The sequence below is a fragment of the Taudactylus pleione genome, unplaced genomic scaffold (genome assembly GCF_031769625.1).
Source record: "Taudactylus pleione unplaced genomic scaffold, aTauple2 ptg003137l, whole genome shotgun sequence".
Taxonomy (NCBI): domain Eukaryota; kingdom Metazoa; phylum Chordata; class Amphibia; order Anura; family Myobatrachidae; genus Taudactylus; species Taudactylus pleione.
Window position 1 is genome coordinate 6,367,893 of NW_028287496.1, and position 576,716 is coordinate 6,944,608.

The 576,716-nt window shown below is 46.2% G+C and overlaps 1 protein-coding gene across 1 annotated transcript; it reads right to left on the reverse strand.

The window, feature by feature from the left end:
- Positions 1-567,790: 567,790 nt before the first annotated feature.
- AP2S1 (adaptor related protein complex 2 subunit sigma 1) lies at positions 567,791-570,319 on the reverse strand (the record flags this gene model as incomplete). The annotated part of the gene is made up of 3 exons (XM_088466435.1): positions 567,791-568,127; positions 568,204-568,263; positions 570,174-570,319. Coding segments are annotated over 3 exons (308 nt in total), but the record flags the coding sequence as incomplete, so codon positions are not given.
- Between the last annotated feature and the right edge of the window lie 6,397 nt (positions 570,320-576,716).

Sequence of the window (576,716 nt, forward strand, 5' to 3'; positions counted from 1 at the left end):
TTACACAGGCTCTGACCTTACTCAGGAATTACTAACCTCATCACACGCAGTGATTACACAAGACTGAGAAACCATCAGTAACATGGAGTACCCTCACATCCTCACACACACTTACACAGGCTCTTTCCTTACTCAGGAATTACTAACCTCATCACACACAGTGATTACACAAGACTGAGACACCATCAGTAACATGGAGTACCATCACATCCTCACACACACTTACACAGGCTCTGACCTTACTCAGGAATTACTAACCTCATCACACGCAGTGACTACACAAGACTGAGACACCATCAGTAACATGGAGTACCATCACAGCCTCACACACACTTGCACAGACTCTGACCTTACTCAGGAATTACTAACCTCATCACACACAGTGATTACACAAGACTGAGAGACCATCAGTAACATGGAGTACCATCACAGCATCACACACACTTACACAGGCTCTGACCTTACTCAGGATTTACTAACCTCATCACACACAGTGATTACACAAGACTGAGAGACCATCAGTAACATGGAGTACCATCACAGCCTCACACACACTTACACAGGCTCTGACCATACTCAGGAATTACTAACGTCATCGCACGCAGTGAATACACAAGACTGAGAAACCATCAGTAACATGGAGTACCATCACAACCTCACACACACTTACACAGGCTCTGAGCTTACTCAGGAATTACTAACCTCATCAAACGCAGTGATTACACAAGACTGACAGACCATCAGTAACATGGAGCACCATCACATCCTCACACACACTTACACAGGTTCTGACCTTACTCAGGAATTACTAACATCATCACACGCAGTGATTACACAAGACTGAGAGACCATCAGTAACATGGAGTACCATCACAGCCTCACACACACTTACACATGCTCTGAGCTTACTCAGGAATTACTAACCTCATCACACGCAGTGATTACACATGACTGAGAGACCATCAGAAACATGGAGTACCATCACAGCCTCACACACACTTACACAGTCTCTGACCTTACTCAGGAATTACTAACCTCATCACACACAGTGATTACACAAGACTGAGAGACCATCAGTAACATGGAGTACCGTCACATCCTCACACACACTTACACAGGCTCTGACCTTATTCAGGAATTACTAACCTCATCACACGAAGTGATTACACGAGACTGAGAGACCATCAGTAACATGGAGTACCATCACAGCCTCACACACACTTACACAGGAATTACTAACCTCATCACACACAGTGATTACACAAGTCTGAGAGACCATCAGTAACATGGAGTACCGTCACAGCCTCACACACACTTACACAGGCTCTGACCTTACTCAGGAGTTACTAACCTCATCACACACAGTGATTACACGAGACTGAGAGACCATCAGTAACATGGAGTACCATCACAGCCTCACGCACACTTACACAGGCTCTTACCTTACTCAGGAATTACTAACCTCATCACACAATGATTACACAAGACTGAGAAACCATCAGTAACATGGAGTACCGGCACATCCTCACACACACTTACAAAGGCTCTGACCTTACTCAGGAATTACTAACCTCATCACACACAGTGATTACACAAGACTGAGATACCATCAGTAACATGGAGTACCATCACAACCACACACACACTTACACAGCATTCACCTTACTCAGGAATTACTAACCTCATCACACACAGTGATTACACAAGACTGAGAAACCATCAGTAACCTGGAGTACCATCACAGCCTCACACACAATTACACAGGAATTACTAACCTCATCACAAACAGTGATTACACAAGACTGAGAAACCATCAGTAACATGGAGTACCATCACAACCTCACACACACTTACACAGGCTCTGAGCTTACTCAGGAATTACTAACCTCATCAAACGCAGTGATTACACAAGACTGACAGACCATCAGTAACATGGAGCACCATCACATCCTCACACACACTTACACAGGTTCTGACCTTACTCAGGAATTACTAACATCATCACACGCAGTGATTACACAAGACTGAGAGACCATCAGTAACATGGAGTACCATCACAGCCTCACACACACTTACACATGCTCTGAGCTTACTCAGGAATTACTAACCTCATCACACGCAGTGATTACACATGACTGAGAGACCATCAGAAACATGGAGTACCATCACAGCCTCACACACACTTACACAGTCTCTGACCTTACTCAGGAATTACTAACCTCATCACACACAGTGATTACACAAGACTGAGAGACCATCAGTAACATGGAGTACCGTCACATCCTCACACACACTTACACAGGCTCTGACCTTATTCAGGAATTACTAACCTCATCACACGAAGTGATTACACGAGACTGAGAGACCATCAGTAACATGGAGTACCATCACAGCCTCACACACACTTACACAGGAATTACTAACCTCATCACACACAGTGATTACACAAGTCTGAGAGACCATCAGTAACATGGAGTACCGTCACAGCCTCACACACACTTACACAGGCTCTGACCTTACTCAGGAGTTACTAACCTCATCACACACAGTGATTACACGAGACTGAGAGACCATCAGTAACATGGAGTACCATCACAGCCTCACGCACACTTACACAGGCTCTTACCTTACTCAGGAATTACTAACCTCATCACACAATGATTACACAAGACTGAGAAACCATCAGTAACATGGAGTACCGGCACATCCTCACACACACTTACAAAGGCTCTGACCTTACTCAGGAATTACTAACCTCATCACACACAGTGATTACACAAGACTGAGATACCATCAGTAACATGGAGTACCATCACAACCACACACACACTTACACAGCATTCACCTTACTCAGGAATTACTAACCTCATCACACACAGTGATTACACAAGACTGAGAAACCATCAGTAACCTGGAGTACCATCACAGCCTCACACACACTTACACAGGAATTACTAACCTCATCACAAACAGTGATTACACAAGACTGAGATACCATCAGTAACATGGAGTACCCTCACATCCTCACAAACACTTACACAGGCTCTTTCCTTACTCAGGAATAACTAACCTCATCACACACAGTGATTACACAAGACTGAGAGACCATCAGTAACAAGGAGTACCATCACAGCCTCACACACACTTACACAGGAATTACTAACCTCATCACACACAGTGATTACACAAGACTGAGATACCATCAGTAACATGGAGTACCATCACAACCACACACACACTTACACAGCATTCACCTTACTCAGGAATTACTAACCTCATCACACACAGTGATTACACAAGACTGAGAAACCATCAGTAACCTGGAGTACCATCACAGCCTCACACACACTTACACAGGAATTACTAACCTCATCACACACAGTGATTACACAAGACTGAGATACCATCAGTAACATGGAGTACCCTCACATCCTCACACACACTTACACAGGCTCTTTCCTTACTCAGGAATAACTAACCTCATCACACACAGTGATTACACAAGACTGAGAGACCATCAGTAACATGGAGTACCCTCACATCCTCACACACACTTACACAGGCTCTGACCTTACTCAGGAATTACTAATCTCATCACACACAGTGATTACACAAGACTGAGAAACCATCAGTAACATGGAGTACCATCTCAGCCTCACACACACTTACACAGGCTCTGACCTTACTCAGGAATTACTAACCTCATCACACACAGTGATTACACAAGACTGAGAGATCATCAGTAAAATGGGGTACCATCACAGCCTCACACACACTTAAACAGGATCTGACCTTACTCAGGAATTACTAACCTCATCACACACAGTGATTACACAAGACTGAGAGACCATCAGTAACATGGAGTACCATCACATCCTCACACACACACTTACACAGGTTCTGACCTTACTCAGGAATTACTAACCTCATCACACGCAGTGATTACACAAGACTGATAGACCATCAGTAACATGGAGTACCATCACAGCCTCACACACACTTACACATGCTCTGAGATTACTCAGGAATTACTAACCTCATCACACGCAGTGATTACACATGACTCAGAGACCATCAGAAACATGGAGTACCATCACAGCCTCACAAACTCTTACACAGTCTCTGACCTTACTCAGGAATTACTAACCTCATCACACACAGTGATTACACAAGACTGAGAAACCATCAGTAACATGGAGTACCATCACAACCACACACACACTTACACAGCATTCACCTTACTCAGGAATTACTAACCTCATCATACACAGTGATTACACAAGTCTGAGAGACCATCAGTAACATGGAGTACCGTCACAGCCTCACACACACTTACACAGGCTCTGACCTTACTCAGGAGTTACTAACCTCATCACACACAGTGATTACACGAGACTGAGAGACCATCAGTAACATGGAGTACCATCACAGCCTCACGCACACTTACACAGGCTCTTACCTTACTCAGGAATTACTAACCTCATCACACAATGATTACACAAGACTGAGAAACCATCAGTAACATGGAGTACCGGCACATCCTCACACACACTTACACAGGCTCTGACCTTACTCAGGAATTACTAACCTCATCACACACAGTGATTACACAAGACTGAGATACCATCAGTAACATGGAGTACCATCACAACCACACACACACTTACACAGCATTCACCTTACTCAGGAATTACTAACCTCATCACACACAGTGATTACACAAGACTGAGAAACCATCAGTAACCTGGAGTACCATCACAGCCTCACACACACTTACACAGGAATTACTAACCTCAGCACACACAGTGATTACACAAGACTGAGATACCATCAGTAACATGGAGTACCCTCACATCCTCACACACACTTACACAGGCTCTTTCCTTACTCAGGAATAACTAACCTCATCACACACAGTGATTACACAAGACTGAGAGACCATCAGTAACATGGAGTACCATCACAGCCTCACACACACTAACACAGGCTCTGACCGTACTCAGAAATGACTAACCTCATTACACGCAGTGATTACACAAGACTGAGAAACCATCAGTAACACGGAGTACCATCACAGCCTCACACACACTTACAGAGGCTCTGACCTTACTCAGGAATTACTAACCTCATCACACACAGTGATTACACAAGACTGAGAGATCATCAGTAACATGGAGTACCATCACAGCCTCGCACACACTTACACATGCTCTGAGCTTACTCAGGAATTACTAACCTCATCACACGCAGTGATTACACAAGACTGAGAGACCATCAGTAACATGGAGCACCATCACATCCTCACACACACTTACACAGGCTCTGACCTTACTCAGGAATTACTAACCTCATCACACACAGTGATTACACAAGACTGAGAAACCATCAGTAACATGGAGTACCATCTCAGCCTCACACACACTTAAACAGGCTCTGACCTTACTCAGGAATTACTAACCTCATCACACACAGTGATTACACAAGACTGAGAGACCATCAGTAACATGGAGTACCATCACATCCTCACACACACACTTACAGAGGTTCTGACCTTACTCAGGAATTACTAACCTCATCACTCGCAGTGATTACACAAGACTGAGAGACCATCAGTAACATGGAGTACCATCACAGCCTCACACACACTTACACAAGCTCTGACCTTACTCAGGAATAACTAACCTCATCACACACAGTGATTACACAAGACTGAGAGACCTTCAGTAACATGGAGTACCATCACAGCCTCACACACACTTACACAGGCTCTGACCTTACTCAGGAATTACTAACCTCATTACACGCAGTGATTACACAAGACTGAGAAACCATCAGTAACATGGAGTACCATCACAGCCTCACACACACTTACAGAGGCTCTGACCTTACTCAGGAATTACTAACATCATCACACACAGTGATTACACAAGACTGAGAGATCATCAGTAACATGGAGTACCATCACAGCCTCACACACACTTACACATGCTCTGAGCTTACTCAGGAATTACTAACCTCATCACACGCAGTGATTACACAAGATTGAGAGACCATCAGTAACATGGAGTACCATCACAGCCTCACACACACTTACACAGGAATTACTAACCTCATCACACACAGTGATTACACAAGACTGAGAAACCATCAGTAACATGGAGTACCATCACAGCCTCACACACACTTACACAGGCTCTGACCTTACTCAGGAATTACTAACCTCATCACACACAGTGATTACACGAGACTGAGAGACCATCAGTAACATGGAGTACCATCACAGCCTCACACACACTTACACAGGCTCTTACCTTACTCAGGAATTACTAACCTCATCACACAGTGATTACACAAGACTGAGAAACCATCAGTAACATGGAGTACTATCACATCCTCACACACACTTACACAGGCTCTGACCTTACTCAGGAATTACTAACCTCATCACACACAGTGATTACACAAGAATGAGATACCATCAGTAACATGGAGTACCATCACAACCACACACACACTTACACAGCATTAACCTTACTCAGGAATTACTAACCTCATCACACACAGTGATTACACAAGACTGAGAAACCATCAGTAACATGGAGTACCATCACAGCCTCACACACACTTACACAGGAATTACTAACCTCATCTCACACAGTGATTACTCAAGACTGAGATACCATCAGTAACATGGAGTACCATCACAGCCTCACACACACTTACACAGGCTCTGACCTTACTCCGAAAATACTAACCTCATCACACGCAGTGATTACACAAGACTGAGAGACCATCAGTAACCTGGAGTATCATCACAGCCTCACATACACTTACACAGGCTCTGACCTTACTCAGGAATTACTAACCTCATCACACACAGTGATTACACAAGACTGACAGACCATCAGTAACATGGAGTACCATCACATCCTCACACACACTTACACAGGCTCTGACCTTACTCAGGAATCACTAACCTCATCACACACAGTGATTACACAAGACTGAGACACCATCAGTAACATGGAGTACCATCACATCCTCACACACACTTACACAGGCTCTGACCTTACTCAGGAATTACTAACCTCATCACACACAGTGATTACACAAGACTGAGAAACCATCAGTAACATGGAGTACCATCACATCCTCACACACACTTACACAGGCTCTGACCTTACTCAGGAATTACTAACCACATCACACACAGTGATTACACAAGACTGAGAAACCATCAGTAACATGGAGTACCATCTCAGCCTCACACACACTTACACAGGCTCTGACCTTACTCAGGAATTACTAACCTCATCACATGCAGTGATTACACAAGACTGACAGACCATCAGTAACATGGAGTACCATCACATCCTCACACACACTTACACAGGCTCTGACCTTGCTCAGGAATCACTAACCTCATCACACACAGTGATTACACAAGACTGAGACACCATCAGTAACATGGAGTACCATCACATCCTCACACACACTTACACAGGCTCTGACCTTACTCAGGAATTACTAACCTCATCACACGCAGTGATTACACAAGACTGACAGACCATCAGTAACATGGAGTACCATCACATCCTCACACACACTTACACAGGCTCTGACCTTGCTCAGGAATCACTAACCTCATCACACACAGTGATTACACAAGACTGAGACACCATCAGTAACATGGAGTACCATCACATCCTCACACACACTTACACAGGCTCTGACCTTACTCCGAAAATACTAACCTCATCACACGCAGTGATTACACAAGACTGAGAGACCATCAGTAACCTGGAGTACCATCACATCCTCACACACACTTACACAGGCTCTGACCTTGCTCAGGAATCACTAACCTCATCACACACAGTGATTACACAAGACTGAGGCACCATCAGTAACATGGAGTACCATCACAGCCTCACACACACTTACACAGGCTCTGACCTTACTCCAAAAATACAAACCTCATCACACGCAGTGATTACACAAGACTGAGAGACCATCAGTAACCTGGAGTACCATCACAGCCTCACACACACTTACACAGGCTCTGACCTTACTCAGGAATTACTAACCTCATCACACACAGTGATTACACAAGACTGACAGACCATCAGTAACATGGAGTACCATCACATCCTCACACACACTTACACAGGCTCTGACCTTACTCAGGAATCACTAACCTCATCACACACAGTGATTACACAAGACTGAGACACCATCAGTAACATGGAGTACCATCACATCCTCACACACACTTACACATGCTCTGACCTTACTCAGGAATTACTAACCTCATCACACACAGTGATTACACAAGACTGAGAAACCATCAGTAACATGGAGTACCATCACATCCTCGCACACACTTACACAGGCTCTGACCTTACTCAGGAATTACTAACCACATCACACACAGTGATTACACAAGACTGAGAAACCATCAGTAACATGGAGTACCATCTCAGCCTCACACACACTTACACAGGCTCTGACCTTACTCAGGAATTACTAACCTCATCACACGCAGTGATTACACAAGACTGACAGACCATCAGTAACATGGAGTACCATCACATCCTCACACACACTTACACAGGCTCTGACCTTGCTCAGGAATCACTAACCTCATCACACACAGTGATTACACAAGACTGAGACACCATCAGTAACATGGAGTACCATCACATCCTCACACACACTTACACAGGCTCTGACCTTACTCAGGAATTACTAACCTCATCACACACAGTGATTACACAAGACTGAGAAATCATCAGTAACATGGAGTACCATCTCAGCCTCACACACACTTACACAGGCTCTGACCTTACTCAGGAATTACTAACCTCATCACACGCAGTGATTACACAAGACTGACAGACCATCAGTAACATGGAGTACCATCACATCCTCACACACACTTGCACAGGCTCTGACCTTACTCAGGAATTACTAACCTCATCACACACAGTGATTACACAAGACTGAGAAACCATCAGTAACATGGAGAACCATCTCAGCCTCACACACACTTACACAGGCTCTGACCTTACTCAGGAATTACTAACCTCATCACACACAGTGATTACACAAGACTGAGAGACCATCAGTAACATGGGGTACCATCACAGCCTCACACACACTTAAACAGGCTCTGACCTTACTCATGAATTACTAACCTCATCACACACAGTGATTACACAAGACTGAGAGACCATCAGTAACATGGAGCACCATCACATCCTCACACACACTTACACAGGCTCTGACCTTACTCAGGAATTACTAAGCTCATCACACACAGTGATTACACAAGACTGAGAAACCATCAGTAACATGGAGTACCATCTCAGCCTCACACACACTTACACAGGCTCTGACCTTACTCAGGAATTACTAACCTCATCACACGCAGTGATTACACAAGACTGACAGACCATCAGAAACATGGAGCACCATCACATCCTCACACACACTTACACAGGCTCTGACCTTACTCAGGAATACTAACCTCATCACACACAGTGATTACACAAGACTGAGAGACCATCAGTAACATGGAGTACCATCACATCCTCACACACACACTTACACAGGTTCTGACCTTACTCAGGAATTACTAACATCATCACACGCAGTGATTACACAAGACTGAGAGACCATCAGTAACATGGAGTACCATCACAGCCTCACACACACTTACACATGCTCTGAGCTTACTCAGGAATTACTAACCTCATCACACGCAGTGATTACACATGACTGAGAGACCATCAGAAACATGGAGTACCATCACAGCCTCACACACACTTACACAGTCTCTGACCTTACTCAGGAATTACTAACCTCATCACACACAGTGATTACACAAGACTGAGAGACCATCAGTAACATGGAGTACCGTCACATCCTCACACACACTTACACAGGCTCTGACCTTATTCAGGAATTACTAACCTCATCACATGAAGTGATTACACGAGACTGAGAGACCATCAGTAACATGGAGTACCATCACAGCCTCACACACACTTACACAGGAATTACTAACCTCATCACACACAGTGATTACACAAGTCTGAGAGACCATCAGTAACATGGAGTACCGTCACAGCCTCACACACACTTACACAGGCTCTGACCTTACTCAGGAGTTACTAACCTCATCACACACAGTGATTACACGAGACTGAGAGACCATCAGTAACATGGAGTACCATCACAGCCTCACGCACACTTACACAGGCTCTTACCTTACTCAGGAATTACTAACCTCATCACACAATGATTACACAAGACTGAGAAACCATCAGTTACATGGAGTACCGGCACATCCTCACACACACTTACAAAGGCTCTGACCTTACTCAGGAATTACTAACCTCATCACACACAGTGATTACACAAGACTGAGATACCATCAGTAACATGGAGTACCATCACAACCACACACACACTTACACAGCATTCACCTTACTCAGGAATTACTAACCTCATCACACACAGTGATTACACAAGACTGAGAAACCATCAGTAACCTGGAGTACCATCACAGCCTCACACACACTTACACAGGAATTACTAACCTCATCACAAACAGTGATTACACAAGACTGAGATACCATCAGTAACATGGAGTACCCACACATCCTCACACACACTTACACAGGCTCTTTCCTTACTCAGGAATAACTAACCTCATCACACACAGTGATTACACAAGACTGAGAGACCATCAGTAACAAGGAGTACCATCACAGCCTCACACACACTTACACAGGAATTACTAACCTCATCACACACAGTGATTACACAAGACTGAGATACCATCAGTAACATGGAGTACCATCACAACCACACACACACTTACACAGCATTCACCTTACTCAGGAATTACTAACCTCATCACACACAGTGATTACACAAGACTGAGAAACCATCAGTAACCTGGAGTACCATCACAGCCTCACACACACTTACACAGGAATTACTAACCTCATCACACACAGTGATTACACAAGACTGAGATACCATCAGTAACATGGAGTACCCTCACATCCTCACACACACTTACACAGGCTCTTTCCTTACTCAGGAATAACTAACCTCATCACACACAGTGATTACACAAGACTGAGAGACCATCAGTAACATGGAGTACCCTCACATCCTCACACACACTTACACAGGCTCTGACCTTACTCAGGAATTACTAACCTCATCACACACAGTGATTACACAAGACTGAGAAACCATCAGTAACATGGAGTACCATCTCAGCCTCACACACACTTACACAGGCTCTGACCTTACTCAGGAATTACTAACCTCATCACACACAGTGATTACACAAGACTGAGAGATCATCAGTAACATGGGGTACCATCACAGCCTCACACACACTTAAACAGGATCTGACCTTACTCAGGAATTACTAACCTCATCACACACAGTGATTACACAAGACTGAGAGACCATCAGTAACATGGAGTACCATCACATCCTCACACACACACTTACACAGGTTCTGACCTTACTCAGGAATTACTAACCTCATCACACGCAGTGATTACACAAGACTGATAGACCATCAGTAACATGGAGTACCATCACAGCCTCACACACACTTACACATGCTCTGAGATTACTCAGGAATTACTAACCTCATCACACGCAGTGATTACACATGACTCAGAGACCATCAGAAACATGGAGTACCTTCACAGCCTCACACACTCTTACACAGTCTCTGACCTTACTCAGGAATTACTAACCTCATCACACACAGTGATTACACAAGACTGAGAAACCATCAGTAACATGGAGTACCATCACAACCACACACACACTTACACAGCATTCACCTTACTCAGGAATTACTAACCTCATCATACACAGTGATTACACAAGTCTGAGAGACCATCAGTAACATGGAGTACCGTCACAGCCTCACACACACTTACACAGGCTCTGACCTTACTCAGGAGTTACTAACCTCATCACACACAGTGATTACACGAGACTGAGAGACCATCAGTAACATGGAGTACCATCACAGCCTCACGCACACTTACACAGGCTCTTACCTTACTCAGGAATTACTAACCTCATCACACAATGATTACACAAGACTGAGAAACCATCAGTAACATGGAGTACCGGCACATCCTCACACACACTTACACAGGCTCTGACCTTACTCAGGAATTACTAACCTCATCACACACAGTGATTACACAAGACTGAGATACCATCAGTAACATGGAGTACCATCACAACCACACACACACTTACACAGCATTCACCTTACTCAGGAATTACTAACCTCATCACACACAGTGATTACACAAGACTGAGAAACCATCAGTAACCTGGAGTACCATCACAGCCTCACACACACTTACACAGGAATTACTAACCTCATCACACACAGTGATTACACAAGACTGAGATACCATCAGTAACATGGAGTACCCTCACATCCTCACACACACTTACACAGGCTCTTTCCTTACTCAGGAATAACTAACCTCATCACACACAGTGATTACACAAGACTGAGAGACCATCAGTAACATGGAGTACCATCACAGCCTCACACACACTAACACAGGCTCTGACCGTACTCAGAAATGACTAACCTCATTACACGCAGTGATTACACAAGACTGAGAAACCATCAGTAACACGGAGTACCATCACAGCCTCACACACACTTACAGAGGCTCTGACCTTACTCAGGAATTACTAACCTCATCACACACAGTGATTACACAAGACTGAGAGATCATCAGTAACATGGAGTACCATCACAGCCTCGCACACACTTACACATGCTCTGAGCTTACTCAGGAATTACTAACCTCATCACACGCAGTGATTACACAAGACTGAGAGACCATCAGTAACATGGAGCACCATCACATCCTCACACACACTTACACAGGCTCTGACCTTACTCAGGAATTACTAACCTCATCAAACACAGTGATTACACAAGACTGAGAAACCATCAGTAACATGGAGTACCATCTCAGCCTCACACACACTTAAACAGGCTCTGACCTTACTCAGGAATTACTAACCTCATCACACACAGTGATTACACAAGACTGAGAGACCATCAGTAACATGGAGTACCATCACATCCTCACACACACACTTACAGAGGTTCTGACCTTACTCAGGAATTACTAACCTCATCACTCGCAGTGATTACACAAGACTGAGAGACCATCAGTAACATGGAGTACCATCACAGCCTCACACACACTTACACAAGCTCTGACCTTACTCAGGAATAACTAACCTCATCACACACAGTGATTACACAAGACTGAGAGACCTTCAGTAACATGGAGTACCATCACAGCCTCACACACACTTACACAGGCTCTGACCTTACTCAGGAATTACTAACCTCATTACACGCAGTGATTACACAAGACTGAGAAACCATCAGTAACATGGAGTACCATCACAGCCTCACACACACTTACAGAGGCTCTGACCTTACTCAGGAATTACTAACATCATCACACACAGTGATTACACAAGACTGAGAGATCATCAGTAACATGGAGTACCATCACAGCCTCACACACACTTACACATGCTCTGAGCTTACTCAGGAATTACTAACCTCATCACACGCAGTGATTACACAAGATTGAGAGACCATCAGTAACATGGAGTACCATCACAGCCTCACACACACTTACACAGGAATTACTAACCTCATCACACACAGTGATTACACAAGACTGAGAAACCATCAGTAACATGGAGTACCATCACAGCCTCACACACACTTACACAGGCTCTGACCTTACTCAGGAATTACTAACCTCATCACACACAGTGATTACACGAGACTGAGAGACCATCAGTAACATGGAGTACCATCACAGCCTCACACACACTTACACAGGCTCTTACCTTACTCAGGAATTACTAACCTCATCACACAGTGATTACACAAGACTGAGAAACCATCAGTAACATGGAGTACTATCACATCCTCACACACACTTACACAGGCTCTGACCTTACTCAGGAATTACTAACCTCATCACACACAGTGATTACACAAGAATGAGATACCATCAGTAACATGGAGTACCATCACAACCACACACACACTTACACAGCATTAACCTTACTCAGGAATTACTAACCTCATCACACACAGTGATTACACAAGACTGAGAAACCATCAGTAACATGGAGTACCATCACAGCCTCACACACACTTACACAGGAATTACTAACCTCATCTCACACAGTGATTACTCAAGACTGAGATACCATCAGTAACATGGAGTACCGTCACAGCCTCACACACACTTACACAGGCTCTGACCTTACTCCGAAAATACTAACCTCATCACACACAGTGATTACACAAGACTGAGAGACCATCAGTAACCTGGAGTATCATCACAGCCTCACATACACTTACACAGGCTCTGACCTTACTCAGGAATTACTAACCTCATCACACACAGTGATTACACAAGACTGACAGACCATCAGTAACATGGAGTACCATCACATCCTCACACACACTTACACAGGCTCTGACCTTACTCAGGAATCACTAACCTCATCACACACAGTGATTACACAAGACTGAGACACCATCAGTAACATGGAGTACCATCACATCCTCACACACACTTACACAGGCTCTGACCTTACTCAGGAATTACTAACCTCATCACACACAGTGATTACACAAGACTGAGAAACCATCAGTAACATGGAGTACCATCACATCCTCACACACACTTACACAGGCTCTGACCTTACTCAGGAATTACTAACCACATCACACACAGTGATTACACAAGACTGAGAAACCATCAGTAACATGGAGTACCATCTCAGCCTCACACACACTTACACAGGCTCTGACCTTACTCAGGAATTACTAACCTCATCACACGCAGTGATTACACAAGACTGAGACACCATCAGTAACATGGAGTACCATCACATCCTCACACACACTTACACAGGCTCTGACCTTGCTCAGGAATCACTAACCTCATCACACACAGTGATTACACAAGACTGAGACACCATCAGTAACATGGAGTACCATCACATCCTCACACACACTTACACAGGCTCTGACCTTACTCAGGAATTACTAACCTCATCACACGCAGTGATTACACAAGACTGACAGACCATCAGTAACATGGAGTACCATCACATCCTCACACACACTTACACAGGCTCTGACCTTGCTCAGGAATCACTAACCTCATCACACACAGTGATTACACAAGACTGAGACACCATCAGTAACATGGAGTACCATCACATCCTCACACACACTTACACAGGCTCTGACCTTACTCCGAAAATACTAACCTCATCACACGCAGTGATTACACAAGACTGAGAGACCATCAGTAACCTGGAGTACCATCACATCCTCACACACACTTACACAGGCTCTGACCTTGCTCAGGAATCACTAACCTCATCACACACAGTGATTACACAAGACTGAGGCACCATCAGTAACATGGAGTACCATCACAGCCTCACACACACTTACACAGGCTCTGACCTTACTCCAAAAATACAAACCTCATCACACGCAGTGATTACACAAGACTGAGAGACCATCAGTAACCTGGAGTACCATCACAGCCTCACACACACTTACACAGGCTCTGACCTTACTCAGGAATTACTAACCTCATCACACACAGTGATTACACAAGACTGACAGACCATCAGTAACATGGAGTACCATCACATCCTCACACACACTTACACAGGCTCTGACCTTACTCAGGAATCACTAACCTCATCACACACAGTGATTACACAAGACTGAGACACCATCAGTAACATGGAGTACCATCACATCCTCACACACACTTACACATGCTCTGACCTTACTCAGGAATTACTAACCTCATCACACACAGTGATTACACAAGACTGAGAAACCATCAGTAACATGGAGTACCATCACATCCTCGCACACACTTACACAGGCTCTGACCTTACTCAGGAATTACTAACCACATCACACACAGTGATTACACAAGACTGAGAAACCATCAGTAACATGGAGTACCATCTCAGCCTCACACACACTTACACAGGCTCTGACCTTACTCAGGAATTACTAACCTCATCACACGCAGTGATTACACAAGACTGACAGACCATCAGTAACATGGAGTACCATCACATCCTCACACACACTTACACAGGCTCTGACCTTGCTCAGGAATCACTAACCTCATCACACACAGTGATTACACAAGACTGAGACACCATCAGTAACATGGAGTACCATCACATTCTCACACACACTTACACAGGCTCTGACCTTACTCAGGAATTACTAACCTCATCACACACAGTGATTACACAAGACTGAGAAACCATCAGTAACATGGAGTACCATCTCAGCCTCACACACACTTACACAGGCTCTGACCTTACTCAGGAATTACTAACCTCATCACACGCAGTGATTACACAAGACTGACAGACCATCAGTAACATGGAGTACCATCACATCCTCACACACACTTGCACAGGCTCTGACCTTACTCAGGAATTACTAACCTCATCACACACAGTGATTACACAAGACTGAGAAACCATCAGTAACATGGAGAACCATCTCAGCCTCACACACACTTACACAGGCTCTGACCTTACTCAGGAATTACTAACCTCATCACACACAGTGATTACACAAGACTGAGAGACCATCAGTAACATGGGGTACCATCACAGCCTCACACACACTTAAACAGGCTCTGAAATTACTCATGAATTACTAACCTCATCACACACAGTGATTACACAAGACTGAGAGACCATCAGTAACATGGAGCACCATCACATCCTCACACACACTTACACAGGCTCTGACCTTACTCAGGAATTACTAACCTCATCACACACAGTGATTACACAAGACTGAGAAACCATCAGTAACATGGAGTACCATCTCAGCCTCACACACAAATACACAGGCTCTGACCTTACTCAGGAATTACTAACCTCATCACACGCAGTGATTACACAAGACTGACAGACCATCAGAAACATGGAGCACCATCACATCCTCACACACACTTACACAGGCTCTGACCTTACTCAGGAATACTAACCTCATCACACACAGTGATCACACAAGACTGAGAGATCAAAAGTAACATGGAGTACCATCACAGCCTCACACACACTTAAACAGGCTCTGACCTTACTCAGGAATTACTAACCTCATCACACACAGTGATTACACAAGACTGAGAGACCATCAGTAACATGGAGCACCATCACATCCTCACACACACTTACACAGGCTCTGACCTTACTCAGGAATTACTAACCTCATCACACACAGTGATTACACAAGACTGAGAAACCATCAGTAACATGGAGTACCATCTCAGCCTCACACACACTTACACAGGCTCTGACCTTACTCAGGAATTACTAACCTCATCACACGCAGTGATTACACAAGATTGACAGACCATCAGAAACATGGAGCACCATCACATCCTCACACACACTTACACAGGCTCTGACCTTACTCAGGAATTACTAACCTCATCACACACAGTGATTACACAAGACTGAGAGATCAAAAGTAACATGGAGTACCATCACAGCCTCACACACACTTACACAGGCTCTGACCTTACTCAGGAATTACTAACCTCATCACACACAGTGATTTTACAAGACTGAGAGATCATCAGTAACATGGGGTACCATCACAGCCTCACACACACTTAAACAGGATCTGACCTTACTCAGGAATTACTAACCTCATCACACACAGTGATTACACAAGACTGAGAGACCATCAGTAACATGGAGTACCATCACATCCTCACACACACACTTACACAGGTTCTGACCTTACTCAGGAATTACTAACCTCATTACACGCAGTGATTACACAAGACTGAGAGACCATCAGTAACATGGAGTACCATCACAGCCTCACACACACTTACACAAGCTCTGACCTTCCTCAGGAATAACTAACCTCATCACACACAGTGATTACACAAGACTGAGAGACCATCAGTAACATGGAGTACCATCACAGCCTCACACACACTAACACAGGCTCTGACCGTACTCAGAAATTACTAACCTCATTACACGCAGTGATTACACAAGACTGAGAAACCATCAGTAACACGGAGTACCATCACAGCCTCACACACACTTACAGAGGCTCTGACCTTACTCAGGAATTACTAACCTCATCACACACAGTGATTACACAAGACTGAGAGATCATCAGTAACATGGAGTACCATCACAGCCTCGCACACACTTACACATGCTCTGAGCTTACTCAGGAATTACTAACCTCATCACACGCAGTGATTACACAAGACTGAGAGACCATTGGTAACATGGAGCACCATCACATCCTCACACACACTTACACAGGCTCTGACCTAACTCAGAAATTACTAACCTCATCACACACAGTGATTACACAAGACTGAGAAACCATCAGTAACATGGAGTACCATCTCAGCCTCACACACTCTTAAACAGGCTCTGACCTTACTCAGGAATTACTAACCTCATCACACACAGTGATTACACAAGACTGAGAGACCATCAGTAACATGGAGTACCATCACATCCTCACACACACACTTACAGAGGTTCTGACCTTACTCAGGAATTACTAACCTCATCACTCGCAGTGATTACACAAGACTGAGAGACCATCAGTAACATGGAGTACCATCACAGCCTCACACACACTTACACAAGCTCTGACCTTACTCAGGAATAACTAACCTCATCACACACAGTGATTACACAAGACTGAGAGACCATCAGTAAGATGGAGTACCATCACAGCCTCACACACACTTACACAGGCTCTGACCTTACTCAGGAATTACTAACCTCATTACACGCAGTGATTACACAAGACTGAGAAACCATCAGTAACATGGAGTACCATCACAGTCTCACACACACTTACAGAGGCTCTGACCTTACTCAGGAATTACTAACCTCATCACACACAGTGATTACACAAGACTGAGAAACCATCAGTAACATGGAGTACCATCACAGCCTCACACACACTTACACATGCTCTGAGCTTACTCAGGAATTACTAACCTCATCACACGCAGTGATTACACAAGATTGAGAGACCATCAGTAACATGGGGTACCATCACAGCCTCACACACACTTACACAGGAATTACTAACCTCATCACACACAGTGATTACACAAGTCTGAGAGACCATCAGTAACATGGAGTACCGTCACAGCCTCACACACACTTACACAGGCTCTGACCTTACTCAGGAGTTTCTAACCTCATCACACACAGTGATTACACGAGACTGAGAGACCATCAGTAACATGGAGTACCATCACAGCCTCACGCACACTTACACAGGCTCTTACCTTACTCAGGAATTACTAACCTCATCACACAATGATTACACAAGACTGAGAAACCATCAGTAACATGGAGTACCGTCACATCCTCACACACACTTACACAGGCTCTGACCTTACTCAGGAATTACTAACCTCATCACACACAGTGATTACACAAGACTGAGATACCATCAGTAACATGGAGTACCATCACAACCACACACACACTTACACAGCATTCACCTTACTCAGGAATTACTAACCTCATCACACACAGTGATTACACAAGACTGAGAAACCATCAGTAACCTGGAGTACCATCACAGCCTCACACACACTTACACAGGAATTACTAACCTCATCACACACAGTGATTACACAAGACTGAGATACCATCAGTAACATGGAGTACCCTCACATCCTCACACACACTTACACAGGCTCTTTCCTTACTCAGGAATTACTAACCTCATCACACACAGTGATTACACAAGACTGAGAAACCATCAGTAACCTGGAGTACCATCACAGCCTCACACACACTTACACAGGAATTACTAACCTCATCACACACAGTGATTACACAAGACTGAGATACCATCAGTAACATGGAGTACCGTCACAGCCTCACACACACTTACACAGGCTCTGACCTTACTCAGGAATTACTAACCTCATCACACGCAGTGATTACACAAGACTGAGAAACCATCAGTAACATGGAGTATTATCACACCCTCACACACACTTACACAGGCTCTGACCTTACTCAGGAATTACTAACCTCATCACACGCAGTGATTACACAAGACTGAGAGACCATCAGTAACATGGACTACCCTCACATCCTCACACACACTTACACAGGCTCTTTCCTTACTCAGGAATTACTAACCTCATCACACACAGTGATTACACAAGACTGAGACACCATCAGTAACATGGAGTACCATCACATCCTCACACACACTTACACAGGCTCTGACCTTACTCAGGAATTACTAACCTCATCACACGCAGTGACTACACAAGACTGAGACACCATCAGTAACATGGAGTACCATCACAGCCTACCACACACTTGCACAGACTCTGACCTTACTCAGGAATTACTAACCTCATCACACACAGTGATTACACAAGACTGAGAGACCATCAGTAACATGGAGTACCATCACAGCATCACACACACTTACACAGGCTCTGACCTTACTCAGGATTTACTAACCTCATCACTCACAGTGATTACACAAGACTGAGAGACCATCAGTAACATGGAGTACCATCACAGCCTCACACACACTTACACAGGCTCTGACCCTACTCAGGAATTACTAACGTCATCGCACGCAGTGAATACACAAGACTGAGAAACCATCAGTAACATGGAGTACCATCACAACCTCACACACACTTACACAGGCTCTGAGCTTACTCAGGAATTACTAACCTCATCACACGCAGTGATTACACAAGACTGACAGACCATCAGTAACATGGAGCACCATCACATCCTCACACACACTTACACAGGCTCTGACCTTACTCAGGAATTACTAACCTCATCACACACAGTGATTACACAAGACTGAGAAACCATCAGTAACATGGAGTACCATCTCAGCCTCACACACACTTACACAGGCTCTAACCTTACTCAGGAATTACTAACCTCATCACACACAGTGATTACACAAGACTGAGAGATCATCAGTAACATGGGGTACCATCACAGCCTCACACACACTTAAACAGGATCTGACCTTACTCAGGAATTACTAACCTCATCACACACAGTGATTACACAAGACTGAGAGACCATCAGTAACATGGAGTACCATCACAGCCTCACACACACTTACACATGCTCTGAGCTTACTCAGGAATTACTAACCTCATCACACGCAGTGATTACACATGACTGAGAGACCATCAGAAACATGGAGTACCATCACAGCCTCACACACACTTACACAGTCTCTGACCTTACTCAGGAATTACTAACCTCATCACACACAGTGATTACACAAGACTGAGAGACCATCAGTAAAATGGAGTACCGTCACATCCTCACACACACTTACACAGGCTCTGACCTTATTCAGGAATTACTAACCTCATCACACGAAGTGATTACACGAGACTGAGAGACCATCAGTAACATGGAGTACCATCACAGCCTCACACACACTTACACAGGAATTACTAACCTCATCACACACAGTGATTACACAAGTCTGAGAGACCATCAGTAACATGGAGTACCGTCACAGCCTCACACACACTTACACAGGCTCTGACCTTACTCAGGAGTTACTAACCTCATCACACACAGTGATTACACGAGACTGAGAGACCATCAGTAACATGGAGTACCATCACAGCCTCACGCACACTTACACAGGCTCTTACCTTACTCAAGAATTACTAACCTCATCACACAATGATTACACAAGACTGAGAAACCATCAGTAACATGGAGTACCGGCACATCCTCACACACACTTACACAGGCTCTGACCTTACTCAGGAATTACTAACCTCATCACACACAGTGATTACACAAGACTGAGATACCATCAGTAACATGGAGTACCATCACAACCACACACACACTTACACAGCATTCACCTTACTCAGGAATTACTAACCTCATCACACACAGTGATTACACAAGACTGAGAAACCATCAGTAACCTGGAGTACCATCACAGCCTCACACACACTTACACAGGAATTACTAACCTCATCACACACAGTGATTACACAAGACTGAGAGACCATCAGTAACATGGAGTACCATCACAGCCTCACACACACTTACACAGGCTCTGACCTTACTCAGGAATTACTAACCTCATCACACACAGTGATTACACGAGACTGAGAGACCATCAGTAACATGGAGTACCATCACAGCCTCACACACACTTACACAGGCTCTGACCTTACTCAGGAATTACTAACCTCATCACACAGTGATTACACAAGACTGAGAAACCATCAGTAACATGGAGTACTATCACATCCTCACACACACTTACACAGGCTCTGACCTTACTCAGGAATTACTAACCTCATCACACACAGTGATTACACAAGAATGAGATACCATCAGTAACATGGAGTACCATCACAACCACACACACACTTACACAGCATTAACCTTACTCAGGAATTACTAACCTCATCACACACAGTGATTACACAAGACTGAGAAACCATCAGTAACATGGAGTACCATCACAGCCTCACACACACTTACACAGGAATTACTAACCTCATCTCACACAGTGATTACTCAAGACTGAGATACCATCAGTAACATGGAGTACCATCACAGCCTCACACACACTTACACAGGCTCTGACCTTACTCAGGAATTACTAACCTCATCACACACAGTGATTACACAAGACTAAGAAACCATCAGTAACATGGAGTACCATCACATCCTCACACACACTTACACAGGCTCTGACCTTACTCAGGAATTTCTAACCACATCACACACAGTGATTACACAAGACTGAGAAACCATCAGTAACATGGAGTACCATCTCAGCCTCACACACACTTACACAGGCTCTGACCTTACTCAGGAATTACTAACCTCATCACACGCAGTGATTACACAAGACTGACAGACCATCAGTAACATGGAGTACCATCACATCCTCACACACACTTACACAGGCTCTGACCTTGCTCAGGAATCACTAACCTCATCACACACAGTGATTACACAAGACTGAGACACCATCAGTAACATGGAGTACCATCACATCCTCACACACACTTACACAGGCTCTGACCTTACTCAGGAATTACTAACCTCATCACACGCAGTGATTACACAAGACTGACAGACCATCAGTAACATGGAGTACCATCACATCCTCACACACACTTACACAGGCTCTGACCTTGCTCAGGAATCACTAACCTCATCACACACAGTGATTACACAAGACTGAGACACCATCAGTAACATGGAGTACAATCACATCCTCACACACACTTACACAGGCTCTGACCTTACTCCGAAAATACTAACCTCATCACACACAGTGATTACACAAGACTGAGAGACCATCAGTAACCTGGAGTACCATCACATCCTCACACACACTTACACAGGCTCTGACCTTGCTCAGGAATCACTAACCTCATCACACACAGTGATTACACAAGACTGAGACACCATCAGTAACATGGAGTACCATCACAGCCTCACACACACTTACACAGGCTCTGACCTTACTCCGAAAATACTAACCTCATCACACGCAGTGATTACACAAGACTGAGAGACCATCAGTAACCTGGAGTACCATCACAGCCTCACACACACTTACACAGGCTCTGACCTTACTCAGGAATTACTAACCTCATCACGCACAGTGATTACACAAGACTGACAGACCATCAGTAACATGGAGTACCATCACATCCTCACACACACTTACACAGGCTCTGACCTTACTCAGGAATCACTAACCTCATCACACACAGTGATTACACAAGACTGAGACACCATCAGTAACATGGAGTACCATCACATCCTCACACACACTTACACAGGCTCTGACCTTACTCAGGAATCACTAACCTCATCACACACAGTGATTACACAAGACTGAGATACCATCAGTAACATGGAGTACCATCACAACCACACACACACTTACACAGCATTCACCTTACTCAGGAATTACTAACCTCATCACACACAGTGATTACACAAGACTGAGAAACCATCAGTAACCTGGAGTACCATCACAGCCTCACACACACTTACACAGGAATTACTAACCTCGTCACACACAGTGATTACACAAGACTGAGATACCATCAGTAACATGGAGTACCCTCACATCCTCACACACACTTACACAGGCTCTTTCCTTACTCAGGAATTACTAACCTCATCACACACAGTGATTACACAAGACTGAGAAACCATCAGTAACCTGGAGTACCATCACAGCCTCACACACACTTACACAGGAATTACTAACCTCATCACACACAGTGATTACACAAGACTGAGATACCATCAGTAACATGGAGTACCGTCACAGCCTCACACACACTTACACAGGCTCTGACCTTACTCAGGAATTACTAACCTCATCACACGCAGTAATTACACAAGACTGAGAGACCATCAGTAACATGGAGTACCATCACAGCCTCACACACACATACACAGGCTCTGACCTTACTCAGGAATTACTAACCTCATCACACGCAGTGATTACACAAGACTGAGAAACCATCAGTAACATGGAGTATTATCACACCCTCACACACACTTACACAGGCTCTGACCTTACTCAGGAATTACTAACCTCATCACACACAGTGATTACACAAGACTGAGAGACCATCAGTAACATGGACTACCCTCACATCCTCACACACACTTACACAGGCTCTTTCCTTACTCAGGAATTACTAACCTCATCACACACAGTGATTACACAAGACTGAGACACCATCAGTAACATGGAGTACCATCACATCCTCACACACACTTACACAGGCTCTGACCTTACTCAGGAATTACTAACCTCATCACACGCAGTGACTACACAAGACTGAGACACCATCAGTAACATGGAGTACCATCACAGCCTACCACACACTTGCACAGACTCTGACCTTACTCAGGAATTACTAACCTCATCACACACAGTGATTACACAAGACTGAGAGACCATCAGTAACATGGAGTACCATCACAGCATCACACACACTTACACAGGCTCTGACCTTACTCAGGATTTACTAACCTCATCACTCACAGTGATTACACAAGACTGAGAGACCATCAGTAACATGGAGTACCATCACAGCCTCACACACACTTACACAGGCTCTGACCCTACTCAGGAATTACTAACGTCATCGCACGCAGTGAATACACAAGACTGAGAAACCATCAGTAACATGGAGTACCATCACAACCTCACACACACTTACACAGGCTCTAAGCTTACTCAGGAATTACTAACCTCATCACACGCAGTGATTACACAAGACTGACAGACCATCAGTAACATGGAGCACCATCACATCCTCACACACACTTACACAGGCTCTGACCTTACTCAGGAATTACTAACCTCATCACACACAGTGATTACACAAGACTGAGAAACCATCAGTAACATGGAGTACCATCTCAGCCTCACACACACTTACACAGGCTCTAACCTTACTCAGGAATTACTAACCTCATCACACACAGTGATTACACAAGACTGAGAGATCATCAGTAACATGGGGTACCATCACAGCCTCACACACACTTAAACAGGATCTGACCTTACTCAGGAATTACTAACCTCATCACACACAGTGATTACACAAGACTGAGAGACCATCAGTAACATGGAGTACCATCACAGCCTCACACACACTTACACATGCTCTGAGCTTACTCAGGAATTACTAACCTCATCACACGCAGTGATTACACATGACTGAGAGACCATCAGAAACATGGAGTACCATCACAGCCTCACACACACTTACACAGTCTCTGACCTTACTCAGGAATTACTAACCTCATCACACACAGTGATTACACAAGACTGAGAGACCATCAGTAAAATGGAGTACCGTCACATCCTCACACACACTTACACAGGCTCTGACCTTATTCAGGAATTACTAACCTCATCACACGAAGTGATTACACGAGACTGAGAGACCATCAGTAACATGGAGTACCATCACAGCCTCACACACACTTACACAGGAATTACTAACCTCATCACACACAGTGATTACACAAGTCTGAGAGACCATCAGTAACATGGAGTACCGTCACAGCCTCACACACACTTACACAGGCTCTGACCTTACTCAGGAGTTACTAACCTCATCACACACAGTGATTACACGAGACTGAGAGACCATCAGTAACATGGAGTACCATCACAGCCTCACGCACACTTACACAGGCTCTGACCTTACTCAGGAATTACTAACCTCATCACACAATGATTACACAAGACTGAGAAACCATCAGTAACATGGAGTACCGGCACATCCTCACACACACTTACACAGGCTCTGACCTTACTCAGGAATTACTAACCTCATCACACACAGTGATTACACAAGACTGAGATACCATCAGTAACATGGAGTACCATCACAACCACACACACACTTACACAGCATTCACCTTACTCAGGAATTACTAACCTCATCACACACAGTGATTACACAAGACTGAGAAACCATCAGTAACCTGGAGTACCATCACAGCCTCACACACACTTACACAGGAATTACTAACCTCATCACACACAGTGATTACACAAGACTGAGAGACCATCAGTAACATGGAGTACCATCACAGCCTCACACACACTTACACAGGCTCTGACCTTACTCAGGAATTACTAACCTCATCACACACAGTGATTACACGAGACTGAGAGACCATCAGTAACATGGAGTACCATCACAGCCTCACACACACTTACACAGGCTCTGACTTTACTCAGGAATTACTAACCTCATCACACAGTGATTACACAAGACTGAGAAACCATCAGTAACATGGAGTACTATCACATCCTCACACACACTTACACAGGCTCTGACCTTACTCAGGAATTACTAACCTCATCACACACAGTGATTACACAAGAATGAGATACCATCAGTAACATGGAGTACCATCACAACCACACACACACTTACACAGCATTAACCTTACTCAGGAATTACTAACCTCATCACACACAGTGATTACACAAGACTGAGAAACCATCAGTAACATGGAGTACCATCACAGCCTAACACACACTTACACAGGAATTACTAACCTCATCTCACACAGTGATTACTCAAGACTAAGATACCATCAGTAACATGGAGTACCATCACAGCCTCACACACACTTACACAGGCTCTGACCTTACTCAGGAATTACTAACCTCATCACACACAGTGATTACACAAGACTAAGAAACCATCAGTAACATGGAGTACCATCACATCCTCACACACACTTACACAGGCTCTGACCTTACTCAGGAATTTCTAACCACATCACACACAGTGATTACACAAGACTGAGAAACCATCAGTAACATGGAGTACCATCTCAGCCTCACACACACTTACACAGGCTCTGACCTTACTCAGGAATTACTAACCTCATCACACGCAGTGATTACACAAGACTGACAGACCATCAGTAACATGGAGTACCATCACATCCTCACACACACTTACACAGGCTCTGACCTTGCTCAGGAATCACTAACCTCATCACACACAGTGATTACACAAGACTGAGACACCATCAGTAACATGGAGTACCATCACATCCTCACACACACTTACACAGGCTCTGACCTTACTCAGGAATTACTAACCTCATCACACGCAGTGATTACACAAGACTGACAGACCATCAGTAACATGGAGTACCATCACATCCTCACACACACTTACACAGGCTCTGACCTTGCTCAGGAATCACTAACCTCATCACACACAGTGATTACACAAGACTGAGACACCATCAGTAACATGGAGTACCATCACATCCTCACACACACTTACACAGGCTCTGACCTTACTCCGAAAATACTAACCTCATCACACACAGTGATTACACAAGACTGAGAGACCATCAGTAACCTGGAGTACCATCACATCCTCACACACACTTACACAGGCTCTGACCTTGCTCAGGAATCACTAACCTCATCACACACAGTGATTACACAAGACTGAGACACCATCAGTAACATGGAGTACCATCACAGCCTCACACACACTTACACAGGCTCTGACCTTACTCCGAAAATACTAACCTCATCACACGCAGTGATTACACAAGACTGAGAGACCATCAGTAACCTGGAGTACCATCACAGCCTCACACACACTTACACAGGCTCTGACCTTACTCAGGAATTACTAACCTCATCACACACAGTGATTACACAAGACTGACAGACCATCAGTAACATGGAGTACCATCACATCCTCACACACACTTACACAGGCTCTGACCTTACTCAGGAATCACTAACCTCATCACACACAGTGATTACACAAGACTGAGACACCATCAGTAACATGGAGTACCATCACATCCTCACACACACTTACACAGGCTCTGACCTTACTCAGGAATTACTAACCTCATCACACACAGTGATTACACAAGACTGAGAAACCATCAGTAACATGGAGTACCATCACATCCTCACACACACTTACACAGGCTCTTACCTTACTCAGGAATTACTAACCACATCACACACAGTGATTACACAAGACTGAGAAACCATCAGTAACATGGAGTACCATCTCAGCCTCACACACACTTACACAGGCTCTGACCTTACTCAGGAATTACTAACCTCATCACACGCAGTGATTACACAAGACTGACAGACCATCAGTAACATGGAGTACCATCACATCCTCACACACACTTACACAGGCTCTGACCTTGCTCAGGAATCACTAACCTCATCACACACAGTGATTACACAAGACTGAGACACCATCAGTAACATGGAGTACCATCACATCCTCACACACACTTACACAGGCTCTGACCTTACTCAGGAATTACTAACCTCATCACACACAGTGATTACACAAGACTGAGAAACCATCAGTAACATGGAGTACCATCTCAGCCTCACACACACTTACACAGGCTCTGACCTTACTCAGGAATTACTAACCTCATCACACGCAGTGATTACACAAGACTGACAGACCATCAGTAACATGGAGTACCATCACATCCTCACACACACTTGCACAGGCTCTGACCTTACTCAGGAATTACTAACCTCATCACACACAGTGATTACACAAGACTGAGAAACCATCAGTAACATGGAGTACCATCTCAGCCTCACACACACTTACACAGGCTCTGACCTTACTCAGGAATTACTAACCTCATCACACACAGTGATTACACAAGACTGAGAGACCATCAGTAACATGGAGTACCATCTCAGCCTCACACACACTTACACAGGCTCTGACCTTACTCAGGAATTACTAACCTCATCACACGCAGTGATTACACAAGACTGACAGACCATCAGTAACATGGAGTACCATCACATCCTCACACACACTTACACAGGCTCTGACCTTGCTCAGGAATCACTAACCTCATCACACACAGTGATTACACAAGACTGAGACACCATCAGTAACATGGAGTACCATCACATCCTCACACACACTTACACAGGCTCTGACCTTACTCAGGAATTACTAACCTCATCACACGCAGTGATTACACAAGACTGACAGACCATCAGTAACATGGAGTACCATCACATCCTCACACACACTTACACAGTCTCTGACCTTGCTCAGGAATCACTAACCTCATCACACACAGTGATTACACAAGACTGAGACACCATCAGTAACATGGAGTACCATCACATCCTCACACACACTTACACAGGCTCTGACCTTACTCCGAAAATACTAACCTCATCACACACAGTGATTACACAAGACTGAGAGACCATCAGTAACCTGGAGTACCATCACATCCTCACACACACTTACACAGGCTCTGACCTTGCTCAGGAATCACTAACCTCATCACACACAGTGATTACACAAGACTGAGACACCATCAGTAACATGGAGTACCATCACAGCCTCACACACACTTACACAGGCTCTGACCTTACTCCGAAAATACTAACCTCATCACACGCAGTGATTACACAAGACTGAGAGACCATCAGTAACCTGGAGTACCATCACAGCCTCACACACACTTACACAGGCTCTGACCTTACTCAGGAATTACTAACCTCATCACACACAGTGATTACACAAGACTGACAGACCATCAGTAACATGGAGTACCATCACATCCTCACACACACTTACACAGGCTCTGACCTTACTCAGGAATCACTAACCTCATCACACACAGTGATTACACAAGACTGAGACACCATCAGTAACATGGAGTACCATCACATCCTCACACACACTTACACAGGCTCTGACCTTACTCAGGAATTACTAACCTCATCACACACAGTGATTACACAAGACTGAGAAACCATCAGTAACATGGAGTACCATCACATCCTCACACACACTTACACAGGCTCTTACCTTACTCAGGAATTACTAACCACATCACACACAGTGATTACACAAGACTGAGAAACCATCAGTAACATGGAGTACCATCTCAGCCTCACACACACTTACACAGGCTCTGACCTTACTCAGGAATTACTAACCTCATCACACGCAGTGATTACACAAGACTGACAGACCATCAGTAACATGGAGTACCATCACATCCTCACACACACTTACACAGGCTCTGACCTTGCTCAGGAATCACTAACCTCATCACACACAGTGATTACACAAGACTGAGACACCATCAGTAACATGGAGTACCATCACATCCTCACACACACTTACACAGGCTCTGACCTTACTCAGGAATTACTAACCTCATCACACACAGTGATTACACAAGACTGAGAAACCATCAGTAACATGGAGTACCATCTCAGCCTCACACACACTTACACAGGCTCTGACCTTACTCAGGAATTACTAACCTCATCACACGCAGTGATTACACAAGACTGACAGACCATCAGTAACATGGAGTACCATCACATCCTCACACACACTTGCACAGGCTCTGACCTTACTCAGGAATTACTAACCTCATCACACACAGTGATTACACAAGACTGAGAAACCATCAGTAACATGGAGTACCATCTCAGCCTCACACACACTTACACAGGCTCTGACCTTACTCAGGAATTACTAACCTCATCACACACAGTGATTACACAAGACTGAGAGACCATCAGTAACATGGAGTACCATCTCAGCCTCACACACACTTACACAGGCTCTGACCTTACTCAGGAATTACTAACCTCATCACACGCAGTGATTACACAAGACTGACAGACCATCAGTAACATGGAGTACCATCACATCCTCACACACACTTACACAGGCTCTGACCTTGCTCAGGAATCACTAACCTCATCACACACAGTGATTACACAAGACTGAGACACCATCAGTAACATGGAGTACCATCACATCCTCACACACACTTACACAGGCTCTGACCTTACTCAGGAATTACTAACCTCATCACACGCAGTGATTACACAAGACTGACAGACCATCAGTAACATGGAGTACCATCACATCCTCACACACACTTACACAGGCTCTGACCTTGCTCAGGAATCACTAACCTCATCACACACAGTGATTACACAAGACTGAGACACCATCAGTAACATGGAGTACCATCACATCCTCACACACACTTACACAGGCTCTGACCTTACTCCGAAAATACTAACCTCATCACACACAGTGATTACACAAGACTGAGAGACCATCAGTAACCTGGAGTACCATCACATCCTCACACACACTTATACAGGCTCTGACCTTGCTCAGGAATCACTAACCTCATCACACACAGTGATTACACAAGACTGAGACACCATCAGTAACATGGAGTACCATCACAGCCTCACACACACTTACACAGGCTCTGACCTTACTCCGAAAATACTAACCTCATCACACGCAGTGATTACACAAGACTGAGAGACCATCAGTAACCTGGAGTACCATCACAGCCTCACACACACTTACACAGGCTCTGACCTTACTCAGGAATTACTAACCTCATCACACACAGTGATTACACAAGACTGACAGACCATCAGTAACATGGAGTACCATCACATCCTCACACACACTTACACAGGCTCTGACCTTACTCAGGAATCACTAACCTCATCACGCACAGTGATTACACAAGACTGAGACACCATCAGTAACATGGAGTACCATCACATCCTCACACACACTTACACAGGCTCTGACCTTACTCAGGAATTACTAACCTCATCACACACAGTGATTACACAAGACTGAGAAACCATCAGTAACATGGAGTACCATCACATCCTCACACACACTTACACAGGCTCTTACCTTACTCAGGAATTACTAACCACATCACACACATTGATTACACAAGACTGAGAAACCATCAGTAACATGGAGTACCATCTCAGCCTCACACACACTTACACAGGCTCTGACCTTACTCAGGAATTACTAACCTCATCACACGCAGTGATTACACAAGACTGACAGACCATCAGTAACATGGAGTACCATCACATCCTCACACACACTTACACAGGCTCTGACCTTGCTCAGGAATCACTAACCTCATCACACACAGTGATTACACAAGACTGAGACACCATCAGTAACATGGAGTACCATCACATCCTCACACACACTTACACAGGCTCTGACCTTACTCAGGAATTACTAACCTCATCACACGCAGTGATTACACAAGACTGAGAAACCATCAGTAACATGGAGTACCATCTCAGCCTCACACACACTTACACAGGCTCTGACCTTACTCAGGAATTACTAACCTCATCACACGCAGTGATTACACAAGACTGACAGACCATCAGTAACATGGAGTACCATCACATCCTCACACACACTTGCACAGGCTCTGACCTTACTCAGGAATTTCTAACCTCATCACACACAGTGATTACACAAGACTGAGAAACCATCAGTAACATGGAGTACCATCTCAGCCTCACACACACTTACACAGGCTCTGACCTTACTCAGGAATTACTAACCTCATCACACACAGTGATTACACAAGACTGAGAGACCATCAGTAACATGGGGTACCATCACAGCCTCACACACACTTAAACAGGCTCTGACCTTACTCAGGAATTACTAACCTCATCACACACAGTGATTACACAAGACTGAGAGACCATCAGTAACATGGAGCACCATTACATCCTCACACACACTTACACAGGCTCTGACCTTACTCAGGAATTACTAACCTCATCACACACAGTGATTACACAAGACTGAGAAACCATCAGTAAAATGGAGTACCATCTCAGCCTCACACACACTTACACAGGCTCTGACCTTACTCAGGAATTACTAACCTCATCACACGTAGTGATTACACAAGACTGACAGACCATCAGAAACATGGAGCACCATCACATCCTCACACACACTTACACAGGCTCTGACCTTACTCAGGAATTACTAACCTCATCACACACAGTGATTACACAAGACTGAGAGATCATCAGTAACATGGAGTACCATCACAGCCTCACACACACTTACACAGGCTCTGACCTTACTCAGGAATTACTAACCTCATCACACACAGTGATTACACAAGACTGAGAGATCATCAGTAACATGGGGTACCATCACAGCCTCACACACACTTAAACAGGATCTGACCTTACTCAGGAATTACTAACCTCATCACACACAGTGATTACACAAGACTGAGAGACCATCAGTAACATGGAGTACCATCACATCCTCACACACACACTTACACAGGTTCTGACCTTACTCAGGAATTACTAACCTCATCACACGCACTGATTACACAAGACTGAGAGACCATCAGTAACATGGAGTACCATCACAGCCTCACACACACTTACACAAGCTCTGACCTTCCTCAGGAATAACTAACCTCATCACACACAGTGATTACACAAGACTGAGAGACCATCAGTAACATGAAGTACCATCACAGCCTCACACACACTAACACAGGCTCTGACCGTCCTCAGAAATTACTAACCTCATTACACGCAGTGATTACACAAGACTGAGAAACCATCAGTAACACGGAGTACCATCACAGCCTCACACACACTTACAGAGGCTCTGACCTTACTCAGGAATTACTAACCTCATCACACACAGTGATTACACAAGACTGAGAGATCATCAGTAACATGGAGTACCATCACAGCCTTGCACACACTTACACATGCTCTGAGCTTACTCAGGAATTACTAACCTCATCAAACGCAGTGATTACACAAGACTGAGAGACCATCAGTAACATGGAGCACCATCACATCCTCACACACACTTACACAGGCTCTGACCTAACTCAGAAATTACTAACCTCATCACACACAGTGATTACACAAGACTGAGAAACCATCAGTAACATGGAGTACCATCTCAGCCTCACACACACTTAAACAGGCTCTGACCTTACTCAGGAATTACTAACCTCATCACACACAGTGATTACACAAGACTGAGAGACCATCAGTAAGATGGAGTACCATCACAGCCTCACACACACTTACAGAGGCTCTGACCTTACTCAGGAATTACTAACCTCATTACACGCAGTGATTACACAAGACTGAGAAACCATCAGTAACATGGAGTACCATCACAGCCTCACACACACTTACAGAGGCTCTGACCTTACTCAGGAATTACTAACCTCATCACACACAGTGATTACACAAGACTGAGAGATCATCAGTAACATAGAGTACCATCACAGCCTCACACACACTTACACATGCTCTGAGCTTACTCAGGAATTACTAACCTCATCACACGCAGTGATTACACAAGATTGAGAGACCATCAGTAACATGGGGTACCATCACAGCCTCACACACACTTACACAGGAATTACTAACCTCATCACACACAGTGATTACACAAGACTGAGAGACCATCAGTAACATGGAGTACCATCACAGCCTCACACCCACTTATACAGGCTCTGACCTTACTCAGGAATTACTAACCTCATCACGCACAGTGATTACACGAGACTGAGAGACCATCAGTAACATGGAGTACCATCACAGCCTCACACACACTTACACAGGCTCTTACCTTACTCAGGAATTACTAACCTCATCACACAGTAATTACACAAGACTGAGAAACCATCAGTAACATGGAGTACTATCACATCCTCACACACACTTACACAGGCTCTGACCTTACTCATGAATTACTAACCTCATCACACACAGTGATTACACAAGAATGAGATACCATCAGTAGATGGAGTACCATCACAACCACACACACACTTACACAGCATTAACCTTACTCAGGAATTACTAACCTCATCACACACAGTGATTACACAAGACTGAGAAACCATCAGTAACATGGAGTACCATCACAGCCTCACACACACTTACACAGGAATTACTAACCTCATCACACACAGTGATTACACAAGACTGAGAGATCATCAGTAACATGGAGTACCATCACAGCCTCACACACACTTACACATGCTCTGAGCTTACTCAGGAATTACTAACCTCATCACACGCAGTGATTACACAAGACTGAGAGACCATCAGTAACATGGAGTACCATCACAGCCTCACACACACTTACACAAGCTCTGACCTTCCTCAGGAATAACTAACCTCATCACACACAGTGATTACACAAGACTGAGAGACCATCAGTAACATGGAGTACCATCACAGCCTCACACACACTAACACAGGCTCTGAACGTACTCAGAAATTAATAACCTCATTACACGCAGTGATTACACAAGACTGAGAAACCATCAGTAACACGGAGTGCCATCACAGCCTCATACACACTTACAGAGGCTCTGACCTTACTCAGGAATTACTAACCTCATCACACACAGTGATTACACAAGACTGAGAGATCATCAGTAACATGGAGTACCATCACAGCCTCGCACACACTTACACATGCTCTGAGCTTACTCAGGAATTACTAACCTCATCACACGCAGTGATTACACAAGACTGAGAGACCATCAGTAACATGGAGCACCATCACATCCTCACACACTCTTACACAGGCTCTGACCTTACTCAGGAATTACTAACATCATCACACACAGTGATTACACAAGACTGAGAAACCATCAGTAACATGGAGTACCATCTCAGCCTCACACACACTTACACAGGCTCTGACCTTACTCAGGAATTACTAACCTCATCACACACAGTGATTACACAAGACTGAGAGACCATCAGTAACTTGGGGTACCATCACAGCCTTACACACACTTAAACAGGCTCTGACCTTACTCAGGAATTACTAACCTCATCACACACAGTGATTACACAAGACTGAGAGACCATCAGTAACATGGAGTACCATCACATCCTCACACACACACTTACACAGGTTCTGACCTTACTCAGGAATTACTAACCTCATCACTCGCAGTGATTGCACAAGACTGAGAGACCATCAGTAACATGGAGTACCATCACAGCCTCACACACACTTACACAAGCTCTGACCTTACTCAGGAATAACTAACCTCATCACACACAGTGATTACACAAGACTGAGAGACCATCAGTAACATGTAGTACCATCACAGCCTCACACACACTTACACAGGCTCTGACCTTACTCAGGAATTACTAACCTCATTACACACAGTGATTACACAAGACTGAGAAACCATCAGTAACATGGAGTACCATCACAGCCTCACACACACTTACAGAGGCTCTGACCTTACTCAGGAATTACTAACCTCATCACACACACAGTGATTACACAAGACTGAGAGATCATCTGTAACATGGAGTACCATCACAGCCTCACACACACTTACACAGGCTCTGACCTTACTCAGGAATTACTAACCTCATCACACACAGTGATTACACGAGACTGAGAGACCATCAGTAACATGGAGTACCATCACAGCCTCACACACACTTACACAGGCACTTACCTTACTCAGGAATTACTAACCTCATCACACAGTGATTACACAAGACTGAGAAACCATCAGTAACATGGAGTACTATCACATCCTCACACACACTTACACAGGCTCTGACCTTACTCAGGAATTACTAATCTCATCACACACAGTGATTACACAAGAATGAGATACCATCAGTAACATGGAGTACCATCACAACCACACACACACTTACACAGCATTAACCTTACTCAGGAATTACTAACCTCATTACACACAGTGATTACACAAGACTGAGAAACCATCAGTAACATGGAGTACCATCACAGCCTCACACACACTTACACAGGAATTACTAACCTCATCACACACAGTGATTACTCAAGTCTGAGATACCATCAGTAACATGGAGTACCGTCACAGCCTCACACACACTTACACAGGCTCTGACCTTACTCCGAAATTACTAACCTCATCACACGCAGTGATTACACAAGACTGAGAGACCATCAGTAACATGGAGTAGCATCACAGCCTCACACACACTTACACAGGCTCTGACCTTACTCAGGAATTACTAACCTCATCACACACAGTGATTACACAAGACTGAGAGACCATCAGTAACATGGAGTACCATCACAGCCTCACACACACTTACACAGGCTCTGACATTACTCAGGAATTACTAACCTCATCACACACAGTGATTACACAAGACTGAGAGATCATCAGTAACATGGAGTACTATCACAGCCTCACACACACTTACACATGCTCTGAGCTTACTCAGGAATTACTAACCTCATCACACGCAGTGATTACACATGACTGAGAGACCATCAGAAACATGGAGTACCATCACAGCCTCACACACACTTACACAGGCTCTGACCTTACTCAGGAATTACTAACCTCATCACACACAGTGATTACACAAGACTGAGAGACCATCAGTAACATGGAGTACCGTCACATCCTCACACACACTTACACAGGCTCTGACCTTATTCAGGAATTACTAACCTCATCACACGAAGTGATTACACGAGACTGAGAGACCATCAGTAACATGGAGTACCATCACAGCCTCACACACACTTACACAGGAATTACTAAAATCATCACACACAGTGATTACACAAGTCTGAGAGACCATCAGTAACATGGAGTACCGTCACAGCCTCACACACACTTACACAGGCTCTGACCTTACTCAGGAGTTACTAACCTCATCACACACAGTGATTACACGAGACTGAGAGACCATCAGTAACATGGAGTACCATCACAGCCTCACGCACACTTACACAGGCTCTTACCTTACTCAGGAATTATTAACCTCATCACACAGTGATTACACAAGACGGAGAAACCATCAGTAACATGGAGTACCGTCACATCCTCACACACACTTACACAGGCTCTGACCTTTATCAGGAATTACTAAACTCATCACACACAGTGATTACACAAGACTGAGATACCATTAGTAACATGGAGTACCATCACAACCACACACACACTTACACAGCATTCACCTTACTCAGGAATTACTAACCTCATCACACACAGTGATTACACAAGACTGAGAGATCATCAGTAACATGGAGTACCATCACAGCCTCGCACACACTTACACATGCTCTGAGCTTACTCAGGAATTACTAACCTCATCACACGCAGTGATTACACAAGACTGAGAGACCATCAGTAACATGGAGCACCATCACATCCTCACACACACTTACACAGGCTCTGACCTAACTCAGAAATTACTAACCTCATCACACACAGTGATTACACAAGACTGAGAAACCATCAGTAACATGGAGTACCATCTCAGCCTCACACACACTTAAACAGGCTCTGACCTTACTCAGGAATAACCTCATCACACACAGTGATTACACAAGACTGAGAGACCATCAGTAACATGGAGTACCATCACATCCTCACACACACACTTACAGAGGTTCTGACCTTACTCAGGAATTACTAACCTCATCACTCGCAGTGATTACACAAGACTGAGAGACCATCAGTAACATGGAGTACCATCACAGCCTCACACACACTTACACAAGCTCTGACCTTACTCAGGAATAACTAACCTCATCACACACAGTGATTACACAAGACTGAGAAACCATCAGTAACATGGAGTACCATCACAGCCTCACACACACTTACAGAGGCTCTGACCTTACTCAGGAATTACTAACCTCATCACACACAGTGATTACACAAGACTGAGAGATCATCAGTAACATGGAGTACCATCATAGCCTCACACACACTTACACATGCTCTGAGCTTACTCAGGAATTACTAACCTCATCACACGCAGTGATTACACAAGATTGAGAGACCATCAGTAACATGGGGTACCATCACAGCCTCACACACACTTACACAGGAATTACTAACCTCATCACACACAGTGATTACACAAGACTGAGAGACCATCAGTAAGATGGAGTACCATCACAGCCTCACACACACTTACACAGGCTCTGACCTTACTCAGGAATTACTAACCTCATTACACGCAGTGATTACACAAGACTGAGAAACCATCAGTAACATGGAGTACCATCACAGCCTCACACACACTTACAGAGGCTCTGACCTTACTCAGGAATTACTAACCTCATCACACACAGTGATTACACAAGACTGAGAGATCATCAGTAACATGGAGTACCATCATAGCCTCACACACACTTACACATGCTCTGAGCTTACTCAGGAATTACTAACCTCATCACACGCAGTGATTACACAAGATTGAGAGACCATCAGTAACATGGGGTACCATCACAGCCTCACACACACTTACACAGGAATTACTAACCTCATCACACACAGTGATTACACAAGACTGAGAGACCATCAGTAACATGGAGTACCATCACAGCCTCACACACACTTATACAGGCTCTGACCTTACTCAGGAATTACTAACCTCATCACGCACAGTGATTACACGAGACTGAGAGACCATCAGTAACATGGAGTACCATCACATCCTCACACACACTTACACAGGCTCTTACCTTACTCAGGAATTACTAACCTCATCACACAGTAATTACACAAGACTGAGAAACCATCAGTAACATGGTGTACTATCACATCCTCACACACACTTACACAGGCTCTGACCTTACTCAGGAATTACTAACCTCATCACACACAGTGATTACACAAGAATGAGATACCATCAGTAACATGGAGTACCATCACAACCACACACACACTTACACAGCATTAACCTTACTCAGGAATTACTAACCTCATCACACACAGTGATTACACAAGACTGAGAAACCATCAGTAACATGGAGTACCATCACAGCCTCACACACACTTACACAGGAATTACTAACCTCATCACACACAGTGATTACACAAGACTGAGAGATCATCAGTAACATGGAGTACCATCACAGCCTCACACACACTTACACATGCTCTGAGCTTACTCAGGAATTACTAACCTCATCACACGCAGTGATTACACAAGACTGAGAGACCATCAGTAACATGGAGTACCATCACAGCCTCACACACACTTACACAAGCTCTGACCTTCCTCAGGAATAACTAACCTCATCACACACAGTGATTACACAAGACTGAGAGACCATCAGTAACATGGAGTACCATCACAGCCTCACACACACTAACACAGGCTCTGACCGTACTCAGAAATTAATAACCTCATTACACGCAGTGATTACACAAGACTGAGAAACCATCAGTAACACGGAGTACCATCACAGCCTCACACACACTTACAGAGGCTCTGACCTTACTCAGGAATTACTAACCTCATCACACACAGTGATTACACAAGACTGAGAGATCATCAGTAACATGGAGTACCATCACAGCCTCGCACACACTTACACATGCTCTGAGCTTACTCAGGAATTACTAACCTCATCACACGCAGTGATTACACAAGACTGAGAGACCATCAGTAACATGGAGCACCATCACATCCTCACACACACTTACACAGGCTCTGACCTAACTCAGAAATTACTAACCTCATCACACACAGTGATTACACAAGACTGAGAAACCATCAGTAACATGGAGTACCATCTCAGCCTCACACACACTTAAACAGGCTCTGACCTTACTCAGGAATAACCTCATCACACACAGTGATTACACAAGACTGAGAGACCATCAGTAACATGGAGTACCATCACATCCTCACACACACACTTACAGAGGTTCTGACCTTACTCAGGAATTACTAACCTCATCACTCGCAGTGATTACACAAGACTGAGAGACCATCAGTAACATGGAGTACCATCACAGCCTCACACACACTTACACAAGCTCTGACCTTACTCAGGAATAACTAACCTCATCACACACAGTGATTACACAAGACTGAGAAACCATCAGTAACATGGAGTACCATCACAGCCTCACACACACTTACAGAGGCTCTGACCTTACTCAGGAATTACTAACCTCATCACACACAGTGATTACACAAGACTGAGAGATCATCAGTAACATGGAGTACCATCATAGCCTCACACACACTTACACATGCTCTGAGCTTACTCAGGAATTACTAACCTCATCACACGCAGTGATTACACAAGATTGAGAGACCATCAGTAACATGGGGTACCATCACAGCCTCACACACACTTACACAGGAATTACTAACCTCATCACACACAGTGATTACACAAGACTGAGAGACCATCAGTAAGATGGAGTACCATCACAGCCTCACACACACTTACACAGGCTCTGACCTTACTCAGGAATTACTAACCTCATTACACGCAGTGATTACACAAGACTGAGAAACCATCAGTAACATGGAGTACCATCACAGCCTCACACACACTTACAGAGGCTCTGACCTTACTCAGGAATTACTAACCTCATCACACACAGTGATTACACAAGACTGAGAGATCATCAGTAACATGGAGTACCATCATAGCCTCACACACACTTACACATGCTCTGAGCTTACTCAGGAATTACTAACCTCATCACACGCAGTGATTACACAAGATTGAGAGACCATCAGTAACATGGGGTACCATCACAGCCTCACACACACTTACACAGGAATTACTAACCTCATCACACACAGTGATTACACAAGACTGAGAGACCATCAGTAACATGGAGTACCATCACAGCCTCACACACACTTATACAGGCTCTGACCTTACTCAGGAATTACTAACCTCATCACGCACAGTGATTACACGAGACTGAGAGACCATCAGTAACATGGAGTACCATCACATCCTCACACACACTTACACAGGCTCTTACCTTACTCAGGAATTACTAACCTCATCACACAGTAATTACACAAGACTGAGAAACCATCAGTAACATGGAGTACTATCACATCCTCACACACACTTACACAGGCTCTGACCTTTCTCAGGAATTACTAACCTCATCACACACAGTGATTACACAAGAATGAGATACCATCAGTAACATGGAGTACCATCACAACCACACACACACTTACACAGCATTAACCTTACTCAGGAATTACTAACCTCATCACACACAGTGATTACACAAGACTGAGAAACCATCAGTAACATGGAGTACCATCACAGCCTCACACACACTTACACAGGAATTACTAACCTCATCACACACAGTGATTACACAAGACTGAGAGATCATCAGTAACATGGAGTACCATCACAGCCTCACACACACTTACACATGCTCTGAGCTTACTCAGGAATTACTAACCTCATCACACGCAGTGATTACCCAAGACTGAGAGACCATCAGTAACATGGAGTACCATCACAGCCTCACACACACTTACACAAGCTCTGACCTTCCTCAGGAATAACTAACCTCATCACACACAGTGATTACACAAGACTGAGAGACCATCAGTAACATGGAGTACCATCACAGCCTCACACACACTAACACAGGCTCTTACCGTACTCAGAAATTAATAACCTCATTACACGCAGTGATTACACAAGACTGAGAAACCATCAGTAACACGGAGTACCATCACAGCCTCACACACACTTACAGAGGCTCTGACCTTACTCAGGAATTACTAACCTCATCACACACAGTGATTACACAAGACTGAGAGATCATCAGTAACATGGAGTACCATCACAGCCTCGCACACACTTACACATGCTCTGAGCTTACTCAGGAATTACTAACCTCATCACACGCAGTGATTACACAAGACTGAGAGACCATCAGTAACATGGAGCACCATCACATCCTCACACACACTTACACAGGCTCTGACCTTACTCAGGAATTACTAACCTCATCACACACAGTGATTACACAAGACTGAGAAACCATCAGTAACATGGAGTACCATCTCAGCCTCACACACACTTACACAGGCTCTGACCTTACTCAGGAATTACTAACCTCATCACACACAGTGATTACACAAGACTGAGAGACCATCAGTAACATGGAGTACCATCACATCCTCACACACACACTTACACAGGTTCTGACCTTACTCAGGAATTACTAACCTCATCACTCGCAGTGATTGCACAAGACTGAGAGACCATCAGTAACATGGAGTACCATCACAGCCTCACACACACTTACACAAGCTCTGACCTTACTCAGGAATAACTAACCTCATCACACACAGTGATTACACAAGACTGAGAGACCATCAGTAAGATGGAGTACCATCACAGCCTCACACACACTTACACAGGCTCTGACCTTACTCAGGAATTACTAACCTCATTACACGCAGTGATTACACAAGACTGAGAAACCATCAGTAACATGGAGTACCATCACAGCCTCACACACACTTACAGAGGCTCTGACCTTACTCAGGAATTACTAACCTCATCACACACAGTGATTACACAAGACTGAGAGATCATCAGTAACATGGAGTACCATCACAGCCTCACACACACTTACACATGCTCTGAGCTTACTCAGGAATTACTAACCTCATCACACGCAGTGATTACACAAGATTGAGAGACCATCAGTAACATGGAGTAGCATCACAGCCTCACACACACTTACACAGCATTAACCTTACTCAGGAATTACTAACCTCATCACACACAGTGATTACACAAGACTGAGAAACCATCAGTAACATGGAGTACCATCACAGCCTCACACACACTTACACAGGAATTACTAACCTCATCACACACAGTGATTACTCAAGTCTGAGATACCATCAGTAACATGGAGTACCGTCACAGCCTCACACACACTTACACAGGCTCTGACCTTACTCCGAAATTACTAACCTCATCACACGCAGTGATTACACAAGACTGAGAGACCATCAGTAACATGGAGTAGCATCACAGCCTCACACACACTTACACAGGCCCTGACTTTACTCAGGAATTACTAACCTCATCACACACAGTGATTACACAAGACTGAGAGACCATCAGTAACATGGAGTACCATCACAGCCTCACACACACTTACACAGGCTCTGACATTACTCAGGAATTACTAACCTCATCACACACAGTGATTACACAAGACTGAGAGATCACCAGTAACATGGAGTACTATCACAGCCTCACACACACTTACACATGCTCTGAGCTTACTCAGGAATTACTAACCTCATCACACGCAGTGATTACACATGACTGAGAGACCATCAGAAACATGGAGTACCATCACAGCCTCACACACACTTACACAGGCTCTGACCTTACTCAGGAATTACTAACCTCATCACACACAGTGATTACACAAGACTGAGAGACCATCAGTAACATGGAGTACCGTCACATCCTCACACACACTTACACAGGCTCTGACCTTATTCAGGAATTACTAACCTCATCACACGAAGTGATTACACGAGACTGAGAGACCATCAGTAACATGGAGTACCATCACAGCCTCACACACACTTACACAGGAATTACTAACCTCATCACACACAGTGATTACACAAGTCTGAGAGACCATCAGTAACATGGAGTACCGTCACAGCCTCACACACACTTACACAGGCTCTGACCTTACTCAGGAGTTACTAACCTCATCACACACAGTGATTACACGAGACTGAGAGACCATCAGTAACATGGAGTACCATCACAGCCTCACGCACACTTACACAGGCTCTTACCTTACTCAGGAATTATTAACCTCATCACACAGTGATTACACAAGACTGAGAAACCATCAGTAACATGGAGTACCGTCACATCCTCACACACACTTACACAGGCTCTGACCTTTATCAGGAATTACTAACCTCATCACACACAGTGATTACACAAGACTGAGATACCATTAGTAACATGGAGTACCATCACAACCACACACACACTTACACAGCATTCACCTTACTCAGGAATTACTAACCTCATCACACACAGTGATTACACAAGACTGAGAAACCATCAGTAACCTGGAGTACCATCACAGCCTCACACACACTTACACAGGAATTACTAACCTCATCACACACAGTGATTACACAAGACTGAGATACCATCAGTAACATGGAGTACCCTCACATCCTCACACACACTTACACAGGCTCTTTCCTTACTCAGGAATTACTAACCTCATCACACACAGTGATTACACAAGACTGAGAAACCATCAGTAACCTGGAGTACCATCACAGCCTCACACACACTTACACAGGAATTACTAACCTCATCACACACAGTGATTACACAAGACTGAGATACCATCAGTAACATGGAGTACCGTCATAGCCTCACACACACTTACACAGGCTCTGACCTTACTCAGGAATTACTAACCTCATCACACGCAGTAATTACACAAGACTGAGAGACCATCAGTAACATGGAGGTCCATCACAGCCTCACACACACTTACACAGGCTCTGACCTTACTCAGGAATTACTAACCTCATCACACACAGTGATTACACAAGACTGAGACACCATCAGTAACATGGAGTACCATCACATCCTCACACACACTTACACAGGCTCTGACCTTACTCAGGAATTACTAACCTCATCACACGCAGTGACTACACAAGACTGAGAAACCATCAGTAACATGCAGTACAATCACAGCCTCACACACACTTACACAGGCTCTGACCTTACTCAGGAATTACTAACCTCATCACACACTGTGATTACACAAGACTGAGAGACCATCAGTAACATGGAGTACCATCACAGCATCACACACACTTACACAGGCTCTGACCTTACTCAGGAATTACTAACCTCATCACACACAGTGATTACACAAGACTGAGAGACCATCAGTAACATGGAGTACCATCACAGCCTCACACACACTTACACAGGCTCTGACCATACTCAGGAATTACTAACGTCATCGCACGCAGTGAATACACAAGACTGAGAAACCATCAGTAACATGGAGTACCATCACAACCTCACACACACTTACACAGGCTCTGACCTTACTCAGGAATTACTAAACTCATAACACGACGTGATTACACAAGACTGAGAAACCATCAGTAACATGGAGTACCATCACAGCCTCACACACACTTACACAGACTCAGGCCTTACTCAGGAATTACTAACCTCATCACACGACGTGATTACACAAGACTGAGATACCATCAGTAACATGGAGTACCATCACATCCTCTCACACACTTACACAGACTCTGACCTTACTCAGGAATTACTAACCTCATCCCACACAGTGACTACACAAGGAGTACCATCACATCCTCAGACACACTTACACAGTCTCTGACCTTACTCAGGAATTAATAACCTGATCACATGCAGTGACTAAACAAGACTGAGAAACCAATTGTAACATGGAGTACCATCACATCCTCACACACACTTACACAGGCTCTGACCTTACTCAGGAATTACTAACCTCATCCCACGCAGTGACTACACAAGACTGAGAGACCATCAGTAACATGGAGTACCATCACATCCTCACACACACTTACACAGGCTCTGACCTTACTCAGGAATTACCTTCCTCATCACACACAGTGATTACACAAGACTGAGATACCATCAGTAACATGGAGTACCATCACATCCTCACACACACTTACACAGGCTCTGACCTTACTCAGGAATTACTAACCTCATCACACGCAGTGATTACACAAGACTGAGAAACCATCAGTAACATGGAGTATTATCACAGCCTCACACACACTTACACAGGCTCTGACATTACTCAGGAATTACTAACCTCATCACATGCGGTGATTACACAAGACTGAGATACCATCAGTAACATGGAGTACCCTCACATCCTCACACACACTTACACAGGCTCTTTCCTTACTCAGGAATTACTAACCTCATCACACACAGTGATTACACAAGACTGAGAGACCATCAGTAACATGGAGTACCGTCACAGCCTCACACACACTTACACAGGCTCTGACCTTACTTAGGAGTTACTAACCTCATCACACACAGTGATTACACGAGACTGAGAGACCATCAGTAACATGGAGTACCATCACAGCCTCACGCACACTTACACAGGCTCTTACCTTACTCAGGAATTACTAACCTCATCACACAGTGATTACACAAGACTGAGAAACCATCAGTAACATGGAGTACCATCACATCCTCACACACACTTACACAGGCTCTGACCTTACTCAGGAATTACTAACCTCATCACACACAGTTATTACACAAGACTGAGATACCATCAGTAACATGGAGTACCATCACAACCACACACACACTTACACAGCATTCACCTTACTCAGGAATTACTAACCTCATCACACACAGTGATTACACAAGACTGAGAAACCATCAGTAACCTGGAGTACCATCACAGCCTCACACACACTTCCACAGGAATTACTAAACTCATCACACACAGTGATTACACAAGACTGAGATACCATCAGTAACATGGAGTACCGCCACAGCCTCACACACACTTACACAGGCTCTGACCTTGCTCAGGAATTACTAACCTCATCACACACAGTGATTACACAAGACTGAGACACCATCAGTAACATGGAGTACCATCACATCCTCACACACACTTACACAGGCTCTGACCTTACTCAGGAATTACTAACCTCATCACACGCAGTGACTACACAAGACTGAGACACCATCAGTAACATGGAGTACCATCACAGCCTCACACACACTTACACAGGCTCTGACCTTACTCAGGAATTACTAACCTCATCACACACAGTGATTACACAAGACTGAGAGACCATCAGAAACATGGAGTACCATCACAGCCTCACACACACTTACACAGGCTCTGACCATACTCTGGAATTACTAACGTCATCGCACGCAGTGACTACACAAGACTGAGAAACCATCAGAAACATGGAGTACCATCACAACCTCACACACACTTACACAGGCTCTGACCTTACTCAGGAATTACTAAACTCAACACACGACGTGATTACACAAGACTGAGAAACCATCAGTAACATGGAGTACCATCACAGCCTCACACACACTTACACAGACTCAGGCCTTACTCAGGAATTACTAACCTCATCACACGACGTGATTACACAAGACTGAGATACCATCAGTAACATGGAGTACCATCACATCCTCACACACACTTACACAGCCTCTGACCTTACTCAGGAATTACTAACCTCATCACACGCAGTGACTACACAAGACTGAGAAACCATCAGTAACATGGAGTACCATCACAGCCTCATACACACTTACACAGGCTCTGACCTTACTCAGGAATTACTAACCTCTTCCCACGCAGTGACTACACAAGGAGTACCATCACATCCTCAGACACACTTACACAGGCTCTGACCTTACTCAGGAATTACTAACCTGATCACATGCAGTGACTACACAAGACTGAGAAACCAATTGTAACATGGAGTACCATCACATCCTCACACACACTTACACAGGCTCTGACCTTACTCAGGAATTACTAACCTCATCCCACGCAGTGACTACACAAGACTGAGAGACCATCAGTAACATGGAGTACCATCACAGCCTCACACACACTTACACAGGCTCTGACCTTACTCAGGAATTACTAACCTCATCACACGCAGTGATTACACAAGACTGAGAAACCATCAGTAACATGGAGTACCGTCACATCCTCACACACACTTACACAGGCTCTGACCTTACTCAGGAATTACTAACCTCATCACACAGTGATTACACAAGACTGAGAAACCATCAGTAACATGGAGTACCGTCACATCCTCACACACACTTACACAGGCTCTGAACTTACTCAGGAATTACTAACCTCATCACACACAGAGATTACACAAGACTGAGAGACCATCAGTAACATGGAGTACCATCACAGCCTCACACACACTTACACAGGCTCTGACCTTACTCAGGAGTTACTAACCTCATCACGCACAGTGATTACACGAGACTGAGAGACCATCAGTAACATGGAGTACCATCACAGCCTCACGCACACTTACACAGGCTCTTACCTTACTCAGGAATTATTAACCTCATCACACAGTGATTACACAAGACTGAGAAACCATCAGTAACATGGAGTACCGTCACATCCTCACACACACTTACACAGGCTCTGACCTTTATCAGGAATTACTAACCTCATCACACACAGTGATTACACAAGACTGAGATACCATTAGTAACATGGAGTACCATCACAACCACACACACACTAACACAGCATTCACCTTACTCAGGAATTACTAACCTCATCACACACAGTGATTACATAAGACTGAGAAACCATCAGTAACCTGGAGTACCATCACAGCCTCACACACACTTACACAGGAATTACTAACCTCATCACACACAGTGATTACACAAGACTGAGATACCATCAGTAACATGGAGTACCCTCACATCCTCACACACACTTACACAGGCTCTTTCCTTACTCAGGAATTACTAACCTCATCACACACAGTGATTACACAAGACTGAGAAACCATCAGTAACCTGGAGTACCATCACAGCCTCACACACACTTACACAGGAATTACTAACCTCATCACACACAGTGATTACACAAGACTGAGATACCATCAGTAACATGGAGTACCGTCATAGCCTCACACACACTTACACAGGCTCTGACCTTACTCAGGAATTACTAACCTCATCACACGCAGTAATTACACAAGACTGAGAGACCATCAGTAACATGGAGTACCATCACAGCCTCACACACACTTACACAGGCTCTGACCTTACTCAGGAATTACTAACCTCATCACACACAGTGATTACACGAGACTGAGAGACCATCAGTAACATGGAGTACCTTCACAGCCTCACACACACTTACACAGGCTCTGACCTTACTCAGGAATTACTAACCTCATCACACGCAGTGATTACACAAGATTGAGAAACCATCAGTAACATGGAGTATTATCACACCCTCACACACACTTACACAGGCTCTGACCTTACTCAGGAATTACTAACCTCATCACACGCAGTGATTACACAAAACTGAGATACCATCAGTAACATGGAGTACCCTCACATCCTCACACACACTTACACAGGCTCTTTCCTTACTCAGGAATTACTAACCTCATCACTCACAGTGATTACACAAGACTGAGACACCATCAGTAACATGGAGTACCATCACATCCTCACACACACTTACACAGGCTCTGACCTTACTCAGGAATTACTAACCTCATCACACGCAGTGACTACACAAGACTGAGAAACCATCAGTAACATGGAGTACCATCACAGCCTCACACACACTTACACAGGCTCTGACCTTACTCAGGAATTACTAACCTCATCACACACAGTGATTACACAAGACTGAGAGACCATCAGTAACATGGAGTACCATCACAGCATCACACACACTTACACAGGCTCTGACCTTACTCAGGAATTACTAACCTCATCACACACAGTGATTACACAAGACTGAGAGACCATCAGTAACATGGAGTACCATCACAGCCTCACACACACTTACACAGGCTCTGACCATACTCAGGAATTACTAACGTCATCGCACGCAGTGAATACACAAGACTGAGAAACCATCAGTAACATGGAGTACCATCACAACCTCACACACACTTACACAGGCTCTGACCTTACTCAGGAATTACTAAACTCATAACACGACGTGATTACACAAGACTGAGAAACCATCAGTAACATGGAGTACCATCACAGCCTCACACACACTTACACAGACTCAGGCCTTACTCAGGAATTACTAACCTCATCACACGACGTGATTACACAAGACTGAGATACCATCAGTAACATGGAGTACCATCACATCCTCTCACACACTTACACAGGCTCTGACCTTACTCAGGAATTACTAACCTCATCCCACACAGTGACTACACAAGGAGTACCATCACATCCTCAGACACACTTACACAGTCTCTGACCTTACTCAGGAATTACTAACCTGATCACATGCAGTGACTACACAAGACTGAGAAACCAATTGTAACATGGAGTACCATCACATCCTCACACACACTTACACAGGCTCTGACCTTACTCAGGAATTACTATCCTCATCCCACGCAGTGACTACACAAGACTGAGAGACCATCAGTAACATGGAGTACCATCACATCCTCACACACACTTACACAGGCTCTGACCTTACTCAGGAATTACCTTCCTCATCACACACAGTGATTACACAAGACTGAGATACCATCAGTAACATGGAGTACCATCACATCCTCACACACACTTACACAGGCTCTGACCTTACTCAGGAATTACTAACCTCATCCCACGCAGTGACTACACAAGGAGTACCATCACATCCTCAGACACACTTACACAGGCTCTGACCTTACTCAGGAATTACTAACCTGATCACATGCAGTGACTACACAAGACTGAGAAACCAATTGTAACATGGAGTACCATCACATCCTCACACACACTTACACAGGCTCTGACCTTACTCAGGAATTACTAACCTCATCCCACGCAGTGACTACACAAGACTGAGAGACCATCAGTAACATGGAGTACCATCACAGCCTCACACACACTTACACAGGCTCTGACCTTACTCAGGAATTACTAACCTCATCACACGCAGTGATTACACAAGACTGAGAAACCATCAGTAACATGGAGTACCGTCACATCCTCACACACACTTACACAGGCTCTGACCTTACTCAGGAATTACTAACCTCATCACACAGTGATTACACAAGACTGAGAAACCATCAGTAACATGGAGTACCGTCACATCCTCACACACACTTACACAGGCTCTGACCTTACTCAGGAATTACTAACCTCATCACACACAGAGATTACACAAGACTGAGAGACCATCAGTAACATGGAGTACCATCACAGCCTCACACACACTTACACAGGCTCTGACCTTACTCAGGAGTTACTAACCTCATCACGCACAGTGATTACACGAGACTGAGAGACCATCAGTAACATGGAGTACCATCACAGCCTCACGCACACTTACACAGGCTCTTACCTTACTCAGGAATTATTAACCTCATCACACAGTGATTACACAAGACTGAGAAACCATCAGTAACATGGAGTACCGTCACATCCTCACACACACTTACACAGGCTCTGACCTTTATCAGGAATTACTAACCTCATCACACACAGTGATTACACAAGACTGAGATACCATTAGTAACATGGAGTACCATCACAACCACACACACACTAACACAGCATTCACCTTACTCAGGAATTACTAACCTCATCACACACAGTGATTACATAAGACTGAGAAACCATCAGTAACCTGGAGTACCATCACAGCCTCACACACACTTACACAGGAATTACTAACCTCATCACACACAGTGATTACACAAGACTGAGATACCATCAGTAACATGGAGTACCCTCACATCCTCACACACACTTACACAGGCTCTTTCCTTACTCAGGAATTACTAACCTCATCACACACAGTGATTACACAAGACTGAGAAACCATCAGTAACCTGGAGTACCATCACAGCCTCACACACACTTACACAGGAATTACTAACCTCATCACACACAGTGATTACACAAGACTGAGATACCATCAGTAACATGGAGTACCGTCATAGCCTCACACACACTTACACAGGCTCTGACCTTACTCAGGAATTACTAACCTCATCACACGCAGTAATTACACAAGACTGAGAGACCATCAGTAACATGGAGTACCATCACAGCCTCACACACACTTACACAGGCTCTGACCTTACTCAGGAATTACTAACCTCATCACACACAGTGATTACACGAGACTGAGAGACCATCAGTAACATGGAGTACCTTCACAGCCTCACACACACTTACACAGGCTCTGACCTTACTCAGGAATTACTAACCTCATCACACGCAGTGATTACACAAGATTGAGAAACCATCAGTAACATGGAGTATTATCACACCCTCACACACACTTACACAGGCTCTGACCTTACTCAGGAATTACTAACCTCATCACACGCAGTGATTACACAAAACTGAGATACCATCAGTAACATGGAGTACCCTCACATCCTCACACACACTTACACAGGCTCTTTCCTTACTCAGGAATTACTAACCTCATCACTCACAGTGATTACACAAGACTGAGACACCATCAGTAACATGGAGTACCATCACATCCTCACACACACTTACACAGGCTCTGACCTTACTCAGGAATTACTAACCTCATCACACGCAGTGACTACACAAGACTGAGAAACCATCAGTAACATGGAGTACCATCACAGCCTCACACACACTTACACTGGCTCTGACCTTACTCAGGAATTACTAACCTCATCACACACAGTGATTACACAAGACTGAGAGACCATCAGTAACATGGAGTACCATCACAGCATCACACACACTTACACAGGCTCTGACCTTACTCAGGAATTACTAACCTCATCACACACAGTGATTACACAAGACTGAGAGACCATCAGTAACATGGAGTACCATCACAGCCTCACACACACTTACACAGGCTCTGACCATACTCAGGAATTACTAACGTCATCGCACGCAGTGAATACACAAGACTGAGAAACCATCAGTAACATGGAGTACCATCACAACCTCACACACACTTACACAGGCTCTGACCTTACTCAGGAATTACTAAACTCATAACACGACGTGATTACACAAGACTGAGAAACCATCAGTAACATGGAGTACCATCACAGCCTCACACACACTTACACAGACTCAGGCCTTACTCAGGAATTACTAACCTCATCACACGACGTGATTACACAAGACTGAGATACCATCAGTAACATGGAGTACCATCACATCCTCTCACACACTTACACAGGCTCTGACCTTACTCAGGAATTACTAACCTCATCCCACACAGTGACTACACAAGGAGTACCATCACATCCTCAGACACACTTACACAGTCTCTGACCTTACTCAGGAATTACTAACCTGATCACATGCAGTGACTACACAAGACTGAGAAACCAATTGTAACATGGAGTACCATCACATCCTCACACACACTTACACAGGCTCTGACCTTACTCAGGAATTACTATCCTCATCCCACGCAGTGACTACACAAGACTGAGAGACCATCAGTAACATGGAGTACCATCACATCCTCACACACACTTACACAGGCTCTGACCTTACTCAGGAATTACCTTCCTCATCACACACAGTGATTACACAAGACTGAGATACCATCAGTAACATGGAGTACCATCACATCCTCACACACACTTACACAGGCTCTGACCTTACTCAGGAATTACTAACCTCATCACACGCAGTGATTACACAAGACTGAGAAACCATCAGTAACATGGAGTATTATCACAGCCTCACACACACTTACACAGGCTCTGACCTTACTCAGGAATTACTAACCTCATCACACGCGGTGATTACACAAGACTGAGATACCATCAGTAACATGGAGTACCCTCACATCCTCACACACACTTACACAGGCTCTTTCCTTACTCTGGAATTACTAACCTCATCACACACAGTGATTACACAAGACTGAGAGACCATCAGTAACATGGAGTACCGTCACAGCCTCACACACACTTACACAGGCTCTGACCTTACTCAGGAGTTACTAACCTCATCACACACAGTGATTACACGAGACTGAGAGACCATCAGTAACATGGAGTACCATCACAGCCTCACGCACACTTACACAGGCTCTTACCTTACTCAGGAATTACTAACCTCATCACACAGTGATTACACAAGACTGAGAAACCATCAGTAACATGGAGTACCATCACATCCTCACACACACTTACACAGGCTCTGACCTTACTCAGGAATTACTAACCTCATCACACACAGTTATTACACAAGACTGAGATACCATCAGTAACATGGAGTACCATCACATCCTCTCACACACTTACACAGGCTCTGACCTTACTCAGGAATTACTAACCTCATCCCACACAGTGACTACACAAGGAGTACCATCACATCCTCAGACACACTTACACAGTCTCTGACCTTACTCAGGAATTACTAACCTGATCACATGCAGTGACTACACAAGACTGAGAAACCAATTGTAACATGGAGTACCATCACATCCTCACACACACTTACACAGGCTCTGACCTTACTCAGGAATTACTAACCTCATCCCACGCAGTGACTACACAAGACTGAGAGACCATCAGTAACATGGAGTACCATCACATCCTCACACACACTTACACAGGCTCTGACCTTACTCAGGAATTACCTTCCTCATCACACACAGTGATTACACAAGACTGAGATACCATCAGTAACATGGAGTACCATCACAGCCTCACACACACTTACACAGACTCAGGCCTTACTCAGGAATTACTAACCTCATCACACGCAGTGATTACACAAGACTGAGAAACCATCAGTAACATGGAGTATTATCACAGCCTCACACACACTTACACAGGCTCTGACCTTACTCAGGAATTACTAACCTCATCACATGCGGTGATTACACAAGACTGAGATACCATCAGTAACATGGAGTACCCTCACATCCTCACACACACTTACACAGGCTCTTTCCTTACTCTGGAATTACTAACCTCATCACACACAGTGATTACACAAGACTGAGAGACCATCAGTAACATGGAGTACCGTCACAGCCTCACACACACTTACACAGGCTCTGACCTTACTTAGGAGTTACTAACCTCATCACACACAGTGATTACATGAGACTGAGAGACCATCAGTAACATGGAGTACCATCACAGCCTCACGCACACTTACACAGGCTCTTACCTTACTCAGGAATTACTAACCTCATCACACAGTGATTACACAAGACTGAGAAACCATCAGTAACATGGAGTACCATCACATCCTCACACACACTTACACAGGCTCTGACCTTACTCAGGAATTACTAACCTCATCACACACAGTTATTACACAAGACTGAGATACCATCAGTAACATGGAGTACCATCACAACCACACACACACTTACACAGCATTCACCTTACTCAGGAATTACTAACCTCATCACACACAGTGATTACACAAGACTGAGAAACCATCAGTAACCTGGAGTACCATCACAGCCTCACACACACTTCCACAGGAATTACTAACCTCATCACACACAGTGATTACACAAGACTGAGATACCATCAGTAACATGGAGTACCGCCACAGCCTCACACACACTTACACAGGCTCTGACCTTGCTCAGGAATTACTAACCTCATCACACACAGTGATTACACAAGACTGAGACACCATCAGTAACATGGAGTACCATCACATCCTCACACACATTTACACAGGCTCTGACCTTACTCAGGAATTACTAACCTCATCACACGCAGTGACTACACAAGACTGAGACACCATCAGTAACATGGAGTACCATCACAGCCTCACACACACTTACACAGGCTCTGACCTTACTCAGGAATTACTAACCTCATCACACACAGTGATTACACAAGACTGAGAGACCATCAGAAACATGGAGTACCATCACAGCCTCACACACACTTACACAGGCTCTGACCATACTCTGGAATTACTAACGTCATCGCACGCAGTGACTACACAAGACTGAGAAACCATCAGAAACATGGAGTACCATCACAACCTCACACACACTTACACAGGCTCTGACCTTACTCAGGAATTACTAAACTCATCACACGACGTGATTACACAAGACTGAGAAACCATCAGTAACATGGAGTACCATCACAGCCTCACACACACTTACACAGACTCAGGCCTTACTCAGGAATTACTAACCTCATCACACGACGTGATTACACAAGACTGAGATACCATCAGTAACATGGAGTACCATCACATCCTCACACACACTTACACAGCCTCTGACCTTACTCAGGAATTACTAACCTCATCACACGCAGTGACTACACAAGACTGAGAAACCATCAGTAACATGGAGTACCATCACAGCCTCATACACACTTACACAGGCTCTGACCTTACTCAGGAATTACTAACCTCATCCCACGCAGTGACTACACAAGGAGTACCATCACATCCTCAGACACACTTACACAGGCTCTGACCTTACTCAGGAATTACTAACCTGATCACATGCAGTGACTACACAAGACTGAGAAACCAATTGTAACATGGAGTACCATCACATCCTCACACACACTTACACAGGCTCTGACCTTACTCAGGAATTACTAACCTCATCCCACGCAGTGACTACACAAGACTGAGAGACCATCAGTAACATGGAGTACCATCACAGCCTCACACACACTTACACAGGCTCTGACCTTACTCAGGAATTACTAACCTCATCACACGCAGTGATTACACAAGACTGAGAAACCATCAGTAACATGGAGTACCGTCACATCCTCACACACACTTACACAGGCTCTGACCTTACTCAGGAATTACTAACCTCATCACACAGTGATTACACAAGACTGAGAAACCATCAGTAACATGGAGTACCGTCACATCCTCACACACACTTACACAGGCTCTGACCTTACTCAGGAATTACTAACCTCATCACACACAGAGATTACACAAGACTGAGAGACCATCAGTAACATGGAGTACCATCACAGCCTCACACACACTTACACAGGCTCTGACCTTACTCAGGAGTTACTAACCTCATCACACACAGTGATTACATGAGACTGAGAGACCATCAGTAACATGGAGTACCATCACAGCCTCACGCACACTTACACAGGCTCTTACCTTACTCAGGAATTATTAACCTCATCACACAGTGATTACACAAGACTGAGAAACCATCAGTAACATGGAGTACCGTCACATCCTCACACACACTTACACAGGCTCTGACCTTTATCAGGAATTACTAACCTCATCACACACAGTGATTACACAAGACTGAGATACCATTAGTAACATGGAGTACCATCACAACCACACACACACTAACACAGCATTCACCTTACTCAGGAATTACTAACCTCATCACACACAGTGATTACATAAGACTGAGAAACCATCAGTAACATGGAGTACCATCACAGCCTCACACACACTTACACAGGAATTACTAACCTCATCACACACAGTGATTACTCAAGTCTGAGATACCATCAGTAACATGGAGTACCGTCACAGCCTCACACACACTTACACAGGCTCTGACCTTACTCCGAAATTACTAACCTCATCACACGCAGTGATTACACAAGACTGAGAGACCATCAGTAACATGGAGTAGCATCACAGACTCACACAAACTTACACAGGCCCTGACCTTACTCAGGAATTACTAACCTCATCACACACAGTGATTACACAAGACTGAGAGACCATCAGTAACATGGAGTACCATCACAGCCTCACACACACTTACACAGGCTCTGACATTACTCAGGAATTACTAACCTCATCACACACAGTGATTACACAAGACTGAGAGATCACCAGTAACATGGAGTACTATCACAGCCTCACACACACTTACACATGCTCTGAGCTTACTCAGGAATTACTAACCTCATCACACGCAGTGATTACACATGACTGAGAGACCATCAGAAACATGGAGTACCATCACAGCCTCACACACACTTACACAGGCTCTGACCTTACTCAGGAATTACTAACCTCATCACACACAGTGATTACACAAGACTGAGAGACCATCAGTAACATGGAGTACCGTCACATCCTCACACACACTTACACAGGCTCTGACCTTATTCAGGAATTACTAACCTCATCACACGAAGTGATTACACGAGACTGAGAGACCATCAGTAACATGGAGTACCATCACAGCCTCACACACACTTACACAGGAATTACTAACCTCATCACACACAGTGATTACACAAGTCTGAGAGACCATCAGTAACATGGAGTACCGTCACAGCCTCACACACACTTACACAGGCTCTGACCTTACTCAGGAGTTACTAACCTCATCACACACAGTGATTACACGAGACTGAGAGACCATCAGTAACATGGAGTACCATCACAGCCTCACGCACACTTACACAGGCTCTTACCTTACTCAGGAATTATTAACCTCATCACACAGTGATTACACAAGACTGAGAAACCATCAGTAACATGGAGTACCGTCACATCCTCACACACACTTACACAGGCTCTGACCTTTATCAGGAATTACTAACCTCATCACACACAGTGATTACACAAGACTGAGATACCATTAGTAACATGGAGTACCATCACAACCACACACACACTTACACAGCATTCACCTTACTCAGGAATTACTAACCTCATCACACACAGTGATTACACAAGACTGAGAAACCATCAGTAACCTGGAGTACCATCACAGCCTCACACACACTTACACAGGAATTACTAACCTCATCACACACAGTGATTACACAAGACTGAGATACCATCAGTAACATGGAGTACCCTCACATCCTCACACACACTTACACAGGCTCTTTCCTTACTCAGGAATTACTAACCTCATCACACACAGTGATTACACAAGACTGAGAAACCATCAGTAACCTGGAGTACCATCACAGCCTCACACACACTTACACAGGAATTACTAACCTCATCACACACAGTGATTACACAAGACTGAGATACCATCAGTAACATGGAGTACCGTCATAGCCTCACACACACTTACACAGGCTCTGACCTTACTCAGGAATTACTAACCTCATCACACGCAGTAATTACACAAGACTGAGAGACCATCAGTAACATGGAGGTCCATCACAGCCTCACACACACTTACACAGGCTCTGACCTTACTCAGGAATTACTAACCTCATCACACACAGTGATTACACAAGACTGAGACACCATCAGTAACATGGAGTACCATCACATCCTCACACACACTTACACAGGCTCTGACCTTACTCAGGAATTACTAACCTCATCACACGCAGTGACTACACAAGACTGAGAAACCATCAGTAACATGCAGTACCATCACAGCCTCACACACACTTACACAGGCTCTGACCTTACTCAGGAATTACTAACCTCATCACACACAGTGATTACACAAGACTGAGAGACCATCAGTAACATGGAGTACCATCACAGCATCACACACACTTACACAGGCTCTGACCTTACTCAGGAATTACTAACCTCATCACACACAGTGATTACACAAGACTGAGAGACCATCAGTAACATGGAGTACCATCACAGCCTCACACACACTTACACAGGCTCTGACCATACTCAGGAATTACTAACGTCATCGCACGCAGTGAATACACAAGACTGAGAAACCATCAGTAACATGGAGTACCATCACAACCTCACACACACTTACACAGGCTCTGACCTTACTCAGGAATTACTAAACTCATAACACGACGTGATTACACAAGACTGAGAAACCATCAGTAACATGGAGTACCATCACAGCCTCACACACACTTACACAGACTCAGGCCTTACTCAGGAATTACTAACCTCATCACACGACGTGATTACACAAGACTGAGATACCATCAGTAACATGGAGTACCATCACATCCTCTCACACACTTACACAGACTCTGACCTTACTCAGGAATTACTAACCTCATCCCACACAGTGACTACACAAGGAGTACCATCACATCCTCAGACACACTTACACAGTCTCTGACCTTACTCAGGAATTAATAACCTGATCACATGCAGTGACTAAACAAGACTGAGAAACCAATTGTAACATGGAGTACCATCACATCCTCACACACACTTACACAGGCTCTGACCTTACTCAGGAATTACTAACCTCATCCCACGCAGTGACTACACAAGACTGAGAGACCATCAGTAACATGGAGTACCATCACATCCTCACACACACTTACACAGGCTCTGACCTTACTCAGGAATTACCTTCCTCATCACACACAGTGATTACACAAGACTGAGATACCATCAGTAACATGGAGTACCATCACATCCTCACACACACTTACACAGGCTCTGACCTTACTCAGGAATTACTAACCTCATCACACGCAGTGATTACACAAGACTGAGAAACCATCAGTAACATGGAGTATTATCACAGCCTCACACACACTTACACAGGCTCTGACATTACTCAGGAATTACTAACCTCATCACATGCGGTGATTACACAAGACTGAGATACCATCAGTAACATGGAGTACCCTCACATCCTCACACACACTTACACAGGCTCTTTCCTTACTCAGGAATTACTAACCTCATCACACACAGTGATTACACAAGACTGAGAGACCATCAGTAACATGGAGTACCGTCACAGCCTCACACACACTTACACAGGCTCTGACCTTACTTAGGAGTTACTAACCTCATCACACACAGTGATTACACGAGACTGAGAGACCATCAGTAACATGGAGTACCATCACAGCCTCACGCACACTTACACAGGCTCTTACCTTACTCAGGAATTACTAACCTCATCACACAGTGATTACACAAGACTGAGAAACCATCAGTAACATGGAGTACCATCACATCCTCACACACACTTACACAGGCTCTGACCTTACTCAGGAATTACTAACCTCATCACACACAGTTATTACACAAGACTGAGATACCATCAGTAACATGGAGTACCATCACAACCACACACACACTTACACAGCATTCACCTTACTCAGGAATTACTAACCTCATCACACACAGTGATTACACAAGACTGAGAAACCATCAGTAACCTGGAGTACCATCACAGCCTCACACACACTTCCACAGGAATTACTAAACTCATCACACACAGTGATTACACAAGACTGAGATACCATCAGTAACATGGAGTACCGCCACAGCCTCACACACACTTACACAGGCTCTGACCTTGCTCAGGAATTACTAACCTCATCACACACAGTGATTACACAAGACTGAGACACCATCAGTAACATGGAGTACCATCACATCCTCACACACACTTACACAGGCTCTGACCTTACTCAGGAATTACTAACCTCATCACACGCAGTGACTACACAAGACTGAGACACCATCAGTAACATGGAGTACCATCACAGCCTCACACACACTTACACAGGCTCTGACCTTACTCAGGAATTACTAACCTCATCACACACAGTGATTACACAAGACTGAGAGACCATCAGAAACATGGAGTACCATCACAGCCTCACACACACTTACACAGGCTCTGACCATACTCTGGAATTACTAACGTCATCGCACGCAGTGACTACACAAGACTGAGAAACCATCAGAAACATGGAGTACCATCACAACCTCACACACACTTACACAGGCTCTGACCTTACTCAGGAATTACTAAACTCAACACACGACGTGATTACACAAGACTGAGAAACCATCAGTAACATGGAGTACCATCACAGCCTCACACACACTTACACAGACTCAGGCCTTACTCAGGAATTACTAACCTCATCACACGACGTGATTACACAAGACTGAGATACCATCAGTAACATGGAGTACCATCACATCCTCACACACACTTACACAGCCTCTGACCTTACTCAGGAATTACTAACCTCATCACACGCAGTGACTACACAAGACTGAGAAACCATCAGTAACATGGAGTACCATCACAGCCTCATACACACTTACACAGGCTCTGACCTTACTCAGGAATTACTAACCTCATCCCACGCAGTGACTACACAAGGAGTACCATCACATCCTCAGACACACTTACACAGGCTCTGACCTTACTCAGGAATTACTAACCTGATCACATGCAGTGACTACACAAGACTGAGAAACCAATTGTAACATGGAGTACCATCACATCCTCACACACACTTACACAGGCTCTGACCTTACTCAGGAATTACTAACCTCATCCCACGCAGTGACTACACAAGACTGAGAGACCATCAGTAACATGGAGTACCATCACAGCCTCACACACACTTACACAGGCTCTGACCTTACTCAGGAATTACTAACCTCATCACACGCAGTGATTACACAAGACTGAGAAACCATCAGTAACATGGAGTACCGTCACATCCTCACACACACTTACACAGGCTCTGACCTTACTCAGGAATTACTAACCTCATCACACAGTGATTACACAAGACTGAGAAACCATCAGTAACATGGAGTACCGTCACATCCTCACACACACTTACACAGGCTCTGAACTTACTCAGGAATTACTAACCTCATCACACACAGAGATTACACAAGACTGAGAGACCAACAGTAACATGGAGTACCATCACAGCCTCACACACACTTACACAGGCTCTGACCTTACTCAGGAGTTACTAACCTCATCACGCACAGTGATTACACGAGACTGAGAGACCATCAGTAACATGGAGTACCATCACAGCCTCACGCACACTTACACAGGCTCTTACCTTACTCAGGAATTATTAACCTCATCACACAGTGATTACACAAGACTGAGAAACCATCAGTAACATGGAGTACCGTCACATCCTCACACACACTTACACAGGCTCTGACCTTTATCAGGAATTACTAACCTCATCACACACAGTGATTACACAAGACTGAGATACCATTAGTAACATGGAGTACCATCACAACCACACACACACTAACACAGCATTCACCTTACTCAGGAATTACTAACCTCATCACACACAGTGATTACATAAGACTGAGAAACCATCAGTAACCTGGAGTACCATCACAGCCTCACACACACTTACACAGGAATTACTAACCTCATCACACACAGTGATTACACAAGACTGAGATACCATCAGTAGCATGGAGTACCCTCACATCCTCACACACACTTACACAGGCTCTTTCCTTACTCAGGAATTACTAACCTCATCACACACAGTGATTACACAAGACTGAGAAACCATCAGTAACCTGGAGTACCATCACAGCCTCACACACACTTACACAGGAATTACTAACCTCATCACACACAGTGATTACACAAGACTGAGATACCATCAGTAACATGGAGTACCGTCATAGCCTCACACACACTTACACAGGCTCTGACCTTACTCAGGAATTACTAACCTCATCACACGCAGTAATTACACAAGACTGAGAGACCATCAGTAACATGGAGTACCATCACAGCCTCACACACACTTACACAGGCTCTGACCTTACTCAGGAATTACTAACCTCATCACACACAGTGATTACACGAGACTGAGAGACCATCAGTAACATGGAGTACCTTCACAGCCTCACACACACTTACACAGGCTCTGACCTTACTCAGGAATTACTAACCTCATCACACGCAGTGATTACACAAGATTGAGAAACCATCAGTAACATGGAGTATTATCACACCCTCACACACACTTACACAGGCTCTGACCTTACTCAGGAATTACTAACCTCATCACACGCAGTGATTACACAAAACTGAGATACCATCAGTAACATGGAGTACCCTCACATCCTCACACACACTTACACAGGCTCTTTCCTTACTCAGGAATTACTAACCTCATCACTCACAGTGATTACACAAGACTGAGACACCATCAGTAACATGGAGTACCATCACATCCTCACACACACTTACACAGGCTCTGACCTTACTCAGGAATTACTAACCTCATCACACGCAGTGACTACACAAGACTGAGAAACCATCAGTAACATGGAGTACCATCACAGCCTCACACACACTTACACAGGCTCTGACCTTACTCAGGAATTACTAACCTCATCACACACAGTGATTACACAAGACTGAGAGACCATCAGTAACATGGAGTACCATCACAGCATCACACACACTTACACAGGCTCTGACCTTACTCAGGAATTACTAACCTCATCACACACAGTGATTACACAAGACTGAGAGACCATCAGTAACATGGAGTACCATCACAGCCTCACACACACTTACACAGGCTCTGACCATACTCAGGAATTACTAACGTCATCGCACGCAGTGAATACACAAGACTGAGAAACCATCAGTAACATGGAGTACCATCACAACCTCACACACACTTACACAGGCTCTGACCTTACTCAGGAATTACTAAACTCATAACACGACGTGATTACACAAGACTGAGAAACCATCAGTAACATGGAGTACCATCACAGCCTCACACACACTTACACAGACTCAGGCCTTACTCAGGAATTACTAACCTCATCACACGACGTGATTACACAAGACTGAGATACCATCAGTAACATGGAGTACCATCACATCCTCTCACACACTTACACAGGCTCTGACCTTACTCAGGAATTACTAACCTCATCCCACACAGTGACTACACAAGGAGTACCATCACATCCTCAGACACACTTACACAGTCTCTGACCTTACTCAGGAATTACTAACCTGATCACATGCAGTGACTACACAAGACTGAGAAACCAATTGTAACATGGAGTACCATCACATCCTCACACACACTTACACAGGCTCTGACCTTACTCAGGAATTACTATCCTCATCCCACGCAGTGACTACACAAGACTGAGAGACCATCAGTAACATGGAGTACCATCACATCCTCACACACACTTACACAGGCTCTGACCTTACTCAGGAATTACCTTCCTCATCACACACAGTGATTACACAAGACTGAGATACCATCAGTAACATGGAGTACCATCACATCCTCACACACACTTACACAGGCTCTGACCTTACTCAGGAATTACTAACCTCATCCCACGCAGTGACTACACAAGGAGTACCATCACATCCTCAGACACACTTACACAGGCTCTGACCTTACTCAGGAATTACTAACCTGATCACATGCAGTGACTACACAAGACTGAGAAACCAATTGTAACATGGAGTACCATCACATCCTCACACACACTTACACAGGCTCTGACCTTACTCAGGAATTACTAACCTCATCCCACGCAGTGACTACACAAGACTGAGAGACCATCAGTAACATGGAGTACCATCACAGCCTCACACACACTTACACAGGCTCTGACCTTACTCAGGAATTACTAACCTCATCACACGCAGTGATTACACAAGACTGAGAAACCATCAGTAACATGGAGTACCGTCACATCCTCACACACACTTACACAGGCTCTGACCTTACTCAGGAATTACTAACCTCATCACACAGTGATTACACAAGACTGAGAAACCATCAGTAACATGGAGTACCGTCACATCCTCACACACACTTACACAGGCTCTGACCTTACTCAGGAATTACTAACCTCATCACACACAGAGATTACACAAGACTGAGAGACCATCAGTAACATGGAGTACCATCACAGCCTCACACACACTTACACAGGCTCTGACCTTACTCAGGAGTTACTAACCTCATCACGCACAGTGATTACACGAGACTGAGAGACCATCAGTAACATGGAGTACCATCACAGCCTCACGCACACTTACACAGGCTCTTACCTTACTCAGGAATTATTAACCTCATCACACAGTGATTACACAAGACTGAGAAACCATCAGTAACATGGAGTACCGTCACATCCTCACACACACTTACACAGGCTCTGACCTTTATCAGGAATTACTAACCTCATCACACACAGTGATTACACAAGACTGAGATACCATTAGTAACATGGAGTACCATCACAACCACACACACACTAACACAGCATTCACCTTACTCAGGAATTACTAACCTCATCACACACAGTGATTACATAAGACTGAGAAACCATCAGTAACCTGGAGTACCATCACAGCCTCACACACACTTACACAGGAATTACTAACCTCATCACACACAGTGATTACACAAGACTGAGATACCATCAGTAACATGGAGTACCCTCACATCCTCACACACACTTACACAGGCTCTTTCCTTACTCAGGAATTACTAACCTCATCACACACAGTGATTACACAAGACTGAGAAACCATCAGTAACCTGGAGTACCATCACAGCCTCACACACACTTACACAGGAATTACTAACCTCATCACACACAGTGATTACACAAGACTGAGATACCATCAGTAACATGGAGTACCGTCATAGCCTCACACACACTTACACAGGCTCTGACCTTACTCAGGAATTACTAACCTCATCACACGCAGTAATTACACAAGACTGAGAGACCATCAGTAACATGGAGTACCATCACAGCCTCACACACACTTACACAGGCTCTGACCTTACTCAGGAATTACTAACCTCATCACACACAGTGATTACACGAGACTGAGAGACCATCAGTAACATGGAGTACCTTCACAGCCTCACACACACTTACACAGGCTCTGACCTTACTCAGGAATTACTAACCTCATCACACGCAGTGATTACACAAGATTGAGAAACCATCAGTAACATGGAGTATTATCACACCCTCACACACACTTACACAGGCTCTGACCTTACTCAGGAATTACTAACCTCATCACACGCAGTGATTACACAAAACTGAGATACCATCAGTAACATGGAGTACCCTCACATCCTCACACACACTTACACAGGCTCTTTCCTTACTCAGGAATTACTAACCTCATCACTCACAGTGATTACACAAGACTGAGACACCATCAGTAACATGGAGTACCATCACATCCTCACACACACTTACACAGGCTCTGACCTTACTCAGGAATTACTAACCTCATCACACGCAGTGACTACACAAGACTGAGAAACCATCAGTAACATGGAGTACCATCACAGCCTCACACACACTTACACAGGCTCTGACCTTACTCAGGAATTACTAACCTCATCACACACAGTGATTACACAAGACTGAGAGACCATCAGTAACATGGAGTACCATCACAGCATCACACACACTTACACAGGCTCTGACCTTACTCAGGAATTACTAACCTCATCACACACAGTGATTACACAAGACTGAGAGACCATCAGTAACATGGAGTACCATCACAGCCTCACACACACTTACACAGGCTCTGACCATACTCAGGAATTACTAACGTCATCGCACGCAGTGAATACACAAGACTGAGAAACCATCAGTAACATGGAGTACCATCACAACCTCACACACACTTACACAGACTCAGGCCTTACTCAGGAATTACTAACCTCATCACACGACGTGATTACACAAGACTGAGATACCATCAGTAACATGGAGTACCATCACATCCTCTCACACACTTACACAGGCTCTGACCTTACTCAGGAATTACTAACCTCATCCCACACAGTGACTACACAAGGAGTACCATCACATCCTCAGACACACTTACACAGTCTCTGACCTTACTCAGGAATTACTAACCTGATCACATGCAGTGACTACACAAGACTGAGAAACCAATTGTAACATGGAGTACCATCACATCCTCACACACACTTACACAGGCTCTGACCTTACTCAGGAATTACTATCCTCATCCCACGCAGTGACTACACAAGACTGAGAGACCATCAGTAACATGGAGTACCATCACATCCTCACACACACTTACACAGGCTCTGACCTTACTCAGGAATTACCTTCCTCATCACACACAGTGATTACACAAGACTGAGATACCATCAGTAACATGGAGTACCATCACATCCTCACACACACTTACACAGGCTCTGACCTTACTCAGGAATTACTAACCTCATCACACGCAGTGATTACACAAGACTGAGAAACCATCAGTAACATGGAGTATTATCACAGCCTCACACACACTTACACAGGCTCTGACCTTACTCAGGAATTACTAACCTCATCACACGCGGTGATTACACAAGACTGAGATACCATCAGTAACATGGAGTACCCTCACATCCTCACACACACTTACACAGGCTCTTTCCTTACTCTGGAATTACTAACCTCATCACACACAGTGATTACACAAGACTGAGAGACCATCAGTAACATGGAGTACCGTCACAGCCTCACACACACTTACACAGGCTCTGACCTTACTCAGGAGTTACTAACCTCATCACACACAGTGATTACACGAGACTGAGAGACCATCAGTAACATGGAGTACCATCACAGCCTCACGCACACTTACACAGGCTCTTACCTTACTCAGGAATTACTAACCTCATCACACAGTGATTACACAAGACTGAGAAACCATCAGTAACATGGAGTACCATCACATCCTCACACACACTTACACAGGCTCTGACCTTACTCAGGAATTACTAACCTCATCACACACAGTTATTACACAAGACTGAGATACCATCAGTAACATGGAGTACCATCACATCCTCTCACACACTTACACAGGCTCTGACCTTACTCAGGAATTACTAACCTCATCCCACACAGTGACTACACAAGGAGTACCATCACATCCTCAGACACACTTACACAGTCTCTGACCTTACTCAGGAATTACTAACCTGATCACATGCAGTGACTACACAAGACTGAGAAACCAATTGTAACATGGAGTACCATCACATCCTCACACACACTTACACAGGCTCTGACCTTACTCAGGAATTACTAACCTCATCCCACGCAGTGACTACACAAGACTGAGAGACCATCAGTAACATGGAGTACCATCACATCCTCACACACACTTACACAGGCTCTGACCTTACTCAGGAATTACCTTCCTCATCACACACAGTGATTACACAAGACTGAGATACCATCAGTAACATGGAGTACCATCACAGCCTCACACACACTTACACAGACTCAGGCCTTACTCAGGAATTACTAACCTCATCACACGCAGTGATTACACAAGACTGAGAAACCATCAGTAACATGGAGTATTATCACAGCCTCACACACACTTACACAGGCTCTGACCTTACTCAGGAATTACTAACCTCATCACATGCGGTGATTACACAAGACTGAGATACCATCAGTAACATGGAGTACCCTCACATCCTCACACACACTTACACAGGCTCTTTCCTTACTCTGGAATTACTAACCTCATCACACACAGTGATTACACAAGACTGAGAGACCATCAGTAACATGGAGTACCGTCACAGCCTCACACACACTTACACAGGCTCTGACCTTACTTAGGAGTTACTAACCTCATCACACACAGTGATTACATGAGACTGAGAGACCATCAGTAACATGGAGTACCATCACAGCCTCACGCACACTTACACAGGCTCTTACCTTACTCAGGAATTACTAACCTCATCACACAGTGATTACACAAGACTGAGAAACCATCAGTAACATGGAGTACCATCACATCCTCACACACACTTACACAGGCTCTGACCTTACTCAGGAATTACTAACCTCATCACACACAGTTATTACACAAGACTGAGATACCATCAGTAACATGGAGTACCATCACAACCACACACACACTTACACAGCATTCACCTTACTCAGGAATTACTAACCTCATCACACACAGTGATTACACAAGACTGAGAAACCATCAGTAACCTGGAGTACCATCACAGCCTCACACACACTTCCACAGGAATTACTAACCTCATCACACACAGTGATTACACAAGACTGAGATACCATCAGTAACATGGAGTACCGCCACAGCCTCACACACACTTACACAGGCTCTGACCTTGCTCAGGAATTACTAACCTCATCACACACAGTGATTACACAAGACTGAGACACCATCAGTAACATGGAGTACCATCACATCCTCACACACATTTACACAGGCTCTGACCTTACTCAGGAATTACTAACCTCATCACACGCAGTGACTACACAAGACTGAGACACCATCAGTAACATGGAGTACCATCACAGCCTCACACACACTTACACAGGCTCTGACCTTACTCAGGAATTACTAACCTCATCACACACAGTGATTACACAAGACTGAGAGACCATCAGAAACATGGAGTACCATCACAGCCTCACACACACTTACACAGGCTCTGACCATACTCTGGAATTACTAACGTCATCGCACGCAGTGACTACACAAGACTGAGAAACCATCAGAAACATGGAGTACCATCACAACCTCACACACACTTACACAGGCTCTGACCTTACTCAGGAATTACTAAACTCATCACACGACGTGATTACACAAGACTGAGAAACCATCAGTAACATGGAGTACCATCACAGCCTCACACACACTTACACAGACTCAGGCCTTACTCAGGAATTACTAACCTCATCACACGACGTGATTACACAAGACTGAGATACCATCAGTAACATGGAGTACCATCACATCCTCACACACACTTACACAGCCTCTGACCTTACTCAGGAATTACTAACCTCATCACACGCAGTGACTACACAAGACTGAGAAACCATCAGTAACATGGAGTACCATCACAGCCTCATACACACTTACACAGGCTCTGACCTTACTCAGGAATTACTAACCTCATCCCACGCAGTGACTACACAAGGAGTACCATCACATCCTCAGACACACTTACACAGGCTCTGACCTTACTCAGGAATTACTAACCTGATCACATGCAGTGACTACACAAGACTGAGAAACCAATTGTAACATGGAGTACCATCACATCCTCACACACACTTACACAGGCTCTGACCTTACTCAGGAATTACTAACCTCATCCCACGCAGTGACTACACAAGACTGAGAGACCATCAGTAACATGGAGTACCATCACAGCCTCACACACACTTACACAGGCTCTGACCTTACTCAGGAATTACTAACCTCATCACACGCAGTGATTACACAAGACTGAGAAACCATCAGTAACATGGAGTACCGTCACATCCTCACACACACTTACACAGGCTCTGACCTTACTCAGGAATTACTAACCTCATCACACAGTGATTACACAAGACTGAGAAACCATCAGTAACATGGAGTACCGTCACATCCTCACACACACTTACACAGGCTCTGACCTTACTCAGGAATTACTAACCTCATCACACACAGAGATTACACAAGACTGAGAGACCATCAGTAACATGGAGTACCATCACAGCCTCACACACACTTACACAGGCTCTGACCTTACTCAGGAGTTACTAACCTCATCACACACAGTGATTACATGAGACTGAGAGACCATCAGTAACATGGAGTACCATCACAGCCTCACGCACACTTACACAGGCTCTTACCTTACTCAGGAATTATTAACCTCATCACACAGTGATTACACAAGACTGAGAAACCATCAGTAACATGGAGTACCGTCACATCCTCACACACACTTACACAGGCTCTGACCTTTATCAGGAATTACTAACCTCATCACACACAGTGATTACACAAGACTGAGATACCATTAGTAACATGGAGTACCATCACAACCACACACACACTAACACAGCATTCACCTTACTCAGGAATTACTAACCTCATCACACACAGTGATTACATAAGACTGAGAAACCATCAGTAACCTGGAGTACCATCACAGCCTCACACACACTTACACAGGAATTACTAACCTCATCACACACAGTGATTACACAAGACTGATATACCATCAGTAACATGGAGTACCCTCACATCCTCACACACACTTACACAGGCTCTTTCCTTACTCAGGAATTACTAACCTCATCACACACAGTGATTACACAAGACTGAGAAACCATCAGTAACCTGGAGTACCATCACAGCCTCACACACACTTACACAGGAATTACTAACCTCATCACACACAGTGATTACACAAGACTGAGATACCATCAGTAACATGGAGTACCGTCATAGCCTCACACACACTTACACAGGCTCTGACCTTACTCAGGAATTACTAACCTCATCACACGCAGTAATTACACAAGACTGAGAGACCATCAGTAACATGGAGTACCATCACAGCCTCACACACACTTACACAGGCTCTGACCTTACTCAGGAATTACTAACCTCATCACACACAGTGATTACACGAGACTGAGAGACCATCAGTAACATGGAGTACCTTCACAGCCTCACACACACTTACACAGGCTCTGACCTTACTCAGGAATTACTAACCTCATCACACGCAGTGATTACACAAGACTGAGAAACCATCAGTAACATGGAGTATTATCACACCCTCACACACACTTACACAGGCTCTGACCTTACTCAGGAATTACTAACCTCATCACACGCAGTGATTACACAAAACTGAGATACCATCAGTAACATGGAGTACCCTCACATCCTCACACACACTTACACAGGCTCTTTCCTTACTCAGGAATTACTAACCTCATCACTCACAGTGATTACACAAGACTGAGACACCATCAGTAACATGGAGTACCATCACATCCTCACACACACTTACACAGGCTCTGACCTTACTCAGGAATTACTAACCTCATCACACGCAGTGACTACACAAGACTGAGAAACCATCAGTAACATGGAGTACCATCACAGCCTCACACACACTTACACAGGCTCTGACCTTACTCAGGAATTACTAACCTCATCACACACAGTGATTACACAAGACTGAGAGACCATCAGTAACATGGAGTACCATCACAGCATCACACACATTTACACAGGCTCTGACCTTACTCAGGAATTACTAACCTCATCACACACAGTGATTACACAAGACTGAGAGACCATCAGTAACATGGAGTACCATCACAGCCTCACACACACTTACACAGGCTCTGACCATACTCAGGAATTACTAACGTCATCGCACGCAGTGAATACACAAGACTGAGAAACCATCAGTAACATGGAGTACCATCACAACCTCACACACACTTACACAGGCTCTGACCTTACTCAGGAATTACTAAACTCATAACACGACGTGATTACACAAGACTGAGAAACCATCAGTAACATGGAGTACCATCACAGCCTCACACACACTTACACAGACTCAGGCCTTACTCAGGAATTACTAACCTCATCACACGACGTGATTACACAAGACTGAGATACCATCAGTAACATGGAGTACCATCACATCCTCTCACACACTTACACAGGCTCTGACCTTACTCAGGAATTACTAACCTCATCCCACACATTGACTACACAAGGAGTACCATCACATCCTCAGACACACTTACACTGTCTCTGACCTTACTCAGGAATTACTAACCTGATCACATGCAGTGACTACACAAGACTGAGAAACCAATTGTAACATGGAGTACCATCACATCCTCACACACACTTACACAGGCTCTGACCTTACTCAGGAATTACTAACCTCATCCCACGCAGTGACTACACAAGACTGAGAGACCATCAGTAACATGGAGTACCATCACATCCTCACACACACTTACACAGGCTCTGACCTTACTCAGGAATTACCTTCCTCATCACACACAGTGATTACACAAGACTGAGATACCATCAGTAACATGGAGTACCATCACATCCTCACACACACTTACACAGGCTCTGACCTTACTCAGGAATTACTAACCTCATCACACGCAGTGATTACACAAGACTGAGAAACCATCAGTAACATGGAGTATTATCACAGCCTCACACACACTTACACAGGCTCTGACCTTACTCAGGAATTACTAACCTCATCACACGCGGTGATTACACAAGACTGAGATACCATCAGTAACATGGAGTACCCTCACATCCTCACACACACTTACACAGGCTCTTTCCTTACTCTGGAATTACTAACCTCATCACACACAGTGATTACACAAGACTGAGAGACCATCAGTAACATGGAGTACCGTCACAGCCTCACACACACTTACACAGGCTCTGACCTTACTCAGGAGTTACTAACCTCATCACACACAGTGATTACACGAGACTGAGAGACCATCAGTAACATGGAGTACCATCACAGCCTCACGCACACTTACACAGGCTCTTACCTTACTCAGGAATTACTAACCTCATCACACAGTGATTACACAAGACTGAGAAACCATCAGTAACATGGAGTACCATCACATCCTCACACACACTTACACAGGCTCTGACCTTACTCAGGAATTACTAACCTCATCACACACAGTTATTACACAAGACTGAGATACCATCAGTAACATGGAGTACCATCACAACCACACACACACTTACACAGCATTCACCTTACTCAGGAATTACTAACCTCATCACACACAGTGATTACACAAGACTGAGAAACCATCAGTAACCTGGAGTACCATCACAGCCTCACACACACTTCCACAGGAATTACTAACCTCATCACACACAGTGATTACACAAGACTGAGATACCATCAGTAACATGGAGTACCGCCACAGCCTCACACACACTTACACAGGCTCTGACCTTGCTCAGGAATTACTAACCTCATCACACACAGTGATTACACAAGACTGAGACACCATCAGTAACATGGAGTACCATCACATCCTCACACACACTTACACAGGCTCTGACCTTACTCAGGAATTACTAACCTCATCACACGCAGTGACTACACAAGACTGAGACACCACCAGTAACATGGAGTACCATCACAGCCTCACACACACATACACAGGCTCTGACCTTACTCAGGAATTACTAACCTCATCACACACAGTGATTACACAAGACTGAGAGACCATCAGAAACATGGAGTACCATCACAGCCTCACACACACTTACACAGGCTCTGACCATACTCTGGAATTACTAACGTCATCGCACGCAGTGACTACACAAGACTGAGAAACCATCAGAAACATGGAGTACCATCACAACCTCACACACACTTACACAGGCTCTGACCTTACTCAGGAATTACTAAACTCATCACACGACGTGATTACACAAGACTGAGAAACCATCAGTAACATGGAGTACCATCACAGCCTCACACACACTTACACAGACTCAGGCCTTACTCAGGAATTACTAACCTCATCACACGATGTGATTACACAAGACTGAGATACCATCAGTAACATGGAGTACCATCACATCCTCACACACACTTACACAGCCTCTGACCTTACTCAGGAATTACTAACCTCATCACACGCAGTGACTACACAAGACTGAGAAACCATCAGTAACATGGAGTACCATCACAGCCTCATACACACTTACACAGCCTCTGACCTTACTCAGGAATTACTAACCTCATCCCACGCAGTGACTACACAAGGAGTACCATCACATCCTCAGACACACTTACACAGGCTCTGACCTTACTCAGGAATTACTAACCTGATCACATGCAGTGACTACACAAGACTGAGAAACCAATTGTAACATGGAGTACCATCACATCCTCACACACACTTACACAGGCTCTGACCTTACTCAGGAATTACTAACCTCATCCCACGCAGTGACTACACAAGACTGAGAGACCATCAGTAACATGGAGTACCATCACAGCCTCACACACACTTACACAGGCTCTGACCTTACTCAGGAATTACTAACCTCATCACACGCAGTGATTACACAAGACTGAGAAACCATCAGTAACATGGAGTACCGTCACATCCTCACACACACTTACACAGGCTCTGACCTTACTCAGGAATTACTAACCTCATCACACAGTGATTACACAAGACTGAGAAACCATCAGTAACATGGAGTACCGTCACATCCTCACACACACTTACACAGGCTCTGACCTTACTCAGGAATTACTAACCTCATCACACACAGAGATTACACAAGACTGAGAGACCATCAGTACCATGGAGTACCATCACAGCCTCACACACACTTACACAGGCTCTGACCTTACTCAGGAGTTACTAACCTCATCACACACAGTGATTACACGAGACTGAGAGACCATCAGTAACATGGAGTACCATCACAGCCTCACGCACACTTACACAGGCTCTTACCTTACTCAGGAATTATTAACCTCATCACACAGTGATTACACAAGACTGAGAAACCATCAGTAACATGGAGTACCGTCACATCCTCACACACACTTACACAGGCTCTGACCTTTATCAGGAATTACTAACCTCATCACACACAGTGATTATACAAGACTGAGATACCATTAGTAACATGGAGTACCATCACAACCACACACACACTTACACAGCATTCACCTTACTCAGGAATTACTAACCTCATCACACACAGTGATTACACAAGACTGAGAAACCATCAGTAACCTGGAGTACCATCACAGCCTCACACACACTTACACAGGAATTACTAACCTCATCACATACAGTGATTACACAAGACTGAGATACCATCAGTAACATGGAGTACCCTCACATCCTCACACACACTTACACAGGCTCTTTCCTTACTCAGGAATTACTAACCTCATCACACACAGTGATTACACCAGACTGAGAAACCATCAGTAACCTGGAGTACCATCACAGCCTCACACACACTTACACAGGAATTACTAACCTCATCACACACAGTGATTACACAAGTCTGAGATACCATCAGTAACATGGAGTACCGTCATAGCCTCACACACACTTACACAGGCTCTGACCTTACTCAGGAATTACTAACCTCATCACACGCAGTAATTACACAAGACTGAGAGACCATCAGTAACATGGAGTACCATCACAACCTCACACACACTTACACAGGCTCTGACCTTACTCAGGAATTACTAACCTCATCACACACAGTGATTACACAAGACTGAGAGACCATCAGTAACATGGAGTACCTTCACAGCCTCACACACACTTACACAGGCTCTGACCTTACTCAGGAATTACTAACCTCATCACACGCAGTGATTACACAAGACTGAGAAACCATCAGTAACATGGAGTATTATCACACCCTCACACACACTTACACAGGCTCTGACCTTACTCAGGAATTACTAACCTCATCACACGCAGTGATTACACAAAACTGAGATACCATCAGTAACATGGAGTACCCTTTCATCCTCACACACACTTACACAGGCTCTTTCCTTACTCAGGAATTACTAACCTCATCACTCACAGTGATTACACAAGACTGAGACACCATCAGTAACATGGAGTACCATCACATCCTCACACACACTTACACAGGCTCTGACCTTACTCAGGAATTACTAACCTCATCACACGCAGTGACTACACAAGACTGAGAAACCATCAGTAACATGGAGTACCATCACAGCATCACACACACTTACACAGGCTCTGACCTTACTCAGGAATTACTAACCTCATCACACACAGTGATTACACAAGACTGAGAGACCATCAGTAACATGGAGTACCATCACAGCCTCACACACACTTACACAGGCTCTGACCATACTCAGGAATTACTAACGTCATCGCACGCAGTGAATACACAAGACTGAGAAACCATCAGTAACATGGAGTACCATCACAACCTCACACACACTTACACAGGCTCTGACCTTACTCAGGAATTACTAAACTCATAACACGACGTGATTACACAAGACTGAGAAACCATCAGTAACATGGAGTACCATCACAGCCTCACACACACTTACACAGACTCAGGCCTTACTCAGGAATTACTAACCTCATCACACGACGTGATTACACAAGACTGAGATACCATCAGTAACATGGAGTACCATCACATCCTCTCACACACTTACACAGGCTCTGACCTTACTCAGGAATTACTAACCTCATCCCACACAGTGACTACACAAGGAGTACCATCACATCCTCAGACACACTTACACAGGCTCTGACCTTACTCAGGAATTACTAACCTGATCACATGCAGTGACTACACAAGACTGAGAAACCAATTGTAACATGGAGTACCATCACATCCTCACACACACTTACACAGGCTCTGACCTTACTCAGGAATTACTAACCTCATCCCACGCAGTGACTACACAAGTCTGAGAGACCATCAGTAACATGGAGTACCATCACATCCTCACACACACTTACACAGGCTCTGACCTTACTCAGGAATTACCTTCCTCATCACACACAGTGATTACACAAGACTGAGATACCATCAGTAACATGGAGTACCATCACATCCTCACACACACTTACACAGGCTCTGACCTTACTCAGGAATTACTAACCTCATCACACGCAGTGATTACACAAGACTGAGAATCCATCAGTAACATGGAGTATTATCACAGCCTCACACACACTTACACAGGCTCTGACCTTACTCAGGAATTACTAACCTCATCACACGCGGTGATTACACAAGACTGAGATACCATCAGTAACATGGAGTACCCTCACATCCTCACACACACTTACACAGGCTCTTTCCTTACTCTGGAATTACTAACCTCATCACACACAGTGATTACACAAGACTGAGAGACCATCAGTAACATGGAGTACCGTCACAGCCTCACACACACTTACACAGGCTCTTACCTTACTCAGGAGTTACTAACCTCATCACACACAGTGATTACACGAGACTGAGAGACCATCAGTAACATGGAGTACCATCACAGCCTCAAGCACACTTACACAGGCTCTTACCTTACTCAGGAATTACAACCTCATCACACAGTGATTACACAAGACTGAGAAACCATCAGTAACATGGAGTACCATCACATCCTCACACACACTTACACAGGCTCTGACCTTACTCAGGAAATACTAACCTCATCACACACAGTGATTACACAAGACTGAGATACCATCAGTAACATGGAGTACCATCACAACCACACACACACTTACACAGCATTCACCTTACTCAGGAATTACTAACCTCATCACACACAGTGATTACACAAGACTGAGAAACCATCAGTAACCTGGAGTACCATCACAGCCTCACACACACTTCCACAGGAATTACTAACCTCATCACACACAGTGATTACACAAGACTGAGATACCATCAGAAACATGGAGTACCGCCACAGCCTCACACACACTTACACAGGCTCTGACCTTGCTCAGGAATTACTAACCTCATCACACACAGTGATTACACAAGACTGAGACACCATCAGTAACATGGAGTACCATCACATCCTCACACACACTTACACAGGCTCTGACCTTACTCAGGAATTACTAACCTCATCACACGCAGTGACTACACAAGACTGAGACACCATCAGTAACATGGAGTACCATCACAGCCTCACACACACTTACACAGGCTCTGACCTTACTCCGGAATTACTAACCTCATCACACACAGTGATTACACAAGACTGAGAGACCATCAGTAACATGGAGTACTATCACAGCATCACACACACTTACACAGGCTCTGACCTTACTCAGGAATTACTAACCTCATCACACACAGTGATTACACAAGACTGAGAGACCATCAGTAACATGGAGTACCATCACAGCCTCACACACACTTACACAGGCTCTGACCATACTCTGGAATTACTAACGTCATCGCACGCAGTGACTACACAAGACTGAGAAACCATCAGAAACATGGAGTACCATCACAACCTCACACACACTTACACAGGCTCTGACCTTACTCAGGAATTACTAAACTCATCACACGACGTGATTACACAAGACTGAGATACCATCAGTAACATGGAGTTCCATCACATCCTCACACACACTTACACAGCCTCTGACCTTACTCAGGAATTACTAACCTCATCACACGCAGTGACTACACAAGACTGAGAAACCATCAGTAACATGGAGTACCATCACAGCCTCATACACACTTACACAGGCTCTGACCTTACTCAGGAATTACTAACCTCATCCCACGCAGTGACTACACAAGGAGTACCATCACATCCTCAGACACACTTACACAGGCTCTGACCTTACTCAGGAATTACTAACCTGATCACATGCAGTGACTACACAAGACTGAGAAACCAATTGTAACATGGCGTACCATCACATCCTCACACACACTTACACAGGCTCTGACCTTACTCAGGAATTACTAACCTCATCCCACGCAGTGACTACACAAGACTGAGAGACCATCAGTAACATGGAGTACCATCACAGCCTCACACACACTTACACACGCTCTGACCTTACTCAGGAATTACTAACCTCATCACACGCAGTGATTACACAAGACTGAGAAACCATCAGTAACATGGAGTACCGTCACATCCTCACACACACTTACACAGGCTCTGACCTTACTCAGGAATTACTAACCTCATCACACAGTGATTACACAAGACTGAGAAACCATCAGTAACATGGAGTACCGTCACATCCTCACACACACTTACACAGGCTCTGACCTTACTCAGGAATTACTAACCTCATCACACACAGAGATTACACAAGACTGAGAGACCATCAGTAACATGGAGTACCATCACAGCCTCACACACACTTACACAGGCTCTGACATTACTCAGGAATTACTAACCTCATCACACACAGTGATTACACAAGACTGAGAGATCATCAGTAACATGGAGTACTATCACAGCCTCACACACACTTACACATGCTCTGAGCTTACTCAGGAATTACTAACCTCATCACACGCAGTGATTACACATGACTGAGAGACCATCAGAAACATGGAGTACCATCACAGCCTCACACACACTTACACACGCTCTGACCTTACTCAGGAATTACTAACCTCATCACACGCAGTGATTACACAAGACTGAGAAACCATCAGTAACATGGAGTACCATCACATCCTCACACACACTTACACAGGCTCTGACCTTAATCAGGAATAACTAACCTCATCACACAGTGATTACACAAGACTGAGAAACCATCAGTAACATGGAGTACCGTCACATCCTCACACACACTTACACAGGCTCTGACCTTACTCAGGAATTACTAACCTCATCACACACAGTGATTACACAAGACTGAGATACCATCAGTAACATGGAGTACCGTCACATCCTAACACACACTTACACAGGCTCTGACCTTACTCAGGAATTACTAACCTCATCACACAGTGATTACACAAGACTGAGAAACCATCAGTAACATGGAGTACCGTCACATCCTCACACACACTTACACAGGCTCTGACCTTACTCAGGAATTACTAACCTCATCACACAGTGATTACACAAGACTGAGAAACCATCAGTAACATGGAGTACCGTCACATCCTCACACACACTTACACAGGCTCTGACCTTACTCAGGAATTACTAACCTCATCACACACAGTGATTACACAAGACTGAGAGACCATCAGTAACATGGAGTACCATCACAGCCTCACACACACTTACACAGGCTCTGACATTACTCAGGAATTACTAACCTCATCACACACAGTGATTACACAAGACTGAGAGATCATCAGTAACATGGAGTACTATCACAGCCTCACACACACTTACACATGCTCTGAGCTTACTAAGGAATTACTAACCTCATCACACGCAGTGATTACACATGACTGAGAGACCATCAGTAACATGGACTACCATCACAGCCTCACACACACTTACACAGGCTCTGACCATACTCAGGAATTACTAACGTCATCGCATGCAGTGAATACACAAGACTGAGAAACCATCAGTAACATTGAGTACCATCACAACCTCACACACACTTACACAGGCTCTGACCTTACTCAGGAATTACTAAACTCATAACACGACGTGATTACACAAGACTGAGAAACCATCAGTAACATGGAGTACCATCACAGCCTCACACACACTTACACAGACTCAGGCCTTACTCAGGAATTACTAACCTCATCACACGACGTGATTACACAAGACTGAGATACCATCAGTAACATGGAGTACCATCACATCCTCTCACACACTTACACAGGCTCTGACCTTACTCAGGAATTACTAACCTCATCCCACACAGTGACTACACAAGGAGTACCATCACATCCTCTCACACACTTACACAGGCTCTTACCTTACTCAGGAATTACTAACCTCATCACACAGTGATTACACAAGACTGAGAAACCATCAGTAACATGGAGTACCATCACATCCTCACACACACTTACACAGGCTCTGACCTTACTCAGGAATTCCTAACCTCATCACACACAGTTATTACACAAGACTGAGATACCATCAGTAACATGGAGTACCATCACAACCACACACACACTTACACAGCATTCACCTTACTCAGGAATTACTAACCTCATCACACACAGTGATTACACAAGACTGAGAAACCATCAGTAACCTGGAGTACCATCACAGCCTCACACACACTTCCACAGGAATTACTAACCTCATCACACACAGTGATTACACAAGACTGAGATACCATCAGTAACATGGAGTACCGCCACAGCCTCACACACACTTACACAGGCTCTGACCTTGCTCAGGAATTACTAACCTCATCACACACAGTGATTACACAAGACTGAGACACCATCAGTAACATGGAGTACCATCACATCCTCACACACACTTACACAGGCTCTGACCTTACTCAGGAATTACTAACCTCATCACACGCAGTGACTACACAAGACTGAGACACCATCAGTAACATGGAGTACCATCACAGCCTCACACACACTTACACAGGCTCTGACCTTACTCAGGAATTACTAACCTCATCACACAGTGATTACACAAGACTGAGAAACCATCAGTAACATGGAGTACCGTCACATCCTCACACACACTTACACAGGCTCTGACCTTACTCAGGAATTACTAACCTCATCACACACAGAGATTACACAAGACTGAGAGACCATCAGTACCATGGAGTACCATCACAGCCTCACACACACTTACACAGGCTCTGACCTTACTCAGGAGTTACTAACCTCATCACACACAGTGATTACACGAGACTGAGAGACCATCAGTAACATGGAGTACCATCACAGCCTCACGCACACTTACACAGGCTCTTACCTTACTCAGGAATTATTAACCTCATCACACAGTGATTACACAAGACTGAGAAACCATCAGTAACATGGAGTACCGTCACATCCTCACACACACTTACACAGGCTCTGACCTTTATCAGGAATTACTAACCTCATCACACACAGTGATTACACAAGACTGAGATACCATTAGTAACATGGAGTACCATCACAACCACACACACACTTACACAGCATTCACCTTACTCAGGAATTACTAACCTCATCACACACAGTGATTACACAAGACTGAGAAACCATCAGTAACCTGGAGTACCATCACAGCCTCACACACACTTACACAGGAATTACTAACCTCATCACATACAGTGATTACACAAGACTGAGATACCATCAGTAACATGGAGTACCCTCACATCCTCACACACACTTACACAGGCTCTTTCCTTACTCAGGAATTACTAACCTCATCACACACAGTGATTACACCAGACTGAGAAACCATCAGTAACCTGGAGTACCATCACAGCCTCACACACACTTACACAGGAATTACTAACCTCATCACACACAGTGATTACACAAGTCTGAGATACCATCAGTAACATGGAGTACCGTCATAGCCTCACACACACTTACACAGGCTCTGACCTTACTCAGGAATTACTAACCTCATCACACGCAGTAATTACACAAGACTGAGAGACCATCAGTAACATGGAGTACCATCACAACCTCACACACACTTACACAGGCTCTGACCTTACTCAGGAATTACTAACCTCATCACACACAGTGATTACACAAGACTGAGAGACCATCAGTAACATGGAGTACCTTCACAGCCTCACACACACTTACACAGGCTCTGACCTTACTCAGGAATTACTAACCTCATCACACGCAGTGATTACACAAGACTGAGAAACCATCAGTAACATGGAGTATTATCACACCCTCACACACACTTACACAGGCTCTGACCTTACTCAGGAATTACTAACCTCATCACACGCAGTGATTACACAAAACTGAGATACCATCAGTAACATGGAGTACCCTTTCATCCTCACACACACTTACACAGGCTCTTTCCTTACTCAGGAATTACTAACCTCATCACTCACAGTGATTACACAAGACTGAGACACCATCAGTAACATGGAGTACCATCACATCCTCACACACACTTACACAGGCTCTGACCTTACTCAGGAATTACTAACCTCATCACACGCAGTGACTACACAAGACTGAGAAACCATCAGTAACATGGAGTACCATCACAGCATCACACACACTTACACAGGCTCTGACCTTACTCAGGAATTACTAACCTCATCACACACAGTGATTACACAAGACTGAGAGACCATCAGTAACATGGAGTACCATCACAGCCTCACACACACTTACACAGGCTCTGACCATACTCAGGAATTACTAACGTCATCGCACGCAGTGAATACACAAGACTGAGAAACCATCAGTAACATGGAGTACCATCACAACCTCACACACACTTACACAGGCTCTGACCTTACTCAGGAATTACTAAACTCATAACACGACGTGATTACACAAGACTGAGAAACCATCAGTAACATGGAGTACCATCACAGCCTCACACACACTTACACAGACTCAGGCCTTACTCAGGAATTACTAACCTCATCACACGACGTGATTACACAAGACTGAGATACCATCAGTAACATGGAGTACCATCACATCCTCTCACACACTTACACAGGCTCTGACCTTACTCAGGAATTACTAACCTCATCCCACACAGTGACTACACAAGGAGTACCATCACATCCTCAGACACACTTACACAGGCTCTGACCTTACTCAGGAATTACTAACCTGATCACATGCAGTGACTACACAAGACTGAGAAACCAATTGTAACATGGAGTACCATCACATCCTCACACACACTTACACAGGCTCTGACCTTACTCAGGAATTACTAACCTCATCCCACGCAGTGACTACACAAGTCTGAGAGACCATCAGTAACATGGAGTACCATCACATCCTCACACACACTTACACAGGCTCTGACCTTACTCAGGAATTACCTTCCTCATCACACACAGTGATTACACAAGACTGAGATACCATCAGTAACATGGAGTACCATCACATCCTCACACACACTTACACAGGCTCTGACCTTACTCAGGAATTACTAACCTCATCACACGCAGTGATTACACAAGACTGAGAATCCATCAGTAACATGGAGTATTATCACAGCCTCACACACACTTACACAGGCTCTGACCTTACTCAGGAATTACTAACCTCATCACACGCGGTGATTACACAAGACTGAGATACCATCAGTAACATGGAGTACCCTCACATCCTCACACACACTTACACAGGCTCTTTCCTTACTCTGGAATTACTAACCTCATCACACACAGTGATTACACAAGACTGAGAGACCATCAGTAACATGGAGTACCGTCACAGCCTCACACACACTTACACAGGCTCTTACCTTACTCAGGAGTTACTAACCTCATCACACACAGTGATTACACGAGACTGAGAGACCATCAGTAACATGGAGTACCATCACAGCCTCAAGCACACTTACACAGGCTCTTACCTTACTCAGGAATTACAACCTCATCACACAGTGATTACACAAGACTGAGAAACCATCAGTAACATGGAGTACCATCACATCCTCACACACACTTACACAGGCTCTGACCTTACTCAGGAAATACTAACCTCATCACACACAGTGATTACACAAGACTGAGATACCATCAGTAACATGGAGTACCATCACAACCACACACACACTTACACAGCATTCACCTTACTCAGGAATTACTAACCTCATCACACACAGTGATTACACAAGACTGAGAAACCATCAGTAACCTGGAGTACCATCACAGCCTCACACACACTTCCACAGGAATTACTAACCTCATCACACACAGTGATTACACAAGACTGAGATACCATCAGAAACATGGAGTACCGCCACAGCCTCACACACACTTACACAGGCTCTGACCTTGCTCAGGAATTACTAACCTCATCACACACAGTGATTACACAAGACTGAGACACCATCAGTAACATGGAGTACCATCACATCCTCACACACACTTACACAGGCTCTGACCTTACTCAGGAATTACTAACCTCATCACACGCAGTGACTACACAAGACTGAGACACCATCAGTAACATGGAGTACCATCACAGCCTCACACACACTTACACAGGCTCTGACCTTACTCCGGAATTACTAACCTCATCACACACAGTGATTACACAAGACTGAGAGACCATCAGTAACATGGAGTACTATCACAGCATCACACACACTTACACAGGCTCTGACCTTACTCAGGAATTACTAACCTCATCACACACAGTGATTACACAAGACTGAGAGACCATCAGTAACATGGAGTACCATCACAGCCTCACACACACTTACACAGGCTCTGACCATACTCTGGAATTACTAACGTCATCGCACGCAGTGACTACACAAGACTGAGAAACCATCAGAAACATGGAGTACCATCACAACCTCACACACACTTACACAGGCTCTGACCTTACTCAGGAATTACTAAACTCATCACACGACGTGATTACACAAGACTGAGATACCATCAGTAACATGGAGTTCCATCACATCCTCACACACACTTACACAGCCTCTGACCTTACTCAGGAATTACTAACCTCATCACACGCAGTGACTACACAAGACTGAGAAACCATCAGTAACATGGAGTACCATCACAGCCTCATACACACTTACACAGGCTCTGACCTTACTCAGGAATTACTAACCTCATCCCACGCAGTGACTACACAAGGAGTACCATCACATCCTCAGACACACTTACACAGGCTCTGACCTTACTCAGGAATTACTAACCTGATCACATGCAGTGACTACACAAGACTGAGAAACCAATTGTAACATGGCGTACCATCACATCCTCACACACACTTACACAGGCTCTGACCTTACTCAGGAATTACTAACCTCATCCCACGCAGTGACTACACAAGACTGAGAGACCATCAGTAACATGGAGTACCATCACAGCCTCACACACACTTACACACGCTCTGACCTTACTCAGGAATTACTAACCTCATCACACGCAGTGATTACACAAGACTGAGAAACCATCAGTAACATGGAGTACCGTCACATCCTCACACACACTTACACAGGCTCTGACCTTACTCAGGAATTACTAACCTCATCACACAGTGATTACACAAGACTGAGAAACCATCAGTAACATGGAGTACCGTCACATCCTCACACACACTTACACAGGCTCTGACCTTACTCAGGAATTACTAACCTCATCACACACAGAGATTACACAAGACTGAGAGACCATCAGTAACATGGAGTACCATCACAGCCTCACACACACTTACACAGGCTCTGACATTACTCAGGAATTACTAACCTCATCACACACAGTGATTACACAAGACTGAGAGATCATCAGTAACATGGAGTACTATCACAGCCTCACACACACTTACACATGCTCTGAGCTTACTCAGGAATTACTAACCTCATCACACGCAGTGATTACACATGACTGAGAGACCATCAGAAACATGGAGTACCATCACAGCCTCACACACACTTACACACGCTCTGACCTTACTCAGGAATTACTAACCTCATCACACGCAGTGATTACACAAGACTGAGAAACCATCAGTAACATGGAGTACCATCACATCCTCACACACACTTACACAGGCTCTGACCTTAATCAGGAATAACTAACCTCATCACACAGTGATTACACAAGACTGAGAAACCATCAGTAACATGGAGTACCGTCACATCCTCACACACACTTACACAGGCTCTGACCTTACTCAGGAATTACTAACCTCATCACACACAGTGATTACACAAGACTGAGATACCATCAGTAACATGGAGTACCGTCACATCCTAACACACACTTACACAGGCTCTGACCTTACTCAGGAATTACTAACCTCATCACACAGTGATTACACAAGACTGAGAAACCATCAGTAACATGGAGTACCGTCACATCCTCACACACACTTACACAGGCTCTGACCTTACTCAGGAATTACTAACCTCATCACACAGTGATTACACAAGACTGAGAAACCATCAGTAACATGGAGTACCGTCACATCCTCACACACACTTACACAGGCTCTGACCTTACTCAGGAATTACTAACCTCATCACACACAGTGATTACACAAGACTGAGAGACCATCAGTAACATGGAGTACCATCACAGCCTCACACACACTTACACAGGCTCTGACATTACTCAGGAATTACTAACCTCATCACACACAGTGATTACACAAGACTGAGAGATCATCAGTAACATGGAGTACTATCACAGCCTCACACACACTTACACATGCTCTGAGCTTACTAAGGAATTACTAACCTCATCACACGCAGTGATTACACATGACTGAGAGACCATCAGTAACATGGACTACCATCACAGCCTCACACACACTTACACAGGCTCTGACCATACTCAGGAATTACTAACGTCATCGCATGCAGTGAATACACAAGACTGAGAAACCATCAGTAACATTGAGTACCATCACAACCTCACACACACTTACACAGGCTCTGACCTTACTCAGGAATTACTAAACTCATAACACGACGTGATTACACAAGACTGAGAAACCATCAGTAACATGGAGTACCATCACAGCCTCACACACACTTACACAGACTCAGGCCTTACTCAGGAATTACTAACCTCATCACACGACGTGATTACACAAGACTGAGATACCATCAGTAACATGGAGTACCATCACATCCTCTCACACACTTACACAGGCTCTGACCTTACTCAGGAATTACTAACCTCATCCCACACAGTGACTACACAAGGAGTACCATCACATCCTCTCACACACTTACACAGGCTCTTACCTTACTCAGGAATTACTAACCTCATCACACAGTGATTACACAAGACTGAGAAACCATCAGTAACATGGAGTACCATCACATCCTCACACACACTTACACAGGCTCTGACCTTACTCAGGAATTCCTAACCTCATCACACACAGTTATTACACAAGACTGAGATACCATCAGTAACATGGAGTACCATCACAACCACACACACACTTACACAGCATTCACCTTACTCAGGAATTACTAACCTCATCACACACAGTGATTACACAAGACTGAGAAACCATCAGTAACCTGGAGTACCATCACAGCCTCACACACACTTCCACAGGAATTACTAACCTCATCACACACAGTGATTACACAAGACTGAGATACCATCAGTAACATGGAGTACCGCCACAGCCTCACACACACTTACACAGGCTCTGACCTTGCTCAGGAATTACTAACCTCATCACACACAGTGATTACACAAGACTGAGACACCATCAGTAACATGGAGTACCATCACATCCTCACACACACTTACACAGGCTCTGACCTTACTCAGGAATTACTAACCTCATCACACGCAGTGACTACACAAGACTGAGACACCATCAGTAACATGGAGTACCATCACAGCCTCACACACACTTACACAGGCTCTGACCTTACTCAGGAATTACTAACCTCATCACACACAGTGATTACACAAGACTGAGAGACCATCAGAAACATGGAGTACCATCACAGCCTCACACACACTTACACAGGCTCTGACCATACTCTGGAATTACTAACGTCATCGCACGCAGTGACTACACAAGACTGAGAAACCATCAGAAACATGGAGTACCATCACAACCTCACACACACTTACACAGGCTCTGACCTTACTCAGGAATTACTAAACTTATCACACGACGTGATTACACAAGACTGAGAAACCATCAGTAACATGGAGTACCATCACAGCCTCACACACACTTACACAGACTCAGGCCTTACTCAGGAATTACTAACCTCATCACACGACGTGATTACACAAGACTGAGATACCATCAGTAACATGGAGTACCATCACATCCTCACACACACTTACACAGCCTCTGACCTTACTCAGGAATTACTAACCTCATCACATGCAGTGACTACACAAGACTGAGAAACCATCATTAACATGGAGTACCATCACAGCCTCATACACACTTACACAGGCTCTGACCTTACTCAGGAATTACTAACCTCATCCCACGCAGTGACTACACAAGGAGTACCATCACATCCTCAGACACACTTACACAGGCTCTGACCTTACTCAGGAATTACTAACCTGATCACATGCAGTGACTACACAAGACTGAGAAACCAATTGTAACATGGAGTACCATCACATCCTCACACACACTTACACAGGCTCTGACCTTACTCAGGAATTAATAACCTCATCCCACGCAGTGACTACACAAGACTGAGAGACCATCAGTAACATGGAGTACCATCACAGCCTCACACACACTTACACAGGCTCTGACCTTACTCAGGAATTACTAACCTCATCACACGCAGTGATTACACAAGACTGAGAAACCATCAGTAACATGGAGTACCGTCACATCCTCACACACACTTACACAGGCTCTGACCTTACTCAGGAATTACTAACCTCATCACACAGTGATTAGACAAGACTGAGAAACCATCAGTAACATGGAGTACCGTCACATCCTCACACACACTTACACAGGCTCTGACCTTACTCAGGAATTACTAACCTCATCACACACAGAGATTACACAAGACTGAGAGACCATCAGTAACATGGAGTACCATCACAGCCTCACACACACTTACACAGGCTCTGACCTTACTCAGGAGTTACTAACCTCATCACACATAGTGATTACACGAGACTGAGAGACCATCAGTAACATGGAGTACCATCACAGCCTCACGCACACTTACACAGGCTCTTACCTTACTCAGGAATTATTAACCTCATCACACAGTGATTACACAAGTCTGAGAAACCATCAGTAACATGGAGTACCGTCACATCCTCACACACACTTACACAGGCTCTGACCTTTATCAGGAATTACTAACCTCATCACACACAGTGATTACACAAGACTGAGATACCATTAGTAACATGGAGTACCATCACAACCACACACACACTTACACAGCATTCACCTTACTCAGGAATTACTAACCTCATCACACACAGTGATTACACAAGACTGAGAAACCATCAGTAACCTGGAGTACCATCACAGCCTCACACACACTTACACAGGAATTACTAACCTCATCACACACAGTGATTACACAAGACTGAGATACCATCAGTAACATGGAGTACCGTCATAGCCTCACACACACTTACACAGGCTCTGACCTTACTCAGGAATTACTAACCTCATCACACGCAGTAATTACACAAGACTGAGAGACCATCAGTAACATGGAGTACCATCACATCCTCACACACACTTACACAGGCTCTGACCTTACTCAGGAATTACTAACCTCATCACACACAGTGATTACACAAGACTGAGCGACCATCAGTAACATGGAGTACCTTCACAGCCTCACACACACTTACACAGGCTCTGACCTTACTCAGGAATTACTAACCTCATCACACGCAGTGATTACACAAGACTGAGAAACCATCAGTAACATGGAGTATTATCACACCCTCACACACACTTACACAGGCTCTGACCTTTCTCAGGAATTACTAACCTCATCACACGCAGTGATTACACAAAACTGAGATACCATCAGTAACATGGAGTACCCTTACATCCTCACACACACTTACACAGGCTCTTTCCTTACTCAGGAATTACTAACCTCATCACTCACAGTGATTACACAAGACTGAGACACCATCAGTAACATGGAGTACCATCACATCCTCACACACACTTACACAGGCTCTGACCTTACTCAGGAATTACTAACCTCATCACACGCAGTGACTACACAAGACTGAGAAACCATCAGTAACATGGAGTACCATCACAGCCTCACACACACTTACACAGGCTCTGACCTTACTCAGGAATTACTAACCTCATCACACACAGTGATTACACAAGACTGAGAGACCATCAGTAACATGGAGTACCATCACAGCATCACACACACTTACACAGGCTCTGACCTTACTCAGGAATTACTAACCTCATCACACACAGTGATTACACAAGACTGAGAGACCATCAAAAACATGGAGTACCATCACAGCCTCACACACTCTTACACAGGCTCTGACCATACTCAGGAATTACTAACGTCATCGCACGCAGTGAATACACAAGACTGAGAAACCATCAGTAACATGGAGTACCATCACAACCTCACACACACTTACACAGGCTCTGACCTTACTCAGGAATTACTAAACTCATAACACGACGTGATTACACAAGACTGAGAAACCATCAGTAACATGGAGTACCATCACAGCCTCACACACACTTACACAGACTCAGGCCTTACTCAGGAATTACTAACCTCATCACACGACGTGATTACACAAGACTGAGAGACCATCAGTAACATGGAGTACCATCACATCCTCTCACACACTTACACAGGCTCTGACCTTACTCAGGAATTACTAACCTCATCCCACACAGTGACTACACAAGGAGTACCATCACATCCTCAGACACACTTACACAGTCTCTGACCTTACTCAGGAATTACTAACCTGATCACATGCAGTGACTACACAAGACTGAGAAACCAATTGTAACATGGAGTACCATCACATCCTCACACACACTTACACAGGCTCTGACCTTACTCAGGAATTACTAACCTCATCCCATGCAGTGACTACACAAGTCTGAGAGACCATCAGTAACATGGAGTACCATCACATCCTCACACACACTTACACAGGCTCTGACCTTACTCAGGAATTAACTTCCTCATCACACACAGTGATTACACAAGACTGAGATACCATCAGTAACATGGAGTACCATCACATCCTCACACACACTTACACAGGCTCTGACCTTACTCAGGAATTACTAACCTCATCACACGCAGTGATTACACAAGACTGAGAATCCATCAGTAACATGGAGTATTATCACAGCCTCACACACACTTACACAGGCTCTGACCTTACTCAGGAATTACTAACCTCATCACACGCGGTGATTACACAAGACTGAGATACCATCAGTAACATGGAGTACCCTCACATCCTCACACACTTACACAGGCTCTTTCCTTACTCTGGAATTACTAACCTCATCACACACAGTGATTACACAAGACTGAGAGACCATCAGTAACATGGAGTACCGTCACAGCCTCACACACACTTACACAGGCTCTTACCTTACTCAGGAGTTACTAACCTCATCACACACAGTGATTACACGAGACTGAGAGACCATCAGTAACATGGAGTACCATCACAGCCTCACGCACACTTACACAGGCTCTTACCTTACTCAGGAATTACTAACCTCATCACACAGTGATTACACAAGACTGAGAAACCATCAGTAACATGGAGTACCATCACATCCTCACACACACTTACACAGGCTCTGACCTTACTCAGGAATTACTAACCTCATCACACACAGTGATTACACAAGACTGAGATACCATCAGTAACATGGAGTACCATCACAACCACACACACACTTACACAGCATTCACCTTACTCAGGAATTACTAACCTCATCACACACAGTGATTACACAAGACTGAGAAACCATCAGTAACCTGGAGTACCATCACAGCCTCACACACACTTCCACAGGAATTACTAACCTCATCACACACAGTGATTACACAAGACTGAGATACCATCAGTAACATGGAGTACCGCCACAGCCTCACACACACTTACACAGGCTCTGACCTTGCTCAGGAATTACTAACCTCATCACACACAGTGATTACACAAGACTGAGACACCATCAGTAACATGGAGTACCATCACATCCTCACACACACTTACACAGGCTCTGACCTTACTCAGGAATTACTAACCTCATCACACGCAGTGACTACACAAGACTGAGACACCATCAGTAACATGGAGTACCATCACAGCCTCACACACACTTACACAGGCTCTGACCTTACTCAGGAATTACTAACCTCATCACACACAGTGATTACACAAGACTGAGAGACCATCAGTAACATGGAGTACTATCACAGCATCACACACACTTACACAGGCTCTGACCTTACTCAGGAATTACTAACCTCATCACACACAGTGATTACACAAGACTGAGAGACCATCAGTAACATGGAGTACCATCACAGCCTCACACACACTTACACAGGCTCTGACCATACTCTGGAATTACTAACGTCATCGCACGCAGTGACTACACAAGACTGAGAAACCATCAGAAACATGGAGTACCATCACAACCTCACACACACTTACACAGGCTCTGACCTTACTCAGGAATTACTAAACTCATCACACGATGTGATTACACAAGACTGAGATACCATCAGTAACATGGAGTACCATCACATCCTCACACACACTTACACAGCCTCTGACCTTACTCAGGAATTACTAACCTCATCACACGCAGTGACTACACAAGACTGAGAAACCATCAGTAACATGGAGTACCATCACAGCCTCATACACACTTACACAGGCTCTGACCTTACTCAGGAATTACTAACCTCATCCCACGCAGTGACTACACAAGGAGTACAATCACATCCTCAGACACACTTACACAGGCTCTGACCTTACTCAGGAATTACTAACCTGATCACTTGCAGTGACTACACAAGACTGAGAAACCAATTGTAACATGGCGTACCATCACATCCTCACACACACTTACACAGGCTCTGACCTTACTCAGGAATTACTAACCTCATCCCACGCAGTGACTACACAAGACTGAGAGACCATCAGTAACATGGAGTACCATCACAGCCTCACACACACTTACACACGCTCTGACCTTACTCAGGAATTACTAACCTCATCACACACAGTGATTACACAAGACTGAGAAACCATCAGTAACATGGAGTACCGTCACATCCTCACACACACTTACACAGGCTCTGACCTTACTCAGGAATTACTAACCTCATCACACAGTGATTACACAAGACTGAGAAACCATCAGTAACATGGAGTACCGTCACATCCTCACACACACTTACACAGGCTCTGACCTTACTCAGGAATTACTAACCTCATCACACACAGAGATTACACAAGACTGAGAGACCATCAGTAACATGGAGTACCATCACAGCCTCACACACACTTACACAGGCTCTGACATTACTCAGGAATTACTAACCTCATCACACACAGTGATTACACAAGACTGAGAGATCATCAGTAACATGGAGTACTATCACAGCCTCACACACACTTACACATGCTCTGAGCTTACTCAGGAATTACTAACCTCATCACACGCAGTGATTACACATGACTGAGAGACCATCAGAAACATGGAGTACCATCACAGCCTCACACACACTTACACACGCTCTGACCTTACTCAGGAATTACTAACCTCATCACACGCAGTGATTACACAAGACTGAGAAACCATCAGTAACATGGAGTACCATCACATCCTCACACACACTTACACAGGCTCTGACCTTAATCAGGAATAACTAACCTCATCACACAGTGATTACACAAGACTGAGAAACCATCAGTAACATGGAGTACCGTCACATCCTCACACACACTTACACAGGCTCTGACCTTACTCAGGAATTACTAACCTCATCACACACAGTGATTACACAAGACTGAGATACCATCAGTAACATGGAGTACCGTCACATCCTAACACACACTTACACAGGCTCTGACCTTACTCAGGAATTCCTAACCTCATCACACAGTGATTACACAAGACTGAGAAACCATCAGTAACATGGAGTACCGTCACATCCTCACACACACTTACACAGGCTCTGACCTTACTCAGGAATTACTAACCTCATCACACAGTGATTACACAAGACTGAGAAACCATCAGTAACATGGAGTACCGTCACATCCTCACACACACTTACACAGGCTCTGACCTTACTCAGGAATTACTAACCTCATCACACACAGTGATTACACAAGACTGAGAGACCATCAGTAACATGGAGTACCATCACAGCCTCACACACACTTACACAGGCTCTGACATTACTCAGGAATTACTAACCTCATCACACACAGTGATTACACAAGACTGAGAGATCATCAGTAACATGGAGTACTATCACAGCCTCACACACACTTACACATGCTCTGAGCTTACTCAGGAATTACTAACCTCATCACACGCAGTGATTACACATGACTGAGAGACCATCAGAAACATGGAGTACCATCACAGCCTCACACACACTTACACAGGCTCTGACCTTACTCAGGAATTACTAACCTCATCACACACAGTGATTACACAAGACTGAGAGACCATCAGTAACATGGAGTACCGTCACATCCTCACACACACTTACACAGGCGCTGACCTTATTCAGGAATTACTAACCTCATCACACGAAGTGATTACACGAGACTGAGAGACCATCAGTAACATGGAGTACCATCACAGCCTCACACACACTTACACAGGAATTACTAACCTCATCACACACAGTGATTACACAAGACTGAGAGACCATCAGTAACATGGAGTACCGTCACAGCCTCACACACACTTACACAGGCTCTGACCTTACTCAGGAGTTACTAACCTCATCACACACAGTGATTACACGAGACTGAGAGGCCATCAGTAACACGGAGTACCATCACAGCCTCACGCACACTTACACAGGCTCTTACCTTACTCAGGAAGTACTAACCTCATCACACAGTGATTACACAAGACTGAGAAACCATCAGTAAAATGGAGTACCGTCACATCCTCACACACACTTACACAGGCTCTGACCTTACTCAGGAATTACTAACCTCATCACACACAGAGATTACACAACACTGAGATACCATCAGTAATATGGAGTACCATCACAACCACACACACACTTACAGAGCATTCACCTTACTCAGGAATTACTAACCTCATCACACACAGTGATTACACAATACTGAGAAACCATCAGTAACCTGGAGTACCATCACAGCCTCACACACACTTACACAGGCTCTTTCCTTACTCAGGAATTACTAACCTCATCACACACAGTGATTACACAAGACTGAGAAACCATCAGTAACCTGGAGTACCATCACAGCCTCACACACACTTACACAGGAATTACTAACCTCATCACACACAGTGATTACACAAGACTGAGATACCATCAGTAACATGGAGTACCGTCACAGCCTCACACACACTTACACAGGCTCTGACCTTACTCAGGAATTACTAACCTCATCACACGCAGTAATTACACAAGACTGAGAGACCATCAGTAACATGGAGTACCATCACAGCCTCACACACACTTACACAGGCTCTGACCTTACTCAGGAATTACTAACCTCATCATACACAGTGATTACACAAGACTGAGAGACCATCAGTAACATGGAGAACCATCACAGCCTCACACACACTTACACAGGCTCTGACCTTACTCAGGAATTACTAACCTCATCACACGCAGTGATTACACAAGACTGAGAAACCATCAGTAACATGGAGTATTATCACACCCTCACACACACTTACACAGGCTCTGACCTTACTCAGGAATTACTAACCTCATCACATGCAGTGATTGCACAAGACTGAGATACCATCAGTAACATGGAGTACCCTCACATCCTCACACACACTTACACAGGCTCTTTCCTTACTCAGGAATTACTAACCTCATCACACACAGTGATTACACAAGACTGAGACACCATCTTTAACATGGAGTACCATCACATCCTCACACACACTTACACAGGCTCTGACCTTACTCAGGAATTACTAACCTCATCACACGCAGTGACTACACAAGACTGAGACACCATCAGTAACATGGAGTACCATCACAGCCTCACACACACTTACACAGGCTCTGACCTTACTCAGGAATTACTAACCTCATCACACACAGTGATTACACAAGACTGAGAGACCATCAGTAACATGGAGTACCATCACAGCCTCACACACACTTACACAGGCTCTGACCATACTCAGGAATTACTAACGTCATCGCACGCAGTGAATACACAAGACTGAGAAACCATCAGTAACATGGAGTACCATCACAACCTCACACACACTTACACAGGCTCTGACCTTACTCAGGAATTACTAAACTCATCACACGACGTGATTACACAAGACTGAGAAACCATCAGTAACATGGAGTACCATCACAGCCTCACACACACTTACACAGACTCAGGCCTTACTCAGGAATTACTAACCTCATCACCTGACGTGATTACACAAAACTGAGATACCATCAGTAACATGGAGTACCATCACATCCTCACACACACTTACACAGGCTCTGACCTTACTCAGGAATTACTAACCTCATCCCACACAGTGACTACACAAGGAGTACCATCACATCCTCAGACACACTTACACAGGCTCTGACCTTACTCAGGAATTACTAACCTGATCACACGCAGTGACTACACAAGACTGAGACACCATCAGTAACATGGAGTACCATCACAGCCTCACACACACTTACACAGGCTCTGACCTTACTCAGGAATTACTAACCTCATCACACACAGTGATTACACAAGACTGAGAGACCATCAGTAACATGGAGTACCATCACAGCATCACACACACTTACACAGGCTCTGACCTTACTCAGGAATTACTAACCTCATCACACACAGTGATTACACAAGACTGAGAGACCATCAGTAACATGGAGTACCATCACAGCCTCACACACACTTACACAGGCTCTGACCTTACTCAGGAGTTACTAACCTCATCACACACAGTGATTACACGAGACTGAGAGGCCATCAGTAACACGGAGTACCATCACAGCCTCACGCACACTTACACAGGCTCTTACCTTACTCAGGAAGTACTAACCTCATCACACAGTGATTACCAAAGACTGAGAAAGCATCAGTAAAATGGAGTACTGTCACATCCTCACACACACTTACACAGGCTCTGACCTTACTCAGGAATTACTAACCTCATCACACACAGAGATTACACAACACTGAGATACCATCAGTAATATGGAGTACCATCACAACCACACACACACTTACAGAGCATTCACCTTACTCAGGAATTACTAACCTCATCACACACAGTGATTACACAAGACTGAGAAACCATCAGTAACCTGGAGTACCATCACAGCCTCACACACACTTACACAGGCTCTTTCCTTTCTCAGGAATTACTAACCTCATCACACACAGTGATTACACAAGACTGAGAAACCATCAGTAACCTGGAGTACCATCACAGCCTCACACACACTTACACAGGAATTACTAACCTCATCACACACAGTGATTACACAAGACTGAGATACCATCAGTAACATGGAGTACCGTCACAGCCTCACACACACTTACACAGGCTCTGACCTTACTCAGGAATTACTAACCTCATCACACGCAGTAATTACACAAGACTGAGAGACCATCAGTAACATGGAGTACCATCACAGCCTCACACACACTTACACAGGCTCTGACCTTACTCAGGAATTACTAACCTCATCACACACAGTGATTACACAAGACTGAGAGACCATCAGTAACATGGAGTACCATCACATCCTCACACACACTTACACAGGCTCTGACCTTACTCAGGAATTACTAACCTCATCACACGCAGTGATTACACAAGACTGAGAAACCATCAGTAACATGGAGTATTATCACACCCTCACACACACTTACACAGGCTCTGACCTTACTCAGGAATTACTAACCTCATCACATGCAGTGATTGCACAAGACTGAGATACCATCAGTAACATGGAGTACCCTCACATCCTCACACACACTTACACAGGCTCTTTCCTTACTCAGGAATTACTAACCTCATCACACACAGTGATTACACAAGACTGAGACACCATCTTTAACATGGAGTACCATCACATCCTCACACACACTTACACAGGCTCTGACCTTACTCAGGAATTACTAACCTCATCACACGCCATGACTACACAAGACTGAGACACCATCAGTAACATGGAGTACCATCACAGCCTCACACACACTTACACAGGCTCTGACCATACTCAGGAATTACTAACGTCATCGCACGCAGTGAATACACAAGACTGAGAAACCATCAGTAACATGGAGTACCATCACAACCTCACACACACTTACACAGGCTCTGACCTTACTCAGGAATTACTAAACTCATCACACGACGTGATTACACAAGACTGAGAAACCATCAGTAACATGGAGTACCATCACAGCCTCACACACACTTACACAGACTCAGGCCTTACTCAGGAATTACTAACCTCATCACACGACGTGATTACACAAAACTGAGATACCATCAGTAACATGGAGTACCATCACATCCTCACACACACTTACACAGGCTCTGACCTTACTCAGGAATTACTAACCTCATCCCACACAGTGACTACACAAGGAGTACCATCACATCCTCAGACACACTTACACAGGCTCTGACCTTACTCAGGAATTACTAACCTGATCACATGCAGTGACTACACAAGACTGAGAAACCAATTGTAACATGGAGTACCATCACATCCTCACACACACTTACACAGGCTCTGACCTTACACAGGAATTACTAACCTCATCCCACGCAGTGACTACACAAGACTGAGAGACCACCAGTAACATGGAGTACCATCACAGCCTCTCACACACTTACACACGCTCTGACCTTACTCCGGAATTACTAACCTCATCACACGCGGTGATTACACAAGACAGAGATACCATCAGTAACATGGAGTACCCTCACATCCTCACACAAACTTACACAGGCTCTTTCCTTACTCTGGAATTACTAACCTCATCACACACAGTGATTACACAAGACTGAGAGACCATCAGTAACATGGAGTACCGTCACAGCCTCACACACACTTACACAGGCTCTGACCTTACTCAGGAGTTACTAACCTCATCACACACAGTGATTACACGAGACTGAGAGACCATCAGTAACATGGAGTACCATCACAGCCTCACGCACACTTACACAGGCTCTTACCTTACTCAGGAATTACTAACCTCATCACACAGTGATTACACAAGACTGAGAAACCATCAGTAACATGGAGTACCATCACATCCTCACACACACTTACACAGGCTCTGCCCTTACTCAGGAATTACTAACCTCATCACACACAGTGATTACACAAGACTGATATACCATCAGTAACATGGAGTACCATCACAACCACACACACACTTACACAGCATTCACCTTACTCAGGAATTACTAACCTCATCACGCACAGTGATTACACAAGACTGAGAAACCATCAGTAACCTGGAGTACCATCACAGCCTCACACACACTTCCACAGGAATTACTAACCTCATCACACACAGTGATTACACAAGACTGAGATACCATCAGTAACATGGAGTACCACCACAGCCTTACACACACTTACACAGGCTCTGACCTTGCTCAGGAATTACTAACCTCATCACACACAGTGATTACACAAGACTGAGACACCATCAGTAACATGGAGTACCATCACATTCTCACACACACTTACACAGGCTCTGACCTTACTCAGGAATTACTAACCTCATCACACGCAGTGACTTCACAAGACTGAGACACCATCAGTAACATGGAGTACCATCACAGCCTCACACACACTTACACAGGCTCTGACCTTACTCAGGAATTACTAACCTCATCACACACAGTGATTACACAAGACTGAGAGACCATCAGTAACATGGAGTACCATCACAGCATCACACACACTTACACAGGCTCTGACCTTACTCAGGAATTACTAACCTCATCACACACAGTGATTACACAAGACTGAGAGACCATCAGTAACATGGAGTACCACCACAGCCTCACACACACTTACACAGGCTCTGACCATACTCAGGAATTACTAACATCATCGCTCGCAGTGACTACACAAGACTGAGAAACCATCAGTAACATGGAGTACCATCACAACCTCACACACACTTACACAGGCTCTGACCTTACTCAGGAATTACTAAACTCATCACACGACGTGATTACACAAGACTGAGAAACCATCAGTAACATGGAGTACCATCACAGCCTCACACACACTTACACAGACTCAGGCCTTACTCAGGAATTACTAACCTCATCACACGACGTGATTACACAAGACTGAGATACCATCAGTAACATGGAGTACCATCACATCCTCACACACACTTACACAGCCTCTGACCTTACTCAGGAATTACTAACCTCCTCACACGCAGTGACTACACAAGACTGAGAAACCATCAGTAACATAGAGTACCATCACAGCCTCATACACACTTACACAGGCTCTGACCTTACTCAGATATTACTAAACTCATCCCACGCAGTGACTACACAAGGAGTACCATCACATCCTCAGACACACTTACACAGGCTCTGACCTTACTCAGGAATTACTAACCTGATCACATGCAGTGACTACACAAGACTGAGAAACCAATTGTAACATGGAGTACCATCACATCCTCACACACACTTACACAGGCTCTGACCTTACTCAGGAATTACTAACCTCATCCCACGCAGTGACTACACAAGACTGAGAGACCATCAGTAACATGGAGTACCATCACAGCCTCACACACACTTACACACGCTCTGACCTTACTCAGGAATCACTAACTTCATCACACGCAGTGATTACACAAGACTGAGAAACCATCAGTAACATGGAGTACCATCACATCCTCACACACACTTACACAGGCTCTGACCTTACACAGGAATTACTAACCTCATCACACAGTGATTACACAAGACTGAGAAACCATCAGTAACATGGAGTACCGTCACATCCTCACACACACTTACACAGGCTCTGACCTTACTCAGGAATTACTAACCTCATCACACACAGTGATTACACAAGACTGAGATACCATCAGTAACATGGAGTACCATCACAACCACACACACACTTACACAGCATTCACCTTACTCAGGAATTACTAACCTCATCACACACAGTGATTACACAAGACTGAGAAACCAAGAGTAACCTGGAGTACCATCACAGCCTCACACACACTTACACAGGAATTACTAACCTCATCACACACAGTGATTACACAAGACTGAGATACCATCAGTAACATGGAGTACCCTCACATCCTCACACACACTTACACAGGCTCTGACCTTACTCAGGAATTACTAACCTCATCACACGCAGTGATTACACAAGACTGAGATACCATCAGTAACATGGAGTACCCTCACATCCTCACACACACTTACACAGGCTCTTTCCTTACTCAGGAATTACTAACCTCATCACACACAGTGATTACACAAGACTGAGAAACCATCAGTAACCTGGAGTACCATCACAGCCTCACACACACTTACACAGGAATTACTAACCTCATCACACACAGTGATTACACAAGACTGAGATACCATCAGTAACATGGAGTACCGTCACAGCCTCACACACACTTACACAGGCTCTGACCTTACTCAGGAATTACTAACCTCATCACACGCAGTAATTACACAAGACTGAGAGACCATCAGTAAGATGGAGTACCATCACAGCCTCACACACACTTACACAGGCTCTGACCTTACTCAGGAATTACTAACCTCATCACACACAGTGATTACACAAGACTGAGAGACCATCAGTAACATGGAGTACCATCACAGCCTCACACACACTTACACAGGCTCTGACCTTACTCAGGAATTACTAACCTCATCACACGCAGTGATTACACAAGACTGAGAAACCATCAGTAACATGGAGTATTATCACACCCTCACACACACTTACACAGGCTCTGACCTTACTCAGGAATTACTAACCTCATCACACGCAGTGATTACACAAGACTGAGATACCATCAGTAACATGGAGTACCCTCACATCCTCACACACACTTACACAGGCTCTTTCCTTACTCAGGAATTACTAACCTCATCACACACAGTGATTACACAAGACTGAGACACCATCAGTAACATGGAGTACCATCACATCCTCACACACACTTACACAGGCTCTGACCTTACTCAGGAATGACTAACCTCATCACACGCAGTGACTACACAAGACTGAGACACCATCAGTAACATGGAGTACCATCACAGCCTCACACACAGTTACACAGGCTCTGACCTTACTCAGGAATTACTAACCTCATCACACACAGTGATTACACAAGACTGAGAGACCATCAGTAACATGGAGTACCATCACAGCATCACACACACTTACACAGGCTCTGACCTTACTCAGGAATTACTAACCTCATCACACACAGTGATTACACAAGACTGAGAGACCATCAGTAACATGGAGTACCATCACAGCCTCACACACACTTACACAGGCTCTGACCATACTCAGGAATTACTAATGTCATCGCACGCAGTGAATACACAAGACTGAGAAACCATCAGTAACATGGAGTACCATCTCAACCTCACACACACTTACACAGGCTCTGACCTTACTCAGGAATTACTAAACTCATCACAAGACGTGAATACACAAGACTGAGAAACCATCAGTAACATGGAGTACCATTACAGCCTCACACACACTTACACAGGCTCTGACCTTACTCAGGAATTACTAACCTCATCCCACACAGTGACTACACAAGGAGTACCATCACATCCTCAGACACACATACACAGGCTCTGACCTTACTCAGGAATTACTAACCTGATCACATGCAGTGACTACACAAGACTGAGAAACCAATTGTAACATGGAGTACCATCACATCCTCACACACACTTACACAGGCTCTGACCTTACTCAGGAATTACTAACCTCATCCCACGCAGTGACTACACAAGACTGAGAGACCATCAGTAACATGGAGTACCATCACAGCCTCACACACACTTACACACGCTCTGACCTTACTCAGGAATTACTAACTTCATCACACGCAGTGATTACACAAGACTGAGAGACCATCAGTAACATGGAGTACCATCACATCCTCACACACACTTACACAGGCTCTGACCTTACTCAGGAATTACTTTCCTCATCACACACAGTGATTACACAAGACTGAGATACCATCAGTAACATGGAGTACCATCACATCCTCACACACACTTACACAGGCTCTGACCTTACTCAGGAATTACTAACCTCATCATACGCAGTGATTACACAAGACTGAGAAACCATCAGTAACATGGAGTATTATCACAGCCTCACACACACTTACACAGGCTCTGACCTTACTCAGGAATTACAAACCTCATCACACGCGGTGATTACACAAGACTGAGATACCATCAGTAACATGGAGTTCCCTCACATCCTCACACACACTTACACAGGCTCTTTCCTTACTCTGGAATTACTAACCTCATCACACACAGTGATTACACAAGACTGAGAGACCATCAGTAACATGGAGTACCGTCACAGCCTCACACACACTTACACACGCTCTGACCTTACTCAGGAATTACTAACTTCATCACACGCAGTGATTACACAAGACTGAGAGACCATCAGTAACATGGAGTACCATCACATCCTCACACACACTTACACAGCCTCTGACCTTACTCAGGAATTACTAACCTCATCACACAGTGATTACACAAGACTGAGACACCATCTTTAACATGGAGTACCATCACATCCTCACACACACTTACACAGGCTCTGACCTTACTCAGGAATTACTAACCTCATCACACGCAGTGACTACACAAGACTGAGACACCATCAGAACAATGGAGTACCATCACAGCCTCACACACACTTACACAGGCTCTGACCTTACTCAGGAATTACTAACCTCATCACACACAGTGATTACACAAGACTGAGAGACCATCAGTAACATGGAGTACCATCACAGCATCACACACACTTACACAGGCTCTGACCTTACTCAGGAATTACTAACCTCATCACACACAGTGATTACACAAGACTGAGAGACCATCAGTAACATGGAGTACCATCACAGCCTCACACACACTTACACAGGCTCTGACCATACTCAGGAATTACTAACGTCATCGCACGCAGTGAATACACAAGACTGAGAAACCATCAGTAACATGGAGTACCATCACAACCTCACACACACTTACACAGGCTCTGACCTTACTCAGGAATTACTAAACTCATCACACGACGTGATTACACAAGACTGAGAAACCATCAGTAACATGGAGTACCATCACAGCCTCACACACACTTACACAGACTCAGGCCTTACTCAGGAATTACTAACCTCATCACACGACGTGATTACACAAATCTGAGATACCATCAGTAACATGGAGTACCATCACATCCTCACACACACTTACACAGGCTCTGACCTTACTCAGGAATTACTAACCTCATCCCACACAGTGACTACACAAGGAGTACCATCACATCCTCAGACACACTTACACAGGCTCTGACCTTACTCAGGAATTACTAACCTGATCACATGCAGTGACTACACAAGACTGAGAAACCAATTGTAACATGGAGTACCATCACATCCTCACACACACTTACACAGGCTCTGACCTTACTCAGGAATTACTAACCTCATCCCACGCAGTGACTACACAAGACTGAGGAACCACCAGTAACATGGAGTACCATCACAGCCTCACACACACTTACACACGCTCTGACCTTACTCCGGAATTACTAACCTCATCACACGCGGTGATTACACAAGACTGAGATACCATCAGTAACATGGAGTACCCTCACATCCTCACACACACTTACACAGGCTCTTTCCTTACTCTGGAATTACTAACCTCATCACACACAGTGATTACACAAGACTGAGAGACCATCAGTAACATGGAGTACCGTCACAGCCTCACACACACTTACACAGGCTCTGACCTTACTCAGGAGTTACTAACCTCATCACACACAGTGATTACACGAGACTGAGAGACCATCAGTAACATGGAGTACCATCACAGCCTCACGCACACTTACACAGGCTCTTACCTTACTCAGGAATTACTAACCTCATCACACAGTGATTACACAAGACTGAGAAACCATCAGTAACATGGAGTACCATCACATCCTCACACACACTTACACAGGCTCTGACCTTACTCAGGAATTACTAACCTCATCACACACAGTGATTACACAAGACTGATATACCATCAGTAACATGGAGTACCATCACAACCACACACACACTTACACAGCATTCACCTTACTCAGGAATTACTAACCTCATCACACACAGTGATTACACAAGACTGAGAAACCATCAGTAACCTGGAGTACCATCACAGCCTCACACACACTTCCACAGGAATTACTAACCTCATCACACACAGTGATTACACAAGACTGAGATACCATCAGTAACATGGAGTACCGCCACAGCCTCACACACACTTACACAGGCTTTGACCTTGCTCAGGAATTACTAACCTCATCACACACAGTGATTACACAAGACTGAGACACCATCAGTAACATGGAGTACCATCACATTCTCACACACACTTACACAGGCTCTGACCTTACTCAGGAATTACTAACCTCATCACACGCAGTGACTACACAAGACTGAGACACCATCAGTAACATGGAGTACCATCACAGCCTCACACACACTTACACAGGCTCTGACCTTACTCAGGAATTACTAACCTCATCACACACAGTGATTACACAAGACTGAGAGACCATCAGTAACATGGAGTACCATCACAGCATCACACACACTTACACAGGCTCTGACCTTACTCAGGAATTACTAACCTCATCACACACAGTGATTACACAAGACTGAGAGACCATCAGTAACATGGAGTACCACCACAGCCTCACACACACTTACACAGGCTCTGACCATACTCAGGAATTACTAACATCATCGCACGCAGTGACTACACAAGACTGAGAAACCATCAGTAACATGGAGTACCATCACAACCTCACACACACTTACACAGGCTCTGACCTTACTCAGGAATTACTAAACTCATCACACGACGTGATTACACAAGACTGAGAAACCATCAGTAACATGGAGTACCATCACAGCCTCACACACACTTACACAGACTCAGGCCTTACTCAGGAATTACTAACCTCATCACACGACGTGATTACACAAGACTGAGATACCATCAGTAACATGGAGTACCATCACATCCTCACACACACTTACACAGCCTCTGACCTTACTCAGGAATTACTAACCTCATCACACGCAGTGACTACACAAGACTGAGAAACCATCAGTAACATAGAGTACCATCACAGCCTCATACACACTTACACAGGCTCTGACCTTACTCAGATATTACTAAACTCATCCCACGCAGTGACTACACAAGGAGTACCATCACATCCTCAGACACACTTACACAGGCTCTGACCTTACTCAGGAATTACTAACCTGATCACATGCAGTGACTACACAAGACTGAGAAACCAATTGTAACATGGAGTACCATCACATCCTCACACACACTTACACAGGCTCTGACCTTACTCAGGAATTACTAACCTCATCCCACGCAGTGACTACACAAGACTGAGAGACCATCAGTAACATGGAGTACCATCACAGCCTCACACACACTTACACACGCTCTGACCTTACTCAGGAATCACTAACTTCATCACACGCAGTGATTACACAAGACTGAGAAACCATCAGTAACATGGAGTACCATCACATCCTCACACACACTTACACAGGCTCTGACCTTACACAGGAATTACTAACCTCATCACACAGTGATTACACAAGACTGAGAAACCATCAGTAACATGGAGTACCGTCACATCCTCACACACACTTACACAGGCTCTGACCTTACTCAGGAATTACTAACCTCATCACACACAGTGATTACACAAGACTGAGATACCATCAGTAACATGGAGTACCATCACAACCACACACACACTTACACAGCATTCACCTTACTCAGGAATTACTAACCTCATCACACACAGTGATTACACAAGACTGAGAAACCATCAGTAACCTGGAGTACCATCACAGCCTCACACAAACTTACACAGGAATTACTAACCTCATCACACACAGTGATTACACAAGACTGAGATACCATCAGTAACATGGAGTACCATCACAGCCTCACACACACTTACACAGGAATTACTAACCTCATCAAACACAGTGATTACACAAGACTGAGATACCATCAGTAACATGGACTACCGTCATAGCCTCACACACACTTACACAGGCTCTTTCCTTACTCAGGAATTATTAACCTCATCACACACAGTGATTACACAAGACTGAGAAACCATCAGTAACCTGGAGTACCATCACAGCCTCACACACACTTACACAGGAATTACTAACCTCATCACACACAGTGATTACACAAGACTGAGATACCATCAGTAACATGGAGTACCGTCACAGCCTCACACACACTTACACAGGCTCTGACCTTACTCAGGAATTACTAACCTCATCACACGCAGTAATTACACAAGACTGAGAGACCATCAGTAAGATGGAGTACCATCACAGCCTCACACACACTTACACAGGCTCTGACCTTACTCAGGAATTACTAACCTCATCACACACAGTGATTACACAAGACTGAGAGACCATCAGTAACATGTAGTACCATCACAGCCTCACACACACTTACACAGGCTCTGACCTTACTCAGGAATTACTAACCTCATCACACGCAGTGATTACACAAGACTGAGAAACCATCAGTAACATGGAGTATTATCACACCCTCACACACACTTACACAGGCTCTGACCTTACTCAGGAATTACCAACCTCATCACACGCAGTGATTACACAAGACTGAGATACCATCAGTAACATGGAGTACCCTCACATCCTCACACACACTTACACAGGCTCTTTCCTTACTCAGGAATTACTAACCTCATCACACACAGTGATTACACAAGACTGAGACACCATCAGTAACATGGAGTACCATCACATCCTCACACACACTTACACAGGCTCTGACCTTACTCAGGAATTACTAACCTCATCACACGCAGTGACTACACAAGACTGAGACACCATCAGTAACATGGAGTACCATCACAGCCTCACACACAGTTACACAGGCTCTGACCTTACTCAGGAATTACTAACCTCATCACACACAGTGATTACACAAGACTGAGAGACCATCAGTAACATGGAGTACCATCACAGCATCACACACACTTACACAGGCTCTGACCTTACTCAGGAATTACTAACCTCATCACACACAGTGATTACACAAGACTGAGAGACCATCAGTAACATGGAGTACCATCACAGCCTCACACACACTTACACAGGCTCTGACCATACTCAGGAATTACTAATGTCATCGCACGCAGTGAATACACAAGACTGAGAAACCATCAGTAACATGGAGTACCATCACAACCTCACACACACTTACACAGGCTCTGACCTTACTCAGGAATTACTAAACTCATCACACGACGTGAATACACAAGACTGAGAAACCATCAGTAACATGGAGTACCATCACAGCCTCACACACACTTACACAGGCTCTGACCTTACTCAGGAATTACTAACCTCATCCCACACAGTGACTACACAAGGAGTACCATCACATCCTCAGACACACATACACAGGCTCTGACCTTACTCAGGAATTACTAACCTGATCACATGCAGTGACTACACAAGACTGAGAAACCAATTGTAACATGGAGTACCATCACATCCTCACACACACTTACACAGGCTCTGACCTTACTCAGGAATTACTAACCTCATCCCACGCAGTGACTACACAAGACTGAGAGACCATCAGTAACATGGAGTACCATCACAGCCTCACACACACTTACACACGCTCTGACCTTACTCAGGAATTACTAACTTCATCACACGCAGTGATTACACAAGACTGAGAGACCATCAGTAACATGGAGTACCATCACATCCTCACACACACTTACACAGGCTCTGACCTTACTCAGGAATTACCTTCCTCATCACACACAGTAATTACACAAGACTGAGATACCATCAGTAACATGGAGTACCATCACATCCTCACACACACTTACACAGGCTCTGACCTTACTCAGGAATTACTAACCTCATCACACGCAGTGATTACACAAGACTGAGAAACCATCAGTAACATGGAGTATTATCACAGCCTCACACACACTTACACAGGCTCTGACCTTACTCAGGAATTACAAACCTCATCACACGCGGTGATTACACAAGACTGAGATACCATCAGTAACAAGGAGTTCCCTCACATCCTCACACACACTTACACAGGCTCTTTCCTTACTCTGGAATTACTAACCTCATCACACACAGTGATTATACAAGACTGAGAGACCATCAGTAACAAGGAGTACCGTCACAGCCTCACACACACTTACACAGGCTCTGACCTTACTCAGGAGTTACTAACCTCATCACACACAGTGATTACACGAGACTGAGAGACCATCAGTAACATGGAGTACCATCACAGCCTCACGCACACTTACACAGGCTCTTACCTTACTCAGGAATTACTAACCTCATCACACAGTGATTACACAAGACTGAGAATCCATCAGTAACATGGAGTACCATCACATCCTCACACACACTTACACAGGCTCTGACCTTACTCAGGAATTACTAACCTCATCACACACAGTGATTACACAAGACTGAGATACCATCAGTAACATAGAGTACCATCACAACCACACACACACTTACACAGCATTCACCTTACTCAGGAATTACTAACCTCATCACACACAGTGATTACACAAGACTGAGAAACCATCAGTATCCTGGAGTACCATCACAGCCTCACACACACTTCCACAGGAATTACTAACCTCATCACACACAGTGATTACACAAGACTGAGAGACCATCAGTAACATGGAGCACCGTCACAGCCTCACACACACTTACACAGGCTCTGACCTTGCTCAGGAATTACTAACCTCATCACACACAGTGATTACACAAGACTGAGACACCATCAGTAACATGGAGTACCATCACATCCTCACACACACTTACACAGGCTCTGACCTTACTCAGGAATTACTAACCTCATCACACGCAGTGACTACACAAGACTGAGACACCATCAGTAACATGGAGTACCATCACAGCCTCACACACACTTACACAGGCTCTGACCTTACTCAGGAATTACTAACCTCATCACACACAGTGATTACACAAGACTGAGATACCATCAGTAACATGGAGTACCCTCACATCCTCTCACACACTTACACAGGCTCTTTCCTTACTCTGGAATTACTAACCTCATCACACACAGTGATTACACAAGACTGAGAGACCATCAGTAACATGGAGTACCGTCACAGCCTCACACACACTTACACAGGCTCTGACCTTACTCAGGAGTTACTAACCTCATCACACACAGTGATTACACGAGACTGAGAGACCATCAGTAACATGGAGTACCATCACAGCCTCACGCACACTTACACAGGCTCTTACCTTACTCAGGAATTACTAACCTCATCACACAGTGATTACACAAGACTGAGAAACCATCAGTAACATGGAGTACCATCACATCCTCACACACACTTACACAGGCTCTGACCTTACTCAGGAATTACTAACCTCATCACACACAGTGATTACACAAGACTGATATACCATCAGTAACATGGAGTACCATCACAACCACACACACACTTACACAGCATTCACCTTACTCAGGAATTACTAACCTCATCACACACAGTGATTACACAAGACTGAGAAACCATCAGTAACCTGGAGTACCATCACAGCCTCACACACACTTCCACAGGAATTACTAACCTCATCACACACAGTGATTACACAAGACTGAGATACCATCAGTAACATGGAGTACCGCCACAGCCTCACACACACTTACACAGGCTCTGACCTTGCTCAGGAATTACTAACCTCATCACACACAGTGATTACACAAGACTGAGACACCATCAGTAACATGGAGTACCATCACATTCTCACACACACTTACACAGGCTCTGACCTTACTCAGGAATTACTAACCTCATCACACGCAGTGACTACACGAGACTGAGACACCATCAGTAACATGGAGTACCATCACAGCCTCACACACACTTACACAGGCTCTGACCTTACTCAGGAATTACCTTCCTCATCACACACAGTGATTACACAAGACTGAGAGACCATCAGTAACATGGAGTACCATCACAGCATCACACACACTTACACAGGCTCTGACCTTACTCAGGAATTACTAACCTCATCACACACAGTGATTACACAAGACTGAGAGACCATCAGTAACATGGAGTACCACCACAGCCTCACACACACTTACACAGGCTCTGACCATACTCAGGAATTACTAACATCATCGCACGCAGTGACTACACAAGACTGAGAAACCATCAGTAACATGGAGTACCATCACAACCTCACACACACTTACACAGGCTCTGACCTTACTCAGGAATTACTAAACTCATCACACGACGTGATTACACAAGACTGAGAAACCATCAGTAACATGGAGTACCATCACAGCCTCACACACACTTACACAGACTCAGGCCTTACTCAGGAATTACTAACCTCATCACACGCAGTGACTACACAAGACTGAGAAACCATCAGTAACATAGAGTACCATCACAGCCTCATACACACTTACACAGGCTCTGACCTTACTCAGATATTACTAAACTCATCCCACGCAGTGACTACACAAGGAGTACCATCACATCCTCAGACAAACTTACACAGGCTCTGACCTTACTCAGGAATTACTAACCTGATCACATGCAGTGACTACACAAGACAGAGAAACCAATTGTAACATGGAGTACCATCACATCCTCACACACACTTACACAGGCTCTGACCTTACTCAGGAATTACTAACCTCATCCCACGCAGTGACTACACAAGACTGAGAGACCATCAGTAACATGGAGTACCATCACAGCCTCACACACACTTACACACGCTCTGACCTTACTCAGGAATCACTAACTTCATCACACGCAGTGATTACACAAGACTGAGAAACCATCAGTAACATGGAGTACCATCACATCCTCACACACACTTACACAGGCTCTGACCTTACACAGGAATTACTAACCTCATCACACAGTGATTACACAAGACTGAGAAACCATCAGTAACATGGAGTACCGTCACATCCTCACACACACTTACACAGGCTCTGACCTTACTCAGGAATTACTAACCTCATCACACACAGTGATTACACAAGACTGAGATACCATCAGTAACATGGAGTACCATCACAACCACACACACACTTACACAGCATTCACCTTACTCAGGAATTACTAACCTCATCACACACAGTGATTACACAAGACTGAGAAACCATCAGTAACCTGGAGTACCATCACAGCCTCACACACACTTACACAGGAATTACTAACCTCATCACACACAGTGATTACACAAGACTGAGATACCATCAGTAACATGGAGTACCATCACAGCCTCACACACACTTACACAGGAATTACTAACCTCATCAAACACAGTGATTACACAAGACTGAGATACCATCAGTAACATGGACTACCGTCACAGCCTCACACACACTTACACAGGCTCTTTCCTTACTCAGGAATTACTAACCTCATCACACACAGTGATTACACAAGACTGAGAAACCATCAGTAACCTGGAGTACCATCACAGCCTCACACACACTTACACAGGAATTACTAACCTCATCACACACAGTGATTACACAAGACTGAGATACCATCAGTAACATGGAGTACCGTCACAGCCTCACACACACTTACACAGGCTCTGACCTTACTCAGGAATTACTAACCTCATTACACGCAGTAATTACACAAGACTGAGAGACCATCAGTAAGATGGAGTACCATCACAGCCTCACACACACTTACACAGGCTCTGACCTTACTCAGGAAATACTAACCTCATCACACACAGTGATTACACAAGACTGAGAGACCATCAGTAACATGGAGTACCATCACAACCACACACACACTTACACAGGCTCTTACCTTACTCAGGAATTACTAACCTCATCACACAGTGATTACACAAGACTGAGAATCCATCAGTAACATGGAGTACCATCACATCCTCACACACACTTACACAGGCTCTGACCTTACTCAGGAATTACTAACCTCATCACACACAGTGATTACACAAGACTGAGATACCATCAGTAACATAGAGTACCATCACAACCACACACACACTTACACAGCATTCACCTTACTCAGGAATTACTAACCTCATCACACACAGTGATTACACAAGACTGAGAAACCATCAGTATCCTGGAGTACCATCACAGCCTCACACACACTTCCACAGGAATTACTAACCTCATCACACACAGTGATTACACAAGACTGAGAGACCATCAGTAACATGGAGCACCGTCACAGCCTCACACACTCTTACACAGGCTCTGACCTTGCTCAGGAATTACTAACCTCATCACACACAGTGATTACTCAAGACTGAGACACCATCAGTAACATGGAGTACCATCACATCCTCACACACACTTACACAGGCTCTGACCTTACTCAGGAATTACTAACCTCATCACACGCAGTGACTACACAAGACTGAGACACCATTAGTAACATGGAGTACCATCACAGCCTCACACACACTTACACAGGCTCTGACCTTACTCAGGAATTACTAACCTCATCACACACAGTGATTACACAATACTGAGAGACCATCAGTAACATGGAGTACGATCACAGCATCACACACACTTACTCAGGCTCTGACCTTACTCAGGAATTACTAACCTCATCACACACAGTGATTACACAAGACTGAGAGACCATCAGTAACATGGAGTACCACCACAGCCTCACACACACTTACACAGGCTCTGACCATACTCAGGAATTACTAACATCATCGCACGCAGTGACTACACAAGACTGAGAAACCATCAGTAACATGGAGTACCATCACAACCTCACACACACTTACACAGGCTCTGACCTTACTCAGGAATTACTAAACTCATCACACGACGTGATTACACAAGACTGAGAAACCATCAGTAACATGGAGTACCATCACAGCCTCACACACACTTACACAGACTCAGGCCTTACTCAGGAATTACTAACCTCATCACACGACGTGATTACACAAGACTGAGATACCATCAGTAACATGGAGTACCATCACATCCTCACACACACTTACACAGCCTCTGACCTTACTCAGGAATTACTAACCTCATCACACGCAGTGACTACACAAGACTGAGAAACCATCAGTAACATAGAGTACCATCACAGCCTCATACACACTTACACAGGCTCTGACCTTACTCAGATATTACTAAACTCATCCCACGCAGTGACTACACAAGGAGTACCATCACATCCTCAGACAAACTTACACAGGCTCTGACCTTACTCAGGAATTACTAACCTGATCACATGCAGTGACTACACAAGACAGAGAAACCAATTGTAACATGGAGTACCATCACATCCTCACACACACTTACACAGGCTCTGACCTTACTCAGGAATTACTAACCTCATCCCACGCAGTGACTACACAAGACTGAGAGACCATCAGTAACATGGAGTACCATCACAGCCTCACACACACTTACACACGCTCTGACCTTACTCAGGAATCACTAACTTCATCACACGCAGTGATTACACAAGACTGAGAAACCATCAGTAACATGGAGTACCATCACATCCTCACACACACTTACACAGGCTCTGACCTTACACAGGAATTACTAACCTCATCACACAGTGATTACACAAGACTGAGAAACCATCAGTAACATGGAGTACCGTCACATCCTCACACACACTTACACAGGCTCTGACCTTACTCAGGAATTACTAACCTCATCACACACAGTGATTACACAAGACTGAGATACCATCAGTAACATGGAGTACCATCACAACCACACACACACTTACACAGCATTCACCTTACTCAGGAATTACTAACCTCATCACACACAGTGATTACACAAGACTGAGAAACCATCAGTAACCTGGAGTACCATCACAGCCTCACACACACTTACACAGGAATTACTAACCTCATCACACACAGTGATTACACAAGACTGAGATACCATCAGTAACATGGAGTACCATCACAGCCTCACACACACTTACACAGGAATTACTAACCTCATCAAACACAGTGATTACACAAGACTGAGATACCATCAGTAACATGGACTACCGTCACAGCCTCACACACACTTACACAGGCTCTTTCCTTACTCAGGAATTACTAACCTCATCACACACAGTGATTACACAAGACTGAGAAACCATCAGTAACCTGGAGTACCATCACAGCCTCACACACACTTACACAGGAATTACTAACCTCATCACACACAGTGATTACACAAGACTGAGATACCATCAGTAACATGGAGTACCGTCACAGCCTCACACACACTTACACAGGCTCTGACCTTACTCAGGAATTACTAACCTCATCACACGCAGTAATTACACAAGACTGAGAGACCATCAGTAAGATGGAGTACCATCACAGCCTCACACACACTTACACAGGCTCTGACCTTACTCAGGAAATACTAACCTCATCACACACAGTGATTACACAAGACTGAGAGACCATCAGTAACATGGAGTACCATCACAGCCTCACACACACTTACACAGGCTCTGACCTTACTCAGGAATTACTAACCTCATCACACGCAGTGATTACACAAGACTGAGAAACCATCAGTAACATGGAGTATTATCACACCCTCACACACACTTACACAGGCTCTGACCTTACTCAGGAATTACCAACCTCATCACACGCAGTGATAACACAAGACTGAGATACCATCAGTAACATGGAGTACCCTCACATCCTCACACACACTTACACAGGCTCTTTCCTTACTCAGGAATTACTAACCTCATCACACACAGTGATTACACAAGACTGAGACACCATCAGTAACATGGAGTACCATCACATCCTCACACACACTTACACAGGCTCTGACCTTACTCAGGAATTACTAACCTCATCACACGCAGTGACTACACAAGACTGAGACACCATCAGTAACATGGAGTACCATCACAGCCTCACACACAGTTACACAGGCTCTGACCTTACTCAGGAATTACTAACCTCATCACACACAGTGATTACACAAGACTGAGAGACCATCAGTAACATGGAGTACCATCACAGCATCACACACACTTACACAGGCTCTGACCTTACTCAGGAATTACTAACCTCATCACACACAGTGATTACACAAGACTGAGAGACCATCAGTAACATGGAGTACCATCACAGCCTCACACACACTTACACAGGCTCTGACCATACTCAGGAATTACTAATGTCATCGCACGCAGTGAATACACAAGACTGAGAAACCATCAGTAACATGGAGTACCATCACAGCCTCACACACACTTACACAGGCTCTGACCTTACTCAGGAATCACTAACTTCATCACACGCAGTGATTACACAAGACTGAGAAACCATCAGTAACATGGAGTACCATCACATCCTCACACACACTTACACAGGCTCTGACCTTACACAGGAATTACTAACCTCATCACACAGTGATTACACAAGACTGAGAAACCATCAGTAACATGGAGTACCGTCACATCCTCACACACACTTACACAGGCTCTGACCTTACTCAGGAATTACTAACCTCATCACACACAGTGATTACACAAGACTGAGATACCATCAGTAACATGGAGTACCATCACAACCACACACACACTTACACAGCATTCACCTTACTCAGGAATTACTAACCTCATCACACACAGTGATTACACAAGACTGAGAAACCATCAGTAACCTGGAGTACCATCACAGCCTCACACACACTTACACAGGAATTACTAACCTCATCACACACAGTGATTACACAAGACTGAGATACCATCAGTAACATGGAGTACCATCACAGCCTCACACACACTTACACAGGAATTACTAACCTCATCAAACACAGTGATTACACAAGACTGAGATACCATCAGTAACATGGACTACCGTCACAGCCTCACACACACTTACACAGGCTCTTTCCTTACTCAGGAATTACTAACCTCATCACACACAGTGATTACACAAGACTGAGAAACCATCAGTAACCTGGAGTACCATCACAGCCTCACACACACTTACACAGGAATTACTAACCTCATCACACACAGTGATTACACAAGACTGAGATACCATCAGTAACATGGAGTACCGTCACAGCCTCACACACACTTACACAGGCTCTGACCTTACTCAGGAATTACTAACCTCATCACACGCAGTAATTACACAAGACTGAGAGACCATCAGTAAGATGAAGTACCATCACAGCCTCACACACACTTACACAGGCTCTGACCTTACTCAGGAATTACTAACCTCATCACACACAGTGATTACACAAGACTGAGAGACCATCAGTAACATGGAGTACCATCACAGCCTCACACACACTTACACAGGCTCTGACCTTACTCAGGAATTACTAACCTCATCACACACAGTGATTACACAAGACTGAGAAACCATCAGTAACATGGAGTATTATCACACCCTCACACACACTTACACAGGCTCTGACCTTACTCAGGAATTACCAACCTCATCACAGGCAGTGATTACACAAGACTGAGATACCATCAGTAACATGGAGTACCCTCACATCCTCACACACACTTACACAGGCTCTTTCCTTACTCATGAGTTACTAACCTCATCACACACAGTGATTACACAAGACTGAGACACCATCAGTAACATGGAGTACCATCACAGCCTCACACACACTTACACAGGCTCTGACCTTACTCAGGAATTACTAACCTCATCCCACACAGTGACTACACAAGGAGTACCATCACATCCTCAGACACACATACACAGGCTCTGACCTTACTCAGGAATTACTAACCTGATCACATGCAGTGACTACACAAGACTGAGAAACCAATTGTAACATGGAGTACCATCACATCCTCACACACACTTACACAGGCTCTGACCTTACTCAGGAATTACTAACCTCATCCCACGCAGTGACTACACAAGACTGAGAGACCATCAGTAACATGGAGTACCATCACAGCCTCACACACACTTACACACGCTCTGACCTTACTCAGGAATTACTAACTTCATCACACGCAGTGATTACACAAGACTGAGAGACCATCAGTAACATGGAGTACCATCACATCCTCACACACACTTACACAGGCTCTGACTTTACTCAGGAATTACCTTCCTCATCACACACAGTGATTACACAAGACTGAGATACCATCAGTAACATGGAGTACCATCACATCCTCACACACACTTACACAGGCTCTGACCTTACTCAGGAATTACTAACCTCATCACACGCAGTGATTACACAAGACTGAGAAACCATCAGTAACATGGAATATTATCACAGCCTCACACACACTTACACAGGCTCTGACCTTACTCAGGAATTACAAACCTCATCACACGCGGTGATTACACAAGACTGAGATACCATCAGTAACAAGGAGTTCCCTCACATCCTCACACACACTTACACAGGCTCTTTCCTTACTTTGGAATTACTAACCTCATCACACACAGTGATTATACAAGACTGAGAGACCATCAGTAACAAGGAGTACCGTCACAGCCTCACATACACTTACACAGGCTCTGACCTTACTCAGGAGTTACTAACCTCATCACACACAGTGATTACACGAGACTGAGAGACCATCAGTAACATGGAGTACCATCACAGCCTCACGCACACTTACACAGGCTCTTACCTTACTCAGGAATTACTAACCTCATCACACAGTGATTACACAAGACTGAGAATCCATCAGTAACATGGAGTACCATCACATCCTCACACACACTTACACAGGCTCTGACCTTACTCAGGAATTACTAACCTCATCACACACAGTGATTACACAAGACTGAGATACCATCAGTAACATAGAGTACCATCACAACCACACACACACTTACACAGCATTCACCTTACTCAGGAATTACTAACCTCATCACACACAGTGATTACACAAGACTGAGAAACCATCAGTATCCTGGAGTACCATCACAGCCTCACACACACTTCCACAGGAATTACTAACCTCATCACACACAGTGATTACACAAGACTGAGAGACCATCAGTAACATGGAGCACCGTCACAGCCTCACACACACTTACACAGGCTCTGACCTTGCTCAGGAATTACTAACCTCATCACACACAATGATTACACAAGACTGAGACACCATCAGTAACATGGAGTACCATCACATCCTCACACACACTTACACAGGCTCTGACCTTACTCAGGAATTACTAACCTCATCACACGCAGTGACTACACAAGACTGAGACACCATCAGTAACATGGAGTACCATCACAGCCTCACACACACTTACACAGGCTCTGACCTTACTCAGGAATTACTAACCTCATCACACACAGTGATTACACAATACTGAGAGACCATCAGTAACATGGAGTACGATCACAGCATCACACACACTTACTCAGGCTCTGACCTTACTCAGGAATTACTAACCTCATCACACACAGTGATTACACAAGACTGAGAGACCATCAGTAACATGGAGTACCACCACAGCCTCACACACACTTACACAGGCTCTGACCATACTCAGGAATTACTAACATCATCGCACGCAGTGATTACACAAGACTGAGAAACCATCAGTAACATGGTGTACCATCACAACCTCACACACACTTACACAGGCTCTGACCTTACTCAGGAATTACTAAACTCATCACACGACGTGATTACACAAGACTGAGAAACCATCAGTAACATGGAGTACCATCACAGCCTCACACACACTTACACAGACTCAGGCCTTACTCAGGAATTACTAACCTCATCACACGACGTGATTACACAAGACTGAGATACCATCAGTAACATGGAGTACCATCACATCCTCACACACACTTACACAGCCTCTGACCTTACTCAGGAATTACTAACCTCATCACACGCAGTGACTACACAAGACTGAGAAACCATCAGTAACATAGAGTACCATCACAGCCTCATACACACTTACACAGGCTCTGACCTTACTCAGATATTACTAAACTCATCCCACGCAGTGACTACACAAGGAGTACCATCACATCCTCAGACACACTTACACAGACTCTGACCTTACTCAGGAATTACTAACCTGATCACATGCAGTGACTACACAAGACTGAGAAACCAATTGTAACATGGAGTACCATCACATCCTCACACACACTTACACAGGCTCTGACCTTACTCAGGAATTACTAACCTCATCCCACGCAGTGACTACACAAGACTGAGAGACCATCAGTAACATGGAGTACCATCACAGCCTCACACACACTTACACACGCTCTGACCTTACTCAGGAATCACTAACTTCATCACACGCAGTGATTACACAAGACTGAGAAACCATCAGTAACATGGAGTACCATCACATCCTCACACACACTTACACAGGCTCTGACCTTACACAGGAATTACTAACCTCATCACACAGTGATTACACAAGACTGAGAAACCATCAGTAACATGGAGTACCGTCACATCCTCACACACACTTACACAGGCTCTGACCTTACTCAGGAATTACTAACCTCATCACACACAGTGATTACACAAGACTGAGATACCATCAGTAACATGGAGTACCATCACAACCACACACACACTTACACAGCATTCACCTTACTCAGGAATTACTAACCTCATCACACACAGTGATTACACAAGACTGAGAAACCATCAGTAACCTGGAGTACCATCACAGCCTCACACACACTTACACAGGACTTACTAACCTCATCACACACAGTGATTACACAAGACTGAGATACCATCAGTAACATGGAGTACCATCACAGCCTCACACACACTTACACAGGAATTACTAACCTCATCAAACACAGTGATTACACAAGACTGAGATACCATCAGTAACATGGACTACCGTCACAGCCTCACACACACTTACACAGGCTCTTTCCTTACTCAGGAATTACTAACCTCATCACACACAGTGATTACACAAGACTGAGAAACCATCAGTAACCTGGAGTACCATCACAGCCTCACACACACTTACACAGGAATTACTAACCTCATCACACACAGTGATTACACAAGACTGAGATACCATCAGTAACATGGAGTACCGTCACAGCCTCACACACACTTACACAGGCTCTGACCTTACTCAGGAATTACTAACCTCATCACACGCAGTAATTACACAAGACTGAGAGACCATCAGTAAGATGGAGTACCATCACAGCCTCACACACACTTACACAGGCTCTGACCTTACTCAGGAATTACTAACCTCATCACACACAGTGATTACACAAGACTGAGAGACCATCAGTAACATGGAGTACCATCACAGCCTCACACACACTTACACAGGCTCTGACCTTACTCAGGAATTACTAACCTCATCACACGCAGTGATTACACAAGAATGAGAAACCATCAGTAACATGGAGTATTATCACACCCTCACACACACTTACACAGGCTCTGACCTTACTCAGGAATTACAAACCTCATCACACGCAGTGATTACACAAGACTGAGATACCATCAGTAACATGGAGTACCCTCACATCCTCACACACACTTACACAGGCTCTTTCCTTACTCAGGAATTACTAACCTCATCACACACAGTGATTACACAAGACTGAGACACCATCAGTAACATGGAGTACCATCACATCCTCACACACACTTACACAGGCTCTGACCTTACTCAGGAATTACTAACCTCATCACACGCAGTGACTACACAAGACTGAGACACCATCAGTAACATGGAGTACCATCACAGCCTCACACACAGTTACACAGGCTCTGACCTTACTCAGGAATTACTAACCTCATCACACACAGTGATTACACAAGACTGAGAGACCATCAGTAACATGGAGTACCATCACAGCATCACACACACTTACACAGGCTCTGACCTTACTCAGGAATTACTAACCTCATCACACACAGTGATTACACAAGACTGAGAGACCATCAGTAACATGGAGTACCATCACAGCCTCACACACACTTACACAGGCTCTGACCATACTCAGGAATTACTAATGTCATCGCACGCAGTGAATACACAAGACTGAGAAACCATCAGTAACATGGAGTACCATCACAACCTCACACACACTTACACAGGCTCTGACCTTACTCAGGAATTACTAAACACATCACACGACGTGAATACACAAGACTGAGAAACCATCAGTAACATGGAGTACCATCACAGCCTCACACACACTTACACAGGCTCTGACCTTACTCAGGAATTACTAACCTCATCCCACACAGTGACTACACAAGGAGTACCATCACATCCTCAGACACACATACACAGGCTCTGACCTTACTCAGGAATTACTAACCTGATCACATGCAGTGACTACACAAGACTGAGAAACCAATTGTAACATGGAGTACCATCACATCCTCACACACACTTACACAGGCTCTGACCTTACTCAGGAATTACTAACCTCATCCCACGCAGTGACTACACAAGACTGAGAGACCATCAGTAACATGGAGTACCATCACAGCCTCACACACACTTACACACGCTCTGACCTTACTCAGGAATTACTAACTTCATCACACGCAGTGATTACACAAGACTGAGAGACCATCAGTAACATGGAGTACCATCACATCCTCACACACACTTACACAGGCTCTGACCTTACTCAGGAATTACCTTCCTCATCACACACAGTGATTACACAAGACTGAGAAACCATCAGTAACATGGAGTATTATCACAGCCTCACACACACTTACACAGGCTCTGACCTTACTCAGGAATTACAAACCTCATCACACGCGGTGATTACACAAGACTGAGATACCATCAGTAACAAGGAGTTCCCTCACATCCTCACACACACTTACACAGGCTCTTTCCTTACTCTGGAATTACTAACCTCATCACACACAGTGATTATACAAGACTGAGAGACCATCAGTAACAAGGAGTACCGTCACAGCCTCACACACACTTACACAGGCTCTGACCTTACTCAGGAGTTACTAACCTCATCACACACAGTGATTACACGAGACTGAGAGACCATCAGTAACATGGAGTACCATCACAGCCTCACGCACACTTACACAGGCTCTTACCTTACTCAGGAATTACTAACCTCATCACACAGTGATTACACAAGACTGAGAATCCATCAGTAACATGGAGTACCATCACATCCTCACACACACTTACACAGGCTCTGACCTTACTCAGGAATTACTAACCTCATCACACACAGTGATTACACAAGACTGAGATACCATCAGTAACATAGAGTACCATCACAACCACACACACACTTACACAGCATTCACCTTACTCAGGAATTACTAACCTCATCACACACAGTGATTACACAAGACTGAGAAACCATCAGTATCCTGGAGTACCATCACAGCCTCACACACACTTCCACAGGAATTACTAACCTCATCACACACAGTGATTACACAAGACTGAGAGACCATCAGTAACATGGAGCACCGTCACAGCCTCACACACACTTACACAGGCTCTGACCTTGCTCAGGAATTACTAACCTCATCACACACAGTGATTACACAAGACTGAGACATCATCAGTAACATGGATTACCATCACATCCTCACACACACTTACACAGGCTCTGACCTTACTCAGGAATTACTAACCTCATCACACGCAGTGACTACACAAGACTGAGACACCATCAGTAACATGGAGTACCATCACAGCCTCACACACACTTACACAGGCTCTGACCTTACTCAGGAATTACTAACCTCATCACACACAGTGATTACACAATACTGAGAGACCATCAGTAACATGGAGTACGATCACAGCATCACACACACTTACTCAGGCTCTGACCTTACTCAGGAATTACTAACCTCATCACACACAGTGATTACACAAGACTGAGAGACCATCAGTAACATGGAGTACCATCACAGCCTCACACACACTTACACAGGATCTGACCAAACTCAGGAATTACTAATGTCATCGCACGCAGTGACTACACAAGACTGAGAAACCATCAGTAACATGGAGTACGATCACAACCTCACACACACTTACACAGGCTCTGACCTTACTCAGGAATTACTAAACTCATCACACGACGTGATTACACAAGACTGAGAAACCATCAGTAACATGGAGTACCATCACAGCCTCACACACACTTACACAGACTCAGGCCTTACTCAGGAATTACTAACCTCATCACACGACGTGATTACACAAGACTGAGATACCATCAGTAACATGGAGTACCATCACATCCTCACACACACTTACACAGCCTCTGACCTTACTCAGGAATTACTAACCTCATCACACGCAGTGACTACACAAGACTGAGAAACCATCAGTAACATAGAGTACCATCACAGCCTCATACACACTTACACAGGCTCTGACCTTACTCAGGAATTACTAACCTCATCCCACGCAGTGACTACACAAGGAGTACCATCACATCCTCAGACACACTTACACAGGCTCTGACCTTACTCAGGAATTACTAACCTGATCACATGCAGTGACTACACAAGACTGAGAAACCAATTGTAACATGGAGTACCATCACATCCTCACACACACTTACACAGGCTCTGACCTTACTCAGGAATTACTAACCTCATCCCACGCAGTGACTACACAAGACTGAGAGACCATCAGTAACATGGAGTACCATCACAGCCTCACACACACTTACACACGCTCTGACCTTACTCAGGAATTACTAACCTCATCACACGCAGTGATTACACAAGACTGAGAAACCATCAGTAACATGGAGTACCGTCACATCCTCACACACACTTACACAGGCTCTGACCTTACTCAGGAATTACTAACCTCATCACACAGTGATTACACAAGACTGAGAAACCATCAGTAACATGGAGTACCGTCACGTCCTCACACACACTTACACAGGCTCTGACCTTACTCAGGAAGTACTAACCTCATCACACACAGAGATTACACAAGACTGAGAGACCATCAGTAACATGGAGTACCATCACAGCCTCACACACACTTACACAGGCTCTTTCCTTACTCAGGAATTACTAACCTCATCACACACAGTGATTACACAAGACTGAGACACCATCAGTAACATGGAGTACCATCACATCCTCACACACACTTACACAGGCTCTGACCTTACTCAGGAATTACTAACCTCATCACACGCAGTGACTACACAAGACTGAGACACCATCAGTAACATGGAGTACCATCACAGCCTCACACACAGTTACACAGGCTCTGACCTTACTCAGGAATTACTAACCTCATCACACACAGTGATTACACAAGACTGAGAGACCATCAGTAACATGGAGTACCATCACAGCATCACACACACTTACACAGGCTCTGACCTTACTCAGGAATTACTAACCTCATCACACACAGTGATTACACAAGACTGAGAGACCATCAGTAACATGGAGTACCATCACAGCCTCACACATACTTACACAGGCTCTGACCATACTCAGGAATTACTAATGTCATCGCACGCAGTGAATACACAAGACTGAGAAACCATCAGTAACATGGAGTACCATCACAACCTCACACACACTTACACAGGCTCTGACCTTACTCAGGAATTACTAAACTCATCACACGACGTGAATACACAAGACTGAGAAACCATCAGTAAAATGGAGTACCATCACAGCCTCACACACACTTACACAGGCTCTGACCTTACTCAGGAATTACTAACCTCATCCCACACAGTGACTACACAAGGAGTACCATCACATCCTCAGACACACATACACAGGCTCTGACCTTACTCAGGAATTACTAACCTGATCACATGCAGTGACTACACAAGACTGAGAAACCAATTGTAACATGGAGTACCATCACATCCTCACACACACTTACACAGGCTCTGACCTTACTCAGGAATTACTAACCTCATCCCACGCAGTGACTACACAAGACTGAGAGACCATCAGTAACATGGAGTACCATCACAGCCTCACACACACTTACACACGCTCTGACCTTACTCAGGAATTATTAACTTCATCACACACAGAGATTACACAAGACTGAGAGACCATCAGTAACATGGAGTACCATCACATCCTCACACACACTTACACAGGCTCTGACCTTACTCAGGAATTACCTTCCTCATCACACACAGTGATTACACAAGACTGAGATACCATCAGTAACATGGAGTACCATCACATCCTCACACACACTTACACAGGCTCTGACCTTACTCAGGAATTACTAACCTCATCACACGCAGTGATTACACAAGACTGAGAAACCATCAGTAACATGGAGTATTATCACAGCCTCACACACACTTACACAGGCTCTGACCTTACTCAGGAATTACAAACCTCATCACACGCGGTGATTACACAAGACTGAGATACCATCAGTAACAAGGAGTTCCCTCACATCCTCACACACACTTACACAGGCTCTTTCCTTACTCTGGAATTACTAACCTCATCACACACAGTGATTATACAAGACTGAGAGACCATCAGTAACAAGGAGTACCGTCACAGCCTCACATACACTTACACAGGCTCTGACCTTACTCAGGAGTTACTAACCTCATCACACACAGTGATTACACGAGACTGAGAGACCATCAGTAACATGGAGTACCATCACAGCCTCACGCACACTTACACAGGCTCTTACCTTACTCAGGAATTACTAACCTCATCACACAGTGATTACACAAGACTGAGAATCCATCAGTAACATGGAGTACCATCACATCCTCACACACACTTACACAGGCTCTGACCTTACTCAGGAATTACTAACCTCATCACACACAGTGATTACACAAGACTGAGATACCATCAGTAACATAGAGTACCATCACAACCACACACACACTTACACAGCATTCACCTTACTCAGGAATTACTAACCTCATCACACACAGTGATTACACAAGACTGAGAAACCATCAGTATCCTGGAGTACCATCACAGCCTCACACACACTTCCACAGGAATTACTAACCTCATCACACACAGTGATTACACAAGACTGAGAGACCATCAGTAACATGGAGCACCGTCACAGCCTCACACACTCTTACACAGGCTCTGACCTTGCTCAGGAATTACTAACCTCATCACACACAGTGATTACTCAAGACTGAGACACCATCAGTAACATGGAGTACCATCACATCCTCACACACACTTACACAGGCTCTGACCTTACTCAGGAATTACTAACCTCATCACACGCAGTGACTACACAAGACTGAGACACCATTAGTAACATGGAGTACCATCACAGCCTCACACACACTTACACAGGCTCTGACCTTACTCAGGAATTACTAACCTCATCACACACAGTGATTACACAATACTGAGAGACCATCAGTAACATGGAGTACAATCACAGCATCACACACACTTACTCAGGCTCTGACCTTACTCAGGAATTACTAACCTCATCACACACAGTGATTACACAAGACTGAGAGACCATCAGTAACATGGAGTACCACCACAGCCTCACACACACTTACACAGGCTCTGACCATACTCAGGAATTACTAACATCATCGCACGCAGTGACTACACAAGACTGAGAAACCATCAGTAACATGGAGTACCATCACAACCTCACACACACTTACACAGGCTCTGACCTTACTCAGGAATTACTAAACTCATCACACGACGTGATTACACAAGACTGAGAAACCATCAGTAACATGGAGTACCATCACAGCCTCACACACACTTACACAGACTCAGGCCTTACTCAGGAATTACTAACCTCATCACACGACGTGATTACACAAGACTGAGATACCATCAGTAACATGGAGTACCTTCACATCCTCACACACACTTACACAGCCTCTGACCTTACTCAGGAATTACTAACCTCATCACACGCAGTGACTACACAAGACTGAGAAACCATCAGTAACATAGAGTACCATCACAGCCTCATACACACTTACACAGGCTCTGACCTTACTCAGATATTACTAAACTCATCCCACGCAGTGACTACACAAGGAGTACCATCACATCCTCAGACAAACTTACACAGGCTCTGACCTTACTCAGGAATTACTAACCTGATCACATGCAGTGACTACACAAGACAGAGAAACCAATTGTAACATGGAGTACCATCACATCCTCACACACACGTACACAGGCTCTGACCTTACTCAGGAATTACTAACCTCATCCCACGCAGTGACTACACAAGACTGAGAGACCATCAGTAACATGGAGTACCATCACAGCCTCACACACACTTACACACGCTCTGACCTTACTCAGGAATCACTAACTTCATCACACGCAGTGATTACACAAGACTGAGAAACCATCAGTAACATGGAGTACCATCACATCCTCACACACACTTACACAGGCTCTGACCTTACACAGGAATTACTAACCTCATCACACAGTGATTACACAAGACTGAGAAAACATCAGTAACATGGAGTACCGTCACATCCTCACACACACTTACACAGGCTCTGACCTTACTCAGGAATTACTAACCTCATCACACACAGTGATTACACAAGACTGAGATACCATCAGTAACATGGAGTACCATCACAACCACACACACACTTACACAGCATTCACCTTACTCAGGAATTACTAACCTCATCACACACAGTGATTACACAAGACTGAGAAACCATCAGTAACCTGGAGTACCATCACAGCCTCACACACACTTACACAGGAATTACTAACCTCATCACACACAGTGATTACACAAGACTGAGATACCATCAGTAACATGGAGTACCATCACAGCCTCACACACACTTACACAGGAATTACTAACCTCATCAAACACAGTGATTACACAAGACTGAGATACCATCAGTAACATGGACTACCGTCACAGCCTCACACACACTTACACAGGCTCTTTCCTTACTCAGGAATTACTAACCTCATCACACACAGTGATTACACAAGACTGAGAAACCATCAGTAACCTGGAGTACCATCACAGCCTCACACACACTTACACAGGAATTACTAACCTCATCACACACAGTGATTACACAAGACTGAGATACCATCAGTAACATGGAGTACCGTCACAGCCTCACACACACTTACACAGGCTCTGACCTTACTCAGGAATTACTAACCTCATCACACGCAGTAATTACACAAGACTGAGAGACCATCAGTAAGATGGAGTACCATCACAGCCTCACACACACTTACACAGGCTCTGACCTTACTCAGGAAATACTAACCTCATCACACACAGTGATTACACAAGACTGAGAGACCATCAGTAACATGGAGTACCATCACAGCCTCACACACACTTACACAGGCTCTGACCTTACTCAGGAATTACTAACCTCATCACACGCAGTGATTACACAAGACTGAGAAACCATCAGTAACATGGAGTATTATCACACCCTCACACACACTTACACAGGCTCTGACCTTACTCAGGAATTACCAACCTCATCACACGCAGTGATAACACAAGACTGAGATACCATCAGTAACATGGAGTACCCTCACATCCTCACACACACTTACACAGGCTCTTTCCTTACTCAGGAATTACTAACCTCATCACACACAGTGATTACACAAGACTGAGACACCATCAGTAACATGGAGTACCATCACATCCTCACACACACTTACACAGGCTCTGACCTTACTCAGGAATTACTAACCTCATCACACGCAGTGACTACACAAGACTGAGACACCATCAGTAACATGGAGTACCATCACAGCCTCACACACAGTTACACAGGCTCTGACCTTACTCAGGAATTACTAACCTCATCACACACAGTGATTACACAAGACTGAGAGACCATCAGTAACATGGAGTACCATCACAGCATCACACACACTTACACAGGCTCTGACCTTACTCAGGAATTACTAACCTCATCACACACAGTGATTACACAAGACTGAGAGACCATCAGTAACATGGAGTACCATCACAGCCTCACACACACTTACACAGGCTCTGACCATACTCAGGAATTACTAATGTCATCGCACGCAGTGAATACACAAGACTGAGAAACCATCAGTAACATGGAGTACCATCACAGCCTCACACACACTTACACAGGCTCTGACCTTACTCAGGAATCACTAACTTCATCACACGCAGTGATTACACAAGACTGAGAAACCATCAGTAACATGGAGTACCATCACATCCTCACACACACTTACACAGGCTCTGACCTTACACAGGAATTACTAACCTCATCACACAGTGATTACACAAGACTGAGAAACCATCAGTAACATGGAGTACCGTCACATCCTCACACACACTTACACAGGCTCTGACCTTACTCAGGAATTACTAACCTCATCACACACAGTGATTACACAAGACTGAGATACCATCAGTAACATGGAGTACCATCACAACCACACACACACTTACACAGCATTCACCTTACTCAGGAATTACTAACCTCATCACACACAGTGATTACACAAGACTGAGAAACCATCAGTAACCTGGAGTACCATCACAGCCTCACACACACTTACACAGGAATTACTAACCTCATCACACACAGTGATTACACAAGACTGAGATACCATCAGTAACATGGAGTACCATCACAGCCTCACACACACTTACACAGGAATTACTAACCTCATCAAACACAGTGATTACACAAGACTGAGATACCATCAGTAACATGGACTACCGTCACAGCCTCACACACACTTACACAGGCTCTTTCCTTACTCAGGAATTACTAACCTCATCACACACAGTGATTACACAAGACTGAGAAACCATCAGTAACCTGGAGTACCATCACAGCCTCACACACACTTACACAGGAATTACTAACCTCATCACACACAGTGATTACACAAGACTGAGATACCATCAGTAACATGGAGTACCGTCACAGCCTCACACACACTTACACAGGCTCTGACCTTACTCAGGAATTACTAACCTCATCACACGCAGTAATTACACAAGACTGAGAGACCATCAGTAAGATGAAGTACCATCACAGCCTCACACACACTTACACAGGCTCTGACCTTACTCAGGAATTACTAACCTCATCACACACAGTGATTACACAAGACTGAGAGACCATCAGTAACATGGAGTACCATCACAGCCTCACACACACTTACACAGGCTCTGACCTTACTCAGGAATTACTAACCTCATCACACACAGTGATTACACAAGACTGAGAAACCATCAGTAACATGGAGTATTATCACACCCTCACACACACTTACACAGGCTCTGACCTTACTCAGGAATTACCAACCTCATCACAGGCAGTGATTACACAAGACTGAGATACCATCAGTAACATGGAGTACCCTCACATCCTCACACACACTTACACAGGCTCTTTCCTTACTCATGAGTTACTAACCTCATCACACACAGTGATTACACAAGACTGAGACACCATCAGTAACATGGAGTACCATCACAGCCTCACACACACTTACACAGGCTCTGACCTTACTCAGGAATTACTAACCTCATCCCACACAGTGACTACACAAGGAGTACCATCACATCCTCAGACACACATACACAGGCTCTGACCTTACTCAGGAATTACTAACCTGATCACATGCAGTGACTACACAAGACTGAGAAACCAATTGTAACATGGAGTACCATCACATCCTCACACACACTTACACAGGCTCTGACCTTACTCAGGAATTACTAACCTCATCCCACGCAGTGACTACACAAGACTGAGAGACCATCAGTAACATGGAGTACCATCACAGCCTCACACACACTTACACACGCTCTGACCTTACTCAGGAATTACTAACTTCATCACACGCAGTGATTACACAAGACTGAGAGACCATCAGTAACATGGAGTACCATCACATCCTCACACACACTTACACAGGCTCTGACTTTACTCAGGAATTACCTTCCTCATCACACACAGTGATTACACAAGACTGAGATACCATCAGTAACATGGAGTACCATCACATCCTCACACACACTTACACAGGCTCTGACCTTACTCAGGAATTACTAACCTCATCACACGCAGTGATTACACAAGACTGAGAAACCATCAGTAACATGGAATATTATCACAGCCTCACACACACTTACACAGGCTCTGACCTTACTCAGGAATTACAAACCTCATCACACGCGGTGATTACACAAGACTGAGATACCATCAGTAACAAGGAGTTCCCTCACATCCTCACACACACTTACACAGGCTCTTTCCTTACTTTGGAATTACTAACCTCATCACACACAGTGATTATACAAGACTGAGAGACCATCAGTAACAAGGAGTACCGTCACAGCCTCACATACACTTACACAGGCTCTGACCTTACTCAGGAGTTACTAACCTCATCACACACAGTGATTACACGAGACTGAGAGACCATCAGTAACATGGAGTACCATCACAGCCTCACGCACACTTACACAGGCTCTTACCTTACTCAGGAATTACTAACCTCATCACTCAGTGATTACACAAGACTGAGAATCCATCAGTAACATGGAGTACCATCACATCCTCACACACACTTACACAGGCTCTGACCTTACTCAGGAATTACTAACCTCATCACACACAGTGATTACACAAGACTGAGATACCATCAGTAACATAGAGTACCATCACAACCACACACACACTTACACAGCATTCACCTTACTCAGGAATTACTAACCTCATCACACACAGTGATTACACAAGACTGAGAAACCATCAGTATCCTGGAGTACCATCACAGCCTCACACACACTTCCACAGGAATTACTAACCTCATCACACACAGTGATTACACAAGACTGAGAGACCATCAGTAACATGGAGCACCGTCACAGCCTCACACACACTTACACAGGCTCTGACCTTGCTCAGGAATTACTAACCTCATCACACACAATGATTACACAAGACTGAGACACCATCAGTAACATGGAGTACCATCACATCCTCACACACACTTACACAGGCTCTGACCTTACTCAGGAATTACTAACCTCATCACACGCAGTGACTACACAAGACTGAGACACCATCAGTAACATGGAGTACCATCACAGCCTCACACACACTTACACAGGCTCTGACCTTACTCAGGAATTACTAACCTCATCACACACAGTGATTACACAATACTGAGAGACCATCAGTAACATGGAGTACGATCACAGCATCACACACACTTACTCAGGCTCTGACCTTACTCAGGAATTACTAACCTCATCACACACAGTGATTACACAAGACTGAGAGACCATCAGTAACATGGAGTACCATCACATCCTCACACACACTTACACAGGCTCTGACCTTACTCAGGAATTACTAACCTCATCACACGCAGTGACTACACAAGACTGAGACACCATTAGTAACATGGAGTACCATCACAGCCTCACACACACTTACACAGGCTCTGACCTTACTCAGGAATTACTAACCTCATCACACACAGTGATTACACAATACTGAGAGACCATCAGTAACATGGAGTACGATCACAGCATCACACACACTTACTCAGGCTCTGACCTTACTCAGGAATTACTAACCTCATCACACACAGTGATTACACAAGACTGAGAGACCATCAGTAACATGGAGTACCACCACAGCCTCACACACACTTACACAGGCTCTGACCATACTCAGGAATTACTAACATCATCGCACGCAGTGACTACACAAGACTGAGAAACCATCAGTAACATGGAGTACCATCACAACCTCACACACACTTACACAGGCTCTGACCTTACTCAGGAATTACTAAACTCATCACACGACGTGATTACACAAGACTGAGAAACCATCAGTAACATGGAGTACCATCACAGCCTCACACACACTTACACAGACTCAGGCCTTACTCAGGAATTACTAACCTCATCACACGACGTGATTACACAAGACTGAGATACCATCAGTAACATGGAGTACCATCACATCCTCACACACACTTACACAGCCTCTGACCTTACTCAGGAATTACTAACCTCATCACACGCAGTGACTACACAAGACTGAGAAACCATCAGTAACATAGAGTACCATCACAGCCTCATACACACTTACACAGGCTCTGACCTTACTCAGATATTACTAAACTCATCCCACGCAGTGACTACACAAGGAGTACCATCACATCCTCAGACAAACTTACACAGGCTCTGACCTTACTCAGGAATTACTAACCTGATCACATGCAGTGACTACACAAGACAGAGAAACCAATTGTAACATGGAGTACCATCACATCCTCACACACACGTACACAGGCTCTGACCTTACTCAGGAATTACTAACCTCATCCCACGCAGTGACTACACAAGACTGAGAGACCATCAGTAACATGGAGTACCATCACAGCCTCACACACACTTACACACGCTCTGACCTTACTCAGGAATCACTAACTTCATCACACGCAGTGATTACACAAGACTGAGAAACCATCAGTAACATGGAGTACCATCACATCCTCACACACACTTACACAGGCTCTGACCTTACACAGGAATTACTAACCTCATCACACAGTGATTACACAAGACTGAGAAACCATCAGTAACATGGAGTACCGTCACATCCTCACACACACTTACACAGGCTCTGACCTTACTCAGGAATTACTAACCTCATCACACACAGTGATTACACAAGACTGAGATACCATCAGTAACATGGAGTACCATCACAACCACACACACACTTACACAGCATTCACCTTACTCAGGAATTACTAACCTCATCACACACAGTGATTACACAAGACTGAGAAACCATCAGTAACCTGGAGTACCATCACAGCCTCACACACACTTACACAGGAATTACTAACCTCATCACACACAGTGATTACACAAGACTGAGATACCATCAGTAACATGGAGTACCATCACAGCCTCACACACACTTACACAGGAATTACTAACCTCATCAAACACAGTGATTACACAAGACTGAGATACCATCAGTAACATGGACTACCGTCACAGCCTCACACACACTTACACAGGCTCTTTCCTTACTCAGGAATTACTAACCTCATCACACACAGTGATTACACAAGACTGAGAAACCATCAGTAACCTGGAGTACCATCACAGCCTCACACACACTTACACAGGAATTACTAACCTCATCACACACAGTGATTACACAAGACTGAGATACCATCAGTAACATGGAGTACCGTCACAGCCTCACACACACTTACACAGGCTCTGACCTTACTCAGGAATTACTAACCTCATCACACGCAGTAATTACACAAGACTGAGAGACCATCAGTAAGATGGAGTACCATCACAGCCTCACACACACTTACACAGGCTCTGACCTTACTCAGGAAATACTAACCTCATCACACACAGTGATTACAATAGACTGAGAGACCATCAGTAACATGGAGTACCATCACAGCCTCACACACACTTACACAGGCTCTGACCTTACTCAGGAATTACTAACCTCATCACACGCAGTGATTACACAAGACTGAGAAACCATCAGTAACATGGAGTATTATCACACCCTCACACACACTTACACAGGCTCTGACCTTACTCAGGAATTACCAACCTCATCACACGCAGTGATAACACAAGACTGAGATACCATCAGTAACATGGAGTACCCTCACATCCTCACACACACTTACACAGGCTCTTTCCTTACTCAGGAATTACTAACCTCATCACACACAGTGATTACACAAGACTGAGACACCATCAGTAACATGGAGTACCATCACATCCTCACACACACTTACACAGGCTCTGACCTTACTCAGGAATTACTAACCTCATCACACGCAGTGACTACACAAGACTGAGACACCATCAGTAACATGGAGTACCATCACAGCCTCACACACAGTTACACAGGCTCTGACCTTACTCAGGAATTACTAACCTCATCACACACAGTGATTACACAAGACTGAGAGACCATCAGTAACATGGAGTACCATCACAGCATCACACACACTTACACAGGCTCTGACCTTACTCAGGAATTACTAACCTCATCACACACAGTGATTACACAAGACTGAGAGACCATCAGTAACATGGAGTACCATCACAGCCTCACACACACTTACACAGGCTCTGACCATACTCAGGAATTACTAATGTCATCGAACGCAGTGAATACACAAGACTGAGAAACCATCAGTAACATGGAGTACCATCACAGCCTCACACACACTTACACAGGCTCTGACCTTACTCAGGAATCACTAACTTCATCACACGCAGTGATTACACAAGACTGAGAAACCATCAGTAACATGGAGTACCATCACATCCTCACACACACTTACACAGGCTCTGACCTTACACAGGAATTACTAACCTCATCACACAGTGATTACACAAGACTGAGAAACCATCAGTAACATGGAGTACCGTCACATCCTCACACACACTTACACAGGCTCTGACCTTACTCAGGAATTACTAACCTCATCACACACAGTGATTACACAAGACTGAGATACCATCAGTAACATGGAGTACCATCACAACCACACACACACTTACACAGCATTCACCTTACTCAGGAATTACTAACCTCATCACACACAGTGATTACACAAGACTGAGAAACCATCAGTAACCTGGAGTACCATCACAGCCTCACACACACTTACACAGGAATTACTAACCTCATCACACACAGTGATTACACAAGACTGAGATACCATCAGTAACATGGAGTACCATCACAGCCTCACACACACTTACACAGGAATTACTAACCTCATCAAACACAGTGATTACACAAGACTGAGATACCATCAGTAACATGGACTACCGTCACAGCCTCACACACACTTACACAGGCTCTTTCCTTACTCAGGAATTACTAACCTCATCACACACAGTGATTACACAAGACTGAGAAACCATCAGTAACCTGGAGTACCATCACAGCCTCACACACACTTACACAGGAATTACTAACCTCATCACACACAGTGATTACACAAGACTGAGATACCATCAGTAACATGGAGTACCGTCACAGCCTCACACACACTTACACAGGCTCTGACCTTACTCAGGAATTACTAACCTCATCACACGCAGTAATTACACAAGACTGAGAGACCATCAGTAAGATGAAGTACCATCACAGCCTCACACACACTTACACAGGCTCTGACTTTACTCAGGAATTACTAACCTCATCACACACAGTGATTACACAAGACTGAGAGACCATCAGTAACATGGAGTACCATCACAGCCTCACACACACTTACACAGGCTCTGACCTTACTCAGGAATTACTAACCTCATCACACACAGTGATTACACAAGACTGAGAAACCATCAGTAACATGGAGTATTATCACACCCTCACACACACTTACACAGGCTCTGACCTTACTCAGGAATTACCAACCTCATCACAGGCAGTGATTACACAAGACTGAGATACCATCAGTAACATGGAGTACCCTCACATCCTCACACACACTTACACAGGCTCTTTCCTTACTCATGAGTTACTAACCTCATCACACACAGTGATTACACAAGACTGAGACACCATCAGTAACATGGAGTACCATCACAGCCTCACACACACTTACACAGGCTCTGACCTTACTCAGGAATTACTAACCTCATCCCACACAGTGACTACACAAGGAGTACCATCACATCCTCAGACACACATACACAGGCTCTGACCTTACTCAGGAATTACTAACCTGATCACATGCAGTGACTACACAAGACTGAGAAACCAATTGTAACATGGAGTACCATCACATCCTCACACACACTTACACAGGCTCTGACCTTACTCAGGAATTACTAACCTCATCCCACGCAGTGACTACACAAGACTGAGAGACCATCAGTAACATGGAGTACCATCACAGCCTCACACACACTTACACACGCTCTGACCTTACTCAGGAATTACTAACTTCATCACACGCAGTGATTACACATGACTGAGAGACCATCAGTAACATGGAGTACCATCACATCCTCACACACACTTACACAGGCTCTGACTTTACTCAGGAATTACCTTCCTCATCACACACAGTGATTACACAAGACTGAGATACCATCAGTAACATGGAGTACCATCACATCCTCACACACACTTACACAGGCTCTGACCTTACTCAGGAATTACTAACCTCATCACACGCAGTGATTACACAAGACTGAGAAACCATCAGTAACATGGAATATTATCACAGCCTCACACACACTTACACAGGCTCTGACCTTACTCAGGAATTACAAACCTCATCACACGCGGTGATTACACAAGACTGAGATACCATCAGTAACAAGGAGTTCCCTCACATCCTCACACACACTTACACAGGCTCTTTCCTTACTTTGGAATTACTAACCTCATCACACACAGTGATTATACAAGACTGAGAGACCATCAGTAACAAGGAGTACCGTCACAGCCTCACATACACTTACACAGGCTCTGACCTTACTCAGGAGTTACTAACCTCATCACACACAGTGATTACACGAGACTGAGAGACCATCAGTAACATGGAGTACCATCACAGCCTCACGCACACTTACACAGGCTCTTACCTTACTCAGGAATTACTAACCTCATCACACAGTGATTACACAAGACTGAGAATCCATCAGTAACATGGAGTACCATCACATCCTCACACACACTTACACAGGCTCTGACCTTACTCAGGAATTACTAACCTCATCACACACAGTGATTACACAAGACTGAGATACCATCAGTAACATAGAGTACCATCACAACCACACACACACTTACACAGCATTCACCTTACTCAGGAATTACTAACCTCATCACACACAGTGATTACACAAGACTGAGAAACCATCAGTATCCTGGAGTACCATCACAGCCTCACACACACTTCCACAGGAATTACTAACCTCATCACACACAGTGATTACACAAGACTGAGAGACCATCAGTAACATGGAGCACCGTCACAGCCTCACACACACTTACACAGGCTCTGACCTTGCTCAGGAATTACTAACCTCATCACACACAATGATTACACAAGACTGAGACACCATCAGTAACATGGAGTACCATCACATCCTCACACACACTTACACAGGCTCTGACCTTACTCAGGAATTACTAACCTCATCACACGCAGTGACTACACAAGACTGAGACACCATCAGTAACATGGAGTACCATCACAGCCTCACACACACTTACACAGGCTCTGACCTTACTCAGGAATTACTAACCTCATCACACACAGTGATTACACAATACTGAGAGACCATCAGTAACATGGAGTACGATCACAGCATCACACACACTTACTCAGGCTCTGACCTTACTCAGGAATTACTAACCTCATCACACACAGTGATTACACAAGACTGAGAGACCATCAGTAACATGGAGTACCACCACAGCCTCACACACACTTACACAGGCTCTGACCATACTCAGGAATTACTAACATCATCGCACGCAGTGATTACACAAGACTGAGAAACCATCAGTAACATGGTGTACCATCACAACCTCACACACACTTACACAGGCTCTGACCTTACTCAGGAATTACTAAACTCATCACACGACGTGATTACACAAGACTGAGAAACCATCAGTAACATGGAGTACCATCACAGCCTCACACACACTTACACAGACTCAGGCCTTACTCAGGAATTACTAACCTCATCACACGACGTGATTACACAAGACTGAGATACCATCAGTAACATGGAGTACCATCACATCCTCACACACACTTACACAGCCTCTGACCTTACTCAGGAATTACTAACCTCATCACACGCAGTGACTACACAAGACTGAGAAACCATCAGTAACATAGAGTACCATCACAGCCTCATACACACTTACACAGGCTCTGACCTTACTCAGATATTACTAAACTCATCCCACGCAGTGACTACACAAGGAGTACCATCACATCCTCAGACACACTTACACAGACTCTGACCTTACTCAGGAATTACTAACCTGATCACATGCAGTGACTACACAAGACTGAGAAACCAATTGTAACATGGAGTACCATCACATCCTCACACACACTTACACAGGCTCTGACCTTACTCAGGAATTACTAACCTCATCCCACGCAGTGACTACACAAGACTGAGAGACCATCAGTAACATGGAGTACCATCACAGCCTCACACACACTTACACACGCTCTGACCTTACTCAGGAATCACTAACTTCATCACACGCAGTGATTACACAAGACTGAGAAACCATCAGTAACATGGAGTACCATCACATCCTCACACACACTTACACAGGCTCTGACCTTACACAGGAATTACTAACCTCATCACACAGTGATTACACAAGACTGAGAAACCATCAGTAACATGGAGTACCGTCACATCCTCACACACACTTACACAGGCTCTGACCTTACTCAGGAATTACTAACCTCATCACACACAGTGATTACACAAGACTGAGATACCATCAGTAACATGGAGTACCATCACAACCACACACACACTTACACAGCATTCACCTTACTCAGGAATTACTAACCTCTTCACACACAGTGATTACACAAGACTGAGAAACCATCAGTAACCTGGAGTACCATCACAGCCTCACACACACTTACACAGGACTTACTAACCTCATCACACACAGTGATTACACAAGACTGAGATACCATCAGTAACATGGAGTACCATCACAGCCTCACACACACTTACACAGGAATTACTAACCTCATCAAACACAGTGATTACACAAGACTGAGATACCATCAGTAACATGGACTACCGTCACAGCCTCACACACACTTACACAGGCTCTTTCCTTACTCAGGAATTACTAACCTCATCACACACAGTGATTACACAAGACTGAGAAACCATCAGTAACCTGGAGTACCATCACAGCCTCACACACACTTACACAGGAATTACTAACCTCATCACACACAGTGATTACACAAGACTGAGATACCATCAGTAACATGGAGTACCGTCACAGCCTCACACACACTTACACAGGCTCTGACCTTACTCAGGAATTACTAACCTCATCACACGCAGTAATTACACAAGACTGAGAGACCATCAGTAAGATGGAGTACCATCACAGCCTCACACACACTTACACAGGCTCTGACCTTACTCAGGAATTACTAACCTCATCACACACAGTGATTACACAAGACTGAGAGACCATCAGTAACATGGAGTACCATCACAGCCTCACACACACTTACACAGGCTCTGACCTTACTCAGGAATTACTAACCTCATCACACGCAGTGATTACACAAGAATGAGAAACCATCAGTAACATGGAGTATTATCACACCCTCACACACACTTACACAGGCTCTGACCTTACTCAGGAATTACAAACCTCATCACACGCAGTGATTACACAAGACTGAGATACCATCAGTAACATGGAGTACCCTCACATCCTCACACACACTTACACAGGCTCTTTCCTTACTCAGGAATTACTAACCTCATCACACACAGTGATTACACAAGACTGAGACACCATCAGTAACATGGAGTACCATCACATCCTCACACACACTTACACAGGCTCTGACCTTACTCAGGAATTACTAACCTCATCACACGCAGTGACTACACAAGACTGAGACACCATCAGTAACATGGAGTACCATCACAGCCTCACACACAGTTACACAGGCTCTGACCTTACTCAGGAATTACTAACCTCATCACACACAGTGATTACACAAGACTGAGAGACCATCAGTAACATGGAGTACCATCACAGCATCACACACACTTACACAGGCTCTGACCTTACTCAGGAATTACTAACCTCATCACACACAGTGATTACACAAGACTGAGAGACCATCAGTAACATGGAGTACCATCACAGCCTCACACACACTTACACAGGCTCTGACCATACTCAGGAATTACTAATGTCATCGCACGCAGTGAATACACAAGACTGAGAAACCATCAGTAACATGGAGTACCATCACAACCTCACACACACTTACACAGGCTCTGACCTTACTCAGGAATTACTAAACACATCACACGACGTGAATACACAAGACTGAGAAACCATCAGTAACATGGAGTACCATCACAGCCTCACACACACTTACACAGGCTCTGACCTTACTCAGGAATTACTAACCTCATCCCACACAGTGACTACACAAGGAGTACCATCACATCCTCAGACACACATACACAGGCTCTGACCTTACTCAGGAATTACTAACCTGATCACATGCAGTGACTACACAAGACTGAGAAACCAATTGTAACATGGAGTACCATCACATCCTCACACACACTTACACAGGCTCTGACCTTACTCAGGAATTACTAACCTCATCCCACGCAGTGACTACACAAGACTGAGAGACCATCAGTAACATGGAGTACCATCACAGCCTCACACACACTTACACACGCTCTGACCTTACTCAGGAATTACTAACTTCATCACACGCAGTGATTACACAAGACTGAGAGACCATCAGTAACATGGAGTACCATCACATCCTCACACACACTTACACAGGCTCTGACCTTACTCAGGAATTACCTTCCTCATCACACACAGTGATTACACAAGACTGAGAAACCATCAGTAACATGGAGTATTATCACAGCCTCACACACACTTACACAGGCTCTGACCTTACTCAGGAATTACAAACCTCATCACACGCGGTGATTACACAAGACTGAGATACCATCAGTAACAAGGAGTTCCCTCACATCCTCACACACACTTACACAGGCTCTTTCCTTACTCTGGAATTACTAACCTCATCACACACAGTGATTATACAAGACTGAGAGACCATCAGTAACAAGGAGTACCGTCACAGCCTCACACACACTTACACAGGCTCTGACCTTACTCAGGAGTTACTAACCTCATCACACACAGTGATTACACGAGACTGAGAGACCATCAGTAACATGGAGTACCATCACAGCCTCACGCACACTTACACAGGCTCTTACCTTACTCAGGAATTACTAACCTCATCACACAGTGATTACACAAGACTGAGAATCCATCAGTAACATGGAGTACCATCACATCCTCACACACACTTACACAGGCTCTGACCTTACTCAGGAATTACTAACCTCATCACACACAGTGATTACACAAGACTGAGATACCATCAGTAACATAGAGTACCATCACAACCACACACACACTTACACAGCATTCACCTTACTCAGGAATTACTAACCTCATCACACACAGTGATTACACAAGACTGAGAAACCATCAGTATCCTGGAGTACCATCACAGCCTCACACACACTTCCACAGGAATTACTAACCTCATCACACACAGTGATTACACAAGACTGAGAGACCATCAGTAACATGGAGCACCGTCACAGCCTCACACACACTTACACAGGCTCTGACCTTGCTCAGGAATTACTAACCTCATCACACACAGTGATTACACAAGACTGAGACACCATCAGTAACATGGATTACCATCACATCCTCACACACACTTACACAGGCTCTGACCTTACTCAGGAATTACTAACCTCATCACACGCAGTGACTACACAAGACTGAGACACCATCAGTAACATGGAGTACCATCACAGCCTCACACACACTTACACAGGCTCTGACCTTACTCAGGAATTACTAACCTCATCACACACAGTGATTACACAATACTGAGAGACCATCAGTAACATGGAGTACGATCACAGCATCACACACACTTACTCAGGCTCTGACCTTACTCAGGAATTACTAACCTCATCACACACAGTGATTACACAAGACTGAGAGACCATCAGTAACATGGAGTACCATCACAGCCTCACACACACTTACACAGGATCTGACCATACTCAGGAATTACTAATGTCATCGCACGCAGTGACTACACAAGACTGAGAAACCATCAGTAACATGGAGTACGATCACAACCTCACACACACTTACACAGGCTCTGACCTTACTCAGGAATTACTAAACTCATCACACGACGTGATTACACAAGACTGAGAAACCATCAGTAACATGGAGTACCATCACAGCCTCACACACACTTACACAGACTCAGGCCTTACTCAGGAATTACTAACCTCATCACACGACGTGATTACACAAGACTGAGATACCATCAGTAACATGGAGTACCATCACATCCTCACACACACTTACACAGCCTCTGACCTTACTCAGGAATTACTAACCTCATCACACGCAGTGACTACACAAGACTGAGAAACCATCAGTAACATAGAGTACCATCACAGCCTCATACACACTTACACAGGCTCTGACCTTACTCAGGAATTACTAACCTCATCCCACGCAGTGACTACACAAGGAGTACCATCACATCCTCAGACACACTTACACAGGCTCTGACCTTACTCAGGAATTACTAACCTGATCACATGCAGTGACTACACAAGACTGAGAAACCAATTGTAACATGGAGTACCATCACATCCTCACACACACTTACACAGGCTCTGACCTTACTCAGGAATTACTAACCTCATCCCACGCAGTGACTACACAAGACTGAGAGACCATCAGTAACATGGAGTACCATCACAGCCTCACACACACTTACACACGCTCTGACCTTACTCAGGAATTACTAACCTCATCACACGCAGTGATTACACAAGACTGAGAAACCATCAGTAACATGGAGTACCGTCACATCCTCACACACACTTACACAGGCTCTGACCTTACTCAGGAATTACTAACCTCATCACACAGTGATTACACAAGACTGAGAAACCATCAGTAACATGGAGTACCGTCACGTCCTCACACACACTTACACAGGCTCTGACCTTACTCAGGAAGTACTAACCTCATCACACACAGAGATTACACAAGACTGAGAGACCATCAGTAACATGGAGTACCATCACAGCCTCACACACACTTACACAGGCTCTGACATTACTCAGGAATTACTAACCTCATCACACACAGTGATTACACAAGACTGAGAGATCATCAGTAACATGGAGTACTATCACAGCCTCACACACACTTACACATGCTCTGAGCTTACTCAGGAATTACTATCCTCATCACACGCAGAGATTACACATGACTGAGAGACCATCAGAAACATGGAGTACCATCACAGCCTCACACACACTTACACACGCTCTGACCTTACTCAGGAATTACTAACCTCATCACACGCAGTGATTACAAAAGACTGAGAAACCATCAGTAACATGGAATACCATCACATCCTCACACACACTTACACAGGCTCTGACCTTACTCAGGAATTACTAATCTCATCACACAGTGATTACACAAGACTGAGAAACCATCAGTAACATGGAGTACCGTCACATCCTCACACACACTTACACAGGCTCTGACCTTACTCAGGAATTACTAACCTCATCACACACAGTGATTACACAAGACTGAGATACCATCAGTAACATGGAGTACCGTCACATCCTAACACACACTTACACAGGCTCTGACCTTACTCAGGAATTACTAACCTCATCACACAGTGATTACACAAGACTGAGAAACCATCAGTAACATGGAGTACCGTCACATCCTCACACACACTTACACAGGCTCTGACCTTACTCAGGAATTACTAACCTCATCACACAGTGATTACACAAGACTGAGAAACCATCAGTAATATGGAGTACCGTCACATCCTCACACACACTTACACAGGCTCTGACCTTACTCAGGAATTACTAACCTCATCACACACAGTGATTACACAAGACTGAGATACCATCAGTAACATGGAGTACCGTCACATCCTAACACACACTTACACAGGCTCTGACCTTACTCAGGAATTACTAACCTCATCACACAGTGATTACAAAAGACTGAGAAACCATCAGTAACATGGAGTACCGTCACATCCTCGCACACACTTACACAGGCTCTGACCTTACTCAGGAATTACTAACCTCATCATACAGTGATTACACAAGACTGAGAAACCATCAGTAACATGGAGTACCATCACATCCTCACACACACTTACACAGGCTCTGACCTTACTCAGGAATTACTAACCTCATCACACACAGTGATTACACAAGACTGAGAGATCATCAGTAACATGGAGCACTATCACAGCCTCACACACACTTACACATGCTCTGAGCTTACTCAGGAATTACTAACCTCATCACACGCAGTGATTACACATGACTGAGAGACCATCAGAAACATGGAGTACCATCACAGCCTCACACACACTTACACAGGCTCTGACCTTACTCAGGAATTACTAACTTCATCACACACAGTGATTACACAAGACTGAGAGACCATCAGTAACATGGAGTACCGTCACATCCTCACACACACTTACACAGGCGCTGACCTTATTCAGGAATTACTAACCTCATCACACGAAGTGATTACACGAGACTGAGAGACCATCAGTAACATGGAGTACCATCACAGCCTCACACACACTTACACAGGAATTACTAACCTCATCACATACAGTGATTACACAAGACTGAGAGACCATCAGTAACATGGAGTACCGTCACAGCCTCACACACACTTACACAGGCTCTGACCTTACTCAGGAGTTACTAACCTCATCACACACAGTGATTACACGAGACTGAGAGACCATCAGTAACATGGAGTACCATCACAGCCTCACGCACACTTACACAGGCTCTTACCTTACTCAGGAAGTACTAACCTCATCACACAGTGATTACACAAGACTGAGAAACCATCAGTGACATGGAGTACCGTCACATCCTCACACACACACTTACACAGGCTCTGACCTTACTCAGGAATTACTAACCTCATCACACACAGTGATTACACAAGACTGAGATACCATCAGTAACATGGAGTACCGTCACATCCTAACACACACTTACACAGGCTCTGACCTTACTCAGGAATTACTAACCTCATCACACAGTGATTACACAAGACTGAGAAACCATCAGTAACATGGAGTACCGTCACATCCTCACACACACTTACACAGGCTCTGTCCATACTCAGGAATTACTAACCTCATCACACAGTGATTACACAAGACTGAGAAACCATCAGTAACATGGAGTACCGTCACATCCTCACACACACTTACACAGGCTCTGACCTTACTCAGGAATTACTAACCTCATCACACACAGTGATTACACAAGACTGAGAGACCATCAGTAACATGGAGTACCATCACAGCCTCACACACACTTACACAGGCTCTGACATTACTCAGGAATTACTAACCTCATCACACACAGTGATTACACAAGACTGAGAAACCATCAGTAACATGGAGTACCGTCACATCCTCACACACACTTACACAGGCGCTGACCTTATTCAGGAATTACTAACCTCATCACACAAAGTGATTACACGAGACTGAGAGACCATCAGTAACATGGAGTACCATCACAGCCTCACACACACTTACACAGGAATTACTAACCTCATCACACACAGTGATTACACAAGACTGAGAGACCATCAGTAACATGGAGTACCATCACAGCCTCACGCACACTAACACAGGCTCTTACCTTACTCACGAAGTACTAACCTCATCACACAGTGATTACACAAGACTGAGAAACCATCAGAAACATGGAGTACCGTCACATCCTCACACACACTTACACAGGCTCTGACCTTACTCAGGAATTACTAACCTCATCACACACAGTGATTACACAAGACTGAGATACCATCAGTAACATGGAGTACCATCACAACCACACACACACTTACAGAGCATTCACCTTACTCAGGAATTACTAACCTCCTCACACACAGTGATTACACAAGACTGAGAAACCATCAGTAACCTGGAGTACCATCACAGCCTCACACACACTTACACAGGAATTACTAACCTCATCACATACAGTGATTACACAAGACTGAAATACCATCAGAAACATGGAGTACCCTCACATCCTCACACACACTTACACAGGCTCTTTCCTTACTCAGGAATTACTAACCTCATCACACACAGTGATTACACAAGACTGAGAAACCATCAGTAACCTGGAGTACCATCACAGCCTCACACACACTTACACAGGAATTACTAACCTCATCGCACACAGTGATTACACAAGACTGAGATACCATCAGTAACATGGAGTACCGTCACAGCCTCACACACACTTACACAGGCTCTGACCTTACTCAGGAATTACTAACCTCATCACACGCAGTAATTACACAAGACTGAGAGACCATCAGTAACATGGAGTACCATCACAGCCTCACACACACTTACACAGGCTCTGACCTTACTCAGGAATTACTAACCTCATCACACACAGTGATTACACAAGACTGAGAGATCATCAGTAACATGGAGCACTATCACAGCCTCACACACACTTACACATGCTCTGAGCTTACTCAGGAATTACTAACCTCATCACACGCAGTGATTACACATGACTGAGAGACCATCAGAAACATGGAGTACCATCACAGCCTCACACACACTTACACAGGCTCTGACCTTACTCAGGAATTACTAACTTCATCACACACAGTGATTACACAAGACTGAGAGACCATCAGTAACATGGAGTACCGTCACATCCTCACACACACTTACACAGGCGCTGACCTTATTCAGGAATTACTAACCTCATCACACGAAGTGATTACACGAGACTGAGAGACCATCAGTAACATGGAGTACCATCACAGCCTCACACACACTTACACAGGAATTACTAACCTCATCACATACAGTGATTACACAAGACTGAGAGACCATCAGTAACATGGAGTACCGTCACAGCCTCACACACACTTACACAGGCTCTGACCTTACTCAGGAGTTACTAACCTCATCACACACAGTGATTACACGAGACTGAGAGACCATCAGTAACATGGAGTACCATCACAGCCTCACGCACACTTACACAGGCTCTTACCTTACTCAGGAAGTACTAACCTCATCACACAGTGATTACACAAGACTGAGAAACCATCAGTGACATGGAGTACCGTCACATCCTCACACACACACTTACACAGGCTCTGACCTTACTCAGGAATTACTAACCTCATCACACACAGTGATTACACAAGACTGAGATACCATCAGTAACATGGAGTACCGTCACATCCTAACACACACTTACACAGGCTCTGACCTTACTCAGGAATTACTAACCTCATCACACAGTGATTACACAAGACTGAGAAACCATCAGTAACATGGAGTACCGTCACATCCTCACACACACTTACACAGGCTCTGTCCATACTCAGGAATTACTAACCTCATCACACAGTGATTACACAAGACTGAGAAACCATCAGTAACATGGAGTACCGTCACATCCTCACACACACTTACACAGGCTCTGACCTTACTCAGGAATTACTAACCTCATCACACACAGTGATTACACAAGACTGAGAGACCATCAGTAACATGGAGTACCATCACAGCCTCACACACACTTACACAGGCTCTGACATTACTCAGGAATTACTAACCTCATCACACACAGTGATTACACAAGACTGAGAAACCATCAGTAACATGGAGTACCGTCACATCCTCACACACACTTACACAGGCGCTGACCTTATTCAGGAATTACTAACCTCATCACACAAAGTGATTACACGAGACTGAGAGACCATCAGTAACATGGAGTACCATCACAGCCTCACACACACTTACACAGGAATTACTAACCTCATCACACACAGTGATTACACAAGACTGAGAGACCATCAGTAACATGGAGTACCGTCACAGCCTCACACACACTTACACAGGCTCTGACCTTACTCAGCAGTTACTAACCTCATCACACACAGTGATTACACGAGACTGAGACACCATCAGTAACATGGAGTACCATCACAGCCTCACGCACACTAACACAGGCTCTTACCTTACTCACGAAGTACTAACCTCATCACACAGTGATTACACAAGACTGAGAAACCATCAGAAACATGGAGTACCGTCACATCCTCACACACACTTACACAGGCTCTGACCTTACTCAGGAATTACTAACCTCATCACACACAGTGATTACACAAGACTGAGATACCATCAGTAACATGGAGTACCATCACAACCACACACACACTTACAGAGCATTCACCTTACTCAGGAATTACTAACCTCCTCACACACAGTGATTACACAAGACTGAGAAACCATCAGTAACCTGGAGTACCATCACAGCCTCACACACACTTACACAGGAATTACTAACCTCATCACATACAGTGATTACACAAGACTGAAATACCATCAGAAACATGGAGTACCCTCACATCCTCACACACACTTACACAGGCTCTTTCCTTACTCAGGAATTACTAACCTCATCACACACAGTGATTACACAAGACTGAGAAACCATCAGTAACCTGGAGTACCATCACAGCCTCACACACACTTACACAGGAATTACTAACCTCATCGCACACAGTGATTACACAAGACTGAGATACCATCAGTAACATGGAGTACCGTCACAGCCTCACACACACTTACACAGGCTCTGACCTTACTCAGGAATTACTAACCTCATCACACGCAGTAATTACACAAGACTGAGAGACCATCAGTAACATGGAGTACCATCACAGCCTCACACACACTTACACAGGCTCTGACCTTACTCAGGAATTACTAACCTCATCACACATAGTGATTACACAAGACTGAGAGACCATCAGTAACATGGAGTACCATCACAGCCTCACACACACTTACACAGGCTCTGACCTTACTCAGGAATTACTAACCTCATCACACGCAGTGATTACACAAGACTGAGAAACCATCAGTAACATGGAGTATTATCACACCCTCACACACACTTACACAGGCTCTGACCTTACTCAGGAATTACTAACCTCATCACACGCAGTGATTACACAAGACTGAGATACCATCAGTAACATGGAGTACCCTCACATCCTCACACACACTTACACAGGCTCTTTCCTTACTCAGGAATTACTAACTTCATCACACACAGTGATTACACAAGACTGAGACACCATCACTAACATGGAGTACCATCACATCCTCACACACACTTACACAGGCTCTGACCTTACTCAGGAATTACTAACCTCATCACACGCAGTGACTACACAAGACTGAGACACCATCAGTAACATGGAGTACCATCACAGCCTCACACACACTTACACAGGCTCTGACCTTACTCAGGAATTACTAACCTCATCACACACAGTGATTACACAAGACTGAGAGACCATCAGTAACATGGAGTACCATCACAGCATCACACACACTTACACAGGCTCTGACCTTACTCAGGAATTACTAACCTCATCACACACAGTGATTACACAAGACTGAGAGACCATCAGTAACATGGAGTACCATCACAGCCTCACACACACTTACACAGGCTCTGACCATACTCAGGAATTACTAACGTCATCGCACGAAGTGAATACACAAGACTGAGAAACCATCAGTAACATGGAGTACCATCACAACCTCACACACACTTACACAGGCTCTGACCTTACTCAGGAATTACTAAACTCATCACACGACGTGATTACACAAGACTGAGAAACCATCAGTAACATGGAGTACCATCACAGCCTCACACACACTTACACAGACTCAGGCCTTACTCAGGAATTACTAACCTCATCACACGATGTGATTACACAAGACTGAGATACCATCAGTCACATGGAGTACCATCACATCCTCACACACACTTACACAGGCTCTGACCTTACTCAGGAATTACTAACCTCATCCCACACAGTGACTACACAAGGAGTACCATCACATCCTCAGACACACTTACACAGGCTCTGACCTTACTCAGGAATTACTAACCTGATCACATGCAGTGACTACACAAGACTGAGAAACCAATTGTAACATGGAGTACCATCACATCCTCACACACACTTACACAGGCTCTGACCTTACTCAGGAATTACTAACCTCATCCCACGCAGTGACTACACAAGACTGAGAGACCATCAGTAACATGGAGTACCATCACAGCCTCACACACACTTACACACGCTCTGACCTTACTCAGGAATTACTAACTTCATCACACGCAGTGATTACACAAGACTGAGAAACCATCAGTAACATGGAGTACCATCACATCCTCACACACACTTACACAGGCTCTGACCTTACTCAGGAATTACCTTCCTCATCACACACAGTGATTACACAAGACTGAGATACCATCAGTAACATGGAGTACCATCACATCCTCACACACACTTACACAAGCTCTGACCTTACTCAGGAATTACTAACCTCATCACACGCAGTGATTACACAAGACTGAGAAACCATCAGTAACATGGAGTATTATCACAGCCTCACACACACTTACACAGGCTCTGACCTTACTCAGGAATTACTAACCTCATCACACGCGGTGATTACACAAGACTGAGATAAAATCAGTAACATGGAGTACACTCACATCCTCACACACACTTACACAGGCTCTTTCCTTACTCTGGAATTACTAACCTCATCACACACAGTGATTACACAAGACTGAGATACCATCAGTAACATGGAGTACCCTCACATCCTCACACACACTTACACAGGCTCTTTCCTTACTCAGGAATTACTAACCTCATCCCACGCAGTGAATACACAAGACTGAGAGACCATCAGTAACATGGAGTACCATCACAGCCTCACACACACTTACACACGCTCTGACCTTACTCAGGAATTACTAACTTCATCACACGCAGTGATTACACAAGACTGAGAAACCATCAGTAACATGGAGTACCATCACATCCTCACACACACTTACACAGGCTCTGACCTTACTCAGGAATTACCTTCCTCATCACACACAGTGATTACACAAGACTGAGATACCATCAGTAACATGGAGTACCATCACATCCTCACACACACTTACACAGGCTCTGACCTTACTCAGGAATTACTAACCTCATCACATGCAGTGATTACACAAGACTGAGAAACCATCAGTAACATGGAGTATTATCACAGCCTCACACACACTTACACAGGCTCTGACCTTACTCAGGAATTACTAACCTCATCACACGCGGTGATTACACAAGACTGAGATACCATCAGTAACATGGAGTACCCTCACATCCTCACACACACTTACACAGGCTCTTTCCTTACTCTGGAATTACTAACCTCATCACACACAGTGATTACACAAGACTGAGATACCATCAGTAACATGGAGTACCCTCACATCCTCACACACACTTACACAGGCTCTTTCCTTACTCAGGAATTACTAACCTCATCACACACAGTGATTACACAAGACTGAGACACCATCACTAACATGGAGTACCATCACATCCTCACACACACTTACACAGGCTCTGACCTTACTCAGGAATTACTAACCTCATCACACGCAGTGACTACACAAGACTGAGACACCATCAGTAACATGGAGTACCATCACAGCCGCACACACACTTACACAGGCTCTGACCTTACTCAGGAATTACTAACCTCATCACACACAGTGATTACACAAGACTGAGAGACCATCAGTAACATGGAGTACCATCACAGCATCACACACACTTACACAGGCTCTGACCTTACTCAGGAATTACTAACCTCATCACACACAGTGATTACACAAGACTGAGAGACCATCAGTAACATGGAGTACCATCACAGCCTCACACACACTTACACAGGCTCTGACCATACTCAGGAATTACTAACGTCATCGCACGCAGTGAATACACAAGACTGAGAAACCATCAGTAACATGGAGTACCATCACAACCTCACACACACTTACACAGGCTCTGACCTTACTCAGGAATTACTAAACTCATCACACGACGTGATTACACAAGACTGAGAAACCATCAGTAACATGGAGTACCATCACAGCCTCACACACACTTACACAGACTCAGGCCTTACTCAGAAATTACTAACCTTATCACACGACGTGATTACACAAGACTGAGATACCATCAGTAACATGGAGTACCATCACATCCTCACACACACTTACACAGGCTCTGACCTTACTCAGGAATTACTAACCTCATCCCACACAGTGACTACACAAGGAGTACCATCACATCCTCAGACACACTTACACAGGCTCTGACCTTACTCAGGAATTACTAACCTGATCACATGCAGTGACTACACAAGACTGAGAAACCAATTGTAACATGGAGTACCATCACATCCTCACACACACTTACACAGGCTCTGACCTTACTCAGGAATTACTAACCTCATCCCACGCAGTGACTACACAAGACTGAGAGACCATCAGTAACATGGAGTACCATCACAGCCTCACACACACTTACACACGCTCTGACCTTACTCAGGAATTACTAACTTCATCACACGCAGTGATTACACAAGACTGAGAAACCATCAGTAACATGGAGTAGCATCACATCCTCACACACACTTACACAGGCTCTGACCTTACTCAGGAATTACCTTCCTCATCACACACAGTGATTACACAAGACTGAGATACCATCAGTAACATGGAGTACCATCACATCCTCACACACACTTACAAAGGCTCTGACCTTACTCAGGAATTACTAACCTCATCACACGCAGTGATTACACAAGACTGAGAAACCATCAGTAACATGGAGTATTATCACAGCCTCACACACACTTACACAGGCTCTGACCTTACTCAGGAATTACTAACCTCATCACACGCGGTGATTACACAAGACTGAGATACCATCAGTAACATGGAGTACCCTTACATCCTCACACACACTTACACAGGCTCTTTCCTTACTCTGGAATTACTAACCTCATCACACACAGTGATTACACAAGACTGAGAGACCATCAGTAACATGGAGTACCGTCACAGCCTCACACACACTTACACAGGCTCTGACCTTACTCAGGAGTTACTAACCTCATCACACACAGTGATTACACGAGACTGAGAGACCATCAGTAACATGGAGTACCATCACAGCCTCACGCACACTTACACAGGCTCTTACCTTACTCAGGAATTACTAACCTCATCACACAGTGATTACACAAGACTGAGAAACCATCAGTAACATGGAGTACCATCACATCCTCACACACACTTACACAGGCTCTGACCTTACTCAGGAATTACTAACCTCATCACACACAGTGATTACAAAAGACTGAGATACCATCAGTAACATGGAGTACCATCACAACCACACACACACTTACACAGCATTCACCTTACTCAGAAATTACTAACCTCATCACACACAGTGATTACACAAGACTGAGAAACCATCAGTAACCTGTAGTACCATCACAGCCTCACACACACTTCCACAGGAATTACTAACCTCATCACACACAGTGATTACACAAGACTGAGATACCATCAGTAACATGGAGTACTGCCACAGCCTCACACACACTTACACAGGCTCTGACCTTGCTCAGGAATTACTAACCTCATCACACACAGTGATTACACAAGACTGAGACACCATCAGTAACATGGAGTACCATCACATCCTCACACACACTTACACATGCTCTGACCTTACTCAGGAATTACTAACCTCATCACACGCAGTGACTACACAAGACTGAGACACCATCAGTAACATGGAGTACCATCACAGCCTCACACACACTTACACAGGCTCTGACCTTACTCAGGAATAACTAACCTAATCACACACAGTGATTACACAAGACTGAGAGACCATCAGTAACCTGGAGTACCATCACAGCATCACACACACTTACACAGGCTCTGACCTTACTCAGGAATTACTAACCTCATCACACACAGTGATTACACAAGACTGAGAGACCATCAGTAACATGGAGTACCATCACAGCCTCACACACACTTACACAGGCTCTGACCATACTCAGGAATTACTAACGTCATCGCACGCAGTGACTACACAAGACTGAGAAACCATCAGTAACATGGAGTACCATCACAACCTCACACACACTTACACAGGCTCTGACCTTACTCAGGAATTACTAAACTCATCACACGACGTGATTACACAAGACTGAGAAACCATCAGTAACATGGAGTACCATCACAGCCTCACACACACTTACACAGACTCAGGCCTTACTCAGGAATTACTAACCTCATCACACGACGTGATTACACAAGACAGAGATACCATCAGTAACATGGAGTACCATCACATCCTCACACACACTTACACAGCCTCTGACCTTACTCAGGAATTACTAACCTCATCACACGCAGTGACTACACAAGACTGAGAAACCATCAGTAACATAGAGTACCATCACTGCCTCATACACACTTACACAGGCTCTGACCTTACTCAGGAATTACTAACCTCATCCCACACAGTGATTACACAAGACTGAGAAACCATCAGTAACATGGAGTACCGTCACAGCCTCACACACACTCACACAGGCTCTGACATTACTCAGGAATTACTAACCTCATCACACACAGTGATTACACAAGACTGAGAGATCATCAGTAACATGGAGTACTATCACAGCCTCACACACACTGACACATGCTCTGAGCTTACTCAGGAATTACTAACCTCATCACACGCAGAGATTACACATGACTGAGAGACCATCAGAAACATGGAGTACCATCACAGCCTCACACACACTTACACACGCTCTGACCTTACTCAGGAATTACTAACCTCATCACACGCAGTGATTACACAAGACTGAGAAACCATCAATAACATGGAGTACCATCACATCCTCACACACACTTACACAGGCTCTGACCTTACTCAGGAATTACTAATCTCATCACACAGTGATTACACAAGACTGAGAAACCATCAGTAACATGGAGTACCGTCACATCCTCACACACACTTACACAGTCTCTGACCTTACTCAGGAATTACTAACCTCATCACACACAGTGATTACACAAGACTGAGATACCATCAGTAACATGGAGTACCGTCACATCCTAACACACACTTACACAGGCTCTGACCTTACTCAGGAATTACTAACCTCATCACACAGTGATTACACAAGACTGAGAAACCATCAGTAACATGGAGTACCGTCACATCCTTGCACACACTTACACAGGCCCTGACCTTACTCAGGAATTACTAACCTCATCACACAGTGATTACACAAGACTGAGAAACCATCAGTAACATGGAGTACCGTCACATCCTCACACACACTTACACAGGCTCTGACCTTACTCAGGAATTACTAACCTCATCACACAGTGATTACACAAGACTGAGAAACCATCAGTAACATGGAGTACCGTCACATCCTCACACACACTTACACAGGCTCTGACCTTACTCAGGAATTACTAACCTCATCACACACAGTGATTACACAAGACTGAGATACCATCAGTAACATGGAGTACCGTCACATGCTAACACACACTTACACAGGCTCTGACCTTACTCAGGAATTACTAACCTCATCACACAGTGATTACAAAAGACTGAGAAACCATCAGTAACATGGAGTACCGTCACATCCTCGCACACACTTACACAGGCTCTGACCTTACTCAGGAATTACTAACCTCATCACACAGTGATTACACAAGACTGAGAAACCATCAGTAACATGGAGTACCATCACATCCTCACACACACTTACACAGGCTCTGACCTTACTCAGGAATTACTAACCTCATCACACACAGTGATTACACAAGACTGAGAGATCATCAGTAACATGGAGCACTATCACAGCCTCACACACACTTACACATGCTCTGAGCTTACTCAGGAATTACTAACCTCATCACACGCAGTGATTACACATGACTGAGAGACCATCAGAAACATGGAGTACCATCACAGCCTCACACACACTTACACAGGCTCTGACCTTACTCAGGAATTACTAACTTCATCACACACAGTGATTACACAAGACTGAGAGACCATCAGTAACATGGAGTACCGTCACATCCTCACACACACTTACACAGGCGCTGACCTTATTCAGGAATTACTAACCTCATCACACGAAGTGATTACACGAGACTGAGAGACCATCAGTAACATGGAGTACCATCACAGCCTCACACACACTTACACAGGAATTACTAACCTCATCACATACAGTGATTACACAAGACTGAGAGACCATCAGTAACATGGAGTACCGTCACAGCCTCACACACACTTACACAGGCTCTGACCTTACTCAGGAGTTACTAACCTCATCACACACAGTGATTACACGAGACTGAGAGACCATCAGTAACATGGAGTACCATCACAGCCTCACGCACACTTACACAGGCTCTTACCTTACTCAGGAAGTACTAACCTCATCACACAGTGATTACACAAGACTGAGAAACCATCAGTGACATGGAGTACCGTCACATCCTCACACACACACTTACACAGGCTCTGACTTTACTCAGGAATTACTAACCTCATCACACACAGTGATTACACAAGACTGAGATACCATCAGTAACATGGAGTACCGTCACATCCTAACACACACTTACACAGGCTCTGACCTTACTCAGGAATTACTAACCTCATCACACAGTGATTACACAAGACTGAGAAACCATCAGTAACATGGAGTACCGTCACATCCTCACACACACTTACACAGGCTCTGACCTTACTCAGGAATTACTAACCTCATCACACACAGTGATTACACAAGACTGAGAGACCATCAGTAACATGGAGTACCATCACAGCCTCACACACACTTACACAGGCTCTGACATTACTCAGGAATTACTAACCTCATCACACACAGTGATTACACAAGACTGAGAGATCATCAGTAACATGGAGTACTATCACAGCCTCACACACACTTACACATGCTCTGAGCTTACTCAGGAATTACTAACCTCATCACACGCAGTGATTACACATGACTGAGAGACCATCAGAAACATGGAGTACCATCACAGCCTCACACACACTTACACAGGCTCTTACCTTACTCAGGAAGTACTAACCTCATCACACAGTGATTACACAAGACTGAGAAACCATCAGTGACATGGAGTACCGTCACATCCTCACACACACACTTACACAGGCTCTGACTTTACTCAGGAATTACTAACCTCATCACACACAGTGATTACACAAGACTGAGATACCATCAGTAACATGGAGTACCGTCACATCCTAACACACACTTACACAGGCTCTGACCTTACTCAGGAATTACTAACCTCATCACACAGTGATTACACAAGACTGAGAAACCATCAGTAACATGGAGTACCGTCACATCCTCACACACACTTACACAGGCTCTGACCTTACTCAGGAATTACTAACCTCATCACACACAGTGATTACACAAGACTGAGAGACCATCAGTAACATGGAGTACCATCACAGCCTCACACACACTTACACAGGCTCTGACATTACTCAGGAATTACTAACCTCATCACACACAGTGATTACACAAGACTGAGAGATCATCAGTAACATGGAGTACTATCACAGCCTCACACACACTTACACATGCTCTGAGCTTACTCAGGAATTACTAACCTCATCACACGCAGTGATTACACATGACTGAGAGACCATCAGAAACATGGAGTACCATCACAGCCTCACACACACTTACACAGGCTCTGACCTTACACAGGAATTACTAACCTCATCACACACAGTGATTACACAAGACTGAGAGACCATCAGTAACATGGAGTACCGTCACATCCTCACACACACTTACACAGGCGCTGACCTTATTCAGGAATTACTAACCTCATCACACGAAGTGATTACACGAGACTGAGAGACCATCAGTAACATGGAGTACCATCACAGCCTCACACACACTTACACAGGAATTACTAACCTCATCACACACAGTGATTACACGAGACTGAGACACCATCAGTAACATGGAGTACCATCACAGCCTCACGCACACTAACACAGGCTCTTACCTTACTCAGGAAGTACTAACCTCATCACACAGTGATTACACAAGACTGAGAAACCATCAGAAACATGGAGTACCGTCACATCCTCACACACACTTACACAGGCTCTGACCTTACTCAGGAATTACTAACCTCATCACACACAGTGATTACACAAGACTGAGATACCATCAGTAACATGGAGTACCAACACAACCACACACACACTTACAGAGCATTCACCTTACTCAGGAATTACTAACCTCATCACACACAGTGATTACACAAGACTGAGAAACCATCAGTAACCTGGAGTACCATCACAGCCTCACACACACTTACACAGGAATTTCTAACCTCATCACATACAGTGATTACACAAGACTGAAATACCATCAGTAACATGGAGTACCCTCACATCCTCACACACACTTACACAGGCTCTTTCCTTACTCAGGAATTACTAACCTCATCACACACAGTGATTACACAAGACTGAGAAACCATCAGTAACCTGGAGTACCATCACAGCCTCACACACACTTACACAGGAATTACTAACCTCATCGCACACAGTGATTACACAAGACTGAGATACCATCAGTAACATGGAGTACCGTCACAGCCTCACACACACTTACACAGGCTCTGACCTTACTCAGGAATTACTAACCTCATCACACGCAGTAATTACACAAAACTGAGAGACCATCAGTAACATGGAGTACCATCACAGCCTCACACACACTTACACAGGCTCTGACCTTACTCAGGAATTACTAACCTCATCACACACAGTGATTACACAAGACTGAGAGATCATCAGTAACATGGAGTACCATCACAGCCTCACACACACTTACACAGGCTCTGACCTTACTCAGGAATTACTAACCTCATCACACGCAGTGATTACACAAGACTGAGAAACCATCAGTAACATGGAGTATTATCACACCCTCACACACACTTACACAGGCTCTGACCTTACTCAGGAATTACTAACCTCATCACACGCAGTGATTACACAAGACTGAGATACCATCAGTAACATGGAGTACCCTCACATCCTCACACACACTTACACAGGCTCTTTCCTTACTCAGGAATTACTAACCTCATCACACACAGTGATTACACAAGACTGAGACACCATCACTAACATGGAGTACCATCACATCCTCACACACACTTACACAGGCTCTGACCTTACTCAGGAATTACTAACCTCATCACACGCAGTGACTACACAAGACTGAGACACCATCAGTAACATGGAGTACCATCACAGCCTCACACACACTTACACAGGCTCTGACCTTACTCAGGAATTACTAACCTCATCACACACAGTGATTACACAAGACTGAGAGACCATCAGTAACATGGAGTACCATCACAGCATCACACACACTTACACAGGCTCTGACCTTACTCAGGAATTACTAACCTCATCACACACAGTGATTACACAAGACTGAGAGACCATCAGTAACATGGAGTACCATCACAGCCTCACACACACTTACACAGGCTCTGACCATACTCAGGAATTACTAACGTCATCGCATGCAGTGAATACACAAGACTGAGAAACCATCAGTAACATGGAGTACCATCACAACCTCACACACACTTACACAGGCTCTGACCTTACTCAGGAATTACTAAACTCATCACACGACGTGATTACACAAGACTGAGAAACCATCAGTAACATGGAGTACCATCACAGCCTCACACACACTTACACAGACTCAGGCCTTACTCAGGAATTACTAACCTCATCACACGACGTGATTACACAAGACTGAGATACCATCAGTAACATGGAGTACCATCACATCCTCACACACACTTACACAGGCTCTGACCTTACTCAGGAATTACTAACCTCATCCCACACAGTGACTACACAAGGAGTACCATCACATCCTCAGACACACTTACACAGGCTCTGACCTTACTCAGGAATTACTAACCTGATCACATGCAGTGACTACACAAGACTGAGAAACCAATTGTAACATGGAGTACCATCACATCCTCACACACACTTACACAGGCTCTGACCTTACTCAGGAATTACTAACCTCATCCCACGCAGTGACTACACAAGACTGAGAGACCATCAGTAACATGGAGTACCATCACAGCCTCACAAACACTTACACACGCTCTGACCTTACTCAGGAATTACTAACTTCATCACACGCAGTGATTACACAAGACTGAGAAACCATCAGTAACATGGAGTACCATCACATCCTCTCACACACTTACACAGGCTCTGACCTTACTCAGGAATTACCTTCCTCATCACACACAGTGATTACACAAGACTGAGATACCATCAGTAACATGGAGTACCATCACATCCTCACACACACTTACACAGGCTCTGACCTTACTCAGGAATTACTAACCTCATCACACGCAGTGATAACACAAGACTGAGAAACCATCAGTAACATGGAGTATTATCACAGCCTCACACACACTTACACAGGCTCTGACCTTACTCAGGAATTACTAACCTCATCACACGCGGTGATTACACAAGACTGAGATACCATCAGTAACATGGAGTACCCTCACATCCTCACACACACTTACACAGCCTCTGACCTTACTCAGGAATTACTAACCTCATCACACGCAGTGACTACACAAGACTGAGAAACCATCAGTAACACAGAGTACCATCACAGCCTCATACACACTTACACAGGCTCTGACCTTACTCAGGAATTACTAACTTCATCCCACGCAGTGACTACACAAGGAGTACCATCACATCCTCAGACACACTTACACAGGCTCTGACCTTACTCAGGAATTACTAACCTGATCACATGCAGTGACTACACAAGACTGAGAAACCAATTGTAACATGGAGTACCATCACATCCTCACACACACTTACACAGGCTCTGACCTTACTCAGGAATTACTAACCTCATCCCACGCAGTGACTACACAAGACTGAGAGACCATCAGTAACATGGAGTACCATCACAGCCTCACACACACTTACACACGCTCTGACCTTACTCAGGAATTACTAACCTCATCACACGCAGTGATTACACAAGACTGAGAAACCATCAGTAACATGGAGTACCATAACATCCTCACACACACTTACACAGGCTCTGACCTTACTCAGGAATTACCTTCCTCATCACTCACAGTGATCACACAAGACTGAGATACCATCAGTAACATGGAGTACCCTCACATCCTCACACACACTTACACAGGCTCTTTCCTTACTCTGGAATTACTAACCTCATCACACACAGTGACTACACAAGACTGAGACACCATCAGTAACATGGAGTACCATCACATCCTCACACACACTTACACAGGCTCTGACCTTACTCAGAAATTACTAACCTCATCACACGCAGTGACTACACAAGACTGAGACACCATCAGTAACATGGAGTACCATCACAGCCTCACACACACTTACACAGGCTCTGACCTTACTCAGGAATTACTAACCTCATCACACGACGTGATTACACAAGACTGAGATACCATCAGTAACATGGAGTACCATCACATCCTCACACACACTTACACAGGCTCTGACCTTACTCAGGAATTACCTTCCTCATCACACACAGTGATTACACAAGACTGAGAGACCATCAGTAACATGGAGTACCATCACAGCATCACACACACTTACACCGGCTCTGACCTTACTCAGGAATTACTAACCTCATCACACACAGTGATTACACAAGACTGAGAGACCATCAGTAACATGGAGTACCATCACAGCCTCACACACACTTACACAGGATCTGACCATACTCAGGAATTACTAATGTCATCGCACGCAGTGACTACACAAGACTGAGAAACCATCAGTAACATGGAGTACCATCACAACCTCACACACGCTTACACAGGCTCTGACCTTACTCAGGAATTACTAAACTCATCACACGCAGTGATTACACAAGACTGAGAAACCATTAGTAACATGGAGTACCATCACAGCCTCACACACACTTACACAGACTCAGGCCTTACTCAGGAATTACTAACCTCATCACACGACGTGATTACACAAGACTGAGATACCATCAGTAACATGGAGTACCATCACATCCTCACACACACTTACACAGGCTCTGACCTTACTCAGGAATTACCTTCCTCATCACACACAGTGATTACACAAGACTGAGATACCATCAGTAACATGGAGTACCATCACATCCTCACACACACTTACACAGGCTCTGACCTTACTCAGGAATTACTAACCTCATCACACGCAGTGATTACACAAGACTGAGAAACCATCAGTAACATGGAGTATTATCACAGCCTCACACACACTTACACAGGCTCTGACCTCACTCAGGAATTACTAACCTCATCACACGTGGTGATTACACAAGACTGAAAAACCATCAGTAACATGGAGTACCCTCACATCCTCACACACACTTACACAGGCTCTTTCCTTACTCTGGAATTACTAACCTCATCACACACAGTGATTACACAAGACTGAGAGACCATCAGTAACATGGAGTACCGTCACAGCCTCACACACACTTACACAGGCTCTTACCTTACTCAGGAATTACTAACCTCATCACACAGTGATTACACAAGACTGAGAAACCATCAGTAACATGGAGTACCATCACATCCTCACACACACTTACACAGGCTCTGACCTTACTCAGGAATTACTAACCTCATCACACACAGTGATTACATAAGACTGAGATACCATCAGTAACATGGAGTACCATCACAACCACACACACACTTACACAGCATTCACCTTACTCAGGAATTACTAACCTCATCACACACAGTGATTACACAAGACTGAGATACCATCAGTAACATGGAGTACCGTCACAGCCTCACACACACTTACACAGGCTCTGACCTTACTCAGGAATTTCTAACCTCATCACACGCAGTAATTACACAAGACTGAGAGACCATCAGTAACATGGAGTACCATCACAGCCTCACACACACTTACACAGGCTCTGACCTTACTCAGGAATTACTAACCTCATCACACACAGTGATTACACAAGACTGAGAGACCATCAGTAACATGGAGTACCATCGCAGCCTCACACACACTTACACAGGCTCTGACCTTACTCAGGAATTACTAACCTCATCACACGCAGTGATTACACAAGACTGAGAAACCGTCAGTAACATGGAGTATTATCACACCCTCACACACACTTACACAGGCTCTGACCTTACTCAGGAATTACTAACCTCATCACACGTGGTGATTACACAAGACTGAGATACCATCAGTAACATGGAGTACCCTCACATCCTCACACACACTTACACAGGCTCTTTCCTTACTCAGGAATTACTAACCTCATCACACACAGTTATTACACAAGACTGAGACACCATCAGTAACATGGAGTACCATCACATCCTCACACACACTTACACAGGCTCTGACCTTACTCAGGAATTACTAACCTCATCACACGCAGTGACTACACAAGACTGAGACACCATCAGTAACATGGAGTACCATCACAGCCTCACACACACTTACACAGGCTCTGACCTTACTCAGGAATTACTAACCTCATCACACACAGTGATTACACAAGACTGAGAGACCATCAGTAACATGGAGTACCATCACAGCATCACACACACTTACACAGGCTCTGACCTTACTCAGGAATTACTAACCTCATCACACACAGTGATTACACAAGACTGAGAGACCATCAGTAACATGGAGTACCATCACAGCCTCACACACACTTACACAGGCTCTGACCATACTCAGGAATTACTAACGTCATCGCACGCAGTGACTACACAAGACTGAGAAATCATCAGTAACATGGAGTACCATCACAACCTCACACACACTTACACAGGCTCTGACCTTACTCAGGAATTACTAAACTCATCACACGACGTGATTACACAAGACTGAGAAACCATCAGTAACATGGAGTACCATCACAGCCTCACACACACTTACACAGACTCAGGCCTTACTCAGGAATTACTAACCTCATCACACGACGTGATTACACAAGACTGAGATACCATCAGTAACATGGAGTACCATCACATCCTCACACACACTTACACAGCCTCTGACCTTACTCAGGAATTACTAACCTCATCACACGCAGTGACTACACAAGACTGAGAAACCATCAGTAACACAGAGTACCATCACAGCCTCATACACACTTACACAGGCTCTGACCTTACTCAGGAATTACTAACCTCATCCCACGCAGTGACTACACAAGGAGTACCATCACATCCTCAGACACACTTACACAGGCTCTGACCTTACTCAGGAATTACTAACCTGATCACATGCAGTGACTACACAAGACTGAGAAACCAATTGTAACATGGAGTACCATCACATCCTCACACACACTTACACAGGCTCTGACCTTACTCAGGAATTACTAACCTCATCCCACGCAGTGACTACACAAGACTGAGAGACCATCAGTAACATGGAGTACCGTCACAGCCTCACACACACTTACACAGGCTCTTACCTTACTCAGGAATTACTAACCTCATCACACAGTGATTACACAAGACTGAGAAACCATCAGTAACATGGAGTACCATCACATCCTCACACACACTTACACAGGCTCTGACCTTACTCAGGAATTACTAACCTCATCACACACAGTGATTACACAAGACTGAGATACCATCAGTAACATGGAGTACCATCACAACCACACACACACTTACACAGCATTCACCTTACTCAGGAATTACTAACCTCATCACACACAGAGATTACACAAGACAGAGATACCATCAGTAACATGGAGTACCGTCACAGCCTCACACACACTTACACAGGCTCTGACCTTACTCAGGAATTTCTAACCTCATCACACGCAGTAATTACACAAGACTGAGAGACCATCAGTAACATGGAGTACCATCACAGCCTCACACACACTTACACAGGCTCTGACCTTACTCAGGAATTACTAACCTCATCACACACAGTGATTACACAAGACTGAGAGACCATCAGTAACATGGAGTACCATCGCAGCCTCACACACACTTACACAGGCTCTGACCTTACTCAGGAATTACTAACCTCATCACACGCAGTGATTACACAAGACTGAGAAACCGTCAGTAACATGGAGTATTATCACACCCTCACACACACTTACACAGGCTCTGACCTTACTCAGGAATTACTAACCTCATCACACGCGGTGATTACACAAGACTGAGATACCATCAGTAACATGGAGTACCCTCACATCCTCACACACACTTACACAGGCTCTTTCCTTACTCAGGAATTACTAACCTCATCACACACAGTGATTACACAAGACTGAGACACCATCAGTAACATGGAGTACCATCACATCCTCACACACACTTACACAGGCTCTGACCTTACTCAGGAATTACTAACCTCATCACACGCAGTGACTACACAAGACTGAGACACCATCAGTAACATGGAGTACCATCACAGCCTCACACACACTTACACAGGCTCTGACCTTACTCAGGAATTACTAACCTCATCACACACAGTGATTACACAAGACTGAGAGACCATCAGTAACATGGAGTACCATCACAGCATCACACACACTTACACAGGCTCTGACCTTACTCAGGAATTACTAACCTCATCACACACAGTGATTACACAAGACTGAGAGACCATCAGTAACATGGAGTACCATCACAGACTCACACACACTTACACAGGCTCTGACCATACTCAGGAATTACTAACGTCATCGCACGCAGTGACTACACAAGACGGAGAAATCATCAGTAACATGGAGTACCATCACAACCTCACACACACTTACACAGGCTCTGACCTTACTCAGGAATTACTAAACTCATCACATGACGTGATTACACAAGACTGAGAAACCATCAGTAACATGGAGTACCATCACATCCTCACACACACTTACACAGCCTCTGACCTTACTCAGGAATTACTGACCTCATCACACGCAGTGACTACACAAGACTGAGAAACCATCAGTAACACAGAGTACCATCACAGCCTCATACACACTTACACAGGCTCTGACCTTACTCAGGAATTACTAACCTCATCCCACGCAGTGACTACACAAGGAGTACCATCACATCCTCAGACACACTTACACAGGCTCTGACCTTACTCAGGAATTACTAACCTGATCACATGCAGTGACTACACAAGACTGAGAAACCAATTGTAACATGGAGTACCATCACATCCTCACACACACTTACACAGGCTCTGACCTTACTCAGGAATTACTAACCTCATCCCACGCAGTGACTACACAAGACTGAGAGACCATCAGCAACATGGAGTACCATCACAGCCTCACACACACTTACACACGCTCTGACCTTACTCAGGAATTACTAGCCTCATCACACGCAGTGATTACACAAGACTGAGATACCATCAGTAACATGGAGTACCATCACATCCTCACACACACTTACACAGGCTCTGACCTTACTCAGGAATTAATAACCTCATCACACGCAGTGATTACACAAGACTGAGAAACCATCAGTAACATGGAGTTTTATCACAGCCTCACACACACTTACACAGGCTCTGACCATACTCAGGAATTACTAACGTCATCGCACGCAGTGACTACACAAGACTGAGAAATCATCAGTAACATGGAGTACCATCACAACCTCACACACACTTACACAGGCTCTGACCTTACTCAGGAATTACTAAACTCATCACACGACGTGATTACACAAGACTGAGAAACCATCAGTAACATGGAGTACCATCACAGCCTCACACACACTTACACAGACTCAGGCCTTACTCAGGAATTACTAACCTCATCACACGACGTGATTACACAAGACTGAGATACCATCAGTAACATGGAGTACCATCACATCCTCACACACACTTACACAGCCTCTGACCTTACTCAGGAATTACTAACCTCATCACACGCAGTGACTACACAAGACTGAGAAACCATCAGTAACACAGAGTACCATCACAGCCTCATACACACTTACACAGGCTCTGACCTTACTCAGGAATTACTAACCTCATCCCACGCAGTGACTACACAAGGAGTACCATCACATCCTCAGACACACTTACACAGGCTCTGACCTTACTCAGGAATTACTAACCTGATCACATGCAGTGACTACACAAGACTGAGAAACCAATTGTAACATGGAGTACCATCACATCCTCACACACACTTACACAGGCTCTGACCTTACTCAGGAATTACTAACCTCATCCCACGCAGTGACTACACAAGACTGAGAGACCATCAGTAACATGGAGTACCGTCACAGCCTCACACACACTTACACAGGCTCTTACCTTACTCAGGAATTACTAACCTCATCACACAGTGATTACACAAGACTGAGAAACCATCAGTAACATGGAGTACCATCACATCCTCACACACACTTACACAGGCTCTGACCTTACTCAGGAATTACTAACCTCATCACACACAGTGATTACACAAGACTGAGATACCATCAGTAACATGGAGTACCATCACAACCACACACACACTTACACAGCATTCACCTTACTCAGGAATTACTAACCTCATCACACACAGAGATTACACAAGACAGAGATACCATCAGTAACATGGAGTACCGTCACAGCCTCACACACACTTACACAGGCTCTGACCTTACTCAGGAATTTCTAACCTCATCACACGCAGTAATTACACAAGACTGAGAGACCATCAGTAACATGGAGTACCATCACAGCCTCACACACACTTACACAGGCTCTGACCTTACTCAGGAATTACTAACCTCATCACACACAGTGATTACACAAGACTGAGAGACCATCAGTAACATGGAGTACCATCGCAGCCTCACACACACTTACACAGGCTCTGACCTTACTCAGGAATTACTAACCTCATCACACGCAGTGATTACACAAGACTGAGAAACCGTCAGTAACATGGAGTATTATCACACCCTCACACACACTTACACAGGCTCTGACCTTACTCAGGAATTACTAACCTCATCACACGCGGTGATTACACAAGACTGAGATACCATCAGTAACATGGAGTACCCTCACATCCTCACACACACTTACACAGGCTCTTTCCTTACTCAGGAATTACTAACCTCATCACACACAGTGATTACACAAGACTGAGACACCATCAGTAACATGGAGTACCATCACATCCTCACACACACTTACACAGGCTCTGACCTTACTCAGGAATTACTAACCTCATCACACGCAGTGACTACACAAGACTGAGACACCATCAGTAACATGGAGTACCATCACAGCCTCACACACACTTACACAGGCTCTGACCTTACTCAGGAATTACTAACCTCATCACACACAGTGATTACACAAGACTGAGAGACCATCAGTAACATGGAGTACCATCACAGCATCACACACACTTACACAGGCTCTGACCTTACTCAGGAATTACTAACCTCATCACACACAGTGATTACACAAGACTGAGAGACCATCAGTAACATGGAGTACCATCACAGACTCACACACACTTACACAGGCTCTGACCATACTCAGGAATTACTAACGTCATCGCACGCAGTGACTACACAAGACGGAGAAATCATCAGTAACATGGAGTACCATCACAACCTCACACACACTTACACAGGCTCTGACCTTACTCAGGAATTACTAAACTCATCACATGACGTGATTACACAAGACTGAGAAACCATCAGTAACATGGAGTACCATCACATCCTCACACACACTTACACAGCCTCTGACCTTACTCAGGAATTACTGACCTCATCACACGCAGTGACTACACAAGACTGAGAAACCATCAGTAACACAGAGTACCATCACAGCCTCATACACACTTACACAGGCTCTGACCTTACTCAGGAATTACTAACCTCATCCCACGCAGTGACTACACAAGGAGTACCATCACATCCTCAGACACACTTACACAGGCTCTGACCTTACTCAGGAATTACTAACCTGATCACATGCAGTGACTACACAAGACTGAGAAACCAATTGTAACATGGAGTACCATCACATCCTCACACACACTTACACAGGCTCTGACCTTACTCAGGAATTACTAACCTCATCCCACGCAGTGACTACACAAGACTGAGAGACCATCAGCAACATGGAGTACCATCACAGCCTCACACACACTTACACACGCTCTGACCTTACTCAGGAATTACTAGCCTCATCACACGCAGTGATTACACAAGACTGAGATACCATCAGTAACATGGAGTACCATCACATCCTCACACACACTTACACAGGCTCTGACCTTACTCAGGAATTAATAACCTCATCACACGCAGTGATTACACAAGACTGAGAAACCATCAGTAACATGGAGTATTATCACAGCCTCACACACACTTACACAGGCTCTGACCTAACTCAGGAATTACTAACCTCATCACACGCGGTGATCACACAAGACTGAGATACCATCAGTAACATGGAGTACCCTCACATCCTCACACACACTTACACAGGCTCTTTCCTTACTCTGGAATTACTAACCTCATCACACACAGTGACTACACAAGACTGAGACACCATCAGTAACATGGAGTACCATCACATCCTCACACACACTTACACAGGCTCTGACCTTACTCAGGAATTACTAACCTCATCACACGCAGTGACTACACAAGACTGAGACACCATCAGTAACATGGAGTACCATCACAGCCTCACACACACTTACACAGGCTCTGACCTTACTCAGGAATTACTAAACTCATCACGCGCAGTGATTACACAAGACTGAGAAACCATTAGTAACATGGAGTACCATCACAGCCTCACACACACTTACACAGACTCAGGCCTTACTCAGGAATTACTAACCTCATCACACGACGTGATTACACAAGACTGAGATACCATCAGTAACATGGAGTACCATCACATCCTCACATACACTTACACAGCCTCTGACCTTACTCAGGAATTACTAACCTCATCACACGCAGTGACTACACAAGACTGAGAAACCATCAGTAACATAGAGTACCATCACAGCCTCATACACACTTACACAGGCTCTGACCTTACTCAGGAATTACTAACCTCATCCCACGCAGTGACTACACAAGGAGTACCGTCACATCCTCACACACTCTTACACAGGCTCTGACCTTACTCAGGAATTACTAACCTGATCACATGCAGTGACTACACAAGACTGAGAAACCAATTGTAACATGGAGTACCATCACATCCTCACACACACTTACACAGGCTCTGACCTTACTCAGGAATTACTAACCTCATCCCACGCAGTGACTACACAAGACTGAGAGACCATCAGTAACATGGAGTACCATCACAGCCTCACACACACTTACACACGCTCTGACCTTACTCACGAATTACTAACCTCATCACACGCAGTGATTACACAAGACTGAGAAACCATCAGTAACATGGAGTACCATCACATCCTCACACACACTTACACAGGCTCTGACCTTACTCAGGAATTACCTTCCTCATCACACACAGTGATTACACAAGACTGAGATACCATCAGTAACATGGAGTACCATCACATCCTCACATACACTTACACAGGCTCTGACCTTACTCAGGAATCACTAACCTCATCACACACAGTGATTACACAAGACTGAGAGACCATCAGTAACATGGAGTACCATCACAGCCTCACACACACTTACACAGGCTCTGACCTTACTCAGGAATTACTAACCTCATCACACACAGTGATTACACAAGACTGAGATACCATCAGTAACATGGAGTACCATCACAGTCTCATACACACTTACACAGGCTCTGACCTTACTCAGGAATTACTAACCTCATCACACACAGTGAAAGCACAAGCTGCGTATGCATCGCACTGGCTAATTTATGCACGCCCCTGCAATGGCGTTCAAACTCACTGGCAAGCCTGCATTTTGCCGACCACCCCCCCATCACCACCCGCAAATGGTACTTCCTGTCAATCAATGTGATGGGTCTGCGTAGTCACTGTGATCACAGTCCTGATTGCAGTGGTGACTTCACGCACACGCATTGCGATGCATGTGCATGCACAGAACACAACAATCAGACGATTTCGTGTGTAATCACAGTTGCGATCGGTAATGAATTAGGCAAGTACGTTGACTGTGGCACTGGAGGGGTTAACTAGTGTATATTACATATGTGTGGCTCTGCAGACAGGAGAACCTTATGTGCCATCAGATTCCACCGCATGCCCCTTATGTGCCATCAGACTCCACCGCCTTCCCCTTATGTGCCATCAGACTCCTCCACATGTCCCTTATGTGCCATCAGACTCCACCGCATGCCCCTTATGTGCCATAAGACTCCTCCACATGCCCCTTATGTGCCATCAGACTCCTCCACATGCCCCTTATGTGCCATCAGACTCCACCGCATTCCCCTTATGTGCCATCAGACTCCTCCACATGTCCCTTATGTGCCATCAAACTCCACCACATGCCCCTTATGTGCCATCAGACTCCTCCACATGCCCCTTATATGCCATCAGACTCCACTGCATTCCCCTTATGTGCCATAAAACTCCTCCACATACCCCTTATGTGCCATCAGACTCCTCCACATGGCCCTTATGTGCCATCAGACTCCTCCACATGCCCCTTATGTGCCATCAGACTCCTCCACATGTATCTTATGTGCCATCATACTCCACCGCATGCTCCTTATGTGCCATCAGACTCCTTCACATGCCTCTTATGTGCCATCAGACTCCACTGCATGCCCCTTATGTGCCATCAGACTCCTCCACATGCCTCTTATGTGCCATCAGACTCCACCGCATGCCCCTTATGTGCCATAAGACTCCTCCACATGACTCTTATGTGCCATCAGACTCCTCCGCATGCCTCTTATGTGCCATCAGACTCCACCGCCCCTTATGTGCCATCAGACTCCACCGCATTCCCCTTATGTGCCATCAGATGCCTCCACATGCCCCTTATGTGCCATCAGACTCCACCGTATTCCCCTTATGTGCCATCAGATGCCTCCACATGCCCCTTATGTGCCATCAGACTCCTCCGCATGCCTCTTATGTGTCATCAGACTCCACCGCCCCTTATGTGCCATCAGACTCCACAGCCTTCCCCTTATGTGCATCAGACTCCTCGACATGCCCCTTAAGTGCCATCAGACTCCACCGCATGCCCTTTATGTGCCATAAGACTCCTCCACATGCCCCTTATGTGCCATCAGACTCCTCCACATGCCCCTTATGTGCCATCAGACTCCTCCACATGCCCCTTAAGAGCCATCAGACTCCACCGCATGCCCTTTATGTGCCATAAGACTCCTCCACATGCCCCTTATGTGCCATTAGACTCCACCGCATTCCCCTTATGTGCCATCAGACTCCTCCACATGCCCCTTAAGTGCCATCAGACTCCACCGCATGCCCTTTCTGTGTGCCATCTGACTCCTCCACAGGCCCCTTATGTGCCATCAGACTCCACCACAGGCCCCTTATGTGCCATCAGACTCCTCCACATGCCCCTTATGTGCCATCAGACTCCTCCACAGGCCCTTAAAGGGGAGGTTTCTGGGAATCTAAAAACCCCTCGGTAGCTGGAATTGCCACCTCCTGATGCTCCACACACTACATACTGCCGGCCATAGAAAAGAAGACAGAGCAGCTATTCCGTTGGAAGAGCACTGACTTTACCCCAGTGACCTGCGCTGTTTCCTGGTCCCCTATGCAGTGTGCAACATTGGAATCAGTGTAAGTGTGTGTAAAGTACAGTACCTGCTACTCAATCTGATTTGAGTACATAGGACCTCATTCAGAGTCGGTCGTTGCGGCCGCACAGTCGTATGGAAAAAGGGGCCAGATATGCAAATGAAGCGCTCACAAGTTGCATCGTTAAGATGTGATCGTTAGCTGGACGAGCGAGGGGAGGATGCGACTGTAAGACTAAATATACGCCCCCTTCTCGTTCGCATTACACGTCATCTCCGGGCATATAAGGATTAATCGAGACCATCGGGAACCATCGGAACTGGTCGTAGAGCTTAAGGTTGACCATACCCTCTCTTAAGCACTACGATCAAGTCAGTGTAAAAACCTCACATGTCACATGTGCCATGACACTACTTAGTTAATTATGCACTCCCATAAACGGCGTTTGCATAGTCAGGCACGCCTGCGTTCGGATCTCCACTCCCCCGTTCACAAGCACCTTCCCCTGTTACCACCCACAAACGCCTCATTCTGTCACTCAAACTAATGACCTGGCCAAGTTGAAGGAGAGAGCAATTTCTGATCGTAATAGCTAGTTTGTGCACGCGCATTGCGAATTTTACGCATGCGCAGTTTAGCGAATATCGGTGGCTTACGACCGTGCGGCCGCAACGACCGACTCTGAATGAGGTCCATAGACTTTTACAGTGGCAGAGAGCAGCAGGTGTTTCTATTCAGCTGCAGGGTGATGAATTCAGCATAGGGATGGCCATCAGTGGGTTAGCCATCATGGTCACCATTGATGATACCATTGCTGGGTAGCATTGATGGCATGGAACCATCGATGGTTTCACCCGGTAATGGTCTTCCTTTCTCTATTACTCAACGAGCAGTGGGCCAATCAGAGGTGGGAACAGGGCTAGGCTCAGTGTCCTGGCACCAGGGAGAGAAAAAAAGTGTGGGGCTCTGTGCCATCGATGGCGGAGAACCATTGGTTTTCTGACATTGATGGAAAAACCATTGATCATCGGTGGATAACCATCAACGGTTGTTAACTATCAATGGCCATCCTCAATTCAGCAGAATAGTAGATAGCAGACTCACAGTGCTGATTCTCCTCCTTCCCTGCTGTAAGTAGAGGCAGAATTGCTTTTTAGGTTTCTCTCGCTACCTTTTCCGCGATTTGCATCATCGGACCACTACGGACCATCTACTTTGACAGGTAAGTGTGGGGAAGGGTGGCGGCCAAACCGGAAGACTTGCCCTCTCCTGCGGGGGGCTAGGTGCGCCAGCCAATATTCGGAGGCATACGGGAGAGTCGTCAACTATGATCTGTGTGTGGGCGCTGTGTGAAGTGGACCAGCACCCTCGTGGACCAGTCCAACACTGATTACTTGTGTTTTGTTTCACTGGTCCTAATTTAAAGACAGTCACTAAATGACTTTGCAGAAGGAGACCCGGCAGAGAGGGGAAGTTACACTGTAGTGGGTGGGAAGTGGGAAGACATAGGCCCTCATTCAGAGCCGTTCGCTATTTGTGGTCGCTCGTTTAAAAACAAGGGGTGGCTATTCAAATGATCCGTACGCACATTGCAGTCTGTTCACACCTCTAAGTCTGAACGAGCGAGCAAAACATACGCTCGTTTATTTGTTAAAAACGCCACCTGGCCGCTCGCATCCTACGTCATGTCCGCTATTTATTAGATTAATCGAGTACATCGACCAGCGTATGAACTGCTCGCTATTCTTGTGGTTGGTGTTTGCTACCACAAATTTGCGAGCAGTTCTGGCTATAAAATAACCCAGTGACGTGGTCACTGACGCTGCTGTTTTAAATATGCACACCCATAAAATGCCCGTTTTGACCTTTAAGCACGCCTGCGTTCGGATCTCCACTCCCCATTTTCAAGCACCTTCCCCTGTTACCACCCACATACGCCTCATTCTGTCACTCAAAATAGCAGGCACTCGCTATATTGCGTACCAACGATTTTCGGCCGCACTGACTGGTTCGCGCATGCGTACTAAAAACCGTACGCATGCGCAGATGTGCAAACATCGCTCGGAACGAGCGTACTGCCGCTAACGAGCGGCTCTGAATGAGGGCCATAGATCCTAGTATTATTTTATAAAGGAAGGCGACCTTCCTCTAACACGGCGCAGGTTAGAAAGTAAGAACAATGTCAGGTTTATTAAAAATAAAAGGTAAAAACAAAGCTACAGTATTTGTATTTTCACTACAAATTGCCAGTGGTGTTTGTGTGTCTGCAGCAGGGAAATTAGATTGTAAGCTCCACTGGACAATGGGCCTGATTCAGCAAGGAACGCAGATGTTAATACGCATGCAATCCACCGATTTTTGCATACTGAGCATGCATTGCAGTGCGCATGCGCTAACTAGCCATTGCGATCAGGATTGCGCCTACACAGTGACTATGCAGACCCACCGCGGAGTGATTGACAGGAAGTGCCATTTGTGGGTGATAACGGGGGGGTGGTTGGCCGAACACAGGTGTACCAGTGAGTTTGAACGCCGTTGCAGGGGCATGCATAAATTATCCACTACGATGCCGTACGCAGCCTGAGGCCTGATAGCGTGCGATGAGGTTAGTAATTCCTGAGTAAGGTCACGGCTTGTGTAAGTGTGCGTGAGGCTGCGATGGTACTCACTGTTACCGATGGTTTCACAGTTGTACTAAACATTACGGATGTGTGTAAGGTAAAGTGGGCATCCTAATGTAGTGCTGCAGTGGCATAACGATCTCAGCGGATTAGCATACTATCGCAGTTGAAGTGCGTGCGGAATCGCTATTGCATTCGCAGTTGCGTTCCGTAGTGAATCAGGCCCCATGATCTCTGAATGTACAGCTCTGTACAATACATTGCTGATATATTAAGGAAAATTCACAAGTACACACCAGGGCCGGTGTCAGTAGCCTATCAGAGCTAAGCGGTAATTTACATATGCATATCACACTTCCTGTCTGTAACAAGGTGCAGGAGGGAAGCATTCTTCATAGGAAGAGATGTACAAGAACACGAGGACATGCACTGACACTGGGGGAGGGAGGCTCAGAGGAAGAGATGTACAAGAACACGAGGACATGCACTGACACTGGGGGAGGGAGGCTCAGAGAAAGAGATGTACAAGAACACGAGGACATGCACTGACACTGGGGGGAGGGAGGCTCAGAGGAAGAGATGTACAAGAACACGAGGACATGCACTGACACTGGAGGGAGGGAGGCTCAGAGGAAGAGATGTACAAGAACACGAGGACATGCACTGACACTGGGGGAGGGAGGCTCAGAGGAAGAGATGTACAAGAACACGAGGACATGTACTGACACTGGGGGAGGGAGGCTCAGAGGAAGAGATGTACAAGAACACGAGGACATGCACTGACACTGGGGGGAGGGAGGCTCAGAGGAAGAGATGTACAAGAACACGAGGACATGCACTGACACTGGGGGAGGGAGGCTCAGAGGAAGAGATGTACAAGAACACGAGGACATGCACTGACACTGGAGGGAGGGAGGCTCAGAGGAAGAGATGTACAAGAACACGAGGACATGCACTGACACTGGGGGAGGGAGGCTCACAGGAAGAGATGTACAAGAACACGAGGACATGCACTGACACTGGGGGAGGGAAGCTCAGAGGAAGAGATGTACAAGAACACGAGGACATGCACTGACACTGGGGGAGGGAGGCTCAGAGGAAGAGATGTACAAGAACACGAGGACATGCACTGACACTGGGGGAGGGAGGCTCAGAGGAAGAGATGTACAAGAACACGTGGACATGCACTGACACTGGGGGGGAGGGAGGCTCAGAGGAAGAGATGTACAAGAACACGAGGACATGTACTGAGACTGGAGGGAGGGAGGCTCAGAGGAAGAGATGTACAAGAACACGAGGACATGCACTGACACTGGGGGGAGGGAGGCTCAGAGGAAGAGATGTACAAGAACACGAGGACATGCACTGACACTGGGGGGAGGGAGGCTCAGAGGAAGAGATGTACAAGAACACGAGGACATGCACTCTGGAGGGAGGGAGGCTCAGAGGAAGAGATGTACAAGAACACGAGGACATGCACTGACACTGGAGGGAGGGAGGCTCAGAGGAAGAGATGTACAAGAACACGAGGACATGCACTGACACTGGGGGAAGGAGGCTCAGAGGAAGAGATGTACAAGAACACGAGGACATGCACTGACACTGGGGGGATGTAGGCTCAGAGGAAGAGATGTACAAGAACACGAGGACTTGCACTGACACTGGGGGGAGGGAGGCTCAGAGGAAGAGATGTACAAGAACACGAGGACATGCACTGACACTGGGGGAGAGAGGCTCAGAGGAAGAGATGTACAAGAACACGAGGACATGCACTGACACTGGGGGGAGGGAGGCTCAGAGGAAGAGATGTACAAGAACACGAGGACATGCACTGACACTGGGGGGAGGGAGGCTCAGAGGAAGAGATGTACAAGAACACGAGGACATGCACTGAAACTAGAGGGAGGGAGGTTCAGAGGAAATGTGAGGAGAAATGATGTCACAGAGAGGGTAGTGGATAAGTGGAATAGCCTCCCATCAGAGGTGGTTGGAGCTACAATGGTGGAACAAATTAAACACGCTTGGGATAGACATAAGAATATATATAAGAGAGATGTAAGGAATAAATAGGGTTGACGTTGCCTAAAGGATACATGAAAAGGGGCAGACTAGATGGGCCAAGTGGTTCTTATCTGCCGTCAAATTCTATGTTTCTATGATTCTCATATCAATCCTTGACCCATCGGAGTTCACAGTCTAGATCCCCTCACACACATGCTCACATACAAGCTCACATACAAGCTCACACACAAGCTCACACACAAGCTCACATACCAGCTCACACACATGCACACTAATAGTAATTTAGGCAGATCTCAGAATCCAATTAACCCATCAGTATGTGTTTGGAATAGAGATGTGCGCGCGCCGCGGACCCCCATGTTTTATTTTGGTTCTTATTCATAATCGGGTTTTGGTTTTGGATCTGGATTTTTTTGAAATGCTAAAAACAGCGAAAATCATGTAATTTGGGTCTGTTTTCGTTCCTGCAAAAACATTAATTTCCAGTCACTTTTGACCACTTCACAGCTGACAAAATTGTTCACCAATATTGGCCAAAGGCAGCAGTGAGCTGGCGACTAAACTAAGCAACAGAGCGGCGACCCATACACACGACAGTTTAAAAGAATACAGGACATCTATGACACATTGCTGAACAGTAGTAGCAGACAGGGTGACTGTTTAATAAACTATACCACATCAAAGAAAGAATGTTTTCATTAATCAAGAACTAGATCAGAAGCCCAAGGGTAGTACAGGAAAATTGAGGTGGAGTATGTATGTAGTGGAAGTGATGTAAATGATTGATTGATTGCTTAATTGATTAAGAACATTTAATTTTAGACATGGACTTATTTTGCAGCAACTGAGAAAAGGCCATAAAAAAATATAATTTATCTTGTTCATATTAGTAAATAATACTTAGGGGCATACACAATTGGGCGCGAGGTTTAGCGAGTTAAAAACTTCGTGCACCTCACGGCCAATTATGGAATACCGTGGGTATGCGCACTCCCGCTACCCGCGGTATTTAATTAAAAAAATAGTGGTCACTGGGTTTTCAGCTCTGAAAACCCTGCGCCACCTAAAATGACTAAGAAAAAAAACACCTACATGGCAGGGGGTCTACGCAGCTCCCAGTGGCTTCCCCTCTCTCTTCTTACTGGAGAGGGGGCTGCTGGGAGTCCTGGGGGCTGATGGGAGGAGCAAGGGCTGCTGGGAGATGTAGTTCTCCCAGGGCCCATTCCGCGGGGGCCACACACACTGCACCGGTGGTCACACACGTTCATGCACACACACTCACTCACTCACACACACTTACATACAGCACACACACTGACATACTTACCCTGCTCCAGAAGAGTCGGCTCCTGACGCTGGATGCAGAAGAAGATGCAGAAGACAGCGCTTCGGAATGTGAGTAATTAAGGACTAATTAAACTAATTGGATACTTCCAATTGCTTAATTAGTCCTCAGGGGGGGTGCCACGGGGGTGTCAGAGCAAGTCCCGGTGATTTTAAATCACACTTGCTCAGGAGGTGCATGGAAAAAACCTCCCGGTGCGTGTTTCTTAAAAAAAACACGCACCTAATAGAATAGCAAAAAAATCCGCACCTGCAGAAAAAACCTCGCAGGTGCGGGTTTTTTGCTATTCTCGCACACAATTGAATATGCCCCTTAATATGCTCCATAATTCTGTAAAAAAAAAAATTTTTGTGATGCACCACATTTTTTCTTGTTAAAATGTGATGCAAATTAGTAAAGTGTTGGAGCAATAACCAATAAACAGGTTTGTCTATACAAAAAAGATTGTCACCAGTACCCCCAAATACAGCACATAATGAAAAGAAAAGTGGGTGCAAGATGGAATTGTCCTTAGAATTTTGTTGTATATTAAAAAGGACATGCACAGTTTAACAAACTAAGCACTTCAGCAACAGGGACTGCCACTTTTGTGGCTGAAGTGCTTGGTTTGTTTGGGCCATCACAAAAAAAGCTACCAATGGGCTTAAGGCAGCTATTGTAAGAGTGTTGTTAATGATCTCTACAGTTGGTCTGCAGTTGGAAGATATAATTGTCATCCTTATCCTCACCCTCATCAGTGTTAATATAATCACACAATATTAGCTCATCCCCACTGGAATCCACCATTACTGAAGTAATTGTCGGGAAAGGTCTTCCTCATGGAATGTGTAGTTAATTTTTCTTCTCTTGCTCACAAGGTTCCTGGCTATGCTAAACATTCTTTCTGAGTACACACTGGGCAGTGGGTAGCTTAAGTAATGCAAAATAGTTTGTACAAGGGGCTACAAAAATTATTATTTTTTTCCTCCCAGTATTCAAAGGGACTGTGTGACATGCTTATTTGTACATTCTCATTAAAACTTGTCATTGTCATGTACATTGACAAATAAAATCCTCCACCATTCTATTGATGGTTACTGTATCAGATTGAGTGAATAATTTTGGGCAATTCTTTTAGGCCTGACCAAATGTCATTATATTGTTTAATTCTGGTGCGCTGAGTTGACTCATTCTCATCCCTAGTGGGTCTCTTGGAAAATGTAAATTTTTTTCCTGCCAGGTGCACTTGCAGGAAAAACTAAAGCAGTAGATGTTGTTGTATCATGTGCTACTTGAGCTGCCCACTTGCTCACAAGGAGCTCTTTGCACCTCTTAATATCTGTCAGTTGGAAAGAAAGACATTACGTATGACTTAAACTTGGGATCAAGCATGGTCACCAAAATGTAGTGAACTGCAATATCTTGACAGATCTTTGGTCCTAGCAAAGTGAATAAAGAACTTGATCTATAATTCTAACATACTTAGCAAGTCGCTTTGTTTCATCTCCACCTTCAATTTCTTTAGCTGCTTATCCAGTACTTTAATTAAGGGAATCACTTGTTTTAGGCTGGCAGTGTCTGAACTCACTTCATTGATTACTACTTTGAATGGTTTCAGTAGCTTGCATAAAATGGAATGTAATCTCCATTGTACTGGACTAAGGTACATTCCCCTCCTCGTATGTCATGGTTTGTTGTGTAGGTTTGGATGGCTTGTTGCTCTTCCTTCATTCTCTAATGCATTTAAAGGGTGGATTTCATCTGGTTACTACCTCTTGCTTCAGTTGGTGGCATGACAAATTGAACTGTTCTTGCAGCTGCTGCAATCTTCTACATGCAGTTGCTGAATGTCAAAAATGTCCAGAAATTTTTTGGACATCTCCTGCACAGCATCTCCTGCACGCAACTGTAATTTTTTTTTCAAATCTGTACCAAGAAGTTTATTTTGTGTGTGCAAAACATGGTACGAGTTCAAATTCACCCAGTTGTAATGCTGTCATAATATTACCTGAGGAGAGTCCAAGCAGGGTAAGCCATTTTGCTATGATAACCCTGAGTTTTTCTAACTAGTTGACACTGGTATGCCTCTTAGTGAAGCCGGTGATACAAAGAATAGCCTGCCTTTGAATGAGTTGGCATATGTTAGATGCTGCTGCTGCTGAAGGACATACACCCACCCAGTGGGCTGTCACAGCCATGTAATTTTTAGTTTTACCAGTACTACTTGTCCACATATCTGTGGTTAAGCGGAGAGTGGATACAATACAATTTTCTAGGCCAAGAATTAGATGTTTTTAACCTCCCGCTAAAGGTGAGGAATTGGGGATGTAGTGCATATCCCGGCGGATGAGATGGCAGCCGTCGATATACCGATGCCAGCATCGCGCCGTCGGGAAAAATGCCAACGCCACTATCCTCTTACGTACCAGGATACCGAAATCGGAATTCCAACAGTCAGCATCCTGATCGAAAGACACCGGAGCCAGGTAATTCATAGCCATGTGGGGGGGTGTGTTCGTTTTAGGCACCCCCTGGGGAGGTTAGGGTTAGGCACCAGCATGGGAGGGTTTAGGGAAAGGGGGAGGGATAGGGTACTTACCAGCCTCCAACATGATTATCAGCTGTCGGCCTTCTGGGGTTGGGATTTGAACCGGCGGCTGTTCAGCTGCCGGTATTTCATACCCAACCCGAGTAATTGCTGTTCTAGTAAAATTAAATTGAGATGGAATTTGGTAGCGGGGACACAGGACCTCAATAAACTGTCTAAAAATCAGATGCATTGATGGCGGATATTGGATGCAGATCTAATACTAATAATAGGTGTCATGGCTTCAACTGGATGGTAGTTGTTTGAAACTCAAACTACTACTTCTTCTTGGTTCCCTTCTGGGATAAAGATTCACTCCCAGCAGCAGCATTAGCCCTAGCGCACAAGGATTTTTGGGAGGAAATCCAGGATACTGGAGTCAGCCTTCACAAATTTGATGCGGGAGGATGACCTCATTGATGAGGAGATTGATGATGAAAGTGTTGGCGGTGGAGATTGCATGTCCTGGGATCTAGATGAGAGTTAGGAGCTATTTGGTTCTGGACTGCTTGGTATTATTTTACCTGATCTTTCAGATTGGTCCAAAAACTTAGCATGAACTTGCTGCAAATGACGTAGCAGGGAGGAGGCTCCTAGATGGTTAACGTCTCTACCTCTACTCACGGCATGTAGTCAGATTCCTGGCACCAGAAGTCCGACCGCTGACATCCTGATTATAAGTATTGGGGTTAGGTTTAGGGGTTAGGGTTAGGCACTAGGAGAAAGGTTAGGGTTAGGCTGCAGGAGGGGAGGGTTAGGCTGCAGGGGAGAGGGTTAGGTTTAAGCTGCATGGAGGGGAGGGTTGTGGTTAGGCTGTGGGAAAGGTGGGTTAGGATACTTACATAATTCTGCCAGGATTTTGACTGTCGGGATGCCGCTGTCGGTATTCTGACTGTCGGGATCCCATACCCAACACCTACTTACTTTTATTTCACAAATGGTACAGATAGCTTGACAGGATTTGGGTACAAATAATTCCACACAAAAAAGGTTTTTGTTTTTTTTATCTATTGCCCAGGCATGACAATGGCCTTCTTTTTATCATGGGCAATAACTGCTTCCACTGGTGGCTGACTTAATTTGACACAAACAACATTCTCATAAGCGTCAGATATACAAATATCCCCCTCATCCTGTTGCACTTCCACAGTAGAAGCCTCAATTTCTATGTCACCATTTTTACTTGTACTGCTAAACCCCACATTTGCAGAGGTTGAAGAAATGGTGGATGGAGGCTTCTCTGCAAGTACAGTATCAGAGATGTCAGACTTACACATAGCACTCATGGACACCCTTAGACTCTCCTCAGGGCTTTATCAACACACAGTTTATTCTTCAACCTTAGTATTTTTTTTTCTGCACTGATTTGCCTGATTTACATTTGACACTTCTTGTAGACTCAGAGTGAGAAGGTGTTGCATCATCATGTGAGGTTACAGAAGAAGATACCTGACTGTGTTTGGCCTTAGCTTCAGCAATAAGCATTCTTGTGAATGAAACAGCAGTATCACTAGCAGGACCACCACCTGCAAAGGAAGGCCATGGCATGAGCCTTTCCTTGCCACTGCACATGGTGTATGGCATGTTGGCAATTTCATGTTTTTCGGCAGATCTAATAACAATATTAGAGTTATCTTTCAATCGCTTTAATACCAACAGCTCTTCTGAAAGTAAATTTTTATAGAGTTTAGACGTTTGGTCTACTGCAATCTGATCCTGTACCAATCTTAAATATGTCCTTAGGCTGGTGTTCTTGGATTGGGGATCAAAATTAGATTTTGTTTTAAAAGGGGTCTTTTTTGGTGTGGATATTACATCATCAAAATGTTCCTTCAATCTCAAATTTCTACCAAACCTATGTAGGTCCACAGAGTGATTGAAACCACCATGTTTATAGGTGGGTATAAATGACTAACCTCTTGCTAGAAGATTCATCTCATCTTTATCAAGGTTTTTTTTGATAAATTGAAAACAACATTTACATCCATCGCCTGCGGGGACGCCTTCTTGTGTCCACCCCTCCTTGGGTGAGATCTCTTGTTCTTAGGTCTCTTTGTTCCTTGACTTCCTGTTCTTGATCCAGACCTTGTTCTACAAAATCACTATTTCTGGCAGAGGATTGTTGACCATCATTAAAATCTGTATCAGAGGTGAAGAAAGAAAATTCATGTGGAAAAGGAGGCACTCGCCTTCTATGAAAATATTTACGTTGTGAACCACCCCGTGGTCTAACTTGGTCTCCAAGAAGCCATCTATAAACATTATGGTTCTGATAGTCAGACGTAACTGTGACTAGTTTCTTACGTTTGAAAGACGTCAGATCAATTTTATAGGATTCTACCTGATTTTTCAATCTATCCAACCAGTTTGTACCTTTATCCTCCTTAAGAGATGGTATAATAGTGATATTCGATTGTTCAATTTCACTCTTTACTTTCTGTAACTCTCCAATGAACATTTGTTCAAAATTCCACACCATCGAGAACAAAAGACAGGGTTATTTCTATCCAATGTGGGGAGGTTATGGAAGTGAAACCCACGTGGGATCTGCTTACGCCGATGATATTCGGATAAAAATTGGCCATGTAGTTGTAGGTCCACCTCTCTTCTTTGTGATTTTAATAATCTATAGAACAGATCAGCTGAGGATTCCACTGGCAGAGTATGAAATTCTAATATGTCAAGTAACACTTTATCGATTTCTTCATCAGTAAATGAAATAGCGCCTGTTTCTGCCTGAGACAATAGGACTTCATCAAACAATGCGATGCCTCCTTGGGCCATAGTGGATCTACAATGTTTAAATCACTCAAGTGCTGCCACGTAAGACTGCTTTAAAGTTAATAATGCGATGGGTGACAGAAAAGGTCACACTGACCAGGGTCGGTGGCCAAATATATCTCCAAAGTCCTGTACTCACACCTTAAAAATCGTCCAATCAGGGTGCACTTCAGGACCAAAGCCCAAAAATAGAAAAACATATCCTTTAGTATTTCGGATGAAGGCACTCACTATATGTAGTACAATTTGTTATTGCAACATAATTTCCACAGGCTATTCAGCCATTGAATCAGACACCAATAATTAGTGTCGACATTTCGGTCTACATCAGACCATTTTCAAGACCAGTCTGTCAAATAAGACACAAAATACAAAAATAGACATCTAGAAACAAAACATACATAGAACACAATCAGTAAAACATGACACTGTCTATCCGGCCCCATCAATCCAACAAATGACATAAATAAATAGAAATACCTAGATGTAAGATACCAGAGCTGAGCGTGTTCATTATTCAGCAATTTATAACAAGACAACTGCTGGATAAACAGGAATTCACTAATGTATCAACATCACCTATAGAAAGAAAGATATCTGAGAACAGATACAGAATACAATCTGAAATTTAAATGTAAGAATAAAGCACATATAATCTAATACAGCATAATGACACAAACAAGAATAAGATAAGAGAACTAAGGCAATGGCAATACTCTTTTCCTTTTCTCACTTTGTTTAATTTTTTAATTTTTAATGTTTGTACTTTGTACAGTCTGCACGGTCTCCATGGTGATGGTCGGATGGTGCATGCGTCATTTGCATGTTCCGCCCGGCGGGGAACCGGAAGCCGCTGGGGACACGTGTGGTGGTGCTGGTGTTTAAAGTAAGTGATTGTTTGTATGTTATTTGTATCCTGGAGCATTAAAGATCTCCAAAACGTTGATTACAGCTACCTGCATTCAAGAATCCTTATTGACCTGAGTACCGCCGCTCGAGTGCATATATATATATATATATATATATATATATATATGCACTCGAAACTCCATTTTATTCCATTTGCTTTAAAATGTAATATACTTGGTTTCAATTATATATATACATACAGTCAGGTGCATAAATGGTGCATAAATATTGGGACATTAACAGAATTTTCATATTTTGGCCTCTATTCACCACCACAATGGCTTTGAAATGAAACAAACAAGATGTGCTTTACCTGCAGACTTTCAGATTTAATTTGAGGGTAATTACATCCAAATCAGGTGAACGGTGTAGGAATTACAACGGTTTCTATATGTGCCTCCCACTTTTTAAGGGGCCAAAAGGGAATGGGAATGAAATACTGCCGTCAGCGGCAGCCCGACAGGAGCAGAGTGCGACGCAGCGGAAGCCCGACAGCGCTAGAAATCCCAATCGTGGATAGGTAAGTATCCACTAACCTAACCCCCCTAACCCTAACCCTCCTTAGGGGTGCCTAACCCTAACTTCACCCCAAAGTGCCTAGCCCTAATCCCCCCTCTAAGTGCCTAACCCTAACCACCCCCTTCCACGCAATCCTAATACTAAGTCCCCCGGAGGGGTGCCTAACCCTAAGTCCCCCCCAGGGGTGCCTAACCCTAACCCTCCCTCCCCCTAGCCTGACCCTAACCCTCCCGGGGGGGTGCCTTACCCCTGAGGCCCCCCTGGGAGCCCTAAACCTAACCCTCCCCCCCCCGCGGCTGTCCGCTCGCGGCGCCCGGCATCACTACGATCGTGATGCCGGGCGCCGGTCTCCCGGCGTCGTGGAAATGCGGGCGTCTACATCTAGACGCCCGGCATTTCACCCTTGCAGGGATAAGACAGTCGGGAAGCCGGCTGCCGGTATATAGGCAGTCGGCTTCCCGATTGCTTCCCGGCCAAAAGTAATGGGACAAACGAAACAATCCTAAATCTAACTTTCCCTTTTTAATACTTTGTTGCAAATCCTTTGCAGGCAATTACAGCCTGAAGTCTGGAACGCATAGACATCACCAGACGCTGGGTTTCATCCCTGGTGATGCTCTGCCAGGCCTCTACTGCAAATGTCTTCAGTTCCTGCTTGTTCTTGGGGCATTTTCCCTTCAGTTTTGTCGTCATCAAGTGAAATGCATGCTCAATCGGATTCAGGTCAGGGGATTGACTTTGACTGATCTTTGTCTCATCTGTCCATAGGATGTTGTTCCAGAACTGTAATGGCTTTTTTAGATGTTGTTTGGCAAACTCTAATCTGGTCTTCCTGTTTTTGTGGCTCACCAATGGTTTACATCTTGTGGTGAACCCTCTATATTCACTCTTGTGAAGTCTTCTCTTGATTGATGACTTTGACACATATACACCTACCTCCTGGAGAGTGTTCTTGATTTGGCCAACTGTTGTGAAGGGGTTTTTCTTCACCAGGGAAATAATTCTTCTGTCATCCATCACAGTTGTTTTCCGTGGTCTTCCGGGTCTTTTGGTGTTGCTGAGCTCTCCGGTGCGTTCTTTCTTTTTAAGAATGTTCCAAACAGTTGATTTGGCCACACCTAATGTTTTTGCTATCTCTCTGATGGGTTTGTTTTTTCAGCCTAATGATTGGTTGCTTCACTGATAGTGACAGCTCTTTGGATCTCATATTGAGAGTTTATAGCAACTGATTCCAAATGCAAATGTCACACCTAGAATCAACTCCAGACCTTTTACCTGCTTAATTGATAATGAAATAACGAGGGAATAGCCCACACCTGTCCATGAAATAGCTTTTGAGTTGATAGTCCCATTACTTTTGGTCCCTTAAAAAGTGGGAGGCACATATAGAAACCGCTGTAATTCCTACACCGTTCACCTGATTTGGATGTAATTACCCTCAAATTAAATCTGAAAGTCTGCAGGTAAAGCTCATCTTGTTTGTTTCATTTCAAAGCCATTGTGGTGGTGAATAGAGGCCAAAATATGAAAATTCTGTCAATGTCCCAATATTTATGCACCTGACTGTATATACACACACATACCACCCAACATGACCCGCTCCAGGAGGGACACAATGCTCTGGTCCTGGACTTCCCTGGTAATTTATGATTGGTGGAGGCTCCAGGGGCGGGGCTGCAGCACAGTCCAAAATTCAAATAGGGGAGTCACACCAACTGTCAGTGAGTCCCAGCCAGTGATGTTGGCAGTGTGTGAAATGACAGTTGGTGTGACTCCCCTATTTGAATTTTGGACTGTGCTGCAGCCCCACCTCTTACCAGGGAAGTCCAGGACCAGAGCATTGTGTCCCCCCTGGAGAGGGTCATGTTGGGAGGTATACACACACACACACACACACACACACACACTACATTATACTTTTACTATAACATCGCCAATATGTCACTTTAATCATTTTATTGATGGGGCCCCCACAGACCTTAATCCAGCCCTGCTGTTATGGCAGCTCCCACTTGTGTATTAAAGAGTGAAGATGAAATGATTTTCCAGTCTGTATTATAACAAATCACTTACCTGGTAGATGGTAGTCTGGACCCCATCTGGACAGTTTCCCGCCCCTCTCCTCCCACCCCTGTCTCCACACTCGGCAGACAATTCGCCAGGAATATGTCACCTGTTCGCTGTGCGCTGCTGGATGACTGACAGGTAGCTGCAGATTGGTTTGGAAAACACAAGCCTGTTACATATACAATGTTAATTGCTATTCATATCGCTCTTATAATTAGTCACAGATAATTGTTCAGCACAGAAATAATTGCACTGAAAGGTAATTTGAAAAAAAAATAACCAGCAAATGAGTGTTTGCAGAAAACAGAAGTGATTCGCGGCTGATTTTGTCGCTGTCCTGTCTGCGTTTGGTGTCCCCGGGATTGGGGAGAAGAGAATAGAAACAGCTGGGTAATTATTCTTCATTGTTTGCGAGAGAGGGAAATTAATATATTGGGCAAAGCTGAAATCCATTACAGAGGGCTTTATTTTATGTTTATGGTATTGGGAAAATGTTACAATGATACTTTACTGCTGTTTGATAAACTGCGCTCAGAGATGTGAGACGCTCCAGGGCGGCAGGACGCCATTCACTGACTGAATCCTTCCACTTCCAAATATTTTAATCACAAATTATCTACACCTGCGTTGTTACATCTGATGCAATATTCACTTAATGATGTCACTAACTCCGAGGACTCGTAGGGCTCTATTCAGACCCGCTTGCACGCACCCAGCGTATGTAAATCCAGCAAAGGCAGGCGATCACACGGCAAGGCATAAGCACGCCCACTATGTCTTGGCGTGTGATCGCTGTGTGTATGCAGACGCCCACCAGCCGGTGTTAAGACACCCACTTGCGCACGTCATCTCCAGGAAGTGTATGCAACCATCGGTAACATCGAGCACCATCGGATGCGATCGCAGCGCTTGTGGCTGACCGTACCCTGCCACAAGCGAGTACTTTAGTGTGAAATACAGCCAAGTGACGTGTACTATGACGCTCTGTAATAATTATGCACGCCTCTGGAACGGCGTTGAGATGCTCAGACACGCCTGCGTTCGCACCACCCCTCCCCCCGTTTCCATTGACCAACCCGTTACCACCCACAAACGACTCGTCCTGTCACTCAGTCTAGCGAGCTGTCTATGCGCAGTGAGCGAATGCTTCCCGATCGCCTGCAGTAGTTTGCGCATGCACGCTGCACTGCGTACGCATACGCACATTGTGATCCATTGGCAGCTACGAGCGAACGCAGCCTAGCGAGCGGGTCTGAATCGTTCCCATAGGTCAAATATTGGCTCATCCGTGACCGGCGGCGTCAGGAGATGTAGATGGACACCAGATGGTTGCAGCAAAGCATTCTGGGTAGATATTTCTGCATAATTTTATGTATTGTTCCTATGTACTAAAGGCACAATGCAGGAGATGTCACAGAAATCTCCGGCAAAGTGCTAATTAGCGCTGCAGATCGCTGTCCCCATTATTATCAATGGGGACTATGATCTCACCCCTATGTACTAAACTCCAAAAAGCTGTTTGAACTCAGCTTTACTCAATCTCGGCTCCATCACCAGTGTACATGTAACAGTGAGTACGGCTGTACCTGCTACCTTTCAATTAACCAACACCACTGGGTAAGTAACTGGGATGTTCATAGTGTGAGTCTTCCTCTGGTGTGTGCCTACATAACTCTGCAGTATCACCACCTGCTCACACATCATTTCCTAGAGGTTATAGACCCAGGCACCCACAGACCAAGACATACAAGCTATTAGGACACACAGAACAGCATAAGGACACCATCTTCAGCACATGTGTAACACAGACTGCATAAGAAAAACAGAGTAAGGACTGCACAGAGTGTTTCCAGCAGTGTGTCGGCACAAAGCTGAATAGGAGCACAGAGCGAGGAGAGCACAGGAGATGTAGATGGACACCAGATGGTTGCAGCAAAGCATTCTGGGTAACCAGGCCACCCATGCCACCTGTTCTGCAATGGTTCTATAGTAATATTGTGTGTTCCAGCTAATATACAGTCTCAGCCAGTAGAACGCTTCCCAGAGAATTAGCAGAGATTGTTTCCCGTGTTGTCCCTAAAGCGCCTTTTCTCACAAAGGCTACTAATCCGACCCCTGCGGACTCCACGGCGAGTCTCCTGTTTGTTAATTTGTTAAGTCTCAGTTATCTAACAAGACTGGGGCTCTGGCGCATTCACGGCAAACCTGGCCGCGTCCCAGAGCGGCTGATTCGGACACAGAAAATGGGATCATCGACAGCGATGTGCTGACTCCTCTCCTCCTAAATTCTAATTAAAACCTCGCAGGAAAAGCCAGCTCATCCCTTCCAGGTTACACAATGAACTCAGCAGTTTTGGCTGAGGCAGATTTCACTTCTGGCTTTTTTTTTTCGCCTCCTCTCTGAAGGTTTATTTCAGCTTTAATATTTAACGTTAAAATATTCAGTTAAAAAACCAATAGCTCTTGGCAGCAGTTTCTGCACAATATTATTTCATTAACTGTTTCACTGCAACAACTGGCGCCTCGCTGACTCTACAAATAGCCGAAAACACGTCCTTCTCCAATCCTGACCCCCACACTCGCTGCGAGCAGCACACAAGGCATCCCGAGGTAGATGGGCGGACAGGCCGGTCATACAGTCACACTGCAGTCTGTAATGGATGTGTGAGCAACCCTGTCCCCAATGTAACAGTGTCAGGGGCCTTATTGCTTTATATATTATATGCGGTATATTATATACTTTACCTCCAGAGCACCGGAGTCTGCTCATCTGCATAGAATGTCATTGATACATCTTAGTGCAGACAGTAGATGACAGGGTATAAATGTGAGTATACATATATTATAGGTGCATCACATATCCCGGGTAATTGCAGAAATAGTTTAGGGGCACGTCTGTTCTGCGGATGGGTCATGCGATTTTCCGCACTGTGCTTGCCCTACAGCTGAGCATACTGTATGTAATTAGGACTGGCTTAGAACCATCCGCATCTCTGCGGTATCTCCACCTGCAGCTGAGAGGGTGTAACTGAGTGGGAACGGGGCATTTGCACGTAGTGTACTGAGATGGGTATATACAGGGTTGGCTCCAGGGCTAACGCCCTGGGCCGGCCAAATGACCTGCGCCTCTAATTGTGTTCCAGACCGAAATTACAATAGGCCACACCTCCTTACGTGACATTATCTGAGGGGCGTGCCCACATGGCACGCCTCCAAATAACATCAGGCTGGGGGGAGCCTCACTAGCTGGGCTTCCCCAGCCCTCTCACGGCACTGAATGGATGCAGCTGCGGCGGTGGGGGTCTCCAACCCTGATTTGACCACCCGCGGGCCACTTCGGCCCACGGGTGGAACAGCAGGACAGTACTGTCCCCCTGAAAGAGGGATGTTGGGGAAGGGTACACCCTCTATGGGTGGCACCCCTGTTTGACCGCACTGGTCGAACACCCCTAGAGCCGGCCTTGGGTATATAGATAGAATTGCGCCCTATTCAGGGCTGTGTCCATCATTTACAGGCAGATCTCTTGCGCCAAGGTGTAAATCGCGCTGACAGTGATGGCGGTGGATGATGGGGGCGGCGCTATCACTTAGATACGGCAAACTCTGATTACAGATCTGGATTGATTTTTCAGCACAAATTGCCATCGCATTTGCGGCCGACTTGCGCGTGACTCCAAGTCAGCCCCTTGGGGCGGATACAATTGGCCGCCGGCAGTTTGCACCGCACATATTCCGGCCAGTTATGGTAGCCTGATTTTGCTCGCACTTTCATAGGCTACAAGCAGAATCAGCCTTGTGAGACTTAGGGGCCCAGTGTATGTATCATCAATGTGCTTGTTACATAACATTTCTGCATCATTTTATGTATTGTTCCTATGTACTAAAGGCACAATGCAGGAGATGTCACAGAAATCTCCGGCAAAGTGCTAATTAGCGCTGCAGATCGCTGTCCCCATTATTATCAATGGGGACTATGATCTCACCCCTATGTACTAAACTCCAAAAAGCTGTTTGAACTCAGCTTTACTCAATCTCGGCTCCATCACCAGTGTACATGTAACAGTGAGTACGGCTGTACCTGCTACCTTTCAATTAACCAACACCACTGGGTAAGTAACTGGGATGTTCATAGTGTGAGTCTTCCTCTGGTGTGTGCCTACATAACTCTGCAGTATCACCACCTGCTCACACATCATTTCCTAGAGGTTATAGACCCAGGCACCCACAGACCAAGACATACAAGCTATTAGGACACACAGAACAGCATAAGGACACCATCTTCAGCACATGTGTAACACAGACTGCATAAGAAAAACAGAGTAAGGACTGCACAGAGTGTTTCCAGCAGTGTGTCGGCACAAAGCTGAATAGGAGCACAGAGCGAGGAGAGCACAGAGTGTTTCCAGCACAGAAGCTGCATAGGAGCACAGAGTGTTTCCAGCACAGTGTGTCAGTACAGAATCTAGGTAGTGTTTCCAGTGCAATGTTGCAGCAGTAAAACTGATCAACGTACAGAAGCTGTAAGTACAGTAGTATAAATATAGGAGCTACACCAATAAAGGGGTTTATCCAGCTAAAAGGTGCAGAAAATTATACAACCTGGAAGTTTGCAATGGAAATTCAATTAAAGTGTTAAATGTTGTGGAAGGTCACTGTAGAACCAGATGCAGATTCAGGCCAATATTATATAGAGAGAGCTATGGGAACTATAGACTTAAATCAGAGCAAAGTTATTATAGTTTTATGAATGTGTGCCCTATGATTCAAGTGCTGAGATAACTGCATTACATACAAAATGTGAGAAATTCAGAAACTATAAATTCAAGTGTTGCAGACAAGATAGGTCACAAAGCAAACAAAAAAAGTGTTTCCTATGCAAAGCAAGAAATGCAATGGCAAAGATGAATCAGCCTTGAGTGTTACAGATAGCCACAGAAAGGATTACTGGCATATTGATTCAGGTGCAACAATACATTTCAGCTGCAATGAGGAATGGTTCACCAAGTTAACTAAATGTGACTCTATCACTATCAAGTCCTTAAAGCTACTAAAGTTGGAACAATTGAAGCTTGCTTAAAAAATGGACTAGAACAAAAGTCACAGAGATCCAATAACAAATCTTATAGCCATCAGTGTCCTAGAACAGAATGGCCACAAAGTTCATTTCACCTAAAGAAAGTGCTTTGTAAGAAATAGAAACGGGGCCGTCATATCTACAGGCACAAGATGCCAGCAATTGTACGTCCATGACAGACAGCACTGTACTGCAATGATGACAACAGAGTCACAGTCATTGGAACTTTGGCATAGAAGATTTGGTCACCATAGATATGACAGTGGGCCTGATTCATTACGGATCGCAACTGTGAATGCCATGGCGATTACGCACGCAGTAAAACTGAGATTGTATGCTAATTCATTGTGATCGCAATGCTGCCGCAGCACTACATAGAGGCACCCACTTTACCTTATACACATCCATCACATTTAGCAAGACTGTGAAAACATCGGTACATTCAAGTACAATCACAGCCTCACTTGCAGAAGCTCTGAAATTGCTATCTTCAGCGCACGTTATCAGGCCTCATGATTTGGGCATCGCAGTGGATAATTTATGCACGCTCCTGCAACGGTGTTCAAATGCACTAGCATGCCTGCGTTTCCCCGACCATCCCCCGTCACCACCCACAAACGGCACTTCCTATCAATCACTCTGCGATGGGTCTACATAGTGGCTGCGATCGCAGTCCCGATCACAGTGGCCGGTTCGCGCACGCGTACTCTGATGCAAACGCACACACAGTATGCAACAATCGGCCGATTGCATGTGTATTAGCAGTTGCGTTCCTTGCTGAATCAGACCCGGTGTTCAGAAGCTACAGAATGGTATGGTCACAGGAATGTTGGTGACTAGCGCAGAGAAAGTCGTATGTGACAACTATATTGTAAGAAAACAAAGTCATTGGCCATTTCCACGATCAACAAACAGAGCTACAAAACCAATTGAAATAGTACATATGGGTATGTGTGGTCCAATGGAAGTCGATTAGTGGATACAGATACTTTGTGACCTTTATAGATGACTTCACAAGGATGGCACACGTATACTTCAGCAGAGAAAAATGTGAAGTGGTGAAAAGATTGCAGATTACAGAAGACTTGTAAAAAATCAAACAGGTTATAGACTCAAGACCCTGAATTCAGATACCCGTGGATAATATCTCAACAGAGAAGTAGAACAATTCTGAAGAAAATATGGAATTGAGCATCAGTTGACCATTTCTTATACTTTTGAGCAAATCAGAGTCAGTGAACGAGCAAACCATACGCTAATAGAGAGAGCAGGATGCTTGCTGGAGGACACAGGCCTAGACAAACAGTTTAGCCATGTCCACAGCAGATTATCTCAGGAACCATTTTCCTACAGTTGCCCTAAAGGACATACAGTAACAGCTAAGCATGGACAAAAACGAGTGTAAGGTGTGGGTCTGATTCATTGCGGATTGCTATTGCGATCGCAGCTGCGATTACGCACGCAGATCTGCTGCAAACATATGCTAATGTTTGCAATTGCCCAACCAGCATAAGACGCCCACTACAGCTTTCTCACATCCGTAACACCTCACAGTCCTGTGTAAACATTGGTAACATTGAGTAACATTGGACCATCACTCAGAATTACAGCAGGTCTGACCTGTCTCAAAAATTGCAACTCTCATCGCACGTATCAAGTACACAAGCTGTCTTTGCCATAGCAGTGGCTAGTTTATGCACGCCCATGTAACGGCGATCAAAAGGACAGGCGCGCCTGCATTTCTCTGACCACTCCCTCATCACCACCCCAAAATGCTCATGTTCCATCACTCAGTCAGAGATGGCTTTCTTTCCGCGTGCGTGATCGCAGTGCTATCACAATCCTGACCTGCGCACTAAGGTGCAGTACGCATACGCATGTGCAATACGCACCATCGCACGATCTGCATACACTGTTGCAATTGTGATCCGTGATGAATCAGGCCCTATGAGCAATATACCAAAAGAGAAAAGATAAAAGCTGGATTCAAAGTCAGCAAAGTGCATCATGACTATTGCCATGAGAGTAAAGGATACAGATTGTGGAATCCAAATACCAGAAAGATTGTTAAGTAATGAGATGTTATCTTTAAAAAAAAAAAACACATATTGCAGAAAAGATGGAAGCTGATATGCAGAGTCTATGCGTGCCGCTGGACATGCCACCAACTGGAGATGAATCTGAGTCAGAGGCTACCAGCGTGAAAGTTCAACCACTGAAAAGGTCTTCTGCAAGATCAAATATTGGCAAACTACTTAAGAGGTTTAGGGGCCTATTCATCATACCATATATGGCCCGGTAACCATGCGGAAATGCTTCCGAGAACAAGCGCCATCTTCAGACGGCGCTTATTCTTGGATCCTTGCTCCTTCCTATGGGAAGGAGTTCTGGGGATGCGATGAGGGATCCGGGCGGATCCCTCCGCCGCCTCCTCACTAACTTACTGGCAGCTTTGCGCATGCATGACCTGAGGTAACCATGGGGACAACTGCTTTTCGGAGCAGCTGTCCCCTCACCAGAGCAATGATGAATTGCTCCGACTGTCACGTTTCCCTCGCAGCGGGTTCAATACTTCATCATTGGAGACCATACGGCCTTCAATGATGAATAGGCCCCATAGTGAAGATTTATCGCTATAGGTTTCTCTTTGATAAAGCCTCCAAAACAGAAGCAAAAAACGTCAGAGGACTACAGTACCTGCTGATATTTGTGCTACTCACCTGGGGTGTGATCCTAAACCACTGAGTGACCTGATTAAAACAGAGACATAGCCACTAAGCGTATGGAAGGCTCGCCGGCTTTACAGTGTGCTTAATTCTATAACGGCACTTAGAGCCGCTTTTACAGAAAATCGCGGACACTGAGTTGAAAGCTGGGTCTTACAGTCCTTTAAAGGAACACAGCAGTTGGACATAGATGTGGCTGGATACGGCTCTTATCTATATAAACTCGGAGGTCCGTATTTAACATCCCGGAGTTATTTGGTGAGATACCAATTCGATTGATTGTTATAACAAACATTGTTTCCCAGTGGACAGATGAAACTGAACTTATGTTATAATAAGATGTTATATGTCGGCTAATTAGGATCCATCTTTATAGGAGTGGGATTCAGTGAGCTTTTATATCAGTGCCTATATATTTTTATCTGTAGTGATTTATTCTTACCTATCTATGAGCTTACACAGGCTCATATGTGCATGCAGCTGGGTAATACATTTATATACATAATTATTCACTATTAGTTCCCGGCTTGATATTGGATTTTATGATGAAGAATATGCAAACATTGTGTTTATTGAGCATCTAGATACAGAAGAAGCACAGTCAGGTGCCGATTGGTCTGAATGGACGTCAGCAATAGACAAAGAGATAAAATCGCTTCATGAAAACAATACGTGGACTAGTTCAGAGACCAAGTCATTGCAAGATAATAAAAGTAAATGGGTGTTCTGCAGGAGAATGGAGGCAGAGGGACGCATTGTACGGTACAAGGCGCGATAAGTTGGAAAAGGTTATATCCAAAAATCAGGAATTGATTACGGTGAGACCTATTCTCCGGTGGCGATATACACTACCTTACGACTGGCCGTGGCTAGATCAGCATTGTATTATATGATACTGTACCTACTGGATTTCCGCATTCCTGAACTTGGAACTGACGCAGGAAATTTAGATGGTACCACCAGAACGCCATCATGAGCAGATGTTCAAGGAAGAAGTTTGTCTTCTAAGAAAGACACTATATGGCCTGGAGCAGAGTGGCCGATGATAGTGCATAAAATTAGACACTGTATTACAAGAAACAGGTTTTGGCCATTCAAAAACAGACCATAGTCTCTATTATAAATACATACACTAGAAACTCCTCATCGCTGTTGTGTATGTTGGCGACGTACTACTGGCAGGCCAGGAAGAAGACATCGGAGAAGTAAGGGAGTTACTTGGTCAGAAATGTAAAATGAAAGACCTGGGTCCAGCACATTATCTGTTAGGCCTGAGGATCCAGCAAGACCTGGAGGAGGTTACCATATCTGTGGACCAGCAGACTTAATGAAAATATAGTTGAAAAGTCTGGAATGATGGATGCCAGACCTATAGTCGCTCCCATGGACAAAAGCACAAGATTGACTAAGAGTATGTGACCCAAAGACGAGAAAGAGGCAGAAGAGATGAATAATGTCCCTCATCAGAAAGCTATCGGGCATCTGATGTATGAAAGTGTTGGAATTTGGCCCAATATCACACATGCAATGAGCAAACCCAGGAAGACACCATTGGATAGTCGTAACAAGTATTCTGAGGTATTTAAAAGGGACTCCATCCATGAAGTGTGAATTCACCAGGTCCGGGAATTCCACATTGGAGTCATTCTGCGATGCCGGCTGGGGGGCAGATGAGGATGTTCGTTATATCTACACAAGATATATGGCCCTCATTCAGAGCCGCTCGCTAGCGGCCGTACGCTCGTTCCAATCGATGTTCGCACATCTGCGCATGCGTACGGTTTTTAGTACGCATGCGCGAACCAGTCAGTGCGGCCGAAAATCATTTGTACGCTATATAGCGAGTGCCTGCTATTTTGAGTGACAGAATGAGGCGTATGTGGGTGGTAACAGGGGAAGGTGCTTGAAAACGGGGGAGTGGAATTCGAACGCAGGCGTGCTTAAAGGTCAAAACGGGCGTTTTAAGGGAGTGCATAATTAATACAGCAGCGTCATTGACCACGTCACTTGTTTTTTTTTAACTCAGAACTACTCGCAAAATAGCGGTTGAAAAAACCAACCACAAGAATAGCGAGCAGTTCATACGCTGTACGATGTACTCGATTAATCTAATAAATAGCGGACATGACGTATGGTGCGAGCGGCCAGGGGGCGTTTTTATCAAATAAACGAGCGTATGTTTTGCTCGCTCGTTCAGACTTAGAGGTGTGAACAGACTGCAATTTGCGAACGGATCATTTGAATAGCCACCCCTTGTTTTTGAACGAACAACCGCAAATAGCGAACGGCTCTGAATGAGGGCCAATGTTTCTACTGGCAGGAGCAGTGGTCAGACAAGCTTATCATATTCCCAATGACCATCGGTCTACACAGTGCCCTCAGCAATTCCAATATACAACAACCGCCTGACTCCCGAACCCAGGCTGCTGTGCGAGTGCATCATTCAGCCCACTAAGCTCCTACTTCCCCCTGTATGCTGGTTGGATCCCTGTGCAATATGTGCAATGACCCTCATGCACCAGCAATTGTTAGCTCTTGTGCTCAGACCCAGCTGCCTTTTCTCTAATGTCACCTAATGCCGCACTAGTCTTTTCTTTTCCTCAGGCTTATTCCTTGCTTTAGCAAATTTATTATCTGGGTCCCACTAAAAAGCCAGACCCTCAGGAAGGGTTAATGCCACAGCCTCCATTAGCTGTAATCAATGGCTGAGCTGCTGAGATCTCCTGTCAGAGCAGATGAGGGTGTCTGGCTCCCAGCGTCCACGGTTCGGGCAGCTGTGTGTGGCAAAGTGCATCTGGCACTGAAATGGTAACAGGGTAGAAAGCTCCTAGAGAAGCTTAATACTAAAGTGTTTCCTCCATACCCGGCGCAGTCTCGCACGCTCAGGCCTGGATCTCTTCCAGAATGTTGTATTTGTGTGTGCAGTGACATGAAAGCCCTCTCCCAGCCTACACGCCTCAGTGGGAGCACATTTCCATATTAGTACAACATAACGTAATTATATGCTGGCGATACAGGCTATTAATTAGGAGTTTCTGAACTCATTTAAAATCTGTCAATGACTCGTCAAGGAGTTCATTAAGTGCCGCTAACAAGCGGCGGGCGGGGGAGCCGCAGAGCCACCACACAACAAATGGCGCCGTAGCTTTTCTTCCTCCGGCGAGCTGAAAAGATTTAGTGAAAAGCTATAATAACACTTAGCACCCGCTGCTGCTGGGAATGGGGAATAATGTGTTGTGTAGTCACCTAGTAATATAATATTTCCTCTCACAGAGACTTTCTGTCCATCTCATGTCAGTGACTTTGATCGGTGCCGATAACGTCTCAGGGGAAGACGCCCATATTCCTTACATGCAATGGGGGCAAACAACAAGGTAATTACTATAAAGTCACATCATATGCTGACTGTGCCCACCACATATGCCCACATTGTCTCTGTGCCCAGCATAACAAGCCTCATGCCCACCATATACAGCCAGTTCATTCATAATGTCCTATTGCCCCTCAGTCCCCTACAGACAATGCCCATCACAGTGCCATGCCTACTGTATGTTGACTGTTCCCACCACATATGCCCACATTGTCTCTGTGCCCAGCATATACAGCCAGTTCATGCATAATAGCCTATTGCCCCTCAGTCCCCTACAGACAATGCCCATCACAGCACCATGCCAACTGTATGCTGACTGTGCCCACCACATATGCCCACATTGTATCTGTGCCCAGCATAACAAGTCTCATGCCCACCATATCCAGCCAGTTCATGCATAATGGCCTATTTCCCCTCAGTCCCCTACAGACAATGCCCATCACTGTGCCATGCCTACTGTATGCTGACTGTGCCCACCACATATGCCCACATTGTCTCTGTGCCCAGCCTAACAATCCTCATGCCCATAATATAGCCAGTTCATGCATAATAGCCTATTGCCCCTCAGTCCCCTACAGACAATGCCCATCACAGCACCATGCCTACTGTATGCTGACTGTGCCCACCACATATGCCCACATTGTATCTGTGCCCAGCATAACAAGTCTCATGCCCACCATATCCAGCCAGTTCATGCATAATGGCCTATTTCACTTCAGTCCCCACAGACAGTGCCCATCACAGCGCCATGCCTACTGCATGCTGACCGTGCCTATCACATATGCTCACATTGTCTCTGTGCCCAGCATAACAAGCCTCATGCCCACCATATACAGCCAGTTCATGCATAATGGCCTATTTCCCCTCAGTTCCCTACAGACAATGCCCATCACAGTGCCATGCCTACTGTATGCTGACTGTGCCCACCACATATGTCCACATTGTCTCTGTGCCCAGCCTATAAATCCTCATGCCCATAATATACAGCCAGTTCATGCATAATGGCCTATTGCCCCTCAGTCCCCTACAGACAATGCCTATCACAGCACCATGCCTACTGTATGCTGACTGTGCCCATCACATATGCCCACATTGTCTCTGTGCCCTGCATAACAAGCCTCATGCCCACCATATACAGCCAGTTCATGCATAATGGCCTATTGCCCCTCTGTCCCCATCACAGTGCCATGCCTACTGTATGCTGACCGTGCCCACCACATATGCCCACATTGTCTCTGTGCCCAGCATATCAAGCCTCATGCCCATTCTATCCAGCCAGTTCATTCATAATGGCCTATTGCCCCTCAGTCTCTTACAGACAGTGCCCATCACAGAGTCATGCCTACTGTATGCTGACTGTGTCCGGCTTGATAGTAAATACGGGTACAGAATAGCGGCCCCATGCCCTCCAGCCTTGCCTAGAGATATAACAACACTTCAGATCTAATTCAGCTGAAATGATAATTACTCTGCTGTAGTTTTATGTGACGTCAGCAATTAGGTGTCAGAGCTTATTTCTTTAACTCCATTGGGACCTTTTCTGACGCTCAGATTCCAGGTTTGTAGCATAATGTTGGTCCTTGTAGATATTTACCAAAATTTGCACCCAGGAGTTTGGCTTCTAGTGATAAATTAGACCGAAAAATGAAAACAAGCTGAAATTAATTGGATTTTATGAGACAGACCCTGAGCTGTCTCTTTCTGTTCTGTAGACTGGATGATAAATCGCTCCCCCCCGAAGTGCGCTACTCTCCCCTTCCCGACCCTCCGGTAATTTCCCCGGTGAGGAGAAAAGTCATTAAGGAGCCAGATTCATGGAAATGCTGAAAACACCTGAAACCTCCGGTCAGAGAAATTAACAACAATTTGATTTTGTTCTGTTCTCACAGAATCAGGAGGATCAAAAGCAGATTTTTTGTAAAAATAAGACAGAAAGAGGAAGAAAATGCCTTAAACATGAGGGCGGCGTGGGGGCTGCAAGCGCTGAGAATTGGCGCCAGTCCTGCAGTGATAACGGTAGAAAAGTATTTTTTAAAGTAGAAATTCTGATAAATTATGTATCCTCATGTCTCATATAAGAGGGGGATTTAGTGACGCTGCAAGATTCAGCAGCCTGGCGTTTAGCGCTCCGTCTCCATCCTTTCCGGTCAGAAATGGGGGAGACATAGGACCACCTGACTCTGAGTCGCACACGCAGAGACGTAGCGGTTTTATGCTATTATCGCTACAAAGCCCTTCCCTAGTGTACAATTACATACGTGTGTATAAATGTGCAAGGACTGAACCGCCCACTGGCAGCGTACATAGGCGCGGCATTACCGTCTGGTACATAAAGCTGCAAACATCGGTCTCATCATCGAAAACTCGCATCAGCGCTAATGCAGATGTAGTTTCCCGTCTCCAATGAGTGTTAAAGCCTCTATGCAATCACACTGTGCGCCCACCGCCCTACTGCGCTATGACACAATCACACTGCGCCCTCCGCCCTGCTGCGCTATGACACAATCACACTGTGCCCACCGCCCTGCTGCGCTATGACACAATCACACTGTGCCCACCGCCCTGCTGCGCTATGACACAATCACACTGTGCCCACCGCCCTGCTGCGCTATGATGCAATCACACTGTGCCCACCGGCCTGCTGCGCTATAACACAATCACACTGCGCCCTCCGCCCTGCTGCGCTATGACGCAATCACACTGTGCGCCCACCGCCCTGCTGCGCTATGATGCAATCACACTGTGCCCACCGCCCTGCTGCGCTATGACACAATCACACTGCGCCCTCCGCCCTGCTGCACTATGACGCAATCACACTGTGTGCCCACCGCCCTGCTGCGCTATGACGCAATCACACTGTGCCCACCGCCCTACTGCGCTATGACACAATCACTGCGCGCCCACCGCCCTGCTGCGCTATGACGCAATCACACTGTGCGCCCACCGCCCTGCTGCGCTATGACGCAATCACACTGTGCCCACTGCCCTGCTGCGCTATGACGCAATCACACTGTGCGCCCACCGCCCTGCTGCGCTATGACGCAATCACACTGCGCCCACTGCCCTGCTGCGCTATGGCACAATCAAACTGTGCGCCCACTGCCCTGCTGCGCTATGACACAATCACACTAGTAAGCCCTTGACCTCGCCCCTGGACCTCCTTTGGTGTTTTCAGCCCCCGAAGAAAGCCCCTAAATCTTCATGGTCCTTTTCCTCTATTGTTTCACATTTTGAAAGTCTACAGAAAAATTCCAAATCCGATCACGTCGCTGTTTGGTGTTATCAGAATGAATGTTCTGAGCTGGAACCTCAGTGTCCGGCATTTCTTGTCCTCCCAGTTATTGTATGTTAGGGATGGGACATCACAGCCCTGGCATCAATGTTACCATCGATATTGCCAATCACTTATGACCATTGATGTATTATATGGGGTGGAGACCTCCGGAATGCTACGCTTCTTGCAGTTATTCCTGGGATGTTCAGGACAATTCCCGGAATAACACAGACTCTGCACCTGCTGTCACCTAGGACAGGAACCCTTAGACTTCGGAACCGATTTACCAGATTAGGGGGTCTGAGCATCTGAGACACTCGTTATGTTCTACCGTTATGGCAGTTACAGGCGTCAGACTAATCCGTGTATCACGTCCTCACACGTCTGACATTATCTTACCCGGTTTGCAGGGAAGTTATGGGAGCAGAGCCGGATTAAGGGGGGGGGGCACAGGGGGCGAGTACCCCCGGGCCCCCCTCTCTCAGGGGGCCCCCCCAGCCAGAGCTTCTCTGACCCAGCTCTGGCACTAGAGCGTCCAGACAACATTCTCTGCTTACTGCCTGGCCGGCTATCGTAGATGCAGAGGGTGCAGGCTTTCATAAAGTGCCAACCCTGCTCCTGCACACAGTCATACTGCACAAAGAGTTACACAGTCACAGCTACAGTAGCAGGGACCACACCTCCTACAAGCGTCACTGTAGAGAGACGGACCAGGCGGACTGGAGACTGAACATGAACAGTGAGAGAACACACACATCTGAAAGCAGCTGCACCCTGCTGATCAGACTGTAAAGCAAACTAGTCTGGTGTCAGGACTATGGAGAGGTGAGCACCCACCCCACACAGTAGTGAATGTTACAGTCTGCAGCAGCGCAGGCTGACGCAGAGCTCACGGTGGCAGGGGGCCCATGTCCCTTACACACTGCCATGAAATGTAAAATCTCATATCCCTGTGTACAAAATGTATTTCTATTTTTGTACTAATGTTTATGCCCCATAACACTTTAAGGCATCTTGTCACATGGAAGCAGTGATAAGTGGATGTGGGTACAGGGAATTGCTGCTTCCTTTATTCTATACTGGCTAAAGGGAAAGTGTGTGCACCTTGAAAGGGAACCCCTTCAAAACATAACTATGGTCCTTACAAAGGTATTTACACCCATGGGCAGTTTAAGAGAGTAGTGGGCTGTGTGCAGCTTCTGTGCGGGCGCCCTCCTCCCCCCTTCTCCAACAGCATAGTAACCCCTGCTATGTGCGAGAGTGTACTGTGCATGCTCAGGTCTCTAGGAACATGGCGTACCCACTATGTTCCTGGAGACTTCTCTATTGCTCATGCGCAAATCTCCAGGAAAATGGCTGCAGCGCATTTTCCTGGTGATTTCTGTCTTCAGGGCAGGCCGACGCAGGACTCCAGAGAGGTAAGTTTAATATAATATGGGTGTAGGGTGTGCGGTGTGGACCCACACACACAATGGGCACAGCCAGGGAACGGTGCTGACAAGAGGGGGAGGGCCCCCTGTCTTAAGTGCCCCGGGCCCCCCAAAGGCTTAATCCGGCCCTGTATGGGAGGGGAGTAATAATAACACGGACTGTAGAGAACCAAGTTCCAGTAGCTCGCTTACTAGGTGTACCTAAGGGGCACATACTGATTGGGACTGGCTAGAGACCCATGGCCTGATTCAGAGCCGGACGCTCTGACCAGAGCGCTCGCTCTGAATCAGGGCCCTCCTACCTCAACTTGGAGCGGCCTCTTGGATGCTCGCATAGCTGTGGGTTACCACCCACAGCTTATGCGAGCGTCCATGATGATGGTTGCGATGGTCAAGACCATCACGACCATCGGGCTTGCGATGAGACCCTGTGGTAGGGTCTCGCTGCCGCAAGCCCTGGAGTGATTTTGGCTCTATCAGAGCCAAAATCACTCCTACTGACATCACTACTGCTGTCAGTGGGGCTGGACCCAGACGGTAAGCGTTCCCATGGGAACGCCTCCGTCTGGAAGCCACGCCCCTGGCATGCCCACCAAAGGGGGCGTGCTGTCAGTCACCATCGACACCATCCGTCGCTCGCCGGATCTCGCGCATGCGCACGACGGAGCTCCCTCCGTCGTGCGCATGCGTATTAGGGCACCATCGACCCGCTTGCGAGCGTCCTGCGCTCGCAAGCGGGTCTGAATTAGGCCCCCAGTGCCTTGGGCTGGTCGCAGGGGTAGTTCCTGGGAACAGTCTGAGGCCTAGGGGGTAAATTTTACTAAGCTGAGAGTTTGGGAGAGTTTGCCCATTTTTCCCCACTCTCAAATTTACTAATGTAAAACTCGGGAGAGATCTCCTTTGCTACGGGAAAATAGTGGAGAGTTAGCAAACTCTCTTCAATTCACCATCGGCTAAACTAGAGAATCTTTTCACTGGTGAAGATAGGATTCTGGAATTTACCAAGCAGAGAGTTTCTAAACTCTAATGAGATGGGAACACTTGTGAAATAAATACACATGCCTGTGATCTGAGAGTTTGGCAGAAACATACACAGATCACTGTGATCCAGGTATGTTTCTGCCTGTAAATTTATTAAAAAATTTTAAATATCAGAAAGAAAATGACATAGGGTTCCCCTCCCAAAAGCCTAACCAGCCCCGACTTGCCAGCCAGTCCTGGTTTCTAAAATGACGAGGAACTAAATGTGTAGGGTTGCACCGTAATTTAGAAACCAACACCAGGCTGCAGGGCCAGTCCTGGTTTTAAATATAGGGGGGAAAAAAATTGCGTAGGGTATATTTAAAACCAGCACCGGACCCAAAACATCTGGACTGTAATGCCAGAGCCCGGAGACCCTTTTACCCAGGCTCCGGGGCCAAAACATTATCAGCCCAAGCCGGTCAGGCCAAGCCGGGGATCTCAAAGGAGGTGATACAAAATATATCTATTAAAAAACTAGAATAAGAGAAAATAAATAAGGTCAGGGGAGTCGCCATATTATAGTGCCCATCAAAACTACTAACTTGCTGCATGAGCTAGATAGAATCTTAGTAAATTTGGTGGATTAGATTGTGGTCATTCTGCTTTATACATTTATCCCTAGAAATGCTTGTCCATTAATATGGTCCCTGTTTTTTGTGTCCTGGCCAGCTGAACACGCTCTCTCTCTCTTGTCAATCTTAGTCTGTTCTTCTGTAACTTTGTGATTTTTTTATTTTTTTTTATAATGTAAAAACAAAACATTATATTAAACTTTAGAAACATGATGGAGGTTTTAGTGCTCTAAGATCCACCGACACTGTACCATACAGGGGGTGATTCGATTCGGGCTCCGCGGCAAACGTAGCTGTAAAATATTTAAAAATGAGTTTGACGGTGGCCTAGCTGTCGGGCAGTGTGGATGTGTCTCCTCTAAGCTCCCTGGAGAGTCCCTCTAAATACAGGTCCCCCTGTCTCACCTTGTTACCCTGAGGGGCCTGGGCCTCTTCCTCCTCACTAGAGGAGCCGCTCCCCTCTTGTTTGGGCTCCGTGGGCGGACTCGCGGCGCCGATTCACCTGCGGCCTAGGTCGCCTCCAGAAGCCGCAGGCTAAATTTCGCCCCCCCCCGCCGGCGCGTCCTGGACCAGTGCCGTCGCGGAGAATTGCCGCTCTGCCCGCCGCTTGTCTACCCTCTACAGCCTTGCCGGGACCCCAGGGTAGACTATACTTACCCCTCCTGAGCCTCTGAGACCTCTAGGAAGCTGCCGCGATTGCCGCGAATCGCGGGTGGCGGCCATTTTGAGGCCTCCTATATATGACATTACACTGCTAATCAGAAGCTCCTCGGAATAAGGCCTGTGGCACAGGCAGGTGTATATGAGCCCTGACCAGGTTGCCCAATCTGCTTAGCCCTGTAGCTTAGCCCTGTACTGGCCCTTGGAGACTCTGTCTTGCCCAAATCAGCCTTAAACTGATAACCTGCATGAAAGGAGCTTGTGTGCTGGATTGGTGGCCTCCTTGCACTCTGTGGATATTAAGCCCTACAATGCATGCCCTGACAGCTTCAACCATGATATAACAACATGTCACTGAGGGGAACCTGAAATATGACACCCACTCTCTGCTAAGCCTGGTATTCCGCCTTTTCCTTATTGTGCCAATCCGCTCTGATATGTATCCTCATGGGGAAGAAGAATACAGCTAAACGCCCGGCCGCCACTCCAGTTAGGAAATCATCTAACTCTGCATTCCATACTCTATTTGCTGTTTCTGCCCCTCCGACTGGTACTTCAACAGGTTCAGCCTCTCCACACATGGCATCGGGGGGCTCAGATGGAGGCTCTAACCAGGAGTCTCATTCACCTCATTTAACCCCACCCGCCTCTTCTCAATCGTCCGATATAGGGGAGATTCTGCAACATTTACGGTCCTTACTGACTCGGCAGGACATTCAACAAGATCTGCAATCCCTAGAAAAACGGATTCAGGAAACAGTCCAGACTCATATCTCCTCCATCCGCTCAGACCTCACCCACGTGGCAGAGAGAGTGGTTGCCTTGGAAGAACATGTGGAATCTGTGGATACCCAGCTTGGCGAATGTAACACCTTGCTCTCCCGCCACTCCAGTATATTGTTGGCGATGCAGCGTAGATTGGACGATATTGATAATAGGGGTAGACGAAATAATCTGCGGATTCGGGGGGTTCCTGAAGATATTCCTCAGTCGGGAATTGAAGATGCTCTCACCAAAATATTTAATGAACTTTTACATGCTGATCCTGATGCACGGATTCATTTTGATCGAGCCCATAGGGCATTGCGCCCTCAAGGTATGCCCTCTGAAAGACCCAGAGACATTATATGCCGATTGCATTATTATAAGGTTAAGGAGCAAATTCTACGACATGCCAGACAAACAAAGGAGATCGACTTCAATGGATGTCCAGTACAGATTTTCCAGGACCTTTCGTGGTCAACGCTCCAACAGAGGCGCCTTCTCCGTCCTCTCACAGAGGAACTACATAAGCGGGACATTAAATTCCGATGGGGCTTTCCGCTAAGTGTGCAAGTAATGTATGAGGGGAAGCTCCATATTCTTCGAGAACCTGCTGAATTGCCCCAGTTTTGCTCTTCTCTGGGTCTGCCTACTATTTCAGTCCCCAATTGGCTGGATTTATTGGATACCAGTGCCCCCGTGCCACCTCGTAGGGAGTTCTGGCTGCAAGCCCGAGGCTCCAGACGTAGACCGGGAAGAGATCCTACAGCTGAAAGTGAGGAAACTACCTGATCAGGACAGTTATTATGGTCCGTAACATTTTATTTTATGCTTGTTGATTTTTGTGGTCTACTTGTTGATCTTTGCTGTCTTTCCTATACATTGTAGGTCACTTAACACTTTTTCACTTCCATTTAAATGCGATCCTGCTAGATGTCTATGTGGGTCGCAATGGCCCATGAACAGTTCTTGTTTAACCTGATTATTTCATGTTAATTTTTAATATTCTAGATTAATGTTTTCCTATTGATTTTATATATTTTACTGATCTAGGCGAATACTTGGCTTTAATATTACTCTAATTTAGATAGGTCCTAAAACAAAAAGGGACCTATTTGGGTGTCATGTTCACTATTACCCTCCTATTTCCCCCTACTCCGTTGTGTATACAATGTCCATGGACCCCTTAAGGGCTTCCATGGCCTTTATTACGGAGTTCTGTTCTTACTACACTAATATATTCAGTTTTGAATTGAGATTTAATCTGATGTTACAATGTCCTTTGTTTTTTAGGATTTGTTCCATGTTTTCCTTGTATTTCCTTTGTTTTCTTCCTGTCTTCCTTCCCTTTTGGCTCTTATGTGTCCCCTCTTCTCCAAATATCTTTTTGCTGGTAGACGCTCTCTGCATGCAGGTAACTGTTCCTTGTATCCGACAAATGAGACACTCTCCTACACACTTTAAATATGGCTAAGTTAACTATTTTTTCTCACAATGTAAAGGGTCTTAATATACCGGAGAAAAGATCCCGTCTTCTGCATACGTTACATATAGATAAGGTGGATATAGCTTTTCTCCAGGAGACGCATTTTAAGAAAGGTGTGGCGCCATCTTTACGATCTCGTTATTTCCCAGTGGGGTACTTCAATGATTTCTCCGAAGCCAAGGCTAGAGGGGTGGCCATATTGTTTTCTAAACATTTGGTGCTCTCTGATACCTCAGTGGTCCATATTGGGGACGGTAGGGGATTATTGGTCAAGGTTACCATAGCTAATCAAAAATATTCTCTGGTAAATTTATATGTACCCAATAAAGGTCAGTCTGGCTTTCTACGCAAGTCATTAGAAATGATAGAAGATCAGTTGGAGGGCATCCGAGTGGTTGGTGGAGATTTTAACTGGGCTCTGGAGCCCTCTCTTGACACCACTTCTGGCTCTTCACGCACCTCTTTTAGAGAGGTTAGGAAATTCAGGCTGACCCTGCACGATTTTCAGTTGGTAGATACTTGGAGACTTTTACATCCATCAGAGAGGGATTACACTTTTTATTCTTCCCCTCATAATTCTTATTCACGCATTGATTATTTTTGTGTAGATCATTCCCATCTAGATCTCCTGGCAGATGCCGCTATTGGGCAGATTACTGGTTCTGACCACGCCCCTGTTTTTTTAACCTTGTATCTGCGTGATCCCCCTTCTCGCCAGTGGAACTGGAAGTTTAACGAGCAATTCCTTCGAGACTCTTACTGTAAAGATCAAATTGGGGAAACCCTAAGAGAGTACATCTCTCATAATGTCACCAACGATGTCTCATCAGTCTCAATCTGGGAGGCTCACAAATGTGTTGTCCGGGGGAAATGTATTCAGTTGGGGTCCTATCTCAAAAAAAAGAAAACTGAGTGTAGGGATGCTTTGTTATCTAAAATCCAGATGCTCGAACTTACCCATAAATCTACTATGTCCTCTGATGTATTTGTAGAACTTCAAAAGGCTAGAGACGCTCTTAATGATTTACTTTATGAAGGGGCTAGGAGAGGGTTTCGAAGATGCCGCCATAAATATTATCGTTGGGGGAACAAACCAGGCAAAATGCTGGCAAGGGCTCTTAGAGCTCAGAGATCCCTGACTTATCTTCAACGTATCAAGGATCATACAGGTAATCTCTGTCATACTGACAAGGACATTGCAGCAGTCTTTCAGACTTTTTACTCTGCCCTCTATAATCTAGGTCCGGATAATGCGAATTTAGATCACGCAGCTCGAGTATTGCAGATTCAGAAGTATTTGGAAGAAATAGACTTCCCTATTCTCCCCGAAGTGGTGACACAGGCTCTTGACTCCCCTTTCACAGAAGACGAATTATCTGTTGCCATCAAATCTTCCCCATCCGGAAAGAGCCCTGGTCCTGACGGCTTCACGCTGTCATACTATAAGGCGTACCAAAATACTCTCTTGCCTCTTTTGTTACGGGCCTGTAATGCAGTTTCAGAGTATACCCCTTTCTCAGATCAATCGCTTGCAGCACACATTACGGTTATCCCTAAGGAGGGCAAGGATCCATCACTACCAGCGAGTTATCGCCCGATATCTCTCTTAAATGTAGATGTCAAGCTTTATGCAAAGCTTATAGCTAATCGGCTTAAGCCTCATCTCCCATCTATCATCCATTCTGACCAGGTGGGCTTTGTCCCGGGTAGGGAGGCGAAGGACAATACCACCAAAGTCCTTGATTTAATACACCATGCAGTCTCCTCTGATATTCCCATGGTGCTCCTCTCCACCGATGCTGAAAAGGCTTTTGACCGGGTGGATTGGGGTTTCATGACAGGGGTGTTGAATCGCTTAGGGTTGGGTGCAAGCTTCCTTTCTAAAATGTTGGCCCTATATAGAGCCCCTTCGGCCCAGATACGAGTGAATGGGATCTTGTCGGCCCCAGTCAACATATCAAATGGTACTCGTCAGGGCTGCCCTCTCTCTCCCTTGGTTTTTGTACTTTGCATGGAGGCCTTGGCAAGAGCAATTAGAGCGAATCCTAGTATCACGGGTCTTAAGGTGGGTTCATGGGATTATCGCCTTGCCCTCTTTGCGGATGATCTGCTAGCAATAGTAACTAATCCGGTTACCTCTCTCCCTAATTTAATGAAAGAATTCCAGCATTTTGGTGACCTCTCTAATTTTAAGATTAATTATAGTAAGTCTGTTGCCTTAAATGTTACCGCTTCGGTCGAGACAGTGTCTGCACTTGGTACCTCCTTCCCCTTTAAATGGCAGACTTCTTCTCTTAAATACTTAGGCATATTTGTTCCTAGATGTTTATGTGACCTGTTTGCCCTTAATCATACGCCTTTGATCACTTCTATTCATAAAGAATTGGATAAGTGGAGTTTGCAAAAGTTTTCGTGGCTAGGCCGCCTAAATATTATCAAGATGAATATTCTTCCACGCCTCTTATATTTGTTGCAGGCCACACCGATTGCTCTTCCCTCAAGCTTCTTGTCAGAAGCACATACCCTCATCCGAAAATTTGTCTGGGGAGGTAGGAAGCCCAGATTTAAACATGAAGTGCTTTTTAGGCAGAAAAGTCAGGGAGGCCAACAATTACCAATGATATCCACTTACTATCAGGCCATTATACTCGGTAGAGTTCTAGATTGGACTCGGGGTACAGTGGGTAAGCAGTGGGTGGAGCTGGAGTCAGAATCGTCTAATCTTCATCTGAGTACTTTGCCGTGGTGTTCCAAAATTGTTCGTTCCGCACACCCAACAGTGGGCCCTACTTTAGAAATGTGGAGAAAATTGCGAGTAAAACCCGGAATATCTTCAGTGATATCTCCTCTTACCCCTATCTTATACAATCCCCTTTTCCCTCCTGGGAATTCTGGGCGGTTTTCTTCCATATGGTCTGCTGCAGGGATTATTAGAGCTGGTCACCTTGTGGCCAAAGGTAAACTCGTACCCTTTTCAGATCTATGTGCCAATACCTCTCTTACAACCCAATCTCTCTGGGCCTACACTCAGATCCGACATTTTGTCTCTTCTCTGGGGGGTCCTTCAGTATTTGCTAGAGATATGACATCCTTTGAATCTATGTGTACGCATCGGCAACCTCCTACACATATAATCTCGGGTATATATAAGATTTTATTACATAACATGTTTTCTGGAGACCCTCTTTTTGTAAAGGCCTGGGATAGAGATTTTATTAAAAAAGATATACATATCAATTGGGACAGAGTGTTTCTAGTTATTAATGCGTGCTCCAACAGTTTAGAGGTTTTGGAAACACAATATAAGGTCATGACACGATGGTACCGTTGCCCGGTCATTCTCCACAAATGCTATCCCACGGTGTCTCCTCTCTGTTGGAGATGTCTTGGGGAAACGGGTACGATGATGCACATCTGGTGGGATTGTCCACTAATTATCCCCTTCTGGGGTAAAATAATAGCCCTGGCTTCGGAGATCTTAGGCTTCACTGTTCCATCTGGCTCGGATTTTTGGTTGCTCTCACATACATCTGACCCGATCTCTCTATACAAAAAGTCCCTCCTTAGTCATATTAATAATGCGGCAAGGGCGGTACTCCCAGTGCATTGGCGCTCCCGGACCCCTCCTACAGTCTGGGAATGGTGTCAACGTCTTGACTTCTATATGACAATGGATGATGTTCTTTACTCAGCCCCTGAGAAACACTCTGAGTTTACTGCTATTTGGTCCAAATGGATTGACTTTAAATCATCTGCCTCATATGTAGCCCTCATTCCACATTCTTAATTATGGGAAAAAAGGAAATAAATTGTCTTATTTCGGATTTCGGTGCATTCAGGGTCTATCTGCATACCTTCCCCCTTTTCCCCCATTGTCTTACTCTCTCTCTGTTTTATTTTATTGTATGTATTTTTCTTTTTCTTTTTCTTTTCTCTTTACAAAAACAGATGTCTGTATGTAAGGATATGTCTGTATATGTGTGTAATGTTTCTTATATATACAGTCCGTGTTATGTATTGATTTTTCGTTTACAAAAATGTGTTTTTGTTCTGAAAATAAAGAATTTATAAAAAAAAAAACTAGAATAACGATAAAACACTAAGGGCAGGATACATGACGCATCACATGACGCATCGCATTCGTTAGCAATGCCGGTGTGCATGAAGAACTTCACAACGGACCACTCTATTCGGTAAAAGCGGCCCTTTGCGACCCAGAAGCTCCTCTGGCGTCCTTCAAACATGCGCAGAAGGATGCACACGCCGCACAGCACTCTCCCATAGGCTTCTATAGGGTAGCGGCAATCAGGAGATGCCGTTAGCCACCGCATCCAAGTCCCAGAGTGCATCACATCAGGGGCTTGGTCAGGCTTGCCTACCCTCCCGATTTGGCTGGGAGCCTCCCGATTTTCGGGTTCCGCTCCCGGCCCCCCGGAAAGGCAGGCAAGCCTCCCGGAAGTGTCCAACCCTCCCCACCTCCCTCCCTGAAAAACACAGAAATCCCCGCAGCGGGGGGGTCGGTGACGTGATTCGCGCAGAATGGCGTCATCGTGGCCCCGCCCCCTGCTTCACAATGACGAAAATCACGGCATTGTGAAGAGGGGGCGGAGTCACGATGACGCGATCGTGCGGCCATGTGCCCCCGGCTCCGCCCCCAGTATGACACAAAATGGCCGCCCCGTCCCCTGCTCCACCCCCAATGGCCGGCCCAGCCCCCCGCTAATAGCCGACAATCAGCTCCCTCCCGGAAGGCTGGAGCTGATTGTCGGCAAGTATGGGCTTGGTGCATATGGGAAATGTGGTCGTTTCCGCAGTTTTGGGGTCTGACCGCATTTCTCTGTTTGATGCATCTCGCCCTAAATATTAAAATTAATTATAATGATAAAAGAAAAAACTTTTCTGAGCTGCTCCTCAAACGTCTCCTCTGCTGGAGCCATGTTCCGAGACATTTTACGGTAGAGCTTATTTCCCTTCATTGTTAGGACCTGGAAGTGACGCAGAAGTGTGGCTCCATACCCATAAAGGCCACCAAATGAAAAAATGTGTACGCTCGCCACAGGTTTATATTCCCCCTCTATGTCCACGTGGATGGTAGGGAACGATGTTGGACAGTAACTGATGACGTCAGGGTCCTCTCCGTGAAGTGCATCTAGACACTACCGTAAATGTACCTGACCACTCTATGAGGCGTTCAGTCGCGGTGACAACGTGGTCGGGGTAGGCGGGGGCTGTCGCTGTGTTCTCTAAGAGGTCGGCGCCAATTAGAACACAGCAGGAATTTGAATGAATTGCCACTGTTACACAACCATCGATGGAGGGAAAACACAAACCTCTCACAGTGATGGCAAAACTCAACAAACATCCACCTCTAACCATCGATGTTTGCGAGACGTCACCATTCCCTTCCCTACTCTATGTGGTGGAAAGGTGGGAAGAGTAATATTTAGCGTAAGGTGAAATACAAAGTTAATGCTTTAATGTTATTAATAAATGTCATTATATAGTCCCATCATGAACTGCAGATATCTGTGATGAAACAGTTATTTATACTTTGATAATTTAGGTGATAATTTGCATACGCGCACATTGGGGTTACCGTGGCCTGCGTTTGGAGTCTAATTGCGTATTTCACTGTGTTTGAAGATAAAATGCGTTGGGCTGAAGCAATGAGTCCCCCGAGTACTTACATTAATAATAAATAGCTGCATATAGAAAATAATTAGGGGAAGTGATGGAAATTTATTGTGATAATTTATTTTCTACAGAACAGAATTCTTCCATCATCGAAAGAAAATAATCACATATAAAGCGAAGTGAATAACAGACGGTGATACAGCTATAATACAGGAATGAGCCACAATATATACTATCAGGGATGTGTCCCCCTGTACCTGGCTCAGGGATAGTAGGGGTCCCACAGTAACGTGCAGCAGCTCACACACACACACAGGGGATTTTCTCCCTTTTGGAGACACATGGATTGTCCAGAGGGCCCAATTATACAGACTGTGTATGTATTGTACCTCTATTAGAGGGATAGATACCTGGTGTAGCGGGACCATTGATGACCATGGGTACTTGGGTCGCTTTTATAGAAACTACACCTAGATTTACCCTCCTGCCAATCAAAGTGGGCAGTCATGACACTTCCCTGTCCCCTCCGCCTCCTCCCGTTTGCTGTAGGCTTTACCATAATTAAGACATCCCGGTGGTAAGACCTCTGCAGGTGTCCTGTCCTGTCCTGTGCTGCTGTCTGGAACCCAGACAGCAGCAGATCCTGTAAGTCCTGTGAGGTGTGAGGTGCGGCCTCCATGGCTCAGACTCGTGTTTCCAGCAGCCATAGATACTCCATCGGACTGAGATTTGGGGAATATAGAGGCCAATTCACCACCTTCAACTCTTTGTCATGTTCCTCAGACCATTCCTGGAGTATATCTGCAGTGTGTCAGGGCGCATTATCCTGCTGGAGTATATCTGCAGTGTGTCAGGGCGCATTATCCTCCTGGAGTATATCTGCAGTGTGTCAGGGCGCATTATCCTGCTGGAGTATATCTGCAGTGTGTCAGGGCGCATTATCCTGCTGGAGCATATCTGCAGTGTGTCAGGGCGCATTATCTTGCTGGAGTATATCTGCAGTGTGTCAGGACGCATTATCCTGCTGGAGTATATCTGCAGTGTGTCGGGCACATTATCCTACTGGAGTATATGTGCAGTGTGTCAGGGCGCATTATCCTGCTGGAGTATATGTGCAGTGTGTCAGGGCGCATTACACTGCTGGAGTATATCTGCAGCGCATTATCCTGCTGGAGTATATCTGCAGGTTGTCAGGGCGCATTATCCTGCTGGAGTATATCTGCAGTGTGTCGGGCACATTATCCTGCTGGAGTATATGTGCAGTGTGTCAGGGCGCATTATCCTGCTGGAGTATATCTGCAGTGTGTCAGGGCGCATTATCCTGCTGGAGTATATCTGCAGTGTGTGCCGGGGCGCAATATCCTGCTGGAGTATATCTGCAGGTTGTCAGGACGCATTATACTGCTGGAGTATATCTGCAGTGTGTCAGGGCGCATTATCCTGCTGGAGTATATCTGCAGTGTGTGCCGGGGCGCAATATCCTGCTGGAGTATATCTGCAGGTTGTCAGGACGCATTATACTGCTGGAGTATATCTGCAGTGTGTCAGGGCGCATTATCCTGCTGGAGTATATCTGCAGTGTGTCAGGGCGCATTATCCTGCTGCAGTATAGCTGCAGTGTGTCTGGGCGCATTATCCTGCTGGAGTATATCTGCAGTGTGTCAGGGAGTATTATCCTGCTGGAGTATATCTGCAGTGTGTCAGGGCGCATTATCCTGCTGGAGTATATCTGCAGTGTGTCAGGCACATTATCCTGCTGGAGTATATCTGCAGTGTGTTGGGCAAATTATCCTGCTGGAGTATATCTGCAATGTGTCAGGGAGCATTATCTTGATGGAGTATATCTGCAGGTTGTCAGGACGCATTATCCTGCTGGAGTATATCTGCAGTGTGTCAGGGCGCATTATCCTGCTGGAGTGTATCTGCAGTGTGTCAGGGCGCATTATCCTGCTGGAGTATATCTGCAGTGTGTCAGGGCGCGTTATCCTGCTGGAGTATATCTGCAGGTTGTCAGGAAGCATTATACTGCTGGAGTATATCTGCAGTGTGTCAGGGCGCGTTATCCTGCTGGAGTATATCTGCAGGTTGTCAGGGCGCATTATCCTGCTGGAGTATATCTGCAGTGTGTCAGGGCGCGTTATCCTGCTGGAGTATATCTGCAGTGTGTCAGGGCGCATTATCCTGCTGGAGTATATCTGCAGTGTGTGCCGGGGCACAATATCCTGCTGGAGTATATCTGCAGGTTGTCAGGACGCATTATACTGCTGGAGCATATCTGCAGGTTGTCAGGACGCATTATCCTGCTGGAGTATATCTGCAGTGTGTCAGGGCGCGTTATCCTGCTGGAGTATATCTGCAGTGTGTCAGGGCGCATTATCCTGCTGGAGTATATCTGCAGTGTGTGCCGGGGCGCAATATCCTGCTGGAGTATATCTGCAGGTTGTCAGGACGCATTATACTGCTGGAGTATATCTGCAGTGTGTCAGGGCGCGTTATCCTGCTGGAGTATATCTGCAGTGTGTCAGGGTGCGTTATCCTGCTGGAGTATATCTGCAGTGTGTCAGGGCGCATTATCCTGCTGGAGTTTATCTGCAGTGTGTGTCGGGGCGCATTATCCTGCTGGAGTATATCTGCAGGTTGTCAGGACGCATTATACTGCTGGAGTATATCTGCAGTGTGTTAGGGTGCATTATCCTGCTGGAGTACATCTGCAGTGTGTCAGGGCACATTATCCTGCTGGAGTATATCTGCAGGTTGCCAGGGCGCATTATCCTACTGGAGTATATCTGCAGTGTGTCAGGGCGCATTATCCTGCTGGAGTATATCTGCAGTGTGTCAGGGTGCATTATCCTGCTGGAGTATATCTGCAGGTTGTCAGGAAGCATTATACTGCTGGAGTATATCTGCAGTGTGTCAGGGCGCGTTATCCTGCTGGAGTATATCTGCAGGTTGTCAGGGCGCATTATCCTGCTGGAGTATATCTGCAGTGTGTCAGGGCGCGTTATCCTGCTGGAGTATATCTGCAGTGTGTCAGGGCGCATTATCCTGCTGGAGTATATCTGCAGTGTGTGCCGGGGCACAATATCCTGCTGGAGTATATCTGCAGGTTGTCAGGACGCATTATACTGCTGGAGCATATCTGCAGGTTGTCAGGACGCATTATCCTGCTGGAGTATATCTGCAGTGTGTCAGGGCGCGTTATCCTGCTGGAGTATATCTGCAGTGTGTCAGGGCGCATTATCCTGCTGGAGTATATCTGCAGTGTGTGCCGGGGCGCAATATCCTGCTGGAGTATATCTGCAGGTTGTCAGGACGCATTATACTGCTGGAGTATATCTGCAGTGTGTCAGGGCGCGTTATCCTGCTGGAGTATATCTGCAGTGTGTCAGGGTGCGTTATCCTGCTGGAGTATATCTGCAGTGTGTCAGGGCGCATTATCCTGCTGGAGTTTATCTGCAGTGTGTGTCGGGGCGCATTATCCTGCTGGAGTATATCTGCAGGTTGTCAGGACGCATTATACTGCTGGAGTATATCTGCAGTGTGTTAGGGTGCATTATCCTGCTGGAGTACATCTGCAGTGTGTCAGGGCACATTATCCTGCTGGAGTATATCTGCAGGTTGCCAGGGCGCATTATCCTACTGGAGTATATCTGCAGTGTGTCAGGGCGCATTATCCTGCTGGAGTATATCTGCAGTGTGTCAGGGTGCATTATCCTGCTGGAGTATATCTGCAGTGTGTGCCGGGGCGCAATATCCTGCTGGAGTATATCTGCAGGTTGTCAGGACGCATTATACTGCTGGAGTATATCTGCAGGTTGTCAGGACGCATTATACTGCTGGAGTATATCTGCAGTGTGTCAGGGCGCGTTATCCTGCTGGAGTGTATCTGCAGTGTGTCAGGGCGCATTATCCTACTGGAGTTTATTTGCAGTGTGTGTCGGGGCGCATTATCCTGCTGGAGTATATCTGCAGGTTGTCAGGACGCATTATACTGCTGGAGTATATCTGCAGTGTGTTAGGGTGCATTATCCTGCTGGAGTATATCTGCAGGGTGTCAGGGCACATTATCCTGCTGGAGTATATCTGCAGGTTGTCAGGGCGCATTATCCTGCTGGAGTATATCTGCAGTGTGTCAGGGCGCATTATCCTTCTGGAGTATAACTGCAGTGTGTCAGGGCGCATTATTCTGCTGGAGTATATCTGCATTGTGTCAGGACGCATTATCCTGCTGGAGTATATCTGCAGTGTGTGTTAGGGCGCATTATCCTCCTGGAGTATATCTGCAGTGTGTCAGGGCGCATTATCCTGCTGGAGTATATCTGCAGTGTGTCAGGGCGCATTATCCTGCTGGAGTATATCTGCAGTGTGTCAGGGCGCATTATCCTGCTGGAGTATATCTGCAGTGTGTCAGGATGCATTATCCTGCTGGAGTATATCTGCAGTGTGTCAGGGCGCATTATCCTGCTGGACTATAACTGCAGTGTGTCAGCTGGGCGCATTATCTTGATGGAGTGTATCTGCAGTGTGTTAGGGCGCATTATCCTGCTGGAGTACATCTGCAGTGTGTCAGGGCGCATTATCCTGCTGGAGTATATCTGCAGTGTGTCAGGGCGCATTATCCTGCTGGAGTATATCTGCAGTGTGTCAGGGCGCATTATCCTGCTGGAGTATATCTGCAGTGTGTCAGGGCGCATTACACTGCTGGAGTATATCTGCAGCGCATTATCCTGCTGGAGTATATCTGCAGGTTGTCAGGGCGCATTATCCTGCTGGAGTATATCTGCAGTGTGTCGGGCACATTATCCTGCTGGAGTATATGTGCAGTGTGTCAGGGCGCATTATCCTGCTGGAGTATATCTGCAGTGTGTCAGGGCGCATTATCCTGCTGGAGTATATCTGCAGTGTGTGCCGGGGCGCAATATCCTGCTGGAGTAAATCTGCAGGTTGTCAGGACGCATTATACTGCTGGAGTATATCTGCAGTGTGTCAGGGCGCATTATCCTGCTGGAGTATATCTGCAGTGTGTCAGGGCGCATTATCCTGCTGGAGTATATCTGCAGTGTGTCAGGGCGCATTATCCTGCTGCAGTATAGCTGCAGTGTGTCTGGGCGCATTATCCTGCTGGAGTATATCTGCAGTGTGTCAGGGAGTATTATCCTGCTGGAGTATATCTGCAGTGTGTCAGGGCGCATTATCCTGCTGGAGTATATCTGCAGTGTGTCAGGCACATTATCCTGCTGGAGTATATCTGCAGTGTGTTGGGCAAATTATCCTGCTGGAGTATATCTGCAGTGTGTCAGGGAGCATTATCTTGATGGAGTATATCTGCAGGTTGTCAGGACGCATTATCCTGCTGGAGTATATCTGCAGTGTGTCAGGGCGCGTTATCCTGCTGGAGTATATCTGCAGGTTGTCAGGGCGCATTATCCTGCTGGAGTATATCTGCAGTGTGTCAGGGCGGGTTATCCTGCTGGAGTATATCTGCAGTGTGTCAGGGCGCATTATCCTGCTGGAGTATATCTGCAGTGTGTGCCGGGGCGCAATATCCTGCTGGAGTATATCTGCAGGTTGTCAGGACGCATTATACTGCTGGAGTATATCTGCAGGTTGTCAGGACGCATTATACTGCTGGAGTATATCTGCAGTGTGTCAGGGCGCGTTATCCTGCTGGAGTATATCTGCAGTGTGTCAGGGCGCATTATCCTGCTGGAGTTTATCTGCAGTGTGTGTTGGGGCGCATTATCCTGCTGGAGTATATCTGCAGGTTGTCAGGACGCATTATACTGCTGGAGTATATCTGCAGTGTGTTAGGGTGCATTATCCTGCTGGAGTATATCTGCAGGGTGTCAGGGCGCATTATCCTGCTGGAGTATATCTGCAGTGTGTGCCGGGGCGCAATATCCTGCTGGAGTATATCTGCAGTGTGTCAGGGCACATTATCCTGCTGGAGTATATCTGCAGGTTGCCAGGGCGCATTATCCTGCTGGAGTATATCTGCAGTGTGTCAGGGCGCATTATCCTGCTGGAGTATATCAGCAGTGTGTCAGGGTGCATTATCCTGCTGGAGTATATCTGCAGTGTGTGCCGGGGCGCAATATCCTGCTGGAGTATATCTGCAGGTTGTCAGGACGCATTATACTGCTGGAGTATATCTGCAGGTTGTCAGGACGCATTATACTGCTGGAGTATATCTGCAGTGTGTCAGGGCGCGTTATCCTGCTGGAGTGTATCTGCAGTGTGTCAGGGCGCATTATCCTACTGGAGTTTATTTGCAGTGTGTGTCGGGGCGCATTATCCTGCTGGAGTATATCTGCAGGTTGTCAGGACGCATTATACTGCTGGAGTATATCTGCAGTGTGTTAGGGTGCATTATCCTGCTGGAGTATATCTGCAGGGTGTCAGGGCACATTATCCTGCTGGAGTATATCTGCAGGTTGTCAGGGCGCATTATCCTGCTGGAGTATATCTGCAGTGTGTCAGGGCGCATTATCCTTCTGGAGTATAACTGCAGTGTGTCAGGGCGCATTATTCTGCTGGAGTATATCTGCAGTGTGTCAGGGCGCATTATCCTGCAGGAGTATATCTGCAGTGTGTTAGGGTGCATTATCCTGCTGGAGTATATCTGCAGGGTGTCAGGGCACATTATCCTGCTGGAGTATATCTGCAGGTTGTCAGGGCGCATTATCCTGCTGGAGTATATCTGCAGTGTGTCAGGGCGCATTATCCTTCTGGAGTATAACTGCAGTGTGTCAGGGCGCATTATTCTGCTGGAGTATATCTGCAGTGTGTCAGGGCGCATTATCCTGCAGGAGTATATCTGCATTGTGTCAGGACGCATTATCCTGCTGGAGTATATCTGCAGTGTGTGTTAGGGCGCATTATCCTGCAGGAGTATATCTGCATTGTGTCAGGGCGCATTATCCTGCTGGAGTATATCTGCAGTGTCTCAGGGCGCATTATCCTGCTGGAGTACATCTGCATTGTGTCAGGGCGCATTATCCTACTGGAGTATATCTGGAGTGTGTCAGGGCGCATTATCCCGCTGGAGTATATCTGTAGTGTGTCAGGGAGCATTATACTGCTGGAGTATATCTGCAGTGTGTCAGGGTGCATTATCCTGCTGGAGTATATCTGCAGGTTGTCAGGACGCGTTATCCTGCTGGAGTGTATCTGCAGTGTGTCAGGGCGCATTATCCTGCTGGAGTGTATCTGCAGTGTGTCAGGGTGCGTTATCCTGCTGGTGTATATCTGCAGGTTGTCAGGAAGCATTATACTGCTGGAGTATATCTGCAGTGTGTCAGGGCGCGTTATCCTGCTGGAGTATATCTGCAGGTTGTCAGGGCGCATTATCCTGCTGGAGTATATCTGCAGTGTGTCAGGGCGCGTTATCCTGCTGGAGTATATCTGCAGTGTGTCAGGGCGCATTATCCTGCTGGAGTATATCTGCAGTGTGTGCCGGGGCGCAATATCCTGCTGGAGTATATCTGCAGGTTGTCAGGAAGCATTATACTGCTGGAGTATATCTGCAGTGTGTCAGGGCGCGTTATCCTGCTGGAGTATATCTGCAGGTTGTCAGGACGCATTATACTGCTGGAGTATATCTGCAGGTTGTCAGGACGCATTATATTGCTGGAGTATATCTGCAGTGTGTCAGGGCGCGTTATCCTGCTGGAGTATATCTGCAGTGTGTCGGGGCGCATTATCCTGCTGGAGTATATCTGCAGTGTGTGCCGGGGCGCAATATCCTGCTGGAGTATATCTGCAGGTTGTCAGGACGCATTATACTGCTGGAGTATATCTGCATTTTGTCAGGACGCATTATACTGCTGGAGTATATCTGCAGTGTGTCAGGGCGCGTTATCCTGCTGGAGTATATCTGCAGTGTGTCAGGGCGCATTATCCTGCTGGAGTTTATCTGCAGTGTGTCGGGGCGCATTATCCTGCTGGAGTATATCTGCAGGTTGTCAGGACGCATTATACTGCTGGAGTATATCTGCAGTGTGTTAGGGTGCATTATCCTGCTGGAGTATATCTGCAGTGAGTCAGGGCACATTATCCTGCTGGAGTATATCTGCAGGTTGTCAGGGCGCATTATCCTGCTGGAGTATATCTGCAGTGTGTCAGGGCGCATTATCCTGCTGGATTATATCTGCAGTGTGTCAGGGTGCATTATCCTGCTGGAGTATATCTGCAGTGTGTGCCGGGGCGCAATATCCTGCTGGAGTATATATGCAGGTTGTCAGGACGCATTATACTGCTGGAGTATATCTGCAGGTTGTCAGGACGCATTATACTGCTGGAGTATATCTGCAGTGTGTCAGGGCGCGTTATCCTGCTGGAGTGTATCTGCAGTGTGTGTTAGGGCGCATTATCCTGCAGGAGTATATCTGCATTGTGTCAGGGCGCATTATCCTGCTGGAGTATATCTGCAGTGTCTCAGGGCGCATTATCCTGCTGGAGTACATCTGCATTGTGTCCGGGCACATTATCCTGCTGGAGTATATCTGGAGTGTGTCAGGGTGCATTATCCCGCTGGAGTATATCTGTAGTGTGTCAGGGAGCATTATACTGCTGGAGTATATCTGCAGTGTGTCAGGGTGCATTATCCTGCTGGAGTATATCTGCAGGTTGTCAGGACGCATTATCCTGCTGGAGTATATCTGCAGTGTGTCAGGGCGCATTATCCTGCTGGAGTGTATCTGCAGTGTGTCAGGGCGCATTATCCTGCTGGAGTATATCTGCAGTGTGTCAGGGTGCGTTATCCTGCTGGACTATATCTGCAGGTTGTAAGGAAGCATTATACTGCTGGAGTATATCTGCAGTGTGTCAGGGCGCGTTATCCTGCTGGAGTATATCTGCAGGTTGTCAGGGCGCATTATCCTGCTGGAGTATATCTGCAGTGTGTCAGGGCGCGTTATCCTGCTGGAGTAGATCTGCAGTGTGTCAGGGCGCATTATCCTGCTGGAGTATATCTGCAGTGTGTGCCGGGGCGCAATATCCTGCTGGAGTATATCTGCAGGTTGTCAGGATGCATTATACTGCTGGAGTATATCTGCAGGTTGTCAGGACGCATTATACTGCTGGAGTATATCTGCAGTGTGTCAGGGCGCGTTATCCTGCTGGAGTATATCTGCAGTGTGTCAGGGCGCATTATCCTGCTGGAGTTTATCTGCAGTGTGTGTCGGGGCGCATTATCCTGCTGGAGTATATCTGCTGGTTGTCAGGACGCATTATACTGCTGGAGTATATCTGCAGTGTGTTAGGGTGCATTATCCTGCTGGAGTATATCTGCAGTGAGTCAGGGCACATTATCCTGCTGGAGTATATCTGCAGGTTGTCAGGGCGCATTATCCTGCTGGAGTATATCCGCAGTGTGTCAGGGCGCATTATCCTGCTGGAGTATATCTGCAGTGTGTCAGGGCGCATTATCCTGCTGGAGTATATCTGCAGTGTGTGCCGGGGCGCAATATCCTGCTGGAGTATATCTGCAGGTTGTCAGGACGCATTATACTGCTGGAGTATATCTGCAGGTTGTCAGGACGCATTTCTACTGCTGGAGTATATCTGCAGTGTGTCAGGGCGCGTTATCCTGCTGGAGTGTATCTGCAGTGTGTCAGGGCGCATTATCCTCCTGGAGTTTATCTGCAGTGTGTGTCGGGGCGCATTATCCTGCTGGAGTATATCTGCAGGTTGTCAGGACGCATTATACTGCTGGAGTATATCTGCAGTGTGTTAGGGTGCATTATCCTGCTGGAGTATATCTGCAGGGTGTCAGGGCACATTATCCTGCTGGAGTATATCTGCAGGTTGTCAGGGCGCATTATCCTGCTGGAGTATATCTGCAGTGTGTCAGGGCGCATTATCCTTCTGGAGTATAACTGCAGTGTGTCAGGGCGCATTATTCTGCTGGAGTATATCTGCAGTGTGTCAGGGCGCATTATCCTGCTGGAGTATATCTGCATTGTGTCAGGACGCATTATCCTGCTGGAGTATATCTGCAGTGTCTGTTAGGGCGCATTATCCTGCAGGAGTATATCTGCAGTGTGTCAGGGCGCATTATCCTGCTGGAGTATATCTGCAGTGTGTCATGGCGCATTATCCTGCTGGAGTATATCTGCAGGTTGTCAGGACGCATTATACTGCTGGAGTATATCTGCAGTGTGTTAGGGTGCATTATCCTGCTGGAGTATATCTGCAGGGTGTCAGGGCACATTATCCTGCTGGAGTATATCTGCAGGTTGTCAGGGCGCATTATCCTGCTGGAGTATATCTGCAGTGTGTCAGGGCGCATTATCCTTCTGGAGTATAACTGCAGTGTGTCAGGGCGCATTATTCTGCTGGACTATATCTGCAGTGTGTCAGGGTGCATTATCCTGCTGGAGTACATCTGCATTGTGTCAGGGCGCATTATCCTGCTGGAGTATATCTGCAGTGTGTGTTAGGGCGCATTATCCTGCAGGAGTATATCTGCATTGTGTCAGGGCGCATTATCCTGCTGGAGTATATCTGCAGTGTCTCAGGGCGCATTATCCTGCTGGAGTACATCTGCAGTGTGTCAGGGCGCATTATCCCGCTGGAGTATATCTGTAGTGTGTCAGGGAGCATTATACTGCTGGAGTATATCTGCAGTGTGTCAGGGTGCATTATCCTGCTGGAGTACATCTGCAGTGTGTCAGGGCGCATTATCCCGCTGGAGTAAATCTGTAGTGTGTCAGGGAGCATTATACTGCTGGAGTATATCTGCAGTGTCTCAGGGCGCATTATCCTGCTGGAGTACATCTGCAGTGTGTCAGGGCGCATTATCCCGCTGGAGTATATCTGTAGTGTGTCAGGGAGCATTATACTGCTGGAGTATATCTGCAGTGTGTCAAGGTGCATTATCCTGCTGGAGTATAACTGCAGTGTGTCAGGGCGCATTATCCTGCTGGAGTATATCTGCAGTGTGTCAGGGTGCATTATCCTGCTGGAGTATATCTGCAGTGTGTCAGGGCGCATTATCCTACTGGAGTATATCTGCAGTGTGTCAGGGCGCATTATCCTGCTGGAGTATATCTGCAGTGTGTCAGGGCGCATTATCCTGCTGGAGTATATCTGCAGTGTGTCGGGCACATTATCCTGCTGGAGTATATCTGCAGTGTGTTGGGCAAATTATCCTGCTGGAGTATATCTGCAGTGTGTCAGGGAGCATTATCTTGATGGAGTATATTTGCAGGTTGTCAGGACGCATTATCCTGCTGGAGTATATCTGCAGTGTGTCAGGGCGCATTATCCTGCTGGAGTGCATCTGCAGTGTGTCAGGGCGCATTATCCTGCTGGAGTATATCTGCAGTGTGTCAGGGCGCGTTATCCTGCTGGAGTCTATCTGCAGGTTGTCAGGAAGCATTATACTGCTGGAGTATATCTGCAGTGTGTCAGGGTGCGTTATCCTGCTGGAGTATATCTGCAGGTTGTCAGGGCGCGTTATCCTGCTGGAGTATATCTGCAGTGTGTCAGGGCGCATTATCCTGCTGGAGTATATCTGCAGTGTGTGCCGGGGCGCAATATCCTGCTGGAGTATATCTGCAGGTTGTCAGGACGCATTATACTGCTGGAGTATATCTGCAGGTTGTCAGGACGCATTATACTGCTAGAGTATATCTGCAGTGTGTCAGGGCGCGTTATCCTGCTGGAGTATATCTGCAGTGTGCCAGGGCGCATTATCCTGCTGGAGTTTATCTGCAGTGTGTGTCGGGGCGCATTATCCTGCTGGAGTTTATCTGCATGTTGTCAGGACGCATTATACTGCTGGAGTATATCTGCAGTGTGTTAGGGTGCATTATCCTGCTGGAGTATATCTGCAGTGTGTCTGGGCACATTATCCTGCTGGAGTATATCTGCAGGTTGTCAGGGCGCATTATCCTGCTGGAGTATATCTGCAGTGTGTCAGGGCGCATTATCCTGCTGGAGTATATCTGCAGTGTGTCAGGGCGCGTTATCCTGCTGGAGTCTATCTGCAGGTTGTCAGGAAGCATTATACTGCTGGAGTATATCTGCAGTGTGTCAGGGTGCGTTATCCTGCTGGAGTATATCTGCAGGTTGTCAGGGCGCGTTATCCTGCTGGAGTATATCTGCAGTGTGTCAGGGCGCATTATCCTGCTGGAGTATATCTGCAGTGTGTGCCGGGGCGCAATATCCTGCTGGAGTATATCTGCAGGTTGTCAGGACGCATTATACTGCTGGAGTATATCTGCAGGTTGTCAGGACGCATTATACTGCTAGAGTATATCTGCAGTGTGTCAGGGCGCGTTATCCTGCTGGAGTATATCTGCAGTGTGCCAGGGCGCATTATCCTGCTGGAGTTTATCTGCAGTGTGTGTCGGGGCGCATTATCCTGCTGGAGTTTATCTGCATGTTGTCAGGACGCATTATACTGCTGGAGTATATCTGCAGTGTGTTAGGGTGCATTATCCTGCTGGAGTATATCTGCAGTGTGTCTGGGCACATTATCCTGCTGGAGTATATCTGCAGGTTGTCAGGGCGCATTATCCTGCTGGAGTATATCTGCAGTGTGTCAGGGCGCATTATCCTGCTGGAGTATATCTGCAGTGTGTCAGGGCGCATTATCCTGCTGGAGTATATCTGCAGTGTGTGCCGGGGCGCAATATCCTGCTGGAGTATATCTGCAGGTTGTCAGGACGCATTATACTGCTGGAGTATATCTGCAGGTTGTCAGGACGCATTATACTGCTGGAGTATATCTGCAGTGTGTCAGGGCGCATTATCCTGCTGGAGTTTATCTGCAGTGTGTGTCGGGGCGCATTATCCTGCTGGAGTATATCTGCAGGTTGTCAGGACGCATTATACTGCTGGAGTATATCTGCAGTGTGTTAGGGTGCATTATCCTGCTGGAGTATATCTGCCGTGTGTCAGGGCGCATTATCCTGCTGGAGTTTATCTGCAGTGTGTGTCGGGGCGCATTATCCTGCTGGAGTATATCTGCAGGTTGTCAGGACGCATTATACTGCTGGAGTATATCTGCAGTGTGTTAGGGTGCATTTTCCTGCTGGAGTATATCTGCAGGGTGTCAGCGCACATTATCCTGCTGGAGTATATCTGCAGGTTGTCAGGGCGCATTATCCTGCTGGAGTATATCTGCAGTGTGTAAGGGCGCATTATCCTGCTGGAGTATAACTGCAGTGTGTCAGGGCGCATTATTCTGCTGCAGTATATCTGCAGTGTGTCAGGGCGCATTATCCTGCTGGAGTATATCTGCATTGTGTCAGGACGCATTATTCTGCTGGAGTATATCTGCATTGTGTGTTAGGGCGCATTATCCTGCAGGAGTATATCTGCATTGTGTCAGGGCGCATTATCCTGCTGGAGTATATCTGCAGTGTCTCAGGGCGCATTATCCTGCTGGAGTACATCTGCATTGTGTCAGGGCGCATTATCCTGCTGGAGTATATCTGGAGTGTGTCAGGGCGCATTATCCCGCTGGAGTATATCTGTAGTGTGTCAGGGAGCATTATACTGCTGGAGTATATCTGCAGTGTGTCAGGGTGCATTATCCTGCTGGAGTATATCTGCAGTGTGTCAGGGCGCATTATCCTGCTGGAGTATATCTGCAGTGTGTCAGGATGTATTATCCTGCTGGAGTATATCTGCAGTGTGTCAGGGTGCATTATCCTACTGGAGTATATCTGCAGTGTGTCAGGGCGCATTATCCTGCTGGAGTATATCTGCAGTGTGTCAGGGCGCATTATCAAGCTGGAGTATATCTGGAGTGTGTCAGGGCGCATTATCCTGCTGGAGTATATCTGCAGTGTGTCAGGGCGCATTATCCTGCTGGAGTATATCTGCAGTGTGTCAGGGTGCAGTATCCTGCTGGAGTATATCTGCAGTGTGTTAGGGCGTATTATCCTGCTGGAGTATATCTACAGTGTGTCAGGGCGCGTTATCCTGCTGGAGTATATCTGCAGTGTGTCAGCTAGGTGCATTATCCTGCTGGAGTATATCTGCAGTGTGTCAGGGCGCATTATCCTGCTGGAGTATATCTGCAGTGTGTCAGGGCGCATTATCCTGCTGGAGTATATCTGCAGTGTGTCAGGGCGCGTTATCCTGCTGGAGTCTATCTGCAGGTTGTCAGGAAGCATTATACTGCTGGAGTATATCTGCAGTGTGTCAGGGTGCGTTATCCTGCTGGAGTATATCTGCAGGTTGTCAGGGCGCGTTATCCTGCTGGAGTATATCTGCAGTGTGTCAGGGCGCATTATCCTGCTGGAGTATATCTGCAGTGTGTGCCGGGGCGCAATATCCTGCTGGAGTATATCTGCAGGTTGTCAGGACGCATTATACTGCTGGAGTATATCTGCAGGTTGTCAGGACGCATTATACTGCTAGAGTATATCTGCAGTGTGTCAGGGCGCGTTATCCTGCTGGAGTATATCTGCAGTGTGCCAGGGCGCATTATCCTGCTGGAGTTTATCTGCAGTGTGTGTCGGGGCGCATTATCCTGCTGGAGTTTATCTGCATGTTGTCAGGACGCATTATACTGCTGGAGTATATCTGCAGTGTGTTAGGGTGCATTATCCTGCTGGAGTATATCTGCAGTGTGTCTGGGCACATTATCCTGCTGGAGTATATCTGCAGGTTGTCAGGGCGCATTATCCTGCTGGAGTATATCTGCAGTGTGTCAGGGCGCATTATCCTGCTGGAGTATATCTGCAGTGTGTCAGGGCGCGTTATCCTGCTGGAGTCTATCTGCAGGTTGTCAGGAAGCATTATACTGCTGGAGTATATCTGCAGTGTGTCAGGGTGCGTTATCCTGCTGGAGTATATCTGCAGGTTGTCAGGGCGCGTTATCCTGCTGGAGTATATCTGCAGTGTGTCAGGGCGCATTATCCTGCTGGAGTATATCTGCAGTGTGTGCCGGGGCGCAATATCCTGCTGGAGTATATCTGCAGGTTGTCAGGACGCATTATACTGCTGGAGTATATCTGCAGGTTGTCAGGACGCATTATACTGCTAGAGTATATCTGCAGTGTGTCAGGGCGCGTTATCCTGCTGGAGTATATCTGCAGTGTGCCAGGGCGCATTATCCTGCTGGAGTTTATCTGCAGTGTGTGTCGGGGCGCATTATCCTGCTGGAGTTTATCTGCATGTTGTCAGGACGCATTATACTGCTGGAGTATATCTGCAGTGTGTTAGGGTGCATTATCCTGCTGGAGTATATCTGCAGTGTGTCTGGGCACATTATCCTGCTGGAGTATATCTGCAGGTTGTCAGGGCGCATTATCCTGCTGGAGTATATCTGCAGTGTGTCAGGGCGCATTATCCTGCTGGAGTATATCTGCAGTGTGTCAGGGCGCATTATCCTGCTGGAGTATATCTGCAGTGTGTGCCGGGGCGCAATATCCTGCTGGAGTATATCTGCAGGTTGTCAGGACGCATTATACTGCTGGAGTATATCTGCAGGTTGTCAGGACGCATTATACTGCTGGAGTATATCTGCAGTGTGTCAGGGCGCATTATCCTGCTGGAGTTTATCTGCAGTGTGTGTCGGGGCGCATTATCCTGCTGGAGTATATCTGCAGGTTGTCAGGACGCATTATACTGCTGGAGTATATCTGCAGTGTGTTAGGGTGCATTATCCTGCTGGAGTATATCTGCCGTGTGTCAGGGCGCATTATCCTGCTGGAGTTTATCTGCAGTGTGTGTCGGGGCGCATTATCCTGCTGGAGTATATCTGCAGGTTGTCAGGACGCATTATACTGCTGGAGTATATCTGCAGTGTGTTAGGGTGCATTATCCTGCTGGAGTATATCTGCAGGGTGTCAGCGCACATTATCCTGCTGGAGTATATCTGCAGGTTGTCAGGGCGCATTATCCTGCTGGAGTATATCTGCAGTGTGTAAGGGCGCATTATCCTGCTGGAGTATAACTGCAGTGTGTCAGGGCGCATTATTCTGCTGCAGTATATCTGCAGTGTGTCAGGGCGCATTATCCTGCTGGAGTATATCTGCATTGTGTCAGGACGCATTATTCTGCTGGAGTATATCTGCAGTGTGTGTTAGGGCGCATTATCCTGCAGGAGTATATCTGCATTGTGTCAGGGCGCATTATCCTGCTGGAGTATATCTGCAGTGTCTCAGGGCGCATTATCCTGCTGGAGTACATCTGCATTGTGTCAGGGCGCATTATCCTGCTGGAGTATATCTGGAGTGTGTCAGGGCGCATTATCCCGCTGGAGTATATCTGTAGTGTGTCAGGGAGCATTATACTGCTGGAGTATATCTGCAGTGTGTCAGGGTGCATTATCCTGCTGGAGTATATCTGCAGTGTGTCAGGGCGCATTATCCTGCTGGAGTATATCTGCAGTGTGTCAGGATGTATTATCCTGCTGGAGTATATCTGCAGTGTGTCAGGGTGCATTATCCTACTGGAGTATATCTGCAGTGTGTCAGGGCGCATTATCCTGCTGGAGTATATCTGCAGTGTGTCAGGGCGCATTATCAAGCTGGAGTATATCTGGAGTGTGTCAGGGCGCATTATCCTGCTGGAGTATATCTGCAGTGTGTCAGGGCGCATTATCCTGCTGGAGTATATCTGCAGTGTGTCAGGGTGCAGTATCCTGCTGGAGTATATCTGCAGTGTGTTAGGGCGTATTATCCTGCTGGAGTATATCTACAGTGTGTCAGGGCGCGTTATCCTGCTGGAGTATATCTGCAGTGTGTCAGCTAGGTGCATTATCCTGCTGGAGTATATCTGCAGTGTGTCAGGGCGCATTATCCTGCTGGAGTATATCTGCAGTGTGTCAGGGCGCATTATCCTGCTGGAGTATATCTGCAGTGTGTGTTAGGGCGCATTATCCTGCAGGAGTATATCTGCATTGTGTCAGGGTGCATTTTCCTGCTGGAGTATATCTGCAGTGTATCAGGGCGCATTTTCCTGCTGGAGTATATCTGCAGGTTGTCAGGGCGCATTATCCTACTGGAGTATATCTGCAGTGTGTCAGGGCACATTATCCTGCTGGAGTATATCTGCAGTGTGTCAGTGCACATTATCCTGCTGGAGTATATCTGCAGTGTGTTAGGGCGCATTATCCTGCTGGAGTATATCTGCAGTGTGTGAGGGCGCATTATCCTGCTGGAGTATATCTGCAGTGTGTCAGGGCGCATTATCCTGCTGGAGTATATCTGCAGTTTGTCAGGGCGCAGTATCCTGCTTGAGTATATCTGCAGTGTGTCAGGGCGTATTATACTGCTGGAGTATATCTGCAGTGTGTCAGGGAGCATTATCCTGATGGAGTATATCTGCAGTGTCTCAGGGCGCATTATCCTGCTGGAGTACATCTGCATTGTGTCAGGGCGCATTATCCTGCTGGAGTATATCTGCAGTGTGTCAGGGCGTATTATACTGCTGGAGTATATCTGCAGTGTGTCAGGGAGCATTATCCTGATTGAGTATATCTGCAGTGTCTCAGGGCGCATTATCCTGCTGGAGTACATCTGCATTGTGTCAGGGCGCATTATCCTGCTGGAGTATATCTGCAGGTTGTCAGGGCGCATTATCCTGCTAGAGTATATCTGCAGTGTGTCAAGGCGCATTGTCCTGCTGGAGTATATCTGCAGTGTATTAGGGCGCATTATCCTGCTGGAGTATATCTGCAGTGTATTAGGGCGTATTATCCTGCTGGAGTATATCTGCAGTGTGTCAGGGCGCATTTTCCTGCTGGAGTATATCTGCAGTGTATCAGGGCGCATTTTCCTGCTGGAGTATATCTGCAGGTTGTCAGGGCGCATTATCCTACTGGAGTATATCTGCAGTGTGTCAGGGCACATTATCCTGCTGGAGTATATCTGCAGTGTGTCAGTGCACATTATCCTGCTGGAGTATATCTGCAGTGTGTTAGGGCGCATTATCCTGCTGGAGTATATCTGCAGTGTGTGAGGGCGCATTATCCTGCTGGAGTATATCTGCAGTGTGTCAGGGCGCATTATCCTGCTGGAGTATATCTGCAGTTTGTCAGGGCGCATTATCCTGCTGGAGTATATCTGCAGTGTGTCAGGGCGCAGTATCCTGCTTGAGTATATCTGCAGTGTGTCAGGGCGTATTATACTGCTGGAGTATATCTGCAGTGTGTCAGGGAGCATTATCCTGATGGAGTATATCTGCAGTGTGTCAGGGCACATTATCCTCATGGAGTATATCTGCAGTGTGTCAGGGCACATTATCCTCATGGAGTATATCTGCAGTGTGTCAGGGCGCATTATACTGCAGAAGTATAACTGCAGTGTGTCAGGGCGCATTATCCTGATGGAGTATATCTGCAGTGTGTCAGGGCGCTTTATCCTTATGGAGTATATCTGCAGTGTGTCAGGGCACATTATCCTGATGGAGTATATGTGCAGTGTGTCAGGGCACATTATCCTGATGGAGTATATCTGCAGTGAGTCAGGGCGCATTATCCTGCTGCTGTATATCTGCAGTGTGTCAGGGCGCATTATCCTGCTGGAGTATATTTGCAGTGTGTCAGGAAGCATTATCCTGCTGGAGTATATCTGCAGTGTGTCAGGGCGTATTATCCTGCTGGAGTATATCTGCAGTGTGTCAGGGCACATTATCCTGATGGAGTATATCTGCAGTGTGTCAGGGTGCATTATCCTGCTGGAGTATATCTGTAGTGTGTCGGGGCGCATTATCCTGCTGGAGTATATCTGCAGTGTGTCAGGGCGCATTATCCTGCTGGAGTGTATCTGCAGCGCATTATCCTGCTGGAGTATATCTGCAGTGTGTCAGGGCGCATTATCCTGCTGGAGTATATCTGCAGTGTATCAGGGCGCATTATCCTGCTGGAGTATATCTGCAGAGTGTTATGGTGCATTATCCTGCTGGAGTATATCTGCAGGTTGTCAGGGCGCATTATCCTGCTGGAGTATATCTTCAGTGTATCAGGGCGTATTATCCTGCTGGAGTATATCTGCAGTATATCAGGGCGCATTATCCTGCTGGAGTATGTCTGCAGTGTGTTAGGGTGCATTATCCTGCTGGAGTATATCTGCAGTGTGTCAGGGCGCATTATCCTGCTGGAGTATATCTGCAGTGTATCAGGGCGTATTATCCTGCTGGAGTATATCTGCAGTATGTCAGGGCGCATTATCCTGCTGGAGTATATCTGCAGTGTGGTAGGGTGCATTGTCCTGCTGGAGTATATCTGCAATGTGTCAGGGTGCATTATCCTGCTGGAGTAAAACTGCAGTGTGTCAGGGCGCATTATCCTACTGCAGTTTATCTGCAGTGTGTCAGGGAGCATTATCCTGCTGGAGTATATCTGCAGTGTGTTAGGGTGCATTATCCTGCTGGAGTATATCTGCAGTGTGTCAGGGAGTATAATCCTGCTGGAGTATATCTGCAGTGTGTCAGGGCGCATTATCCTGCTGGAGTATATCTGCAGTGTGTCAGGTCGCAGTATCCTGCTGGAGTATATCTGCAGTGTGTCAGGGCACATTATCCTGATGGAGTATATCTGCAGTGTGTCAGGGTGCATTATGCTGCTGGAGTATATCTGCAGCGCATTATCCTGCTGGAGTGTATCTGTAGTGTGTCAGGGCGCATTATCCTGCTGGAGTATATCTGCAGCGTGTCAGGGCGCATTATCCTGCTGGAGTATATCTGCATTGTGTCAGGGCGCATTATCCTGCTGGAGTATATCTGCAGCGCATTATCCTGCTGGAGTATATCTGCAGTGTGTCAGGGCGCATTATCCTGTTGGAGTATATCTGCAGTGTGTCAGGGAGCATTATCCTGCTGGAGTTTATCTGCATTGTGTCAGGGCGCATTATCCTGCTGGAGTATATCTGCAGTGTGTCAGGGAGCATTATCCTGCTGGAGTATATCTGCAGTGTGTCAGGGCACATTATCCTGCTGGAATATATCTGCAGTGTGTTAGGGTGCATTATACTGCTGGAGTATATCTGCAGTGTGTCAGGGTGCATTATCCTGCTGGAGTATATCTGCAGGTTGTCAGGGCGCATTATCCTGCTGGAGTATATCTGCAGTGTGTCAGGTGCGCACTATCCTCCTCGATTATATCTGCAGTGTGTCAGGGCGCGTTATCCTGCTGGAGTATATCTGCAGGTTGTCAGGGCGCGTTATCCTGCTGGAGTATATCTGCAGTGTGTCAGGGCGCATTATCCTGCTGGAGTATATCTGCAGTGTGTGCCGGGGGGCAATATCCTGCTGGAGTATATCTGCAGGTTGTCAGGACGCATTATACTGCTGGAGTATATCTGCAGGTTGTCAGGACGCATTATACTGCTAGAGTATATCTGCAGTGTGTCAGGGCGCGTTATCCTGCTGGAGTATATCTGCAGTGTGCCAGGGCGCATTATCCTGCTGGAGTTTATCTGCAGTGTGTGTCGGGGCGCATTATCCTGCTGGAGTATATCTGCAGGTTGTCAGGACGCATTATACTGCTGGAGTATATTTGCAGTGTGTTAGGGTGCATTATCCTGCTGGAGTATATCTGCAGTGTGTCTGGGCACATTATCCTGCTGGAGTATATCTGCAGGTTGTCAGGGCGCATTATCCTGCTGGAGTATATCTGCAGTGTGTCAGGGCGCATTATCCTGCTGGAGTATATCTGCAGTGTGTCAGGGCGCATTATCCTGCTGGAGTATATCTGCAGTGTGTGCCGGGGCGCAATATCCTGCTGGAGTATATCTGCAGGTTGTCAGGACGCATTATACTGCTGGAGTATATCTGCAGGTTGTCAGGACGCATTATACTGCTGGAGTATATCTGCTGTGTGTCAGGGCGCGTTATCCTGCTGGAGTGTATCTGCAGTGTGTCAGGGCGCATTATCCTGCTTGAGTTTATCTGCAGTGTGTGTCGGGGCGCATTATCCTGCTGGAGTATATCTGCAGGTTGTCAGGACGCATTATACTGCTGGAGTATATCTGCAGTGTGTTAGGGTGCATTATCCTGCTGGAGTATATCTGCAGGGTGTCAGGGCACATTATCCTGCTGGAGTATATCTGCAGGTTGTCAGGGCGCATTATCCTGCTGGAGTATATCTGCAGTGTGTAAGGGCGCATTATCCTGCTGGAGTATAACTGCAGTGTGTCAGGGCGCATTATTCTGCTGCAGTATATCTGCAGTGTGTCAGGGCGCTTTATCCTGCTGGAGTATATCTGCATTGTGTCAGGACGCATTATTCTGCTGGAGTATATCTGCAGTGTGTGTTAGGGCGCATTATCCTGCTGGAGTATATCTGGAGTGTGTCAGGGCGCATTATCCCGCTGGAGTATATCTGTAGTGTGTCAGGGAGCATTATACTGCTGGAGTATATCTGCAGTGTGTCAGGGTGCATTATCCTGCTGGAGTATATCTGCAGTGTGTCAGGGCGCATTATCCTGCTGGAGTATATCTGCAGTGTGTCAGGGCGCATTATCAAGCTGGAGTATATCTGGAGTGTGTCAGGGCGCATTATCCTGCTGGAGTATATCTGCAGTGTGTCAGGGCGCATTATCCTGCTGGAGTATATCTGCAGTGTGTCAGGGTGCAGTATCCTGCTGGAGTATATCTGCAGTGTGTTAGGGCGTATTATCCTGCTGGAGTATATCTACAGTGTGTCAGGGCGCGTTATCCTGCTGGAGTATATCTGCAGTGTGTCAGCTAGGTGCATTATCCTGCTGGAGTATATCTGCAGTGTGTCAGGGCGCATTATCCTGCTGGAGTATATCTGCAGTGTGTCAGGGCGCATTATCCTGCTGGAGTATATCTACAGTGTGTGTTAGGGCGCATTATCCTGCAGGAGTATATCTGCATTGTGTCAGGGCGCATTATCCTGCTGGAGTATATCTGCAGTGTCTCAGGGCGCATTATCCTGCTGGAGTACATCTGCATTGTGTCAGGGCGCATTATCCTGCTGGAGTATATCTGCAGGTTGTCAGGGCGCATTATCCTGCTAGAGTATATCTGCAGTGTGTCAAGGCGCATTGTCCTGCTGGAGTATATCTGCAGTGTATTAGGGCGCATTATCCTGCTGGAGTATATCTGCAGTGTATTAGGGCGTATTATCCTGCTGGAGTATATCTGCAGTGTGTCAGGGCGCATTTTCCTGTTGGAGTATATCTGCAGTGTATCAGGGCGCATTTTCCTGCTGGAGTATATCTGCAGGTTGTCAGGGCGCATTATCCTACTGGAGTATATCTGCAGTGTGTCAGGGCACATTATCCTGCTGGAGTATATCTGCAGTGTGTCAGTGCACATTATCCTGCTGGAGTATATCTGCAGTGTGTTAGGGCGCATTATCCTGCTGGAGTATATCTGCAGTGTGTGAGGGCGCATTATCCTGCTGGAGTATATCTGCAGTGTGTCAGGGCTCATTATCCTGCTGGAGTATATCTGCAGTGTGTCAGGGCGCATTATCCTGCTGGAGTATATCTGCAGTGTGTCAGGGCGCAGTATCCTCCTTGAGTATATCTGCAGTGTGTCAGGGCGTATTATACTGCTGGAGTATATCTGCAGTGTGTCAGGGAGCATTATCCTGATGGAGTATATCTGCAGTGTGTCAGGGCACATTATCCTCATGGAGTATATCTGCAGTGTGTCAGGGCACATTATCCTCATGGATTATATCTGCAGTGTGTCAGGGCGCATTATACTGCAGAAGTATAACTGCAGTGTGTCAGGGCGCATTATCCTGATGGAGTATATCTGCAGTGTGTCAGGGTGCATTATCCTTATGGAGTATATCTGCAGTGTGTCAGGGCACATTATCCTGATGGAGTATATGTGCAGTGTGTCAGGGCACATTATCCTGATGGAGTATATCTGCAGTGAGTCAGGGCGCATTATCCTGCTGCTGTATATCTGCAGTGTGTCAGGGTGCATTATCCTGCTGGAGTATATTTGCAGTGTGTCAGGAAGCATTATCCTGCTGGAGTATATCTGCAGTGTGTCAAGGCGTATTATCCTGCTGGAGTATATCTGCAGTGTGTCAGGGCACATTATCCTGATGGAGTATATCTGCAGTGTGTCAGGGTGCATTATCCTGCTGGAGTATATCTGTAGTGTGTCGGGGCGCATTATCCTGCTGGAGTATATCTGCAGTGTGTCAGGGCGCATTATCCTGCTGGAGTGTATCTGCAGCGCATTATCCTGCTGGAGTATATCTGCAGTGTGTCAGTGCGCATTATCCTGCTGGAGTATATCTGCAGTGTATCAGGGCGCATTATCCTGCTGGAGTATATCTGCAGAGTGTTATGGTGCATTATCCTGCTGGAGTATATCTGCAGGTTGTCAGGGCGCATTATCCTGCTGGAGTATATCTGCAGTGTGTCAGGGCGCATTATCCTGCTGGAGTGTATCTGCAGTGTGTCAGGGCGCATTATCCTGCTGGAGTGTATCTGCAGCGCATTATCCCGCTGGAGTATATCTGCAGTGTGTCAGGGCGCATTATCCTGCTGGAGTGTATCTGCAGCGCATTATCCTGCTGGAGTATATCTTCAGTGTATCAGGGCATATTATCCTGCTGGAGTATATCTGCAGTATATCAGGGCGCATTATCCTGCTAGAGTATGTCTGCAGTGTGTTAGGGTGCATTATCCTGCTGGAGTATATCTGCAGTGTGTCAGGGCGCATTATCCTGCTGGAGTATATCTGCAGTGTATCAGGGCGTATTATCCTGCTGGAGTATATCTGCAGTATGTCAGGGCGCATTATCCTGCTGGAGTATATCTGCAGTGTGGTAGGGTGCATTGTCCTGCTGGAGTATATCTGCAATGTGTCAGGGTGCATTATCCTGCTGGAGTAAAACTGCAGTGTGTCAGGGCGCATTATCCTACTGGAGTTTATCTGCAGTGTGTCAGGGAGCATTATCCTGCTGGAGTATATCTGCAGTGTGTTAGGGTGCATTATCCTGCTGGAGTATATCTGCAGTGTGTCAGGGAGTATAATCCTGCTGGAGTATATCTGCAGTGTGTCAGGGCGCATTATCCTGCTGGAGTATATCTGCAGTGTGTCAGGTCGCAGTATCCTGCTGGAGTATATCTGCAGTGTGTCAGGGCACATTATCCTGATGGAGTATATCTGCAGTGTGTCAGGGTGCATTATGCTGCTGGAGTATATCTGCAGCGCATTATCCTGCTGGAGTGTATCTGTAGTGTGTCAGGGCGCATTATCCTGCTGGAGTATATCTGCAGCGTGTCAGGGCGCATTATCCTGCTGGAGTATATCTGCATTGTGTCAGGGCGCATTATCCTGCTGGAGTATATCTGCAGCGCATTATCCTGCTGGAGTATATCTGCAGTGTGTCAGGGCGCATTATCCTGTTGGAGTATATCTGCAGTGTGTCAGGGAGCATTATCCTGCTGGAGTTTATCTGCATTGTGTCAGGGCGCATTATCCTGCTGGAGTATATCTGCAGTGTGTCAGGGAGCATTATCCTGCTGGAGTATATCTGCAGTGTGTCAGGGCACATTATCCTGCTGGAATATATCTGCAGTGTGTTAGGGTGCATTATACTGCTGGAGTATATCTGCAGTGTGTCAGGGTGCATTATCCTGCTGGAGTATATCTGCAGGTTGTCAGGGCGCATTATCCTGCTGGAGTATATCTGCAGTGTGTCAGGTGCGCATTATCCTCCTCGAGTATATCTGCAGTGTGTCAGGGCACAATATCCTGCTGGAGTATATCTGCAGTGTGTCAGGGCGCATTATCCTGCTGGAATATATCTGCAGTGTGTCAGGGCGCATTATCCTGCTGGAGTATATCTGCAGTGTGTCAGGGTGCATAATCTTGCTGGAGTATATCTGTAGTGTGTCAGGGCGCATTATCCTGCTGGAGTATATCTGCAGTGTGTCAGGGCGCGTTATCTTGCTGGAGTTTATCTGCAGTGTGTCAGGGCGCATTATCCTCCTGGAGTATATCTGCAGTGTGTCAGGGTGCATTATCCTGATGGAGTATATCTGTAGTGTGTCAGGCGCAATATCCTGCTGGAGTATATCTGCAGTGTGTTAGGGTGCATTATCCTGCTGGAGTATATCTGCAGTGTGTTTGGGCGCATTATCCTGCTGGAGCATATCTGCAGTGTATCAGGGCAAAATATCCTGCTGGAGTATATCTGCAGTGTGTCAGGGTGCATTATCCTACTGGGGTATATCTGCAGTGTGTCAGGGCGCATTATCCTGCTGGAGCATATCTGCAGTGTGTCAGGGTGCATTTCCAGCTGGAGTATATCTGCAGTGTGTTAGGGCGTATTATCCTGCTGGAGTATATCTGCAGTGTGTCAGGGCGCACTATGTTGTTACTCCAGCAGGATAATGCACCCTGACACACTGCAGATATACTCCAGCAGGATAATGCGCCCTGACATACTGCAGATATACTCCAGCAGGATAATGCGCCCTGACACACTGCAGATATACTCTAGCAGGATAATGCGCCCTGACAACCAGCAGATCTAGTCCAGCAGGATAATGCGCCCTGACACAATGCAGATGTACTCCAGCAGGATAATGCGCCCTGAGGCACTGCAGATATACTCCAGCAGGATAATGCGCCCTGACACAATGCAGATATACTCCTGCAGGATAATGCGCCCTAACACACACTGCATATATACTCCAGCAGGATAATGCGTCCTGACACAATGCAGATATACTCCAGCAGAATAATGCGCCCTGACACACTGCAGATATACTCCAGCAGGATAATGCACCCTGACACACTGCAGATATACTCCAGCAGGATAACGCACCTAGCTGACACACTGCAGATATACTCCAGCAGTATAACGCGCCCTGACACACTGTAGATATACTCCAGCAGGATAATACGCCCTAACACACTGCAGATATACTCCAGCAGGATACTGCACCCTGACACACTGCAGATATACTCCAGCAGGATAATGCGCCCTGACACACTGCAGATATACTCCAGCAGGATAATGCGCCCTGACATACTCCAGATATACTCCAGCAGGATAATGCGCCCTGACACACTGCAGATATACTCCAGCAGGATAATGCGCCCTGACACACTGCAGATATACTCCAGTAGGATAATGCGCCCTGACACACTGCAGATATACTCCAGCAGGATAATGCACCCGACACACTGCAGATATACTCCAGCAGGATAATGCGCCCTGACACACTGCAGATATACTCCAGCAGGATAATGCACCCTGACACACTGCAGATATACTCCAGCAGTATAATGCTCCCTGACACACTACAGATATACTCCAGCGGGATAATGCGCCCTGACACACTCCAGATATACTCCAGCAGGATAATGCGCCCTGACACAATGCAGATGTACTCCAGCAGGATAATGCGCCCTGACACACTGCAGATATACTCCAGCAGGATAATGCGCCCTGTCACACTGCAAATATACTTCAGCAGGATAATGCGCCCTGACACACTGCAGATATACTCCAGCAGGATAATACGCCCTGACACACTGCAGATACACTCCAGCAGGATAATGCGCCCTGACACACTGCAGATATACTCCAGCAGGATAATGCGCACTGTCATACTGCAGATATACTCCACCAGGATAATGCGCCCTGACACACTACAGATATACTCCAGCAGGATAATGCGCCCTGACACACTGCAGATATACTCCAGCAGGATAATGCGCCCTGGCACACTACAGATATACTCCAGCAGGATAATGCGCCCTGACACACTGCAGATATACTCCAGCAGGATAATGCGGCCTGGCACTCTGCAGATATACTCCAGCAGGATAATGCGCCCTGACACACTGCAGATATACTCCAGCAGGATAATGCGCCTTGACACACTGCATATATACTCCAGCAGGACAATGCGCCCTGGCACACTGCAGATATACTCCAGCAGGACAATGTGCCCTGACACTCTGCAGATATACTCCAGCAGGACAATGCGCCCCGACACACTGCATATATACTCCAGCAGGATAATGCGCCCTGACACACTGCAGTTATACTTCAGCAGGATATTGCGCCCTGACACACTGCAGATATACTCCAGAAGGATAATGCGCCCTGACACACTGCAGATACACTCCAGCAGTATAATGCGCCCTGACACACTGCAGATACACTCCAGCAGGATAATACGCCCTGACACACTGCAGATATACTCCAGCAGGATAATGCGCCCTGACACACTACAGATATACTCCAGCAGGATAATGCACCCTGACACACTACAGATATACTCCAGCAGGATAATGCGCCCTGACACACTACAGATATACTCCAGCAGGATAATGTGCCCTGACACACTGCAGATATACTCCAGCAGGATAATGCGCCCAGACACACTACAGATATACTCCAGCAGGATAATGCGCCCTGACACACTGCAGATATACTCCAGCAGGATAATGCGCCCTGACACACTGCAGATATACTCTAGCCACGGCCATCTTTCTGGCTTTTTGTACAGCACCTACCCCCTGTGCGGGACCTTGGAGGGGTAAGTTTTAAATAATATGGGTACAGGGTGTGTGGTGCGGGCCGCCCCTGGACCTGGGGCCTGTGTGCACTGCACACCCTGCACCCATTATAGATACACCCCTGGAACCACTGGTATAGTGTGTTAAACATTCCCATAATAGTCACCTTGCATTAGGTACCATGGCCTTGATGTAATAGACTATAAAGTGTTTCTCCTTTGAGTAATTAAATGGCCTTTGGGCATCAGGTCTGTTTGGAGCATTTAGCTGCGACTTATTATATCCAGCGAGTCTGACAAGTATTCTGTCTCTGACACAGAGCGTTACATTGTATCGCAGGATTAATCACGTCGGCTTTATGCTCACAATTACAGTAAAGCTTCCACTGGCAGACTTAGTAAAATAAATATTTCTCCGGCGCCCAAGGAGAATCTTGTCACTTTCTGTAAGAACGCTGGCTGGGAACCCAAGTGCCCAAAATCCACAGCAGCCTGAATTAATTTACACAAGATTCTCTAAATTGCAATTTTCAAGGTCAGAGACAGCAGGGAAGTAACTGTCCTGTATAATTCCCATCCCCGATGTGTGATCCGGGACAGACTCATTATACAGGAGAGGACGGCGGCCCTGCACTCCAAGGTGCTGCCCTGATGCAGCCAATTAGGAATTAATCATGGTGACAAAGGAGATTTGTTTCCTCTAAACATTATGTGTAACACAGTGACACAGCTACACCTGTGACCGGCCCCTTGTGTTACCTTGCTGCTCCGCAGCCTAAATGGGTCTCCTATTCTCAGAAATGCTCAACGGTCTCCAGACAGGAGCCAAAGTAACAACGTTAATGTCTTCTAAGGGTTTTATTCACAGTGTGACAGGAAAATGTATCAGAGGTGATAGATTAAATCACAGTGCTCGTCCAAAATACCCCAGCACATCACACTTACCAGACAGAGGAATCACTTACGGGCCTGTCTGCCAAGGAATGAAAGCCGCAAACATTGTCACTCCCATAGTTGGAGCAGTTCTGTACCTATAACTAGTGTGCTGGATGCCGGACTTAGTTATGGAGTCTTTGTATAAAGAGAGTTACAGTATGTTTGGTGTTGATACAATGGAGGCTCTTTAAATTTCAATGACAAGACTACAGCCAACAATATTTGCGATTTCTACACAAGATATCAATCGAATGTAAACAGGTTAGTTGATAAGAAAGGGTTAAATGCACTGTAAGTCAGGTGATGTTCTAGGTGTAATAGCTGTTGTGCTTTGGGGAGTGCTTGCCTTGAATAGCTGTGTGCGGATCAGTCCCAATCCACACAGAAGCATCGCAATTGCCATGGGTACATGTCTGAGTGGTGTCTAGTGCAGGAGAGGCCGCCCAGGAAGACTTTGGGGCAGTTGTTCAGCTTAACATAAATTGCAGTTCCCTGTTGTTAATATAGGGGTCAGCTTGTAGTGTTAATAATTTGTCATAATCAGGAAAGTTATAGTATTATACTACCAGTCTTACCAAAAGTCTTAAGGGACAAGTTTTGCACACCCGGACATTTGACATCCAGAGATGGCTCACCTCAGGACTCTGGGCATAATGTAAGATTTCCAGACTGCCTGCAGTAATCCCAGATGGGCAGTAACCCTATGCTTCAGCAGCCAATCAGTGTTCAGTACACAACTAGACACTGAATGCTAACATGCAATAACCGAACAGGCTAATCAGCAGTGCACACAGGAAGGGTTTCCTGTTGCCCAGAGTAAACCATCCCTCCATATGCTCAGATGATGTGATCATGTACTGATTTAGCGCAGGTGTCTTTTCCTAGGTCTTGTCTGGCTCCTTCTACACGTTCTCCTACAGTGAGGCTCTTTTTCAGACAGGGACAAGATAAACACCACCATGATGCAGCAGGAAGCAATGAGGCTTCTAATTGGAGCAGGCTCACATAGCGGCTCTGATTGGCTGCAGTAGTGAGGTGACAGCTTCATTGCTCCCCCACAGTGCAAAACATGGTGGAAAACAAAGTCATAGTGGAATAAGAGCACACAGGATGGACATCCCATAGTATCCCTAATTTTACCTGGGGATAAACTTATTACACCTACAGCCGGGATGCCGACCTGGAACAGAACACCGGTGCCGGAATCCCGAATGTAAGTATAGTGGGGGGGGGGAGTTAGGTGTTAGCCGCATAGGGGGGAAGGGTTAGGCACCATAGGGGGTGTTAGGGTTAGGCTAAGTAACGGGAGGGTTACGTTCACGCACTAAGGGGAGAGGGTTAGGTTTAGGCACTGGGGGGAGGGTTAGGTTCAGGCACTAAGGGGGGAGGGTTAGGTTCAGGCACTAAGGGGGGAGGGTTAGGTTCAGGCACTAAGGGGGGAGGATTAGGTTCAGGCACTAAGGGGGGAGGGTTAGGGTTAGGCACTAAGGGGGGAGGTTAGGCACTAAGGGGGGAGGGTTAGGTTCAGGCACTAAGTGGGAAGGGTTAGGGTTAGGCACTAAGGGGGGAGGTCAGGCACTAAGGGGGGAGGGTTAGGTTCAGGCACTAAGGGGGGAGGGTTAGGCACTAAGGGGGAGGTTAGGCAATAAGGGGGGAGGGTTAGGTTCAGGCACTAAGGGGGGAGGGTTAGGGTTAGGCACTAAGGGGGAGGTTAGGCACTGGGGGGGAGGGTTAGGTTCAGGCACTAAGGGAGGAGGGTTAGGTTCAGGCACTAAGGGGGTGAGTTAGGTTTAGGCACTAAGGGGGGTGGGTTAGGTTTAGGCACTAAGGGGGGAGGGTTAGGTTCAGGCACTAAGGGGGGAGGGTTAGGTTCTGGCACAAAGGGGGGAGGGTTAGGTTCAGGCACTAAGGGGGGTGGGTTAGGTTTAGGCACTAAGGGGAGAGGGTTAGGTTCAGGCACTGGGGGGGAGGGTTACGTTTAGGCACTAACAGGTAGGGTAAGGGTTAGGATGGGGAGAGGGTTATGGTAAGGATGCAGGAACAGAGGGTCAGGGGAAGAAGGGAGAGGGTTAGGTTCAGGCACCAAGGGGGGAGGGTTAGGTTTAGGCACTAAGGGGAGAGGGTTAGGTTCAGGCACTAAGGGGAGAGGGTTAGGTTCAGGCACTAAGGGGAGAGGGTTAGGTTCAGGCACTAAGGGGGGAGGGGTAGGTTTAGGCACTGGGGGGGAGGGTTAGGTTCAGGCACTAAGGGGGGAGGGTTACGTTTAGGCACTAACAGTAGGGTAAGGGTTAGGATGGGGAGAGGGTTAGGGTAAGGATGCAGGAACAGAGGGTCAGGGGAAGAAGGGAGAGGGTTAGGTTCAGGCACCAAGGGGGAAGGGTTAGGTTCAGGCACCAAGGGGGGAGGGTTAGGTTCAGGCACCAAGGGGGGAGGGTTAGGTTCAGGTACTAAGGGGGAAGGGTTAGGTTCAGGCACTAACAGGTAGGGTAAGGGTTAGGATGGGGAGAGGGTTAGGGTAAGGATGCAGGAACAGAGGGTTAGGGGAAGGAGGGAGGAGGGTTAAGTTTAGGCACTAATGCGGAGGGAAAGGGTTAGTATGCGGGGGAGGGTTAGGGTAAGAAAGCAGAAACAGGGAAGGAGGGGGAGGGTTAGGAGAAGGAGGGGGGAGGGTTAGGGGAAGGAGGGGGGAGGGTTAGCATACTCACGGAGCCACGATCATGATACTGAGCATCGGGATGCTGCTGTTGGTCTTCTGACAGCTGGCATCCTGACTGCCGGTATGTCATACCCAGCCCCTTACCTGTACGCTATACTCCTGTTACCCTGCCTTACTTACACGAACATGTATCATAAATTGTTTTTCCTTTTTTAAATGTTATAATCAGTTTTGTCATCAATTAAGAACTTTGTCAACACAATCCTTGGGTTATCGCTATGTCCCATCCTCTTGGATAAAGCAAATTTATATAAATTATCTGCTAAGAAGGGTAACGCCTCTGTACCTGAGTCTAATTGTATTTATGTCTTTCAGGGGCCTATTCATCAACACTAACATAACGTTTTTAAGGACATTTTCCTTAATTACCGTTATTTCAGCATTCATGAAGATACTTAGCACAGGAGATATCACTGATATCTCCTTGCTAAGTCCCCCTGCGTTAATATCCACACTCCCCATACATTAGTACATTAGTATGGAGATATCAAAATTATGGTATTCATCAAATTCCGAAAATTATGTATTTTCGGAATTTGATGGAGTTACTATTCGCCACTGTGAAGTGGCGAATAGCAGGTGACTCTTACCTGTGTCAGTGTGGGCAGGTCCTCCTCCGCTCCCTCCGGCGCTCCCTGGTCTCTCCTCCGGCTCCGGAAGCTGCTCTGACACTGTGTTCTCCCGGCAGAAAACATTACAGTTTAGGGGAAGAAAAAAAATTTTTTTTTCCTTTCTAAACCTTACTGTGTTCTGCCGGGAGAACACAGTGTCAGAGCAGCAGACGGAGCCGGAGGCGGCTGCAGCGGGCAGGTAAGTGGGAGACAGGGGGGATGGGGAGGGGCAGAATTACCGCAGGTGTTGGCAGTGCTGCGCATGCACTGGTTTTACAGATGTAACCGCATGCGCAGCACGGATTCCAGCTGCGGTAAGTTAGTGTAGAGAGAGAGAACTATCTATTTCCTGAAAGCTGTCACTGCAAAAATGACAGCTTTTCACAATAGATAGTTATAGGGAGGAGGAATGATGGATCCTCCGGTAATTAGGTAGAACTCCATGCGGGCTCTAAACCTAATTACCTCCAGAGAATTTTATGTGTTAATGAATAGGCCCCTAGATAACATATATCAGTACATCATGTACATGGGGCTGGTGTTGCCATATCAGCTTTTATCCAACATTTATTTAATTATTAACAGTTTCTTCTATATCCTTCCCAATGTGCAGAACTTTCCTTCCTTCCCAATTGCAGAACTTTCCTTCCTTCCCAATTGCAGAACTTTCCTTCCCAATGTGCAGAACTTTCCTTCCTTCCCAATTGCAGAACTTTCCTTCCTTCCCAATGTGCAGAACTTTCCTTCCTTCCCAATGTGCAGAACTTTCCTTCCTTCCTTCCCAATGTGCAGAACTTTCCTTCCTTCCTTCCCAGTGTGCAGAACTTTCCTTCCTTCCTTCCCAATGTGCAGAACTTTCCTTCCTTCCCAATGTGCAGAACTTTCCTTCCTTCCCAATTGCAGAACTTTCTTTCCTTCCCAATGTGCAGAACTTTCCTTCCTTCCCAATTGCAGAACTTTCCTTCCCAATGTGCAGAACTTTCCTTCCTTCCCAATTGCAGAACTTTCCTTCCTTCCCAATGTGCAGAACTTTCCTTCCTTCCCAATGTGCAGAACTTTCCTTCCTTCCTTCCCAATGTGCAGAACTTTCCTTCCTTCCTTCCCAGTGTGCAGAACTTTCCTTCCTTCCTTCCCAATGTGCAGAACTTTCCTTCCTTCCCAATGTGCAGAACTTTCCTTCCTTCCCAATGTGCAGAACTTTCTTTCCTTCCCAATGAGCAGAACTTTCCTTCCTTCCCAATGTGCAGAACATTCCTTTCTTCCTTCCCAATGTGCAGAACTTTCTTTCCTTCCCAACTGCAGAACTTTCCTTCCTTCCTTCCCAATATGCAGAACTTTCCTTCCTTCCTTCCCAATTGCAGAACTTTCCTTCCTTCCTTCCTTCCTTCCTTCCTTCCTTCCTTCCTTCCTTCCTTCCTTATGTGGAGAACTTTCCTTCCTTCCTCCCAATGTGGAGAACTTTCCTTCCTTCCTCCCAATGTGCAGAACTTTCCTTCCTTCCCAATGTGCAGAACTTTCCTTCCTTCCTTCCCAATATGCAGAACTTTCCTGCCTTCCTTCCCAATGTGCAGAACTTTCCTTCCTTCCTTCCTCCCCAATGTGCAGAACTTTCCTTCCTTCCCAATGTGCAGAACTTTCCTTCCTTCCTCCCCAATGTGCAGAACTTTCCTTCCTTCCCAATGTGCAGAACTTTCCTTCCTTCCTTCCCAATGTGCAGAATTTTCCTTCCTTCCTTCCTTCCTTCCTTCCTTCCTTCCTTCCCAATGGGCAGAACTTTCCTTCCTTCCCAATGTGCAGAACTTTCCTTCCTTCCTTCCTTCCTTCCTTCCCATTGTGCAGAAATTTCCTTCCTTCCTTCCCAATGTGCAGAACTTTCCTTTCTTCCTTCCCAATGTGCAGAACTTTCTTTCCTTCCCAACTGCAGAACTTTCCTTCCTTCCTTCCCAATGTGCAGAACTTTCCTTCATTCCTTCCCAATTGCAGAACTTTCCTTCCTTCCTTCCTTCCTTCCTTATGTGGAGAACTTTCCTTCCTTCCTCCCAATGTGGAGAACTTTCCTTCCTTCCTCCCAATGTGCAGAACTTTCCTTCCTTCCCAATGTGCAGAACTTTCCTTCCTTCCTTCCCAATATGCAGAACTTTCCTGCCTTCCTTCCCAATTTGCAGAACTTTCCTTCCTTCCTTCCTTCCTCCCCAATGTGCAGAACTTTCCTTCCTTCCCAATGTGCAGAACTTTCCTTCCTTCCTCCCCAATGTGCAGAACTTTCCTTCCTTCCCAATGTGCAGAACTTTCCTTCCTTCCTTCCCAATGTGCAGAATTTTCCTTCCTTCCTTCCTTCCTTCCTTCCTTCCTTCCTTCCTTCCTTCCTTCCCAATGGGCAGAACTTTCCTTCCTTCCCAATGTGCAGAACTTTCCTTCCTTCCTTCCTTCCTTCCTCCCTTCCTTCCTTCCCATTGTGCAGAACTTTCCTTCCTTCCTTCCCAATGTGCAGAACTTTCCTTCCTTCCCAATGTGCAGAACTTTCCTTCCTCCCAATGTGCAGAACGTTCCTTCCTTCCTTCCCATTGTGCAGAACTTTCCTTCCTTCCTTCCCAATGTGCAGAACTTTCCTTCCTTCCCAATGTACAGAACTTTCCTTCCTTTCCAATGTGCAGAACTGTCCTTCCTTCCTTCCTTCCCAATGTGCAGAACTTTCCTTCCTTCCTTCCTTCCTTCCCAATGTGCAGAAGATATCTGTGATACTAGTGTATGGGGACAATGGGTCATTCCAGGAGAGGAAGGTAAGCAGGAGATATCTGTGATACTAGTGTATGGGGACAGCGGCCATTCCAGGAGAGAAAGGTAAGCAGGAGATATCTGTGATACTAGTGTAGGGACAATGGGTCATTCCAGGAGAGGAAGGTAAGCAGGAGATATCTGTGATACTAGTGTATGGGGACAGCGGCCATTCCAGGAGAGGAAGGTAAGCAGGAGATATCTGTGATACTAGTGTAGGGACAATGGGTCATTTCAGGAGAGGAAGGTAAGCAGGAGATATCTGTGATACTAGTGTATGGGGACAGCGGCCATTCCAGGAGAGGAAGGTAAGCAGGAGATATCTGTGATACTAGTGTAGGGACAATGGGTCATTCCAGGAGAGGAAGGTAAGCAGGAGATATCTGTGATACTAGTGTATGGGGACAGCGGCCATTCCAGGAGAGAAAGGTAAGCAGGAGACAGTAACAGATGTAGAATCACATAACACTCCCACAGGATCCCATATATATTTATCCTGTAGAATCGCATAACACTCCCCCAGGATCCCGTATATCTCTCCTGTAGAATCACATAACACTCCCCCAGGATCCCGTATACCTCTCCTGTAGAATCACATAACACTCCCCCAGGATCCCGTATACCTCTCCTGTAGAATCACATAACACTCCCCCATGATCCTGTATATATCTCTCCTGTAGAATCACATAACACTCCCCCAGGATCCTGTATATCTCTCCTGTAGAATCACATAACACTCCCCGAGGATCCCGTATATCTCTCCTGTAGAATCACATAACACTCCCTCAGGATCCCGTATATCTATCCTGTAGAATCACATAACACTCCCCCAGGATCCTGTATATCTCTCCTGTAGAATCACATAACACTCCCTCAGGATCCCGTATATCTATCCTGTAGAATCACATAACACTCCCCCAGGATCTCGTATATCTCTCCTGTAGAATCACATAACACTCCCCCAGGATCCCGTATATCTCTCCTATAGAATCACATAACACTCTCCCAGGATCCCGTATATCTCTCCTGTAGAATCACATAACACTCCCCCAGGATCCCGTATGTCTCTCCTGTAGAATCACATAACACTCCCCCAGGATCCTGTATATCTCTCCTGTAGAATCACATAACACTCCCCCAGGATCCCGTATATCACTCCTGTAGAATCACGTAATACTCCCCCAGGATCCCGTATACCTCTCCTGTAGAATCACGTAACACTCCCACAGGATCCCGTATATCTCTCCTGTAGAATCACGTAACACTCCCACAGGATCCCGTATACCTCTCCAGTAGAATCACATAACACTCCACCAGGATCCCGTATATCTCTTCTGTAGAATCACATAACACTCCCCCAGGATCCTGTATATCTCTCCTGTAGAATCACATAACACTCCCCCAGGATCCCGTATATCTCTCCTGTAGAATCACATAACACTCCTCCAGGATCCTGTATATCTCTCCTGTAGAATCACATAACACTCCCCCAGGATCCCGTATATCTCTCCTGTAGAATCACATAACACTCCCCCAGGATCCCGTATATATCTCTCCTGTAGAATCACATAACACTCCCCCAGGATCCCGTATGTCTCTCCTGTAGAATCACGTAACACTCCCCAAGGATCCCGTATATCTCTCCTATAGAATCACATAACACTCCCCCAGGATCCCGTATATCTCTCCTGTAGAATCACATAACACTCCCCCAGGATCCCGTATATCTCTCCTGTAGAATCACGTAACACTCCCCCAGGATCCCGTATATCTCTCCTGTAGAATCACATAACACTCCCCCAGGATCCCGTATATCTCTCCTGTAGAATCACATAACACTCCCCCAGGATCCTGTATATCTCTCCTGTAGAATCACATAACACTCCCCCAGGATCCCGTATATCTCTCCTGTAGAATCACGTAACACTCCCCCAGGATCCCGTATATCTCTCCTGTAGAATCACATAACACTCCCCCAGGATCCCGTATATCTCTCCTGTAGAATCACGTAACACTCCCCCAGGATCCTGTATATCTCTCCTGTAGAATCACATAACACTCCCCCAGGATCCCGTATATCTCTCCTGTAGAATCACATAACACTCCCCCAGGATCCCGTATATCTCTCCTGTAGAATCACGTAACACTCCCTCAGGATCCCGTATATCTCTCCTGCAGAATCACGTAACACTCCCCCAGGATCCCGTATATCTCTCCTGTAGAATCACATAACACTCCCCCAGGATCCCGTATATCTCTCCTGTAGAATCACATAACACTCCCCCAGGATCCCGTATATCTCTCCTGTAGAATCACATAACACTCCCCCAGGATCCCGTATACTTCTCCTGTAGAATCACATAACACTCCCCCAGGATCCCGTATATCTCTCCTGTAGAATCACGTAACACTCCCCAAGGATCCCGTATATCTCTCCTGTAGAATCACATAACACTCCCCCAGGATCCCGTATATATCTCTCCTGTAGAATCACATAACACTCCCCCAGGATCCCGTATATCTCTCCTGTAGAATCACATAACACTCCCCCAGGATCCCGTATATCTCTCCTGTAGAATCACATAACACTCCCCCAGGATCCCGTATATATCTCTCCTGTAGAATCACATAACACTCCCCCAGGATCCCGTATACCTCTCCTGTAGAATCACATAACACTCCCCCAGGTTCCCATATGTCTCTCCTGTAGAATCACATAACACTCCCCCAGGTTCCCGTATGTCTCTCCTGTAGAATCACATAACACTCCCCCAGGATCCCGTATATCTCTCCTGTAGAATCACATAACACTCCCCCAGGATCCTGTATATCTCTCCTGTAGAATCACATAACACTCCCCCAGGATCCTGTATATCTCTCCTGTAGAATCACATAACACTCCCCCAGGATCCCGTATATCTCTCCTGTAGAATCACATAACACTCCCCCAGGATCCCGTATATCTCTCCTGTAGAATCACATAACACTCCCCCAGGATCCCGTATATCTCTCCTGTAGAATCGCATAACACTCCCCCAGGATCCCGTATATCTCTCCTGTAGAATCACATAACACTCCCCCAGGATCCCGTATATCTCTCCTGTAGAATCGCATAACACTCCCCCAGGTTCCCGTATGTCTCTCCTGTAGAATCACATAACACTCCCCCAGGTTCCCGTATGTCTCTCCTGTAGAATCACATAACACTCCCTCAGGATCCCATATATCTCTCCTGTAGAATCACATAACACTCCCCCAGGATCCCGTATATCTCTCCTGTAGAATCACATAACACTCCCCCAGGATCCCGTATATCTCTCCTGTTGAATCACATAACACTCCCCCAGGATCCCGTATACCTCTCCTGTAGAATCACTCGTCTTACACATTAATGTCACCTTACAATACTTTATTATATTTACCAGTCTATCTACACATTCACCTCCCAGCGCCATCACCCAGGAATATGTTATTGCTGTACAAGGCAACGCGTTATACCCATAATTGAATTTCCTGTTCATGCTGCTTCCAACAAATTAATACAATTTTTTTTTCATTTCTTTTCTAAACTTTCTATTTCCCAACATTTAGATGCGTTCTCTCAGCCCCTGGGAACTGAGCTAATAAGAGGCAAAACGCCCGGTTGTGGGTAAGACTGGGAGCTTCTGCTTGTTTTATATTGTCCTAGTATATAAAGTGTTACCGCTGGCAATAGCGCTGCAGCGTAAGATGTTCCTTTATATGAGGAGGCCTATATGAATGTCGCAAAGGTAATGGTTAAATATAATTTCTTATAAAAATGTTATTCTTCCAATCAGTATAATAAATAAATATTAGATACATTGTATCTATTTTAAAAATCTATTTCTTGTTAGTGGAACTGGCGAAGAAATACGGTAACATTTACAGCGCAGGACGCCATCGCTCACTATCTGTTGGTTGAATTGCATCACTAATGCCGGGTACACATCAGGACGATGTGCATCTTGGCTGACGGCACGATCGACGGGACAAGATGTCGGTCGGCTGTATACAATGAAGGATTAGATGCAATAAACCGATGTGTTTATAGTGCAAACAGCAACATTTCCAATCAGATTCACTCCTCTCTAAGAGCTTTATAAAGAGGATGTGAGAATGCCTCTGATATGCACAGTAATTCCCTTGGTTTATTGCATCTAATCCGGAGTGGTGTTTTTTTTTCAATCCTTATTAAAAATATATATATATATATATATATATATATATATATAGTGCTTCCCGACCGCCCAGAAGAGAGGGCAAGTCTCCCGGATGCCACCCGCATTCATTCTCCGCTCCTCCCCCAATCTTACGTCACATCCCACGCCAGGCCCCTGCAGACCATATTGTTGCCAAGTATGATATATATAAATATGTATGTATATATATATATATATATATAGGCAGGAGTTAATTAGGTTTAAAAAACACAAGCTGCAGAAAGTCAAACAGGATTATGAAGACAACAGGGTCTATAGATGGATTGTCCGAGGTGACCACCAACCAGGTCCTAGGAGATTCCAGGGATATAGACATTTTAGACCATTCAGGGGACAAAACAACCAAACAACTCCCTTTAGGGGAGTGCCCAAAAAATACAGACGCACGCCCAACAGACCTCGGAAGAGGAGGGGGGCCAAAACAAAAGGGGTAGGACGCCCTCCATTGAGGAGACGCCGCTAATCTTTAACTTATCATCAAAGACCCTTACTAAAGATGAGATTGGATTATTGAACAAGGGCCTCTTATTTATTCCCACAAATACACACTCGGAATTTGATTGAAGTGTGGACTTGCACCATTTTGGATGTAAACTTCGGCTGCAGGAACACTTTGCAGCACAGCCTGAAGCAGGGAGTTTGGATCCTGTTATGAGATTTTGTGGAGATAGAATCAAATCTAAGTTTGATGAACAGAATGTCAATGCATCATTGAAAGGCTTTATCAGACTTCTTGACGATTCAGTCAACAAGTTCAGTGTAGAGAACAAAAAATACAGACATAATCTTTCAAAGGGGGAGCAAGCGGCCCTTAAAACCATGAGCAGATATGAAAATATAATTATTCACCCTGCAGATAAGGGCAGGGCGATAGTAATACAGAATGTATCTGATTAAATGAAATCTTGGGTCAACTTAACAACAATGTCGTGTATAATAAGTTACCGAAGGACCCTACTATAGCCTTTACAATGGAGTTGGAAGAAATTCTTGACAAAGCACTTCTGGATGGGTTGATTACAAATAAAATTACGAAGGCTTTGACGCAGGAGCATCCCGTTTTGCCTTTATTATACACAGTCCCCACGCCACTAGAACACCAGGGCGTCCAATTGTGTCTGCCAGAGGCTCAATATATCAGCCGGTCTCACAATTTCTGGACTTGGTACTTCAACCGTGCATTGTCTTTGAAAAGATTTACTTGAAGGATACAACTTCATTTTTGTTGCATCTCCAAAAATTTACATCAGTTCCTTAGAATACTGCACTATGCACCCTCGATGTACAAAGTTTGTACACGTCCATACCCCATCTAGAAGGAATTCAAGCAGTTAAGGAATTTATTGTAGGAAACACTAACTAGAAGGGTCCTGATTCAGAATGTCATTGGTGTTACATCGTAACTACTTTTTATTTGACGGGAATGTCTTCCTACAAGTTGCTGGATGTGCCATGGGTTCAAATGTGGCACCCACATATGCGAACATCTTCATGTTCAAACAGGAACAGAAGTTATTTTTTGACCATCAGGAGTTCAACAAGCATATAGGACCTCATTCAGAGTCGGTCGTTGCGGCCGCATGGTCGTACGCCACCGATGTTCGCTAAACTGCGCATGCGTAAAGTTCGCAATGCGCGTGCGCAAACTAGCTGCTACGATCAGAAATTTCTCTCTCTTTGAACACAGCCAGGTCGGTAGTTTGAGTGACAGATGGAGGCGTTTGTGGGTGGTAACAGGGGAAGGTGCTTGAAAACGGACGAGTGGAGATCCGAACGCAGGCGTGCCTAATTATGCGAACTGCGTTTTATGGGAGTGCATACGGTTTATGGGAGTGCATAATTACAAAGTAGTGTCATGGCACACGTGACATGGGTGGTTTGTACACTGACCTGATCGTAGTGCTTAAGAGAGGGTATGGTCAACCTTAAGCTCTACGACCAGTTCTGATGGTTCCCGATGGTCTCGATTAATCCTTATATGGCCGGAGATGACGTGTAATGCGTACAAGAAGGGGGCGTATTTTTTGTCTTACGGCCGCATCCTCCCCTTGGTCGGCCAGCTAACGATCCGATATTACGGACGCAACTTGCGAGTGCATCATTTGCATATCCGGCCCCTTTTCCCTTACGACCGTGCGGCCGCAACGACCGACTCTTAATGAGGTCCATAATGCTTTACGTACGCTTCATAGATGACCTCGTTATTCTATGGTCCTCTAGTATTACAAGTTTTCAGGAATACATTGAGCAAATTAACCAGCGAGAGGGTCAGATTAAGTTTATTTATAAGACCAGCCTTTCAACAAATTGAATACCTGGACGTACCGGTGCAAATTAAAAATTGTGTAGCACAGTATTTAGGAAGGACACTGACCGCAATACATTGCTCAGATATTCCAGTTTTCATCCCAAGGCCCTGAAGTCAGGGTGAACTTTCTTCCAGATGCTCCGAGTGGCCCGGATCAATAATGATCAAGTTAGTTTGAATAAACAACTTGAAGAAAGGATCCAAATATTCATACTACGGGGATATCCAGAAAACATATTGTTTCAACAGAAGGAGAAGGTGCTTAAGTTTGCAAGGGATCAATTGCTGAACTCTAAAAAAGTGAAGAATAAAACACAGAATCGCATTATGTGGGTGACACAATTTTCCACTAGCAGCCCCATAGTTCAAAAAGCCACCAGACCATTGTGGCCTATAGTGGCCATTGACAAAAATCTCATGTCCTTTAAAGAAAAAACTCCTATGGCTTGTTTCCATAGAGGCAAGCACATCAAAGACTTGAACGGACAAAACCAACTTTGATCATTGATCAACAAGATCATTTATGAGGAAACCAGGTTGCTTTAAATGCATTAACTGTGTCACATGTAGATATCTGGACATGGGTGCAACATTTCGTCATCCGCATAGTGGAAAATACATGTCTATACGTCGTGCAGTCACTTGCACTATGACCCATGTGGTGTATATCATCCGGAGCCTTGTGGACTATACTACATGGTCAAAACATCTAGGACTTTTAAAGAACACATGGCAGTGCACCGATCAGTAATACGCGCAGCCATTCAGAGTTGGGAAAGCGATCAACTGGTTGCTAAACACTTCATAGACAGAAATCACTCGTTGTTTGAGGTCCATGATTATTGATCATGTACCAGAAAAATTACGAGGAGGAGATAGAAACACAGCACTTCTGAAATTAGAATTAAGATGGATTTTGCGCTTGGATACAGTCTCACCTAAAGGACTTACAGGGGTATTCAATATGGGAGCGAAAACATAATTTTTGCGTTAATATCGGAGGTATGACGTCATTATCGCAGGTTTTACTTTTACACCGTAGTCAATTTCAAAGACTTTTCGCAGTTTTGAAAAGTCTTTGATAAAAAACGGGGATAACTTTTCACCATTGAATAGGTGTCGAAAAAAAGTGCAGAATTGGGGTTTAGGAGTGCAGGCTTAAAAAAAATAGCCTGCACCCCTGGGAATGACATTTAAAAAAGAACTGTGTCAAAAAAAGTTTTAAAAAAAAATAGGGACACCCCAAAAAATTATTTTAAAAATTGGGGTGAAAAAAAAAATGGGAAAAAATTGTATAACAATAGGGAAATAGGTTCAGGGCTATTCTGCAAGGATGCGGCAGATGTTTTCTAGAATAGATTTATAGCGGCCGGTGCACAAATGCAGAATTTTAAAAAATTTACTTTAGGGACATAAAAATATGCTAGTACCCATTTTCATGTACCCCAAATTTGATGGGACCACTTAAAAAAACGAAAAAAATAACCTAAGTGCTCTTCTGTATCACTTCTTCAATGTCGGGAAAAAAGCACCTGCTGCGGCTATTTAAATCTCCAACTTTCAATTAAAGGCTAAAACGGGGGTACCCATAGTGATCCCCCATGTTTTTACAACTTTAGGGGGGTCTTACAATTTTTTTAAGGAAAAATTTGTAACTTTACGCAAATCCAACTTCGGAGTTTCCCGTTTTCGTTAATTTTATATTGAATACGGGGATAAGCGGGAGAGCGACCGATACTTTAACGCAGGTAAAAACTCCGATATGAAACGTTAACTTCGACAGTGAAGTTAACGTTTCATATTGAATACCCCTCTATATGAGAAGATATGTTGGAATAGTACCTCTAAGTTCTTTTGGTTGATTATTCTGTTTGGTTATATTGTCTGGTCTTATGTTTATGTTTTTTTCTTTTTTCTATATTTTTCTTTTTACTATGCTTTTCATTTATTCTTTATGTTTTTCCTGTGTTGTCTACAGGTGGTTTCATTTGGTTGACTCAATATTTGTTTATTATATAATTTTACTATGACATGCTGCCCGTTTTTATACAGTGATTATCATATATATAGGCACACTAGGTGCCTCAATTTGTGACAATAGACAGTATTTATATTTTATTATTCATTCTATTAGTACTGTTTAAAATTTCAGTCTACATTAACTTTCAATATCTTAAATTAAATAAATCTATTTTTATATATTTATCTTGTATGTATTTATTTCTTTGGGAATATCCTTAATTATTTTTATGATATCTATTTGATTATATTGCAGAAGATACCCTTTGTGGGGCTGCAATACATATGTATATTGACTGATTGAATTATTAACAAGCACCACTCATTTATCTATTATCTGTTAACTAGGGTGTTATATGCGCTAGGTGTTCTCTCTCCTTCACTTTACCACAAGTTAATTGTTACTGACTAAAGTTTCCTGTTGCAGATTAGGGAGCTGTAATTTTAGTGTAATATAGTGAAAGTCAAAGTGGAAGGGGGAAAAGTTTACCGAAGCCCAAGTGCCAAATTACCAACTAACGCACCACTGTATAGATCCTGGATAGGAGGTCTGGGGGAGAAGGAGAGAGAAAGCAGGCACGTCTCCTAAGGATTGGTGCTCTTAATACATACTAACCAAGACTTATCAGTAAGAAAGAAAAAGAAAGGAGTTTTAACTGCACTTAGGATCAGCAGGGAAAATCTGATAAGTATAATAATTTAAGAACTTCAGCAAGTTAGATCTCAAACAGAAGAGGTCTAATTTATCACAGAGCAACAGCTGAGGGTATAGGGAAGTATAAAACAGTAGATACATACTATGTAACTAAATAGATACAGTGTACAGTTTATATTTTAATTGAAGCCAAAGACTGGGGAATAATATTGAAATTAGATTGCAACACATGAAACTTTGCTCTGGCTTCTGCTTAGTGGAATATTTATTCTGTAAATGAGTGCAGAGTGTGAGGTATGTACAAAGGAAGAGTATTATATTAAATAAGAGCAGAGATTGACATCAGAGATAATTCTAAAAGAAAAATCTAGTAGGAGTATTTAGTTAAACCTCCACAGAGGAAGCATAAACGTTCTCATTGTACTAATATCCTCACCATTACAAGAGACAATTATAGTCTGACTGTAAAACGCTTGGACATTAAAGATATCCTGTGTTATATCTGAGGACATTGGGCCTGATTCAGAGCCGCTCGTAAGCGGACGCTCATTCGCTCTGAGCGATGTTCACACAACTGCGCATGCGTATGGGTCGTAATGCGCATGCGCCAACCAGTCATTGCGGTTGGAAATCGAGTGCTCGCAAAATAGCGAATGCCTGCTAATTTGAGTGACAGGATGAGGCGTTTGCGGGTGGTAACAGGGGAAGGTGCTTGAAAACGGGGAGTGGAGATCAGAACGCAGGCGTGCCAAAAGGTCAAAACGGGCGTTTTAAGGGTGTGCATAATTAACAAAGCAGCATCATCGACCACGTCACTTGGTTGTTTCATAGCCTGAACTGTTCGCATGATTGCGGTAGGAAAATCCAACCACAAGCACTGCGAGCAGTTCAGATGCCTTTCGATGTACTCGATTAATCTAATAAATAGCGGAGATGACGTAGGATGCGAGCGGCCAGGAGGCGTCTTTACAAAATAGCGAGCGCATGTTTCGTTTGATCGCTCAGACATAGAGGCGTCAACAGACCACAAAGAGCGAGTGCTCAATTTAAATAGCCAGCCCCTTTTTCTGAACGAGCGAGCGCAAATAGCGTCCGGCTCTGAATCAGGTCCATTATTCTTAACACGGACTTCCGGAGTGATAGTTCATTTAGATAATTAGTTTATAGAACACACATTATAAAGATTAGAGTGTAATGTTAAATACATTGTTTACAATCCTATATAAGAATATTTGTATGTAATGCATTGTGATTAGGGAAACTAAACTGCATAATATTCCGAATACTCTGAATTCTATGTAAACTTTGTTATATTACATAAAGTGAAAAGAAAATATCAATCTGTTGCGAGTTTATTTTTACTTACCTGAAGGTATCCAGGAGAGATTTCGTTGTGTAGCTCTACTTAGCTCACTTCAAACCGACTCAAATCAAAAGTTCAAATCCCTCATTTACTAACATTCGATTTGAGAAGCAGTTCTCAAATCGAATTCGATTTGGTTCGGTTTGGAATAGTGATTTGCTGTTCCATTTGGCATGTTCATGTACAAATCGAGCAACAAATACCACTTCAAACCGAACTGCAAATCCCTGACTGAATAGAACAACTTCATGCTTTTATTTTCAGCAGATATCTCACACAGATACATGCAGATATCAGTGAGCTGCCTGCATGTATCTTACTGTAACAAGCTTATAAATAGTTAAATTTAGAAAAAAAATGGCATTGGGTCCCCCTCTAAAACCGAATCAGCCACAGAATTTTTATAGCCAGTCCTGGTTGTTTAAGTACAGGGAAAAATATACATACAGTAGGCTTCCACTGTACTTCATACAACCAGCACTGGGCTCTGGGAACCAGTCCTGGTTCTGGATTTACAGGGGAAAAATTGCGTAGGGTTCCCCTGTAAGATCCAGAACCAGCACCGGACCCTTTCTATCGGGGGATTGATGCCACAGCCAGGGGAGCCCTATCACTGGGCCCCCCAGCCACAGTATCAGCCCTGACCGCTAGTCAGCCCAGGCTAGGGATCCCTGAGGAGTTGGGAACCCCCCCAATAAAGGGGTCCTCCTCTCCAGGGCACCCTTAGCCTAGGCTGATAGCCCAGGGCTATCCCCGCCACCCCTGGGCGGTGGGTGGCGGGTTGATAGTGTAAATGTATTGCATTTTATATAGTTTTAAATATTGTCTTTTGCTGTGGAACTGCAGGTCCCAGCAAGCCTGCCCCGCGTGCTGGAACTGGTAGAATCACAAGTATCAGCATGGGGGGCATTACGGGCCCGTTGGTACCTGTAGTTCCACTGCAAAAGCAATATTAAAAAAAAAAAACACACCGTACACAGTATAATTTTATTAAACATACATGCACTCACACATGTACTCATACTCACCTATGTATCCCTGTAGCATCGGTCCATTTGTCCAGTAGAATTTCTAGATGGTACTCACCTTCTCCTATGCGTGGTTCTGTCCTCTTCGTTACAAAGTAGGCATCCAAAGTCTTCTTAAAATAAAAAACAAAAAAACGCGAACCACGCAACTGATAACAACCAGGACGACAGCGCAGATGGTGTAATGGTTAGCATTACTGCCTCACAGCACTGAGGTTGTGGGTTCAATTCCCACCACAGCCCTAACTGTGCAGAGTTTGTATATACTCCCTGTGCTTGGTGGATTTCCTCTGGGTACTCCGGTTTCCTCCCACACTCCAAGAAATATACTGGTAGGTTAATTGGCTCCCACCAAAAAAAAAAATTAACCCTAATGTGTATGTGTGTGCTTGTACATGTGGTAGGGAATATAGAGTGTAAGCTCCACTGGGGCAGGGACTGATGTGAATGGCCAAAATATTCTCTGTACAGCGCTGTGGAATATGTGTGCGCTATATAAATAACTGGCAATAAATAATAATAAATAAATAAATCTCCTGAATGAAGAGCTCAGAGACGCCTCTAGCCTTTGTAGAGTCTTCATTGGCTGAGATAGGTCAGTACCAGCCTCTCTCAGCCAATGAACGGTTCCTCCATTGAAGTCCATGGAGAGCCGCAGGGTAACTAAAGTTTACTTTGCAGTTCCCATCATTGACTTCAATGGAGGAGCCATTCATTGGCTGAGAGAGGCGGGGGCTCACCTATCTCAGCCAATGAACGCTCAGATATGGCTCTACAAAGGCTAGAGGCGTCTCTGAGCTCTTAATCAGGAGATAACAATCATCCTGGTTGTTACCAGTTGCGTGGGTCGGTTTTATTCATTTTTTTGTTTTATGAAGACCTTTGGACAAGGGGACCAGTCCAGGTAATGTAGGTATGTGTGAGTGTGTATGTATGTATTAAAACTGTACTTTCACGTTGTGTGTGTTTTGTGTTTTTTTAAACATTTCTTTACAGGTGAACTACAGGTACTAGCGGGCCCTTTATGCCCCGCATGCTGGTACTTGTGGTTCCCCAAGTACCAGAATGCGGGGGAGGCTTGCTAGAACCTGCAGTTCTACTGTAAAGACAATGTTTTTAAACTACCATGGCGGATGCGATGGTAAGTAAATCCCACCCTTAGTGCGATCAGGTAAATCATTTTGTTGAGGTTGAATAAAATGATGAACTGATCAGATTTTCTCATCACTGACAAAGAAATCGCTGCTGTAAGTGCAGACGCCGCGTCTCGTGGTTACCGTGTAATATCTGTCAGCCGTTTCCCTATAACGGAGAGGAATCTGCGCCTTATGTCATTATATTCACACCCTGATTGTCCCGGCAGCTCGCTCAGCACCCAGCATGTTCTTTCATTAGCAGAGCGCTGTGGAGATGGCACGACCCGCCGTACAGACTCCCATGGCAGAGCGATCAGATAATTGAGAGTGATTTATCTGGGTCAGGTGCTATATCTGCGACTCGGAGCATTTATCGCATTTGATGGGGATGTGGATTCTGCAGGATAAACAGGTCAATCCGGTGACATCTCAGGTGAAATTGCAATGAGAATAAGCAGATTGTCGGCTCCTCTGTCAGACGCTCACAGCCCGGTTTTATCACTGAGAAAATGAGTCAACAACGTGGACTTCATGAGGTTTTCTCTGTGTAGCACAAATAACACATTGACATACGGAGGAAGATTAATATCTCCCTTCCCTAGAGAGCAACGTTATCCACAAACCCCTCTGGGTCTCTCCTCCTGCCGCCTTCCCAGCTGCTGGATAGGACGTGCGCAGTGTGTGCACCGGTGTACAATGACGCCGTGTACCTGTGTTCATGTAGCGGCCCTGATCAGCGTACGTGCACTGCGCACATTGCTATCCACGGCGTGCGTTATTGAATTTATCACTGGTATGTATGTATCTTTGCATGTATGTGTGTATGTATGTACTTTGGGCTTGATACAGAGATGTACACTATCACCGCCATCGCAGCGCTGACCTGTACGCAGCTGCTGTGCGGAAATATACAAATGTCGCAGACGCCAGGAGATGTATTGTGCCGTCGACCTGCAGGTTTGCAAAATGAAGCATCTGCGTACAGTACAAAGACGCAGTATCGGTCGCAGTTGCTTCGATGTTATCGGTCCTCAGTAACTGTATGGTCGCCATATTTCTTGCGTATGTGATTGCAGGCGCAGGATGTGAGACGACCCCGGAACGGTCACAACAATCACACTGCAAATCCATACTCGCTGCCAGCGACTGCCCGACACATGTGCAGATGGCCAATAATCGCTCGTCTGCAGAAGCAGTGACTCAGGCCCCATGTATGGAAGAGGCATCCTTACCGACCTTTCAGCTGCCCCCTCCAGGAATGGGTGGTTACTGCGGAGGAGTGGTACAGCGGAGGAGTGGTGCAGCGGAGGAGTGGTGCAGCGGAGGAGTGGTGCAGCGGAGGTGGGCAGTGATGGAGTGGTGCAGCGGAGGAGTGGTGCAGCGGAGGTGGGCAGTGATGGAGCGTGATGGACCGATTGCGTCATCACAGCCCTGCACCCCGCTATATATTGCCATGATTACCAGCATTGTGAAGTGGAGGGTGGAGCCACAATGACGTTAGCGGCCGGGTGGCTCCAGCCTGCGGGAGACTTGCCCAAGTTTACAACTGGAAACATGACGGCGGCTACTACATGCAGCTTCCGGATCGCACCAGATTCCAGGGACCTGACCTAGGGCCTGATACAGAGAGACAGAAATTCCGTCGCTGCTTTTCGGATCAGCCCCATGTGCGCTCAGAACGTCTGTTGGATGTGAGCCCCGGAAGCCTTAGCCACAGACCGGTCCCCAAAGCAGTCACAACATGCCCGCACCTCCCGTCACCACCCACAAAACCTCACTGACTGCCCAAGTCCTCACTGCAACCGCCGACGGCAAAGAAACGTGGTGCATGCGCAGTACAACTCGTATGCATGCGCAGCACAAAAATATTCGCTCAACACCGCAAACATCGAAACTGTGTCCATCTTTAAATCAGGCGTTTGGCCAGTTAGACACACCGGCGGTAACCTGGAAACACCCACTTTGTAAACTTGTGCAGACTTTTTAGTCTTTTCTGGTACCGGGTAATTTTTGTCATCTCTGCCTCATTGCGGATTATACATTATCCAGCTCTCTGCCGGCCAAACTGCGTTTATACGAGAGATGTGCGTGGTCCCCGTGTTTTGGTTTTCGTTCTTTCAAAATTGTATAAAAACAGCTAAAATTGGGTCATTTAGGCCTGTATTGTTCCTATAGCATTACCATAAATTTCCAGTCAATTCTGACCACCTCACAGCACCTAAATATTCCAAGGAAGGGCCTGATTCACACCCGCTCGCGAGCGCACAGCGCTCGCAAGCAGATCGATAGTTTCCCAATGCACATGCGCACACCGGAGACGGCTACAGTGAGCGCATGTGCGAGACTTGGCCAGCGACGGGCGCTCCGTCGCTACGAGTCTCGCACCAAAGCGGGGCAGCTGTTGATTGTGATTGACAGCTTGCCCCGTTTTGCAGGCGGGATGGGGGAGTGGCTGGCCAAACGAAGGCCTTCCCGAAGGAACGCCTGTCAATTGGGGGCGGCCCCACTGACATCACAAGTGATGTCAGTGGGTGAGCTTCCGGCTCTATTAGAGCCAAAAGCTCACTGGGGCTTGCAGGAACGATACCCTACCACAACGGTCTCATCACAAGCCCTCGACCATCACGACCATAACCTGGCCGGTCACAAAAGCTGTGGGTGTTCACCCACAGCTTAGCAAGCGGCCAGGAGGCCGGTTCCAGTAAAAGAAAAACACGCCCTGATTCAGAGCCACAGCCTGTAAAGCGAGCATAGAGACACCCACTACTGCTATCTCACATGTGTAATACCTCACAGTCCTGTGTATACATCTGTAACATCAGCTACAGCTCAGCCAGCATAGACACCTACTACTGCTATCTCATATCTGTAATACCTCACAGTCCTGTGAATACATCTGTAATACCTCTCAGTCCTGTGTATACATCTGTAACATCAGCCACAGCACAGCCAGCATAGAGACACCCACTACTGCTATCTCACATCTGTAATACCTCACAGTCCTGTGTATACATCTGTAATACCTCACAGTCCTGTGTATATATCTGTAACATCAGCCACAGCTCAGCCAGCATAGAGACACCCACTACTTCTTTCTCACATCTGTAATACCTCACAGTCTAGTGTATATATCTGTAACATCAGCCACAGCTCAGCCAGCATAGAGACACCCACTACTGCTATCTCACATCTGTAATACCTCACAGTCCTGTGTATACATCTGTAACATCAGCCACAGCATAGCCAGCATAGAGACACCCACTACTGCTATCTCACATCTGTAATACCTCACAGTCCTGTGTATACATCTGTAATACCTCACAGTCCTGTGTATACATATGTAATACCTCACAGTCCTGTGTATACATCTGTAACATCAGCCACAGCTCAGCCAGCATAGAGACACCCACTACTGCTATCTCACATCTGTAATACCTCACAGTCCTGTGTATACATCTGTAACATCAGCCACAGCACAGCCAGCATAGAGACACCCACTACTGCTATCTCACATCTGTAATACCTCACAGTCCTGTGTATACATCTGTAACATCAGCCACACATCTGTAATACCTCACAGTCCTGTGTATACATCTGTAACATCAGCCACAGCACAGCCAGCATAGAGACACCCACTACTGCTATCTCACATCTGTAATACCTTACAGTCCTGTGTATACATCTGTAACATCAGCCACAGCTCAGCCAGCATAGAGACACCCACTACTGCTATCTCACATCCATAATACCTCACAGTCCTGTGTATACATCTGTAACATCAGCCACAGCTCAGCCAGCATAGAGACACCCACTACTGCTATCTCACATCTGTAATACCTCACAGTCCAGTGTATACATCTGTAACATCAGCTACAGCTCAGCCAGCATAGAGACAACCACTACTGCTATCTCACATCTGTAATACCTCACAGTCCTGTGTATATATCTGTAACATCAGCCACAGCTCAGCCAGCATAGAGACACCCACTACTGCTATCTCACATCTGTAATACCTCACAGTCCTGTGTATACATCTGTAATACCTCACAGTCCTGTGTATACATCTGTAACATCAGCCACAGCTCAGCCAGCATAGAGACACCCACTACTGCTATCTCACATCAGTAATACCTCACAGTCCTGTGTATACATCTGTAACATCAGCCACAGCTCAGCCAGCATAGAGACACCCACTACTGCTATCTCACATGTGTAATACCTCACAGTCCTGTGTATACATCTGTAACATCAGCTACAGCTCAGCCAGCATAGACACCCACTACTGCTATCTCATATCTGTAATACCTCACAGTCCTGTGTATACATCTGTAATACCTCACAGTCCTGTGTATATATCTGTAACATCAGCCACAGCTCAGCCAGCATAGACACCCACTACTGCTATCTCATATCTGTAATACCTCACAGTCCTGTGTATACATCTGTAATACCTCACAGTCCTGTGTATATATCTGTAACATCAGCCACAGCTCAGCCAGCATAGAGACACCCACTACTGCTATCTCACATCTGTAATACCTCACAGTCCTGTGTATACATCTGTAACATCAGCCACAGCACAGCCAGCATAGAGACACCCACTACTGCTATCTCACATCCGTAATACCTCACAGTCCGGTGTATACATCTGTAATAACTCACAGTCCTGTGTATACATCTGTAACATCAGCCACAGCACAGCCAGCATAGAGACACCCACTACTGCTATCTCACATCTGTAATACCTCACAGTCCTGTGTATACATCTGTAATACCTCACAGTCCTGTGTATACATCTGTAATACCTCACAGTCCTGTGTATACATCTGTAACATCAGCCACAGCTCAGCCAGCATAGAGACACCCACTACTGCTATCTCACATCTGTAATACCTCACAGTCCTGTGTATACATCTGTAACATCAGCCACAGCACAGCCAGCATAGAGACACCCACTACTGCTATCTCACATCTGTAATACCTTACAGTCCTGTGTATACATCTGTAACATCAGCCACAGCATAGCCAGCATAGAGACACCCACTACTGCTATCTCACATCTGTAATACCTCACAGTCCTGTGTATACATCTGTAACATCAGCCACAGCTCAGCCAGCATAGAGACACCCACTACTGCTATCTCACATCTGTAATACCTTACAGTCCTGTGTATACATCAGTAACATCAGCCACAGCACAGCCAGCATAGAGACACCCACTACTGCTATCTCACATCTGTAATACCTCACAGTCCTGTGTATACATCTGTAACATCAGCCACAGCATAGCCAGCATAGAGACACCCACTACTGCTATCTCACATCTGTAATACCTCACAGTCCTGTGTATACATCTGTAACATCAGCCACAGCACAGCCAGCATAGAGACACCCACTACTGCTATCTCACATCTGTAATACCTCACAGTCCTGTGTATACATCTGTAACATCAGCAACAGCACAGCCAGCATAGAGACACCCACTACTGCTATCTCACATCTGTAATACCTTACAGTCCTGTGTATAAATCTGTAACATCAGCCACAGCACAGCCAGCATAGAGACACTAACTACTGCTATCTCACATCTGTAATACCTCACAGTCCTGTGTATACATCTGTAACATCAGCCACAGCTCAGCCAGCATAGAGACACCCACTACTGCTATCTCACATCTGTAATACCTCACAGTCCTGTGTATACATCTGTAACATCAGCCACAGCACAGCCAGCATAGAGACACCCACTACTGCTATCTCACATCTGTAATACCTCACAGTCCTGTGTATACATCTGTAACATCAGCCACAGCACAGCCAGCATAGACACACCCACTACTACTATCTCACATCTGTAATACCTCACAGTCCTGTGTATACATCTGTAACATCAGCCACAGCATAGCCAGCATAGAGACACCCACTACTGCTATCTCACATCTGTAATACCTCACAGTCCTGTGTATACATCTGTAACATCAGCCACAGCACAGCCAGCATAGAGACACACACTACTGCTATCTCACATCTGTAATACCTTACAGTCCTGTGTATACATCTGTAACATCAGGCACAGCACAGCCAGCATAGAGACACCCACTACTACTATCTCACATCTGTAATACCTCACAGTCCTGTGTATACATCTGTAACATCAGCCACAGCACAGCCAGCATAGAGACACCCACTACTGCTATCTCACATCTGTAATACCTTACAGTCCTGTGTATACATCTGTAACATCAGCCACAGCACAGCCAGCATAGACACACCCACTACTACTATCTCACATCTGTAATACCTCACAGTCCTGTGTATACATCTGTAACATCAGTCACAGCACAGCCAGCATAGAGACGCCCACTACTGCTATCTCACATCTGTAATACCTCACAGTCCTGTGTATACATCTGTAACATCAGCCACAGCACAGCCAGCATAGAGACACCCACTACTGCTATCTCACATCTGTAATACCTCACAGTCCTGTGTATACATCTGTAACATCAGCTACAGCTCAGCCAGCATAGACACCCACTACTGCTATCTCAAATCTGTAATACCTCACAGTCCTGTGTATACATCTGTAATACCTCACAGTCCTGTGTATACATCTGTAACATCAGCCACAGCTCAGCCAGCATAGAGACACCCACTACTGCTATCTCACATCTGTAATACCTCACAGTCCTGTGTATACATCTGTAACATCAGCCACAGCACAGCCAGCATAGAGACACCCACTACTGCTATCTCACATCTGTAATACCTCACAGTCCGGTGTATACATCTGTAATACCTCACAGTCCTGTGTATACATCTGTAACATCAGCCACAGCACAGCCAGCATAGAGACACCCACTACTGCTATCTCTCATCTGTAATACCTCACAGTCCTGTGTATACATCTGTAATACCTCACAGTCCTGTGTATACATCTGTAATACCTCACAGTCCTGTGTATACATCTGTAACATCAGCCACAGCTCAGCCAGCATAGAGACACCACTACTGCTATCTCACATCTGTAATACCCCACAGTCTAGTGTATATATCTGTAACATCAGCCACAGCTCAGCCAGCATAGAGACACCCACTACTGCTATCTCACATCCATAATACCTCACAGTCCTGTGTATACATCTGTAACATCAGCCACAGCTCAGCCAGCATAGAGACACCCACTACTGCTATCTCACATCTGTAATACCTCACAGTCCAGTGTATACATCTGTAACATCAGCTACAGCTCAGCCAGCATAGAGACAACCACTACTGCTATCTCACATCTGTAATACCTCACAGTCCTGTGTATATATCTGTAACATCAGCCACAGCTCAGCCAGCATAGAGACACCCACTACTGCTATCTCACATCTGTAATACCTCACAGTCCTGTGTATACATCTGTAATACCTCACAGTCCTGTGTATACATCTGTAACATCAGCCACAGCTCAGCCAGCATAGAGACACCCACTACTGCTATCTCACATCAGTAATACCTCACAGTCCTGTGTATACATCTGTAACATCAGCCACAGCTCAGCCAGCATAGAGACACCCACTACTGCTATCTCACATGTGTAATACCTCACAGTCCTGTGTATACATCTGTAACATCAGCTACAGCTCAGCCAGCATAGACACCCACTACTGCTATCTCATATCTGTAATACCTCACAGTCCTGTGTATACATCTGTAATACCTCACAGTCCTGTGTATATATCTGTAACATCAGCCACAGCTCAGCCAGCATAGACACCCACTACTGCTATCTCATATCTGTAATACCTCACAGTCCTGTGTATACATCTGTAATACCTCACAGTCCTGTGTATATATCTGTAACATCAGCCACAGCTCAGCCAGCATAGAGACACCCACTACTGCTATCTCACATCTGTAATACCTCACAGTCCTGTGTATACATCTGTAACATCAGCCACAGCACAGCCAGCATAGAGACACCCACTACTGCTATCTCACATCCGTAATACCTCACAGTCCGGTGTATACATCTGTAATAACTCACAGTCCTGTGTATACATCTGTAACATCAGCCACAGCACAGCCAGCATAGAGACACCCACTACTGCTATCTCACATCTGTAATACCTCACAGTCCTGTGTATACATCTGTAATACCTCACAGTCCTGTGTATACATCTGTAATACCTCACAGTCCTGTGTATACATCTGTAACATCAGCCACAGCTCAGCCAGCATAGAGACACCCACTACTGCTATCTCACATCTGTAATACCTCACAGTCCTGTGTATACATCTGTAACATCAGCCACAGCACAGCCAGCATAGACACACCCACTACTACTATCTCACATCTGTAATACCTCACAGTCCTGTGTATACATCTGTAACATCAGTCACAGCACAGCCAGCATAGAGACGCCCACTACTGCTATCTCACATCTGTAATACCTCACAGTCCTGTGTATACATCTGTAACATCAGCCACAGCACAGCCAGCATAGAGACACCCACTACTGCTATCTCACATCTGTAATACCTCACAGTCCTGTGTATACATCTGTAACATCAGCTACAGCTCAGCCAGCATAGACACCCACTACTGCTATCTCATATCTGTAATACCTCACAGTCCTGTGTATACATCTGTAATACCTCACAGTCCTGTGTATACATCTGTAACATCAGCCACAGCACAGCCAGCATAGAGACACCCACTACTGCTATCTCTCATCTGTAATACCTCACAGTCCTGTGTATACATCTGTAATACCTCACAGTCCTGTGTATACATCTGTAATACCTCACAGTCCTGTGTATACATCTGTAACATCAGCCACAGCACAGCCAGCATAGAGACACCCACTACTGCTATCTCACATCTGTAATACCTTACAGTCCTGTGTATACATCTGTAACATCAGCCACAGCATAGCCAGCATAGAGACACCCACTACTGCTATCTCACATCTGTAATACCTCACAGTCCTGTGTATACATCTGTAACATCAGCCACAGCTCAGCCAGCATAGAGACACCCACTACTGCTATCTCACATCTGTAATACCTTACAGTCCTGTGTATACATCAGTAACATCAGCCACAGCACAGCCAGCATAGAGACACCCACTACTGCTATCTCACATCTGTAATACCTCACAGTCCTGTGTATACATCTGTAACATCAGCCACAGCATAGCCAGCATAGAGACACCCACTACTGCTATCTCACATCTGTAATACCTCACAGTCCTGTGTATACATCTGTAACATCAGCCACAGCACAGCCAGCATAGAGACACCCACTACTGCTATCTCACATCTGTAATACCTCACAGTCCTGTGTATACATCTGTAACATCAGCCACAGCACAGCCAGCATAGAGACACCCACTACTGCTATCTCACATCTGTAATACCTTACAGTCCTGTGTATAAATCTGTAACATCAGCCACAGCACAGCCAGCATAGAGACACCAACTACTGCTATCTCACATCTGTAATACCTCACAGTCCTGTGTATACATCTGTAACATCAGCCACAGCTCAGCCAGCATAGAGACACCCACTACTGCTATCTCACATCTGTAATACCTCACAGTCCTGTGTATACATCTGTAACATCAGCCACAGCACAGCCAGCATAGAGACACCCACTACTGCTATCTCACATCTGTAATACCTCACAGTCCTGTGTATACATCTGTAACATCAGCCACAGCACAGCCAGCATAGACACACCCACTACTACTATCTCACATCTGTAATACCTCACAGTCCTGTGTATACATCTGTAACATCAGCCACAGCATAGCCAGCATAGAGACACCCACTACTGCTATCTCACATCTGTAATACCTCACAGTCCTGTGTATACATCTGTAACATCAGCCACAGCACAGCCAGCATAGAGACACACACTACTGCTATCTCACATCTGTAATACCTTACAGTCCTGTGTATACATCTGTAACATCAGGCACAGCACAGCCAGCATAGAGACACCCACTACTACTATCTCACATCTGTAATACCTCACAGTCCTGTGTATACATCTGTAACATCAGCCACAGCACAGCCAGCATAGAGACACCCACTACTGCTATCTCACATCTGTAATACCTTACAGTCCTGTGTATACATCTGTAACATCAGCCACAGCACAGCCAGCATAGACACACCCACTACTACTATCTCACATCTGTAATACCTCACAGTCCTGTGTATACATCTGTAACATCAGTCACAGCACAGCCAGCATAGAGACGCCCACTACTGCTATCTCACATCTGTAATACCTCACAGTCCTGTGTATACATCTGTAACATCAGCCACAGCACAGCCAGCATAGAGACACCCACTACTGCTATCTCACATCTGTAATACCTCACAGTCCTGTGTATACATCTGTAACATCAGCTACAGCTCAGCCAGCATAGACACCCACTACTGCTATCTCAAATCTGTAATACCTCACAGTCCTGTGTATACATCTGTAATACCTCACAGTCCTGTGTATACATCTGTAACATCAGCCACAGCTCAGCCAGCATAGAGACACCCACTACTGCTATCTCACATCTGTAATACCTCACAGTCCTGTGTATACATCTGTAACATCAGCCACAGCACAGCCAGCATAGAGACACCCACTACTGCTATCTCACATCTGTAATACCTCACAGTCCGGTGTATACATCTGTAATACCTCACAGTCCTGTGTATACATCTGTAACATCAGCCACAGCACAGCCAGCATAGAGACACCCACTACTGCTATCTCTCATCTGTAATACCTCACAGTCCTGTGTATACATCTGTAATACCTCACAGTCCTGTGTATACATCTGTAATACCTCACAGTCCTGTGTATACATCTGTAACATCAGCCACAGCTCAGCCAGCATAGAGACACCACTACTGCTATCTCACATCTGTAATACCCCACAGTCTAGTGTATATATCTGTAACATCAGCCACAGCTCAGCCAGCATAGAGACACCCACTACTGCTATCTCACATCCATAATACCTCACAGTCCTGTGTATACATCTGTAACATCAGCCACAGCTCAGCCAGCATAGAGACACCCACTACTGCTATCTCACATCTGTAATACCTCACAGTCCAGTGTATACATCTGTAACATCAGCTACAGCTCAGCCAGCATAGAGACAACCACTACTGCTATCTCACATCTGTAATACCTCACAGTCCTGTGTATATATCTGTAACATCAGCCACAGCTCAGCCAGCATAGAGACACCCACTACTGCTATCTCACATCTGTAATACCTCACAGTCCTGTGTATACATCTGTAATACCTCACAGTCCTGTGTATACATCTGTAACATCAGCCACAGCTCAGCCAGCATAGAGACACCCACTACTGCTATCTCACATCAGTAATACCTCACAGTCCTGTGTATACATCTGTAACATCAGCCACAGCTCAGCCAGCATAGAGACACCCACTACTGCTATCTCACATGTGTAATACCTCACAGTCCTGTGTATACATCTGTAACATCAGCTACAGCTCAGCCAACATAGACACCCACTACTGCTATCTCATATCTGTAATACCTCACAGTCCTGTGTATACATCTGTAATACCTCACAGTCCTGTGTATATATCTGTAACATCAGCCACAGCTCAGCCAGCATAGACACCCACTACTGCTATCTCATATCTGTAATACCTCACAGTCCTGTGTATACATCTGTAATACCTCACAGTCCTGTGTATATATCTGTAACATCAGCCACAGCTCAGCCAGCATAGAGACACCCACTACTGCTATCTCACATCTGTAATACCTCACAGTCCTGTGTATACATCTGTAACATCAGCCACAGCACAGCCAGCATAGAGACACCCACTACTGCTATCTCACATCCGTAATACCTCACAGTCCGGTGTATACATCTGTAATAACTCACAGTCCTGTGTATACATCTGTAACATCAGCCACAGCACAGCCAGCATAGAGACACCCACTACTGCTATCTCACATCTGTAATACCTCACAGTCCTGTGTATACATCTGTAATACCTCACAGTCCTGTGTATACATCTGTAATACCTCACAGTCCTGTGTATACATCTGTAACATCAGCCACAGCTCAGCCAGCATAGAGACACCCACTACTGCTATCTCACATCTGTAATACCTCACAGTCCTGTGTATACATCTGTAACATCAGCCACAGCACAGCCAGCATAGACACACCCACTACTACTATCTCACATCTGTAATACCTCACAGTCCTGTGTATACATCTGTAACATCAGTCACAGCACAGCCAGCATAGAGATGCCCACTACTGCTATCTCACATCTGTAATACCTCACAGTCCTGTGTATACATCTGTAACATCAGCCACAGCACAGCCAGCATAGAGACACCCACTACTGCTATCTCACATGTGTAATACCTCACAGTCCTGTGTATACATCTGTAACATCAGCTACAGCTCAGCCAGCATAGACACCCACTACTGCTATCTCATATCTGTAATACCTCACAGTCCTGTGTATACATCTGTAATACCTCACAGTCCTGTGTATATATCTGTAACATCAGCCACAGCTCAGCCAGCATAGACACCCACTACTGCTATCTCATATCTGTAATACCTCACAGTCCTGTGTATACATCTGTAATACCTCACAGTCCTGTGTATATATCTGTAACATCAGCCACAGCTCAGCCAGCATAGAGACACCCACTACTGCTATCTCACATCTGTAATACCTCACAGTCCTGTGTATACATCTGTAACATCAGCCACAGCACAGCCAGCATAGAGACACCCACTACTGCTATCTCACATCCGTAATACCTCACAGTCCGGTGTATACATCTGTAATAACTCACAGTCCTGTGTATACATCTGTAACATCAGCCACAGCACAGCCAGCATAGAGACACCCACTACTGCTATCTCACATCTGTAATACCTCACAGTCCTGTGTATACATCTGTAATACCTCACAGTCCTGTGTATACATCTGTAATACCTCACAGTCCTGTGTATACATCTGTAACATCAGCCACAGCTCAGCCAGCATAGAGACACCCACTACTGCTATCTCACATCTGTAATACCTCACAGTCCTGTGTATACATCTGTAACATCAGCCACAGCACAGCCAGCATAGACACACCCACTACTACTATCTCACATCTGTAATACCTCACAGTCCTGTGTATACATCTGTAACATCAGTCACAGCACAGCCAGCATAGAGACGCCCACTACTGCTATCTCACATCTGTAATACCTCACAGTCCTGTGTATACATCTGTAACATCAGCCACAGCACAGCCAGCATAGAGACACCCACTACTGCTATCTCACATCTGTAATACCTCACAGTCCTGTGTATACATCTGTAACATCAGCTACAGCTCAGCCAGCATAGACACCCACTACTGCTATCTCATATCTGTAATACCTCACAGTCCTGTGTATACATCTGTAATACCTCACAGTCCTGTGTATACATCTGTAACATCAGCCACAGCTCAGCCAGCATAGAGACACCCACTACTGCTATCTCACATCTGTAATACCTCACAGTCCAGTGTATACATCTGTAACATCAGCTACAGCTCAGCCAGCATAGAGACAACCACTACTGCTATCTCACATCTGTAATACCTCACAGTCCTGTGTATATATCTGTAACATCAGCCACAGCTCAGCCAGCATAGAGACACCCACTACTGCTATCTCACATCTGTAATACCTCACAGTCCTGTGTATACATCTGTAATACCTCACAGTCCTGTGTATACATCTGTAACATCAGCCACAGCTCAGCCAGCATAGAGACACCCACTACTGCTATCTCACATCAGTAATACCTCACAGTCCTGTGTATACATCTGTAACATCAGCCACAGCTCAGCCAGCATAGAGACACCCACTACTGCTATCTCACATGTGTAATACCTCACAGTCCTGTGTATACATCTGTAACATCAGCTACAGCTCAGCCAGCATAGACACCCACTACTGCTATCTCATATCTGTAATACCTCACAGTCCTGTGTATACATCTGTAATACCTCACAGTCCTGTGTATATATCTGTAACATCAGCCACAGCTCAGCCAGCATAGACACCCACTACTGCTATCTCATATCTGTAATACCTCACAGTCCTGTGTATACATCTGTAATACCTCACAGTCCTGTGTATATATCTGTAACATCAGCCACAGCTCAGCCAGCATAGAGACACCCACTACTGCTATCTCACATCTGTAATACCTCACAGTCCTGTGTATACATCTGTAACATCAGCCACAGCACAGCCAGCATAGAGACACCCACTACTGCTATCTCACATCCGTAATACCTCACAGTCCGGTGTATACATCTGTAATAACTCACAGTCCTGTGTATACATCTGTAACATCAGCCACAGCACAGCCAGCATAGAGACACCCACTACTGCTATCTCACATCTGTAATACCTCACAGTCCTGTGTATACATCTGTAATACCTCACAGTCCTGTGTATACATCTGTAATACCTCACAGTCCTGTGTATACATCTGTAACATCAGCCACAGCTCAGCCAGCATAGAGACACCCACTACTGCTATCTCACATCTGTAATACCTCACAGTCCTGTGTATACATCTGTAACATCAGCCACAGCACAGCCAGCATAGACACACCCACTACTACTATCTCACATCTGTAATACCTCACAGTCCTGTGTATACATCTGTAACATCAGTCACAGCACAGCCAGCATAGAGACGCCCACTACTGCTATCTCACATCTGTAATACCTCACAGTCCTGTGTATACATCTGTAACATCAGCCACAGCACAGCCAGCATAGAGACACCCACTACTGCTATCTCACATCTGTAATACCTCACAGTCCTGTGTATACATCTGTAACATCAGCTACAGCTCAGCCAGCATAGACACCCACTACTGCTATCTCATATCTGTAATACCTCACAGTCCTGTGTATACATCTGTAATACCTCACAGTCCTGTGTATACATCTGTAACATCAGCCACAGCACAGCCAGCATAGAGACACCCACTACTGCTATCTCTCATCTGTAATACCTCACAGTCCTGTGTATACATCTGTAATACCTCACAGTCCTGTGTATACATCTGTAATACCTCACAGTCCTGTGTATACATCTGTAACATCAGCCACAGCTCAGCCAGCATAGAGACACCCACTACTGCTATCTCACATCTGTAATACCTCACAGTCCTGTGTATACATCTGTAACATCAGCCACAGCACAGCCAGCATAGAGACACCCACTACTGCTATCTCACATCTGTAATACCTCACAGTCCTGTGTATACATCTGTACCATCAGCCACAGCTCAGCCAGCATAGAGACACCCACTACTGCTATCTCACATCTGTAATACCTTACAGTCCTGTGTATACATCAGTAACATCAGCCACAGCACAGCCAGCATAGAGACACCCACTACTGCTATCTCACATCTGTAATACCTCACAGTCCTGTGTATACATCTGTAACATCAGCCACAGCATAGCCAGCATAGAGACACCCACTACTGCTATCTCACATCTGTAATACCTCACAGTCCTGTGTATACATCTGTAACATCAGCCACAGCACACCCAGCATAGAGACACCCACTACTGCTATCTCACATCTGTAATACCTTACAGTCCTGTGTATGCATCTGTAACATCAGCCACAGCACAGCCAGCATAGAGACACCCACTACTGCTATCTCACATCTGTAATACCTTACAGTCCTGTGTATAAATCTGTAACATCAGCCACAGCACAGCCAGCATAGAGACACCAACTACTGCTATCTCACATCTGTAATACCTCACAGTCCTGTGTATACATCTGTAACATCAGCCACAGCTCAGCCAGCATAGAGACACCCACTACTGCTATCTCACATCTGTAATACCTCACAGTCCTGTGTATACATCTGTAACATCAGCCATAGCACAGCCAGCATAGAGACACCCACTACTGCTATCTCACATCTGTAATACCTCACAGTCCTGTGTATACATCTGTAACATCAGCCACAGCACAGCCAGCATAGACACACCCACTACTACTATCTCACATCTGTAATACCTCACAGTCCTGTGTATACATCTGTAACATCAGTCACAGCACAGCCAGCATAGAGACGCCCACTACTGCTATCTCACATCTGTAATACCTCACAGTCCTGTGTATACATCTGTAATACCTCACAGTCCTGTGTATACATCTGTAATACCTCACAGTCCTGTGTATACATCTGTAACATCAGCCACAGCTCAGCCAGCATAGAGACACCCACTACTGCTATCTCACATCTGTAATACCTCACAGTCCTGTGTATACATCTGTAACATCAGCCACAGCACAGCCAGCAAAGAGACACCCACTACTGCTATCTCACATCTGTAATACCTTACAGTCCTGTGTATACATCTGTAACATCAGCCACAGCATAGCCAGCATAGAGACATCCACTACTGCTATCTCACATCTGTAATACCTCACAGTCCTGTGTATACATCTGTAACATCAGCCACAGCACAGCCAGCATAGAGACACCCACTACTGCTATCTCACATCTGTAATACCTCACAGTCCTGTGTATACATTTGTAACATCAGCCACAGCATAGCCAGCATAGAGACACCCACTACTGCTATCTCACATCTGTAATACCTCACAGTCCTGTGTATACATCTGTAACATCAGCCACAGCATAGCCAGCATAGAGACACCCACTACTGCTATCTCACATCTGTAATACCTCACAGTCCTGTGTATGCATCTGTAACATCAGCCACAGCACAGCCAGCATAGAGACACCCACTACTGCTATCTCACATCTGTAATACCTTACAGTCCTGTGTATGCATCTGTAACATCAGCCACAGCACAGCCAGCATAGAGACACCCACTTCTGCTATCTCACATCTGTAATACCTTACAGTCCTGTGTATAAATCTGTAACATCAGCCACAGCACAGCCAGCATAGAGACACCAACTACTGCTATCTCACATCTGTAATACCTCACAGTCCTGTGTATACATCTGTAACATCAGCCACAGCTCAGCCAGCATAGAGACACCCACTACTGCTATCTCACATCTGTAATACCTCACAGTCCTATGTATACATCTGTAACATCAGCCACAGCACAGCCAGCATAGAGACACCCACTACTGCTATCTCACATCTGTAATACCTCACAGTCCTGTGTATACATCTGTAACAACAGCCACAGCACAGCCAGCATAGACACACCCACTACTACTATCTCACATCTGTAATACCTCACAGTCCTGTGTATACATCTGTAACATCAGTCACAGCACAGCCAGCATAGAGACGCCCACTACTGCTATCTCACATCTGTAATACCTCACAGTCCTGTGTATACATCTGTAACATCAGTCACAGCACAGCCAGCATAGAGACACCCACTACTGCTATCTCACATCTGTAATACCTTACAGTCCTGTGTATACATCTGTAACATCAGCCACAGCACAGCCAGCATAGAGACACCCACTACTGCTATCTCACATCTGTAATACCTCACAGTCCTGTGTATACATCTGTAACATCAGCCACAGCATAGCCAGCATAGAGACACCCACTACTGCTATCTCACATCTGTAATACCTCACAGTCCTGTGTATACATCTGTAACATCAGCCACAGCACAGCCAGCATAGAGACACCCACTACTGCTATCTCACATCTGTAATACCTTACAGTCCTGTGTATACATCTGTAACATCAGCCACAGCTCAGCCAGCATAGAGACGCCCACTACTGCTATCTCACATCTGTAATACCTTACAGTCCTGTGTATACATCAGTAACATCAGCCACAGCACAGCCAGCATAGAGACGCCCACTACTGCTATCTCACATCTGTAATACCTCACAGTCCTGTGTATACATCTGTAACATCAGTCACAGCACAGCCAGCATAGAGACACCCACTACTGCTATCTCACATCTGTAATACCTCACAGTCCTGTGTATACATCTGTAACATCAGTCACAGCACAGCCAGCATAGAGACACCCACTACTGCTATCTCACATCTGTAATACCTTACAGTCCTGTGTATACATCTGTAACATCAGCCACAGCACAGCCAGCATAGAGACACCCACTACTGCTATCTCACATCTGTAATACCTCACAGTCCTGTGTATACATCTGTAACATCAGCCACAGCACAGCCAGCATAGAGACACCGACTACTGCTATCTCACATCTGTAATACCTCACAGTCCTGTGTATACATCTGTAACATCAGCCACAGCACAGCCAGCATAGAGACACCCACTACTGCAATCTCACATCTGTAATACCTTACAGTCCTGTGTATACATCAGTAACATCAGCCACAGCACAGCCAGCATAGAGACACCCACTACTGCTATCTCACATCTGTAATACCTCACAGTCCTGTGTATACATCTGTAACATCAGCCACAGCATAGCCAGCATAGAGACACCCACAACTGCTATCTCACATCTGTAATACCTCACAGTCCTGTGTATACATCTGTAACATCAGCCACAGCACAGCCAGCATAGAGACACCCACTACTGCTATCTCACATCTGTAATACCTCACAGTCCTGTGTATACATCTGTAACATCAGCCACAGCACAGCCAGCATAGAGACACCCACTACTGCTATCTCACATCTGTAATACCTTACAGTCCTGTGTATACATCTGTAACATCAGCCACAGCACAGCCAGCATAGAGACACCCACTACTGCTATCTCACATCTGTAATACCTTACAGTCCTGTGTATACATCTGTAACATCAGCCACAGCACAGCCAGCATAGACACACCCACTACTACTATCTCACATCTGTAATACCTCACAGTCCTGTGTATACATCTGTAACATCAGTCACAGCACAGCCAGCATAGAGACGCCCTCTACTGCTATCTCACATCTGTAATACCTCACAGTCCTGTGTATACATCTGTAACATCAGCCACAGCACAGCCAGCATAGAGACACCCACTACTGCTATCTCACATCTGTAATACCTCACAGTCCTGTGTATACATCTGTAACATCAGCCACAGCACAGCCAGCATAGAGACGCCCACTACAGCTTTCTCACATCTGTAATACCTCACAGTCCTGTGTATACATCTGTAACATCAGCCAAAGCTCAGCCAGCATAGAGACACCCACTACTGCTATCTCTCATCTGTAATACCTCACAGTCCTGTGTATACATCTGTAACATCAGCCACAGCACAGCCAGCATAGAGACGCCCACTACAGCTTTCTCACATCTGTAATACCTCACAGTCCTGTGTATACATCTGTAACATCAGCCACAGCTCAGCCAGCATAGAGACACCCACTACAGCTATCTCTCATCTGTAATACCTCACAGTCCTGTGTATACATCTGTAACATCAGCCACAGCACAGCCAGCATAGAGACGCCCACTACTGCTATCTCACATCTGTAATACCTCACAGTCCTGTGTATACATCTGTAACATCAGCCACAGCACAGCCAGCATAGAGACACCCACTACTGCTATCTCACATCTGTAATACCTCACAGTCCTGTATATACATCTGTAACATCAGCCACAGCACAGCCAGCATAGAGACACCCACTACTGCTATCTCACATCTGTAATACCTCACAGTCCTGTGTATACATCAGTAACATCAGCCACAGCTCAGCCAGCATAGAGACACCCACTACTGCTATCTCACATCTGTAATACCTCACAGTCCTGTGTATACATCTATAACATCAGCCACACCTCAGCCAGCATAGAGACACCCACTACTGCTATCTCACATCTGTAATACCTCACAGTCCTGTGTATACATCTATAACATCAGCCACAGCACAGCCAGCATAGACACCCACTACTGCAATCTCACATCTGTAATACCTCACAGTCCTGTGTATACATCTATAACATCAGCCACAGCACAGCCAGCATAGACACCCACTACTGCAATCTCACATCTGTAATACCTCACAGTCCTGTGTATACATCTATAACATCAGCCACAGCACAGCCAGCATAGAGACGCCCACTACTGCTATCTCACATCTGTAATACCTCACAGTCCTGTGTATACATCTGTAACATCAGCCACAGCACAGCCAGCATAGAGACACCCACTACTGCTATCTCACATCTGTAATACCTCACATTCCTGTGTATACATCTGTAACATCAGCCACAGCTCTGCCAGCATAGAGACACCCACTACTGCTATCTCACATCAGTAATACCTCACAGTCCTGTGTATACATCTGTAACATCAGCCACAGCACAGCCAGCATAGAGACACCCACTACTGCTATCTCACATCTGTAATACCTCACAGTCCTGTGTATACATCTGTAACATCAGCCACAGATCAGCCAGTATAGACACCCACTACTGCCCTCACATCTGTAATACCTCACAGTCCTGTGTATACATCTGTAACATCAGCCACAGCTCAGCCAGCATAGAGACACCCATTACTGCTATCTCACATCCATAATACCTCACAGTCCTGTGTATACATCTGTAACATCAGCCACAGCACAGCCAGCATAGAGACACTCATTACTGCTATCTTACATCCGTAATACCTCACAGTCCTGTGTATATATCTGTAACATCAGCCACAGCTCAGCCAGCATAGAGACACCCACTACTGCTATGTCACATCCGTAATACCTCACAGTCCTGTGTATACATCAGTAACATCAGCCATAGCTCAGCCAGCATAGACACCCACTACTGCTATCTCACATCTGTAATACCTTACAGTCCTGTGTATACATCTGTAACATCAGCCACAGCTCAGCCAGCATAGACACCCACTACAGCTGTAATACATCTGTAATACCTCACAGTCCTGTGTATACATCTGTAACATCAGCAATAGCTCAGCCAGCATAGAGACACCCACTACTGCTATCTCGCATCTGTAATACCTCACAGTCCTGTGTATACCTCTGTAACATCAGCCACAGCTCAGCCAGCATAGAGACACCCACTACTGCTATCTCACATCTGTAATACCTCACAGTCATGTGTATACATCTATAACATCAGCCACAGCTGAGCCAGCATAGAGACACCCACTACTGCTATCTCACATCTGTAATACCTCACAGTCCTGTGTATACATCTGTATCATCAGCCACAGCTCAGCCAGCATAGAGTCGCCCACTACTGCTTTCTCACATCCGTAATACCTCACAGTCCTGTGTATACAACAGTAACATTAGCCACCATTCAGCCAGCATAGACACCCACTACAGCTATATCACATCTGTAATACCTCACAGTCCTGTGTCTACATCTGTAACATCAGCCACAGCTCAGCCAGCATAGAGACACCCACTACTGCTATCTCACATCTGTAATACCTCACAGTCCTCTGTATACATCTATAACATCAGCCACAGCTCAGCCAGCATAGAGACACCCACTACTGCTATCTCACATCTGTAATACCTCACAGTCCTGTGTATACATCTGTAACATCAGCCACAGCTCAGCCAGCATAGAGACGCCCACTACAGCTTTCTCACATCTGTAATACCTCACAGTCATGTGTATACATCTGTAACATCAGGCACAGATCAGCCAGTATAGACACCCACTACTGCTATCTCATATCTGTAATACCTCACAGTCCTGTGTATACATTTGTAACATCGGCCACAGCTCAAGCAGCATAGAGACACCCACTACTGCTATCTCACATCTGTGATACCTCACAGTCCTGTGTATACCTCTGTAACAACAGCCACAGCTCAGCCAGCATAGAGACACCCACTACTGCTATCTCACATCTGTAATACCTCACAGTCCTGTGTATACATCTATAACATCAGCCACAGCTCAGCCAGCATAGAGACACCCACTACTGCTATCTCACATCTGTAATACCTCACAGTCCTGTGTATACATCTATAACATCAGCCACAGCACAGCCAGCATAGACACCCACTACTGCAATCTCACATCTGTAATACCTCACAGTCCTGTGTATACATCTATAACATCAGCCACAGCACAGCCAGCATAGACACCCACTACTGCAATCTCACATCTGTAATACCTCACAGTCCTGTGTATACATCTATAACATCAGCCACAGCACAGCCAGCATAGAGACGCCCACTACTGCTATCTCACATCTGTAATACCTCACAGTCCTGTGTATACATCTGTAACATCAGCCACAGCACAGCCAGCATAGAGACACCCACTACTGCTATCTCACATCTGTAATACCTCACATTCCTGTGTATACATCTGTAACATCAGCCACAGCTCTGCCAGCATAGAGACACCCACTACTGCTATCTCACATCAGTAATACCTCACAGTCCTGTGTATACATCTGTAACATCAGCCACAGCACAGCCAGCATAGAGACACCCACTACTGCTATCTCACATCTGTAATACCTCACAGTCCTGTGTATACATCTGTAACATCAGCCACAGATCAGCCAGTATAGACACCCACTACTGCCCTCACATCTGTAATACCTCACAGTCCTGTGTATACATCTGTAACATCAGCCACAGCTCAGCCAGCATAGAGACACCCATTACTGCTATCTCACATCCATAATACCTCACAGTCCTGTGTATACATCTGTAACATCAGCCACAGCACAGCCAGCATAGAGACACTCATTACTGCTATCTTACATCCGTAATACCTCACAGTCCTGTGTATATATCTGTAACATCAGCCACAGCTCAGCCAGCATAGAGACACCCACTACTGCTATGTCACATCCGTAATACCTCACAGTCCTGTGTATACATCAGTAACATCAGCCATAGCTCAGCCAGCATAGACACCCACTACTGCTATCTCACATCTGTAATACCTTACAGTCCTGTGTATACATCTGTAACATCAGCCACAGCTCAGCCAGCATAGACACCCACTACAGCTGTAATACATCTGTAATACCTCACAGTCCTGTGTATACATCTGTAACATCAGCAATAGCTCAGCCAGCATAGAGACACCCACTACTGCTATCTCGCATTTGTAATACCTCACAGTCCTGTGTATACCTCTGTAACATCAGCCACAGCTCAGCCAGCATAGAGACACCCACTACTGCTATCTCACATCTGTAATACCTCACAGTCATGTGTATACATCTATAACATCAGCCACAGCTGAGCCAGCATAGAGACACCCACTACTGCTATCTCACATCTGTAATACCTCACAGTCCTGTGTATACATCTGTATCATCAGCCACAGCTCAGCCAGCATAGAGTCGCCCACTACTGCTATCTCACATCCGTAATACCTCACAGTCCTGTGTATACAACAGTAACATTAGCCACCATTCAGCCAGCATAGACACCCACTACAGCTATATCACATCTGTAATACCTCACAGTCCTGTGTCTACATCTGTAACATCAGCCACAGCTCAGCCAGCATAGAGACACCCACTACTGCTATCTCACATCTGTAATACCTCACAGTCCTCTGTATACATCTATAACATCAGCCACAGCTCAGCCAGCATAGAGACACCCACTACTGCTATCTCACATCTGTAATACCTCACAGTCCTGTGTATACATCTGTAACATCAGCCACAGCTCAGCCAGCATAGAGACGCCCACTACAGCTTTCTCACATCTGTAATACCTCACAGTCATGTGTATACATCTGTAACATCAGGCACAGATCAGCCAGTATAGACACCCACTACTGCTATCTCATATCTGTAATACCTCACAGTCCTGTGTATACATTTGTAACATCGGCCACAGCTCAAGCAGCATAGAGACACCCACTACTGCTATCTCACATCTGTGATACCTCACAGTCCTGTGTATACCTCTGTAACAACAGCCACAGCTCAGCCAGCATAGAGACACCCACTACTGCTATCTCACATCTGTAATACCTCACAGTCCTGTGTATACATCTATAACATCAGCCACAGCTCAGCCAGCATAGAGACACCCACTACTGCTATCTCACATCTGTAATACCTCACAGTCCTGTGTATACATCTATAACATCAGCCACAGCACAGCCAGCATAGACACCCACTACTGCAATCTCACATCTGTAATACCTCACAGTCCTGTGTATACATCTATAACATCAGCCACAGCACAGCCAGCATAGACACCCACTACTGCAATCTCACATCTGTAATACCTCACAGTCCTGTGTATACATCTATAACATCAGCCACAGCACAGCCAGCATAGAGACGCCCACTACTGCTATCTCACATCTGTAATACCTCACAGTCCTGTGTATACATCTGTAACATCAGCCACAGCACAGCCAGCATAGAGACACCCACTACTGCTATCTCACATCTGTAATACCTCACATTCCTGTGTATACATCTGTAACATCAGCCACAGCTCTGCCAGCATAGAGACACCCACTACTGCTATCTCACATCAGTAATACCTCACAGTCCTGTGTATACATCTGTAACATCAGCCACAGCACAGCCAGCATAGAGACACCCACTACTGCTATCTCACATCTGTAATACCTCACAGTCCTGTGTATACATCTGTAACATCAGCCACAGATCAGCCAGTATAGACACCCACTACTGCCCTCACATCTGTAATACCTCACAGTCCTGTGTATACATCTGTAACATCAGCCACAGCTCAGCCAGCATAGAGACACCCATTACTGCTATCTCACATCCATAATACCTCACAGTCCTGTGTATACATCTGTAACATCAGCCACAGCACAGCCAGCATAGAGACACTCATTACTGCTATCTTACATCCGTAATACCTCACAGTCCTGTGTATATATCTGTAACATCAGCCACAGCTCAGCCAGCATAGAGACACCCACTACTGCTATGTCACATCCGTAATACCTCACAGTCCTGTGTATACATCAGTAACATCAGCCATAGCTCAGCCAGCATAGACACCCACTACTGCTATCTCACATCTGTAATACCTTACAGTCCTGTGTATACATCTGTAACATCAGCCACAGCTCAGCCAGCATAGACACCCACTACTGCTATCTCACATCTGTAATACCTCACAGTCATGTGTATACATCTATAACATCAGCCACAGCTGAGCCAGCATAGAGACACTCACTACTGCTATCTCACATCTGTAATACCTCACAGTCCTGTGTATACATCTGTATCATCAGCCACAGCTCAGCCAGCATAGAGTCGCCCACTACTGCTTTCTCACATCCGTAATACCTCACAGTCCTGTGTATACAACTGTAACATCAGCCACAGCTCAGCCAGCATAGAGACACCCACTACTGCTATCTCACATCTGTAATACCTCACAGTCCTCTGTATACATCTATAACATCAGCCACAGCTCAGCCAGCATAGAGACACCCACTACTGCTATCTCACATCTGTAATACCTCACAGTCCTGTGTATACATCTGTAACTTCAGCCACAGCTCAGCCAGCATAGAGACGCCCACTACAGCTTTCTCACATCTGTAATACCTCACAGTCATGTGTATACATCTGTAACATCAGGCACAGATCAGCCAGTATAGACACCCACTACTGCTATCTCATATCTGTAATACCTCACAGTCCTGTGTATACATTTGTAACATCGGCCACAGCTCAAGCAGCATAGAGACACCCACTACTGCTATCTCACATCTGTGATACCTCACAGTCCTGTGTATACCTCTGTAACAACAGCCACAGCTCAGCCAGCATAGAGACACCCACTACTGCTATCTCACATCTGTAATACCTCACAGTCCTGTGTATACATCTATAACATCAGCCACAGCTCAGCCAGCATAGAGACACCCACTACTGCTATCTCACATCTGTAATACCTCACAGTCCTGTGTATACATCTATAACATCAGCCACAGCACAGCCAGCATAGACACCCACTACTGCAATCTCACATCTGTAATACCTCACAGTCCTGTGTATACATCTATAACATCAGCCACAGCACAGCCAGCATAGACACCCACTACTGCAATCTCACATCTGTAATACCTCACAGTCCTGTGTATACATCTATAACATCAGCCACAGCACAGCCAGCATAGAGACGCCCACTACTGCTATCTCACATCTGTAATACCTCACAGTCCTGTGTATACATCTGTAACATCAGCCACAGCACAGCCAGCATAGAGACACCCACTACTGCTATCTCACATCTGTAATACCTCACATTCCTGTGTATACATCTGTAACATCAGCCACAGCTCTGCCAGCATAGAGACACCCACTACTGCTATCTCACATCAGTAATACCTCACAGTCCTGTGTATACATCTGTAACATCAGCCACAGCACAGCCAGCATAGAGACACCCACTACTGCTATCTCACATCTGTAATACCTCACAGTCCTGTGTATACATCTGTAACATCAGCCACAGATCAGCCAGTATAGACACCCACTACTGCCCTCACATCTGTAATACCTCACAGTCCTGTGTATACATCTGTAACATCAGCCACAGCTCAGCCAGCATAGAGACACCCATTACTGCTATCTCACATCCATAATACCTCACAGTCCTGTGTATACATCTGTAACATCAGCCACAGCACAGCCAGCATAGAGACACTCATTACTGCTATCTTACATCCGTAATACCTCACAGTCCTGTGTATATATCTGTAACATCAGCCACAGCTCAGCCAGCATAGAGACACCCACTACTGCTATGTCACATCCGTAATACCTCACAGTCCTGTGTATACATCAGTAACATCAGCCATAGCTCAGCCAGCATAGACACCCACTACTGCTATCTCACATCTGTAATACCTTACAGTCCTGTGTATACATCTGTAACATCAGCCACAGCTCAGCCAGCATAGACACCCACTACAGCTGTAATACATCTGTAATACCTCACAGTCCTGTGTATACATCTGTAACATCAGCAATAGCTCAGCCAGCATAGAGACACCCACTACTGCTATCTCGCATCTGTAATACCTCACAGTCCTGTGTATACCTCTGTAACATCAGCCACAGCTCAGCCAGCATAGAGACACCCACTACTGCTATCTCACATCTGTAATACCTCACAGTCATGTGTATACATCTATAACATCAGCCACAGCTGAGCCAGCATAGAGACACCCACTACTGCTATCTCACATCTGTAATACCTCACAGTCCTGTGTATACATCTGTATCATCAGCCACAGCTCAGCCAGCATAGAGTCGCCCACTACTGCTTTCTCACATCCGTAATACCTCACAGTCCTGTGTATACAACTGTAACATCAGCCACAGCTCAGCCAGCATAGAGACACCCACTACTGCTATCTCACATCTGTAATACCTCACAGTCCTCTGTATACATCTATAACATCAGCCACAGCTCAGCCAGCATAGAGACACCCACTACTGCTATCTCACATCTGTAATACCTCACAGTCCTGTGTATACATCTGTAACTTCAGCCACAGCTCAGCCAGCATAGAGACGCCCACTACAGCTTTCTCACATCTGTAATACCTCACAGTCATGTGTATACATCTGTAACATCAGGCACAGATCAGCCAGTATAGACACCCACTACTGCTATCTCATATCTGTAATACCTCACAGTCCTGTGTATACATTTGTAACATCGGCCACAGCTCAAGCAGCATAGAGACACCCACTACTGCTATCTCACATCTGTGATACCTCACAGTCCTGTGTATACCTCTGTAACAACAGCCACAGCTCAGCCAGCATAGAGACACCCACTACTGCTATCTCACATCTGTAATACCTCACAGTCCTGTGTATACATCTATAACATCAGCCACAGCTCAGCCAGCATAGAGACACCCACTACTGCTATCTCACATCTGTAATACCTCACAGTCCTGTGTATACATCTATAACATCAGCCACAGCACAGCCAGCATAGACACCCACTACTGCAATCTCACATCTGTAATACCTCACAGTCCTGTGTATACATCTATAACATCAGCCACAGCACAGCCAGCATAGACACCCACTACTGCAATCTCACATCTGTAATACCTCACAGTCCTGTGTATACATCTATAACATCAGCCACAGCACAGCCAGCATAGAGACGCCCACTACTGCTATCTCACATCTGTAATACCTCACAGTCCTGTGTATACATCTGTAACATCAGCCACAGCACAGCCAGCATAGAGACACCCACTACTGCTATCTCACATCTGTAATACCTCACATTCCTGTGTATACATCTGTAACATCAGCCACAGCTCTGCCAGCATAGAGACACCCACTACTGCTATCTCACATCAGTAATACCTCACAGTCCTGTGTATACATCTGTAACATCAGCCACAGCACAGCCAGCATAGAGACACCCACTACTGCTATCTCACATCTGTAATACCTCACAGTCCTGTGTATACATCTGTAACATCAGCCACAGATCAGCCAGTATAGACACCCACTACTGCCCTCACATCTGTAATACCTCACAGTCCTGTGTATACATCTGTAACATCAGCCACAGCTCAGCCAGCATAGAGACACCCATTACTGCTATCTCACATCCATAATACCTCACAGTCCTGTGTATACATCTGTAACATCAGCCACAGCACAGCCAGCATAGAGACACTCATTACTGCTATCTTACATCCGTAATACCTCACAGTCCTGTGTATATATCTGTAACATCAGCCACAGCTCAGCCAGCATAGAGACACCCACTACTGCTATGTCACATCCGTAATACCTCACAGTCCTGTGTATACATCAGTAACATCAGCCATAGCTCAGCCAGCATAGACACCCACTACTGCTATCTCACATCTGTAATACCTTACAGTCCTGTGTATACATCTGTAACATCAGCCACAGCTCAGCCAGCATAGACACCCACTACAGCTGTAATACATCTGTAATACCTCACAGTCCTGTGTATACATCTGTAACATCAGCAATAGCTCAGCCAGCATAGAGACACCCACTACTGCTATCTCGCATCTGTAATACCTCACAGTCCTGTGTATACCTCTGTAACATCAGCCACAGCTCAGCCAGCATAGAGACACCCACTACTGCTATCTCACATCTGTAATACCTCACAGTCATGTGTATACATCTATAACATCAGCCACAGCTGAGCCAGCATAGAGACACCCACTACTGCTATCTCACATCTGTAATACCTCACAGTCCTGTGTATACATCTGTATCATCAGCCACAGCTCAGCCAGCATAGAGTCGCCCACTACTGCTTTCTCACATCCGTAATACCTCACAGTCCTGTGTATACAACAGTAACATTAGCCACCATTCAGCCAGCATAGACACCCACTACAGCTATATCACATCTGTAATACCTCACAGTCCTGTGTATACATCTGTAACATCAGCCACAGCTCAGCCAGCATAGAGACACCCACTACTGCTATCTCACATCTGTAATACCTCACAGTCCTCTGTATACATCTATAACATCAGCCACAGCTCAGCCAGCATAGAGACACCCACTACTGCTATCTCACATCTGTAATACCTCACAGTCCTGTGTATACATCTGTAACATCAGCCACAGCTCAGCCAGCATAGAGACGCTCACTACAGCTTTCTCACATCTGTAATACCTCACAGTCATGTGTATACATCTGTAACATCAGGCACAGATCAGCCAGTATAGACACCCACTACTGCTATCTCATATCTGTAATACCTCACAGTCCTGTGTATACATTTGTAACATCGGCCACAGCTCAAGCAGCATAGAGACACCCACTACTGCTATCTCACATCTGTGATACCTCTCAGTCCTGTGTATACCTCTGTAACAACAGCCACAGCTCAGCCAGCATAGAGTCGCCCACTACTGCTATCTCACATCTGTAATACCTCACAGTCCTGTGTATATATCTGTAACATCAGCCACAGCTCAGCCAGCATAGAGACACCCACTACTGCTATCTCACATCTGTAATACCTCACAGTCCTGTGTATATATCTGTAACATCAGCCACAGCTCAGCCAGCATAGAGACACCCACTACTTCTTTCTCAAATCTGTAATACCTCACAGTCCTGTGTATACATCTGTGACATCAGCCAAAGCTCAGCCAGCATAGAGATGCCCACTACTGCTATCTCACATCTGTAACACCTCACAGTCCTGTGTATACATCTGTAACATCAGCCACAGCACAGCCAGCATAGAGACACTCATTACTGCTATCTTACATCCGTAATACCTCACAGTCCTGTGTATATATCTGTAACATCAGCCACAGCTCAGCCAGCATAGAGACACCCACTACTGCTATGTCACATCCGTAATACCTCACAGTCCTGTGTATACATCTGTAACATCAGCCACAGCACAGCCAGCATAGACACCCACTACTGCTATCTCACATCTGTAATACCACACAGTCCTGTGTATACATCTGTAACATCATCCACAGCTCAGCCAGCATAGAGACACCCACTACTGTTATCTCACATCCGTAATGCCTCACAGTCCTGTGTATACATCAGTAACATCAGCCATAGCTCAGCCAGCATAGACACCCACTACTGCTATCTCACATCTGTAATACCTTACAGTCCTGTGTATACATCTGTAACATCAGCCACAGCTCAGCCAGCATAGACACCCACTACAGCTGTATCACATCTGTAATACCTCACAGTCCTGTGTATACATCAGTAACATCAGCCACAGCGCAGCCAGCATAGAGACACCCACTACTGCTATCTCACATCTGTTATACCTCACAGTCCTGTGTATACATCTGTAACATCAGCAATAGCTCAGCTAGCATAGAGACACCCACTACTGCTATCTCACATCTGTAATACCTCACAGTCCTGTGTATACATCAGTAACATCAGCTACAGCACAGCCAGCATAGAGACACCCACTACTGCTATCTCGCATCTGTAATACCTCACAGTCCTGTGTATACCTCTGTAACATCAGCCACAGCTCAGCCAGCATAGACGCCCACTACTGCTATCTCACATCTGTAATACCTCACAGTCATGTGTATACATCTATAACATCAGCCACAGCTCAGCCAGCATAGAGACACCCACTACTGCTATCTCACATCTGTAATACCTCACAGTCCTGTGTATACATCTGTAACATCAGCCACAGCTCAGCCAGCATAGAGTCGCCCACTACTGCTTTCTCACATCCGTAATACCTCACAGTCCTGTGTATACATCAGTAACATTAGCCACCACTCAGCCAGCATAGACACCCGCTACAGCTATATCACATCTGTAATACCTCACAGTCCTGTGTATACATCTGTAACATCAGCCACAGCTCAGCCAGCATAGAGACACCCACTACTGCTATCTCACATCTGTAATACCTCACATTCCTCTGTATACATCTATAACATCAGCCACAGCTCAGCCAGCATAGAGACACCCACTACTGCTATCTCACATCTGTAATACCTCACAGTCCTGTGTATACATTTGTAACATCGGCCACAGCTCAAGCAGCATAGAGACACCCACTACTGCTATCTCACATCTGTAATACCTCACAGTCCTGTGTATACATCTGTAACTTCAGCCATAGCTCAGCCAGCATAGACACTCACTACTGCTATCTCACATCTGTAATACCTCACAGTCCTGTGTATACATCAGTAACATCAGCCACAGCTCAGCCAGCATAGAGACCCACTACTGCTATCTCACATCTGTAATACCTCACAGTCCTGTGTATACATCTCTAACATCAGCCACAGCACAGCCAGCATAGAGACGCCCACTACTGCTATCTCACATCCGTAATACCTCACAGTCCTGTGTATACATCTGTAACATCAGCCACAGCTCAGCCAGCATAGAGATTCCACTACTGCTATCTCACATCTGTAATACCTCACAGTCCTGTGTATACCTCTGTAACATCAGCCACAGCTCAGCCAGCATAGGGACACCCACTACTGCTATCTCACATCTGAAATACCTCACAGTCCTGTGTATACATCTATAACATCAGCCACAGCTCAGCCAGCATAGACACCCACTACTGCTATCTCACATCTGTATTACCTCACAGTCCTGTGTATACATCTGTAACATCAGCCACAGCTCAGCCAGCATAGACACTCACTACTGCTATCTCACATCTGTAAAACCTCACAGTCCTGTGTATACATCTGTAACATCAGCCACAGCTCAGCCAGCATAGAGACACCCACTACTGCTATCTCACATCCGTAATACCTCACAGTCCTGTGTATACATCTGTAACATCAGCCACAGCACAGCCAGCATAGAGACACTCATTACTGCTATCTTACATCCGTAATACCTCACAGTCCTGTGTATACATCTGTAACATCAGCCACAGCTCAGCCAGCATAGAGACACCCTCTACTGCTATCTCACATCTGTAATACCTCACAGTCCTGTGTATACATCTGTAACATCAGCCACAGCTCAGCCAGCATAGACACCCACTACAGCTATATCACATCTGTAATACCTCACAGTCCTCTGTATACATCTATAACATCAGCCACAGCTCAGCCAGCATAGAGACACCCACTACTGCTATCTCAAATCTATAATACCTCACAGTCCTGTGTATACATCAGTAACATCAGCCACAGCGCAGCCAGCATAGAGACACCCACTACTGCTATCTCACATCTGTAATACCTCACAGTACTGTGTATACATCTGTAACATCAGCAATAGCTCAGCCAGCATAGAGGCTCCCACTACTGCTATCTCGCATCTGTAATACCTCACAGTCCTGTGTATACCTCTGTAACATCAGCCACAGCTCAGCCAGCATAGAGACACCCACTACTGCTATCTCACATCCGTAATGCCTCACAGTCCTGTGTATACATCAGTAACATCAGCCACAGCTGAGCCAGCATAGAGACACCCACTACTGCTATCTCACATCTGTAATACCTCACAGTCCTGTGTATACATCTGTATCATCAGCCACAGCTCAGCCAGCATAGAGTCGCCCACTACTGCTTTCTCACATCCGTAATACCTCACAGTCCTGTGTATACAACAGTAACATTGTCCACCATTCAGCCAGCATAGACACCCACTACAGCTATATCACATCTGTAATACCTCACAGTCCTGTGTATACATCTGTAACATCAGCCACAGCTCAGCCAGCATAGAGACACCCACTACTGCTATCTCACATCTGTAATACCTCACAGTCCTGTGTATACATCTGTAACATCAGCCACAGCTCAGCCAGCATAGAGACGCCCACTACAGCTTTCTCACATCTGTAATACCTCACAGTCATGTGTATACATCTGTAACATCAGGCACAGATCAGCCAGTATAGACACCCACTACTGCTATCTCATATCTGTAATACCTCACAGTCCTGTGTATACATTTGTAACATCGGCCACAGCTCAAGCAGCAGAGAGACACCCACTACTGCTATCTCACATCTGTGATACCTCACAGTCCTGTGTATACCTCTGTAACAACAGCCACAGCTCAGCCAGCATAGAGACACCCACTACTGCTATCTCACATCTGTAATACCTCACAGTCCTGTGTATACATCTATAACATCAGCCACAGCTCAGCCAGCATAGAGACACCCACTACTGCTATCTCACATCTGTAATACCTCACAGTCCTGTGTATACATCTATAACATCAGCCACAGCACAGCCAGCATAGACACCCACTACTGCAATCTCACATCTGTAATACCTCACAGTCCTGTGTATACATCTATAACATCAGCCACAGCACAGCCAGCATAGACACCCACTACTGCAATCTCACATCTGTAATACCTCACAGTCCTGTGTATACATCTATAACATCAGCCACAGCACAGCCAGCATAGAGACGCCCACTACTGCTATCTCACATCTGTAATACCTCACAGTCCTGTGTATACATCTGTAACATCAGCCACAGCACAGCCAGCATAGAGACACCCACTACTGCTATCTCACATCTGTAATACCTCACATTCCTGTGTATACATCTGTAACATCAGCCACAGCTCTGCCAGCATAGAGACACCCACTACTGCTATCTCACATCAGTAATACCTCACAGTCCTGTGTATACATCTGTAACATCAGCCACAGCACAGCCAGCATAGAGACACCCACTACTGCTATCTCACATCTGTAATACCTCACAGTCCTGTGTATACATCTGTAACATCAGCCACAGATCAGCCAGTATAGACACCCACTACTGCCCTCACATCTGTAATACCTCACAGTCCTGTGTATACATCTGTAACATCAGCCACAGCTCAGCCAGCATAGAGACACCCATTACTGCTATCTCACATCCATAATACCTCACAGTCCTGTGTATACATCTGTAACATCAGCCACAGCACAGCCAGCATAGAGACACTCATTACTGCTATCTTACATCCGTAATACCTCACAGTCCTGTGTATATATCTGTAACATCAGCCACAGCTCAGCCAGCATAGAGACACCCACTACTGCTATGTCACATCCGTAATACCTCACAGTCCTGTGTATACATCAGTAACATCAGCCATAGCTCAGCCAGCATAGACACCCACTACTGCTATCTCACATCTGTAATACCTTACAGTCCTGTGTATACATCTGTAACATCAGCCACAGCTCAGCCAGCATAGACACCCACTACAGCTGTAATACATCTGTAATACCTCACAGTCCTGTGTATACATCTGTAACATCAGCAATAGCTCAGCCAGCATAGAGACACCCACTACTGCTATCTCGCATCTGTAATACCTCACAGTCCTGTGTATACCTCTGTAACATCAGCCACAGCTCAGCCAGCATAGAGACACCCACTACTGCTATCTCACATCTGTAATACCTCACAGTCATGTGTATACATCTATAACATCAGCCACAGCTGAGCCAGCATAGAGACACCCACTACTGCTATCTCACATCTGTAATACCTCACAGTCCTGTGTATACATCTGTATCATCAGCCACAGCTCAGCCAGCATAGAGTCGCCCACTACTGCTTTCTCACATCCGTAATACCTCACAGTCCTGTGTATACAACAGTAACATTAGCCACCATTCAGCCAGCATAGACACCCACTACAGCTATATCACATCTGTAATACCTCACAGTCCTGTGTATACATCTGTAACATCAGCCACAGCTCAGCCAGCATAGAGACACCCACTACTGCTATCTCACATCTGTAATACCTCACAGTCCTCTGTATACATCTATAACATCAGCCACAGCTCAGCCAGCATAGAGACACCCACTACTGCTATCTCACATCTGTAATACCTCACAGTCCTGTGTATACATCTGTAACATCAGCCACAGCTCAGCCAGCATAGAGACGCCCACTACAGCTTTCTCACATCTGTAATACCTCACAGTCATGTGTATACATCTGTAACATCAGGCACAGATCAGCCAGTATAGACACCCACTACTGCTATCTCATATCTGTAATACCTCACAGTCCTGTGTATACATTTGTAACATCGGCCACAGCTCAAGCAGCATAGAGACACCCACTACTGCTATCTCACATCTGTGATACCTCACAGTCCTGTGTATACCTCTGTAACAACAGCCACAGCTCAGCCAGCATAGAGTCGCCCACTACTGCTATCTCACATCTGTAATACCTCACAGTCCTGTGTATATATCTGTAACATCAGCCACAGCTCAGCCAGCATAGAGACACCCACTACTGCTATCTCACATCTGTAATACCTCACAGTCCTGTGTATATATCTGTAACATCAGCCACAGCTCAGCCAGCATAGAGACACCCACTACTTCTTTCTCAAATCTGTAATACCTCACAGTCCTGTGTATACATCTGTGACATCAGCCAAAGCTCAGCCAGCATAGAGATGCCCACTACTGCTATCTCACATCTGTAACACCTCACAGTCCTGTGTATACATCTGTAACATCAGCCACAGCACAGCCAGCATAGAGACACTCATTACTGCTATCTTACATCCGTAATACCTCACAGTCCTGTGTATATATCTGTAACATCAGCCACAGCTCAGCCAGCATAGAGACACCCACTACTGCTATGTCACATCCGTAATACCTCACAGTCCTGTGTATACATCTGTAACATCAGCCACAGCACAGCCAGCATAGACACCCACTACTGCTATCTCACATCTGTAATACCACACAGTCCTGTGTATACATCTGTAACATCATCCACAGCTCAGCCAGCATAGAGACACCCACTACTGTTATCTCACATCCGTAATGCCTCACAGTCCTGTGTATACATCAGTAACATCAGCCATAGCTCAGCCAGCATAGACACCCACTACTGCTATCTCACATCTGTAATACCTTACAGTCCTGTGTATACATCTGTAACATCAGCCACAGCTCAGCCAGCATAGACACCCACTACAGCTGTATCACATCTGTAATACCTCACAGTCCTGTGTATACATCAGTAACATCAGCCACAGCGCGGCCAGCATAGAGACACCCACTACTGCTATCTCACATCTGTTATACCTCACAGTCCTGTGTATACATCTGTAACATCAGCAATAGCTCAGCTAGCATAGAGACACCCACTACTGCTATCTCACATCTGTAATACCTCACAGTCCTGTGTATACATCAGTAACATCAGCTACAGCACAGCCAGCATAGAGACACCCACTACTGCTATCTCGCATCTGTAATACCTCACAGTCCTGTGTATACCTCTGTAACATCAGCCACAGCTCAGCCAGCATAGACGCCCACTACTGCTATCTCACATCTGTAATACCTCACAGTCATGTGTATACATCTATAACATCAGCCACAGCTCAGCCAGCATAGAGACACCCACTACTGCTATCTCACATCTGTAATACCTCACAGTCCTGTGTATACATCTGTAACATCAGCCACAGCTCAGCCAGCATAGAGTCGCCCACTACTGCTTTCTCACATCCGTAATACCTCACAGTCCTGTGTATACATCAGTAACATTAGCCACCACTCAGCCAGCATAGACACCCGCTACAGCTATATCACATCTGTAATACCTCACAGTCCTGTGTATACATCTGTAACATCAGCCACAGCTCAGCCAGCATAGAGACACCCACTACTGCTATCTCACATCTGTAATACCTCACATTCCTCTGTATACATCTATAACATCAGCCACAGCTCAGCCAGCATAGAGACACCCACTACTGCTATCTCACATCTGAAATACCTCACAGTCCTGTGTATACATTTGTAACATCGGCCACAGCTCAAGCAGCATAGAGACACCCACTACTGCTATCTCACATCTGTAATACCTCACAGTCCTGTGTATACCTCTGTAACAACAGCCACAGCTCAGCCAGCATAGAGACGCCCACTACTGCTATCTCACATCTGTAATACCTCACAGTCCTGTGTATTTATCTGTAACATTAGCCACAGCTCAGCCAGCATAGAGACACCCACTACTGCTATCTCACATCTGTAATACCTCACAGTCCTGTGTATATATCTGTAACATCAGCCACAGCTCAGCCAGCATAGAGACACCCACTACTTCTTTCTCAAATCTGTAATACCTCACAGTCCTGTGTATAGATCTGTGACATCAGCCAAAGCTCAGCCACCATAGAGATGCCCACTACTGCTATCTCACATCTGTAACACATCACAGTCCTGTGTATACATCTGTAACATCAGCCACAGCTCAGCCAGCATAGAGAAACACACTACTGCTCTCTCACATCTGTAATACCTCACAGTCCTGTGTATACATCTGTAACTTCAGCCATAGCTCAGCCAGCATAGACACTCACTACTGCTATCTCACATCTGTAATACCTCACAGTCCTGTGTATACATCAGTAACATCAGCCACAACTCAGCCAGCATAGAGACACCCACTACTGCTATCTCACATCTGTAATACCTCACAGTCCTGTGTATACATCTATAACATCAGCCACAGCTGAGCCAGCATAGAGACACCCACTACTGCTATCTCACATCTGTAATACCTCACAGTCCTGTGTATACATCTGTATCATCAGCCACAGCTCAGCCAGCATAGAGTCGCCCACTACTGCTTTCTCACATCCGTAATACCTCACAGTCCTGTGTATACAACAGTAACATTAGCCACCATTCAGCCAGCATAGACACCCACTACAGCTATATCACATCTGTAATACCTCACAGTCCTGTGTATACATCTGTAACATCAGCCACAGCTCAGCCAGCATAGAGACACCCACTACTGCTATCTCACATCTGTAATACCTCACAGTCCTCTGTATACATCTATAACATCAGCCACAGCTCAGCCAGCATAGAGACACCCACTACTGCTATCTCACATCTGTAATACCTCACAGTCCTGTGTATACATCTGTAACATCAGCCACAGCTCAGCCAGCATAGAGACGCCCACTACAGCTTTCTCACATCTGTAATACCTCACAGTCATGTGTATACATCTGTAACATCAGGCACAGATCAGCCAGTATAGACACCCACTACTGCTATCTCATATCTGTAATACCTCACAGTCCTGTGTATACATTTGTAACATCGGCCACAGCTCAAGCAGCATAGAGACACCCACTACTGCTATCTCACATCTGTGATACCTCACAGTCCTGTGTATACCTCTGTAACAACAGCCACAGCTCAGCCAGCATAGAGTCGCCCACTACTGCTATCTCACATCTGTAATACCTCACAGTCCTGTGTATATATCTGTAACATCAGCCACAGCTCAGCCAGCATAGAGACACCCACTACTGCTATCTCACATCTGTAATACCTCACAGTCCTGTGTATATATCTGTAACATCAGCCACAGCTCAGCCAGCATAGAGACACCCACTACTTCTTTCTCAAATCTGTAATACCTCACAGTCCTGTGTATACATCTGTGACATCAGCCAAAGCTCAGCCAGCATAGAGATGCCCACTACTGCTATCTCACATCTGTAACACCTCACAGTCCTGTGTATACATCTGTAACATCAGCCACAGCACAGCCAGCATAGAGACACTCATTACTGCTATCTTACATCCGTAATACCTCACAGTCCTGTGTATATATCTGTAACATCAGCCACAGCTCAGCCAGCATAGAGACACCCACTACTGCTATGTCACATCCGTAATACCTCACAGTCCTGTGTATACATCTGTAACATCAGCCACAGCACAGCCAGCATAGACACCCACTACTGCTATCTCACATCTGTAATACCACACAGTCCTGTGTATACATCTGTAACATCATCCACAGCTCAGCCAGCATAGAGACACCCACTACTGTTATCTCACATCCGTAATGCCTCACAGTCCTGTGTATACATCAGTAACATCAGCCATAGCTCAGCCAGCATAGACACCCACTACTGCTATCTCACATCTGTAATACCTTACAGTCCTGTGTATACATCTGTAACATCAGCCACAGCTCAGCCAGCATAGACACCCACTACAGCTGTATCACATCTGTAATACCTCACAGTCCTGTGTATACATCAGTAACATCAGCCACAGCGCGGCCAGCATAGAGACACCCACTACTGCTATCTCACATCTGTTATACCTCACAGTCCTGTGTATACATCTGTAACATCAGCAATAGCTCAGCTAGCATAGAGACACCCACTACTGCTATCTCACATCTGTAATACCTCACAGTCCTGTGTATACATCAGTAACATCAGCTACAGCACAGCCAGCATAGAGACACCCACTACTGCTATCTCGCATCTGTAATACCTCACAGTCCTGTGTATACCTCTGTAACATCAGCCACAGCTCAGCCAGCATAGACGCCCACTACTGCTATCTCACATCTGTAATACCTCACAGTCATGTGTATACATCTATAACATCAGCCACAGCTCAGCCAGCATAGAGACACCCACTACTGCTATCTCACATCTGTAATACCTCACAGTCCTGTGTATACATCTGTAACATCAGCCACAGCTCAGCCAGCATAGAGTCGCCCACTACTGCTTTCTCACATCCGTAATACCTCACAGTCCTGTGTATACATCAGTAACATTAGCCACCACTCAGCCAGCATAGACACCCGCTACAGCTATATCACATCTGTAATACCTCACAGTCCTGTGTATACATCTGTAACATCAGCCACAGCTCAGCCAGCATAGAGACACCCACTACTGCTATCTCACATCTGAAATACCTCACAGTCCTGTGTATACATTTGTAACATCGGCCACAGCTCATGCAGCATAGAGACACCCACTACTGCTATCTCACATCTGTAATACCTCACAGTCCTGTGTATACCTCTGTAACAACAGCCACAGCTCAGCCAGCATAGAGACGCCCACTACTGCTATCTCACATCTGTAATACCTCACAGTCCTGTGTATTTATCTGTAACATTAGCCACAGCTCAGCCAGCATAGAGACACCCACTACTGCTATCTCACATCTGTAATACCTCACAGTCCTGTGTATATATCTGTAACATCAGCCACAGCTCAGCCAGCATAGAGACACCCACTACTTCTTTCTCAAATCTGTAATACCTCACAGTCCTGTGTATAGATCTGTGACATCAGCCAAAGCTCAGCCACCATAGAGATGCCCACTACTGCTATCTCACATCTGTAACACATCACAGTCCTGTGTATACATCTGTAACATCAGCCACAGCTCAGCCAGCATAGAGAAACACACTACTGCTCTCTCACATCTGTAATACCTCACAGTCCTGTGTATACATCTGTAACTTCAGCCATAGCTCAGCCAGCATAGACACTCACTACTGCTATCTCACATCTGTAATACCTCACAGTCCTGTGTATACATCAGTAACATCAGCCACAGCTCAGCCAGCATAGAGACCCACTACTGCTATCTCACATCTGTAATACCTCACAGTCCTGTGTATACATCTCTAACATCAGCCACAGCACAGTCAGCATAGAGACGCCCACTACTGCTATCTCACATCCGTAATACCTCACAGTCCTGTGTATACATCTGTAACATCAGCCACAGCTCAGCCAGCATAGAGATTCCACAACTGCTATCTCACATCTGTAATACCTCACAGTCCTGTGTATACCTCTGTAACATCAGCCACAGCTCAGCCAGCATAGAGACACCCACTACTGCTATCTCACATCTGAAATACCTCACAGTCCTGTGTATACATCTATAACATCAGCCACAGCTCAGCCAGCATAGACACCCACTACTGCTATCTCACATCTGTATTACCTCACAGTCCTGTGTATACATCTGTAACATCAGCCACAGCTCAGCCAGCATAGACACTCACTACTGCTATCTCACATCTGTAAAACCTCACAGTCCTGTGTATACATCTGTAACATCAGCCACAGCTCAGCCAGCATAGAGACACCCACTACTGCTATCTCACATCCGTAATACCTCACAGTCCTGTGTATACATCTGTAACATCAGCCACAGCACAGCCAGCATAGAGACACTCATTACTGCTATCTTACATCCGTAATACCTCACAGTCCTGTGTATACATCTGTAACATCAGCCACAGCTCAGCCAGCATAGAGACACCCTCTACTGCTATCTCACATCTGTAATACCTCACAGTCCTGTGTATACATCTGTAACATCAGCCACAGCTCAGCCAGCATAGAGTCGCCCACTACTGCTTTCTCACATCCGTAATACCTCACAGTCCTGTGTATACATCAGTAACATTAGCCACCACTCAGCCAGCATTGACACCCACTACAGCTATATCACATCTGTAATACCTCACAGTCCTGTGTATACATCTGTAACATCAGCCACAGCTCAGCCAGCATAGAGACACCCACTACTGCTATCTCACATCTGTAATACCTCACAGTCCTCTGTATACATCTATAACATCAGCCACAGCTCAGCCAGCATAGAGACACCCACTACTGCTATCTCAAATCTATAATACCTCACAGTCCTGTGTATACATCAGTAACATCAGCCACAGCGCAGCCAGCATAGAGACACCCACTACTGCTATCTCACATCTGTAATACCTCACAGTACTGTGTATACATCTGTAACATCAGCAATAGCTCAGCCAGCATAGAGGCTCCCACTACTGCTATCTCGCATCTGTAATACCTCACAGTCCTGTGTATACCTCTGTAACATCAGCCACAGCTCAGCCAGCATAGAGACACCCACTACTGCTATCTCACATCCGTAATGCCTCACAGTCCTGTGTATACATCAGTAACATCAGCCACAGCTCAGCCAGCATAGAGACACCCACTACTGCTATCTCACATCTGTAATACCTCACAGTACTGTGTATACATCTGTAACATCAGCCACAGCTCAGCCAGCATAGAGACTCCCACTACTGCTATCTCGCATCTGTAATACCTCACAGTCCTGTGTATACCTCTGTAACATCAGCCACACCTCAGCCAACATAGAGACACCCACTACTGCTATCTCACATCTGTAATAGCTCACAGTCCTCTGTATACATCTATAACATCAGCCACAGCTCAGCCAGCACAGAGACACCCACTACTGCTATCTCACATCAGTAATACCTCACAGTCCTGTGTATACATCAGTAACATCAGCCACAGCTCAGCCAGCATAGAGACGCCCACTACTGCTTTCTCACATCTGTAATACCTCACAGTCCTGTGTATACATCTGTAACATCAGCCACAGCTCAGCCAGTATAGACACCCACTACTGCTATCTCATATATGTAATACCTCACAGTCCTGTGTATACATTTGTAACATCGGCCACAGCTCAAGCAGCATAGAGACACCCACTACTGCTATCTCACATCTGTAATACCTCACAGTCCTGTGTATACATCTGTAACATCAGCCACAGCACAGCCAGCAAGGAGACACCAACTACTGCTATCTCACATCTGTAATACCTCACAGTCCTGTGTATACATCTGTAACATCAGCCACAGCACAGCCAGCATAGAGACACCCACTACTGCTATCTCACATCTGTAATACCTCACAGTCCTGTGTATACATCTGTAACATCAGCCACAGCACAGCCAGCATAGAGACACCCACTACTGCTATCTCACATCTGTAATACCTCACAATCCTGTGTATACATCTGTAACATCAGCCACAGCTCAGCCAGCATAGAGACACCCACTACTGCTATCTCACATCTGTAATACCTCACAGTCCTGTGTATACATCTATAACATCAGCCACAGCTCAGCCAGCATAGAGACACCCACTACTGCTATCTCACATCTGTAATACCTCACTGTCCTGTGTATACATCAGTAACATCAGCCACAGCTCAGCCAGCATAGAGACGCCCACTACTGCTTTCTCACATCCGTAATACCTCACAGTCCTGTGTATACACCTGTAACATCAGCCACAGCTCTGCCAGTATAGACACCCACTACTGCTATCTCATATCTGTAATACCTCACAGTCCTTTGTATACATTTGTAACATCGGCCACAGCTCAAGCAGCATAGAGACACCCACTACTGCTATCTCACATCTGTAATACCTCACAGTCCTGTGTATACATCAGTAACATCAGCCACCACTCAGCCAGCATAGACACCCACTACTGCTATCTCACATCTGTAATACCTCACAGTCCTCTGTATACATCTATAACATCAGCCACAGGTCAGCCAGCATAGAGACACCCACTACTGCTATCTCACATCTGTAATACCTCACTGTCCTCTGTGTACATCTGTAACATCAGCCACAGCTCAGCCAGCATAGAGACACCCACTACTACTATCTCACATCTGTAATACCTCACAGTTCTGTGAATACATCTGTAACATCAGCCACAGCTCAGCCAGCATAGAGACACCCACTACTGCTATCTCACATCTGTAATACCTCACAGTCCTGTGTATACATCTGTAACTTCAGCCACAGCACAGCCAGCATAGAGACACCCACTACTGCTATCTCACATCCATAATACCTCACAGTCCTGTGTATACATCTGTAACATCAGCCACAGCTCAGCCAGCATAGAGACACCCACTACTACTATCTCACATCTGTAATACCTCACAGTTCTGTGAATACATCTGTAACATCAGCCACAGCTCAGCCAGCATAGATACACCCACTACTGGTATCTCACTTCTGTAATACCTCACAGTCCTGTGTATACATCTGTAACATCAGCCACAGCACAGCCAGCATAGAGACACCCACTACTGCTATCTGACATCTGTAATACCTCACAGTCCTGTGTATACATCAGTAACATCAGCCACAGATCAGCCAGCATAGAGATGCCCACTACTGCTTTCTCACATCTGTAATACCTCACAGTCCTGTATATACATCTGTAACATCAGCCACAGCTCAGCCATCATAGAGACACCCACTACTGCTTTCTCACATCTGTAATACCTCACAGTCCTGTGTATACATCTGTAACATCAGCCACAGCTCAGCCAGCATAGAGACACCCACTACTGCTATCTCACATCCTTAATACCTCACAGTCCCAATTGGTATACATCTGTAACATCAGCCAAAACACAGTCAGCTTAGAGACACCCACTACTGCTATCTCACATCTGTAATACCTCACAGTCCTGTGTATACATCTGTAACATCAGCCACAGCACAGCCAGCATAGAGACGCCCACTACTGCTATCTCACATCTGTAATACCTCACAGTCCTGTGTATACATCAGTAACATCAGCCACAGCTCAGCCAGCATAGAGACGCCCACTACTGCTATCTCACATCTGTAATACCTCACAGTCTTGTGTATACATCAGTAACATCAGCCACAGCTCAGCCAGCATAGAGACACCCACTACTGCTTTCTCACATCTGTAATACCTCACAGTCCTGTGTATACATCAGTAACATGAGCCACAGCTCAGCCAGCATAGAGACACCCATTACTGCTCTCTCACATCTGTAATACCTCACAGTCCTGTGTATACATCTGTAACATCAGTCACAGCACAGCCAGCATAGAGACACCCACTACTGCTATCTCACATCTGTAATACCTCACAGTCCTGTGTATACATCTATAATATCAGCCACAGCTCAGCCAGCATAGAGACACTCATTACTGCTATCTTACATCCGTAATACCTCACAGTCCTGTGTATATATCTGTAACATCAGCCACAGCTCAGCCAGCATAGAGACACCCACTACTGCTATGTCACATCCGTAATACCTCACAGTCCTGTGTATATATCTGTAACATCAGCCACAGCACAGCCAGCATAGACACCCACTACTGCTATCTCACATCTGTAATACCTCACAGTCCTGTGTATACATCTGTAACATCAGCCACAGCTCAGCCAGCATAGAGACACCCACTACTGTTATCTCACATCCGTAATGCCTCACAGTCCTGTGTATACATCAGTAACATCAGCCATAGCTCAGCCAGCATAGAAACCCACTACTGCTATCTCACATCTGTAATACCTTACAGTTCTGTGTAAACATCTGTAACATCAGCCACAACTCAGCCAGCATAGACACCCACTACAGCTGTATCACATCTGTTATACCTCACAGTCCTGTGTATACATCAGTAACATCAGCCACAGCGCAGCCAGCATAGAGACACCCACTACTGCTATCTCACATCTGTTATACCTCACAGTCCTGTGTATACATCTGTAACATCAGCAATAGCTCAGCCAGCATAGAGACACCCACTACTGCTATCTCGCATCTGTAATACCTCACAGTCCTGTGTATACCTCTGTAACATCAGCCACAGCTCAGCCAGCATAGAGACACCCACTACTGCTATCTCACATCTGTAATACCTCACAGTCCTGTGTATACATCTGTAACATCAGCCACAGCACAGCCAGCATAGAGACACCAACTACTGCTATCTCACAACTGTAATACCTCACAGTCCTGTGTATACATCTGTAACATAAGCCACAGCTCAGCCAGGATATAGACGTCCACTACTGCTTTCTCACATCTGTAATACCTCACAGTCCTGTGTATACATCTGTAACTTCAGCCACAGCACAGCCAGCATAGAGACACCCACTACTGCTATCTCACATCCAGAATACCTCACAGTCCTCTGTGTACATCTGTAACATCAGCCACAGCTCAGCCAGCATAGAGACACCCACTACTACTATCTCACATCTGTAATACCTCACAGATCTGTGAATACATCTGTAACATCAGCCACAGCTCAGCCAGCATAGAGACACCAACTACTGCTATCTCACATCTGTAATACCTCACAGTCCTGTGTATACATCTGTAACTTCAGCCACAGCACAGCCAGCATAGAGACACCCACTACTGCTATCTCACATCTGTAATACCTCACAGTCCTGTGTATACATCTGTAACATCAGCCACAGCACAGCCAGCATAGAGACACCCACTACTGCTATCTCACATCTGTAATACCTCACAGTCCTGTGTATACATATGTAACATCAGCCACAGCTCAGCCAGCATAGATACACCCACTACTGCTATCTCACATCTGTAATACCTCACAGTCCTGTGTATACATCTATAACATCAGCCACAGCTCAGCCAGCATAGAGACACCCACTACTGCTATCTCTCATCAGTAATACCTCACAGTCCTGTGTATACATCAGTAACATCAGCCATAGATCAGCCAGCATAGAGATGCCCACTACTGCTTTCTCACATCCGTAATACCTCACAGTCCTGTGTATACATCTGTAACATCAGCCACAGCTCAGCCAGTATAGACACCCACTACTGCTATCTCATATCTGTAATACCTCACAGTCCTGTGTATACATTTGTAACATCGGCCACAGCTCAAGCAGCATAGAGACACCCACTACTGCTATCTCACATCTGTAATACCTCACAGTCCTGTGTATACATCAGTAACATCAGCCACCACTCAGCCAGCATAGACACCCACTACTGCTATCTCACATCTGTAATACCTCACAGTCCTCTGTATACATCTATAACATCAGCCACAGGTCAGCCAGCATAGAGACACCCACTACTGCTATCTCACATCTGTAATACCTCACTGTCCTCTGTATACATCTGTAACATCAGCCACAGCTCAGCCAGCATAGAGACACCACTACTGCTATCTCACATCTGTAATACCTCACAGTCCTGTGTATACATCTGTAACATCAGCCACAGCACAGCCAAGCTAGAGACGCCCCCTACTGCTATCTCACATCTGTAATACCTCACAGTCTTGTGTATACATCTGTAACATCAGCCACAGCACAGCCAGCATAGAGACACCTACTACTGCTATCTCACATCTGTAATACCTCACAGTCCTGTGTATACATCTGTAACATCAGCCACAGCACAGCCAGCATAGAGACACCCACTACTGCTATCTCACATCTGTAATACCTCACAGTCCTGTGTATACATCTGTAACATCAGCCACAGCACAGCCAGCATAGAGACACCAACTACTGCTATCTCACATCTGTAATACCTCACAGTCCTGTCTATACATCTGTAACATCAGCCACAGCTCAGCCAGCATAGAGACGCCCACTACTGCTATCTCACATCTATAATACTTCACAGTCCTGTGTATACATCTGTAACATCAGCCACAGCTCAGCCAGCATAGAGACACCCACTACTACTATCTCACATCTGTAATACCTCACAGTTCTGTGAATACATCTGTAACATCAGCCACAGCTCAGCCAGCATAGATACACCCACTACTGGTATCTCACTTCTGTAATACCTCACAGTCCTGTGTATACATCTGTAACATCAGCCACAGCACAGCCAGCATAGAGACACCCACTACTGCTATCTGACATCTGTAATACCTCACAGTCTTGTGTATACATCAGTAACATCAGCCACAGATCAGCCAGCATAGAGATGCCCACTACTGCTTTCTCACATCTGTAATACCTCACAGTCCTGTATATACATCTGTAACATCAGCCACAGCTCAGCCATCATAGAGACACCCACTACTGCTTTCTCACATCTGTAATACCTCACAGTCCTGTGTATACATCTGTAACATCAGCCACAGCTCAGCCAGCATAGAGACACCCACTACTGCTATCTCACATCCTTAATACCTCACAGTCCCAATTGGTATACATCTGTAACATCAGCCAAAACACAGTCAGCTTAGAGACACCCACTACTGCTATCTCACATCTGTAATACCTCACAGTCCTGTGTATACATCTGTAACATCAGCCACAGCACAGCCAGCATAGAGACGCCCACTACTGCTATCTCACATCTGTAATACCTCACAGTCCTGTGTATACATCAGTAACATCAGCCACAGCTCAGCCAGCATAGAGACGCCCACTACTGCTATCTCACATCTGTAATACCTCACAGTCCTGTGTATACATCAGTAACATCAGCCACAGCTCAGCCAGCATAGAGACGCCCACTACTGCTTTCTCACATCTGTAATACCTCACAGTCCTGTGTATACATCAGTAACATCAGCCACAGCTCAGCCAGCATAGAGACACCCATTACTGCTCTCTCACATCTGTAATACCTCACAGTCCTGTGTATACATCAGTAACATCAGCCACAGCTCAGCCAGCATAGAGACACCCACTACTGCTATCTCACATCTTTTATACCTCACAGTCCTGTGTATACATCTGTAACATCAGCAATAGCTCAGCCAGCATAGAGACACCCACTACTGCTATCTCGCATCTGTAATACCTCACAGTCCTGTGTATACCTATGTAACATCAGCCACAGCTCAGCCAGCATAGAGACACCCACTACTGCTATCTCACATCTGTAATACCTCACAGTCCTGTGTATACATCTGTAACATCAGCCACAGCACAGCCAGCATAGAGACACCAACTACTGCTATCTCACAACTGTAATACCTCACAGTCCTGTGTATACATCTGTAACATAAGCCACAGCTCAGCCAGGATATAGACGTCCACTACTGCTTTCTCACATCTGTAATACCTCACAGTCCTGTGTATACATCTGTAACTTCAGCCACAGCACAGCCAGCATAGAGACACCCACTACTGCTATCTCACATCCAGAATACCTCACAGTCCTCTGTGTAAATCTGTAACATCAGCCACAGCTCAGCCAGCATAGAGACACCCACTACTACTATCTCACATCTGTAATACCTCACAGATCTGTGAATACATCTGTAACATCAGCCACAGCTCAGCCAGCATAGAGACACCAACTACTGCTATCTCACATCTGTAATACCTCACAGTCCTGTGTATACATCTGTAACTTCAGCCACAGCACAGCCAGCATAGAGACACCCACTACTGCTATCTCACATCTGTAATACCTCACAGTCCTGTGTATACATCTGTAACATCAGCCACAGCACAGCCAGCATAGAGACACCCACTACTGCTATCTCACATCTGTAATACCTCACAGTCCTGTGTATACATATGTAACATCAGCCACAGCTCAGCCAGCATAGATACACCCACTACTGCTATCTCACATCTGTAATACCTCACAGTCCTGTGTATACATCTATAACATCAGCCACAGCTCAGCCAGCATAGAGACACCCACTACTGCTATCTCTCATCAGTAATACCTCACAGTCCTGTGTATACATCAGTAACATCAGCCATAGATCAGCCAGCATAGAGATGCCCACTACTGCTTTCTCACATCCGTAATACCTCACAGTCCTGTGTATACATCTGTAACATCAGCCACAGCTCAGCCAGTATAGACACCCACTACTGCTATCTCATATCTGTAATACCTCACAGTCCTGTGTATACATTTGTAACATCGGCCACAGCTCAAGCAGCATAGAGACACCCACTACTGCTATCTCACATCTGTAATACCTCACAGTCCTGTGTATACATCAGTAACATCAGCCACCACTCAGCCAGCATAGACACCCACTACTGCTATCTCACATCTGTAATACCTCACAGTCCTCTGTATACATCTATAACATCAGCCACAGGTCAGCCAGCATAGAGACACCCACTACTGCTATCTCACATCTGTAATACCTCACTGTCCTCTGTATACATCTGTAACATCAGCCACAGCTCAGCCAGCATAGAGACACCACTACTGCTATCTCACATCTGTAATACCTCACAGTCCTGTGTATACATCTGTAACATCAGAAACAGCACAGCCAAGCTAGAGACGCCCCCTACTGCTATCTCACATCTGTAATACCTCACAGTCTTGTGTATACATCTGTAACATCAGCCACAGCACAGCCAGCATAGAGACACCTACTACTGCTATCTCACATCTGTAATACCTCACAGTCCTGTGTATACATCTGTAACATCAGCCACAGCACAGCCAGCATAGAGACACCCACTACTGCTATCTCACATCTGTAATACCTCACAGTCCTGTGTATACATCTGTAACATCAGCCACAGCACAGCCAGCATAGAGACACCAACTACTGCTATCTCACATCTGTAATACCTCACAGTCCTGTCTATACATCTGTAACATCAGCCACAGCTCAGCCAGCATAGAGACGCCCACTACTGCTATCTCACATCTATAATACTTCACAGTCCTGTGTATACATCTGTAACATCAGCCACAGCTCAGCCAGCATAGAGACACCCACTACTACTATCTCACATCTGTAATACCTCACAGTTCTGTGAATACATCTGTAACATCAGCCACAGCTCAGCCAGCATAGATACACCCACTACTGGTATCTCACTTCTGTAATACCTCACAGTCCTGTGTATACATCTGTAACATCAGCCACAGCACAGCCAGCATAGAGACACCCACTACTGCTATCTGACATCTGTAATTCCTCACAGTCCTGTGTATACATCAGTAACATCAGCCACAGATCAGCCAGCATAGAGATGCCCACTACTGCTTTCTCACATCTGTAATACCTCACAGTCCTGTATATACATCTGTAACATCAGCCACAGCTCAGCCATCATAGAGACACCCACTACTGCTTTCTCACATCTGTAATACCTCACAGTCCTGTGTATACATCTGTAACATCAGCCACAGCTCAGCCAGCATAGAGACACCCACTACTGCTATCTCACATCCTTAATACCTCACAGTCCCAATTGGTATACATCTGTAACATCAGCCAAAACACAGTCAGCTTAGAGACACCCACTACTGCTATCTCACATCTGTAATACCTCACAGTCCTGTGTATACATCTGTAACATCAGCCACAGCACAGCCAGCATAGAGACTCCCACTACTGCTATCTCACATCTGTAATACCTCACAGTCCTGTGTATACATCAGTAACATCAGCCACAGCTCAGCCAGCATAGAGACGCCCACTACTGCTATCTCACATCTGTAATACCTCACAGTCCTGTGTATACATCAGTAACATCAGCCACAGCTCAGCCAGCATAGAGACGCCCACTACTGCTTTCTCACATCTGTAATACCTCACAGTCCTGTGTATACATCAGTAACATCAGCCACAGCTCAGCCAGCATAGAGACACCCATTACTGCTCTCTCACATCTGTAATACCTCACAGTCCTGTGTATACATCAGTAACATCAGCCACAGCTCAGCCAGCATAGAGACACCCACTACTGCTATCTCACATCTGTAATACCTCACAGTCCTGTGTATACATCTATAATATCAGCCACAGCTCAGCCAGCATAGAGACACTCATTACTGCTATCTTACATCCGTAATACCTCACAGTCCTGTGTATATATCTGTAACATCAGCCACAGCTCAGCCAGCATAGAGACACCCACTACTGCTATGTCACATCCGTAATACCTCACAGTCCTGTGTATACATCTGTAACATCAGCCACAGCACAGCCAGCATAGACACCCACTACTGCTATCTCACATCTGTAATACCTCACAGTCCTGTGTATACATCTGTAACATCAGCCACAGCTCAGCCAGCATAGAGACACCCACTACTGTTATCTCACATCCGTAATGCCTCACAGTCCTGTGTATACATCAGTAACATCAGCCATAGCTCAGCCAGCATAGAAACCCACTACTGCTATCTCACATCTGTAATACCTTACAGTCCTGTGTAAACATCTGTAACATCAGCCACAACTCAGCCAGCATAGACACCCACTACAGCTGTATCACATCTGTTATACCTCACAGTCCTGTGTATACATCAGTAACATCAGCCACAGCGCAGCCAGCATAGAGACACCCACTACTGCAATCTCACATCTGTTATACCTCACAGTCCTGTGTATACATCTGTAACATCAGCAATAGCTCAGCCAGCATAGAGACACCCACTACTGCTATCTTGCATCTGTAATACCTCACAGTCCTGTGTATACCTCTGTAACATCAGCCACAGCTCAGCCAGCATAGAGACACCCACTACTGCTATCTCACATCTCTAATACCTCACAGTCCTGTGTATACATCTGTAACATCAGCCACAGCACAGCCAGCATAGAGCCGCCCACTACTGCTATCTCACATCTGTAATACCTCAGTCCTGTGTATACATCAGTAACATCAGCCAAAGCTCAGCCAGGATATAGACGTCCACTACTGCTTTCTCACATCTGTAATACCTCACAGTCCTGTGTATACATCTGTAACTTCAGCCACAGCACAGCCAGCATAGAGACACCCACTACTGCTATCTCACATCCAGAATACCTCACAGTCCTCTGTGTACATCTGTAACATCAGCCACAGCTCAGCCAGCATAGAGACACCCACTACTACTATCTCACATCTGTAATACCTCACAGTTCTGTGAATACATCTGTAACGTCAGCCACAGCTCAGCCAGCATAGAGACACCAACTACTGCTATCTCACATCTGTAATACCTCCCAGTCCTGTGTATACATCTGTAACTTCAGCCACAGCACAGCCAGCATAGAGACACCCACTACTGCTATCTCACATCTGTAATACCTCACAGTCCTGTGTATACATCTGTAACATCAGCCACAGCACAGCCAGCATAGAGACACCCACTACTGCTATCTCACATCTGTAATACCTCACAGTCCTGTGTATACATATGTAACATCAGCCACAGCTCAGCCAGCATAGAGACGCCCACTACTGCTATCTCACATCTGTAATACCTCACAGTCCTGTGTATACATCTATAACATCAGCCACAGCTCAGCCAGCATAGAGACACCCACTACTGCTATCTCACATCAGTAATACCTCACAGTCCTGTGTATACATCAGTAACATCAGCCACAGATCAGCCAGCATAGAGATGCCCACTACTGCTATCTCACATCTGTAATACCTCACAGTCCTGTGTATACATCAGTAACATCAGCCACCACTCAGCCAGCATAGACACCCACTACTGCTATCTCACATCTGTAATACCTCACAGTCCTCTGTATACATCTATAACATCAGCCACAGGTCAGCCAGCATTGAGACACCCACTACTGCTATCTCACATCTGTAATACCTCACTGTCCTCTGTATACATCTGTAACATCAGCCACAGCTCAGCCAGCATAGAGACACCACTACTGCTATCTCACATCTGTAATACCTCACAGTCCTGTGTATACATCTGTAACATCAGCCACAGCACAGCCAAGCTAGAGACGCCCCCTACTGCTATCTCACATCTGTAATACCTCACAGTCTTGTGTATACATCTGTAACATCAGCCACAGCACAGCCAGCATAGAGACACCTACTACTGCTATCTCACATCTGTAATACCTCACAGTCCTGTGTATACATCTGTAACATCAGCCACATCACAGCCAGCATAGAGACACCCACTACTGCTATCTCACATCTGTAATACCTCACAGTCCTGTGTATACATCTGTAACATCAGCCACAGCACAGCCAGCATAGAGACACCAACTACTGCTATCTCACATCTGTAATACCTCACAGTCCTGTGTATACATCTGTAACATCAGCCACAGCTCAGCCAGCATAGAGACGCCCACTACTGCTATCTCACATCTGTAATACTTCACAGTCCTGTGTATACATCTGTAACATCAGCCACAGCACAGCCAGCACAGAGACGCCCCCTACTGCTATCTCACATCTGTAATACCTCACAGTCCTGTGTATACATCTGTAACATCAGCCACAGCACAGCCAGCATAGAGACACCAACTACTGCTATCTCACAACTGTAATACCTCACAGTCCTGTGTATACATCTGTAACATAAGCCACAGCTCAGCGAGGATATAGACGTCCACTACTGCTTTCTCACATCTGTAATACCTCACAGTCCTGTGTATACATCTGTAACTTCAGCCACAGCACAGCCAGCATAGAGACACCCACTACTGCTATCTCACATCCAGAATACCTCACAGTCCTCTGTGTACATCTGTAACATCAGCCACAGCTCAGCCAGCATAGAGACACCCACTACTACTATCTCATATCTGTAATACCTCACAGTTCTGTGAATACATCTGTAACATCAGCCACAGCTCAGCCAGCATAGAGACACCCACTACTGCTATCTCACATCTGTAATACCTCACAGTCCTGTGTATACATCTGTAACTTCAGCCACAGCACAGCCAGCATAGAGACACCCACTACTGCTATCTCACATCCATAATACCTCACAGTCCTGTGTATACATCTGTAACATCAGCCACAGCTCAGCCAGCATAGAGACACCCACTACTACTATCTCACATCTGTAATACCTCACAGTTCTGTGAATACATCTGTAACGTCAGCCACAGCTCAGCCAGCATAGAGACACCAACTACTGCTATCTCACATCTGTAATACCTCACAGTCCTGTGTATACATCTGTAACTTCAGCCACAGCACAGCCAGCATAGAGACACCCACTACTGCTATCTCACATCTGTAATACCTCACAGTCCTGTGTATACATCTGTAACATCAGCCACAGCACAGCCAGCATAGAGACACCCACTACTGCTATCTCACATCTGTAATACCTCACAGTCCTGTGTATACATATGTAACATCAGCCACAGCTCAGCCAGCATAGAGACGCCCACTACTGCTATCTCACATCTGTAATACCTCACAGTCCTGTGTATACATCTATAACATCAGCCACAGCTCCGCCAGCATAGAGACACCCACTACTGCTATCTCACATCAGTAATACCTCACAGTCCTGTGTATACATCAGTAACATCAGCCACAGATCAGCCAGCATAGAGATGCCCACTACTGCTATCTCACATCTGTAATACCTCACAGTCCTGTGTATACATCAGTAACATCAGCCACCACTCAGCCAGCATAGACACCCACTACTGCTATCTCACATCTGTAATACCTCACAGTCCTCTGTATACATCTATAACATCAGCCACAGGTCAGCCAGCATAGAGACACCCACTACTGCTATCTCACATCTGTAATACCTCACTGTCCTCTGTATACATCTGTAACATCAGCCACAGCTCAGCCAGCATAGAGACACCACTACAGCTATCTCACATCTGTAATACCTCACAGTCCTGTGTATACATCTGTAACATCAGCCACAGCACAGCCAAGCTAGAGACGCCCCCTACTGCTATCTCACATCTGTAATACCTCACAGTCTTGTGTATACATCTGTAACATCAGCCACAGCACAGCCAGCATAGAGACACCTACTACTGCTATCTCACATCTGTAATACCTCACAGTCCTGTGTATACATCTGTAACATCAGCCACATCACAGCCAGCATAGAGACACCCACTACTGCTATCTCACATCTGTAATACCTCACAGTCCTGTGTATACATCTGTAACATCAGCCACAGCACAGCCAGCATAGAGACACCAACTACTGCTATCTCACATCTGTAATACCTCACAGTCCTGTGTATACATCTGTAACATCAGCCACAGCTCAGCCAGCATAGAGACGCCCACTACTGCTATCTCACATCTGTAATACTTCACAGTCCTGTGTATACATCTGTAACATCAGCCACAGCACAGCCAGCACAGAGACGCCCCCTACTGCTATCTCACATCTGTAATACCTCACAGTCCTGTGTATACATCTGTAACATCAGCCACAGCACAGCCAGCATAGAGACACCAACTACTGCTATCTCACAACTGTAATACCTCACAGTCCTGTGTATACATCTGTAACATAAGCCACAGCTCAGCGAGGATATAGACGTCCACTACTGCTTTCTCACATCTGTAATACCTCACAGTCCTGTGTATACATCTGTAACTTCAGCCACAGCACAGCCAGCATAGAGACACCCACTACTGCTATCTCACATCCAGAATACCTCACAGTCCTCTGTGTACATCTGTAACATCAGCCACAGCTCAGCCAGCATAGAGACACCCACTACTACTATCTCACATCTGTAATACCTCACAGTTCTGTGAATACATCTGTAACATCAGCCACAGCTCAGCCAGCATAGAGACACCCACTACTGCTATCTCACATCTGTAATACCTCACAGTCCTGTGTATACATCTGTAACTTCAGCCACAGCACAGCCAGCATAGAGACACCCACTACTGCTATCTCACATCCATAATACCTCACAGTCCTGTGTATACATCTGTAACATCAGCCACAGCTCAGCCAGCATAGAGACACCCACTACTACTATCTCACATCTGTAATACCTCACAGTTCTGTGAATACATCTGTAACATCAGCCACAGCTCAGCCAGCATAGATACACCCACTACTGGTATCTCACATCTGTAACACCTCACAGTCCTGTGTATACATCTGTAACATCAGCCACAGCACAGCCAGCATAGAGACACCCACTACTGCTATCTGACATCTGTAATACCTCACAGTCCTGTGTATACATCAGTAACATCAGCCACAGATCAGCCAGCATAGAGACGCCCACTACTGCTTTCTCACATCTGTAATACCTCACAGTCCTGTATATACATCTGTAACATCAGCCACAGCTCAGCCATCATAGAGACACCCACTACTTCTTTCTCACATCTGTAATACCTCACAGTCCTGTGTATACATCTGTAACATCAGCCACAGCTCAGCCAGCATAGAGACACCCACTACTGCTATCTCACATCCTTAATACCTCACAGTCCCAATTGGTATACATCTGTAACATCAGCCAAAACACAGTCAGCTTAGAGACACCCACTACTGCTATCTCACATCTGTAATACCTCACAGTCCTGTGTATACATCTGTAACATCAGCCACAGCACAGCCAGCATAGAGACGCCCACTACTGCTATCTCACATCTGTAATACCTCACAGTCCTGTGTATACATCAGTAACATCAGCCACAGCTCAGCCAGCATAGAGACGCCCACTACTGCTATCTCACATCTGTAATACCTCACAGTCCTGTGTATACATCAGTAACATCAGCCACAGCTCAGCCAGCATAGAGACGCCCTCTACTGCTTTCTCACATCTGTAATACCTCACAGTCCTGTGTATACATCAGTAACATCAGCCACAGCTCAGCCAGCATAGAGACACCCATTACTGCTCTCTCACATCTGTAATACCTCACAGTCCTGTGTATACATCAGTAACATCAGCCACAGCTCAGCCAGCATAGAGACACTCATTACTGCTATCTTACATCCGTAATACCTCACAGTCCTGTGTATATATCTGTAACATCAGCCACAGCTCAGCCAGCATAGAGACACCCACTACTGCTATGTCACATCCGTAATACCTCACAGTCCTGTGTATACATCTGTAACATCAGCCACAGCACAGCCAGCATAGACACCCACTACTGCTCTCTCACATCTGTAATACCTCACAGTCCTGTGTATACATCAGTAACATCAGCCACAGCTCAGCCAGCATAGAGACACCCACTACTGCTATCTCACATCTGTAATACCTCACAGTCCTGTGTATACATCTATAACATCAGCCACAGCTCAGCCAGCATAGAGACACTCATTACTGCTATCTTACATCCGTAATACCTCACAGTCCTGTGTATATATCTGTAACATCAGCCACAGCTCAGCCAGCATAGAGACACCCACTACTGCTATGTCACATCCGTAATACCTCACAGTCCTGTGTATACATCTGTAACATCAGCCACAGCACAGCCAGCATAGACACCCACTACTGCTATCTCACATCTGTAATACCTCACAGTCCTGTGTATACATCTGTAACATCAGCCACAGCTCAGCCAGCATAGAGACACCCACTACTGTTATCTCACATCCGTAATGCCTCACAGTCCTGTGTATACATCAGTAACATCAGCCATAGCTCAGCCAGCATAGACACCCACTACTGCTATCTCACATCTGTAATACCTTACAGTCCTGTGTAAACATCTGTAACATCAGCCACAACTCAGCCAGCATAGACACCCACTACAGCTGTATCACATCTGTTATACCTCACAGTCCTGTGTATACATCTGTAACATCAGCCACAGCGCAGCCAGCATAGAGACACCCACTACTGCTATCTCACATCTGTTATACCTCACAGTCCTGTGTATACATCTGTAACATCAGCAATAGCTCAGCCAGCATAGAGACACCCACTACTGCTATCTCGCATCTGTAATACCTCACAGTCCTGTGTATACCTCTGTAACATCAGCCACAGCTCAGCCAGCATAGAGACACCCATTACTGCTATCTCACATCTGTAATACCTCACAGTCCTGTGTATACATCTGTAACATCAGCCACAGCACAGCCAGCATAGAGACACCAACTACTGCTATCTCACAACTGTAATACCTCACAGTCCTGTGTATACATCTGTAACATAAGCCACAGCTCAGCCAGGATATAGACGTCCACTACTGCTTTCTCACATCTGTAATACCTCACAGTCCTGTGTATACATCTGTAACTTCAGCCACAGCACAGCCAGCATAGAGACACCCACTACTGCTATCTCACATCCAGAATACCTCACAGTCCTCTGTGTACATCTGTAACATCAGCCACAGCTCAGCCAGCATAGAGACACCCACTACTACTATCTCACATCTGTAATACCTCACAGTTCTGTGAATACATCTGTAACATCAGCCACAGCTCAGCCAGCATAGAGACACCACTACAGCTATCTCACATCTGTAATACCTCACAGTCCTGTGTATACATCTGTAACATCAGCCACAGCACAGCCAAGCTAGAGACGCCCCCTACTGCTATCTCACATCTGTAATACCTCACAGTCTTGTGTATACATCTGTAACATCAGCCACAGCACAGCCAGCATAGAGACACCTACTACTGCTATCTCACATCTGTAATACCTCACAGTCCTGTGTATACATCTGTAACATCAGCCACATCACAGCCAGCATAGAGACACCCACTACTGCTATCTCACATCTGTAATACCTCACAGTCCTGTGTATACATCTGTAACATCAGCCACAGCACAGCCAGCATAGAGACACCAACTACTGCTATCTCACATCTGTAATACCTCACAGTCCTGTGTATACATCTGTAACATCAGCCACAGCTCAGCCAGCATAGAGACGCCCACTACTGCTATCTCACATCTGTAATACTTCACAGTCCTGTGTATACATCTGTAACATCAGCCACAGCACAGCCAGCACAGAGACGCCCCCTACTGCTATCTCACATCTGTAATACCTCACAGTCCTGTGTATACATCTGTAACATCAGCCACAGCACAGCCAGCATAGAGACACCAACTACTGCTATCTCACAACTGTAATACCTCACAGTCCTGTGTATACATCTGTAACATAAGCCACAGCTCAGCGAGGATATAGACGTCCACTACTGCTATCTCGCATCTGTAATACCTCACAGTCCTGTGTATACCTCTGTAACATCAGCCACAGCTCAGCCAGCATAGAGACACCCATTACTGCTATCTCACATCTGTAATACCTCACAGTCCTGTGTATACATCTGTAACATCAGCCACAGCACAGCCAGCATAGAGACACCAACTACTGCTATCTCACAACTGTAATACCTCACAGTCCTGTGTATACATCTGTAACATAAGCCACAGCTCAGCCAGGATATAGACGTCCACTACTGCTTTCTCACATCTGTAATACCTCACAGTCCTGTGTATACATCTGTAACTTCAGCCACAGCACAGCCAGCATAGAGACACCCACTACTGCTATCTCACATCCAGAATACCTCACAGTCCTCTGTGTACATCTGTAACATCAGCCACAGCTCAGCCAGCATAGAGACACCCACTACTACTATCTCACATCTGTAATACCTCACAGTTCTGTGAATACATCTGTAACATCAGCCACAGCTCAGCCAGCATAGAGACACCACTACAGCTATCTCACATCTGTAATACCTCACAGTCCTGTGTATACATCTGTAACATCAGCCACAGCACAGCCAAGCTAGAGACACCCCCTACTGCTATCTCACATCTGTAATACCTCACAGTCTTGTGTATACATCTGTAACATCAGCCACAGCACAGCCAGCATAGAGACACCTACTACTGCTATCTCACATCTGTAATACCTCACAGTCCTGTGTATACATCTGTAACATCAGCCACATCACAGCCAGCATAGAGACACCCACTACTGCTATCTCACATCTGTAATACCTCACAGTCCTGTGTATACATCTGTAACATCAGCCACAGCACAGCCAGCATAGAGACACCAACTACTGCTATCTCACATCTGTAATACCTCACAGTCCTGTGTATACATCTGTAACATCAGCCACAGCTCAGCCAGCATAGAGACGCCCACTACTGCTATCTCACATCTGTAATACTTCACAGTCCTGTGTATACATCTGTAACATCAGCCACAGCACAGCCAGCACAGAGACGCCCCCTACTGCTATCTCACATCTGTAATACCTCACAGTCCTGTGTATACATCTGTAACATCAGCCACAGCACAGCCAGCATAGAGACACCAACTACTGCTATCTCACAACTGTAATACCTCACAGTCCTGTGTATACATCTGTAACATAAGCCACAGCTCAGCGAGGATATAGACGTCCACTACTGCTTTCTCACATCTGTAATACCTCACAGTCCTGTGTATACATCTGTAACTTCAGCCACAGCACAGCCAGCATAGAGACACCCACTACTGCTATCTCACATCCAGAATACCTCACAGTCCTCTGTGTACATCTGTAACATCAGCCACAGCTCAGCCAGCATAGAGACACCCACTACTACTATCTCACATCTGTAATACCTCACAGTTCTGTGAATACATCTGTAACATCAGCCACAGCTCAGCCAGCATAGAGACACCCACTACTGCTATCTCACATCTGTAATACCTCACAGTCCTGTGTATACATCTGTAACTTCAGCCACAGCACAGCCAGCATAGAGACACCCACTACTGCTATCTCACATCCATAATACCTCACAGTCCTGTGTATACATCTGTAACATCAGCCACAGCTCAGCCAGCATAGAGACACCCACTACTACTATCTCACATCTGTAATACCTCACAGTTCTGTGAATACATCTGTAACATCAGCCACAGCTCAGCCAGCATAGATACACCCACTACTGGTATCTCACATCTGTAATACCTCACAGTCCTGTGTATACATCTGTAACATCAGCCACAGCACAGCCAGCATAGAGACACCCACTACTGCTATCTGACATCTGTAATACCTCACAGTCCTGTGTATACATCAGTAACATCAGCCACAGATCAGCCAGCATAGAGACGCCCACTACTGCTTTCTCACATCTGTAATACCTCACAGTCCTGTATATACATCTGTAACATCAGCCACAGCTCAGCCATCATAGAGACACCCACTACTTCTTTCTCACATCTGTAATACCTCACAGTCCTGTGTATACATCTGTAACATCAGCCACAGCTCAGCCAGCATAGAGACACCCACTACTGCTATCTCACATCCTTAATACCTCACAGTCCCAATTGGTATACATCTGTAACATCAGCCAAAACACAGTCAGCTTAGAGACACCCACTACTGCTATCTCACATCTGTAATACCTCACAGTCCTGTGTATACATCTGTAACATCAGCCACAGCACAGCCAGCATAGAGACGCCCACTACTGCTATCTCACATCTGTAATACCTCACAGTCCTGTGTATACATCAGTAACATCAGCCACAGCTCAGCCAGCATAGAGACGCCCACTACTGCTATCTCACATCTGTAATACCTCACAGTCCTGTGTATACATCAGTAACATCAGCCACAGCTCAGCCAGCATAGAGACGCCCTCTACTGCTTTCTCACATCTGTAATACCTCACAGTCCTGTGTATACATCAGTAACATCAGCCACAGCTCAGCCAGCATAGAGACACCCATTACTGCTCTCTCACATCTGTAATACCTCACAGTCCTGTGTATACATCAGTAACATCAGCCACAGCTCAGCCAGCATAGAGACACTCATTACTGCTATCTTACATCCGTAATACCTCACAGTCCTGTGTATATATCTGTAACATCAGCCACAGCTCAGCCAGCATAGAGACACCCACTACTGCTATGTCACATCCGTAATACCTCACAGTCCTGTGTATACATCTGTAACATCAGCCACAGCACAGCCAGCATAGACACCCACTACTGCTCTCTCACATCTGTAATACCTCACAGTCCTGTGTATACATCAGTAACATCAGCCACAGCTCAGCCAGCATAGAGACACCCACTACTGCTATCTCACATCTGTAATACCTCACAGTCCTGTGTATACATCTATAACATCAGCCACAGCTCAGCCAGCATAGAGACACTCATTACTGCTATCTTACATCCGTAATACCTCACAGTCCTGTGTATATATCTGTAACATCAGCCACAGCTCAGCCAGCATAGAGACACCCACTACTGCTATGTCACATCCGTAATACCTCACAGTCCTGTGTATACATCTGTAACATCAGCCACAGCACAGCCAGCATAGACACCCACTACTGCTATCTCACATCTGTAATACCTCACAGTCCTGTGTATACATCTGTAACATCAGCCACAGGTCAGCCAGCATAGAGACACCCACTACTGTTATCTCACATCCGTAATGCCTCACAGTCCTGTGTATACATCAGTAACATCAGCCATAGCTCAGCCAGCATAGACACCCACTACTGCTATCTCACATCTGTAATACCTTACAGTCCTGTGTAAACATCTGTAACATCAGCCACAACTCAGCCAGCATAGACACCCACTACAGCTGTATCACATCTGTTATACCTCACAGTCCTGTGTATACATCAGTAACATCAGCCACAGCGCAGCCAGCATAGAGACACCCACTACTGCTATCTCACATCTGTTATACCTCACAGTCCTGTGTATACATCTGTAACATCAGCAATAGCTCAGCCAGCATAGAGACACCCACTACTGCTATCTCGCATCTGTAATACCTCACAGTCCTGTGTATACCTCTGTAACATCAGCCACAGCTCAGCCAGCATAGAGACACCCATTACTGCTATCTCACATCTGTAATACCTCACAGTCCTGTGTATACATCTGTAACATCAGCCACAGCACAGCCAGCATAGAGACACCAACTACTGCTATCTCACAACTGTAATACCTCACAGTCCTGTGTATACATCTGTAACATAAGCCACAGCTCAGCCAGGATATAGACGTCCACTACTGCTTTCTCACATCTGTAATACCTCACAGTCCTGTGTATACATCTGTAACTTCAGCCACAGCACAGCCAGCATAGAGACACCCACTACTGCTATCTCACATCCAGAATACCTCACAGTCCTCTGTGTACATCTGTAACATCAGCCACAGCTCAGCCAGCATAGAGACACCCACTACTACTATCTCACATCTGTAATACCTCACAGTTCTGTGAATACATCTGTAACATCAGCCACAGCTCAGCCAGCATAGAGACACCCACTACTGCTATCTCACATCTGTAATACCTCACAGTCCTGTGTATACATCTGTAACTTCAGCCACAGCACAGCCAGCATAGAGACACCCACTACTGCTATCTCACATCTGTAATACCTCACAGTCCTGTGTATACATCTGTAACATCAGCCACAGCACAGCCAGCATAGAGACACCCACTACTGCTATCTCACATCTGTAATACCTCACAGTCCTGTGTATACATATGTAACATCAGCCACAGCTCAGCCAGCATAGATACACCCACTACTGCTATCTCACATCTGTAATACCTCACAGTCCTGTGTATACATCTATAACATCAGCCACAGCTCAGCCAGCATAGATACACCCACTACTGCTATCTCACATCAGTAATACCTCACAGTCCTGTGTATACATCAGTAACATCAGCCACAGATCAGCCAGCATAGAGACGCCCACTACTGCTTTCTCACATCCGTAATACCTCACAGTCCTGTGTATACATCTGTAACATCAGCCACAGCTCAGCCAGTATAGACACCCACTACTGCTATCTCATATCTGTAATACCTCACAGTCCTGTGTATACATTTGTAACATCGGCCACAGCTCAAGCAGCATAGAGACACCCACTACTGCTATCTCACATCTGTAATACCTCACTGTCCTCTGTATACATCTGTAACATCAGCCACAGCTCAGCCAGCATAGAGACACCACTACTGCTATCTCACATCTGTAATACCTCACAGTCCTGTGTATACATCTGTAACATCAGCCACAGCACAGCCAAGCTAGAGACGCCCCCTACTGCTATCTCACATCTGTAATACCTCACAGTCTTGTGTATACATCTGTAACATCAGCCACAGCACAGCCAGCATAGAGACACCTACTACTGCTATCTCACATCTGTAATACCTCACAGTCCTGTGTATACATCTGTAACATCAGCCACATCACAGCCAGCATAGAGACACCCACTACTGCTATCTCACATCTGTAATACCTCACAGTCCTGTGTATACATCTGTAACATCAGCCACAGCACAGCCAGCATAGAGACACCAACTACTGCTATCTCACATCTGTAATACCTCACAGTCCTGTGTATACATCTGTAACATCAGCCACAGCTCAGCCAGCATAGAGACGCCCACTACTGCTATCTCACATCTGTAATACTTCACAGTCCTGTGTATATATCTGTAACATCAGCCACAGCACAGCCAGCACAGAGACGCCCCCTACTGCTATCTCACATCTGTAATACCTCACAGTCCTGTGTATACATCTGTAACATCAGCCACAGCACAGCCAGCATAGAGACACCAACTACTGCTATCTCACAACTGTAATACCTCACAGTCCTGTGTATACATCTGTAACATAAGCCACAGCTCAGCGAGGATATAGACGTCCACTACTGCTTTCTCACATCTGTAATACCTCACAGTCCTGTGTATACATCTGTAACTTCAGCCACAGCACAGCCAGCATAGAGACACCCACTACTGCTATCTCACATCCAGAATACCTCACAGTCCTCTGTGTACATCTGTAACATCAGCCACAGCTCAGCCAGCATAGAGACACCCACTACTACTATCTCACATCTGTAATACCTCACAGTTCTGTGAATACATCTGTAACATCAGCCACAGCTCAGCCAGCATAGAGACACCCACTACTGCTATCTCACATCTGTAATACCTCACAGTCCTGTGTATACATCTGTAACTTCAGCCACAGCACAGCCAGCATAGAGACACCCACTACTGCTATCTCACATCCATAATACCTCACAGTCCTGTGTATACATCTGTAACATCAGCCACAGCTCAGCCAGCATAGAGACACCCACTACTACTATCTCACATCTGTAATACCTCACAGTTCTGTGAATACATCTGTAACGTCAGCCACAGCTCAGCCAGCATAGAGACACCAACTACTGCTATCTCACATCTGTAATACCTCACAGTCCTGTGTATACATCTGTAACTTCAGCCACAGCACAGCCAGCATAGAGACACCCACTACTGCTATCTCACATCTGTAATACCTCACAGTCCTGTGTATACATCTGTAACATCAGCCACAGCACAGCCAGCATAGAGACACCCACTACTGCTATCTCACATCTGTAATACCTCACAGTCCTGTGTATACATATGTAACATCAGCCACAGCTCAGCCAGCATAGAGACGCCCACTACTGCTATCTCACATCTGTAATACCTCACAGTCCTGTGTATACATCTATAACATCAGCCACAGCTCAGCCAGCATAGAGACACCCACTACTGCTATCTCACATCAGTAATACCTCACAGTCCTGTGTATACATCAGTAACATCAGCCACAGATCAGCCAGCATAGAGATGCCCACTACTGCTATCTCACATCTGTAATACCTCACAGTCCTGTGTATACATCAGTAACATCAGCCACCACTCAGCCAGCATAGACACCCACTACTGCTATCTCACATCTGTAATACCTCACAGTCCTCTGTATACATCTATAACATCAGCCACAGGTCAGCCAGCATAGAGACACCCACTACTGCTATCTCACATCTGTAATACCTCACTGTCCTCTGTATACATCTGTAACATCAGCCACAGCTCAGCCAGCATAGAGACACCACTACTGCTATCTCACATCTGTAATACCTCACAGTCCTGTGTATACATCTGTAACATCAGCCACAGCACAGCCAAGCTAGAGACGCCCCCTACTGCTATCTCACATCTGTAATACCTCACAGTCTTGTGTATACATCTGTAACATCAGCCACAGCACAGCCAGCATAGAGACACCTACTACTGCTATCTCACATCTGTAATACCTCACAGTCCTGTGTATACATCTGTAACATCAGCCACATCACAGCCAGCATAGAGACACCCACTACTGCTATCTCACATCTGTAATACCTCACAGTCCTGTGTATACATCTGTAACATCAGCCACAGCACAGCCAGCATAGAGACACCAACTACTGCTATCTCACATCTGTAATACCTCACAGTCCTGTGTATACATCTGTAACATCAGCCACAGCTCAGCCAGCATAGAGACGCCCACTACTGCTATCTCACATCTGTAATACTTCACAGTCCTGTGTATACATCTGTAACATCAGCCACAGCACAGCCAGCACAGAGACGCCCCCTACTGCTATCTCACATCTGTAATACCTCACAGTCCTGTGTATACATCTGTAACATCAGCCACAGCACAGCCAGCATAGAGACACCAACTACTGCTATCTCACAACTGTAATACCTCACAGTCCTGTGTATACATCTGTAACATAAGCCACAGCTCAGCGAGGATATAGACGTCCACTACTGCTTTCTCACATCTGTAATACCTCACAGTCCTGTGTATACATCTGTAACTTCAGCCACAGCACAGCCAGCATAGAGACACCCACTACTGCTATCTCACATCCAGAATACCTCACAGACCTCTGTGTACATCTGTAACATCAGCCACAGCTCAGCCAGCATAGAGACACCCACTACTACTATCTCACATCTGTAATACCTCACAGTTCTGTGAATACATCTGTAACATCAGCCACAGCTCAGCCAGCATAGAGACACCCACTACTGCTATCTCACATCTGTAATACCTCACAGTCCTGTGTATACATCTGTAACTTCAGCCACAGCACAGCCAGCATAGAGACACCCACTACTGCTATCTCACATCCATAATACCTCACAGTCCTGTGTATACATCTGTAACATCAGCCACAGCTCAGCCAGCATAGAGACACCCACTACTACTATCTCACATCTGTAATACCTCACAGTTCTGTGAATACATCTGTAACATCAGCCACAGCTCAGCCAGCATAGATACACCCACTACTGGTATCTCACATCTGTAATACCTCACAGTCCTGTGTATACATCTGTAACATCAGCCACAGCACAGCCAGCATAGACACACCCACTACTGCTATCTGACATCTGTAATACCTCACAGTCCTGTGTATACATCAGTAACATCAGCCACAGATCAGCCAGCATAGAGACGCCCACTACTGCTTTCTCACATCTGTAATACCTCACAGTCCTGTATATACATCTGTAACATCAGCCACAGCTCAGCCATCATAGAGACACCCACTACTTCTTTCTCACATCTGTAATACCTCACAGTCCTGTGTATACATCTGTAACATCAGCCACAGCTCAGCCAGCATAGAGACACCCACTACTGCTATCTCACATCCTTAATACCTCACAGTCCCAATTGGTATACATCTGTAACATCAGCCAAAACACAGTCAGCTTAGAGACACCCACTACTGCTATCTCACATCTGTAATACCTCACAGTCCTGTGTATACATCTGTAACATCAGCCACAGCACAGCCAGCATAGAGACGCCCACTACTGCTATCTCACATCTGTAATACCTCACAGTCCTGTGTATACATCAGTAACATCAGCCACAGCTCAGCCAGCATAGAGACGCCCACTACTGCTATCTCACATCTGTAATACCTCACAGTCCTGTGTATACATCAGTAACATCAGCCACAGCTCAGCCAGCATAGAGACGCCCACTACTGCTTTCTCACATCTGTAATACCTCACAGTCCTGTGTATACATCAGTAACATCAGCCACAGCTCAGCCAGCATAGAGACACCCATTACTGCTCTCTCACATCTGTAATACCTCACAGTCCTGTGTATACATCAGTAACATCAGCCACAGCTCAGCCAGCATAGAGACACCCACTACTGCTATCTCACATCTGTAATACCTCACAGTCCTGTGTATACATCTATAACATCAGCCACAGCTCAGCCAGCATAGAGACACTCATTACTGCTATCTTACATCCGTAATACCTCACAGTCCTGTGTATATATCTGTAACATCAGCCACAGCTCAGCCAGCATAGAGACACCCACTACTGCTATGTCACATCCGTAATACCTCACAGTCCTGTGTATACATCTGTAACATCAGCCACAGCACAGCCAGCATAGACACCCACTACTGCTCTCTCACATCTGTAATACCTCACAGTCCTGTGTATACATCAGTAACATCAGCCACAGCTCAGCCAGCATAGAGACACCCACTACTGCTATCTCACATCTGTAATACCTCACAGTCCTGTGTATACATCTATAACATCAGACACAGCTCAGCCAGCATAGAGACACTCATTACTGCTATCTTACATCCGTAATACCTCACAGTCCTGTGTATATATCTGTAACATCAGCCACAGCTCAGCCAGCATAGAGACACCCACTACTGCTATGTCACATCCGTAATACCTCACAGTCCTGTGTATACATCTGTAACATCAGCCACAGCACAGCCAGCATAGACACCCACTACTGCTATCTCACATCTGTAATACCTCACAGTCCTGTGTATACATCTGTAACATCAGCCACAGCTCAGCCAGCATAGAGACACCCACTACTGTTATCTCACATCCGTAATGCCTCAGAGTCCTGTGTATACATCAGTAACATCAGCCATAGCTCAGCCAGCATAGACACCCACTACTGCTATCTCACATCTGTAATACCTTACAGTCCTGTGTAAACATCTGTAACATCAGCCACAACTCAGCCAGCATAGACACCCACTACAGCTGTATCACATCTGTTATACCTCACAGTCCTGTGTATACATCAGTAACATCAGCCACAGCGCAGCCAGCATAGAGACATCCACTACTGCTATCTCACATCTGTTATACCTCACAGTCCTGTGTATACATCTGTAACATCAGCAATAGCTCAGCCAGCATAGAGACACCCACTACTGCTATCTCGCATCTGTAATACCTCACAGTCCTGTGTATACCTCTGTAACATCAGCCACAGCTCAGCCAGCATAGAGACACCCACTACTGCTATCTCACATCTGTAATACCTCACAGTCCTGTGTATACATCTGTAACATCAGCCACAGCACAGCCAGCATAGAGACACCAACTACTGCTATCTCACAACTGTAATACCTCACAGTCCTGTGTATACATCTGTAACATAAGCCACACCTCAGCCAGGATATAGACGTCCACTACTGCTTTCTCACATCTGTAATACCTCACAGTCCTGTGTATACATCTGTAACTTCAGCCACAGCACAGCCAGCATAGAGACACCCACTACTGCTATCTCACATCCAGAATACCTCACAGTCCTCTGTGTACATCTGTAACATCAGCCACAGCTCAGCCAGCATAGAGACACCCACTACTACTATCTCACATCTGTAATACCTCACAGTTCTGTGAATACATCTGTAACATCAGCCACAGCTCAGCCAGCATAGAGACACCCACTACTGCTATCTCACATCTGTAATACCTCACAGTCCTGTGTATACATCTGTAACTTCAGCCACAGCACAGCCAGCATAGAGACACCCACTACTGCTATCTCACATCTGTAATACCTCACAGTCCTGTGTATACATCTGTAACATCAGCCACAGCACAGCCAGCATAGAGACACCCACTACTGCTATCTCACATCTGTAATACCTCACAGTCCTGTGTATACATATGTAACATCAGCCACAGCTCAGCCAGCATAGATACACCCACTACTGCTATCTCACATCTGTAATACCTCACAGTCCTGTGTATACATCTATAACATCAGCCACAGCTCAGCCAGCATAGATACACCCACTACTGCTATCTCACATCAGTAATACCTCACAGTCCTGTGTATACATCAGTAACATCAGCCACAGATCAGCCAGCATAGAGACGCCCACTACTGCTTTCTCACATCCGTAATACCTCACAGTCCTGTGTATACATCTGTAACATCAGCCACAGCTCAGCCAGTATAGACACCCACTACTGCTATCTCATATCTGTAATACCTCACAGTCCTGTGTATACATTTGTAACATAGGCCACAGCTCAAGCAGCATAGAGACACCCACTACTGCTATCTCACATCTGTAATACCTCACTGTCCTCTGTATACATCTGTAACATCAGCCACAGCTCAGCCAGCATAGAGACACCACTACTGCTATCTCACATCTGTAATACCTCACAGTCCTGTGTATACATCTGTAACATCAGCCACAGCACAGCCAAGCTAGAGACGCCCCCTACTGCTATCTCACATCTGTAATACCTCACAGTCTTGTGTATACATCTGTAACATCAGCCACAGCACAGCCAGCATAGAGACACCTACTACTGCTATCTCACATCTGTAATACCTCACAGTCCTGTGTATACATCTGTAACATCAGCCACAGCACAGCAAGCATAGAGACACCCACTACTGCTATCTCACATCTGTAATACCTCACAGTCCTGTGTATACATCTGTAACATCAGCCACAGCACAGCCAGCATAGAGACACCAACTACTGCTATCTCACATCTGTAATACCTCACAGTCCTGTGTATACATCTGTAACATCAGCCACAGCTCAGCCAGCATAGAGACGCCCACTACTGCTATCTCACATCTGTAATACTTCACAGTCCTGTGTATACATCTGTAACATCAGCCACAGCACAGCCAGCACAGAGACGCCCCCTACTGCTATCTCACATCTGTAATACCTCACAGTCCTGTGTATACATCTGTAACATCAGCCACAGCACAGCCAGCATAGAGACACCAACTACTGCTATCTCACAACTGTAATACCTCACAGTCCTGTGTATACATCTGTAACATAAGCCACAGCTCATCCAGGATATAGACGTCCACTACTGCTTTCTCACATCTGTAATACCTCACAGTCCGGTGTATACATCTGTAACTTCAGCCACAGCACAGCCAGCATAGAGACACCCACTACTGCTATCTCACATCCAGAATACCTCACAGTCCTCTGTGTACATCTGTAACATCAGCCACAGCTCAGCCAGCATAGAGACACCCACTACTACTATCTCACATCTGTAATACCTCACAGTTCTGTGAATACATCTGTAACATCAGCCACAGCTCAGCCAGCATAGAGACACCCACTACTGCTATCTCACATCTGTAATACCTCACAGTCCTGTGTATACATCTGTAACTTCAGCCACAGCACAGCCAGCATAGAGACACCCACTACTGCTATCTCACATCCATAATACCTCACAGTCCTGTGTATACATCTGTAACATCAGCCACAGCTCAGCCAGCATAGAGACACCCACTACTACTATCTCACATCTGTAATACCTCACAGTTCTGTGAATACATCTGTAACATCAGCCACAGCTCAGCCAGCATAGATACACCCACTACTGGTATCTCACATCTGTAATACCTCACAGTCCTGTGTATACATCTGTAACATCATCACAGCACAGCCAGCATAGAGACACCCACTACTGCTATCTGACATCTGTAATACCTCACAGTCCTGTGTATACATCAGTAACATCAGCCACAGATCAGCCAGCATAGAGACGCCCACTACTGCTTTCTCACATCTGTAATACCTCACAGTCCTGTATATACATCTGTAACATCAGCCACAGCTCAGCCATCATAGAGACACCCACTACTTCTTTCTCACATCTGTAATACCTCACAGTCCTGTGAAAACATCTGTAACATCAGCCACAGCTCAGCCAGCATAGAGACACCCACTACTGCTATCTCACATCCTTAATACCTCACAGTCCCAATTGGTATACATCTGTAACATCAGCCAAAACACAGTCAGCTTAGAGACACCCACTACTGCTATCTCACATCTGTAATACCTCACAGTCCTGTGTATAAATCTGTAACATCAGCCACAGCACAGCCAGCATAGAGACGCCCACTACTGCTATCTCACATCTGTAATACCTCACAGTCCTGTGTATACATCAGTAACATCAGCCACAGCTCAGCCAGCATAGAGACACCCACTACTGCTATCTCACATCTGTAATACCTCACAGTCCTGTGTATACATCAGTAACATCAGCCACAGCTCAGCCAGCATAGAGACGCCCACTACTGCTTTCTCACATCTGTAATACCTCACAGTCCTGTGTAAACATCAGTAACATCAGCCACAGCTCAGCCAGCATAGAGACACCCATTACTGCTCTCTTACATCTGTAATACCTCACAGTCCTGTGTATACATCAGTAACATCAGCCACAGCTCAGCCAGCATAGAGACACCCACTACTGCTATCTCACATCTGTAATACCTCACAGTCCTGTGTATACATCTATAACATCAGCCACAGCTCAGCCAGCATAGAGACACTCATTACTGCTATCTTACATCCGTAATACCTCACAGTACTGTGTATATATCTGTAACATCAGCCACAGCTCAGCCAGCATAGAGACACCCACTACTGCTATGTCACATCCGTAATACCTCACAGTCCTGTGTATACATCTGTAACATCAGCCACAGCACAGCCAGCATAGACACCCACTACTGCTATCTCACATCTGTAATACCTCACAGTCCTGTGTATACATCTGTAACATCAGCCACAGCTCAGCCAGCATAGAGACACCCACTACTGTTATCTCACATCCGTAATGCCTCACAGTCCTGTGTATACATCAGTAACATCAGCCATAGCTCAGCCAGCATAGACACCCACTACTGTTATCTCACATCTGTAATACCTTACAGTCCTGTGTAAACATCTGTAACATCAGCCACAACTCAGCCAGCATAGACACCCACTACAGCTGTATCACATCTGTTATACCTCACAGTCCTGTGTATACATCAGTAACATCAGCCACAGCGCAGCCAGCATAGAGACACCCACTACTGCTATCTCACATCTGTTATACCTCACAGTCCTGTGTATACATCTGTAACATCAGCAATAGCTCAGCCAGCATAGAGACACCCACTACTGCTATCTCGCATCTGTAATACCTCACAGTCCTGTGTATACCTCTGTAACATCAGCCACAGCTCAGCCAGCATAGAGACACCCACTACTGCTATCTCACATCTGTAATACCTCACAGTCCTGTGTATACATCTATAACATCAGCTACAGCTCAGCCAGCATAGAGACACCCACTACTGCTATCGCACATCTGTAATACCTCACAGTCCTGTGTATACATCTGTAACATCAGCCACAGCTCAGCCAGCATAGAGACACCCACTACTGCTATCTCACATCTGTAATACCTCACAGTCCTCTGTATACATCTATAACACCAGCCACATCTCAGCCAGCATAGAGACACCCACTACTGCTATCTCACATCTGTAATACCTCACAGTCCTGTGTATACATCTGTAACATCAGCCACAGCTCAGCCAGCATAGAGACGCCCACTACAGCTTTCTCACATCTGTAATACCTCACATTCATGTGTATACATCAGTAACATCAGCCATAGCTCAGCCAGCATAGACACCCACTACTGCTATCTCACATCTGTAATACCTTACAGTCCTGTGTATACATCTGTAACATAAGCCACAGCTCAGCCAGCATAGAGACACCCACTACTGCTGTCTCACATCTGTAATACCTCACAGTCCTGTGTAAACATCTATAACATCAGCCACAGCTCAGCCAGCATAGAGACACCCACTACTGCTATCTCACATCTGTAATACCTCACAGTCCTGTGTATACATCTGTAACATCAGCCACAGCTCAGCCAGCATAGAGTCACCCACTACAGCTTTCTCACATCTGTAATACCTCACAGTCATGTGTATACATCTGTAACATCAGCCACAGATCAGCCAGTATAGACACCCACTACTGCTATCTCATATCTGTAATACCTCACAGTCCTGTGTATACCTCTGTAACAACAGCCACAGCTCAGCCAGCATAGAGACACCCACTACTGCTATCTCACATCTGTAATACCTCACAGTCCTGTGTATACCTCTGTAACAACAGCCACAGCTCAGCCAGCATAGAGGCGCCCACTACTGCTATCTCACATCTGTAATACCTCACAGTCCTGTGTATACATCAGTAACAACAGCCACAGCTCAGCCAGCATAGAGGCGCCAACTACTGCTATCTCACATCTGTAATACCTCGCAGTCCTGTGTATACATCAGTAACAACAGCCACAGCTCAGCCAGCAGAGAGGCGCCCACTACTGCTATCTCACATCCGTAATACCTCACAGTCCTGTGTATATATCTATAACATCAGCCACAGCTCAGCCAGCATAGAGACACCCACTACTGCTATCTCACATCTGTAATACCTCACAGTCCTGTGTATATATCTGTAAAATCAGCCACAGCTCAGCCAGCATAGAGACACCCACTACTTCTTTCTCAAATCTGTAATACCTCACAGTCCTGTGTATACATCTGTGACATCAGCCAAAGCTCAGCCAGCATAGAGATGCCCACTACTGCTATCTCACATCTGTAACACCTCACAGTCCTGTGTATACATCTGTAACATCAGCCACAGCTCAGCCAGCATAGAGAAACACACTACTGCTCTCTCACATCTGTAATACCTCAGAGTCCTGTGTATACATCTGTAACTTCAGCCATAGCTCAGCCAGCATAGACACCCACTACTGCTATCTCACATCTGTAATACCTCACAGTCCTGTGTATACATCAGTAACATTAGCCACAGCGCAGCCAGCATAGAGACACCCACTACTGCTATCTCACATCTGTAATACCTCACAGTACTGTGTATACATCTGTAACATCAGCAATAGCTCAGCCAGCATAGAGACTCCCACTACTGCTATCTCGCATCTGTAATACCTCACAGTCCTGTGTATACCTCTGTAACATCAGTCACAGCTCAGCCAGCATAGAGACACCCACTACTGCTATCTCACATCCGTAATGCCTCACAGTCCTGTGTATACATCAGTAACATCAGCCATAGCTCAGCCAGCATAGACACCCACTACTGCTATCTCACTTCTGTAATACCTCACAGTCCTGTGTATACATCAGTAACATCAGCCACAGCTCAGCCAGCATAGAGACACCCACTACTGCTATCTCGCATCTGTAATACCTCACTGTACTGTGTATACATCTATAACATCAGCAATAGCTCAGCCAGCATAGAGACTCCCACTACTGCTATCTCGCATCTTTAATACCTCACAGTCCTGTGTATACCTCTGTAACATCAGCCACACCTCAGCCAGCATAGAGACACCCACTACTGCTATCTCACATCTGTAATACCTCACAGTCCTGTGTATACATCTATAACATCAGCCACAGCTCAGCCAGCATAGAGACACCCACTACTGCTATCTCACATCAGTAATACCTCACAGTCCTGTGTATACATCAGTAACATCAGCCACAGTTCAGCCAGCATAGAGACGCCCACTACTGCTTTCTCACATCCGTAATACCTCACAGTCCTGTGTATACATCTGTAACATCAGCCACAGCTCAGCCAGTATAGACACCCACTACTGCTATCTCATATCTGTAATACCTCACAGTCCTGTGTATACATTTGTAACATCGGCCACAGCTCAAGCAGCATAGAGACACCCACTACTGCTATCTCACATCTGTAATACCTCACAGTCCTGTGTATACATCAGTAACATCAGCCACCACTCACCCAGCATAGACACCCACTACAGCCATATCACATCTGTAATACCTCACAGTCCTGTGTATACATCTGTAACATCAGCCACAGCTCAGCCAGCATAGAGACACCCACTACTGCTATCTCACATATGTAATACCTCACAGTCCTCTGTATACATCTATAACATCAGCCACAGGTCAGCCAGCATAGAGACACCCACTACTGCTATCTCACATCTGTAATACCTCACTGTCCTCTGTATACATCTGTGACATCAGCCACAGCTCAGCCAGCATAGAGACCCACTACTGCTATCTCACATCTGTAATACCTCACAGTCCTGTGTATACATCTGTAACATCAGCCACAGCTCAGCCAGCATAGAGACGCCCACTACTGCTATCTCACATCTGTAATACTTCACATTCATGTGTATACATCAGTAACATCAGCCATAGCTCAGCCAGCATAGACACCCACTACTGCTATCTCACATCTGTAATACCTTACAGTCCTGTGTATACATCTGTAACATAAGCCACAGCTCAGCCAGCATAGAGACACCCACTACTGCTATCTCACATCTGTAATACCTCACAGTCCTGTGTATACATCTATAACATCAGCCACAGCTCAGCCAGCATAGAGACACCCACTACTGCTATCTCACATCTGTAATACCTCACAGTCCTGTGTATACATCTGTAACATCAGCCACAGCTCAGCCAGCATAGAGTCACCCACTACAGCTTTCTCACATCTGTAATACCTCACAGTCATGTGTATACATCTGTAACATCAGCCACAGATCAGCCAGTATAGACACCCACTACTGCTATCTCATATCTGTAATACCTCACAGTCCTGTGTATACCTCTGTAACAACAGCCACAGCTCAGCCAGCATAGAGACACCCACTACTGCTATCTCACATCTGTAATACCTCACAGTCCTGTGTATACCTCTGTAACAACAGCCACAGCTCAGCCAGCATAGAGGCGCCCACTACTGCTATCTCACATCTGTAATACCTCACAGTCCTGTGTATACATCAGTAACAACAGCCACAGCTCAGCCAGCATAGAGGCGCCAACTACTGCTATCTCACATCTGTAATACCTCGCAGTCCTGTGTATACATCAGTAACAACAGCCACAGCTCAGCCAGCAGAGAGGCGCCCACTACTGCTATCTCACATCCGTAATACCTCACAGTCCTGTGTATATATCTATAACATCAGCCACAGCTCAGCCAGCATAGAGACACCCACTACTGCTATCTCACATCTGTAATACCTCACAGTCCTGTGTATATATCTGTAAAATCAGCCACAGCTCAGCCAGCATAGAGACACCCACTACTTCTTTCTCAAATCTGTAATACCTCACAGTCCTGTGTATACATCTGTGACATCAGCCAAAGCTCAGCCAGCATAGAGATGCCCACTACTGCTATCTCACATCTGTAACACCTCACAGTCCTGTGTATACATCTGTAACATCAGCCACAGCTCAGCCAGCATAGAGAAACACACTACTGCTCTCTCACATCTGTAATACCTCAGAGTCCTGTGTATACATCTGTAACTTCAGCCATAGCTCAGCCAGCATAGACACCCACTACTGCTATCTCACATCTGTAATACCTCACAGTCCTGTGTATACATCAGTAACATTAGCCACAGCGCAGCCAGCATAGAGACACCCACTACTGCTATCTCACATCTGTAATACCTCACAGTACTGTGTATACATCTGTAACATCAGCAATAGCTCAGCCAGCATAGAGACTCCCACTACTGCTATCTCGCATCTGTAATACCTCACAGTCCTGTGTATACCTCTGTAACATCAGTCACAGCTCAGCCAGCATAGAGACACCCACTACTGCTATCTCACATCCGTAATGCCTCACAGTCCTGTGTATACATCAGTAACATCAGCCATAGCTCAGCCAGCATAGACACCCACTACTGCTATCTCACTTCTGTAATACCTCACAGTCCTGTGTATACATCAGTAACATCAGCCACAGCTCAGCCAGCATAGAGACACCCACTACTGCTATCTCGCATCTGTAATACCTCACTGTACTGTGTATACATCTATAACATCAGCAATAGCTCAGCCAGCATAGAGACTCCCACTACTGCTATCTCGCATCTTTAATACCTCACAGTCCTGTGTATACCTCTGTAACATCAGCCACACCTCAGCCAGCATAGAGACACCCACTACTGCTATCTCACATCTGTAATACCTCACAGTCCTGTGTATACATCTATAACATCAGCCACAGCTCAGCCAGCATAGAGACACCCACTACTGCTATCTCACATCAGTAATACCTCACAGTCCTGTGTATACATCAGTAACATCAGCCACAGCTCAGCCAGCATAGAGACGCCCACTACTGCTTTCTCACATCCGTAATACCTCACAGTCCTGTGTATACATCTGTAACATCAGCCACAGCTCAGCCAGTATAGACACCCACTACTGCTATCTCATATCTGTAATACCTCACAGTCCTGTGTATACATTTGTAACATCGGCCACAGCTCAAGCAGCATAGAGACACCCACTACTGCTATCTCACATCTGTAATACCTCACAGTCCTGTGTATACATCAGTAACATCAGCCACCACTCACCCAGCATAGACACCCACTACAGCCATATCACATCTGTAATACCTCACAGTCCTGTGTATACATCTGTAACATCAGCCACAGCTCAGCCAGCATAGAGACACCCACTACTGCTATCTCACATATGTAATACCTCACAGTCCTCTGTATACATCTATAACATCAGCCACAGGTCAGCCAGCATAGAGACACCCACTACTGCTATCTCACATCTGTAATACCTCACTGTCCTCTGTATACATCTGTAACATCAGCCACAGCTCAGCCAGCATAGAGACCCACTACTGCTATCTCACATCTGTAATACCTCACAGTCCTGTGTATACATCTGTAACATCAGCCACAGCTCAGCCAGCATAGAGACGCCCACTACTGCTATCTCACATCTGTAATACTTCACAGTCCTGTGTATACATCTGTAAAATCAGCCACAGCACAGCCAGCACAGAGACGCCCCCTACTGCTATCTCACATCTGTAATACCTCACAGTCCTGTGTATACATCTGTAACATCAGCCACAGCACAGCCAGCATAGAGACACCAACTACTGCTATCTCACAACTGTAATACCTCACAGTCCTGTGTATACATCTGTAACATAAGCCACAGCTCATCCAGGATATAGACGTCCACTACTGCTTTCTCACATCTGTAATACCTCACAGTCCGGTGTATACATCTGTAACTTCAGCCACAGCACAGCCAGCATAGAGACACCCACTACTGCTATCTCACATCCAGAATACCTCACAGTCCTCTGTGTACATCTGTAACATCAGCCACAGCTCAGCCAGCATAGAGACACCCACTACTACTATCTCACATCTGTAATACCTCACAGTTCTGTGAATACATCTGTAACATCAGCCACAGCTCAGCCAGCATAGAGACACCCACTACTGCTATCTCACATCTGTAATACCTCACAGTCCTGTGTATACATCTGTAACTTCAGCCACAGCACAGCCAGCATAGAGACACCCACTACTGCTATCTCACATCCATAATACCTCACAGTCCTGTGTATACATCTGTAACATCAGCCACAGCTCAGCCAGCATAGAGACACCCACTACTACTATCTCACATCTGTAATACCTCACAGTTCTGTGAATACATCTGTAACATCAGCCACAGCTCAGCCAGCATAGATACACCCACTACTGGTATCTCACATCTGTAATACCTCACAGTCCTGTGTATACATCTGTAACATCATCACAGCACAGCCAGCATAGAGACACCCACTACTGCTATCTGACATCTGTAATACCTCACAGTCCTGTGTATACATCAGTAACATCAGCCACAGATCAGCCAGCATAGAGACGCCCACTACTGCTTTCTCACATCTGTAATACCTCACAGTCCTGTATATACATCTGTAACATCAGCCACAGCTCAGCCATCATAGAGACACCCACTACTTCTTTCTCACATCTGTAATACCTCACAGTCCTGTGAATACATCTGTAACATCAGCCACAGCTCAGCCAGCATAGAGACACCCACTACTGCTATCTCACATCCTTAATACCTCACAGTCCCAATTGGTATACATCTGTAACATCAGCCAAAACACAGTCAGCTTAGAGACACCCACTACTGCTATCTCACATCTGTAATACCTCACAGTCCTGTGTATAAATCTGTAACATCAGCCACAGCACAGCCAGCATAGAGACGCCCACTACTGCTATCTCACATCTGTAATACCTCACAGTCCTGTGTATACATCAGTAACATCAGCCACAGCTCAGCCAGCATAGAGACACCCACTACTGCTATCTCACATCTGTAATACCTCACAGTCCTGTGTATACATCAGTAACATCAGCCACAGCTCAGCCAGCATAGAGACGCCCACTACTGCTTTCTCACATCTGTAATACCTCACAGTCCTGTGTAAACATCAGTAACATCAGCCACAGCTCAGCCAGCATAGAGACACCCATTACTGCTCTCTTACATCTGTAATACCTCACAGTCCTGTGTATACATCAGTAACATCAGCCACAGCTCAGCCAGCATAGAGACACCCACTACTGCTATCTCACATCTGTAATACCTCACAGTCCTGTGTATACATCTATAACATCAGCCACAGCTCAGCCAGCATAGAGACACTCATTACTGCTATCTTACATCCGTAATACCTCACAGTACTGTGTATATATCTGTAACATCAGCCACAGCTCAGCCAGCATAGAGACACCCACTACTGCTATGTCACATCCGTAATACCTCACAGTCCTGTGTATACATCTGTAACATCAGCCACAGCACAGCCAGCATAGACACCCACTACTGCTATCTCACATCTGTAATACCTCACAGTCCTGTGTATACATCTGTAACATCAGCCACAGCTCAGCCAGCATAGAGACACCCACTACTGTTATCTCACATCCGTAATGCCTCACAGTCCTGTGTATACATCAGTAACATCAGCCATAGCTCAGCCAGCATAGACACCCACTACTGTTATCTCACATCTGTAATACCTTACAGTCCTGTGTAAACATCTGTAACATCAGCCACAACTCAGCCAGCATAGACACCCACTACAGCTGTATCACATCTGTTATACCTCACAGTCCTGTGTATACATCAGTAACATCAGCCACAGCGCAGCCAGCATAGAGACACCCACTACTGCTATCTCACATCTGTTATACCTCACAGTCCTGTGTATACATCTGTAACATCAGCAATAGCTCAGCCAGCATAGAGACACCCACTACTGCTATCTCGCATCTGTAATACCTCACAGTCCTGTGTATACCTCTGTAACATCAGCCACAGCTCAGCCAGCATAGAGACACCCACTACTGCTATCTCACATCTGTAATACCTCACAGTCCTGTGTATACATCTATAACATCAGCTACAGCTCAGCCAGCATAGAGACACCCACTACTGCTATCGCACATCTGTAATACCTCACAGTCCTGTGTATACATCTGTAACATCAGCCACAGCTCAGCCAGCATAGAGACACCCACTACTGCTATCTCACATCTGTAATACCTCACAGTCCTCTGTATACATCTATAACACCAGCCACATCTCAGCCAGCATAGAGACACCCACTACTGCTATCTCACATCTGTAATACCTCACAGTCCTGTGTATACATCTGTAACATCAGCCACAGCTCAGCCAGCATAGAGACGCCCACTACAGCTTTCTCACATCTGTAATACCTCACATTCATGTGTATACATCAGTAACATCAGCCATAGCTCAGCCAGCATAGACACCCACTACTGCTATCTCACATCTGTAATACCTTACAGTCCTGTGTATACATCTGTAACATAAGCCACAGCTCAGCCAGCATAGAGACACCCACTACTGCTATCTCACATCTGTAATACCTCACAGTCCTGTGTATACATCTATAACATCAGCCACAGCTCAGCCAGCATAGAGACACCCACTACTGCTATCTCACATCTGTAATACCTCACAGTCCTGTGTATACATCTGTAACATCAGCCACAGCTCAGCCAGCATAGAGTCACCCACTACAGCTTTCTCACATCTGTAATACCTCACAGTCATGTGTATACATCTGTAACATCAGCCACAGATCAGCCAGTATAGACACCCACTACTGCTATCTCATATCTGTAATACCTCACAGTCCTGTGTATACCTCTGTAACAACAGCCACAGCTCAGCCAGCATAGAGACACCCACTACTGCTATCTCACATCTGTAATACCTCACAGTCCTGTGTATACCTCTGTAACAACAGCCACAGCTCAGCCAGCATAGAGGCGCCCACTACTGCTATCTCACATCTGTAATACCTCACAGTCCTGTGTATACATCAGTAACAACAGCCACAGCTCAGCCAGCATAGAGGCGCCAACTACTGCTATCTCACATCTGTAATACCTCGCAGTCCTGTGTATACATCAGTAACAACAGCCACAGCTCAGCCAGCAGAGAGGCGCCCACTACTGCTATCTCACATCCGTAATACCTCACAGTCCTGTGTATATATCTATAACATCAGCCACAGCTCAGCCAGCATAGAGACACCCACTACTGCTATCTCACATCTGTAATACCTCACAGTCCTGTGTATATATCTGTAAAATCAGCCACAGCTCAGCCAGCATAGAGACACCCACTACTTCTTTCTCAAATCTGTAATACCTCACAGTCCTGTGTATACATCTGTGACATCAGCCAAAGCTCAGCCAGCATAGAGATGCCCACTACTGCTATCTCACATCTGTAACACCTCACAGTCCTGTGTATACATCTGTAACATCAGCCACAGCTCAGCCAGCATAGAGAAACACACTACTGCTCTCTCACATCTGTAATACCTCAGAGTCCTGTGTATACATCTGTAACTTCAGCCATAGCTCAGCCAGCATAGACACCCACTACTGCTATCTCACATCTGTAATACCTCACAGTCCTGTGTATACATCAGTAACATTAGCCACAGCGCAGCCAGCATAGAGACACCCACTACTGCTATCTCACATCTGTAATACCTCACAGTACTGTGTATACATCTGTAACATCAGCAATAGCTCAGCCAGCATAGAGACTCCCACTACTGCTATCTCGCATCTGTAATACCTCACAGTCCTGTGTATACCTCTGTAACATCAGTCACAGCTCAGCCAGCATAGAGACACCCACTACTGCTATCTCACATCCGTAATGCCTCACAGTCCTGTGTATACATCAGTAACATCAGCCATAGCTCAGCCAGCATAGACACCCACTACTGCTATCTCACTTCTGTAATACCTCACAGTCCTGTGTATACATCAGTAACATCAGCCACAGCTCAGCCAGCATAGAGACACCCACTACTGCTATCTCGCATCTGTAATACCTCACTGTACTGTGTATACATCTATAACATCAGCAATAGCTCAGCCAGCATAGAGACTCCCACTACTGCTATCTCGCATCTTTAATACCTCACAGTCCTGTGTATACCTCTGTAACATCAGCCACACCTCAGCCAGCATAGAGACACCCACTACTGCTATCTCACATCTGTAATACCTCACAGTCCTGTGTATACATCTATAACATCAGCCACAGCTCAGCCAGCATAGAGACACCCACTACTGCTATCTCACATCAGTAATACCTCACAGTCCTGTGTATACATCAGTAACATCAGCCACAGCTCAGCCAGCATAGAGACGCCCACTACTGCTTTCTCACATCCGTAATACCTCACAGTCCTGTGTATACATCTGTAACATCAGCCACAGCTCAGCCAGTATAGACACCCACTACTGCTATCTCATATCTGTAATACCTCACAGTCCTGTGTATACATTTGTAACATCGGCCACAGCTCAAGCAGCATAGAGACACCCACTACTGCTATCTCACATCTGTAATACCTCACAGTCCTGTGTATACATCAGTAACATCAGCCACCACTCACCCAGCATAGACACCCACTACAGCCATATCACATCTGTAATACCTCACAGTCCTGTGTATACATCTGTAACATCAGCCACAGCTCAGCCAGCCTAGAGACACCCACTACTGCTATCTCACATATGTAATACCTCACAGTCCTCTGTATACATCTATAACATCAGCCACAGGTCAGCCAGCATAGAGACACCCACTACTGCTATCTCACATCTGTAATACCTCACTGTCCTCTGTATACATCTGTAACATCAGCCACAGCTCAGCCAGCATAGAGACCCACTACTGCTATCTCACATCTGTAATACCTCACAGTCCTGTGTAAACATCTGTAACATCAGCCACAGCACAGCCAGCATAGAGACGCCCACTACTGCTTTCTCACATCCGTAATACCTCACAGTCCTGTGTATACATCTGTAACATCAGCCACAGATCAGCCAGTATAGACACCCACTACTGCTATCTCATATCTGTAATACCTCACAGTCCTGTGTATACATTTGTAACATCGGCCACAGCTCAAGCAGCATAGAGACACCCACTACTGCTATCTCACATCTGTAATACCTCACAGTCCTGTGTATACCTCTGTAACAACAGCCACAGCTCAGCCAGCATAGAGACGCCCACTACTGCTATCTCACATCTGTAATACCTCACAGTCCTGTGTATATATCTGTAACATCAGCCACAGCTCAGCCAGCATAGAGACACCCACTACTGCTATCTCACATCTGTAATACCTCACAGTCCTGTGTATATATCTGTAATATCAGCCACAGCTCAGCCAGCATAGAGACTCCCACTACTTCTTTCTCAAATCTGTAATACCTCACAGTCCTGTGTATACATCTGTGACATCAGCCAAAGCTCAGCCAGCATAGAGATGCCCACTACTGCTATCTCACATCTGTAACACCTCACAGTCCTGTGTAATCATCTGTAACATCAGCCACAGCTCAGCCAGCATAGAGAAACACACTACTGCTCTCTCACATCTGTAATACCTCACAGTCCTGTGTATACATCTGTAACTTCAGCCATTGCTCAGCCAGCATAGACACCCACTACTGCTATCTCACATCTGTAATACCTCACAGTCCTGTGTATACATCTATAACATCAGCCACAGCTCAGCCAGCATAGACACCCACTACTGCTATCTCACATCTGTAATACCTCACAGTCCTGTGTATACATCTATAACATCAGCCACAGCTCAGCCAGCATAGACACCCACTACTGCTATCTCACATCTGTAATACCTCACAGTCCTGTGTATACATCTGTAACATCAGCCACAGCTCAGCCAGCATAGACACCCACTACTGCTATCTCACATCTGTAAAACCTCACAGTCCTGTGTATACATCTGTAACATCAGCCACAGCTCAGCCAGCATAGAGACACCCATTACTGCTATCTCACATCCGTAATACCTCACAGTCCTGTGTATACATCTGTAACATCAGCCACAGCACAGCCAGCATAGAGACACTCATTACTGCTATCTTACATCCGTAATACCTCACAGTCCTGTGTATATATCTGTAACATCAGCCACAGCTCAGCCAGCATAGAGACACCCACTACTGCTATGTCACATCCGTAATACCTCACAGTCCAGTGTATACATCTGTAACATCAGCCACAGCACGGCCAGCATAGACACCCACTACTGCTATCTCACATCTGTAATACCTCACAGTCCTGTGTATACATCTGTAACATCAGCCACAGCTCAGCCAGCATAGAGACACCCACTACTGCTATCTCACATCCGTAATGCCTCACAGTCCTGTGTATACATCAGTAACATCAGCCATAGCTCAGCCAGCATAGACACCCACTACTACTATCTCACATCTGTAATACCTTACAGTCCTGTGTATACATCTGTAACATCAGCCACAGCTCAGCCAGCATAGACACCCACTACAGCTGTATCACATCTATAATACCTCACAGTCCAGTGTATACATCAGTAACATCAGCCACAGCGCAGCCGGCATAGAGACACCCACTACTGCTATCTCACATCTGTAATACCTCACAGTCCTGTGTATACATCTGTAACATCAGCAATAGCTCAGCCAGCATAGAGACACCCACTACTGCTATCTCGCATCTGTAATACCTCACAGTCCTGTGTATACATCTGTAACATCAGCCACAGCTCAGCCAGCATAGAGACCCACTACTGCTATCTCACATCTGTAATACCTCACAGTCCAGTGTATACATCTGTAACATCAGCCACAGCACAGCCAGCATAGAGACGCCCCCTACTGCTTACTCACATCTGTAATACCTCACAGTCCTGTGTAAACATCTGTAACATCAGCTACAGCACAGCCAGCATAGAGACACCAACTACTGCTATCTCACATCTGTAATACCTCACAGTCCTGTGTATACATCTGTAACATCAGCCACAGCACAGCCAGCATAGAGACACCCACTACTGCTATCTCACATCTGTAATACCTCACAGTCCTGTGTATACATCTGTAACATCAGCCACAGCACAGCCAGCAAAGAGACACCAACTACTGCTATCTCACATCTGTAATACCTCACAGTCCTGTGTATACATCTGTAACATCAGCCACAGCTCAGCCAGCATAGAGACACCCACTACTGCTATCTCACATCTGTAATACCTCACAGTCCTGTGTATACATCTATAACATCAGCCACAGCTCAGCCAGCTAAGAGACACCCACTACTGCTATCTCACATCAGTAATACCTCACAGTCCTGTGTATACATCAGTAACATCAGCCACAGCTCAAGCAGCATAGAGACCCACTACTGCTATCTCAAATCTGTAATACCTCACAGTCCTGTGTATACATCTGTGACATCAGCCAAAGCTCAGCCAGCATAGAGATGCCCACTACTGCTATCTCACATCTGTAACACCTCACAGTCCCGTGTATACATCTGTAACATCAGCCACAGCTCAGCCAGCATAGAGAAACACACTACTGCTCTCTCACATCTGTAATACCTCACAGTCCTGTGTATACATCTGTAACTTCAGCCATAGCTCAGCCAGCATAGACACCCACTACTGCTATCTCACATCTGTAATACCTCACAGTCCTGTGTATACATCAGTAACATCAGCCACAGCTCATCCAGCATAGAGACCCACTACTGCTATCTCACATCTGTAATACCTAACAGTCCTGTGTATACATCTGTAACATCAGCCACAGCACAGCCAGCATAGAGACGCCCACTACTGCTATCTCACATCCGTAATACCTCACAGTCCTGTGTATACATCTGTAACATCAGCCACAGCTCAGCCAGCATAGAGACCCCACTACTGCTATCTCACATCTGTAATACCTCACAGTCCTGTGTATACCTCTGTAACATCAGCCACAGCTCAGCCAGCATAGAGACACCCACTACTGCTATCTCACATCTGTAATACCTCACAGTCCTGTGTATACATCTATAACATCAGCCACAGCTCAGCCAGCATAGACACCCACTACTGCTATCTCACATCTGTAATACCTCACAGTCCTGTGTATACATCTGTAACATCAGCCACAGCTCAGCCAGCATAGACACCCACTACTGCTATCTCACATCTGTAAAACCTCACAGTCCTGTGTATACATCTGTAACATCAGCCACAGCTCAGCCAGCATAGAGACACCCATTACTGCTATCTCACATCCCTAATACCTCACAGTCCTGTGTATACATCTGTAACATCAGCCACAGCACAGCCAGCATAGAGACACTCATTACTGCTTTCTTACATCCGTAATACCTCACAGTCCTGTGTATATATCTGTAACATCAGCCACAGATCAGCCAGCATAGAGACACCCACTACTGCTATGTCACATCCGTAAAACCTCACAGTCCTGTGTATACATCTGTAAAATCAGCCACAGCACGGCCAGCATAGACACCCACTACTGCTATCTCCATCTGTAATACCTCACAGTCCTGTGTATACATCTGTAACATCAGCCACAGCTCAGCCAGCATAGAGACACCCACTACTGCTATCTCACATCCGTAATGCCTCACAGTCCTGTGTATACATCTGTAACATCAGCCACAGCTCAGCCAGCATAGACACCCACTACAGCTGTATCACATCTGTAATACCTCACAGTCCTGTGTATACATCCGTAACATCAGCCACAGCGCAGCCAGCATAGAGACACCCACTACTCCTATCTCACATCTGTAATACCTCACAGTCCTGTGTATACCTCTGTAACATCAGCCACAGCTCAGCCAGCATAGAGACACCCACTACTGCTATCTCACATCTGTAATACCTCACAGTCCTGTGTATACATCTATAACATCAGCCACAGCTCAGCCAGCATAGAGACACCCACTACTGCTATCTCACATCTGTAATACCTCACAGTCCTGTGTATACATCTGTAACATCAGCCACAGCTCAGTCAGCATAGAGTCGCCCACTACTGCTTTCTCACATCCGTAATACCTCACAGTCCTGTGTATACATCAGTAACATTAGCCACCACTCAGCCAGCATAGACACCCACTACAGCTATATCACATCTGTAATACCTCACAGTCCTGTGTATACATCTGTAACATCAGCCACAGCTCATCCAGCATAGAGACACCCACTACTGCTATCTCACATCTGTAATACCTCACAGTCCTCTGTATACATCTATAACATCAGCCACAGCTCAGCCAGCATAGAGACAACCACTACTGCTATCTCACATCTGTAATACCTCACAGTCCTGTGTATACATCTGTAACATCAGCCACAGCTCAGCCAGCATAGAGACGCCCACTACAGCTTTCTCACATCTGTAATACCTCACAGTCATGTGTATACATCTGTAACATCAGCCACAGATCAGCCAGTATAGACACCCACTACTGCTATCTCATATCTGTAATACCTCACAGTCCTGTGTATACATTTGAAACATCGGCCACAGCTCAAGCAGCATAGAGACACCCACTACTGCTATCTCACACCTGTAATACCTCACAGTCCTGTGTATACCTCTGTAACAACAGCCACAGCTCAGCCAGCATAGAGACGCCCACTACTGCTATCTCACATCTGTAATACCTGACAGTCCTGTGTATATATCTGTAACATCAGCCACAGCTCACCCAGCATAGAGACACCCACTACTGCTATCTCACATCTGTAATACCTCACAGTCCTGTGTATATATCTGTAACATCAGCCACAGCTCAGCCAGCATAGAGACACCCACTACTTCTTTCTCAAATCTGTAATACCTCACAGTCCTGTGTATACATCTGTGACATCAGCCAAAGCTCAGCCAGCATAGAGAAACACACTGCTGCTCTCTCACATCTGTAATACCTCACAGTCCTGTGTATACATCTGTAACTTCAGCCATAGCTCAGCCAGCATAGACACCCACTACTGCTATCTCACATCTGTAATACCTCACAGTCCTGTGTATACATCAGTAACATCAGCCACAGCACACCCAGCATAGAGACACCCACTACTGCTATCTCGCATCTGTAATACCTCACAGTCCTGTGTATACCTCTGTAACATCAGCCACAGCTCAGCCAGCATAGAGACACCCACTACTGCTATCTCACATCCGTAATGCCTCACAGTCCTGTGTATACATCAGTAACGTCAGCCATAGCTCAGCCAGCATAGACACCCACTACTGCTATCTCACATCTGTAATACCTCACAGTCCAGTGTATACATCAGTAACATCAGCCACAGCTCAGCCAGCATAGAGACACCCTCTACTGCTATCTCACATCTGTAATACATCACAGTACTGTGTATACATCTGTAACATCAGCAATAGCTCAGCCAGCATAGTGACTCCCACTACTGCTATCTCGCATCTGTAATACCTCACAGTCCTGTGTATACCTCTGTAACATCAGCCACACCTCAGCCAGCATAGAGACACCCACTACTGCTATCTCACATCTGTAATACCTCACAGTCCTTTGTATACATCTATAACATCAGCCACAGCTCAGCAAGCATAGAGACACCCACTACTGCTATCTCACATCAGTAATACCTCACAGTCCTGTGTATACATCAGTAACATTAGCCACCACTCAGCCAGCATAGACACCCACTACAGCTATATCACATCTGTAATACCTCACAGTCCTGTGTATACATCAGTAACACCAGCCACAGCACAGCCAGCATAGAGACACCCACTACTGCTATCTCACATCTGTAATACCTCACAGTCCTGTGTATACATCTGTAACATCAGCCACAGCTCTGCCAGCATAGAGACAACCACTACTGCTATCTCACATCTGTAATACCTCACAGTCCTGTGTATACATCTGTAACATCAGCCACAGCTCAGCCAGCATAGAGACGCCCACTACAGCTTTCTCACATCTGTAATACCTCACAGTCATGTGTATACATCTGTAACATCAGCCACAGATCAGTCAGTATAGACACCCACTACCGCTATCTCATATCTTTAATACCTCACAGTCCTGTGTATACATTTGTAACATCGGCCACAGCTCAAGCAGCATAGAGACACCCACTACTGCTATCTCACATCTGTAATACCTCACAGTCCTGTGTATACATAAGTAACATCAGCCACAGCGCAGCCAGCATAGAGACACCCACTACTGCTATCTCGCATCTGTAATACCTCACAGTCCTGTGTATACCTCTGTAACATCAGCCACAGCTCAGCCAGCATAGAGACACCCACTACTGCTATCTCACATACGTAATGCCTCACAGTCCTGTGTATACATCAGTAACATCAGCCATAGCTCAGCCAGCATAGACACCCACTACTGCTATCTCACATCTGTAATACCTCACAGTCCAGTGTATACATCAGTAACATCAGCCACAGCTCAGCCAGCATAGAGACACCCTCTACTGCTATCTCACATCTGTAATACATCACAGTACTGTGTATACATCTGTAACATCAGCCACCGAACAGCCAGCATAGACACCCACTACAGCCATATCACATCTGAAATACCTCACAGTCCTGTGTGTACATCGGTAACATCAGCCACAGCTCAGCAAGCATAGACACACCCACTACTGCTATCTCACATCTGTAATACCTCACAGTCCTCTGTATACATCTATAACATCAGCCGCAGTTCAGCCAGCATAGAGACACCCACTACTGCTATCTCCCATCTGTAATACCTCACTGTCCTCTGTATACATCTGTAACATCAGCCACAGCTCAGCCAGCATAGAGACCCACTACTGCTATCTCACATCTGTAATACCTCACAGTCCTGTGTATACATCTGTAACATCAGCCACAGCACAGCCAGCATAGAGACGCCCCCTACTGCTATCTCACATCTGTAATACCTCACAGTCCTGTGTATACATCTGTAACATCAGCCACAGCACAGCCAGCATAGAGACACCAACTACTGCTATCTCACATCTGTAATACCTCACAGTCCTGTGTATACATCTGTAACATCAGCCACAGCTCAGCCAGCATAGAGACACCCACTACTGCTATCTCACATCTGTAATACCTCACACTCCTGTGTATACATCTATAACATCAGCCACAGCTCAGCCAGCATAGAGACACCCACTACTGCTATCTCACATCAGTAATACCTCACAGTCCTGTGTATACATCAGTAACATCAGCCACAGCTCAGCCAGTATAGACACCCACTACTGCTATCTCATATCTGTAATACCTCACAGTCCTGTGTATACATTTGTAACATCGGCCACAGCTCAAGCAGCATAGAGACACCCACTACTGCTATCTCACATCTGTAATACCTCACAGTCCTGTGTATACATCAGTAACATCAGCCACCACTCAGCCAGCATAGACACCCACTACAGCTATATCACATCTGTAATACCACAGTCCTGTGTATACATCTGTAACATCAGCCACAGCTCAGCAAGCATAGAGACACCCACTACTGCTATCTCACATCTGTAATACCTCACAGTCCTCTGTATACATCTATAACATCAGCCACAGTTCAGCCAGCATAGAGACACCCACTACTGCTATCTCACATCTGTAATACCTCACTGTCCTCTGTATACATCTGTAACATCAGCCACAGCTCAGCCAGCATAGAGACCCACTACTGCTATCTCACATCTGTAATACCTCACAGTCCTGTGTATACATCTGTAACATCAGCCACAGCACAGCCAGCATAGAGACGCCCCCTACTGCTCTCTCACATCTGTAATACCTCACAGTCCTGTGTATACATCTGTAACATCAGCCACAGCACAGCCAGCATAGAGACACCAACAAATGCTATCTCACATCTGTAATACCTCACAGTCCTGTGTATACATCTGTAACATCAGCCACAGCACAGCCAGCATAGAGACACCACTACTGCTATCTCACATCTGTAATACCTCACAGTCCTGTGTATACATCTGTAACATCCTCCACAGCACAGCCAGCATAGAGACACCAACTACTGCTATCTCACATCTGTAATACCTCACAGTCCTGTGTATACATCTGTAACATCAGCCACAGCTCTGCCAGCATAGAGACACCCACTACTGCTATCTCACATCTGTAATACCTCACACTCCTGTGTATACATTTATAACATCAGCCACAGCTCAGCCAGCATAGAGACACCCACTACTGCTATCTCACATCAGTAATACCTCACAGTCCTGTGTATACATCAGTAACATCAGCCACAGCTCAGCCAGCATAGAGACGCCCACTACTGCTTTCTCACATCCGTAATACCTCACAGTCCTGTGTATACATCTGTAACATCAGCCACAGCTCAGCCAGTATAGACACCCACTACTGCTATCTCATATCTGTAATACCTCACAGTCCTGTGTATACATTTGTAACATCGGCAACAGCTCAAGCAGCATAGAGACACCCACTACTGCTATCTCACATCTGTAATACCTCACAGTCCTGTGTATACATCAGTAACATCAGCCACCACTCAGCCAGCATAGACACCCACTACAGTTATCACATCTGTAATACCTCACAGTCCTGTGTATACATCTGTAACATCAGCCACAGCACAGCCAGCATAGAGACGCCCCCTACTGCTATCTCACATCTGTAATACCTCACAGTCCTGTGTATACATCTGTAACATCAGCCACAGCACAGCCAGCATAGAGACACCAACTACTGCTATCTCACATCTGTAATACCTCACAGTCCTGTGTATACATCTGTAACATCAGCCACAGCTCAGCCAGCATAGAGACGCCCACTACAGCTTTCTCACATCTGGAATATTTCACAGTCCTGTGTATACATCTGTAACATCAACCACAGCTCAGCCAGCATAGAGACACCCACTACTGCTATCTCACATCTGTAATACCTCACAGTCCTGTGTATACATCTGTAACATCAGCCACAGCTCAGCCAGCATAGAGACACCCACTACTGCTTACTCACATCTGTAATACCTCACAGTCCTGTGTATACATCAGTAACATCAGCCACAGCTCAGCCAGCATAGAGACACCCACTACTGCTATCTCACATCTGTAATACCTCACAGTCCTGTGTATACATCTGTAACATCAGCCACAGCTCAGCCAGCATAGAGACACCACTACTGCTATCTCACATCCTTAGTACCTCACAGTCCTGTGTATACATCTGTAACATCAGCCAAAGCACAGCCAGCTTAGAGACACCCACTACTGCTATCTCACATCTGTAATACCTCACAGTCCTGTGTATACATCTGTAACATCAGCCTCAGCTCAGCCAGCATAGAGACACCACTACTGCTATCTCACGTCCTTAGTACCTCACAGTCCTGTGTATACATCTGTAACATCAGCCAAAGCACAGCCAGCTTAGAGACACCCACTACTGCTATCTCACAACTGTAATACCTCACAGTCCTGTGTATACATCTGTAACATAAGCCACAGCTCAGCCAGGATATAGACGTCCACTACTTCTATCTCACATCTGTAATACCTCACAGTCCTGTGTATACATCTGTAACATCAGCCACAGCACAGCCAGCATAGAGATGCTGACTACTGCTTTCTCACATCTGTAATACCTCACAGTCCTGTGTATACATCTGTAACTTCAGCCACAGCACAGCCAGCATAGAGACACCCACTACTGCTATCTCACATCCATAATACCTCACAGTCCTCTGTGTACATCTGTAACATCAGCCACAGCTCAGCCAGCATAGAGACACCCACTACTGCTATCTCACATCTGTAATACCTCACAGTCCTGTGTATACATCAGTAACATCAGCCACAGCTCAGCCAGCATAGAGACACCCACTACTGCTCTCTCACATCTGTAATAACTCACAGTCCTGTGTATACATCTGTAACTTCAGCCACAGCACAGCCAGCATAGAGATACCCACTACTGCTATCTCACATCCATAATACCTCACAGTCCTGTGTATACATCTGTAACATCAGCCACAGCTCAGCCAGCATAGAGACGCCCACTACTACTATCTCACATCTGTAATACCTCACAGTTCTGTGAATACATCTGTAACATCAGCCACAGCTCAGCCAGCATAGAGACACCACTACTGCTATCTCACATCTGTAATACCTCACAGTCCTGTGTATACATCTGTAACTTCAGCCACAGCACAGCCAGCATAGAGACACCCACTACTGCTATCTCACATCCATAATACCTCACAGTCCTGTGTATACATCTGTAACATCAGCCACAGCTCAGCCAGCATAGAGACACCCACTACTACTATCTCACATCTGTAATACCTCACAGTTCTGTGAATACATCTGTAACATCAGCCACAGCTCAGCCAGCATAGATACACCCACTACTGCTATCTCACATCTGAAATACCTCACAGTCCTGTGTATACATCTGTAACATCAGCCACAGCACAGCCAGCAATGAGACACCCACTACTGCTATCTCACATCTGTAATACCTCACAGTCCTGTGTATACATCAGTAACATCAGCCACAGATCAGCCAGCATAGAGATGCCCACTACTGCTTTCTCACATCTGTAATACCTCACAGTCCGGTGTATACATCTGTAACATCAGCCACAGCTCAGCCAGCATAGAGACACCCACTACTGCTGTCTCACATCCTTAATACCTCACAGTCCCAATTGGTATACATCTGTAACATCAGCCAAAGCACAGTCAGCTTAGAGACACCCACTACTGCTATCTCATATCTGTAATACCTCACAGTCCTGTGTGTACATCTGTAACATCAGCCACAGCACAGCCAGCATAGAGACGCCCACTACTGCTTTCTCACATCTGTAATACCTCACAGTCCTGTGTATACATCAGTAACATCAGCCACAGCTCAGCCAGCATAGAGACACCCATTACTGCTATCTCACATCTGTAATACCTCACAGTCCTGTGTATATATCAGTAACATCAGCCACAGCTCAGCCAGCATAGAGACACCCACTACTGCTATCTCACGTCCTTAATACCTCACAGTCCTTTGTATACATCAGTAACATCAGCCAAAGCACAGCCAGCTTAGAGACACTCACTACTGCTATCTCACAACTGTAATACCTCACAGTCCTGTGTATACATCTGTAACATAAGCCACAGCTCAGCCAGGATAGAGACATCCACTACTGCTATCTCACATCTGTAATACCTCACAGTCCTGTGTATACATCTGTAACATCAGCCACAGCACAGCCAGCATAGAGATGCCCACTACTGCTTTCTCACATCTGGAATACCTCACAGTCCTGTGTATACATCTGTAACTTCAGCCACAGCACAGCCAGCATAGAGACACCCACTACTGCTATCTCACATCCATAATACCTCACAGTCCTCTGTGTACATCTGTAACATCAGCCACAGCTCAGCCAGCATAGAGACACCCACTACTACTATCTCACATCTGTAATACCTCACAGTTCTGTGAATACATCTGTAACATCAGCCACAGCTCAGCCAGCATAGAGACACCCACTACTGCTATCTCACATCTGTAATACCTCACAGTCCTGTGTATACATCAGTAACATCAGCCACAGTTCAGCCAGCATAGAGACACCAACTACTGCTATCTTACATCCTTAATACCTCACAGTCCCAATTGGTATACATCTGTAACATCAGCCAAAGCACAGTCAGCTTAGAGACACCCTCTACTGCTATCTCACATCTGTAATACCTCACAGTCCTGTGTATACATCAGTAACACCAGCCACAGCACAGCCAGCATAGAGACACCCACTACTGCTATCTCACATCTGTAATACCTCACAGTCCTGTGTATACATCTGTAACATCAGCCACAGCTCTGCCAGCATAGAGACACCCACTACTGCTATCTCACATCAGTAATACCTCACAGTCCTGTGTATACTTCTGTAACATCAGCCACAGCTCAGCCAGCATAGAGACACCCACTACTGCTATCTCACATCTGTAATACCTTACAGTCCTGTGTATACATCTGTAACATCAGCCACAGCACAGCCAGCATAGAGACACCCACTACTGCTATCTCACATCTGTAATAACTCACAGTCCTGTGTATACATCTGTAACATCAGCCACAGCATAGCCAGCATAGAGACACCCACTACTGCTATCTCACATCCATAATACCTCACAGTCCTCTGTGTACATCTGTAACATAAGCCACAGCTCAGCCAGCATAGAGACACCCACTACTACTATCTCACATCTGTAATACCTCACAGTTCTGTGAATACATCTGTAACATCAGCCACAGCTCAGCCAGCATAGAGACACCCACTACTGCTATCTCACATCTGTAATACCTCACAGTCCTGTGTATACATCTGTAACATCAGCCAAAGCACAGTCAGCTTAGAGACACCCTCTACTGCTATCTCACAAGTGTAATACCTCACAGTACTGTGTATACATCAGTAACACCAGCCACAGCACAGCCAGCATAGAGACACCCACTACTGCTATCTCACATCTGTAATACCTCACAGTCCTGTGTATGCATCTGTAACATCAGCCACAGCACAGCCAGCATTGAGACACCCACTACTGCTATCTCACATCAGTAATACCTCACAGTCCTGTGTATACATCTGTAACATCAGCCACAGCTCAGCCAGCATAGAGACACCCACTACTGCTATCTCACATCTGTAATACCTCACAGTCCTGTGTGTACATCTGTAACATCAGCCACAGCTCTGCCAGCATAGAGACAGCCACTACTGCTATCTCACATCTGTAATACCTCACAGTCCTGTGTATACATCAGTAACATCAGCCACAGCTCAGCCAGCATAGAGACACCAACTACTGCTATCTTACATCCTTAATACCTCACAGTCCCAATTGGTATACATCTGTAACATCAGCCAAAGCACAGTCAGCTTAGAGACACCCTCTACTGCTATCTCACATCTGTAATACCTCACAGTCCTGTGTATACATCAGTAACACCAGCCACAGCACAGCCAGCATAGAGACACCCACTACTGCTATCTCACATCTGTAATACCTCACAGTCCTGTGTATACATCTGTAACATCAGCCACAGCTCTGCCAGCATAGAGACACCCACTACTGCTATCTCACATCAGTAATACCTCACAGTCCTGTGTATACTTCTGTAACATCAGCCACAGCTCAGCCAGCATAGAGACACCCACTACTGCTATCTCACATCTGTAATACCTTACAGTCCTGTGTATACATCTGTAACATCAGCCACAGCACAGCCAGCATAGAGACACCCACTACTGCTATCTCACATCTGTAATACCTCACAGTCCTGTGTATACATCTGTAACATCAGCCACAGCATAGCCAGCATAGAGACACCCACTACTGCTATCTCACATCCATAATACCTCACAGTCCTCTGTGTACATCTGTAACATAAGCCACAGCTCAGCCAGCATAGAGACACCCACTACTACTATCTCACATCTGTAATACCTCACAGTTCTGTGAATACATCTGTAACATCAGCCACAGCTCAGCCAGCATAGAGACACCCACTACTGCTATCTCACATCTGTAATACCTCACAGTCCTGTGTATACATCTGTAACATCAGCCAAAGCACAGTCAGCTTAGAGACACCCTCTACTGCTATCTCACAAGTGTAATACCTCACAGTCCTGTGTATACATCAGTAACACCAGCCACAGCACAGCCAGCATAGAGACACCCACTACTGCTATCTCACATCTGTAATACCTCACAGTCCTGTGTATGCATCTGTAACATCAGCCACAGCACAGCCAGCATTGAGACACCCACTACTGCTATCTCACATCAGTAATACCTCACAGTCCTGTGTATACATCTGTAACATCAGCCACAGCTCAGCCAGCATAGAGACACCCACTACTGCTATCTCACATCTGTAATACCTCACAGTCCTGTGTATACATCAGTAACACCAGCCACAGCACAGCCAGCATAGAGACACCCACTACTGCTATCTCACATCTGTAATACCTCACAGTCCCAATTGGTATGCCATGGGCTCTGCAACTGATATTTCTTAACATTTGCTACTTTAATCTGCTACTTCATACAATTTCTTTTGCAGCAAAAGAAATGTGGAATTTATCCAATTGCTACTTGTGGTGGAGCGTATCGTGCCATATGAAAAAAAAAGAATAGGTGTACGAGGACACATCTGTAAATCTACTAGAACACCGAGTTGTACATACAGTACATTTCCAATGTAATAAATTATAGAATGTTTTCATTAATAAAGAACTAGATCAGAGGCTCAAAGCCAGCACAGGTAAATGGAGGTGGAGTATTTAGTGGAAGCCAGGTAAAGGATTGATTGATTGCAGTACTAATATAACTATAAAAAAACACATCAGAGAAATGGAAAACACTATTAAAAAATAAACTTCCAAAATCTCAATGAGCTTTTTAAAGTGGAAACTGAATCCGAACAGCAAAACACAATCCTCAAGATGCAAAGTAACAGCCTATCGAAGTTGATATTACTAATTATATGATTTGATGATACTACTCTGTATCTGTGGAGAAACTCCAGGAAGTGGGGCCTATGCACCTGGATAAGAATCTGGTGATGGATGGCATTACAGGATAAAAAAGAACATGAATTCCCCAGTTAATAACAGTAATATACAGCACACTGCCTGTCAAACAAACACAATCTTGTCAAAGCCCATAATGAAAAGTGGTGCACTGTGGAACTGTCATTGGGCCTTCCGCCCACCCTTATGTCGTATATTAAAAAGAACTTTCAAGAACATTTAACTGTCACAACTCACGGATGGATAATGGATGCTAGCCTGTACTTCGGGGTTGGCGAGACCCAGTATTGAGGTGCAGAGTCTAACGTGCCGGTGGTATTCACTAAGAACTCCCGCAAGGAGGAATGCACTGAGCTGCGTCTGACACACAGGTCACAACCCTCAGACTTGCTTCCCTTGTACAGGTAAAAAGAAGGAAAAATGGTGCGTTAATATTAGGGGTGAGCGGGTTCGGATTTCTGAAATCCGAACCCCCCCGAGCCCCCCCGATCCGAGTCCGATCCGAGTCAGGCTCGACTTTTCCCGCCTGACTCGGATCTGAAATCGAGGCAAAACGTCATCATCCCGCCTTCCGAGTCTCGCGGGTTTTGGATCCTATATAAGGTACCCGCGTCGGCGCCATTTTCTCACTCGGCTGTGGACAGTGAAGAGGGAGGGTGGGAGTTAGGGCTGTGTAGTGTAGTGTAGTGTAGTGTAGTGTAGTGTAGTGTAGTGTAGTGCTGCTGTTGTCCACTACTTCAAAGTCCATAGGGGCTGGCTGTGTTGTGCTGTGCTGCTGTTGTTAATAGGGGCTGTGTCCACTACTTCAAAGTCCATAGGGGCTGGCTGGACTGTGTTGTGCAGTCAGTTCTCCATAGGGGCTGTGTCCACTCCAAAGTCCTGTGCAGTGTCCCAGTCCTAAAGGAGTGCTGTAGTGTTGTCCAGGGGGTGCTCTGTCCATCAGGGGTGCTCCCCCCAAGTGCTAAAAAAATAATATATTTTCTGTGTTTGTGAATTGTGTGCGCAGTAGCCGCACGTGCATCAACAAAGTAGTGCCAAGCGTGCGCCTGTGTCATAAGTAAAGGGCCGGCTGGCTTGACCGTTAAAGGGTGCTGTAACCCCCGAAAGTACACTCCAGTCCAAACCAAAAAAAAATTATTTTCTGTGTTTGTGAATTGTGTGCGCAGTAGCCGCACGTGCATCAACAAAGTAGTGCCAAGCGTGCGCCTGTGTCATAAGTAAAGGGCCGGCTGGCTTGACCGTTAAGGGTGCTGTAGCCCCCAAAAGTACACTCCAGTCCAAACCAAAAAAAAAATTATTTTCTGTGTTTGTGAATTGTGTGCGCAGTAGCCGCACGTGCATCAACAAAGTAGTGCCAAGCGTGCGCCTGTGTCATAAGTAAAGGGCCGGCTGGCTTGACCGTTAAGGGTGCTGTAACCCCCGAAAGTACACTCCAGTCCAAACCAAAAAAAAAATTATTTTCTGTGTTTGTGAATTGTGTGCGCAGTAGCCGCACGTGCATCAACAAAGTAGTGCCAAGCGTGCACCTGTGTCATAAGTAAAGGGCCGGCTGGCTTGACCGTTAAGGGTGCTGTAACCCCCGAAAGTACACTCCAGTCCAAACCAAAAAAAAAATTATTTTCTGTGTTTGTGAATTGTGTGCGCAGTAGCCGCACGTGCATCAACAAAGTAGTGCCAAGCGTGCGCCTGTGTCATAAGTAAAGGGCCGGCTGGCTTGACCGTTAAAGGGTGCTGTAACCCCCGAAAGTACACTCCAGTCCAAACCAAAAAAAAAATTATTTTCTGTGTTTGTGAATTGTGTGCGCAGTAGCCGCACGTGCATCAACAAAGTAGTGCCAAGCGTGCGCCTGTGTCATAAGTAAAGGGCCGGCTGGCTTGACCGTTAAAGGGTGCTGTAACCCCCGAAAGTACACTCCAGTCCAAACCAAAAAAAAATTATTTTCTGTGTTTGTGAATTGTGTGCGCAGTAGCCGCACGTGCATCAACAAAGTAGTGCCAAGCGTGCACCTGTGTCATAAGTAAAGGGCCGGCTGGCTTGACCGTTAAGGGTGCTGTAACCCCCGAAAGTACACTCCAGTCCAAACCAAAAAAAAAATTATTTTCTGTGTTTGTGAATTGTGTGCGCAGTAGCCGCACGTGCATCAACAAAGTAGTGCCAAGCGTGCGCCTGTGTCATAAGTAAAGGGCCGGCTGGCTTGACCGTTTAAGGGTGCTGTAACCCCCAAAGTACACTCCAGTCCAAACCAAAAAAATAATTATTTTCTGTGTTTGTGAATTGTGTGCGCAGTAGCCGCACGTGCATCAACAAAGTAGTGCCAAGCGTGCGCCTGTGTCATAAGTAAAGGGCCGGCTGGCTTGACCGTTAAAGGGTGCTGTAACCCCCGAAAGTACACTCCAGTCCAAACCAAAAAAAAATTATTTTCTGTGTTTGTGAATTGTGTGCGCAGTAGCCGCACGTGCATCAACAAAGTAGTGCCAAGCGTGCGCCTGTGTCATAAGTAAAGGGCCGGCTGGCTTGACCGTTAAAGGGTGCTGTAACCCCCGAAAGTACACTCCAGTCCAAACCAAAAAAAAATTATTTTCTGTGTTTGTGAATTGTGTGCGCAGTAGCCGCACGTGCATCAACAAAGTAGTGCCAAGCGTGCGCCTGTGTCATAAGTAAAGGGCCAGCTGGCTTGACCGTTAAGGGTGCTGTAACCCCCGAAAGTACACTCCAGTCCAAACCAAAAAAAAAATTATTTTCTGTGTTTGTGAATTGTGTGCGCAGTAGCCGCACGTGCATCAACAAAGTAGTGCCAAGCGTGCGCCTGTGTCATAAGTAAAGGGCCGGCTGGCTTGACCGTTAAAGGGTGCTGTAACCCCCAAAGTACACTCCAGTCCAAACCAAAAAAAAAATTATTTTCTGTGTTTGTGAATTGTGTGCGCAGTAGCCGCACGTGCATCAACAAAGTAGTGCCAAGCGTGCGCCTGTGTCATAAGTAAAGGGCCAGCTGGCTTGACCGTTAAAGGGTGCTGTAACCCCCGAAAGTACACTCCAGTCCAAACCAAAAAAAAATTATTTTCTGTGTTTGTGAATTGTGTGCGCAGTAGCCGCACGTGCATCAACAAATTAGTGCCAAGCGTGCGCCTGTGTCATAAGTAAAGGGCCGGCTGGCTTGACCGTTAAGGGTGCTGTAACCCCCGAAAGTACACTCCAGTCCAAACCAAAAAAAAAATTATTTTCTGTGTTTGTGAATTGTGTGCGCAGTAGCCGCACGTGCATCAACAAAGTAGTGCCAAGCGTGCGCCTGTGTCATAAGTAAAGGGCCGGCTGGCTTGACCGTTAAAGGGTGCTGTAACCCACAAAGTACACTCCAGTCCAAACCAAAAAAAAAATTATTTTCTGTGTTTAGCCGCACGTATATATCAAATCGATATAACATAAATGGAGGACCAAACTTTCTCCGATAAAAATAAAATAGAGAAAGATCAAGAACCACTTCCTCCTAGTGCTGAAGCTGCTGCCACTAGTCATGACATAGACGATAACATGCCATCAACGTCGTCTGCCAAGGCCGATGCCCAATGTCATAGTAGAGGGCACATACAATCCCAAATGGCAAAGTTCAGGAAAATGACCTTGAAAAAGACATTTAAATCAGCTGAAGAGAAACGTAAACTTGCCAATATGCCATTTACGACACGGAGTGGCAAGGAACGGCTAAGGTCGATCCCTAGTATGTTCATGACTAGTGGTTCAGCTTCACATGACGATGGAAGCCCTCCTCCCACTAAAAAAATCAAAAGAGTTAAGCTGGCAAAAGCACAGCGAAGAACTGTGCTTTCTAAGAAGATATCACAAATCCCCAAGGAGAGTCCAAGTGTGGTGGTGGTTGCGATGCCTGACCTTCCCAGCACTGGACGGGAAGAGGTGGCTCTTTCCACTATTTGCACGCCCCCTGCAAGTGCTGAAAGGAGCACCCACAGTCCACTTGCTGATATGCAAATTGAAGATGTCACTGTTGAAGTACAACAGGATGAGGATACTGGTGTAGCTGGCGCTGAGGAAGAAGTTGGCGAGGAGGATTCTGATGGTGATGTGGTTTGTTTAAATCAGGCTCCGGGGGAGACAGTTGTTGTCCGTGGGATGAAAAAGCCCATCACGGTCATGCCTGGGCAGAAGACCAAACATTCCACCTCTTTGGTCTGGCAATATTTCTATCCAAATCCGGACAACAACTGTCTTGCCATATGTACCATATGTAAAGGTGAAATAAGTAGGGGTAGGGACATCAACCACCTAGAAACATCGTCCCTTATACGGCACCTGCAGCGCGTTCATAAAAAGTTACTGTCAAGTTCAGAAACTTTGGCTAAGACCGTAAGCAGTCCAGGGACACCTAAATCCCGTTGTCCTGTTGTATCCAAGCGCCTGCAAACCACACCGTCAACTCCCTCCTCGTCAATTTCCTCCTTAGTCAGGATCGGAAGTAGTCCTGCAGGCCATGTCACTGGCATGACTGACTCTCCTATCCGGGATTCCTCTGGAGGATCCTGCATTGCTACGCCTACTGCTGCCGCTGCTGCTGTTGCTGCTGCTGGGAGTCGTTCATCATCCCAGAGAGGAAGTAGGAACACCACTACTTTTACTAAACAATTGACCCTCCAACAGTCCTTAGCGAGGAGGATGAAGTACGACAGCAGTCATCCTGAAGCAAAACGTATAACTGAGGCCTTGACTGCTATGTTGGTGTTAGACGTGCGTCCGGTATCCGCCATTAGTGCAGTGGGATTTAGACAATTGATGGAGGTAGTGTGTCCCCGGTTCCAAATCCCGTCTAGATTCCACTTCACTAGGCAGGCGATACCGAGACTGTACAGAAACGTCAGAAAAAGTGTCCTCAGTGTCCTGAAAAATGCCGTTGTACACAATGTCCACTTAACCACGGACATGTGGACAAGTGGAACAGGGCAGACTAAGGACTATATGACTGTGACAGCCCACTGGGTAGATGTATCACCTTACGCAGCAACAGCAGCAGCGTCACCAGTAGCAGCATCTCAGAAATGCCAGCTCGTTACAAGGCAGGCTACGCTGTGTATCACCGGTTTCAGTAAGAGGCACACCGCCGACAACCTCTTAGAGAAACTGAGGGAAATCATCGCCCAGTGGCTTACCCCACTTAGACTCTCCTGGGGATTTGTGATATCTGACAACGCCACCAATATTGTGCGGGCATTACATCTGGGCAAATTCCAGCACGTCCCATGTTTTGCTCACACAATAAACTTGGTGGTGCAGAATTTTCTGAAAAGCGACAGGGGCGTGCAGGAGACGCTTTGGGTGGCCCGAAAAATTTCTGGCCACTTTCGCCATTCAGCGACTGCGTGCCGAAGACTGGAGCGCCAGCAAACACTCTTGAACCTGCCCCGCCATCACCTGAAGCAAGAGGTTGTGACGCGGTGGAACTCAACCCTCTATATGCTTCAGAGGATGGAGGAGCAGCAAAAGGCCATACAAGCCTATACATCCACCTATGACATAGGCAAAGGAGGGGGTATGCACCTGACTCAAGCGCAGTGGAGAATGATTTCCGTGTTGTGCAAGGTTCTCCAGCCCTTCGAACTTGCCACACGTGAAGTCAGTTCAGACACTGCCAGCTTGAGTCAGGTCATTCCCCTCATCAGGCTTTTGCAGAAGCAGCTGGAGAAAGTGAAGGAGGAGCTAAGACGGAGCGATTCCGCTCGGCATGTGGGACTTGTGGATGAAGCCCTTCATTCGCTTTGCCAGGATTCCAGGGTGGTCAATCTGTTGAAATCAGACCACTACGTTTTGGCCACCGTGCTCGATCCTAGGTTTAAAGCCTATGTGGTGTCTCTCTTTCCGGCCGACACAAGCCTGCAGAGGTGCAAAGACCTGCTGGTGAACACACTGTCAGCTGAAGCGGAACGTGACACGTCAACGGCTCCTTCTTCATTTTCTCCTGCAACTGGGGCTGCCAGGAAAAAACTTAGGTATCCTAAGCAACCCGCTGGCGGTGATGCAGGGCAGGCAGGACCAAGTTTGGACATCTGGTCCGGACTGAAGGACCTGGCAACAATTTCTGACATGTCTACTGTCACTGCATATGATACTGTCACCACTGACAGAATGGTGGAGGATTACATCGGTGACAGCATCCAAGTAGGCATGTCAGACAGTCCATACCTGTACTGGCAGGAAAAAGAGGCAATTTGGAGGCCCCTGTACAAACTGGCTCTATTTTACCTGAGTTGCCCCCCCTCCAGTGTGTACTCCGAAAGAGTGTTTAGTGCAGCCGGGAACCTTGTCAGCGAAAGGCGTAGGAGGTTGCTTCCACAGAATGTGGAGAAGATGATGTTCATCAAAATGAATTATCAGCTCTTCCAGGGAGACCAGCCTCCAGAAGGTACAGAGGGACCTGTGGTGGTGGATTCAAGTGGGGACGAGTTAATACTTTGTGAGGATGAGGATGTACACACTGAAGAGGGTGAGGAATCGGTGGATGAGGAGGATGAGGATGACATCTTGCCTCCATAGAGCCAGTTTGTGCAGGGACACATTAATTGCCAGCTTGTTTTGTGGGGGCCCAAACGAACCAATCATTTCAGCCACAGTTGTGTGGCAGACCCTGGCGCTGAAATGATTGGTTTGTTAAAGTGTGCATGTCCTGTTTATACAACATAAGGGTGGGTGGGAGGGCCCAAGGACAATTCCATCTTGCACCTCTTTTTTTTCTTTGCATTATGTACAGTTTGGGGCCTAGTTTTTCAAACTGCCATCCTGTCTGCCACTGCAGTTTCACGCCTAGATGGGTCACGTGTTTGTGCCGCCCACTCGTGTCGCTTAGCATAGTCATCCAGCTACCTCGGTGCAACGTTTTGGACATAAAAACACTATTGTGAGGTGTTCAGAATAGACTGGAAATGAGTGGAAATTAAGGTTATTGAGGTTAATAATAGCATAGGAGCAGAAAAACCTACAAATTCTGTGATTTTAGCTGTTTTTATGCTTTTTTAAAAAAAAATACAGATCCAAAACACAAAACCCAGAACCCAAAACACGGAAGGGTGGTTTTGGCAAAACCAATCCAGATCCAAAACACGAAGAAAGATCCAGATCCAAAACCAAAACACAAAACACGAAAAGTGGCCGGTGCACACCCCTAGTTAATATTCAAATGCTGTCCTGTATAGAAACTTGCTGCTATATATAGAAACTGAGGGGTTCTGTTAAAGCCCTCACAATATACACATAAACAAAAAAAAGCACATTTGTAGCCATAGAAGATGGATTTTCCAACCCCCGTCTGCATACACTTGATACCTCTGCAGACGCTGAACATGGCGGGCTGGGAACCACGGTCCAATACTCATCTCACCTGGTGTGGTCGAGAGCTGCTGGCGCGGCGCGATCGTAAGGGAGACGCTGTAGTGTGGAACAAGCCGTGAGTCGTCTAAGCTAAACAAACTACAGAGGAAACGTGTTGTCAGTATACACAGCCGCAAAGGAGCTACTCTACATCAGTTAGCCGTTTGCTGGACCCTCACCACAGTGTCCTCAATCGGTGACTATACATCAATCTTGTGTGCTGGAGGTCTTTTTTCACTTATGTGAACATCACTGAATAAGTGTTACAGTCGGGAACAATCCATTAAATAATATACATCTGTCCTTTATACTAATTGGGACTTTTTTTGATAACAGTCACATTGCGTCATAAATTGTTACTATGTGATTTATGGTTTGGAGGCATGGTATCAGTGTTATTTATTGCTAATTGAGTGCATATGTTTTAACAGGTTGATCTGCAGTTCATTTGTATGTTTAATACATTTTAAATTGTACTATTAATAGCCTTGGGAATTTTTGTATAGATACCAGCACAGACACTTTGTTTCCCTTGTACAGGTGCTGGGAGTACAAGCAGGCTATTACGTAGTCAACAAGCGGTGTCGGAACCAAACTGACAAGGCGGTACCAGGGAGAAGACGTAAACAGGTCACGGAGGGAAGCCAAGGTCAAAATCGAAATACCAAGCGCAGTACCAGGACCGAGACAGGCCACAAAATGAAGCCAAAATCACTGGAATGCTGGAGTAAGGTTTGGGAGCCTATGCTCTGGCAAAGGAGAAGTGGCCAGGGTTCTCCTTATATAGGGCTACTTCAAATTTGCCGGTCACAGTGACATCACAATTGGCGCCCCTGTGCCTTTAAGTAAATTCCTGAGTGGCGTGCGCAGCCCTATAGGACCCACGGCCGTGAGGAGAAGCTGCAGTTGGCAGCATAGAAGCAGCTGGGGATATCAGCAGCAGGCGCCAGGGACTCCTCTCCCGCTGCCTGGACACCAACCAGTGCCACCGGACCCGGTAAGAGTATGCCGGGATCCGGAACGATCCAAACCATACACTTCATGGACAGGTAATGCCACTTTTGTGGCTAAAGATCTTGGATTGTTTGCTCCCCCATAAACCAAACTACCAATGGGCTGGAAGATGTCGTTATCAATCTCATCCTCACCCTGACCAGTGTTAATATCATCAGCACACAATATTAGCACATCCCTACATTAATCCACCATTACAGAAGTCTCTGTACTTGTACAGTAATTGGCTGGAAAGGTCTTACATAGAAATTGTAGCTCATATTTATGAACATCTTTTTTTCCACATTTGGAGGCAGTAACCTCCTATGCCAATTGCTGACAAGGTTCCTGGCTGTACTAAACACTCCTTCTGAGTAAACACTTGAGGGTGGGCAATTTAAGTACAGCAAAGTTAGTCTGTACAAGGGGCTAGAAATTGCCTTTTTTTCTCCCATTATTCAAAGGGACTGTGGGAGATGTTAATTTGTAAATTGTCATTAAAATAATCCTCCACAATTCTATGGAAGCTTACTACCAATGGGCTGGATATATCAGATTGAGTCACGGTAGAGATGTCAATAATTGTGGGCAATTCTTTTAAGCCTGATATGATGTCATAATGTTTCATTCTGGTGCACTGAGTTTACTCATCATCATCTCCAGTGTGTCTCTTGGAAAAGGTCAGTTTTTCCTGGCAGCAACATTTGCAGGAGACGTCACTTTGTTATGTACCACTTGAGCTGACAACTTGCTGGCAAGGAGCTCTTTTCATCTCTTAAGTTCTGTGTCTATTGGAAAGAAAGACTTTACATATGACTTAAACCTAAGATCAAGCATGATTGTCAAAATGTACTGATCCAATTGCCAGATTTGGTCCGGGTGAAGCAAATAAATAACTTGATCTACAAGCCATCCAACATACTTAGTGAAATCGCTTTGTCTCATCTCCTCCTTCAGTTTCTTTAGCTGTTTTTCCAGTAGTTTAATTAAGGGAATCACCTGACTGGCAGTGTTACAATTTCAGGATAGGCGACTTGGTTTGGATAGGATGGGTGACATGGAGGGCAGGATAGGTGACTTGGTCTGGACAGAATTGGTGACATGCTGGGCAGGATAGGTGACTTTGTTTGTTCAGAATGGGCTGACTCCATCTGAGCAGGAAGAGTGACTTGGTCTGGGCAAGTTGAGTGATGTGCTGGGCAGGATGGATAACTTGGTCTGGACATGATGGGTGACTCAGTTGGCAGGATAGGTGATGTGCTGAATGGGTGACAGCCAGGGCTGGATGGGTAAATTGGGCAGGACAGGAGGGGTGACATGCTTGGCAGGATGGACCACTTGAGGTCTAGGCAGGATGAGTGATATGCTGGGTAGGATGGGTGATGTGCTTTTCAGGATGGGTGACTTTGTCTGGGCATGATGTGTGACATGCTCTGCAGGGTGGGTCTGAACAAGATAGGTGACTTTTTGGGCATGTGCTGGGTAGGATGAGTGATGTGCCAGAGCATGATGGGTGCTGAGCTGGGCAGGATAGGTGACGGTCTGGACAGAATGGGTAACATGCTGGGTGGGTGGGTCTAAGCAGGATGGGTGATCTGGGTAGGTTGGGTGGCATGCTGGACAGGATGGGTGATATGCTGGGCAGAGTTGGTGACTCTGGGAAGGATGAGGGACATGTTCTGTAGGGTGGTTGACATGGTTTGGCAGCTTGGGTTTTATAATGGACAGGATGGGTGACATTCTAAGCAGGATGGGTGACTTGGCCTAAGCAGGATGGGTGATGTGCTGGGCAGGATGGGTGATGTGCTAGGCAAGATAGGTGGCTCGGTCTGGGCAGGATTGGTGACTAAGTTTGGCAGGATAGGTGTCATGTTGGGCAGAATGGGTGACGTGCCAGGGCAGGATGGGTGATGTGCTGGTCAGGATGGGCAACTTGTTCTGACAGGATCGTGACATGCTGGGCAGGATGGGTGATGTGTCAGGACGGGTAAGGTAACATGCTGGGTAGGATGGGTGACTTGGCCTGGGCAGGATGGGTGACATGCTGAACAGAATGGGTGATGTGCTGGGTAGGATGGGTGACTTGGTCTAGACAGGATGGGTGATATGCTGGGCACTATGGGTGATGTGCTGGGTAGTATAGGTGACATGCTGGACAGGATTGGTGAATCAGTCTGGACAGTATGGGTGATTGAGTTTGGCAGGGTGGGTGTAGTACTGGGCAGGATGAGTGACATACCAGGGGAGAAACAGCGGCAGATAAGATAAGAACCACTTGGCCCATCTAGTCTGCCCTTTTCTACCTTTTGGTAACCTCAACCCTATGTGATCCTCAGTTCTTTGTAAGGATATTCTTATGCCTATCCCAAGCATGTTTAAATTGTTCTACTGTCTTAGCCTCTACCAGCTCTGATGGGAGGCTATTCACATATCTACTACCCTTTCTGTGAAGTAATGTTTCCTCAAATTTCCTTTGAATCTACCTCCGCAGTATGGGTGATGTGCTGGGCAGGATGGGTGTTGTGCTAGGATGGGTGAATGCTGGGCAGGATGGGTGATGTGCTGTGCAGGATGTGTGACTTGCTTTGGGCCAGATGGGTGATGTGCAGGTCAGGATTGGTGATGTGCAGGTTAGCATTGGTGACGTACTGAGCAGGAAGGGTGATGTACTGGGCAAAATGGGTGACGTGCTTGGTAGGTCAGAGTAAAATTGCTTCATAGTAAGAGTCTCAGCAGGTTCATCTGCTCCTCAAATTCAGATTTTGTTTTTCATTCTAAAATTAGAGGATTTTGTCAAGTGAATTTTTTGTTCGTGTTGCAAATGTAGGAAATCTGCAGAGACTTTCGCTCCGTCTCATTAAACAGCTCTAATGTGTGAATTAGTGAAGTTTCCCTCCCTTTCTCTAGTGATTTAGTTTTGACCTGACGGATTCCATCTCTCATTTAATATGCAAATCAGCTGCTTTTAAACAGATAATTATACGGAATAACACAAGAGCTGACAATTCTCATTAAATAATTACAAAATTAAAATTTACACTTTTTTAAAATGTATCTTTGAGGACCGGGGTAAAGGTCGGGCTTTCTGGATATACACACCGATAATTATCTATGTAGCAGCTAAATGATTCTAAACTGTCAATGATTGATTCCGGGCCCTAGCCTCAGAGCATCAGATCCCTGATACAAAATAGCAAAGATTCATTTTCCTTGGAGTAATGACCTTAGGTGATTAGAAGATGTCAGCTACGTAACCTGTCACATCCTTTACAATAGAGATGGGTAAGATTGGGGGAAGTTTTGCTTGGAACCGGCCATGTGGCAGAGGTGCGACTTTCCAGGAATACAATATTAGAACCTGTCACCATTCCACACGGTATTTGTAACTGAATAGCATTGGAACAACAGCCTACAGTCCATTCCGCTGTATGGTGTGCTTGGGACAGGACTGTTTACACTTATGGTCAGATAGCATCACTGTCTCACAGGTCATGGGTACGATTCCAACCAGGGCTCTGTCTGTGTAGAGTTTGTATGTTCACCCCATGTTTGCTTGGGTTTGCCCGGGTACTCCGGTTTCCTCCTATACTTCAAAAACACACTGTGAGGTTAATTGTCTACCCAAATAATTAACCCTAGCGGACAGGTTCTTATACTCGGTCCTCAGGACAACAAACAGTGCATGTTTTCCAGAATCACGAGTGAAATAATTAGCTCCACCTGTGGATGTTATAAAATGTGTCAGTGAGTAATGAGTACACCTGTGCACCTGCTGGGTGATCTGGAAAATGTGAACTGTGTGGGGTCCTGAGGACCGAGTTTCAGAACCACTGTCCTAGTGTGTGTGTGTGTGTGCGTGTACATGTGATAGGAAATATAGACTGTAAGCTCCAGTGGGGCAGGGGCTGATGGGGTGACTGAAATCTTCTATGTAAAATGCTACATAATATGTGTGTGCTATGTAATAAATGGTAATAAATATATGTAATAAATACAACCGGGGGAAACTTTTCTGTCCAAATATGGAAATCACAGAAAAATTGCGCTATATAAGAAAATGTTAATAACTAAATTAATGAAACGATTAATTAGTAATTACCATTGCTTATCAGTTACAACTATATGTATATGAATGTCTGTCCCACGTCTTGGTAGCAATATATACGTTACAGCCAGTGGTTGCATGAAATATTTGGTGATCACAGCATTCACCGCACCGTACAGCACTCTGATCACAGCATTCACTGCACCGTACAGCACTCTGATCACAGCATTCTCCGCACCGTACAGCACTCTGATCACAGCATTCTCCGCACCGTACAGCACTCTGATCACAGTATTCACCGCACCGTACAGCACTCTGATCACAGCATTCACCGCACCGTACAGCACTCTGATCACAGCATTCTCCGCACCGTACAGCACTCTGATCACAGCATTCACCGCACCGTACAGCACTCTGATCACAGCATTCACCGCACCGTACAGCACTCTGATCACAGCATTCACCGCACCGTACAGCACTCTGATCACAGCATTCACCGCACAGTACAGCACTCTGATCACAGCATTCACAGCACAATATAGCACTCTGATCACAGCATTCACCGCACCATACAGCACTCTGATCACAGCATTCAATGCACCGTACAGCACTCTGATCACAGCATTCACCGCACCGTACAGCACTCTGATCACAGCATTCACCGCACCGTACAGCACTCTGATCACAGCATTCTCCGCACCGTACAGCACTCTGATCACAGCATTCACCGCACCGTACAGCACTCTGATCACAGCATTCACCGCACCATACAGCACTCTGATCACAGCATTCACCGCACCGTACAGCACTCTGATCACAGCATTCACCGCACAGTACAGCACTCTGATCACAGCATTCACAGCACAATATAGCACTCTGATCACAGCATTCACCGCACCGTACAGCACTCTGATCACAGCATTCACCACACCGTACAGCACTCTGATCACAGCATTCACAGCACAATATAGCACTCTGATCACAGCATTCACAGCACAATATAGCACTCTGATCACAGCATTCACCGCACCGTACAGCACTCTGATCACAGCATTCAAAGCACAATATAGCACTCTGATCACAGCATTCACCGCACCGTCCAGCACTCTGATCACAGCATTCACCGCACCGTACAGCACTCTGATCACAGCATTCTCCGCACCGTACAGCACTCTGATCACAGCATTCACCGCACCGTACAGCACTCTGATCACAGCATTCACTGCACCGTACAGCACTCTGATCACAGCATTCACCGCACCGTACAGCACTCTGATCACAGCATTCACCACACAGTACAGCACTCTGATCACAGCATTCACAGCACAATATAGCACTCTGATCACAGCATTCACCGCACCATACAGCACTCTGATCACAGCATTCACCACACCGTACAGCACTCTGATCACAGCATTCACAGCACAATATAGCACTCTGATCACAGCATTCACCGCACCGTACAGCACTCTGATCACAGCATTCACAGCACAATATAGCACTCTGATCACAGCATTCACCGCACCGTACAGCACTCTGATCACAGCATTCACCGCACCGTACAGAACTCTGACCACAGCATTCACCACACCGTACAGCACTCTGATCACAGCATTCACCACACCGTACAGCACTCTGATCACAGCATTCACAGCACAATATAGCACTCTGATCACAGCATTCACCGCACCGTACAGCACTCTGATCACAGCATTCACAGCACAGTACAGCACTCTGATCACAGCATTCACCGCACCGTACAGCACTCTGATCACAGCATTCACCGCACCGTACAGCACTCTGATCACAGCATTCACCACACCGTACAGCACTCTGATCACAGCATTCACCACTCCGTACAGCACTCTGATCACAGCATTCACCACTCCGTACAGCACTCTGATCACAGCATTCACAGCACAGTACAGCACTCTGATCACAGCATTCACCGCACAGTACAGCACTCTGATCACAGCATTCACCGCACAGAACAGCAGCCTGATCACAGCATTCACCGCACAGTACAGCACTCTGATCACAGCATTCACCGCACAGAACAGCACTCTGATCACAGCATTCACGGCACAGTACAGCACTCTGATCACAGCATTTACCGCACAGTACAACACCCTGACAACAGCATTCACTGCACAGTACAGCACCCTGATCACAGCATTCACCGCACAGTACAGCACCCTGATCACAGTACAGCACTCTGATCACAGTACAGAACCCTGATCACAGTACAGCACTCTGATCACAGCATTTACCGCACAGTACAGCACTCTGATCACAGCATTCACCGCACAGTACAGCACTCTGATCACAGCATTCACCGCACAGTACAGTACCCTGATCACAGCATTCACCGCACAGTACAGCACCCTAATCACAGCATTCAACGCACAGTACAGCACCCTAATCACTGCATTCACCTCACAGTACAGACCCTGATCACAGCATTCACCACAAAGTACAGCACCATGATCACAGCATTCACCGCACAGTACAGCACCATGATCACAGCATTCATCGCACAGAACAGCACTCTGATCACAGTACAGCACCCTGATCACAGCATTCACCGCACAGTACAGCACTCTGATCACAGCATTCACCGCACCGTACAGCACTCTGATCACAGCATTCTCCGCACCGTACAGCACTCTGATCACAGCATTCAACGCACCGTACAGCACTCTGATCACAGCATTCACCGCACAGTACAGCACTCTGATCACAGCATTCACCGCACCGTACAGCACTCTGATCACAGCATTCTCCGCACCGTACAGCACTCTGATCACAGCATTCACCGCACCGTACAGCACTCTGATCACAGCATTCACTGCACCATACAGCACTCTTATCACAGCATTCACCAAACCGTACAGCACTCTGATCACAGCATTCACCGCACAGTACAGCACTCTGATCACAGCATTCACAGCACAATATAGCACTCTGATCACAGCATTCACCGCACCGTACAGCACTCTGATCACAGCATTCACCACACCGTACAGCACTCTGATCACAGCATTCACAGCACAATATAGCACTCTGATCACAGCATTCACCGCACCGTACAGCACTCTGATCACAGCATTCACAGCACAATATAGCACTCTGATCACAGCATTCACCGCACCGTACAGCACTCAGATCACAGCATTCACTGCACCGTACAGCACTCTGATCACAGCATTCTCCGCACCGTACAGCACTATGATCACAGCATTCACCGCACCGTACAGCACTCTGATCACAGCATTCACCGCACCATACAGCACTCTGATCACAGCATTCACCGCACCGTACAGCACTCTGATCACAGCATTTACCGCACAGTACAGCACTCTGATCACAGCATTCACAGCACAATATAGCACTCTGATCACAGCATTCACCGCACCGTACAGCACTCTGATCACAGCATTCACCACACCGTACAGCACTCTGATCACAGCATTCACAGCACAATATAGCACTCTGATCACAGCATTCACCGCACCGTACAGCACTCTGATCACAGCATTCACAGCACAATATAGCACTCTGATCACAGCATTCACCGCACCGTACAGCACTCTGATCACAGCATTCACCGCACCGTACAGCACTCTGATCACAGCATTCACCGCACCGTACAGCACTCTGATCACAGCATTCACCACACCGTACAGCACTCTGATCACAGCATTCACAGCACAATATAGCACTCTGATCACAGCATTCACCGCACCGTACAGCACTCTGATCACAGCATTCACAGCACAATATAGCACTGTGATCACAGCATTCACCGCACCGTACAGCACTCTGATCACAGCATTCACCGCACCGTACAGCACTCTGATCACAGCATTCACCGCACCGTACAGCACTCTGATCACAGCATTCACCACTCCGTACAACAGTCTGATCACAGCATTCACCACTCCGTACAGCACTCTGATCACAGCATTCACAGCAAAGTACAGCACTCTGATCACAGCATTCACCGCACAGTACAGCACTCTGATCACAGCATTCACCGCACAGAACAGCAGCCTGATCACAGCATTCACCGCACAGTACAGCACTCTGATCACAGCATTCACCGCACAGAACAGCACTCTGATCACAGCATTCACGGCACAGTACAGCACTATGATCACAGCATTCACCACACAGTACAGCACCCTGATCACAGCATTCACTGCACAGTACAGCACCCTGATCACAGCATTCACCGCACAGTACAGCACGCTGATCACAGTACAGCACTCTGATCACAGTACAGAACCCTGATCACAGTACAGCACTCTGATCACAGCATTTACCGCACAGTACAGCACTCTGATCACAGCATTCACCGCACAGTACAGCACTCTGATCACAGCATTCACCGCACAGTACAGTACCCTGATCACAGCATTCACCGCACAGTACAGCACCCTAATCACTGCATTCACCTCACAGTACAGACCCTGATCACAGCATTCACCACAAAGTACAGCACCATGATCACAGCATTCACCGCACAGTACAGCACCATGATCACAGCATTCATCGCACAGAACAGCACTCTGATCACAGTACAGCACCCTGATCACAGCATTCACCGCACAGTACAGCACTCTGATCACAGTACAGCACCCTGATCACAGCATTCACCGCACAGTACAGCACTCTGATCACAGCATTCACCGCACAGTACAGCACTCTGATCACAGCATTCACCGCACAGAACAGCACCATGATCACAGCATTCACCGCACAGTACAGCACCCTGATCACAGCATTCACCGCACAGTACAGGACCCTGATCACAGCATTCACCACACAGTACAGCACCATGATCACAGCATTCACCACACAGTACAGAACCCTGATCACAGTATTCACCACACAGTACAGCACCATGATCACAGCATTCACTGAACAGTACAGCACCATGATCACAGCATTCACCGCACAGTACAACACCCTGATCACAGCATTCACCACACAGTACAGAACCCTGATCACAGCATTCACCGCACAGTACAGCACCCTGATCACAGCATTCAACGCACAGTACAGCACCCTGATCACAGCATTCACCGCACAGTACAGCACTCTGATCACAGCATTCACCGCACAGTACAGCACCCTGATCACAGCATTCACCGCACAGTACAGCACTCTGATCACAGCATTCAGCGCACAGTACAGCACCCTGATCACAGCATTCACCGCACAGTACAGCACCCTGATCACAGCATTCACCGCACAGAACAGCACTCTGATCACAGCATTCACGGCACAGTACAGCACTATGATCACAGCATTCACCACACAGTACAGCACCCTGATCACAGCATTCACTGCACAGTACAGCACCCTGATCACAGCATTCACCGCACAGTACAGCACGCTGATCACAGTACAGCACTCTGATCACAGTACAGAACCCTGATCACAGTACAGCACTCTGATCACAGCATTTACCGCACAGTACAGCACTCTGATCACAGCATTCACCGCACAGTACAGCACTCTGATCACAGCATTCACCGCACAGTACAGTACCCTGATCACAGCATTCACCGCACAGTACAGCACCCTAATCACTGCATTCACCTCACAGTACAGACCCTGATCACAGCATTCACCACAAAGTACAGCACCATGATCACAGCATTCACCGCACAGTACAGCACCATGATCACAGCATTCATCGCACAGAACAGCACTCTGATCACAGTACAGCACCCTGATCACAGCATTCACCGCACAGTACAGCACTCTGATCACAGTACAGCACCCTGATCACAGCATTCACCGCACAGTACAGCACTCTGATCACAGCATTCACCGCACAGTACAGCACTCTGATCACAGCATTCACCGCACAGAACAGCACCATGATCACAGCATTCACCGCACAGTACAGCACCCTGATCACAGCATTCACCGCACAGTACAGGACCCTGATCACAGCATTCACCACACAGTACAGCACCATGATCACAGCATTCACCACACAGTACAGAACCCTGATCACAGTATTCACCACACAGTACAGCACCATGATCACAGCATTCACTGAACAGTACAGCACCATGATCACAGCATTCACCGCACAGTACAACACCCTGATCACAGCATTCACCACACAGTACAGAACCCTGATCACAGCATTCACCGCACAGTACAGCACCCTGATCACAGCATTCAACGCACAGTACAGCACCCTGATCACAGCATTCACCGCACAGTACAGCACTCTGATCACAGCATTCACCGCACAGTACAGCACCCTGATCACAGCATTCACCGCACAGTACAGCACGCTGATCACAGCATTCAGCGCACAGTACAGCACCCTGATCACAGCATTCACCGCACAGTACAGCACCCTGATCACAGCATTCACCGAACAGTACAGCACTCTGATCACAGCATTCACCGCACAGTACAGCACCCTGATCACAGCATTCACCGAACAGTACAGCACCCTGATCACAGCATTCACCACAAAGTACAGCACTCTGATCACAGCATTCACCGCACAGTACAGAACCCTGATCACAGTACAGCACCCTGATCACAGTACAGCACCCTGATCACAGCATTCACCGCAAAGTACAGCACTCTGATCACAGCATTCACCGCACAGTACAGCACACTGATCACAGTATTCACCCCACAGTACAGCACTCTGATCACAGCATTCACCGCACAGTACAGCACCCTGATCACAGCATGCACCGCACAGTACAGCACCCTGATCACACCATTAACCGAACAGTACAGCACTCTGATCACAGCATTCACCGCACAGTACAGCACCCTGATCACAGCATTCACCACAAAGTACAGCACCCTGATCACAGCATTCACCGCACAGTACAGAACCCTGATCACAGTACAGCACCCTGATCACAGCATTCACCGCACAATACAGCACTCTGATCACAGTACAGCACCCTGATCACAGTACAGCACCCTGATCACAGCATTCACCGCAAAGTACAGCACTCTGATCACAGCATTCACCGCACAGTACAGCACCCCGATCACAGCATTCACCGCACAGTACAGCACTCTGATCACAGCATTCACCGCACAGTACAGCACCCTGATCACAGCATTCACCAAACAGTACAGCACCCTGATCACAGTACAGCACCCTGATCACAGCATTCACCGCAAAGTACAGCACCCTGATCACAGCATTCACCGCAAAGTACAGCACTCTGATCACAGCATGCACCGCACATTACAGCACCCTGATCACAGTATTCACCGCACAGTACAGCACTCTGGTCACAGCATTCACCGCACAGTACAGCACCCTGATCACAGCATTCACTGCACAGTACAGCACCCTGATCACAGCATTCACCGAACAGTACAGCACTCTGATCACAGCATTCACCGCACAGTACAGCACCCTGATCACAGCATTCACCGAACAGTACAGCACCCTGATCACAGCATTCACCAGAAAGTACAGCACCCTGATCACAGCATTCACCGCACAGTACAGAACCCTGATCACAGTACAGCACCCTGATCACAGCATTCACCGCACAGTACAGCACTCTGATCACAGTATTCACCGCACAGTACAGAACCCTGATCACAGCATTTACCGCAAAGTACAGAACCCTGATCACAGCACTCACCGCACAGTACAGAACCCTGATCACAGTACAGCACCCTGATCACAGCATTCACCGCACAGTACAGCACTCTGATCACAGTACAGCACCCTGATCACAGTACAGCCCCCTGATCACAGCATTCACCGCAAAGTACAGCACTCTGATCACAGCATTCACCGCACAGTACAGCACCCTGATCACAGCATTCACCGCACAGTACAGCACTCTGATCACAGCATTCACCGCACAGTACAGCACCCTGATCACAGCATTCACCGCACAGTACAGCACCCTGATCACAGCATTCACCAAACAGTACAGCACCATGATCACAGCATTCACCGCACAGTACAGCACCATGATCACAGCATTCATCGCACAGAACAGCACTCTGATCACAGTACAGCACCCTGATCACAGCATTCACCGCACAGTACAGCACTCTGATCACAGTACAGCACCCTGATCACAGCATTCACCGCACAGTACAGCACTCTGATCACAGCATTCACCGCACAGTACAGCACTCTGATCACAGCATTCACTGCACAGAACAGCACCATGATCACAGCATTCACCGCACAGTACAGCACCCTGATCACAGCATTCACCGCACAGTACAGGACCCTGATCACAGCATTCACCACACAGTACAGCACCATGATCACAGCATTCACCACACAGTACAGAACCCTGATCACAGTATTCACCACACAGTACAGCACCATGATCACAGCATTCACTGAACAGTACAGCACCATGATCACAGCATTCACCGCACAGTACAACACCCTGATCACAGCATTCACCACACAGTACAGAACCCTGATCACAGCATTCACCGCACAGTACAGCACCCTGATCACAGCATTCAACGCACAGTACAGCACCCTGATCACAGCATTCACCGCACAGTACAGCACTCTGATCACAGCATTCACCGCACAGTACAGCACCCTGATCACAGCATTCACCGCACAGTACAGCACGCTGATCACAGCATTCAGCGCACAGTACAGCACCCTGATCACAGCATTCACCGCACAGTACAGCACCCTGATCACAGCATTCACCGAACAGTACAGCACTCTGATCACAGCATTCACCGCACAGTACAGCACCCTGATCACAGCATTCACCGAACAGTACAGCACCCTGATCACAGCATTCACCACAAAGTACAGCACTCTGATCACAGCATTCACCGCACAGTACAGAACCCTGATCACAGTACAGCACCCTGATCACAGTACAGCACCCTGATCACAGCATTCACCGCAAAGTACAGCACTCTGATCACAGCATTCACCGCACAGTACAGCACACTGATCACAGTATTCACCCCACAGTACAGCACTCTGATCACAGCATTCACCGCACAGTACAGCACCCTGATCACAGCATGCACCGCACAGTACAGCACCCTGATCACACCATTAACCGAACAGTACAGCACTCTGATCACAGCATTCACCGCACAGTACAGCACCCTGATCACAGCATTCACCACAAAGTACAGCACCCTGATCACAGCATTCACCGCACAGTACAGAACCCTGATCACAGTACAGCACCCTGATCACAGCATTCACCGCACAATACAGCACTCTGATCACAGTACAGCACCCTGATCACAGTACAGCACCCTGATCACAGCATTCACCGCAAAGTACAGCACTCTGATCACAGCATTCACCGCACAGTACAGCACCCCGATCACAGCATTCACCGCACAGTACAGCACTCTGATCACAGCATTCACCGCACAGTACAGCACCCTGATCACAGCATTCACCAAACAGTACAGCACCCTGATCACAGTACAGCACCCTGATCACAGCATTCACCGCAAAGTACAGCACCCTGATCACAGCATTCACCGCAAAGTACAGCACTCTGATCACAGCATGCACCGCACATTACAGCACCCTGATCACAGTATTCACCGCACAGTACAGCACTCTGGTCACAGCATTCACCGCACAGTACAGCACCCTGATCACAGCATTCACTGCACAGTACAGCACCCTGATCACAGCATTCACCGAACAGTACAGCACTCTGATCACAGCATTCACCGCACAGTACAGCACCCTGATCACAGCATTCACCGAACAGTACAGCACCCTGATCACAGCATTCACCAGAAAGTACAGCACCCTGATCACAGCATTCACCGCACAGTACAGAACCCTGATCACAGTACAGCACCCTGATCACAGCATTCACCGCACAGTACAGCACTCTGATCACAGTATTCACCGCACAGTACAGAACCCTGATCACAGCATTTACCGCAAAGTACAGAACCCTGATCACAGCACTCACCGCACAGTACAGAACCCTGATCACAGTACAGCACCCTGATCACAGCATTCACCGCACAGTACAGCACTCTGATCACAGTACAGCACCCTGATCACAGTACAGCCCCCTGATCACAGCATTCACCGCAAAGTACAGTACTCTGATCACAGCATTCACCGCACAGTACAGCACCCTGATCACAGCATTCACCGCACAGTACAGCACTCTGATCACAGCATTCACCGCACAGTACAGCACCCTGATCACAGCATTCACCGCACAGTACAGCACCCTGATCACAGCATTCACCAAACAGTACAGCAGCCTGATCACAGCATTCACCTCACAGAACAGCACTCTGATCACAGCATTCACGGAACAGTACAGCACTCTGATCACAGCATTCACTGCACAGTACAGCACCCTGATCACAGCATTCACCGCACAGTACAGCACCCTGATCACAGTACAGCACTCTGATCACAGTACAGAACCCTGATCACAGTACAGCACTCTGATCACAGCATTCTCCACACAGTACAGCACTCTGATCACAGCATTCACCGCACAGTACAGCACTCTGATCACAGCATTCACCGCACAGTACAGTACCCTGATCACAGCATTCACCGCACAGTACAGCACCCTAATCACAGCATTCACCGCACAGTACAGCACCCTATTCACAGCATTCACCTCACAGTACAGACCCTGATCACAGCATTCACCACAAAGTACAGCACCATGATCACAGCATTCACCGCACAGTACAGCACCATGATCACAGCATTCATTGCACAGAACAGCACCCTGATCACAGCATTCACCGCACAGTACAGAACCCTGATCACAGTACAGCACCCTGTTCACAGCATTCACCGCACAGTACAGCACTCTGATCACAGTACAGCACCCTGATCACAGCATTCACCGCACAGTACAGCACTCTGATCACAGCATTCACTGCACAGTACAGCACTCTGATCACAGCATTCACTGCACAGAACAGCACCATGATCACAGCATTCACCGCACAGTACAGCACCCTGATCACAGCATTCACAGCACAGTACAGCACCCCCATCACAGCATTCACCACACAGTACAGAACCCTGATCACAGCATTCACCGCACAGTACAGCACCCTGATCACAGCATTCACTGCACAGTACAGCACCATGATCACAGCATTCACCGCACAGTACAGCACCCTGATCACAGCATTCACCGCACAGTACAGAACCCTGATCACAGCATTCACCGCACAGTACAGCACCCTGATCACAGCATTCAACGCACAGTTCAGCACCCTGATCACAGCATTCACCGCACAGTACAGCACTCTGATCACAGCATTCACCGCACAGTACAGCACCCTGATCACAGCATTCACCGCACAGTACAGCACTCTGATCACAGCATTCACCGCACAGTACAGCACCCTGATCACAGCATTCACTGCACAATACAGCACCCTGATCACAGCATTCACCGAACAGTACAGCACTCTGATCAGAGCATTCACCGCACAGTACAGCACCCTGATCACAGCATTCACCGAACAGAACAGCACCCTGATCACAGCATTCATAACAAAGTACAGCACTCTGATCACAGCATTCACCGCACAGTACAGAACCCTGATCACAGTACAGCGCCTTGATCACAGCATTCACCGCAAAGTATAGCACTCTGATCACAGCATTCACCGCACAGTACAGCACCCTGATCACAGTATTCACCGCACAGTACAGCACTCTGATCACAGCATTCACCACACAGTACAGCACCCTTATCACAGCACTCACCGCACAGTCCAGCACCCTGATCACAGCATTCACCGAACAGTACAGCACTCTGATCACAGCATTCACAGCACAGTACAGCACCCTGATCACAGCATTCACCGAACAGTACAGCACCCTGATCACAGCATTCACCACTAAGTACAGCACCCTGATCACAGCATTCACCGCACAGTACAGAACCCTGATCACAGTACAGCACCCTGATCACAGCATTCACCGCACAGTACAGCACTCTGATCACAGTACAGCACCCTGATCACAGTACAGCACCCTGATCACAGCATTCACCGCAAAGTACAGCACTCTGATCACAGAATTCACCGCACAGTACAGCACCCCGATCACAGCATTCACCACACAGTACAGCACTCTGATCACAGCATTCACCGCACAGTACAGCACCCTGATCACAGCATTCACCGAACAGTACAGCACCCTGATCACAGTACAGCACCCTGATCACAGCATTCACCGCAAAGTAAGGCACTCTGATCACAGCATTCACCGCACAGTACAGAACCCTGATCACAGTACAGCACCCTGATCACAGTACAGCACCTTGATCACAGCATTCACCGCAAAGTACAGCACTCTGATCACAGCATTCACCGCACATTACAGCACCCTGATCACAGTATTCACCGCACAGTACAGCACTCTGGTCACAGCATTCACCGCACAGTACAGCACCCTGATCACAGCATTCACTGCACAGTACAGCACCCTGATCACAGCATTCACCGAACAGTACAGCACTCTGATCACAGCATTCACCGCACAGTACAGCACCCTGATCACAGCATTCACCGAACAGTACAGCACCCTGATCACAGCATTCACCAGAAAGTACAGCACCCTGATCACAGCATTCACCGCACAGTACAGAACCCTGATCACAGTACAGCACCCTGATCACAGCATTCACCGCACAGTACAGCACTCTGATCACAGTATTCACCGCACAGTACAGAACCCTGATCACAGCATTTACCGCAAAGTACAGAACCCTGATCACAGCACTCACCGCACAGTACAGAACCCTGATCACAGTACAGCACCCTGATCACAGCATTCACCGCACAGTACAGCACTCTGATCACAGTACAGCACCCTGATCACAGTACAGCCCCCTGATCACAGCATTCACCGCAAAGTACAGCACTCTGATCACAGCATTCACCGCACAGTACAGCACCCTGATCACAGCATTCACCGCACAGTACAGCACTCTGATCACAGCATTCACCGCACAGTACAGCACCCTGATCACAGCATTCACCGCACAGTACAGCACCCTGATCACAGCATTCACCAAACAGTACAGCAGCCTGATCACAGCATTCACCTCACAGAACAGCACTCTGATCACAGCATTCACGGCACAGTACAGCACTCTGATCACAGCATTCACTGCACAGTACAGCACCCTGATCACAGCATTCACCGCACAGTACAGCACCCTGATCACAGTACAGCACTCTGATCACAGTACAGAACCCTGATCACAGTACAGCACTCTGATCACAGCATTCTCCACACAGTACAGCACTCTGATCACAGCATTCACCGCACAGTACAGCACTCTGATCACAGCATTCACCGCACAGTACAGTACCCTGATCACAGCATTCACCGCACAGTACAGCACCCTAATCACAGCATTCACCGCACAGTACAGCACCCTATTCACAGCATTCACCTCACAGTACAGACCCTGATCACAGCATTCACCACAAAGTACAGCACCATGATCACAGCATTCACCGCACAGTACAGCACCATGATCACAGCATTCATTGCACAGAACAGCACCCTGATCACAGCATTCACCGCACAGTACAGAACCCTGATCACAGTACAGCACCCTGATCACAGCATTCACCGCACAGTACAGCACTCTGATCACAGTACAGCACCCTGATCACAGCATTCACCGCACAGTACAGCACTCTGATCACAGCATTCACTGCACAGTACAGCACTCTGATCACAGCATTCACTGCACAGAACAGCACCATGATCACAGCATTCACCGCACAGTACAGCACCCTGATCACAGCATTCACAGCACAGTACAGCACCCCCATCACAGCATTCACCACACAGTACAGAACCCTGATCACAGCATTCACCGCACAGTACAGCACCCTGATCACAGCATTCACTGCACAGTACAGCACCATGATCACAGCATTCACCGCACAGTACAGCACCCTGATCACAGCATTCACCGCACAGTACAGAACCCTGATCACAGCATTCACCGCACAGTACAGCACCCTGATCACAGCATTCAACGCACAGTTCAGCACCCTGATCACAGCATTCACCGCACAGTACAGCACTCTGATCACAGCATTCACCGCACAGTACAGCACCCTGATCACAGCATTCACCGCACAGTACAGCACTCTGATCACAGCATTCACCGCACAGTACAGCACCCTGATCACAGCATTCACTGCACAATACAGCACCCTGATCACAGCATTCACCGAACAGTACAGCACTCTGATCAGAGCATTCACCGCACAGTACAGCACCCTGATCACAGCATTCACCGAACAGAACAGCACCCTGATCACAGCATTCATAACAAAGTACAGCACTCTGATCACAGCATTCACCGCACAGTACAGAACCCTGATCACAGTACAGCGCCTTGATCACAGCATTCACCGCAAAGTATAGCACTCTGATCACAGCATTCACCGCACAGTACAGCACCCTGATCACAGTATTCACCGCACAGTACAGCACTCTGATCACAGCATTCACCACACAGTACAGCACCCTTATCACAGCACTCACCGCACAGTCCAGCACCCTGATCACAGCATTCACCGAACAGTACAGCACTCTGATCACAGCATTCACAGCACAGTACAGCACTCTGATCACAGCATTCACCGAACAGTACAGCACCCTGATCACAGCATTCACCACAAAGTACAGCACCCTGATCACAGCATTCACCGCACAGTAGAGAACCCTGATCACAGTACAGCACCCTGATCACAGCATTCACCGCACAGTACAGCACTCTGATCACAGTACAGCACCCTGATCACAGTACAGCACCCTGATCACAGCATTCACCGCAAAGTACAGCACTCTGATCACAGAATTCACCGCACAGTACAGCACCCCGATCACAGCATTCACCACACAGTACAGCACTCTGATCACAGCATTCACCGCACAGTACAGCACCCTGATCACAGCATTCACCGAACAGTACAGCACCCTGATCACAGTACAGCACCCTGATCACAGCATTCACCGCAAAGTAAGGCACTCTGATCACAGCATTCACCGCACAGTACAGAACCCTGATGACAGTACAGCACCCTGATCACAGTAGAGCACCCTGATAACAGCATTCACCGCAATGTACCGCACCCTGATCACAGCATTCACCGCACAGTACAGCACTCTCATCACAGCATTCACCGCACAGTACAGCACCCGGATCACAGCATTCACCGCACAGTACAGCACCCTGATCACAGCATTCACCGAACAGTACAGCACTCTGATCACAGCATTCACAGCACAGTACAGCACCCTGATCACAGCATTCACCGAACAGTACAGCACCCTGATCACAGCATTCACCGCACAGTACAGAACCCTGATCACAGTACAGCACCCTGATCACAGCATTCACCGCACAGTTCAGCACTCTGATCACAGCATTCACCGCACAGTACAGAACCCTGATCACAGCATTCACCGCACAGTACAGAACCCTGATCACAGCATTCACCGCACAGTACAGAACCCTGATCACAGTACAGCACCCTGATCATAGCATTCACCGCACAGTACAGCACTCTGATCACAGTACAGCACCCTGATCACAGTACAGCACCCTGATCACAGCATTCAAAGCAAAGTTCAGCACTCTGATCACAGCATTCACCGCACTGTACAGCACCCTGATCACAGCATTCACCGCACAGTAAAGCACTCTGATCACAGCATTCACCGCACAGTACAGCACCCTGATCACAGCATTCACCGCACAGTACAGCACCCTGATCACAGCATTCACCGAACAGTACAGCACCCTGATCACAGCATTCACCACAAAGTACAGCACCCTGATCACAGCATTCACCGCACAGTACAGAACCCTGATCACAGTACAGAACCCTGATCACAGCATTCACTGCACAGTACAGCACTCTGATCACAGTACAGCACCCTGATCACAGCATTCACCGCACAGTACAGCACTCTGATCACAGCATTCACCGCACAGTACAGCACACTGATCACAGCATTCACCGAACAGTACAGCACCCTGATCACAGCATTCACCACAAAGTACAGCACCCTGATCACAGCATTCACCGCACAGTACAGAACCCTGATCACAGCATTCACCGCACAGTACAGCACTCTGATCACAGTACAGCACCCTGATCACAGCATTCACCGCACAGTACAGCACTCTGATCACAGCATTCACCGCACAGTACAGCACTCTGATCACAGCATTCACCGCATAGTACAGCACTCTGATCACAGCATTCACAGCACAGTACAGCACCCTGATCACAGCATTCAACGCACAGTACAGCACCCTGATCACAGCATTCACCGCACAGTACAGCACTCTGATCACAGCATTCACCGCACAGTACAGCACCCTGATCACAGCATTCACTGCACAGTACAGCATTCTGATCACAGCATTCACCCCACAGTACAGCACCCTGATCACAGCATTCACCGCACAGTACAGGACCCTGATCACAGCATTCACCGTACAGTACAGCACTCTGATCACAGCATTCACCGCACAGTACAGCACCCTGATCACAGCATTCACCGCACAGTACAGCACCCTGATCACAGCATTCACCGCACAGTACAGAACCCTGATCACAGCATTTACCGCACAGTACAGAACCCTGATCACAGCATTCACCGCACAGTACAGAACCCTGATCACAATACAGCACCCTGATCACAGCATTCACCGCACAGTACAGCACTCTGATCACAGTACAGCACCCTGATCACAGTACAGCCCCCTGATCACAGCATTCACCGCAAAGTACAGCACTCTGATCACAGCATTCACCGCACAGTACAGCACCCTGATCACAGCATTCACCGCACAGTACAGCACTCTGATCACAGCATTCACTGCACAGTACAGCACCCTGATCACAGCATTCACCGCACAGTACATCACCCTGATCACAGCATTCACCAAACAGTACAGCACCCTGATCACAGCATTCACCTCACAGAACAGCACTCTGATCACAGCATTCACGGCACAGTACAGCACTCTGATCACAGCATTCACCGCACATTACAGCACCCTGATCACAGCATTCACTGCACAGTACAGCACCCTGATCACAGCATTCACCGCACAGTACAGCACCCTGATCACAGTACAGTACTCTGATCACAGTACAGAACCCTGATCACAGTACAGCACTCTGATCACAGCATTCTCGACACAGTACAGCACTCTGATCACAGCATTCACCGCACAGTACCGCACTCTGATCACAGCATTCACCGCACAGTACATTACCCTGATCACAGCATTCACCGCACAGTACAGCACCCTAATCACAGCATTCACCGCACAGTACAGCACCCTAATCACAGCATTCACCTCACAGTACAGACCCTGATCACAGCATTCACCACAAAGTACAGCACCATGATCACAGCATTCACTGCACAGTACAGCACCATGATCACAGCATTCATTGCACAGAACAGCACCCTGATCACAGCATTCACCGCACAGTACAGAACCCTGATCACAGTACAGCACCCTGATCACAGCATTCACCGCACAATACAGCACTCTGATCACAGTACAGCACCCTGATCACAGCATTCACCGCACAGTACAGCTCTCTGATCACAGCATTCACTGCACAGTACAGCACTCTGATCACAGCATTCACTGCACAGAACAGCACCATGATCACAGCATTCACCGCACAGTACAGCACCCTGATCACAGCATTCACAGCACAGTACAGCACCCTCATCACAGCATTCACCACACAGTACAGAACCCTGATCACAGCATTCACCGCACAGTACAGCGCCCTGATCACAGCATTCACTACACAGTACAGCACCATGATCACAGCATTCACCGCACAGTACAGCACCCTGATCACAGCATTCACCGCACAGTACAGAACCCTGATCACAGCATTCACCACACAGTACAGAACCCTGATCACAGTACAGCACCCTGATCACAGCATTCACCGCACAGTACAGCGCTCTGATCACAGTACAGCACCCTGATCACAGTACAGCACCCTGATCACAGCATTCACCGCAAAGTACAGCACTCTGATCACAGCATTCACCGCACAGTACAGCACTCTGATCACAGCATTCACCGCACAGTACAGCACCCTGATCACAGCATTCACCGAACAGTACAGCACCCTGATCACAGTACAGCACCCTGATCACAGCATTCACCGCAAAGTACAGCACTCTGATCACAGCATTCACCGCACAGTACAGAACCCTGATGACAGTACAGCACCCTGATCACAGTAGAGCACCCTGATCACAGCATTCACCGCAAAGTACAGCACTCTGATCACAGCATTCACCGCACAGTACAGCACCCTGATCACAGCATTCACCACAAAGTACAGCACCCTGATCACAGCATTCACCGCACAGTACAGAACCCTGATCACAGCATTCACCGCACAGTACAGCACTCTGATCACAGTACAGCACCCTGATCACAGCATTCACCGCACAGTACAGCACTCTGATCACAGCATTCACCGCACAGTACAGCACTCTGATCACAGCATTCACCGCATAGTACAGCACTCTGATCACAGCATTCACAGCACAGTACAGCACCCTGATCACAGCATTCAACGCACAGTACAGCACCCTGATCACAGCATTCACCGCACAGTACAGCACTCTGATCACAGCATTCACCGCACAGTACAGCACCCTGATCACAGCATTCACTGCACAGTACAGCATTCTGATCACAGCATTCACCCCACAGTACAGCACCCTGATCACAGCATTCACCGCACAGTACAGGACCCTGATCACAGCATTCACCGTACAGTACAGCACTCTGATCACAGCATTCACCGCACAGTACAGCACCCTGATCACAGCATTCACCGCACAGTACAGCACCCTGATCACAGCATTCACCGCACAGTACAGAACCCTGATCACAGCATTTACCGCACAGTACAGAACCCTGATCACAGCATTCACCGCACAGTACAGAACCCTGATCACAATACAGCACCCTGATCACAGCATTCACCGCACAGTACAGCACTCTGATCACAGTACAGCACCCTGATCACAGTACAGCCCCCTGATCACAGCATTCACCGCAAAGTACAGCACTCTGATCACAGCATTCACCGCACAGTACAGCACCCTGATCACAGCATTCACCGCACAGTACAGCACTCTGATCACAGCATTCACTGCACAGTACAGCACCCTGATCACAGCATTCACCGCACAGTACATCACCCTGATCACAGCATTCACCAAACAGTACAGCACCCTGATCACAGCATTCACCTCACAGAACAGCACTCTGATCACAGCATTCACGGCACAGTACAGCACTCTGATCACAGCATTCACCGCACATTACAGCACCCTGATCACAGCATTCACTGCACAGTACAGCACCCTGATCACAGCATTCACCGCACAGTACAGCACCCTGATCACAGTACAGTACTCTGATCACAGTACAGAACCCTGATCACAGTACAGCACTCTGATCACAGCATTCTCGACACAGTACAGCACTCTGATCACAGCATTCACCGCACAGTACCGCACTCTGATCACAGCATTCACCGCACAGTACATTACCCTGATCACAGCATTCACCGCACAGTACAGCACCCTAATCACAGCATTCACCGCACAGTACAGCACCCTAATCACAGCATTCACCTCACAGTACAGATGCTGATCACAGCATTCACCACAAAGTACAGCACCATGATCACAGCATTCACTGCACAGTACAGCACCATGATCACAGCATTCATTGCACAGAACAGCACCCTGATCACAGCATTCACCGCACAGTACAGAACCCTGATCACAGTACAGCACCCTGATCACAGCATTCACCGCACAATACAGCACTCTGATCACAGTACAGCACCCTGATCACAGCATTCACCGCACAGTACAGCTCTCTGATCACAGCATTCACTGCACAGTACAGCACTCTGATCACAGCATTCACTGCACAGAACAGCACCATGATCACAGCATTCACCGCACAGTACAGCACCCTGATCACAGCATTCACAGCACAGTACAGCACCCTCATCACAGCATTCACCACACAGTACAGAACCCTGATCACAGCATTCACCGCACAGTACAGCGCCCTGATCACAGCATTCACTACACAGTACAGCACCATGATCACAGCATTCACCGCACAGTACAGCACCCTGATCACAGCATTCACCGCACAGTACAGAACCCTGATCACAGCATTCACCACACAGTACAGAACCCTGATCACAGTACAGCACCCTGATCACAGCATTCACCGCACAGTACAGCGCTCTGATCACAGTACAGCACCCTGATCACAGTACAGCACCCTGATCACAGCATTCACCGCAAAGTACAGCACTCTGATCACAGCATTCACCGCACAGTACAGCACTCTGATCACAGCATTCACCGCACAGTACAGCACCCTGATCACAGCATTCACCGAACAGTACAGCACCCTGATCACAGTACAGCACCCTGATCACAGCATTCACCGCAAAGTACAGCACTCTGATCACAGCATTCACCGCACAGTACAGAACCCTGATGACAGTACAGCACCCTGATCACAGTAGAGCACCCTGATCACAGCATTCACCGCAAAGTACAGCACTCTGATCACAGCATTCACCGCACAGTACAGCACCCTGATCACAGCATTCACCGCACAGTACAGCACTCTGATCACAGCATTCACCGCACACTACAGCACCCTGATCACAGCATTCACCGCACAGTACAGCATCCTGATCACAGCATTCACCGAACAGTACAGCACTCTGATCACAGCATTCACAGCACAGTACAGCACCCTGATCACTGCATTCTCCGAACAGTACAGCACCCTGATCACAGCATTCACCACAAAGTACAGCAACCTGATCACAGCATTCACCGCACAGTACAGAACCCTGATCACAGTACAGCACCCTGATCACAGCATTCACCGCACAGTACAGCACTCTGATCACAGCATTCACCGAACAGTACAGAACCCTGATCACAGCATTCACTGCTCAGTACAGAACCCTGATCACAGCATTCACCGCACAGTACAGAACCCTGATCACAGTACAGTACCCTGATCACAGCATTCACCGAACAGTACAGCACTCTGATCACAGTACAGCACCCTGATCACAGTACAGCACCCTGATCACAGCATTCACCGCAAAGTACAGCACTCTGATCACAGCATTCACCGCACAGTACAGCACCCTGATCACAGCATTCACCGCACAGTACAGCACTCTGATCACAGCATTCACCGCACAGTACAGCACCCTGATCACAGCATTCACCGCACAGTACAGCACCCTGATCACAGCATTCACCGAACAGTACAGCACCCTGATCACAGCATTCACCACAAAGTACAGCACCCTGATCACAGCATTCACCGCACAGTACAGAACCCTGATCACAGTACAGCACCCTGATCACAGCATTTACTGCACAGTACAGCACTCTGATCACAGTACAGCACCCTGATCACAGCATTCACCGCACAGAACAGCACCATGATCACAGCATTCACCGCACAGTACAGCACTCTGATCACAGCATTCACCACACAGTACAGCACTCTGATCACAGCATTCACCGCACAGAACAGCACTCTGATCACAGCATTCACCGCACAGTACAGCACTCTGATCACAGCATTCACAGCACAGTACAGCACCCTGATCACAGCATTCACCGCACAGTACAGAACCCTGATCACAGTACAGCACCCTGATCACAGCATTCACCGCACAGTACAGCACTCTGATCACAGTACAGCACCCTGATCACAGTATAGCACCCTGATCACAGCATTCACCGCAAAGTACAGCACTCTGATCACAGCATTCACCGTACAGTACAGCACCCCGATCACAGCATTCACCGCACAGTACAGCACTCTGATCACAGCTTTCACCGCACAGTACAGCACCCTGATCACAGCATTCACCGAACAGTACAGCACCCTGATCACAGTACAGCACCCTGATCACAGCATTCACCGCAAAGTACAGCACTCTGATCACAGCATTCACTGCACAGTACAGAACCCTGATGACAGTACAGCACCCTGATCACAGTAGAGCACCCTGATCACAGCATTCACCGCAATGTACCGCACTCTGATCACAGCATTCACCGCACATTACAGCACCCTGATCACAGCATTCACCGCACAGTACAGCACTCTGATCACAGCATTCACCGCACAGTACAGCACCCTGATCACAGCATTCACCGCACAGTACAGCACCCTGATCACAGCATTCACCGAACAGTACAGCACTCTGATCACAGCATTCACAGCACAGTACAGCACCCTGTTCACAGCATTCACCGAACAGTACAGCACCCTGATCACAGCATTCACCACAAAGTACAGCACCCTGATCACAGCATTCACCGCACAGTACAGAACCCTGATCACAGTACAGCACCCTGATCACAGCATTCACCGCACAGTACAACACTCTGATCACAGCATTCACCGCACAGTACAGAACCCTGATCACAGCATTCACCGCACAGTATAGAACCCTGATCACAGCATTCACCGCACAGTACAGAACCCTGATCACAGTACAGCACCCTGATCACAGCTTTCACCGCACAGTACAGCACTCTGATCACAGTACAGCACCCTGATCACAGTACAGCACCCTGATCACAGCATTCACCGCAAAGTACAGCACTCATCACAGCATTCACCGCACAGTACAGCACCCTGATCACAGCATTCACCGCACAGTAAAGCACTCTGATCACAGCATTCACCCCACAGTACAGCACCCTGATCACAGCATTCACCGCACAGTACAGCACCCTGATCACAGCATTCACCACAAAGTACAGCACCCTGATCACAGCATTCACTGCACAGTACAGAACCCTGATCACAGTACAGCAGCCTGATCACAGCATTCACTGCAGAGTGCAGCACTCTGATCACAGTACAGCACCCTGATCACAGCATTCACCGCACAGTACAGCACTCTGATCACAGCATTCACCGCACAGTACAGCACCCTGATCACAGCATTCACCGAACAGTACAGCACCCTGATCACAGCATTCACCACAAAGTACAGCACCCTGATCACAGCATTCACCGCACAGTACAGAACCCTCATCACAGCATTCACCGCACAGTACAGCACTCTGATCACAGTACAGCACCCTGATCACAGCATTCACCGTACAGTACAGCACTCTGATCACAGCATTCACCGCACAGTACAGCACTTTGATCACAGCATTCACCGCACAGTACAGCACTCTGATCACAGCATTCACAGCACAGTACAGCACCCTGATCACAGCATTCACCGCACAGTACAGCACCGTGATCACAGCATTCACCGCACAGTACAGCACCCTGATCACAGCATTCACCGCACAGTACAGCACCCTGATCACAGCATTCACCACAAAGTACAGCACCCTGATCACAGCATTCACCGCACAGTACAGAAACCTGATCACAGTACAGCACCCTGATCACAGCATTCACTGCACAGTGCAGCACTCTGATCACAGTACAGCACCCTGATCACAGCATTTACTGCACAGTACAGCACTCTGATCACAGCATTCACCGCACAGTACAGCACCCTGATCACAGCATTCACCGAACAGTACAGCACCCTGATCACAGCATTCACCACAATGTACAGCACCCTGATCACAGCATTCACCGCACAGTACAGAACCCTGATCACAGCATTCACCGCACAGTACAGCACTCTGATCACAGTACAGCACCCTGATCACAGCATTCACCGCACAGTACAGCACTCTGATCACAGCATTCACCGCACAGTACAGCACTCTGATCACAGCATTCACCGCACAGTACAGCAATCTGATCACAGCATTCACAGCACAGTACAGCACCCTGATCACAGCATTCACCGCACAGTACAGCACCGTGATCACAGCATTCACCGCACAGTACAGCACCCTGATCACAGCATTCACCGCACAGTACAGAACCCTGATCACAGCATTCACCGCACAGTACAGCACCCTGATCACAGCATTCAACGCACAGTACAGCACTCTGATCACAGCATTCACCGCACAGTACAGCACTCTGATCACAGCATTCACCGCACAGTACAGCACCCTGATCACAGCATTCACCGCACAGTAAAGCACTCTGATCACAGCATTCACCCCACAGTACAGCACCCTGATCACAGCATTCACCGCACAGTACAGCACCCTGATCACAGCATTCACCACAAAGTACAGCACCCTGATCACAGCATTCACTGCACAGTACAGAACCCTGATCACAGTACAGCAGCCTGATCACAGCATTCACTGCAGAGTGCAGCACTCTGATCACAGTACAGCACCCTGATCACAGCATTCACTGCACAGTACAGCACTCTGATCACAGCATTCACCGCACAGTACAGCACCCTGATCACAGCATTCACCGAACAGTACAGCACCCTGATCACAGCATTCACCACAAAGTACAGCACCCTGATCACAGCATTCACCGCACAGTACAGAACCCTGATCACAGCATTCACCGCACAGTACAGCACTCTGATCACAGTACAGCACCCTGATCACAGCATTCACCGCACAGTACAGCACTCTGATCACAGCATTCACCGCACAGTACAGCACTCTGATCACAGCATTCACCGCACAGTACAGCACTCTGATCACAGCATTCACAGCACAGTACAGCACCCTGATCACAGCATTCACCGCACAGTACAGCACCGTGATCACAGCATTCACCGCACAGTACAGCACCCTGATCACAGCATTCACCGCACAGTACAGAACCCTGATCACAGCATTCACCGCACAGTACAGCACCCTGATCACAGCATTCAACGCACAGTACAGCACCCTGATCACAGCATTCACCGCACAGTACAGCACTCTGATCACAGCATTCACCGCACAGTACAGCACCCTGATCACAGCATTCACCGCACAGTACAGCACTCTGATCACAGCATTCACCCCACAGTACAGCACCCTGATCACAGCATTCACCGCACAGTACAGCACCCTGATCACAGCATTCACCGCACAGTACAGCACTCTGATCACAGCATTCACCCCACAGTACAGCACCCTGATCACAGCATTCACCGCACAGTACAGGACCCTGATCACAGCATTCACCGAACAGTACAGCACTCTGATCACAGCATTCACCGCACAGTACAGCACCCTGATCACAGCATTCACCGCACAGTACAGCACCCTGATCACAGCATTCACCACAAAGTACAGCACCCTGATCACAGCATTCACCGCACAGTACAGAACCCTGATCACAGTACAGCACCCTGATCACAGCATTCACTGCACAGTGCAGCACTCTGATCACAGTACAGCACCCTGATCACAGCATTTACCGCACAGTACAGCACTCTGATCACAGCATTCACCGCACAGTACAGCACCCTGATCACAGCATTCACCGAACAGTACAGCACCCTGATCACAGCATTCACCACAAAGTACAGCACCCTGATCACAGCATTCACCGCACAGTACAGAACCCTGATCACAGCATTCACCGCACAGTACAGCACTCTGATCACAGTACAGCACCCTGATCACAGCATTCACCGCACAGTACAGCACTCTGATCACAGCATTCACCGCACAGTACAGCACTCTGATCACAGCATTCACCGCACAGTACAGCACTCTGATCACAGCATTCACAGCACAGTACAGCACCCTGATCACAGCATTCACCGCACAGTACAGCACCGTGATCACAGCATTCACCGCACAGTACAGCACCCTGATCACAGCATTCACCGCACAGTACAGAACCCTGATCACAGCATTCACCGCACAGTACAGCACCCTGATCACAGCATTCAACGCACAGTACAGCACCCTGATCACAGCATTCACCGCACAGTACAGCACTCTGATCACAGCATTCACCGCACAGTACAGCACCCTGATCACAGCATTCACCGCACAGTACAGCACTCTGATCACAGCAATCACCCCACAGTACAGCACCCTGATCACAGCATTCACCGCACAGTACAGCACCCTGATCACAGCATTCACCGCACAGTACAGCACTCTGATCACAGCATTCACCCCACAGTACAGCACCCTGATCACAGCATTCACCGCACAGTACAGGACCATGATCACAGCATTCACCGAACAGTACAGCACTCTGATCACAGCATTCACCGCACAGTACAGCACCCTGATCACAGCATTCACCGAACAGTACAGCACCCTGATCACAGCATTCACCACAAAGTACAGCACTCTGATCACAGCATTCACTGCACAGTACAGAACCCTGATCACAGTACAGCACCCTGATCACAGAGTTTCACCGAACAGTACAGCACTCTGATCACAGTACAGCACCCTGATCACAGCATTCACCGCACAGTACAGCACTCTGATCACAGCATTCACCGCACAGTACAGCACTCTGATCACAGCATTCACCGCACAGAACAGCACCATGATCACAGCATTCACCGCACAGTACAGCACCCTGATCACAGCATTCAACCCACAGTACAGCACCATGATCACAGCATTCACCCCACAGTACAGAACCCTGATCACAGCATTCATCTGCACAGTACAGCACCCTGATCACAGCATTCACCGTACAGTACAGCACCATGATCACAGCATTCACCACACAGTACAGCACCCTGATCACAGCATTCACCGCACAGTACAGAACCCTGATCACAGCATTCACCACACAGTACAGCACCCTGATCACAGCATTCACCGCACAGTACAATACCCTGATCACAGCATTCACTGCACAAAACAGCACCCTGACCACAGCATTCACCGCACAGTACAGCACCCTGGTCACAGCATTCACAGCACAGCACACTGATCACAGCATTCACCGCACAGTACAGCACCCTGATCACAGCTTTCACCGCACAGTACAGCACCCTGATCACAGCATTCACCGCAAAGTACAGCACTCTGATCACAGCATTCACCGCACAGTACAGCACCCTGATCACAGTATTCACCGCACAGTACAGCACTCTGATCACAGCATTCACCGCACAGTACAGCACCCTGATCACAGCATTCACCGCACAGTACAGCACCCTGATCACAGCATTCACCGAACAGTACAGCACTCTGATCACAGCATTCACCGCACAGTACAGCACCCTGATCACAGCATTCACCTAACAATACAGCACCCTGATCACAGCATTCACCACAAAGTACAGCACCTTGATCACAGCATTCACCGCACAGTACAGAACCGTGATCACAGTACAGCACCCTGATCACAGCATTCACCGCACAGTACAGCGCTCTGATCACAGTACAGCACCCTGATCACAGTACAGCACCCTGATCACAGCATTCACCGCAAAGTACAGCACTCTGATCACAGCATTCACCGCACAGTACAGCACTCTGATCAGAGCATTCACCGCACAGTACAGCACCCTGATCACAGCATTCACCGAACAGTACAGCACCCTGATCACAGTACAGCACCCTGAGCACAGCATTCACCGCAAAGTACAGCACTCTGATCACAGCATTCACCGCACAGTACAGAACCCTGATGACAGTACAGCACCCTGATCACAGTAGAGCACCCTGATCACAGCATTCACCGCAAAGTACAGCGCTCTGATCACAGCATTCACCGCACAGTACAGCACCCTGTTCACAGCATTCACCGCACAGTACAGCACTCTGATCACAGCATTCACCGCACACTACAGCACCCTGATCACAGCATTCACCGCACAGTACAGCACCCTGATCACAGCATTCACCGAACAGTACAGCACTCTGATCACAGCATTCACAGCACAGTACAGCACCCTGATCACAGCATTCACCGAACAGTACAGTACCCTGATCACAGCATTCACCACAAAGTACAGCAACCTGATCACAGCATTCACCGCACAGTACAGAACCCTGATCACAGTACAGCACCCTGATCACAGCATTCACCGCACAGTACAGCACTCTGATCACAGCATTCACCGCACAGTACAGAACCCTGATCACAGCATTCACTGCTCAGTACAGAACCCTGATCACAGCATTCACCGCACAGTACAGAACCCTGATCACAGTACAGTACCCTGAACACAGCATTCACCGCACAGTACAGCACTCTGATCACAGTACAGCACCCTGATCACAGTACAGCACCCTGATCACAGCATTCACCGCAAAGTACAGCACTCTGATCACAGCATTCACCGCACAGTACAGCACCCTGATCACAGCATTCACCGCACAGTACAGCACTCTAATCACAGCATTCACCGCACAGTACAGCACCCTGATCACAGCATTCACCGCACAGTACAGCACCCTGATCACAGCATTCACCGAACAGTACAGCACCCTGATCACAGCATTCACCACAAAGTACAGCACCCTGATCACAGCATTCACCGCACAGTACAGAACCCTGATCACAGTACAGCACCCTGATCACAGCATTCACTGCACAGTACAGCACTCTGATCACAGTACAGCACCCTGATCACAGCATTCACCGCACAGTACAGCACCCTGATCACAGCATTCACCGAACAGTACAGCACCCTGATCACAGCATTCACCACAAAGTACAGCACCCTGATCACAGCATTCACCGCACAGTACAGAACCCTGATCACAGCATTCACCGCACAGTACAGCACTCTGATCACAGTACAGCACCCTGATCACAGCATTCACCGCACAGTACAGCACTCTGATCACAGCATTCACCGCACAGTACAGCACTCTGATCACAGCATTCACCGCACAGTACAGCACTCTGATCACAGCATTCACCGCACAGAACAGCACCATGATCACAGCATTCACCGCACAGTACAGCACTCTGATCACAGCATTCACCGCACAGTACAGCACTCTGATCACAGCATTCACAGCACAGTACAGCACCCTGATCACAGCATTCACCACACAGTACAGCACCATGATCACAGCATTCACCACACAGTACAGAACCCTGATCACAGCATTCACCACACAGTACAGCACTCTGATCACAGCATTCACCGCACAGAACAGCACTCTGATCACAGCATTCACCGCACAGTACAGCACTCTGATCACAGCATTCACCGCACAGTACAGCACCCTGATCACAGCATTCACCGCACAGTACAGCACCTTGATCACAGCATTCACCGCACAGTACAGCACCCTGATCACAGCATTCACCGCACAGTACAGAACCCTGATCACAGCATTCACCGCACAGTACAGCACCCTGATCACAGCATTCAACGCACAGTACAGCACCCTGAACACAGCATTCACCGCACAGTACAGCACTCTGATCACAGCATTCACCGCACAGTACAGCACCCTGATCACAGCATTCACCGCACAGTACAGCACTCTGATCACAGCATTCACCGCACAGTACAGGACCCTGATCACAGCATTCACCGAACAGTACAGCACTCTGATCACAGCATTCACCGCACAGTACAGCACCCTGATCACAGCATTGACCGAACAGTACAGCACCCTGATCACAGCATTCACCACAAAGTACAGCACTCTGATCACAGCATTCACCGCACAGTACAGAACCCTGATCACAGTACAGCACCCTGATCACAGCATTCACCGAACAGTACAGCACTCTGATCACAGTACAGCACCCTAATCACAGCATTCACCGCACAGTACAGCACCCTGATCACAGCATTCACCGAACAGTACAGCACCCTGATCACAGTACAGCACCCTGATCACAGCATTCACCGCAAAGTACAGCACTCTGATCACAGCATTCACCGCACAGTACAGAACCCTGATGACAGTACAGCACCCTGATCACAGTAGAGCACCATGATCACAGCATTCACCGCAAAGTACAGCACTCTGATCACAGCATTCACCGCACAGTACAGCACCCTGATCACAGCATTCACCGCACAGTACAGCACTCTGATCACAGCATTCACCCCACAGTACAGCACCCTGATCACAGCATTCACCGCACAGTACAGGACCATGATCACAGCATTCACCGAACAGTACAGCACTCTGATCACAGCATTCACCGCACAGTACAGCACCCTGATCACAGCATTCACCGAACAGTACAGCACCCTGATCACAGCATTCACCACAAAGTACAGCACTCTGATCACAGCATTCACTGCACAGTACAGAACCCTGATCACAGTACAGCACCCTGATCACAGAGTTTCACCGAACAGTACAGCACTCTGATCACAGTACAGCACCCTGATCACAGCATTCACCGCACAGTACAGCACTCTGATCACAGCATTCACCGCACAGTACAGCACTCTGATCACAGCATTCACCGCACAGAACAGCACCATGATCACAGCATTCACCGCACAGTACAGCACCCTGATCACAGCATTCAACCCACAGTACAGCACCATGATCACAGCATTCACCCCACAGTACAGAACCCTGATCACAGCATTCATCTGCACAGTACAGCACCCTGATCACAGCATTCACCGTACAGTACAGCACCATGATCACAGCATTCACCACACAGTACAGCACCCTGATCACAGCATTCACCGCACAGTACAGAACCCTGATCACAGCATTCACCACACAGTACAGCACCCTGATCACAGCATTCACCGCACAGTACAATACCCTGATCACAGCATTCACTGCACAAAACAGCACCCTGACCACAGCATTCACCGCACAGTACAGCACCCTGGTCACAGCATTCACAGCACAGCACAGCACACTGATCACAGCATTCACCGCACAGTACAGCACCCTGATCACAGCTTTCACCGCACAGTACAGCACCCTGATCACAGCATTCACCGCAAAGTACAGCACTCTGATCACAGCATTCACCGCACAGTACAGCACCCTGATCACAGTATTCACCGCACAGTACAGCACTCTGATCACAGCATTCACCGCACAGTACAGCACCCTGATCACAGCATTCACCGCACAGTACAGCACCCTGATCACAGCATTCACCGAACAGTACAGCACTCTGATCACAGCATTCACCGCACAGTACAGCACCCTGATCACAGCATTCACCTAACAATACAGCACCCTGATCACAGCATTCACCACAAAGTACAGCACCTTGATCACAGCATTCACCGCACAGTACAGAACCGTGATCACAGTACAGCACCCTGATCACAGCATTCACCGCACAGTACAGCGCTCTGATCACAGTACAGCACCCTGATCACAGTACAGCACCCTGATCACAGCATTCACCGCAAAGTACAGCACTCTGATCACAGCATTCACCGCACAGTACAGCACTCTGATCAGAGCATTCACCGCACAGTACAGCACCCTGATCACAGCATTCACCGAACAGTACAGCACCCTGATCACAGTACAGCACCCTGAGCACAGCATTCACCGCAAAGTACAGCACTCTGATCACAGCATTCACCGCACAGTACAGAACCCTGATGACAGTACAGCACCCTGATCACAGTAGAGCACCCTGATCACAGCATTCACCGCAAAGTACAGCGCTCTGATCACAGCATTCACCGCACAGTACAGCACCCTGTTCACAGCATTCACCGCACAGTACAGCACTCTGATCACAGCATTCACCGCACACTACAGCACCCTGATCACAGCATTCACCGCACAGTACAGCACCCTGATCACAGCATTCACCGAACAGTACAGCACTCTGATCACAGCATTCACAGCACAGTACAGCACCCTGATCACAGCATTCACCGAACAGTACAGTACCCTGATCACAGCATTCACCACAAAGTACAGCAACCTGATCACAGCATTCACCGCACAGTACAGAACCCTGATCACAGTACAGCACCCTGATCACAGCATTCACCGCACAGTACAGCACTCTGATCACAGCATTCACCGCACAGTACAGAACCCTGATCACAGCATTCACTGCTCAGTACAGAACCCTGATCACAGCATTCACCGCACAGTACAGAACCCTGATCACAGTACAGTACCCTGAACACAGCATTCACCGCACAGTACAGCACTCTGATCACAGTACAGCACCCTGATCACAGTACAGCACCCTGATCACAGCATTCACCGCAAAGTACAGCACTCTGATCACAGCATTCACCGCACAGTACAGCACCCTGATCACAGCATTCACCGCACAGTACAGCACTCTAATCACAGCATTCACCGCACAGTACAGCACCCTGATCACAGCATTCACCGCACAGTACAGCACCCTGATCACAGCATTCACCGAACAGTACAGCACCCTGATCACAGCATTCACCACAAAGTACAGCACCCTGATCACAGCATTCACCGCACAGTACAGAACCCTGATCACAGTACAGCACCCTGATCACAGCATTCACTGCACAGTACAGCACTCTGATCACAGTACAGCACCCTGATCACAGCATTCACCGCACAGTACAGCACCCTGATCACAGCATTCACCGAACAGTACAGCACCCTGATCACAGCATTCACCACAAAGTACAGCACCCTGATCACAGCATTCACCGCACAGTACAGAACCCTGATCACAGCATTCACCGCACAGTACAGCACTCTGATCACAGTACAGCACCCTGATCACAGCATTCACCGCACAGTACAGCACTCTGATCACAGCATTCACTGCACAGTACAGCACTCTGATCACAGCATTCACCGCACAGTACAGCACTCTGATCACAGCATTCACCGCACAGAACAGCACCATGATCACAGCATTCACCGCACAGTACAGCACTCTGATCACAGCATTCACCGCACAGTACAGCACTCTGATCACAGCATTCACAGCACAGTACAGCACCCTGATCACAGCATTCACCACACAGTACAGCACCATGATCACAGCATTCACCACACAGTACAGAACCCTGATCACAGCATTCACCACACAGTACAGCACTCTGATCACAGCATTCACCGCACAGAACAGCACTCTGATCACAGCATTCACCGCACAGTACAGCACTCTGATCACAGCATTCACCGCACAGTACAGCACCCTGATCACAGCATTCACCGCACAGTACAGCACCTTGATCACAGCATTCACCGCACAGTACAGCACCCTGATCACAGCATTCACCGCACAGTACAGAACCCTGATCACAGCATTCACCGCACAGTACAGCACCCTGATCACAGCATTCAACGCACAGTACAGCACCCTGAACACAGCATTCACCGCACAGTACAGCACTCTGATCACAGCATTCACCGCACAGTACAGCACCCTGATCACAGCATTCACCGCACAGTACAGCACTCTGATCACAGCATTCACCGCACAGTACAGGACCCTGATCACAGCATTCACCGAACAGTACAGCACTCTGATCACAGCATTCACCGCACAGTACAGCACCCTGATCACAGCATTCACCGAACAGTACAGCACCCTGATCACAGCATTCACCACAAAGTACAGCACTCTGATCACAGCATTCACCGCACAGTACAGAACCCTGATCACAGTACAGCACCCTGATCACAGCATTCACCGAACAGTACAGCACTCTGATCACAGTACAGCACCCTAATCACAGCATTCACCGCACAGTACAGCACCCTGATCACAGCATTCACCGAACAGTACAGCACCCTGATCACAGTACAGCACCCTGATCACAGCATTCACCGCAAAGTACAGCACTCTGATCACAGCATTCACCGCACAGTACAGAACCCTGATGACAGTACAGCACCCTGATCACAGTAGAGCACCATGATCACAGCATTCACCGCAAAGTACAGCACTCTGATCACAGCATTCACCGCACAGTACAGCACCCTGATCACAGCATTCACCGCACAGTACAGCACTCTGATCACAGCATTCACCGCACACTACAGCACCCTGATCACAGCATTCACCGCACAGTACAGCACCCTGATCACAGCATTCACCGAACAGTACAGCACTCTGATCACAGCATTCACAGCACAGTACAGCACCCTGATCACAGCATTCACCGAACAGTACAGTACCCTGATCACAGCATTCACCACAAAGTACAGCAACCTGATCACAGCATTCACCGCACAGTACAGAACCCTGATCACAGTACAGCACCCTGATCACAGCATTCACCGCACAGTACAGCACTCTGATCACAGCATTCACCGCACAGTACAGAACCCTGATCACAGCATTCACTGCTCAGTACAGAACCCTGATCACAGCATTCACCGCACAGTACAGAACCCTGATCACAGTACAGTACCCTGATCACAGCATTCACCGCACAGTACAGCACTCTGATCACAGTACAGCACCCTGATCACAGTACAGCACCCTGATCACAGCATTCACCGCAAAGTACAGCACTCTGATCACAGCATTCACCGCACAGTACATCACCCTGATCACAGCATTCACCGCACAGTACAGCACTCTGATCACAGCATTCACCGCACAGTACAGCACCCTGATCACAGCATTCACCGCACAGTACAGCACCCTGATCACAGCATTCACCGAACAGTACAGCACCCTGATCACAGCATTCACCACAAAGTACAGCACCCTGATCACAGCATTGACCGCACAGTACAGAACCCTGATCACAGTACAGCACCCTGATCACAGCATTCACTGCACAGTACAGCACTCTGATCACAGTACAGCACCCTGATCACAGCATTCACCGCACAGTACAGCACCCTGATCACAGCATTCACCGAACAGTACAGCACCCTGATCACAGCATTCACCACAAAGTACAGCACCCTGATCACAGCATTCACCGCACAGTACAGCACCCTGATCACAGCATTCACCGAACAGTACAGCACCCTGATCACAGCATTCACCACAAAGTACAGCACTCTGATCACAGCATTCACTGCACAGTACAGAACCCTGATCACAGTACAGCACCCTGATCACAGAGTTTCACCGAACAGTACAGCACTCTGATCACAGTACAGCACCCTGATCACAGCATTCACCGCACAGTACAGCACTCTGATCACAGCATTCACCGCACAGTACAGCACTCTGATCACAGCATTCACCGCACAGAACAGCACCATGATCACAGCATTCACCGCACAGTAAAGCACCCTGATCACAGCATTCAACCCACAGTACAGCACCATGATCACAGCATTCACCCCACAGTACAGAACCCTGATCACAGCATTCATCTGCACAGTACAGCACCCTGATCACAGCATTCACCGTACAGTACAGCACCATGATCACAGCATTCACCACACAGTACAGCACCCTGATCACAGCATTCACCGCACAGTACAGAACCCTGATCACAGCATTCACCACACAGTACAGCACCCTGATCACAGCATTCACCGCACAGTACAATACCCTGATCACAGCATTCACTGCACAAAACAGCACCCTGACCACAGCATTCACCGCACAGTACAGCACCCTGGTCACAGCATTCACAGCACAGCACAGCACACTGATCACAGCATTCACCGCACAGTACAGCACCCTGATCACAGCTTTCACCGCACAGTACAGCACCCTGATCACAGCATTCACCGCAAAGTACAGCACTCTGATCACAGCATTCACCGCACAGTACAGCACCCTGATCACAGTATTCACCGCACAGTACAGCACTCTGATCACAGCATTCACCGCACAGTACAGCACCCTGATCACAGCATTCACCGCACAGTACAGCACCCTGATCACAGCATTCACCGAACAGTACAGCACTCTGATCACAGCATTCACCACAAAGTACAGCACCCTGATCACAGCATTCACCGCACAGTACAGAACCGTGATCACAGTACAGCACCCTGATCACAGCATTCACCGCACAGTACAGCGCTCTGATCACAGTACAGCACCCTGATCACAGTACAGCACCCTGATCACAGCATTCACCGCAAAGTACAGCACTCTGATCACAGCATTCACCGCACAGTACAGCACTCTGATCAGAGCATTCACCGCACAGTACAGCACCCTGATCACAGCATTCACCGAACAGTACAGCACCCTGATCACAGTACAGCACCCTGATCACAGCATTCACCTAACAATACAGCACCCTGATCACAGCATTCACCACAAAGTACAGCACCCTGATCACAGCATTCACCGCACAGTACAGAACCGTGATCACAGTACAGCACCCTGATCACAGCATTCACCGCACAGTACAGCGCTCTGATCACAGTACAGCACCCTGATCACAGTACAGCACCCTGATCACAGCATTCACCGCAAAGTACAGCACTCTGATCACAGCATTCACCGCACAGTACAGCACTCTGATCAGAGCATTCACCGCACAGTACAGCACCCTGATCACAGCATTCACCGCACAGTACAGCACTCTAATCACAGCATTCACCGCACAGTACAGCACCCTGATCACAGCATTCACCGCACAGTACAGCACCCTGATCACAGCATTCACCGAACAGTACAGCACCCTGATCACAGCATTCACCACAAAGTACAGCACCCTGATCACAGCATTCACCGCACAGTACAGAACCCTGATCACAGTACAGCACCCTGATCACAGCATTCACTGCACAGTACAGCACTCTGATCACAGTACAGCACCCTGATCACAGCATTCACCGCACAGTACAGCACCCTGATCACAGCATTCACCGAACAGTACAGCACCCTGATCACAGCATTCACCACAAAGTACAGCACCCTGATCACAGCATTCACCGCACAGTACAGAACCCTGATCACAGCATTCACCGCACAGTACAGCACTCTGATCACAGTACAGCACCCTGATCACAGCATTCACCGCACAGTACAGCACTCTGATCACAGCATTCACTGCACAGTACAGCACTCTGATCACAGCATTCACCGCACAGTACAGCACTCTGATCACAGCATTCACCGCACAGAACAGCACCATGATCACAGCATTCACCGCACAGTACAGCACTCTGATCACAGCATTCACCGCACAGTACAGCACTCTGATCACAGCATTCACAGCACAGTACAGCACCCTGATCACAGCATTCACCACACAGTACAGCACCATGATCACAGCATTCACCACACAGTACAGAACCCTGATCACAGCATTCACCACACAGTACAGCACTCTGATCACAGCATTCACCGCACAGAACAGCACTCTGATCACAGCATTCACCGCACAGTACAGCACTCTGATCACAGCATTCACCGCACAGTACAGCACCCTGATCACAGCATTCACCGCACAGTACAGCACCTTGATCACAGCATTCACCGCACAGTACAGCACCCTGATCACAGCATTCACCGCACAGTACAGAACCCTGATCACAGCATTCACCGCACAGTACAGCACCCTGATCACAGCATTCAACGCACAGTACAGCACCCTGAACACAGCATTCACCGCACAGTACAGCACTCTGATCACAGCATTCACCGCACAGTACAGCACCCTGATCACAGCATTCACCGCACAGTACAGCACTCTGATCACAGCATTCACCGCACAGTACAGGACCCTGATCACAGCATTCACCGAACAGTACAGCACTCTGATCACAGCATTCACCGCACAGTACAGCACCCTGATCACAGCATTCACCGAACAGTACAGCACCCTGATCACAGCATTCACCACAAAGTACAGCACTCTGATCACAGCATTCACCGCACAGTACAGAACCCTGATCACAGTACAGCACCCTGATCACAGCATTCACCGAACAGTACAGCACTCTGATCACAGTACAGCACCCTAATCACAGCATTCACCGCACAGTACAGCACCCTGATCACAGCATTCACCGAACAGTACAGCACCCTGATCACAGTACAGCACCCTGATCACAGCATTCACCGCAAAGTACAGCACTCTGATCACAGCATTCACCGCACAGTACAGAACCCTGATGACAGTACAGCACCCTGATCACAGTAGAGCACCATGATCACAGCATTCACCGCAAAGTACAGCACTCTGATCACAGCATTCACCGCACAGTACAGCACCCTGATCACAGCATTCACCGCACAGTACAGCACTCTGATCACAGCATTCACCGCACACTACAGCACCCTGATCACAGCATTCACCGCACAGTACAGCACCCTGATCACAGCATTCACCGAACAGTACAGCACTCTGATCACAGCATTCACAGCACAGTACAGCACCCTGATCACAGCATTCACCGAACAGTACAGTACCCTGATCACAGCATTCACCACAAAGTACAGCAACCTGATCACAGCATTCACCGCACAGTACAGAACCCTGATCACAGTACAGCACCCTGATCACAGCATTCACCGCACAGTACAGCACTCTGATCACAGCATTCACCGCACAGTACAGAACCCTGATCACAGCATTCACTGCTCAGTACAGAACCCTGATCACAGCATTCACCGCACAGTACAGAACCCTGATCACAGTACAGTACCCTGATCACAGCATTCACCGCACAGTACAGCACTCTGATCACAGTACAGCACCCTGATCACAGTACAGCACCCTGATCACAGCATTCACCGCAAAGTACAGCACTCTGATCACAGCATTCACCGCACAGTACATCACCCTGATCACAGCATTCACCGCACAGTACAGCACTCTGATCACAGCATTCACCGCACAGTACAGCACCCTGATCACAGCATTCACCGCACAGTACAGCACCCTGATCACAGCATTCACCGAACAGTACAGCACCCTGATCACAGCATTCACCACAAAGTACAGCACCCTGATCACAGCATTGACCGCACAGTACAGAACCCTGATCACAGTACAGCACCCTGATCACAGCATTCACTGCACAGTACAGCACTCTGATCACAGTACAGCACCCTGATCACAGCATTCACCGCACAGTACAGCACCCTGATCACAGCATTCACCGAACAGTACAGCACCCTGATCACAGCATTCACCACAAAGTACAGCACCCTGATCACAGCATTCACCGCACAGTACAGCACCCTGATCACAGCATTCACCGAACAGTACAGCACCCTGATCACAGCATTCACCACAAAGTACAGCACTCTGATCACAGCATTCACTGCACAGTACAGAACCCTGATCACAGTACAGCACCCTGATCACAGAGTTTCACCGAACAGTACAGCACTCTGATCACAGTACAGCACCCTGATCACAGCATTCACCGCACAGTACAGCACTCTGATCACAGCATTCACCGCACAGTACAGCACTCTGATCACAGCATTCACCGCACAGAACAGCACCATGATCACAGCATTCACCGCACAGTAAAGCACCCTGATCACAGCATTCAACCCACAGTACAGCACCATGATCACAGCATTCACCCCACAGTACAGAACCCTGATCACAGCATTCATCTGCACAGTACAGCACCCTGATCACAGCATTCACCGTACAGTACAGCACCATGATCACAGCATTCACCACACAGTACAGCACCCTGATCACAGCATTCACCGCACAGTACAGAACCCTGATCACAGCATTCACCACACAGTACAGCACCCTGATCACAGCATTCACCGCACAGTACAATACCCTGATCACAGCATTCACTGCACAAAACAGCACCCTGACCACAGCATTCACCGCACAGTACAGCACCCTGGTCACAGCATTCACAGCACAGCACAGCACACTGATCACAGCATTCACCGCACAGTACAGCACCCTGATCACAGCTTTCACCGCACAGTACAGCACCCTGATCACAGCATTCACCGCAAAGTACAGCACTCTGATCACAGCATTCACCGCACAGTACAGCACCCTGATCACAGTATTCACCGCACAGTACAGCACTCTGATCACAGCATTCACCGCACAGTACAGCACCCTGATCACAGCATTCACCGCACAGTACAGCACCCTGATCACAGCATTCACCGAACAGTACAGCACTCTGATCACAGCATTCACCACAAAGTACAGCACCCTGATCACAGCATTCACCGCACAGTACAGAACCGTGATCACAGTACAGCACCCTGATCACAGCATTCACCGCACAGTACAGCGCTCTGATCACAGTACAGCACCCTGATCACAGTACAGCACCCTGATCACAGCATTCACCGCAAAGTACAGCACTCTGATCACAGCATTCACCGCACAGTACAGCACTCTGATCAGAGCATTCACCGCACAGTACAGCACCCTGATCACAGCATTCACCGAACAGTACAGCACCCTGATCACAGTACAGCACCCTGATCACAGCATTCACCTAACAATACAGCACCCTGATCACAGCATTCACCACAAAGTACAGCACCCTGATCACAGCATTCACCGCACAGTACAGAACCGTGATCACAGTACAGCACCCTGATCACAGCATTCACCGCACAGTACAGCGCTCTGATCACAGTACAGCACCCTGATCACAGTACAGCACCCTGATCACAGCATTCACCGCAAAGTACAGCACTCTGATCACAGCATTCACCGCACAGTACAGCACTCTGATCAGAGCATTCACCGCACAGTACAGCACCCTGATCACAGCATTCACCGAACAGTACAGCACCCTGATCACAGTACAGCACCCTGATCACAGCATTCACCGCAAAGTACAGCACTCTGATCACAGCATTCACCACACAGTACAGAACCCTGATGACAGTACAGCACCCTGATCACAGTAGAGCACCCTGATCACAGCATTCACCGCAAAGTACAGCGCTCTGATCACAGCATTCACCGCACAGTACAGCACCCTGATCACAGCATTCACCGCACAGTACAGCACTCTGATCACAGCATTCACCGCACACTACAGCACCCTGATCACAGCATTCACCGCACAGTACAGCACCCTGATCACAGCATTCACCGAACAGTACAGCACTCTGATCACAGCATTCACAGCACAGTACAGCACCCTGATCACAGCATTCACTGAACAGTACAGTACCCTGATCACAGCATTCACCACAAAGTACAGCAACCTGATCACAGCATTCACCGCACAGTACAGAACCCTGATCACAGTACAGCACCCTGATCACAGCATTCACCGCACAGTACAGCACTCTGATCACAGCATTCACCGCACAGTACAGAACCCTGATCACAGCATTCACTGCTCAGTACAGAACCCTGATCACAGCATTCACCGCACAGTACAGAACCCTGATCACAGTACAGTACCCTGAACACAGCATTCACCGCACAGTACAGCACTCTGATCACAGTACAGCACCCTGATCACAGTACAGCACCCTGATCACAGCATTCACCGCAAAGTACAGCACTCTGATCACAGCATTCACCGCACAGTACAGCACCCTGATCACAGCATTCACCGCACAGTACAGCACTCTAATCACAGCATTCACCGCACAGTACAGCACCCTGATCACAGCATTCACCGCACAGTACAGCACCCTGATCACAGCATTCACCGAACAGTACAGCACCCTGATCACAGCATTCACCACAAAGTACAGCACCTTGATCACAGCATTCACCGCACAGTACAGAACCCTGATCACAGTACAGCACCCTGATCACAGCATTCACTGCACAGTACAGCACTCTGATCACAGTACAGCACCCTGATCACAGCATTCACCGCACAGTACAGCACCCTGATCACAGCATTCACCGAACAGTACAGCACCCTGATCACAGCATTCACCACAAAGTACAGCACCCTGATCACAGCATTCACCGCACAGTACAGAACCCTGATCACAGCATTCACCGCACAGTACAGCACTCTGATCACAGTACAGCACCCTGATCACAGCATTCACCGCACAGTACAGCACTCTGATCACAGCATTCACCGCACAGTACAGCACTCTGATCACAGCATTCACCGAACAGTACAGCACTCTGATCACAGCATTCACCGCACAGAACAGCACCATGATCACAGCATTCACCGCACAGTACAGCACTCTGATCACAGCATTCACCGCACAGTACAGCACTCTGATCACAGCATTCACAGCACAGTACAGCACCCTGATCACAGCATTCACCACACAGTACAGCACCATGATCACAGCATTCACCACACAGTACAGAACCCTGATCACAGCATTCACCACACAGTACAGCACTCTGATCACAGCATTCACCGCACAGAACAGCACTCTGATCACAGCATTCACCGCAGAGTACAGCACTCTGATCACAGCATTCACCGCACAGTACAGCACCCTGATCACAGCATTCACCGCACAGTACAGCACCTTGATCACAGCATTCACCGCACAGTACAGCACCCTGATCACAGCATTCACCGCACAGTACAGAACCCTGATCACAGCATTCACCGCACAGTACAGCACCCTGATCACAGCATTCAACGCACAGTACAGCACCCTGAACACAGCATTCACCGCACAGTACAGCACTCTGATCACAGCATTCACCGCACAGTACAGCACCCTGATCACAGCATTCACCGCACAGTACAGCACTCTGATCACAGCATTCACCGCACAGTACAGGACCCTGATCACAGCATTCACCGAACAGTACAGCACTCTGATCACAGCATTCACCGCACAGTACAGCACCCTGATCACAGCATTCACCGAACAGTACAGCACCCTGATCACAGCATTCACCACAAAGTACAGCACTCTGATCACAGCATTCACCGCACAGTACAGAACCCTGATCACAGTACAGCACCCTGATCACAGCATTCACCGAACAGTACAGCACTCTGATCACAGTACAGCACCCTAATCACAGCATTCACCGCACAGTACAGCACCCTGATCACAGCATTCACCGAACAGTACAGCACCCTGATCACAGTACAGCACCCTGATCACAGCATTCACCGCAAAGTACAGCACTCTGATCACAGCATTCACCGCACAGTACAGAACCCTGATGACAGTACAGCACCCTGATCACAGTAGAGCACCATGATCACAGCATTCACCGCAAAGTACAGCACTCTGATCACAGCATTCACCGCACAGTACAGCACCCTGATCACAGCATTCACCGCACAGTACAGCACTCTGATCACAGCATTCACCGCACACTACAGCACCCTGATCACAGCATTCACCGCACAGTACAGCACACTGATCACAGCATTCACCGAACAGTAGAGCACTCTGATCACAGCATTCACAGCACAGTACAGCACCCTGATCACAGCATTCACCGAACAGTACAGTACCCTGATCACAGCATTCACCACAAAGTACAGCAACCTGATCACAGCATTCACCGCACAGTACAGAACCCTGATCACAGTACAGCACCCTGATCATAGCATTCACCGCACAGTACAGCACTCTGATCACAGCATTCACCGCACAGTACAGAACCCTGATCACAGCATTCACTGCTCAGTACAGAACCCTGATCACAGCATTCACCGCACAGTACAGAACCCTGATCACAGTACAGTACCCTGATCACAGCATTCACCGCACAGTACAGCACTCTGATCACAGTACAGCACCCTGATCACAGTACAGCACCCTGATCACAGCATTCACCGCAAAGTACAGCACTCTGATCACAGCATTCACCGCACAGTACAGCACCCTGATCACAGCATTCACCGCACAGTACAGCACTCTGATCACAGCATTCACCGCACAGTACAGCACCCTGATCACAGCATTCACCGCACAGTACAGCACCCTGATCACAGCATTCACCGAACAGTACAGCACCCTGATCACAGCATTCACCACAAAGTACAGCACCCTGATCACAGCATTGACCGCACAGTACAGAACCCTGATCACAGTACAGCACCCTGATCACAGCATTCACTGCACAGTACAGCACTCTGATCACAGTACAGCACCCTGATCACAGCATTCACCGCACAGTACAGCACCCTGATCACAGCATTCACCGAACAGTACAGCACCCTGATCACAGCATTCACCACAAGTACAGCACCCTGATCACAGCATTCACCGCACAGTACAGAACCCTGATCACAGCATTCACCGCACAGTACAGCACTCTGATCACAGAACAGCACCCTGATCACAGCATTCACCGCACAGTACAGCACTCTGATCACAGCATTCACCGCACAGTACAGCACTCTGATCACAGCATTCACCGCACAGTACAGCACTCTGATCACAGCATTCACCGCACAGAACAGCACCATGATCACAGCATTCACCGCACAGTACAGCACTCTGATCACAGCATTCACCGCACAGTACAGCACTCTGATCACAGCATTCACAGCACAGTACAGCACCCTGATCACAGCATTCACCACACAGTACAGCACCATGATCACAGCATTCACCACACAGTACAGAACCCTGATCACAGCATTCACCACACAGTACAGCACTCTGATCACAGCATTCACCGCACAGAACAGCACTCTGATCACAGCATTCACCGCACAGTACAGCACTCTGATCACAGAATTCACCGCACAGTACAGTACCCTGATCACAGCATTCATCGCACAGTACAGCACCTTGATCACAGCATTCACCACACAGTACAGCACCCTGATCACAGCATTCACCGCACAGTACAGAACCCTGATCACAGCATTCACCGCACAGTACAGCACCCTGATCACAGCATTCACCGCACAGTACAGCACCCTGAACACAGCATTCACCGCACAGTACAGCACTCTGATCACAGCATTCACCGCACAGTACAGCACCCTGATCACAGCATTCACCGCATAGTACAGCACTCTGATCACAGCATTCACCGCACAGTACAGGACCCTGATCACAGCATTCACCGAACAGTACAGCACTCTGATCACAGCATTCACCGCACAGTACAGCACCCTGATCACAGCATTCACCGAACAGTACAGCACCCTGATCACAGCATTCACCACAAAGTACAGCACTCTGATCACAGCATTCACCGCACAGTACAGAACCCTGATCACAGTACAGCACCCTGATCACAGCATTCACCGAACAGTACAGCACTCTGATCACAGTACAGCACCCTGATCACAGCATTCACCGCACAGTACAGCACTCTGATCACAGCATTCACCGCACAGTACAGCACTCTGATCACAGCATTCACCGCACAGAACAGCACCATGATCACAGCATTCACCGCACAGTACAGCACCCTGATCACAGCATTCACCACACAGTACAGCACCATGATCACAGCATTCACCCCACAGTACAGAACCCTGATCACAGCATTCATCTGCACAGTACAGCACCCTGATCACAGCATTCACCGCACAGTACAGCACCCTGATCACAGCATTCACCGCACAGTACAGAACCCTGATCACAGCATTCACCACACAGTACAGCACCCTGATCACAGCATTCACCGCACAGTACAATACCCTGATCACAGCATTCACCGCAATGTACAGCACTCTGATCACAGCATTCACCGCACAGTACAGCACCCTGATCACAGTATTCACCCCACAGTACAGAACCCTGATCACAGCATTCATCTGCACAGTACAGCACCCTGATCACAGCATTCACCGCACAGTACAGCACCCTGGTCACAGCATTCACAGCACAGTACAGCACCCTGATCACAGCATTCACCGCACAGTACAGCACCCTGATCACAGCTTTCACCGCACAGTACAGCACCCTGATCACAGCATTCACCGCAATGTACAGCACTCTGATCACAGCATTCACCGCACAGTACAGCACCCTGATCACAGTATTCACCGCACAGTACAGCACTCTGATCACAGCATTCACCGCACAGTACAGAACACTGATCACAGCATTCACCGCACAGTACAGCACCCTGATCACAGCATTCACCGAACAGTACAGCACTCTGATCACAGCATTCACCGCACAGTACAGCACCCTGATCACAGCATTCAACTAACAGTACAGCACCCTGATCACAGCATTCACCACTAAGTACAGCTCCCTGATCACAGCATTCACCGCACAGTACAGAACCCTGATCACAGTACAGCACCCTGATCACAGCATTCACCGCACAGTACAGCACTCTGATCACAGTACAGCACCCTGATCACAGTACAGCACCCTGATCACAGCATTCACCGCAAAGTACGCACTCTGATCACAGCATTCACCGCAAAGTACAGCACTCTGATCACAGCATTCACCGCACAGTACAGCACCCTGATCACAGCATTCACCGAACAGTACAGCACCCTGATCACAGTACAGCACCCTGATCACAGCATTCACCGCAAAGTACAGCACTCTGATCACAGCATTCACCGCACAGTACAGAACCCTGATGACAGTACAGCACCCTGATCACAGTAGAGCACCCTGATCACAGCATTCACCGCACAGTACAGCACTCTCATCACAGTACAGCACCCTGATCACAGCATTCACCGCAAAATACAGCACTCTGATCACAGCATTCACCGCACAGTACAGCACCCTGATCACAGCATTCACCGCACAGTACAACACTCTGATCACAGCATTCACCGCACAGTACAGCACCCTGATCACAGCATTCACCACACAGTACAGCACCATGATCACAGCATTCACCGAACAGTACAGCACCCTGATCACAGCATTCACCACAAAGTACAGCACCCTGATCACAGCATTCACCGCACAGTACAGAACCCTGATCACAGTACAGCACCCTGATCACAGCATTCACTGCACAGTACAGCACTCTGATCACAGTACAGCACCCTGATCACAGCATTCACCGCACAGTACAGCACTCTGATCACAGCATTCACCGCACAGTACAGCACCCTGATCACAGCATTCACCGAACAGTACAGCACCCTGATCACAGCATTCACCACAAAGTACAGCACCCTGATCACAGCATTCACAGCACAGTACAGAACCCTGATCACAGCATTCACCGCACAGTACAGCACTCTGATCACAGTACAGCACCCTGATCACAGCATTCACCGCACAGTACAGCACTCTGATCACAGCATTCACCGCACAGTACAGCACTCTGAACACAGCATTCACCGCACAGTACAGCACTCTGATCACAGCATTCACCGCACAGAACAGCACCATGATCACAGCATTCACCGCACAGTACAGCACTCTGATCACAGCATTCACCACACAGTACAGAACTCTGATCACAGCATTCACCGCACAGAACAGTACTCTGATCACAGCATTCACCGCACAGTACAGCACTCTGATCACAGCATTCACAGCACAGTACAGCACCCTGATCACAGCATTCACCGCACAGTACAGAACCCTGATCACAGTACAGCACCCTGATCACAGCATTCACCGCACAGTACAGCACTCTGATCACAGTACAGCACCCTGATCACAGTACAGCACCCTGATCACAGCATTCACCACAAAGTACAGCACTCTGATCACAGCATTCACCGCACAGTACAGCACCCCGATCACAGCATTCACCACACAGTACAGCACTCTGATCACAGCATTCACTGCACAGTACAGCACCCTGATCACAGCATTCACCGAACAGTACAGCACCCTGATCACAGTGCAGCACCCTGATCACAGCATTCACCGCAAAGTACAGCACTCTGATCACAGCATTCACCGCACAGTACAGATCCCTGATGACAGTACAGCACCCTGAACACAGTAGAGCACCCTGATCACAGCATTCACCGCAATGTACCGCACTCTGATCACAGCATTCACCGCACAGTACAGCACCCTGATCACAGCATTCACCGCACAGTACAGCACTCTGATCACAGCATTCACCGCACAGTACAGCACCCTGATCACAGCATTCACCGCACAGTACAGCACCCTGATCACAGCATTCACCGAACAGTACAGCACTCTGATCACAGCATTCACAGCACAGTACAGTACACTGTTCACAGCATTCACCGAACAGTACAGCACCCTGATCACAGCATTCACCGCAAAGTACAGCACCCTGATCACAGCATTCACCGCACAGTACAGAACCCTGATCACAGTACAGCACCCTGATCACAGCATTCACCGCACAGTACAGCACTCTGATCACAGCATTCACCGCACAGTACAGAACCCTGATCACAGCATTCACCGCACAGTACAGAACCCTGATCACAGCATTCACCGCACAGTAGAGAACCCTGATCACAGCATTCACCGCACAGTACAGCACTGTGATCACAGTACAGCACCCTGATCACAGTACAGCACCCTGATCACAGCATTCACCGCAAAGTACAGCACTCTGATCACAGCATTCACCGCACAGTACAGCACCCTGATCACAGCATTCACCGCACAGTAAAGCACTCTGATCACAGCATTCACCGCACAGTACAGCACCCTGATCACAGCATTCACCGCACAGTACAGCACCCTGATCACAGCATTCACCGAACAGTACAGCACCCTGATCACACCATTCACCACAAAGTACAGCACCCTGATCACAGCATTCACCGCACAGTACAGAACCCTGATCACAGTACAGCACCCTGATCACAGCATTCACTGCACAGTACAGCACTCTGATCACAGTACAGCACCCTGATCACAGCATTCACCGCACAGTACAGCACTCTGATCACAGCATTCACCGCACAGTACAGCACCCTGATCACAGCATTCACCGCACAGTACAGCACTCTGATCACAGTACAGCACCCTGATCACAGCATTCACCGCACAGTACAGTACTCTGATCACAGCATTCACCGCACAGTACAGCACTCTGATCACAGCATTCACCGCACAGTACAGCACTCTGATCACAGCATTCACAGCACAGTACAGCACCCTGATCACAGCATTCACCGCACAGAACAGCACCCTGATCACAGCATTCACCGCACAGTACAGCACCCTGATCACAGCATTCACCGCACAGTACAGAACCCTGATCACAGCATTCACCGCACAGTACAGCACCCTGATCACAGCATTCACCGCACAGTACAGCACCCTGATCACAGCATTCACCGCACAGTACAGCACTCTGATCACAGCATTCACCACACAGTACAGCACCCTGATCACAGCATTCACCGCACAGTACAGGACCCTGATCACAGCATTCACCGAACAGTACAGCACTCTGATCACAGCATTCATTGCACAGTACAGCACCCTGATCACAGCATTCACCGAACAGTACAGCACCCTGATCACAGCATTCACCACAAAGTACAGCACCCTGATCACAGCATTCACCGCACAGTACAGAACCCTGATCACAGTACAGCACCCTGATCACAGCATTCACTGCACAGTACAGCACTCTGATCACAGTACAGCACCCTGATCACAGCATTCACCGCACAGTACAGCACTCTGATCACAGCATTCACCGCACAGTACAGCACCCTGATCACAGCATTCACCGAACAGTACAGCACCCTGATCACAGCACTCACCACAAAGTACAGCACCCTGATCACAGCATTCACCGCAAAGTACAGCACTCTGATCACAGCATTCACCCCACAGTACAGAACCCTGATCACAGCATTCATCTGCACAGTACAGCACCCTGATCACAGCATTCACCGTACAGTACAGCACCATGATCACAGCATTCACCGCACAGTACAGCACCCTGATCACAGCATTCACCGCACAGTACAGAACCCTGATCACAGCATTCACCGCACAGTACAGCACCCTGATCACAGCATTCACCGCACAGTACAATACCCTGATCACAGCATTCACCGCACAGAACAGCACCCTGACCACAGCATTCACCGCACAGTACAGCACCCTGGTCACAGCATTCACAGCACAGCACAGCACTCTGATCACAGCATTCACCACACAGTACAGCACCCTGATCACAGTATTCACCGCACAGTACAGCACTCTGATCACAGCATTCACCGCACAGTACAGCACCCTGATCACAGCATTCACCGCACAGTACAGCACCCTGATCACAGCATTCACCGAACAGTACAGCACTCTGATCACAGCATTCACCGCACAGTACAGCACCCTGATCACAGCATTCACCTAACAGTACAGCAACCTGATCACAGCATTCACCACAAAGTACAGCACCCTGATCACAGCATTCAGCGCACAGTACAGAACCCTGATCACAGTACAACACCCTGATCACAGCATTCACCGCACAGTACAGCGCTCTGATCACAGTACAGCACCCTGATCACAGTACAGCACCCTGATCACAGCATTCACCGCAAAGTACAGCACTCTGATCACAGCATTCACCGCACAGTACAGCACTCTGATCACAGCATTCACCGCACAGTACAGCACCCTGATCACAGCATTCACCGAACAGTACAGCACCCTGATCACAGTACAGCACCCTGATCACAGCATTCACCGCAAAGTACAGCACTCTGATCACAGCATTCACCGCACAGTACAGCACTCTGATCACAGCATTCACCGCACACTACAGCACCCTGATCACAGCATTCACCGCACAGTACAGCACCTTGATCACAGCATTCACCGCACAGTACAGCACCCTGATCACAGCATTCACCGCACAGTACAGCACTCTGATCACAGCATTCACCGCACAGTACAGCATTCTGATCACAGCATTCACCGCACAGTACAGCACCCTGATCACAGCATTCACCGAACAGTACAGCACCCTGATCACAGCATTCATCACAAAGTACAGCACCATGATCACAGCATTCACCGCACAGTACAGAACCCTGATCACAGCATTCACCGCACAGTACAGCACTCTGATCACAGTACAGCACCCTGATCACAGCATTCACCGCACAGTACAGCACTCTGATCACAGCATTCACCGCCCAGTACAGCACTCTGATCACAGCATTCACCGCACAGTACAGCACTCTGATCACAGCATTCACCGCACAGAACAGCAACATGATCACAGCATTCACCGCACAGTACAGCACTCTGATCACAGCATTCACCGCACAGTACAGCACTCTGATCACAGCATTCACAGCACAGTACAGCACCCTGATCACAGCATTCACCACACAGTACAGCACCATGATCACAGCATTCACCACACAGTACAGAACCCTGATCACAGCATTCACCACACAGTACAGCACTATGATCACAGCATTCACCGCACAGAACAGCACTCTGATCACAGCATTCACCGCACAGTACAGTACTCTGATCACAGCATTCACCGCACAGTACAGCACCCTGATCACAGCATTCACCGCACAGTACAGCACCTTGATCACAGCATTCACCGCACAGTACAGCACCCTGATCACAGTACAGCACCCTGATCACAGTAGAGCACCGCAAAGTACAGCACCTTGATCACAGCATTCACCGCACAGTACAGCACCCTGATCACAGCATTCAACCCTGATGACAGTACAGCACCCTGATCACAGTATTCACCGCACAGTACAGAACCCTGATGACAGTACAGCACCCTGATCACAGTAGAGCACCGCAAAGTACAGCACCTTGATCACAGCATTCACCGCACAGTACAGCACCCTGATCACAGCATTCACCGCACAGTACAGCACTCTGATCACAGCATTCACCGCACAGTACAGCATTCTGATCACAGCATTCAGTACAGAACAGTACAGAACCCTGATGACAGTACAGCACCCTGATCACAGTAGAGCACCGCAAAGTACAGCACTCTGATCACAGCATTCACCGCACAGTACAGCACTCTGATCACAGCATTCACCGCACAGAACAGCAACATGATCACAGCATTCACCGCACAGTACAGCACTCTGATCACAGCATTCACCGCACAGTACAGCACTCTGATCACAGCATTCACAGCACAGTACAGCACCCTGATCACAGCATTCACCACACAGTACAGCACCATGATCACAGCATTCACCACACAGTACAGAACCCTGATCACAGCATTCACCACACAGTACAGCACTATGATCACAGCATTCACCGCACAGAACAGCACTCTGATCACAGCATTCACCGCACAGTACAGTACTCTGATCACAGCATTCACCGCACAGTACTGCACCCTGATCACAGCATTCACCGCACAGTACAGCACCTTGATCACAGCATTCACCGCACAGTACAGCACCCTGATCACAGCATTCACCACAAAGTACAGCACCCTGATCACAGCATTCACCGCACAGTACAGCACTCTGATCACAGCATTCACCCCACAGTACAGAACCCTGATCACAGCATTCATCTGCACAGTACAGCACCCTGATCACAGCATTCACCGTACAGTACAGCACCATGATCACAGCATTCACCGCACAGTACAGCACCCTGATCACAGCATTCACCGCACAGTACAGAACCCTGATCACAGCATTCACCGCACAGTACAGCACCCTGATCAAAGCATTCACCGCACAGTACAATACCCTGATCACAGCATTCACCGCACAGAACAGCACCCTGACCACAGCATTCACCGCACAGTACAGCACCCTGGTCACAGCATTCACAGCACAGCACAGCACACTGATCACAGCATTCACCGCACAGTACAGCACCCTGATCACAGCTTTCACCGCACAGTACAGCTCCCTGATCACTGCATTCACCGCAAAGTACAGCACTCTGATCACAGCATTCACCACACAGTACAGCACCCTGACCACAGCATTCACTGCACAGTACAGCACCCTGGTCACAGCATTCACAGCACAGCACAGCACTCTGATCACAGCATTCACCACACAGTACAGCACCCTGATCACAGTATTCACCGCACAGTACAGCACTCTGATCACAGCATTCACCGCACAGTACAGCACCCTGATCACAGCATTCACCGCACAGTACAGCACCCTGATCACAGCATTCACCGAACAGTACAGCACTCTGATCACAGCATTCACCGCACAGTACAGCACCCTGATCACAGCATTCACCTAACAGTACAGCAACCTGATCACAGCATTCACCACAAAGTACAGCACCCTGATCACAGCATTCACCGCACAGTACAGAACCCTGATCACAGTACAGCACCCTGATCACAGCATTCACCGCACAGTACAGCGCTCTGATCACAGCATTCACCGCACAGTACAGCACTCTGATCACAGCATTCACCGCACAGTACAGAACCCTGATCACAGTACAGCACCCTGATCACAGCATTCACCGCAAAGTACAGCACTCTGATCACAGCATTCACCGCACAGTACAGAACCCTGATCACAGCATTCACCGCACAGTACAGCACCAAGATCACAGCATTCACCGCACAGTACAGCACTCTGATCACAGCATTCACCGCACAGTACAGAACCCTGATCACAGCATTCACCGCACAGTACAGCACCCTGATCACAGCATTCACCGCACAGTACAATACCCTGATCACAGCATTCACCGCACAGAACAGCACCCTGACCACAGCATTCACCGCACAGTACAGCACCCTGGTCACAGCATTCACAGCACAGCACAGCACACTGATCACAGCATTCACCGCACAGTACAGCACCCTGATCACAGCTTTCACCGCACAGTACAGCTCCCTGATCACTGCATTCACCGCAAAGTACAGCACTCTGATCACAGCATTCACCACACAGTACAGCACCCTGACCACAGCATTCACCGCACAGTACAGCACCCTGGTCACAGCATTCACAGCACAGCACAGCACTCTGATCACAGCATTCACCACACAGTACAGCACCCTGATCATAGTATTCACCGCACAGTACAGCACTCTGATCACAGCATTCACCGCACAGTACAGCACCCTGATCACAGCATTCACCGCACAGTACAGCACCCTGATCACAGCATTCACCGCACAGTACAGCACTCTCATCACAGCATTCACCGCACAGTACAGCACCCTGATCACAGCATTCACCTAACAGTACAGCAACCTGATCACAGCATTCACCACAAAGTACAGCACCCTGATCACAGCATTCACCGCACAGTACAGAACCCTGATCACAGTACAGCACCCTGATCACAGCATTCACCGCACAGTACAGCGCTCTGATCACAGTACAGCACCCTGATCACAGTACAGCACCCTGATCACAGCATTCACCGCAAAGTACAGCACTCTGATCACAGCATTCACCGCACAGTACAGCACTCTGATCACAGCATTCACCGCACAGTACAGCACCCTGATCACAGCATTCACCAAACAGTACAGCACCCTGATCACAGTACAGCACCCTGATCACAGCATTCACCGCAAAGTACAGCACTCTGATCACAGCATTCACCGCACAGTACAGAACCCTGATGACAGTAAAGCACCCTTATCACAGTAGAGCACCCTGATCACAGCATTCACCGCAAAGTACAGCACTCTGATCACAGCATTCACCGCACAGTACAGCACCCTGATCACAGCATTCACCGCACAGTACAGCACTCTGATCACAGCATTCACCGCACACTACAGCACCCTGATCACAGCATTCACCGCACAGTACAGCACCCTGATCACAGCATTCACCGCACTGTACAGCACCCTGATCACAGCATTCACCGCACAGTACAGCACTCTGATCACAGCATTCACCGCACAGTACAGCACTCTGATCACAGCATTCACCGCACAGTACAGCACCCTGATCACAGCATTCACCGAACAGTACAGCACCCTGATCACAGCATTCACCACAAAGTACAGCACCCTGATCACAGCATTCAACGCACAGTACAGAACCCTGATCACAGCATTCACCGCACAGTACAGCACTCTGATCACAGTACAGCACCCTGATCACAGCATTCACCGCACAGTACAGCACTCTGATCACAGCATTCACCGCCCAGTACAGCACTCTGATCACAGCATTCACCGCACAGTACAGCACTCTGATCACAGCATTCACCGCACAGAACAGCAACATGATCACAGAATTCACCGCACAGTACAGCACTCTGATCACAGCATTCACCGCACAGTACAGCACTCTGATCACAGCATTCACAGCACAGTACAGCACCCTGATCACAGCATTCACCACACAGTACAGCACCATGATCACAGCATTCACCACACAGTACAGAACCCTGATCACAGCATTCACCACACAGTACAGCACTATGATCACAGCATTCACCGCACAGAACAGCACTCTGATCACAGCATTCACCACACAGTACAGCACTCTGATCACAGCATTCACTGCACAGTACAGCACCCTGATCACAGCATTCACCGCACAGTACAGCACCTTGATCACAGCATTCCCCGCACAGTACAGCACCCTGATCACAGCATTCACCACAAAGTACAGCACCCTGAGCACAGCATTCACCGCAAAGTACAGCACTCTGATCACAGCATTCACCCCACAGTACAGAACCCTGATCACAGCATTCATCTGCACAGTACAGCACCCTGATCACAGCATTCACCATACAGTACAGCACCATGATCACAGCATTCACCGCACAGTACAGCACCCTGATCACAGCATTCACCGCACAGTACAGAACCCTGATCACAGCATTCACCGCACAGTACAGCACCCTGATCACAGCATTCACCGCACAGTACAATACCCTGATAACAGCATTCACCGCACAGAGCAGCACCCTGACCACAGCATTCACCGCACAGTACAGCACCCTGGTCACAGCATTCACAGCACAGCACACTTATCACAGCATTCACCGCACAGTACAGCACCCTGATCACAGCTGTCACCGCAAAGTACAGCACTCTGATCACAGCATTCACCACACAGTACAGCACCCTGATCACAGTATTCACCGCACAGTACAGCACTCTGATCACAGCATTCACCGCACAGTACAGCACCCTGATCACAGCATTCACCGCACAGTACAGCACCCTGATCACAGCATTCACCGAACAGTACAGCACTCTGATCACAGCATTCACCGCACAGTACAGCACCCTGATCACAGCATTCACCTAACAGTACAGCACCCTGATCACAGCATTCACCACAAAGTACAGCACCCTGATCACAGCATTCACCGCACAGTACAGAACCCTGATCACAGTACAGCACCCTGATCACAGCATTCACCGCACAGTACAGCGCTCTGATCACAGTACAGCACCCTGATCACAGTACAGCACCCTGATCACAGCATTCACCGCAAAGTACAGCACTCTGATCACAGCATTCACCGCACAGTACAGCACTCTGATCACAGCATTCACCGCACAGTACAACACCCTGATCACAGCATTCACCGAACAGTACAGCACCCTGATCACAGTACAGCACCCTGATCACAGCATTCACCGCAAAGTACAGCACTCTGATCACAGCATTCACCGCACAGTACAGCACCCTGATCACAGCATTCACCGCACAGTACAGCACTCTGATCACAGCATTCACCGCACACTACAGCACCCTGATCACAGCATTCACTGCACAGTACAGCACCCTGATCACAGCATTCACCGAACAGTACAGCACTCTGATCACAGCATTCACAGCACAGTACAGCACCCTGATCACAGCATTCACCGAACAGTACAGCACCCTGATCACAGCATCCACCACAAAGTACAGCACCCTGATCACAGCATTCACCGCACAGTACAGAACCCTGATCACAGTACAGCACCCTGATCACAGCATTCACCGAACAGTACAGCACTCTGATCACAGCATTCAACGCACAGTACAGCACCCTGATCACAGCATTCACCGCACAGTACAGCACCCTGATCACAGCATACAACGCACAGTACAGCACCCTGATCACAGCATTCACCGCACGGTACAGAACCCTGATCACAGCATTCACCGCACAGTACAGCACCCTGATCACAGCATTCAACGCACAGTACAGCACCCTGATCACAGCATTCACCGCACAGTACAGCACTCTGATCACAGCATTCACCGCACAGTACAGCACCCTGATCACAGCATTCACCGCACAGTACAGCACTCTGATCACAGCATTCACCGCACAGTACAGCACCCTGATCACAGCATTCACCGCACAGTACAGGACCCTGATCACAGCATTCACCGAACAGTACAGCACTCTGATCCCAGCATTCACCGCACAGTACAGCACCCTGATCACAGCATTCACCGAACAGTACAGCACCCTGATCACAGCATTCACCACAAAGTACAGCACTCTGATCACAGCATTCACCGCACAGTACAGAACCCTGATCACAGTACAGCACCCTGATCACAGCATTCACCGCACAGTACAGCACTCTGATCACAGCATTCACTGCACAGAACATCACCATGATCACAGCATTCACCGCACAGTACAGCACTCTGATCACAGCATTCACCGCACAGTACAGCACTCTGATCACAGCATTCACAGCACAGTACAGCACCCTGATCACAGCATTCACCGCACAGTACAGCACCATGATCACAGCATTCACCACACAGTACAGAACCCTGATCACAGCATTCACCACACAGTACAGCACTCTGATCACAGCATTCACCGCACAGTACAGCACTCTCATCACAGCATTCACCGCACAGTACAGCACTCTGATCACAGCATTCACAGCACATTACAGCACCCTGATCACAGCATTCACCGCACAGTACAGCACCATTATCACAGCATTCACCGCACAGTACAGCACCCTGATCACAGCATTCAACGCACAGTACAGCACCCTGATCACAGCATTCACCGCACAGTACAGCACCCTGATCACAGCATTCAACGCACAGTACAGCACCCTGATCACAGCATTCACCGCACAGTACAGAACCCTGATCACAGCATTCACCGCACAGTACAGCACCCTGATCACAGCATTCAACGCACAGTACAGCACCCTGATCACAGCATTCACCGCACAGTACAGCACCCTGATCACAGCATTCACCGCACAGTACAGCACCCTGATCACAGCATTCACCGCACAGTACAGCACTCTGATCACAGCATTCACCGCACAGTACAGCACCCTGATCACAGCATTCACCGCACAGTACAGGACCCTGATCACAGCATTCACCAAACAGTACAGCACTCTGATCACAGCATTCACCGCACAGTACAGCACCCTGATCACAGCATTCACCGAACAGTACAGCACCCTGATAACAGCATTCACCACAAAGTACAGCACTCTGATCACAGCATTCACCGCACAGTACAGAACCCTGATCACAGTACAGCACCCTGATCACAGCATTCAGCGAACAGTACAGCACTCTGATCACAGTACAGCACCCTGATCACAGCATTCACCGCACAGTACAGCACTCTGATCACAGCATTCACCGCACAGAACAGCACCATGATCACAGCATTCACCGCACAGTACAGCACCCTGATCACAGCATTCACCGAACAGTACAGCACCATGATCACAGCATTCACCCCACAGTACAGAACCCTGATCACAGCATTCATCTGCACAGTACAGCACCCTGATCACAGCATTCACCGCACAGTACAGCACCATGATCACAGCATTCACCGCACAGTACAGCACCCTGATCACAGCATTCACCGCACAGTACAGAACCCTGATCACAGCATTCACCGCACAGTACAGCACCCTGATCACAGCATTCACCGCACAGTACAATACCCTGATCACAGCATTCACCGCACAGTACAGCACCCTGATCACAGCATTCACCGCACAGTACAGCACCCTGGTCACAGCATTCACAGCACAGTACAGCACCCTGATCACAGTACAGCACCATGATCACAGCATTCACCGCACAGTACAGCACCCTGATCACAGCATTCACCACACAGTACAGCACCATGATCACAGCATTCACCCCACAGTACAGAACCCTGATCACAGCATTCATCTGCACAGTACAGCACCCTGATCACAGCATTCACCGCACAGTACAGCACCATGATCACAGCATTCACCGCACAGTACAGCACCCTGATCACAGCATTCAACGCACAGTACAGAACCCTGATCACAGCATTCACCGCACAGTACAGCACCCTGATCACAGCATTCACCGCACAGTACAATACCCTGATCACAGCATTCACCGCACAGATCAGCACCCTGACCACAGCATTCACCGCACAGTACAGCACCCTGGTCACAGCATTCACAGCACAGTACAGCACCCTGATCACAGCATTCACCGCACAGTACAGCACCCTGATCACATCTTTCACCGCACAGTACAGCACCCTGATCACAGCATTCACAGCACAGTACAGCACCCTGATCACAGTACAGCAGCCTGATCACAGCATTCACCGCACAGTACAGCACTCTGATCACAGCATTCAATGCACAGTACATCACCCTGATCACAGCATTCACAGCACAGTACAGCACCCTGATCACAGCATTCACCGCACAGTACAGAACCCTGATCACAGCATTCACCGCAAAGTACAGCACCCTGATCACAGCATTCACCGCACAATACAGCACCCTGATCACAGGATTCACCGCACAGTACAGCACTCTGATCACAGCATTCACCGCAAAGTACAGCACCCTGATCACAGCATTCACCGCACAGTACAGCACCATGATCACAGCATTCACCGCACAGTACAGCACTCTGATCACAGCATTCAACGCACAGTAGAGCACCCTGATCACAGCATTCACCGCACAGTACAGCACCCTGATCACAGCATTCACCGCAAAGTACAGCACTCTGATCACAGGATTCACCGCACAGTACAGCACTCTGATCACAGCATTCACTGCACCATACAGCACCCTGATCACAGCATTCACCGCACAGTACTGCAGTCTGATCACAGCATTCACCGCACAGTACAGCACTCTGATCACAGCATTCACCGCACAGTACAGCACTCTGATCACAGCATTCAACGCACAGTAGAGCACCCTGATCACAGCATTCACCGCACAGTACAGCACCCTGATCACAGCATTCACCGCAAAGTACAGCACTCTGATCACAGCATTCACCGCACAGTATAGCACTCTGATCGCAGGATTCACCACACAGTACAGCACTCTGATCACAGGATTTACCGCACAGTACAGCACCCTGATCACAGCATTCACCGCACAGTACAGCACTCTGATCACAGCATTCAACGCACAGTACAGCACCCTGATCACAGCATTCACCGCACAGTACAGCATCCTGATCACAGCATTCACCGCAAAGTACAGCACCCTGATCACAGTACAGCACCCTGATCACAGCATTCACTGCACAGTACAGAACTCTGATCGCTGGATTCACCGCACAGTACAGCACTCTGATCACAGCATTCACCGCAAAGTACAGCACTGATCACAGCATTCACCTCACAGTACATCACCCAGATCACAGTACAGCACCCTGAGCACAGAACATCACCCAAATCACAGTACAGCACCCTGATCACAGTACAGAACCCTGACCAGAATACAGCACACTGATCACAGTACTGCACCTTGATCACAGTACAGATCCCTGATCACAGTACAGCACCCTGATCACAGTACAGAACCCTGATCACAGTACTGAACCCTGATCACAGTACAGAACCCTGAGCACAGTACAGAACTGTGAGCACAGTACAGCACCCTGATCACAGTACAGAACCCTGAGCACAGTACAGAACTGTGAGCACAGTACAGCACCCTGATCACAGTACAGAACCCTGAACAGAGTACAGCACCCTTATCACATTACAGCACCCTGATCACAGTACAGAACCCTGACCAGAGTACAGCACCCTGATCACAGTACAGCACCCTGAGCACAGTACAGCACCCTGAGCACATTACAGCACCCTGATCGCAGTACTGCACCCTGGTCACAGTACAGAACCCCGAGCACAGTACAGAACCCTGATCACAGTACAGAACCCTGGTCACAGTACAGCACACTGATCACAGTACAACACCCTGATCACAGTACAGAACCCTGAGCACAGTACAGCACTCTGACCAGAGTAGAGCACCCTGAGCACAGTACAGAACCCTGAGCACAGTACAGCAACCTGAGTACAGTACAGAACCCTGATCACAGTACAGAACCCTGATCACAGTACAATATCCTGAGCACAGTACAGTCCCCTGAGCACAGTACGGCACCCTGATCAAAGTACAGAACCCTGACCAGAGTACAGCATCCTGATCACAGTACAGCACCCTGATCACAGTACAGAACCCTGATCACAGTACAGCACCCTGATCACAATACAGAACCCTGATGACCAGAGTACTGAACCCTGATCACAGTACAGCACCCTGATCACAGTACTGCACCATGATCACAGTACAGAACCCTGACCAGAGTACAGCACCCTGATCACAGTACAGAACTCTGAGCACAGTACAGCACCCTGATCACAGTACTGCACCCTGATCACAGTACAGCACCCTGATCAGAGTACAGAACCCTGAGCACAGTACAGCACCCTGATCGCTGTACATGCACCCAGAACAAAGTACAGAACCCTGATCAGAGTACAGAACCCTGATCACTGTACAGCACCCTGGTTACAGTACAGCACCCTGATCACAGTACAGAACCCTGAGCACAGTACAGAACCCTGAGCACAGTACAGCACCCTGATCACAGTACAGCACCCTGATCACAGTACAACACCCTGATCACAGTACAACACCCTGATCACAGTACAGAACCCTGAGCACAGTACAGAACCCTGAGCACAGTACAGCACCCTGATCACTGTACAGCACCCTGATCACAGTACAGCACCCTGATCACAGTACAGAACCCTGATCACAGTACAGAACCCTGATCACAGTACAGAACCCTGAGCACAGTACATCACCCTGATCACAGTACAGAACCCTGATTACAGTACAGCACCCTGATCACAGTACAGAACCCTGAGCACAGTACAGAACCCTGAGCACAGTACAGAACCCTGATCACAGTACAGCACCCTGATCACAGGGGCAAGTTCACCATATATTAATGAAATATAAAGTACAGCAACAGACACCTCTTGTGCGGGGACTGCGCTACCATTACGTGGCTGTAGCCGAGAGCCATAATGGTTAGGGGGCGACTAAAATACTCATAATGAGAGGCCTAATCCAGTACTATTAATGCCCCCACACTGAGCTGTGGCTTCTGACATGAAGAAGATGGAGTCAGCAGGTATTAATGTGTTGAGCTTGGGTATGATGCCACACTCCCACCTGTGCAATATCTGAGGGGACCACATACATGGGCGTAGCTGTATTGGGTGCAGGGGGTGCCATTACTAGGGGACCCAGAGGCTCCAGGTGCCCCAGACCCAGGTTATACAGTTGGTTATCAATTTCCCGGATTTGCCTGCTAAGCAATTGGGTCCAGCGGCGGCTCCTACCCTCTTAGATGAGGGGGGCTGCTGCAGCTGACAATGGGAGGTCACCCACTCCTCCTGGCCGGGTCCCAGCACCTGTGCAATCTGTCTGTCAGGCGCCGTGACCAGTGCCTGCGCACTAGTTTCGGGGAGCCGTGCATGCGAATGCCACCGTCATCCAAAGTGCTGCATCGTCTGCAGCCCCTAGGAGCTGGGCAGGGCTGGCGGAAAGGCAGAGAATCGGCTGCCTCCTGGAAGCCGCTCTCTGCTAATAGCAGCCCGGACTGGCAGTCCCAGGGGGAGGAGACACCAGTGGGAGGAGACACCAGGGGGAGGAGACACCAGCGAGACACCAGGGGGAGGAGACACCATCCACTGGGGCTGCCTGTTGTGTATGTGACAGGTAGCACTTCCAATAGGAAGCCACCTCCAGTCACGCAGTGTAGCTGACCACACTGAGGTGGTGGATTTTACTGGGCGGGGCTGCAGCCTCGCAGCCACTAGGCAAAATCTGCCACTGACTGGGTCTGACCTGTTGCCCAGACTGAAATGGGTGACATTACATTTTCAGTGAGAGGTGTATGTAGTGAACGGTAAGGGGGCACTGTAGTTTGGCATAATCTCAACTGGGCACTGTAACATGGTATAAAATGAACAGGAGGGTACGGTAATGTGGCATAATCTGAACTGCTCAATTTAATGTAGCATAATATGAACTGGGGCATCGTAACGTGGCACAATATGAAGTGGAGGCACTGTATTGTGGCATAATATGAAGTAGAGAGTACTGTAATGTGGCACAATATGAACTGGAGGCACTATAGCGTGGCACAATATGAAGTAGAGGCACTGTAACGTGACACAATATGAAGTAGAGGCACTGTAACGTGACACAATATGAAGTAGAGGCACTGTAACGTGACACAATATGATGTGGAGGCACTGTAACGTGACACAATATGATGTGGCGGCACTGTAACGTGACACAATATGATGTGGAGGCACTGTAATGTGACATAATATTAGCTGTAGAGTACTGTAATGGGCCACAATATGAACTGGAGGCACTATAGCGTGGCACAATATGAAGTAGAGGCACTGTAATGTGACACAATATGAAGTAGAGGCACTGTAACGTGACACAATATGATGTGGAGACACTGTAACGTGACACAATATGATGTGGAGGCACTGTAATGTGACATAATATTAGCTGGAGAGTACTGTAATGGGCCACAATATGAACTGGAGGCACTATAGTGTGGCATAATATGAACGGGGGCACTACAGTGTGGCATAATATGAACAGGGCGCACTGTATATCATAATGTGAATTAGGAGTACTGTGGGTCTGATTCGGAGATGGACACAGGACCTCATTCAGAGTCGGTCGTTGCGGCTGCACGGTCGTACGCCACCGATGTTCGCTATACTGCGCATGCGTAAAGTTCGCAATGCACGTGTGCAAACTAGCCGCTATGATCAGAAATTTCTCTTTCCTTGAACACAGCCAGGTCGGTAGTTTGAGTGACAGGATGAGGCGTTTGTGGGTGGTAACAGGGGACGGTGCTTGAAAACGGGGGAGTGGAGATCCGAACGCAGGCGTGCCTAATTATGCGAACGGCGTTTTATGGGAGTGCATACGGATTATGGGAGTGCATAATTAACAAAGTAGTGTCATTGCACATGTGACATGGGAGGTTTTTACACTGACATGATCGTAGAGCTTAAGAGAGGGTATGGTCAACCTTAAGCTCTACGACCAGTTCCGATGGTTCACGATGGTCTCGATTAATCCTTATATGCCCTGAGATGACGTGTAATGCGTACGAGAAGGGACCGTATTTTTTGTCTTATGGCCGCATCCTCCCCTTGGTCGGCCAACTACCGATCCGAACTAAGGGACGCAACTTGCAAGGGAATCATTTGAATATCCGGCCCCTTTTCCTGTACGACCATGTGGCTGCTTCGACCGACTCTGAATGAGGTCCACAGTGTTTGGATGCAGCAGCGAAGTGTAAATATGATAATGCCGCGGGAGGTGTCTGAGGTAAAAAAAATGCCTCCTGCTGGAATAAGACGTAGCATCGGATCACCTGCGAGACCATTGGGCCCCTAGGGCACTACTAGGGGGCATTACATTCACTATGGCACTATTACAGTTATGTAATAACTGCTGCAGAAAGGTGTCTCTCTAGAAGCATTGGGACATAGGACCCTTCAAAATGTAGCTGTGCGGCCGACAAAGTTCTGGCTACGCCCCTGGCCACATAGGATGCCCCCATGGTGCAGGTCCACCTTCTGTGGGGTATTTAATCTATCTCTGACTATCATAGTGCACAAACCAATCACAACGGTGTAACCAGGTGGTGCAAAGCTCCCGAGACGCAGATAAAGGGCCAAGAACGTCTAGAAGAGAAATTAATAATGTTTTCTTACTTCTTTATCTTTACACGTTGAATGACTGAGAATACCGGCTCCGTCCTCTGATAAATCTGCTTGTTTTGACCCTTTTAATGAATTACAGAGATCTCATGCTGGCAGCCGCTGAGCTTTTCATGTAAAATAGATTGTGTTTTGCATCAGAGTAAAAATTAATTGGTTGACTCTCTGGGTGAGTCTCGTGGAGCGGCCCGGTCTCCATTACTCGGTCACAGGCTCTACAAGCCCAGGAGACCATGTTTCCATCTCTCTGGCAGAGCTCACTTCACAGGGCCCCGCCGAGCCGCACACAGTTAATGCAAATGCAACTTTTTGAAGTGTCTTTTTTCCAGGCTGTCGCTGACTTAAACAATTCATCCGGTGTTTGGTTGCCGAGCTGATCAGTTTTCATCTCTGCCTCACAAGAGATTTCATATTCTCAGTTTGCTCAATGTTTCTCAATGAGGAAGTCAACCTTGAAAATAGATTTCTCTATAAAAACACACTGGCCGCTGTGAACGCCACACTGAGTATATCAGACGCCTACTGTAACTTTTCTTGCTGCCGTCCTCGGACTTTTGGGGGCAGGGACAGATCTTCACTTCCCGGTAACTTGGCTCCAAACTCACCATCTGTTCCCCATAAGCTCGGTGGCGGCTTTGGATGAAATTATTTTACAAACTGAATTAGAAACTTTACTGAAATGAGGCAAATGATTTATCTCCAGATGTGCCTGATCCTGACGGTATCACTAAAGTTTTCTTTTTTTTATTAATATGAAAACTTTCATTAAGTGTCTATGTTACAGAGCTTTAACATATTAACCATAATTCTATTATTTTGCTTATTATTTTCCATCATCTTTTGCGCCGTTACATTTGGGCCATCAAACATAGTTGTGAAAATATAGCGCACTATTGTAATAAGCGTCTTTATTCTAGATATAGGAGCTTATGTTATTTGTACATTTGTGCAGGTAACAATTGTTATTAATGTGACGCCTACACACAGTGGAATATTTAGTAATTACGGACAGTTCCTGCCCCGGGGGAGCTGACAAACCGCGACTATCGTCAGAAGATTGTTAACCAACAGTGTTGTTTCTGGGGAATCGGTATGAAATACGGACGGCTGAATAGCCGCAGGCTCTTATACCGACGCTGGAAGCCAGAAGGGAGGACATTCCGACAGCGGCTCGTAAGAATCCTAACCCTCCACTGTCCCCCCTATAACCGTAACCCTCCCTTGGTGGTGCCTAGCCCTAAAACTCTCCCAGAGTGGTGCCTAACCCTAAGTCCCCCCCAGGCGGTGCCTAAACCTAACCTCCCCCCGAGGCTGCCTAACCCTAACCCCCCTTCCCCTGGCCTAACCCTCCCCGACGGGATGCCAAACCCTAAGTTCCCCCTGGGGTGTCTAAACCTAACCCCCCCCCCCGTGACTACAACCTAACTATGCCCAGCTTTCCTCGTTTGGGATGCCGGGGCATTGGGATTTTAGCGTGGGGCTAAAGATAGGTTTCTGCATTTCGACACCTATCTTTAGTCCCGGGTCGGCCTTCCGCCATCATGATTTCAACGGCCGGCATTCCGGGTGGCGATAAAAGACCAGGGGGTAAATTTACTAAACGTTGATGTTAATTGATTAAACATCGATCAACATTGATGCTGTGTTTCTAATTAAATCACACATTTATTAACACTTAAAATCAATATAAAAATCATGTTAGTAAATGTGTGATTTAGCCCCTGATACACAACATGGATGTTGATCGATTTAGATCGATTTTGAATAAATTAAAATAAACCTTCAGTAAAATTACCCCCAGGTGACTGAGACACTTTGTTGTGTAGGGTCAGTTGCTGGCGTTGGGGCTCTTTGTTCTTCGGTAAATCTGCCCCTAATCGTGGCAAACATGATTCATGTATTAATGATCAGGTTTTTGACCTAATGATTATAATTTCTTATGATGAACGTGGGGGGAAGGGATGCGCTAATCTGTAGTATTCTGATAGGGGTTATTGCGGCTGGGTGTAAATGAGGTCACTACAGATCCTCATTAAGTATCAAATAGAGGTGGTACATAAAAGAGGGGAACACCCAGCGCATGCAACACCTAAATTGATCAAGATATTGATGGAATAATCATATAAATATTGTATTACCACAGTACACGAGCTAATGTAGGTGAACTGGTAAATAGATAATGAATCCACGGATGCTCAATCAATTAGAAATGTAATCACATCAATACTACCTCCAATTAATCTGCGCTGGTATTTGCAATGCGATAGATGAGATGTACTAAGTAGATCAATTAAATAGATATAATGAAATGAATAGAAATAAATAATACACTAAGATGGAATATTCCTATAAAAATCAATGTTTATTGATTTAATTTAATAGACCATACTATGCGGCTGTTAAGAGAACTGTAATAGTTTTTAAGAACTGATACCGGTATACAACACAATTAGACAAACAGACAATACATATAAATGTATATACATGTATAACTTATGTGCGTGCTCTGCAGAGTAATACACTGTAAGCGTTTTACTTATTCTGCTCTGATACCATGTGAGTGTGGTGGGATACAGTCCAGTCTGACCAGGGGTCTCTAATCCATGTGAGTGTGGTGGGATACAGTCCAGTCTGACCAGGGGTCTCTAATCCATGTGAGTGTGGTGGGATACAGTCCAGTCAGACCAGGGGTCTCTAATACCATGTGAGTGTGGTGGGATACAGTCCAGTCTGACCAGGGGTCTCTAATACCATGTGAGAGTGGTGGGATACAGTCCAGCCTGACCAGGAGTCTCTAATACCATGTGAGTGTGGTGGGATACAGTCCAGTCTGACCAGGGGTCTCTAATACCATGTGAGAGTGGTGGGATACAGTCCAGCCTGACCAGGGGTCTTTATTACCATGTGAGTGTGGTGGGATACAGTCCAGTCTGAGTAGGAGTCTCTAATACCATGTGAGTGTGGTGGGATACAGTCCAGTCTGACCAGGGGTCTCTAATACCATGTGAGTGTGGTGGGATATAGTCCAGTCTGACCAGGGGTCTTTATTACCAAGTGAGTGTGGTGGGATATAGTCCAGTCTGACCAGGGGTCTTTATTACCATGTGAGTGTGGTGGGATATAGTCCAGTCTGACCAGGGGTCTCTAATACCATGTGAGTGTGGTGGGATACAGTCCAGCCTGACCAGGGGTCTTTATTACCATGTGAGTGTGGTGGGATACAGTCCAGCCTGACCAGGGGTCTCTAATACCATGTGAGTGTTTTTGGGATACAGTCCAGTCTGACCAGGGGTCTCCAATACCATGTGAGTGTGGTGGGATACAGTCCATTCTGACCAGGGGTCTTTATTACCATGTGAGTGTGGTGGGATATAGTCCAGTCTGACCAGGGGTCTTTATTACCATGTGAGTGTGGTGGGATATAGTCCAGTCTGACCAGGGGTCTTTATTACCATGTGAGTGTGGTGGGATATAGTCCAGTCTGACCAGTGGTCTCTAATACCATGTGAGTGTGGTGGGATACAGTCCAGACTGACCAGGGCTCTTTATTACCATGTGAGTGTGGTGAGATACAGTCCAGTCTGAGCAGGGGTCTCTAATACCATGTGAGTGTGGTGGGATACAGTCCAGCCTGACCAGGGGTCTCTAATCCATGTGAGTGTGGTGGGATACAGTCCAGTCTGACCAGGGGTCTCTAATCCATGTGAGTGTGGTGGGATACAGTCCAGTCAGACCAGGGGTCTCTAATACCATGTGAGTGTGGTGGGATACAGTCCAGTCTGACCAGGGGTCTCTAATACCATGTGAGAGTGGTGGGATACAGTCCAGCCTGACCAGGAGTCTCTAATACCATGTGAGTGTGGTGGGATACAGTCCAGTCTGACCAGGGGTCTCTAATACCATGTGAGAGTGGTGGGATACAGTCCAGCCTGACCAGGGGTCTTTATTACCATCTGAGTGTGGTGGGATACAGTCCAGTCTGAGTAGGAGTCTCTAATACCATGTGAGTGTGGTGGGATACAGTCCAGTCTGACCAGGGGTCTCTAATACCATGTGAGTGTGGTGGGATATAGTCCAGTCTGACCAGGGGTCTTTATTACCAAGTGAGTGTGGTGGGATATAGTCCAGTCTGACCAGGGGTCTTTATTACCATGTGAGTGTGGTGGGATATAGTCCAGTCTGACCAGGGGTCTCTAATACCATGTGAGTGTGGTGGGATACAGTCCAGCCTGACCAGGGGTCTTTATTACCATGTGAGTGTGGTGGGATACAGTCCAGCCTGACCAGGGGTCTCTAATACCATGTGAGTGTGGTGGGATACAGTCCAGTCTGACCAGGGGTCTCTAATACCATGTGAGTGTGGTGGGATACAGTCCAGTCTGACCAGGGGTCTTTATTACCATGTGAGTGTGGTGGGATATAGTCCAGTCTGACCAGGGGTCTTTATTACCATGTGAGTGTGGTGGGATATAGTCCAGTCTGACCAGGGGTCTTTATTACCATGTCAGTGTGGTGGGATATAGTCCAGTCTGACCAGGGGTCTCTAATACCATGTGAGTGTGGTGGGATACAGTCCAGACTGACCAGGGGTCTTTATTACCATGTGAGTGTGGTGAGATACAGTCCAGTCTGAGCAGGGGTCTCTAATACCATGTGAGTGTGGTGGGATACAGTCCAGCCTGACCAGGGGTCTCTAATCCATGTGAGTGTGGTGGGATACAGTCCAGTCTGACCAGGGGTCTCTAATACAATGTGAGTGTGGTGGGATATAGTCCAGCCTGACCAGGGGTCTTTATTACCATGTGAGTGTGGTGAGATACAGTCCAGTCTGAGCAGGGGTCTCCAATACCATGTGAGTGTGGTGGGATACAGTCCAGCCTGACCAGGGGTCTCTAATCCATGTGAGTGTGGTGGGATACAGTCCAGTCTGACCAGGGGTCTCTAATACAATGTGAGTGTGGTGGGATATAGTCCAGCCTGACCAGGGGTCTCTAATACCATGTGAGTGCGGTGGGATACAGTCCAGCCTGACCAGAGGTCTCTAATCCATGTGAGTGTGGTGGGATACAGTCCAGCCTGACCAGGGGTCTCTAATACCATGTGAGTGCAGTGGGATACAGTCCAGTCTGACCAGGGGTCTCTAATACCATGTGAGTGCAGTGGGATACAGTCCAGTCTGACCAGGGGTCTCTAATACCATGTGAGTGTGGTGGGATACAGTCCAGTCTGACCAGGGGTCTCTAATACCATGTGAGTTTGGTGGGATACAGTCCAGTCTGACCAGGGGTCTCTAATACCATGTGAGTGTGGTGGGATACAGTCCAGTCTGACCAGGGGTCTTTATTACCATGTGAGTGTGGTGGGATACAGTCCAGTCTGACCAGGGGTCTTTATTACCATGTGAGTGTGGTGGGATATAGTCCAGCCTGACCAGGGGTCTCTAATACCATGTGAGTGCGGTGGGATACAGTCCAGCCTGACCAGAGGTCTCTAATCCATGTGAGTGTGGTGGGATACAGTCCAGCCTGACCAGGGGTCTCTAATACCATGTGAGTGCAGTGGGATACAGTCCAGTCTGACCAGGGGTCTCTAATACCATGTGAGTGTGGTGGGATACAGTCCAGTCTGAGTTGGAGTCTCTAATACCATGTGAGTGTGGTGGGATATAGTCCAGTCTGACCAGGGGTCTTTATTACCATGTGAGTGTGGTGGGATATAGTCCAGTCTGACCAGGGGTCTTTATTACCATGTGAGTGTGGTGGGATATAGTCCAGTCTGACCAGGGGTCTCTAATACCATGTGATTGTGGTGGGATACAGTCCAGCCTGATCAGGGGTCTCTATTACCATGTGAGTGTGGTGGGATACAGTCCAGCCTGACCAGGGGTCTCTAATCCATGTGAGTGTGGTGGGATACAGTCCAGTCTGACCAGAGGTCTCCAATACAATGTGAGTGTGGTGGGATATAGTCCAGCCTGACCAGGGGTCTCTAATACCATGTGAGTGCGGTGGGATACAGTCCAGTCTGACCAGGGTCTCTAATACCATGTGACTGCGGTGGGATACAGTCCAGTCTATCCAGGGGTCTTTATTACCATGTGAGTGTGGTGGGATACAGTCCAGTCTGACCAGGGGTCTCTAATACCATGTGACTGTGGTGGGATACAGTCCAGGCTGACCAGGGGGTCTCTAATCCATGTGAGTGTGATGGGATACAATCCAGTCTGACCAGGGTCTCTAATACAATGTGAGTGTGGTGGGATACAGTCCAGTCTGACCAAGGGTCTCTAATCCCAAGTGAATGTGGTGGGATATAGTCCAGCCTGACCAGGGGTCTCTAATCCAAGTGAGTGTGGTGGGATACAGTCCAGTCTGACCAGGGGTCTCTAATACCATGTGAGTGTGGTGGGATACAGTACAGTCTGAGTAGGGGTCTCTAATCCATGTGAGTGTGGTGGGATACAGTCCAGTCTGACCAGGGTCTCTAATACCATGTGAGTGCGGTGGGATACAGTCCAGGCTGACCAGGGGTCTCTAATACCATGTGAGTGTTGTGGGATACCATCCAGGCTGACCAGGGGTCTCTAATACCATTTGAGTGTGGTGGGATACAGTCCAGTCTGACCAGGGGTCTCTAATCCATGTAAGTGTGGTAGGATACAGTCCAGTCTGACCAGGGGTCTTTATTACCATGTGAGTGTGGTGGGATACAGTCCAGTCTGACCAGGGGTCTTTATTACCATGTGAGTGTGGTGGAATACAGTTAAGTCTATCCAGGGGTCTTTATTACCATGTGAGTGTAGTGGGATACAGTCCAGTCTGACCAGGGGTTTCTAATACCATGTGAGTGTGGTGGGATACAGTCCAGTCTGACCAGGGGTCTCTAATACCATGTGAGTGTGGTGGGATACAGTCCAGTCTGAGTAGGAGTCTCTAATACCATGTGAGTGTGGTGGGATACAGTCCAGTCTGACCAGGGGTCTCTAATACCAGGTGAGTGTGGTGGGATATAGTCCAGTCTGACCAGGGGTCTTTATTACCATGTGAGTGTGGTGGGATATAGTCCAGTCTGACCAGGGGTCTTTATTACCATGTGAGTGTGGTGGGATACAGTCCAGTTTGATCAGGAGTCTCTAATACCATGTGAGTGTGGTGGGATACAGTCCAGCCTGACCAGGGGTCTCTAATCCATGTGAGTGTGGTGGGATACAGTCCAGTCTGACCAGGGGTCTCTAATACAATGTGAGTGTGGTGGGATATAGTCCAGCCTGACCAGGGGTCTCTAATACCATGTGAGTGCGGTGGGATACAGTCCAGTCTGACCAGGGTCTCTAATACCATGTGAGTGCGGTGGGATACAGTCCAGCCTGACCAGAGGTCTCTAATCCATGTGAGTGCGGTGGGATACAGTCCAGTCTGACCAGGGTCTCTAATACCATGTGAGTGTGGTGGGATACAGTCCAGTCTGACCAGGGGTCTCTAATACCATGTGAGTGTGGTGGGATACAGTACAGTCTGAGTAGGGGTCTCAAATCCCTGTGAGTGTGGTGGGATACAATCCAGTCTGACCAGAGGTCTCTAATACCATGTGAGTGTAGTGGGATACAGTCCAGTCTGACCAGGGGTCTCTAATACCATGTGAATGTGGTGGGATATAGTCCAGCCTGACCAGGGGTCTCTAGTCCATGTGAGTGTGGTGGGATACAGTCCAGTCTGACCAGGAGTCTCTAATACCATGTGAGTGTGGTGGGATACAGCACAGTCTGAGTAAGGGTCTCTAATCCATGTGAGTGTGGTTGGATACAGTCCAGTCTGACCAGGGTCTCTAATACCATGTGAGTGCGGTGGGATACAGTCCAGGCTGACCAGGGGTCTCTAATACCATGTGAGTGTGGTGGGATACAGTCCAGGCTGACCAGGGGTCTCTAATACCATTTGAGTGTGGTGGGATACAGTCCAGTCTGACCAGGGGTCTCTAATCCATGTGAGTGTGCTGGGATACACTCCAGTCTGACCAGGGGTCCTTATTATCGTGTGATTGTGGTGGGATACAGTCCAGTCTGACCAGGGGTCTTTATTACCATGTGAGTGTAGTGGGATATAGTCCAGCCTGACCAGGGGTCTCCAATACCATGTGAGTGTGGTGGGATATAGTCCAGCCTGACCAGGGGTCTCTAATACCATGTGAGTGTGGTGGGATACAGTCCAGCCTGACCAGGGGTCTCTAATCGATGTGAGTGTGGTGGGATACAGTCCAGTCTGACCAGGCGTCTCTAATCCATGTGTGTGGTGGGATACAGTCCACCCTGACCAGGGGTCTGTAAGGCATGTGAGTGTGGTGGGATACAGTCCAGTCTGACCAGGGGTCTCTAATACCATGTGAGTGTGGTGGGATACAGTCCAGATTGACCAGGGGTCTTTATTACCATGTGAGTGTGGTGGGATACAGTCCAGCCTGACCAGAGGCCTCTAATACCATGTGAGTGCAGGGGGATACCGTCCAGCCTGACCAGGGGTCTCTAATACCATGTGAGTATGGTGGGATACAGTCCAGGCTGACCAGGGGTCTCTAATACCATTTGAGTGTGGTGGGATACAGTCCAGTCTGACCAGGGGTCTCTAATACCATGTGAGTGTGGTGGGATATAGTCCAGCCTGACGAGGGGTCTCTAATCCATGTGAGTGTGGTGGGATACAGTCCAGGCTGACCAGGGGGTCTCTAATCCATGTGAGTGTGGTGGGATACAGTCCAGTCTGACCAGGGGGTCTCTAATCCATGTGAGTGTGGTGGGATACAGACCAGCCTGAACAGGGGTCACTAATACCATGTGAGTGCGGTGGGATACAGTCCAGTCTGACAAGGGGTCTTTATTACCATGTGAGTGTGGTGGGATACTGTCCAGTCTGACCAGGGGTCTCTAATACCATGTGAGTGCAGTGGGATACAGTCCAGTCTGACCAGAGGTCTCTAATACCATGTGAGTGTGGTGGGATACAGTCCAGCCTGAACAGGGGACTCTAATACCATGTGAGTGCGGTGGGATACAGTCCAGTCTGACCAGGGGTCTTTAATACCATGTGAGTGTGGTGGGATACAGTACAGTCTGAGTAGGGGTCTCTAATACCATGTGAGTGTGGTGGGATATAGTCCAGCCTGACGAGGGGTCTCTAATCCATGTGAGTGTGGTGGGATACAGTCCAGGCTGACCAGGGGGTCTCTAATCCATGTGAGTGTGGTGGGATACAGTCCAGTCTGACCAGGGGGTCTCTAATCCATGTGAGTGTGGTGGGATACAGACCAGCCTGAACAGGGGTCTCTAATACCATGTGAGTGCGGTGGGATACAGTCCAGTCTGACAAGGGGTCTGTAATACCATGTTAGTGTGGTGGGATACAGTCCAGGCTGACCAGGGGGTCTCTAATCCATGTGAGTGTGGTGGGATACAATCCAGTCTGACCAGGGTCTCTAATACCATGTGAGTGTGGTGGGATACAGTCCAGGCTGACCAGGGGGTCTCTAATCCATGTGAGTGTGGTGGGATACAATCCAGTCTGACCAGGGTCTCTAATACCATGTGAGTGTGGTGGGATACAGTCCAGTCTGACCAGGGTTCTCTAATACCATGTGAGTTTGGTGGGATACAGTCCAGCCTGACCAGAGGTCTCTAATACCATGTGAGTGCGGTAGGATACCGTCCAGCCTGACCAGGGATCTCTAATACCATGTGAGTGTGGTGGGATACAGTCCAGTCTGACCAGGGTCTCTAATACCATGTGAGTGCGGTGGGATACAGTCCAGTCTGACCAGGGGTCTCTAATACCATGTGAGTGCGGTGGGATACAGTCCAGCCTGACCAGGGGTCTTTATTACCATGTGAGTGCGGTGGGATACAGTCCAGTCTGACCAGGGGTCTTTATTACCATGTGAGTGTGGTGGGACACAGTCCAGTCTGACAAGGGGTCTCTAATACCATGTTAGTGTGGTGGGATACAGTCCAGGCTGACCAGGGGGTCTCTAATCCATGTGAGTGTGGTGGGATACAATCCAGTCTGACCAGGGTCTCTAATACCATGTGAGTGTGGTGGGATACAGTCCAGTCTGACCAGGGTTCTCTAATACCATGTGAGTTTGGTGGGATACAGTCCAGCCTGACCAGAGGTCTCTAATACCATGTGAGTGCGGTAGGATACCGTCCAGCCTGACCAGGGATCTCTAATACCATGTGAGTGTGGTGGGATACAGTCCAGTCTGACCAGGGTCTCTAATACCATGTGAGTGCGGTGGGATACAGTCCAGTCTGACCAGGGGTCTCTAATACCATGTGAGTGCGGTGGGATACAGTCCAGCCTGACCAGGGGTCTTTATTACCATGTGAGTGCGGTGGGATACAGTCCAGTCTGACCAGGGGTCTTTATTACCATGTGAGTGTGGTGGGATATAGTCCAGCCTGACCAGGGGTCTCTAATACTATGTGAGTGTGGTGGGATACAGTCCAGTCTGACCAGGGGTCTCTAATACCATGTGAGTGTGGTGGGATACAGTCCAGTCTGACCAGGGGTCTCTAATACCATGTGAGTGTGGTGGGATACAGTCCAGTCTGACCAGGGGTCTCTAATACCATGTTAGTGTGGTGGGATACAGTCCAGTCTGACCAGGGGTCTTTATTACCATGTGAGTGTGGTGGGATACAGTCCAGTCTGACCATTGGTCTCTAATACCATGTGAGTGTGGTGGGATAAAGTCCAGTCTGACCAGGGGTCTTTATTACCATGTGAGTGTGGTGGGATACAGTCCAGTCTGACCAAGGGTCTCTAATACCATGTGAGTGCAGTGGGATACAGTCCAGTCTGACCAGAGGTCTCTAATACCATGTGAGTGTGGTGGGATACAGTCCAGCCTGAACACGGGTCTCTAATACCATGTGAGTGCGGTGGGATACAGTCCAGTCTGACCAGGGGTCTTTATTACCATGTGAGTGTGGTGGGATACAGTCCAGTCTGACCAGGGGTCTTTATTACCATGTGAGTGTGGTGGGATATAGTCCAGTCTGACCAGGGGTCTCTAATACCATGTGAGTTTGGTGGGATACAGTCCAGCCTGACCAGAGGTCTCTAATACCATGTGAGTTCGGAGGGATACCGTCCAGCCTGACCAGGGGTCTCTAATACCATGTGAGTTTGGTGGGATACAGTCCAGCCTGACCAGAGGTCTCTAATACCATGTGAGTGTGGTGGGATACCGTCCAGCCTGACCAGAGGTCTCTAATACCATGTGAGTGTGGTGGGTTACAGTCCAGTCTGACCAGGGTCTCTAATACCATGTGAGTGCGGTGGGATACAGTCCAGTCTGACCAGGGGTCTCTAATACCATGTGAGTGCGGTCGGATACAGTCCAGGCTGACCAGGGGTCTTTATTACCATGTGAGTGCGGTGGGATACAGTCCAGCCTGACCAGGGGTCTTTATTACAATGTGAGTGCGGTGGGATACAGTCCAGCCTGACCAGGGGTCTTTATTACCATGTGAGTGCGGTGGGATACAGTCCAGTCTTACCAGGGGTCTTTATTACCATGTGAGTGTGGTGGGATATAGTCCAGCCTGACCAGGGGTCTCTAATACCATGTGAGTGTGGTGGGATACAGTCCAGCCTGACCAGGGGTCTCTAATCCATGTGAGTGTGGTGGGATACAGTCCAGTCTGACCAGGAGTCTCTAATACCATGTGAGTGTGGTGGGATACAGCACAGTCTGAGTAAGGGTCTCTAATCCATGTGAGTGTGGTTGGATACAGTCCAGTCTGACCAGGGTCTCTAATACCATGTGAGTGCGGTGGGATACAGTCCAGGCTGACCAGGGGTCTCTAATACCATGTGAGTGTGGTGGGATACAGTCCAGGCTGACCAGGGGTCTCTAATACCATTTGAGTGTGGTGGGATACAGTCCAGTCTGACCAGGGGTCTCTAATCCATGTGAGTGTGCTGGGATACAGTCCAGTCTGACCAGGGGTCCTTATTATCGTGTGAGTGTGGTGGGATACAGTCCAGTCTGACCAGGCGTCTCTAATCCATGTGTGTGGTGGGATACAGTCCACCCTGACCAGGGGTCTGTAAGGCATGTGAGTGTGGTGGGATACAGTCCAGTCTGACCAGGGGTCTCTAATACCAAGTGAGTGTGGTGGGATACAGTCCAGATTGACCAGGGGTCTTTATTACCATGTGAGTGTAGTGGGATATAGTCCAGCCTGACCAGGGGTCTCCAATACCATGTGAGTGTGGTGGGATATAGTCCAGCCTGACCAGGGGTCTCTAATACCATGTGAGTGTGGTGGGATACAGTCCAGTCTGACCAGGGGTCTCTAATACCATGTGAGTGTGGTGGGATACAGTCCAGTCTGACCAGGGGTCTCTAATACCATGTTAGTGTGGTGGGATACAGTCCAGTCTGACCAGGGGTCTTTATTACCATGTGAGTGTGGTGGGATACAGTCCAGTCTGACCATTGGTCTCTAATACCATGTGAGTGTGGTGGGATAAAGTCCAGTCTGACCAGGGGTCTTTATTACCATGTGAGTGTGGTGGGATACAGTCCAGTCTGACCAAGGGTCTCTAATACCATGTGAGTGCAGTGGGATACAGTCCAGTCTGACCAGAGGTCTCTAATACCATGTGAGTGTGGTGGGATACAGTCCAGCCTGAACACGGGTCTCTAATACCATGTGAGTGCGGTGGGATACAGTCCAGTCTGACCAGGGGTCTTTATTACCATGTGAGTGTGGTGGGATACAGTCCAGTCTGACCAGGGGTCTTTATTACCATGTGAGTGTGGTGGGATATAGTCCAGTCTGACCAGGGGTCTCTAATACCATGTGAGTTTGGTGGGATACAGTCCAGCCTGACCAGAGGTCTCTAATACCATGTGAGTTCGGAGGGATACCGTCCAGCCTGACCAGGGGTCTCTAATACCATGTGAGTTTGGTGGGATACAGTCCAGCCTGACCAGAGGTCTCTAATACCATGTGAGTGTGGTGGGATACCGTCCAGCCTGACCAGAGGTCTCTAATACCATGTGAGTGTGGTGGGTTACAGTCCAGTCTGACCAGGGTCTCTAATACCATGTGAGTGCGGTGGGATACAGTCCAGTCTGACCAGGGGTCTCTAATACCATGTGAGTGCGGTCGGATACAGTCCAGGCTGACCAGGGGTCTTTATTACCATGTGAGTGCGGTGGGATACAGTCCAGCCTGACCAGGGGTCTTTATTACAATGTGAGTGCGGTGGGATACAGTCCAGCCTGACCAGGGGTCTTTATTACCATGTGAGTGCGGTGGGATACAGTCCAGTCTTACCAGGGGTCTTTATTACCATGTGAGTGTGGTGGGATATAGTCCAGCCTGACCAGGGGTCTCTAATACCATGTGAGTGTGGTGGGATACAGTCCAGCCTGACCAGGGGTCTCTAATCCATGTGAGTGTGGTGGGATACAGTCCAGTCTGACCAGGAGTCTCTAATACCATGTGAGTGTGGTGGGATACAGCACAGTCTGAGTAAGGGTCTCTAATCCATGTGAGTGTGGTTGGATACAGTCCAGTCTGACCAGGGTCTCTAATACCATGTGAGTGCGGTGGGATACAGTCCAGGCTGACCAGGGGTCTCTAATACCATGTGAGTGTGGTGGGATACAGTCCAGGCTGACCAGGGGTCTCTAATACCATTTGAGTGTGGTGGGATACAGTCCAGTCTGACCAGGGGTCTCTAATCCATGTGAGTGTGCTGGGATACAGTCCAGTCTGACCAGGGGTCCTTATTATCGTGTGAGTGTGGTGGGATACAGTCCAGTCTGACCAGGCGTCTCTAATCCATGTGTGTGGTGGGATACAGTCCACCCTGACCAGGGGTCTGTAAGGCATGTGAGTGTGGTGGGATACAGTCCAGTCTGACCAGGGGTCTCTAATACCAAGTGAGTGTGGTGGGATACAGTCCAGATTGACCAGGGGTCTTTATTACCATGTGAGTGTAGTGGGATATAGTCCAGCCTGACCAGGGGTCTCCAATACCATGTGAGTGTGGTGGGATATAGTCCAGCCTGACCAGGGGTCTCTAATACCATGTGAGTGTGGTGGGATACAGTCCAGCCTGACCAGGGGTCTCTAATCGATGTGAGTGTGGTGGGATACAGTCCAGTCTGACCAGGCGTCTCTAATCCATGTGTGTGGTGGGATACAGTCCACCCTCACCAGGGGTCTGTAAGGCATGTGAGTGTGGTGGGATACAGTCCAGTCTGACCAGGGGTCTCTAATACCATGTGAGTGTGGTGGGATACAGTCCAGATTGACCAGGGGTCTTTATTACCATGTGAGTGTGGTGGGATACAGTCCAGCCTGACCAGAGGTCTCTAATACCATGTGAGTGCAGGGGGATACCGTCCAGCCTGACCAGGGGTCTCTAATACCATGTGAGTATGGTGGGATACAGTCCAGCCTGAACAGGGGTCTCTAATACCATGTGAGTGTGGTGGGATATAGTCCAGCCTGACGAGGGGTCTCTAATCCATGTGAGTGTGGTGGGATACAGTCCAGGCTGACCAGGGGGTCTCTAATCCATGTGAGTGTGGTGGGATACAGTCCAGTCTGACCAGGGGGTCTCTAATCCATGTGAGTGTGGTGGGATACAGACCAGCCTGAACAGGGGTCACTAATACCATGTGAGTGCGGTGGGATACAGTCCAGTCTGACAAGGGGTCTTTATTACCATGTGAGTGTGGTGGGATACTGTCCAGTCTGACCAGGGGTCTCTAATACCATGTGAGTGCAGTGGGATACAGTCCAGTCTGACCAGAGGTCTCTAATACCATGTGAGTGTGGTGGGATACAGTCCAGCCTGAACAGGGGACTCTAATACCATGTGAGTGCGGTGGGATACAGTCCAGTCTGACCAGGGGTCTTTAATACCATGTGAGTGTGGTGGGATACAGTACAGTCTGAGTAGGGGTCTCTAATACCATGTGAGTGTGGTGGGATATAGTCCAGCCTGACGAGGGGTCTCTAATCCATGTGAGTGTGGTGGGATACAGTCCAGGCTGACCAGGGGGTCTCTAATCCATGTGAGTGTGGTGGGATACAGTCCAGTCTGACCAGGGGGTCTCTAATCCATGTGAGTGTGGTGGGATACAGACCAGCCTGAACAGGGGTCTCTAATACCATGTGAGTGCGGTGGGATACAGTCCAGTCTGACAAGGGGTCTCTAATACCATGTTAGTGTGGTGGGATACAGTCCAGGCTGACCAGGGGGTCTCTAATCCATGTGAGTGTGGTGGGATACAATCCAGTCTGACCAGGGTCTCTAATACCATGTGAGTGTGGTGGGATACAGTCCAGGCTGACCAGGGGGTCTCTAATCCATGTGAGTGTGGTGGGATACAATCCAGTCTGACCAGGGTCTCTAATACCATGTGAGTGTGGTGGGATACAGTCTAGTCTGACCAGGGTTCTCTAATACCATGTGAGTTTGGTGGGATACAGTCCAGCCTGACCAGAGGTCTCTAATACCATGTGAGTGCGGTAGGATACCGTCCAGCCTTTCCAGGGATCTCTAATACCATGTGAGTGTGGTGGGATACAGTCCAGTCTGACCAGGGTCTCTAATACCATGTGAGTGCGGTGGGATACAGTCCAGTCTGACCAGGGGTCTCTAATACCATGTGAGTGCGGTGGGATACAGTCCAGCCTGACCAGGGGTCTTTATTACCATGTGAGTGCGGTGGGATACAGTCCAGTCTGACCAGGGGTCTTTATTACCATGTGAGTGTGGTGGGATACAGTCCAGTCTGACAAGGGGTCTCTAATACCATGTTAGTGTGGTGGGATACAGTCCAGGCTGACCAGGGGGTCTCTAATCCATGTGAATGTGGTGGGATACAATCCAGTCTGACCAGGGTCTCTAATACCATGTGAGTGTGGTGGGATACAGTCCAGTCTGACCAGGGTTCTCTAATACAATGTGAGTTTGGTGGGATACAGTCCAGCCTGACCAGAGGTCTCTAATACCATGTGAGTGCGGTAGGATACCGTCCAGCCTGACCAGGGATCTCTAATACCATGTGAGTGTGGTGGGATACACTCCAGTCTGACCAGGGTCTCTAATACCATGTGAGTGCGGTGGGATACAGTCCAGTCTGACCAGGGGTCTCTAATACCATGTGAGTGCGGTGGGATAGAGTCCAGCCTGACCAGGGGTCTTTATTACCATGTGAGTGCGGTGGGATACAGTCCAGTCTGACCAGGGGTCTTTATTACCATGTGAGTGTGGTGGGATATAGTCCAGCCTGACCAGGGGTCTCTAATACTATGTGAGTGTGGTGGGATACAGTCCAGTCTGACCAGGGGTCTCTAATACCATGTGAGTGTGGTGGGATACAGTCCAGTCTGACCAGGGGTCTCTAATACCATGTGAGTGTGGTGGGATACAGTCCAGTCTGACCAGGGGTCTCTAATACCATGTTAGTGTGGTGGGATACAGTCCAGTCTGACCAGGGGTCTTTATTACCATGTGAGTGTGGTGGGATACAGTCCAGTCTGACCAAGGGTCTCTAATACCATGTGAGTGCAGTGGGATACAGTCCAGTCTGACCAGAGGTCTCTAATACCATGTGAGTGTGGTGGGATACAGTCCAGCCTGAACACGGGTCTCTAATACCATGTGAGTGCGGTGGGATACAGTCCAGTCTGATCAGGGGTCTTTATTACCATGTGAGTGTGGTGGGATACAGTCCAGTCTGACCAGGGGTCTTTATTACCATGTGAGTGTGGTGGGATATAGTCCAGTCTGACCAGGGGTCTCTAATACCATGTGAGTTTGGTGGGATACAGTCCAGCCTGACCAGAGGTCTCTAATACCATGTGAGTTCGGAGGGATACCGTCCAGCCTGACCAGGGGTCTCTAATACCATGTGAGTTTGGTGGGATACAGTCCAGCCTGACCAGAGGTCTCTAATACCATGTGAGTGCGGTGGGATACCGTCCAGCCTGACCAGAGGTCTCTAATACCATGTGAGTGTGGTGGGTTACAGTCCAGTCTGACCAGGGTCTCTAATACCATGTGAGTGCGGTGGGATACAGTCCAGTCTGACCAGGGGTCTCTAATACCATGTGAGTGCGGTCGGATACAGTCCAGCCTGACCAGGGGTCTTTATTACCATGTGAGTGCGGTGGGATACAGTCCAGTCTTACCAGGGGTCTTTATTACCATGTGAGTGTGGTGGGTTATTGTCCAGCCTGACCAGGGGTCTCTAATATCATGTGAGTGTGGTGGGATACAGTCCAGCCTGACCAGGGGTCTCTAATCCATGTGAGTGTGGTGGGATACAGTCCAGTCTGACCAGGCGTCTCTAATCCATGTGTGTGGTGGGATACAGTCCACCCTGACCAGGGGTCTGTAAGGCATGTGAGTGTGGTGGGATACAGTCCAGTCTGACCAGGGGTCTCTAATACCATGTGAGTGTGGTGGGATACAGTCCAGATTGACCAGGGGTCTTTATTACCATGTGAGTGTGGTGGGATACAGTCCAGCCTGACCAGAGGTCTCTAATACCATGTGAGTGCGGTGGGATACCGTCCAGCCTGACCAGGGGTCTCTAATACCATGTGAGTATGGTGGGATACAGTCCAGCCTGAACAGGGGTCTCTAATACCATGTGAGTGTGGTGGGATATAGTCCAGCCTGACGAGGGGTCTCTAATCCATGTGAGTGTGGTGGGATACAGTCCAGGCTGACCAGGGGGTCTCTAATCCATGTGAGTGTGGTGGGATACAGTCCAGTCTGACCAGGGGGTCTCTAATCCATGTGAGTGTGGTGGGATACAGACCAGCCTGAACAGGGGTCTCTAATACCATGTGAGTGCGGTGGGATACAGTCCAGTCTGACAAGGGGTCTTTATTACCATGTGAGTGTGGTGGGATACTGTCCAGTCTGACCAGGGGTCTCTAATACCATGTGAGTGCAGTGGGATACAGTCCAGTCTGACCAGAGGTCTCTAATACCATGTGAGTGTGGTGGGATACAGTCCAGCCTGAACAGGGGTCTCTAATACCATGTGAGTGCGGTGGGATACAGTCCAGTCTGACCAGGGGTCTTTAATACCATGTGAGTGTGGTGGGATACAGTACAGTCTGAGTAGGGGTCTCTAATACCATGTGAGTGTGGTGGGATATAGTCCAGCCTGACGAGGGGTCTCTAATCCATGTGAGTGTGGTGGGATACAGTCCAGGCTGACCAGGGGGTCTCTAATCCATGTGAGTGTGGTGGGTTACAGTCCAGTCTGACCAGGGGGTCTCTAATCCATGTGAGTGTGGTGGGATACAGACCAGACTGTACAGGGGTCTCTAATACCATGTGAGTGCGGTGGGATACAGTCCAGTCTATCCAGGGGTCTTTATTACCATGTGAGTGTGGTGGGATACAGTCCAGTCTGACAAGGGGTCTCTAATACCATGTTAGTGTGGTGGGATACAGTCCAGGCTGACCAGGGGGTCTCTAATCCATGTGAGTGTGGTGGGATACAATCCAGTCTGACCAGGGTCTCTAATACCATGTGAGTGTGGTGGGATACAGTCCAGTCTGACCAGGGTTCTCTAATACCATGTGAGTTTGGTGGGATACAGTCCAGCCTGACCAGAGGTCTCTAATACCATGTGAGTGCGGTAGGATACCGTCCAGCCTGACCAGGGATCTCTAATACCATGTGAGTGTGGTGGGATACAGTCCAGTCTGACCAGGGTCTCTAATACCATGTGAGTGCGGTGGGATACAGTCCAGTCTGACCAGGGGTCTCTAATACCATGTGAGTGCGGTGGGATACAGTCCAGCCTGACCAGGGGTCTTTATTACCATGTGAGTGCGGTGGGATACAGTCCAGTCTGACCATGGGTCTTTATTACCATGTGAGTGTGGTGGGATATAGTCCAGCCTGACCAGGGGTCTCTAATACTATGTGAGTGTGGTGGGATACAGTCCAGTCTGACCAGGGGTCTCTAATACCATGTGAGTGTGGTGGGATACAGTCCAGTCTGACCAGGGGTCTCTAATACCATGTGAGTGTGGTGGGATACAGTCCAGTCTGACCAGGGGTCTCTAATACCATGTTAGTGTGGTGGGATACAGTCCAGTCTGACCAGGGGTCTTTATTACCATGTGAGTGTGGTGGGATACAGTCCAGTCTGACCATTGGTCTCTAATACCATGTGAGTGTGGTGGGATAAAGTCCAGTCTGACCAGGGGTCTTTATTACCATGTGAGTGTGGTGGGATACAGTCCAGTCTGACCAAGGGTCTCTAATACCATGTGAGTGCAGTGGGATACAGTCCAGTCTGACCAGAGGTCTCTAATACCATGTGAGTGTGGTGGGATACAGTCCAGCCTGAACACGGGTCTCTAATACCATGTGAGTGCGGTGGGATACAGTCCAGTCTGACCAGGGGTCTTTATTACCATGTGAGTGTGGTGGGATACAGTCCAGTCTGACCAGGGGTCTTTATTACCATGTGAGTGTGGTGGGATATAGTCCAGTCTGACCAGGGGTCTCTAATACCATGTGAGTTCGGAGGGATACCGTCCAGCCTGACCAGGGGTCTCTAATAACATGTGAGTTTGGTGGGATACAGTCCAGCCTGACCAGAGGTCTCTAATACCATGTGAGTGCGGTGGGATACCGTCCAGCCTGACCAGAGGTCTCTAATACCATGTGAGTGTGGTGGGTTACAGTCCAGTCTGACCAGGGTCTCTAATACCATGTGAGTGCGGTGGGATACAGTCCAGTCTGACCAGGGGTCTCTAATACCATGTGAGTGCGGTCGGATACAGTCCAGGCTGACCAGGGGTCTTTATTACCATGTGAGTGCGGTGGGATACAGTCCAGCCTGACCAGGGGTCTTTATTACCATGTGAGTGCGGTGGGATACAGTCCAGTCTTACCAGGGGTCTTTATTACCATGTGAGTGTGGTGGGATATAGTCCAGCCTGACCAGGGGTCTCTAATACCATGTGAGTGTGGTGGGATACAGTCCAGCCTGACCAGGGGTCTCTAATCCATGTGAGTGTGGTGGGATACAGTCCAGTCTGACCAGGCGTCTCTAATCCATGTGTGTGGTGGGATACAGTCCACCCTGACCAGGGGTCTGTAAGGCATGTGAGTGTGGTGGGATACAGTCCAGTCTGACCAGGGGTCTCTAATACCATGTGAGTGTGGTGGGATACAGTCCAGATTGACCAGGGGTCTTTATTACCATGTGAGTGTGGTGGGATACAGTCCAGCCTGACCAGAGGTCTCTAATACCATGTGAGTGCGGTGGGATACCGTCCAGCCTGACCAGGGGTCTCTAATACCATGTGAGTATGGTGGGATACAGTCCAGCCTGAACAGGGGTCTCTAATACCATGTGAGTGTGGTGGGATATAGTCCAGCCTGACGAGGGGTCTCTAATCCATGTGAGTGTGGTGGGATACAGTCCAGGCTGACCAGGGGGTCTCTAATCCATGTGAGTGTGGTGGGATAGAGTCCAGTCTGACCAGGGGGTCTCTAATCCATGTGAGTGGGGTGGGATACAGACCAGCCTGAACAGGGGTCTCTAATACCATGTGAGTGCGGTGGGATACAGTCCAGTCTGACAAGGGGTCTTTATTACCATGTGAGTGTGGTGGGATACTGTCCAGTCTGACCAGGGGTCTCTAATACCATGTGAGTGCAGTGGGATACAGTCCAGTCTGAACAGAGGTCTCTAATACCATGTGAGTGTGGTGGGATACAGTCCAGCCTGAACAGGGGTCTCTAATACCATGTGAGTGCGGTGGGATACAGTCCAGTCTGACCAGGGGTCTTTAATACCTTGTGAGTGTGGTGGGATACAGTACAGTCTGAGTAGGGGTCTCTAATACCATGTGAGTGTGGTGGGATATAGTCCAGCCTGACGAGGGGTCTCTAATCCATGTGAGTGTGGTGGGATACAGTCCAGGCTGACCAGGGGGTCTCTAATCCATGTGAGTGTGGTGGGATACAGTCCAGTCTGACCAGGGGGTCTCTAATCCATGTGAGTGTGGTTGGATACAGACCAGCCTGAACAGGGGTCTCTAATACCATGTGAGTGCGGTGGGATACAGTCCAGTCTATCCAGGGGTCTTTATTACCATGTGAGTGTGGTGGGATACAGTCCAGTCTGACAAGGGGTCTCTAATACCATGCTAGTGTGGTGGGATACAGTCCAGGCTGACCAGGGGGTCTCTAATCCATGTGAGTGTGGTGGGATGCAATCCAGTCTGACCAGGGTCTCTAATACCATGTGAGTGTGGTGGGATACAGTCCAGTCTGACCAGGGGTCTCTAATACCATGTGAGTTTGGTGGGATACAGTCCAGCCTGACCAGAGGTCTCTAATACCATGTGAGTGCGGTAGGATACCGTCCAGCCTGACCAGGGATCTCTAATACCATGTGAGTGTGGTGGGATACAGTCCAGTCTGACCAGGGTCTCTAATACCATGTGAGTGCGGTGGGATACAGTCCAGTCTGACCAGGGGTCTCTAATACCATGTGAGTGCGGTGGGATACAGTCCAGCCTGACCAGGGGTCTTTATTACCATGTGAGTGCGGTGGGATACTGTCCAGTCTGACCAGGGGTCTTTATTACCATGTGAGTGTGGTGGGATATAGTCCAGCCTGACCAGGGGTCTCTAATACTATGTGAGTGTGGTGGGATACAGTCCAGTCTGACCAGGGGTCTCTAATACCATGTGAGTGTGGTGGGATACAGTCCAGTCTGACCAGGGGTCTCTAATACCATGTGAGTGTGGTGGGATACAGTCCAGTCTGACCAGGGGTCTCTAATACCATGTGAGTGTGGTGGGATACAGTCCAGTCTGACCAGGGGTCTTTATTACCATGTGAGTGCGGTGGGATACCGTCCAGCCTGACCAGAGGTCTGTAATACCATGTGAGTGTGGTGGGTTACAGTCCAGTCTGACCAGGGTCTCTAATACCATGTGAGTGCGGTGGGATACAGTCCAGTCTGACCAGGGGTCTCTAATACCATGTGAGTGCGGTCGGATACAGTCCAGGCTGACCAGGGGTCTTTATTACCATGTGAGTGCGGTGGGATACAGTCCAGCCTGACCAGGGGTCTTTATTACAATGTGAGTGCGGTGGGATACAGTCCAGCCTGACCAGGGGTCTTTATTACCATGTGAGTGCGGTGGGATACAGTCCAGTCTTACCAGGGGTCTTTATTACCATGTGAGTGTGGTGGGATATAGTCCAGCCTGACCAGGGGTCTCTAATACCATGTGAGTGTGGTGGGATACAGTCCAGTCTGACCAGGCGTCTCTAATCCATGTGTGTGGTGGGATACAGTCCAGCCTGACCAGGGGTCTGTAAGGCATGTGAGTGTGGTGGGATACAGTCCAGTCTGACCAGGGGTCTCTAATCCATGTGAGTGTGGTGGTATACAGTCCAGTCTGACCAGGGGTCTCTAAGCCATGTGAGTGTGGTGGGATACAGTCCAGTCTGACCAGGGGTCTCTAATACCATGTGAGTGTGGTGGGATACAGTCCAGATTGACCAGGGGTCTTTATTACCATGTGAGTGTGGTGGGATACAGTCCAGCCTGACCAGAGGTCTCTAATACCATGTGAGTGCGGTGGGATACCGTCCAGCCTGACCAGGGGTCTCTAATACCATGTGAGTATGGTGGGATACAGTCCAGCCTGAACAGGGGTCTCTAATACCATGTGAGTGTGGTGGGATATAGTCCAGCCTGACGAGGGGTCTCTAATCCATGTGAGTGTGGTGGGATACAGTCCAGGCTGACCAGGGGGTCTCTAATCCATGTGAGTGTGGTGGGATACAGTCCAGTCTGACCAGGGGGTCTCTAATTCATGTGAGTGTGGTGGGATACAGACCAGCCTGAACAGGGGTCTCTAATACCATATGAGTGCGGTGGGATACAGTCCAGTCTGACAAGGGGTCTCTAATACCATGTTAGTGTGGTGGGATACAGTCCAGGCTGACCAGGGGGTCTCTAATCCATGTGAGTGTGGTGGGATACAATCCAGTCTGACCAGGGTCTCTAATACCATGTGAGTGTGGTGGGATACAGTCCAGTCTGACCAGGGATCTCTAATACAATGTGAGTTTGGTGGGATACAGTCCAGCCTGACCAGAGGTCTCTAATACCATGTGAGTGCGGTAGGATACCGTCCAGCCTGACCAGGGATCTCTAATACCATGTGAGTGTGGTGGGATACAGTCCAGTCTGACCAGGGTCTCTAATACCATGTGAGTGCGGTGGGATACAGTCCAGTCTGACCAGGGGTCTCTAATACCATGTGAGTGCGGTGGGATACAGTCCAGCCTGACCAGGGGTCTTTATTACCATGTGAGTGCGGTGGGATACAGTCCAGTCTGACCAGGGGTCTTTATTACCATGTGAGTGTGGTGGGATACAGTCCAGTCTGACAAGGGGTCTCTAATACCATGTTAGTGTGGTGGGATACAGTCCAGGCTGACCAGGGGGTCTCTAATCCATGTGAGTGTGGTGGGATACAATCCAGTCTGACCAGGGTCTCTAATACCATGTGAGTGTGGTGGGATACAGTCCAGTCTGACCAGGGTTCTCTAATACCATGTGAGTTTGGTGGGATACAGTCCAGCCTGACCAGAGGTCTCTAATACCATGTGAGTGCGGTAGGATACCGTCCAGCCTGACCAGGGATCTCTAATACCATGTGAGTGTGGTGGGATACAGTCCAGTCTGACCAGGGTCTCTAATACCATGTGAGTGCGGTGGGATACAGTCCAGTCTGACCAGGGGTCTCTAATACCATGTGAGTGCGGTGGGATACAGTCCAGCCTGACCAGGGGTCTTTATTACCATGTGAGTGCGGTGGGATACAGTCCAGTCTGACCAGGGGTCTTTATTACCATGTGAGTGTGGTGGGATATAGTCCAGCCTGACCAGGGGTCTCTAATACTATGTGAGTGTGGTGGGATACAGTCCAGTCTGACCAGGGGTCTCTAATACCATGTGAGTGTGGTGGGATATAGTCCAGTCTGACCAGGGGTCTCTAATACCATGTGAGTGTGGTGGGATACAGTCCAGTCTGACCAGGGGTCTCTAATACCATGTTAGTGTGGTGGGATACAGTCCAGTCTGACCAGGGGTCTTTATTACCATGTGAGTGTGGTGGGATACAGTCCAGTCTGACCATTGGTCTCTAATACCATGTGAGTGTGGTGGGATAAAGTCCAGTCTGACCAGGGGTCTTTATTACCATGTGAGTGTGGTGGGATACAGTCCAGTCTGACCAAGGGTCTCTAATACCATGTGAGTGCAGTGGGATACAGTCCAGTCTGACCAGAGGTCTCTAATACCATGTGAGTGTGGTGGGATACAGTCCAGCCTGAACACGGGTCTCTAATACCATGTGAGTGCGGTGGGATACAGTCCAGTCTGACCAGGGGTCTTTATTACCATGTGAGTGTGGTGGGATACAGTCCAGTCTGACCAAGGGTCTTTATTACCATGTGAGTGTGGTGGGATATAGTCCAGTCTGACCAGGGGTCTCTAATACCATGTGAGTTTGGTGGGATACAGTCCAGCCTGACCAGAGGTCTCTAATACCATGTGAGTTCGGAGGGATACCGTCCAGCCTGACCAGGGGTCTCTAATACCATGTGAGTTTGGTGGGATACAGTCCAGCCTGACCAGAGGTCTCTAATACCATGTGAGTGCGGTGGGATACCGTCCAGCCTGACCAGAGGTCTCTAATACCATGTGAGTGTGTTGGGTTACAGTCCAGTCTGACCAGGGTCTCTAATACCATGTGAGTGCGGTGGGATACAGTCCAGTCTGACCAGGGGTCTCTAATACCATGTGAGTGCGGTCGGATACAGTCCAGGCTGAGTAGGGGTCTTTATTACCATGTGAGTGCGGTGGGATACAGTCCAGGCTGACCAGGGGTCTTTATTACAATGTGAGTGCGGTGGGATACAGTCCAGCCTGACCAGGGGTCTTTATTACCATGTGAGTGCGGTGGGATACAGGTCAGTCTTACCAGGGGTCTTTATTACCATGTGAGTGTGGTGGGATATAGTCCAGCCTGACCAGGGGTCTCTAATACCATGTGAGTGTGGTGGGATACAGTCCAGCCTGACCAGGGGTCTCTAATCCATGTGAGTGTGGTGGGATACAGTCCAGTCTGACCAGGCGTCTCTAATCCATGTGTGTGGTGGGATACAGTCCACCCTGACCAGGGGTCTGTAAGGCATGTGAGTGTGGTGGGATACAGTCCAGTCTGACCAGGGGTCTCTAATACCATGTGAGTGTGGTGGGATACAGTCCAGATTGACCAGGGGTCTTTATTACCATGTGAGTGTGGTGGGATACAGTCCAGCCTGACCAGAGGTCTCTAATACCATGTGAGTGCGGTGGGATACCGTCCAGCCTGACCAGGGGTCTCTAATACCATGTGAGTATGGTGGGATACAGTCCAGCCTGAACAGGGGTCTCTAATCCATGTGAGTGTGGTGGGATACAGTCCAGTCTGACCAGGGGGTCTCTAATCCATGTGAGTGTGGTGGGATACAGACCAGCCTGAACAGGGGTCTCTAATACCATGTGAGTGCGGTGGGATACAGTCCAGTCTGACAAGGGGTCTTTATTACCATGTGAGTGTGGTGGGATACTGTCCAGTCTGACCAGGGGTCTCTAATACCATGTGAGTGCAGTGGGATACAGTCCAGTCTGACCAGAGGTCTCTAATACCATGTGAGTGTGGTGGGATACAGTCCAGCCTGAACAGGGGTCTCTAATACCATGTGAGTGCGGTGGGATACAGTCCAGTCTGACCAGGGGTCTTTAATACCATGTGAGTGTGGTGGGATACAGTACAGTCTGAGTAGGGGTCTCTAATACCATGTGAGTGTGGTGGGATATAGTCCAGCCTGACAAGGGGTCTCTAATCCATGTGAGTGTGGTGGGATACAGTCCAGGCTGACCAGGGGGTCTCTAATCCATGTGAGTGTGGTGGGTTACAGTCCAGTCTGACCAGGGGGTCTCTAATCCATGTGAGTGTGGTGGGATACAGACCAGCCTGAACAGGGGTCTCTAATACCATGTGAGTGCGGTGGGATACAGTCCAGTCTATCCAGGGGTCTTTATTACCATGTGAGTGTGGTGGGATACAGTCCAGTCTGACAAGGGGTCTCTAATACCATGTTAGTGTGGTGGGATACAGTCCAGGCTGACCAGGGGGTCTCTAATCCATGTGAGTGTGGTGGGATACAATCCAGTCTGACCAGGGTCTCTAATACCATGTGAGTGTGGTGGGATACAGTCCAGTCTGACCAGGGTTCTCTAATACCATGTGAGTTTGGTGGGATACAGTCAAGCCTGACCAGAGGTCTCTAATACCATGTGAGTGCGGTAGGATACCGTCCAGCCTGACCAGGGATCTCTAATACCATGTGAGTGTGGTGGGATACAGTCCAGTCTGACCAGGGTCTCTAATACCATGTGAGTGCGGTGGGATACAGTCCAGTCTGACCAGGGGTCTTTATTACCATGTGAGTGTGGTGGGATACAGTCCAGTCTGACCATTGGTCTCTAATACCATGTGAGTGTGGTGGGATAAAGTCCAGTCTGACCAGGGGTCTTTATTACCATGTGAGTGTGGTGGGATACAGTCCAGTCTGACCAAGGGTCTCTAATACCATGTGAGTGCAGTGGGATACAGTCCAGTCTGACCAGAGGTCTCTAATACCATGTGAGTGTGGTGGGATACAGTCCAGCCTGAACACGGGTCTCTAATACCATGTGAGTGCGGTGGGATACAGTCCAGTCTGACCAGGGGTCTTTATTACCATGTGAGTGTGGTGGGATACAGTCCAGTCTGACCAAGGGTCTTTATTACCATGTGAGTGTGGTGGGATATAGTCCAGTCTGACCAGGGGTCTCTAATACCATGTGAGTTTGGTGGGATACAGTCCAGCCTGACCAGAGGTCTCTAATACCATGTGAGTTCGGAGGGATACCGTCCAGCCTGACCAGGGGTCTCTAATACCATGTGAGTTTGGTGGGATACAGTCCAGCCTGACCAGAGGTCTCTAATACCATGTGAGTGCGGTGGGATACCGTCCAGCCTGACCAGAGGTCTCTAATACCATGTGAGTGTGTTGGGTTACAGTCCAGTCTGACCAGGGTCTCTAATACCATGTGAGTGCGGTGGGATACAGTCCAGTTTGACCAGGGGTCTCTAATACCATGTGAGTGCGGTCGGATACAGTCCAGGCTGACCAGGGGTCTTTATTACCATGTGAGTGCGGTGGGATACAGTCCAGGCTGACCAGGGGTCTTTATTACAATGTGAGTGCGGTGGGATACAGTCCAGCCTGACCAGGGGTCTTTATTACCATGTGAGTGCGGTGGGATACAGGTCAGTCTTACCAGGGGTCTTTATTACCATGTGAGTGTGGTGGGATATAGTCCAGCCTGACCAGGGGTCTCTAATACCATGTGAGTGTGGTGGGATACAGTCCAGCCTGACCAGGGGTCTCTAATCCATGTGAGTGTGGTGGGATACAGTCCAGTCTGACCAGGCGTCTCTAATCCATGTGTGTGGTGGGATACAGTCCACCCTGACCAGGGGTCTGTAAGGCATGTGAGTGTGGTGGGATACAGTCCAGTCTGACCAGGGGTCTCTAATACCATGTGAGTGTGGTGGGATACAGTCCAGATTGACCAGGGGTCTTTATTACCATGTGAGTGTGGTGGGATACAGTCCAGCCTGACCAGAGGTCTCTAATACCATGTGAGTGCGGTGGGATACCGTCCAGCCTGACCAGGGGTCTCTAATACCATGTGAGTATGGTGGGATACAGTCCAGCCTGAACAGGGGTCTCTAATCCATGTGAGTGTGGTGGGATACAGTCCAGTCTGACCAGGGGGTCTCTAATCCATGTGAGTGTGGTGGGATACAGACCAGCCTGAACAGGGGTCTCTAATACCATGTGAGTGCGGTGGGATACAGTCCAGTCTGACAAGGGGTCTTTATTACCATGTGAGTGTGGTGGGATACTGTCCAGTCTGACCAGGGGTCTCTAATACCATGTGAGTGCAGTGGGATACAGTCCAGTCTGACCAGAGGTCTCTAATACCATGTGAGTGTGGTGGGATACAGTCCAGCCTGAACAGGGGTCTCTAATACCATGTGAGTGCGGTGGGATACAGTCCAGTCTGACCAGGGGTCTTTAATACCATGTGAGTGTGGTGGGATACAGTACAGTCTGAGTAGGGGTCTCTAATACCATGTGAGTGTGGTGGGATATAGTCCAGCCTGACAAGGGGTCTCTAATCCATGTGAGTGTGGTGGGATACAGTCCAGGCTGACCAGGGGGTCTCTAATCCATGTGAGTGTGGTGGGTTACAGTCCAGTCTGACCAGGGGGTCTCTAATCCATGTGAGTGTGGTGGGATACAGACCAGCCTGAACAGGGGTCTCTAATACCATGTGAGTGCGGTGGGATACAGTCCAGTCTATCCAGGGGTCTTTATTACCATGTGAGTGTGGTGGGATACAGTCCAGTCTGACAAGGGGTCTCTAATACCATGTTAGTGTGGTGGGATACAGTCCAGGCTGACCAGGGGGTCTCTAATCCATGTGAGTGTGGTGGGATACAATCCAGTCTGACCAGGGTCTCTAATACCATGTGAGTGTGGTGGGATACAGTCCAGTCTGACCAGGGTTCTCTAATACCATGTGAGTTTGGTGGGATACAGTCAAGCCTGACCAGAGGTCTCTAATACCATGTGAGTGCGGTAGGATACCGTCCAGCCTGACCAGGGATCTCTAATACCATGTGAGTGTGGTGGGATACAGTCCAGTCTGACCAGGGTCTCTAATACCATGTGAGTGCGGTGGGATACAGTCCAGTCTGACCAGGGGTCTCTAATACCATGTGAGTGCGGTGGGATACAGTCCAGCCTGACCAGGGGTCTTTATTACCATGTGAGTGCGGTGGGATACAGTCCAGTCTGACCAGGGGTCTTTATTACCATGTGAGTGTGGTGGGATATAGTCCAGCCTGACCAGGGGTCTCTAATACTATGTGAGTGTGGTGGGATACAGTCCAGTCTGACCAGGGGTCTCTAATACCATGTGAGTGTGGTGGGATACAGTCCAGTCTGACCAGGGGTCTCTAATACCATGTGAGTATGGTGGGATACAGTCCAGTCTGACCAGGGGTCTCTAATACCATGTTAGTGTGGTGGGATACAGTCCAGTCTGACCAGGGGTCTTTATTACCATGTGAGTGTGGTGGGATACAGTCCAGTCTGACCATTGGTCTCTAATACCATGTGAGTGTGGTGGGATAAAGTCCAGTCTGACCAGGGGTCTTTATTACCATGTGAGTGTGGTGGGATACAGTCCAGTCTGACCAAGGGTCTCTAATACCATGTGAGTGCAGTGGGATACAGTCCAGTCTGACCAGAGGTCTCTAATACCATGTGAGTGTGGTGGGATACAGTCCAGCCTGAACACGGGTCTCTAATACCATGTGAGTGCGGTGGGATACAGTCCAGTCTGACCAGGGGTCTTTATTACCATGTGAGTGTGGTGGGATACAGTCCAGTCTGACCAAGGGTCTTTATTACCATGTGAGTGTGGTGGGATATAGTCCAGTCTGACCAGGGGTCTCTAATACCATGTGAGTTTGGTGGGATACAGTCCAGCCTGACCAGAGGTCTCTAATACCATGTGAGTTCGGAGGGATACCGTCCAGCCTGACCAGGGGTCTCTAATACCATGTGAGTTTGGTGGGATACAGTCCAGCCTGACCAGAGGTCTCTAATACCATGTGAGTGCGGTGGGATACCGTCCAGCCTGACCAGAGGTCTCTAATACCATGTGAGTGTGTTGGGTTACAGTCCAGGCTGACCAGGGTCTCTAATACCATGTGAGTGCGGTGGGATACAGTCCAGTCTGACCAGGGGTCTCTAATACCATGTGAGTGCGGTCGGATACAGTCCAGGCTGACCAGGGGTCTTTATTACCATGTGAGTGCGGTGGGATACAGTCCAGGCTGACCAGGGGTCTTTATTACAATGTGAGTGCGGTGGGATACAGTCCAGCCTGACCAGGGGTCTTTATTACCATGTGAGTGCGGTGGGATACAGGTCAGTCTTACCAGGGGTCTTTATTACCATGTGAGTGTGGTGGGATATAGTCCAGCCTGACCAGGGGTCTCTAATACCATGTGAGTGTGGTGGGATACAGTCCAGCCTGACCAGGGGTCTCTAATCCATGTGAGTGTGGTGGGATACAGTCCAGTCTGACCAGGCGTCTCTAATCCATGTGTGTGGTGGGATACAGTCCACCCTGACCAGGGGTCTGTAAGGCATGTGAGTGTGGTGGGATACAGTCCAGTCTGACCAGGGGTCTCTAATACCATGTGAGTGTGGTGGGATACAGTCCAGATTGACCAGGGGTCTTTATTACCATGTGAGTGTGGTGGGATACAGTCCAGCCTGACCAGAGGTCTCTAATACCATGTGAGTGCGGTGGGATACCGTCCAGCCTGACCAGGGGTCTCTAATACCATGTGAGTATGGTGGGATACAGTCCAGCCTGAACAGGGGTCTCTAATCCATGTGAGTGTGGTGGGATACAGTCCAGTCTGACCAGGGGGTCTCTAATCCATGTGAGTGTGGTGGGATACAGACCAGCCTGAACAGGGGTCTCTAATACCATGTGAGTGCGGTGGGATACAGTCCAGTCTGACAAGGGGTCTTTATTACCATGTGAGTGTGGTGGGATACTGTCCAGTCTGACCAGGGGTCTCTAATACCATGTGAGTGCAGTGGGATACAGTCCAGTCTGACCAGAGGTCTCTAATACCATGTGAGTGTGGTGGGATACAGTCCAGCCTGAACAGGGGTCTCTAATACCATGTGAGTGCGGTGGGATACAGTCCAGTCTGACCAGGGGTCTTTAATACCATGTGAGTGTGGTGGGATACAGTACAGTCTGAGTAGGGGTCTCTAATACCATGTGAGTGTGGTGGGATATAGTCCAGCCTGACGAGGGGTCTCTAATCCATGTGAGTGTGGTGGGATACAGTCCAGGCTGACCAGGGGGTCTCTAATCCATGTGAGTGTGGTGGGTTACAGTCCAGTCTGACCAGGGGGTCTCTAATCCATGTGAGTGTGGTGGGATACAGACCAGCCTGAACAGGGGTCTCTAATACCATGTGAGTGCGGTGGGATACAGTCCAGTCTATCCAGGGGTCTTTATTACCATGTGAGTGTGGTGGGATACAGTCCAGTCTGACAAGGGGTCTCTAATACCATGTTAGTGTGGTGGGATACAGTCCAGGCTGACCAGGGGGTCTCTAATCCATGTGAGTGTGGTGGGATACAATCCAGTCTGACCAGGGTCTCTAATACCATGTGAGTGTGGTGGGATACAGTCCAGTCTGACCAGGGTTCTCTAATACCATGTGAGTTTGGTGGGATACAGTCAAGCCTGACCAGAGGTCTCTAATACCATGTGAGTGCGGTAGGATACCGTCCAGCCTGACCAGGGATCTCTAATACCATGTGAGTGTGGTGGGATACAGTCCAGTCTGACCAGGGTCTCTAATACCATGTGAGTGCGGTGGGATACAGTCCAGTCTGACCAGGGGTCTCTAATACCATGTGAGTGCGGTGGGATACAGTCCAGCCTGACCAGGGGTCTTTATTACCATGTGAGTGCGGTGGGATACAGTCCAGTCTGACCAGGGGTCTTTATTACCATGTGAGTGTGGTGGGATATAGTCCAGCCTGACCAGGGGTCTCTAATACTATGTGGGTGTGGTGGGATACAGTCCAGTCTGACCAGGGGTCTCTAATACCATGTGAGTGTGGTGGGATACAGTCCAGTCTGACCAGGGGTCTCTAATACCATGTGAGTGTGGTGGGATACAGTCCAGTCTGACCAGGGGTCTCTAATACCATGTTAGTGTGGTGGGATACAGTCCAGTCTGACCAGGGGTCTTTATTACCATGTGAGTGTGGTGGGATACAGTCCAGTCTGACCATTGGTCTCTAATACCATGTGAGTGTGGTGGGATAAAGTCCAGTCTGACCAGGGGTCTTTATTACCATGTGAGTGTGGTGGGATACAGTCCAGTCTGACCAAGGGTCTCTAATACCATGTGAGTGCAGTGGGATACAGTCCAGTCTGACCAGAGGTCTCTAATACCATGTGAGTGTGGTGGGATACAGTCCAGCTTGAACACGGGTCTCTAATTGCATGTGAGTGCGGTGGGATACAGTCCAGTCTGACCAGGGGTCTTTATTACCATGTGAGTGTGGTGGGATACAGTCCAGTCTGACCAGGGGTCATTATTACCATGTGAGTGTGGTGGGATATAGTCCAGTCTGACCAGGGGTCTCTAATACCATGTGAGTTTGGTGGGATACAGTCCAGCCTGACCAGAGGTCTCTAATACCATGTGAGTTCGGAGGGATACCGTCCAGCCTGACCAGGGGTCTCTAATACCATGTGAGTGTGGTGGGTTACAGTCCAGTCTGACCAGGGTCTCTAATACCATGTGAGTGCGGTGGGATACAGTCCAGTCTGACCAGGGGTCTCTAATACCATGTGAGTGCGGTCGGATACAGTCCAGGCTGACCAGGGGTCTTTATTACCATGTGAGTGCGGTGGGATACAGTCCAGCCTGACCAGGGGTCTTTATTACCATGTGAGTGCGGTGGGATACAGTCCAGTCTTACCAGGGGTCTTTATTACCATGTGAGTGTGGTGGGATATAGTCCAGCCTGACCAGGGGTCTCTAATACCATGTGAGTGTGGTGGGATACAGTCCAGCCTGACCAGGGGTCTCTAATCCATGTGAGTGTGGTGGGATACAGTCCAGTCTGACCAGGCGTCTCTAATCCATGTGTGTGGTGGGATACAGTCCACCCTGACCAGGGGTCTGTAAGGCATGTGAGTGTGGTGGGATACAGTCCTGTCTGACCAGGGGTCTCTAATACCATGTGAGTGTGGTGGGATACAGTCCAGATTGACCAGGGGTCTTTATTACCATGTGAGTGTGGTGGGATACAGTCCAGCCTGACCAGAGGTCTCTAATACCATGTGAGTGCGGTGGGATACCGTCCAGCCTGACCAGGGGTCTCTAATACCATGTGAGTATGGTGGGATACAGTCCAGCCTGAACAGGGGTCTCTAATACCATGTGAGTGTGGTGGGATATAGTCCAGCCTGACGAGGGGTCTCTAATCCATGTGAGTGTGGTGGGATACAGTCCAGGCTGACCAGGGGGTCTCTAATCCATGTGAGTGTGGTGGGATACAGTCCAGTCTGACCAGGGGGTCTCTAATCCATGTGAGTGTGGTGGGATACAGACCAGCCTGAACAGGGGTCTCTAATACCATGTGAGTGCGGTGGGATACAGTCCAGTCTGACAAGGGGTCTTTATTACCATGTGAGTGTGGTGGGATACTGTCCAGTCTGACCAGAGGTCTCTAATACCATGTGAGTGCAGTGGGATACAGTCCAGTCTGACCAGAGGTCTCTAATACCATGTGAGTGTGGTGGGATACAGTCCAGCCTGAACAGGGGTCTCTAATACCATGTGAGTGCGGTGGGATACAGTCCAGTCTGACCAGGGGTCTTTAATACCTTGTGAGTCTGGTGGGATACAGTACAGTCTGAGTAGGGGTCTCTAATACCATGTGAGTGTGGTGGGATATAGTCCAGCCTGACGAGGGGTCTCTAATCCATGTGAGTGTGGTGGGATACAGTCCAGGCTGACCAGGGGGTCTCTAATCCATGTGAGTGTGGTGGGATACAGTCCAGTCTGACCAGGGGGTCTCTAATCCATGTGAGTGTGGTTGGATACAGACCAGCCTGAACAGGGGTCTCTAATACCATGTGAGTGCGGTGGGATACAGTCCAGTCTATCCAGGGGTCTTTATTACCATGTGAGTGTGGTGGGATACAGTCCAGTCTGACAAGGGGTCTCTAATACCATGCTAGTGTGGTGGGATACAGTCCAGGCTGACCAGGGGGTCTCTAATCCATGTGAGTGTGGTGGGATACAATCCAGTCTGACCAGGGTCTCTAATACCATGTGAGTGTGGTGGGATACAGTCCAGTCTGACCAGGGGTCTCTAATACCATGTGAGTTTGGTGGGATACAGTCCAGCCTGACCAGAGGTCTCTAATACCATGTGAGTGCGGTAGGATACCGTCCAGCCTGACCAGGGATCTCTAATACCATGTGAGTGTGGTGGGATACAGTCCAGTCTGACCAGGGTCTCTAATACCATGTGAGTGCGGTGGGATACAGTCCAGTCTGACCAGGGGTCTCTAATACCATGTGAGTGCGGTGGGATACAGTCCAGCCTGACCAGGGGTCTTTATTACCTTGTGAGTGCGGTGGGATACTGTCCAGTCTGACCAGGGGTCTTTATTACCATGTGAGTGTGGTGGGATATAGTCCAGCCTGACCAGGGGTCTCTAATACTATGTGAGTGTGGTGGGATACAGTCCAGTCTGACCAGGGGTCTCTAATACCATGTGAGTGTGGTGGGATACAGTCCAGTCTGACCAGGGGTCTCTAATACCATGTGAGTGTGGTGGGATACAGTCCAGTCTGACCAGGGGTCTCTAATACCATGTTAGTGTGGTGGGATACAGTCCAGTCTGACCAGGGGTCTTTATTACCATGTGAGTGCGGTGGGATACAGTCCAGTCTGACCAGGGGTCTCTAATACCATGTGAGTGCGGTCGGATACAGTCCAGGCTGACCAGGGGTCTTTATTACCATGTGAGTGCGGTGGGATACAGTCCAGCCTGACCAGGGGTCTTTATTACCATGTGAGTGCGGTGGGATACAGTCCAGTCTTACCAGGGGTCTTTATTACCATGTGAGTGTGGTGGGATATAGTCCAGCCTGACCAGGGGTCTCTAATACCATGTGAGTGTGGTGGGATACAGTCCAGCCTGACCAGGGGTCTCTAATCCATGTGAGTGTGGTGGGATACAGTCCAGTCTGACCAGGCGTCTCTAATCCATGTGTGTGGTGGGATACAGTCCACCCTGACCAGGGGTCTGTAAGGCATGTGAGTGTGGTGGGATACAGTCCTGTCTGACCAGGGGTCTCTAATACCATGTGAGTGTGGTGGGATACAGTCCAGATTGACCAGGGGTCTTTATTACCATGTGAGTGTGGTGGGATACAGTCCAGCCTGACCAGAGGTCTCTAATACCATGTGAGTGCGGTGGGATACCGTCCAGCCTGACCAGGGGTCTCTAATACCATGTGAGTATGGTGGGATACAGTCCAGCCTGAACAGGGGTCTCTAATACCATGTGAGTGTGGTGGGATATAGTCCAGCCTGACGAGGGGTCTCTAATCCATGTGAGTGTGGTGGGATACAGTCCAGGCTGACCAGGGGGTCTCTAATCCATGTGAGTGTGGTGGGATACAGTCCAGTCTGACCAGGGGGTCTCTAATCCATGTGAGTGTGGTGGGATACAGACCAGCCTGAACAGGGGTCTCTAATACCATGTGAGTGCGGTGGGATACAGTCCAGTCTGACAAGGGGTCTTTATTACCATGTGAGTGTGGTGGGATACTGTCCAGTCTGACCAGAGGTCTCTAATACCATGTGAGTGCAGTGGGATACAGTCCAGTCTGACCAGAGGTCTCTAATACCATGTGAGTGTGGTGGGATACAGTCCAGCCTGAACAGGGGTCTCTAATACCATGTGAGTGCGGTGGGATACAGTCCAGTCTGACCAGGGGTCTTTAATACCTTGTGAGTCTGGTGGGATACAGTACAGTCTGAGTAGGGGTCTCTAATACCATGTGAGTGTGGTGGGATATAGTCCAGCCTGACGAGGGGTCTCTAATCCATGTGAGTGTGGTGGGATACAGTCCAGGCTGACCAGGGGGTCTCTAATCCATGTGAGTGTGGTGGGATACAGTCCAGTCTGACCAGGGGGTCTCTAATCCATGTGAGTGTGGTTGGATACAGACCAGCCTGAACAGGGGTCTCTAATACCATGTGAGTGCGGTGGGATACAGTCCAGTCTATCCAGGGGTCTTTATTACCATGTGAGTGTGGTGGGATACAGTCCAGTCTGACAAGGGGTCTCTAATACCATGCTAGTGTGGTGGGATACAGTCCAGGCTGACCAGGGGGTCTCTAATCCATGTGAGTGTGGTGGGATACAATCCAGTCTGACCAGGGTCTCTAATACCATGTGAGTGTGGTGGGATACAGTCCAGTCTGACCAGGGGTCTCTAATACCATGTGAGTTTGGTGGGATACAGTCCAGCCTGACCAGAGGTCTCTAATACCATGTGAGTGCGGTAGGATACCGTCCAGCCTGACCAGGGATCTCTAATACCATGTGAGTGTGGTGGGATACAGTCCAGTCTGACCAGGGTCTCTAATACCATGTGAGTGCGGTGGGATACAGTCCAGTCTGACCAGGGGTCTCTAATACCATGTGAGTGCGGTGGGATACAGTCCAGCCTGACCAGGGGTCTTTATTACCTTGTGAGTGCGGTGGGATACTGTCCAGTCTGACCAGGGGTCTTTATTACCATGTGAGTGTGGTGGGATATAGTCCAGCCTGACCAGGGGTCTCTAATACTATGTGAGTGTGGTGGGATACAGTCCAGTCTGACCAGGGGTCTCTAATACCATGTGAGTGTGGTGGGATACAGTCCAGTCTGACCAGGGGTCTCTAATACCATGTGAGTGTGGTGGGATACAGTCCAGTCTGACCAGGGGTCTCTAATACCATGTTAGTGTGGTGGGATACAGTCCAGTCTGACCAGGGGTCTTTATTACCATGTGAGTGCGGTGGGATACCGTCCAGCCTGACCAGAGGTCTGTAATACCATGTGAGTGTGGTGGGTTACAGTCCAGTCTGACCAGGGTCTCTAATACCATGTGAGTGCGGTGGGATACAGTCCAGTCTGACCAGGGGTCTCTAATACCATGTGAGTGCGGTCGGATACAGTCCAGGCTGACCAGGGGTCTTTATTACCATGTGAGTGCGGTGGGATACAGTCCAGCCTGACCAGGGGTCTTTATTACAATGTGAGTGCGGTGGGATACAGTCCAGCCTGACCAGGGGTCTTTATTACCATGTGAGTGCAGTGGGATACAGTCCAGTCTTACCAGGGGTCTTTATTACCATGTGAGTGTGGTGGGATATAGTCCAGCCTGACCAGGGGTCTCTAATACCATGTGAGTGTGGTGGGATACAGTCCAGTCTGACCAGGCGTCTCTAATCCATGTGTGTGGTGGGATACAGTCCAGCCTGACCAGGGGTCTGTAAGGCATGTGAGTGTGGTGGGATACAGTCCAGTCTGACCAGGGGTCTCTAATCCATGTGAGTGTGGTGGGATACAGTCCAGTCTGACCAGGGGTCTCTAAGCCATGTGAGTGTGGTGGGATACAGTCCAGTCTGACCAGGGGTCTCTAATACCATGTGAGTGTGGTGGGATACAGTCCAGATTGACCAGGGGTCTTTATTACCATGTGAGTGTGGTGGGATACAGTCCAGCCTGACCAGAGGTCTCTAATACCATGTGAGTATGGTGGGATACCGTCCAGCCTGACCAGGGGTCTCTAATACCATGTGAGTATGGTGGGATACAGTCCAGCCTGAACAGGGGTCTCTAATACCATGTGAGTGTGGTGGGATACAGTCCAGCCTGACCAGAGGTCTCTAATACCATCTGAGTGCGGTGGGATACCGTCCAGCCTGACCAGGGGTCTCTAATACCATGTGAGTATGGTGGGATACAGTCCAGCCTGAACAGGGGTCTCTAATACCATGTGAGTGTGGTGGGATACAGTCCAGGCTGACCAGGGGGTCTCTAATCCATGTGAGTGTGGTGGGATACAGTCCAGTCTGACCAGGGGGTCTCTAATCCATGTGAGTGTGGTGGGATACAGACCAGCCTGAACAGGGGTCTCTAATACCATGTGAGTTTGGTGGGATACAGTCCAGCCTGACCAGAGTTCTCTAATACCATGTGAGTGCGGTAGGATACCGTCCAGCCTGACCAGGGATCTCTAATACCATGTGAGTGTGGTGGGATACAGTCCAGTCTGACCAGGGTCTCTAATACCATGTGAGTGCGGTGGGATACAGTCCAGTCTGACCAGGGGTCTCTAATACCATGTGAGTGCGGTGGGATACAGTCCAGCCTGACCAGGGGTCTTTATTACCATGTGAGTGCGGTGGGATACAGTCCAGTCTGACCAAGGGTCTTTATTACCATGTGAGTGTGGTGGGATATAGTCCAGTCTGACCAAGGGTCTCTAATACCATGTGAGTGCAGTGGGATACAGTCCAGTCTGACCAGAGGTCTCTAATACCATGTGAGTGTGGTGGGATACAGTCCAGCCTGAACAGGGGTCTCTAATACCATGTGAGTGCGGTGGGATACAGTCCAGTCTGACCAGGGGTCTTTATTACCATGTGAGTGTGGTGGGATACAGTCCAGTCTGACCAGGGGTCTTTATTACCATGTGAGTGTGGTGGGATATAGTCCAGTCTGACCAGGGGTCTCTAATACCATGTGAGTTTGGTAGGATACAGTCCAGCCTGACCAGAGGTCTCTAATACCATGTGAGTTCGGAGGGATACCGTCCAGCCTGACCAGGGGTCTCTAATATCATGTGAGTTTGGTGGGATACAGTCCAGCCTGACCAGAGGTCTCTAATACCATGTGAGTGCGGTGGGATACCGTCCAGCCTGACCAGAGGTCTCTAATACCATGTGAGTGTGGTGGGTTACAGTCCAGTCTGACCAGGGTCTCTAATACCATGTGAGTGCAGTGGGATACAGTCCAGTCTGACCAGGGGTCTCTAATACCATGTGAGTGCGGTGGGATACAGTCCAGCCTGACCAGGGGTCTTTATTACAATGTGAGTGCGGTGGGATACAGTCCAGCCTGACCAGGGGTCTTTATTACCATGTGAGTGCGGTGGGATACAGTCCAGTCTGACCAGGGGTCTTTATTACCATGTGAGTGTGGTGGGATATAGTCCAGCCTGACCAGGGGTCTCTAATACCATGTGAGTGTGGTGGGATACAGTCCAGTCTGACCAGGGGTCTCTAATACCATGTGAGTGTGGTGGGATACAGTCCAGTCTGACCAGGGGTCTTTATTACCATGTGAGTGTGGTGGGATACAGTCCAGTCTGACCAGGGGTCTCTAATACCATGTGAGTGTGGTGGGATACAGTCCAGTCTGACCAGGGGTCTTTATTACCATGTGAGTGTGGTGGGATACAGTCCAGCCTGACCAGAGGTCTCTAATACCATGTGAGTGCGGTGGGATACCGTCCAGCCTGACCAGGGGTCTCTAATACCATGTGAGTGTGGTGGGATACAGTCCAGTCTGACCAGGGTCTCTAATACCATTTGAGTGCGGTGGGATACAGTCCAGTCTGACCAGGGGTCTCTAATACCATGTGAGTGCGGTGGGATACAGTCCAGGCTGACCAGGGGTCTTTATTACCATGTGAGTGCAGTGGGATACAGTCCAGCCTGACCAGGGGTCTTTTTTACCATGTGAGTGCGGTGGGATACAGTCCAGCCTGACCAGGGGTCTTTATTACCATGTGAGTGCGGTGGGATACAGTCCAGTCTGACCAGGGGTCTTTATTACCATGTGAGTGTGGTGGGATATAGTTCAGCCTGACCAGGGGTCTCTAATACCATGTGAGTGTGGTGGGATACAGTCCAGTCTGACCAGGGGTCTCTAATACCATGTGAGTGTGGTGGGATACAGTCCAGTCTGACCAGGGGTCTTTATTACCATGTGAGTGTGGTGGGATACAGTCCAGTCTGACCAGGGGTCTCTAATACCATGTGAGTGTGGTGGGATACAGTCCAGTCTGACCAGGGGTCTTTATTACCATGTGAGTGTGGTGGGATACAGTCCAGTCTGACCAGGGGTCTTTAATACCATGTGAGTGTGGTGGGATACAGTCCAGTCTGACCAGGGGTCTTTATTACCATGTGAGTGTGGTGGGATACAGTCCAGTCTGACCAGGGGTCTCTAATACCATGTGAGTGTGGTGGGATACAGTCCAGCCTGACCAGGGGTCTTTATTACCATGTGAGTGTGGTGGGATACAGTCCAGTCTGACCATTGGTCTCTAATACCATGTGAGTGTGGTGGGATACAGTCCAGTCTGACCAGGGGTCTTTATTACCATGTGAGTGTGGTGGGATACAGTCCAGCCTGACCAGTGGTCTCTAATACCACGTGAGTGTGGTGGGATACAGTCCAGTCTGACCAGGGGTCTTTATTACCATGTGAGTGTGGTGGGATATAGTCCAGCCTGACCAGGGGTCTCTAATACCATGTGAGTGTGGTGGGATACAGTCCAGTCTGACCAGGGGTCTTTATTACCATGTGAGTGCGGTGGGATATAGTCCAGTGTGACCAGGGGTCTTTATTACCATGTGAGTGCGGTGGGATATAGTCCAGTGTGACCAGGGGTCTTTATTACCATGTGAGTGTGGTGGGATACAGTCCAGGCTGACCAGGGGTCTCTAATACCATGTGAGTGCGGTGGGTTACAGTCCAGCCTGGGTAGGGGTCTTTATTACCATGTGAGTGCGGTGGGATATAGTCCAATGTGACCAGGGGTCTTTATTACCATGTGAGTGCGGTGGGATATAGTCCAGTGTGACCAGGGGTCTTTATTACCATGTGAGTGTGGTGGGATACAGTCCAGGCTGACAAGGGGTCTCTAATACCATGTGAGTGCGGTGGGATACAGTCCAGCCTGACCAGGGGTCTCTAATACCACGTGAGTGTGGTGGGATACAGTCCTGCCTGACCAGGGGTCTCCTATCTTAGTTACGCTGTCACAAGGTCTTTACTTGTATTTATCAGAATCTCAATATTCTCTTCCCGCGTTTCAGTCGCCGCCGCTCACAGGAGCCTATTTTCCGGTTTCCTTGTTGTTTTGTGTAATTGAATTTCTTTTCCATCAACTTGAATGTCACTGAGGCAGCGTGTGCAGCCTGACAACCGGGAACACACATTGCTCTTGTTTTATTTCTGCCAATTTCTAAGTATTGTCACCTTGGCCCTGAGTCTTGTTGAAAATACAAATAACTAATCTGCTCCATGCTGCAGGCACCCGGGAGCGGCTTTATATCAGCTACAAGTACGGTTCCCCATCGCTGCGACTAGTAAAAGAGATATTAATGAAGGGTTGGTCAGTTCTGTGGGTGAGGGACCTATTGATGATTTATTGCAGTAATACCGTGAAAAATGACATCTCCGCAAATCGCTGTGATTTGGAACGTACTTTTGAGGCTATTTATTATGGGGCGCACGCCAGGACACCGGCTCCGATAAGAACTTGTCCTGATGAAGAGAAAAAAGATAAGTGTAGACTCCAGGATCAGACACGGCTCCTATAATGGGCTTTTGCAGGTAACAGAGAGCGCTGGGTACAAACCACCAGATGTACTAAGCGCTTCCCACGCTCTGACCAATCAGAGTGTCACAATGCATTACTATGACACACACGCCACGCTTCCCATGCTCTGACCAATCAGAGTGTCACAATGCATTACTATGACACACACACGCCACGCTTCCCATGCTCTGACCAATCAGAGTGTCACAATGCATTACTATGACACACACACCACGCTTCCCATGCTCTGACCAATCAGAGTGTCCCAATGCATTACTATGACACACACACACCACACTTCCCACGCTCTGACCAATCAGAGTGTCACAATGCATTACTATGACACACACACACCACGCTTCCCACGCTCTGACCAATCAGAGTGTCACAATGCATTACTATGACACACACACCCACCACGCTTCCCACGCTCTGACCAATCAGTGTCCCAATGCATTACTATGACACACACACCCACCACGCTTCCCACGCTCTGACCAATCAGAGTGTCACAATGCATTACTATGACACACACACCACGCTTCCCACGCTCTGACCAATCAGAGTGTCACAATGCATTACTATGACACACACACCACGCTTCCCACGCTCTGACCAATCAGAGTGTCACAATGCATTACTATGACACACACACGCCACGCTTCCCATGCTCTGACCAATCAGAGTGTCACAATGCATTACTATGACACACACACCACGCTTCCCATGCTCTGACCAATCAGAGTGTCCCAATGCATTACTATGACACACACACACCACACTTCCCACGCTCTGACCAATCAGAGTGTCACAATGCATTACTATGACACACACACACCACGCTTCCCACGCTCTGACCAATCAGAGTGTCACAATGCATTACTATGACACACACGCCCACCACGCTTCCCACGCTCTGACCAATCAGTGTCCCAATGCATTACTATGACACACACACCCACCACGCTTCCCACGCTCTGACCAATCAGAGTGTCACAATGCATTACTATGACACACACACGCCACGCTTCCCATGCTCTGACCAATCAGAGTGTCACAATGCATTACTATGACACACACACCCACCACGCTTCCCACGCTCTGACCAATCAGAGTGTCACAATGCATTACTATGACACACACACCACGCTTCCCATGCTCTGACCAATCAGAGTGTCCCAATGCATTACTATGACACACACACACCACACTTCCCACGCTCTGACCAATCAAAGTGTCACAATGCATTACTATGACACACACACACCAAGCTTCCCACGCTCTGACCAATCAGTGTCCCAATGCATTACTATGACACACACACCCACCACGCTTCCCACGCTCTGACCAATCAGAGTGTCACAATGCATTACTATGACACACAGACGCCACGCTTCCCATGCTCTGACCAATCAGAGTGTCACAATGCATTACTATGACACACACACCCACCACGCTTCACACGCTCTGACCAATCAGAGTGTCACAATGCATTACTATGACACACACGCCCACCACGCTTCCCACGCTCTGACCAATCAGTGTCCCAATGCATTACTATGACACACACACCACACTTCCCACGCTCTGACCAGAGTGTCACAATGCATTACTATGACACACACACCACACTTCCCACGCTCTGACCAGAGTGTCACAATGCATTACTATGACACACACACACCACGCTTCCCATGCTCTGACCAATCAGAGTGTCACAATGCGTTACTATGACACACACACACCACGCTTCCCATGCTCTGACCAATCAGAGTGTCACAATGCATTACTATGACACACACACGCCACGCTTCCCATGCTCTGACCAATCAGAGTGTCACAATGCATTACTATGACACACACACCACACTTCCCACGCTCTGACCAATCAGAGTGTCACAATGCATTACTATGACACACACACCACGCTTCCCATGTTCTGACCAATCAGAGTGTCACAATGCATTACTATGACACACACACCACGCTTCCCATGCTCTGACCAATCAGAGTGTCACAATGCGTTACTATGACACACACACGCCACGCTTCCCATGCTCTGACCAATCAGAGTGTCACAATGCATTACTATGACACACACACGCCACGCTTCCCACGCTCTGACCAGAGTGTCACAATGCATTACTATGACACACACACCCACCACGCTTCCCACGCTCTGACCAATCAGAGTGTCACAATGCATTACTATGACACACACACCCACCACGCTTCCCACGCTCTGACCAATCAGAGTGTCACAATGCATTACTATGACACACACACGCCACGCTTCCCACGCTCTGACCAGAGTGTCACAATGCATTACTATGACTAACACACCCACCACGCTTCCCACGCTCTGACCAATCAGAGTGTCACAATGCATTACTATGACACACACACCCACCACGCTTCCCACGCTCTGACCAATCAGAGTGTCACAATGCATTACTATGACACACACACCACACTCACCTACTGAACGTTCATGGTTGGAGATTGGAACATCGATGTCTTTGAGGTTAAACCATCAGCTCCTGTTATTATTGTTTTTCTTCCATTTTAAACATGTTTTTAAAACATCCACATCAGTAAAAAAATCATTGATAGTAGGAAAACATCGACCTCTCACCATCGGTGGCAACACATGAATGTGTGTAGAGCGGTCATGTTCGATGCTCTCTCTGCTTTGTGTAGAAACATCTTCCTCCAGTTACAGCTGGTGAATACGACAGTGTATGAAATGCAGAGTACACGTTACCCACAGACTCCATAGATTGCTCCTTCCACACATGACAGCGCTCGGTGAGGCAGCCATCTTGGGGTGGGACAAGGGATACGTGGGGATATAACTTACACAAAGGCATACGGCCATATTGGGCCTGATTCATTACGGATCGCAATTGCAACAGCGTACAATGGTGCGTACTGCGCATGCATATAGACCTCAGTGCACGCGCGTGAGTTAACATTGCGATCACTTACACAGATACAAAGCCATCGCAGACCGAGCGACGGGATGTCAGCGTTTGGGGGTAGTGACGGGGGAGTGGCTTCTATTTGAATGCTGTTACTTGGGCGTGCATAAATTAGCCACTGTGACGGCATACGCAACTTGTGTACTCACTGCGTGCGACGAGGTTACCAATATCAGAGTAAGGTCAGAGCTGCTGTAATTGTGCGTGAGCAGCTGATGTCACTCGATGTTCCCGATGTATACACAGGACTGCGAGGTATCACGGATGTGAGATAGCGGTAGTGGGTGTGTCTATGCTGGATGTGCGATTGCAGACATTAGCATATTTTTGCAGCAGAACTGCAGGCGTAATCTCAGCTGCGATCACAATAGCGATTAGTAGTGAATCAGGCTCTAAGTCCATGTCCACAATGTTGATATTCAGAATGTCGACAACTTTGTTCACAATGTTGAAATGTTTATAATGTCCACATGAAACGTAGAACTCATATACCGCACCCTACACCAGGGGATCTCAACTGCAGCCCTCAGGTACCACCAACAGGACAGGTCAGGCAGCCATCTTTACTATAGGGACGGCACAGGTCAGGCAGCCATCTTTACTATAGGGACGGCACAGGTCAGGCAGCCATCTTTACTATAGGGGCAGCACAGGTCAGGCAGCCATCTTTACTATAGGGGCGGCACAGGTCAGGCAGCCATCTTTACTATAGGGGCGGCACAGGTCAGGCAGCCATCTTTACTATAGGGGCAGCACAGGTCAGGCAGCCATCTTTACTATAGGGGCAGCACAGGTCAGGCAGCCATCTTTACTATAGGGGCAGCACAGGTCAGGCAGCCATCTTTACTATAGGGACGGCACAGGTCAGGCAGCCATCTTTACTATAGGGGCGGCACAGGTCAGGCAGCCATCTTTACTATAGGGGCGGTACAGGTCAGGCAGCCATCTTTACTATAGGGGCGGCACAGGTCAAGATCACAATTCCATCTCCAGTGGCCAAAAATGGCTGTGCCGATGTATAGGGCCAAATGGAGTGTGATTATATTATATGTTCCTCGTTCTCTCAGCGCGCTCATACTGGGCTATATGACCACTAACACTGCATCTGTCACAGAGATCACGGCGGCTTGTGTAACGCTGATTCTTCCCTTCCCGATGGAGAAACTGCAGCTTCGGTGCCACTAAGTTATGTCTGCAGGTTGAGCAGCATTCTGTGCTGTTCCATTCATTTGTCTGTGACGTTTCTCTTTGCGTTATGACAAATGTGTGCGTTGCCCGTAACCGGCTGCAGATTGTCACCATCATACTGACCCCTGGGTATGGGGCTCTGGAGGTAACCAGTGTAAAGTACATTGTGGACACTTGGTGAACTATTAATAAAGACCAGAATGATCATTCATCTTCCTAAATGAGGAAAGAATGACTCTGCCTGTGTCGTTCCCACTCAGCCCTCTCCTGAGCGCCCCTCCTGCATTACATTACAATAAATGAAAGCTGTCAGGCCGAGAGGATGATGGAGGCTAATTTAATGTGATATAATGGATGGAGCTATCTCGCTGGAAGCAGGTGACCCCTCAGGAACCCGCTGACTGAGTGGAAGATTGTAGGGGGTAAATTTACTAAAGTGAGAGTTTTTAGAAGTAAAGCAGGAAGTTTGGTTCTGTTGGTTTATGAGCTCACCTGGTATAGGGCTTGGTGTGCACTGATACCGCGTTCCCCGACACTGGATGGTTTATCAAGAAAGAGTTAAAAACAATTGAAAACAACAATGTGGAGTCCCCACTAACTCCATAACCAGTCCTGGACCTCTCAGCCTGGTCTTGTACTGCAAAATGGGAGGGAACACTAGCCTGGGGTCCCCCCCATTTTCCATTAACCATCACCAGGCTGAACCAAATGGGGAGCTTACTCCATAGAAATCCAGACCCAAACTGGTCATCTCAGGGCTGGGAATCCCTGGAAAGACGCAACCCTGAAAATTTAGGTCCCCCCTCCCAAGGAACTACCAGCCCTGGACTGAGAGCCCGAGGCTATTCCCTGCAGCCATGGAGGTGGTGGGTGTGGTGTTAATGGTGTAAAAATAGATTTTAATATTTTTCTTTAAAAGTGGACTACAGGTCCCAGTCACCCTGCCCTGGCACGCTGACTGGGTGATGGCTAACAGGTGTGGTGTCTTTGTGAGCACATTGGTGGATTTGCGCTGTAACGGCTGCAACTGCGTCCACCTCTGAATCACCATCTTCTACCGTCAATGTCTTCTGCAGAGCTAATCGCAGCTAGAGGTGTCTATATATCTGGGTAAGAGGTGACGAAGGGCAGCCTTGTATGATATCATAGCATTTGCTGAACCTCTATGTGTCACTAATCAGACTTTCTACTGAGGGATCTGAAGGCAAAGCCACAAGGCCTCTCAGGACGTCACATAACCGTGGCTGGTAGGATTAGGGACATAGATTTCCATGGGATTCTATCCGATGGCTTCTCCGCAGGGAGCGAGAACATTGGCAACAGTTTTCTGTTAGTTGCTAATAATAAGTATAAGATATATGTGTTGCCCTGGCCGATGCCCAGATCGTCGTGAGGGTTAAGTCCTCAGCCGATTGGCCAGTATTTTAGCATCATTATTCAGGTGATGGGTGTGTAGCTGCCTTGGTCATCGTTGTCGTCTGTATGTAGGACAACCCCTAACAGCATTCCTTGGTAAAGGAGCTTCCTTAGGGCACAATGCAGATGATATATCTGAGGATTCGTTTATAAACCACCCTGGCCCCGGGATTTGTATGAAATTTCATGGCAGGATTATTTCTGCAAAAGTAATTTCTTAATTAATGGGTTTCTGCTGATTGGTGGTTTAGTGTAGGTCGCTTAGCCTAGCAATATAGAAATGTGCCAATCAGCGGCTCCGTTGTGGAGTGAGGGGGGGGTGTGTGAGTGGTAAAGATCGCTGTAAGGTGTTGTTGAAACTCAGCTGAAGTAGCGGTGGGGTTATATATACAGTATGGGCCGCATAGAGAACTGTACTGCTGAGATCTCCTCCATAGCCAGCACATGGTCACCGCGGGAACACACAGCCTTGGACCTCTTCTCGCACAAAAGGAGGACTCTAATGAGCTTCTATCCAGGGTAAACCATCTATCTTTATCTGGTCCTATATCTCGTCCCATCATTTCTCTTTGAGCTTCCCACTGGGGCCTATACGGAGTTCCCTACTGAGCTCCCTACTGAATTTCCTCATTGGGCCCCCTACTGTGCTGCAGATGGGTATGATCACACAACTTTTCCATCCTATTGTGGAGGACCCACGTCCAGGGCCTGTAACGGTCACATATGTGTGCATGGCTTCTCTGTCATTCTGAAAAAGGGGCTTCCTAAATGTTTATTTTGTATAAACCATTGATCTTGTAAATTTAAATGTTTGGTCCAATATTGTCATTGGCAGCATGTGGATCAATTTCTCTGTGACTCTCAGACTTTTTTCTGCCATGACACACTGTAAAAATGACGTCCACATGCGTGACACAAAATTTAAAGAAATACAAATGAAATTACCTCACATGCCCATCAGAGCCCACCACACATACCCTCAGACCTCCTCACATTCCCCTTAAAAACCTATCAGAGCCCCCACATACCCTCATACCTCCTCACATTCCTCTTATAATACCTAATAGAGCCCCCACATACCCTCAGACCTCTCCACATCATAAAACCTTCTCACATTCCTCATATAATATCCATCAGTGCCTCCCAAATACCCTCACACATGAATACCCCATGAGTACCCTCAGCACCCCTCACATTCCCCTTATAATACCCACCTGAGCCCCCCACATACCCTCACACCACCTCACATTCCTCTTATAATACCCATCAGAGCCCCTCATACCTTTCCACATAACCTCACACATACTCACATTCCCCTTATGATATTCATCAGACCCATCACATAATCCTACACCTCTCCACATACTCTCACACCTCCTCACATTCCCCTTATAATACCCATCAGAGCCCCCACACCTTCACATTCTCTTTATAATATCAATCAGAGCCCCCCCACACTCCCCTTATATTCATGAGACCCATCACATACCCCTACACCTCTCTACATGCCATCAAACCTCCTCACATTTCCCTTATAATACTCATCAGAGCACCCACACCTTCTCACGTTCTCTTTATAATATCCATCAGAGCCGCCCCCCACATACCCTCACATTCCCCTTAGAATACCCATCAGAGCCCCTCACACTTCTCCACATACTCTCACACCTCCTCACATTCTGCTTATAATACCCACCGATGCTCCCCACATACCCTCACATTCCCCTTAGAATACCCATCAGAGCCCCTCACACCTCCTCACATTCCGCTTATAATACCCACCGATGCTCCCCACATACCCTCACATTCCCCTTAGAATACCCATCAGAGCCCCTCACACCTCTCCACATATCCTCAACTTCCTCAGATTTCCTGCAGAAAGAAAAGTTTCTTATGTAAAGTCACCCACCACTACATTTCACGTGACACAGCGGAGACAACACAGCAACACATTTGCTTGAGAAGCGATGCTCAATGGTGTTTGGTATATGTGTGCCTTTGGTAGGGAAATAGATTGTAAGCTCCGCTGGGACAGAGATGGATGTAAAGACACACTCTCTGTTATTGCATGTAAAGAAGTTATAATAATAATAATAATAATAATAATAATAATAATAATAATAATAATAATAATTATTGTTATTTATTTAATGTAAGTGTGTCTTATTTAATAAAATAATTGTTTAAGAAAATTGAGGCAATGGAATTATTTAAAGTGGAAATAAAAAGATATTATATATATAAAGGACAAAGCGAAATAGGGGAGACTGTGGCAGCAGCGTTACTATATAATATGTTCTAGTCTTTATCAGGGAGATCTTACATTGCTGTGATAAGGTAGTTATTAATAATTGTGTACTGCGGGAATGACATAAAGAAGTGCCTGACTGTGAGGCACCAATGCACAGATTAAGCATTGCTTGCGCAATAATATAAGTCTGTGGATCTCCTGTCCCAATATTATATTCTTTAGTTCTGTTTTATCTAACAGCTCATTTCCCGAGACCAGTGATGATACTGAGAGCTGCGTCGTCTGTAGCGGTGAGGACAGCAACGGCAAATACAAGATTTCTTGAGGGGGGTTTCCAATTGCTTGATTTTAGAGTGAGTGTGGCCAGTCCATGAAGAGGGTATAATTCCCATTTATCTATCGTTACGTCATACAAAATGTATTATGTGTCAAAATTCCAGCATATACAGGACCAGCAATCACAGTAACCCATTATATGTGTCATACATAGTGTATTGTGTGTCATAATTCCAGCATATACAGGACCAGCGATCACAGTAACCCATTATATGTGTCATACATAGTGTATTGTGTGTCATAATTCCAGCATATACAGGACCAGCGATCACAGTAACCCATTATATGTGTCATACATAGTGTATTGTGTGTCATAATTCCAGCATATACAGGACCAGTGATCACAGTAACCCATTATATGTGTCATACATAGTGTATTGTGTGTCATATATCCAGCATATACAGGACCAGTGATCACAGTAACCCATTATATGTGTCATACATAGTGTATTGTGTGTCATAATTCCAGCATATACAGGACCAGTGATCACAGTAACCCATTATATGTGTCATACATAGTGTATTGTGTGTCATAATTCCAGCATATACAGGACCAGTGATCACAGTAACCCATTATATGTGTCATACATAGTGTATTGTGTGTCATAATTCCAGCATATAAAGGATCAGCGATCACAGTAACCCATTATATGTGTCATACATAGTGTATTGTGTGTCATAATTCCAGCATATACAGGACCAGCGATCACAGTAACCCATTATATGTGTCATACATAGTGTATTGTGTGTCATATATCCAGCATATACAGGACCAGCGATCACAGTAACCCATTATATGTGTCATACATAGTGTATTGTGTGTCATAATTCCAGCATATACAGGACCAGCGATCACAGTAACCCATTATATGTGTCATACATAGTGTATTGTGTGTCATAATTCCAGCATATACAGGACCAGTGATCACAGTAACCCATTATATGTGTCATACATAGTGTATTGTGTGTCATATATCCAGCATATACAGGACCAGTGATCACAGTACCCATTATATGTGTCATACATAGTGTATTGTGTGTCATAATTCCAGCATATACAGGACCAGTGATCACAGTAACCCATTATATGTGTCATACATAGTGTATTGTGTGTCATAATTCCAGCATATACAGGACCAGTGATCACAGTAACCCATTATATGTGTCATACATAGTGTATTGTGTGTCATAATTCCAGCATATACAGGACCAGTGATCACAGTAACCCATTATATGTGTCATACATAGTGTATTGTGTGTCATAATTCCAGCATATAAAGGATCAGCGATCACAGTAACCCATTATATGTGTCATACATAGTGTATTGTGTGTCACAATTCCAGCATATACAGGACCAGCGATCACAGTAACCCATTATATGTGTCATACATAGTGTATTGTGTGTCATAATTCCAGCATATAAAGGACCAGCGATCACAGTAACCCATTATATGTGTCATACATAGTGTATTGTGTGTCATAATTCCAGCATATACAGGACCAGCGATCACAGTAACCCATTATATGTGTCATACATAGTGTATTGTGTGTCATAATTCCAGCATATAAAGGACCAGCGATCACAGTAACCCATTATATGTGTCATACATAGTGTATTGTGTGTCATAATTCCAGCATATACAGGACCAGTGATCACAGTAGCCCATTATAAGTGTCATACATAGTGTATTGTGTGTCATAATTCCAGCATATACAGGACCAGTGATCACAGTAACCCATTATATGTGTCATACATAGCGTATTGTGTGTCATAATTCCAGCATATACAGGACCAGTGATCACAGTAACCCATTATATGTGTCATACATAGTGTATTGTGTGTCATAATTCCAGCATATAAAGGACCAGCGATCACAGTAACCCATTATATGTGTCATACATAGTGTATTGTGTGTCATAATTCCAGCATATACAGGACCAGTGATCACAGTAACCCATTATATGTGTCATACATAGTGTATTGTGTGTCATATATCCAGCATATACAGGACCAGTGATCACAGTAACCCATTATATGTGTCATACATAGTGTATTGTGTGTCATAATTCCAGCATATACAGGACCAGTGATCACAGTAACCCATTATATGTGTCATACATAGTGTATTGTGTGTCATAATTCCAGCATATAAAGGACCAGCGATCACAGTAACCCATTATATGTGTCATACATAGTGTATTGTGTGTCATAATTCCAGCATATACAGGACCAGTGATCACAGTAAGCCATTATATGTGTCATACATAGTGTATTGTGTGTCATATATCCAGCATATACAGGACCAGTGATCACAGTAACCCATTATATGTGTGATACATAGTGTATTGTGTGTCATAATTCCAGCATATACAGGACCAGTGATCACAGTAACCCATTATATGTGTCATACATAGTGTATTGTGTGTCATAATTCCAGCATATACAGGACCAGTGATCACAGTAACCCATTATATGTCATACATAGTGTATTGTGTGTAATAATTCCAGCATATACAGGACCAGTGATCACAGTAACCCATTATATGTGTCATACATAGTGTATTGTGTGTCATAATTCCAGCATATAAAGGACCAGCGATCACAGTAACCCATTATATGTGTCATACATAGTGTATTGTGTGTCATAATTCCAGCATATACAGGAGCAGCGATCACAGTAACCCATTATATTTGTCATACATAGTGTATTGTGTGTAATAATTCCAGTATATACAGGACCAGCGATCACAGTAACCCATTATATGTGTCATACATAGTGTATTGTGTGTCATAATTCCAGCATATAAAGGACCAGCGATCACAGTAACCCATTATATGTGTCATACATAGTGTATTGTGTGTCATAATTCCAGCATATACAGGACCAGCGATCACAGTAACCCATTATATGTGTCATACATAGTGTATTGTGTGTCATAATTCCAGCATATAAAGGACCAGCGATCACAGTAACCCATTATATGTGTCATACATAGTGTATTGTGTGTCATAATTCCAGCATATACAGGACCAGTGATCACAGTAACCCATTATATGTGTCATACATAGTGTATTGTGTGTCATAATTCCAGCATATACAGGACCAGTGATCACAGTAACCCATTATATGTGTCATACATAGTGTATTGTGTGTCATAATTCCAGCATATACAGGACCAGTGATCACAGTAACCCATTATATGTGTCATACATAGTGTATTGTGTGTCATAATTCCAGCATATACAGGACCAGCGATCACAGTAACCCAGTATATGTGTCATACATAGTGTATTGTGTGTCATAATTCCAGCATATACAGGACCAGTGATCACAGTAACCCATTATATGTGTCATACATAGTGTATTGTGTGTCATAATTCCAGTATATACAGGACCAGTGATCACAGTAACCCATTATATGTGTCATACATAGTGTATTGTGTGTCATAATTCCAGCATATACAGGACCAGTGATCACAGTAACCCATTATATGTGTCATACATAGTGTATTGTGTGTCATAATTCCAGCATATAAAGGACCAGCGATCACAGTAACCCATTATATGTGTCATACATAGTGTATTGTGTGTCATAATTCCAGCATATACAGGACCAGGGATCACAGTAACCCATTATATGTGTCATACATAGTGTATTGTGTGTCATAATTCCAGCATATACAGGACCAGTGATCACAGTAACCCATTATATGTGTCATACATAGTGTATTGTGTGTCATAATTCCAGCATATACAGGACCAGTGATCACAGTAACCCATTATATGTGTCATACATAGTGTATTGTGTGTCATAATTCCAGCATATACAGGACCAGTGATCACAGTAACCCATTATATGTGTCATACATAGTGTATTGTGTGTCATAATTCCAGCATATACAGGACCAGTGATCACAGTAACCCATTATATGTGTCATACATAGTGTACTGTGTGTCATAATTCCAGCATATACAGGACCAGTGATCACAGTAACCCATTATATGTGTCATACATAGTGTATTGTGTGTCATAATTCCAGCATATAAAGGACCAGCGATCACAGTAACCCATTATATGTGTCATACATAGTGTATTGTGTGTCATAATTCCAGCATATACAGGACCAGTGATCACAGTAACCCATTATATGTGTCATACATAGTGTATTGTGTGTCATAATTCCAGCATATACAGGACCAGTGATCACAGTAACCCATTATATGTGTCATACATAGTGTATTGTGTGTCATAATTCCAGCATATAAAGGACCAGTGATCACAGTAACCCATTATATGTGTCATACATAGTGTATTGTGTGTCATAATTCCAGCATATACAGGACCAGTGATCACAGTAACCTATTATATGTGTCATACATAGTGTATTGTGTGCAATATATCCAGCATATACAGGACCAGTGATCACAGTAACCTATTATATGTGTCATACATAGTGTATTGTGTGTCATAATTCCAGCATATACAGGACCAGTGATCACAGTAACCCATTATATGTGTCATACATAGTGTATTGTGTGTCATAATTCCAGCATATACAGGACCAGCGATCACAGTAACCCATTATATGTGTCATACATAGTGTATTGTGTGTCATAATTCCAGCATATACAGGACCAGTGATCACAGTAACCCATTATATGTGTCATACATAGTGTATTGTGTGTCATAATTCCAGCATATACAGGACCAGTGATCACAGTAACCCATTATATGTATCATACATAGTGTATTGTGTGTCATAATTCCAGCATATACAGGACCAGTGATCACAGTAACCCATTATATGTGTCATACATAGTGTATTGTGTGTCATATATCCAGCATATACAGGACCAGTGATCACAGTAACCCATTATATGTGTCATACATAGTGTATTGTGTGTCATAATTCCAGCATATACAGGACCAGTGATCACAGTAACCCATTATATGTGTCATACATAGTGTATTGTGTGTCATAATTCCAGCATATAAAGGACCAGCGATCACAGTAACCCATTATATGTGTCATACATAGTGTATTGTGTGTCATAATTCCAGCATATACAGGACCAGTGATCACAGTAAGCCATTATATGTGTCATACATAGTGTATTGTGTGTCATATATCCAGCATATACAGGACCAGTGATCACAGTAACCCATTATATGTGTGATACATAGTGTATTGTGTGTCATAATTCCAGCATATACAGGACCAGTGATCACAGTAACCCATTATATGTGTCATACATAGTGTATTGTGTGTCATAATTCCAGCATATACAGGACCAGTGATCACAGTAACCCATTATATGTCATACATAGTGTATTGTGTGTAATAATTCCAGCATATACAGGACCAGTGATCACAGTAACCCATTATATGTGTCATACATAGTGTATTGTGTGTCATAATTCCAGCATATAAAGGACCAGCGATCACAGTAACCCATTATATGTGTCATACATAGTGTATTGTGTGTCATAATTCCAGCATATACAGGAGCAGCGATCACAGTAACCCATTATATTTGTCATACATAGTGTATTGTGTGTAATAATTCCAGTATATACAGGACCAGCGATCACAGTAACCCATTATATGTGTCATACATAGTGTATTGTGTGTCATAATTCCAGCATATAAAGGACCAGCGATCACAGTAACCCATTATATGTGTCATACATAGTGTATTGTGTGTCATAATTCCAGCATATACAGGACCAGCGATCACAGTAACCCATTATATGTGTCATACATAGTGTATTGTGTGTCATAATTCCAGCATATAAAGGACCAGCGATCACAGTAACCCATTATATGTGTCATACATAGTGTATTGTGTGTCATAATTCCAGCATATACAGGACCAGTGATCACAGTAACCCATTATATGTGTCATACATAGTGTATTGTGTGTCATAATTCCAGCATATACAGGACCAGTGATCACAGTAACCCATTATATGTGTCATACATAGTGTATTGTGTGTCATAATTCCAGCATATACAGGACCAGTGATCACAGTAACCCATTATATGTGTCATACATAGTGTATTGTGTGTCATAATTCCAGCATATACAGGACCAGCGATCACAGTAACCCAGTATATGTGTCATACATAGTGTATTGTGTGTCATAATTCCAGCATATACAGGACCAGTGATCACAGTAACCCATTATATGTGTCATACATAGTGTATTGTGTGTCATAATTCCAGTATATACAGGACCAGTGATCACAGTAACCCATTATATGTGTCATACATAGTGTATTGTGTGTATATATCCACCATATACAGGACCAGCGATCACAGTAACCCATTATATGTGTCATACATAGTGTATTGTGTGTCATAATTCCAGCATATACAGGACCAGAGATCACAGTAACCCATTATATGTGTCATACATAGTGTATTGTGTGTCATAATTCCAGCATATACAGGACCAGTGATCACAGTAACCCATTATATGTGTCATACATAGTGTATTGTGTGTCATAATTCCAGCATATACAGGACCAGTGATCACAGTAACCCATTATATGTGTCATACATAGTGTATTGTGTGTCATAATTCCAGCATATACAGGAGCAGTGATCACAGTAACCCATTATATGTGTCATACATAGTGTATTGTGTGTCATAATTCCAGCATATACAGGAGCAGTGATCACAGTAACCCATTATATGTGTCATACATAGTGTATTGTGTGTCATAATTCCAGCATATACAGGACCAGTGATCACAGTAACCCATTATATGTGTCATACATAGTGTATTGTGTGTCATAATTCCAGCATATACAGGAGCAGTGATCACAGTAACCCATTATATGTGTCATACATAGTGTATTGTGTGTCATAATTCCAGCATATACAGGACCAGAGATCACAGTAACCCATTATATGTGTCATACATAGTGTATTGTGTGTCATAATTCCAGCATATACAGGACCAGAGATCACAGTAACCCATTATATGTGTCATACATAGTGTATTGTGTGTCATAATTCCAGCATATACAGGACCAGAGATCACAGTAACCCATTATATGTGTCATACATAGTGTATTGTGTGTCATAATTCCAGCATATACAGGACCAGCGATCACAGTAACCCATTATATGTGTCATACATAGTGTATTGTGTGTCATAATTCCAGCATATACAGGACCAGAGATCACAGTAACCCATTATATGTGTCATACATAGTGTATTGTGTGTCATAATTCCAGCATATACAGGACCAGTGATCACAGTAACCCATTATATGTGTCATACATAGTGTATTGTGTGTCATAATTCCAGCATATACAGGAGCAGTGATCACAGTAACCCATTATATGTGTCATACATAGTGTATTGTGTGTCATAATTCCAGCATATACAGGACCAGTGATCACAGTAACCCATTATATGTGTCATACATAGTGTATTGTGTGTCATAATTCCAGCATGTACAGGACCAGCGATCACAGTAACCCATTATATGTGTCATACATAGTGTATTGTGTGTCATAATTCCAGCATATACAGGACCAGCGATCACAGTAACCCATTATATGTGTCATACATAGTGTATTGTGTGTCATAATTCCAGCATATACAGGACCAGTGATCACAGTAACCCATTATATGTGGCATACATAGTGTATTGTGTGTCATAATTCCAGCATATACAGGACCAGTGATCACAGTAACCCATTATATGTGTCATACATAGTGTATTGTGTGTCATAATTCCAGCATATACAGGACCAGTGATCACAGTAACCCATTATATGTGTCATACAAAGTGTATTGTGTGTCATATATCCACCATATACAGGACCAGCGATCACAGTAACCCATTATATGTGTCATACATAGTGTATTGTGTGTCATAATTCCAGCATATACAGGACCAGAGATCACAGTAACCCATTATATGTGTCATACATAGTGTATTGTGTGTCATAATTCCAGCATATACAGGACCAGTGATCACAGTAACCCATTATATGTGTCATACATAGTGTATTGTGTGTCATAATTCCAGCATATACAGGACCAGTGATCACAGTAACCCATTACATGTGTCATACATAGTGTATTGTGTGTCATAATTCCAGCATATACAGGAGCAGTGATCACAGTAACCCATTATATGTGTCATACATAGTGTATTGTGTGTCATAATTCCAGCATATACAGGACCAGAGATCACAGTAACCCATTATATGTGTCATACATAGTGTATTGTGTGTCATAATTCCAGCATATACAGGACCAGTGATCACAGTAACCCATTACATGTGTCATACATAGTGTATTGTGTATCATAATTCCAGCATGTACAGGACCAGTGATCACAGTAACCATTATAAGTGTCATACATAGTGTATTGTGTGTCATAATTCCAGCATATATAGGACCAGCGATCACAGTAACCCATTATATGTGTCATACATAGTGTATTGTGTGTCATAATTCCAGCATATACAGGACCAGAGATCACAGTAACCCATTATATGTGTCATACATAGTGTATTGTGTGTCATAATTCCAGCATATACAGGACCAGTGATCACAGTAACCCATTATATGTGTCATACATAGTGTATTGTGTGTCATAATTCCAGCATATACAGGACCAGTGATCACAGTAACCCATTATATGTGTCATACATAGTGTATTGTGTGTCATATATCCACCATATACAGGACCAGCGATCACAGTAACCCATTATATGTGTCATACATAGTGTATTGTGTGTCATAATTCCAGCATATACAGGACCAGAGATCACAGTAACCCATTATATGTGTCATACATAGTGTATTGTGTGTCATAATTCCAGCATATACAGGACCAGTGATCACAGTAACCCATTATATGTGTCATACATAGTGTATTGTGTGTCATAATTCCAGCATATACAGGACCAGTGATCACAGTAACCCATTACATGTGTCATACATAGTGTATTGTGTGTCATAATTCCAGCATATACAGGAGCAGTGATCACAGTAACCCATTATATGTGTCATACATAGTGTATTGTGTGTCATAATTCCAGCATATACAGGAGCAGTGATCACAGTAACCCATTATATGTGTCATACATAGTGTATTGTGTGTCATAATTCCAGCATATACAGGACCAGTGATCACAGTAACCCATTATATGTGTCATACATAGTGTATTGTGTGTCATAATTCCAGCATATACAGGAGCAGTGATCACAGTAACCCATTATATGTGTCATACATAGTGTATTGTGTGTCATAATTCCAGCATATACAGGACCAGAGATCACAGTAACCCATTATATGTGTCATACATAGTGTATTGTGTGTCATAATTCCAGCATATACAGGACCAGAGATCACAGTAACCCATTATATGTGTCATACATAGTGTATTGTGTGTCATAATTCCAGCATATACAGGACCAGAGATCACAGTAACCCATTATATGTGTCATACATAGTGTATTGTGTGTCATAATTCCAGCATATACAGGACCAGCGATCACAGTAACCCATTATATGTGTCATACATAGTGTATTGTGTGTCATAATTCCAGCATATACAGGACCAGAGATCACAGTAACCCATTATATGTGTCATACATAGTGTATTGTGTGTCATAATTCCAGCATATACAGGACCAGTGATCACAGTAACCCATTATATGTGTCATACATAGTGTATTGTGTGTCATAATTCCAGCATATACAGGAGCAGTGATCACAGTAACCCATTATATGTGTCATACATAGTGTATTGTGTGTCATAATTCCAGCATATACAGGACCAGTGATCACAGTAACCCATTATATGTGTCATACATAGTGTATTGTGTGTCATAATTCCAGCATATACAGGACCAGTGATCACAGTAACCCATTATATGTGTCATACATAGTGTATTGTGTGTCATAATTCCAGCATATACAGGACCAGTGATCACAGTAACCCATTATATGTGTCATACATAGTGTATTGTGTGTCATATATCCACCATATACAGGACCAGCGATCACAGTAACCCATTATATGTGTCATACATAGTGTATTGTGTGTCATAATTCCAGCATATACAGGACCAGAGATCACAGTAACCCATTATATGTGTCATACATAGTGTATTGTGTGTCATAATTCCAGCATATACAGGACCAGTGATCACAGTAACCCATTATATGTGTCATACATAGTGTATTGTGTGTCATAATTCCAGCATATACAGGACCAGTGATCACAGTAACCCATTACATGTGTCATACATAGTGTATTGTGTGTCATAATTCCAGCATATACAGGAGCAGTGATCACAGTAACCCATTATATGTGTCATACATAGTGTATTGTGTGTCATAATTCCAGCATATACAGGAGCAGTGATCACAGTAACCCATTATATGTGTCATACATAGTGTATTGTGTGTCATAATTCCAGCATATACAGGACCAGTGATCACAGTAACCCATTATATGTGTCATACATAGTGTATTGTGGGTCATAATTCCAGCATATACAGGACCAGTGATCACAGTAACCCATTATAAGTGTCATACATAGTGTATTGTGTGTCATAATTCCAGCATATACAGGACCAGTGATCACAGTAACCCATTATATGTGTCATACATAGTGTATTGTGTGTCATAATTCCAGCATATACAGGACCAGTGATCACAGTAACCCATTATATGTGTCATACATAGTGTATTGTGTGTCATAATTCCAGCATATACAGGACCAGCGATCACAGTAACCCATTATATGTGTCATACATAGTGTATTGAGTGTCATAATTCCAGCATATACTGGACCAGTGATCACAGTAACCCATTATATGTGTCATACATAGTGTATTGTGTGCCATAATTCCAGCATATACAGGACCAGCGATCACAGTAACCCATTATATGTGTCATACATAGTGTATTGTGTGTCATAATTCCAGCATATACTGGACCAGTGATCACAGTAACCCATTATATGTGTCATACATAGTGTATTGTGTGTCATAATTCCAGCATATACAGGACCAGTGATCACAGTAACCCATTATATGTGTCATACATAGTGTATTGTGTGTCATAATTCCAGCATATACAGGACCAGCGATCACAGTAACCCATTATATGTGTCATACATAGTGTATTGTGTGTCATAATTCCAGCATATACTGGACCAGTGATCACAGTAACCCATTATATGTGTCATACATAGTGTATTGTGTGTCATAATTCCAGCATATACAGGACCAGTGATCACAGTAACCCATTATATGTGTCATACATAGTGTATTGTGTGTCATAATTCCAGCATATACTGGACCAGTGATCACAGTAACCCATTATATGTGTCATACATAGTGTATTGTGTGTCATAATTCCAGCATATACAGGACCAGTGATCACAGTAACCCATTATATGTATCATACATAGTGTATTGTGTGTCATAATTCCAGCATATACAGGACCAGTGATCACAGTAACCCATTATATGTGTCATACATAGTGTATTGTGTGTCATAATTCCAGCATATACAGGACCAGTGATCACAGTAACCCACTATATGTGTCATACATAGTGTATTGTGTGTCATAATTCCACCATATACAGGACCAGTGATCACAGTAACCCATTATATGTGTCATACATAGTGTATTGTGTGTCATAATTCCAGCATACACAGGACCAGTGATCACAGTAACCCATTATATGTGTCATACATAGTGTATTGTGTGTCATAATTCCAGCATATACAGGACCAGCAATCACAGTAACCCATTATATGTGTCATACATAGTGTATTGTGTGTCATAATTCCAGCATATACAGGACCAGCAATCACAGTAACCCATTATATGTGTCATACATAGTGTTTTGTGTGTTATATATCCAGCATATACAGGACCAGCGATCACAGTAACCCATTATATGTGTCATACATAGTGTATTGTGTGTTATATATCCAGCATATACAGGACCAGCGATCACAGTAACCCATTATATGTGTCATACATAGTGTATTGTGTGTCATAATTCCAGCATATACAGGACCAGTGATCACAGTAACCCATTATATGTGTCATACATAGTGTATTGTGTGTCATAATTCCAGCATACACAGGACCAGTGATCACAGTAACCCATTATATGTGTCATACATAGTGTATTGTGTGTCATAATTCCAGCATATACAGGACCAGCAATCACAGTAACCCATTATATGTGTCATACATAGTGTATTGTGTGTCATAATTCCAGCATATACAGGACCAGCAATCACAGTAACCCATTATATGTGTCATACATAGTGTTTTGTGTGTTATATATCCAGCATATACAGGACCAGCGATCACAGTAACCCATTATATGTGTCATACATAGTGTATTGTGTGTTATATATCCAGCATATACAGGACCAGCGATCACAGTAACCCATTATATGTGTCATACATAGTGTATTGTGTGTCATAATTCCACCATATACAGGACCAGTGATCACAGTAACCCATTATATGTGTCATACATAGTGTATTGTGTGTCATAATTCCAGCATACACAGGACCAGTGATCACAGTAACCCATTATATGTGTCATACATAGTGTATTGTGTGTCATAATTCCAGCATATACAGGACCAGCAATCACAGTAACCCATTATATGTGTCATACATAGTGTATTGTGTGTCATAATTCCAGCATATACAGGACCAGCAATCACAGTAACCCATTATATGTGTCATACATAGTGTTTTGTGTGTTATATATCCAGCATATACAGGACCAGCGATCACAGTAACCCATTATATGTGTCATACATAGTGTATTGTGTGTTATATATCCAGCATATACAGGACCAGCGATCACAGTAACCCATTATATGTGTCATACATAGTGTATTGTGTGTCATAATTCCAGCATATACAGGACCAGTGATCACAGTAACCCATTATATGTGTCATACATAGTGTATTGTGTGTCATAATTCCAGCATATACAGGACCAGTGATCACAGTAACCCATTATATGTGTCATACATAGTGTATTGTGTGTAATAATTCCAGCATATATAGGACCAGTGATCGCAGTAACCATTATATGTGTCATACATAGTGTATTGTGTGTAATAATTCCAGCATATACAGGACCAGCGATCACAGTAACCATTATATGTGTCATACATAGTGTATTGTGTGTCTTAATTCCAGCATATACAGGACCAGTGATCACAGTAACCCATTATATGTGTCATACATAGTGTATTGTGTGTAATAATTCCAGCATATACAGGACCAGCGATCACAGTAACCCATTATATGTGTCATACATAGTGTATTGTGTGTCATAATTCCAGCATATACAGGACCAGTGATCACAGTAACCCAGTATATGTGTCATACATAGTGTATTGTGTGTCATAATTCCAGCATATACAGGACCAGTGATCACAGTAACCCATTATATGTGTCATACATAGTGTATTGTGTGTAATAATTCCAGCATATATAGGACCAGTGATCGCAGTAACCATTATATGTGTCATACATAGTGTATTGTGTGTAATAATTCCAGCATATACAGGACCAGTGATCACAGTAACCCATTATATGTGTCATACATAGTGTATTGTGTGTCTTAATTCCAGCATATACAGGACCAGTGATCACAGTAACCCATTATATGTGTCATACATAGTGTATTGTGTGTCATAATTCCAGCATATACAGGACCAGTGATCACAGTAACCCATTATATGTGTCATACATAGTGTATTGTGTGTCATAATTCCAGCATATACAGGACCAGAGATCACAGTAACCCATTATGTGTCATACATAGTGTATTGTGTGTCATATATCCAGCATATACAGGACCAGTGATCACAGTAACCCATTACATGTGTCATACATAGTGTATTGTGTGTCATAATTCCAGCATATACAGGACCAGTGATCACAGTAACCCATTATATGTGTCATACATAGTGTATTGTGTGTCATAATTCCAGCATATACAGGACCAGTGATCACAGTAACCCATTATATGTGTCATACATAGTGTATTGTGTGTCATAATTCCAGCATATACAGGACCAGTGATCACAGTAACCCATTATATGTGTCATACATAGTGTATTGTGTGTCATAATTCCAGCATATACAGGACCAGTGATCACAGTAACCCATTATATGTGTCATACATAGTGTATTGTGTGTCATAATTCCAGCATATACTGGACCAGCGATCACAGTAACCCATTATATGTGTCATACATAGTGTATTGTGTGTCATAATTCCAGCATATACAGGACCAGCGATCACAGTAACCCATTATATGTGTCATACATAGTGTATTGTGTGTCATAATTCCAGCATATACAGGACCAGTGATCACAGTAACCCATTATAAGTGTCATACATAGTGTATTGTGTGTCATAATTCCAGCATATACAGGACCAGCGATCACAGTAACCCATTATATGTGTCATACATAGTGTATTGTATGTCATAATTCCAGCATATACAGGACCAGTGATCACAGTAACCCATTATATGTGTCATACATAGTGTATTGTGTGTCATAATTCCAGCATATACAGGACCAGTGATCACAGTAACCCATTATAAGTGTCATACATAGTGTATTGTGTGTCATAATTCCAGCATATACAGGACCAGCGATCACAGTAACCCATTATATGTGTCATACATAGTGTATTGTGTGTCATAATTCCAGCATATACAGGACCAGCGATCACAGTAACCCATTATATGTGTCATACATAGTGTATTGTGTGTCATAATTCCAGCATATACAGGACCAGTGATCACAGTAACCCATTATATGTGTCATACATAGTGTATTGTGTGTAATAATTCCAGCATATACAGGACCAGAGATCACAGTAACCCATTATATGTGTCATACACAGTGTATTGTGTGTTATAATTCCAGCATATACAGGACCAGTGATCACAGTAACCCATTATATGTGTCATACATAGTGTATTCTGTGTCATAATTCCAGCATATACAGGACCAGTGATCACAGTAACCCATTATAAGTGTCATACATAGTGTATTGTGTGTCATAATTCCAGCATATACAGGACCAGCTATCACAGTAACCCATTATATGTGTCATACATAGTGTATTGTATGTCATAATTCCAGCATATACAGGACCAGTGATCACAGTAACCCATTATATGTGTCATACATAGTGTATTGTATGTCATAATTCCAGCATATACAGGACCAGTGATCACAGTAACCCATTATATGTGTCATACATAGTGTATTGTGTGTCATAATTCCAGCATATACAGGACCAGTGATCACAGTAACCCATTATATGTGTCATACATAGTGTATTGTGTGTCATAATTCCAGCATATACAGGACCAGCGATCACAGTAACCCATTATATGTGTCATACATAGTGTATTGTGTGTCATAATTCCAGCATATACAGGACCAGCGATCACAGTAACCCATTATATGTGTCATACATAGTGTATTGTGTGTCATAATTCCAGCATATACAGGACCAGAGATCACAGTAACCCATTATATGTGTCATACATAGTGTATTGTGTGTCATAATTCCAGCATATACAGGACCAGTGATCACAGTAACCCATTACATGTGTCATACATAGTGTATTGTGTGTCATAATTCCAGCATATACAGGACCAGTGATCACAGTAACCCATTACATGTGTCATACACAGTGTATTGTGTGTTATAATTCCAGCATATACAGGACCAGTGATCACAGTAACCCATTATAAGTGTCATACATAGTGTATTGTGTGTCATAATTCCAGCATATACAGGACCAGCTATCACAGTAACCCATTATATGTGTCATACATAGTGTATTGTATGTCATAATTCCAGCATATACAGGACCAGTGATCACAGTAACCCATTATATGTGTCATACATAGTGTATTGTATGTCATAATTCCAGCATATACAGGACCAGTGATCACAGTAACCCATTATATGTGTCATACATAGTGTATTGTGTGTCATAATTCCAGCATATACAGGACCAGTGATCACAGTAACCCATTACATGTGTCATACACAGTGTATTGTGTGTTATAATTCCAGCATATACAGGACCAGTGATCACAGTAACCCATTATAAGTGTCATACATAGTGTATTGTGTGTCATAATTCCAGCATATACAGGACCAGCTATCACAGTAACCCATTATATGTGTCATACATAGTGTATTGTATGTCATAATTCCAGCATATACAGGACCAGTGATCACAGTAACCCATTATATGTGTCATACATAGTGTATTGTATGTCATAATTCCAGCATATACAGGACCAGTGATCACAGTAACCCATTATATGTGTCATACATAGTGTATTGTATGTCATAATTCCAGCATATACAGGACCAGTGATCACAGTAACCCATTATATGTGTCATACATAGTGTATTGTGTGTCATAATTCCAGCATATACAGGACCAGTGATCACAGTAACCCATTATATGTGTCATACATAGTGTATTGTGTGTCATAATTCCAGCATATACAGGACCAGTGATCACAGTAACCCATTATATGTGTCATACATAGTGTATTGTGTGTCATAATTCCAGCATATACAGGACCAGCGATCACAGTAACCCATTATATGTGTCATACATAGTGTATTGTGTATCATAATTCCAGCATATACAGGACCAGCGATCACAGTAACCCATTATATGTGTCATACATAGTGTATTGTGTATCATAATTCCAGCATATACAGGACCAGTGATCACAGTAACCCATTATATGTGTCATACATAGTGTATTCTGTGTCATACATAGTGTATTGTGTGTCATAATTCCAGCATATACAGGACCAGTGATCACAGTAACCCATTTTATGTGTCATACATAGTGTATTGTGTGTCATAATTCCAGCATATACAGGACCAGCGATCACAGTAACCAATTATATGTGTCATACATAGTGTATTGTGTGTCATAATTCCAGCATATACAGGACCAGCGATCAGAGTAACCCATTATATGTGTCATACATAGTGTATTGTGTATCATAATTCCAGCATATACAGGACCAGCGATCACAGTAACCCATTATATGTGTCATACATAGTGTATTGTGTGTCATAATTCCAGCATATACAGGACCAGCGATCACAGTAACCCATTATATGTGTCATACATAGTGTATTGTGTATCATAATTCCAGCATATACAGGACCAGTGATCACAGTAACCCATTACATGTGTCATACATAGTGTATTGTGTATCATAATTCCAGCATATACAGGACCAGTGATCACAGTAACCCATTATATGTGTCATACATAGTGTATTGTGTGTCATAATTCCAGCATATACAGGACCAGCGATCACAGTAACCCATTATATGTGTCATACATAGTGTATTGTGTGTCATAATTCCAGCATATACAGGACCAGCGATCAGAGTAACCCATTATATGTGTCATACATAATGTATTGTGTATCATAATTCCAGCATATACAGGACCAGCGATCACAGTAACCCATTATATGTGTCATACATAGTGTATTGTGTGTCATAATTCCAGCATATATAGGACCAGTGATCACAGTAACCCATTATATGTGTCATACATAGTGTATTGTGTGTCATAATTCCAGCATATATAGGACCAGAGATCACAGTAACCCATTATATGTGTCATACATAGTGTATTGTGTATCATAATTCCAGCATATACAGGACCAGTGATCACAGTAACCCATTATATGTGTCTTACATAGTGTATTCTGTGTCATACATAGTGTATTGTGTGTCATAATTCCAGCATATACAGGACCAGCGATCACAGTAACCCATTATATGTGTCATACATAGTGTATTGTGTGTTATATATCCAGCATATACAGGACCAGAGATCACAGTAACCCATTATATGTGTCATACATAGTGTATTGTGTATCATAATTCCAGCATATACAGGACCAGCGATCACAGTAACCCATTATATGTGTCATACATAGTGTATTGTGTGTCATAATTCCAGCATATATAGGACCAGTGATCACAGTAACCCATTATATGTGTCATACATAGTGTATTGTGTGTCATAATTCCAGCATATATAGGACCAGAGATCACAGTAACCCATTATATGTGTCATACATAGTGTATTGTGTATCATAATTCCAGCATATACAGGACCAGTGATCACAGTAACCCATTATATGTGTCTTACATAGTGTATTCTGTGTCATACATAGTGTATTGTGTATCATAATTCCATCATATACAGGACCAGTGATCACAGTAACCCATTCTTTGTCATACATAGTGTATTGTGTATCATAATTCCAGCATATACAGGACCAGCTATCACAGTAACCCATTATATGTGTCATACATAGTGTATTGTATGTCATAATTCCAGCATATACAGGACCAGTGATCACAGTAACCCATTATATGTGTCATACATAGTGTATTGTATGTCATAATTCCAGCATATACAGGACCAGTGATCACAGTAACCCATTATATGTGTCATACATAGTGTATTGTGTGTCATAATTCCAGCATATACAGGACCAGTGATCACAGTAACCCATTATATGTGTCATACATAGTGTATTGTGTGTCATAATTCCAGCATATACAGGACCAGCGATCACAGTAACCCATTATATGTGTCATACATAGTGTATTGTGTGTCATAATTCCAGCATATACAGGACCAGCGATCACAGTAACCCATTATATGTGTCATACATAGTGTATTGTGTGTCATAATTCCAGCATATACAGGACCAGAGATCACAGTAACCCATTATATGTGTCATACATAGTGTATTGTGTGTCATAATTCCAGCATATACAGGACCAGTGATCACAGTAACCCATTACATGTGTCATACATAGTGTATTGTGTGTCATAATTCCAGCATATACAGGACCAGTGATCACAGTAACCCATTACATGTGTCATACACAGTGTATTGTGTGTTATAATTCCAGCATATACAGGACCAGTGATCACAGTAACCCATTATAAGTGTCATACATAGTGTATTGTGTGTCATAATTCCAGCATATACAGGACCAGCTATCACAGTAACCCATTATATGTGTCATACATAGTGTATTGTATGTCATAATTCCAGCATATACAGGACCAGTGATCACAGTAACCCATTATATGTGTCATACATAGTGTATTGTATGTCATAATTCCAGCATATACAGGACCAGTGATCACAGTAACCCATTATATGTGTCATACATAGTGTATTGTGTGTCATAATTCCAGCATATACAGGACCAGTGATCACAGTAACCCATTACATGTGTCATACACAGTGTATTGTGTGTTATAATTCCAGCATATACAGGACCAGTGATCACAGTAACCCATTATAAGTGTCATACATAGTGTATTGTGTGTCATAATTCCAGCATATACAGGACCAGCTATCACAGTAACCCATTATATGTGTCATACATAGTGTATTGTATGTCATAATTCCAGCATATACAGGACCAGTGATCACAGTAACCCATTATATGTGTCATACATAGTGTATTGTATGTCATAATTCCAGCATATACAGGACCAGTGATCACAGTAACCCATTATATGTGTCATACATAGTGTATTGTATGTCATAATTCCAGCATATACAGGACCAGTGATCACAGTAACCCATTATATGTGTCATACATAGTGTATTGTGTGTCATAATTCCAGCATATACAGGACCAGTGATCACAGTAACCCATTATATGTGTCATACATAGTGTATTGTGTGTCATAATTCCAGCATATACAGGACCAGTGATCACAGTAACCCATTATATGTGTCATACATAGTGTATTGTGTGTCATAATTCCAGCATATACAGGACCAGCGATCACAGTAACCCATTATATGTGTCATACATAGTGTATTGTGTATCATAATTCCAGCATATACAGGACCAGCGATCACAGTAACCCATTATATGTGTCATACATAGTGTATTGTGTATCATAATTCCAGCATATACAGGACCAGTGATCACAGTAACCCATTATATGTGTCATACATAGTGTATTCTGTGTCATACATAGTGTATTGTGTGTCATAATTCCAGCATATACAGGACCAGTGATCACAGTAACCCATTATATGTGTCATACATAGTGTATTGTGTGTCATAATTCCAGCATATACAGGACCAGCGATCACAGTAACCAATTATATGTGTCATACATAGTGTATTGTGTGTCATAATTCCAGCATATACAGGACCAGCGATCAGAGTAACCCATTATATGTGTCATACATAGTGTATTGTGTATCATAATTCCAGCATATACAGGACCAGCGATCACAGTAACCCATTATATGTGTCATACATAGTGTATTGTGTGTCATAATTCCAGCATATACAGGACCAGCGATCACAGTAACCCATTATATGTGTCATACATAGTGTATTGTGTATCATAATTCCAGCATATACAGGACCAGTGATCACAGTAACCCATTACATGTGTCATACATAGTGTATTGTGTATCATAATTCCAGCATATACAGGACCAGTGATCACAGTAACCCATTATATGTGTCATACATAGTGTATTGTGTGTCATAATTCCAGCATATACAGGACCAGCGATCACAGTAACCCATTATATGTGTCATACATAGTGTATTGTGTGTCATAATTCCAGCATATACAGGACCAGCGATCAGAGTAACCCATTATATGTGTCATACATAGTGTATTGTGTATCATAATTCCAGCATATACAGGACCAGCGATCACAGTAACCCATTATATGTGTCATACATAGTGTATTGTGTGTCATAATTCCAGCATATATAGGACCAGTGATCACAGTAACCCATTATATGTGTCATACATAGTGTATTGTGTGTCATAATTCCAGCATATATAGGACCAGAGATCACAGTAACCCATTATATGTGTCATACATAGTGTATTGTGTATCATAATTCCAGCATATACAGGACCAGTGATCACAGTAACCCATTATATGTGTCTTACATAGTGTATTGTGTGTTATATATCCAGCATATACAGGACCAGAGATCACAGTAACCCATTATATGTGTCATACATAGTGTATTGTGTGTTATATATCCAGCATATACAGGACCAGAGATCACAGTAACCCATTATATGTGTCATACATAGTGCATTGTGTATCATAATTCCAGCATATACAGGACCAGTGATCACAGTAACCCATTATATGTGTCTTACATAGTGTATTGTGTGTTATATATCCAGCATATACAGGACCAGAGATCACAGTAACCCATTATATGTGTCATACATAGTGTATTGTGTGTTATATATCCAGCATATACAGGACCAGAGATCACAGTAACCCATTATATGTGTCATACATAGTGTATTGTGTGTCATAATTCCAGCATATACAGGACCAGCGATCAGAGTAACCCATTATATGTGTCATACATAGTGTATTGTGTGTTATATATCCAGCATATACAGGACCAGAGATCACAGTAACCCATTATATGTGTCATACATAGTGTATTGTGTATCATAATTCCAGCATATACAGGACCAGCGATCACAGTAACCCATTATATGTGTCATACATAGTGTATTGTGTGTCATAATTCCAGCATATATAGGACCAGAGATCACAGTAACCCATTATATGTGTCTTACATAGTGTATTGTGTGTTATATATCTAGCATATACAGGACCAGAGATCACAGTAACCCATTATATGTGTCATACATAGTGTATTGTGTGTTATATATACAGCATATACAGGACCAGAGATCACAGTAAGCCATTATATGTGTCATACATAGTGTATTGTGTGTCATAATTCCAGCATATATAGGACCAGAGATCACAGTAACCCATTATATGTGTCTTACATAGTGTATTGTGTGTTATATATCCAGCATATACAGGACCAGAGATCACAGTAACCCATTATATGTGTCATACATAGTGTATTGTGTGTTATATATCCAGCATATACAGGACCAGTGATCACAGTAACCCATTATATGTGTCTTACATAGTGTATTCTGTGTCATACATAGTGTATTGTGTATCATAATTCCAGCATATACAGGACCAGTGATCACAGTAACCCATTATATGTGTCATACATAGTGTATTGTGTGTCATAATTCCAGCATATACAGGACCAGTGATCACAGTAACCCATTATATGTGTCATACATAGTGTATTGTGTGTCATAATTCCAGCATATACAGGACCAGAGATCACAGTAACCCATTATATGTGTCATACATAGTGTATTGTGTGTTATATATCCAGCATATACAGGACCAGAGATCACAGTAACCCATTATATGTGTCATACATAGTGTATTGTGTGTTATAATTCCAGCATATACAGGACCAGCAATCACAGTAACCCATTATATGTGTCATACATAGTGTATTGTGTGTCATAATTCCAGCATATATAGGACCAGTGATCACAGTAACCCATTATATGTGTCATACATAGTGTATTGTGTGTCATAATTCCAGCATATACAGGACCAGTGATCACAGTAACCCATTATATGTGTCATACATAGTGTATTGTGTGTCATAATTCCAGCATATACAGGACCAGTGATCACAGTAACGCATTATATGTGTCATACATAGTGTATTGTGTGTCATAATTCCAGCATATACAGGACCAGTGATCACAGTAACCCATTATATGTGTCATGCATAGTGTATTGTGTGTCATAATTCCAGCATATACATTACCAGCGATCACAGTAACCCATTATAAGTGTCATACATAGTGTATTGTGTATCATAATTCCAGCATATACAGGACCAGCGATCACAGTAACCCATTATATGTGTCATACATCGTGTATTGTGTATCATAATTCCAGCATATACAGGACCAGTGATCACAGTAACCCATTATATGTGTCATACATAGTGTATTGTGTGTCATAATTCCAGCATATATAGGACCAGAGATCACAGTAACCCATTATATGTGTCTTACATAGTGTATTGTGTGTTATATATCTAGCATATACAGGACCAGAGATCACAGTAACCCATTATATGTGTCATACATAGTGTATTGTGTGTTATATATCCAGCATATACAGGACCAGAGATCACAGTAACCCATTATATGTGTCATACATAGTGTATTGTGTGTCATAATTCCAGCATATATAGGACCAGAGATCACAGTAACCCATTATATGTGTCTTACATAGTGTATTGTGTGTTATATATCCAGCATATACAGGACCAGAGATCACAGTAACCCATTATATGTGTCATACATAGTGTATTGTGTGTTATATATCCAGCATATACAGGACCAGTGATCACAGTAACCCATTATATGTGTCTTACATAGTGTATTCTGTGTCATACATAGTGTATTGTGTATCATAATTCCAGCATATACAGGACCAGTGATCACAGTAACCCATTATATGTGTCATACATAGTGTATTGTGTGTCATAATTCCAGCATATACAGGACCAGTGATCACAGTAACCCATTATATGTGTCATACATAGTGTATTGTGTGTCATAATTCCAGCATATACAGGACCAGAGATCACAGTAACCCATTATATGTGTCATACATAGTGTATTGTGTGTTATATATCCAGCATATACAGGACCAGAGATCACAGTAACCCATTATATGTGTCATACATAGTGTATTGTGTGTTATAATTCCAGCATATACAGGACCAGCAATCACAGTAACCCATTATATGTGTCATACATAGTGTATTGTGTGTCATAATTCCAGCATATATAGGACCAGTGATCACAGTAACCCATTATATGTGTCATACATAGTGTATTGTGTGTCATAATTCCAGCATATACAGGACCAGTGATCACAGTAACCCATTATATGTGTCATACATAGTGTATTGTGTGTCATAATTCCAGCATATACAGGACCAGTGATCACAGTAACCCATTATATGTGTCATACATAGTGTATTGTGTGTCATAATTCCAGCATATACAGGACCAGTGATCACAGTAACCCATTATATGTGTCATGCATAGTGTATTGTGTGTCATAATTCCAGCATATACATTACCAGCGATCACAGTAACCCATTATAAGTGTCATACATAGTGTATTGTGTATCATAATTCCAGCATATACAGGACCAGCGATCACAGTAACCCATTATATGTGTCATACATAGTGTATTGTGTATCATAATTCCAGCATATACAGGACCAGTGATCACAGTAACCCATTATATGTGTCATACATAGTGTATTGTGTGTCATAATTCCAGCATATACAGGACCAGCGATCACAGTAACCCATTATATGTGTCATACATAGTGTATTGTGTGTCATAATTCCAGCATATACAGGACCAGTGATCACAGTAACCCATTATATGTGTCATACATAGTGTATTGTGTGTCATAATTCCAGCATATACAGGACCAGAGATCACAGTAACCCATTATATGTGTCATACATAGTGTATTGTGTGTCATAATTCCAGCATATACAGGACCAGTGATCACAGTAACCCATTATATGTGTCATACATAGTGTATTGTGTGTCATATTTCCAGCATATATAGGACCAGTGATCACAGTAACCCATTATATGTGTCATACATAGTGTATTGTGTGTCATAATTCCAGCATATACAGGACCAGTGATCACAGTAACCCATTATATGTGTCATACATAGTGTATTGTGTGTCATAATTCCAGCATATACAGGACCAGTGATCACAGTAACCCATTATATGTGTCATGCATAGTGTATTGTGTGTCATAATTCCAGCATATACATTACCAGCGATCACAGTAACCCATTATAAGTGTCATACATAGTGTATTGTGTATCATAATTCCAGCATATACAGGACCAGCGATCACAGTAACCCATTATATGTGTCATACATAGTGTATTGTGTATCATAATTCCAGCATATACAGGACCAGTGATCACAGTAACCCATTATATGTGTCATACATAGTGTATTGTGTGTCATAATTCCAGCATATACAGGACCAGCGATCACAGTAACCCATTATATGTGTCATACATAGTGTATTGTGTGTCATAATTCCAGCATATACAGGACCAGTGATCACAGCAACCCATTATATGTGTCATACATAGTGTATTGTGTGTTATATATCCACCATATACAGGACCAGTGATCACAGTAACCAATTATATGTGTCATACATAGTGTATTGTGTGTCATAATTCCAGCATATACAGGACCAGTGATCACAGTAACCCATTATATGTGTCATACATAGTGTATTGTGTGTCATAATTCCAGCATATACAGGACCAGAGATCACAGTAACCCATTATATGTGTCTTACATAGTGTATTGTGTGTTATATATCTAGCATATACAGGACCAGAGATCACAGTAACCCATTATATGTGTCATACATAGTGTATTGTGTGTTATATATCCAGCATATACAGGACCAGAGATCACAGTAACCCATTATATGTGTCATACATAGTGTATTGTGTGTCATAATTCCAGCATATATAGGACCAGAGATCACAGTAACCCATTATATGTGTCTTACATAGTGTATTGTGTGTTATATATCCAGCATATACAGGACCAGAGATCACAGTAACCCATTATATGTGTCATACATAGTGTATTGTGTGTTATATATCCAGCATATACAGGACCAGTGATCACAGTAACCCATTATATGTGTCTTACATAGTGTATTCTGTGTCATACATAGTGTATTGTGTATCATAATTCCAGCATATACAGGACCAGTGATCACAGTAACCCATTATATGTGTCATACATAGTGTATTGTGTGTCATAATTCCAGCATATACAGGACCAGTGATCACAGTAACCCATTATATGTGTCATACATAGTGTATTGTGTGTCATAATTCCAGCATATACAGGACCAGAGATCACAGTAACCCATTATATGTGTCATACATAGTGTATTGTGTGTTATATATCCAGCATATACAGGACCAGAGATCACAGTAACCCATTATATGTGTCATACATAGTGTATTGTGTGTTATAATTCCAGCATATACAGGACCAGCAATCACAGTAACCCATTATATGTGTCATACATAGTGTATTGTGTGTCATAATTCCAGCATATATAGGACCAGTGATCACAGTAACCCATTATATGTGTCATACATAGTGTATTGTGTGTCATAATTCCAGCATATACAGGACCAGTGATCACAGTAACCCATTATATGTGTCATACATAGTGTATTGTGTGTCATAATTCCAGCATATACAGGACCAGTGATCACAGTAACCCATTATATGTGTCATACATAGTGTATTGTGTGTCATAATTCCAGCATATACAGGACCAGTGATCACAGTAACCCATTATATGTGTCATGCATAGTGTATTGTGTGTCATAATTCCAGCATATACATTACCAGCGATCACAGTAACCCATTATAAGTGTCATACATAGTGTATTGTGTATCATAATTCCAGCATATACAGGACCAGCGATCACAGTAACCCATTATATGTGTTATACATCGTGTATTGTGTATCATAATTCCAGCATATACAGGACCAGTGATCACAGTAACCCATTATATGTGTCATACATAGTGTATTGTGTGTCATAATTCCAGCATATACAGGACCAGCGATCACAGTAACCCATTATATGTGTCATACATAGTGTATTGTGTGTCATAATTCCAGCATATACAGGACCAGTGATCACAGTAACCCATTATATGTGTCATACATAGTGTATTGTGTGTCATAATTCCAGCATATACAGGACCAGAGATCACAGTAACCCATTATATGTGTCATACATAGTGTATTGTGTGTCATAATTCCAGCATATACAGGACCAGTGATCACAGTAACCCATTATATGTGTCATACATAGTGTATTGTGTGTCATAATTCCAGCATATATAGGACCAGTGATCACAGTAACCCATTATATGTGTCATACATAGTGTATTGTGTGTCATAATTCCAGCATATACAGGACCAGTGATCACAGTAACCCATTATATGTGTCATACATAGTGTATTGTGTGTCATAATTCCAGCATATACAGGACCAGTGATCACAGTAACCCATTATATGTGTCATGCATAGTGTATTGTGTGTCATAATTCCAGCATATACATTACCAGCGATCACAGTAACCCATTATAAGTGTCATACATAGTGTATTGTGTATCATAATTCCAGCATATACAGGACCAGCGATCACAGTAACCCATTATATGTGTCATACATAGTGTATTGTGTATCATAATTCCAGCATATACAGGACCAGTGATCACAGTAACCCATTATATGTGTCATACATAGTGTATTGTGTGTCATAATTCCAGCATATACAGGACCAGCGATCACAGTAACCCATTATATGTGTCATACATAGTGTATTGTGTGTCATAATTCCAGCATATACAGGACCAGTGATCACAGTAACCCATTATATGTGTCATACATAGTGTATTGTGTGTTATATATCCACCATATACAGGACCAGTGATCACAGTAACCAATTATATGTGTCATACATAGTGTATTGTGTGTCATAATTCCAGCATACACAGGACCAGAGATCACAGTAACCCATTATATGTGTCATACATAGTGTATTGTGTGTCATAATTCCAGCATATACAGGACCAGCGATCACAGTAACCCATTATATGTGTCATACATAGTGTATTGTGTGTCATAATTCCAGCATATACAGGACCAGTGATCACAGTAACCCATTATATGTGTCATGCATAGTGTATTGTGTGTCATAATTCCAGCATATACATTACCAGCGATCACAGTAACCCATTATAAGTGTCATACATAGTGTATTGTGTATCATAATTCCAGCATATACAGGACCAGCGATCACAGTAACCCATTATATGTGTCATACATAGTGTATTGTGTGTCATAATTCCAGCATGTACAGGAGCAGTGATCACAGTAACCCATTATATGTGTCATACATAGTGTATTGTGTGTCATAATTCCAGCATATACAGGACCAGAGATCACAGTAACCCATTATATGTGTCATACATAGTGTATTGTGTGTCATAATTCCAGCATATACAGGACCAGCGATCACAGTAACCCATTATATGTGTCATACATAGTGTATTGTGTGTCATAATTCCAGCATATACAGGACCAGTGATCACAGTAACCCATTATATGTGTCATACATAGTGTATTGTGTGTTATATATCCACCATATACAGGACCAGTGATCACAGTAACCAATTATATGTGTCATACATAGTGTATTGTGTGTCATAATTCCAGCATATACAGGACCAGAGATCACAGTAACCCATTATATGTGTCATACATAGTGTATTGTGTGTCATAATTCCAGCATATACAGGACCAGCGATCACAGTAACCCATTATATGTGTCATACATAGTGTATTGTGTGTCATAATTCCAGCATATACAGGACCAGTGATCACAGTAACCCATTATATGTGTCATGCATAGTGTATTGTGTGTCATAATTCCAGCATATACATTACCAGCGATCACAGTAACCCATTATAAGTGTCATACATAGTGTATTGTGTATCATAATTCCAGCATATACAGGACCAGCGATCACAGTAACCCATTATATGTGTCATACATAGTGTATTGTGTTTCATAATTCCAGCATGTACAGGAGCAGTGATCACAGTATCCCATTATATGTGTCATACATAGTGTATTGTGTGTCATAATTCCAGCATATACAGGACCAGAGATCACAGTAACCCATTATATGTGTCATACATAGTGTATTGTGTGTCATAATTCCAGCATATACAGGACCAGCGATCACAGTAACCCATTATATGTGTCATACATAGTGTATTGTGTGTCATAATTCCAGCATATACAGGACCAGTGATCACAGTAACCCATTATATGTATCATACATAGTGTATTGTGTGTCATAATTCCAGCATATACAGGAGCAGTGATCACAGTAACCTATTATATGTGTCATACATAGTGTATTGTGTGTCATAATTCCAGCATATACAGGACCAGTGATCACAGTAACCCATTATATGTGTCATACATAGTGTATTGTGTGTCATAATTCCAGCATATACAGGACCAGTGATCACAGTAACCCATTATATGTGTCATACATAGTGTATTGTGTGTCATAATTCCAGCATATACAGGACCAGTGATCACAGTAACCCATTATATGTGTCATACATAGTGTATTGTGTGTCATAATTCCAGCATATACAGGACCAGTGATCACAGTAACCCATTATATGTGTCATGCATAGTGTATTGTGTGTCATAATTCCAGCATATACATTACCAGCGATCACAGTAACCCATTATAAGTGTCATACATAGTGTATTGTGTATCATAATTCCAGCATATACAGGACCAGCGATCAAAGTAACCCATTATATGTGTCATACATAGTGTATTGTGTATCATAATTCCAGCATATACAGGACCAGTGATCACAGTAACCCATTATATGTGTCATACATAGTGTATTGTGTGTCATAATTCCAGCATATACAGGACCAGCGATCACAGTAACCCATTATATGTGTCATACATAGTGTATTGTGTGTCATAATTCCAGCATATACAGGATCAGTGATCACAGTAACCCATTATATGTGTCATACATAGTGTATTGTGTATCATAATTCCAGCATATACAGGACCAGCGATCACAGTAACCCATTATATGTGTCATACATAGTGTATTGTGTATCATAATTCCAGCATATACAGGACCAGTGATCACAGTAACCCATTATATGTGTCATACATAGTGTATTGTGTGTCATAATTCCAGCATATACAGGACCAGTGATCACAGTAACCCATTATATGTGTCATACATAGTGTATTGTGTGTCATAATTCCAGCATATACAGGACCAGAGATCACAGTAACCCATTATATGTGTCATACATAGTGTATTGTGTGTCATAATTCCAGCATGTACAGGACCAGTGATCACAGTAACCCATTATATGTGTCATACATAGTGTATTGTGTGTCATAATTCCAGCATATACAGGACCAGCGATCACAGTAACCCATTATATGTGTCATACATAGTGTATTGTGTGTCATAATTCCAGCATGTACAGGAGCAGTGATCACAGTAACCCATTATATGTGTCATACATAGTGTATTGTGTGTCATAATTCCAGCATATACAGGACCAGAGATCACAGTAACCCATTATATGTGTCATACATAGTGTATTGTGTGTCATAATTCCAGCATATACAGGACCAGCGATCACAGTAACCCATTATATGTGTCATACATAGTGTATTGTGTGTCATAATTCCAGCATATACAGGACCAGTGATCACAGTAACCCATTATATGTATCATACATAGTGTATTGTGTGTCATAATTCCAGCATATACAGGAGCAGTGATCACAGTAACCTATTATATGTGTCATACATAGTGTATTGTGTGTCATAATTCCAGCATATACAGGACCAGTGATCACAGTAACCCATTATATGTGTCATACATAGTGTATTGTGTGTCATAATTCCAGCATATACAGGACCAGTGATCACAGTAACCCATTATATGTGTCATACATAGTGTATTGTGTGTCATAATTCCAGCATATACAGGACCAGTGATCACAGTAACCCATTATATGTGTCATACATAGTGTATTGTGTGTCATAATTCCAGCATATACAGGACCAGTGATCACAGTAACCCATTATATGTGTCATGCATAGTGTATTGTGTGTCATAATTCCAGCATATACATTACCAGCGATCACAGTAACCCATTATAAGTGTCATACATAGTGTATTGTGTATCATAATTCCAGCATATACAGGACCAGCGATCACAGTAACCCATTATATGTGTCATACATAGTGTATTGTGTATCATAATTCCAGCATATACAGGACCAGTGATCACAGTAACCCATTATATGTGTCATACATAGTGTATTGTGTGTCATAATTCCAGCATATACAGGACCAGCGATCACAGTAACCCATTATATGTGTCATACATAGTGTATTGTGTGTCATAATTCCAGCATATACAGGACCAGTGATCACAGTAACCCATTATATGTGTCATACATAGTGTATTGTGTATCATAATTCCAGCATATACAGGACCAGTGATCACAGTAACCCATTATATGTGTCATGCATAGTGTATTGTGTGTCATAATTCCAGCATATACATTACCAGCGATCACAGTAACCCATTATAAGTGTCATACATAGTGTATTGTGTATCATAATTCCAGCATATACAGGACCAGCGATCACAGTAACCCATTATATGTGTCATACATAGTGTATTGTGTGTCATAATTCCAGCATGTACAGGAGCAGTGATCACAGTAACCCATTATATGTGTCATACATAGTGTATTGTGTGTCATAATTCCAGCATATACAGGACCAGAGATCACAGTAACCCATTATATGTGTCATACATAGTGTATTGTGTGTCATAATTCCAGCATATACAGGACCAGCGATCACAGTAACCCATTATATGTGTCATACATAGTGTATTGTGTGTCATAATTCCAGCATATACAGGACCAGTGATCACAGTAACCCATTATATGTGTCATACATAGTGTATTGTGTGTTATATATCCACCATATACAGGACCAGTGATCACAGTAACCAATTATATGTGTCATACATAGTGTATTGTGTGTCATAATTCCAGCATATACAGGACCAGAGATCACAGTAACCCATTATATGTGTCATACATAGTGTATTGTGTGTCATAATTCCAGCATATACAGGACCAGCGATCACAGTAACCCATTATATGTGTCATACATAGTGTATTGTGTGTCATAATTCCAGCATATACAGGACCAGTGATCACAGTAACCCATTATATGTGTCATGCATAGTGTATTGTGTGTCATAATTCCAGCATATACATTACCAGCGATCACAGTAACCCATTATAAGTGTCATACATAGTGTATTGTGTATCATAATTCCAGCATATACAGGACCAGCGATCACAGTAACCCATTATATGTGTCATACATAGTGTATTGTGTGTCATAATTCCAGCATGTACAGGAGCAGTGATCACAGTAACCCATTATATGTGTCATACATAGTGTATTGTGTGTCATAATTCCAGCATATACAGGACCAGAGATCACAGTAACCCATTATATGTGTCATACATAGTGTATTGTGTGTCATAATTCCAGCATATACAGGACCAGCGATCACAGTAACCCATTATATGTGTCATACATAGTGTATTGTGTGTCATAATTCCAGCATATACAGGACCAGTGATCACAGTAACCCATTATATGTATCATACATAGTGTATTGTGTGTCATAATTCCAGCATATACAGGAGCAGTGATCACAGTAACCTATTATATGTGTCATACATAGTGTATTGTGTGTCATAATTCCAGCATATACAGGACCAGTGATCACAGTAACCCATTATATGTGTCATACATAGTGTATTGTGTGTCATAATTCCAGCATATACAGGATCAGTGATCACAGTAACCCATTATATGTGTCATACATAGTGTATTGTGTGTCATAATTCCAGCATATACAGGACCAGTGATCACAGTAACCCATTATATGTGTCATACATAGTGTATTGTGTGTCATAATTCCAGCATATACAGGACCAGTGATCACAGTAACCCATTATATGTGTCATGCATAGTGTATTGTGTCATAATTCCAGCATATACATTACCAGCGATCACAGTACCCCATTATAAGTGTCATACATAGTGTATTGTGTATCATAATTCCAGCATATACAGGACCAGCGATCACAGTAACCCATTATATGTGTCATACATAGTGTATTGTGTATCATAATTCCAGCATATACAGGACCAGCGATCACAGTAACCCATTATATGTGTCATACATAGTGTATTGTGTATCATAATTCCAGCATATACAGGACCAGCGATCACAGTAACCCATTATATGTGTCATACATAGTGTATTGTGTGTCATAATTCCAGCATATACAGGACCAGTGATCACAGTAACCCATTATATGTGTCATACATAGTGTATTGTGTGTCATAATTCCAGCATATACAGGACCAGTGATCACAGTAACCCATTATATGTGTCATACATAGTGTATTGTGTGTCATAATTCCAGCATATACAGGACCAGTGATCACAGTAACCCATTATATGTGTCATGCATAGTGTATTGTGTGTCATAATTCCAGCATATACATTACCAGCGATCACAGTAACCCATTATAAGTGTCATACATAGTGTATTGTGTATCATAATTCCAGCATATACAGGACCAGCGATCACAGTAACCCATTATATGTGTCATACATAGTGTATTGTGTATCATAATTCCAGCATATACAGGACCAGTGATCACAGTAACCCATTATATGTGTCATACATAGTGTATTGTGTGTCATAATTCCAGCATATACAGGACCAGTGATCACAGTAACCCATTATATGTGTCATGCATAGTGTATTGTGTGTCATAATTCCAGCATATACATTACCAGCGATCACAGTAACCCATTATAAGTGTCATACATAGTGTATTGTGTATCATAATTCCAGCATATACAGGACCAGCGATCACAGTAACCCATTATATGTGTCATACATAGTGTATTGTGTATCATAAATTCCAGCATATACAGGACCAGTGATCACAGTAACCCATTATATGTGTCATACATAGTGTATTGTGTGTCATAATTCCAGCATATACAGGACCAGTGATCACAGTAACCCATTATATGTGTCATGCATAGTGTATTGTGTGTCATAATTCCAGCATATACATTACCAGCGATCACAGTAACCCAATATAAGTGTCATACATAGTGTATTGTGTATCATAATTCCAGCATATACATTACCAGCGATCACAGTAACCCATTATAAGTGTCATACATAGTGTATTGTGTATCATAATTCCAGCATATACAGGACCAGTGATCACAGTAACCCATTATATGTGTCATGCATAGTGTATTGTGTGTCATAATTCCAGCATATACAGGACCAGCGATCACAGTAACCCATTATATGTGTCATACATAGTGTATTGTGTGTCATAATTCCAGCATATACATTACCAGCGATCACAGTAACCCATTATAAGTGTCATACATAGTGTATTGTGTATCATAATTCCAGCATATACAGGACCAGTGATCACAGTAACCCATTATATGTGTCATACAAAGTGTATTGTGTATCATAATTCCAGCATATACAGGACCAGTGATCACAGTAACCCATTATATTTGTCATACATAGTGTATTGTGTATCATAATTCCAGCATATACAGGACCAGCGATCACAGTAACCCATTATATGTGTCATACATAGTGTATTGTGTGTCATAATTCCAGCATGTACAGGACCAGTGATCACAGTAACCCATTATATGTGTCATACATAGTGTATTGTGTGTCATAATTCCAGCATATACAGGACCAGTGATCACAGTAACCCATTATATGTGTCATACATAGTGTATTGTGTGTCATAATTCCAGCATATACAGGACCAGTGATCACAGTAACCCATTATATGTGTCATACATAGTGTATTGTGTGTCATAATTCCAGCATATACAGGATCAGTGATCACAGTAACCCATTATATGTGTCATACATAGTGTATTGTGTGTCATAATTCCAGCATATACAGGACCAGTGATCACAGTAACCCATTATATGTGTCATACATAGTGTATTGTGTGTCATAATTCCAGCATATACAGGACCAGTGATCACAGTAACCCATTATATGTGTCATGCATAGTGTATTGTGTGTCATAATTCCAGCATATACATTACCAGCGATCACAGTAACCCATTATATGTGTCATACATAGTGTATTGTGTGTCATAATTCCAGCATATACAGGACCAGCGATCACAGTAACCCATTATATGTGTCATACATAGTGTATTGTGTGTCATAATTCCAGCATATACAGGACCAGTGATCACAGTAACCCATTATATGTGTCATACATAGTGTATTGTGTGTCATAATTCCAGCATATACAGGACCAGTGATCACAGTAACCCATTATATGTGTCATACATAGTGTATTGTGTGTCATAATTCCAGCATATACATTACCAGCGATCACAGTAACCCATTATAAGTGTCATACATAGTGTATTGTGTATCATAATTCCAGCATATACATTACCAGCGATCACAGTAACCCATTATAAGTGTCATACATAGTGTATTGTGTATCATAATTCCAGCATATACAGGACCAGTGATCACAGTAACCCATTATATGTGTCATACATAGTGTATTGTGTGTCATAATTCCAGCATATACAGGACCAGCGATCACAGTAACCCATTATATGTGTCATACATAGTGTATTGTGTATCATAATTCAGCATATACAGACCCAGTGATCACAGTAACCCATTATAAGTGTCATACATAGTGTATTGTGTATCATAATTCCAGCATATACAGGACCAGCGATCACAGTAACCCATTATATGTGTCATACATAGTGTATTGTGTGTCATAATTCCAGCATATACATTACCAGCGATCACAGTAACCCATTATAAGTGTCATACATAGTGTATTGTGTATCATAATTCCAGCATATACAGGACCAGTGATCACAGTAACCCATTATATGTGTCATACATAGTGTATTGTGTGTAATAATTCCAGCATATACAGGACCAGTGATCACAGTAACCCATTATATGTGTCATACATAGTGTATTGTGTGTCATAATTCCAGCATATACAGGACCAGTGATCACAGTAACCCATTATATGTGTCATACATAGTGTATTGTGTATCATAATTCCAGCATATACAGACCCAGTGATCACAGTAACCCATTATAAGTGTCATACATAGTGTATTGTGTATCATAATTCCAGCATATACAGGACCAGTGATCACAGTAACCATTATATGTGTCATACATAGTGTATTGTGTATCATAATTCCAGCATATACAGGACCAGTGATCACAGTAACCCATTATATGTGTCATACATAGTGTATTGTGTGTAATAATTCCAGCATATACAGGACCAGAGATCACAGTAACCCATTATATGTGTCATACATAGTGTATTGTGTGTAATAATTCCAGCATATACAGGACCAGTGATCACAGTAACCCATTATATGTGTCATACATAGTGTATTGTGTGTCATAATTCCAGCATATACAGGACCAGTGATCACAGTAACCCATTATATGTGTCATACATAGTGTATTGTGTGTCATAATTCCAGCATATACAGGACCAGTGATCACAGTAACCCATTATAAGTGTCATACATAGTGTATTGTGTATCATAATTCCAGCATATACAGGACCAGTGATCACAGTAACCATTATATGTGTCATACATAGTGTATTGTGTATCATAATTCCAGCATATACAGGACCAGTGATCACAGTAACCCATTATATGTGTCATACATAGTGTATTGTGTGTAATAATTCCAGCATATACAGGACCAGAGATCACAGTAACCCATTATATGTGTCATACATAGTGTATTGTGTGTAATAATTCCAGCATATACAGGACCAGTGATCACAGTAACCCATTATATGTGTCATACATAGTGTATTGTGTGTCATAATTCCAGCATATACAGGACCAGTGATCACAGTAACCCATTATATGTGTCATACATAGTGTATTGTGTGTCATAATTCCAGCATATACAGGACCAGTGATCACAGTAACCCATTATATGTGTCATACATAGTGTATTGTGTGTTATATATCCACCATATACAGGACCAGCGATCACAGTAACCCATTATATGTGTCATACATAGTGTATTGTGTGTCATAATTCCAGCATATACAGGACCAGTGATCACAGTAACCCAGTATATGTGTCATACATAGTGTATTGTGTGTCATAATTCCAGCATATATAGGACCAGTGATCACAGTAACCCATTATATGTGTCATACATAGTGTATTGTGTGTCATAATTCCAGCATATACAGGACCAGTGATCACAGTAACCCATTATATGTGTCATACATAGTGTATTGTGTGTCATAATTCCAGCATATACAGGACCAGTGATCACAGTAACCCATTATAAGTGTCATACATAGTGTATTGTGTATCATAATTCCAGCATATACAGGACCAGTGATCACAGTAACCATTATATGTGTCATACATAGTGTATTGTGTATCATAATTCCAGCATATACAGGACAAGTGATCACAGTAACCCATTATATGTGTCATACATAGTGTATTGTGTGTAATAATTCCAGCATATACAGGACCAGAGATCACAGTAACCCATTATATGTGTCATACATAGTGTATTGTGTGTAATAATTCCAGCATATACAGGACCAGTGATCACAGTAACCCATTATATGTGTCATACATAGTGTATTGTGTGTCATAATTCCAGCATATACAGGACCAGTGATCACAGTAACCCATTATATGTGTCATACATAGTGTATTGTGTGTCATAATTCCAGCATATACAGGACCAGTGATCACAGTAACCCATTATATGTGTCATACATAGTGTATTGTGTGTTATATATCCACCATATACAGGACTAGCGATCACAGTAACCCATTATATGTGTCATACATAGTGTATTGTGTGTCATAATTCCAGCATATACAGGACCAGTGATCACAGTAACCCAGTATATGTGTCATACATAGTGTATTGTGTGTCATAATTCCAGCATATATAGGACCAGTGATCACAGTAACCCATTATGTGTCATACATAGTGTATTGTGTGTCATAATTCCAGCATATATAGGACCAGTGATCACAGTAACCCATTATATGTGTCATACCATTATATGTGTCATACATAGTGTATTGTGTGTCATAATTCCAGCATATACAGGACCAGCGATCACAGTAACCATTATATGTGTCATACATAGTGTATTGTGTGTCATAATTCCAGCATATACAGGACCAGTGATCACAGTAACCCATTATATGTGTCATACATAGTGTATTGTGTGTCATAATTCCAGCATATACAGGACCAGTGATCACAGTAACCCATTATATGTGTCATACATAGTGTATTGTGTGTCATAATTCCAGCATATACAGGACCAGTGATCACAGTAACCCATTATATGTGTCATACATAGTGTATTGTGTGTCATAATTCCAGCATATACAGGACCAGTGATCACAGTAACCCATTATATGTGTCATACATAGTGTATTGTGTGTCATAATTCCAGCATATACAGGACCAGTGATCACAGTAACCATTATATGTGTCATACATAGTGTATTGTGTGTCATAATTCCAGCATATACAGGACCAGTGATCACAGTAACCCATTATATGTGTCATACATAGTGTATTGTGTGTCATAATTCCAGCATATACAGGACCAGTGATCACAGTAACCATTATATGTGTCATACATAGTGTATTGTGTGTCATAATTCCAGCATATACAGGACCAGTGATCACAGTAACCATTATATGTGTCATACATAGTGTATTGTGTGTCATAATTCCAGCATATACAGGACCAGTGATCACAGTAACCATTATATGTGTCATACATAGTGTATTGTGTGTCATAATTCCAGCATATACAGGACCAGTGATCACAGTAACCATTATATGTGTCATACATAGTGTATTGTGTGTCATAATTCCAGCATATACAGGACCAGTGATCACAGTAACCATTATATGTGTCATACATAGTGTATTGTGTGTCATAATTCCAGCATATACAGGACCAGTGATCACAGTAACCATTATATGTGTCATACATAGTGTATTGTGTGTCATAATTCCAGCATATACAGGACCAGTGATCACAGTAACCATTATATGTGTCATACATAGTGTATTGTGTGTCATAATTCCAGCATATACAGGACCAGTGATCACAGTAACCCATTATATGTGTCATACATAGTGTATTGTGTGTCATAATTCCAGCATATACAGGACCAGTGATCACAGTAACCTATTATATGTGTCATACATAGTGTATTGTGTGTCATAATTCCAGCATATACAGGACCAGTGATCACAGTAACCATTATATGTGTCATACATAGTGTATTGTGTGTCATAATTCCAGCATATACAGGACCAGTGATCACAGTAACCCATTATATGTGTCATACATAGTGTATTGTGTGTCATAATTCCAGCATATACAGGACCAGTGATCACAGTAACCCATTATATGTGTCATACATAGTGTATTGTGTGTCATAATTCCAGCATATACAGGACCAGTGATCACAGTAACCCATTATATGTGTCATACATAGTGTATTGTGTGTCATAATTCCAGCATATACAGGACCAGTGATCACAGTAACCATTATATGTGTCATACATAGTGTATTGTGTGTCATAATTCCAGCATATACAGGACCAGTGATCACAGTAACCCATTATATGTGTCATACATAGTGTATTGTGTGTCATAATTCCAGCATATACAGGACCAGTGATCACAGTAACCTATTATATGTGTCATACATAGTGTATTGTGTGTCATAATTCCAGCATATACAGGACCAGTGATCACAGTAACCTATTATATGTGTCATACATAGTGTATTGTGTGTCATAATTCCAGCATATACAGGACCAGTGATCACAGTAACCATTATATGTGTCATACATAGTGTATTGTGTGTCATAATTCCAGCATATACAGGACCAGTGATCACAGTAACCATTATATGTGTCATACATAGTGTATTGTGTGTCATAATTCCAGCATATACAGGACCAGTGATCACAGTAACCCATTATATGTGTCATACATAGTGTATTGTGTGTCATAATTCCAGCATATACAGGACCAGTGATCACAGTAACCATTATATGTGTCATACATAGTGTATTGTGTGTAATAATTCCAGCATATACAGGACCAGTGATCACAGTAACCTATTATATGTGTCATACATAGTGTATTGTGTGTCATAATTCCAGCATATACAGGACCAGTGATCACAGTAACCATTATATGTGTCATACATAGTGTATTGTGTGTCATAATTCCAGCATATACAGGACCAGTGATCACAGTAACCATTATATGTGTCATACATAGTGTATTGTGTGTCATAATTCCAGCATATACAGGACCAGTGATCACAGTAACCCATTATATGTGTCATACATAGTGTATTGTGTGTCATAATTCCAGCATATACAGGACCAGTGATCACAGTAACCTATTATATGTGTCATACATAGTGTATTGTGTGTCATAATTCCAGCATATACAGGACCAGTGATCACAGTAACCATTATATGTGTCATACATAGTGTATTGTGTCATAATTCCAGCATATACAGGACCAGTGATCACAGTAACCCATTATATGTGTCATACATAGTGTATTGTGTGTAATAATTCCAGCATATACAGGACCAGTGATCACAGTAACCCATTATATGTGTCATACATAGTGTATTGTGTGTAATAATTCCAGCATATACAGGACCAGTGATCACAGTAACCCATTATATGTGTCATACATAGTGTATTGTGTGTCATAATTCCAGCATATACAGGACCAGTGATCACAGTAACCTATTATATGTGTCATACATAGTGTATTGTGTGTCATAATTCCAGCATATACAGGACCAGTGATCACAGTAACCATTATATGTGTCATACATAGTGTATTGTGTGTCATAATTCCAGCATATACAGGACCAGCGATCACAGTAACCCATTATATGTGTCATACATAGTGTATTGTGTGTCATAATTCCAGCATATACAGGACCAGCGATCACAGTAACCCATTATATGTGTCATACATAGTGTATTGTGTGTCATAATTCCAGCATATACAGGACCAGTGATCACAGTAACCCATTATATGTGTCATACATAGTGTATTGTGTGTCATAATTCCAGCATATACAGGACCAGTGATCACAGTAACCATTATATGTGTCATACATAGTGTATTGTGTGTCATAATTCCAGCATATACAGGACCAGTGATCACAGTAACCCATTATATGTGTCATACATAGTGTATTGTGTGTCATAATTCCAGCATATACAGGACCAGTGATCACAGTAACCTATTATATGTGTCATACATAGTGTATTGTGTGTCATAATTCCAGCATATACAGGACCAGTGATCACAGTAACCTATTATATGTGTCATACATAGTGTATTGTGTGTCATAATTCCAGCATATACAGGACCAGTGATCACAGTAACCATTATATGTGTCATACATAGTGTATTGTGTGTCATAATTCCAGCATATACAGGACCAGTGATCACAGTAACCATTATATGTGTCATACATAGTGTATTGTGTGTCATAATTCCAGCATATACAGGACCAGTGATCACAGTAACCCATTATATGTGTCATACATAGTGTATTGTGTGTCATAATTCCAGCATATACAGGACCAGTGATCACAGTAACCATTATATGTGTCATACATAGTGTATTGTGTGTAATAATTCCAGCATATACAGGACCAGTGATCACAGTAACCTATTATATGTGTCATACATAGTGTATTGTGTGTCATAATTCCAGCATATACAGGACCAGTGATCACAGTAACCATTATATGTGTCATACATAGTGTATTGTGTGTCATAATTCCAGCATATACAGGACCAGTGATCACAGTAACCATTATATGTGTCATACATAGTGTATTGTGTGTCATAATTCCAGCATATACAGGACCAGTGATCACAGTAACCCATTATATGTGTCATACATAGTGTATTGTGTGTCATAATTCCAGCATATACAGGACCAGTGATCACAGTAACCTATTATATGTGTCATACATAGTGTATTGTGTGTCATAATTCCAGCATATACAGGACCAGTGATCACAGTAACCATTATATGTGTCATACATAGTGTATTGTGTCATAATTCCAGCATATACAGGACCAGTGATCACAGTAACCCATTATATGTGTCATACATAGTGTATTGTGTGTAATAATTCCAGCATATACAGGACCAGTGATCACAGTAACCCATTATATGTGTCATACATAGTGTATTGTGTGTAATAATTCCAGCATATACAGGACCAGTGATCACAGTAACCCATTATATGTATCATACATAGTGTATTGTGTGTCATAATTCCAGCATATACAGGACCAGTGATCACAGTAACCATTATATGTGTCATACATAGTGTATTGTGTATCATAATTCCAGCATATACAGGACCAGTGATCACAGTAACCCATTATATGTGTCATACATAGTGTATTGTGTGTCATAATTCCAGCATATACAGGACCAGTGATCACAGTAACCCATTATATGTGTCATACATAGTGTATTGTGTGTCATAATTCCAGCATATACAGGACCAGTGATCACAGTAACCCATTATATGTGTCATACATAGTGTATTGTGTGTCATAATTCCAGCATATACAGGACCAGTGATCACAGTAACCATTATATGTGTCATACATAGTGTATTGTGTCATAATTCCAGCATATACAGGACCAGTGATCACAGTAACCCATTATATGTATCATACATAGTGTATTGTGTGTCATAATTCCAGCATATACAGGACCAGTGATCACAGTAACCATTATATGTGTCATACATAGTGTATTGTGTATCATAATTCCAGCATATACAGGACCAGTGATCACAGTAACCCATTATATGTGTCATACATAGTGTATTGTGTGTCATAATTCCAGCATATACAGGACCAGTGATCACAGTAACCCATTATATGTGTCATACATAGTGTATTGTGTGTCATAATTCCAGCATATACAGGACCAGTGATCACAGTAACCCATTATATGTGTCATACATAGTGTATTGTGTGTCATAATTCCAGCATATACAGGACCAGTGATCACAGTAACCATTATATGTGTCATACATAGTGTATTGTGTCATAATTCCAGCATATACAGGACCAGTGATCACAGTAACCCATTATATGTGTCATACATAGTGTATTGTGTGTAATAATTCCAGCATATACAGGACCAGTGATCACAGTAACCCATTATATGTGGCATTATACCATCCTCTCTGAGCTGAATGTTTTTATTTCAGCTGTGGGCACCATTCCAGAGCATGGGAACAAGTCCGGGAGTCTGGGAGGGCAGCAGAAGAATGTAGCATTGCCCTGTACATATATGTACATATTGGTCTCAAATGCAGTGGATAGTGTTTTATTATTATGCAGTATTAATAATTAAGCCTATAGCAGTGCACCCCTAACAGTGCATGTTTTCCAGATTTCCTAGTTGGCACATAGGTGTATTTATTACTGGTTGACAAATCCACAGGTGGTGCTAATTATTTCATTTGTGATACTGAGAAGAACATGCTGCACTAGTAAAATTCTATTATATTTCTATTTCTTTCGTTGTCAAGGTGTTGGTTGGGCAGGGGGTTTCTAGGCAACCGGAACCCCCCTGCATTTGCCTATGCTATATGGTGATAGAAATTCAGAGAGTTGCATGCATTTGCAAATCCATGGGAATCTGCTATGCCACGTTATGGCTTCTCTGTTACTAGCAGGCCCTAACACTAAGGGGTTCACAGCCGGTGCGCAGGACCCCCCAGGGCATTATACGAAAAAGAGAAGAAGGGTGACAGTGAGGTGTTAAGTATAGATGTGTAAGACTAATATATGTGAAAAAATTACATGAATAAAAAACAAAAATAAAAGGTGATATGTTTCTGTTTGTTGTTATGAGATGCAAAAAAAAATATGGGGAACAAGTTTAAAACTAATGAAATAAATTCTGGAGGGGTTCCCAAGTATGCGGCAGGTGTTTTAAAGAATGCAGGTGGTAGCGGCAGGTGCATTTTTAAAGAATTTTAAAAATGCACCTTAGGGACTTAAAAATATGCTTGCTAAGATCTAAGAGCTCTTCTTCCCAGGCGGAAAAAAACACCTGCAGCGTCTATTTAAAAACCATACTTACCTTCCTTAGGCCAAAACATGACCCATAATGATCCCCCATGTCAGGACATCATGACGTCCCTGCTTTCCCGAAAATTCCCGAATTTTATCCACCAGATCCCGTTTTCGCAGCTTTCAAATTGAATACGGGGATAAAGCAGGGGCTCGCCCGATACTTTATCCCCTGTCAAACCTCCGATATGGAGCGAAAAGTCCAGCATGGCCTTTTTGTTCACATATTGAATACCCCCCATAGTCACTTTTCATATCACCTTTTATATTTGTTTTTTATTCATGTAATTTTTTCACATATTTTAACCCTTTTTCAACACTTATTATTCTCACACATCTATACTTTACGCTTCACTTTTTCGTGTGATGCCTTGGAGGGGTCATGGGTTGGACTGTTTTGGGGTGCCCTGCACCCCGGATGTGATCTCCTTAGTGTGAGGGACTGCTAGTAACAGAGAAGCCGTGACGAGGCCTAGCAGATTCCCATGGGTGTACAAATGCATGTAACTAATATCTCTGAATTTCTATCACCATATAGTCTTCATGTATGGTTGCAGGTACAACAGTGTGCTGAGGAACAATAGGGGGTTAAACCCCCCCTTTTTTTTACTTGGTATGACCCCTCCCTTTCATGCACCTGAAGAGTACTGACAGACTGATTTCAGCAGATGCCATTTTCTGTATATTGCTACGTATGTTGCAAGTTTGTTGCTATCAGTCCAGCCACTAGATCAGCTTATTAACTCTCTCTTTCCTGCTACAATGGTAACTACAGCGGAGACTGAGAATTCTGCTTTTATTTGGATTAATCTGGACCAGTCCTGCAGTTTCTTACGCTGTCTCTCCTGCCACCTAGTTTATTAGTATAAGTCTAAAGGGCCCATTTATCAAAGTGCATTTGAGGTAAATTCCCCGAAAACGCCTGTTTTCGGGGGTTTACCTCAAATACTAAAGTATCCCCCGAAAGTATGAAGGAGGGACCGCAGCAGGTATCTCCGATACCTGCTGCGATCCCTCCATTGCCGCCGGCAGCCGCCTCCCCCATAGGTTGCTATGGGGGATGCGATGCTGCCAAATGTATCAATATCGGGAATGCGAAGCATTCCCGATATTGGCCCCAGCAGCTACCGCTATCTGTAGATAGCGTTAGCCGCTGTGTCCCTCCGCCAGCAATGGCACCCTGCTAGCCTCATCTGGCTGCAGGGTGCCATTATAGCCAGATGAGGCTAGCAGAAAAAAGCTCCGAGGGCCAAACCAAATGATTTTGGGGGCCTTATACGGCCCCCGGGCCTGAGGTTCCCCATCCCTGGCTGAACGCTGTTCTCCCAAACTCCGCCTCAGCCTCGCTTTCTCCAAACAGGCTTCCGCTTCCTGCTGTTGGCTCCCTCCGACCAATGCGATGTCTCAGGACCAAAGACATAGGACCTCATTCAGAGTCTCTCGCTAGGGCGCGATTGCTCGCATCAGCAGTGAGTGAGAAAATGCAAAGCAAGCACTCACTCGCAATGCACAGCGCAAGCGGGTAAACACCCACCACAATGAAAGCACACGTCCCGGACCACGTAACAGGACGAGCGAGGACTACAGTCATAGTAATCTGTCGGACGCAGCCATCAACTTACGTGACCATCGTGATATGTTGGCAGAGTCTTGTTTTCTCATCTGCGCTTTCGATGGACCTTTTACTTGTTATTGATGCGATTGCAATCAGCGTTAATTGTCACCTTGTTTTTTTTTTTTGTCTCCATCATCTAATTTATATAGTAGGCTGGAGTAAGCAAATTGGACTTCCCCCAACTTTGTTAGACAAATTAAATATTGTTGCTCTCAATATATATATATATATATATATAGAAATATATAGAGAGATCTATATATATTTCCAGACAAATATATCTTAATTTGTAATTAAACATATATGTATGTACATACATCTAGATGTGTATCTTTATAATATCTGCACATATATATATAATTTTTTTTTGGGCAAAATATATATATATATATATTTTTTTTTTAACACCTTCAAAATTTACATGTCTACCCATGTATTCCTATAGTTCAACTTTATTAAGATCTGTTTTTATGCATTTTTGTCCATTTAATAAAAACAACACTCAGTTTCTTGGCAAATTTTTTTTTTTAATTTACATTTTTTGAGTCCAAAAAAAATTAAATGGGCATTCTGGTTCCTCCGAATGGCCTCATAAATGTGGAGGACACATTCCCCGATTACGGCCACCTCCCTCCTAAGTAGCTCCCGCAGTGGCTCCTCTTGTTCAACTGAAATGTAAAGGAAATGAAAAAATAATTATTAAGTATTTGTTATTAATGCAAAACAGTTTTTAATAGCAACCACCCACCATAGGCCTGAATAATTGGTGTGTATCCCTTTACCACATTGCATTATTTTCTGGTTCCTACATTACATATACATTGCATAATGACATCTGATGCAGCCCAATTACAACTTCCCGCCAAGTGGGTGGGTGATACATCTTCTGGGATGGGTGGGGAGGAGTAGGTGGGGGAGTCATCTTCTGGGATGGGTGGGGAGGAGTAGGTGGGGGAGCCATCTTCTGGGATGGGTGGGGCTTCAGCTTGCCTCCTCCTCTGTCTTCTTTGACGTAATCCTATGAATTTAGAAATTTGTTTTGAAAAATGGCAATGTCCAAAAAACATCATATCCAGATCTTCCTGGTTTAGCAGAGCAAATGCATGAGGTTTTTTTTTTTCAAAAAAATGTAAAACAAAAAGGGAATACATAAAGGCACCTGTGTCACCCATGTGACAAGAATCCAGAGACACTTCATAAAATGTAGCCTGACACTCAAATTGTCAGACATCTTCTGCATTTACACACGTCAGAAACCATGTGGTTTTTCAATTAAACACACACACACACACACACTCACACACACACATACACACACACACACCCACCCACACACATACACACGCAGAAAGGCATACACACACACACACACACCCACACACATACACACGCAGAAAGGCATACACAACACATAGTATACACGACGCAATACATATACACATTACTTACTTTGGCGGTTGCCCGCACGCAGTTGCTCCAGGAGGACCGGGGTCCACCTACGGAGATCGGACCTATGCCATTCTAATTGGACCACCATCCAGCGGAATCCAAGGCAGCGCAGCCTCCCCCGATCCTCCGCGTAAGCCCGCATCTTGATGCGGTTTGGGACATAAGGGCCTACGGGTCCCAGCTGTTGGTCCATGACCTCAGTCAGGATGCGGAGCTCCCGCCTGCAAAAGCTGAAGGATCTCATAATGGCAATGACAAATATTACAGTGTGCAAACTTTATATAAACTATGGAGCATTCTGATTGGTTGGCCATTCTAAAATGGTGGATAAACACAGGACATTTGCTGATTTAATACATCTAACAACACAACACCTATCAGACATCATGTGACTCACCTCATTCCATAGCTAGGCTATGCCTGTGCGGCCAGTAGGGCACTCCCAACACTACGCAGCTCCTTGGGAAAGTGTTTGGAATTTTGAGGGGCACTTTTAAAGGGTGTGTTAGTCGCTTGTGCATTACATAGTGCACTGCGTGGGAGTGGCGCACAATAGCAGGCGCGTACGCAGATTGCTATAAATAGCAACGCCAGATTTTTAAACATTTGCAGTCATGGATTCTGAGGAGGCCAATGAGGACTGCATGCTTGATATACATGAATTTCTGGATGAATTCGGTTTAGGAAGCTTCAGAAATTGAAGTAGTGGAGACACTTCTAGATGAGAAAAGTGCCTGATCCCACACCAGATGTTCCTCCTCCAGCACCTACAAACACATCACCTCCAAATGTGGCTGGCCTATCACATGGAATGATACAAGGTCAAGATAAACCTTGTCGGGTTTCAGATACACTAATCCAGTTGGCACTAACCAGATTCACTTTTGGGCATAATATTCCTTTGCGTGATCGGAAAAAAATCTGGGTGAAATTGACAAAGATCATCAGTTGGAAGCACTCCACTCATTTGGAGACCTCTTTTCTTCGAAATAAGTAAGTTTATTGCTAAAATTTTAAATTTTTGGGTACTGTACAAAATGTAAAAAGTTTTTCTCTAGTTAAGCAAACAAAGAAGTAGTAAAACTGAAAAATGTTTGTAAAATGGCCTCACTCCTTCAAAAATGTTTTTGCATAAAAATAATTGTGGCACACTTTTTCAAAAGGTGGAGTGACCTTTGCAGTCGACTCAAGTTGAAGCTGAAATTGCGGATTCAACACTTTAATGGTCCAGGGGGTCCCCTACCTGACATCTTGGCTTTGACCAAAAGGCAACATCGACTTTTGGGGACCTTAGATAGGAGGATAGTGGTGGAGGCAAAAGTATACCATCAGGAGCCTCCACAAGATGACCCACATGCTGAGTCTGGTAATTATTTGCATGCACCTGGCTCTGTATCTGTATTTAATTATTTTACTTTGTATTAATTGTTTTTTAATCACCCATTTTTTAGTCAGTAACATGGCTGAAATCCTTCTGATGGATGGGGTGATGGCACAACCTTCATCAATTGTGCCTCCCCCATCCTCCACTGCCACCCTTACCGAAGTCATGGATGGGCTAGGGTGGCAGTGTTAAAGCAAGCAGCAGCCATGGAGGCTGTCCAGGCCAGCATGTTGGAGCAAACCTCCTATCTAATGTCCATAAGCCAAGATGTCAGGGAGATTAAAGAACATCTGACTGGCCCAATAGAAGGTGGGGTGGACCAGTGCCCTGTTGTGGCTGGACCGAGCTCCCAGCAGGGTACACGATGGTCCACCCAGATCCATAATTTCAGCTTACCATAGTCGGCTGCAAAGAAGAAAAAATCTGATTGAAGATCTTTATTTAATTTCACCCAGAACTTTTAAAAATTATCTCCAAAAATGGAATCTGGTCAGTGTCCCTGGAAAGCCCAGAAGGACTATTTTGATTTGTATTGTTCCATGTGATGTGCCTGCCACGTTTTGAGGTGAAGTGTTTGTAGGAGGTGCAGGAGGCACATCTGGTGGTGGCACAGGCACACTTTCATCACCCACATCTGCAAGTGTGTCCACGTCTTCATTTTCTATTGGTAATCCAAAACCAAATTCATCCAGAAATTCATGTATTTTTAATGAATTAAATAGTTATTTTATTTTATGTTTTTCCAAATATATTCAAATGATGCTTTTGTTTAAATTCAAATCCCCCCCAAAAAATGATGGTTTGGGTAATTATCTAAAAAACTTAAAAAAATAAAAACAAATAAAAAAAATACATTGACAAAATGTTTTTTGTTTCTTCTTCCAACATAAATTATGAAATTGAAAATAGTATGGTTGAACAAATCCGGCCATGGCCTGCCACAGTATTGCAAAAAAAAACATGCATTTACTACTGAATGGCATGCTGGGATGTGTAGTACCACAAACAAAAAAGCACTATCACTTTAAAAACTTAAAAAAAACAAACATGTATTTGAGAATTTTAAAAATATAGGGACTATTGTTTTGGAATAATAATTTCTATGGGTTTTGAATCAAATTTAATTTCCAAATAACACACAAAAATAGACAAAAGAAAAGAAATCTTACAAAAAAAAAAATGCTAATTTACGCAACCACTTTCCTATTAAACAATGCAACGAGTAACACCTGCTACTCTATTAACTGACTGCAAACATCGGAAGAGGAAGAAACCATCGGCTGCACACGCAGACCCTGGGCTACCACAAGCACTGCAAGTAGTTCCATCGCAATGGATGAGATATGACGTCTGCTATGATGCGCAGTATAAATTATGCACGCCCTTAAAACTCCATTTTGACGGTCAGACACGCCTGCGTTCACAGCACCACTCCCCCATTCACAAGCACCTTCCCCTGTTACCACCCATAAACGGCGCTATCTGTCACTCAGAGCAGCGACCTGATAGTGGCTTACGAGCAACCAAAATTAGCTCGCAAAGGCTGACTTGCGCACACGCACTGCGAATTATACACATGCACAGATGTGAAAAAAAATCGCTCGGAGCGAGCGATCGCGCCCTAGCAAGAGAGTCTGAATGAGGTCCATAGTCTCTCCTGGTCTCCGGATCGTCCGCTGCTGCTGTCCGTCTCTGTAAGGTACCCACAGCGCAACAGGGAGGTCAGCTAGCCGCCATTACCTCAGGCAACAACTGCCAGTATTCTCGCGTCCCGGGCCTTTTATCCTCCTGCGCTCTCTCCCATGAGGCCATGCTAACGCATCTCCTGGCCCCACGCGCTGAATTCTCATACTCCCCAACGAATAACAGGGGCACCTCTCCCCTATCTAAGGCTCCTTGGTAGAGGCCTGTACTCGTGCCTCCCAAGTACTACAGGGTCAGTCTGAATGGATGGAACCATAATCTTCCTATTACAGGGACAGTTCAGTCACATATTTTAGTTCAACTACTTTGTCTAGAAGCTCTTTTCTGCTACTAAAATACATTTATTTACAGATTTAGGGGTCTATTTACTAAGCAGTGTTAGGAGACAGAGTGGAAAGTGTTAAGAAAGTGATAAGGTGACAGCCAATCAGCTTCCAAATGTCATCTCACAGGCTGTGTTTGAAAAAAGACAGTTGATAGGAGATTGGCTGGTACCTTATCACTTTCTTATCACTTTTCACTCTGTCTCCTAACACTGCTTAGTAAATAAACCCCTAAGAAACATTCAAGACTTTAAATGACTGGCACAGATTATTCAACCATTAAGATCCCCTAATTCCGGGGTACCACATATGTAGAGGAGAGGAGGCAGTCAGTGCGCAGTCACACAGTGTGTATGTAGTGTGTGTATAGAGGAGGCAGTCAGTGCACAGTCACACAGTGTGTATGTAGTGTGTGTATAGAGGAGGCAGTCAGTGCACAGTCACACAGTGTGTATGTAGTGTGTGTATAGAGGAGGCAGTCAGTGCACAGTCACACAGTGTGTATGTAGTGTGTGAATAGAGGAGGCAGTCAGTGCACAGTCACACAGTGTGTATGTAGTGTGTGTATAGAGGAGGCAGTCAGTGCACAGTCACACAGTGTGTATGTAGTGTGTGTATAGAGGAGGCAGTCAGGGCACAGTCACACAGTGTGTATGTAGTGTGTATAGAGGAGGCAGTCAGGGCACAGTCACACAGTGTGTATGTAGTGTGTGTATAGAGGAGGCAGTCAGTGCACAGTCACACAGTGTGTATGTAGTGTGTGTATAGAGGAGGCAGTCAGGGCACAGTCACACAGTGTGTATGTAGTGTGTGTATAGAGGAGGCAGTCAGTGCACAGTCACACAGTGTGTATGTAGTGTGTGTATAGAGGAGGCAGTCAGTGCACAGTCACACAGTGTGTATGTAATGTGTGTATAGAGGAGGCAGTCAGTGCACAGTCACAGTGTGTATGTAGTGTGTGTATAGAGAAGGCAGTCAGTGCACAGTCACACAGTGTGTATTGTAGTGTGTGTATAGAGGAGGCAGTCAGTGCACAGTCACACGGTGTGTATTGTAGTGTGTGTATAGAGGAGGCAGTCAGTGCACAGTCACACGGTGTGTATGTAGTGTGTGTATAGAGGAGGCAGTCAGTGCACAGTCACACGGTGTGTATGTAGTGTGTGTATAGAGGAGGCAGTCAGTGCACAGTCACACGGTGTGTATGTAGTGTGTGTATAGAGGAGGCAGTCAGTGCACAGTCACACAGGGTGTATGTAGTGTGTGTATAGAGGAGGCAGTCAGTACACAGTCACACGGTGTGTATGTAGTGTGTGTATAGAGGAGGCAGTCAGTGCACAATCACACAGTGTGTATGTAGTGTGTGTATAGAGGAGGCAGTCAGTGCACAGTCACACAGGGTGTATGTAGTGTGTGTATAGAGGAGGCAGTCAGTGCACAGTCACAGTGTGTATGTAGTGTGTGTATAGAGGAGGCAGTCAGTGCACAATCACACAGTGTGTATGTAGTGTGTGTATAGAGGAGGCAGGCAGGGCACAATCACACGGTGTGAATGTAGTGTTTGTATAGAGGAGGATGTCAGTGCACAGTCACACAGTGTGTATGTAGTGTGTGTATAGAGGAGGCAGTCAGCGCACAGTCACACAGTGTGTATGTAGTGTGTGTATAGAGGAGGCAGTCAGTGCACAGTCACACAGTGTGTATGTAGTGTGTGAATAGAGGAGGCAGTCAGTGCACAGTCACACAGTGTGTATGTAGTGTGTGTATAGAGGAGGCAGTCAGTGCACAGTCACACAGTGTGTATGTAGTGTGTGTATAGAGGAGGCAGTCAGGGCACAGTCACACAGTGTGTATGTAGTGTGTATAGAGGAGGCAGTCAGGGCACAGTCACACAGTGTGTATGTAGTGTGTGTATAGAGGAGGCAGTCAGTGCACAGTCACACAGTGTGTATGTAGTGTGTGTATAGAGGAGGCAGTCAGGGCACAGTCACACAGTGTGTATGTAGTGTGTGTATAGAGGAGGCAGTCAGTGCACAGTCACACAGTGTGTATGTAGTGTGTGTATAGAGGAGGCAGTCAGTGCACAGTCACACAGTGTGTATGTAATGTGTGTATAGAGGAGGCAGTCAGTGCACAGTCACAGTGTGTATGTAGTGTGTGTATAGAGAAGGCAGTCAGTGCACAGTCACACAGTGTGTATTGTAGTGTGTGTATAGAGGAGGCAGTCAGTGCACAGTCACACGGTGTGTATTGTAGTGTGTGTATAGAGGAGGCAGTCAGTGCACAGTCACACGGTGTGTATGTAGTGTGTGTATAGAGGAGGCAGTCAGTGCACAGTCACACGGTGTGTATGTAGTGTGTGTATAGAGGAGGCAGTCAGTGCACAGTCACACGGTGTGTATGTAGTGTGTGTATAGAGGAGGCAGTCAGTGCACAGTCACACAGGGTGTATGTAGTGTGTGTATAGAGGAGGCAGTCAGTACACAGTCACACGGTGTGTATGTAGTGTGTGTATAGAGGAGGCAGTCAGTGCACAATCACACAGTGTGTATGTAGTGTGTGTATAGAGGAGGCAGTCAGTGCACAGTCACACAGGGTGTATGTAGTGTGTGTATAGAGGAGGCAGTCAGTGCACAGTCACAGTGTGTATGTAGTGTGTGTATAGAGGAGGCAGTCAGTGCACAATCACACAGTGTGTATGTAGTGTGTGTATAGAGGAGGCAGGCAGGGCACAATCACACGGTGTGAATGTAGTGTTTGTATAGAGGAGGATGTCAGTGCACAGTCACACAGTGTGTATGTAGTGTGTGTATAGAGGAGGCAGTCAGTGCACAATCACACAGTGTGTATGTAGTGTGTGTATAGAGGAGGCAGTCGGTGCACAGTCACACAGTGTGTATGTAGTGTGTGTATAGAGGAGGCAGTCGGTGCACAGTCACAGTGTGTATGTAGTGTGTGTATAGAGGAGGCAGTCAGGGCACAATCACACAGTGTGTATGTAGTGTGTGTATAGAGGAGGCAGTCAGTGCACAATCACACAGTGTGTATGTAGTGTGTGTATAGAGGAGGCAGTCAGTGCACAGTCACACAGTGTGTATGTAGCGTGTGTATAGAGGAGGCAGTCAGTGCACAGTCACACAGTGTGTATGTAGCGTGTGTATAGAGGAGGCAGTCAGTGCACAGTCACACAGTGTGTATGTAGCGTGTGTATAGAGGAGGCAGTAAGTGCACAGTCACACAGTGTGTATGTAGCGTGTGTATAGAGGAGGCAGTCAGTGCACAGTCACACAGTGTGTATGTAGCGTGTGTATAGAGGAGGCAGTCAGTGCACAGTCACACAGTGTGTATGTAGCGTGTGTATAGAGGAAGCTGTCAGTGCACAGTCACACAGTGTGTATGTAGCGTGTGTATAGAGGAAGCTGTCAGTGCACAGTCACACAGTGTGTATGTAGCGTGTGTATAGAGGAGGCAGTCAGGGCGCAGTCACACAGTGTGTATGTAGCGTGTGTATAGAGGAGGCAGTCAGGGCGCAGTCACACAGTGTGTATGTAGCGTGTGTATAGAGGAGGCAGTCAGTGCGCAGTCACACAGTGTGTATGTAGCGTGTGTATAGAGGAGGCAGTCAGTGCGCAGTCACACAGTGTGTATGTAGTGTGTGTATGTAGTGTGTGTATAGAGGAGGCAGTCAGTGCACAGTCACACAGTGTGTATGTAGTGTGTGTATAGAGGAGGCAGTCAGCGCACAGTCACACAGTGTGTATGTAGTGTGTGTATAGAGGAGGCAGTCAGCGCACAGTCACACAGTGTGTATGTAGTGTGTGTATAGAGGAGGCAGTCAGCGCACAGTCACACGGTGTGTATGTAGTGTGTGTATAGAGGAGGCAGTCAGCGCACAGTCACACGGTGTGTATGTAGTGTGTGTATAGAGGAGGCAGTCAGCGCACAGTCACACGGTGTGTATGTAGTGTGTGTATAGAGTAGGCAGTCAGCGCACAGTCACACGGTGTGTATGTAGTGTGTGTATAGAGGAGGCAGTCAGCGCACAGTCACACAGTGTGTATGTAGTGTGTGTATAGAGGAGGCAGTCAGCGCACAGTCACACAGTGTGTATGTAGTGTGTGTATAGAGGAGGCAGTCAGCGCACAGTCACACAGTGTGTATGTAGTGTGTGTATAGAGGAGGCAGTCAGCGCACAGTCACACAGTGTGTATGTAGTGTGTATAGAGGAGGCAGTCAGTGCACAGTCACACAGTGTGTATGTAGTGTGTATAGAGGAGGCAGTCAGTGCACAGTCACAGTGTGTATGTAGTGTGTGTATAGAGGAGGCAGTCAGTGCACAGTCACACAGTGTGTATGTAGTGTGTGTATAGAGGAGGCAGTCAGCGCACAGTCACACAGTGTGTATGTAGTGTGTGTATAGAGGAGGCAGTCAGCGCACAGTCACACGGTGTGTATGTAGTGTGTGTATAGAGGAGGCAGTCAGCGCACAGTCACACGGTGTGTATGTAGTGTGTGTATAGAGTAGGCAGTCAGCGCACAGTCACACAGTGTGTATGTAGTGTGTGTATAGAGGAGGCAGTCAGCGCACAGTCACACAGTGTGTATGTAGTGTGTGTATAGAGGAGGCAGTCAGCGCACAGTCACACAGTGTGTATGTAGTGTGTGTATAGAGGAGGCAGTCAGTGCACAGTCACACAGTGTGTATGTAGTGTGTGTATAGAGGAGGTAGTCAGTACACAGTCACACAGTGTGTATGTAGCGTGTGTATAGAGGAGGCAGTCAGTGCACAATCACACAGTGTGTATGTAGCGTGTGTATAGAGGAGGCAGTCAGTGCACAATCACACAGTGTGTATGTAGTGTATATAGAGGAGGCAGTCAGGGCACAGTCACACGGTGTGTTTGTAGTGTGTGTATAGAGGAGGCAGTCAGTGCACAGTCACACAGTGTGTATGTAGTGTGTGTATAGAGGAGGCAGTCAGTGCACAGTCACACAGTGTGTATGTAGTGTGTGTATAGAGGAGGCAGTAAGTACACAGTCACACAGTGTGTATGTAGTGTGTGTATAGAGGAGGCAGTCAGCGCACAGTCACACAGTGTGTATGTAGTGTGTGTATAGAGGAGGCAGTCAGGGCACAGTCACACAGTGTGTATGTAGTGTGTGTATAGAGGAGGCAGTCAGTGCACAGTCACACAGTGTGTATGTAGTGTGTGTATAGAGGAGGCAATCAGGGCACAGTCACACAGTGTGTATGTAGTGTGTGTATAGAGGAGGCAGTCAGTGCACAGTCACACAGTGTGTATGTAGTGTGTGTATAGAGGAGGCAGTCAGGGCACAGTCACACAGTGTGTATGTAGTGTGAGTATAGAGGAGGCAGTCAGTGCACAGTCACACAGTGTGTATGTAGTGTGTGTATAGAGGAGGCAGTCAGTGCACAGTCACACAGTGTGTATGTAGTGTGTGTATAGAGGAGGCAGTTAGTGCACAGTCACACAGTGTGTATTGTAGTGTGTGTATAGAGGAAGTCAGTGCGCAGTCACACGGTGTGCATGTAGTGTGTGTATAGAGGAGGCAGTCAGTGCGCAGTCACACAGTGTGTATGTAGTGTGTGTATAGAGGAGGCAATCAGGGCACAGTCACACAGTGTGTATGTAGTGTGTGTATAGAGGAGGCAGTCAGTGCACAGTCACACAGTGTGTATGTAGTGTGTGTATAGAGGAGGCTGTCAGGGCACAGTCACACAGTGTGTATGTAGTGTGAGTATAGAGGAGGCAGTCAGTGCACAGTCACACAGTGTGTATGTAGTGTGTGTATAGAGGAGGCAGTCAGTGCACAGTCACACAGTGTGTATGTAGTGTGTGTATAGAGGAGGCAGTTAGTGCACAGTCACACAGTGTGTATTGTAGTGTGTGTATAGAGGAAGTCAGTGCGCAGTCACACGGTGTGTATGTAGTGTGTGTATAGAGGAGGCAGTCAGTGCGCAGTCACACAGTGTGTATGTAGTGTTTGTATAGAGGAGGCAGTTAGTGCACAGTCACACAGTGTGTATTGTAGTGTGTGTATAGAGGAAGTCAGTGCACAGTCACACGGTGTGTATTGTAGTGTGTGTATAGAGGAGGCAGTCAGTGCACAGTCACACGGTGTGTATGTAGTGTGTGTATAGAGGAGGCAGTCAGTGCACAGTCACACGGTGTGTATGTAGTGTGTGTATAGAGGAGGCAGTCAGTGCACAGTCACACGGTGTGTATGTAGTGTGTGTATAGAGGAGGCAGTCAGTGCACAGTCACACAGGGTGTATGTAGTGTGTGTATAGAGGAGGCAGTCAGTACACAGTCACACGGTGTGTATGTAGTGTGTGTATAGAGGAGGCAGTCAGTGCACAATCACACAGTGTGTATGTAGTGTGTGTATAGAGGAGGCAGTCAGTGCACAGTCACACAGGGTGTATGTAGTGTGTGTATAGAGGAGGCAGTCAGTGCACAGTCACAGTGTGTATGTAGTGTGTGTATAGAGGAGGCAGTCAGTGCACAATCACACAGTGTGTATGTAGTGTGTGTATAGAGGAGGCAGGCAGGGCACAATCACACGGTGTGAATGTAGTGTTTGTATAGAGGAGGATGTCAGTGCACAGTCACACAGTGTGTATGTAGTGTGTGTATAGAGGAGGCAGTCAGTGCACAATCACACAGTGTGTATGTAGTGTGTGTATAGAGGAGGCAGTCGGTGCACAGTCACACAGTGTGTATGTAGTGTGTGTATAGAGGAGGCAGTCGGTGCACAGTCACAGTGTGTATGTAGTGTGTGTATAGAGGAGGCAGTCAGGGCACAATCACACAGTGTGTATGTAGTGTGTGTATAGAGGAGGCAGTCAGTGCACAATCACACAGTGTGTATGTAGTGTGTGTATAGAGGAGGCAGTCAGTGCACAGTCACACAGTGTGTATGTAGCGTGTGTATAGAGGAGGCAGTCAGTGCACAGTCACACAGTGTGTATGTAGCGTGTGTATAGAGGAGGCAGTCAGTGCACAGTCACACAGTGTGTATGTAGCGTGTGTATAGAGGAGGCAGTAAGTGCACAGTCACACAGTGTGTATGTAGCGTGTGTATAGAGGAGGCAGTCAGTGCACAGTCACACAGTGTGTATGTAGCGTGTGTATAGAGGAGGCAGTCAGTGCACAGTCACACAGTGTGTATGTAGCGTGTGTATAGAGGAAGCTGTCAGTGCACAGTCACACAGTGTGTATGTAGCGTGTGTATAGAGGAAGCTGTCAGTGCACAGTCACACAGTGTGTATGTAGCGTGTGTATAGAGGAGGCAGTCAGGGCGCAGTCACACAGTGTGTATGTAGCGTGTGTATAGAGGAGGCAGTCAGGGCGCAGTCACACAGTGTGTATGTAGCGTGTGTATAGAGGAGGCAGTCAGTGCGCAGTCACACAGTGTGTATGTAGCGTGTGTATAGAGGAGGCAGTCAGTGCGCAGTCACACAGTGTGTATGTAGTGTGTGTATGTAGTGTGTGTATAGAGGAGGCAGTCAGTGCACAGTCACACAGTGTGTATGTAGTGTGTGTATAGAGGAGGCAGTCAGCGCACAGTCACACAGTGTGTATGTAGTGTGTGTATAGAGGAGGCAGTCAGCGCACAGTCACACAGTGTGTATGTAGTGTGTGTATAGAGGAGGCAGTCAGCGCACAGTCACACGGTGTGTATGTAGTGTGTGTATAGAGGAGGCAGTCAGCGCACAGTCACACGGTGTGTATGTAGTGTGTGTATAGAGGAGGCAGTCAGCGCACAGTCACACGGTGTGTATGTAGTGTGTGTATAGAGTAGGCAGTCAGCGCACAGTCACACGGTGTGTATGTAGTGTGTGTATAGAGGAGGCAGTCAGCGCACAGTCACACAGTGTGTATGTAGTGTGTGTATAGAGGAGGCAGTCAGCGCACAGTCACACAGTGTGTATGTAGTGTGTGTATAGAGGAGGCAGTCAGCGCACAGTCACACAGTGTGTATGTAGTGTGTGTATAGAGGAGGCAGTCAGCGCACAGTCACACAGTGTGTATGTAGTGTGTATAGAGGAGGCAGTCAGTGCACAGTCACACAGTGTGTATGTAGTGTGTATAGAGGAGGCAGTCAGTGCACAGTCACAGTGTGTATGTAGTGTGTGTATAGAGGAGGCAGTCAGTGCACAGTCACACAGTGTGTATGTAGTGTGTGTATAGAGGAGGCAGTCAGCGCACAGTCACACAGTGTGTATGTAGTGTGTGTATAGAGGAGGCAGTCAGCGCACAGTCACACGGTGTGTATGTAGTGTGTGTATAGAGGAGGCAGTCAGCGCACAGTCACACGGTGTGTATGTAGTGTGTGTATAGAGTAGGCAGTCAGCGCACAGTCACACAGTGTGTATGTAGTGTGTGTATAGAGGAGGCAGTCAGCGCACAGTCACACAGTGTGTATGTAGTGTGTGTATAGAGGAGGCAGTCAGCGCACAGTCACACAGTGTGTATGTAGTGTGTGTATAGAGGAGGCAGTCAGTGCACAGTCACACAGTGTGTATGTAGTGTGTGTATAGAGGAGGTAGTCAGTACACAGTCACACAGTGTGTATGTAGCGTGTGTATAGAGGAGGCAGTCAGTGCACAATCACACAGTGTGTATGTAGCGTGTGTATAGAGGAGGCAGTCAGTGCACAATCACACAGTGTGTATGTAGTGTATATAGAGGAGGCAGTCAGGGCACAGTCACACGGTGTGTTTGTAGTGTGTGTATAGAGGAGGCAGTCAGTGCACAGTCACACAGTGTGTATGTAGTGTGTGTATAGAGGAGGCAGTCAGTGCACAGTCACACAGTGTGTATGTAGTGTGTGTATAGAGGAGGCAGTAAGTACACAGTCACACAGTGTGTATGTAGTGTGTGTATAGAGGAGGCAGTCAGCGCACAGTCACACAGTGTGTATGTAGTGTGTGTATAGAGGAGGCAGTCAGGGCACAGTCACACAGTGTGTATGTAGTGTGTGTATAGAGGAGGCAGTCAGTGCACAGTCACACAGTGTGTATGTAGTGTGTGTATAGAGGAGGCAATCAGGGCACAGTCACACAGTGTGTATGTAGTGTGTGTATAGAGGAGGCAGTCAGTGCACAGTCACACAGTGTGTATGTAGTGTGTGTATAGAGGAGGCAGTCAGGGCACAGTCACACAGTGTGTATGTAGTGTGAGTATAGAGGAGGCAGTCAGTGCACAGTCACACAGTGTGTATGTAGTGTGTGTATAGAGGAGGCAGTCAGTGCACAGTCACACATTGTGTATGTAGTGTGTGTATAGAGGAGGCAGTTAGTGCACAGTCACACAGTGTGTATTGTAGTGTGTGTATAGAGGAAGTCAGTGCGCAGTCACACGGTGTGCATGTAGTGTGTGTATAGAGGAGGCAGTCAGTGCGCAGTCACACAGTGTGTATGTAGTGTGTGTATAGAGGAGGCAATCAGGGCACAGTCACACAGTGTGTATGTAGTGTGTGTATAGAGGAGGCAGTCAGTGCACAGTCACACAGTGTGTATGTAGTGTGTGTATAGAGGAGGCTGTCAGGGCACAGTCACACAGTGTGTATGTAGTGTGAGTATAGAGGAGGCAGTCAGTGCACAGTCACACAGTGTGTATGTAGTGTGTGTATAGAGGAGGCAGTCAGTGCACAGTCACACAGTGTGTATGTAGTGTGTGTATAGAGGAGGCAGTTAGTGCACAGTCACACAGTGTGTATTGTAGTGTGTGTATAGAGGAAGTCAGTGCGCAGTCACACGGTGTGTATGTAGTGTGTGTATAGAGGAGGCAGTCAGTGCGCAGTCACACAGTGTGTATGTAGTGTTTGTATAGAGGAGGCAGTCAGTGCTGTGTACTCATGGAATGCCCAGGAGCAGTAATAGGAGTCAGTGCAGTGCTGTGTAATAAGGGAACACTCAGGAGCAGTAATAGGAGTCAGTGCAGTGCTGTGTAATCAGGGAATGCTCAGGAGCAATAATAGGAGTCAGTGCAGTGGTGTGTAATCAGGGAATGCTCAGGAGCAGTAAAAGGAGTCAGGTCAGTGCTGTGTAATCAGTGAATGCCAGGAGCAGTAAAAGGATTCAGTGCAGTGCTGTGTAATCAGGGAATGCCCAGGAGCAGTAATAGGAGTCAGTGCAGTGCTGTGTAATCAGGGAATGCTCAGGAGCAGTAATAGGAGTCAGTGCAGTGCTGTATAATAAGGGAATGCTCAGGAGCAGTAAAAGGAGTCAGTGCAGTGGTGTGTAATCAGGGAATGCTCAGGAGCAGTAAAAGGAGTCAGCTCAGTGCTGTGTAATCAGTGAATGCCAGGAGCAGTAAAAGGATTCAGTGCAGTGCTGTGTAATCAGGGAATGCCCAGGAGCAGTAATAGGAGTCAGTGCAGTGCTGTGTAATCAGGGAATGCTCAGGAGCAGTAATAGGAGTTAGTGCAGTGCTGTGTAATCAGGGAACACTCAGGAGCAGTAATAGGAGTCAGTGCAGTGCTGTGTAATCAGGGAATGCTGAGGAGCAGTAATAGGAGTCAGTGCAGTGCTGTGTAATCAGGGAATGCTCAGGAGCAGAAAAAGGAGTCAGCTCAGTGCTGTGTAATCAGGGAATGCCAGGAGCAGTAAAAGGATTCAGTGCAGTGCTGTGTAATCAGGGAATGCTCAGGAGCAGTAATAGGAGTCAGTGCAGTGCTGTGTAATCAGGGAATGCTCAGGGGCAGTAATAGGAGTCAGTGTAGTGCTGTGTAATCAGGGAACGCTCACGAGCAGTAATAGGAGTCAGTGCAGTGCTGTATAATCAGGGAACGCTCAGGAGCAGTAATAGGAGTCACTGCAGAACTGTGTAATCAGGGAACGCTCAGGAGCAGTAATAGGAGTTAGTGCAGTGCTGTGTAATCAGGGAACACCCAGGAGCAGTAATAGGAGTCAGTGCAGTGCTGTATAATCAGGGAATGCCCATGAGAAGTAATAGGAGTCAGTGCAGTGCTGTGTAATCAGGGAACGCCCATGAGCAGTAATAGGAGTCAGTGCAGTGCTGTGTAATCAGGGAACACCCAGGAGCAGTAATAGGAGTCAGTGCAGTGCTGTGTAATCAGGGAACGCTGAGGAGCAGTAATAGGAGTCAGTGCAGTGCTGTGTAATCAGGGAACGCTGAGGAGCAGTAATAGAAGTCAGTGCAGTGCTGTGTAATCAGAAAATGCTCAGGAGCATTAATAGGAGTCAGTGCAGTGCTGTGTAAACAGGGAACGCTCAGGAGCAGTAATAGGAGTCAGTGCAGTGCTGTGTAATCAGGGAACGATCAGGAGCAGTGATAGGAGTCAGTGCAGTGCTGTATAATCAGGGAATGCTCAGGAGCAGTAAAAGGAGTCAGTGCAGTGCTGAGTAATCAGGGAATGCACAGGAGCAGTAAAAGGAGTCAGTGCAGTGCTGTGTAATCAGGGAATGCTCAGGAGCAGTAAAAGGAGTCAGTTCAGTGCTGTGTAATCAGGGAATGCTCAGGAGCAGTAAAAGGAGTCAGTTCAGTGCTGTGTAATCAGGGAATGCTCAGGAGCAGTAATAGGAGTCAGTGCAGTGCTGTATAATCAGGGAATGCTCAGGAGCAGTAATAGGAGTTAGTGCAGTGCTGTATAATCAGGGAATGCTCAGGAGCAGTAATAGGAGTCAGTGTAGTGCTGTGTAATCAGGGAACACCCAGGAGCAGAAATAGGAGTCACTGCAGTGCAGTGTAATAAGGGAACACCCAGGAGCAGTAATAGGAGTCAGTGCAGTGCTGTGTAATCAGGGAACGCTGAGGAGCAGTAATAGGAGTCAGTGCAGTGCTGTGTAATCAGGTAATGCTCAGGAGCATTAATAGGAGTCAGTGCAGTGCTGTGTAATCAGGGAACGCTCAGGAGCATTAATAGGAGTCAGTGCAGTGCTGTGTAATCAGGGAACGCTCAGGAGCAGTAAAAGGAGTCAGTGCAGTGCTGTGTAATCAGGGAACGCTCAGGAGGAGTAATAGGAGTCAGTGCAGTGCTGTGTAATCAGGGAATGCTCAGGAGCAGTAATAGGAGTCAGTGCAGTGCTGTGTAATTAGGGAATGCTCAGGAGCAGTAATAGGAGACAGTGCAGTGCTGTGTAATCAGGGAACGCTGACAAGCAGTAATAGGAGTCAGTGCAGTGCTGTGTAATCAGGGAACACTGAGGAGCAGTAATAGAAGTCAGTGCAGTGCTGTGTAATCAGAGAATGCTCAGGAGCAGTAATAGGAGTCAGTGCAGTGCTGTGTAATCAGGGAATGCTCAGGAGCAGTAATAGGAGTCAGTGCAGTGCTGTGTAATCAGGGAACTCCCAGGAGCAGTAATAGGAGTCAGTGCAGTGGTGTGTAATCAGGGAACACTCAGGAGCAGTAATAGGAGTCAGTGCAGTGCTGTGTAATCAGGGAACGCTCAGGAGCAGTAATAGGAGTCAGTGCAGTGCTGTGTAATCAGGGAACGCTCAGGAGCAGTAATAGAAGTCAGTGCAGTGCTGTGTAATTAGGGAATGCTCAGGAGCAGTAATAGGAGTCAGTGCAGTGCTGTGTTATCAGGGAATGCTCAGGAGCAGTAATAGGAGTCAGTGCAGTGCTGTGTAATCAGGGAACACACAGGAGCAGTAATAGGAGTCAGTGCAGTGCTGTGTAATCAGGGAACACTCAGGAGCAGTAATAGGAGTCAGTGCAGTGCTGTGTAATTAGGGAATGCTCAGGAGCAGTAATAGGAGTCAGTGCAGTGGTGTGTAATCAGGGAACACTCAGGAGCAGTAATAGGAGTCAGTGCAGTGCTGTGTAATCAGGGAACGCTGAGGAGCAGTAATAGGAGTCAGTGCAGTGCTGTGTAATCAGGGAATGCTGAGGAGCAGTAATAGGAGTCAGTGCAGTGCTGTGTAATCAGGGAACACCCAGGAGCAGTAATAGGAGTCAGTGCAGTGCAGTGTAATCAGGGAACACTCAGGAGCAGTAATAGGAATCAGTGCAGTGCTATGTAATCAGGGAACGCTGAGGAGCAGTAATAGGAGTCAGTGTAGTGCTGTGTAATCAGGGAACACCCAGGAGCAGTAATAGGAGTCAGTGCAGTGCTGTATAATCAGGGAATGCCCAGGAGCAGTAATAGGAGTTAGTGCAGTGCTGTATAATCAGGGAACGCCCATGAGCAGTAATAGGAGTCAGTGTAGTGCTGTGTAATCAGGGAACACCCAGGAGCAGAAATAGGAGTCACTGCAGTGCAGTGTAATCAGGGAACACCCAGGAGCAGTAATAGGAGTCAGTGCAGTGCTGTGTAATCAGGGAACGCTGAGGAGCAGTAATAGGAGTCAGTGCAGTGCTGTGTAATCAGGTAATGCTCAGGAGCATTAATAGGAGTCAGTGCAGTGCTGTGTAATCAGGGAACGCTCAGGAGCATTAATAGGAGTCAGTGCAGTGCTGTGTAATCAGGGAACGCTCAGGAGCAGTAAAAGGAGTCAGTGCAGTGCTGTGTAATCAGGGAACGCTCAGGAGGAGTAATAGGAGTCAGTGCAGTGCTGTGTAATCAGGGAATGCTCAGGAGCAGTAATAGGAGTCAGTGCAGTGCTGTGTAATTAGGGAATGCTCAGGAGCAGTAATAGGAGTCAGTGCAGTGCTGTGTAATCAGGGAACGCTGACAAGCAGTAATAGGAGTCAGTGCAGTGCTGTGTAATCAGGGAACACTGAGGAGCAGTAATAGAAGTCAGTGCAGTGCTGTGTAATCAGAGAATGCTCAGGAGCAGTAATAGGAGTCAGTGCAGTGCTGTGTAATCAGGGAATGCTCTGGAGCAGTAATAGGAGTCAGTGCAGTGCTGTGTAATCAGGGAACACCCAGGAGCAGTAATAGGAGTCAGTGCAGTGGTGTGTAATCAGGGAACACTCAGGAGCAGTAATAGGAGTCAGTGCAGTGCTGTGTAATCAGGGAACGCTCAGGAGCAGTAATAGGAGTCAGTGCAGTGCTGTGTAATCAGGGAACGCTCAGGAGCAGTAATAGAAGTCAGTGCAGTGCTGTGTAATTAGGGAATGCTCAGGAGCAGTAATAGGAGTCAGTGCAGTGCTGTGTTATCAAGGAATGCTCAGGAGCAGTAATAGGAGTCAGTGCAGTGCTGTGTAATCAGGGAACACACAGGAGCAGTAATAGGAGTCAGTGCAGTGCTGTGTAATCAGGGAACTCTCAGGAGCAGTAATAGGAGTCAGTGCAGTGCTGTGTAATTAGCGAATGCTCAGGAGCAGTAATAGGAGTCAGTGCAGTGGTGTGTAATCAGGGAACACTCAGGAGCAGTAATAGGAGTCAGTGCAGTGCTGTGTAATCAGGGAACGCTGAGGAGCAGTAATAGGAGTCAGTGCAGTGCTGTGTAATCAGGGAATGCTGAGGAGCAGTAATAGGAGTCAGTGCAGTGCTGTGTAATCAGGGAACACCCAGGAGCAGTAATAGGAGTCAGTGCAGTGCAGTGTAATCAGGGAACACTCAGGAGCAGTAATAGGAGTCATTGCAGTGCTATGTAATAAGGGAACGCTGAGGAGCAGTAATAGGAGTCAGTGTAGTGCTGTGTAATCAGGGAACACCCAGGAGCAGTAATAGGAGTCAGTGCAGTGCTGTGTAATCAGGGAACGCTCAGGAGCAATAATAGGAGTCAGTGTAGTGCTGTGTAATCAGGGAATGCTCAGGAGCAGTAATAGGAGTCAGTGCAGTGCTGTGTAATCAGGGAACGCTGAGGAGCAGTAATAGGAGTCAGTGCAGTGCTGTGTAATCAGGGAACACTCAGGAGCAATAATAGGAGTCAGTGCAGTGCTGTGTAATCAGGGAACGCTCAGGAGCAGTAATAAGAGTCAGTGCAGTGCTGTGTAATCAGGGAACGCTCAGGAGCAGTAATAGGAGTCAGTGCAGTGCTGTGTAATCAGGGAATGCTCAGCAGCAGTAATAAGAGTCAGTGCAGTGCTGTGTAATCAGGGAACGCTCAGGAGCAGTAATAGGAGTCAGTGCAGTGCTGTGTAATCAGGGAACACTGAGGAGCAGTAATAAGAGTCAGTGCAGTGCTGTATATCAGGGAACGCTCAGGAGCAGTAATAGGAGTCAGTGCAGTGCTGTTTGTACATGGAAATAATCTATATAATAAGTCAGAATGGAACGCCTTGGTAGGGCCACGCCTCTGCACATATTTTGCCACCGCACTCACACCCCATCCCCATGCTTTCAGCTCTCACTGCTGGCCAGGGGACTTCCAGCAGAGGCACAGGTAAATGTTACAGGGGATGGGGCAGTGGTGGGCTCTGGTGATCCGGCATGTGACAGGTCCTTTTTACTGGTATAATATATATATATATATATATATATATATATTGTGACACAGTTGGGATAGGGGTCCCTCTCCGGGGTAGATGGACTCCCTCTTTACACACAGCAGCCGTAGAAACAGGAGAAAAGTCTGGGAATCTCGTACAAACTGGTCGGCACCAGTCTTTATTGTGCCACACACAAAAATATAAACAAAAGCATAAACATAAGTCCTAGCCCGGCTGGGCACTAACTACACAGCAGATTCCCTAGCTATAACATTGGTAGGGCCTATTGCCCTCACCATCAACAAAACACGTGCACAGTACTTACAGGGTTTTAACCAAGTGTCTCTGAACAGACTAGTCTGCTAGCTCCCCCAGGTATGAGACACTCAGCAACAAACAAACCCAGCTTAAATCAGGCAGTTACAGTTGGAAGCCTTAATGAGGCTGCTACCAGGCTGAAAGGCCCAAAACCTGGAATGGCCTGTGGATGGAGCCCTCCCTCTCCTCAGATCCACACCCCCAGGACCAAAACCGGCTTTTCCAAAAACCGACACTCTGGTCTGTTTATAAAACAGACTTTTCCTGGGGGTTTTAGAACAGAAAGGCCAAAAACCTAGGACAAGCGTACCTGCCATTGACCACTTTACCAGTGCTTCTATCACATTATATATATATATACACACACACACACACATATATATATATATATATATATATACACACACACACACACACACACACACACACACACAGATATATATATATATATACACACATATATTAATGTACAAGACTTGGCTCAATCTGCACAGCAAACAGGAATCCTCAACATTATCATTATTATCAGTATTTGTGAGGCGCCATAAGGTGTCCTTAGAGCCATAAAATAATAAAACATTTACAGAAAACTTACATAACTACACATGATAGCCATAAACACACTGATATAACCACAGTGACAGGGGAGGGTGTGTGCAGGATAGAGTCACTATGGCATGTAGAGGCAGCAATGCTGGGTTATATGGGGGAGGGGAGGGGGAGAGTAAGAAGCAAATAGCACCAATGAGCCTGTAACCGCCAGGTGAGCGGCAGGCAGGATTAGAGTGTCTGCTAACAGGGATAGCGCCAGGAGGAGAGAGCGCGAAGGAAGAGGGCCCTGCCCATCGGCGCTAAGTCTAATAGGGCGAGGAGTAACTAGGAGGGGGAACGGACTCAGTATGATATACCGCCGGCCACGCGGTTCAAATCCCGACAGCCGCAGCCCGACAGGAATGAAAATCCTGATTGTCCCAACGTTAAGTATTCACTAACCTAATTCCCCCTAACCCTCCCTTAGGGGTGCATAACCCTAACCCGCTCCCCAGTGCCTAACTCTAATCCCCCTACCCTAGGTGCATAATCCCCCCCGTCCCCACCACCTACTAAATGCTATTCTTCACCACTTCTGCAAAGACGCTAATTAGCAGCTATTAAGAGCATTTAAGTACCCCAAATACCTTCAGCAGGGTTATTCGGGGGTATCTATAGTGATCCCCAATGTCAGTGCATCTTTTGGGGGGTGTCTGGCTGATTTCCCCAAATCTGACAGGACTTTTCGCCAAGTCCGAATTTGCGGGGTCCCCCGATTTGTAATTGAATACGGGGATAAGCGGGGAAGAGCACAATACTATTTTGCATGGAAAACCAGCGATGTTAGGGAAAAATCCGGCATGCGACTTTTCGCGTCTAATTGAATATGCCCCTAAGTATGGAAACGCGATGGTCAGAGAAACTGGGACGTAAGATGAGGTCGTCCATCCTAACTTACTAACAGCAATCCTGCTTATATTTATAGAGAGGATTATGATGAGCCAGATTTAGTATTGATGGTGTAAGTGCGACATTCAGAGGGTGACGTCCCCCGCATAGGGAGGTGGCCGGTAATAATATCACCTAGCACATGCCTATAAGCTCACTTACTGGAGGACTATAACTATTACCCCATCCACACACCAACAACAGCTCCCCTGTCCGCAGAGCAGCGACACCTCCTGTCCGGAGACCAGCGACGCCTCCTGTCCGCAGACCAGCGACACCTCCTGTCCGCAGACCAGTGCCCCCCTCCTATCCGCAGACCAGCGACACTTCCTCTATCCGCACACAAACAACAGCTCCCCTGTCCGCAGACCAGCGACACCTCCTGTCCGCAGACCAGCGACACCTCCTGTCCACAAGCCAGTGCCCCCCTCCTATCCGCAGGCCAGCGACACTTCCTCTATCCGCAGACCAGCGACCCCCTCCCATCCACAGACCAGCGACACTTCCTCTATCCACACACAAACAACAGCTCCCCTGTCCGCAGACCAGCGACAACTCCTGTCCGCAGACCAGCGACACCTCCTGTCCACAAGCCAGTGCCCCCCTCCTATCCGCAGGCCAGCGACACTTCCCCTGTCCGCAGACCAGCGACACCTCCTGTCCGCAGACCAGCGACACCTCCTGTCCGCAGACCAGTGCCCCCCCTCCTATCCGCAGACCAGCGACACTTCCTCTATCCGCAGACCAGTGACACCTCCTGTCCGCAGACCAGCGCTCCCTCCACTGTCCGCAGACCAGCGTCCCCTCCTGTCCGCAAACCAGTGTCAACCTCCTATCCGCAGACCAGCGACACCTCCTGTCCGCAGACCAGCGACACCTCCTGTCCGCAGACCAGCGACACCCCTCCTATCCGCAGACCAGCGACACTTCCCCTATCCGCAGACCAGCGACACTTCCCCTATCCGCAGACCAGCAACACTCCCTCCATTGTCTGCAGACCAGTGATCACTCCTGACTGCAGACTATTACTATTATCCTTTATTTAAATGATGCCACAAGTGTTCCGCAGCACCTTACAAAGTACATACACATAACTGAACAAGAAACCAGTGACTTACAGTATAATACGGGACCAGGATATGCTGCATTAGCGATTATAACACTCCAATGAAGCAGCAGGGAATCAGCAATCACGTGTTAGATGCCCTTGTGGGGAGTAAAGGTGCCCACACATATAGCGACATTTTACACGATTTGGCCGATTTCGACGAATCGTGACGACAAATCAGGTAAAAAAAGTACAAATCGTGAGTTTATACTCACGGGCACGATGCCGATGCGCGTCCCCGCTCGTCGTATATCGCATCTTCTGATCTGCCGTGCTGTAGGGCACATTAGCCAATCTGGGATACAATGCATTGGCTGCAAGATAGATCTTTAGTCAGATTGGACATTTTTAACTCCAAATCGTGATCACGACGGCAAGGGAGCTCCCGTGAAAGTTCATGAGGAAATTGGCCATAAAATCGTATCGTGAGCACATCGGTATATGTGTGGGCACCTTAAGGATTAGATGCAGGTATAAGGAGAAGCACATAAGGGAACAGGCTCGTGAGAGCTTACAATCAAGGGGAGGGGCAGACAAACAGGGGTGACACAGATGAGGTAGGCGGGGAGGAAGGACCATGTCGCAGCGGGATAGGATGGGAGCTGGAGGGCTATAATGAAGTAGTGGGTTTCGAGAGCCCGTTTGAAGACTTGTAGTGAGGTGGAGAGTAGCAACATCTCCTGTCTGCAGACAAACCAGAATGGACAAACGCCCATTACATTACACACCGAAGCGTCGCATTAACAGACAGTTTGTCAAATGCAATGAGAAGATTAACGTTCCTGCTTTTTGTATTGCTGTTCCCATCTGTAGGAAGGCAATGAGCAGCGCACCCCTGACCCCAGGAAGCAGCGAGCGGCGCACACCTGACCCCGGGAAGCAGCGAGCGGCGCACACCTGACCCCGGGAAGCAGCGAGCGGCGCACACCTGACCCCGGGAAGCAGCGAGCGGCGCACACCTGATCCCCGGGAAGCTGCGAACGGCGCACACCTGACCCCCGGGAAGCAGCGAACGGCGCACACCTGACCCCCGGGAAGCAGCGAGCGGCGCACACCTGACCCCCGGGAAGCAGCGAGCGGCGCACACCTGACCCCCGGGAAGCAGCGAGCGGCGCGCACCTGACCCCCGGGAAGCAGCGAGCGGCGCGCACCTGACCCCGGGAAGCAGCGAGCGGCGCGCACCTGACCCCGGGAAGCAGCGAGCGGCGCGCACCTGACCCCCGGGAAGCAGCGAGCGGCGCACACCTGACCCCCGGGAAGCAGCGAGCGGCGCACACATGACCCCGGGAAGCGAGCAGCGCACACATGACCCCGGGAAGCAGCGAGCAGCGCACACCTGACCCCGGGAAGCAGCGAGCAGCGCACACCTGACCCCCGGGAAGCAGCGAGCGGCGCACACCTGACCCCGGGAAGCAGCGAGCGGCGCACACCTGACCCCGGGAAGCAGCGAGCGGCGCACACCTGACACCCGGGAAGCAGCGAGCGCCGCACACCTGACCCCCGGGAAGCAGCGAGCGGCGCACACCTGACCCCGGGAAGCTGCGAGCGGCGCACACCTGACCCCCGGGAAGCAGCGAGCAGCGCACACCTGACCCCCGGGAAGCAGCGAGCAGCGCACACCTGACTCCGGGAAGCAGCGAGCGGCGCACACCTGACCCCGGGAAGCAGCGAGCGCCGCACACCTGACCCCCGGGAAGCAGCGAGCAGCGCACACATGACCCCGGGAAGCAGCGAGCAGCGCACACCTGACCCCGGGAAGCAGCGAGCGGCGCACACCTGACCCCGGGAAGCAGCGAGCGGCGCACACCTGATCCCGGGAAGCAGCGAGCGGCGCACACCTGACCCCGGGAAGCAGCGAGCGGCGCACACCTGACTCCGGGAAGCAGCGAGCGGCGCACACCTGACTCCGGGAAGCAGCGAGCGGCGCACACCTGACTCCGGGAAGCAGCGAGCGGCGCACACCTGACTCCGGGAAGCAGCGAGCGGCGCACACCTGACTCCCGGGAAGCAGCGAGCGGCGCACACCTGACCCCGGGAAGCAGCGAGCAGCGCACACCTGACCCCGGGAAGCAGCGAGCGGCGCACACCTGACCCTGGGAAGCAGCGAGCGGCGCACACCTGACCCCGGGAAGCAGCGAGCAGCGCACACCTGACTCCGGGAAGCAGCGAGCAGCAGACAAATGAATAACAAGACTAAACGGCAATGAGTAATTACTTTTATTGTGTTACACTAATGTAAATACAGCTGGACATTTGCCCCTTCTCACACTGTACAGCGCAATGTTCCACCTTAGCAGCGACTTTTTGCATTTTTCTGCGGGGTCCTGCTCCGTGCGTCCTATTTAGTCTCCCTATAATCCTGTGACATCCCGGCTGTTGGATCAGGCTGCAGACGGCGCTAAATAGGGGATGTATAATATGGGACCCTGTGTACTGTATGTACATAGTGATAGAATGTAATATAAGTAACCAACCAGAACCCCAGATAGGAACAGGTGAATAATGTGTCAATGGCAGCGTGTACTTGGGGGAACAGCTCATACCTCCAGCAGGGCCACCTGCGGTCAGACGCGCCATCGCCCAGAGGCACATGATGACGCATCCCTACGTTAATCTCTAAATCAGGCCCATGAAAGGGATCTGTATTTAGATGGAAAAGGGTTTGAGCTGGTTACACCATCCACAAAATGGTCAAATATTGCTATTAAATAGCTGTATAACCCCACCCCACTAACTCTGTATAATGTGAAGGGTATAGTTACTAAAGTGAGGGTTGTTAGAAGTGGAGATGTTGCCCATAGCAACCAATCAGATTCTACTTAACATTGAACTAGCACCTTCTAGAAGATAACGGCTAGAATCTGATTGGTTGCTATGGGCAACATCTTCACTTCTAACAACTCTCACTTTAGTAACTATACCCCAAAGTCTAAGAATTTCCCCTTTAAAGAAAACTGTGCTGTAATTATTTATCAAAGTGGCCACAAAACAATGAAAACAGATACATACTATAAATAGAATTATACACAGGAACAGACATACAGGGCAGAAGCTTAGTAACTCTACAGGGCAGAAGCTTAGTAACTCTATATAGGGAGCAACAGCGCCACCACCTGACACACCATGATACTGCAGCACATTTCCAGCCACGCCATGTACAGTATCCCGCCACATACTATATCACAATGTATCTAATTAGCATCACTAATGCAACAGAAGCACAACACATCGGTACCCTGGAAACGGGCATTGGCATCACATGCAGACAGAGGTCTGATTCAAGTGACCCGCGCCAGGCAGCATTGAGATTAATCTGCGACTATATACCAATTCCTAATCCTAAGTGCCTATTACACGTAACTTTGTGCGCGGCTTCGTTACTACTACCGGCCTGATTCAGAAATGAGCGCCAAAGCAAAGATGCTGCATATTCAGGGCCTGTTTCATCACGGATCGCAACTGTAACAGCGTACACAGATCAACCGATGTTACGTACTGCGCATGCATCGCAGTCCACGTGCGCCGGCCAGTATAGCGATCACATACACAGATACAAAGCCATCGCAGAGTGGTGGGAGGTCAGTGTTTGGGGGTGGTGACGGGGGAGTGGCTGGAGAAAAGCAGGCGGGCCTGTCCATTTCAACGCAGTTTCCTGGGCGTCCATTAACTAGACACTGCGTGCGACGAGAGGTCAGAGCTGCTGTAATTCTGCGCGAGGGTGCGATTTACCAATGTATACGCAGGACCGCGAGGTCTTACGGATGTGCGAAAGCAGTAGTGAGCGTCTCTATGCCGAGTGAGCAGTTGCAGACATTAGCATATTTTCGCAGGAGAACTGCGATGCGTAATCGTAGCTGCAATGGCAATTGCGATCTGTAGTGAATCAGGCCCTCAGTTGGCTTCAGCATGCCGCTGTTTTACGGAATGCTGTCCATCGCAGACCCCAAACGCCAGCAGCATGTCAATCATACAGAGACTTTTGTGGCCCTGCCAGCGACATTGCAGATACGGATCTGTACATGCGCAGAGTGGCAAATATCACATTTACGTACATCTCTGAATTAGGTCCTAAGATGCTAAATTCAAGAAAAAGTACAAAAGTTGGGGAACCGTTACCCGTCCCTCTCGCAAAAAGGGCAGGTGTAATGTCATCAGTGTGATAGGATGGGAATCATTTATAGGCATGTTCCCCTGCGCAGTTATATATAGTGCGGCCGATGTATAAGGCAAGTCGCCCACAACCGCACTCATACTGCGCACACAGAACTTGTACTTATCTGTGGAACCACAGCGCCCCCATCCACAGGGGCAGATTTAGGGGTCAGCCCCAGCTCCCACTTGTATTATCTTCCTTACTAGTATTTCAGCTGTAAGTCGGCGATTGCAGATATAATAGAATGATTAAACACTATGACAGTGGCTCCCAAACTGTTTTGAATCACAGCGCCCAGGAGTATCAGCATTTATCCCATAGCACCTCTGCAACTCCCCTGAGGCACCCCTGGGTTGTATATCTCCTCCCTACCTGGTCAGCAATGACAGCAGTAGCAGGGCACACAGAGCTGCTCTAAACCTTCCTCCTACCCGGCCAGCAATGACAGCTGTAGCAAGGCACACAGAGCTGCTCTACACCTCCCTACCTGGCTAGAAATGACAGTTGTAGCAGGGCACAGAGCTGCTGTAAATCTCCCTACCTGGTCAGCAATGACAGCTGTAGCAGGGCACACAGAGCTGCTGTATATAATCTCCCTACCTGGTCAGCAATGACAGCTATTGCATGGCACATAGAGCAGAGCTGTTGTATATTTCCTCAATACCTGGTCAGCAATGACAGCTATAGTAGGGCACGCAGACCTGCTATATACCTCCCCCTACCTGGTGAGCAATGACAGCTGTAGCAGGGCACACAGACCTGCTATATATCTCCCCCCTACCTGGTCAGCAATGACAGCTGTAGCAGGGCACACAGCGCTGCTATATATCTCCTCCCTACCTGGTCAGCAATGACAGCTGTAGCAGAGCACACAGAGCTGTTGTATATCTCCTCTCTACCTGGACAGCAATGACAGGGCACACAGAACTGCTATATACCTCCCCCTACCTGGGGAGCAATGACAGCTGTAGCAGGGCACACAGAGCTGCTCTATATCTCCTCCCAACCTGGTGAGCAATGACAGCTGTAGCAGGGCACACAGAGCTGCTCTATATCTCCTCCCTACCTGGTCAGCAATGACAGCTGTAGCAGGGCACACAGAGCTGCTATATACCTCCGTACCTGGTGAGCAATGACAGCTGTAGCAGGGCACACAGAGCTGCTCTACATCTCCTCCCTACCTGGTGAGCAATGACAGCTGTAGCAGGGCACACAGAGCTGCTCTATGTCTCCTCCCTACCTGGTCAGCAATGACAGCTGTAGCAGGATACACAGAGCTGTTGCATATCTCCTCCCTACCTGGTCAGCGATGACAGCTGTAGCAGGCCACACAGAACTGCTATATACCTCCCCCTACCTGGTCAGCACTGACAGCTGTAGCAGGGCACACAGAGCTGCTCTATATCTCCTCCCTACCTGGTCAGCAATGACAGCTGTAGCAGGGCACACAGAGCTGCTGTATATCTCCTCCCTAACAGGCCAGCAAAAACAGCTGTAGCAGGGCACACAGAGCTGCTGTATATTTCCTCCCTACCTGGCCAGCAATGACAGCTGTAGCAGGGCACAGAGCTGCTGTGTATCTCCTCACATCTCCATACATGTGCCTCCCATGTGCTGCTCTGTACCTCCTACTCACAGCTCCATACATGTGCCTCCCATGTGCTGCTCTGTACCTCCTCCTCACATCTCCATACATGTGCCTCCCATGTACTGCTTCGTACCTCCTCCTCACATCTCCATACATGTGCCTCCCATGTACTGCTCCGTACCTCCTCCTCACATTTCCATACATGTGCCTCCCATGTACTGCACCGTGCTTCCACCGATTCTACTATCTCAGAAAGTCATCGTCATACACAGAACATTTTATTGTTTCACAATTACAGTGTTAAAAAAAAAAAAAAGTCTGCTGTGATACAGAGACGCGGGTGAGAGGCAGGAACTGGACATAGAAGAGAGTTCAGCACTAACGGGGGGGGTGACAGGGCAGGAGGGAGAGGGGGGCGGTGCACAGGGCAGGAGGGAGAGGGGGGGGTTCTGCCAGGTTCCTGCTTGGAATGTGGTCACTTGGAAGGTCAGGGGTCAGGGTCACTCCAGAGACTGCAGCATCAGCAGCTGTTTGAGAACCTTAGTTTGGCTCGTTTCCCGAATCTCTCCGGCCAGGAACATCTCATCCACCACTGTGTACACCTAGAAGGAAGGAAGCGTGTGAGAGACAGGTAGTGCGCTGGGCAGAAGAGCTGACACTACTAACGCATGGCCTCACCTTATAGAAGTTAAACACCAGATCTAATTCACAGACATTATGGAAATATTCATTTAGCACCTACAGAGAGAGTAAGAGGAGGATTAATATACACACACAGTACAGACTGCCCCCATTACTATACACACACACACAGTACTGACTGCACCCATTACTATACACACACTGTACTGACTGCACCCATTACTATACACACACAGTACTGACTGCACCCATTAATATACACGCACAGTACTGACTGCGCCCATTACTATACACACACAGTACTGACTGCGCCCATTACTATACACACACAGTACTGACTGCCCCCATTACTATATACGCACAGTACTGACTGCACCCATTACTATACACACACAGTACTGACTGCACCCATTACTATACACACACAGTACTGACTGCCCCCATTACTATACACACACAGCACTGACTGCCCCCATTACTATACACACACACAGTACTGACTGCGCCCATTACTATACACACACAGCACTGACTGCACCATTACTATACACGCACAGCACTGACTGCCCCCATTACTATACACGCACAGTACTGACTGCCCCCATTACTATACACGCACAGTACTGACTGCACCCATTACTATACACACACAGCACTGACTGCCCCCATTACTATACACACACAGTACTGACTGCACCCATTACTATACACACACAGCACTGACTGCACCCATTACTATACACACACACACAGTACTGACTGCACCATTACTATACACACACAGTACTGACTGCACCCATTACTATACACACAGTACTGACTGCACCCATTACTATACACACACACAGTACTGACTGCACCCATTACTATACACGCACAGCACTGACTGCACCCATTACTATACACACACACAGTACTGACTGCACCCATTACTATACACGCACAGTACTGACTGCACCCATTACTATACACGCACAGCACTGACTGCCCCCATTACTATACACGCACACAGTACTGACTGCACCCATTACTATACACACACACACACACAGTACTGACTGCACCATTACTATACACACACAGTACTGACTGCACCCATTACTATACACACAGTACTGACTGCACCCATTACTATACACACACACAGTACTGACTGCACCCATTACTATACACGCACAGCACTGACTGCACCCATTACTATACACACACACAGTACTGACTGCACCCATTACTATACACGCACAGTACTGACTGCACCCATTACTATACACGCACAGCACTGACTGCCCCCATTACTATACACGCACACAGTACTGACTGCACCCATTACTATACACACACAGTACTGACTGCACCCATTACTATACACACACACAGTACTGACTGCACCCATTACTATACACACACAGTACTGACTGCACCCATTACTATACACACACACAGTACTGACTGCCCCCATTACTATACACACACACAGTACTGACTGCCCCCATTACTATACACACACACAGTACTGACTGCACCCATTACTATACACGCACACAGTACTGACTGCACCCATTACTGTACACGCACAGCACTGACTGCCCCCATTACTATACACACACAGTACTGACTGCACCCATTACTATACACACAGTACTGACTGCACCCATTACTATACACACACACACAGTACTGACTGCACCCATTACTATACACACACAGTACTGACTGCACCCATTACTATACACACACAGCACTGACTGCCCCCATTACTATACACACACAGTACTGACTGCACCCATTACTATACACGCACAGCACTGACTGCCCCCATTACTATACACACACAGTACTGACTGCACCCATTACTATACACACACAGTACTGACTGCACCCATTACTATACACACACAGTACTGACTGCACCCATTACTATACACGCACACAGTACTGGCTGCACCCATATCAATCCCACATATGATTGGTTGCTAGGGGTATTATAAGGGGGGGGGGTTTCTCACCTCTACAAAATTGTGGATGGCTTCCAGGTACGCCAGGTTATTATCCGTCACGTCCACGCAGATACAGAAGTACAGCCCCGCGTATCGCCGGTAGATGATCTTAAAGTTCCTGAACTGCAAGAGGGAGGCCGGAAGGACAGAGTCATCTCATGGCACAGACACAACGTAATATAACAAGAGATATGGTAAGAACTTACCTTTGTTATCTCTGTTTCTACGAAGTCCATAGGGTCCACAGGGTTGACCTTGGGGTATAGCTGGATCTGGATCCATGGGCACCACGCAGTTAAAAGCTTTAGCTGCTCCCAGGATGCACTTGGGTCCGTCCTCCTCTATACCCCGCCCCCGGCCACAGCACCTCAGTTGGTAAGCAGCCAAGGCCGGAGGAGGAGACTAAACAGAGAGAAGGAAGACTGGAACACACAAGAAACCATACTCACAGAAATGGGAGACGGAAAACCGGTGACCAGCCACACAGCCCATTTGAAGCCAGGTGCGTCAGGGCGGGCGCCCTGTGGACCCTATGGACTTCGTAGAAACAGAGATAACAAAGGTAAGTTCTTACCATATCTCTTGTTTTCTACTTCAGGGTCCATAGGGGGTTCACAGGGTTGACCTTGGGGAAGTCCCAAAGCAGTACAACTAAGGGCGGGGACGCTCCTGTGCTGAAAGGAGTACCCGGCGCCCAAAGGATGCATCCTGAGAGACAAAGGTGTCAAACGCATAGAACCTCAAAAACGTTTGAATTGAAGACCAAGTGGCCGCCTTACACAGCTGAACAGCAGAAGCGCCACGTCTAGCAGCCCAAGAGGGACCTACAGAACGAGTGGAATGAGCCTTAACAGAGGCTGGCACAGGTAAGCCCTCCTGTGCATAAGCCTCACAAATAACGGAACGAAGCCAACGGGCTAACGTTTGTTTGTTGGCAGGCCAACCCCTCTTGTGAAAACCAAAGAGGATAAACAAGGAATCAGACTTCCTAACCGAAGCCGTCCGGTCTACATAAATTCTAAGCGCCCGGACCACATCTAAGGAAGTCTCACCAGCTGAAAGATCAGGGGACTGAAAAGCTGGCACAACAAGTTCCTGATTAATATGGAACTTCGAGACCACTTTGGGCAAAAACTCAGGACGAGTGCGGAGCACCGCTCTGTCCTGGTGAAAAATCAGGAAAGGAGGGCGACAGGAAAGCGCCCCCAATTCAGACACCCTCCTGGCCGAAGCAATTGCCAGGAGAAAAACTGTCTTAAATGTCAGCCACTTGAGCTCCACCGCCTCAAGAGGCTCAAACGGAGGACCCTGCAGGACCCGTAGCACCACCGCCAAGTCCCAAGGAGCCACAGGAGGCACAAAGGGAGGCTGGATCCTGAGAACACCTTGGAAAAAGGTGTGAACGTCTGGTAGTATTGCAATCCGCCGTTGAAACGACACGGACAAGGCGGACACATGAACCTTCAGAGATGCAAGGCGTAAGCCGAGATCCAATCCTGACTGAAGAAATTCCAAGATCCTAGAAACTCGGAACACCTGAGGATCATAATGTCTGGACTCACACCACTGAAAGTAAGTGTGCCACACTCTGTGATAAATCCGTGCTGAAGCAGGCTTGCGTGCCCTGAGCATGGTACCAATAACCGAACTGGAGAAGCCCCGAGACCTCAAGACGGCTGTCTCAAGAGCCACGCCGTCAAAGACAGCCGACCCAGATCCGGGTAAAGGCAGGGCCCCTGAGACAACAGGTCCCGACGCTGAGGAAGAAGGTACGGAGCGTCGATGGAGAGGCTCCTGAGATCGGAGTACCAAGGACGTCTGGGCCACGCCGGAGCTACCAGCACGAGCATGCCGCCGTCCTGCTTGAATTTCCGCAGAACCCGAGGAAGCAGGGATATCGGAGGAAACAGATACGCCAGGTGAAACGTCCATTTCACCGACAGCGCGTCCACCAGACTTGCACCTGCGTCTCTTGTCCTTGACCCATAAACGGGCAACTTGTGATTGTGACGGGAGGCCATCAAGTCCAGCTCCGGCAGTCCCCACCTGTCCACGAGTAGCTGAAACACCTCTGGGTGAAGCGACCATTCCCCGGGATGCACGTCGTGACGGCTGAGGAAGTCCGCCTCCCAATTGAGGACTCCGGGGATGAAGACCGCCGAGATCGCTGGAATGTGACCCTCCACCCAAGTCAGGATACGAGACACCTCCGACATCGCTGCCTGACTGCGAGTTCCGCCTTGGTGATTGATATACGCCACCGTGGTGGCGTTGTCGGACTGCACCTGTACCGCCCTTCCGTGAAGAGCGGGGCCGGACGACTGCAGGGCCCTGAATACTGCCTGCAGTTCCAGGATGTTGATGGGGAGAAGTGCTTCTTCCGCTGACCAACGACCCTGAAGCGACAAAGAGCCGGTCACTGCCCCCCAACCCCGGAGACTGGCATCCGTCGTGAGCAGGACCCAGTCCGGGATCCAAAATGGGCGCCCCTCGACCAGATGAGCTGTCTGAAGCCACCAAGCCAAAGATAGCCGAACGTCCGGAGACAACACCAGCACCTGAGAGCGGATCCGGTGAGGTAACCCGTTCCATTCTGATAGAATCAGCCCCTGCAGGGGCCGGGAATGGAACTGGGAAAATTCCACCATGTCGAATGTCGACACCATGGACCCCAGAACTCTCATAGCCGAATGGACCGACAGGTCTGGACCAAATAATAACTCCCCATTAAAGGGTAAGGCCTCCAGGCCCTTCACTGAATCCGCATCCACCCTCCAAAAACGCAGCCACAAAGACCAGACACTGATGCCGCCGATACCCTAGAAGTGAGCAGACTGGCATCCAAAGACGCTTCCCCAATATAGGAAACGGCATCCCTCATCTGGCCCACTAAAGCTCTCTCTATTTCCGGAGCATCGTCTGGAAAGGTAACTTCCAGAGCATTGGTCCAGCTCTCAATGGCTTCAGCCACCCAGGAAATGGTCATGGACGAACGGGCCACCGCCCGAGAGAGAATAGATCGACTTTAAACAGTCTCCACTTTCCTGTCTGTGGGATCCTTCAGGGATGAGATGGATGGCAAAGGCAAGGTAGCGCTTTTGATTAAGCGAGTGACATGAGAATCTACCGCAGGCGGGGTTTCCCACTTCCTGCAATGACTCGCAGGAAACGGATAGACACCAAACGTATCTGCGGTTGGAACCTCTTACTAGGCAACTGCCAGGCCTCCGCCATATGATCCGTCAGCTGGTCAGATAGGGTAAAAACCGTTGAAGCCACCTTTGCCTGTTTGACATTAGGATACTTTGATTTAGGAGCAGGTGCGTCATACACTATATGAAGAATGGCCCGCACCGCCCGAACCAATGCCGGTACATTAATGGAAGACTTAGTGTCCACCTCCCGGGCCGGGGAATCCGAGTCAGAGTCCTCAAGCAACTCCCCATCATCCGAGGATGCCTCAGTGTCTGATAATTGCGCAGCCTGGGATAACATAGCAGGGCGCTTGGACGCCTTTTGAGGCACGTCACTATGTAACATAGATTGGAAGGCCGAAGTTGAAGCCGCCAAACTTTGGACTGAACTGGAGAGTACATCCACCCCCGGTGGTGGAGCCGCCTGAGGGAAACCCGGAAAGGGAATAACAGACTGTTGCGTCACCGGGGGAGACTGCATATACATAGGCACCCCGCATATTGACTAACAGTCTGAGACCCAGGGGGAGACTGCAATAACTGCGGTATACCCGGGGAATGAGAGATGGCTGGTCGGGTCAACCCCCTATGGGGGACAGCGGGCGGGAACCGCCAGACGGTCCGCGATGGAAGCCAGCACCTGGGAACACACCGCCCAAGGAGGGTCCTGCGCCATTGGGGGGTTAGAGGGACCAGGTAACTGCTGGCACCGCACACACAGCGCCCATCCTGCGATAAATCCTCCTTATTTACTCCCGCAATGCAGCGTCTGCAGGAGAACAACGTAGGAGCCGCGGAACGCTCCACCTCCTCATCAGACATGATATATATATATTTATATCACAATAGGGAAGATCAGTGTTAGACTCCTGCGCACCCACAAGTATGCAGCACAACAGCCCACAGATATGGCACTGAGCAGCACACAACAGTATGTGACCAACCTCACCATTACGTGATTTATAGAAGTGAGGTCCAGAGAGACGCCCTTCCCCCACACACCTGCCGGCCGTAGGAGAAGGAAAGGGATAGGTATAGGCTGACAGTCAGTAGAAATTAGCACAGACAGGGAGCACTAGCAATAGTCACATACAATACAGAGAAGATATACTCACTGCACCTGTCACTACAATCACCCTATAGCGCTGTGTACACTGTCCTTTAGCAGGGGAGAGGTACACAGGGGACGCTGCCCAGAGTCAGTGTCTGGGAGGGTTATAGCGCTGTGTACACTGTCCTAGCAGGGGAGAGGTACACAGGGGACCCTGCCCAGGGTTAGTGTCTGGGAGGGCTATAGCGCTGTGTACACTGTCCTTTAGCAGGGGAGAGGTACACAGGGGACGCTGCCCAGAGTCAGTGTCTGGGAGGGCTATAGCGCTGTGTACACTGTCCTTTAGCAGGGGAGAGGTACACAGGGGACCCTGCCCAGGGTCAGTGTCTGGGAGGGCTATAGCGCTGTGTACACTGTCCTTTAGCAGGGGAGAGGTACACAGGGGACGCTGCCCAGAGTCAGTGTCTGGGAGGGTTATAGTGCTGTGTACACTGTCCTAGCAGGGGAGAGGTACACAGGGGACGCTGCCCAGAGTCAGTGTCTGGGAGGGCTATAGCGCTGTGTACACTGTCCTTTAGCAGGGGAGAGGTACACAGGGGACGCTGCCCAGAGTCAGTGTCTGGGAGGGTTATAGCGCTGTGTACACTGTCCTAGCAGGGGAGAGGTACACAGGGGACGCTGCCCAGAGTCAGTGTCTGGGAGGGCTATAGTGCTGTGTACACTGTCCTTTAGCAGGGGAGAGGTACACAGGGGACGCTGCCCAGGGTCAGTGTCTGGGAGGGCTATAGTGCTGTGTACACTGTCCTTTAGCAGGGGAGAGGTACACAGGGGACGCTGCCCAGGGTCAGTGTCTGGGAGGGCTATAGTGCTGTGTACACTGTCCTTTAGCAGGGGAGAGGTACACAGGGGACGCTGCCCAGAGTCAGTGTCTGGGAGGGTTATAGTGCTGTGTACACTGTCCTAGCAGGGGAGAGGTACACAGGGGACGCTGCCCAGAGTCAGTGTCTGGGAGGGCTATAGCGCTGTGTACACTGTCCTTTAGCAGGGGAGAGGTACACAGGGGACGCTGCCCAGAGTCAGTGTCTGGGAGGGTTATAGCGCTGTGTACACTGTCCTAGCAGGGGAGAGGTACACAGGGGACCCTGCCCAGGGTCAGTGTCTGGGAGGGCTATAGCGCTGTGTACACTGTCCTTTAGCAGGGGAGAGGTACACAGGGGACGCTGCCCAGAGTCAGTGTCTGGGAGGGCTATAGCGCTGTGTACACTGTCCTTTAGCAGGGGAGAGGTACACAGGGGACGCTGCCCAGAGTCAGTGTCTGGGAGGGCTATAGCGCTGTGTACACTGTCCTTTAGCAGGGGAGAGGTACACAGGGGATGCTGCCCAGAGTTAGTGTCTGGGAGGGTTATAGTGCTGTGTACACTGTCCTAGCAGGGGAGAGGTACACAGGGGACGCTGCCCAGAGTCAGTGTCTGGGAGGGCTATAGCGCTGTGTACACTGTCCTTTAGCAGGGGAGAGGTACACAGGGGACGCTGCCCAGAGTCAGTGTCTGGGAGGGTTATAGCGCTGTGTACACTGTCCTAGCAGGGGAGAGGTACACAGGGGACCCTGCCCAGGGTCAGTGTCTGGGAGGGCTATAGCGCTGTGTACACTGTCCTTTAGCAGGGGAGAGGTACACAGGGGACGCTGCCCAGAGTCAGTGTCTGGGAGGGCTATAGCGCTGTGTACACTGTCCTTTAGCAGGGGAGAGGTACACAGGGGACGCTGCCCAGAGTCAGTGTCTGGGAGGGCTATAGCGCTGTGTACACTGTCCTTTAGCAGGGGAGAGGTACACAGGGGATGCTGCCCAGAGTTAGTGTCTGGGAGGGTTATAGTGCTGTGTACACTGTCCTAGCAGGGGAGAGGTACACAGGGGACGCTGCCCAGAGTCAGTGTCTGGGAGGGCTATAGCGCTGTGTACACTGTCCTTTAGCAGGGGAGAGGTACACAGGGGACGCTGCCCAGAGTCAGTGTCTGGGAGGGCTATAGCGCTGTGTACACTGTCCTTTAGCAGGGGAGAGGTACACAGGGGACGCTGCCCAGAGTCAGTGTCTGGGAGGGCTATAGCGCTGTGTACACTGTCCTTTAGCAGGGGAGAGGTACACAGGGGATGCTGCCCAGAGTTAGTGTCTGGGAGGGTTATAGTGCTGTGTACACTGTCCTAGCAGGGGAGAGGTACACAGGGGACGCTGCCCAGAGTCAGTGTCTGGGAGGGCTATAGCGCTGTGTACACTGTCCTTTAGCAGGGGAGAGGTACACAGGGGACCCTG